This window comes from Peromyscus maniculatus, chromosome 2 (assembly GCF_049852395.1).
Source record: "Peromyscus maniculatus bairdii isolate BWxNUB_F1_BW_parent chromosome 2, HU_Pman_BW_mat_3.1, whole genome shotgun sequence".
NCBI lineage: Eukaryota > Metazoa > Chordata > Mammalia > Rodentia > Cricetidae > Peromyscus > Peromyscus maniculatus.
The window spans coordinates 49,657,665-50,234,380 of NC_134853.1; the positions used below are offsets into that span (position 1 = coordinate 49,657,665).

The 576,716-nt window shown below is 37.5% G+C and overlaps 1 protein-coding gene and 1 long non-coding RNA gene across 7 annotated transcripts in view; one reads left to right on the forward strand and one right to left on the reverse strand.

The window, feature by feature from the left end:
* Window positions 1–6,513: 6,513 nt before the first annotated feature.
* LOC121827185 (uncharacterized) lies at window positions 6,514–249,806 on the reverse strand. Its single transcript, XR_006069321.2, has 4 exons — window positions 249,740–249,806; window positions 200,565–200,684; window positions 9,303–9,350; window positions 6,514–6,681 (listed from the first exon to the last, which is right to left on the reverse strand). It is a non-coding gene; the product is annotated as an uncharacterized LOC121827185 (long non-coding RNA).
* Window positions 249,807–559,741: 309,935 nt separating this feature from the next.
* Mms22l (MMS22 like, DNA repair protein) overlaps window positions 559,742–576,716 on the forward strand; it is a 117,402-nt gene continuing 100,427 nt past the window's right edge. The window contains exons 1-9 of one of the 6 annotated variants that reach the window (XM_015997925.3): window positions 559,742–560,099; window positions 560,261–560,548; window positions 561,332–561,457; window positions 563,596–563,645; window positions 566,877–566,964; window positions 567,060–567,240; window positions 570,319–570,409; window positions 572,422–572,552; window positions 573,722–573,835. In XM_015997925.3, coding sequence (XP_015853411.1) covers window positions 560,388–560,548; window positions 561,332–561,457; window positions 563,596–563,645; window positions 566,877–566,964; window positions 567,060–567,240; window positions 570,319–570,409; window positions 572,422–572,552; window positions 573,722–573,835 — 942 coding nt within the window. In that variant the 5' untranslated portion in view covers window positions 559,742–560,099; window positions 560,261–560,387. Of the gene's footprint in view, window positions 560,231–560,260; window positions 560,549–561,331; window positions 561,458–563,595; window positions 563,646–566,876; window positions 566,965–567,059; window positions 567,241–570,318; window positions 570,410–572,421; window positions 572,553–573,721; window positions 573,836–576,716 lie in introns of all 6 variants that reach the window. The other 5 variants (XM_015997927.3, XM_042270936.2, XM_076564013.1 and 2 more) reach the window with 5 other exon arrangements.

Below are 576,716 nucleotides of genomic sequence, written 5' to 3' on the forward strand. Positions count from 1 at the left end.
AAACTGGAGAAGATATCAGAAGATGGAAAGATCTCCCATGCTCATTGATCAGTAGGATTAACATAGTAAAAATGACCATCTTATCAAAAGAATTCTACAGACACAAAATTCCCTAGCAAACTTCCAACACAATTCTTCATAGTCCTCAAAGAATAATACTCAACTTCATGTGAAAAAACAAACAAACAAAAGAACCCCAGGATAGCTAAAACAATCCTGCACAATAAAAAAACTTCAGGAAGTATCACTATCCCTGATTTCAAGCTCTATTGCAGAGCTATAAAAAAAAACAAACAAAAAACAGCTTAAAAAAAAAACACAGCATGGTACTGGCATACAAAAGAGACAGGTGTATCAGTGGAATCAAATGAAAATTTTGATATAAATCCATACACCTAATTTTTGACAAGGAAGCCAAAATTATACAATAGAAAAAAGAAAGTGTCTTCAACAAATGGTGCTGGCATAACTCAATGTCAGCTTGCAGAAGAATGAAAATAGATCCAAGCCTGGCGGCATTGGTGCATACCTTCAATCCCAGCACTCGGGAGGCAGAGCCAGGTGGATCTCTGTGAGTTTGAGGCCAGCCTGGTCTATAGAGCGAGATCCAGGACAGGCACTGAAACTACACAGAGAAACCCTGTCTCAAAAAAAAAATGGAAAGAAAGAAAGAAAAAGAAAAAGAAGTAGAAAAAGAAAAGAGAGAAAAAGAAAATAGATCCATATTGATTGCCATGCACAAAATAAAGTCCAAGTGAATCAAAGACCTCAACATAAATCCAGTTACCCTAAACTAATAGAAGAGAAGGTGGGAAGTAGCCTCAAATGCTTGGCACAGGAGACAACTTCCTGAATAGAACATTAGTAGCACAGACACTGATATCAATAATTAATGTGACCTCATGAAACGGAAAAGCTTCTGTGAGGCAAAGGACAATGTCAACAAGATCAAACAGCAACCTACAGAATGGGAAAAGATCTTCACCAACCCCATACCTGACAGAGGGCTGATCTCTAAACACATAATGAACTCAAGAAACTAGACATCAAAAAAATAATCCAATTAAAAAATGGCGTACAGATCTAAACGGAGAATACTCAAGAGGAGAATCTCAAATGGCCAAAATAAATAAAAAACAAACAAATAAAAAGATACAATAAAGAATTGCTCAACATCCTTAGCTACTAGGGAAATGCAAGTCAAAATGACTCTGATTCCATCTTACACCTGTCAGAATGGCTAAGATTCTGACAGAAACACTGATGACAGCCTATGCTGAAGAGAATGTGGAGCAAGGGGGTCACTCCTCCACTGTTGGTGGGAGTGAAAACTTGTATAGCCACTATGGAAATCAATATGTTAGTGTCTCAGAAAAAATGAGAATCGATCTAACTCAAGACCCAGCTATATACCAATCTTGGGCATATACCCAAAAGATGCTCAATAATAACACAAGGACATTTGCTCAACTATGTTTATAGCAGCATTATTCATAATAGCTAGAACCCGGAAACAATTCAGATGTTCCTCAACCAAAGAATGGATGAAGAAAATGTGGTACATTTACACAATGGAGAATTACTCAGCTGTTAAAAACAATAACATCAGGAAATTTGAAGGCAAATGGATGGAACTAGAAAAAAGAAACATCCTGAGTGAGGTAACCCATACCCAGAAAGATAAACATGGTATGTACTCACTCATAAGTGAATATTAGGAGTATAGTATAGGATAACCATGGTACAATCCACAACCCCAGAGATGCTAGGTAACAAGGAAGGCCCCAAACAGGACTCATATATTTCCCTGGGAAGGAAAAATAAAAGAGGTCTCCAGGGTAAACTAGGGGTGGGTGGGGACAGAAACATTAGAAATCAGATTGGGAGCAGAAAAAAAAGTGTGAAGTTCTCTTAAAAAAATCGTATCATTTTATTTTGTATTTTACTAAATCATACTTAAGATAATTAAGAATGCTAGTACTTCACTGCCAGAAATAGGAATTTTGTAGCAGAAGAAAAGTAACTTTTTTTAATAACTTACAAAGAAATGAATACTTCATAGTTAAAGTAGTATCATTCATTTTGATTTCCATTTTGATGGAAATCAAAATGAATGAGTTTTTTTTCTCAGTTACCACTCCTATACCAGTATTTTTTTGTACTAAAATGTTCTAGCTTCTTCTTTGACAACTAACATTCTTGAAGCAGTGTGAGGGATATTTAAATAGCCAAATTCCATAAATAAAGAGTTTAACAAAAAAATGATGCAAAATACAATGGCAAAACACTACATATGTACTTGAGGTAACTATATACTGTATTTTAGAAAGAAAACAATATATGGTGACACGTTTTATAAATGAGTAACTACAACATAGTATAACTTGGCCTGATATGTGAATGTCAGAGGAAGATTTACAATTTACTTATTATTTTTGTCAAGATAAATCTAAAAATAATAATTCCTCTGGCTTCATTTAAGCCTTCTAAATATTAGAGTTCATTGACATTGTTTCTGATCCGTATCATCTACCAGAGCATGAAATACTTATATAAAAATAAGCATTGCTTACAGTCATATACACGACGTCCAATATTTTTGCACTTCAGAGTGAATTGCTCATTCACCTGAGTGTTTAATAGTGTCAGTGTGCTCAACATTATCATATTTAATTGAATAGTTCAACAAGATAATATCCCAGGGCACACATCATCCTGTGGAATCATTCAATGCATTAGGCTCACAATAAATAAGGTAACAGTTAAATGTAACTCAAGGGAGTTAGAGGAAATCACACAAAAAGTAGGGAAGAATGGAAGACAGGCAAAATTGAGATGAAAGAAGAAATAGGCAAAGAAAAGAAAGGTGGGTGGATATATGGGAAGCCATTTCTGAATTTGATGGAACCAGTTTTCTGTTTGGTTTTTGTAAATTTTATTCTTTCATTTTTATTTTTTCTGTGTTATTTTACTTCCTATACTATACATATTTCTTCCAATAATTCTAATTTATGTTTTAGACCAACACGCAGAAAGCTTTCATTAAGTGAAATGCTAAATAGACACTAATGAAATTAATGAGAATTATTTGTGGGAGGGGAGTTCCAAGTTAGCCTAATGATTTCCTGGTCTCCAAAGATCTTTGTAGATGGTAATCTTGGTGCAGAGTTTTAAGCCACATGGCCCTCTAGATTAAGTCCAGACCTGTGTGGTTCCTGTGCTTGCTACTTTGTATGAGTTATTATGAGCTTTTTTTTTTCAGTTGATTTAGAGGGCCTTGTTCTCCTGATGTCCTTAATTCCCTTTGACTCCCACACGCCTGCTGCCTCCTCTTCTGTGGGATTTTCCGAGTATTGAGGAGAGGGATTTTATGGAGATGCTCATTTAGAGCTATGTGTTCCAAGGTCTATCTGTCCGTCTCTGTCTCTGTCTCTGTCTCTGTCTCTGTCTCTCTCTGTGTGTGTGTGTGTGTGTGTGTGTGTGTGTGTGTGTGTGTGTGTGTGTGGTGTAATGTCTAGTTGCTGGTCTCTGTATCTGTTTCCATCTGCTGTAGAAGGAAGTTTCTTTGATGATGCTTGAAAAAGGCACTGATCTATGGGTTTAGCAGAACATCATTAGGAGTCATTTTATTGCTTTTGATCAGTAGTGTTTGGTTTTACCCAAGGTCTCTGGGCTATCTTATCTCTGGTTCTTGGTTACCCAAGCAGTGTTGGGTGTAGGTTCCATCCCATAGAGTAGGCCCTAAGTTACCCCACATTAGTTGGTTATTACCACAAGCTTTGTGCCACCATTGCCATAGCATGTCTTACAGACAGAACACACACACACACACACACACACACACACACACACACACACACACAAACGTTTTATGGTTGGGTTGGTGTTAATATTCCTCTTTTGGGTGTTTATGTTTCTCTTTTGGTAGCCTGGAGATTTATCTTTCCATACCAAAGCCACTAGAATGCCGGGGTGAAGGTTCTATGTAGGCAGCAGCTCAACCTCTCTGTGTTCAATGACTGGTATGGGTGTTGTCTTTGGTAATGGAGCCTTGCTGTCAGTTTGTGGACATCAACCTATTGTCTTGCCAACAGCCTGTGTTGTTTTCATTAGACCTCTCTAGACAACAACTCAATTGGATGTAACCTAGTCTTGGTACTAGAAGCTTCATGTGGTGACAAAATATGGCCAGCTGGGACTCTTTCTCCCTCATTCTTTGCAGACTTCATTAAGATTATCTTCACGACTGGGTAGATGGCTCTGGGGTTAAGAGCACTGACTGCTTTTCCAGAGGACCCGGGTTCAATTCCCAGCACTCACATGGTAGCTCACAAATGTGTGCAACTCCAGTTCTAGAGATGTCAGACACTCACACAGACACACATGCAGGCAAAACACCAATGCACTTACAAAATAAAAATCAATATTAAAAAAAGAAAACCCTGCAAAAAAAAGCCAAAAAAGATTACCTTCATATATTTTCAGATGTTTTTATTGCAATCATTTTCCTACTACTGCCTCAAATGCCCCTCAATTCTAGTATCTCTCCCTACATCCTCTCCCTCAACCACATCTCCCCTCCCGCTCCCTAGCTGATCCTCCTATTCCATTTCCCTCATTCCTCCAAGCCAGTCCAACCATAAATATCTATTATTTTTCCCTCTTCTAGGGAGATCTGTGTGTTTACCCCTAGTCTCTTCCTCTATACCTAACCTTTCTGGGTCTGCAGATTGTAGCTTTGCTATCATTAAGTTAATGGCTAAAATCAATATTAAGTGAATACACACCTTATTTAGCTTTCTGGGTCTGGGTCACTTCACTCAGGATGATTTCATTTCTAGCTCCATACATTTGCCTGCAAATTTCATCATGCCATTTATTTATTTATTTATTTATTTATTTATTTATTTATTTATTTATTTATTTATCTATTCATTTTACTTGTATTGTCCTTTGTGGATTTCACAATCTGACTTTTCTCCCTGTCTCCTCTCATCTGCCCTCTGCCCTTGCAACCTGTCCCAAATCAAAACCATGTTTAAAAGAAAAACCCAAAACCAAACAAAACAAGAATAAAGACACACACACATACACACACACACACACACACATGAAAGAAGAATCTTGTTGTAGAAGCTGTAGTGTGGCCCACTGAGACACACAGTTTACCCTTTAGGCCACACATTTTTACTTGCAAGTGTTAAGTCATTGGTCTAGCCAGAGGTCTTTGGTTTCTACTACACCACTGATAATGGGCTTCACTGGGACTTCCCTTGGATATCCTGTTGCTGTCCTGTATCATGGAGAACCTGCTATTTCAGGTCTGTAGATTTATCCCCTTCACATGCTCCAGCAGTTTGTAGATTTGGTGGATGTTGGGATGAATCAACTCATAGCCCTGTTTCTGGGCCTGGGTGTTAGCTGTGTTGGTCAACTTACTAGCTTTCCCTCTTCGTCACTACCCAGGATAGCTCTCCAACACCATCTTAGCCAGCTAATCCAGTGCAGCCTATACCAAGGAGTAGGGTCAGTTCTCCTGTTCTTGGGCCCTTAGATCCAGGTCCACCTCACTCATATCAGGGACCCAGACATGGCTTTTGGCCCGTAGTCCAGGTCTAGATGAAACCATGGCTGCAGGTGACAGCCCTGGCCACCCAAATTGGCCTGATTCCAGTGGCACAGCCCTCGGACACCAACATTGTCACAGGTTGTGGCCCAGACCTTGGGCATCCATGTGAGCCCTGATGGCAACATGGGCCAGGAACATCAACACAGATCATGGCAATGGCAGGACACAGACCTAGACATTGGTCCTCAGCAGGAGCCCATGCCCTAGGTGGCTGTATAAGACACAGCCCTCAGACACCAACATGGTCCCAGGTGGTGGCCTAGACCACAGGCCCCTCCACAGCCCCCAGTGGTGATTAGAGTCACAGATATCAACACAGGTCCCCTTGGCTGCTCCAGATCCTGGGTCATGGCCTGGTCCTTGGTCATAGGCAAGGCCCAGCCATCTCCCTGGACTTAGGTGGCCAGATACAATTCATATCAGCACTTTCCTCACCACCCTTACCTTTCATATCTGCCTCTCTCTGCTGGAGGATGGATTTTCTGTACACTGTGAATTTGTGTTGCTACTATTGGTTAATAGAGAAGCTGTTTTGGCCTATGGAAAGACAGGATATAGCCAGGCAGGAAATCCAAGAGCGATACAAGGAGAAGAAAGGGGGATGCAAAAAAAAATATAGTTACCCTGATGATTAGGGATGTTGAGCAAGGTAATTATATTATTTTATGTATGAGAATTTTGCTTGCTTGTATTTATATATACCATGTGTGTGCCTGATGCATGGGGAAGTCAGAGGCATTAGATTTGGTGCCCTGGAACTTGAGTCACAAATGTTTGTGAGCCAGCATGTGGATTCTGGGAAGGAAACCCTGGTCCTCTGAAAGACCCACAAGGGCTGTTAACCACCAAGCAAAGAGCTAGGGAGGCCCACGGAGATCCACAAAGACACCCCGGAAAAGACTGCTGGCAATAGTCGAGAGACGGCCGGGACTGACCTGCTCTGGTGATGGGATGGCCAAACACCCTGATAGTTGTGCCATAAACCCCATCCAAGGACTGAGGAATCTGGATGCAGACATCCACGGCTGGGCCCCTGGTGGAGTGCTGGGAGTCTAATTAGTGAGAAAGAGGAGGGTTTATATGAGCGAGAATTGTTGAAGCCAAGGTTGGATAAAGCACAGGGACAAATAACCAAATGAATGGAAGCACATGAACTATGAACCAAAGGCTGAGGGGCCCCCAACTGGATCAGGCCCTCTGAATGGGTGAGACAGTCATTTGGCTTGATCTCTTTGGGAGGCAGCTGGGCGGTGGTGCCAGGTCCTGGGCTCGTTGCATGAGTTGGCTGTTTGAATCCTGGGACTTATGCAGGGACACTTGGCTCAGTCTGGGAGGGGGGGACTGGACCTGATTGGACTGAGTCTATCAGGTCGATCCTGGTCCTCGGGGGAGACCTTGATCTGGAGGAGGTGGGAATGGGGGGGTGAGCTAGGGGGAGGGGGAGGGGAGCGGGGGGGGGGGAGAGCATGGGAATCTGTGGCTATTATGTGGAACTGAATGGTGTTGTAAAATAAAAAATAAAATAAAATAAATAAATAAATAAATAAATAAAAATATAATTAATCTTAAAACATAAAAAGCTGAATATATTCTCAGCTATTCTGAGCATTTTGCATATATTGATAAAGAATAATAATCTAATATTTTCTGATTTGACAAATTTTATTGAACTTTACATCATAATAACAGTTCCTATATCTGACTCCTGGCAATCAACTCAGGCTCTCCTTTTAATTAATCTCCTAAAAGCCAGGCAGTTTAAGGTTAGTACAGACTGAGAAATCTCCTGAACTTGATACCACTCAAACCACATTTCACCCACTAATGAAAACAGTGGCTGAATGCATAGCTCTGATACATTTTTGAACTTCATGTTTTGAACTTAATTTCCCAGGAATGAAAAAACAAATGAAGATAACAACTCTTTAGAAGAGGGGTGTCTTCTTGGATCAAAATGGAGGATACAGCTAATTGACAGAAAGGTTAAATGGTATTCCACATAATATACATAGTAAGATGATATGTGATGTATGAGGTTATGTTACTCACATTTTGAAATGTTAAACATGAATTCAGCTACTACTAGATGAAGTGTACAGGCAGTCAATAGCTGCTGAGAGAAATAGGACCAGTTTTCTTCAGGGATGAGCCAACTGATAGGTCATCTAATCCCAAATGGTTAGTACTAAATGTATACACATTTACATGTGAGAAACACTAAATGGGAATGGTAGAATATATATGGTAATGTATATGATATATACATATATGTATTATATAAGTTTATATGTGTATATTATATATACCTATATATAATATAGCAATAATCATTAAGAAAGAGGTCATGCATTTGAGAAGGATTGGGGTGACCAGAAAAGCTGAATGGGAGAGCAGGAGGGGTGAAAATGATGTAAGTACCTATGTATGACATTCTCAAAAAAAAATTCAAAAAGAATCACAGAATATTTTAAATAAAATATCTTCAGAATAGATAAATAGCAGACAAGGAGCAATACAACCAAGAATCCCTTTGCTGTTTAACTAATTCCTCTATAGTGTGCATCTCTACTTCAGATACTCTATGGAACTTATGTAGATGGAAGAGAAATTTTCCTCATTGCAACAATAAAATATTACATAAAGGTATATGGTTTGAAAAGTCCTTTAAATGCTTTTAAGTATTACATAAAATAACTTATAGTTTCTTAGCATACATAATGTGGGAATAGCCACTATAAAATAATTCTATTACTGGATTGTCTGTTTGAGGAATTTTAAAAATATATTGATAAAATATATTAAATAATATTCCTATAATTGTGTTCAGAAGCTTAAACCTATATGAAATCAACATAAGCCATTATTAAACTTGTTATTCATACAAAATTTAAATATAATGCTACACTTTTTCAACATTTCAGCATGAACAAATATGTAACCACGTTTAAACCAAACAACACGTGTGTCGTATTCCTCAAAGGGCATGTAAGATTGCATAATCATTGTAAAATCAGATGATGATCTTAACTGTTGAGAATTGTGAAGCGAAAGGGTCTGGTACAGACCTGAAACACTACAGCTACAGCTTTTGATAAAGTCTTGAATGTGAGACATTTGATCCAAAGGGTTTAAGATCATATCACACAAGAGATGCTCCATTTTCTTTGAATATGCACAACTATTTTTAGTACATGTCATCACACATGCTTTTGCTGCATTCTAAAATAATCAAGAAAATACGTGATGTCACAATGAGTCATTTGCTACACAAAATTAGAGTAGTGAAGCACTAAATCAGCCCACCCTCAATGAATTGGAAATCAACTACAGTGAACAGGGCAGTCTTGGTGAGCTTTTCTGTAATTATGTCTCATACAAAAATGTATCTAATCGATTAAGACAGGTCACCAAAATGTTATTTATTAAGCAACCACTTGCAATTTCTTCAGGTTAAAGTAACACCATATAAACATTTTCATAAAGTACATAATCAGAATGGAACTTCTAATTTAAAATATAAATGAAATCAGTAGAATTCTAAGCTTGTTAATATGTATGAAACACATGATCATGAATCACATTGAACAGGATGTTACGAATATAAATGCATAACTTGCAGGAAGTATCTAAGATTACACAAGTAGTGGTAAGGCAGATTCTTAAAATAACATACCGCATTGTGCTACTTCAGAGGTCTCTGAGGGTTTCAATGAAACATGGACTTATTAAAAAAGAAAGAAAAATGTTCAGTTAATCATAGTCATTGTTAAAAGTTTAATGTATTGGCTGAGGAAAGTCAAGCATGGGTAGCATTGGGGTTAGGACAAATTGAGCATCGTAGTTCAAGATAATAGGAAAACCTTGTATTTGGCCTTGCATTTTGAATAGTGTCTATATTACTGGTGCACAAGGTCCTCCATTACCCATCTGAGAACACCTTTATTGGAGCATGTGAGAAAGAAGTGTGGTATCTGACAGCTGGAAGGAAGCCTGAGATAGGAACAGAGAGAGACACACAGAGAGACAAAGACACAGACAAAAGGGACAGAGAGAAAGAGAGACTTTTCTGTTCATTTGAAATTCATGCAAATCATCTTCCTATCATCCAGTCAACAAGATCAAGCCAACTAGTAAATAAGTAACGTGCTGAAGGGCAGTCAAATCTGGCCTCCAGTGAGTGCTACTGTGCTGTAGAAACCTTTATCCTCGGAGAGTGACTTTGTGTGAACACTATCTTCAGGACTCATGATTCTGTCACAATTTAGATCCTGCTGTTGATACAAAAAACAAAATTTCATTTCTGAACACCTTAAATGCATAATAATTTTAAGAAGGATTTTTTGTTTTAACAATTTTTGACAGAATGTGGTCCATAAGGGTCTAGAGTTTTAAATATGGCAGCCTTCACTGATCTATAAATATCATTTTCCTAATCACAGAATCTCAAAAATATGAACAGGTAAAATTTTATGGGCTTTCATGAAAATAAAAAGCGATAAAGAGTAATAATAACTCATAAATCAATCATACAATATTCTGTTATGGAATTTAAGTTTTGGAAGCAGGACTGTGTCCTCTCAGTGACAGCTTGTATTTGTATTGATAGGAAACACTTCATGCAACTTCATGAACATAAAGTCAATTTCCAATAAAAATGGTGATTTTAACATGTATGTGCTTACTGATATGTGAAATGTGTGTTTATGGTTTCTTATTTGTCTTTCCCCATGTGTTATGAACCTTGGCTTTAGAACCAATGCATTTCTGCATCAAATATTCAGATGACACTCAGATCTATTCCAAATCTCCAGGAACCTCATGATGTCTCTCTGTACAACACTCAAGAGTCTCTCTATGTCCATGCTTGGATAGCATCCAATGTTTTAAAGCAAAATGTAAATGAGTAAATTATTACTTTTAGGATCTCCTTAACACCAGTCTTTATATTTCTTCTATTTCTTCCACCTAACATCTAGTACATCCTTTATAATGCCCCAAGGCTCAAAACACTGAACTGATTTTGGATTCTGAGCTTTGCTTTTGATGTCCATATTAATCAGGATGCAAAGTCATCTTGTTATCATCCTAGCAGACTTCCTAGAACATATCTCCCTGACTATCCCAGGGACAGAAGCATTCTTAGATGTGCTTTCTTATTTCTTGCTAGGATTACCATAATTCATTATATTCTAGCCTACCTGTCATCTTTATTCTTAGCTGCCTACATGAGCAGATTTGGCTAATGTGTGAAGACACAGAAAAAACAGAATATCTGATCACCTCCATAAAAGCAGTAGATTGTGGTAAAGCCTTTATTCCCTATAAACACGATCAGTTCCTGAGCTACAGTCAAGTGATCTTTTCTCACTAATTGCTGTTTCTCTTTAGGAAAAAAATGGCAAGCAGTGAAACATTAGTTTTTCAAAGGAAAACTAAATTCATAAAAAAACCACAATAGTTATGATCCTAGAAGGTTGAATAATTAACATCTTACAAATTGATTCCCAATTTTGTGAGTTTGGAAGAAGGCTTATTATATAAAAAGAACCTTGTTTAAAAATCACACACTATTTTGTTATGCAAATAACTACTCGTGTTTATTTAATGTGAGTGCTAGCAGTAGGGTATTAGGGCTAATAAGGCAAAGCACACCTGAAACGGTGCTATTAAAACAGAAAGGAATACTGTCGAGTCTAGATTCTGAGCTCTCCCCATTCACTTAGTAGCTGCCAAGATAGGAAGAGATTAAACAGTTTACTCAATGAAATCAATTAAAATAAGCCATAAAATCCCCCTTCTATTTTATCTCATGGATGATGTATTTGCATACTTACTATCCTGGGATTCATCTCACCTTCATTTTTTAGTTTAGTGTCATAGTGACTGTTTTGCGTTGTTTCCTCTTATAAACAAGTTCTCATGTAGCCCAGGCTGCCCTTGAATTGCTATAGAATAAAGCCTTGCCTTGAACCTCCTCACACCTGTTGCTAGGATCAAAGGCATACACCACCACACTCAGTCTGAATTGTTAGTTCGGAAGGCAGCCTTAATTTGGCAGAAAAGTTGTTATCAAGTTTTCGTTGATCATGTGTTGTACTTCCCTTTGCAGAAAGCAGAAACGTAAGTAGAATGTTTGGAGAATTCTGTAAACTACATTGAATTGGGGTTTCCTGAGTACAAGTACTGAGCAGACCAAAGAATGTGTTCAAAGCATATAGACTGAGTGTTAGAAAGGGATAAGATGAGCTTGGAGAAGGAGATGTAGGAACACACAAGGACTGTGGGTAAATTAAGATCCAGTAAACTCTTGCAATGCTATTACAAAAGAAAAGACACTCTGGACAGAACATAACAGTAACATAAAGGGCACAATCCATCTTAACACATCATTTTGACTGTTGAGTATATATTAGGAAAATACAGGGATAAGATCCTTAGCTTCTAGATTGAAACATGGATGACTGGTAGTTAGTTCCCTATAAAACCCTGCAACTTGAGATTGGTCACATTAGGGAGAAAGATAAAGAAGTCAGCTGACAAAACACAGAACTTTCATTTAAATGTAGGAAGTTTCAGGTATTTATGAGAGATATTCAAAGGCTTAAATGGAAAGTTCAGATAGAGAAGTCATAGCTCAAAATATAAATATGGAATCAATGACATATACAATGTTTTGAAACTCAAGGATTAGTGGAGATTATCTAGGAAAGTAGTGGAAATAGGCACCAGCACAAGCACATAGCCACTTCAGTATGCCAGGGCCCAGGAAAATAGATCAAGACTGAGTGTGGAGAAGAAGGAGACATGTGTACTAATGGGAAATGGCTGCCATTGGGGCTAAGTGCTGGAAATCAAGAAGAGGACTGAGGGCATGAATGCGCCAGTACAGCCACTTCTTAATCTGTCCTTACTAGGATCACGTGCACCTTCCCATTTCTTATTCCTCCCTCCCTCTCTCTCTCCCTCCCTCCTACCTCCCTATCACTCTCCCACCTCCACCTCCCCAGTGGTGTGTGTGTGTGTGTGTGTGTGTGTGTGTGTGTGTGTGTGTGTGTGTGTGTGTATACAAGGGTCATAATATCAGAGTACATTATATCAGGGTGCTGTTTCTCAGTGACTACCTTGTTAGACAAACCTTGCTCTTAAATACATGTAAATCAGATCAGCTTGCCCAAAAGGCTTCTAGGCAATCTCCTATATTAGCCTCACACCTTACTGTAGGAGCACTTTACCTGCATTTTCAAATCTTTCAGCATCCAAACTCTTTTTATCTAATGTCCTTAAGTCCAAAGAGTGGTATTGGCTGGATAAATTCCTCAGAGTGCTTATGTTAATAGGTAGCTTTAAACTTCTATATTCACAGCAGTCAGACACCTGCATAAGACCCTTTCTTGAGATCTAGGAGATGAAAACATGTTTTGATTAAGCACATGTCCTCATTGAAAAGAATCTGTCTAGTATATAGACTCACTATCTACTCTTCAGTTTCTGGAAACACATACATGCAGCTATAATTGTGGGTATAATGTTTAAAAGGAAACCAAGAGTGGGTAATACTAGTTTAATTTTTAATGAATAAAAATAAAATGACAGAGTGAAATGAAGTTAACCTGATCTCTTTTTTATATAATAGCAATTCATAAGGATAAGATAACAAACAAAATCTTGCAAGCTATTTATATATTAAAAAAAGCCCTCACCAAAAAGCAAATGAAAGTAGTTTGCCATACATGAGAGAATATGTTACCAAATAATATCAAATTTTATTTGCTAAACACTAAACAAGTTTAGGTAAATGAAAAATGTAGAGTTCATATTTTTGATAATCTTTATACATACATCAAGTGTGGTATATGTTTTAATCAAATACAGCTCTCCTTCCCTTCCCTGAAATCTCTCTCCATCTCCCCAGGACTTCCCCTCCCAACTTCATGTATTTATTTTCAAACTCACCGAGTTCGCTTAGTACTGTCTGTATGCATCTGAAGGAGGACCACTCGAGCACGGTGGCATTCCAAGGAAAGAATCCATTGAACAAACCAACTCTCCTCCCAGCAGCCATCAACAACCAATACTTCCTCAGCAAGAGACACCTTGAACCTCTCCCCTGTCCTTCTTTGGGAGTTGTGGTGGCTTAATATTGTGCAGGTCTTATAAAAATAAAATAAACAACTCTTCTAAAACAACATAAAACCTGCAAATTAAATACTAAAAGGACTAACTTGATAGAAATTAGTTTTAACTACTTAGAAAACAGTACATTAGGATGTAGAAAATATTCAGCAGTTAATAAAAATAATACTTTAATGAAAAAATCAATGACACAAAAGACAGGAACTGTAATAGAAAGACAGAAAATGGTAAAACCTTATTGAAACCTGATCTGATACATAACATCAAATAAATCAAAACCAACTAAAATACAAAATTTTATTATCATATTGACAAGACCTAATAATAACATTGGAAAGGCATTAGATCTAATAATTACATGTGAAAAGCTATGGTACATCAACAATATAGCATTATAATATGTTAATGAAATATGTCTTTATAAATTAGGTGGATTTGTAAGTATGCATATGTAACAAAATGTGTATATAGATATGTATGCAGTGTCAATATATGATCATGTATCTTTATATAGCTTGTACTCTGTGATCTATTCCTGATATAGGGATGAAAAAAAGCAGGACAGGGAATATTGAAAGAATGCAAAAAGAAGGCTCATGTGGTAGTCAATACAGATAGATCATCATTGTCAGGTCCTAGAACAGTCCTAGAAGCAAAGAGCTGGGATTGCCTAGGAGACAGCAGCTAGATTAGGTTAATTGAGGTAGGATCCACCCTAAATGTGAGCAGGACCATCCCATAGGTTACAGCCCGGGGGAGGAGGCAAGCTGAGCATCAGCAACTCTCTGCTTCGTGACTTGATACAATGTGACAGTAACCTCAGGCCTTCCTTGCCATGACTGGTTATAACCCCAATATTGCTTTTCAATATTACTGTTACAATAATGTATTGGCAGGGGTATACAACAACAGACAGGTAATAGAAATAACATGACTATAAAACTGTCATTTCAAAACTATTTTTAGACTGCTCACATGAAAGAACAACCAAAGAAACAAAAGAAAATTTCCATTCTATCACAACTTATTTCATACGTAACATGCATTTGAAATATTTGAAAGAGAAGAACAAATCATTCCACATAAAATCTATGCATTGGTTCTTGTTATAAAGAACCCACACACAAAAGGATTTAATAACAATTGCCTTCATAAAAATCTAGCATCTCTGAAACTATTGTATGTACAATATATATATATGGTAAATATGTGTTTCTTGTGAAATAAAGAGTCACCTTTAATAGTCTAGTGTATTCTACTAACAAATACTACTCCTTCTGACTTGAGAAATTCTTTTTACTTCTCATATGCATCATCAGGGCTCAAATGTCAATGTGGAACCTCCATTATTTTCTCCTGAGCTCCATAAATTTCAAACTTACCTTGTGTCCTGACAGTTACAGTTGTGAAAGTTGCATGTGACAGAAACTCAACTAAGTGGAATTTTATAGTACATGACATGTTTCACTGAACATAGAGATAAAAACAGCCTTGTATCTCAGGAAAAATGAAACGGAACATACCAACAGGAAATAGCAAACCTCCCTACTTACATTAGAGATTCGGTGTCACTTTCTTTCCTTCTAGGTTGTTGCTCTACATCGTCCCTGGGCTATACACTGGCTCAGGAAGTAACACACATGTTCCTGATAATCCAGCTGCCTCAGTGGAGTGTAACTCCTCAACTTACAGATATTCAGAATTCTATACTGCTCAGTTGTATCCTACAGCAGTGATATGGTTGATACTGGTGCTACAATATAAAGAACACTGGCAGACAAGATACAGACTAAGAAAAACATAGGGATGGATAATGCAAATAAGTGAATTCATAAATGCCTACTAAGATGTTTCTGTATTTCTCTTTGGATACAACATACAAGTCTTCTCAAGATAAATATGTTTTGATTTCTATAAAAAAAATATTAGTCATGTAGAGTTTCCTCATTCTTTCTCTGATGACAATTATTCTGGACCATACCTGTTAACTCTTTCTTCCCTGGCACATCATAAAACCAAAGACAAATGTGGTGATATTTTGTGTATAATCTAACAAATAAAGCTTGCTTGAAGATCAGAGAGCAAAGCCAGCTACTAGTTAGCCATAGAGGCCAGGCAGTGGTGGCACACACCTTTAATCTCAGCACTTGGGATCTCATGTCTTTGCTCCCAGGACTTGGGAGGCACACATACCTTTAATCCCAGCACTAGAGAGGTGAGACAGGAAGTGATACGTCTGGGTGGAGAAAGGAATATAAGGTGGGAGGAGAAAGGAGCTCGGTCTTTCAGGCTGAAGATTTGATAGAAATCAGAACTCTACTGGCTAGCTGCTCTGTTTCTCTGATCTTTCAGCTTTCATCCTGTTATCTGACTCTGGGTTTTTATTAAGACCAATTAGGATTCGTGCTATAGACAAATATTGATGACCAGTAACATCAAATTGTTATACTCCCTCTCAAGCCCCATAGCATCCCTGGTCACTTTTCATTGCTAACACCTTTGCTAGGCCTCTGTTTTATTTACTTGTCTCATGTCTGTGAGCAAATACTCTGAATAGGACAATTTCAGTGAGAAAGGGCTTATTTTGGCTCACAGTTCACAGTCCACCATAGTAGGAAACAGGTAGTCACATGATAAGAACACTGACATTCTTATGCTAAACACACTTTTTTTTCTTTTTCCTGTAGTCCAGGATCCCATCCCAGGAACTAGTTTCAACCACAGTGATCAGGTACTTACATCTGAATAAACCTACTGTAGTAGGTAGCCATTCCAACCTTAATCTGGAATTTCCAACCCCCATTGAGGCTTCGGTAACTGTCACGCCTACAAGGCGGGGTCAAGAGAGGACCCTGAAGACCTGAGATCCAGATGTGCCGGCTGTCTTAGTACCTGGACCCTGGATGCTGGAGGTAGACCAAGCAGAGTTCTCAGAGAACACCGCTGGACTGCGACACACCTTTCCCAGACCCTGCAACCTACCTATCCCTTCACTTGTAAGTTATGCCACTAAATAAACTTCCCTTTTAACTATGTGGAGTGACCTTAATAATTTCACCAATAACCTACTAATAATAATCTCACATAGGAAAGATCCATTCCCCCATGCAATTCCAGAACTCACATTGACTATTGAGATAAACCACAAAAGATTCCTAGAGGGTAGAATTTCCCCAAGCTGATAGTATCAATTCATATGTCCTCATATCCTCCTTGGCATAGCCCCAATTGTAACAAAATTTATAGCTTCATTTATTTACCTGTATTTAAAGATGAATTTTTGAGTTGTATATATTCCTATTTTTATAACTAAAAAATTATAATATAATTTTAGTGATCAAAGGATACATGGTGTATAGAAGACAGAGGGAAAAAAACCTACTTGAAATTGTGTTTATCAAATATATGGAATTTAAGATTATATTTTATATTTTCACCTTAACCATTTTAAATATTATCTAAATATTTTTAAATGTTTATAATACTTCTAACCAAAAAACAGATAAAGGTATTATCGGTTAAAAAAAACAAAAAACAAAAAACAAAACCAAAATACTGTTTGGCCTCTGGCCTTGGTCTACCATTAGCTTCCAGGAGCCTGTCTTTCCAACATCGTCAAGTTCAACCTGAGTGCTGTTTCAACTTCCACCTTCCTCCCCAGCCATGACCTCATCTTAATGAGTATGGCTCTGGGCTCATCCTAGGTCTCACTGCTTCTAAGCCTAAGTGCTCTAGCAAGTTTTTATGTCCTGACTTTGTGCTTCTATCTGCTCCTGCCAGACCATATCCCAGACTTATCCTTCCTTCCTGACCCAGCTCCAGGCATGTTCTGGCAGGGAAGTGACCTGACAACCAGTTTCTGCATGCTTGACTGCAGGCTCTCTGTTTCAAAAATTATTATCATTATTTCCTACCAACATCGGACAAATCCATACATTTATCTTGGGGATAAGCTAGATTAAATATATTTCTTTCATTACACAGCACCAAATCCGATTTTCAAGGTGTTGTTTAAGGTGTCTTATAAAGATCTCAAGAAATAATATTGTGATAAAACTGATATGCTCCCTCCTGTACAAAAACAGCCTTTCCCTCCCTGTTACCCTTATAATGTCTGCAGAAGATACTTTTATATAAGATCTACATTCTGTTAAATTATTTCAAATTAAGTGATGTTTCTAAGGATAAATAAATTTCATTTGTCAAAGTTACTGATAATAAAATTTACATCAATACAAATATCATAATACTAGACGGGCGGTGGTGGCGCACGCCTTTAATCCCAGCACTCAGGAGGCAGAGGCAGGCGGATCTCTGTGAGTTTGAGGCCAGCCTGGGCTACCAAGTGAGTTCTAGGAAAGGCGCAAAGCTACACAGAGAAACCCTGTCTCAAAAAAAAAAATATCATAATACTGATAACTCTGACTTCCTTTTACTCTTTAAAGTGCCAAGTCTGCACGCATCTCTGAAAGTAACAAAACACCTCGGCATCATTCTACTGCCTTAGTCCCTACTGGGTCAGGATAACTAAGAGCTTTCAAGAGAAATGCCTCCTGGAATCCTTGGACTGGGGATGCATTCCACCATACATCTACTATGCCTGTATAGAGGGAGGAATGAGTGGCTTTAACTCTGTGTCCTGCTATTAGGCAAAGAAAATCTATATTTCCAAACAAGGTCTTAGTCAATCTGAGACTACTTGAAAACTAGTATGTACTTTATACAGTTTTGAGGGCATTTCATTCAACTAAGGGGAAAATGAAATGAGTTGGTGTCTCCAATTATAGCAATAGAAAGTGACATAATTTAACATTTAAATTCTGGTCAAAATGGACAAAATCAGAAAGTCTGATAGTGCTCTGCTGTAGGTACACCAGGAGCAAGAAGAGAGATGCCGAGTCCTGGCTGCTTTACATAGCTCATTTTACTAAAGCCTCTGGGGAAAGAGCTATTATCTCATTTTAAAAAAAATAACATGTATCAGCTAAAACAAGCATGGAATTTTAATCTCAGGCTCTTAGAAGAAAAATTCATGACCTTCCGAAGTACTGGGATTCTATAGCTACATAAAAAATATTTCTTACTCTGTTATTTTTGACCACATTTCTTGTTAATTAAACTTTTAATTATATGGCTTGTCAAGTCAGTCAACAAACAAAGTGTTTGGTGAATGCTATCATAAGCTAGCTGAGGGTCGAATTCCTCTGGCAAATACAACTCAGAAGGCCTTCCTTCCTATGGAAATAATGATCATTCCATCAGGACCCATTGTCTATAAGCACTGTAATAAGAAATTAACACATGATGTTTTATTAATCTCTAAAATATTCTCCAAATCAGGAATTATATTACCCTTAGCAACCAGGGCCCATAGAATATATTTAGACAAAGAGAAATATTTATGTTAAGGGATTGGCTCAAAGGAGTGTGGGAAATGTTAAGTCATTCATAGGAGAAGATGGAAGGACCAAAATTCAGATAAGATTTCTATTTTACAGTCTTCAGGCAAATACTACATTTCCAGGATAGTTCAGTTTTCTGTTCTTATGGCTATGAACTAATTGAGAAGTCCACCATGCCCCTCACCAACATTAATTTTATTTACTTAAAGTTACATTATGATAAATGTTAGCCACATTTGTAAACCAATAGTATTGAGACTAGTATTTTATCAAACATATGCTTACCATAGCCTAGCCCAGCTGACATGTATAATGAATTATTTCACTACCCTTTCTGCTTGCTTGATTTGGGTGACCACAAAAGTAACTGACAACTCCCTATAGGTTATCTAATGGCAATACACCAGAAGCTTTAGTTTGTTCAATAAGGCCAGTACCTTAAGGTTGCCCTATGAATCAGATAACCCAGACAAAACAACATCTAGTATCATATTTGAGTAGTTTGATGGTAACTTTATGTTTCATTGGAAGGTGTTTCTTTAGAAGACCTTTGCCCATGCTGTTGCAGAATGTAACAGAACAAGCATGGCTTTTCATATGTATACAAGGCAAGAATTAAGAAACTAAGTAACTTGCCCAGTTAGTTTGTATGAAAGGATTCCACTCTGGTTCTGTACTCTAAGTCGCTGAAAGTCTATCATTAGCTTTCAGACTCTGGACTGTATACTGGGACCTACCAATGGAAAGACTCTCCTTGTCTTAAGCAAGCCTAAATTTTAGTGAATAGAGCTAGAGTGAAAACAAATCAAACAGGCAAAACTCAAGGGCTAGATGACGGGAAATACTTCTTGAAGAACCGTGTTTGTGACAACTGAAGTATGAAAAGGTGATGCGGGATATTGGCAGCACAAAATTAGTTGGCCATATTCTCACTGAGTGGCACATGATCAAGGCCAGAAAATTATGAATGAATGAGCCTTGCAGAAATACTAAGAAAGAATGTGTATACAGAGTGTCTTAGGGCCGGGGAGTGGTGGTTCATTCCTTTAATCCCACCACTGTGAGTTGGTGGCCAGCCTGGTCTACAGAGCGAGATCCAGGACAGGCATCAAAACTACAAAGAGAAACTTTGTCTCGAAAAACCAAAAAAAAAAAAAAAAGAAAAAAAGAAAGGAAGGAAGGAAGAAGGAAGGAAGGAAGGAAGGAAGGAAGGAAGGAAGGAAGGAAGGAAGGAAGGAAGAAAAGAAAGAAAGTAGTAGGGTTTCTATTCCTACAATGAAACACCATGACCAAAAAGCAAGTTGAGCAGGAAAGAGATTTTTAGCTTCCACCTCCATGTCATTGTTAATTATCAAGGGCAGTCAGGACCGGAATTCAGAGTAGGAAACTGGAGGTGGAAGACATGGAGGGGTGCTATTTCCTGACTTGCTCCCCATAGATTGTTCTGCTTACTTTCTTACAGAACCCAGGACAACCATCCCAAGGATGGCATTACATACAATGGGCTGGGCCCACCTCCATCAATCAATAATTTAAAAAGTGTTCTACAGGCTTACCTCCAACCTGATGGCATAGAGGGATTTTCTTAATTGAGGTTCCCGCCTCTCAGACTTTAGCTTAAGTCACATTGATGTAACACTATCCAGACACAGAGAGAAACCCTGGGATAGAAGCTGCCTCATATGTTTAAGAATGTAAGTGAAAGCTTTACAACTCTGTATTTAATTGATCTAAGCTAACCTATTATTGCACCCATTTTCAGAAACTTTGCGATAAAATTCTACTGCTTGATAAATCTAAATAGAAAGTCAAATATGACCTATCTCAGGAAAACTATTATAAGCCTTTTATCATCATTTTCAACTCAAACATATGTATTGTATGAGTACCTCTTAGATGTCACCATAGGAAGGTATTCTTCACTCATTAAATGTGCTGCAAATTAACTGAACCGACTGGCAACTAAGTAAACAAAGCATTAATTTGACTTGGCTTTCTCTAAATTGTTCTCATTCTAGAGAATAATGTAAGCCTGTCAGTAGTTTATTTAAGATGTATTAAGATTTCTAGAAAGCCACTGTTTAAAGAATCTTTGCAAAAATTGCCTTTCATAATGCAAAGTAAATTTACACAAAAATTTGCAGCATGAAATTATATCTGATGGTATCTCTATTATCAGAGTTTCTTATTTTGAAGGTAGGACCTAAAATTACTAATCGATATCATTTGTTTCTTATTTTATGGGACTTGTTATATGATGATCATATATATACACTATATATCCAAGGTTATCACAGTATTTACAAAACAATAATGGAAGGTCCCATAGCCTACTCTTTCAAGGTAAGTTGAGTCTAGGTAGTATGTTTTCCCAACAAAATTTGTGGTTGTTACATAAAAGACAGGGTAGTTACCAAGTAAATACTGTAGCTATAACAAAGTGATTGCTACTATGTATTCCATATAAATCCTCATTGCTCTTTTAAAGAATGCTCAATTTTCCCACAGATAGAAGTACCTTTCCTATCTATTTCATTTGCTATCATTTCCTCCTAAGAATCCGTAACAAATATATTCTCTGCTTTTTATGGTTTTACTTCAAGGTCCAAATTCTACATTGGAAAACTGGTCTGCCAATGAAACAAAGCCAGTGAACTTCTTGCATGGAAACATTCTTTCAAAGAGGTGCTTTAAAGCTACTTTTAAAAAAATGTGAAATTTTTAAAAGTATACTTTAAGATAGTTCTAAATTTCCAGAAGTAACTATGGAGGAGCTAGCTGCTTCCAGCACAATAATAATAAGCAGCAAAAAGAAAGTTTTAAAAATCCTATTGGTCCGGCAGCCTCCTGCCAGAGTCCCACACAATAGCAGATACTTAGGACTAGAATGGCTCCATTGGAGCAACACTAATGCATTTGACACAGCTCCCACCCTGGCATTATGCAGAGGAGCCTGCACTTATCCCTTTGTAAATTGGAGACTCTTTTAACCGGGAATCCCAGGATGAAACAGAACCATTTTCCTCACGGCAAAACAAATCCTTCTCCAGTGAATTTTGTTATTGTTTATTGTTACACTGTTTTATCAGCACTAAACTGTATGAAAGCTTCAATTAGTTCTTGATGAATGATCCCATAAAAGCATGTAGTTTCATTTCCCCTGCCACCAGATATTTCACTGAGTGTTATTAAATGAAATATAATTGGGATAAGATTCAGGAACTTAAAGAGGCTGTGGTGCTCCCAGTTCAGCCTGAAATGGTTAGTCATCAGTGTGGCTCAATCACATCCGATGCACTATACATACAAATTTCCATCGCCTGGTCCTGGGAAGATCACAGAAGCACCACACACATTCTTCACGAGGATGCAGGCTGTTGGTGAGGTACTAAGTTCAGTGCCAGGTCAAATAATTGTTCTCTCCATACAGGAGCAAAGAGCATCTCTATCCATCACACTACACAACAGCTTGCATCTACATTGTGTGCTACATAGCACCAGCTTACAGTTCCAGCCAGAGCAGAGACATTTCTTGTTTCTCCTTAGTATAAGAACTAATTTTTACCGACACATGAACAAAAGGCCAGTCTCTCTCTGCCTCCCTTGTCGCTAATGATAAGTAGAATGTGGTGTTTCTAAGAAAGCTGATTACAGGAAAATGAGCAGTTTGAGGACTTATTCAAAAAAAAATGTCTTTCTTATAGCCTCCAATGTATGCATGATTATTCTGAAGAGAATAAAAACTGAAATGACAGGGTTATTCTCATGTAGTCTGTTTTAGGGGGTTGATGGAAGAGAGGAGGACTGGACTTCAGACATCCAGGCTTTCCTTCTGACTTCCTTGTTGAGTATTTTTTGCTGACATCATAGGTTGCCTGTTTTCAGCACTTTAAACATAAGTTAACAGAACAAAGATCCTAGCCCTCAAATAAGTTCTAGACCAATTTCAGCAATTCACAACCTACATTTTGAGCAGGAGTTTATGAAGTGTTGTCCATGGATAATTTAGATACCAGCGTTAACATTGCTGTCACAACACTGAAACGTCACTTCTTCATCTCTCAATGTTCACAGCTACATTGATAGCAAGATAAAAGGTTATGCAAACTTCTGCCTGTAGCTTGAGTTTTTCTGCCTTGCCCACAGTCAGGACAAATCTTTGTCACCCACCAGTCCCACAGCCGCTCAGACCCAACCAAGTAAACACAGAGACTTATATTGCTTACAAACTGTATGGCCGTGGCAGGCTTCTTGCTAACTGTTCTTATAGCTTAAATTAGTCCATTTCCATAAATCTATACCTTGCCACGTGACTGGTGGCCCACCGGCATCTTCACATGCTACTGGTCATGGCGGCGGCTGCTGTCAGTCCTTCTGCCTTCCTGTCCTTTTATTTCTCCTCTCTGTTAGTCCCGCCTATCCTTCCTGCCTAGCCACAGCCGATCAGGTTTTATTTATTGATCAATCAGAACAACTTGACATACAGACCATCCCCCAGCACAGCCAAGTGCAGACCATCTCAGACACCTGCACTCAGGCCCATGGTCCTAATCATCCTCTATGCGGACCTGCTGGGTAACGCCACAAAGAACCCAAGAAGGGCTCCCACAGGACATACAGAACATCCCACAGCATCTGCCACTTAGCTCCAGACGCTTGTTAGTGGTTGTTTCATGTCTTCCTTCCTTCCTTCCTTCCTTCCTTCCTTCCTTCCTTCCTTCCTTCCTTCCTTCCTTCCTTCCTTCCTTCCTTTCTCTTTCTTTCTTCTTTCCTTTCTCTCTCTCTCTCTCTCTCTCTCTCTCTCTCTCTCTCTCTCTCTCCCCCTCTCCTTCTCCCTCTCTCTCTTCCTGTCTGTCTACCTCAATAGAATCACTATGAAAAAATGAAAAAAATGAATAGTTCAATGACTTCAGAGATTTCCCTTTAGTGTGTATTTATGAGACAGGGAAAATGACAGGGCACTTTGACTAACCATGTGAAGATACAGACAGTCAAGAAAACAGTTGCTGTTTTTCCTCTGGTGTGATGGTTCTTGAATGGGCATGGCACACTTGCACAGCCTGAAAACCTGCCTGACCAAAACAGTCTTTGACAGACTGTGCTAATATGTTAGGAATGACCAGAAATCTGGAAATTTGGCTGTGGGCCTTTGGCAAGTATTTTATGAAAGGATTGGACTGGCTATCAACAAAAACAACTGACAGCACTTGATTCCAGTGAAATGCACTTTTGTGGAACTTAAGATTGTTTTCAGATGGAATTGTTGTTGACATCAGTAAATGTGGTCGTTATTCCAAAACTCTGAAAAACTCAGTGAAACAGTGTTGTCCAAATGACCAGTGTCTAATGTTAAAAATCATGCACAGAAAAAGTATTCATTTTAAGTACACAAAAATTGCTGGGTATGGCAATACATGCCAACAGTCCAAGCACTTGGGAAGCTGAAGCAGGAGAATCTTGAATTCAAGGACAGCCTAGACTATACAGCAAGAGAAAGTGGGAGAAACCAGAGCACCTCTCCAACTCTTCCTCCCTCCCTTACTCTCTCCCTCCCTTACTCTCTCTCTCTCTCCCCTTCCTCTCCTTTATACCATCCCCCCTCACTCTTTCTCCCACACACAAAATAAATAAATAAATAAAATGATCATTGTAACCTAGTGGATTATAATGTTAGAAAGTATGAGCATTTTTTTGCTCTGCTATCAAATTTTATATTGTAACCTTCATTTTTTTTTTAGGTTTTTGTGAAGTGCCAAAAAGAAGAAAACAGCCCCCCAGAATGCACAGGGCCTACACAGGTTCAGATAGATGGGGTCACAGCACTGAAAAGGAGAACTGGATGTGGCTTCTATCCTTAACCAAAAAGCGATCTGCAATTGATAGATAGCCACTTCCAAAACAAAACTTGTTTTGTTTTGTTTTTTCCAATTGGAATCTCACTGATTATATTAAACCCACATCAGGGAAAGCCCCTTGCTTAGTAGTAGCTGGCCAAAAAACAATGTACTCCATGGTACTTTTGTAGATTTTTTTTTTACTCAAATTGTTTTCTTTGAACTTTTTTTGTCTTATTGTTTTTTTGCTTGTATATTTTGATTTATGTTTTTGTGTGTATGTTTCTTGTTTTTATTTGTCCATTTGTTTCTGGTTTGTTTGTTTGATTTTTTAATAAAACAAAAAGAAAAGGCTCTGAGGCAGTTGGTGTTGGGGAGGTGGGGAGGATCTGAGAAGGGTTGGGAGAGAGGAAAAGCATGATCAGAATATATTATATGGAAATTTTCTTTTCAATAAAGCAAGCAAACAAACAAAAAACCCAGTAGCTACATTGTCTGTAATGACAACTGCTTATGTGAGGCTGAAGCCCAAGTATTTCAATCATAAAGCGTTGTAGCATACACAATGAATTCACACATAAAGGGATTGACCATTAGCCATTATTTTTAGATATTAAAAGATCTCAAAAGCATTAAACATTCTATTTCTTTGTTTAGTTATTTTTAATGAAATACAGAATCCATTTTAGCATGCAATAGCTTTATTACTGTTATTCTAAAATATGTTTTCCTAAAATGTTTGATTATTTCTGGTGCAATTTTTATATACAAATAATATCACCCAAAAAATAGATGTAAAATCCACCAAACCAAAGTAAAGAGACCAGAAAACTCAAGAAGCAGAGATCTAGTTCATAGCCTTTTTAGTTGATGATTAGGCATCACTCCTGACACTGAGTAAAATATAATTCTAATGGTGGGTCTATTGTTTTGAAGCAAAAAACCAAGATTCTCCTGCTTGATTATTTAAATTCTATGGGACTTACAGCACCATTATTGAATTAACCTTAAATTCTTCATAAAGCTACAAAGACTCAATAGCAAAATAAATATCTTAGTTTACATTTGTGGCATATGATCAAAAAAGACAGAAGACAGATTCCTTTTATTTGAAATGAGAAAATTAAAGTTCAAAAGCATGTAGGTTTTGACAGTGCAATTAAGCCAGCACAGGGGATCCTATAGAACAGAAATAAGTGTCCCCAGCTAGAATTCTAAATGCTGTAACTATTATTTTCCTCAATATTAAGAATCAGGCTAGTTCTTGCAACCTTTCTTGAAGCAAAAATTAAAAATACACTTATGATTTCTGATTCTTACATGATTTTATGCAATACAAAAGTATTTTCCAGGACATCAATTTTTGACAAGTCTGTTAAACTATTTATATTAACTGTTAAAGTATCACTTAAAATTATGATTCATACATTATCACAACTTTAATACTTATGCATTAATAAAAAAGTAGCTGGATATATATCTCATGGATATCCTGGGACCTAAGGAAATGAGCATGAAAACAACAGCAAAAAAAATGCCTACCATACAATAGCTTCTTACACATGTTGGTTTTACTTGATGCACTCTTTTCTCAAGTCAAAGACTATTCATGATGGAACAGCAGCTACAATCTATAGCAGTTCCCAAAAACTCTGCCGATATACTCTCCAGCATCCTCAAGGAAGGGAAACTGATGTCTGGCCTCAGTTCCCATCATAGCATAGCCACTGTAGTGACATCAAGGCTATGCTTCCCACAGACAGCATTCCTTACTTACAAATGAAATTTCAAAGATTATACCAAAAGGTGTTGAGAACTCAGAAAGTCTTTTCTTTTCCTCAAAATTGTAGAACAGAAAGATGATAGCATATGACATTTTAGGAGTAGGAAAAGAGGGACCTTTGTGCAATGGTTTCAGCTGATTATAAAGAAGATGTGGAATAGGATGTAGGAAATGAGAATGTCAGTCATTCTCCAAACTTTGTAACCACAGTGTCCATTGCAAGATTAAAATCTACCCTGTTTTCTGCACGTAAGGCAGGACAAACATGAGATCAGAGGACAAACTCAGGCATCGGTCATCAACTTCTACCTTGTTTGAGACAGTTTCCTTGTTGTTGCCTGCCTCTGAGTATACCAGCACAGCTAGCCCTCAAGTGGCCACCAAATTATCCTGTCTCTACCTCCCACCTAGCCATAGGAGCACTAAGATTTTATAGATGCAAATCGAATTAACACAACCAACTTCTTTATCCTGATATTCATAATCTTAAAATTAATACCTTCTGAATAAACTATCCAAATAACTTAGGAAGTAGAATATCATAGGAAGGGTGTTCAACTACACTGTGACCAATATCTAAACTATATGCATAATTTAAAAGGAAAAATAAAGACTTCTGTAGTGGGTAGCTGTTCCAGCTTTGACCTGGAAGTACTACCCTCATTGAGACTTCCAGTAACTGTCACGCCTACAAGACAGGCCTGACACAGGAGCTCTTATAAACCAAGATCCAGATATGCCTGATCTCTTGGTTCCTGGATCCTGAACGCTGGAGGTAGACCTAGCAGAGTTTTCCAGAGAACACCGCTTGACTGCACTACACCTTTCCCAGACCCTGTAACCTATCCCTTTACTTGTAAGTTACCCCACAAAATAAAACTCCCTTTTAACTCTGTGGAGTTACCTTAACACTACAACCAATAGACTTCCATATTTTAACTTAACATCTATATATTTCAGCAGCTTTTCTTAGACACCCGATTAATATGTACTTACCACATTAAGTTTCACCTAATCTCACAACTTATCCAAATTTGGACTTTTGCCAAAAAGTATATATTGTCTGGTAACATACAAATATAAAATAGAAAATAGTGTCAACCACATAATTGATAAACATGATAGGTATGGTGATGATGGATGAGCACTCATCACTTTTCACAGAATATCACACAATGTTGCCATCAAGTAAATGAATCAGATGAACATTTTCCCTAAATAAAAGAGCATAGCAATCAAGATGACTAACTTTTTTGTCAAAGAATGTGTTCTTCTAGTTGCTATACATCTATGCTAAATCATACATAATAGGGACTGAGGCAGCTGGATAATGAAATTCCTTAGAGTTCTGTTCACCATGTTTAATTACTTCTTCCAGATCTTTGTATTAAATTAAGGAATATAAATACTAAGCTTTTGGTGCCATTTTTTATATTAAGGCTTTTGAAACTGATAATTAGTCTTTCTTAACATTTTGTTATCATTTAAAATAGTTCAAGCGAAATGTAAACACTTCAAAAGCAGATTGGACATGAAGATAGAATATCTACAGACACTATAAAAATCTTAATATGAAGGCCAGCAAGTTATTTATATATACATATTAGCAAATTATTATACTGTTTATATGGTGAGACAAAGGATCTGGAATAGTCAGCAAGACTTTGAAGTACAAGCACAAAAGACTAAAATTGCCCAACTTCAAAGCATACAATAAAGCTTTCATAATTCAAAGACATATGATGGGGGAATGTGTAGACACACAGATCACATAACAGACTTAGGGAATATGTTTTTCAAAAGCATACAAAGTACACCCATAGGAAATACACTAATACCTTTAAAAACTCAAATGTGAGAAAATAAACAACTTGATTAAAAACAGAGAAAAGACTATATAATATATCAATGAAGTTATAGAGATACCAAACACACAGCGTAAAGGGTGATTCAAGGATTTAGAGTGTATCTCAGAAGTAGAGCACTTATCATTGGTCTAGTATGCACTGGATTTTATCCCCAGTTCCTGAAAAAAAGAACGAAACCTGTCTTCATAGAAATGCAAACTAAGATAAAAAGGAGATTTGTAACATACCTATTACAATGGCCAATACTTACAAAATGGAAACCACCAAATATTAATAATAATAGGGAGATTAGAAGTTTTCATCCATTGATGATTTCAAAGCAGAAAGCATAGTCATTTTGCAATATAGTTTGAAATTTCTTACAAAACTTAAGCATATCATCACCTTGTGATTCACTAATTATTCTCCAAGAAGCTTAAACATTGTAAACGAACAACAACAACAACAAAACCCTGAACACAAAGTTTAGAGCACCTTTATATTCATAATTCAATAGAAAACCAAAAATCCTTTAGTGGACAATTAAGTATAAACAATTACTGCATATCCAGACAGTGGGATTTTTCTCTGTGCTAAAATACATGAGCCACAGAGCTAGAGAAATGCATAGAAGAACCTTAGTTGTATATGGCTAAGTGAATAATCCAATATAAAAACTGCACGTATTGATTGAATTAAACTTTTTGACAAATTAGAAAACAAAAAACAAAACAAACAACTAAACAGCTTTGGAGAGCATGAAAGATTCATGGTTGACAGGGGATTGGATGATGATAGTTATGGTAGGTAGAACAAAGGATTTTATACAAGTTATTCTATCTTATCCCCCCAACCCATAGAATACACCACATGGGCTTATGGTGAAAAACATATATCAATGAAGGGTCATCAATTTTACGAAATGGGGATTTCTTAAATCTGCTAGGGGATTCAGATAATGAGGAAGATTATACATTTGTAGAGGCAAGGGTATAAAAAGAAATCTCCCTATTTCCATTAAATTTTGCTAGGATCCCAAAACTGCTCTAAAAAAATACAGTCTATCAAAAACAAGTAGATCATATACCATCTGCATAACACGTTAAAATTAAAATCCAAGGACTGGGTCCTAGAAACCGTATTTGTGAAGCTTTAGACTTTTCCTTCAGAATTCTTCGAATGCTGTGGGGCTCCTACTTTAAAGGGCCTCATTTTGCTGAGGGGTGGCATGTTTCCCACTTTGAAGATCTGACATGTTTAATGGTCCTGTCTTTGAAGCAATGTGTGTCTGTGGGATTCCCTCATGAGCAGGTTTCCTGTACAGGGAGAAAGTGATCCTCTATTGAAGTTATTTACCAGATTATAGTTTCAACCCTGGAGACAGTCTAATCCCTGATATGGTTATCATCTTTTTGAAAATATTAATATGTTTGGAAAAGGTTCTACTTCTGAAGAAATTCTTCTTGCCAGAAGGAGACTATCTTTAAATTTTTAGTGGGTTGTTGTTTTCAAGAATATTATATAGTATAGAATGACTTCACAGGGAAAACATTAAAGTAAGAGGTAATGTATTATAATTATCATCTCCTTATAGAATTCTTTGGAAATTAGAATAAAGTTAGCATCTTTCAAATATGTGACTTGAAGTATGTAGCAGATTTTTCATTTATTGAATAAAACTAAAATATGAAACAGCTTATGTGACTTAGAATTATATGTATATATATATATATGTCAACTTTCATGTTCAAAGTTGTAAAAGATACTATGTGTACCATAATGAATGTTAGATCTTTGTAATTTTCTATGGATAAGGACAATGAGCACCTTTTAAACTGCCCCATGATTCCATGGACATACAACGCTGCATTAATACAAATGTCCCTAATTAGGGAAAGTATTTAATATGTGAATAAAGGAGGTTGAAAGGAATGCAAAGGATTATAATTAGAAGTATTTCAATAATTTTTCACAGAGGAAAGAACCTTGGAAGAAGAAAGGAACAATCAAGGAAGTCTTACATATCTTTTTTCCATCACAAAGAATATGAAACACAGAGAGGAAAGGGTTGCCTGATGGAGCTAGTTTTACTAAAGGTGTGCACTTAAATACAAGTCCGAATAAGTATTCTTCTTCCTTGTTTTTCTAATTTCCACACATTTTTCTTTAAGAGAGGGACTCATTTGAAAACATTTTAGTGAGAAATATTTTAAGACTCATCTGAGGTGCAGTTACATTTAAAATTTGTGAAATCCCAATCAGCCTGAGTAGTAAAATGTTCTATCATTCAGTGGCTGTCCTGATGGCAGATTAACTTAATGCAGGGTTTGGCCCTGGACTGCTTAGCAGTTTAGTCCATTCCATCTGATCACTTTCCACACTCCTGTTAAGTCAAAGCCTTGAGCACACCTCACCTCCATCTGTCATTGTTCATTTGATTCCCTCTCCTAGAACAACCAAACTCAACCTTAGCCTCAAGTACCAAACCATATTCTGTTTCTATAAAGCCACCCATGAAATCAGAGCCTACCTGATCTCTGCATTCACACAACTTCAACTGTAGATCATCTCCTATATTGCTCTGACAAGACACATTGTCTCTCATCACAATTCTTAGATTTTTAAATGCCTTGAAGGAATAGTTGGAACATTTTTATAAAGCTTTGTATTTTTCCAAATGTCTCCATATAGTAATTTTTCTGTGTTAGTAAGATAATTGCATCATTTTTAGAGAAAAATTAGTACCATGTATTTTTAGAATTATTTATACTGCTTTTAATATAAAAATCATTTTATTGCCATGAACTCACAAATGCCATACATCTAGATTAATTCAACCACTCAAACATATCACTGCCTTTATATAAAACTGTATTGCATAGAACATTATTTTATATAATATTTAAATATGTGAAAATATGAGATATATAAATTATTATTATTTTAAATGTTACATTTATGTTATTTTATAAACTTCTGAATGAAACCAGAAGATCTCAATTGTAGAAAGTATTAAGCACTAACTCAGTTATTTATATGACTTTGCATCTTTAGTTTAACATTAAACACAGAGAGAATCCTTGTTTATATAATATTTTGGATAAGTGAAATAGTGACATTTAAATGGTGTATTGCCCCTCCAAGAGAATCAAATATTTCAGTTAATCATTGTCTTAACAATTTTAACAAAGTTTTGTTGATGAGTCAAGCTTTACTTTTCCTTTCAAAAGAATGTTCATATTGTTGTTATTACATTCCATCAAATGGTCATCTCAGATGTCTAATGTCTATTGCTAGATATTAGGATGTGAATAACTATTTCACTGTGTACTTATTAATGTATTTGCTATTTTAATAAATAATCCTTGCAGCTAAACCTACTTATGATCTTTATTTAACTAAATAAGATTAGGCTGACAGAGAGGCCTTTCCTAGCCCATATTTTAAATTCTGTAACTATTTATGAATTCAGATATCACTACTTCCCTCCATTTAGTTAAGTGGGGAATTTTTAAAAAATTCATATAAAATCATGACTTAATAAAGAATAAAAGAAATTCAAATCCATGCACTAAAGTATTATGATAGAACTTAGTATTTAACCTGATTTTACAAAAAGTCTTCCACAATTATTTACTATTTTTAAGTTATCAGTTTAATGAAAATATAGACTAAAGTTCTTATAGAAAAAATTGCCTCCATAGAAAAATTGCCTCATTAGCAATATATATGTAGAAAGTAGCTCATGATTTCTCAATACACACACACACACACACACACACACACACACACAAAATGAATTGAAAGAAGATTATAAATGTCTATAAACTAATATTATTCATAATTCAGTTTCTGGTGGCATTTATTTAGTGATTAAAATAAATTTAACTAGTAAAAAATGAAATGATTAGATAAATATAGAAAAATTATTATGTTACCGTAACTCTACATTCTAAAATTATTTAAGGGGCATCAAGATCATGATGGGAAAACCTACAGAGACAACTAAACCAAACTAATGAGAACTCATGAAATTTAGATCAACACCTGTGGAGCCTACACAGGACTGGACTAGGCCCTCTGCATAATCAAGACAGTTGTGTAGCTTGATCTGCTTAAGGGACCCCTGGCCGTAGCATCAGGATCCATCTCTGGTGCATAAGCTGGCTTTTTGGAGCCTACCACCTATGGTGGGACACTTTGCACAGCCTTGAGGCAGGGGGAAGGGCTTGAACCTGCCTCTATTGAATGTATCAGGCTCTGCTGACTCCTTATGGGAGGCCTTACCTTCTTGTAGGAGGAAATGGGAGATGGGTTGGGAGGAAGGCTGGAGGGGTGGAAGGAAGGAAGAGGGGGATCTGTGACTGGTATGTAAACTGAATAAAAATTCTTAATAAAAAATAAAATTACTTTAAGCAAGGAATTTTTTTCCTTTTTTGTTTTTTTTTAAATTATCATTATTATTTTCTCATACATTACATCCCAACTACAATTTCCCCTCCCTCCTCTTTCCCCCAGATCTATACACCCCCAGTCTCCCCTCAGAAAATAGCAAGCCTTCCAGGAATATCAACCAAACACTTATTGTAGCATTTTTACACTACAATAAGACCAGATATATACCATCACATCAAGGCTGGATGAGGTAACCCAATAGGAAGAAAAAGGCTACAAAGCATGGATTCTTTAAGAAATTGTAAATCCTCTCCCTGAAAGGTTCAAAGGTCTTACAGGAAGTGGACTTGGAAAGATTGTAAGAGCCAGAGGTGGTGAATCACTACAAGGAAACTGTTTTCTGGACACAACAGGTTAGTTGCATGTATGAATGCCTAGGGTTTATAGTAGCACGAACAAAGCATGTATAAGGTCAAACCGAATAAAATCCCGAATGGTGAATGGAGGATGAGCATCAAATCTTACCACAGCTGGGGAGCTATGAGCATTTGATAGCTGCTGAAAAGGAGATTGCTAGTTTTTTCCTAATGATGTGACCTATCATAGGTCAGCCACAATATTGAGTAGGGTCCATTCTGAAGAGTAGGTGGGCAACACATATACACACAATCACATACACACATATACACATACACACACACATAAACACATACACACAAAAAGAATAGGGAGGAAGAGGGGGAGGAAGAAGAGAGGAAGGAGAAGAGCACAAAGAGGAAGAAGAGAAAGTAGAATACTAAAACATAGGTTTGTAGGAAGGTGAGTAAACTTTTGAGGATGTAAATCTCATCTTCCCACCTTCTAAGAAAAGTACTTCAGTGATTTTCCATATCTCAGTTTTAAGGATGCTGACGAATATGGCCTGAGATTCTACATAATCAAATATCCACTCCCATAACATTATCTCACAAAACCCAAGATCTTTTCTGCCCTCTAGACATAATTGCTCTTTCAGTTCTCCAACTCATTTCTCCACTCTCTTTCTCTCAGTGCCAATATTTGGATTAAAAGACTCCCTAGATTTGAATTTCAAGTCATTTTGTAAAGAAATACATGGTTTCTAAACTTTTGATTTTTATTACATTTTTATTATTTAAAACAATTTTTAAATTTAAATATATTTTGATCATTTTCTTTCCCTCCCCTAAATCCTTCCAGATACTCTTCTGCTCCCTACCTACCTAACTTTAAGTTCTTTCTCAAAATCAAACAAAAAACAAAAACATCAACAAACCTACCAAAATAAGAAAAAACAAACAAACAAGCTACGCCCCCCCACACAAAAAAACTTTCCAAACTATAACCAAATGAAAGCACACACACACACACACACACACACACACACACACACACACACACACACACACACACGCACGCATGCACACGCACACTCACAAACACAAATAAAATAAAATGTGGCATCCATTATATATATTGGTCAACTACTCCTGAACATCAGCCCTATCCTCCTATCCTAGAGTACTTTATATACTCAGTCTCTCTTGGAGAAAACTGATTTTTCCTCTTTCATCAGGTGTAAGTGGGAGTTCATTTGTTAACTTTTATTCTAGTGGCAAGGTTTTCATTCATTCACTAGTTTATTAATTATAACAAAATAAAATATAAGACAAAACAAAAGCTATGACTTCGAAGTTGGACAAGAAAAATGAACAGAAGAAAAAGAGCCCAAGAGAAGGTACAGTGGGAGAACAATTTGTTCATTCACTCAGGAATCCTGTTGTGAGTATTTTGACCTCATACATTTTCTTAGCCTTGAAGTGTAATCATTTTTTAGTTACAGCCTTCCATAGTTGGTTATTTTTACTCTTTACTCTTAGCTCCTTGGGGGCCCAACCACCCAGCTCCCAAATAAATACAGAGTCTTATTCTTTCTTATGAATGCCTGGCCTTAGCTTAGCTTGTTTCCTGCCAGCTTTTCTTAAATTATTCTGTCCAATTTTGTTTTTTTTTTTTGGGGGGGGGCATTTCATCTTTCTCTATTTCTGTGTGCATTTCTTTATTTCTTACTACATGGCTTGCTGTGTGGTTGGGTGGCTGGCCCCTGGAGTTCTCCTCCTTATCTTGCTTCTCAATCATCCTTCCCAGATTTCTCCTCCAATTTATTCTCTCTACCTGCCAGTCCAGCCTATTGTTTCTCCTGATTAGCTAATGGCCATTCAGCTCTTCATTAGAACAACCAGGTGTTTTAGACAGGCAAAGTAACACAGCTTCACAGAGTTAAACAAATGCAACATAAAATAATGCAACACATCTTTGCATCATTAAACAAATATTCCACAGCATAAAAGAATGTAACACATCTGCAACTAATATTCTACAACATTCTTCTAACTCTAAGGCACCTAACCATAGCATGTGTTCAGTAAGTGTTTAATGAATGAAAGCAAAGGCCTAGAAAGAAGGGTTAGAATGGAAGTGAATGAACAGTAAAGGCAGAGGAGGATAGGAAGAGTGGGTATGCGAGGAGAGAGAATGGAGTGGAAGAAAGGGAGAGGAACAACAGAAGAGGGGAAAGGTAGGGTGGGGGAAAAAGAAGAGGGGAAAGGTAATAAGGGGAAAGAAAAGAAAATGAATTTGCTATTTCCAATTTTCTTCAATTTATAATTTCTCTGCAAACAAAGGGTACTTTGACTTGAGTAAGCATTTTACTAAGTCTATTAAGAAAAATAAGTATCAAGATAAGATGAGTATTATTCTGACACAATAAGGAGAAACGAAACATCTCAAATGTGTTAGAAATTAATTCCACATATGGACCTAAAACAGATCATAACATGAAAAGACAGAGAGAGCATACTAGGTACAGCATATTGGAATAGTCACTGCTTTCAGTTGGTTGTGAGACAGAAAGAGAAATAAATGTGGAGTTAGGGCAAAGCTGTTGAAATGATGTTTCTCCACTAGAAGGAATCATTTCAACAGATGAGATAATAACAGAGTATCATTCACCAAGCACATGTGTTCTTCCATACCCACATATCTTTCTTAGTATAGTGTAGTCAGCCATGAAAGTAGTGATGTTAACAGGAAATGTGGAATGGTGGGTGGACAGTTATTTCTAGATGAAATGATATATGTGGTATGTAACATTTTCGGCTGGTTTTTAATTTGGGTGACTTAAATGCAGCAGTGAATGCCCAGCTTCAACACAGGTGGAAATAGAGATTTGAGAGGTGACTATGCATACTTAATAACTGAAATCATTAAAAAAAAACAACCCTAAGCTTGTTTTTTTAATACTCACAATGCCTAGAAATTACCTGACAGGAATGGTAGAATAGCTAGGAGAGACGGCTTGCTGCAAGCCACGTGGATTGCACAAAAGAGGGAAAACAGTAGAAAAAGAAAACCATGAATGAAATTTAGATGAGGGTAGACCTTACATTACAAATGCCTAATTCCAATAAGGTCCAATAAGCATTTTACTTCCACCTTCCATCAAGGGAAGGAGCAAACAGGAGAACATATGTATTCTTCAGATCCACACCGTTCTTTCATCACTGCACTAGATTGGATAAATGCTGTGAATGGCTGAACAACACCGTCTCATCTTCTGTGGTGGTAATCTAATTGTACTGAAATGTGATTTTGATTGTATGTTAATAAATAAAGTTGCCTGGGGGTCAAAGCTATTAGAGCCATAGCAAGAGTATGGCGGTGGTGGCACACGCCTTTAATCCCATAGATCTCTGTGTGTTCAGGGATACAGCCAGCATTGGAGACATATGCCTTTAAGACCTAGGGGGCTGTACATTCAGACAGTGACGAGGCAGTCACGTGTTTGGGTTTACAACCAATGAGAAGGCAGAACAAAATACTATAAATAGACGAACAGACAGGATATAGCTCTCTTTCGGGAAACTGGGACACCGCAGGTGGAAGGGTGAGATTTTAGCTCTGAGCTCTGACCTCTCGGCTTTCTCTTTTACATTGTTTCTGTGTTTCTTATTTAATAAGACTGTTGGATACATCTACAATCTTCAGTGATTTTTTAATTAAAATATTTAATTATTTTCTTTTATGTATAGTATTACTATGCTTGCAGGCATACACATGCACCTTCTGTGCACAGAGGTCAGAAAAGGGCATCGGATCCCCTGGAACTAGAGTTATGCATGACAGAGAGTCGCAATGTACATATTTGGAAGTAAACCAATGTGGAAGCCCTTTAAACTCTGAGTCATCTCTCCAGGGATATTTTTAAAAGAAATATTATTTTCACTAATTCTTTGAGAATTTCATTCAATGTGTTCTTGTTCCTCTTCATCCCTAACTCCTCCCACACCCACACCCATTTCCCTAAACTCCTCCCTCAAATTGTTGCCCATTGTTTCAAGGATTTGAAATGTGGAGATATCTTGGGAAAAAGAACATAAACCCACATCCTGAGAATTTTTAATATCTTCCAGAGTGCAGAAATTTTCAATGGCTGCTTTAAGGTACATGAGACAGTTCTGCCTCAAAGAATGCTTATTAGCTAAACTGAAAGTCATCTCTGAAAATGAATATATCCCCACTAGTTTATTCTTCTCCTATATGTTTGTTCACATTAGTTTAAATCTAAAGTAATTTAATTTATACTCATATTACTTATAATCAATTTTTAATTTACTATGAAACTAACTTGCTTTCAAGTAGTAGAGTTAGCCATATATGTACAATGGGAAAACATTCCTACATTGTAGAATGTTTAATGATGCCTCAGTGAAAAAACTTAAGTAAAGGGATGGATATAAAGGACTACACATCTAACAGATTTCAACTAAATTAGGCTTCCTTTTTGTTTTCTGGGGGATAATTTTCCAACTATGATAATGTAACTATCACTATGAATAGTTACTAAGGCTAATTTTGTTTCAGGTTTTAAAACTATGCCAAGGAAACAGAGTGAGTATATATGTATATGTACTCTACCTTGATTAATGGGTGCTATAGATATCTTTTTGCTCTGTCTGCTTGGTTAGCTTTGTTTCAAATATGATACAGATCTCATGCTGCACGGCAGATCCAGAAATAGTCCATGTTCCTTTAAATTCAGGCAATGCATCATTTTCTATTACTCTGTGGCAGCCCAGTCTGTGACTGTAAAGCATGAATTATGTGGATATGGACCAGTAGGTGAACCAGTCCCAACAAATTCATGATTTGAAGATCCAAGTAAAATATTCTCATGAAAAAAAAGTGCTTTAAAGTAGAATCGTAAATAATATATAGTACTTATGAAAGACACTGTCTCTAGTTTGTTTAAAAACCAGCAATACATTTCTAAGAAAAAAATCACATAATATTTAAAGATTCTCTGAAAAGTGTATCTTGACCATATACACTTGCCAGTTCTGGCTTTTAGATACAAGTTACCTATGACAAAAATTAGTTTTTGCTTTATTCAAATATTAGGATATGGAAAAATAAAAAAATGCAACAGAGTCTCCTCAGATCATCTGTCTAACTAAACATTCATTAAAATAGAGATCTAGGAACAGCTTTCAAGGCTAAGATATTACATTTGTTGTAAAAAATCAATACTGTTCCAGTTTGACCTTAGGGAAGAGTAATGTAAACAAAATAATGACAAAGTTAGGTTACTGTATCAGTATTATTTTAATTATCATCCACTAATATTTATTCCACACTGATTCACTGTTTATTGCAGAGACCTTCAAAGCTTATACAGTTTCAAGTTAAACTAATTTATAATAAAACAGTATGCAAAGCAATCTTAAAAGACATTGGAAGAAAGATTTTCAAAAGTGGATAGCAATTTAGAAAGCATCACAACACTAAAATTTTCTGAAACACCTAGAACTATTTAGAAACTTTTAACCCAGTTGAGTCTGTAAGTGTGCTCCAAGTCAAACTGAAGGAAAACAGGACAATTCTAAATTCATCATAATCTAAGCTTATCAAGGAAATGAGGAAAACTAGACATTTCGGTAAAGTATTATAAAATTTCTTGCAGTTGGTTATTCACGGAATTTTACAGAAGCCGTTCTTGAGGACTCATTTATTCCTAATAATACCCGCAAACTGCCCTTGCAACGTGGAAGGGGAAAAAAAGCATCAGACATATGAAGGCAAAAACAGAAACAGGGAGACTTAAAGGGCCCCAAGATCTTAGTAAGACAGGTTTGTGAAATGACAAGCAGACATCACCTTACGTACTCTGTCATCTTTAAATACCATTCATTAAATACCATTCATTACCTGTGGATTAAGAATAGTATTCAGCAGCTAGAATGCTGAGTCACATAGGAACATTAGGCAAAATGAAAACCGTGGACCTCTGCATAAATTCACTTGACTATCCTCACATATTTTCAAAACAGTAGGAAAGGTTAATAAAACTTTACAGCCAACACAATGATGTATAAAACCTCACATGGTCCCTTCATTTGCAAAGCGTGTTCAACCTGGTGTTTACTGCAGCACTCACGTGGATTGACTATAATTTCAAAACAAGTCATGTGACAATTAGAAATTTACATAAAACCTTACTATGCTCTCTTTCTGTTGGTATTCATTTTTAATTCTAAGTACCTAATCAACTGTTGCTTACATTGACTTTTTAGTAGTTTTTTGCTTTCCACACTCTGCTTCCCACTGATTTCTGGGTAATGCAGGTGTGGACACAGATAAGGGTTGAAAATTAGATCACAACATGATCCCTCCTAATGTGCTAGAATGTTCATGTAAAATTTGCTTCCAAACCCAATATCCTTTAGCTTAGAGCTTGTGTCTTGCTTGTCTTCACTTACAGTGCTACATTTGCCACAAGAGTGTACAAGGCAGCCATACACACAGAGAAACCACACACACAACATTGTATTTTCATTTTTGCTACAGCTTCCTACATTCCTTTCAGAGGTTCTCAGCATATTTGTTTCCCAATGTTCTAATCACTTTTCAAAAAAAAAAAAATTCTACTTCTTCTTTTCTTAAATTTCACCAAAGATTTTTAATGGAGATCTTAATTACTAACTGCTTGGACTTTGGCATTATTTCATATTGGGTTGTAAAGGGACTAGGGTCACTTGCCATACTGTTTTCTCCTATAGAAGGTTGACCATCATGGACTCCACTAACACAAGCCTCATAGATTATAGCTGGGATTTACATAATGAGTAAGCTGGACGCATAAAGGACTGAGGTCTGGGTATTTATTTAATCTCCTCCCGTGCACTGCCAGGTTTCAGCTGGCTATGCTATACATCCTCTTTTAACTCTTTGACTCTGTTTCAATTCTGGTTACTTCATTTCCTCTTTCCATTGAAACTCAAAGTGTTAGACAGTATCAGCTCTAAGTGTTTTGTTGTGCTATGGTAGTAGCTTATAGTTTTTGTTTTTCCAACACCATGCATGTCTTTGTGAATGACTCTTTTGTGAATAAAATTTTTCAGTATGTCCAAAAAGATGTGCCACCAGTTTCTCATTGACACCATGACTGATTACTCTTACTTGTTGGAGGTTTGTGGTCGTCAACATAAAAGTGTCACCATTTATTATTAAGTTAGTTATTCACTGCTTCCTCTTAATTTTAGCTAGTTTCTCTTTCCACTTTGGGGATTTTTTTTTAAATATTGATTCCCATGTGTGGGGCTTGTTTTATAGATGTAGCCACTGGGACTCTGCTCCACAACTCTGCATTTTGATTGGTTGTGGTTTTCTATGTTCTCTGTTACAAAGAGAAATTCCTTTGATGAATGATGATGACTATATTTATCTGTGATATAACGACAAACATTTAGAATATCATTATGAATTAGGCTGACTTAATAGAGTGATGGTTGTCAGCTCTCCTTCAAGATCCATGACTTCACTAACCCAAGTAATTAGTTAGGCTTCCAATACTAGGTATTATTTCCTTCTTGTTGAGCAGGTATTAAGTTCAATTAAAAAGCAGCCAATTATTGCCAAGATTATGTGTGCTACTACTGTTCTCTTGGGGTTATATTGCCAAACAGGACATAGTTGTGATTCACTGGAATCATGGTTAGGTATTACTGTTAGTTACTTCCCTCTTTTGAAAGCTTGAATGATATCTCATGGTATCATGAAAGCTAGTGCTCAGGAAGGAGGCTTTCATGTTAATTCCATTTCTGTGGACTGTGTCTGATGTACATGGTATATTCACCAATATTGCAGAAGAGGGGATGGAAAGATGGAAAGAAGAGTCAGAGGATAAGAGTTTGTTGTGAGATTGTATTTCCTAGTACTGTCAGAATATACACCCATAAAGTCTCACCAACACTCCCTAACCATGATCTGGAGAGGGACACCTGCAGACAAGCTAAAGTGGATAGGACTAGAGATACCAGGAGGCCTCAACCCTACACAAAGAACTATAGGCAACCTAGAAATGCTGGGAGTTAGAGAATATTCTTCCCAATGAAAAAACACATCAATGGTTATCCATACTGAATGGTTAGCCATGAAAACATATGTACAGATAACATTATACAGACTGAGCAGGTTGTATTTAGGAACATATATGTATATACAAAGCATATATGAATGGAACAAAATTAACACAAAACATGCCACAGATTTGAAAGAGAACATGGAAGGGGCTATGAAAGGGTTTGGAGGAAAGAAAGAAAATGGAGAAATGTAATCATGTTATAATCATAAGAGACAAATAATTATAAAGCAATGAAAATAAAAAGACAGAAATATGAGATATTTGAAGAAAATATCTTCAAATAATTTCATATAACTGCCCTAATATATTAAATTAAATGCTTAAATGTGAGACTAATTATATAACCTAATTATTACATGCATTAAATACTATAAAGCAATGCCTCAAGGAGATTTTTTTTAATATTTCACTTGATCCTACACTAATAAGTAATAGACTCTCGTCCTATGACATTTCTCTATTTCCGTTTGCCATTTATTGTCTTTCTATCTCACTACTGTTGCTTTATTCAGCTAATTCACAGAACACTGCAAATTGTGACCTATTGTAGAGGACGTTGTGCTAAACATTATTAATGATGAATAGAATTATATAACATCATCTGTGTTCCTTTAAAAGAGTTCTTTATCATATTCCTCCATAGATATTTTTGAATCTGTTAATTTTTTCTTGGAAAGCAAGTAAGCGTAATAGTAAGTACCGACTGAACATCTATAACCCACCTGACAACAGTGTGGATATACCCTGAAAAATAGCATTGTGACCATAGCAACCAGGTTTTAGTTTGAGGCATACTATCATTGAATTTATTATTTTTCAGAAAGTGAAAAAGTACCCAAAAGCTCAGATAATGAAATGAGTGACACTTTATAAATATGAAAATTATGTGTAGTTATAAATAGAATTGGTCACATGTCATTTTCAGTGTTTATGAGAAACTATTTTTTCAAAAAGTGTCCAATGAAATTAATTTAAAGACTCTTCCATGAGCCACTCATTATTAATTGTAACTAAGTGCAGTGTTTTTCAGTATTAAAGCTCATTGGTTTTGTTATTTATATTATAATCTGACAATGAATTTAGTTCAAAAGCTGTTGAGCCTTCATGGGACTGGACTAGGCCCTCTGCATAGGAAAGACAGTTGTTTAGCTTGACCTGTTTGAGGGGCCCCTGGCAGTGGGATCAGGATCCATCCCTGGTGCATGAGCAGTCTTTTTGGGGTCCAGTACCTATGGTGGGACACCTTACACAGCCTTGGTTCAGGGGAAGGGGCTTGGACCTGCCTCTACTGAATGTACCAGGCTCTGCTGACTCCCCATGGGAATCTTTGCCTAGGAGAAGGTGGGAATGGGAGAGGGGTTGTTGGGGGCGGGGAGACTGGAGGGGAGGGAGGAAGGAGAGAGGGGCATCTCTGGTTGTTATGTAAAATAAAGTAATAAAACTTAAAAAATTGAAATCCATAACACAAATGATTTTCTATTGGTTTCAAGTAAGTTTATTCTTTTCCTGTTTTTTTTTTAATTTTTAAATATTTATTTATTTTACATCCTGATCACAGTTTCCCCTCCCTCTTCTCCTTCAAGTCCCCCCAACTACCCCCCCCATCCACTCCTCCTGTTTCTATTCAGAAAAGGGACAGGCCTCCCCTAGGCATCAACAAAATATGGCATACCAAGTTGCAGTAAAACTAAGTACCTCCCCTTGTGTTACGGCTGGGCAAAGCAACCAAATATGAGGAATAGGGTCCCAAAAGCCAAAAAAGGAGTCAGACACAGCCTCTGCTTCCACTGTTAGGAATCCTGCAAGACCACCAAGATACACAATTTTCACATATATGCAGATTTGGAAAGGTCAGTACCAGGCAGGCACCCTGGTTGTAGATTCAGTCTCTGTGAGCCCCTTTGAGCCCAGATTTGTTGATTCTCTGACTTTTCTTGCAGTGTCTTTGACCCCTCTGGCTCCTACAATCCTTTTTCTTCCTCTTCCACAGGTTTCCCTGAGCTCTGCCTAATGTTTGACTATAAGTCTTTGTAGCTATTTCTACCAGCTGCTGAATGAAGCCTCTCTGATGACTATTAGGCTAGGCACCAATGTTATTTAGATGCATATTTATATATGCATAATAATGTTATGCATACTTATAATGCGTAACAGGAGTAGATAATATAATCCTGGGTATATGGTATATGTTAATTTATAGTTGAACCAAATATCGTGGTGGAATATATAATTTTAAATGTAAAGTGACATTATATTGTCATTTTGATCCAATAACTACATTATATCTTTATATTTAAATTTCTAGGCTCTTCAATAATCTAAACAATTTAATATCAAAATGATATAAGATGATCACAGATCCTTTAGAGAACATATTACTTTGAAAGCAGGTAGCAATAGTATCCCTGTATTTACTGAATAGACACTGTGTGCTTGTCACAGGTACCAACATGAGGCCTGCCATTTATTAGTAGAACAACCAACATTTCTAAGTTTCTGGTCACTCAGTGATTAGGAATATATTTTATTAATTATATTATATTACAGATTCTGCGAGGAATAAATGAATATGTGCAGATTCGGGCTGCAGCAAAGGTAGGTATTTAGAAAACCATTCATTATTTCTATTATATATTATATATATAGTCTATTCTATATATATAATATTCTATTATATAAATATATATATATATATATTCCTTAAATAGAATATACTATTCTTTCTTGCAAAATTTAGAGACTGGTATAATGTCCATTTACTTGAAAATTATAATTCAGACACAAATATGCATGATATTTCATTCACCTCAGTACCTTCTAGAACAGACACCTACTTTTGGTTGCTGAGAAACATCATGGCACTGTAGCCAACCCACGCAACCTTAGTCGCTGCTGTTGTTTCATAGTTTTCTGTTATTCAAGTTTCCAAATTGAAGGATGTGTAAAAATCAGTAAGATACTGTTTATGCATTAATGTTGACTGTGCACCAACACAAGGAAACTTGGAAAAGGAGAATGAAAAGCAGTATTTTCTAATGATAAAATGTAGAGACTGGTTAAACAGGCCGTTCTCATTCCCAGATTGCCCATCAAAATGCAAGGTCAAGACACAACAGGATTTACTCTTTCTGGCATTCCTGGGTCACCTCCTGAAGCTCACTCTGTCTTCTTTCTCACTGCTTACTGTACTGTGCACCTTTATTTTCCAAACGCTGTCATTTTGCATCTTGTGAATTATGTTAGCTTATATCATAGTCTTAATGATGTTTAAAAAAAAAAAAAAAAAACTTTCAAAACTGCCTCTTGGCTAAGTTGTTCATCAGGCCCATCTCTAACGACTGCAGATCTACTCATATTGGTTGAGTACTTGTCTCATGTGGGTTTTTTTCCCTTTGTCAAATTTACGGGTTATTCTGCATAACTTTTCACCTTGAATCTGCACTCTACATGACACAGGTAAAAAAGCAGATAGCCAAGTGCAACATTCTTCCTTAGGAGAGAACATGCAGCGCAAATTCATGCTGTGAGGATCTGCAAAGCTCCTTGAGCCGATGAACAGGTGTGAAAAATGTGTCAGCAATCTGCAAAGCATATTTTAGACAACCTACTATTCTATTATTTAGCTAACAATGAAATTGTCTACCCAAAAAGAAGCAGTTTTATGATACTGAATTTTTTAAAGAGAAAGATGTAACTTTGAGAATTTCTATCTAAAAAAAAACTCCACTAAAAAGCATGAGGTAAATAATTAAAAAGTCAAAATCAAAATTTCAATAATAGCCACATAGTTCATACATTTTAAAAAATCTGCTTTTTCTAGCTTGCCACAAAAGGAAATATTTCTTACAACAGCTGAAATGAGGAGAATCCAGATCCTGAATATTTAATAGAAAATAAAATGATATTTATTTTTAAGTGCATTCTATATTCAACACAACTGCAAACTCACAACAAATCTATTGCGTTGCCCTGACACAGTTACTGCGAAGGTTTTTCCTTGCTCTCCCTAGGGCCCAATTGATTTATCTGCCAGAAGCCTAAAGCCCCAAAATAAGATAGCTTTGAGTTTACAGAGGTCATTTTTCATTGTCTAAATAAAAATTTCTAAACAAAAATCTCTCATCCTGTTAACCGCAGGGTCCTTATCTCCCCAGAGGCTCCAGCAACCTGAAAGAAGCCATTTCAATTCTTTCATGAAGAAAGATAAAAGCAAGTTTTCGATTAGAAAGCCCAGCAAAACCTTCTTATTAAATGGTGGGAACAGTAATGAGTTGAAAAGGCAAAGCTGTTCCAGAATGGGGCGGGGGTTGGGAAATAAGGAAATTATTATGCATGAGACAAACAGTGTTCAGGAACTGGAAGACAATCACAGACAGTGACATTTGAGGAAGCAAAAAGAAGTTTATGCATCTCGTAACGCTGCACACTTATTCCTGCCCAAGTCCTCAGTAAACTGCTTAGCTTGATCAAGCATATTTTCTTAATTGTGTGTGTCTACACTATCAACCAACATTAACAATGTGTCACAATAATTATGAATTCAGACCCATCTTTGATCTGTCATCTTTCAAAATGCTTATGCAGCACAGGCCCAGGTAGAGTGTGGAGTGTTATTCCAGCTTTAGAATAATAGCTTTTGTGAGGCTAAGCTAAAAGGAAAATTATCATAAATGACTTTGTAGACTAAGTTTTTGAAAAGAAGATAAACATACACACCAATGAAGATGCCAACAGGAACAAATCAGAACTGTGGAAGGAAAGTTAAAGGGCCAGGGCTCCACTCCTAACACCCTAGAAACAGAAACAGGCAGGCAGAGGGCGTGGGGAACATCTTTAATCCAATGAGATCAGATTCTTAGATTTCTTTTCTCAGTTTGTCTTCTAGAAGTACGTCATGTTAGTTTTTTAGGCTTTTGTTAATTTCACATCCTCAGTGATACCACATATAATAGACAGATTTTTCTTATCTGTCTGCTCTTAGAATAAGGGAGTATCTATCAACTTAAACTTAGTCCTCTCTGTCTGGGCACATATTCTGAAAAGTATTTGAAGGTTCTCTTTGTTCTTCACCTCATCAAGAACACATATTTCTTTCCTTCCCTCAGATAATATGAAATAATAGTCCCAAGTATTGGTTATATAATTTAGTAACCAGATGTTATTCAGTGAATCATTTTCTTCCTTCCTTCCTTCCTTCCTTCCTTCCTTCCTTCCTTCCTTCCTTCCTTCCTTCCTTCCTTCCTTTTTTCTTTTTGTTGGGGGAGGGGTTGGGTTTTTGAGACAGAGTTTTTCTTTCTATCTCTAGTTGTCCTGGAACTCACTCTGTAGATCAAGCTGGCCTCAAACTCAGAGATGTACCTGATTCTGCCTCCACAGTGCTGGAATTAAAGAAATTAAATATATGCACCACCACCACCACCACCACCCAGCTAGTGAACCATTTTCACTAGGTATGACATCATATTAAATATTTTGATGCAAAAGTTATTGCATCTTAAGAAAATACCTATATTTTTGATACTTTATTCTACACATAATTCATTCTGGTAGATTCAGATGGAGGATGTCTTCCTAAAAACCACAGAAGTGTGAGAATACAAAATAAGATTGCTTGAGGTAGAGAGGCAAGGAAGGGGGAGAGAGAGAAGGAGAAATAAGAAAGACAGAGACAGAGATTTGATTTTGTTTGCTCAACAACTATTATAAGTAAATAGAACACTTATTTTGAACATTTTAGGCCAAAATAAGATTGAACATTTTCTACAGTGTAAAATGTACATTATTTTACCATCAGTTTATACATTACAGGGAACTTAACACTGACTTATGAGAAAACATATGTCTATGAGGTCACTGTTGGGCAAAGTGTAATACTTTTCTATTTTGTGATGAATCTTTATTATGTATTAGAATATTACTTACAAACTGAACACATGGCTATTTTCTAGACACATGAATCTGATCTCAAAAAGAAATATAGAATATTTCTCCTATGGTACTCTATAGAGTGTAAAACATCAATCTCCCAGTCTTATTTACTCACTTTTTAAAACATTTCAATTAACTCTTGAGAAATTTCATATTCATATGTTTTGATCATGTTCATTTCCATAACTCTTCTCATATCTACCTCCCATACCATACCCACTTAAATTTTTGTCCTCAATTTTTAAAAGTCCAACAAGTTCAATTTCAGCTGCCTATATATGTGTGGGGTTACACTGACGTGTCATAAACCTACCCAGGGGCCCCACCACAAAAACAAACAAACAACAAATAACAAATTCTCTCTCTCCCAGCATCTATTCTTACCAATTGCCCCTCAGGTAGTGGTATGAACTTGTGCCCACCTCAAGCTCTATGAAGAGATTTTTGTCTGGCTTATTACAACCAGGTCCTGTACTCATTATAATTCAAAGTGGGACCTATGGCTTTTGAAGATAATCTCAGACTACTCCTTCACCTGTAAGTTACAAATTCTGCTAGAAATAAGAATGTCCTACTAGACTTCTGCAGGCCTCACATAACTGAGTTGGATATCGGCATCTTTATGTCATTCTAGAGAACTACACACTCATTATTTCATGAAATTCCTATAAACAAAATAGCAGCAAGATTATAGAAGATACTATGCCTTGCCTCGGTGCTTCCTTTGGTTTTGTGTTTTCCTACTTCTTATATAATGCTTTATTCTCTGGACATGCCTTAATTCAGTGCAATTACATTTTCATTTTTATGTTATTTCCATTTTTTCACTATTACAGACAATACTGAAGTGGACATTCTTGTACCTATATTTTTATATGATTGTGAAAATATTCCTGTGGGAATCTTATAAAAAGATAAACATAGGAGATATTATTTACAAGTCACAATCCTCCCAAAAGTCCTATGGTTATGTGAAGAACTATTAGAACTTACCTTTGTAGATAGTAAATTTTAGACAAATGATTTTTTATCTATTTTACCTTCAGTTTTTCTAGCTAATAATTATGGTAATTTAAATATTTTATAAAATTGTATGTGACTCAGATAACAAAGGAATGTTTAAAATGAGAAAATTCACATTGCAGTAAGCCTTTAGGATAATGGAAAAGAACAACTGATTCACATCAGCTTGTGTAGTGTAGCCATCTAAGTCATAAGGAAATATCTGGAAGGAGTTGGCCAATGAGTGATGGAACTTCTCAGCAAAGTAAGAAGGGATACAGTTTTTCCTCATCATTCTGGTTTTTTCCATAAACCACTATTGCTATAATGTTACATTTCTTTCAGAAAAAAAAAGAACAGAATCAATCATTTCTATTTCAGAAAAAAAATAAACCAGTTGTCCCAACAGATTTTTTTCTCATGTTTTATTAGCTAAAATAAGACTCATGGTATCTTCTTTACTGTAAAAGAAGATGAGAAATAGAATAGGAGCTTTCACAGTGCCAGAATGGTTCAGATGAAAAGGTATCGATGGCCACATCCATTTGTGAATCTTACATTCCATAATACCAACCTGCCAGGCAAGCTATTCCCACTGCTACTACAGTGGTGGCACAATTGTTATAGAGGAAACCATCACTCTCTGATTGAATCTGAGTCTGTTCCATACAAGGGGATCCATGTCAGGCACTGTAAACCTGCTCAAATCATCCAACTAAGAAAAAACAAAAACATAAAGCCTGGGTGGAATTCACTACTGCTCTTTAGCTTATCATAGCATCAAGCTTCCTTCTAAATAGATATATTTATACCACAGAGTCTTAATTAAAAAAGCCTTTTCTGGTAAAGGCAGAAATTCACGACATAATGAGCATAAGTCACAGTTGAAATAAGTGGCAGTTGATGGCTTAGCCCTAAAGAACTTATACTGCCCCCTTTCAGGCTCAAGAGACATTACAAAAGAGGGAACAGAAAGAATGAAAGAGCCAGAGAGAATGGAAGAAGCACTGTAGAATGCCATTTTCTGGGCAATTGCAATTCAGAGCTCATGGAGCCACAGTTACCTGCAGTAGGTATCAACAGTCAGTAATGGATAGAAAAGGGGTCATGGGATCCTACCACATCATGCGGAACTATTGGCTATCAATAGATTCTGGAAGAGGAGTAATTAACTTGAGATATGTACCAACTGTTAAGCCTACGAGGCTCTCATAGATAGTGAAGCACACAACAACATTAAAAAATATGAATTTAGGAAAGGTATTTGTAAGAGGGAGGGGAGATTGACAGGAAGAGTGGGAATGGGAGTAATTAGAATGAATAATACATGTGAGCAACATTGACAAAGAACAAATTTATAATTTTTCATGAAGAAAACTGGTATTATGGGTATCTCCATTTTGTGTGTAAAAGAATGAAAGGAAAAGAAAAAGGAAGAAAAGAAAAAAGAAGAAAAGTTAACACTAAAGGTATGTTTAGGCACAATATCCTAGGATATTGATGATCCTAGGGTATTGCTGAGTTGAATGCAAAGCCAGGGATGCCTGATCCCAAAGCCTTCTTTCTTACTCACTTAACCAATCAATCAGTTAATTAAGTAATCAATCACATTTCCACAGAGCACAGCACTCCATGAAATGTAGTCTTAAGGCCCACCCACAGTCTAAAAAAAAGCAAGAAATCAAAGCAAAACAAATACAATGTTATGGATTTATTGAAAGTAAATCTCTTAAGAAATTCAACTCAATTTTACATTTGTACCTACAGTAGTATAACAAAGCCTCCTCCCTAAAAACACTGCTAGAATCAGCAGGCTCTTAATCTTAATCACTAAGAAAAGAAGTTTTCTTCAAAAGAATAAACACCAACAAAAACACAAAAATGCCTATTTATAGTGCTAGGAATTGAACCCAAAGCATCATGCATGTTAGGCAAGAACTGTACTACTGAGTGACACTTTCAGTCCTTGAAAAATATTTTTTTTTCATATATTGGTATTCTGTAGGTTTAAGCCATCAACTATCACTTATGCTCAGCTCCATGTATAGTCAGAAATTGCTGTCTTTATCACCAAAACATAACTGTATTTTTATAAAAGTTAAAATTAAAGAATATTTTAAGTAGTCTTAATAAGGAAACACTTTTTTAGGTTTTTTATTTTATTTTATAATTTAATTTAATTTTACATATCAGACACAGATTCCCTTGTCCTCTCCCCTCCCATGCACCTCCCCCCCCCCCCCCCCGCCTTCCCTCCAGCCCACCCCCCATTCTCAACTCCTACAGGGCAAAGACACCCCTGGGGATTCAGTTCAACCTGGTAGACTCAGTCCAGGCAGGTCCAGTCCCCTCCTCCCAGGCTGAGCCAAGTGTCCCTGCATAAGCCCCAGGTTCCAAACAGCTAGCTCATGCACTGAGGACAGGTCCTGGTCCCACTGCCTGGATGCTTTCAAACAGATCAAGATAATCAACTGTCTCACTTATCCAGAGGGCCTGATCCAGTTGGGGGCTATTGGTTCATAGTTCATGTATTTCCATTCCTTTGGCTATTTGTCCCTGTGCTTTTTCCAATCTTGGTCTCCACAATTCTAGCTCATACAAACCCTCCTCTTTCTTGCCAATTGGACTCCTGAAGCTCCACCTGGGGCCTGGCCATGGATCTCTGCATCTGGTTCCCTCAGTCATTGGATGAGGAGAAACAATTATTTTTAAACATGTATAATGGCCTTAACATAAAGAAGAAATATGTTATTTCTATCCCTATACCAGCCTTATAAATGAAGAAACAGCATAAATAAATGTAAACATTCAATGAAGAAACAAAGTAGTGAGTTCAAATTGCATTGGTTTTCTGGTTAACAAATCCCCTAGTGTTCTTTTTTTTTTTTTTTTTTTTTTTTTTGGTTTTTCGAGACAGGGTTTCTCTGTGTAGCTTTGCGCCTTTCCTGGAACTCACTTGGTAGCCCAGGCTGGCCTCGAACTCACAGAGATCCACCTGGCTCTACCTCCTGAGTGCTGGGATTAAAGGCGTGCGCCACCACCGCCCGGCCCCCTAGTGTTCTTAAGCACCATACACACAGCACACACTACTAATTAGTCCACACTTGGTAGTAATCTCATTGTATACCACAATTAAGCCAATGCAGTACACCATCATCCCTACATCATGCTTTCTTTCAAAATGCAATCTTGTTTTGAAAAATGTGAGCTAGAATTCTTTAAATGCATCTACTTGGTCTTAAATTATGGCTCTAATCACTAGCAGATTTTAAACTCTCCAATGAGGTAATTAGAACATACGTAAATATTGGTGATATAAAACTATCAACCAGTTCAATCTGTGGCTGTTTCCTCTGAATTATTCTAAATGGTCATTTTCCAGCTACAGTTCTAATTTTCAGATTATTTTACTGAGAAAAAGATTGCTTGGTTTTTTTTGCTAGGGATTAGTTATTGCCTACACTTCACTGTCAATTTATAAACCAAATAATTGCTTTATAATTATTTAGGTTTTTTATGTAGAATCCAATGTAATCAGATCTAAACAGCAGCATTGGAAAATCTCCAGAGATATGGACTGATGGTTTGCTATAATCATTATGGACTGGGAAACCTAGATGTTCTTTTATTCTGTATCTCTAATGTAATCTCTATTTTTTGTATTTCTGGCTACTTATGAAACAATACATTTCTTAGCTGTTTCCTTATTATTGGTTATTTGTAAGCCTGTTGTCATCAGTTTTAACATGCAAATGTATATATATATACATATATATGTGTATATATATATATATATATACACACACACACACACATACACACACACATATATAAGTTATGTTCAGACTCATGCAGGTTCTAATTTAGGTAAACTTAAAGTTTCCTTTAAAGGCCTGTATATATACAATCTAGTCCCTCTGCATAATTAAGACAGTTGTGTAGCTTGATCTGCTTAAGGGGTCCCCTGGCAGTAGGATCAGAATTCATCCCTGGTGCATGAGCTGGTTTTTTGGAGCCCACCACCTATGGTGGAACACCTCTCACAGCCTTGAGGCAGGGGGAGGGGCTGGGGCTGCTTTTACTAAATGTACCAGAATCTGCTGACTCCCCATGGGAGGCCTTGCCTTCTTGTAAGAGGGAATGGAGGGTGGGCTGGGGTGAAAGGTTGGAGAGGTGAGAGGAGGGAAGAAGGGCATCTGTGATTGGTATGTAAAATGAATACAAAAATCTTAAAAAATAAATAGAAAAAACAAACAAACAAAATATTTATTGATGGTATTGAGTATGTGATATCCTCTGCTCTATGACTCCACTTGCATTTTCTCCACATACATCTAAGAAGACTTTCATGATACAGAAAGTGCCCAGGGAGGAAATTACAATTAACTTTCTGAATGTATTTGAGTACATTATAGAAAAGTTACGGTTTTATTAAAAACTTATGATGTTCCTAAAATTTTAATTACATTTTTTTCAGGAATTTTAACTTACTCTATTATTTGTTTTCTAGTCTGTTCTCAGTTAAAACTATTAAAGCATTAACAATACAACAGGTGAGAATATTATAGGGAAGAATAACATGATGTCAATCTCCAAGGAACTGACAGTCCTGTGGGTAGAATATTAAGAAATATACAATGGAATCCATTATTAGGTCTTTTCAAGAACTGTAAGATGTAGCATTGTGGGTATTGTTCAGATTGGAATCTTTCAAGAAAGGCACCCTTGAGTGTGGATGCTCTAGCTGACTCATATAAGGTGAGTGTTATATTTATTTCATCAGGAAAAAACTGAGTAGCTCACATAGACACATAGAGAGCTCTATAAAGAGAATGGGGTATACTACTGAACCCAGATAAAGGAAGTGTGAACAAGGGCCCGCTGAGGCTCTTCTACATTCAATAATTGCCACAGATTGAAAGATTTGAATTTGGGAATTCCTTGTTCACATCTGGTTATGAATTTACTTCCTACCTTTCACTTAAGTCTCATGTACAATTATCTTTCCTTACACTCTTATATAGTGTCTTCCTGGTTAATTAATGTGTTTGTTTGCCAACTCCTATCAACTCCCATTTCTTCTTCTCCTTGAGAGAACAAAGAATAAACATAATCAAACAATTTGCTTCTTCCCATGAAGCAATACTGAAACCTTGTATTACTAATCATATGCATATGCATTTCACACTCAAGTTATTCTAAAAGAAGAAAGTCAGAGAGCCACATTCTGGATCTATGAAATTAGATTATTAACATACTCAGTTTACCTGATAACATTTGCTGTGGGATGGTCTGTATGTCAAATGTGTTGCTCTGATTGGTCAATAAATAAAACACTGATTGACCAGTGGTCAGGCAGGAAGTATAGGTGGGACTAACAGAGAGGAGACCTGAGGAAACAGGAAGGCAGAGGGAGACACTACCAGTTGCCACCATGACAAGCAGCATGTGAAGATGCCGGTAAGCCACAAGCCACATGGGAAGGTATAGATTTATAGAAATGGATTAATTTAAGATATAAGAACAGTTAACAAGAAGCCTGAGCCATTAGGCCAAACAGTTTAAATATTATGTGTCTGTGTGTTTATTTTATAAGGGGGCTGTCGGACTGCCAGGGCTTGGCAGGAACCAGAGAGAAAACTCTCCAGCTACAAACATTATTAACCTTTTAGGATAAAAAAAAATTTTGGTAGCCACATATAACATACCATATGTATACAGAATACACAGAACATAGTCTTTATAAGAGAGATCATATAATTATTTTCCAAGTGTTCAGGTAGAGAGGAATGAATGTATATATACATGTACATGCAGCCACACAAATAACCATGCAAAGAATCACTTTTCTCTTTTAGGATATGTTGCTAAACTTATTTTGTTGCTAGAAAAATCATTATTAAAACAAATCTTGAAACAATGTCATGGAGTTGTAAAAACATCCAGTTATATAGGTTTCTATATGAAAAGTGTAATGCCTCTGATAGAGACTATCATGCACTGGGACACATATTTTTTCCTGGTATTTCTTTGATTAGCCTTCATTCTTGCTCTTTGGGGTTTCTCTCATAATACAAGAAAACAAAATTTTAAGCCCAGAAGGACTTCTTTTTTTTTTTTTTTTTTTTTTTTTTTTTTACAGTAAAACAAGCTATTGATCGGTGCAGGTTTTTTTCCTCCCCAAGAGTTTACTATTGCATTCAGGTTCCTTACATCTCTTATATGCCGAGCTCATTAATATTAGGTAAAGTACAAGCTGGTTGAAAGCTACCAGCACACTTCTCCATATTTCAAGCTCCTATGGGACAGCAACAAAAACTTTAATTGCTTTTATTCAAACCTCAGATCCTCAGATATTGTATTAGCTTTAAGTGACAAATAACAGTCATGAAATAATAATTCAAAATTTATTTTTTCTGGATTGTTTAGACAAAAAAAAACCCACCAACCACATTCATTTCAAGAGTGATATCTGTATCTGTTGTCACAGCAACATCTTAGACAGGTACCTCACGAGTCTCAGAGACCATGGGTGAACTACAGACAGTTATTCCTATTATCTTCTTCAACTGAGCTCCTTAGCTTTCTAAAATTTGCCATCAGGTCTTTCTTGAATTTTCTTTGTCTGGCTATGGTCTCTCAGATCCTTAAATGCTTAGCTAAACATAGCCTACACCTAATTTCTAGAGACTGTGTAGAGACCCAAGTTGCATTCACAAGATGTTCAGGCTTCAAGAATCATCATCTGCATTGGCCTCTTACATAAATCTTGAAGGATGTAGCGATATACTCATATAGTTTCTCTCTTTATTTGTGTTAAAAAAATGAGAAGCTTTTAGCCAGGCAATGGTGGCACACACCTTTAATTCCAGCAATAGGCAGGCAGAGGAAAAAGGACCTCTGTGAGTTTGAGGTCAGTCTGCTCTACAGACAGAATTTCAGGACAGCCAGGATCGTTACACAGAAAACCCTGTCTCAAAAATAAATAAATAAATAAATAAATAAATAAATAAATAAATAAATAAAGTGAGTTTTATTTCTTAGTTTCTCAAATTAGACTTCCTGACAATATTTTTAAGCAACCTATTCTATTACATCCATAATCATTGCATAATTCAACACTAGCACACTTTTAGCTGAGGCTCTCTATGTAGAACTTTCTTTCCTCTGGTTTTGCCCACTTGCACAAGCACCAACTTTTGTACCAACTTGGCCAAGGATAATCCCAGGTTTCTGGAATCAATGTGTTGCCCAATTCATCTCAGGAATATGGCCAACAGTTAACATATGAGACCTTGAAAAACTGAAATATTTCCACAGAGCAAAGGAAACAATCATTTTAGAGATGAACAAGTACACGAAGTCAGGGGAAACTTATGAGAGCAGAATATCTGACAGGGTTTGATCCAGAATATATAAAAGAAAAAATGGAATCTGAAAAAAAAAAAGATTCCATTAAAAATGGACAATAGGTCCAAATATAGAGTTCTCAAAAAGAGAAAAAAAAGCCAATAAAATTCTTTAAAAATGTTCAATCCTTAAATATTACAGAAATGCAAATTAAACCTACTTTGAGCATTCATTGTATCATAACTAGAATGGCCAAGATGAAAAACACAACTGATAATGCATGCTCCCAAGAATGTATGGAAAGAAGAAGCCCCATTCACTTCTGGTAGGATTGAAAACTGATACCACCACTTTGGAAATTAGTACAGAGAATTTTCAAAAATACTGAAAGATCTACCATATGACTCACTCAACATATATCCAAAAGACTTCACATCTTACTCAATAAACACTTGCATGATCATTGTCACTCTGTTCACAGTCTAGCAAGAAAAACCCAGAATATCAAAGAATATTACTGTTGTCACAGTTTGTACATAGTACTTAGAGTAACTGGGCTGGAGTTGACATGGAAGTCTACTCTCTAAGAACTACCTCTAATAGTATCTAAAGATGTTGTAATCTGCTGAAGGAAAAAAGCAATCCATAGTTCTACTCAGAGGAAAAGCCTTCAAACTTCAAAACTGACCAGTATAGCAATATATTACCCATGATAAAATAGTGGTACTTACATCTCAGTGGTAAGCAATGCCACATAATTGGAAGGCATGCTCACTAGTTGGAAATTCATGCCTGTTACTGTAAAGCCAGTCAACTACTTTTGTATGATGAGGTCACAGACACTAGAAGAAAACCTACTGTCACTTTCCTAAAAAACTATACTTTCTAACTCCATTCTTTAACTTTATCTTTGCATCACAAATAAGTGTGTCTCTCACTACACTTCATCAGAAATAATTCCTTCTGCAGCAGATGGAAACTATTATGGAAATCCATAACTTGTCAAATGAAGAGAGAAATAAACTGTGAGGTATCCAAGCCCAATTGATATGTCTACAATGTAATCCTAAGCCTAAGGTTCCAGGAAGAGAGTAAAAGACTGCGAGAGGAAGAAAAGGATACCTGTTGTAACATAGTGTCTTCTACACATGACAGGGAAGCAGTACTAATGGAATCTCAAAAATATGATCATGTAGCAAGCCCTGTATAATGACAACACCAGTTGATATGTGAATGTAGATGGAAACATCTCAGAGGACCCCCCTCCAGACAAAGAACTATAGGCGATTAATGTCTGAGAAAGGGTAAATCAGTCTTCTCGAGGGATGAGTCACCTGACATGTAATCTAATCACAAGTGGTCAGCCTTACAGAGAGAGAGAGAGAGAGAGAGAGAGAGAGAGAGAGAGAGAGAGAGAGAGAGAGAGAGAGAGAGAGAGACTGAGACTGACTTAACACTAGACTTAACAGGCTATATTTAAATTACATATTATTTATGTATAGTAACAATTGTTAAAGAAGAGGTCATGAAAAGGAAAGGCATGGGAGGGGTTAGTAGGAGGGACAAGGAATGCAAATACAGTAGGCACATAGGCACACAATTATCAAAAAATTATCAAAAGAATCAGTATAGGTAAACTATAATAAAAAACATGAAATAAGAATTGTCTCAGAAGTCTGTGTAAGTGATCATTGTGGCATTCAGACTCAACACAGAGAGAAAGTATGCTATTTTCCTTGGAAATTGTGAAAGGGAACTTTTAATGCCAAACATCCAAAAACCCGAGTGACAAGGATTAGCCACAGACCTTGGGACTTGAAAGTATGTTTGTTTCCAGCTAAATGCTTTCCAACCCCCAGGCCACTTCCTAAGCCCAGGAAGCTGCATGTGTGAGACCATCCACCTGCAGAATGGCAGGTGAAGAATTGTTCAGGTAGAGGAATCCAATTGGTGACCTTTAAAATAATGATTCATTACCTTAAAACACTTCTATTATGTCAGCATGAGTACGCCCATTGAAATTAATATATTTAAATCAAAAACAGTAGGTCTTATTTAACCTATCTTTAACCAGAAAGTATATTTTAAAATAATTTATTGGCAGTTTTTTTTTTTTACCTTTCCTTTCTCTCTTCCCTTTTCTTTTTTCTTTCATCCCACTGACTTAATCCTTTTTCTTTCTTACTTGGACATTCTCCATCACTTATAGCAAATGAATACCTAAGGGTTAAAGTTCCCAATCAGGGAAGATGTCAAGCTGATGAGCACTCAACTTGTAACCTGATATACACATATATATGTATATATAGTGTGTACATATATGTATATATATATATGTTAACTGCTTCATGAAATAGCATGGGTTTTGAAATGAGAAATATGCATACACACATATACATATATATGTTAGTTCACACACGTACATATATAGTACCTTCCAAGGTTCTAGACCCTTAATAAAATTTAATTCCTTGCAATCTTCCTCACAATTCAGTTATGTTCTATCCAAGAACCTAAGGCCAGCATCATGAAATGTATTATATGCTTAGTACAAAAGTGTTCAGTTTTGGCCTTAATATTTGACTGGAGCTTGCCCAGAAAGAAAAAAAAGGTGTCTGGGAAATTTAGTAATATACATATGAATACATAGGGTGTGTTGTATGAACCATTAACAACCCAAGTCTCAAATGTTAATGTAATTCTGAATGCAGAACAAATGTGTGAGGTAGGTATCTACCCGAGTATTAAGAAAATGTATGGCTTCACTGAAGCTATATTTATGAGGACATGTTTGTGATTTTCAAAGCAAAATTTTGTGAGCAGTTTTCATTATATTCTGAGCTATGTAACTTTTTATGGCATACACATTTATAAATAAAAGCAAGAGAGCCTCTAAATCACTGACTTAGGCTGAAATGATGCCTCTAGGGCTTGGGATTATAAAAAAATAAAAGGAGAGCGAGCAGGGATCATAAGGCAATATCCTACAGGAAGCAAATTGATACCTGGGATTACAGTAGCAATTCCTTTCTGGCATTCACAAAGAAACATATTTTAGATAAACAAATAGGCAGAACATTTTGGATCTCTGTAAACAGATCTGAAAAGTCAGGCAAGAGTCTTTCCCTATGTGGATGCAAATGACATCATTCATAACCTTTTGAGCAACTGGTGCATTTTGAAGAGCTGTAATTTGCAGGTGCAATACTAAAGCTGAACTCTTCACTCTGTTTCACATTACAGTCCTATTGACAGAGCCTGAGAAATTAAAGTTATGCATACATTTTTGTGAATTTTTCTTTAATATCAGAATCTCATCTGTAATTCTTCCATATTAGTGATGTATATATAAATATACATATATGGATTTGAAGACAACAGTAAGTACTGATTCATTCCCATATCAAACCTTTATTACTAATGCCAAGATTGCTGTATTTCTAATGCATAAACAAACATAAGAAGCTGTGTCACACAGAAGAGAGTCTAAATCAAAGCCATTTTTTATCTCTTAGTCAACCTTTCACTAAGTCTCAGCATACAAAGTGCTAAGAAAGGTCTTTAGATGAGCGAGAACACAACATGGAGCTCCTTAAGGCATTTAAACAATAGGCGAGGATGCTGCAGAGATGCTGATGTTGCAGAAGAATGTGTAATGCGCACTACAGAAAGCAAACACAGGGCCACAGGACTGCAACGGAGGCTGATAGAAACCCAAGACAAGGAGGGGTTAGTGGAAAAATAGCACTTAAACTACACCCCGAATTATAGACTAAATTTTGACAGGAAAAATGCTGTTGAGCTCTATTGAAACAATCTGCTTTTAGATAAACTTGCATTTTGCTCCTGTAAAGTAACTTGAAGAAATAAAATTAAATTATAAAGAAAGGAGTGGAATCATTTGACTTGAGTATGTATAAGTGCTATGGAAAAAATATTAATGAAAAAAAGTAAACCTCTCTAGTACTTACTCCATCTGAAGCCCTGTGACTAGAGGCAGAAGCATAGAATGGCTTTACTGACATCTTCTGGGAAAATTTCATGGTGTGTCCAGGGAACACTACAGGTTCAAATGGGAACAAACACACTCTACGGCTTCACATTGAATTATTATTTTAAAAGATATAAAAATAAAAAGCATACATAACAAATTATATATGTTTGTTTTGTTTTTCCTCCTTGGGTACTTTCCACACTTAACCACAAAAAGCATATTATTTTTATTTTATTTGAATACACATACATCAAGTTGCTTCATAGGATATAAATTGGTTGTGCAGGTTTGATAAAGTACATAAATTACTCTCTTTTATTCATGCCATTCCCTTTCATTATTCATAGTTATGCTCACTGAAGAGAACAAATAAATTACAAGACGACACTACAAACCTCTGTTGGAAATATTATGTGTTCGTATACACTAATCCCTTTCATGGGGTGACAGCATTGCAGGCAGATCCTCAGCCCTGAGCTTCTACTGTGTACTTCAGGTCACTTGTGGGCATGAGTATAAACAAATGCGAAGGCTAGTGATGAAAGCAGGCACCCAGGAACCTTCAGAAAAACATGGGGTCAGACTTTAACACATGAATAACTATAAACAAGAATTCTCACCAACTTAGAAATTGTTGTGAAGTTATTATTAAAACCACTTTCCATCAACTAAACATGTTAATAACTTCTGGGTTTGAAGGCATTATTTGGGTCAGTGCCGATATATTTTACATTCTCAAAGATAGAAATCAAATACCAATGAGTGCAAGCTATCTGACTACAACCCTTTGCATAAGCAATGTAAAAATATTCAGAACCAACAGGAAAAAATGCATTTGTATACTCAGTTTGAATAGAATTAGTGAATCAGGACCGTGCAAACTAAACTTAGGTGTGAAGGAAACACATTTAGAAAGAAAAGAAGCAAGATGAGCAGGGGTGGGAGGAGGAGGGGGAAGGGGAGCTGGAGGAGAACCAAGCAAATAGCCTCTTTTTACATTGAGATGGTTTTGAGAATAATAATGTGCTAGTTTCTTTCCTTTTTTTTTTTTTTAATCCAAGTAGCTATTGAAGATTGTAATGATTTCAGTCTAAAAAGCAGTGCTGGAAAAGCCTCTTCGGAGATTGCCAACTCCCACTGTGCAGAAACACTGTGTCCCTTCGTGCTGGTGTAATGGAGACAAACAAAAGAAACACTTCAAGAAAGGGGGAGGGAAGAGAGGGAGGGGGAATAGCACCAGGGTTGTGCTTCCCAGAGAAACAGCAAGAGTTTTCGCCAAGACCAAAAGCAAGCCTCCTATTCCTAAGTTTGAGACTAAGATTAGTTAAATAAATGCTCAACTATATAAGAACTATATAACAAAATGTTATTGTCAGTACAAATAACAATTTATGATCATCAGTTATGATCTAGCTCCACTTACAATGAAACCAACTCCCTGCCACAAAATAACCCTCCCTCCAATTGATTTCATACTTTCAGTCACCTATGTGGGCTCCTATGAAAGATTATAAATTAGGGAAACATTCTACACTATTGCCTTCCCTATTAACTTCCCTTTGTTTTGTAAAATGAATGCTTTAACAATTAATATATGTAATCTAAACATCCTAATTAAGATGATACTCCCTAGTCCCTCCAGTTCACATAAAGATTTAAATACCGCTTAGTGATTTCAGAGTCTATTATAAGGTCAATAATAATTACTGTTTACTTGCTTTCAAATGTTCTTAACACAAGGGCATTGTGAGATGGAGAAAGTTAGCATTTCATGTACTCCACAGGAAAAAAACAAGAAGAAGGAAAGCACATTTAAATTTGTTTTAAATTTCTACTACTTTAGTATGATTTTGTCCAGTTTTACCCCTTTATAAAATGGGAAGGATTAAATCTGACTGATTTCCTTATTTCTAAGCTTGAAACTGATGGTTCTTTGATATTGCCTATATACGTTTCGATTATGAATCAGCTTATAATTTTACTATTACTCATCATGATATAAGCTTTATCTGTAGTTTCCTTCAAGTAATGCTACATCTCAAATCCTAAAATACAAAAGAAGTGTCTGGTTCTTATAGGCAGCAACTCAGATCCCGATAAAGGATATCACACTCAATCCTGCTGATTGGAGAAACTCACAGCTCTCCAGAAAAAAAAAAAGAAAGAAAGAAAGAAAGAAAGAAAAGAAAATCACATGTGAAAACTCAAAAGAAAAGCTTTCAGGCAGCAAGATGGGGAAGCACAGTAAACACAGTAGCCAAAACCATCCCACTGCCTGTCCTGACACACCCAGAACAATGACCTATTTTATCAATCTTGGTTTTGCTTTTTGTGAGGCATGATATCTATTATGCTGGTATGTTATCACTATTCACAAAGCCTAATTTTGAAATTCATCCATTTGTAAAACCTTCAATGATTATCATACACAAATTGTTTTCAGATGAACCAAAATTTTAATCAATTTAAACTCTGTTGTATGCTTCACTTATATAACACTAATTTAAAATTTGATACCTGAATAGCTATTAAATGAAGCTGGCAAGCTGAAAGATGGAAAGGACTTGAAAGACCTGTTAACAGCAAGTAAATCCATTATGATTTATACTAACATTAAAATGTTTCATCTCTATCCTCTGTTTTCATTGTGCTTGGTTAGTACCAGGGTACTGCATACAACACAACAATAGCTATCATGGCACAATGACTAACGCTTACAGTGTATTTACTATGTCGCGTGTAGGAACTTTACATACGCTGACACAACTTTCACAACAATTTAACTGATGTATTTTATTACTTTGTTATATAGGTGAAAGTTTGAATAACCGGCCTAAGAGAAGATGCAGTTTAAGTAGAACATATAATTGATTCTGGCCTGATCATAACAATTATAATATCGATAATTCAATATTTTCAATGTCTAAAGGTTTATTTGGATATACTCAAATTTCCACTGAATTTTATGCAGTATTTACTGGGCAATAATATATTCTCACATGTATAAAGATTATATACCTACATATAATTCCATGTTAGATTATGGTATATCTTTCAAAGGAGAGATAATAATTATAGCACATATCTTTTTATCATCTATAGCACAAAATTTCGAAAGTTTGGAACAGAAACAAGGGCTAAATTCAAGAGCAGGGGTGGGGATAGTAAATGACCTCACCCTCTAGAGAACAATCGATTCAGCCACTTCCTTTTCTACCTCTTTTGACAATATTAATTGGGTTATTAGCAATTATGATTGGATGTATTTTTAATGACTTCCTGTTTTTAAAAAACAAAGACAAAAAGAGTGTTTGTCAATTAACAGATTATGAGTATTATTTTACTTTTCTTACAAATGACTAGACATTTTTGTAACACAGAAGGTGTCTAGGAGAATGTCTGATGGAAAATGCTTTATCTTTTTTTTTTTTTTTCATTATGAAGGTTAAGAAGACACTCTGGTTAGCTTGCTCCTCATGCCCAGATCTGCCATGAGTTGCTGGCTAAGAAATAGTCTGAAGAAGTCACTGTTCATAAGGAATTCAAGTTCATAAGGCTCTATGGTAGGTAATCTCACCTCACCTGTGAGGAATTGGTCCATAGCTTTTCAAACCTAGAACAGTATTGTTTAAGTTCAGATTAGAAATACTACAAGTATAAGTAAATCATTCTGGGCCTTCACTATGCAAAGTGGAAAAATATGCTCTGACAGCCTAGTTTATGAGTGATTGGCAGAAACTAATAGTCTACAATTAACAACAACAAAAATAACCACTGGAGTACTGTACAAGTTATCCAAGAAACAAAGCTCACAATCCAAGGTGGAACAGAGACCAAGAGAGTACATTCAGAGCCTCCACAGAAGAAATGTTTTGTGTCTGGGTCTTGCAGAAAGCTCTGTCATCAAGCCAGCCAAGAGAACAGAGAGAAAAATATGCAGATATGAAAAACATTTCTTGCCAGAAGAAAAGTAAAACAATCCAATCAATTTCAGTTGTGTAGAAAGCAGCTCCTAGAAACTACTTACAAACTCCAGCAGAGCAGAAGGTTTCTCATCCATTTCCAGCAAGTTTATAAATCCCACATGGGACTCTCTTCATTCATGTACTAAGAGTATGAATTTGGGGCAGTCATGGTAAAATCATCCAGCAAAGTTTTTAACCCCTCAGTCCTCCTTCATTTAGTTACAGTATCTTCATCCCAGTTTGCTGCCCTGCTGCTTGGAGTTCTGTTACACAGAGTGCTTGTGGCTTTAAAAATGCAAAATGGTTGCCAGAAGAAACAGTTTTGCCATGAAGCAAATGTTCATACTCTGCAATGCTAATTTATGTCCTCTCCTATAGCTATACAGGTTGCTACGTGCAATGAATTAAATATTAATGGAAATTATGTGATGAGGTTACTAGAGGATCTTTACGAAACCAAAATGTTTGAACATAGGTGCAACCTCTATGTGGTGACATTTTGCGACTTTGAAAATTTGAAAAATAAGCAAAATGAAAGTATTCAGAAAATTCAAATGACTGTAAGCCTTACTATGCATAACATCCTATTTCTTACCCTGGTTGTGGGATACATAGGTTTGTACCTTGATGAAAAATAAAATCCCCCAGCCTCAATTTGTAACAGGTAGACATCAGTTTGTGCATACTACATATCAATAAGAAGATTGGGCTATTTCAGCACCAGCAAAAATGGTTCCTACACCCACAATGCAAATACAAAGATATTTTACAAACCTAAACCTGAAACAAATCAGGAGATATTGGAAACATTTATTCCCTTTGAAAATGATAGTTTCAGCTCTTGAAGAAATTCAAACAAATGTAATAAGTATTCTGGTTATGAGATATTCAGGAGAAATTTTTCCCCCAACAATAACAACATACATTCTTGTGAATGAATCAAGAAACACAATTTTAAAATTTTTGCACATGGTTTTGTTCCTACCTCTGTGCTTCTCTCTAAGAGAACTGCTGCACTAGAAGTTGAAAGATAGCTTCTGTGGCATTTGACAACAGGGAAGGAGGTTCCATCAGCCAAGAGGGACAATGAGCTGACTGACTTCCTGGTATTCTGTAGGTAGGAAATTACCTTGATACTTCCTCCTACTGCTGATCTTTCTTTCTGCCGACACCTCTGAGGCTCTGAAAGCTGCCTTGCTCACATCCTCTGCTACTAGTGTCAAAGCACACGCTCGGTCTTCACATGCCAAGAGAGAGGCAAAACTTTATTTTAATGCCCAAAAGACTTAGCTCCTGTCAAGGATATTCATTTAACACTCACAGTTTGTCTATGGCAACTTGAAGATGTTGTCTTAGAGAGGGGGGCTGCCAGGGATAGGGTGAAGAGGAAAGGCTTTTCTAAAGAAGCCTTGTACTGATCCACACCCCAAAGGCAAGTTATGGAAGAAAGGGGCCAGTTAACTGTTGTTTACAAGATCCAAGCTTGCTCTGGAGGAGACAGGATAACCTGAATAATAAGATCCTTACAGTCGACTAACAAAGGAAATCTTTCTAAAGAATAAAAACTTCCTTCCATGAAAATAATTACTATCAAGTATTATTCCTTATTTAGTGTCTGCCAGTTACAGCTAATAAATTTCATGGTAAGAAAAAAATATTATCAGCATTTATTATAAACTTTGAGCTTCCATAACATACCAAACACACTAAATATCACATTCAAAGCATAGTTATTCCTAAGCGTGTGCCACCTCATATCAATATACACAATATATACAGAATAAGCATATAAGACTCGGTATTTATATAAAAGTAACCAAACATTTGAGCAAAGAATTGTTATCTGGCTAAGTGGCGTACAGAAACCAACCCATCCTACTGAGGAACACCAAAACAACAACAACAACAACAACAACCATATTCCTACAGTATGTTCACTTCAGGACATTTATCATGCCCCATGCTGCCCCAGGCTCCCTGATGATTTTGATGGTCTTATTTATGCCGTTCTGAAGCTCATCCAAGAACATAGTGAGGTACACAAACTTAGTTCATTGAGTCCTTTTTTTCTTTCCTTAGACTATTTTTAAAAACTGCATATTTTACACAATAAATCCTAATTCAGTCGATACTAGTTCATTCAAATAGCATCTGAATTTTAAAATTGGCTCCTTTTCAGACAATTAGTCAGGGTGCCAATTTCCCAGTCAAATAAAATCATTTTCCCATTAACATTTTTGGTTACATAATCTGCTATACAAATATAATACTATTTAAACTCAATGTGCAAATTAAGTCCCTAGAATATCTCAGTTGCTAATTTGGTCAGATAACTCCAAGCATACATTTTGCTGTCATTTAAATTGGAGATTTGTCTGGTGGCTGATTGCTTTCCAAGGGTGAGAATGTGGCTGAAGAGCCCAGTACATGTCTCAGATTTTCCACACTTCACACACATGGAAGCAGTCTTTGGGCTGGGACTCTCTCCTCTGTCTGCAGAGCATATTGTACTTACAGCCCTGCCTTTCCTCCTTGTAGGCTGCCAGACACACTTGCCCAAAAAGAGTCACTCAGTCTTTGATTTTTTTGCATGTAAGTTTGGCCTGTCTGATGTTGTTTGCATAGCCATGCCACATTGTTAGAAGTTGTGATTCAATGTGTCCTCCAAGGCTTTCTTTTGCCAGGCTTGCCCCCACCTCCTCACAATGCCCCATTTCAGCTCCCAGCTGAGCGGCTGACTCAGGGTCTCCCAGTGAATCATGCCCCAACTTTGCCTGCTTCCCATGCTTGCTGCTGTGTTGATCTCTGCCTCACCGTTACAAACCCAGCTGGGGTAACTTTTAGAAATTCTGCTTTCACATTTATGTCACATATGTCTTGCAGGTGATGTAGGAAACTGCCTGCGACATCTGTGACAGACCGAGATCGCTCAACCATATGGAAGGTTGGACAGTACTAAACATTTGATTGGATCCAGAGTTTGGTGCCACATTTGACTGCCAACCTCCCAAAAGGCACGCGGGCTATCCTGAGTGGGTTTCCATCTCTTTGTTTCTCAAACTTGCAATACAGGCTAGTTTTATTTCCAGCAACATCAGTAATACACAAGACCATCAAGGATGGGAATGGGAGTACTTATGGCACATTAACAGGAATAGAAATTTTGGTTATTCCAGTTGGGGCACTGCTATCAAACAAATAAGGTCTGATTTTTTATTTGAATTATGATTATTAGTTCTACTTTATGGAGCTAGTATAAATTAACAAATGATAATATATATGAATAACGTAGTACATACAAAATACATTTGTGTGCTCATTAAATATTAGCTGTTGGAGTGGACATGACAAAACTGAGTTCTTCAGATATAAGAGTAGCACGTGTGTTTTGCAAAAGTGTCCATTTATTTAATGGGCTCTCATTTAATTCCTTGCCTTACCATCGTTGTTATTAAATCTGTTTTAGAAAATATACAAATGTAAGTCTCTAAATCTTCTCTCAGTCCCAAGACAAAATGATGTATTTTAGAGTAGTTAGTGTTCTACAAGGGAAATCTGCAGTGTATTCTTGAATCTCCAAATTGAGCAAGAGTTCTTGAAGACATGTATACTTCTGCCCAGTGCTACCCTTCACCATGTGTGTCCATCATTGTTAGTTATGAAAATTATAATCTAAGTTGATAGTCCAGACCTTCACTCAGTTTTGTGTATTTGAACTGAGTTGGATAATTAAGCCATTATCACTGGCTCTGTTACCAAAACTGACTTATCACTGGAATGTAGACCCTTATAATACCTTAAAATAGAAGTGTAAAGAATATCACAGGCACATGGTCTCCATGGGAAGAATTCTTTCATGCCTCTTCATTCTTCTGAAGGACTTTTGTTGGTGGAGGCTTTACTGAATTGGGAATCCTTTAAACATTAATCAACCACTGTCCTTCATATACCTGATATCTGAATACTTGGGTTATATGAGCATGCTCTATTTTTGTATGCTTGATCTGCAAATGTTGAAAATAGCTTATTATTTCCCTGGCATTTACTTTCTATCATGAAAGCACCCTTCATTCATTCTACCATTATTCAGGATTTGTTGCCCTCTATTATGATGAGAGACACTCTTCAGTTTTAAGTTACAGATAATTCATTAACTTTACTTTCTTTTACTGAAGAAAACTTTCTTCTTGAAAAAAACAACATTGCAAAATAACAGCACAATTAAATTTTATTGCTTTTTCATGCTACATTTTACCAAAGACAGTGATTTTGTCCTAAATTTTATTCTTTGGGCCTTCTTTTCTTACCTTTTATGGGGTCATGGTGTGGGACATTCTGTAGATGTTGCTCTCAAAAATGCATTGCTTATTTGAACACACTCTGCTCGTAAACTCTCTATTGCACTTTTGCTTGATACTCCCTGGCTGCATATAACACATAGAGTTACATACTGATCAGTTCTTATGTTTTTCTCACTGTAGCTTTTTAAAATGATAAATTAACATTCTGATTTTAATCTTCCATTATATTTCAGCTGCCCTCATCCTCAAAGTTATTGAGAACAGAATTATACCCACATTTCTCTGCATTTCTTGATATGTACTTGGTGAACTTGTAAATTGTGTATGTTTGCCTAGGCACTTTTGGCACTATTTGAACTTGTAAGAAGCAAGTAAATTCTCAGATTATTGATATCACTTACTTTATGGGTTCTTATGCAAAATATTAGAATTCATCACACTTTATCTTTATAAGTGATTAGGAATGAGATAATACATTAAATAGATTTTTGATTCCTAAAATAGAGTGGCTAACATCACTCACTCTGCTGTTAGGTCTGTCATATCTATAATGAAACATTCAAACCACACTTTCCTTTTAACAAAGCTATTGAATTAAATCTCTATAGTTGACACACTTGCATTTATCACAAATATCACCTAATAAATCTCATTGATACCAATACTATAACTATATATTCTTTAGTAATTTAGTCTAATGCATAAAATATGGTTGGTTGGGATATAGTTTTGTATATGAAAATGCACATGCACAATTATATACTTATATACAGATATTTGTAAAATTTATATTGATATATGCACATTATATATATATGTGTGTGTGTGCTATGTGTATATGTTTATTTGTTTGTGTGTGTGTACACATGCTGAAATATTGGTGATTGTTTTCTAATCCTTTCCTCTGTGTATCTTCCTTTGAATTACTGAGTATCATCTTGACAGTTTTATATTTTATACTAGGCCTCTGTATAGCTAGTTCATTTTGGCACCCCTGATTCTATTGTTCTATATACATTTTATATGTGTATCTACCATGTATATTATACAGATAGTATATATTTTATTATAGTATATATATATATATTATAAGATATATGATATGTATTAAACTGAATAACACCCAGTTTTGAAGTTTACTGTTAGATTTACCTTTTAAAAATCTATTTTATTTAGATCTACTACAAAGCATAATCTTCCTAATGTTTTAAGAACTCCGTCACCAATATTTTTGGCACATCATCTGAAATTGAAAGCAATTGGCCACAACACAATAATGATAGATTTTTCTTTCTTTGTGGGTTATCCTTATATGTGAATATGATGGCTCTATATTGGAGAGAGAGAGAAAGAAACCTCAGCAGTGCCCTAAAATCCTTCTGTTTCCTTCTAAAGGTAAAAACAATTATGATGTTTCTACCAGATTCCTTCTATTATTTAATACTTCTTGAATCCCATGAAGTTATAGCCATTTTCTTATCTCAACAGGTAGGTAGGTGAATCTGCTGTAACAAGAAGAAACTGGTCAACTGGATATATTAACATGTCCAAAATTCATGGTCACCTATGGGAAGACAATGGTAAGACTGTCAAACTCTTCTTGGGGTGGCCAGAGCCTGTCACGTTCTGTCATTAGCCTCCAACTCAAGAGTATTTATGAATATCTTAAAACTAATATAAAAATTAAATGATCAAAAATACAATTCAAACTTTCTACTTGTTCTTAGCAAGACAAGAATGGCTCTGCCCAAACCTGGCAGGTTCTCACTCAGACTGCTGCTGTGTGTTCAACCAGGAGCCTACGGTCTTGCTCTGAGATCTGGGGGGCACTGCTGGACATGGTACTTCAGTACTTTCACATACGTTCCCGACGGATGACTGGGCTCGGGCTTTGTTCTAACCTGAAATTCACATGCCTCACAATGGGCTTTTTAGGCCCTTTATTACAGAACACACCTTGGCAAGATCTAATCTACCGTTCTGCCTCTATCTCCTAGCTGCCTCACCTCTTTTTTTTTTCTCTCTTCATTTCTGCTGTTTCAACAATTTTCTGATTACTCCTTAAACATTTTTGAATAACTGTTTTGGAAGTTTGTCTATAGTGATATTTTCAGTGATACTGTATATTTTCGTGAATAATTTATCCTTCCTTTTCTGGATGTTATTTAGTATATTTTGTATGTTCATATAGTTCAAGGTCCTTTCATTTTTCCTTTGAAAGTCCAATTACTTTTTTGACAGATTTTAGGGAAAAGGTTTCTTTCATTCACCTGAATGTTTTTCTGTCCACAAGGTTTGCTGCTGACTGTCGCTCCAGTTTCTCTACACCATATGAACTCTGCATTGGAGCATTCTAGTCAATTTGCAACCTTGTAGATGTTCTAGGTTTTTCTATTTTTCTTTTATTTTCCATGTGTTTTTATTTGCTTATTTACTTGCTTGCCTGAATGAAACTCCATAGTGAATTTTCTTTCCCTTGGTTCATTAGTCATATTACTGTAGTTTATTCATATGCATGCATGGATTCTATTGGGTCATACTGATCTGCTGAGCTTCTTTCCTTAGTCCTCAATTCTCAAACATTTGGTTCTGTGAATTCCAGCAATAACAGTGTCTTTACTTATTACATTGTCCCCAGACTCAGACTCATAATGTGAACTTTCTTCCTTGGTTTCTTTTCCCTAAATTGTGGACCATAAAAAACTATCATCAATCAGAAATATAGAGTAATTGAAAGGCCTAGTTCCTTTGTTTTATTCTCATAATAATTACCATCCTGTGCCTATTTCCCTAAACATAGAAATAACTAGCTGTTTGATGTTGTTTCTTGTTTTCAAAGTGATTACAAATTAGGTATAATTTCAGACTAACTGCTGACCTTTACAGTTTCTAGTGTCCTCTCTTTCACCACATAAAATATCTTCAACCATGTCCAAATGCTGGTTAAGAAAAATATCAGTGTGATTCTTTTCTACTGATTCTATTTTATAAGAAGTAATCTAGCGAGTACATATACATACATAAAGAGATATTTTTATTATTTTTAATTATATTTATGTTTGTCTGTGTGTATGAACACAAGAGTGAAGGAGCCTACAGAGAACAGAGCTGGTTTCCAAGTGTTAAACCACTTGAATTGAGTGCCTGGAACCAACCTTGGAACTACAAGTGCAGTATGTGTTCTTCACTGCTGACTCATTTCCTCAGCACTGAAAATTTGTATTATGTGAAACATTATTCAGAGATATTGTAGCATTGTACATCTTTATTTTAACATTTCACCTTTTTCTTTTGATTATTTCAGGAATTTTGGTCATTTTCCAACATTCATGAACATTGGTTTTTATAGAGAGAGTAGAAAGATTTTGAGAGTTTCTGAATGAAAGATGGTGTATGTCTGTAATCACAGAAGACAATTTGAGATTTCAAGGTCATCCTTGGTTCCACAGTGAGTTCAAGGTCAGCTTGGTTTACACGGAATTCAGTCTCAAAGCAAAAAATTTAAAATTAAGAAACAAAGGCACTGGACTGTAGAACAGCCTCAGTTGCTGAGTACTCAATGCTTTTGCAGAGAACTAGGGTTTGATTGCCAAGCACTCACAGTATGACTTACAGCCATCCAAAACTCCAGTTCTAGGTGAACTGATGCCTTGCTTTGGCCTCCTTTAGCACCAGAAAAACATGTGATGCACAGACTTACACATAAACAAAACACATGTGAAAGCTCTAGATGACTTCACAGTCTTTTCTTCAAACGGGAAATGTGAACAAGGTGACGACTTATTAGAAGTCGAGATATTTTGAGACTGCATTTCAAATGTTGTGAGAACTACCCACCCTCCAATTTCCTCTTACTCCTGGAGCATAAGTAGTTGTGTGCAGTTTTAAATTGTAAACCTAGGTAATTGTATACCTCAGTATTTGTTCATTTTCAAGGTCCCTTCTCATTGGCAGGACCTATCCTTCTTACTGGTACTTCATCATCGGCATTGTGAAACTGAAAAAGAATGGTGGGAAATATAATTTTTTTAAAAAAGTGTTTATTCTCCTTGACTGTTTAGCTCCCAGCTACAAATATGTAAATCCCTGCAGTGAAATACCCCTAAATGCCAATTTAACCTCAGTATGTTTTCCTTTTTCCTAAGACTGTTGCCCTTCCAAACCTACCTCCTTGCAGTGTCAGTAGACATCCCCTTTTTCTATTCAACACAACTTTTTTTTAAATCACTCTCCATATAAAGCTTCCTCTAATAACAGATCCTGTACTATTCAGAAAAATTCAGTGCATCTTTCTTCTTCTGTTGAGCTACAGTTGTTGGAGATGGTGGATGAAAGATAGATAGATAGATAGATAGATAGATAGATAGATAGATAGATAGATAGGAGATAGTTGGAGGAGTTTCCTATATGTAAGAAGTCACCTGATCATCTCTAACTGTTGAAGGACTGACACAGTCAACTCTCAGTATGTATTAATATTTTAATCATGTTTCTTCTATCATTTCATCTTCCTACAGAATAATATGGACCCGTACAGTTCTAAAGACATACATACATTATTCTCTGAAACTTTTCTCACCCTAAGACCATCATTTATATGGTGTCCAGATATGCCCTTGAACAGTTTTTCCTTTCCTGGCACTAATTTGGTATGATCCAAATTTAATCAACCATTCTTCAAATAATATATTCCCAGTGTTCTACATTCCACTGAAGGCAGAAGCGAGGAGTCAGTGTTTTCCCTCCCTTAGCTACACCATGAGTTCCTTGTTGGCACAACTGTACCTTCTGCTTCACAAAGACTCCTTTTAGTGACCTAAGTTAAATACTATGAACATGTAAAACCTAATACAAGTCACATTTGGTCATCATCAAACCTCAAAAATAACAGAATTATTTTTGGTTGACTAGGCAAAACTAGCTTCTTGTTTGGTTCTACTTTTCAAAACGTAATCAAAATACAACATGGATACTAAATTATCACACAGATACTCCTCCATATGTCTGTTCAACTATGTATGTATGCATGTATGTATATATGTATGTATGTGTGTATCTATATCTATCTATCTATCTATCTATCTATCTATCTATCTATCTATCTACCAACTACAACAACTGTAGTCTAAAAGATGATCACAGATTCACTGATTTTTTTTTTTTGAATGATGATAAAGGATCTGTTGTCAGGAAAAGCTTTGCATGTCTTGTATCCAAAGACACTTCAATACTTTCCATGCCAAGAAGAAATTCATCACCAGGGTATTGCAAACTAATGTGGAAAACATGTTGAATATCATTCAAGATTTAAAATCAAGGTATTAGATTATAAACAAAAAATGAAAAAATAACAATCTTCTTGGAAGCAAAACTTTAAATACAATGACATATGTTAATGTAAAATTCCTTATTCTTAAAATTCTTAAAATTCACTTTGAATTTCCTCTGGAAAATATTCTATTCTCTGCTACGTTATCAGTCCCGCCTAACAAATCCATCAGGAAGGAAAGAGCCTTCTCTTTGAAGGATTACCACACCACAACATACAGTCTTCAATAATGTAAACAAAATAGAGATTTTTTTCATCAGTTAACTAGTTTATCAGTGTTTTCATCTCTTTTCCTATCTCTGGAATCCTTTCATTTGTCAGAGGACATATAATTTTAGTGGAAACTAATGGTAATGTCTGAGGAGAAGTGATAGCAACAAAGGTTAATTTTGTGTCTGAGTATTTCCAAGCATTGAAACACGCACGCACGCACGCACACGCGCGCGCGCGCGCACACCCACACACACACACATCTAAGCAACTAATTGGCAATGGTTAACAAACAAGCAAGGGGACACATAGAAAGGAGAAGGTTGCCCCACTCCTTCCTCGTATGCAAATCTTGGTTGAGCAATTCCTACTGCTTCACTTAACATTCAGAATGTTAAAATGCTCTGGATCTACCCCAACTTTCTCTCCTAAAAACCCAAAGAAATACACAAGTTTTACAAGTCATATCAGTCCTCAGATATTAGCAAATGCGTTCACATTATTTTTTTTATAAATCAGAAATAACAGAAATAAAATACGAAAACACCTGCACAAAATAGTGTTCAGTCCAACTAAGAAGAGAAGGGGAAGGAGAAGGCGGAGGGGGTGGTAAATATGGCACAGTGGGAGAACAGAGCTTCGGGTAAAGAAAGCAAAGCTGTGTGACAGATGGAAAGGTCTCAATGGATGAATGGTACTACTACAAATAAGTAGCAGGCAGCCAGAGGGAATCAAATAATGATTATGGAAGAAAAATGAGAGCTAAAAAAGATGAAAAGAATGTTTTGACTCAAGCTAAAGATTCTATGCTAATAAAATTCCTTATTTTAAAAATATATTTAATTATAACCCCATACAAGGTAGAAAATAATTCATGTCAAATAGAGTAGACAGCTGACAAGTGAGCCAGTATGGACAATATAAAAAGCTCAACATGTCCTTGGAGAGGAAGGAATGCATTCCACAATTTGTAGTGGCATGCCCCCAAACCCGAACAGATTACTTTCTGACGATCAATATCTGTAACCACCAGAGGCCTGTTAGAGAGTTTTTAAAAAAATCAGCTTCAAAGAGACGTGGTCCCCAGCTTACATTCTATTTTTGCCAGTGGGTGCTGAGGTAAGAGTTTTGGACAAGGCTCATTTTTCTTCTCTTTATAAGGTTGTGTATTGAATATGAAGCACCCTAGCATGTTCTGACTCCAGCAGGCTAGTTGGATCCTGTTTACAGAAACTGTAAAACAGAGCTGGCCTCCTCACAAGCATAGAGCCAGGCAAGACACATCCAGCACAGTGATCAGTGCTGGTTGTACTGGACTGCGTTTCCAGTAGCAGGCACTCAGTCGCAGTCAGAACTCCTAATGTGCAGAGAAAATGGAATGTGCTATTTGGCAGTTTGCCTGAAACCTTAGAACATCTTAGCTTTCGCTTTATTTGTAGTATGTTCAAATATTAGTGAATGAAAGAAATGTTTTTCTTTAACATCTTTCTACCTATCATGAAACCATTTAAAATCTATTTCTAACAATGAAGCAAATTAAAAAGCAAACAACAACAAAACACATAATTTCCCTATGCTTCACCAACTGTACAATATGTACTAAAAATGTAAAACAACTGTTACCATGGTACGTTCTACAGCACTGACGTCTAGGGCACATGGTTTTACATTCTACATGCACAATTTTATTTGAACTTAGCTTCCAGATTTCTCAGCACATCAGAATCAGAAGACACCCAAAATCTGTGAACCTATACTTGAGGATTTCTTTTCTGAAATTCTGCCTAAGGCCTCATTCAACTTCATTAGAATCATTTCTGTTTGGCTAAAATAATTTTTCTAAGTATTGGGAATTAAAAACACTCCTGAAAAGGAAGAGGATGTTTCTTCTATGTCTGTCACTTAAGATTTGAAACCTTCCTGTCTAACTGAATCTGGAGACCACCATATCATCTATGTCCAGTGAGACAGGGGACCTGCCTGCCTCTACCACTCCAGCCCTGAGACTGCAGATGTCACTGTCCCTCCTTGTACATGGGGGCTATCACTGCGACTTCAGGTTTTCATGTGTTCACACCAAGCACTTGAACCACTGTGGGTCTCTGGAGCCCTTTCCACTGCTTCATAGAACAAATTATGCTACCAAGTTTTGTCAACATAGAAAAGTTTACAGTTATTCAGAGTGATAAATTATAACGTAAGAGAGCGCTATTTTTCAAAGTCTGATTTGGGAAGTCCTAAGCTGTCCCCAGACATTTTGGGAGAATCCATTTGGTGAATTTAATACTAGGAAGATTTTCCTTTACATATTGATTGCATTATAGATGCGAAGAAAAAAATTGAAGCATGTAATAATGGCATTACTCTGATAGAAAATAAAAGGGTATTTGGATAGTTTGCATTTAAAATCACTCCTTCTGCCTTTTGGAGAACAATTATGAGTGGGAAACAGTGTGGACAACGGTGTCCATTTGAGCACATGATAATGATGACTCCAAGTGAAGTGGGAGGGGATATGATCATTAAATTTTTATTCATGTTGATATAGAATCAATAGGATTTGTGCATGGGAGTTAAAAGTAAGAGAATTTTATAAGGCAAGTCCACTTGTGGCTGTGGCCAACGAGAAGGAATACAAGATGCAAAAAACTTACAAGAGACGTGAAAACTAAACTTTTTCTGTAATGATTTCAAAGTGACTTATAAAAGCAGACATTAGAAGGGGACATTGAGACCAGGAATAAAGTTGTAAATGTGAGTTTCCCTGGCATGAAAACAGATATTTAAGTAGCCAGTGTTCCTAACTGCTGAGTGTTTTTAAGAAAGTGGATGGACAGTAAGAATTGAGCAGGGCTCAGTGCAGAGCCAAAGATGCACTAGTGTGACAGCTGATGTCAGCTTATTTATTGTATTTTAAAATTATTTTGTATTCATATGAGTTCTTGATCTGAATGTATGTATGTGCACCGTATATGTGTCTGATGCATGAGGAGGCCAGAGAAGGGCACCAGGTTCCCTGTATTCAGAGTTACACACAGTTGTGATCTGCCATGAGGGTTCTGAAATTCAAATCTGGGTCACCTGATAAAGTAGCTAATGTTCCTAACTGCTGAGCCATATTTCTAGCCTCCATTTTTAAAAATTTTACATACCAATGTAATTTTTTCTAAACTGAAAAATGACTTATGTGCAGTCAGTTAAAAATCAAAGTTTTAATGACTGGTCTCTTCCTCTCACATATGTTTATTTGTGTGCCTCCTACAGCCAATCATTGCTTAGAGCAATATAGGACATTTCACAGGAAATGGATGCTTGCTTCTCGGATATTCATACAACAAGCAAACTTACATCTAAGCATTCTCTATGCATTTTCTTCAATGGCTACCAAGAACTTTTTTTTGTCCCTATTTTAAATGAATATACAAAAATGAAGAAGCATTTATTTGAATACTTCAACATAAGAAGTAGTGAAACTTGGGAAAGGATACTAAAGAAGCAAGGAAAATGCATGTATCTGAAGAGGAGTGGAAGCTCATGGGACTCCCATTTTTTAAGAAGTATTTAGAAGTTATGATATCTGCAATGAGTTGGAGGCTGAACCTTTTCCATATTTCCCATCTGTGATCAAACTACAGTGGCCAATTGTACTCTGAAAAGAACTTCCCTGGAAAGCCTGGTTTAAAAGCTCCCACCATATTGCCAACAACCTGGCCATGTGCTTCTTATGCCTAAATCCATTCTTTCTGTTCTCTGCAATAAGCCCAATATTACTTGATCCTGTGTGGTGTTTCCTAAATATCTGGCTAATTGCAGGACCCACCAACAGCAAACAGTAAAATATAAGAGAAAGTAATCAGTTTATGCTCATTTCAAAGCAATATTTAGGAAACACCACACAGGATCAAGTAATATATATACTTTACAAATCAGGAAAACATAATTCTAGTTCAAATATTCTGTACTCAACAAAAATGTAATTTCAATGAAATAAATAAATTCTGAGGCACCAAATACTTATGAAGTGTTATACCAGCCCTTTCTTGTACTCCAAGATGTAGCATGTTCCAAATGACCATTATTAACAAGCATGTATGTCGTAAGAACCATCATATTGAAGAAATAATGATTACAAAACAATTAGAAGATATCAAAAGGTATTAACATATAAACAATACCTTATAAACAGAAGATAAACTTAAAATAAGAAGATAAATAATATCATGCTGTTTATTTTCCTTTAAAGGTGAGGATGAGGCTGGGTGGTGGTGGCTCACGCCTTTAATCCCAGCACTTGGGAGGCAGAGCCAGACGGATCCCTGTGAGTTCAAGGTCAGCCTGGTCTACAGAGTGAGATCCAGAACAGGCACCAAAACAACACAGAGAAACCCTGTCTCAAAAAAAAAAAAAAAACCACCTAAAACAAAACAAAACAAAAGGTGGAGATGAAATACAGTTAATAGGTATTGCTTTAAACTTATAAAAGGGGGTGTACACCTTTAATTCCAGCACATGAGAAGCAGAGGCAGGCAGATCTTTGTGGGCACAAGACCAGCATGGTCTCTATAGTGAGTGTCAGACCAGGTAGCGGTCATAGGAAGACTCTTTTTCAAAACTAACTAATTAAATAAATAAACTGACATAAGAGAATATGAAGATTTGCTGGTAGAAATCTATAAAAACAAAAAAGCAAGAATAGGAGAGTTAGAGTTGAAAGAAAAAAAGAAAGGGAGGCAAGGAGACTGAAAGGTCAGAATTCAGGACAAACATCAAAAAGGACATTTGAAGCCGGGCGGTGGTGGCGCACGCCTTTAATCCCAGCACTCGGGAGGCAGAGCCAGGTGGATCTCTGTGAGTTCGAGGCCAGCCTGGACTACCAAGTGAGTCCCAGGAAAGGCGCAAAGCTACACAGAGAAACCCTGTCTTGAAAAAAAACCAAAAAAAAAAAAAAAAAAAAAAAAAAAAAGGACATTTGAAGATGAAAATTTCCTTGATGTATAGAAAAACCTCATAAAAATATCAGATAACACTTGGTCATATATTTATCATACATCTAAAATAAAAGTGACAAAAATATTTCAAAATAAAACATTAATCTTGAAAGTTAGTAAGGAATTATCAATGGAAGTCAAAACTAAAGCTACATGCATTTAAGACATAAATCATGCTTTGCACCCAGTGGTTTTCTGACTTGAAATGCTGAGAGCAGGGCAAAGTCAGGCAGGAACAGGAACAGAAGGATCAGATTAGCCTGCAATGGCACAAAGGGTGGCTCCACAGACTATAGAGGAAATGATGATGACTAGAACATCAGTCTTCCAGTCCTTGATGGTCTCTCTCCAAATTAGCCTCCTAAGAAAAGAGAGAATGAATCTGAACAGGGACTGCATTCCTGGTACTCATTGTATTAAGATCTGTGGCCTAAAGCAATAGCAGAAAAAAATTTAGTCCTTATTCATGTTAAGTTGTAAATTACAGGAGTTAATATCTTAATTATAAGTAAATTAATTAATTTATAACTATAAATTAAATTGTAAATAAAAATAATAGAAGAAAGCATAAGACTAAAAAGAATGGAGGAAGCTTTAAATAATGAAGATGGGGGAGATAAATACAGGAGAAGGAGAAGAGAGGGTAAAATAATATAAAGAATGTCTAAAATAGTTATAAGTAGTCATATGATTAAATATCTACTAAAATTCTTAAAATCATGTAAGTCCACACATAAATATACATAAATAGCTTAAATGAAACTTTCTCATTTGAGCTTGCAGTGCTCTATTCGAAGAGCCAAAGACCACCTAACATCAGGTGAGAATCCATCTTTTGAGTTGTTGGTCCAAGTTATCCAACCAGATGACCAAAACATTACAGGCTATTGTTACTGTCCTTAGATGAACACCAGAGGCAGAAGGTAAGTCAACATTGTTGAAGACACCATGTACTTGAGTTCCAAGCCCCTGAATACCCTTTCACTGACTACTGGCTTCCATGGCACCAGAAAGAGCCATGAAAGCTTCCAAAGGAAGAAAGAACCCAACATTCCTACCCTATGATGCCTATGAACCACAGAAATGACCAGCCTGGCACAATAACAATAAAAGTACAGCAGAGACAGGAATACCTTAACTACCAATAGCTCTCTAATTGGACTTAAGGCATGCAAGAGGAGAGAAATCATGCCTGATACTGGAAATATAGTCAATTAAACAGCATTAGTGAAGTCATGGATCTTGGAGGAGAACTTACAACCACACTCTATCAAAACAGCATAATCTTTAATTAAATTCTGAATATTTGTTTTATATGCACAGATAAATGTAGTCCTTGCCCTTCATCAAGGAAACTTATCTTTGTCACAGGGTAGACTGTTACAGAAAAGCACAATTAATCAAAAACAGAGCTGTGGAGCCTAGTCCTATTGGAAACATTTCTAAATGAACTCTCACACTTGAGGCTCAGGGAGCATTGTGGAAGAGAGAGTGAAAGATTGTAATAGAATATCAGAGAATTTTCTGTGAGACTGTGTCTCCTAGTATCTTAGTTAGGGTTTCTATTGCTATGATGATACATCATGACCACAGCAACTCTTATAAAGTAAAACATTTAGTTGGGGTGGCTCACTCACAATTTCAGAGGTTTAGTCCATTATCATCACATTGAGACATGGTGGCATGCAGGCAACCATGGTGCTGGAAAAGTAGCTGAGAGTCCTACATCTTGCAAGTAACAGGAAGTCATCTGAGTTTCACACTGAGCGAAGCTCGAGCAAAAGAGACCTCAAAGCCCACAAGACCAATAGACTTATCAAAGTTCATGAGCAAAGAGCATGAATCCCCAACCCTACACAAGGAACTAGAGGTAACTAAGGAATGCTGAGAGCATAAGAAATAGTTTACCCCGGCAATGGTAGACTATAAGTCATTATCCAATACCAAATGTTCAGCCCTGAAAATATATGTACAAGTAACATTATACATACTAATAGACTATATTTAGGAACATAAAAATATGTACATATATGCATGTAATAACAATTAATGAAAAAAGAGGCCATGAAGTTGATAGAGAACAAGAGGAATAGATGAGAGGACTTGGAGAGAGGAAAGGGAAGTGGTAAATGATGTAATTATATTATAATCTCAAAAATAAATTAAATAATTTTAAAAGGAATGACACTTGTTAATTTTATAATGGTATTTTATTTTGAATACAATTTAAAGTCAAAAAAGAAATCATATACTTATCCAAAGTAAGAGTGAGGGATTTTATTTTTCATTTTTTTGTTGTTTTAGTTTTTTGTTTTTTTCCAGAAGCAGATTATTTTTGTTCAGAAAAAATGTAGTGTGGTAGTCTCCCCATGAAAGTGGAATTGTGCACATAGGTTTTATGGCATTTAAGTTTTATAGGACAGAAACGGGGGGGGGGGCTTTGGAGATGGGAGAGTTATCATAGGTCACCTCCCCTGAAATCTGTAAGCAGTGACACCAGCGGCTTTGGTATGTGGATCTCTTTCTCAGAAGCTTTCAATGGATGTTATTAGTTGAGTCAACTTTTGTATCCAGAGCTTCTTAATCCACCTGAGGCTTCTAGGTCATTAACCTTTCATTCCAGACCCAGAGTAAATGGTGGGGATGTATTCTCTCACTGGTGCTTCCTGTGGGCAGTAGAGGTAGGGGGCAGTTAGATTCTGCCCCAGGATCTAAGTGGGCATTGGCCAAATTGACATCCATGACAATAGGAAAGCTTTAACTGATCAGCTTCTGTGAATTGTGGGCTTGCTCCCCTGTTGTTGGAGGGTTTTTTAGGTTTATTAAGTCCCGTAGTTTTATACTCTACGTATAAAATAATCATTCAGATGTTTATATTATTTATAAACTGTATGGCCGTGGCAGGCTTTTTGTTAACTGTTTTTATATCTTAAATTAACTCATTTTTATAAATTTATACCTTGTCATGTGGCTGGTGGCTTACCGGCGTTTTTACATGTTGTTTGTTCTGGCCGTGGCTGTAGTGTCTTTTGTTTTGTTTTGTTTTTTTAATTTTTTTCTCTTTGTCTCGTCTATATTTTTTGTTTGATCATTAGCCATCAGTGTTTTATTTATATAGAGCGATATCTACAGTACTTTCCCTTTTTTTAAAAAAGGAAGGTTTTAACTTTAACATGGTAAAATTACATATAACAAAACAATTATTGAGCAAGAATTATAGTTACAATATTAAAGAAGATGTCTTATCTATCTTATATTTGTAAGTTTAAGGTTTTATATCTAACTTATTTTTTATCATAACTGAGGAAATTACAACTATTTAGTCTTTAACCATATCAAAGACCTCAGAAGGATATAATATTACTTGAGAAATGGTAGAAGGATGCAAGCAACTTTTGGGAGTCTTGTAGGGTAGACAGAGACAGCTGACAGCCTGGACAGTCATCCAAAGTTCTCTTGTAAAGTTGGGGCATTTGTCTTTAGCCCACAGGCCTAGAGTCTCTCATTTACTTTTTTTTGTGTCCTGCACTCCTAGAATAACTTCTGAGAAATAATCATTTGGGGCCTGAAAGTGGATGTTTTTGTTAAAGAGTGAAACTCAAAGTTATCCCAAAAAGATGGAGATGGAGGGAGAGGGGTAGAAGTGGAAGCCAGTAAGAAGAGGTGAGTATCCATAGATAGAGCACCATATATAGGGTGAGGGAAGGGTTGGTATTGTGTCTTAAAGGGATGTGTTATTTGGCAGGGGTGGGGTGGGTCAAAATGAGAAGGATACTAGTGAAGTTGATAAATTGGAGGAGAGAGCCTGATTCAGGATTATGGAAAGAGCAGCAGATGATAAGAGGTTGGAAAAAGTGAAACTGTCTTTGGAGGTATGTTGTAAGGACCCAGGACAGAGTCAGTCATTAGGTAAAGGTGTAGAGGGATGTGGATCCATAGTGATGGGGTACAGAATCAGAACCACTGGACCTTAGTGGAAGGATCGGACCATCATCTAGCCGGGCGGTGGTGCATGCCTTTAAACCCAGCACGGGTTTAAAGGTAGAGCCAGTCAGATCTCTGTGAGTTTGAGGCCAGCCTGGTCTACAGAGCGAGATCCAGGACAGGCACCAAAACTATACTGAGAAACCCTATCTCAAAAAACCAAAAAAAAAAAAAAAACAAAAACAAAAAAACAGTAGCCCAGTAGCTGATGTATAAGTGGAGTTGGCTGCCTTTTAGAAGCTGATGAGTTAGTTCTATTTAAGAGGGTTATCTAGACCTCTTATATGGAGAATAAGGGCAAAGAAGAGCATAGAGTCCATAGAAGCATCATAACGAGAGGAAGAATTTGAGGAATATAAGTGCTGTGGTTAGTGAAAAGGGTATTTCACTTTTAAAAGTTTGAGATGTGGAAGTGCTCTAACAGGTTGAAGTAAGGAGTGACAGCATAGGAAGCTAAGGATTGTGATACAAGTGAAATAAAAGAATGCTAGGGAGATAAATTCCTCCCAGGTCCAGTCACTTGGGATGACAGTAGCAGAAGTTCTACAGCCAGGAATACTGCTCCAGACTAAGCTAGCAGAAGCAGCAGGGGCTACAGAACATAAAAGGAAAAAAAAAACAAGAGGAAATACAAATGATGGAAAGAACTATATCTGGTTTAGGGTGAAAGAGGTGAACATTACTTAGAGCCAGAACTCCTCCACAGTATCTACACTGTCTTCTAGCATACATGTCAGAAACAAATGGAGCTGTTGCAGGATGACAGCCATGACGAGAGCTTATGTGGAGCATTCCTACCTGGGTATAGGAAGAAGTCTGACTATTTTAAGGGAACTTGGCCCAGTAAATAAACCATTTAAAAGACAGGGTAAAACAATAAATATAAGGAGAATACAGAGGAAAGATATGATCAGGGGGAAGGAGCCAGAGAGTAGGAGGGAACCAAAAAGGCTATACATATAAAAGTCAGACATGTTGATCAGTAGAACTTAATTAAAAACCCAATAAATCAACACATCTTTGGACACCTGATTTTTTTTATAAAGAAACCAAAAATGCACATTGGAAAATAAGACAGCAACTTCAACAAATGGTGCTGGTCAAACAGGATGGCTGCATGTGGAATAATTGAGATAGATCCACATTTATCACCCAGCAGAAAACTCAACTCCAAATGTATCAAAGACCTCAGCATAAAACAAGATACACTGGACCTGATAGAATAGAAAGCAGGGAATATCCTCAAATTCATTGACACAGGAAAAAACTTTCTGGACAGAACACCATTAGTAGAGGCACTAAGATCAATAATTAATAAATGAAACCTCATGAAACTGAAAATCATCCTTATGGTAAAGGATATCATTAAGCCAAAGAGGCAGGCTATAGAATGAAAAAAAATACAAATTACATATCAGATAGAGGGCCAATATCCAAAATATATAAAGAACTCAAGAAACTAGACTTCAAGAAAACCACTTAGTTAAAACATGGGGCACAGATCTAAACAGTACTTTGAAAAGAGGAAACAAAAATGGTGAGGAGCACTTAACAGAAATGTTCAGCATCCTCAGTCATCAGGGAAATGCAAATCAAAATTACTTTGAAATTCCATTTTACACCTGTTAGATTTGTCCCAATCAATAATACAAATGACAGCTCATGCTAGTGGGGATGAAGAATAAAGGGAACCCTTCTCCATTGCTGGTGGGAGTACAGTCACTATGCAAATCAGTGTGATGGTTTGATGATTCTTTCAGAAGCTGCGAAGAGAGCTACTTTAAGATCTAGCTATATCACTCCTGGGCATATACCCAAAGGAAGTTTCATCCTATCATGGAGACACTTGCTCAACCATGTTCAGTGCTGCTCTATTCATGATAGTCAGAAATTTGAAAAAAAAAGCTGTATATTAATGAATAAATGAATGGCTAAAATATTTAGCACATTTAGACAATGGAGTATTATTCAGCTGTTAAAATATTGAAATCATGAAATTCACAGGTAAATAGATGGAGCTAGAAAAAGTCATCCTGAATGAGGTAATTCCAACTCAAAGGGCAAAAATGATATGTATTTTCTTATATCTGGATATCAGCTATTAAGTCTTTGATAAGCAGACTTCAGTGCGTATAACTACAGAGATTAAGTCCGAAGTTAGAGACTTTGGTCGGATGCAGGTGTCAATTGATAATCCTAGGAAAGGGAAATAGAATAGGTAGTTATGGATAAATGGGCTGAGGAACTGGAATGGGAGGATCAAATGAACAGAGCAAGGAAAGGGGTGTGAGGGTGGGAATATAGGGAGGGAAATTTAAAACTAAGTGCCATTTGATATGCTGTATGGAAACTTAATACAGTCGAGGCTGCCTAAAATATATCCATATAAGAAGGTGATCTAAATGAAATTTGCCAAATAATGGGGGAGACAGAGCTCCAACTGGACATCTCTCATCACCAAATGAAGACTCCAGTTCTAAGAATGAGTTACATCTAATCCAGTAGTTGTCCATACGAATCCTGAAATAACCTAGTGTATTGCTAAAGTTATCAGTTGCTCTCAACAAACTGATGGGCAAGATCATATTGCTGAAGACAACACAACTTATAGAACATGGAGAAGTTAAGTGATACCTACCTAGAGCCTTAATCTCTACTGACTAATGTTTAGGGTACTGGGAAATAATCTTCTTTCTACCAAAGGAGAATGGTAAACTCCAACCCAACTACAAACCCTTTGATCTACAATGGTGATCTGCATGTAAGGTGTGCTAGTGTAACAGTGGCACGGAGCTTGTGGGAGTAACCAACCAATATCTGATTTGAGTTAAGACCTACTTCATGAGATGGAACCCATCCTTGATGCTGCTTAGATGGCTAAGAACCTAAGACTAGATAGGGCAGGGACCTAGGAGAAAATGAAATACTACCATTCTGCTAAAGGAATGTAACACCAAAAGATTCCTAATAACATTCTTCTACACTCATAGATTAGTGTTGTGCTCAGCCATCATCAGAAAATCTTCCTCCTGCAGTAGATGGGGATAAATAGAGAGGCCCATAGCTGAACAAGGCACAGAGTGAGAGACCTTGAAACATTAGGTGCTAAATGGAATGTCTCCATCAATTCCCATCCTCCCATGGCTCAGAGAACTCTGTGGAAGATTAAGAGCAAGAAGGGATGGAGAACAACAAGGAAGCAAGGCCCTCTAGACACAGGAAGAACAACACATGTGTGAAATCACAGAGACTGTGGCAAGATGCATAGCACATGCAGGGGTCTGGGCTTGATGGGGTTGCTGAGAATAGAAGTGGACACAAGCCCACTTCCCCAACCCAGATTCTATTTCCAGCTGATGACCACTGTCAAATGAAAGCCTAGTTTTCTCCGATGGAGTCTCACTGGGTACACAAACCATTCTTAAGGCCAGGTTCCATACCCAGAAGTAAATGGACAACACAAAACACAAAACAAACTCAGTAGTATTTTTGGTGTGCTTTGTTTGTTTGATTTGTTTGTTTGTTTGTCTCATGTTTGTCTGGGCATTTATTTTGTTTTGTTTTGTGTTTTCTTCCTCTATATGTCTTTGCTTATATAACAAGATTTATCATTTTGTATTTTTATGGGACTTCTGTGTTTGGTAATGAGCATGTCTCTGCATCTCTATGTATTTCTTGTTCTTTTTCTTTGGTTCTTTGTTTTTCTATTCATTTGTTTGTTTGTTTTGTCCTATTGAGGTTTGTTTGTTTTAAGTTATTGGATTTTTTCTTTTTCTTTTTAGATTCCTGTTTTCTAATGAAAGAAAGCAAGAAAGAATATGGATTTGTGTGGGTGAGCAGGCGGTGAGGTAGGGAGAAGCTGAGAGGAGCTGTGGGAACAGAGCAATAATCAGAACATACTTATGAAAAATATATTTTCAATTCTCTCTCTCTCTCTCTCTCTCTCTCTCTCTCTCTCTATATATATATATATATATATATATATATATATATATATATAAGCTATACATAGGAGGAAGCTTGTTGTTGAATTTTTGTCTGGTACCTGGTTGTTTGATATCTGAGGACTGCAGTACCCTAAATTGTTAAACATACTGATCATTTTAATCTTAGTTAGCTGGGTAGTTATATATTATATAAATTACTAAGAGTAAGTTTTGAAACAAACTGGATATAACACTTTTGCATTGTAGGGAAATTTTGTATCATATATTCTAGTTAGCTTTTCATTGTTGTAACAAAATTCTGACCGAAACCAACTTGGAGGGAGGAAGGGGGTTTATTCATCTTACAAATTCGAGTTATAGTCCATCCCTAAGAAAAAATAAGGGAAGAATCTCAAGGCATGAACCTGAAAGTAGGAACTAGAGCAAAGGTGACTGAGAAATTACTGGACTGCTTTCTCAAACTACCCCGAACTATCTGCCCAGGGGTGACACTGCCCACCATGGACTGAGCCAACCAAACATTGATTTAAAAATATGTCCCACAAACATGTTCACAGTCCAGTATGATGCAGACAATTCCTCAGCTGAGGTTTTCTCTTCCCAGATGACTTCAGTTTATATAAGTTAACATAAACTAACCACAATCCATCCTTTGTCAACTTGACAAATACATCACCACTAAATCACAATATTTCTTTTGTTGTTGACCCATAAGATCACATATTAATATCACTATATAAAATGTAGTAAAAACCTTAAATGGTCCACAGTCAACACCTCAAAAGTCCAATCCTTTTTAAAATAGCCAATGTATTTTTTTAAGTCCAAAATCTTTCAACTGTGGGCTCCTCGTACAACACCTAGTAAATTACACGCGTATCAAAAGGGAAGAAACAGTTACAGTGAAATCAAAGCAAAACCAGTATTAATCAGTGTAAATTGCTCGGTGTCTGAGGTATGGAACTCACTCACGATTTCTGGGGTTTAAAAGGCTTAGTAACCTCTTTTGTGCCCCTGCCGCCCACAACATACACAGCTCAACTCACAGGCTCAAGCTGGCTTCACTCCACACTCGCGACTGTTTTGAGATCTTTAAGAAGCTTGGATTTTCACTTCAACAAAGGCTGCACTTTCACCACTGGCCCCTCATGGCCTCTTTGGGAACTCAGACCCTGCCATGCAGTATCAAGCCCAAGCTTTCCTCCATGCCCTCTTCAGTCCCATAGCTTGCATGGTACCAAAACCATCACTGTGTGGGAGGCTCTTGAACTTAGCAGGTGCACCTTCCAGCTCGAAATGCAGCCTTGGTCAGCTCTGGAACACAGCTTCCGTGGGCTAACCCTGAGGAAATACTTCTAAAAGATTCCACCTTCGCCGGGCGGTGGTGGCGCATGCCTTTAATCCCAGCACTCGGGAGGCAGAGCCAGGCGGATATCTGTGAGTTCAAGGCCAGCCTGGGCTACCAAGTGAGTTCCAGGAAAGGCGCAAAGCTACACAGAGAAACCCTGTCTTGAAAAACCAAAAAAAAAAAAAAAAAAAAAGATTCCACCTTCATAATACTGGGCTCATATTAATCTCAGATTATTTTCAGATCTAGCTGCCCAGCATTGATTTTTCCCAGTAAAGCAAAGGTTTCAGTTCAGCAGCTATGGTTTGCTGTTAATCACAGCTAACTGTATAGCCACAGACAACCAAAACCCACACATTTTAGTTCAAATACACTACACAAATAGCCCTGATAAATTCTTTGTTTCTTCCTGAAACTTCACAAGCCACACTAGAGACAGAATTCGCTCTTCCTCTGGGACATTAGCCTGTTTGGTTTTGGTGTGTGTGTGTGTGTGTGTGTGTGTGTGTGTGTGTGTGTGTGTGTGTGTGTTTGCTCATGAATGGGGCTTCATGTGTGTGCACCCGTGCATTATATATGCATGCATGTTAGTGGAAAGAAGAGATCAGCTGTATCGTTTTTTAGGAATCATTCATCTTGTGTGTTTTTAAGTATTTCTTTTAATTACATTTTTTTATACAAGCATATGTTCTACATTGCTACATTGACCATATTTCCTGTCATACTCATACTCTTTCCTTTCCTATTTGTCACCCTTGTTCCCCTAAACAGTTCCACTTCTACGTTAATTGTGTGCATGCCTTCATTATTTTTTACAATGATATAAACTCTAGGAACAACAAAGAAAGAAAACATAATGAGGTTTGTCTTTTATGAGACAACATCTCTCACCAGGACCTGGGCTTTGTTGATTAAGCTAGGCTGACAGGACGGTGAGATCCAAAGATCTGTCTCAGCCTCTCCAGTGTGCATGTGGAGGCCAGAGAACAGCACTGGCATTCTTTTCCTATCTCATCTCTACCTTATTATTGTTACCTTTTTGGGACAAGGTCTCTCACTGAACCCTGAGCACCCTGCTTCAGCTGGACTGGTTGGACATCATCCCTAGGGATCCACCTGTCTCTACCTCCGCCCTGGCTTTACAAATGTGGTGGCAGTGATGGCTCTTGAGGTGGGAATCGCGGTGCAAACTCAGGTCCTCAGGCCTACACTGCAGGCCCCTATCCAGTTATCTTAGCTGCATCTCAGTAACTCTTCTTTTAATCTTTCAATTGGTTGTTTGAGAGGCCAGCCAAACTATATAAGAGAAGGAAATCTGTTTTGCCCATATGAGTGTTAATTTTATCTAAAAATACTTTTTTCAGCAACATTTAGACCAGTGATATACAAATGGTAAATAAACATGAAAAAAGTGTTCCCTGTGATGTTACTAGATACATGTGAATTTGAGGGATTATGAGATGCCATAGCTACCTACCAGAACAACTAAATCCAGAACACCTACCACACCAAAAGCTAGTGAGAATGACAACCGACAAATCTATGCATTGGTTGAATACAAACTAGTAGTCACTGTGAATAAAATGCTTGGCAGTGCTGTATATAACTACTCTTATGCTTAACATATGGTCCAGCAATGGCATTCCTTTGCATTTACTCAAAGAAGTTGAAAACGTAAATCTACCACACAAAACATGCAGATATCAGCTAGACTCATAATTCTAAAACTTGGAATAAAACCAAGATAGCCATCCATGGATGATTTGATAAATAAACGATAGTACATTCAAATAATGGAAACTTACATCTACCACAAAATGATTTATTAAACCATGAAAACACATGGAGAAGAATGTGTCTATGGCTAAGTGAGAGATGCCAATCTGGAAAGCCTGCATAGCATTTAAGTCTGTGATTCTGACACAGCAAACAGATCGGCAGTTGCCAGGAGTTGGGGGAGGGAGGAATGACTACAGATAGCACAGAGGAGTTTTAGTGAAATCAGAGTAGTTTAGCGAAGCTATTCTGCATGGTACTATACCAGCGGATACATGTCCTTGAGGTTTGGATCTAGGAAGTTTCCCAGAAGAGCATATGTTGAATCTTAGTCCTTTCAGGCAGCACCATTCAGGGAAGAGTGATCATTAAAGTTCTGTCTTTTGCAATGATTAATGAGTTATTGGATTCCTAATTGAGGGTATCATTGGAGGTGATGGGAAAGTTAAATGGTGGGGTCTACTTGAATGAAATAAGTTTGAAGTAAGTCTCCTGGGGTGTGCCTTTGAGGTTGGAACTTGGCCCCACATTGGGTGCCAGATATTGGTGAAATTATTAAGACCACTCCACGTAGTTAAAAGGGAAGTTTATTTTGTGGGGTAACTTACAAGTGAAAGGATTGGTTATAGGGTCTGGGAAAGGTGTAGCGCAGCCCGGTGGTATTCTCTGGAGAACTCTGCTCAGTCTGCCTCCAGCGTCCAGGGTCCAGGAACCAAGAGAGCTGGCGCATCTGGATCTCAGTCTTCAAGGTCCTCTCTCAGCCCCGCCTTGTATGCGTGACAGTTACCGAAGCCTCAATGGGGGTTGGAACTTCCAGATCAAAGCTGGAATGGCTACCCACTACACTGCCCTTTCTGCTTTTTCTCTCTGATTCCATAAGATGACAAAACTCTTCACATTCTTCCCTCACTTTGATATTCTGTCTACCTCCAGCTAAAAGAAGAATAGCCTACCTTGGACTGAAATCTCCATACCTGTGAACAAAAGTATATCTTTCTCCCCTTTGTTTTATAATAGTGACAGGTCTTTATAGATTATTAGGATACAGATATGCAATGCTCAGAGTCCCTCCTTATGTAAAGTACACACTTTGAGTAGCAATGAGGCTTCCAGGTAGGGATTCGATTTCCAAGAGATCTACTGCCTTGGTGCATTGCTCTGAAAGTAGAGTACTCAGCATGTGTGGTATGAATTAGTGATTTTTAAGACTCTGTACTTTCTGTTCATTTTAAGAGTGAGACCTAGACAGAGTTCTAACAAGATTTTTAAGATAAAGATAAAAACCTGTGGCCCAGAAAGAAGCAAGCATGATAGAACAGCTTCCCAAGTCAAGACAGACTACAGCAAACAGGAGAATAGGAAGCTTAATAACCAAGGTGGCCTGGAGAAAGAGAGAGCATACAGGACTGACTGTGCCATGATAAAATAAGATGAAGTGTCTGTGGATAGACTAGGAGCATTGGAGTGACTGAAAGAAATAAAATTTGTGTGAGATTTTCACCTCACTAAGAATTTCATTACTCTTTCCAGAAAAGTAATCAAAGCCATATTAAAAAAAAAACACAAAAAGCCAATTCAATGGTTGTCATTGTATAGCACTTACTGCAACACTTCATAGACATATGTTTCCTTAAACCTTTTCACTGTTTGGTATGAAAAACTTTAACTGACTCATTTCACTTTACCATCTCTGGAATTAGAAAACTGGTCTGTTTTTTTTTGTTGAAAAGTGTTAAAGATATTTGAAGTTTGCCTTCAGTTTCTTACTGAGGTTGAATAAAATGTAGCCCTACATAGTATTCTTAGCAAACAGAAAAAAAAAATCAAAATAAATTATATTCAGAACATCTGCAAAAAAATGAAGAATATACGGTTAGAGAATTTATAGATGTGAAAGACTACGTGTTATGATTGCTGACATGATCTTCCTTATTTCTTAACATATGAGAGTTTACAAAGGATTTCTGAATAATATTTTAATAGGTTCTAAGCCAACTGTTGGAAATTCAACTGCAAGAAGTTGATCCTGGCTTTAATCAGTGCCATCCCCATGATTTTCCTATCCTGGAAGATGTTTGTCAATAGATTTTGACACCAATTGCCAGTCTCCAATTCCCACAGTGGTTCTTCCTCCTTGCTTTGGTACATGCAAGAAAAAGATACATTCCCTTGAAAAATCCTAGTTAAACAAGGCATCTTCTTGATCTTAGAGGCCGTATTTTATCATGAAGCATACATAAAATTTGTTTCATGCATTTAAGAATATTCTGAGGAAAAGTAATTTGTTCTTTTTATTCTTCACTTACTGAATTCTTCCACTGTAAATCTTACCAAATTCTTTACTGTATCTGAAGATATGATCCCATAGTTGACTTGTTTTTTTTTTCTTTTGCTAATGTTTAACTATATTAATTGATTTACTAATACAAATAAGCATGTATTTCTGGGAACCATTACTTGGAATATAATGCAGAATGTGAAGTCAAACTCCTGATTTCTCTCAGCGCTTCTTTGCAAAGCACAGCCTGTGTATCTCAGCCTCGAAATTAAACATTTTAAAAATCCATTTAGTTTTATATAATAATTTTATATAAGTAATATTCCTTCAGCATGGAGGAAGCATTTGGTGACAGATGCTGAAGGTGATCTGGAAAAGTAACTGTGCAGTTTACAAGCTTAAGGTTTATATTTCAAAACTTTGTTAGAATCTATATAAGAAAATAAAATCGTCCTGATATTAGATAACTAATTATGTAAATAGTTGAAATAATGCCACTCTGATACATCTTTTTATAAAATATATTTTTTTGTTGAATCTTTGGGTAGTTCACATCATTGGGTAGTTTCCCAATCCCATACATTTTCCAGTCCTTCCATATCTACCCTCTACCCTTATTACCTTCCTTGCAAAAGTTGATTAAAAATAGAGAGATAAACAGACAGACAGACAAGAACATTTTGTCGATCCATATGGGCAGTGACTTGATCCTCTATCAATTGCAGCATTCTGCATATATACCATTACGCTGTCTTTCCTGTATCTCCACCACATATTCATACATCCTAGTGGCATTGCAGGTTGTAGTATGTCACACAGTAATATCCTCTTAAGTTGTCCTTTTGGAAGTCTTACAGCTCATTTCTACAATACTTTATACTTCTTTGTAACACACAATTTAAATCTTATAGTACAATGTGAATTTCATGTTCCAACATCAAATGTAAACACAACAGACACTTCCATTTTTATTCCATTTAACACTTCTCTACCAAAACTAGAGACTATCCATATTTTCTACCATTTTGTATTTTAGGCATGCACCAGAGTTTTTGATTGGGGATGCCATCTGAAGTAGGTTTAAAAATTTCTTTTTGTTACCGGGTAATACTTGAAATTAAGGATGATTAAAATCTAAGAAATATGTTTAGGTTATAGATCGACCATCTCCACACCATTGACCTGCCCCTTACACTTGTGTTCTTCCTTGAGAAAATCTGTTTACTGAGTGTATTCCAAATTTTTATAGTGGAATGAGTTCAGATTGTTTCATGCTAAGAAATATGTGATCTTTCTTTGAAGATAATTTATTTTTCATTATACCTCTTTTATTCTAATTAGAGCACATGGATTCTTCTTTGTGGAATGATGCCCCCCAACATCTGAGTAGAAAATGCTAATGACTTTTGCTATAGAAAATAACTTTTAAACACTGATTGAAAGGGTAAGATGTGCTACGTTACAAATGCAATGTGAAAAATATAGTTTGATTCTATAATGTACAAATTGAACAAAATTTTTTACTTTAAAACACCAAAACTTGAAGTAATAAAATTATGTAAGAATGTAAAAGCTCTAGACCAACACCTAGCTTTACTCTGGGTAGTATTAGCCCTAACACAAGGGTCCCAGGTATAATTCTCTTAAGCAGCTTTATATCTTGCCATTAAAACCATTTCCCCTCTAAGTTAAGCTTTCATATCCTTTCAAATACATTAATGTGTCTCCAGAACAGACTCTCACAGGTTTCTGACTGCTTTGAATATTTTCATTTTAATAACAGCTTCAGATCTTCACTCAGAGCAATATATACCCCTTACTGTCAGAGGCTTGTGAGAGACAGAAGAAAATAGCTTGTCATCCAGTGTAAGGTTGTTTGCTTTAGAATACAACCCACAGGAAAATTAAAAGGGAACATTATTTACATTTGATTTCTTATCCTTTTGTGCTCATTCCTGAACAATTCCACCAGAATTTGCTTAGTCCCTGTGTAACCTATTCCTTCCCTTTTGAGAATGATTACACAGAATGCCATGCTCAGAGAACTATGATATCTTTCTTCAGCTTCAGAAGGGCAATTTAGAGCCAAGAGTTGTTTCGTTTCCATCATATGGGGTCTTCTTTTCAGTAGCCCAGGAGCTTGGTGATAGGGAATACTACTTCCCAGAAACAGCAGTGTAAAAAACAAGGTTGGTAACACTGGCAAGAGTACTTCTGGAATTTTAAACTTCTGATCACATGTGCAAACTACTGTAATGCATTCAAACAATTTTAAAGATTATTGTTTCCCTAAGATAACATTAAGTTTAAAGTTAAGGTAGAAAGATAACATCATATATTTTAAGCATAACTTTGACTATTTACAGGGTTTTACATGAAGAAAAATAAAGACAAAATTAAAACAGGACAGAAAAACTATAATGAAATTATGAAGGATACATTTTTATACAGTGTCCCTATTACTTATGCATGAGTGTCAGCCAATTTCATATTGTAATTAAAAAAAAACTGAGTTACTGTCTTAGGATTTCTATCACTGTGAAACGACACTATGACCATGGCAACTCCAATAAAGGAAACCATTTAATTAGCTGGCTTAAATTTCAGAAGTTCAGTCTGTTATTATCATGGTTGGACATGGCAACATGCAGGCAGACATGGTGCTGAAAAGGTAGCTGAGAGTTCTACATTTTGCATAGGCAGTGAACTGAGACACAGGTGGTATCTTGAGTATATATGAGATCTCAGACTCACCTCCACAGTGACACATTTCTCTACCAAGACCATACCTACTCCAACAAAGCCACACCTCCTAACAGAGTCACTCCCTATGTGCTTATGGGGGCCAATTACATTCAAACTACCATAGTTAACAAAGAAAATAGTACATTCTTTGTTCACTTTTAGTGACTCTGTTCACTTAAATTGATAATGAAATTCCAGGAATGGTGCACACCTTTAAATTCCAACCCATGGAAGCAGAGGCAGACAGATCATTGTCAGTTTGAGGCTACCCTGGTCTACAAATTGAGTTCCAGGCCATTCAGGGCTACAGAGTGGGACCCTGTTCAAAAAAATCAATCATTCATTCAATCAATAAAGTAAAATTACCAATAAAAATCTGAAAACTAAAATTACATACTCTGAAGTGTTAAATTACTATGACCACCAAACACATGAATATTGTTCAACACCATGGGGTTGGATTCCTTCCTTGGTGTGTTGCTAACTTGGTAACAAAGACCCATCAGAAGCCTTAACTCACAGTCAACACTCTGATTCCAAAGCTCTTACAGAATTTGTTTCCTTCATTACACTGGAAAAAAATCTTCTAGTAACTAATCATTTAGCTTTAATTAGCATGTATTTTTAAAGAGCTGAGTGATTTTTTAAGTATTAGTTAAGATCTTTGTTTAATAAATCTAAATCACCAAAGAAGCAAACATTTCCTGAACTTCACTCTGTCTTCCAGTTGTTTGTTTTGCCCCATCTTGTCTCATATCTGCAATTTCAGATCAGATATCTAAGCAGCTTAGGCTTTCTTTTCCCAGGACTTCTTGGCTGTGTGCATATTACTAGTCCTCTGTTCTCCTGGTCTCCCATATTCCAGTCTTTGCAGGTTCTATAACTTCTCTATGTCCAACAAATCTGTATTTTTAAAACTATGTTTTAAAATATGTTCTTCCTGGGTTTCTATCCTCTAGGGGTTTTATACAACTGTCAGTTCTGCAATGAAATCCAAATAATGTAAGATGACATATTGAATGAAGAAAGGAAGAAATAGGATTTCTATTTCATTTTTCTCTTTTCTTGTATTAGTTCTTTGAAAGCTTCATATAATGTATGTATTTCATATTTAACTCCCCCATCTCTTTTGGGTTCCACCTTCCCAACTTTGTGGGATTTTTGTTTGTTCATTTTTTTGTTTGTTTTGCCTTCAAGAACAAGTTTTATTGTCCAGATATTATTGTATATGTGATCTTCCACTGGGCATGGCTGACTGCACTCCAAGAGAAAAGTGTCTTTATCTATTCCAGAAGGAAAAAAAATTCATTATCTCTCTAACTGAAGGAAGACTTGAACATGGCATGCTAAATCAATGACCAGGCCAGCCATGTCTACTGGTGCAGTAGTGGCAAGAATACCATGGTGTAACCAAACACATTCTGCTTTAATTTAAGTTTTGCTCCCCAAGATGATACCCATACCTGGCATTGATACTGGACCAAGAATCTGTGGCTAGACATGTCATAGGTTCTGGAAGAGAAACTACCACCTTTACACTAATAAGTGAGTATACTATTAAACAACCTCTTAATGATGTATCATTATTTCCCTTGATCCATACATGTCTCAATCCTTATCTAAAAAGTATCTATTTGCAGTATTTAGTGATTAACACAGAGACCCACATCTAGTCATAGTGCAGAAAATGAGAGATTACAGAATTCTCAGCCCTAAATGGAACATACATATCACACACATCTTCTCAAGGCTCAGGGATCATTGTAGAAGAAAGGACAAAGTGTAACAGCTGGAAGCAGTTGGTGACTACAAGGAAACCTTATCTTCTGGACGAAAAGGGCAGTTGCACATATGAACTTAAAGTGATTGCAACAGCATACACAAAAGCCTGTTCAAGCCCGAGCCAGACAAAACACTTCTTTTTATTTTTGTTAGTTCATTGAAAATTTCATACAATATTTTTGGTCATATTCATCCCTCCCTCAACTCCTACAAGATCCACCACCTTTTCCTACCCACCAAAGCATATAGCCACTTTTTTCTTTGCACCCATCATATCCAATTTGTATTGTCCATATATTCTTGGATAGGTGATCTAGCACTGGAGGGTGGTTGATTTAATAGGGGCTATACCCTTAATTAAAACTGACTTGACATAAATGACCTACATTGCCAATAGCACCTGTTAGGAGTGACATTTCATGGCTACCTCCCCTCTCCATTTCCAGATTTGATCTGGCTTGAACTTCCACAGATCTTATACATGTGGAAACAACTGTTACGAGTTCATATCACAAACTATGGAACTCAAACTATAAACTTTACAAAATTGATGCAAAAGTAGAAAACAAACAAAAATGTTCTTACAAGGGAGAAACCTGAAGTGTCTTCCCCAAGTGAACTTTTCTAAACATCTTAGCAGCGTTGTTTATGTATGGTAGGCTACATATGGTAGGTATGTATGGTTGTTTAATTTTAAGTATTTGTCCAGGTAATTAAACATAAACTCCTGAGTGAGAAAATCCACATTTACATTTTCCTTATCTTTGGCATAGTCTAAACACTGCCATGCACATAGTAGGTACCCAATATCATCCACTTAATTAAGCAAATAATTAAATTCATGAGTATTAGTATTCTAACTTCCTCCAAGTTACAATGCAGTTTGTGTTTTCTTAAAACTACTTCTATTTTTAACTACAGTGTGTAGTTGGTAAAGGATTTTACAACTCTCTAAATTAGCCCTTGGTGATTACCCCTACTGTGCAGTTTACCACTATTTTATTAAAGCAAGATTAAAGATAATACTTCATTGGGAGAAGCAACAGCGGCATTAACCTCTATTTACCTTGACATAATAAAGCTTTAATAAAACATGGGCAAATTACATTGAGGGGGATAATTATTCTAACATAAAATTTAAAGGGAACTTCATTTCTTATTCTGCGTGTTTAGTGCTTTAAGATTAGTGTCATTAATGTCTTTTTCTCATTTATAGAGGATTCATAAAAATATTTAACCCTCTCCAATTTGTTTTCTTATTAAATAATTCTGAATTTATATTCATGTTAATAAACATAAGAGGACATTTTAAAAATGCAACAGTTCTGCAGAATAAATAGAATAGAAAATCAAAGCAGGGAGAGTATTATGGGAAAGATTTTACCTCAAGCCAAAAAAAAATGTCATCCTTGTCTAAATTTTTGAGTGTTGAATCAAGAATATTCTTGTTTGTTTTATATCCTCTGGCTTTATTACATCAGACAAGTTTCAAAGGGGCCAAGCACATAGGATTGAAAAATAACACAGCAGCATTTTGCAATGGAGTGTTCTGCCTTGGCTGTGTTTTGTTGTTCATGTAATACTTTTCAATAAACAAAGATGTCAATCAACTCTCTTTCCAGCACATCACATTTCAGATTTAAACCACTTCAGACACATCAGTGCCCCAAGCTCACACATTTAACAGATAAAAATGCAGCTTTCTGTCAAGGAAGAATGCAGTATTGATTGTAGGTGGTGTTAGGCAAGCATGTGGCAGAACAATATTACCTTCATAGCCGTATATAGTCTCCCATAGAGGAGTAACATAAATTGCATTATGCTCATCATAATTTTGTCTAATGTTTGGCATTGATTAATAGCCATTTCCAAATGCATTCTTGAGAAAGACTTCTAGATGCAGCCAATTGTGAGGGTGGCAGAGGGGGGTTAGGAACACATGATAGCAATCATAAAAACTTTGATCACTTGATTTGATTCTAGTGCTTTGTGAATTAGCATAATTCAAACATGCTTCATTAAAAATCATGATGGTACAAGTCCTTCAGTTTAATGAACCAAGTACATATCACGTGAGCTGAGCATTAAGTAAGAACACCAACACAGTTGGTGATGGCTATAAGAAACATTTCTCTTAAAATTAAAGGAAAGTACAGACTTTACCTCAAAGATATGAAAAAGCAAAATGGGGAAGTCAGTCCAGCACTATGTGTGGTATGTTATATGCCTTTATTATCTTCACATCTCTGATTGTTTCTAGGGACCACTGAAGGTAAGATACCACATCACTTCTAGGCTACTGGTATATAATTTATCTACATCTCAGACTAAATAATTTGAAATTTCAGCATCAAAACTAGATTTGACCTGTGAGGTTTGGCTAAAGGAAAAATTCAACTGTTCCTTGAGTGTTCCAGGTGTTAAAGGAAGTTCTTTCAAGTTAATTAAAAGCGACATAAATTGATGCTAATAGTATTAGTAAGATTATTTTTATTGGCACATATTTAACCATACATCAGATCTGATTCAACAGTGATATCAGTTTAACTTGTACTAAATACTACATGAGAAAAAATAAACACAGTGTATAAGATACACCATTATTTAAGCCATTTTTAACATCAAGTATTGACTTAGACATAGTGATTATTGTTTATGTGCTTCAAATACAAGATATGGCTTGGATAAGTTTTAAGATAAATTATTTTTCTCTTAAATGGCCTAGATTTGGAGGGTGCAAAATTCCCAATGCCCTCTAATTTTATGTGATACTCTTAAGACCTGGATTAAATTTAAGAATGGAGTGCTCTTTTCCACATCCACCATTTTTGCTTTTGAAATTTTATGAGGCATCATCAGAAAAACATTTTAAAGAGTTTGTAACAACTTTAAAATAGATTAAATTTTAGAGTCTAATGTATTTCCTAAATGTATTTTATTCAAATCTACAGTTTTATTGCTAGATATATTAAGTGCTACAAAGTTAAGATGCAAACTCTCACTGATGAGCTTTTACAATCAAGAAAATAGTCATTCATTTCAGAAATATCGAATTGGTCATTTCTCTCACTGCAAACACATAGCTCAGCATTAGAATCTTGGCCACCCTTCATATTTACCAATATTCTTATGGATTTTGTGTAGATGTTTACATTAACCAAGTGCCTACATCTCTGAGTAATTTAGTAATTTTCAAGTCGAAAAATGAAGAGCAATTTTTATATATTTTATTACATAATATATTATATAAAATATATAAAACTATTTCAGATATTTTACAATTTTTATTCACAGAAGTAAAAATGACCAAAAGAGATGGGTCAGGTGATATGATGTATTAGGAAAATAACTAAATTTATAGTTCTAATCAGCCACAGAAATTCTTACTTTGTATAACAAAATACAGAGCAAAATGTGAGCCCAAACCAGGGCATTAATAACTGGACATGAGCTCATAGCTCTCAAGTCATCTGTCTGCAGGGCTACAACTATCTGCCTCAAAAATTCTAGTCTGAGAAGATAATGTCACATATCTCACATTATTAATGTGGCAGTAAACCACAAAGAAAAAATAAAATCTTTTACAAAATAAGTCTAGGAAGAGAAATTAGCAAATTATTTTCTTAACTAATAGAAGTTAAATCAGCTGACTAGAAAAAAGTTTAAGACATTAAGTTCATTAAAATTAAAGCTCATCTTTCATTTATCTTTATTAAATATGGATATATGGCAGAAGTTGACTTACATTTGATTTTTAAAAAATACTTTCAGTTGAATGATGCCCATTCAATCTTTATCATTGGTTTTGAAATTCTAATAAAATTTAAACATGATCCAGGTTAAAAAAAAATGGCTTAGCAAATTTGGAGTGAGGATTAAGGGCAAGCGATGATGAAAATGTCAGCAGATAAATTATTCTTTGTCTATGGCATATAAAAGATTACAAACTTTATTTTTAATAGAGACTTTCTAAAGATTTCTAAATTGGGTAGCAATGGGATTAAAATGTTCTTTAGAAATACGACCTTATGTTTAGTGCATATAAGAAAAATGTAAGCACGACAAGATCAATAAACTAGGAAGCTATATAATTTAGGGGGAAAGTCATCTGAAATAAGGTATGAAGATTAAACGTATGTGTTTCTGCATCTACATGTGTTTCTTGTGCTTTTCTTTAGCTCTTTTTTGTTTGTTTGTTTCGTCCCATCCTGATTTTTCTGTCTTTGTTTTATGTTATTGTTGTCCTCTAGATGTTTGTTTATTTTCTAACAAGAGACAGAAAAGGGTGTGGATTCAGTTGGAGAGTAGGTCAGGAAGATCTCAGAGGACTTGGCGTAGGGGCAACTGTAATCAGAATATATTGTATTAAAATATTTGTATTCAATAAAAGAAATCTAGAAGAAAAAAAAACAAAAATGAATCCATCAGGAAAAATCAATGTAATACTATAAATACCAAATGATATTCATTGACACTTTATTAGTAGTTGGGAACTGTAGCAGGAATCTTAAAATGTCTTATTAATAAAAACAAACCTGGAGCCAGGTATTGGGGTGAACGCTGAAAGATCAGAGAAATAGAACAAGCCACATCCAACCTCATCTTGCCAACTTCTCAGCTCATCTTGTTTCCTCAGACTGAAAGCCTCTGAGTCCTCATCTGAATGAATCTCAGCTGTACTGCTGCTAAAAGTCTAAAAGTTTAAAAAGAATTAGTTTCTGGTCCTCATGCCTTATATACCTTTCTGCTTCCTGCCATCACTTCCTGAGATTAAAGGTGTGTGTCACCATGCCTGACTGTTCCCATTGTGGCCTCGAACTCACAAAGATCTGAATGGATCTCTGTCTCCCAAGTGATAGGATTAAAGGTGAGTGTGCCACCATTTTCTGACCTCTATGTCTGTCTAGTGACTGTTCTGTTCTCTGATTCCAGATAAGTTTATTAGGGTGCACAATATATTGGGGGACACCATATCACCACAGGGAGCAATTCTAAACACCTAACCTACATTATCTTATCTAATCTCCACAATTATTCTATGAGGAATAGATCAACATTTCCTTCATTTAATAATCTTTATATTATATGTTGCAAAATGTATTAATGGTCACATGTCTAGTATAAGACAATAATGCCTGCCTGCCAAGTGGGAGGAAGTGTTTCTGAGGTCAGAAGAATGGGAGAGCTGCCCCTGCCTGCCACCAGCTGCCATACTAGAAAGATCAGGCCATGTAACCTGTGTGGGTACAACAACAAAACTAACCACATTGGCAGAGGTGTGGGTGAGCCCAGCCCCAATATTATGCTCACTGGAGAGCTGTCTCTATTACCCATCTGCTGTGGGATGTTCTGTATGGCAAATGTGTTGCTCTGATTGGTCAATAAATAAAACACTGATTGGCCAGTGGCTAGGTAGGAAGTATAGGCAGGACTAACAGAGAGGAGAAAAGAAAGAACAGGAAGGCAGAAGGAGTCACTGCCAGCTGCTGCCAGGACAAGCAGCATGTGAAGATGCCAGTAAGCCATGAGCCATGTGGCAAGGTATAGATTTATGGAAAGGATTAATTTAAGCTATAAGAACAGTTAGCAAGAAGACTGCCATGGCCATACAGTTTGTAAGCAATATAAGTTTCTGTGTTTACTTTGTTGGGTTTGAGCGGCTGTGGGACTGTCGGGTGACAGAGATTTGTCCTGACTATGGGCAAGGCAGGAAAACTCTAGCTACACCCATCTGTCATGTGGCTGCATGGGCGAGGGAGAGATGCCCCTTCCACCCATCATGCCTAAGGCAGGTTGTAGAGTTAGCCCTGAGGTCATAAGAGCAGGAGAGCTAGCCCTGTCCCTCATCAACTGCCTCACTTAGGAAAGTGGTCCATAAGCCACACCTTGGCAACACAGTAGAGCTGGCCCTGACGGTGAGCTGGCCCTGAAAGCGAAGGTGTAGGATATCTGACCCTAGGACATGAAAGCAGAAGAACTGGCTGTGTGCTTTGCTCATTGCCACAAGGGGTGAACTCACCAGGGTAATGCAGCAGAGTACACCCTGGTGGTGAAGACAAGGGAGAGCTGGTGGGGGAACAACACTGAAACTACCCAGGCCCAGAACCAGGGTTATATGTCAGCCCACAACATTCAACACACTTGTGATCTGCAGGAGCACATGAATGGACTAGTTCTGCAGACCCAAAGCTGCAGGGTTTCCAAACACAATAACCAAGAGGAGTTCCAGTGAGGACCCAACATCCATAGTGTAGCAGAAACCAGAGACCTCAAACCGGACCAATGACCCTTTGCAATGAACACTTACAAGTAACATATATGGGTATAAGGGTTTACTCACTGTGTCACACTACAGTTTCCATGATGAGATTGATTTTTCCTTTCTCCCTTTCTCCTTTTTTACTATTCTCTCTTATTTATTTGGGGGGGGGGCTGGTTGCAAGAGCAGAGGGTGGATACTAAGGGACAGGGAAATGAATGGGATGGAGATGCATGATGTAAAAGATACAAAGAATAAATTAAAAGAAGGGTGGAAAGTGCCTGCCTGCCTCTAAAGCCCTTGCCCTAATTATTATATAGAAATTATTTCTAGCTTTATGTGATATGCCAAGAACTCATGATATCCCTGAACAAAATAGGAATATGCTAAAGAGGTCTGTAGCAAGATTTCTCAACCTTAGCACTATTTTCACTGAGGGACTTTATTTAATTTTCTTCTGGGAGGAAGCCCAATAGATTGTTTGTACACTGTTCTGCATCTCCCTGGTCTCTGTGCATTAGATGTTAATGGCATAAATTTCCATCCTTGATCTATTGGCATCAAATCTATTCCTATATGAAACAACCTGTTTATAAAAGCAAACAAACATATAAAACAAGACAAATCAAACATTTGTTCTGGGTTATGATTTCTTCTACTGAGTTTGTGTCCTTATATTTAGATATAGTGAGACCCAATAAAGAGCTGAATTCATGAGATTGACATTCAAAAGAGATTTGACTGGAAATGTAGATCTAGAAAAGTACCAAATGGTAGTAACTGGGTGAGATATTCATATGTACTGTGAAACAAAGATAAAACCCAATCCTGCTGCCCTAATCATTTCTGAACTAAGAGAAACTCTCAAATTAGCATGAGAAAATTTAGAAGGAAGAAGAAAATCGAGGGAAAAAAGATGAATCAGTATCAGATTTCAGAAAGATTTCAAGTGAACAGGGTAAATTCTGCCCATTGGAGCTCCTAGTTAATTTACTAGGACTGCTGTTGGAACCATTCAAAATTTCTTCTTCAAAATTGTACTTTTTATTTCTCATTAAAGTACTTTTTCCCAGCAGTTCATCCTTCATACAACTAATCCTAGCTTGTCAGGTTTCAAAGCCATCAAGAACCATCAGCACCACCCCTATGGATGGCCTCTTAGGCAGATGCTGCAGGCTGAGTTCAGAACTGAATAGAGCACCACCATATTCTCCTAAGAAAACTACTTCTATTGACCTAGCATCCATATTTAACTCAATGTCAAAGAAAACTGATAAATTATATCAGATATTGGTTATCCTGGTATGATGGTTTGAAAGAAAATGGCCCCCAAAGGGAGTGGCACTATTAGGGGGTTGTGTCCTTGTTAGAGGAAGTGTGTTACTGTGGGGACAGGCTCTGAGGTCTCATTTCCTCAAGCTTCCCTCAGTGTGATGGTCAGTTGAGGTCGTGCTACCTTCTGGTCAAGATGTAACCAGCACCCTGTCTGCCTGCACACTGCCATGCTCCCCAACATGAAAATAATGGACTAACTCTCTGAAACTGTAAATCACCACCCCAACTAAATGTTTTCTTTGTAAGAGTTGCTATGGTCATGGTGTCTTTTCACAGCAACAGAAACTCTAAGACACCTGGGTAATCACTTTCTGTTCAAATAAGGAAGTATCAAGATAAATACATAGGAACAGATAAAGAAACTAGCACAGAATCACAAAACAGCACTGGAAGGGCAAAGCATGAAGGCAATGATGTTGTCTTGTCATTCTTAAATAGGATTCAAATATATGAAATACCCGGGGTTTGTTCTTCCAACAGACTGAAAAACGAATGCATACAGAAACAGTCTTGTGAGAAGGAAGTCTGAGATGGAATGTGGGAAGACCATGAGGAAGGTGCACAGCAGGAAGAACAACGAGCTTCTCCAAAGCCGGGGAACAACACAGCTAGGGCTGTGCTTCCATCACTAGCAAATGCTAAGTGAAAGATGAACAAGGCACACAGGGAAGTCAGGCCGAGGCTGGCCTGTGGTTTAGGAGTCAATAGCTCATAAATGATCAGAACCATAAGTCTCAGTTCGTTGAGGCCAAAATCAAGCCAAGACTGTATCCACAGAATTTAGGGTACCAATGATCTCACAAATGGCATCATAGCACCTCATAACTAGCTATGAATACACAGGTGATGGTAAGTTTTTTCTCTTGCTCCATGTACATTATAGGTAAAGCACTCAATAATTGTTTATGGAAATTATACTTAAGGTGCTGTGTGGGCATAGCAGCATTCCAATACAAATGCAAAATGATAGCACCAAGAGACATCATCTTGAAGGAGGTTCAGAGACAGTCTGGACCTTATCTGGGCAAACCAGGTAATGCATTTCGGTAAATGCATTTTTTTATGCACAGCACCCATTCACCTATTGTCTCTGGCTGCTTTCTCACTGACACAGCAGAGGTGAGTATGTGCAACAGTAAGTAGGAAACCTACAGTTAAAGTACTTATTTTAAAGTTTTAAAATTTCTTGTATGAGTGTTTGGCCTGCATGTACATGGTTACACTGGCATGCTATCCCATGAAGGATAGAATGGAGCACTGGATCCACTGGAGCTGAAATGATAGACAGAAGTGAGCCACAGTGTAGATGCTGGCACCTGAACCCAGGTCGTGTGCAAAAGCAGCGAGTGCTGTTAACTGTGGGGCCATTCTCCATCCTCTACCATACTTACTAACAAACAGTTTCAGGAAAGTGTTGCTAGACCTTTGGGTGACTAGACAGTTTTGATTGTAACTAGAGAAGATAGTTATTGTATTTTTAAAATAAATTTTACTGTATTTATGTGTTTCTTTGTAAATGTGTGTTCACATGTTCACATGTGTCCCTGGTACAGTGCCAATATGAAGGTTGAAGAATAACTTGCACGAGTTAGTTTTTTCTTTTCACCCCAGGGATTGAAATAGGAGGGTCGAACAGGAACAGGGACAGAGTGGGAGGGCAGGGAGGGAGACACCATGATAGCCGCCACCATTTTTTAAAGGAACATGAATGTGTGGCGGGGAGGCAGACAGAGCCACAGAGAGAGACAAACAGACAGACAGAAAAGAGGGATTAAGGGAGCTAGCTTACAGGAGTTGGTTCTGTAGCTCTATCATGTAGATTCCAGAGGTGGGAATCAGTTTGTTAGCTCCTCTATTCCCTTAGTCAACTCAGCAGCCCAATATTCTGTGTTTTAAGGTCAGATGTCTAAGACTAATTTATAATACAATTGTTGTTTCTTTAGATTTATATGTTTAACCTGTGATACTTAAGAGAAAAAAGGAATGCCTGTATGTAAGGATGTATGCATGTAAGGTTGAATGAATGTAATGAAATAAGGAATGGGCCCTTAAGTTGAAGATACCTTAAGAGAGGCAGGTTGTATAACATATGTGGTGTGAAAACAGAAGGGAGTATTTGGGGATTTGGGAAGTCAGGGAGGGAGACGAGGAAGGTTTACCAAGACTAGAGATGTATGAAACAGCTATATGAAAGCTTACTACTTTAAAAGCCAACTTAAATAATATAAGTGAGAGAAAGAGAAAGGGGGGGAGAGGGAGACACAAGAGGAGAGAGTGTCAAAAGGATGAAATCCTGCATATATGGGAAGAGTTGATCACAGCAGCCTTGAGTTATTTACCAAACACTGCAGTGTCAGGTGTGGGATACCCCAGCTTGAGCCCTTAGTCAGGAAAGAACAGAGGTCCCCCAACAGTAAATACTCTTGCCACTCTTCTTGGTAGTACACCCGAACTAGTTAATAAAACCCTAAAGTTGCCACACAACTTGATCACAAGGTGAAGGCAAATAAAGCTAGAATTCAGCTAAAATTGTCCTCAATCTAGTTTAGTTTTTATGTTGTCAGAGGTGTTATGCAGGAAGCTCCCCTTGTGGAGAAAAAGGAAAAGATCATGCCCAGCTCCGAATCCTACACTTATATTACCAACCTACAAGGCAAGATGTGCCTACATGACAAAAAGAAAACAAAACAACTGTTCTGGAGAAAGCCAAGTGCAGCTCTCTGACCAGATTTGGGGTCCACTCCACAAGAGAACATTCATACCTAGTAATGTAAGCCTAAATAAACAACAACAAAACAAACAATAAAACTACAAAGTGCCTAAAGTCTTAAGCCGTAGAGGTAAACTTAGCACTGTGGTTTGGGTAAAATGACATATAACCAAGCTGCTTTCTAAATATCTGTCTTTAAACACATAGACAAATGCTACTTCTAACCTCAATCAGAGAAACTTTCTTTGCAATGAACAGCGGTGAGTACATAGATGTATGGTTGCTAACGATGCTGAGAGTAACTGGTGGTTGATAACTCAGCCTTAGCAGGATGTTTACCTCCTCTGAGGCTTGGAAATCATTATGGAAACTGGAGCACAAAGAATGGAAGAGTGCAAACATAGGGAGAAGGGTTGAGAATGCTGTAATCTGGGCATGGCACAGTCAGTTATAGTTATGGCTTCACAGCAGTTGTGGCTGACTGCAATGTGTCTACACAAGACTAGGTCTATAACAGCAAATCATAAATCTTACTGGGCTCTACCTCTCTGCCAAACTATTGACTATTTTCAATTGTTGTTCTTGATGAGGAAGTCATTATCTCCAATCATACACATACTTAGGAAACCACCAGGTTCCAAAAGAAAGTTTTAAATCCATGGTCACACATGATATCTTGGTTATATTCAGTAGGTCTCAAATGGACTTTAAGAATGGGACTCCTTTTCCCCAAGAATTAAAGCCAACAATTGACAAGTAAGACTTCTTAAAGCTAAAAATCTTCTCTACAGATAAGGAAATAATTAAGCAAGTAAGAGTCACAAAGAGATTGAAAGAATCTTTGCCAGTTATACATCTGACAATATAATACCCAGTATATATCAAGAACCCAAAAGATAAAGAATGAAGAAACCAAACAACCCATTTGAAAAAATGGGCTATGGATCTGAACAGAGAGTTGTCAAAAGAAGACATAAAGCTTCTCATAAATACCTTGAAAACGGTCTGTCATCCTTAGCAATTAGAGAAACATAAATTAAAATAGCTTTGAGATTTCATCTTATCACAATCAGAGTGGTTAAGATCAACAAAACATCATAAAACATAAGCTGATGACAAGATCGACATAGAAATTAATAAGCATTTAAAATGGAGTAGTCATGAACATTTGAATCAGAACCAGTCAGAAATCTAAGATTGTACTCTTGGTAAGTGTGCCAGAGACAAAGGAATTTTGCAAAATAATGAAGCAAGAATTTAACTCAAGAAAACAAATCAAAGAAAGGAGAGAAATGAAAAAATCTAAGAGCAAAATCCAGTGGAACAAAAACTACTAGATAATAGAAAGTGTCTCCAAAGCTCGATATTGTCTTTACTTTTCCTTGAGAGACAGTAAATATTATTTTTTTGGGGGGGGGGGTCAGGACAGGGTTTGTCTGTGTAGCTTTGGAGCCTGTCCTGGATGTCATTTTGTAGACCAGGCTGGCCTTGAACTCACAAAGATCTTCCTGCTTGAGTGCTAGGATTAAAGGTTTGTGCCACCACTGCCCAGCAGCAAATATTCTTAATTTCCAAAAATATGGGGTTTCCTTGTTTAATTTTTACTATTAGTTTCTAATATTGCTATCATATAACATGGCTTATATGGCACACATTCTTTGGATTTTGTTGTGATTTGTTCCATGGCCTACTATCATGTCTACTTTCATAAATATTCCATGTGCATTTCTTGTAAAGATTGTGTGTCCAGTCTGCTGGGCAGGCCACGAGATCTGCTGCATTAATTGTGTTATTCAAACTTTTGACTATTTATTGACTTGTTATGCACCTGATCTTTAAATTGGGGATATTGGGGAAAATTATAAAGGCCACTCCACGTAGTTAAAAGGAAGATTTATTTAGTGGATGACTTACAAATGAAAGAATGATAGGTCGCGGGGGTCTGGGGAAGGCGTATCGCAATCCAGCGGTGTTCTCTGGAGCTCTGCACAATCAATCTCCACCATCCAGGGTCCAGGCGCAGAGAGCACGCCCAGAGCGAGCGCTTGCCCATCCAGCTCCTAGGTTTCCAGCACCTCCCCTCGCCCCGCCTCGTAGGCGTGACAGTTGCCAGAGTCTCAATGGGGGTTGGAGCTTCCAGATCCAAGCTGGAATGGCTACCCACTATATCTCCCCCTTTTTGTCTAAATAAGAAGGTTCTAAACTAATACAAGACTATATACAAAGGAATGGTTATCAAATATTGTCCAGAAATAATGAGGGATAATGACCTAGATAAGATGTAACTACAATCAATGCAAACAATATCAAGCAAGAAACACATTCTAAAATCCAGAGAAGTATAGAGCATAGGTAAACGGCATGTTATAAAGATCATTCAAAGGTGTCCTATCCTAAAGAACCTGAACCTAATACTTAATATGTTCTATCTAAGATATTATATATACTAAGTTGTAACTATAACTGCTAGTCTTCAATCAAAAATGTCCATTAATGATTTTAAATGTGTTTTCTATTTCATAGCTATTGTATAGCTCCAGCATATCTTTCTATATATTTCAATGTTATACTCTGAGGAATACATGAATTCAGAATTCTCCCTTCTTGGTAGATTGAACTTTTGTTGATTTTTGGTTGTCCTCTTCATAGATAATAATTCAAATGCCTTGATATTTCCTTTATAAGAAGACTTTTAAGTAAAAAGAAAGATCAACAAAACAATAGACAACAAATGCTAGGGGTATCAGAAAGGACAACAATTATTCACTGTTGGAGGGACTTAAAACTCGTGACTCATTAAGCCATTCTGGAAATAAGTGTGGAGAATTCTGAAAAGCTAAAAATAAATATACCCCATCGTCTGACTAAACCACTTTTACGCATATACCAGAAGAATTCTACGTCTTACTTCACTGACATTCATTCAGCAATGGCTATTACTGCTGTATTCATAGTATCTAGGAAATATAAACAACTTAAATGTCCTTCAACTAACAAATGGATAATGAAAATACAGTACATATACACAATGGGATACTATCCTGTTGTAAAGAAATATGAAATTTGGATGTTTTGGTGTAAATAGATGAAACTAGAAAATATGTATTCAGCGAAGTAACCCAGATCCAGAAAGACAAATGCCACAAATTTTCTCTCATTTGTGGATGTTAGCTTCAAATATTCAGATAAAAATATATAACCTAGGGTAAGCACAGAAACTAGGAAAGTAAAAATGGATCATGTAGGGGAAATTCCAGAAATGGGAACAGTAGGACACAGGTGACAGGACTGGAAATGGAGCAAACAAAGGGAGAAGTTATAAATTACACTAAAGACAACTGGGGTATGGATTCACTTTATTCTATATTCACCTAAATTTACATGTAACTATAGAGGGGGAAGGGAAAGGAAGAGAAAAAAAATAAATGGTACACCACTTGGAGTGATAGTGTTCCTAAAGCCACAGTCTATCCAACAAAATGCCCAGTATCACACATAAGAAACTTTCTTTCATGCTGCTGTTCAGGAGAGTCCAAGAGACTCACAAAACCAATAAAGGATATGGATGTTGCCTGTGGTTGTCTCCTGAGAGCTGAAGGAGGCCCTATAGCTGAAACACCACACACTTCAGATATCAAACTTGAAAGTTTTTTTTCTCTGCGTAGCTTTGCGCCTTTTCCTGGAACGCACTTGGTAGGCCAGGCTGGCCTCGAACTCACAGAGGGTCCGCCTGCCTCTGCCTCCCGAGTGCTGGGATTACAGGCGTGCGCCACCACCGCCCAGCCTCAAACTTGAAAGTTTTAAACTAGATCTGTTTAACTCTGCTCTGTACCTGAGTACCAGCTTCCATAGTACCGGAAGGAGAAGTACAAACTTCCAATGGAGAAAAGCAAGCAATATTTATAATCAGCTGTGATACCCAGTCACCTCAACAATGACCACCATGGGAAGACATCTCTAAAGTTTCAATAGAGGTGCTTATATCTTGGCAGTAACCAGTAGCTGTCTAATTGGACTTTAGGCTCAAACAAGAGGAAGAAAATCATGGCAATTTAGCCAACTACAGTGGCTGGTGAGATCATGGATCTTAGAAGAGAACATATTACCATGAGTTTCCTAAACCAATACAATTCCGAACTATATTCTAAATACTTATTGCTATACCACAGATAAGTTTAGCACACTCATCTCTCATCCAAGAACCTTTTTTTTTTTTTTTTTTTTGCATCAGGTGGAGCCTATTACAAAAATAGCCTATAGTCACAACTGGTCAAAATTCAGAAACCAAGTGACAGAGAAGTGTCCAGACTCAATTGATACATTTATAACACAACCCCTACACCCAAGGTTTATGGAACATCATGTAATAAGGGACAGAAAAATTGCAAGATAGAGAGAACAAAGATGTCCTCTATGAAATAGTATCTTCTATATATGACAGAGAAGCTACATCCTTGATATTTCAACAATATGGATCTCTAAAACAAGTCCTGATCAATTTCAATACCAGTAAACAACCCAGGGCAGATGGGGGAAATCTTGTGAGGCCCCACTACTAGAGGAAAAGCTTTGAGCAACTAGCAACTGTCAAGAGAGGAAAACTTATTCTTCCCCAGGGAGGAACCCCATAATTTATTAGCCGTTGCCAGTAAATCAGCCTTAAAAATATATAGCTACAAATAACATTAATACATTTAGAATGTTGGATTTATATATTAATTCATGTGTGTATAACAATAGTAACTTAAGAAAAGAAGAATATGAATTAGAGGAGGACATAGGAGGAGTTGGAGGGAGGTGGGAATGTAATAATATTTTAATTAAACATAAAAACTATCACTCAGACCAGTCACAAACATGAGGAGTAGAGTGGTATAATATAGGTGGGCAGGAGATTAGTGGGGTGAGGTTTACAATAATCAGAATTAACTTTATATACATATAAAATTCGCAAAGGAAAAACTTAATAAAATTATAAAAATAGATCAAGCAAAAAGGTAATGAAAGAAGGAAAATTTATCAAGGAACACAGCATTTTAAAATATATATATTTAAAATGCACAGACATATATTCAACATGGGAACAATGAAATATAAAAAGGAAATATGAATGAGCAGGAAAGAAGAAATAGAAAGCAATGCAAAACAATATGAGATTTCTGTATCCTACTTTTAACAATGGCTTGACAATCAAAACAATATATCAATAAAATGCCAGTCTTGACCTGTACTTCAAACTGGACTTTTAGACATATATAGATCTTTCCATTCAATCACAAAAGACTTAACCTAGGGCCTTGTCCATGGAATGTAAGTTCTCTACCACTGAACTATATCTGCAGTCCTTTATATTTTTTCTAGTAAATATGGCACACTGAGCTGAGGATATAGATCAATGGTAGAATGTTTGTCTTGGATGCATCTAATCAACAGAATGGAAACTGAAAATTACACGATTCTCCCACATGACAGAGAAAAAGCATCCAACAAAGTTCAGCATACTTTCTTGACTAAGAACTTAATGCTTGAATGCAGATGGCCAACAGGTTTGCAAGAGATTCTCACTGTTACTAATCATCAGGAAATGTAAACTAAAACCACTACAAGATACTATTTTACATCCAAAGGATGAATATTATCTGAAAGAGAGGCAAGTGAAAGAGAGTAGAGCAAATGAAACATAGTTAACAACTGATATAATCCAGGTCAGCAAAACCATTATGAAAAGCAGCATACAAGTTTCTGGAAAATTAGCTGGGCAGTGGTGGCACATGCCTTTAATCCCAGCACTCGGAAGGCAGAGCCAGGCGGATCTCTGTGAGTTCGAGGCCAGCCTGGGGTACCAAGTGAGTTCCAGGAAAGGTGCAAAGCTACACAGAGAAACCCTGTCTTGAAAAAAAAAAACAAAAAGCAAAAAAAAAAACAAGTATCTGGAAAATTAAAAATAGAGCTATCATACTGTCCCATAATCTTCCTTCTGGATTTGTTTCAAAAGGGGACAGAATCATTATGTGTCTATGTTCATTGCAGTATTGTTCCCAAAAGCCAGAATTAAGAAATAACCCATGCCCATTGATAGATGACATGACAAACAAAATATGAGAAACATATATTTGTCCATCTATCTTAAATTGGTGGATAGATAGATGAATGACAGAAAAATGATAGATGATAGATAGATAGATAGATAGATAGATAGATAGATAGATAGATAGATAGATAGATAGATAGATGAGAGATAAAAATTAGGAAAGAAAAAGAAAGGTGATAGATGATCAAAGACAGAGAGAGATGATAATGGTTGATGATAGACAAATAGATGATAGAAGATAGATAGATACATAGACAGATGATAGAAAAAATAAATAAATAAAGAAAGAAAGAAAGAAAGGAAGGAAGGAAGGAAGGAAGGAAGGAAGGAAGGAAGGAAGGAAGGAAGGAAGGAAGACAGATAGATAGATAGACAGATAGATGATAGATAGTAGACAGTAGCCTTTAAAAAGTTGTAATAGCATGGATGAGCCAGGAATACATTATGCTAAATAAAATTAGATGAACAGAAATATACTGGATGTTTTCACTTTCATGTAGTATATATTGCACACAAACATATAGCATTTATAAATAATGTATTTATGCAAATATACAAAATTGTGGGATAATTAAACACTCATTACCATGTAAAGGAAAAGGTGAATAAAAATATGAAAATGTAATTAATTCAAAAGAATAGAAAATGTATATATATGGAATGAACAAACCCATGAATCTAATATATAGCACAATAGACAAAATTAATAAAATTGTAATCTATTAAGGACTTTTGTTAAACAGATCTTAGCTGTTCATGTCACAAAAAAGTACCTATATCAAGTGGTAGATACATTAGTTTGTTTTCTTATGGTAACAATTTTACTATACGTAAATATACCATAATATTCTGTAAACCTCAAATATTCACAATACAATTTACTTTTGTAAATTGAAAGAAATCGAAACCACAATAAGAACATCATAATCTGTAGTGAGTGGTTGCTCTAGCTATGATCTTGAAGCACTGCCCCTAGTGAGGTAGCAGGTAACTGTTACACCTGCCTATGACCTTGAAGTACATGCCCCTGGGATGTGGCCTCTCAGGATCCTTAAGACATGGGATGCACACACCCAGCCTCTCTTCACTCCCTCCTGGTTCTGGATGCTGGGACTGACCAGAAAAAACTTGGAAGATCAGCATGGGACATAGCTCGGCTTTCCCAGATCCTACGATATATACTTGTGCTATAGGGAGTTACTCCCTAATAAATTCCCTTGCTCATTAAATAGACTCCATGAATTTCTCATATTAATAATCTATGAGAATTATTTTTGGGTGAGAAACAGCCTATGCCACTAAACAGCATCATGGAGGCAGACTTGAAGTGATAACTTGCCAGCTAAAAGGTCAGTATGTCTAGGCTGAAGAACTATAGAATACTTCAGGACTTGCCAATTTTCAGATAAGTTATCTATAGGACAATTCCCAGTCTATCACTATGTTATGGTTTCTTTTTTATTTTATTTTATTTATTTATATTTTTTATCTTTTTTTTTTTTTTTTGGTTTTTCAAGAGAGTTTCTCTGTGTAGCCCTGGCTATACTAGAACTCTGTAGACCAGGCTGGCCTCTAACTCACAGAGATCCTCCTGCCTCTGCCAACCATGTGCTGGGATGAAAGGCATGTGCCACCATTGCCTGTCTATCATTGTTTTATGAATACATACTTGAGAATGTCAGAAGCTTTGTATAGTGTTCGACCCTCATATCTGTAACTACACTTTCAAAGCTGTAAAAACTGTTATACTAACCCATTTCAAGTAACAACATGAAACTGGAATGTATGTATAATTCTAATTTATTTTAAAATAATCAGAATAGAAGCCATTTGCACACCAATAAATTATTATACTTTAGAAGGGGCAACAATAAAATATATTCTCCTTAATAGTTTAATTATAAAGTAACTGGTCCAATGTTAAACCATTCTAAAACTTGAAAAACTCCCAAATAACATCCATCTCTAATAATACAGTTATTAAAAAAACCTCATGAAGTATGTTTTCATGGTAATTCTACATTGAAGAAAGCAGAGTTTTACAAGTTGCATGGGGGGTTGGCCTCAATATGTAGACTAGCATATGCTGAGTCAAATTCCTGTTATTCTTGTTATTCTTTGCCAATTATTTTTACTACTATGACATTCAAGGGATCATGGAGAGTACTTCCAATGTCAGTATATTCAATTTTTATCATTATATTCATTAATGATTTATTAAGTATCTTCCCTATTTACCAAATTTTCTGGAATATGTCATCATACCACCACTTGTTCCACACAACTCTTAAATTGACATGCGATTAACCTAGGAAGTAAGAAGAGTTACTGTTTCTTTCATAAGTCTACCTTTTTACTGAGCACTTGCTATGTGTTCATAAATATATTACACTAGGCCATTTCATCCTTAAAACAGAATTACTTCCATAGAAATCTGAACCAGTATCCTCAGGCCCAGTGTCCCCTGTCCATGCCCATCGATCGGCCCATTTAATAGTGGAGAGTATTAGCACTCAGCATGGTTTGAAGATCAGATCCTTACAAAGTGTTGAATCAAATCTATAATTTTTAGTTTCAAATCTTAATAGTTAACATACAGTAATTATATTTTAAAACCCTCATTTTAAGACTACCATCCAAAATATGATGTGTAGTAAGGAGACTAGAAAGCATGGTATAAATAGTGATATTTTTTGTATAGTTGAAGGAACTGGTTCTTTACTATCTTTTTCACCTGAGCAGATGCAGTGTGTAAATAAAACATTAGAATGAAGAAAATAATCCCAATGCTTTGTTCCTGATGCAGCATTCTGGTTTCTGGGAGGCAGACTGAGCAAATCAGGATGGGGAAAGAACTGACGTGGAGTGTGTGCACACAGATCCCTGACCTCACCCCCACTTTCTTTGTTTCCTTATATTGGCCACAGCCGTTTTGACCACAGGCAAATCCGTGAGTAATTTCTCCCAATAATGTCTGTATTCAGATGTTTTCCAGAAAGATATTACACACAAAATCCTGAACAGAAGATTACTATCATGTTCTTCTTTGATTTCATTCGCTCAAAAAAAAAAGAAAAAAAAAAACTCAGTCAGTTGAAAGATGGAAAACAACTGTTCCATTCCTTGATTCCACTTTACAAGGATTCAGAGAAGGCTCCAGGATTTAAAGTCTCCCTTTGAAGTGGGAAGATTGGTTTTTGTCTTCCACTGGTGAACCTTCTTAAGTCACTAATAGCTAATTTTCTTTCCTCCCATGATATGTGTGGACTGCTATTGAATAAAATTTTTCTGCAGAAAGGAAAAAAATGTTTTTCTCACTCCAGTGACAGAAGAAAGAAGCTTCTGCCATAGATAGCCTGGTGAAGCAATAGGTTCAATTGGGGGTGATTTCTGATGAATGAGTGAGGGGTTACGTATTGACTACAAGCAGGTTATAAACAGCTATGCCATTGAAGAAGACAAATCTCTCTCCAAAATCTTAACTATCTGCGCAACCTCAAGGAGGTGTGCATCCTCGAGTACCCATTGCCCCTTCATTTTGGAATGGTAATGAGCCCAATATTATACAGTTCTCCTGCAAATACTCAGAACTGCCAAGAGATTGAGAAGGCAGTGCCATGGCCGGCTCGGAAGACTTCATTGACAACAGCCACATTACAGAGACTTAGGAAATGTGACCCTGGACACTGGGTGAAGAGACAAAAGTGAAATTGATGATAAGATTAAGCATGATAATCTGAATTTATTGAAAAATAAAGGCCTCAATCTACATAGCTCACTGTGAGGGCTTTGTTGCTGCTGTTGTTGTAGTTATATTTATTTCATATGATTGCAAGATAAAGTGGGTTTTACCTTTAGAAAGCTGCTCATGATTTCATAACTTTGAGAGAACGAGTCACCACCATTATTTTCTCTTTGCACATTCTGAGTGTGTATGTAAGAATTTTTTTTTAAGATACCTTGTTCTGGTGAAGATTGAGCAGAGTGACCCACCCATGACCTGTAAGCGCTTTAACTTTATCATTGTCTTAACTTTGCATTTTCCAATTTCTACTACTTGAAGTGACAGCGCTGCTTTCTTTCACAGAACATGCTTAGTGTAACTTCTGATCCTGCATATGATATGCAAGTGCATTTTGATCTGACCTTTGTCTCATGGTCCAACTTCATCCTGTGCTTCTCCTGTCACCCCAGGTGGTTCCTTTCTCCAAACTGATGCTGTAGCAGCTATTTGTTCTTCTGCTCTATGCATCTCTGGCCAATCATGAGTCTTATGCCTCAGAAGTTTCTCCTCTGTGCACCCACACCATGTAGTTTTCACAAATCATTCCTGCAAGCTAACTTGTATTATTTTCTTACCATGTCCCAACAGCTATACAGTATGCATAGTGTATTTACTCTTCTAAACAATTATAGGAGGTTTATATTATTCTCTCTATTTCACAGACTTAGTAACTTTAAGTACATTCCTCAGGGTGTCACAGATAAGAAATAAAATATAAATATTATTTAAACCCAGGTCTGATTCATTCTTGATCTCCTGCTCTGACCAGATTTCTAAGTATTACATTGCAATGAGGTGCTGGCTGCAAATTCACTGTTGTTGTCCTGGACATGATCATCCCAGATGTTCACTGAGATCTTGGTCTTAGTTTATGTTCCTGTTACTAGGACAACATGACCTCACAAAAGCAATTCAAGGGATAAAGGCTGTAATTCAGTTAACAGTTCCAGGCCACAGTCCATTATAGCAGGCAAGCTAAGGCGACAGGGGCTTGAAGTGGCTTTTCACATCACAACCCCAGCTGGTTTGTAGAGAGCAGTGAGTGCATTCATGCTGCCACTCAGCTCCCCTTCTCTGCTTCTATTACAAAATTTCAGCGAGGGAATGTTGTCACCCACAGTGGATGGGTCTTCTACCTCAACAAACAGAATCAAGATATTCCTCCACTGGCATACCCAGAAGCCCATATCAGTTATTCTAGACTCCTTGGGCAGCAAAGGTGGTCATAATAAAATATAAAGAAAAATACTTCACAGAATTAGCATGATCTGTCACTACAATGTTCTAATATGAAGAGTTCCTTTATTACAATAGAGATACATCCCCCAGAGAAAATACTGTAAGTTAAAACCATTACATCAGAAATATTGATGAATATCATTGTCTAGAAACATACGTCAGTAGTATGCTACACATGTCCAGCATGAGGAACATTAAAATTCAAAATCTGCATTACATTTTCTTCATCTGAATGGGTATTGTATTTTTACTATCATAAAGTTGACGTTTTTGAAAAAGTAAACTATTGTAAATTAGGAACTCATAGTGATTCCTTATTAATTCTTTTTTTTCCCTAAGAGATTAGTAACATCTGTGTAACAATCAGAGCATCACGGAAAATGCTATTATCAAGTTTGGAAGCTGCGGCTTCCACTGCGCAGTGTATCCTCTTAACATCCATCCCCTCTTCTAATTTGTGCTCTCTATTTCCTCATTCTTTTCCTTCTTCCAACTGCATATCCCTGCGTTGCTGAATTTCCACGGCTCCTAATAGATTAATGATGCTGTTTCTGCGCTCTTCTTTTTACATATTTCCATATTCCAGTATGAAGTCCTTCTGATTTAGGGGCATCAATTCATGCATTACAGCTGTGTGTGCCCCTGCATCTTTGTCACAGGCTTAAGTTTGATTTCCTTCCTTTGTGTCACTGCTATCATTTGCATACCACTTTCCTTGATGTAGAAAATAGCAGTTGGAGGTGAGCCATCCTGCTGTTTCCTCTCTGCTAGTAAATTTGTCCAGCTTCCTCGGGAGCAAGCCTAACCCTTTTATGCTACTTCTACATGTGAGAAAAAAAGACCAGTTCATTTGTAATTATTATTTTCAGGCTTTGTAACATCTATTTGGAGGCTTTCTGATCCCATTGCTTCACTTTCTAACCACCTAACTTATCCAAAGAGATTAAGTCATTCTGGACCAATATCTCGCACCAATCTTGTTAGAAACATAAGAAAGGTCATTTCCAGACCCACCCACACAGCCCAGAGGAAAAGATGACTAGTGAGTGTTCAGCTTTACTTTATCTATGCAGACCTTGTCTTAGAAGCACCCAAGGCGATATGCCTACAAATTAATTTTATTACTGTTTTAATGCCTTAGGCTTGATTCTTGGATTACCATTTCATACCAGAATTTATTTACCAATGTAAACATGCACATCTCTGAGTCCTTTCTTTATCAGGAAAGAGAGCAGCAAACCAATCTATATGGTTCCCATTGGTCTTAAAATCAGAACACCTCAGGAGTGCCTTGTTAGATGAATTTATCAGCAGGGAAGCCTGCAGCTCATCAGCTTTCTGTTCCTCAAAAGTAGGTACTTACTGCATTCAAGAGGAATTATTCCTAAGGATTTCTGGTCATGGGGATGTTTTCATTACTTTCAAAAATGTCAGAATAAGACAAAAGAAACGTTATCATATTTATTTCCCTACTAATATTTGAGTTAAAGGCTCTTGTTATACCTTAATCTTTGGAATTACTAAGTGAAGGTTGCATGTTCTACCAAAATTAAAGCCAATAGTTTTATTCATTTATCAAATAAATAATCATATAAACAGTCTACAGTAGATTACATACAATTGTAGGGTAGGTACATGGACCCCCAGACCTTAAGGAGAAGTCAATGGAGATAATCTTACAGAAGCATAATGAGGATTTGGGATGACAGACTAGAGGAAGCAGGGAATGTCTTCCTGGAAGTGTTTCAGAAGACTTCACAGCAGCATACCAGAAAAGAGAGCAAGACAGTTCTTGAAGTTGGCCTCTATGTGTTCAAGAGCTTGTTTTAATTCTCAACAAATTTGAGACTTTGCCATCTTCTTTTTTAATAGCCATCCTTTTCCCTACTTAGTAGATAAGGACATCTCATAACTTAAGTAATCTGTCTACTTTTTTGAGTAGAAGAAGAGCTGATGCTCAAAATAGTACTTATTCCAAAGTCTTTCTGTATTCCCTTAGGTTGTGTCATCATCTAGAGGCCATTTGAACTGTGGGAAGTTATAACTGAGTGACTTTTCAATATTTGATTTTGTTGTAATTATACCTGTGGGGTTGGTATGTGACATGACGGTGGATGTATGTGGAGGTCAGGAGAGGGTATCAGATCCCCTGAAGCTAGAGTTACAGGTAGCTATGAGCAGCCTGACATGAGCTGGGAATTAAACTTGGATCCTCTGCAAGCATGTTTCTAAATACTGAGTCATCAGGCCATCCTCTAACTCGATTTTTTTTTTATCATTGAAAATAGATTTTTTTTTCTCTCATATAATGCATACTAACCATGGTTTCCCCTCCTTCCAACCTTCCCACATTCCCTCTTCCCCAGATCCACTCTTGAACATTTCCCTTCAGAAAGGAACAGGCCTCCAAGAGACAACAACCAAACAGGACAAAACAAGATAAAATTAGGCAAAATCCCTCCTATTGAGACTGACCAAGGCAACCCAATAGAAGGAAAAGAGTCTCAAGAGCACTCAAAAGAGTCAGAGACATACACACTCCCACTGTTAGGGGTCCCACTAAAATACCAAGGTTACAACCATAACATACACACAGAGGACCTGGTGCAGACCCCTACAGGCCCCATTGTTGCCACTTCAATCTCTGAGCCTGCTTAGTTGATTCAGTGGGCCACATACTTTGGTGTGTCCTTCAAAGGAATTTACAGGCATCAAGAGAGGAGGAAATTCCAGCTAAAGAGACCGGTAAGATTAAAAGAAAAAACATGCAAAATATTGTAGAGAACTCTGAGCTAAAGCTAAATAGTGAAGAAGTTCTCCATCAAGATCTAATTGTGAAACATGCATTATGAATATTAACATTATATGTTAAGACTTCTCCATCAATTCCCTTGTCAATCAGAAACTTTTGAAATGTATCTATGATCCTACTGTTCTCAAAGACAAGCCACAGACAAATGATGGCAGTTGTGTCAGAAATTTTCTTAAATCTGAATATAAATTAATTTCTGTGCAATGTTCTTATGATATGGACAGAAATATTATTCTCATTTTGTTTTTATTTTATTATTGGTGTGAGTGTGTATGTAAGTGTTCACATGCATGTGCACATATGCCCCAACATCTATGTGGAGGGCAAAATCAACCTAAAAAGTTACCTCTCTTCTTCACCAATATAGATCCAAGTAATAGAAATCAAGTCATCAGGCTTGGTATCAACAATCTTTACAAAACAAAGTTGTCTTGACAGGGATGATCCTATCATTTTAAAGATGAGCTGTAGCTCAGAGACAGAGTGCTTGCCTGGCACTCACAAGGTCTTGAGCCCAATCTCAAACAGCCCCCCCCCCCAAAAAAAAGAGATACAAATAATATGGTAAAAAATAAAATAAAATAAATCATAAACCGAGAAGGGAGTACCGTTGTGATTAAATATAATCAATCTCTACATAGCCACTGTACAGTACTGATTTCTTTATTTTGTTCCTCAATAGAAGCATTGTAAGTTCCACATATTTTTTCATGTGATAGGAGAACTAAAATGGAACACGTCTAAATTTGGAATACTGTGACATATCAAAGACACTGTGGCTTTCCATCATTTCATCACCCACAAGAGCTCATTTGAATAGTATGCTGCAGAACAAAATTTACTGATTTCCTCACATCTTCATCTTCTTCTCTCCTTAGAGTTTTGGGGTTTTAAGACATTTTATTTTTATTTTTAATTATGTGCATATGTATGCATCTGTGCGTAGGTTTGTGCAAATGACTGCACTGCTCTTGGAGGCCATAAGAGAGCATTGGATCCTGTGGAACTAGACTTATAGGTGGGTATTGGGAACTGAACTCAGGTCCTTTGCAAGAGTTACAGGTGCTCTTAACTGCTGAGCCATCTCTCTAGATTCTGGATTTTTGTTTTAATCTAATAGATCATTAGGATAAAAGTAAATATTAGGACAAAATCAGAAAAGTTAGGAACACTGGATAAGAGATAGGATGGTTTGCAGATGCATATGAAATAGCCAAGTAACTAGATAAGATTAAAAAGAAGGCTTGGAATGAAAGCAACAAATCCAGTCCTAGTGGGCTCCCACAGAAACCCTCTCTTAGGAGTGTATGCAAAATACACCACTTGCCCTTTCCTCTGGAAAATATTTCAAGGTCGTGGTAGTTAAACCTTTATCCATAGATTTGTACTTAGTACACGTAACTATGTCAGAATGAAATGTGAAAATCTTCTAAGAATGCTTCTGCCTATTCCAAAATGGAAATCATGTGACTGCCCCAGGGATAGACGAGAGGAGGGAAACTAGTTGACCAAGGCTTAAGATTCAGATTTTGGAGGCAATCCCTTGCCATTGCTGGGCAGCTACTCTGAAGATGCACTTTGCTTTTGCTTATTTACCTGCTAAAAATTAGCTGGAACTACCTGCTCACTCTACTTGAGCTCCGGGGAAAATCTTAACAGCACAAGACTGAAGACTACTGCCCCAGTTGGAATCCAAGGGAATGTGAGAAAAGGTACCACTCATCTATAAGATAACTATCAGTTATCAGTTATAATTACATACTGTAGCTGAAAAGGTAACCAGTCTGATAGCAGTACACTTGGGCAATCCAAAGAATTGCTTTAAATACACACACACACACACACACACACACACACACACACACACACACACACACCATCAGAATTTAATGGTAAAGAGTCCACAAGGAAGTTACCATACTTCTGCTGTTAATAACTGCAAACTAAGGTCTTGGGGTACAAATAAAAGAGACAAAAGCATAATTGTTTATGATTTTGAAAAGTGAACAAGGTAGAATTATTTTTAATTATTTGAAACTTAAAGGATGGTACAGGCATGGAATTCCCTGGTTTGGAGGTGCTTTGTCCTGGGGTAATCAAAATTACATGTGTGCAGTAGAGGAGCTAAAATTCTAATAGAAAACTGAACATCTCTCTGGATAGAGAACTAAAAGGAGCTTTGGGTATATGAGTCATTAGAGAGTAAGGTTGGAGATCAAGCTACACAACTGTCTCCCTATGGGGAGGGCCTCGTCCAAGCCCATGCAGGCTCCACAGCTGTTGATCTAAATTTCATGAGTTCCCCCCAAAATTGGATTGGTTGTCTCTGTAGGTTTCCCATCATGATCCTGGCAGTAGGATCAGAATCCATCCCTGGAGCATGAGCAGGCCTTTTGGAGCCCACTAAATATGATGGGACACCTCACACAGCCTTGAAGCAGAGGGAGGGGCTTCACCTGCTTCTACTAAATGTACCTCCCCATGGGAGGCCCTACCTTCTTATAGGAGGAAATGGAGGGTTGGTTGGGAAGCGGAAGCTGGAGGGGCAGGAGAAGGAAAGAGGGGGACCTTTGATTGGTATGTAAAATGAATACAAAAATTTTTTTAATAAAAAAAATCATTATAATATAATAAGCTAAATGAGCATTGTTCTGTTTATATATCTAGGGACAAATAGTAATATATACAATAAATCTGTAAAAGATTTTTCTTAGCATTAAGTGAGGTAAAAATAAAATTAATACAATTATAACAACAACAACAAAAGCTTGCATCCAAAAAACAGTGACCAAGCTGCTGCTGTTCATCACAATGGACAAAGTTTAAATTTGGAGTCCAATCAAGTTACTTGCCTTCAAGAATATGATAGCTCTTTTCAAAGAATGGAAAAAAAATAAAAGAATTCAAAGCATAACATGCCAATTATAGATGATTACTCTGTTTTTTGTTTTTTTTTTTTTTTTTTTTTTTTTTTTTTTTTTTTAAGGAAATGGAAAATAATGCACATTTTCATTTCCTGGTCCAAGGAGCCCAGAGTTACCCCCAAATATACACCATATCTATACAAATATCAGTCCTGAAACTAAAGATTGTGAGATAGATGAAAAGCAGCAAAAAATATACCAACACTCTCTTTACCAGAGATACAGGTTCGGTCTTTATTAACTTCTCATTAGAAACCATGAAGTCCCAAGTGCTGTGGATCCTTCAAAAGCATTTAGAGGAGGAAAAGGAAAATACGTCCTAATGGACAACTCTACATCTACCAAAATTATCTTTGAAGTACTATGCTAAAATAAATACTGAAGTGTTGAGTTATTTACAGGTGAAGAAATATAATGCCAAGAGATATTTATTCAGTCATTAGGAAGAATGGTGAATAACTGATAAAATACTATTTTTCAGCAACCGCTGGTCATGAACAACATGTGAGTGCCACAGATGGTACCTTTATGACTGTCTTACCATGCTAGTCATTGTCAGGGTTCAGGTGTATTGCACCTGTGGAAGATTGTTTAATTGTCTCCTTTGGCAATTTGCATAGTATTTTTGGAACCCATGGAAGCTGGAGCTCAATAATCAAGATTCAGGTTAGATCAAGCTCAAGTCATCCAAGTCCTGTGTCCTAAGTATGTAGTTTCTTCAGCAATAGGGGACCACCCTTAACCTTTAAGAGGCAACGAGGAGATTAATCAATAATTTATGTTGTTTTGAAAGTCACTCAGACTACTGTGAACAACCATTCAAAAGGAGCTATTTTCATGCCTGGTGCTACATTTTTTGTTAGTCTATAATTCTTATCGAGAACATTGTCAGCCCAAATGACTTAACTTGCACACACACACACACACACACACACACACACACACACACACACACATCTATATATCCACATGCATTTATATGTATCTTGCATACTTTTAGGTAAATATAAAATAATACGATTCCTTGCAGCCTGATCAGCTAACCTTGCTGTTACTTGTCCCCCATCATTCTTTCTCTGTCTGTATTGCCCTCACTCCTTCCTCCCCAAGTGGAGCTCCTCATCTCTTTTTGTTTCCCATTTTGTATCCCCTGTACCCTTCTACTCCTCTCCCAATTCATCCCCTGTACTGGGAAAAGAGCTTTACCAAGAATTATTTTGTCAATACAAATTGAATATAAAGTTTTTGTTTGTTTGATTTTTTCTTGCTTTTAATAGAGAGAAAGAACATAAAGTTGTGGGGGTATGGAGAAGAGGAAGGCTCTGGGAGGAGCTAGGGCATGGGAAAGTCTATGATCAAAATATACTGGATGATATTCTCAAAGAATAAATGGAAACATATAAAAGTGTTTAATTGATGTTTCTTTATAATGGGAAATAATGTCCCTACCAAATATAACAGTCCAGTAGATAAAAAGCTCAGTGCTAGCAAAGTTATGACTCTTGGAGCTATCAGTGATTGATGTTCCATACACCACAAAAATATTACAGGATTTTGCTTGTGAAGCCTTCTGAACTTGAAGAGAAGACTCTATGACTAGACTAGAGAAGATGAGACCCTATTGACACATACTAGATACATCATAATCCTTAAGAGAGACCCTACTACTGTTATCTTGCTAAATGTATATAGACAAAAATGTCTAGTGACTAATTGCTGTATCTATACATTAGTGCATTTTTTTCAAACCTCATAAAAGAAGTTCCTTTTTGCAATAAAAGGAGATTAACAGAGACCCACAACTAGTGAATGAAGAAAACAGTGTTCAAGACACTGCAAGGTGTGGCTTCACAGCTGTTAGGACAGGATGGCATGCACAAAACCTACACAAGTTGAGGCAAGACAAAATCACAACACAGAGAGGGGAGAATGGCACAAAGTCCCACCCCTCGCTAACGTACTATTGGCAATTGATAACTGCTGGGATAGGGAGAGTCAGATGCCTTTAAAGGAGTAGCCCCTGAAAGTTTGGCTTTGCTCCAGTGGAAGGTGACATTTCTGAGAGTGTACAAATAGCATAAACTATACTTAATGATTTAAATTTAAAAATAAAGAAGAGAATACAAAGTTGGGTAGGTAAAGAAGGGGAGTAAATCTGGGAAGAGGAATGTAAACATTACAAAAGTATATTGTACAAAATTCTCAAAGAACTAAAAAAAATGAGAAAAATATACCAACATCAAATAGTAAATTGTACAAAATTCTCAAAGAACTGATAAAAATGAGAAACAATATACTAACATCAAATAGTGGATGATATGATATCATCAAAAGACAAATCATCTGTATAGTTTGCTGAGTGATATTTTGATTGTTTTCTGACAAATAAAGCTTGGTTGTAGTCAGAGGGTGGAGCTAGCCACTAGCTGACTAAAATTAACCATAAATATTTGGAGGACTGGAGACAGATAGGAGACAGGAATTAGTAAGGTGGGGCTGGGAGATCTCAGCCCTTTTTGGAGAAAGGAACAGAAGAGGTAGGAAGTCACTGCTGGCTGCTCCCCTTTTTCTCTGATCCTTCAGGTTCTTACATCGATATCTGACTCCCAATTTTTTTATTGATAAAGTATAATTAGTTAAGACTTCAATAGTTTTATTGCCCAGGTTTATACATAACTGCAATTGAAAAATAAGAAATATCAGCTAACTCTAATTTGGGAGACTTAGCTGACAGTATTCCTCAAATGTGAAGATATCATGGGATACGAGGAAATATAACAGAAGTGCCCAAGACTAGGATAGAAAAAAAGGAATTGCAAAACTAATTAACTCCATCTGAAACAAAGATATTAGGAGATAAGTTTGCAAGGCCCAATTAAAGTTGTAGAGTGTTAGAGTACTTCACCTTACTTTATATAACAAATTAGGTATACAATATGGTGGAATTATAAGAATTGATGGGATGATTTTCCTTGCTTTTAAAATGTAAAATTATTTAGGAATCAAAGATTAAAAATATTAATGTATTAACATTCCATTTCAAAGGCAGATATCAGAAAGAGTAAACAAAAGACACTTTTCAAAGTCAAAGATTCCACAAGTGAAAAGTAAGTGAATTTTGAAAACAATAAACATAACAAGAGAAAAGGTTCTGTTATTATTGTATGAAGTTGATTTAAAAAGAAAATTATCAAGGACAAATAAGATTCTTTCATAATGATAAATGTATCAATGCCAAAGTCTGAATGCTTAATAACTACAACTATTTATTCTAAATGTGTCACAAATTTTATCAGTATCTCAGTGTAAAATATTATATATACAACTATAACTCATATAATCATAAAAACCAAAATGATTGTTTAAGACCCTCAGTAATTTTTAGTAGTGTTTAAGAGTCCACTACTCAAAAGAATTTGAAAATCTGTGAACACTTCAAAAGGGATCAATGTGGTTACTAAAATGTTTAAAGAATTTTCAAAGGAATTGATAAGAAAATTCAGGGCAAAAAAGTCTTAGCATACTAAGACTTACTTAGGATGCATTCTCAGCATACAAATTTTAAAAAAAGGAGTAGTCCTATATTACTCATATATTTGTCTATAAAAAGTAATAGCTATAAAACTTTTAGAAGCAAATTCTTTAAAATATGTAATATTAGAGGAAGTAAATATTTCTAAGGACATAGAAAGCATCAATCATAAAAGAATAAATGATAAATTTTTTAACAAAATTAATTTTCTACCATTTCAAAACTGTCTTTACAAAAATAAAAAAGATGGGTCACTCAACAACAGAAGAAAATTTTGCAATATTTGGATTTTATTTTTTAAATGCATCTATGTAATTAAAGAAAATATAAAGCACTGTAGTTCAAGCCAGAAGAATCTCAGCATGGACAGTTGGGAGACACTAAGTCCTATCCCTAACCATGGAGCTATTGTAATTGATAACTGCTGGGAGAGAAAGAATCAGTTTTCTTTACGAGTGTGGCCCTTTGGGGTTGACAAGCCATCCAGTGCAAAGCCGTACATCCAAAAGAATTTTTAATGGTTAAAAACAAGAAAGGAAAGAAAGAAAGGAAAAGGGAGGAGTACACAAATCTGGCTGGGAAGTAGGCATGGATCTGGGAGAAGTGGTGGAAAGAATAAATATGAACAAAACACATTATTACATGAAAGTCTCAAAGAACTAATAAAAATGAGAAAAAGATAAATCACACATTAAGTACATTGTATGCATCCAAAAAAATTAAAATCATAGCCCAATAAAATTAACAAAGTATATAATATCACTCTACAAAGGAAGAAACACAGGTGTCTAACAAGCACACCAAGGTGCTCTCACCATCATTAGTCACTGGAGAAAGACAAACGAAAGCAACAATGAGACAAACCCACAGACTGACCAAATTTAAAAGATCTACATCAGGACTGGCAAGTAGAACTCTCATCTACTACTGATGGGATTTGAGCATGGTGCAGCTACTCTCAAAACCATTTGGGTACTTCATAGAATTGATAAACATCAGCCTAGCACATGAATCAGCAGCTCTACTCAGGTACTTTCACAAGAAAATTAAAACAGAGGATTAACCATGTCATGTACAAAGATATTAATACTATTGTGATTCACAAAATTTTAAAACTGCAAGCAATTCAGATGTCAATCTATGTCTAAGTGGTTATGCAAAATAGGACATTTTCATAATAAGGAATGCTACTCAGAAAAAAAAAAAAAAGACTGTTGATAGACATAAAAGCATGAAAACCCAAAATAACTTGCTTGGGTAGAATACACAATGGGTGTTTACTACAAGACTGCATGTATGCATTATTAAAAGTGTTAATTTACAGTATTAAAAGTAAAAAGAAAACAAAAACAAACAGATCAATGAAAAATAAAACAAAATACACACACACACACACACACACACACACACACACACACACACACACACACAAATCTAACAACACCAAAAAAACAATGCTGGTCTAGAGCTGTAACCTGTGAGTAGCAAAAGGAAACTTTGCAGCTGGCTAATATAACACAGCAAATCTTTTGGATATGATGTCAGTATTTGATTGTGGAACAAATCCCAGGTAAATGCCAGTGCAGTGTCAGACCCATTAAGTTGGATGCAGTGTGTTGCATGTAACCTTGAGGTACACGTAAATAAAGTTAAGAGGTAGTGAGTAGTAGAGTGCTTTCTGAACAAGGACAAAGCCCTGGGTCTGTTTCTCAGCATCACACACACACACACACACACACACACACACACACACACACACACACACACACAAAGTCTATAAATGTATCATCTAAATATATTCTTACCCAATATTTGTACACACACACACACACACACACACACACACACACACACACACAAACACACACTGCTTAAAGCCACAAACATATATTGTTGCTCCATCAACTAACTCATCAAGTTACCCTTGCTGTGTGGTACAAAGTGAAGAAAATAGACTATCTTGACTATTTGTATTCTGAAACCAGAGAGAACACCACAATCAAACATGATGAGGCCTGATTAAGACTCCATGCTGAGAGAGGGCAGCTTACCTTTTCTTTTTCTGCATGATGTCAAAAATATGATTATAATGGTCTAAATAGGATTCAATGGTCTAAGCCCAATTTGAATACAGCTCTCTTCTTTTCTGCTAACTCAGAACTGCATAATGTAAAATGGGTTATTTGATCAAAAGCAGTAACATGGCAAAATGAATTAAGTGCATTTAACCAAGAGTCCACTTAAGCAAACATTCATACTCAGGCAAAATAATGTATCTAATATGAACTAATCCTTACAATAATTTTACAATCCTTAATTATTAAGGAATTTCTAAGAAAGTCTCTTTTCTCTTTAGTCCATCATCCTTTTGACTGGACCTGTAACTAGCCTAGTAGTTGAGGACAACCTCAAGGATACAAACAATATTTTATCCAAGAAATCTTAGGAAGAGGGTAAAACTCAGACTTTTCTTAGAGAGCATCAAAAGGGTAAATAGTAGGATAAAATTTCACCAGTTAAGAAAGAAGGAACATGGCTCCCAATGTTAGATCTGAAAGGAAGAAAAGCCTATGTTCATTTGTCCAACTCATGTGGGCCTGGTAAACAAAGAGAGATGCCATATTAGATTGGAAAACATAGTTTTCCTTTATGTTGGGCTATTTTTAAATATTTCTTATGTGTAACCTACATAAATATCATATAGGCAAGCAAATTTTACATAATTACAGACTTACTGTCAATTGTGTGCTTTGCAATTGTGTTGTGGAATATTATTTTAATTAGGCAAAGATGTGTTACATTTGTTTATGCTGCAGAATATTTAATGTGTAAAGGTGCATTACATTTGTTTCTGCTGCATTTGTTTAATCATGTAAAGATGTGTTGCTGTTTCACCTTGCCTGCCTAAGGCACTTGATTGGTCTAATAAAAATCTGAACAGCCAGTAGCTAGGCAGGAGAGGGATAGGCAGACAGAGAGAATAAGTAGGAGGAGAACTCTAGGCTTGAGGGGAGAAGGAGAAGAGAATGAGGGACAAAGGGAGGAACGTTTTTGGGGCCAGAAACAAAGCAGCTGCCAGTCAGACATGAGAAACAGTGAAATTAAAATATACAAAAGGTAGAAAGGTAAAAAGCCTGATGCAAAATATTAATGAAGAGAAACAGGTTATGTTATAAGAGCTAGCAAGAAATGAGCCTAAGCTAAGGCCTAGCATTCATAAGTAATTACAAGTCTCAGTGTCATGATTTGGGAGCTGATTGGTGGTCCAAATGGAAAGCCTGGCACATAATTGCTCTAAGTTCACAGTATATCTTGACTGATTAAAAGGATTAGTTCAAACCCACCTCCTCCAAACAAGGCCCAGTGAAGAATGTGGAAGGGGAAGAGAAAGAATTTAAGAACTGGAGGATGGGGGAGGGTGCTGAAAATACTATCTGGACATGACTAGGCTACTGTGTTCAACTCAGAACAGGTGTGTGTACTCGAATGCTATAAAGTCAGCCAAACTCTGGCATAGATGAGGTGCAAGATCCCCAGATCTCACCCCTTACTGAGGAGCCATTGGTAGTTGATGTCTGCGTGAAGGAGTATAATGCTTTTTGAAGTAGATGCTCAAGGGCAGAATTACCATGCTCCACTTGAAGGCTTCACACACATATGGGCAGCACTAACAGGATTTAGACAGTTAATTCATAAAGAAAAGACATGAAGTTGTAAGAGAAATATGTTAGAGATAGTATGAGGTGCATGGGATAGGAGAAAGAGAGAGATACAATCATATTTCATTAAGTACCTGTGTGACAGTTTCAACAATTTTGGAAACTTTACAGAGAAAAGACTCAGTTCTCAATACATTTTTCCCCTCACTGGGCACAACAGAGGTCAGAAGAGGCAGGTGAGCCTTGCATTTCTGGAAATCTGGATTAGGAATAGGCAAGAATCACTACATAGAGTTGCAGATGTTGAGAATGTAGTGGGACATGCAGTGTTTCATTCTTAGTCTAGCTTACACCACTCAGTGCAGTATTTCTAGTTGCATCCATTTACCTGCAGATTCCATTTTTCTTTATAGCCGAATGGATTTCTATTGTGTATATGAACCACATTTCCACTATCTGTTCATTAAGTTAAAGGACATTTAGATCCTTTCCATTTCCTAGCTATTGTGAATAAAGTGGCAATAAATACTTCTGAGCAGGAAATCTGTGGAATAGGATGTCAAGTCTTGGAGCATATGCTCAGGTCAGGTACTTCTGGGTAGGATGGCATAGCCAGCTTTAGCTTTTTGAGGATTCTTTTTCATACTGATTTCAAGAGTGGCTCCCCAGTGTGTAATCCCACAAACAGTGAATGTGAGTTCCTCTTTCCTCACACATTCTCCAGAATTTATTCAGTTGTTTTCTCAATCTAGCTATTCCATCTAGGATGAAATATCAAAGTAGATTTGATTTGATTTCCAAATTACTAAGGATTTTAAACACTCTTAAAAATATTTTTAGCCCTTTTTCTTTCTTTCTTTTTTTTTTTTGGAATCCTCTGTTCAGATACATAGCCCACTATTTAATTGGGTCATTTGTTTTCTTGGTCCCCTGTATTTTTAGTTATTAATATATTCTGGAATTAATTTTCTATCACATGCATGGGTGGCAAAGATTCTCTCCCACCCTGTGGGATTCCTCATCACTCAATTGTTTTCTTAAGTGTTTCAGCACTCTGATTGAGATCTTCAGTATTGGGGTGTGTGTGTGTGTGTGTGTGTGTGTGTGTGTGTGTGTGTGTGTGTGTGTGTACAGGCTTGATAATATTCCCAACAGTGAAATGGTGGCACTTTTATCTTGAGGGTAACCTATGGTCATTAATGTGGAGTTAAGGTCCATTCAATAGAATGGAATTCCTGACTGGTACTCAAAATCTAACGAACTACCCATGGTTGGAGAGGTCATAGGCCATAGAGGAAAACCAACAGATGTTACTTTCCTAAGCTAGTTTCCTCTTTAACTGCATTCTGAATACTTATTCTTATACTCGCAGATAAGCATAGTTCTCAACACTCAACCAAGAAGCTTCTTTTTGCAAGATGTATATACCTTTACAGATATACACAACTGGTCAAAATACAAAGAACAAGTACCATGGAGTATGCAACTCCATTTAAAACATCTACAACACAACTTCTATTCCTAAGACTCAGGAAAAAAAATTATGGAGGAGTGGATGGGAAGATTTATAAGAGCCATTTTCTTTTATTTGTCTTCAGTGTCTAGCAATAACACATTGCCTTTAAATGTGTTTAGAGACAGTAACTCTAATCATGTAGAATGAAAAACCATCTTCCCATCCACTCCTCCATCATTAGATAGTGAGTTATCCCTATAAAGATCATGTCATAGTTTAGTCAGTAACAGAGAATTGTGATAAGCAAAAAGATTTAAATTAGTATAAATACTGAACTAAGATTCAAAGAAAGTGTTCCTGGAACTTCTAGCACAGCTGAGGGGTCGAGAGTGATAGCCAGCCTTATAAGGACAAACTTCAGTGGGTCTTATAACCAACTTTTGCTTTCTAATTTCTTTGACTTAAAAAGATAGAAAAAAGGGAATGAAGATACCTTTGTCAGTTCATATTAAAAATTTTATTAAAATAAATGTATTAGGAAAATGTTTTGTGATTGATTTTATTACATCTATGATTTTCATTTTATTTTTTCTTTATTAGTCATTCAAATCTAACCTTTGATTAAAATACCCCCACATAGATATTTATCCTATTTTATTCTGACTTCTCCAATCTTCTTTTTTCCCAACTATTTCAGTGTTAGAAGTAGCAGGATGGTATGAGAATAGTGTTTTTTGCTTAGAAATTACCTGAGTAAGATAGCCTGTTGTCATTGAGTAACCTTGGAAAAGTAATTTATCTTTTTAATGTCATAGAAAATGCTGTTGAATGTGGTAAGGTGGATGATCACTTCCAATTATAAACAATGCTACATTTTTTTAAAGTTTTCCAAGATTTTTATTTTTCTAAATTTGATTTTGTTTACTGAAAATAAATTCGTTTCTCATGTAGTATATCTTAATGACAGTTTCTCCTCCCTATATTCCTCCCACTTCCTCTTCACTTCCCCTCCTTTCTGTATCACTTCTTTTCCGCCTCTCATTAGAGAAGAATAGGCTTCTATGAGATAACAACAAAGCATGACAAAATAAAATACAATAAAACAAAAACCATTGTATCAAGGCCAGACAAGACAACTCAACTGAAGGAAAGGAGCCCCAAGGGCAGGCACAAGAGTCAGAGATTGAGTTGTTAATACACTTCGGAGTCCCATAAAAACACTAAACTGAAAGCAATGACATGTACATAGAAGACCTGATGCAGAACTGTCAGTCTCTGTGAGTTCATATGAACCTTGCTCAGTTAATTCAGAAGGCCTTGTTCTCCTGGTCTCCTCCATCCCCTCTGCCTCTTACGCACTTTCTGCTTCCTCTTCCATGGGGTTTCCTGACCTTTTTGGGGAGGGATTTGATGGAGATGGCCAATTTAGAGCTGTGTGTTCCAAGGTGTGTGTGTGTGTGTGTGTGTGTGTGTGTGTGTGTGTGTGTGTGTGTGTGTATGTGTGTGTAGGTGTGTGTAATGTCTGGAGGTGGGTCTCTGTATTTTCCCAATCTGCTGCAAAGCTTCTCTGATTATGGCTGGATAAGGCAACAATCTATGCATATAGAGGAATATCATTAGGAGAAGTTTCATTGTTATTTTTTTTTTGACCAGTAGTATTTGGTATTATCCTGGGTCTGTTAGTTATCTCTTGTTCTTAGTTACCCCAGCAGTATTGGTTATAGGTTCCATCTTGTGGAGTGGGTGGAGTGGGCGTTAACACAAATGAGGCATTAATTGTCAGCTCCCACAGGCTTTTGCCACCATTGCCCTAGCATGCCTTACAGGCAGGACATATTGTAAGGCAAAAGTTTTGTGGCTGGGTTTCCTTTGGGGGAGCCTGCAGAGCACCTTCCCTAAACAAAGGTGCTAGAACAATTGTTCTCAACATGTGTCACATATCAGAAAGTCTGCATATCATATATTTACATTATAATTCATAACAGTAGCTAAATTACAGTTGCAAAGTAGCAATGAAATATTTTTATGGTTTGGGATCACCACATCATGAAGAAATGCATTAAAGGGTCACCGCATTAGGAAGCTTGAGAATCACTGCACTAGAACATAATGGTGATGACTCCATGTAACCTCAAGCTTGATGTCCATATATTCAATGTACTGTGTGCGTGTTATCCTCAGCAATGGGGCCCTGAAGTCAGTTTAAAGACCTGCCCATTGTCTTAGTAACAGCCTGGGTTGCTTAGGGGTTTCCATGGGACCCCATTGGCCAACAACTCAATTAAATGCAACCTAGTCCTACTACTAGAAGACTCCTTTGGTGACAAAAGATGGTCAGTTGGAACTCAGTCACTCCCAGTATTGGGAGACCTAATTAGGATTGCCTTCATATATTTCATGGAGTTTCCACTGCAATAGGTTTCCTTACTATCCCTCAAATGCCACTCAATCCTGTCTCTTCCTACATTTTCTCCCTCAACCTGATCTGCCCACACCCTCTCCATTTAGTCTTCTGTAGATGGATGAATCTCTCCTGCCCACTTGTTCCTGAATAACCAGTCAGAGGCTTAATATTAGTTACAAATTGTTTGGTCTGTGGCTCAGGCTTATTACTAGCTAGTTCTTATAACTTAAATTAACCCATTTCTATTAATTTATATATCACCACATGGCCAGTGGCTTACTGGTACTTTCACATCTTGCTTCTTGGGCAGCTGACTGGTGTCTCCTTGACTCTGCCTTCTCCTCCCTGCATCTCTGCTTGGATTTCCCACCTGGCTCTATTCAGCCTTGCCATAGGCCAAAGCAGCTTTATTTATTAACCAATGGGAACAACACATATTCAAAATACAGAAAGACAACCCACAACAGTCCTCCTATTTGCATCTAGCTGTGCTGAAAATCCATCCATAAAATCTGTCCTAGTTCTCTCTCCCACCAAGAAGTTATGATGAGTTTTTAATACCAACTGTGAATTTTTTTTCCCTAACATGGATAATAGAGGGGTTGTTTTGCACACAATACATCCTAATTATGGTTTCTCCTTCCTCTGCTCCTCACAGTTCCAACCAGATTCACTCCCTTTCTTTCTTTCATGAGAAAAAATAGGCTTACAAGGAATAATAATACAATAAAATAAACTAAGATAAAATCAAAACTAACACATTGAAATTGGACAAAAAAGCGAAAGAAAGAAAGAAAGAAAGAAAGAAAGAAAGAAAGAAAGAAAGAAAGAAAGAAAGGAAGGAAGGAAGGAAGGAAGGAAGGAAGGAAGGAAGGAAGAAAGAAAGAAAAAGAGCCCAAGAGAAGACACAAGAAACTGAGAGATGCACTCATTCACACACTAAACTACAAGTCATAATATATACAAAGAGGACCTGGTGCACATCCATGCAGACTCTATGAATGCTGCTTCAGTCTCTGAGAGTTCATATGAACTTTGTCCATGTTGATATAGAGAGCTTGTTTTCTTGTTTTCTTTCACTCCCTCTGGCTCTTACACTCTTTCTGCCTCCTCTTCCTCAGGGAATCCCTGAGATTTGAAGGGAGGGATTCGGTGGAGACATCGAATTTACAACTGAGTATTCTAAGAACTCTCATTTGCTGCATAGTGCCTGGCTGTGGGGCTTTGTATTTGTTCCCATATACTGCTGGAGGAAACTTTTCTGATGATGGCTGAGCAAGACATTGATCTAGCAGTATAGCAGAAGAGTAATATTTGGTTTTCCCCTAGGTCCCCGGGCTATCTATTCTCAGGTTCATGGTCACCCAAGCACTTTCAAGTATGGCTTCCATCTTGTGGAATGGGACATAAGTAAAATCAGATATTGGTTTGTTATTCCTACAGTTTTCCTTTTGGTAGCATGCATGGTACCTTCCTGTATAAAAGATGCTAGAACATAGAGGTGGACATTCTATGTAGGCACCAGCTTGACTTCTCCAAATTTAATAAATGTGTAGGTGTTGTCTTCAATAGTGGGATCTTTCTGTCAATTTGTGGAGACCAACCTATTATATAATCTTAGCAACAGCCTGGGCTGTTTGGGAGTTCCCATGAGACCCCTTTGGCCAACATCTCAATTAGATATAACCAGTTCAGGACTGGTAGCCTTATTTGATGATAAGAGATGGCCAGCTGGGGCTCTGTCTCATCCATATTTGGCAATTTCACTTAGATCATCTTCTTATATGTATATATTTAGGAAGCTTCTATTGTATAGGCTTTCATACCACCCCTCAATGGCCTTTAATTTTAGTTTTCTTACTCAGAAATCCCTTCCTTGTACCCCTCTTCCCTCTCCCTACCCACCTGACCCTGCCTTTCCAGCCCCAAGCACTCATAACTATTTCCCTTTTCCAAGGAAATCTATTTGTCTTCCCTAGTCCCTTATACCTATGGTTATACTAACTGTAGTTTTGTTATAATTGACTTAACAGCTAATATCCACATATAAGTGAATACATTTTTGTCTTTCTGAGACTGAAATACCTCACTCAGGATGATTTTTTTTTAACTTACATTTATTTACCTGCAAACTTCATGATTTTATTTTTTTAATGGCTAAATAATACTCCATTGTGTTCAAAGCTGATCTGCAGAAACACTTTCTTTATCTATTCTTCTGATCAGGGGCATCTAGATTTTTCCAATTTCTGGCTATTATGACTAGAATAGCAATGAACATGGTTGAGCTAGTTTTCCTCCAACTGCGACTCTCAAAGTACCCTTTGACATCTTTTGAGTGTCATGGGATAAGTAGTTAAAATACAGATGAGTGTTCATAGAAGGTTCAGCAAAAATATTTTGAAAATACAATATGCTCAATATAAAACATTAATACAATTTAAATTAACATAAAATAGATGAGAGATGAAAAACTGATAATTCTTTAAAGTATGAAAAGTGTCTATTCTTATCAGTAATTGATTCATATATATATATATATATATATATATATATATATATATATATATATATATAATTTTACAATACCATTCAGTTCTACATATCAGCCACGGGTTCCCCTATTCTCCCCCCTCCCACCCCCTCCCCTTACCCCCAGCCTACCCCCCATTCCCACCTCCTCCAGGACAAGACCTCCCCCAAGAACTGCGATCAACCTGGTAGACTCAGTCAAGGCAGGTCCAGTCCCTTCCTCCCAGACTGAGCCAAGTGTCCCTGCATAAGCTCCAGGTTTCAAACAGCCAACTCATTCAATGAGCACAGGACTTGGTCCCACTGCCTAGTTGCCTCCCAAACTGATCAAGCCAATCAACTGTCTCACCTATTCAGAGGGCCTGATCCAGCTGGGGGCCCCTCAGCCTTTGGTTTATAGTTCATGTGTTTCCATTCATTAGTAATTGATTCTTAAGAAACAGAGGCCTGATGTCACAACATGATGATAAATTTGTAAAAGACACAAGATTTTGCAGAGGCCAAAAGGCTATATATTCTAGAATTACATTGGCTCACTGATTAGCAGTTTCTAGAATTTATCTTAACAATATGATTTGGAAAGTGCCATGAGGATTTTCACTGTTTTGTCATTGGCCACACTTAAGATGGAGAGTTTTCTGGGGTGTGAAGTCTCTTCCTGTGGTTCACTGGCAGATTATAGCACTTTTCTACAGGTTAAAAATGGCAGTCATTGTGATAGCTGAAAATGTAGCCTATCATATATCACAGAAGATACTCCGGGATGCATTGTCACTATCTCCAGTGGCCGTTGCCCTGATTTCCATTCAGTTAGCACTGGGTTTCCAGAGCTCTTGAACTTGAAGAAGGTTAGACGGCACACGGCCGGAGCAGTTTGTGAGCATCAGCAGATTTAACTTGTAATTTCATTGATCCCTACGTGCTCACTGTTTGCAAACCAGCTGCAGTGCTGCTTCCCCACAGCTCCTGATCTCAGTAGCATTGATTTTTTCCCTCTCCTTACATTAACATAGCATTACTCCTTCAATGGGCAATAAATGACTGGATGTAAATACAATCAGGGCTGCAACAACAAAAGGAAAACGTCAGATTCATTTTTATTTAAGGGATTCTTTCCATTAATATTTGCCATAAAATTATAACGCATATTATTGACAAAAAGTAATGCGATTTGTTTTGAGTGCATTTTCTTCATTTGTAGATATATGGTATCTGCCAAGTGGCCTTTTCTTCCAAATGCATTAAGAAAACAATACAATAACAGGGCTTTTATAGACATGTAAACTTGTACTGTTTCCTTAGCACAACTATATTCTATTCATGGAAAAATATAAAAAGAAAAGTCTATATTTTGCAAATAATGCAGAAAATGAGAACATTTCAGATTGTGTCAGTTAGTGAACAAATACCTTTAAGGGTCTGCTTTATTTTAATACAAGTGTAAAAAAATGACTAATATTTTATGTGAGCCATACCTATATCAAGACTAAGAATGTAACTTTACCTATCTTCTGTTGTATGTTTTAAGTGGTTTATTGTGTGTGTTCAGGGGAACACCACTTAGAAATGATTTATCAGAGTTCTTTTCTGAAATTAAAGTCTATAACACTAACTTTTAGATAGATTATGAACACTATGTAAAGTTAATGGTGCATGTACATGTTTTAAGTGGATAAAGATATGGGAAAGACTCTGAAAACAGACTTTAAACAAGACAACCACCATGCAGTCCAAACAACAATTTCAACTTGGAATAAAACAAGGTAGATAGTGGGTTGTTGCTTTTTTTAGATTGAAGTGGATGACAGCTAGTTTATGAATGATATATAGAGTTCTATTATATACAACATAATCTCTAATACCAAGCCCAACATTTTTCTTTTCTGTATGCTATGTTTCAGGAGGAATTTTCTTAGTTTCTTTATCCTAAGACTCTGACACTCATGGTTTTAAATCCTTAGAAAATGCTATAGTACTTAAAATGGTCTATGTATCATCTGTATTTAGCCATTCCTTAAATACATATATTTACTTTCTTGATATTTTTCCATCAATTTTGAAATTCCACTGGGATTCAGACATCATTTATTTCTCAAATGTATGCAAATAAGCACTTTTTTTTACTATATTTTGTTTGATATTTTGCAAATTTTTTCTCTTTTAAACATTCAGAGCTTTAGATAAGTTATAAGTGAAGATGTGAAGTAAAAATCACCAGAAACCCTGACAGAAATGAAGAAAATATCTAGACTATAAATTGTACATTCCAGGGAGCTCTTCTTATATTCATGTGCTCTTATTGTCTCTGTTCCTTGCAGGAACATTTCCTCATTCATTTCCCTAAAAAGTATTTTTCCAAAATTCTGCCACAGTTTCCAGCTTCTTATTCAACATTTAACTGCTCCCTCACACCTCTGATTGACCTTGACATACATATGCTTTATCCTATCCCTATGGCATTGTCCATAGCCCCATACAGAGAAAGTAAGCCTCATTGACGGTTGGCATTGCTGCTGCCTACAGGGCTGCCTTCCTCCAGTTCTCCTCTGTTCTGCTGTCTCCTGAATGTCAATACATTTTAAGATTTAACTAAGTGATTTTTGAATAAATCAAATTCTCATAAATTTTTGTCTTGATCACTAAAAGAAAATCAGAAGAATAGGATTTTCTTCCTTTCAGTTCTATGGATCCAGGTTTAGGGAATAAAGAAATATTTAGTTAATGACTTCTCTTTTGGCTAGTTTTTTGGAAGCAAGGCATAGGCAAATGTATATAACTATTTCTTTTTAAGAATTTAATATTATCTGTATTTACTTATCATTATGTAAATTGTTGCTCAAGGGACAATGAAATGGTATCTTAAAATGACTATGTGATCGAGTAAAATCTCTAAAATTTTCTGATTTATCAAACAAAATATCAGTTCTGCTATCTAGATGATAAAGAAAGACATTCAAATCACATGAAATTACTTCTATTACAGTTAAAAATTTCTTCAGTACTCCACAGACAAGCTTATTTCCACTAAAACTAATACTATAAATATAAAAATACACACTATTGTAGAAAGATTGAATTCAGGATTTATTAATAAATGTACTAATTACCAAAATCTATTGCCTGAACACTAGATAGAAGTCAGAGGTGACTAAGTCACAGCCTCGGTCTCAGAAAACTTACAACGCAAAAGATGTTGCATGTAGATACATAATCGATTTATTGGTGCTGGTGTTATTAAAAACTCCCTAATTCTAAGTTTTGTTGGCTGTATTACCAACAAGACCTACTGTCCTTACATTATTGATATAGAAGAACACTAATACTGCAGGTCTTCCTAGTTGGCTAGGATACTGGTATGAACAGGTGTCATGTTCCTAAACATGCATTGTAATCCTTCAGGTTTCATCTCTTCTTTTACCTGCTGACTAAAATGCAAAGACTCCATCAGAGTTGTACAGATGCCACATTGTATGGCCGAGAAGAAAGAATAATGAGTTCTGGACAATGCCCTCCCCAGAAGATCCTGCCCCACATTACCATCAGCAAGAGACAAGCCTTTGCCATACTATGCCTCACAAACATTAAATTTGTATTTTACCTGCTTGAATTAATTATAGAGGTGCTTAGTAATTTTCAATGATAGTATTACTGTCCTGTGCTAAATTAAGAAGCCGCATGTCTATACAACCACAGATGTTAGGTTTTGAGTAAGGAGGGGGTACAGATAGATCTCCCTAAAAAGGGGGAATAGAATGAGTTTTTGTGGGAGGAGGGAGAGGCTGGAACAGATGCATCAAGCAGGGAGGGAGACTGAAGGGGATGGGAATAGGGGAGAATCAGGTAAAATTGAGGGTCATTTGAGAGGTAGCATGGAAAGGTAATGCAGTAGAAGTTTTATATACATACATATATATATATATCACATGTAAAGGTGATATATATATATATATATATATATATATATATATATATATCACATGTAAAGGTGATCTAAATGAAAGTACCAAATAAAGGGGAGACAGAATCCCAACTGGCAACTGGGCACCTCTTGTCACCAGATGAAGCTTCCAGTACTGGGTTAGGGATACATGTAATTGAGATGTCAGCATAAGAATCCCATAAGAACCCCAAACAACATAGGCTGTTGCCAAGACTATAGGCTGCTCTTTACAAACTGACAAAAAGGTCTTATTGCTGCAGACAATAACTACACAACTTATTGAACATGAAGATGTTGAGTGTGCCTACACAGAGTCTTTATCTCTACATTCTAGTGTCTTTTGTATAGGAAGCTACTCTGTAAGCTACCAAAAGAGAAATGTAAAGACCAACCCAGCCATAAACCCTTTGATCTACAATGCTGTCCTGGTGGAAAGATATGCTAAGACAATAGTGGCACAAAGCATGTGGGAATGATCAACCAATATCTGGTTTGACTTAAGGCTCATTCCATGAGATGGAACCCATACTTGACACTGCTTGGGTGGTCAAGAACCTGACACTAAATAGCCCAGAGACCTAGGGTAAAAGCAAATACTACAGCTGAAACAAAAAGACTCTTAATGACATTTTGCTATACTCATAGATCAGTGCCTTGCTCAGTCATCGTTTGAGAAGCTTCTGAAGTTGATAGGAATAAATACAGAGATAAACAGCCAGACATGCAGAGCATGAGAGTCCTTGGAATACACAGCCCTAAATGGGGAATTTCCATCAAATCTTAGTCCCCAGGGTTCAGGGGACCCCATGGAAAAGGAAGCCGATGAGTTTAAGAGTAAGAGGAAATCAAGGACACCAAGAAAACAAGGCCCTCTGAATCAGCGTTATCACGGAGACTGAGGGAGCATGCTCAGGGTCTGTAGGAATCTGCACCAGTTAGGGTATTAGTGCCGAAAAGAGAAGTGGACACATTACTCATCCCTAACCCAGACGTTATCTCCAATTAATAATCACTTGGAAATGAAAATTCAGTTGCCTCCTAGGGAGTCTCATGGAGGAAGCAAACTACTGGGCAATCAGTAGATGGCCAACAGAAAATGAACTCAACAGTATCTCTGAAGTTCCTTGTCTCATAATGTGATGTCAGGACTCGCCCTTTAAAAAATATCTTATTATTTTAATTTTAATTTAATTTATTTATACTTTTTATTCTCTTTTTACCCTATATTTCCTGTGTGTGTGTGTGTGTGTGTGTGTGTGTGTGTGTGTGTGTGTGTGTGTGTGTGTATACATATATAATGTCTTCCAATTTAGTGCTCTTTATGGGATTACTGAGTGGGCGAATGAGTGGGTCTGTGTTTTGAGTCTTGGGCTCTTTTTCTTCTGTTTGTTTTATCCAAATCTAACGTGTGAGTGTTTGTTTTATCTTATTATACCTTTTAATTTAGAAGCCTGTTGTGTTTTCTAATGAAAGACAGAAAGAGATTGGATCCCGATGAGGGGGGAGTAATTATGAGGGGTAGAGGGAAGGGAAACTTCAATCAGGATACATTATGTGACAAATACTTATTTTCAATAAAAGTTAGGGGAAGAAAAATGAAAAAGAAGCAGCAACCCATGAGCATTAGCCAGGAAGGCAAGGTTTTTGTATCTTATGCTAAAAGACAATCAGTCTTTTCGTTTTATAAATTAACTTATATCCATTTGCAGATTTAGTGAATATAATCATGAAAAATCCTACAGCTTATCATCTTGTGGCATCACTTCATAGGCTCAAATTCTAAAGTGTGCTCTCCTATAAATTTGTCATTCTTCATTGAAAGTTATGTAGCCGTATTTGGTTGTACTTCTATGCAGTCTACAAAGGTAGATAGCCAAGCCTAAACTTATTCACTACCAATTATAGAATGCATATCAAGACCAAGAGAAAAATATTAATTACATGCAATCTTAAAACTGTTCCAGGCAGATGTTTTTATATCTGCTTTAAGTGAGAACAGAAAAGTTAAAACTGACAAAAAAATTGTCAAATTAATAGCTTCTATTTGTAGAGCAAAGGATACGGTCAACAAGGCAAAGTGAATGCCTACAGAATGGGAAAAGGTCTTCACCAACCCCATATCTGACAGAGGACTGATATCCAGAATATATAAGGAACTCAAGAAATTAGACATCAAAATGCCCAACAGTCCAATTAAGAAATGGGCTATGGAACTAACCAGAGAATTCTCAACAGAGGAAGCTCAAATGGCTGAAAGACATTTAAGGAATTGCTCAACATCCCTAATCATCAGGAAAATGCAAATCAAAACAACTCTGAGATACCACCTTACACCTGTCAGAATGGCTAAGATCAAAGACACTGAAGACAGCTTATGCAGGAGAGGATGTGGAGCTAGGGGAACTCTCCTCCACTGCTGCTGGGAATGCAAGCTTGTACAACCACTTTGGAAACCAATATGGTGCTTTCTTAGAAAATTGGGAATCAATCTCCCCCAAGATACAGCTATACCGCTTTTGGGCATTTACCCAAGGAATTCTCAATCATACCACAAGAGCACTTGATCAGCTATGTTTTGAGTCATATCTACTAAATTTGAACATTTGATTCTGTGTTCAAATTATACACTTGAATTTATTTTCTAGCAGCTTCTAGGTGAGCTATGCTCTTTACATTTTTGTTTGTTTTCTTTAACTATTCTGAGTCTTACAACTATATTGCTAACCATTTTCACTCCAAATTATTTTCAGTAGCTTTCTTATTAGCACAAATATTTAGTAACTATTACCCACAATGCAACAAATCAACTTACTCCAATTTATTAGGTTACTGTTGCCTTTCTCTGTTAATGTTCGAGTTAAAAGACAACCACTAATTGCCAGGATTCAATCACCAGGGGCATTAATAATTTCTAAAAAGCATGGCCTGGCTTTTGAACCGGAAGTCAGAATCCTAATCTCTTCCAGGCATGTCGCCTGCCTTGTATATCATTTACTGCATCTGTGCAGCAAATCCTTGTTGTTAAAAGGGAAATAACAAGATAATGATACACACTTTTGTATGCCACACAGAAATCTTGTGAGAATTAATACTCAGAAAAGACTTCAGAGCTTAGTGAGAAAAGCACTTTAGAATATAAACACCATGCAATTATTCTTATTACTGTGAGCTAGAAAAATGCTAGCAAGAAATAGCATGATTATTGTGGCATGCATTAAGCCAAATAAGAAAGCAGGCTAGTAGGGAATCCCATAGAAGATAAAAATTGCTTTGACCAATCCTTCCTTCCCTCCAGCCACTGAAAGAAATAATTTTTATAGCCATGTTAAATGGTACCCTAACTCCCTTTCATTTTGCTTAAAATCTGTGATCCAGGAATTGTGCTTAAATGAAATTTCCATCAGCTTTTACATATTAAAAAAAGCAAGTACATTTTAATGCACATATTGAACATTAAATCATTTTTTGCTGCAGGTTATTGCAAGTAAATAGTAATTGTAAAATAGATTCTTTTTGATGAAACAAAATGAAAATAGACTGCTAAATGCTCACCTTAGATTTTCTCATCATTTCATTAACAGTTCAACTGGGAAAGGTATTTTTATAATGATGGACAGGAAAATCATACTCATCAATACGCATCCATATTCATATGCAGACACACTGATTCTGGTTCCTCACAAGAATAAGAACTATTTAAAATACTATGCCCTTTAAGTTGAATTGCAGCGATGGTTATATTGAATTGTTTCTTCATTCAAACCCAAAATTTACTAAGAAATAAAACCAAATTTAAACAAGAACCAGCTTTCATCTCTACAAACTTGTTTTTGTCAGGATAAAAGTCGGAAAAAAAAGAAAAGGTAGGCCAGATTAAATTTCCAGCGGAAAAGCAACAAACTTCTGTACTATGTTTGTTCTCACTGCATACTTAAACCCTCTGTATCCCCATTTACTCTCTGGACATTTGTCAAATACATCCTATATGTGTAACTCTTTTCTATTTCTAACTATGGGTTGTCCCAAACCTAAAATAAATTAAGCTCGTTCAAACACTGCGGAACTGCTAGATTCAGGTTATTTTAAAGAAGAAGAATACAACAGCAATACTTAAAACGAGGCTTTTAGCTGGTGCAGCAGAGCTGAGAACACTACTGCTGAGCTTGCATTGCCCCCTATGGTTGCTATCTGACAGTTCCCAGAGCAGAAAAAGTAATGTTCCCTGTCTCCTGGGTGTGCGGTTGGCCCTGAGCACTGTGCTTTCAGCTTTCCTTCTGATTTGAGCAAGCATTGTCTAGCGTGTCATCACTGACTCAAACTCTAAACTTGGGAAATAATTATGCTTGCTTTCTACTCCTATTCTTATTAATGTAGTAAACTAACAGCATATCTCCAACCTCATCAAGTTAATAATTATTTATTACTTATATTTGTAAATTAGGTAGTAAAAAATCCTTCAATAAGAAACACTTTGATGATTATTTGGGATATACATTTTTTGGACCTCCAATTATGCTTCTTGTCAATTTGGCACCATCTAGCACTGAGACCTGAATTTGTATTACACATATACCTTTCTTTTTACTCCCAATCGAGATGGTGAGCTCAGTGGAAACAGAAGCTATGCCCATGTCACAATCCACCTGCACACTGACAAGAGAACAAAGAAAAGTCTCTCATTGATCAGTCCTCTGGAAATTATTTGATTAATAATTTCCTGAGGTCCAGTTCTCTAGAAATATACCTGAGAAGGTAGATGGATTTATAAAATGGGTCATTGATGGTAACATGTTGAGGCAAAGCTTGAAAAGGAGAGAGAGAAATGTGATTGGAGATAACTAAGCACAGATGTGCTTGGTTAAAATCATGCCTGGGCTTGAGTAGAATGGTAAGTCTGTAACAAAATTTGAAACATGAAATATCATTGACCTCTTTCATTTCTCTCTGGAACAGTATTATTTTATTTGTTATATTGGTTAAACAGGGGTTGCAGAGCAATTCCAGGAACTCTCAGATTAACCACACTTGCCATTTCTGAGCTATCAAGGAGCTCGGAGAGTCTTTTCAACTGCTAATATTATGATCACTATAACTACACATCCCCAAACCAGAAAGAGTAATTCCTTGGGGATCTGTGGATTCATTGGATTCAGGACAAGATAGCCTTGGCTCAGAACATTATTCACTGGTTCTGATCACCCCTCTACAGGTTATGAGAATGTTCTCTTTTTGTTCTGGTGTTTACTTTGAGAGTCGACCCAACAATAGACCTCAAAATGTCTGTTTATTTTCTCTTCATTAGTGTATGTATGGTTATAAACAAAATGAGTATTTGGAAAGGAATGGGGAAATATATTCTATACTTAATGTTAAAATATCACTGCTAACAGAAGCAAGGCTAATTTCTCCTTAAGTTGATTAAGTTTGAATCTAATAAACACATAATACAGAGAATAGATCTGTCTGTTTATATACCTACTCCTATTTATTTATTCATATAAATTTAGGTAATAACAAGAAGTGAATGTAGCATAAAACTAGTTATTCCAATAGATGTATGTAATCCTTTGCCAACTTTCTACCCTATATTTCATAGTATATGCATCATAAGTAGAATAAGGCTTTCTGTATATTTACATTCACAAATGCATACATACATATATAGATATATAAATAAACTAGCTATAAAACAATATCATTCATATTTGACTTCTTGGTTACTAGTATTACCATGCTAACATTAGCACATCCTAGTTAGGGTTACTATTGCTCCAATGAAACACTGTGACCAAAATAAGTTGGGGAGGAAAGGGTTTATTTGGCTTATACTTTTACATCTTAATCCAACACTGAAGAAAGTCAGGGCAAGATCTCAAACAGGGTAGGAATTTGGAGGCAAGAGCTGATGCAAAGACCCTGCAGGGGTGCTGCTTACTGGCTTGCTCCCCATGATTTACTCAGCCTGCTTCCTTCTAGAACCCAGGGCCATCAGCTCAAGGATGGCACACCCACCATGTGCTGGGCCCTCTCTCATCAATCACTAATTAAGAAAATGCCGTATAGCTTGATCTTATAGAGATATTTTCTCAATTGAGGCTCTGCTTCCTGATGACTCTAGCTTGTGTCAAGTTGACATAAAATTAGCCAGAACATAGCATGTCTATGTATTGTCCATCAGTGGGTTAATTCTCTCAGTTTACATTCTTGACTAATTTCTCCATAGTGTAAGTTTTTCCAAATTGTTCTTAGAAGCCAAATACTATGGTTATCTGACCTCTGTTACACCACTGTCTTTCAGTCCCATCAATTGCACGATAGCCAATTTTCTCATGTTGGCAATAGTTGATCCTAGCCAATAAAGAATAGCCACTAGGAGCCTTTAGACAAGGAAAGTTACCTTTCATCAATTAGCTGTACTCTGGACTCTTCCAAAAACTTGAAAATGTTTTCTAGTAATTTACATATTAGCTCCTTTGTAAAATGGTCAGTTTTGAACCTTTGATCACTTCCACCAGTCTATCACAGCAGTCTCAGAACTCTGCTGAGTTTGATTTTTTTTAAGTTTTAGCACTTAAAGGCATGGATATTCAAGTTGCCAATAGATTTCTAGGGGATATATTCTAGTTGCTTCTGTACTTGTTGAGTGTTCCTATGGAGCCATGATTATGTAATCTCTCTTCTCTACTGACAGACCAGGCAATTTCCTCAATAAGTTATACTGAGATGCAATCCTAGATGTTCATGTGGCCACCAGTGGAGAAAGTTTAGTGCTACCATATTAGAAACCTTCCTACCTCTTTTGAGACTTCTGTCTCATTTCCAAACAAGATAAATAACCATTTTGTTGTACAACCTAGAAACATTGGGGTATTTGGAGACACAGATAGCCCAAGTTTTAATGTCAACTAACTTAAAGGGCTTTGATTCAGTCACTTAAGACTTGTAACATTTAAGTATTGGGATTTCTCTTGAGTTCTACATGATCCCTCAGTCCACTTGTCCTTCAGCTACAGAAACTGAAGCTTTCTTTAAATGCTTCTAGAAAAGTCCTCTGTCTCCCACATCTGGTCCTAAGTCATTGAGTGGTTGCATTGAAGCTGTTTATTAATGTCTTTGAAACATCAATGCCATTCCAAAACAGTATTGCAACTTCATAGCACTTACAATTTTTTATTTCTGTTGTGCCTTTCAAATGCCAGAGATGAAGCACAAACTGGAAGCAGTTCAGATACCCCATCTGACTTGACAATGTCAGCAAAACCCTTGTGGCTACATATCATATGCTTTGAAAACACCATCTACCACCAAGGATGAAGTCCTTGTTGCAAACCAGCCCTCAAGTTTCCTGTCTAGGAGCCTGCTTGCTTATATCACTTTTAGTACCAAGTTAGTCAGATTTTAATGTTCTGCTAAGTAAAGTGGGATAAAGCAGAAGAAAGCTGAATGAGAATAAGGTCTTAGGTAAAGCCTCGCCTTAGCTTGAGACATTTGGAGTTCAGGGAATGTGATTCTTGAATCTCAGCACACTACTGCCTCTACTAAGGTAGAAGAAACTCAATCCCTGCACCCTTTGCTCAGCCAGACACTGTCAGCTTCGCATTGCTGAGGGACAAAGGAATATTGCAGACCTCCTGGCTTGATTGCTTCCAACAGCCAAGAAAAGGTCTCAGGGGAGAAGAGGTGGGCAGATGGGGAATCAGGCGGTTGGGCTCTATCATAGTTTCAGGGGACACCAATAGCAGGAGAGCAATGGGTACAACCACTGAGAGAAGGGCTCAGCCTCCAGGCCTAGCAGTGACTCCCCAACTAGAATAGCTTACTAAACTTAGCAGGAAAAAAATATTTAAATCAATGCTCACAGAGAGGCCCTTTAAAAATATGTTTGTAAATACACATCATTTACCATCATTATCTGAGCATCCCCAACAAGACAGCGATGCCTGTGGGTCAGTAAAGGGTGCAGAGATAACTCACTCTGGAGATGGTTCTTCAGGAACAATGCCTGCTTTATTGCATGTGAGCAACCACTTACATGGTGAAACCTACTGTGATTGGTTAGCACATTACCTTGAATTAGAAGGTGAGCGCTCACACCACCAGGAAGTATGACCTGAAGCAGCGCATTAAAAGATATGTGGAGAGTGCAGACTCATCTTCAGGTCAGCTACTGACTACTATTGCTACTTCAGAATTCATTGTTCTGACTGCTGGGCATGGTGTATCATGCTTCTTATTTAGAAGCATGGTATGCCAAGTGATGGCCAGTTAGGGTTCTATCTCCCTGGTTACTTGGTGTTTTCATTGAGATCACATTCATACATGTACATAATCTATGAAGCTTCTACTGTATTAGATTTCCATACTACCCCTCAAGTGGCCCTTAGTTTTAGCTGTTTCTCCCCATATTTCCTTCCTTTTCTCCTTATTCCCTCCCACTTGCCACCTGATCCTCCAGTTGCAACCTTCCCTTCCATCTATAACTATTCTATTTTCCTTTCCTAATGAAATCTATCTGCCATACCTAATCCCTTACTCTATACCTAAACTCTGTGGTTCTTTGGATTATAGCTTGGTTAACACTGACATAACACTTGATATCCACATATTAGCAAATACAAACAATGTTTCTCTTTCTAGTTCCACCCATTTACCTGAGAATTTCATGATTTCAGTTTTTTTAATGGTTGAGTAATTACTCCTTGGGTATTTTCTCTGTGGTAGGATGAAGCATCCTCTGGGTATTATGCCCAAGAGTGGTATAGCTGAATCTTGAGGTACATGGATTCCCATCATCCTTAGAAACTACCACACCACATTGATTTCCATAGTGGCTGTAAAAATTTGTACTCCCACCAGCAATGGATGAGTGTTTTGCTTACACTACATCTTCTCCAACATGAGGTGTCATTTGTTTCATTGATCTTAGCCATTCTCATGGGTATAAAATGAAATCTAGAAATAGTTTTGATCAGGATTTTTCTGATGACTACAAATGTTGAAAATTTCTTTAAATGTTTCTCAATGCTATGAGTTTCCTCTTTAGAAAATTCTGTTTATATCTGTACCATTGTTTTAGTTGAATTATTTTTCTTGATATCTATTTTTTAATTATTTATTTATTTTGGATATTATTCCTGTATCAGATATGTAGTTGGTAAAAAATCTTTTCCCATTCTGTAGGCTGCCACTTTATCAGAATGAAGGTGTCTTTTAACATGCAGAAAATTTTCAGGTTCATGAGGTTCCATTTATTAATTGTTCATCTTAGTGCCTGTGCTAATGGTGTTCTGTTCAGAAAGTCTTTTCCTGTGCCAATGAGTTCAAGGCTATTCCTCATTTTCTATTCTGTCATATTTTAGCTCTTCTGTGTATCTTATGTTGAGGTATTTGATCCATTTGGAATTGAGATTTCTATAAGATGATAATTATAGATCTATTTGCATTGTTCTACATGCAGCCATCCATTTTGACCACCTCCATTTGTTGAAGATTGTCTTTTCTCCACTGTGTGTTTTTGGCTTCTTTATAAAAAATCAGGTGTCCATATCTGTGTGGATTTAGGACTGTGTCTTCTATCCAATTTTGTTGATCAACATGTCTGTTTTGGTGCCAATACTATAGTTCTGTAGTACAACTTGAATTTTGTAATGGTGTTACTGCCTACATTTCTTTCATTATTCATGACTTTCTTATCTATCTTGGGGTTTTTTTTTTGTTTCAATATCAAACTGAAAATTGTACTTTCAATATCTGTGAAGAATTATGTTGGAATTTTGATGGTGAATGCATTGAATCTGTAGGTTGCATTTGGTAGAATGGTCAGTTTTACTATAATAATCCTACCAATCCATGAGCAAGGGAGACCATTCCATCTTCTGATAACTTCAATGTCTTTTTGCCATGTCTTAAAGTTTTTATCATACACATCTTTCACATGCCTTGTTAGAGCTACCCCAAGATATCTTATTTGAGGCTATTGTGAAAGCCTTGTCACAATCCATTTATCATTTCTATATAGGAGGGCTACTCATTTTTGTCAATTAATTTTGTATCTACCTACTTTGCTGAAAGGTTTTTTCAACTATAGGAGTTTCCCAGATGAATTTTTATGATCACTTATGTATACTATCAAATCATCTGCAAATAAAGATACTTTAACTTCTCCCTTTCCAGTTTGTATCCCCTTGATCTCCCTCAGTTGTCTTAAAATTGTTCACTCAAAGTTTTAATTACTAAAACAAATAGATATGGAAAGAGTGGACAACCTTCTCTTCTTCCTAATTTTAGAAGAGTTGTTTGAGTTTCTCTACAGTTGTGTTGATATTGACTATGGGCTTACTGTAAACTATTATGTTGTGTCTCTAATCTTACCAGGATTCTTATCCTGAGGAATGTTGGATTTTATCATAGGCCTTTTCTGCATCTAATGAAATAGCCACGTGATTTTTGTCTTTGTTTATATGGTGCATTTCTTTTATTGATTTGCTATGTTGAACAATCCCTACATCTCTGTGATGAAGCCTACTTGATCATGGTGGATAATTTCTTTTGATATGTCCTTGTATTTGGTTTGCAAATATTTTATTGGAAATATTTGCATCTATATTCATAAGAGAAATTTGCTGAAATTCCCTTTGTTGGGTCTTTAAATGATTTAGGTGTTGGTGTTGGCAAGCTTGTTTTTCAGCATTGGCAAAACAGAAAATCTCACCTGAGTGATTCTGCTTCTCCAACAGGAACAAGAAAATTTCCCAAGGTCACCAGCAAACATGAATCAAAAACTGCTTCTTGACAAGTGTTTCCCAAATGAGCTGATTGTGATTATATCTGACTTTATCTGCTCTGTAGTTCATACTAGGTGGTTAAGATTTTACCATGGAGTCACTAGGTGGGCCAAAGGGTAAGGTTTTGAAATCTTTATCCAACTTTATAACACCTTGATAAACCCAAATAGAAGTAAAAAATAAATTTATCATGTACTGTAGATGGAAGTTTCTCCAGTCTTGCCTGGCCCCACGTCGGGATGAATCTTTCCCACCCGTGGAGGCCCTACAGCTGCTTATAAAATAATCACTCAGAGACTTATATTAATTATAAACTATGTGGCCTACGGCTTCAGGTTCTGGCTAGCTAACTCTTTCATCTTAGATTAAGCCATTCCTATTAATCTATATGTTGCCACATGGTCGTGGCATTACCTTTCTGCTGGCATTTTGTTGCTCCTTTGGTGGCTGCTGGTATCTCCCTTGACTCCGCCCCTCTCCTCTCTGTATCTCTACATGGATTTCCCACCTGAATGTAAGCTTTCTTGCCATGGGCCAAAACAACTTGATTCATTATCCAGTGAGAGAAACACATATTCAGAACATACAGAAAGACATCTCACAGCAACGTACTGCTGTCAACTCCTCTCACAACCTATTAATCAAGTTTTTCCTGTGGCAGCTTCTGCTTTGAAACCATTTTGGACATCCTGGGGTTCCCAACAGGAAGAACTAAGGAGTATGGTGAGTGGTATTTTATGAGGAACAAAAGATGCTAAGAATTCTCCTGGAGGCCAAAGGCCACAAGCCCTCATTTTCTTCTTCAGTTTTTACATTGTCTATAGTCACCCAAGGTACTATCAGGAAAGTTGCCTGTCCATAAGTCTCACCTCTCAGTGAATTCTCTGTTCAAAATTGACTCATCAAAGCAACATGGATTCCAAACTAAATAAACAACATTAAAAAAAATCTTAAAGCAGAAGTACATTTTTTTTTAATTTAACAAAGGTATCAACTAGCTGAGGTTGCATATTATACTAGGTATGTGAAGGATTTTCTTGTTGGTCTAATATATGTGCTTGCATATGCCTATAGTCTTTAAGTAAACACTGACATGGCATTCCATACATTGATCAATACTTAAGGGCAAATGGCAAGGATCTAGATTTTTATTAAACAAGTAATTATTTTAAATAAAGGTAAGACAGAAGCTCCTTGAACATCACCAAGCATTGCTTAAATATGAAATAATGAACAACTGATAAATTAATCAAAATTAGCTAGGATGGGAAAATTCAAATACAAAGTGATACTTTAAGGAAAATTAGGGAAAATAAGAGTATAGTACATCAACATTTTTATGTAGAATGTACATAGAATATGTCAGGGATAGAACAATACCTGAAAATGCATAACAAAGTGGTCATTGTGGTTATATATCAGTGGCATAGTTTAAGGCAGTATTTTTATTCTTTATGTTGTTCTCTATTGTGTAAATATTTACTTTCTAATCAATACAAATGTTTTCATTCCTAGAGGCAGCTTACCATATGGAAATGATAAAAATGTTGATGTTGCATGGCTAGGCATGTGGACTGTCTTCAATATGTGCTTCTTTTATGTTATGATAACAGACTGCATAGACTTTGAAAGTCCAATGAAAAATTATGGCCATTAATAACAGAGAATTTGGTTTTGCTCTTAAGATAAGGGTCTTTTCATCCATATTATATGTTGGTATAGCTATGGCAGAAACATATGCCAGAAGAACTTTGGGGTGATAGCATGATAGCCCTATGTTTCATATGTGACTATCTTAAAGAGAGTTACATTTTGGATTTTGGTTAGTTATTTATATAGCATAACTTCAGACTTCTATTTCTGGGTATGGGAAATTAAATAATTCCCACCAACGCTCCTGCTACAGACACTATAAGATAAATATTCAAATGCTTGAATGCATTGGAGAGCTCTGAAGGCCAAGATCTGGGAGAAGCTGAAACTTAGACAAGTAGTCCTGGCAACGGAGCTGACTTTTTCCACAGGGACATATGCACTTCCCTTAGAGTTGGCTCAGAGTCTTAGGAGATGAGCAGCTCTTTTCATAGGAGTCAAAGTGAATCACAAGTAGTTCTTTCCCTTGTGCCCAACTTTGGCTTAGGTTCATCTCTAGGCTTGGTTTAAGGTAATCTCAGACTGCTAGTTCCCCTGTCGGGTCTCTAGGCTTGGTTTAAGGTGATCTCAGACTGCTGGTTCCCCTGTCTGGCTGACAGAAGCAAAAGCAAATGTCCTCTAGATGAGAAGAACTCCACCCTCTGCTTCAAATAACTTCATTTTTTCTCCTTTGATGTTTCCTATAGTATGATTTTTCTGTGATCAAAAGTATATTCATTTTACTGCCATTCCTGAAAGATACTTCAGTTTTACAAAATAGAACGTTAAGCTACTAGAAATTTTCTTTCAACATCATGATATAGTTCCATTTGTTTTCTGAGTCCCTTTGCCTATCAAAGAGCATCACTCATGATCAACTTTCTGAGAATCCTAAACTTTCAAATTCATCCTAATATTTTCAATAAGGCAAAAGTAAGTCTAACAGATTTCTATAATGTGTCAATTCAATGTCTCTAATTTCTTTCACACTGTCCTTCATTAGTTTATTATGATATGATGCCTGTAATTAACTTCTGGAATTGTTCTCATCAGAAACAACATCTTTGTTTCTGATACAAAGAACATAAAATGAATGAGTCATCAGCTCTTCTGCACTGCCAAACTGCTCCCCAGCTTTTAATAAATATTATCACTGTTTTAGTCTCATTAGAATCTGCTCAAATTATACTGAAGCTCTGAATTTCACTTGGACTAGAGAGGCATCCTCATTTTGTAGTATTTTGCTTTATAACACAACAGTATTTTGTAGACATTGAGTTTTATTTTATTTTATAAATTTGAGGTTTGTTTCAAGTTTGCTTCAAGTAATTCTATCACCATAATTTTTTCCAACACATACTAACTTCATTGCTTTGTATCACATTTTTGTAATTCTTATAATATTGCAAAATTTCTTCATTATTATTATATCATATGGTGTCTGTGATTAGTGATCTTGATGTTATTGAAATTGTCTTTAAAAGCCCAATAGTCACCAAAAGAATGAGGAAAACTTAATTATAAAAATGTTTATATTCAGACTGTTCCCACTTATTTTTGTCTCTTTAGGGCTCCTTATTTCCTGACACACAAGTGTTTTGAAATTTGTCCACATAAATCCCTATAATGATCTATTCATAAAAATATTCAGTTGAATTGAATCATCATGAGAATCACCTGGCAAAAGAAAAAAAAAGGTGTTGTAGGCCAAGGCATGTGCAAGTTGGTAAATTCTTACTTTATAAAGAGAGAATGCTTTTGAAGGAAGTTACACTGATACCCTACAGAATGAAAGCAAGACAGGCTACATGCTGTGATGTGAAGAAAGAAGTTTGGAGGTCATAGTAAAAAGTCAAATCAGCCATAACATTCTCTTAACTCAAAGACCAACCATTGCAGAATATTTGTTTAACTATGTAAAGATGTGTTGCATCTGTTTAATTATGTAAAGATATATTTCTGTTTTACCTTGCCTGCCTAAGGCACCTGATTGAATTAATAAAAAACTAAATGGCCAATAGCAATGGAAGAGGTATAGGCAGAACATCTGAGTAGGGAAAATAAGTAGGAGGAGGAATTTAGGCTCAGGGGAGAAAGAAAAAGAGAAGTCAGAGATGACAGGTGCCAGACACAGAGGAAGCAGGAAAATAGGACATACAGAATGAAAGAAAGGTGAAAAGCCCTGAGAAAAATGTAAATGAACAGAAACAGTTTTCAACTAAGTTAAAAGAGCTAGTGGGACAAGCCTAAGCTAAGGCCATGCATTCGTAGTTAATAATAAATCTCCATGTCTTTATCTGGGAATCAGTCAGTGACCCAAAGAAAATACCAAATACAACCAACCCAGAGTACAGTGAGAAACCTTCAGTTAGAGAGAGGTGAGGTAGGTACAGAAGAAACATTTGAAACTAGCTGAGACAGGTCTGTGAGATTTACAGAAAAAAAGCAATATCTTTACCATAAAAGTACAAGTTGCAAAGCAGGTCCTGCCACATAAGCTATGGTTTATTTCCCAGAAGGTCCAGCTAATATAACTGATAAATTTTCAGTATAGAAAACAACAGCTCAGACTTTTAGAACTAAATATAATATCAATGACTGACTTCAAAGATTCAAATGGCAGGATTCACATTGTTGAAGCCTACTGCTCAGAAAAATATCATTTTCAAAATATTACTGCTGTTTAACAATGTGCCTTGTCACTCAAGAGATCTGATAGAGATGTACAAAGAGAGGAATATTATATTCATGTTCATTAACCATTAAGAAATACATTGTAGACTTGCCACGCTAAGTGGGTAAAGTAAGTTCAAAATATTCTGGAAATGACTCATCCTTATACATGTCATCAGGAATATTAATAACTGTCAAGGAGGCTGAAATTTCAGTATGAGTAAAGATTTGGAAGGCATAAAGTTCATCTCAGGACTGTTTTTATTGTGTCCAATATGTCTTGGTATGTAACCAGAGTAAATTCAAGAAATTACTCAAATTTTTATACATTTAAGATTTGTCTCATGGGGCCTGGAGAGATCGTTCAGTGGTTGCGTACACTTCCTGCTCTCTCAGCAGAGCCAAGTTTGGTCTCCAGCACTACACAGTGGGTCACAACTATTTCTTTTAGTCTACAGATCTGATACTCTCTTCTGGCCTCCTCAGGCACCAGGTACACATTGGTACACATACATACATTCAGACAAACATTCATGTACTTAAAAAATAACATTTATAAAATTAAGATTTGTGGGACATGGTGGCACATACCTTTAATCCCAGCATTTAGGAGGCAGATGCAAGTGGATCTTTGTGAGTTCCCGGACAGCCTGGTCTACAAAGCAAGTTCCAGGACATCCAGGACTACCCAGAGAAACTCTGACTCAAAAAACCCAAAATAAATAAATAAATATTTTTAAAAATTTTTTAAATTAAATTATGATTTGCTTTATGTCCTATTACAGAAAATTATCCATAGGAAATTCTGAAGGCTGCTGAAGGAATATATATTTGGCAGTGTTTGGATAGGATATTCCCTAGATGTTTGTTAGGTCCATTTAACCTGAAAGAACACACATTTAAGTCTGTTTAGTTCTTGTTTGGAGGAGGAACTGTTTAATGGCAGGAGTAAGCTGATGAAATACATAGTTTTTATGTTGGTGTTAATTTGTAACTTTACATATAATAGAATTTCTTTTATAAAATTTGGTGACTCATGTGCAGTATATACATGTTTAGAATTATAATTTGTACATGACTTTAGTAGCCTGTCTTCTTAATCAGCATGAAGTACCCTTTCTTTATTTCTTATAACCAATTTTGGTTTGGGGTGTATTTCATCTGATATTAGAACAATATATACCAGTTACTTGTTTCTTTTGTTTGGAATTCGTACTTTTAGTCTATCACCCTAAAGTTGTATCTAAACTGATGGACAGGTTCACTTAAGGGAGGTCAAAAAAATTATATATGTATATATGGAGAGAGAGAGAGAGAGAGAGAGAGAGAGAGAGAGAGAGAGAGAGAGAGAGAGAGAGAGACCTTATTTTTTATTCTAGTCAGATAATCTGTGTCTTTTGGTTGGTAAATGAGATAATTAATATTCAGAGTTATTAGCTAAAGGTATATATTATTTCCTATCATGTATTGATGTCATAGGATACGCTATTTTTCTATTTTGTCACTTGGTTAACAACCATTCCAGCATGGCTTATTCTTTCACATAACCTCGTGGATATGTTAGCCTTCTTCAATATAAAGAATTCTTTCAAGTACATTCTATAGAGCTGACTTAATGATTAATTTATTTTGCATATTTATACTATAGACATTTTTCTTTTCTTCTTAAGTCCTAAAGATAGTTTTATTGAGTAGTGTAGTCTAAGTTGTCAGTTCTTATGCTGTAGACCTTGAAATACACATTTCAATCCTTTCTAGCTTTTAAAGTTTCTAAGGGGCAGGCAGAGTTGATTATTTTAAAAGATGAACAAGATCAGCAAATCCTTAGGCAACTAAGCAAAAGAAAGAAAACCCTAATTAATAAAATGAGAGATGAAAAGGGAAACATTACAATGAAATTCAGAAAATCATTAGGATATACTTTAAAAGCATATATTCCACTAAAATCGGAATTCTAAAAGACATAGATAAAGTTCTAGATATAGAGAATCTACAAAACTTAAATAAAGATGAAACATAAAATTTAACCAAACAATTTCAAATTGGTTATTTGTTTCTCAAATTTAAAAAATAGTCCATGCCCAGATGCACTAATTGCTGAGTTCCATTAGGTTTTTAAAGAGAAATTAATTCCAATGGTCCTCTATCCAATAAAGACAAAGAAAAGAGAAGGAATGCTATTATGTTACTTTTTTTTTTTTTTTTTTTTTTTTTTTTTTGGTTTTTTCGAGACAGGGTTTCTCTGTGTAGCTTTGCGCCTTTCCTGGGACTCACTTGGTAGCCCAGGCTGGCCTCGAACTCACAGAGATCTGCCTGGCTCTGCCTCCCGAGTGCTGGGATTAAAGGCGTGCGCCACCAACGCCCGGCTATTATGTTACTTTTACAAAACAAATATTTTTCTTTCTGAAATATTTTTTCAGAATATTTTCCCATTCTGTAGGCTGCCATTTTGTCTTATTTACCATGTTATTTGCCTTACAAAAGCTTTTAAGTTTCAGGAGCTACTATTTATTAATTGTTCTTGGTGTCTGTGCTACCAATTGTTGTTCTTGGTGTCTGTGTTTTATTTAGGAAGTGGTCTCCTGTACCAATATGTTCAAGGCTACTTCCTACTTTCTCTTCTATGAGGCTCAGTGTAACTGGATTTATATTGAGGTCCTTGATCCATTTGGACTTGAGTTTTGTGCAGGGCTATAGATATGGATCTATTTGCATTCTTCTGCATGCCACCATCCAGTTATGCCAGCACCATTTGTTGAAGATGCTTTCTTTTTTCCATTGTACAGTTTTGGTTTCTCTGTTAAAAAATAAAATAAATCAGGTGTTCTTAGCTGTGTGGATTAATGTCAGGGTCTTTGATTCAATTCTATTCATTTACATGTCTGTTCTTACGCCAATTCCTGTTTTCACTACTATAGCTCTATAGTAGAGCTTGAAGTCAGGGATGGTGATGCCTCCAGAGGTTCCTTTATTGAATAGGATTGTTTTGGCTATCCTGACATTTTTGTTTTTCCATATGAAGTTGAGTGTTATTCTTTTGAGGCCTGTGAATAATTTTCTTGGGATTTTGATGAGGATTGCATTGAATCTGTAGATTGCTTTTGGTAAGATTGCCATTTTTACTATGTTAATCCTCCCTATCCAAGAGCATGGGAGATCTTTCCATTTTCTGACATCTTCAATTTCTTTCTTCAAAGACTTAAAATTCTTGTAATACAGGTCTTTCACTTGTTTGGTTAGAGTTACCTCAAGATATTTTATGTTATTTGTGGTTATGGTAAAGGGTGATTTTTCCCTGATTTCTTTTTCAGTCCATTTATCATTTGAATATAGGAGGGCTATTAATTTTGTTTTGAGTTAACCTGTATGCCACCACATTGCTGAAGGTATTTATTTTTTTCTCGCCCCAGAGGTGGTTGAGAGTTGCTCAGTTTCCATGAGTCTGTAGGCTTTCTGTACTTTGTGTTGTTGTTGAACTCTAACTTTAGTCTGTAGTGGTCCCATAAGATACAAGTGATTATTCCAATTTTTTTTTTGTATTGATATTTGCTTTATGACTGAGTGTCTGGTCAATAGGTTCCATGAGGTGCTGAGAAGAAGATGTATTCTTCTGTGCTTGTGTGAAATGTTCTGTGGATGTCTATTAAGTCCATTTGAGTCATAGTATCTGTTAGTTCTCTTGTTTTGCTGTTAAGTTTCTGTCTGGCAGATCTGTCTGTTGCTGAGAGTGGAGTGTTGAAATCTCCCACTATTAATATGTGGGGTTTGATGTGGGATTTAAGCCTTAGTAATATTTCTTTTACAAATGTGGGTGCCCTTGTATTTGTGGAATAAATGTTCAGAATTGAGACTTCATCTTTATGGATTTTTCCTTTGATGAATATTCAATGTCCTTCTTTCTCTCTTTTGATTAATTTTAGTTTGACGTCTATTTCGTTAGATATTAGGATAGCTACACTGAATTCCTTCTTAGGTCTATTTGATTGGAAAATATTTTCCCAACCCTTCACTGAGGTAATGTCTGTCTTTGAAATTGAGTTGTGTTTCTTGTATGCAGCAGAAGGATGGATCCTGTTTTCATATTCATTCTGTTAGCCTGTGGTTTTTTATTGGTGAATTGAACCCATTGATATCATTGACCAGTGGTTGTTAATTCCTGTTACTTTTTAGTTTTGGCGGTGATGATGGTAGTGTATGTGTGTGTGTGTGTGTGTGTGTGTGTGTGTGTGTGTGTGTGTGTGTGTGTGTGATGTATGTGTGTATGCGTGTGTTTCCCTTCTTTGGGTTTTTGTAGTGAGATTATCTATTGCCTGTGTTTTCAGGGGTGTAACTGAGTTCTTTGAGTTGGAGTTTACCTTCTAGTACTTTCTGTAGTAGGTTTGTGGATAGGCATCATTTAAATCTGTTTTTTTTTTTAATGGAATATCTTGTTTTCTCTGTCTATGTTGATAAATAGTTTTGCTGAGTATAGTGGTCTGAGCTGTCATCCATGGTCTTGTAGTGTGCAAAATGTCTGTCTAGGACCTTCTGGCTTTCAAAGTCTCCATTAAGAAGTTGGATATAATTCTAATAGGTCTGCTTTTATACATTACTTAGCCTTTTTCCTTTGCAGCTCTTAAATCTCTTTCTTTATTCTGGATGTTTAGTGTTTTGATTATTATGTGGCAAAGGGACTTTTTATTTTGTTCCGGCCTATTTGATGTTCTGCGAGCTCCTTGTACCTTGATAGACATGTCCTTCTTTGAGTTGGGAAAGTTTTCTTCTATGATTCTGTTGAATATGTTTTCTGTGCCTTTGAGCTGGGATTCTTCTTCTATTTCTATTATTCTTAGGTTTGGTCTTTTCATGGTGTCCAAGATTTCCCAGATGTTTTGTGTTAGGAATTTATTGGATTTAACATTATCTTTGACTAATAAATCTATTTCTTCTACCGTAACCTCAGTGCCTAAAATTCTCTCTTCCTTCTCTTGTATACTGTTGGTGATGTTTGTATCTGTAGTTCCTGTTCACTTCCCCAGCTTTTCCATTTCCAGAATTCCCTCATTTTGTGTTTTCTTTGTTGTTTGTATTTCAGTTTTCAAGTCTTAAACCATTTCCTTCACCTGTTTGATTGTGTGGTTTTTTTTTCTTGGCTTTCTTTGCTTTCTTGAACATATTTATTGATATTCTCCGATTTTTTGTTTGTCTCTTCCTTGGCTTTTTAAAGGGAATTTTTTATTTCATCTTTAAGAGCCTCTATCATTCTTCATAAAGTAATTTTTCAGTTCATTTTCTTGTATTTCAGTTACATTGGAATGTGCAGGTCTTGCTGTTGTAGGATCCTTGGGTTCTGGTGGTGCCATATTGTTGTAGGTTGTTGAATGTGTTCTTACAGCAGCATTTACTCATCTTTTCATCCACTGGTGTGGCTTGTGCCAGTGCCTGTTCTTTTGGTTGCTTTGTTTTGAACCTGTGCCTATGTAGTCTATTGTTTTTCCAGCTAGTGTGTTTTTTCACCTGTTCCTATGTAGTCTGCTGGGTTTTCAGGGAAGGGCTGGCCATGGGAGGGTGTTCTGGTGCTTAGGGTTGGGCAGTGGAGTGGGTCCTGGCAGGACCTCATCTAGTGGGTGGTGGGGGCGGGGGCTCAACCTGGAGACAGGTATCTCACTTGCCTAAAGGCTGATGGGGCTGAACCAGAGCAGTGGGGTTCCATCAGACAGGGGGGCAGGGTCCAGCTGCCTTGCTAGTGCTTGGTTGAGAGGGGGAGAGGCATGGAATGTGTCCTGGGGTTTGGGGCAGTCCAGTTGAGAGGGCAGTCACTCCCCTGTTTTTCCCACGGGTGTGATTTTCACCTGTGCCTCTGTAGTCTGCTGTGGTTGCGTGGGGAGGTCTGACCACAGCGAGGGTGCTCTGGTGCTTAGGATTGGTGGCAGAGTGCGTTTTGGTGGGACTGTGTCCAGTGGGTGGCAGGGGCGGGGGCACAGCCTGGAGGCAGGTGTCTCACCTGCCTGCAGGCTGGTGGGGACTGCTGCCTACCTTTTATAGAAAAAGTTTATTACCTGTTGCTTAAGTAGTGAGCCATCCTATTCTTTTACTTACTATTTGTTTTCATGGTCTATCTTTTGTCCATTGCTTTTAGAGAATTTATTGTTGAATGGGCTATATAATTGGCTCTCATTTAGAATCCCTGTCACATTATTGATTATCTACTATTCAATTATTCTCATGTTTTGTAATCACTTGGCTTCCACATCCTTTTTCTCAAGTGTTTCCCAGGATTGTTGATTTCTTTGATTCTCAACACTAAAAGTACATTTTTGTGACATAACTAATAATAAAAAGTTTTATACTTAATCACAAAGAATTCTTCTTAACTTTTGCTGATTAATCAGAGCAAAGAAAAATGAATGTAAAATATATTCACACCACCTTTTCATCTTCTCTTACTCTTTTCTCTTAATTTCATTAGTTTTCCTTTTGAGTTTTATGGTATTAATTAACTCTATTCTGTGCACATGCTACAGATTATCTCACCTCCAGGTAATTGAATTCGTTCTCAAGGTTGTTGTGTTTTTTTTCCTCCCACTTGATTTTTTTGTTTGAAATGTCAAATTTAGTCACATATATCTCTTGGGGTTTTCTAAATCATGTTTTATTTTTAAAAGGTGAGTTGAAAGTACAGAAAATTGGACTGGACATCTTCCAACATAGGTGTTTAGCTCATTTCAGACAGTAGGCTTGGCAACTGCCAATGATCACCATAAAGAAAGAGCTGACACCACAGCTACCCACTTCTCACTGTATTATGTCCATTAAAATGATGAAGTGTGCTTAAAGCTTTTTCTCATTTTGCAACAATGGACCAGCCACCCAGCATCATTTACATACCCATGAGGATCTAAATACCAATATGACAGATAAAGATAACTTTATCTCCAAGTTATCTTCACGGTTCCTTTAAAGGTTTCTGAGGTATCTATGCCAATTTTTAAAAACTTATTTGCACTCAAAAATTTTGTGTGCTTTTCTAAGACTTTTTCATTGCCCCAGCCTTACTATAAATGGCAGGGCAGTGTGTTCTCAAATTATCCAACACAAGGACCATTGCGAAAAAGAATTGATGTGCAGTACTCTAATATCACTTCACAAAGAGAGAAAGAAGTCCTCTCATTGTGGACAGAATACAAAATATATTGTGAGTTATTCAAGAACAAAATTTCAAGCCTGAATTACAATAGCATTTCTATGTAATAAGACTGTTTTAACAAACTAAATTTAATGTCTTGGCTTCTTTATTTTTTAACTAATACCTTTTCTAGATTAAACAAGCCCTAAGGTTGTAATCAAATTTAAAAGACTAGCTCTCATTAACAACCTAACAATAATATTTCATTGAAGTTTGCTAAATCTCTCTCTGCAATATCAATAGATAAAAGCAGCCGGTGCATAAAAGTGTCTGTCTACTGCATTAAAACTTGACAAAAATAATATTTCTTACCATTGCCAAGGAACCATCTATTTTTTAAGATCATACAAGTTCCCATTGCATGGGCCAGTAAGGGTCATTAAACACCAATGGGTCTCTGAGTCCTTCTTTAGAGTCAATGACATTGTAGACTTCACTCAGGATCTCATTTTCCTCCACACAAGGTCTTCAGGGCAAAGAAGGCAAATGAAGTATGAAAAACATAATCACTGCCTTTACTGTTGCTTTTTTTGTCATAAAAATTCCATTTATTTAAATTCCATTAAAAAGCACATTTGGCTGCCGAGAGCATAAATACACACTTTTATTATACTTAGCATTTTTCATTTTTTAAAAAAAAATATATATTCTGACATTCTTTAAGATAAAAATGCTAAAATATTTTCAAACTACCTGTCTTAGCTAACCAGCTTCTGTGTGTATTTTGTGTACGATAAATGCTAGGAAAACAAGTAATTTGGATTTGGAATACAATTTGAAAGCTTCATACGTATTCCCATTAGAAGTTACTAGCTTACGCTGATCATTATCTCTATTATGCTGTATGCCTACTACTTACGACTTTCCCAGACATGCATATCTTACTTACATTACTCGTGATGTAGTGAAAAACATTTTTTTAATTTCTAATTTTTCTGATATATGTAATAATATCATTAAATGAGCAAGTGATCATGCTAAAAATCCAGAAAGGCTATTTAAAACAATGTCCTAAAGACAAAACAGTAATTCAGATATTCACATCTGCCTGTGCACTTTGGGAAATTAGAAAAACTAAACACTAGGGAAGATAACCAAGGCATGATATTAATTATATGTCTAAATTACTCATGAACTTGGTCAAATGGCAAGATTCATCCTATGTTAGAGCAAGTCTCATTTCTGAGAATATGTGAGATTTACAATCTAAAAGATTTGTATATTAGAAAAAGGATTTATATCTAACTTCAACATAAATCAAAACCTGTGTGCACACAGAGATTTGGAGATTTATATATAATTTTATGCGAGAATATCTTTATTATAACCCAGGAGCAGTATTTACACAAGAACATATACCCATGAATTTCTACATAGTGTCAGTTGCAAACCTGAAAAACTGGAATTTAATGATCATCGATTATAAAGCTGATTTAAAAAAAATCACATGATAGATTAATGTATGTTTTTGCATCGTTTCCAAACATTGTCTAATTGTGAGTGCATGGATGTTTTCTGAATCCTTTATATATCTTCCATTGGTATATAAAAACATACTGTTTTTGACCTGTATCATGATCTTTTTGTCACCATAGCAACATAGTATAATTTGAAATCTAGCAATGCCACTAGCATATGCTTCCATATGAATTTTGGATTTGCTTTTCCAAGTTTTGTGAAGAATTTCCCTGGGATTTTGCTGGAGAATGCATGGAATATATAGGTCACTTTGGATATAGCCATTTTTACAATATTAATTCTGCCAATCTGTGGATATGGAAGACTCTCCCATATTCCAGAATTTTGTTTTTTCAATTTCTTTCTTCACTGTCTTGCCAATCTCTTCATGGTTCCAGAGATTGACCTAATTTGGGTGGTGATTGAATGAAGAAATGACTGTGATCAGGTAGTCTGGGCTCTTGGCTAGAGAAGCCACAGCATCTGGGAAGCCCGGTGTGCGGTGTGTTTACTACACACAAGTGAACATAAAAGCAGAGTTATTTCACACAGCTGAATAAGGAATTGGGGTTATTTCATATAGATAAACAAGGAGACAGAGTTATTATATACAGCTAAACAAGGAAACAGGTTTGGCTGACCTTGGTAGGAGCAATCTCTGTAGGAAAGCATTCTTCAGGCTGTAAAACTGCAGAATGGAGAAAGCTGTGGTGGACACTTTTTTCACATGTTGACACTTGGATTCACATTTAGTCTCACTTAGACACAAAGATGATTTTGTCATCACTCTGAGCCTCACCTGGGGAAGGAAGGCTTTGCAACTCCAGTACAGCTAAGACTTTGATCCTTGAAATGGTCAGGCTGTGTCAAACAGTACATATTTGCCTCAGAACTTCCTTACTCTATAGAGTGCCTTAAAATCTTTGTTGTAGAGGTCTTTTACCTCTTTGATTGGGTTTATTCCAAAGATGGTTTTGTTCTTGCTGATTTTTGATCAACTTCTCTCTTAACAAATTCAATATCAGTGCACAGAAAAGTCACTAATGCTGACTTTGTGTTCTGCCTCTTCATCAGAAGGTGCTTGGAAAACTAGATATCCACATGTTGAAGAATAAAATTAGATCCATGTCTCTCACTCTGCACAAAACTCAATTCAAAATCAATGAAAGGCCTTAACATGATGTGAAGCTTTAAAACTACTAGAAATAAACAGAGAAAACACTTGAAGTGAAGGAGAAGCTTCCAGGTTCTTACCTTGAGTTTTTCATCAACTTCCTTATATGATAGATTAGAGTATGGAAGTATAAGCCATATAAACTCTTTCCTCCCCACCTCTCACCCCTTTATTAGCCAGTGGCTACATGGACACAAGATTGAAGAAGAAAAAGGAGGAGAGGAGGAGGAGGGGGAGGGAAGAGGAAGGAGGAGAAGCAGAAGCAGAAGAAGCAGAAGCAGAAGAGGAGGAGGAGTACATAAAATTGGGAGGAAAAGTGGTGGAATATAGGGAAGGGGAATTGGAAAAGAAGTGATGGGAGAAATTTAACTATTATGTTCTGCCAGCATTGTGAGTGAAGTCTTGTATCATTGTAAGGTCCCTAGTTTTATCAAAGATCATAAAGAAAGCTCTTGAAACTTATATACTAAAATATAAGTAGAAGACAAAAGAGGGAATCTTTACCAAGGATAATATAATTAAAATATAAGTCAATGAGAGTACAAAGTTTTAAAGAGACAAAGTAATAAAAGTAGATAAAATAGGCCAGCAGATGAGAGACCTGTCTATGGCATGGACTACCATTGTTGATAACCACTGGATTTTGTTCCCCCAAGACCCATTCTGCCACTCAACCACCTACCTCCTCCTCCTCCTCACGACCGTCCTTCCTGCAACTCCAACAGACTCCATAAGCACAGGTACAACCCACAACAGTTTGAAGAAGAGGTGAGTGACTGGCCTCCCAGCTGAGCTGTCTTAATCTTCAGACCCTAAGCCCCAGGGCACATTCCTTGCCCCTCCCTCATTATCCAATCTCAGCACCAACAAGGCAGATGGGCCCTGCCCCCAATTCTGGTGGAATTCCACTGCTCTGGTGCAGTCTCCACTAGCTGGCCAGCAGGTGAGAGACATGCTGGCAGGCTGGACCACCCACTGAATTCTGTTCCTCCAATACCCACTTGTACACCCAATCCCAGGCACCTCATCATCCTCTCTGTGGCCAGCTTTTCTCTGCAACTCCAGCAGGCATCACAAGCACAGGTACACCCTATACCAGTTGAAAGAACAGGAGGCTAGGCTGAATCTATGCACTCAAACCCCCACAAATCTCAGCAGAGACGCACCACTGGACCGGAAGACCTGCCAGTCACTAGAACTCTTGGCCATTGAGGCCAGAAGACAATAAAGGAATCAGATAATAAGGAACAAAACATCCATCCAACAAAGAAAAACACAAGAATCAACATCCAAACCTATAATCATGCCAAATCCAGATGCATAAGAAACAGTGTAAGAATAAATTCAATAATAGAAAGGGTAATATGGCACCAGCAGAACCCATTGATCCTACAACAGCAAAATCTGAACATTCCACCACACCTGAGGCACAAGGAAACAACCTTTTAAAAAAAGCTTTATTAAGATGACAGAGGCCCTTAAAGAGGAAATGAAAAACTCCCTTAAAGACATTGAGGGAAAGATAAAAAAAAATGGAAGGCAACAATAAATCCCTTCAAGAAAGCCAAGAAAGGCAAGAAAAAAACAATCAAACAGGTGAAGGAAATGGTTTATGACTTGAAAATTGAAATAGGAGCAATAAAGAAAATACAAACTGAGGGAAATCTGGAAATGGAAAATCTGGGTAAATGAACAGGAACTACAGATGGAAGCATCACCAACAGAATGTAAGAGATGGAGGAGAAAATCTCAGGCACTGAAGACAGAATAGAGGAGATAGTTGAGAAACAGAGAATTCTCAACAGAGGAAACTCAAATGGCTGAAAGATATTTAAGGAATTGCTCAACATCCCTAATCATCAGGGAAATGCAAATCAAAACAACTCTGAGATACCACCTTACACCTGTCAGAATGGCTAAGATCAAAAACACTGAAGACACCTTATGCTGGAGAGGATGTGGAGCTAGGGGAACTCTCCTCCACTGCTGGTGGGAATGCAAGCTTGTACAACCACTTTGGAAACCAATATAGTGCTTTCTTAGAAAATTGGGAATCAATCTCCCCCAAGATCCAGCTATACCACTCTTGGGCATATACTCAAGGAATGCTCAATCATATCACAAAAGCACTTGATCAGCTATGTTCATATCAGCATTGTTTGTAATAGCCAAAACCTGGAAACAACCTAGATGCCCTTCAACTAAAGAATGGATAAATAAAATGCGGTACATATACACAATGGAATACTACTCAGCAGAGAAAAACAATGACATCATGAGGTTTGCAGGCAAATGGATGAATCTAGAAAAAATCATCCTGAGTGAGGTAACCTAGACTCAGAAAAACAAATATGGTATGTACTCACTCATAGGAGGATACTAGATGTGGAACAAGGATGACTGAACTGCTACTCACATCACCAGGGAGGCTACCTAGAAAACAGGACCCCAAGAAAGACACAGGGATTGCCCAATGACGGAGAAATGGATGAGATCTACATGAACAGCCTGGACATAATGAAGGGCGAGGGTCGAGGGAAAGAGAGCTTGAGGGAGCGGGAGATCCCAGCTACATCAAGAACAGAGATGGAGAACAAGGAATAGGAGACCATGGTAAATGAAGACCACATGAGAATAGAAAGAAGCAAAGTGCTAGAGAGGCCCACAGAAATCCACAAAGATGCCCCCACAATAGACTGCTGGCAATGGTTGAGAGACAGCCTGAACTGACCTACTCTGGTGATGGGATGGCCAAACACCCTAATAGCTGTGCCAGAAACCCCATCCAACGACTGAGGGATCTGGTTGCAGAGATCCACGGCTAGGCCCCTGGTGGAGCTCTTGGAGTCTAATTAGCAAGAAAGAGGAAGGTTTATATGAGCAAGAATTGTTGAAACCAAGGTTGGATAAAGCACAGGGACAAATAGCCAAATGAATGGAAACACATGAACTATGAACCAATAGCTGAGCGGCCCCCAACTGGATCAGGCACTCTGAATGGGTGAGATAGTTGATTGGCTTAATCTGTTTGGGAGGCATCCAGGCAGTGGGACCTGTGTCCATTGCATGAGTTGGCTGTTTGAAACCTGGGGGCTTATTCAGGGTTGCTAGGCTCAGCCTGGGAGGAGGGGACTGGACCTGCCTGGACTGAGTCTACCAGGTTGATCTCAGTCCTCAGGGGAAGCTTTGCCCTGGAAGAGGTGGGAATGGGGGGTGGGCTGGCGGTGGGAGGGGAGGGGGCGGGAGGGGGGAGAACAAGGGAATCTGTGGCTGATATGTAGAACTGAATTGTATTGTAAAATAAAATAAAAAAAAAAGAATAGAGATGATAGATTCATCAGTGAAATAAAATGATAAATCTGAAAAATTCCTAATGCAAAACATCCAGGAAATCTGGGATACCATGCAAAGACCAAATAGAAGGAGAAGAATCCCAGCTCAAAGGCACAGAAAATATAGTAAACAAAATCATAGAAGAAAACTTTCCCAACCAAAAGAAGGACATGCCTATAAAGGTATAAGAAGCTTACAGAACACCAAATAGATTGACCAGAAAAAATAGTTCCTTTACCACATAATAATCAAAACACTAAACATACAAAGTAAAGAAAGAGTATTAAAAGCTGCAAAGGAAAAAGGTCAAGTAACATATAAAGGCAGACCTATTAGAATTACACCCAAATTCTCAATGGAGATCCTAAAAGCCAGAAGGGCCTGGGCAAACATTTTGCAGAAACTAAGAAACCACGTATGCCAGCCCATATTACTATACCCATCAAAACTTTCATTTCATGACAAAACCAGATTCAAACAATACCTATCCACAAATCCAGCCCCAGAGAAAGTATTAGAAGGAAAACTCCAACCCAGGGAAGTTAGCTGTACCCAGGAAAACACAGGCAATAGATAATGTTACACCAGCAAAACCCAAAAAAGGGAAACACACACTACCAACAACAAAAGTAACAAGAATTAACAATTGATGGTTATTATTATCTCTTAATATCAATGGACTCAATTTGCCTATAAAAAGACACAGGCTAGGGTAACAAGGAGGTTCCAAAGAGGGACCCATGGATATCCTTGGGAAGGGGAAATAGAAGAGATCTTCTTGGTAAATTGGTGTGGGGGAATGCTTGGCATAATGGGAACATGAGGGATTGATTGGGTTGGGTAGGTTGGAGGCAGGACGGAGGAGGAGAGTAATGAAAGAGATGTCTTGATGTAGGGGAGTATTTCAGGGTCAGGGAGAAGGCTGGTGCCAGGGAAACTCTCAGGAATCCACAAGAATGACCTTAGCTAATATTCCTAGCAATAATGGAGAAGGTACCTGAACAGGCCTTCTCCTATAATCAGATTGGTGACTACCCTAATTGCAGTTAGAGAGCCTTCATCCAGTAACTGATGGAAACAGATTCAGAGATCCACAACTATGTACTGGATCAAGCTCCAGGAATCCTGTTGATGAAACAGAAGAAGGATTTTATGTGCCAGGAGGGCCAAGTTCATTACAAGTGAACCCACAGAAACAAATAAGCTGGGCTGATAGGAGCTCACAGACTCTAGACTGACAGCAAGGTAGCCTTCAGGGGACCGACCTACATCCTCTACATATATGTGACAATTGTGTAGCTTGGTCTATTTGTGGGACTCCTAGCAGTGAGGTCAGGGCCTGTCCCTAATATCTGGGCTGGCTTTTAGGAATCTATTCTTCAGACTGGATTGCCTTGCCTGGCCTCAATACAAAGGGAGAAGCTTTGTCCTACTTCAACTTGATATGCAATGCTTTGTTGACAGCCACAGGAGACCTGCCCCTCTCTGAACAGAAACAGATGAGAAGTGGATGTGGGAGGAGCAGAGGGAAGATGGTGGGGGTGGGGAGAGCTAAAGGAGAAGAGGGAGAGGAAACTTTAGTCCAGATATAAAATAAATGAAAATTTTAATTAATAAATATAAATAAAAATAAAATTTAAACATAACATTAAAAAATAAGTAAAATAGATATTAATAATTAAGATGAAGAATAACAATAACTGTATTTATAAAACTTTGTTTATCATGATTCACTGTTTCCCTTGCATGTTCATATGAGTGTGCATATGTGTTGAAGAATACATAAGCAATATGAAAAATGGGATGAGGATTGAGACTATTTCCTTGTGACCTGAATTATTTCAGTTGTTTTGTCAACAGCATGTACAACTTACACGTTTAAAAATATTTTAACACAAACTAATTATTAACATCTTCCAGATATATTTCAATGTAATTTAGGAGCCTTTACTTTTAAATAAAATTTTCACTTCATTAAAAACTCATTTCTATTTGCCCTGATGTTACAAAATGTTTGTCTCTTCTCTACACAGATATCCCCCCACTTTTTTGATATTAATAACATAGGAATCTAATGTCTGGAGATAATAAAGTTACTTTCTCACAAGGTTTTGTGTAAGTTGACAATATTCTTGAAGTCTGAAAAATGGATTTGCTTACTTAATATAAATATACCAATTCTTTCAGTTATTTTAAATTTCATGTTTATTTTTGTATTTGGCTACCATTTCAAGACTATCATTGGGAGTATCTAAGAATTTCTTCTAATGTATATTACTTAATCTTTAAATTTTTCTTTGTTATGTTTGATCATGTTTGCAACATCCTTCTTCATCATGGATTTCTGGATACTTTTACATAGACTGATTCCATGAGAGGGGGCATTGAGTTTCAGTGAGCCTCGGTGCTCTCCATCTTCCATGCCCCTGAAGAGTTCCTGCTGTCTTCAGAAATGACTGACATAGCCCAGGCTTACAATATCCCACTAAATGATTATGGTTGTTGTAACAGAAGAAAATTATGTGAAAACTACGTCTTCTCCATTGGATTCAAATTCACAGAACTGCATAGCTGAGATGGAAAGAATTAAATAGGATGTCATATAGAAAAATGCCAATTTGGTTCTGAGTGATTATTTCTTTGCAACTTCTGAAAATACTGTTAACCATGGTATTATTATTACTGAAAAACTATATCATGGAAAATAGTACATTAAATTTCTAACACACAAGTGAAGATACCAGGAAGTTAAGAAAATAACTTGAGACATGTACACATATTATTTATAATCAGTTCCTCTCTTTATCTTTTTAGGAAAGAATATGTGATAAATTAGAAAATACTAAGTTGATCCAGGGAGTATTGCTTAGAAAGCCAGAAGGAATTGCTTGTTACACAGAATGAATCTGCAGCCATAATTCACTTAGAGCCATGAGCATGCTGGTAAATGCTTTCAAAATAAGCTCATTCATGCAGTTCTCAGGCATGGAATGCTGCAGAGTGAGAAGCCACCACAGAATTCTCCTGAGCCTGGCCTCCATTTCCCCTATGTGCTGAACTTGTAGCATATTAGAAAGTTTAATTTGAGAGATGCAAACTTATTACTGCCTCAGACTGTATATAAAATGTGTCAAAGCACAACTTCCTACTCGAAAAAAAATATTATGATTTTTAGAAAATATAAGTAAGCATCACAAATATATCTCTTTGTAAATAAAAGCAAAAGGCACCTAAAATATTTCACAGATTTTTCTATTGCATGGAACAAAACAAACAAAAAATAATGTATTCTTCTGAAGTTTGCAAACTCATACAGCAGTCCTGAAGTCAAGTTTTCTTCTCGAAGGGCCATGTAGTTCACAACATGGACTTTCTGGGCCTTTATAATGTGTATCAAAATTATTAAGCTCCTTCATTGTAACAGTTACAAAGCAATTACAAATCATATACAAATGAGTAACATCCAATTCAGCTTTATTTATAAACACAATTACACGTAGGATTTGACCTTAAACTTCTGGACTGTAGTTTGGATGTTGCAATGTTACCAGTGACACAGATTGTAACCATCAAAATGAGCATCTCTAAATAAGTATAAAGGAGAAATGTTATTGTCTTAGAAGATATTTGTGCAAGTCACTACATAGACATGAGAAAGCTTCTGAGAAAATGGGAAAATTATATGAATCATTTCAGTTCTTTTTTGTTTCTTTTTTAATTAAGAAATCTTTATTATTAAGAAATTTTCTATTCATTTTACATACCTACCACAGGTCCCCCTCTCCTCCATCCTCTCCCCCCTTAGTTTCTGTTTTAAAACCAATATATGTTCAAATCATTTTGATGAGGATTTAGAACAGCACTATAAACAATTGTGTTTTCCTCCAGGAGAACTGGACACAGTAAAACAGAAGTAGGTGCTCTCAGTGAACTCCTTAGGAAGGGAGCTTTTAATGAAAATCAGTAAACAATCAAAAAATATATTTTTCCCATGAAACTTCAGTTCCAAAGTAAAATCTCTAGGAAACATTCCTAGAATGTATCAGATATCAGCTTAACTCTACAACCTAGCCTTAACTTAAATTACCATCACGTGAATCATTCTGCCAGCCCAAGTGCAGTGCTTAGTAAGCATTTGGGGATGGAGCATGTTTGTCTCTATAATGAGCTGTCTGATATTCTGTCTGTTTTATGTGTGGCAAAGAGGGGTGAATGCTGGCATATTAGCAAGACACAAATAAAAATATTCTTCTATAGCAAGAAGCTTTATGAAACAAATGCTTGCCACCCATAATTTACTCACACATACCCTCTACTGCAAAAGAGCACACGTTTAAAACTTTTCAGCATAATTATAATTGACCCAGGACAGTATTTCCTAAAAGTTTTCTGACACCTGATATATCTGGCTAATGATTGAATATCTATAAAAGCATTCTATCATGTGCCATTAAAGATGCACAAAACAATTTATTCCTTTGATTTTATTATGTGTGTATCCTTTAAAAGGTAAGTTTACTCACCAAATACCAAAGTGTTATATTATATTTTGAGAACATTACAGTCTGCATGAACTTAGTAATTATAAAATTACAATATTATTAAATGTCTCTGTATGAGTCTATACATATAGCAATTAGGATGACATCATATTCTATCATCTAATTGTTAGCTTTGTTAAAATATAAAAAAGGCTTTAAAAAAATCTAATCAGGATTGTTTGGCACTTTTCATAGTTTACTTTTGGTAGTCATAAATATAGAAAGTTCCAAATCAACCAAAATAAGGTTTTTACATAAACTCTATAGGGAAAATGAGAAAATAATAATATGCACATACTTCACTTTTTTTGAGACAAAGTGTCATCATGAAACACTGATTAGCTTGGAACTCTTTATGTAGACCAGGCTGGCTTTGAACTCACAGAAACCAACCTGCCTCTGCCTCCCAAATGCTGAGATTAAAGAAGTAAACTACCATGCCCAGCTCCATAGCCCTCATTTTAATGAAACAAAACTTGTTTGGGGACTGGTTTTAATAATTAACAAAATCACAAATATGGTGGTATTCTATTTGTACTGAAATGTGATTTTAATTGTATATTAATAAAGTTACCCAGGGGTCAGAGCTATTAAAGCCGTAGAAAGAGCATAGCAGTGGTGGCACACTCCTTTAATCCCATAGATCTCTGTGTGTTCAGGGATACAGCCAGCATTGGAGACATACACCTTTAAGACCTGGAGGGCTGTACTTACAGGCAGTGACAAGACAGTCATGTGTTTGGGTTTACAACCAATGAGAAGACAGAACAGAAGACTATTTAAAGATATACACACAGGAAGTAGGTCTCTTTCAGAGAGCTAGGAGCACCGCAGGAGGAAGGGTAAGATTTTAGCTCTGAGCTCTGACCTCTTGGCTTTCTCTTTTACATTGGTTCTGTGTTTCTTATTTAATAAGACGGTTGGTTACATCTACACACAAATTCAAAGAAAATTTTAGAAACTGACCTCTCAGTTTCATAATAGGTCTTAATGAGAACAAATAAAATTATATTATATTAATATTATAAATATAAATAGTTGTTTTTATCATTTATTCTCCATGACAAATCTTGAGATAATATTATAAACTAAATTTATAACAATTATATTATGCTTTGTTAAAAATAAGATTCTACTAATATTTATAGTATTCAAGTACTTAAGAATTTGAAAACACAGCATAGCCAAGAAAACAATAAGTCTAGGCTTTCAGAAAAAAAAGAATATCTTCATAGTTAAATATTCCTGCTACTGAGAACAAATGGAGTTGACCTGCATTGCTTCTATTAAACCATGAAGTTTATTAGTTTTAGAAGTTCTAGACTTTGTCACTGATATTTCAAAGGGCTGCATGTATTTTTCTATGTGAAGTCCATCTCCAGGTCCACAGAACATCTTTAATGGACATGCTTTCTTAGTTAATGCTCCTATTCATTTAGTATAGCAGGGCAATGGGAAGTATGCATGTCAAGGGAGGCATGTTCTCCATTGTCCCCAACATAAGTACGAGATCATAAAAAGGCATGATGGATATTCCATCCAAGGCACTATACTAATCACTCAGCAGGGAGAACCAGAGGCTCTCAGCAGCAGCAAAATGCACACAGAGAGCTATGCTGCTAAGCAAGGTCTCCTAATCCATCAGAATCAAAATTTAGTAACTTACTCCCAATTTTTTACTTATTGCAACCTAGCCAAAGCCTGGAGTAATACTTCAACAAATCATACAGACCTCAAGAACTTAAAAACCTAACCCCTGTCTCCCTTCATCCTCCTTCTCTCCCTCATTTTCTCTGTTACTGTTTCTCTGTCTCTGTGTGTGTTCCACCTCTGCACACATGTGCTTTGTGTGTGTGTACATGTGTGCAAATTTTTTCTTTGATGCCTGCTCTCTGAAAGAAAGACAAAATCTTTGAATGTGATACCTATGTTCGCTGCCACATCAATAGTTTCCACCACCCTCTTGTGTCTCACTTAATGAAAACATATTCTGACAAACATGTAGTTGGTGATTTTTGTCACTGTGTATGCCGCAGAGTGTGTTTTCTTGGATTAAGATAACTACATTGTCCATAGAGGATATAATTTTATAGGATCGCTGCAGTGTATGTTGTCTGTTCGTTACTAAAACATTGTAGGAGGTTATCTGACTCTAAAAGCTAGCACCTCAGTCAATGTAGGTCAGGGAAGTTTATGTTTGGCATTTTATGTTTGATTGCTTAGATGACCTCAATATTCCATCATTATGTTCTCCAATGTGTTCTACATACAATGTACCAATGTATTATTTTCACAACAGTCTTCCTAAGTGGATATGAAGTGAATGAATCAATATTCCACTTATATATGTCCAGTATTCCCACATTACCTACATATTTTTTTAAAAAAATCTATAAGCTTTGGTTACCCAGTCATGAATGATTTCTAGAATTATACAGCATGATTCCAGTTCTGCCTCAAAGACTTACTCATGTACACATGAGCTCTTCCAAACCACATTGGCTTTACTCTCTCCAGATATATGCTTATTACTTTTCATTCAGTTAATGTATTTTGAACACTCTCACAGCCTTCAAGACAACTGTCACCGTCACCTTTAGGGGCTTTGATTTTTAGCCAGAAGATTCATATGTTGCTCATAATGAGTAGTTGTTTGAATTTCTTCTCCAGCACTTGAAACATTATGATTTAAATTACATTGCTAAGTTTATATACATATTCCTGAGATCAGGAGTCTATGGATGGAGAACCATGAAAAAAGTTAGTTCTTAAGGAGTAATCCCAACATATCTAAGCTATACTTCAAAGAACTAGGTGATATCATATATTACATTTCTACAAATCAATACACTTCTAACCAATTGATCATTCAAAATTTCAAATCTTATTGTTACTCACATGCATACAGTCCAAACTATAAGGACTCTAATTTGGATATATCAATTTTAGCTATAATAAAAACATTTTATTATAAAATTTCCATATAGGAAGATATATATGTGGTACAGTTTCATTCCTCTCCATTTCTTCCTGCACATTTTTCTGTGGTATCCTGAGTGCCACACGGTCTTTAAATGTGCGATTTCTCTGCTCAGAATACCTTGGTCTCACATATCTTGGCAAATTCCAGATACTGGATTCCCTGCAAAGCAACCTGAATCTCCCAGGCAAGCAAGGTGCATATGCCCTCCACCCAAAGAATTTTCTAATTTGTTTTTTCTTTGCTGTAGTTTCTCTTGATTTCTCATTCCAAATTGCCTTTATAAAAGGCTGCTAAAAAAATGTTTAAGCTATTTCCTATTAGTAATCTTGTTCTATCTCATTTTTGTGTAAACAACACAGTATCTGGCATGATCAATACTCTCAAATTGATAAATCTATGTTTAGCTGGACACTAGATTGTTAAGAGGGTGCAAGACATTTTATTCCTCTACATGTCTTAAAAAAAGGCACCCACTGCCTAACCCTGTAACACAAATGCCTTTCTCAGTGTATTACAAAGCATTAGTCCACCACCCAACAGAATCATTATTTTACCCTGCTGACCCAAACAAGATGATGTCCCACCACCATGATGACCCTTTTAATATATGGACACATTTCTGAGCACATCATTCATTCATCCCTCTAAATGACAGTCAGCATTTTATTGATTAAGCCAAACAATATGATTCCAAGAGTTGGTTTTTGCACTTTAGATCCTTTAATCACCAAATTATATTTCCCTTCTGTCTCCACAACTTCAATGGTACTTCTAGAATCAGAGTAAAAATATTATAGTTGAAATTGTTCATATAAAAAAATCTGGGGCTGGAAAGATAGATCAGTGGTTAAGAGCACTGGCTGTTTTTCCAGAGAACCCAGGTTCAATTTCTAGAACCCACATGGCAGCTCACAACCATCTGTAACCCTAGGTCCAGAGGGTCCAATGTCCTCTGGCCTTCTGGGCACTGTAAGCATTCAGTGCATTGACATGCGTACAAGCAAAACCCAGATACATGAAAATAAGTAATAAGATGTTCAAAATTATTTTTTAAAAAATCAAAGTTATTTTCATAGTCCAGGATGGAATATTAGCATTTTTGGAATGATTTGAAATTATTATTAAAACCACCCATAAATGTGTCTCCATTCATGTAGAAATAACAGGATTAAGCAAAAACCTTTCATGTTGTGAGGGGACAGTTAAGTCCCCATTAAATGCAAACTTCCAGATTACATCTTCAAGGAAGATCCTTATTCCTGCACTTAGGTTGTGAGCTCTGTCCAACTTTGTTTAACTCCACTGGGCACAGTGGCATCTCTCAGCATTCCAGAGTCTTTACCTCCATTGCAAATACCCATTTAGAAGTACCTAGACAAAGTTGAAGTCTGATAAAATATACAAACCTTATTTTCTAAAAGGCAAGACTAAAAGAAAGCCTAATTACTCATACTTTTTCTCTGAAATGGCACTTTTTTAGATCTTCTCCTTACTCAAGCATACTCATAACATATATATGCTATACATAAATATATATCTTACATCATATGTGTTATACACACATGCATCATATATATTCTATACACACATCATGTATATTCTATGTACATATGTACATGTTGTATATATATAATACACATATTCTATACATGCATCATATGTCATACACATGCTACACATACATACTATATATATATACTCTCTATATATATCATATGCCATATACATGCTACACATACATCATATATATGCTATAAATATATATTTAGAAGTAGTTTTGAATCTCACAATTAGTTCATAACAAACTTCTTTCTTTTATCTCTGAAAAAATAGTGAAAATTCTAATACTGAAAAAAAAAGCCTTTGGACAGAAGCAAAACCTGGGTATGTCTCTAGAGGCTGTTTTACATGATGTGCACAACACTCCTGATATGCTGAAGCTGGTTTGAAAAGTACATTCTTCTTTCATACAAAGATAAAAAGAAAAGCTTTTAGGTCATGAGCTATTGGAAGAGATAATATCTCTGGTGCTTTGATGTTACAAGTAGTTCATCATTACAGAAGATTCTGATATAAAATAATGTTCCTGGTAAACTGAGCCTGAATATTTAACAGAGAAGTCTCATGACATTCTTGGTTTGGGAAGGACAGAGCAAAACAAGATAGAAATATTAGAAAGCTTTGTTATTTTAATGTAAATTTTTTACTTCAGTGTATTTGAAGATGTAATGAAGGTAAGCACAATGTCTATATTTGTCAGGAAACTTTTTGTTTAGAAATGTTGCTAAAACATGAACAATAAAAAATAAGAACAATGAACAGCTCATAATTAATGAGACATATGAATTGGTTTTAAACTTTTGAGCATTTTCTATAAATAAAAATTCTAAGCTAATGGCTAATACAAAATACCAGTTTTCAGCCCTATGTTACTTTAAAGTTTAGAGGTAAGTAAGATACAGATTTGAAAACATACGTTAAATGCATGCTCATACATTTCTGATTTTTAAACCTTGACATTATGGTTATAATAATAATTATTCTAAATTCTCAATTGTATTTAGGATTATTAAAGCATTTGATAAAAGTACACATGAATTATGAAAAATTCATCCTATCAATATAAACATAAATCTAATGTTATGAAATTCACAAAAGTTGCAACACCCAAAGTCTATCAGTGTTTGGGAAACTCATTCAAGACCTTCCCGCATATATATGTACACATATATATATATATATATGGGCATATATACAGACACAAACAGAAAGATGGAGGTTGTGTAGGTGACATAAGTGATTCTAGACTAAAGATATGTCATTATGGACAATGCCATATTATCTCCATTACTTCATGTGTATAGTGCAGGGGATTGAACCTGGAGCTGTGCTCATGCTTAGCAGCACTGTAGAACTCAACTGCATTCTAAGCCCTTTTCTATTGGAGATAGGGTCTGGGGATGTAGCATAGTCTGGCCTGGAATTCCCAATCTTCCTGACTCTGCCTCCTGGGTACTAGTATTGAAAAGAAGTAACTCTGCACATGGCTTCCTTTTTTATTGAGGAAAACATCTCAAACGTCTATCCAATTCCAAAAAACATGTTTTAACATTTTACACTATATCCATATGTACCAATGCTAATTTTTCCAAGTTCCTTAATAATAGTTATTTAAAGAGTTCTTTCATTTAAAATATCATTCAAAGATGAATTCGATAGTCTACAATAAAAATCTAACTAAAAAGAGAAAACAGGTTAGCTTAAAAATCCCCCACATAAGAACAATAATCAAAGAAAGAGAAAAACAAAACTATTAAAAAGTGAAATTTTAATGAAAATCCTTACCTGGGCTCTCAAAATTAGTCACTGAGATATGAACATGGGTTATTCCTGGCCTGCAGATTTACATGCTGAAGAATCTATGAGCCAGTCCTTAACATGATGACCTTCAAGATGACTAAGTCATGAGACAGCACCCCAGGACAAGATTCATGCTCCTATTACGAGGGAACCTTCTTCATAAAGTGAGCATATCCTATTCTTGCTCTAAGGTAACTTAGAACCTTCAACCTTCTGCCTTTTGTCCAGGATGGCACAGCATGAAGAGCCACCCAGGCTAGCACAGGGTAAAGAGCCACATGTGGGAACCCCAGCTCCAATGTATTTTGTGAAAACCATAAAAAGTAGACTAAAACAACTACCAATGGAGAAAGAAAGGAAAATGCAGAATAACAATGAATATTGAAACAAGGATCACTCATATTTCCTGGGAATCCAGATAGAAACTCCAACCACTTAAAAACTAACTAAATTGGTTTTTAGATACCCAATGACAAAAATGTTCAGATACAAGTGGCACCAGAAAGTGAGTAGAGATTCTGAGTACAAAGGACAGAAACAACACAACAAGCTTTGTAACAGCTTCTCCGTAGACAATATGCTGCTGACAGTGAGAACGTCCAGTGAAAGCAAACAGAAAGCCTTGCAATTTAGAAAGAGTTTACATTAATTTAGTTGTTCTTTTCAAACTGGGGAAAATGTAAACACACCATCTATCTTCACTAGCTTTCAGCCAACTTTAAAATTATCAATTTGGTGGAATCACACTGCTAAGCAATACATTGTTAATTCACTTTGCAGAAGACAGCACCTCCGCTGTGTGGGTTATGACAAGAAACTACTGCTTAGGTTACTTTCCAGAGATGTGAAAGTCAAGTCTTTGGCAGCCATCAACTGTACTTCAGCTTACTCAGGTTTCCAGTAGATGCCCTTCTAACATCAGAAGCCAAAACACCACACATAGATCAATAACACTACCAATGTGCATCCTATGCAGATCTATAAAGATAAATCTCTTCCCTTATCTATATCTTAAGTCACCCAGTAGCTTCTTTATCCTAGAAATATTGCTAAACTCTAATTTCAGGAGGCAGGTATGTGACCTGTGCCTTCTATCTCTTCATGACTGGCTGTTTCATTAACGAATTCTCTTTGACAAAAACTTGCTTTCAGTAACTCACATCCTGTGCAGTAGAAAAAAAAAATGGAACTGGTTTGATAATACTTTTATTACCCCTTTTGTATTTCTATGATAATGATGCATTTATTCATTAAAGACTTGTTGATAACACCTAAAATCATCCGAGTCTAACAGACAATTTTAGGTTCCAAATTTTAAACACTGTCTGTATCAGTTATGTTTCTCTTGATATATCCTGTGATAAAATACCATGATCCAAATCAATTTGTGGAGGAGACATTGGACTTTGACTAATGTTTCCAGAGGGCTAAGGGAGGGAAGGCAGGATCTTGAGGCTGGTCTGAGTGTTAGAAAGCAGAGAGGTCATTTTTCATACACAGACATGCACGCACGTGCACATGCATGCGCGTGCGTGCGCGCGCACACACACACACACACACACACACACCAAGCAAAGAGGGAGAACAGAAAGAGAGGGAAAGCTACAGAATCTCCAAATATACTCCCAGTAACACATTTCTTCCAGCCTTACCTCTGAAAGTACCCATAACCTTCCCAAACTATCACCAACTTGGGACCGAGCATTCAAATACATCAGAAGACTGTAAGGACATATCTGAATCAAACCACAACAAAGCCTCTTTTTTTAAATCAACATAACCTTTCTACTGATTCTTTGGGAATTTCACATCATGCTTCCCAATCCTATCTATTTTCCAGTCCCTCCATATCTGAGCTTTGCCCTTCTAGTATACTCCCAAAGGAAAACTAAGAAAAGTAATAATAAAAATAAGATAAAAATTAAAAATTAAAAATGCAAGTAAGAATATTAATTTAAAAAACAAACAACAAAAAAAAAGCAAAGAAGGAAAAAAATCACTTCACTCCTCCATCTTTTCTGTCTCTCGATAATCTCTTCATTGGTCTTGGTGGCATTTTGAGCTGCTGTGTATCATGCAGTATATGCTCCTGTCCACACAGCTTAACTTGCAAATGTGTATTAATTAATGTGCTGTTGGTCAAGTTCATGACCTCCGGCTGCTGGTAAACCATCAACACTGGACGCTCACCCAAACTCCCCTAGGATATCCTGCAGTCACCTTGTGTCATGGAGATCCTGCAGCTATGGCAGCGCAGCACCAGTCCCTTCGTGTGCTCCAGGAGTTCATAATTGGGGTAGATGTTGGGGAGTGCCTACTCAAAGCCCTTGATGTGTGTGGGTGGCAGTTGGGTTGTTCTGACCCACCACTGGGACCACCTCCCTCAGGTGAGTGGTGGAGCCAGCTCATCCAAGCCAGCAGTGAGAGGCAGGGCCATTCCAGAAAATGTTCCCCAAGGGCATGTCACTATAGGAGATGTGGCCTTGTTGGAGTAGTGCTGGTCTTGGAGGAAGTGTGACACTGTGGAGTGGAGATGCAGTTTAAGGTCTGCATATATGCTCAAGCCATACCCAGGGAGACAGACCTATGCCTGCAAGTCAAGATACAGAAAACTGGGCTACTTCTCCAGTACCATGTCTGCCTGCACACCACCATGTTGCACCATAATGATAATGAACTAAATTACTTCTGAAAATGTAAACCACTTCAATTAAATTATGTTTCTTTATAAGAGTTCTTGTGGCCATGGTGTCTCTTCACAGCAATAGAAACTGTAACTAAGACATCTTGCAAGTGTGTGTGTGTGTGTGTGTGTGTGTGTGTGTGTGTGTGTGTGTGTGTGTGTATTTGTGGGAAGGAGGAGCAGCTCATATTTGGGGCCAAGGCCAGCCCTTCATAAACCAGAAGTTCACTGCTGTACTAAACCCTTCATAAACCAGAAGTTCACTGGTGTACTAAACCCTTCATGAACCAGAAGTTCACTGGTGTACACAACAGATTAGTAAATGTACTTATTCACTTGAAGTATGCTCATTAATTACTCACAATGAATGCATAACTTCTACACACTAGTAGGAATCAAACCTGCCTTATTCTGATGCCTCAAATGGAGTTTCAAAAGTACAAAATGGAAATATCAAGGAAAGCTTATTTATTGGCTGCAGAAAATGTATATCAATGCTAGAGTGCTTGCCTATTAATGCTCTGGATTTAATCCAAGCAACATAATACAAACAAAAAACAGTAAACCTAGCTCATAAAGCAATACTGTGAAGTGATTTTTAACAGAAGGTACTTTATCTTATCTTTTGTTGAAACTGATAATATTCTATGTTAGAAATCTGCAGTTATGATTTAAAGTCCTTTATGATGACAATGAAATACCAAATCCAACAGTACAGTATTCAATATGAACAATATTCTCCTGAAAACCATAGACCTCTCTATTCTCTTTAATTCTTCCTCCGATAATACTTATAACAAAGTAACTAGCGCTATTATCCCACTTTTTAGCCATGCTTCCACACTCAAGCCCACCATATGAAATCTAAAGTTTTAGTTTACTTCTTCCTAATCCTTCAAGTTACATACACAGAATTTAGCTGATATGGTTTTTCTGTTTATTTTTTGAAAACAATAATTACCTACTCTGTGCCAGGCACTACAAAACTTTTCAAACATTGTGAAATTTCAGCTATTTTCAATAACTCTGTAAATCATAGCTAATATGAACATTTGTTCATGGAAAATAAAATAATAATCTGGGTCACTGTATATTTCTAAAAATGGCACTAGTTTTACAGAACTCCTAGTAACTTTAGTAATTAGTTATTCTTAGCTAATATTAAAAATTTATCACTAGTTATTAATGTTTATGTTTTCCAAGCAGCTTTAATAATGTTAAATGTTATCCAAGTTAAATAATATTTGAAGTATTTAGTAATTTTTAAATTACTATGTTTTTGTAAAGAAATGCTTTTTGCAGAATTTTATGTGCCTGTGGAAATAACCAGTATATCCATATGTACATCAGTGTTCCCTGCTAAATCATCCTGCTTATTGAATTTCTTTTAAGTTTTGTTATACTTTTAGGAACAGATCACAATTTTCTGACACCTTTCCAATATTGAATATTGAATTCTAAAATTAATTAAATTACTCAGAAAGTGTGTGACAGTCATACTGAGTCAGTTTCAGAATGTATACTGAGGCAGTACCCAGTAATATCAGAGTTAATGGCTTCTGTAAAAGTCCTACCCTGAAAGACTACACTTCCTCCAGGGAAACTAGACTCAAGAGGGGGAGGAGGAGGCATGGAGAAAGGATGCATGCCTGGGACAAACAAAATGGAACAAGAAAGGCACATGTCACTACTGACTACTGTTTGTGCTATTTAAATAATATTATAATGATATCTTCTCTAAATCTTTGTATTTCTAGATACAGCATCTTTGCATAAAAACTGCTGGCTTACATAAGAATTTTTATGATTTCAAATGTCATTATGTATTTCTTTCTCCAGGGCATTAAAGTAATTCTCTTCTTCTGCACCTATGATTTGAACTATCAAATATTTCCGAGTCCCTGCTTCTCCCTTTTCCATCGCTTTTTCAATACTTCTGTAACCATTACTTGAATATCTCCTCCTACCATGGTAATCCACGTACCAACACCACATGAGTGTACACATAAACACATGAATCCACATACAATATCATGTTTCTCTTGTTGACCCAGTGCCCTCCATTTATGCCATTGCTGCCTGTATGATTAGTTGACTGGGCCTGTATAAAAGAAATTTCATATTCAAATTTATTATGCTTCTTTTATTTAATATTAATAAGCATCACATGTTTTCTTATTAAAATACAATAGATTTTCCATGATCAATAGCTCATCTTGTTAAATAATTAGACCTCCATTAGACATTTAGATGAGGAAAAAAAAAACAACTATATTCCCCAGAACATTCAAGATGAGGAAAATAGCCTCATAAAGATGCACAGATAACAAAACATTTGATTTTTCCTAGTGTCTGACTTATGTTAGGTATTTGAAAAGTGTTTGCTGAATTAAATGAATTGAAGAGACTTGAGAATGCCAAGAAAGGGGAGTTGAAGAGAAATGGGTTGGCCAGGCAATTAAAGCTGTAATGTAATGTAAAACTACAGTTTACATTAGAATCCCATCTGGAAACAACTGAGCATCATTTTTCTCAACTTCCTTGTAGCTCCGTTTCTTCACTTGTAGAATGGGGGTAGTAATACTACCTCTCTCGCAGGCTTGTTTTGAGGATGACATGTATAGTTTTGAGAATTTGGTAAGCAACAGGACATACAATTTAAATATGGGTCTCAATTTTTCCCTATTTTTATTTTTGACAGTTACTGGTTTCCTTTTATAACTCATTTGACTGTTTGTAGAAAAATATGCCTGGGACTGTACATGATCTTCCCTAACTTTCCCAAGCTTTACAAAAATCATGTTTTTGTACAAGAACTGTTTGCTTTGGGCTAAAATGTAGATAGAAAGAAGGCAAACTATAGTGGGAAGTAAACTAATGGATGAGCACATTTACTGATGCAAGTGAGCAAATGGACCAGAAAATTATGTAAAGTGAGTTACAAGATACACTATTTAGCCTTGTGCATAAAACATGGAGTGAGGAGTTAGAAGGTGGTTTCTGAGGTATAACCCTGACACTTAGTAACTTATTCATTTCACACAAGTTGACTGTTTTGGGCTTCCTCTGTTTTATCTGCCAACATGTCACCAATCTCAAATACTTATGCGAGTAAACAACGTGCTCAAGTTAGAAACATTTAAACCAGAAGTTTGGAAGTTTATATTAAATTTGGGATAGTTTACTCAAAGTACACTAATATTGTTCTTTCAACTTTCCCATGTAATTGAGTCCTCAACTCCTTGTGAAACAAAACTAAACGTATTTAAATATTGTTCCTACCTCCTTTTAGACACATTATTTCCCACACTACATTACAAATACTGGAGTTAATAGATTATACACTGCTGTTCTGTGGATCCAATTGTTATATTTCTTTACATAAGTCATTCATTTTAATTAAATCTCTGGTCTGCAAATATATAACTGTACGTCACAATAAAATTATTTCAGTGGTGTTTGGGTTTCTTTGTCCTGCATTAAATTTTATCATGTCTACACGAATAGCACAATCCAAAAGGAACAAGAAGAACAACATATGTCGTGCTACACTAGCTCTGTTTATATCCACACTGCTGTATACATATACAGTGCCAAAGTCTGTGCTGGGACCTAGACAACTAACCATAGAGGACATCATCTTATCCTTAACAAAGCAAAAGCTAGAATAAAGGCCTATACTCAAACAAACTACTAGAAGATTGTGCAAGAAATAATGCTGTGCTATAACATAGCATCAGTAAAAGCCAAAGGTAAACAAAACTTGGACTGAAAATGCTAAAAAAAAAAAAAGTAATGTCTATAGAGGGAGTGACTTTAGGCTATACCATAAAGACAATTATTTAGGAGGAAATGACATTTATGAAGAAAAGTAGAAGCACATAGAAATATGTGAAGTAATCAAATGATTGTGTTAACATCAGGTGGGGTCAATAGGAAAGCAAAAGACGTGTAATAGAATTTCAGCAGATTGAGCTAAAAGAAAAAAAAAGTCAACCCACCACTAGAAACACTGAAAATCTACAGAAATATGTTAGACAAGGCAACATTCTCACTCTCTGGAAACACACCAGGTGAGCAGGCCAGAGAAAGAGGTAAGCTAACTGAAGAAATTCACCATTTGACCCACTCCTCCAAATCAAATCCCCCAGTCTCATCTCTAGTTCTGCAGCTGAGTGACAGTGGCAGGCTGCCACCACCTCATCTCTAGTGGATCTCACAGATCTTCCCCTCCTAATGCCTCCCGCCACTCTTTGCTTTATCCCAACCCTAACTCCAACAGGTACTTTCTGCTCACCCACAGGCAGCTCCACAGGTAGGTTGCCTGCAGAGTCTCGCCTCTCCTTCCGTTCCTCCTGATCTCATCCTCAGATCTACAGCAGCCCTTCTAAGAGGACCTCTCTTCACTCTCTGCCCCCATTCCAATGAGATGAAACAAGAGATCCTGGTAGCACACTCTGCTGTCCTCCCCCTGCCATCTCCCTCAGAACCCTAACCTATCCTCATTTCTGAGTGTCCGCTCCCAATACCCAGAAACACATTGTATCTGGCATCCCTGGTGGCCTACCTTCAGGTCCACAGAAAGTCTCCTGCCAGGCAACACACAGCCACTACACTCTCCTGAAAACCGTGAAAACCGGAGACAAAACAGAAACCAAGGAACAAAATATCCACCAACAAAGACAAAATCAAATATCAGAACCTAGGACTATATATAATCTTGCAAATACCAGATGCCTAGATGCTAGCTAAAAACACAGTAAAAAAAAAAAAAAAAGCCAGTATAGTAATAGCATTGCATGTCTCCACTAAAACACGACAATGACAATTGTACCTGAGTATTCTGACATAGTTGAAGCACACAATCAAAAAAAAAAAAAACTTAAAAGAGCACGTGTGAATATGATAGATGTTCTTAAAGAGGAAATGAAGAAATCCAGGAAAACACAAATAAACAGTGGAAGGAAATGAACATAACCATTCAAGAACTGAAACTGGAACTAGAATAAAAATGAAAACCTAAGATGAGAGAAATCTAGAAATGAAAAATTAGGAATTTGAATGGGAACCTCAGAGGCAAGCTTCACCAAAAAATAAAAGATATAGAAGAGAGAATCTTAGGTGCTGAAGATATGATGAAGAAATGGATACAACAGTCAAAGGAAATATTAAATATAAAAACTTCCTGATGCAAAGCATTTAGTGTCACCACTCTAGAGGCAGTGGGACTTGGGAGAATGGAGTTGATACATGAGGTGGACTACAGTCTCATGGAATAGCCAACTCTTTTCAGGGCCTCAGAAAAGTTATTCTCTGATGGGTAAGAATGGTTACATGTGCAAGGGTCTCATGAGTTCAACGTGAATACAATCACAAGAATAAGCTTCATGTGTCAAAAACAAGTCATTCCGCCTGTGTGGTGGTGGTCGTACACACCTTTAATCCCAGCACTCAGGAGGCAGAGGCAGGCGATCTCTGTGAGTTCCAGGCCAGCCTGGGCTACAGAGTGAGTTGCAGGAAAAGCACAAAGCTACAGAGAGAAACACTGTGTCAAAAAAAAAAAAAAGTCATTCCATGGGAGCATATAAAGTGTAGTCTGGGCATTTAATTAAATAACAACAGCAAACTAATTAATGATCTGAAGTAAATGTAATCTACAATATAAACAAAGTAAAAGATAAAAACTACATGATAATCTTATTAGATGCACAAAAGGCCTTTGACAAAATCCAACACCCCTTCAGGATAAAAGTCCTGGAGAGATTTGGGATACAAAGGACACACCTCAATATAATAAAGGCAGTTTACAGCAAGCCCATAGCCAACATCATCTTGAATGGAGCAAACCTCAAAACAATTCCACTAAAATGTGGAGCAAAACAAGTTTGTCCACTCTCTACATATCTTTTCAATATACTTGAATACAGTACTTGAAGTCTTAGCTAGAGCAATAAAACAACTGAAGGAGATGGAGGAGATACAACTTAGAAAAGAAGAAACCAAAGTATCTTTATTTGCAGGTGATATAATAGTATACATAAGTCTCCCAAAATATTTCACCAGGAAATTCTAACAGCTGATAAACACTTTCATCAAAGTAGCTGTATACAAATTTAAACTTACATAAATCAATAGCTTTCCTATATAAAAATGGCAAATGAACTGAGAAAAAAATCAGAGAAACAACATGTTTCTCAACAGCTTCAGATAATATAAAGTATCTTGGAGTAATTTTAATGAAGCAAGTGAAAGACTTATATGGTAAAAACTTCAAGTCTTTGAAGAAAGAATTTGAAGAAAATATTAGAAGATGAAAAGATCTCCCTTGCTCATGGATCAGTAAAAATAACCATCTCACCAAAAACAGTCAACAGATTCAGTGCATCCCCCATCAAAATTTGAACATTACTCTTTTAGATATTGAAAGGACAATTCTCAGCTTCATTTGGAAACACACACACACACACACACACACACACACACACACACACTCACACACAAATAACATCAGGATGTATAAAACAATCCTAAACAATATACAAACTGCTGGATTTCTCACTATTCTTGATTTTAAGTTGTATACAAAGCTATAGTAATAAAAACACCATTGCATTAGCATAAAAATAGACACATTAACCAATGGAATTTAATTGAAGACCTAGGCATAAATCTGCATAAATCTATACACATATGGACATCTTATTTTTGATAAAACCAGGAAAAATCACAGCTTCTTCAACAAATTTCGCTGATCAAAGTGGGTGGCTACCTGTAGAAGAATCTAAATAGATCCATATTTACCAACTTTAAATAGATCAAAGATTTCAACATAAAACCAGACACACTTAACCTGATAAAAGAGAAAGTGGAAAATAGCCCTTATTGGCACAGAATAAGATGCTCTGAATAGAACACTGTTAGCACAGGTACTAAGATCAACAATTAATAAATGGGACCTCATGAAACCAACAATCTCTTTAAGACAAAAGACAAAGTCATTCCTACAAAACAGTAGCCTACAGAATGGGAAAAGATTTCTACTAACTCCACATCTGATAGAGGACTAATGTTCAAAATATATAAAGAACTAAAAAAAAAAATTAAATATCAAAAGAAAAGCAAATAATCCAATTTACAATAACAGGATACAAATCTAAACAGAGAATTCATAATAGAGGAATTTCAAATGGTCGAGAAACACCTAAAGAAATGTTCAACATCCTTATCAATCAGGGAAATGTAAATCAAACTACTTTGAGATTTCATTTTATACCTGTCAGAATAGCTAAAATCAATAACACAAATGACTGCTCATGCTGTTGAGGATGTGGAGCAAGGGGAACACTCCTCCATTGCTGGTAGGAGTGCAAATTGTACAGCCACTATGGAAAGCAATATGGCAGTTCCTCAGAAAATTGGGAATCGATTTACCTCAAAATCCAGCTATAGCACTCCTGGGCATATACCCAAAGGATATTTCACCCTGGTTCAAAATATGCTAGGACAAGGGTGTCAAAAAGCTTGTGGGAGTAGCCAACCAATATCTGATTTGACTTAATACTTACTCCACAAGATGGAATCCATACCTGACACTGCTTATGTGACCAAGAACGAGAGATTAGATAGCCTAGAGACCTAGGATAAAATCAAATAGTACTGGCCTTTAAAAGAAAAGTAGTGTTAAAAGGACTTATAATGATATTATGCTATACTCATAGATCAGTGTCTTATTCAGTCATCATTAGAGACGCTTCCTCCTGCAGCAGATGGGAACAAATACAGAGACCCACAGTCAGACATTACAGCAGAGAAATAGGAGAGAGGGAGAGAGGGAGAGAGAGAGAGAGAGAGAGAGAGAGAGAGAGAGAGAGAGAGAGAGAGAGAGAGAGAGAGAGACCTTGGATCAACTCAATTCTAAATGTAATATCTCCTTTAAATCCCTTCCATCAGAGCTCAGTGTACCACAGGGAAAAGAAGCAGAAAAAGCCTAAGAGCCAAAGGGGATAGAGGACACCAAGAAAATAAGGTTCTCTAAATCAACAAAAGCAAAGCTCGTATGAACTCACAGATGCAAACGCAGTGTGCACACAGGGCCTGCCTAAGTCTGTGTCAGGTCTTCTGCATTTTTATTATGGTTTTCAGTTCAGTGTTTTTATGTGATTCCTGAGTATGTGAACGACAGGAACTCTGATTCTTGTTGCCTTTTCTTAGACTCTTTTCCTTCCATTGGTTTGACATGTTCAACCTCAATATGATGGGATTTTTAAAACCTTATTGTATTTTATTGTGTTATATCTTGTAGTTATCTCTTAGAAGCCTGTTTTTGTACTAATGAGAGACAGAAAGTGAGTGGATCCAGATGGGGAGAGAGGTGGGAGGAACTGGTAGAAGCAGATGATATATTGAGTAATATGCAATGGAGTAATCAGGATATATTGTGTGAGATTGTAATCAGCATATATAGAGGAATTGTTGGGATATACTGTATGAGAAAATAATCTATTTTTAATAAAAGGGGGAAGACAATGTTCTGATAATATTTGTGTATTAGGAGACTAACTTTGGCTGATTTGTAAGACGTGAATTGGTTCATGAGATATATTTAAAAGCAAGTTAATTTTCAGGACCATCAACTGAAACTCAACTGCTGAGTCTCAAGAAAGACTGATCGTGGCTTTACCAAGGATAAATAGATTGGAAATATCAGGTGGAAAAGTGTCTACACTAATGAGTCCTTTGATTATAATCACTCACAATGAGAAACCAACTTGGCTAGACAGTGATTTGGGCTTCAGTATGATGTCACTGCTTTCATTTGTTTGTAGACTAATGGAACAATCAGGCAGAGGGGAAGGGCTTGCCATTTGAGGAACAAAACTGGGTCCTTCTCTTACATTTCTTGGAAAAATATATTCTTAATCCAAACACAGGTGCCCAGTGGATTCCTAAGAGAAGCCCTGGGATTCCTAAGAGAAGTCTGGCACCGACAAACAGAATCTGTCTATACATGGATGATGACTGAGGATGATTCCAGAGAAGTACACAAGGACACAGTGGAACAAAGGAGTAAAGAATGCCAGTGTCCTAGTAAAGCAAAAGATGAGAACCTTCAAAGAGTGGTGAGAAGTGATGACCAAGACAAGAAAGTAAAGAGAATATGGTATTTTAGAAGCCAAAGAAAGGTAATTAAGAGAGAAAGTCAACAAATGACAAATGAGAAGTCAAAACAAATTATTTCTAACAGTGCTGGATATATTGGAATAAAAGCTATATGCCTCTGTGAAAAACTGATTCCATGACAGATATAACTCAGAGCCTGTGATTACCAACTTTCTATATTTATGGTCTTTTCCTAGGACCCTCCACTTGTAAAAAAAAAACATTTTCTTCCCAATTATTATATATTTTTACTAGTGATTTAGCTCATTGCTTAATGTAATACTCTTTAGAGCAATAACTCACATGCTTAACAAATGCATCATGATTATACATCAGAGATGGTGTCTAGATGAGCTTTCTATTATATGTACACCTCATCTCTGAAACTGATTATCACACCATTCATTGCCTTCCAAATCACTAATAAGGAAAATGACCAGGGGAGGTAAAGTGTGAAGTACAGAGCACATATCCAAGATTATACAAACATCTGTTAGAAAGCATATTTGCTATATAACCAATCAATAAGTTACTAACCTGTCTGCCAATGCTATCATACAGGCTACATGTCTCTAGACTGTTCAACAATTTAGCATCAGACAGTCCCAAACACCTTGTTGGACATTTATCTACACTAATTCTACCACAGTAATTTGATGGACCTGTTTCATGAAAATAGCAAAAGAATACTAATAATTTTAGTATTACTTCAACCCAGGCTAGTTGAGAGTGGTTATCATCTTATCTTTTCACAAATTACTTTAGATATATAATATACAATAGAATATTTTAGGTCAAAGTGTAGTTTACTGACCTATAGTTGATAGAATTACATTTCTTATTTTGAAAAAGCATGAAAAAACTAAAATTACAATTTTTTTTATCATTTCTCTTGCTTACTAAAATGTTACCCATACATCTTATCAGTGTTCAGATATTGAATCCACCTAAATGAGCAAACCTAAATATACTCAGATTGTTGATCTACTTTTAAAAGTATGTTTAGTTTCCTTAGGTTTTAATTTTGTAAACTACCAAAATTCTACCTTATTTCCAAAATAATAGGAAGCTCTCTGTGCTCTGGTATTTTATATTAGAGTTTCCTGGAGTTATACTCCATCTTTGTTGTTTAATTTTATTGTCATTTTTCCAAAGTTTATTTAAAATATAAAATGACTTTACATTAATATGTACTTGAGTTTATATTTCAGATATTTTTCATAGGTTGTGTCTGTTTCAGAATATGATTTCTTGTTATCAGGAATAACTTGAATATCCCTGGTGGACTTACTGGGAAGACTACATTATTCAGTAGGCTTGCTTGAGCATCCTAAAACTACTTCTCTGGATAATTAATAAATAAACCTGGCAATAACATTATTCATGTGGAACCAAAAACAAAGTAAATATATTTATTTGCCAAAAAATTCTTGCAAGAGCATTATTAAAGAAACATATCTATTATTTTCTTTTATTAATATGAAGCTTAGTAGTCTTAGGAGTCAGTTACCTTGTATATCAACTAAACTACCTCGTTTCTATTAAAGTCAAGAGGACACAGTGTAGCATTATTAAAAAGTGGTTCATTTCTTGTTATGGCAATACACCTTTGAAGGGCACAGAAATTATTTTAATTGAATAAATTAGGTATTCTTTGTGTCCATATGGAGTGTTGAATTTAATGATTTGGTTGAATGGATGTCAGTGTTTCTGTTCAATCTTTCAATTAAACTAATGTTAATCTTACACTTTCTAAAGAAAGCTTAATAACACAAGATAACTATGATGTCTTCAGGACTTTCAATGAGGTCTCTGGATAGAGGTGAGCCCACGTTGTTTTTCTGAATAATTCTTCAGCAAAGAGAAAAGCTGAGGAAATTACAGCTATCAGGCTTTCCTCCCTTTCAAACACTTTGGACCAACACTAAAATATGTACATCTGCCTGTCCTATCACTGTATGTGGTGCCATTTACACATCTCTGTAAGCCTCTTTATAAAGTTATTGAGTAACTTCTTGGCCTTGCTTTTTTCTATTTATTATTGTTGTTATATCTGTTAAAAAATAAGGATACTTTTGCTTACTTTATTTGGTAGGTAATAATTTTTTTTTCCATTTATCGAGACAGGGTTTCTCTGTGTAGCTTTGTGCCTTTCCTGGAACTCACTTGGTAGCCCAGGCTGGCCTTGAACTCACAGAGATCCACCTGCCTCTGCCTCCCAAGTGCTGGGATTAAAGGCGTGCGCCACGCCACCACCGCCCGGTGATAATAAATTTTAAATATATGTCACATTAGAAGATTGTTCCTGTGACTTATTGTCTTTTAAAATTATATGAAAATATAAGTTTAAAAATTATTTAAATCATTTTATATTGCCTATGATATTTCAAAATTATGATGGCACTTCAGAGAAACCAAGGCTCCAGTAAAATGATTCAGAGAGGCTGAGAGTTCTGAAGACTCTCCAACATCTCTGTCAGCATTGCCCACCAAAGGGGATCCACCAGCAAGAAAACAGGAACATTTTTCTGGTGTTTTTAGGAGAGGTGTATACTTTCAAGCTGAAGAACACTTGAAAATATGAAGAAACTCCAACAGTTGTAAAACACAGTATTTACCATGCATGTCCAGAAATCCAATTCATTCTCTAAATAAAAATATTACAACCTTTAAAATACAAAAGGTCTCCTCACAGAGAAGCAACAATCCATCCTTTAGAATTTATCTATGATATCCTTCTGTTAGTCCATGCAGATTAAGATTTTTCTGATAGGAAGAATTGTCCCAGATATAAAAGAATATTGCTTAGGTAAATTCTTCTTGGACAATTATTCTAAAATTATTTCAGCATTCCTTTCCACACATCCTGAGTCCTTACAGAAGTCATCTGAATCTTGATGAATTATATGTACTTTGATAAAAACAAAACTCTATCTTCTCGAGAGTTGTTTTTAGAAGAAAAAAAAGCCTGTTCAGTATACATGAAAATATTTTTTTCTCTGAATCTACATATATGTGTATTGGGCACATGAAGAATGGAATCTGGCTTGAAAGCATTTGTGCAGTTTAGATATGTAAGCAGCCAACTAAACTGCCCCAGATATAAAAATTACACTGCAGAGATCTGCTATTTAACAGAACTACCCTTATTATTATAGCAATCATTGCCTATGTCTATACAAAAGCTGCTCTAGCATCAACTGTAGTAGCATCCACATTTTAGAAAATTGTACTAAAATATCAACAGTAGAAGTATCCTGATGCATTTCTGTTTCAGTAGTTTTCAGTTTCCCTCTCTGTACAATCTGTTGTTTTTCTAATTCAATAAATTTCTTACACAAAACAAAACATTTTCTATGTCTGGCATTGCCAGGCATACTTGATACTTACATAATTTTTTAACTACAGAGACAAGTCATGACACGGGCATTATTGTGGAGTATTTGCTAACTACCTAAAAATGGAAATTGGAATCTAGAAATATTCAGAAGCTACCTGGAATGCAAATTTAAAAATGCAGATAGTTAAACATCTCGAACAATTCATAGATCCCTTCTAAAGCTCCAAAAGAGTGTGATTTGGAAGAGAGGACTCTCATTTCCGATTCTTCAAGCATTAGACCTCCAGTGTACAGAACACAGTACACAGTTGCAAACAGAGCCCTGAAATTTCTATTGCTGAATAAGTGCCCCAGAAGACAGCTGCTTATAGTGAGAGTCAGCTTCGGAGTAAAAGTTGACTTGAGAAAAGATTTAGTTCATAATATCCAGACCCAGTCTTTTGATCTTGAATCTCCTTCCCTTCAACATAGGAGTCTCATGATTTCTAGAAGCTGCACAGACAGAACTGAAAGAAAAAAATGTGGTTTTCTTGCTCCTCTCATTCAGTGAAAGTAGAGGAGATTGCACATGGCATTGGAATTAAGAAACCTGGCTTAACCCTGCTGATATAGCAAATTATTATTTTAATCCAGTTTCCTAGTGCTAAGGGATGCCTGGCAAATACATAAGAAGAAATAAACTGTTCTTCTTATGTATTGCACCACTGTTCTTAAAAGACTGCATTTTTTTAAGTGAATCTCAGAAGAAAGACAGTTACTATTCCTCAACTCTAGCAGGTCTTAGGGAAACACCAAGGATAAGCATTCATGGCGGGGTGGAAGATGTTTTGGAAAGAATTTTATGGTGGCTTGTAGCATGAATCTTAAAAGTTCTTATTAATAAAATCAAACCTGGAGCCAGGTAGTGGGGTGAATGCTGGAAGATCAGAAAAGCAGAACAAGCCACAGCTACCTCACCTTGCCAATTCCTCAGCTGGTCCTGTTTCTTCAGAGTGGAAGCCTCTGAGTCCTCATCCAGAATGGACCTCAGCTGAACTGCTGCTAGAAGCCTAAAAGCTTAACCATCCTGTTCCTGGTTTCCACACCTTATATACCTTTTTGCTTTCTGATATCACTTCCTGAGATTAAAGGCTCATTTACTGGGATTAAAGGCTCACTTCCTGGGATACAAGGCTTGAGTGACCATGCCTGGCTGTTTCCAGTGTGGCCTTAAACTCACAGAGATCAGGATGGATCTCTGCCTCCCAAGTGATAGGATTAAAGGTGTGAGTGCCACCATTTTCTGGCCTCTATATCTAGTGGCTGTTCTGTTCTCTGACCCCAGATAAATTTATTAGGGTGCACAATATATTGGGGGACACAATATCACCACAGGGGCTCAAAACATAATTTCCAAAAGTAAGTTCACATAATCAAATAAAGAGAATGGGACTATTTTCCTGCTTAAAGGTACACAGAAACATTGCACAGAAGGGAAAGCTAAAAGCAGTTCTGCAATGCTAAAGAATAATTTACCCAGCAGACATAAGAAATAAAGACACTGATGCTGACATGGACGCAGCAGTTATGTAGGAGTGAGTTGACACTAAAAGGGGTGTGTCCATTTGAAGGCTATACTAACAACATTTGAATGACAAGATATTAAAAACTGATTATTACACCAAATATACTTAATCTCACTCTAGCAATTTTAATTCATCACTGCTTTAAACCTTTGAGATTAACACAAAGGTGAACTAAGAAGATGTGAATCCTCATATGGATGAAGCCTCTGTGAGATTAGCAGGCAGCACCACCACGGAGGCTGGGGTTGGAGAAATTTGGATTTATGTTTTCCTGATTTTCCAAAACTATGAGCTCAACTTGCTTGGAGCAGCATAGGCATCATATCAAGACAAATCACTAACATAATAACTGGACCATACAGTACAAGTATGAAGGGAAATAATAATTCTATATTTACACCAATTAGCAGTATGTGACAATATCTGACTTTCATTCTGAATGAGGTAACCCAGACCCAGAAAGACAAACATGGTATGTCCTCACTCATAAGTGGATATTAAGAATAAAGTATAGGATAACCAACCCACAATCCACAGCCCCAGAGAGGCTAGATAACAAGGAGGGCCCAAAGAGGAACGCATGGGTTTCCCTGGGAAAGGGAAATAGGAGAGATCCCCTGGATAAACTGGGGGTAGAAAGGGAGGGAGGATGGAGGGGTGTGAACTTGAGGAAGCGGGTTGGGCAGACTGTGTGCAAGAGGCAAGTTGGGGGCAGGACACGGAGCGGGAGAGTCACAAAAGAGACTACTTGATGAAGGGGACACATTTGGGAGTTAGGGAGAAAACTGGTACCAGAGAAACCCCCAGTAATCCACAAAGATAACTCCAGCTAAGACTAGCAATAGTGGAGAGGGTGCCTGAACTGGCCACCTATTGTAATCCGATTGGTGAATACCCTAACTGTCATCAGAGATACTCTATGCAGTAACTGATGGGAGCAATTGCAGAGATCCACAGCCTAGCACTCAGCTGAGCTCCAGGAATCTCACTGAAGGAGAGGAGGGATTGTCCAAGCCAGGGTGGTCATGACAGAAGAACCACCGAGACAGCTGACCCGAGCTCCTGGGAGCTCGTGGGCTCTGGAACAACAGTTAGGGAAACTGCATGGGACTGACCTAGGCCCTCTGCATATGTGTGACAGTTGTGTAGCTTGGCCTGTCTGTGAGACTCCTAGCAGTGAGATCATGACCTGTTCCCGGCATGCTTTGCTAGCTTCTGGGAACCAGTTCCCCATGCTGCATTACTTTGCCCAGCCTTAACACAAAGGGAGGAGCTTGGTCCTGCCTCGACTTGATGTGCCATGCTGTACTCAAGCTCTTGGAGGGCTGCCCTTTTCTAAATGGAGATGGAGAAGGAGTGGAAGCAGAGGAGGGTAAATGAGAAATGGGGAGAGTTTGGAACACCACCAGGAGGAGAGGAGAGAGGGGAAACTGTGGTTGGTATGCAAAATAAATGAAAAAAATGTTATTTAAATAAAATAAAATCAAAATATTAAAAAGAAATTTTGAGTGCTAGAAAGTAAAAAAAAAAAAAAAAATCCAACCTATGGAGGTTAACTGCAACCACAGAAACACAGAGAATAAATCTCAGACCATTAAAATCAAAAGAAGGGACACACACACACACACACACACACACACACGCATTGTGGGATATTTAATTACACTGTATGAAGGTGTATTATTGTAATTGGTTAATAAAAAGCTGAATGGCGACAAACAGCTAGGCAGGAGAGGTTAGGTGGGACTTCCTGGCAGGCATAGAAACAGGGAAGAATCTAGGCACTCGGGAGATGGCGGCAAGACACCGAGGAAGTCAGACATACAGAATGGAGGAGAGATAAAAAGACCCATGAAGGAACATAGATTAAGGTTAATTTAAGTTATGAGAGCTAGTTGGGAACAAGCCTAAGCTAAAGGCATAACTTTCATAATTAATAATAAGTCTCCCTGTCATTATTTGGGGGCTGGCAGTCCAAAGAAAGTCAGACAATAAAATCCAACTTCACACACACACACACACACACACACACACACCAATAACAACAAAATAATTTTCAAAAATTGCTGATCACTGTTACCTCTTAACATCAGTGGTCTCAATTCCCCCATAAAAAGACACAGGCTAACAGAATGGATTAAAAAACTGGATCCATCTTTCTTCTGCTTCCAAGAAACACACCTTAACATCAGAGATAAACATTACCACAGGATAAAGCATTGAAAAAATATTCTAAGCCAACGGACCTAAGAAGCAAGTTAGTTTAGCTATTTTGATATCTAACAAAACAGACTTTAAAACAAAACTAATCAAATGCTATAGAGAAGGACCATATATACTCATCAAAGGAAAAAATCTACCAAGATGACACTTAAATCCTTAACATTCATATCCCCAAAACAAGAGCAACCAAGTTGGTGAAAGAAACACTACTACAGCTTAAATCACATATTGACACTCACACACTGATACTAGGAGACTTGAATATCACACTCTCACCAACAGACAAATCACCTAGATTAAAATTAAACAGAGATATGCTGGAGCTAACGGACATTATAAACCAAATGGACCTAACATATTTATAGAACACTTCACCCAAATACAAAAGAATATACCCTCTGCTCAGCAACCTTGGAACTTTCTCCAAAATTGACCACATATTCAGACACAAAGCAAGTCTCAACAGATAAAGAAATTTCAAATAACACTCTGCATTCTATCAGACCACTACAGATTAAGGCTGGATATAAAAAACAACATCAACAACAGAAAATTTAGAAACTCATGGAAACTGAACTGCTCTCTACTGAATGATAAATGGTTCAAGACAGAAATTAAGAAAGAATTGAATGAAAATTAATAAACAACATACCCAAACATATGGGACACAGTGAAAGCTGTTCTAAAAGGTAAGTTCATAGCACTAAGAACCTACATTTTTAAAAAGGGGGTTTCGAGAAATCTCATACTAGCACCTTAATAGCACACCTAAAAGCCCTAAAACAAAAAGAAGAAGAAATCACAACCAAAAGGAATAGACAGCAAGAAATAATCAACTCAGGTCTGAAATCAATAAAATAGAAAGAACTATAATAAGCAATAGAAAAAATTAATGAAACAAAGATTTGGTTCTTTCAAAAATCAGTAAGACTGACAAACCCCCTATTCAAATTACATAAAAGGTAGAGAGAATACCCTAATTTTAAAAATTAGAAATCAAAAAGGGAAATAACAACAGAAACCAAGGAAATACAGAGAATCATAGGGACATATTTTAAAAACCTGTACTCCACAAAATTGGAAAAATCTAGACTTATAACTCCTAGTGAAATAGCAGAAGTCTTTAAAAGTCTCCCAACCAAAAATTTCCCAGAGCCAGAATTCTATCAGACTCTTAAAAACGAATTAACACCAATACTCATCAAATTATTCCACAAAATAGAAGTAGAAAGGACGTTGCCCAGTTCATTTTAAGAGGCCACAGTTACCCTGACACCCAAACCACATAAAGACTCAACAAAGAAAGAATTATAGGATAATTTCCCTTATGAACATACATGTAAATATTTAAATAAAATACTTACACACCAAATCCAAGATACATCAAAAAGATCATCCACCATGATCAAGTAGGCTTCATCCCAGAGATACAAGGTAAATCCAACTTACATAAATCATTAATTGTAATCCACCATATGAAGAATCTGAAAGACAAAAGCCACATGATCATTTCATTAGATACAAAAAATAATCCTTGGACAAAAATATAACTTCCCTTTATCATAAAAGTACTGGAGAGATTAGGGATACAAAGGATATACCTCAACATAACAAAATAGTTTACAGCAAGCCAATAGCTAACATCAATTTAAATGGAAAACAAGCCTATAGCCAATATCAAATTCAATGGAGAAAAACTCAAATCAATTCCACTAAAATCAGAAACATGACAAGGTTATCCACTCTCTCCCTACTTATTCAATATAGTATTTGAAGTCTTATTAGCACAATAAGAAAACTGAAGGCAACCAAGGGGATATAAATTGGAATAGAAGAAGTCATACTATCAATATTTGCAGATGACATGATTGCATATACAAATGACCCAAAAAAATTCTACAAAGAAACTCCTATAGGCGATAAACTTTTTAAGCAAAATAGATGAATAAGAAAGTAACTCAAAAAAAAAAAGTACTCGGGGACACAGAGGCAGGCAGATCTTTGTGAGTTCAAGGCCTGGTCTATGGAGTGAGATGCAGAAAAGGTGCAAAGCTACACAGAGAACCCCTGTCTCGAAAAACCAAAAAAAAAAAAAAAAAAAAAAAAGCAAAAAAAATAGTAGTCTTCCTATATACAAATGACAAATGAATTGAGAAAGACATCATGAAATCAACACTTTTTATAATACCCTTAAATAATATAAAATATCTTGGGGTATCTTTATCCAAGCAAGAAAAAGAACTGTATGATAAAATCTTCAACTCATTGGAAACTGAAATTGAAAAGATATCAGAAAATGGAAAGATCCCCTATACTCGTTCAGTAGGGTTAACATAGCAAAAAAAAAAAAAAATGGCCACACTGCCATTAGCAATCTACAGATTCAATGAAATCCCCATCAAAATTCCAATATTATGCCTCAGAGATCTTGAAAGGACAAATTCAGCTTCATATGCAAATATAAAAAACCTATCATAGCTAAAACAATCCTGAATAATAAAAGAACTCTTAGAGGTATCATTATTCCTGATTTCAAATGTAATACAAAGCTTCAATAATAACAGCATGATATTTGCACAAAAACAGACATATTGATCAATGGAATTGAATTGAAGACTGATAAAAATCTACATATCTATGGATAGCTCATTTTTGTTAAAGAATTCAAGAACACACACTAGAAAAAAGACAGGATTTTCAAAAAACTGTGCTGGTCAAACTGAATGGCTGCATGTAGAAAAATCCAAATAGAGTCATAGTTATTACACTGCACAAAATGCAACTTCAAGTGGATCAAAGACCTCAACATAAAACCAGATACACCAAACCTGACAGAAGAGGAAGTGGAGAATAGCCTTGAACTCATTAGCACAGAAAAAGACTTTCTGAACAGAATGCCTTTAGCATGGGCACTAAGATCAACTATTAATAAATAGAACCTTATGAAACTGAAAAGCTTCTGCATGGCAAAGGATACCTTCATTCAGAAAAATCGGTAGCCTATGGAATGGGAAGAGATGTTTACCAACTCCATTTCCAATAGAGGACTAATTCCCAAAATATATAAAGCCCATGGAGTTAGGGTTAAAAACCAAATACTATTGGTCTGAAAAAAAAGAGAAAATTAGTAAGAAAATGACTCCTGATGACATTCTACTATACTCATAGGTCAGTGCCTTGCTTAGCCATCATCAGAGAAGCTTTCTGTTGCAGCAGATGGGAACAAATAAAGTACTTAGAGCCCAACATTATGCAGTTACAAACCTTGGAACACTCATTTATAAATAGATGTCTCCATCAACTCCCTCCCATCAGACTTCAGGGAATTCGGAGGAAAGAGAGGTAGAAAGAGTACAAGAACAAGAGTGGATGGAGTACAGCAAGAATACAGGGCCCTCTAAATCAACATAAGCAAATCTCATATGAACTTACACAGACTGAAGCAGCATCCACAGGGCTTGTATGGGGTCCACAACAGGTCCTTTGTGCATATATCATGACTTTCAGTTTATTGTTTTAATAGATGCTTGTGTGTGAATGAATCAGTCTATGGTCCTTGGACCTTCTCTTAGGCTCTCTTCCTTCTGTTTAATTGTCTTGTCCAACTCTGCTTTGATAGTTTTTGTTTTATCTTATTTTATTTTGTTTTTATCTCTCAGAAGCATATTCTTTTCTAATCAGAGACAGAAAGGGGGTGGATCCAGATGGGAGGGAAGGTGGGATGAACTGAGTGTAGTAGAGGGAGGTGAAACTGTAATCCTATATGAGAAAAGAATATTTCCAATACAAGGAAAATAATTAAAAAACAATATTTTTTCAAAGTCATTTCAAGAAAATACAAGATGGTTGCAAAACTACTTAGTCATTGAAAAGTGACTAAAAGGGATCTAGCTCTCTCAAACCCTCACCACCACTACCGCTGAACAGATGCCAACGTCAAATCTTCAGCCTCGGGGGCTTATAAAAGCATGACCAAATACATGTCCCTTTTCTAAAAAAGTCTCCCGTATTATTTATAGTAATGCAAAAAAAAAAAAAGTAAATACCATAAGACCTCTGCCACGGTGCTGTTAAGTAAAGAGCTGCCTGATCTCCAGAGATAAGGTAGCAGTTGTGGGGCTTCTCTCAACAAGTTAGCCACTCCCAGATGTCATGTTGCTATGAACCATGATTATCCTTGCATCTACTTGCCTGATTCCTCTCTGGTAACTGAAAACATACCTGGCGGAAACAGCTTTGAGCATAGCTCGATTAATTTGCACACAGCCTGTAGCAGTACTCTTAAGATCATTCATGTGATTTGAATCTATTCATTCCATTGTCCATCAACCACTGAAAAATAAGGCCTATTTATTTGTTTGTTTACATGTTGCAAACCTACACACACACACACACACACACACACACACACACACACACACACACACACACAAAATGTAATATCATGTACTAGATCACTCTCACCTTCTCGATAGCATTATTCCAGCCTCACTTCTCTTTCTCCTGTACTATCAGGTGTTACAACTCTTCTACTCAATGCCCATCATCATGGAAATGTGCTGTTCTTTCCCTAACCACCATTTGTGGAACTGTGAGAGAGGCTCTAAGGAAAAAGCAGAGAACCTTTGTCCTCAGGAGCATTGTGTTCCCTGGAGTGTTCTGGGACATGATTTCATGTCTCCTGTGTTAAACATTTACATTCAATCTGTTGGATGTCAGAACACAGCTTATAGAACCCAATCTGGTCAGAGTGCCCTGAATCTGGATACAGCCGTCTGCCTTGCTTTCATGCTTTCCCAGATAATCTATAGTATGTGCCAAGCAACTGTGTTTAAATTGGTCTGTGCTGAGAAAGTTCTGGGGAAGGATTGTCCTGTTAATATTTAGTATGTGCTTTCTGACATTTATTTACATGTTTTTCTGATCATGTTTTTCTAACTCAAATGACCTAACTCCTTAGGTCATTTATTGCTTTCTTCGTTAGATTCGTGTATAAAGTCCACTGAAACTGAAGTAAGGCTGCCCCACAGCATTAAACTGTAGTCTGCCCCATTCTTTCAGGTCCTCAGACCCCAGGTCCAGCAGACAAGATCTGCTCAGGTGAGCTGACAGTCTCCCTTTTCCCACCATAGCCCACTAACATTTAGTCTTAGAATAGTTGTCAAAACAATCTCCAAAATGAAATCAAAGCAAATAGGCTTTAGCAATAATTAACTTATTTTCTCCTACTTTTCTTTCAAAAAGAAAAGCCACTGGACCTGCACAAGTTCAAACCAGACAAAATTCAGGCACTGAGAAGGAGAAGTAGACACAGAGACCCACCCCTTAACTAAGAAGCTATTTGCAATTGATATAAGGTCAGGTGGGTAGATAGGTTAAAAAAAGATCTGGCAGGAGTTGGGATAAGAAAAAAGAATATGATCAAAATATATCATATATAAATTTGTTTTAAATAAAAAATTTAAGGTAAATTATTTTTAAAAAGAAAGATTTCTATCTTATTACCTACATGTTTGTGAGCAAAATAGTTCTCATCTCTGAGCTGCACCTTCTTCTATGCCATGAAAACAATAAATCAGCTCAGAGTTATTGGAAAGAGTGAAGAAGTTCATAAGTTAACATCTACAGCAATACATAGATATAATATACATCAATGAGTGGCAACGTTTCAATGCCTTCAAAGATTTCACTCTGTTCTGTAACAAAGGTGCCATCTCTACATGGTTCAGTGAATAAAAAGCTAGTATCTAAGGACCGGAAAATAAAATCCTGAGAAATGTCCATAGAAGTTAGAAACAGAAATATTTTGGTTCATGATTCTTCTCTTGCTATTCCTTAGCAACTCTGAAATTTCCTTCTATCCATAATGCCATCTCTTTTGTTTTCATAAATTCATATTCTCTTTCCTCATCTCTCTCCCTGACCCTTAATACAGTACCTTGACACTTTCATGATGATTCCGTCCCTCTGTCCTCACTAACCCACTGGCAAAGAATACATTTATGTTCATGCATTTGTTTATTCAATTACACACATGCCCATTTCCTGCTCATCATGTGCCTCATCTATAAAACTCCATTAATCCTACATATTTAAAGTCTTAGGAAAGGTTTCTTAGTAGCAAGGGACTGCTTTTCTTACCTCTTCATTTGCATGATTGTAGAGAACCATGTAAATACAGTAATTTTTCTGGTATCTAACAGATGATATCAAATAAACTTCCACTAAGCCCAAATTATAAGACTATGTAGTTCTAACAATGATATTTGTTCGTATTTTCTATATTCACAAAATTTTACTTTCACAAGCTATACTTCTTGGTGCTTTGTAATGTTAATAAAACATATACCTAAAATATGTAGAGGGAAAAGACAAAAATCAAAGTGAGACACTAAATTGTGCCATTAAAAATAATCAATATTCTCCCATGAGATATTTCACTCTCTCATGCTTTCTCCTCCTCTAGGTTTGTGTGTGTGTTCGTGTAGTATGTGTATGTGTAGTGTGTATATGTATGTGTGTAGTGTGTATATAGGGTGTATGTGTGTAGTACTTGTATGGGATGGTACGTGTGTATATGTAGTGTGTGTATAGGGTGTGTGTGTTGTAGATATGATGTGGGTGAGTTGATTATAACTTCCCTGTAATACAACAACCCAGAAAGATGCCATTACCAAGTTAGTGATTTTTCTATTACCCATCATATTAATTAACACTTGCCTTCATTTAAATACTAAGGTGAGACAAACTGTTTTTTCAGAGTCTGCCCCCATTTAGCATAGAATAGAAGCTTGGTCAGTGACTTGTTCTGCAGGAAATGGAAAAGTGAGTTATACGGAGTGGAGCTGGGGCTGAATGTTAGGGGATACTGCTGCTTACAGTGTGAACTTCCAAACTCCAGCTGCTCTCTCTGCCTTTGAGAGACTCTGAGATTTGGAGATGTTAGGAAGAGCTTCTGCAGGACAGAGGTTTCTTTGTGCCCTGTCACCACCAGGTTTTATCTCTAAGACAATCGCTACCTCAGGGCCTATTCTCCACCCCTCTGAGAGTGATGAGGGAGTGGGGAGAACCGTAATCAATTCATACAAAAACGGTTTACTTTCCGAAACGTGGGATCTACTGATGAACAGTGATATTACCATGACTTCTGGAAATCAAGATAGCATCTACATGGAAAAGGTACCTTTAATTTATCTCCTGAAAACTTTCAAAGTCATATCAGAAGTCACTTGTTAGGAACATCTGCAGTAAATTCTACTCCTGGGCAGAAAAAAAAAAAAAAGAGTCATTGCCTCTATTCCTTGGTTCGTATTTTTTTAGCTTCATTTTAATGCAAACAAAAACAAAACCACAAGAATGATCTCCAGCTGTAAAGAATGTAAAAGATCCAGGCATCACTCGGGTTCTCATATGACAAGATTTATCAATCCTTAACATACTCAAAAGGCGGTGAGAACAAAAACTGTCAAACACAGTTACGGCACGAGGGCTCCACCGCACCAGAAGAAATTAAGTGGGGAAGTCACCAAAAAAGCAGCTCTGTTCCCTGACTCCCACCCGCTAAGGGAAATGGCAAAAACCCTTTGCTCTTGCATGGAACAGCTCAACACCTACAGGAAAAACAGAGGGCCTCTGCGGTTACTGACGCTGACATTTCAGCTCTGCTCCCCCCCCCCGCATCTCTTCCCTGCTCAGTCCCAGGGGCAGGGGTGGCATTGACAGAAGGCCTGTGTCAGCTTCCATCTGACTGTCACTCTGGCTTCTGCCTCTATTATCAGCAGGGCACTAGAGCAGCCACTGCTAAAGGCTGCTGATCTCTATCTGCACTGCGCTGGCCTTGCCATGAACCTGACTGCGCCAGAGCAGCAGCAGCAGGCCTGGGCGAGCCCCAGTGCCGGGGGGAGGCAGGGGGCGGGCAGCTGGGAGGGGAGGGAACCAGAAGAAAAGCGCCAGAAACAGACCCCAAAAGGTTAGGGAGGAGCAGGGTGGGCCGGAGGGCGGGGGCTGTAGTGAAATGGAACAGACCGAGGTGGAGTGGGGGGCGCTGATACAGTTTGGACCCTTTTCTTATTTTTTCCTGTCCATTCTCCAGCGTTCAGTCTTTTGTGTCAGCTTTCAGAAATGCTCTGTTTGACTGGCAGCCTGTCACAGATCAGTTACCACCTAAAGCCGCTTGGCAGAGAGAGGTGACGGCCCAGGAAGGGATCTAAGTGGGTTTATCTGTGCTTCTTTACGGCTCGTGAGCTCCTTGACACAAAGGAAAGGGTATTAAAGATCTAAAGCGAGCCCAAAAGCGTGAAAGCTCCTTATAGGCTGCAGGATGTGGATGTGACTAAATTTTTAAATATTTTGAGTTGATGCTATTCATTTTGCCAATAGAGTAGAAAGAATTTTTGTTACAGAAATGAGTGTATGTTCCACTTGAGTGAGATTTGGAAAAGGAGGAAGTCCCTAAAATATGTGCTTAGAATATTACAACTGCCCTGTATTTACAATCCTGTATCTATTTTGAATATAAATAAAATCGAATACTTAAATAAAAACTAACATTTACGTGACTCAAGTGCATTTTAACATTACAGATTTTTTCTTCATCTTTAAACATTATAAATTAATATTTGGCATTTATTTTTTCCCACATAAATAGCAATATGGAGGCAATCCAAAAATCATTCATTCTCTCCCATATCATCTCTCTTGGTCCTTTATGCATGGATTAATACTAAAGTAGTGTTCTGTTACCATGCCGATAGTCTCTCAACACATTCCATCAATGATAAAAGACCTACTACACACACAGAGGGAGCCATTTGTCACCTGATGGTAATATTCTGTACTATCTTATTATTTTTTAGATTAGGAGGCCAAGGTTTTCATGGACTATCATTTGAATGCTATCAATGAATTACAAATGATAATCAAATTCTTGGTACCCAGGACAGGAAGATTTAATTTAGAGAGTAATTAAAGCAAACCTACTTTGATTCCACACACTACCCATGGCCAGGGCAGCAGTCTTAGTATCATCTATTAGCTGTATCAGGGGGCCCCCAATCATGGGGGTCTATTCAAAGATCTCTGGGTCTCCTTTCTGGTTTAATGAAAATAATATGATAAGTATGCTCTACTAAACTTTTGCTGGTGCTTCGTATCCAAGCTTTGAAATGCCTTGTGTATAGATAGAAGGGCAGTGCTGCCCTTCTCCATTACCACCTGGTTTCCTCCACTGGTTTCTGAGTCCATTTTAGGCTACACAGATCTTTATAAAGTTTCTCTCAGAGAAAATATTTCTTGGCTGAGCTCCTCTATTTCTTGAACATTATCTATTTATAAATTGGTAGATACAGGTAAATAACCGAATTCTGCTCTTTTCCTTTAAACAAACATAAACAAAACGTCTTGCCTATGCAATGTTCTATTATAATCCTGAGAAATTCAAATTATGACAAAAGAGCTAAAGTAACATTTGAAGACTAGAATGAACAAAGAATTCAAGTCACCATAGGGCAGATGGGTTTTAAGTTCATAGACACTGAGTCTTCTACTGAATAGCTGTAGAGTCTTAGATAATTTCACCTTGAATTACTTGTTCTAAAGACTTGTCTGTATTCTGTAACTTGTGGCGGGGGAGATATTCCATAGTGTTGTTATGATAAAGGCTAGATAGTGTACATAAAATTCTATGGGCATTGTGTGGTTGTGACAAGCATCCCACAAACATCATTTCTACTTATATCTCCAGAGACTCAAAGTAAACCATTCAAAAGTTAAACAGGTATTTGTATGAGCAAGTGCCTGACACTGACAGCAGGGTTATCAGCAAGTTGATCTGTGCAAGAACCTGGATGCTCTGTTTTACAATGAATGCGGGAAAGAGTTTGCTCTCAATATAAAGTAATTTCATCTAGACTTAGCCATCGTCGATGTTAACACAAATGATCTTTAATTTTATTCTCAATTTAGAATGAAGTTAAAATACTATTTCTGTTAATCTGGTAACAATGGAATAAAAAATAAGCAGGACAGATACAATGTTACGCACAGATACCATTAAAAAAAAAAAAGCTTGCTATGTTAAAATTTGTCCAAAATTCAGTGTAGGAACCCTAGTTAACACTGTGGAAAAACATTCCCCTGTAGCTTCTACGTTATTAACTATTGTTCTATATTTTCAAGACTAGTACGTGAAGTGAAAGCCCTTTGTTTCCACTCACAGTGGAAAACAGGAAGGAGTCACATCTAGTAGATGCAGATGAGCTTACCATGACATATTCAGAATTCACCTCCCTCTAATGGCTCATTATCTCAGCCTCAGAAGCAATAAAACTGTGGTATTAATTTTATTTTCTATTCCAAAAAAAGCATGCTCTCACACAAGGCATTCCCATCTCAACCAGTATCAACCAGGTCAGAAAGGATATCATACACTATAAGAAGTTGGAGATGGTAAGTGTGTAAAGGAGAAAATTACAAATAGCAGCAAAGGCCTGACTGTCCATGCCATTACAATATGGCTGGCATATTCTATTAATGGCAATAGATTATATTAAAATGGAAGATAAGAACAACTCTGGTTCTAGTCTCAGTGGCAGCAATTTTTCAAATCCATGAGCAAGGAAGAAGGAAATTCCCCTGAGAACAGTAGAGCTTGTTCATTCCCCATATGTGCCCATTAACTTCACCACATTGGTTCAACAACAACAAAAAAAAGGGAAGAAAGAAAGAAAAGAAAAGGAAGAAAAAGAAAACTGCTCCTAGACACAGGCTCAACCCCCGCTGGTTATCTCATAAATGTGCCACTGGTCATGCACAAAAGAGTGTGCATGGCTCTTGTCACATTTTCTAAAAATCATGGTGGGAATCGTGTGGATGTCTACTCTTTGAACAATGCTAGCAACCAGGCAAAGGCTTTCTTTGTTCCCTTCTGTTTCTTTTTTGTTTGTTTTAACTCAAACTAATTTGCATTCGTGAAATAGAATTTTCTGAAGGAGAAAATGTGAGTTTTCTTTGCTTCATGATTGGGAGAGCAGGCAAAAAAATATTGCCATGGCTAAAAAACGTAAGGCATTACATTGCTTCACCAAGTTTAAAACATAATTTTAAAACCACTAAATGTGTCTTTTTCAATATATGGAAACATCTTTTGCAATGCATGGTGCTCAAGTCTAAGGAAATCTATATGTATATAAGTGGTTTGTACACACATATGTATAATCTGATGTGGACTGATGTATAGGTAACTGACATGGCATATAGAATAAGCACATCTGTGTTCAAAGTGTTGCATATGTGTGTTTCAGGTAACATATTCTCTCTTAAGTTTTTAGTAAAAAACGAGAAATGTGAAATAAGTGATGGCAAAAAAATAAATTAGAGTAACTGATGCACAAAAGACATCAGAATGTAAAGTGAGTGGTCTGTTAAGAAAGGTTCTGTGGATCCTAACCTTCTTTATAGTCCATTGGAATTATTCTAACATGCTAACGAAAACAGCCATCATCTTTTTAGCTCAGAACATTGCCATTAATTTGTGATTCTATAATTGACAGAAACAACATAGTTGTGGATTTACATGCTCTGGACACCAAATAAACTAATTAAATCAATCTAGACAGTAATTGTCTTTTACTGTTTACTGACTTAAAAGCCTTTGAAATAATGAAATTACATGTAATGGTAAGGTATGGATCTATGAGCTGTGATGATTGTCAATGGTCTGACACTCCTCCTGGAGGATTTGAGGTTAAGGGAAAGAAAATGGCCAGTCTGTCTCTCAGCAGTCACCTTTCCCTTTGGGTTTGTTGCTCTGCCAGCCATCTCAGAATGTAGAGCTCAGGGTCTTTGCAGTCACTGAAAACATCAGCTTCACAAAATTTGAAGGTAGATCAGAAGATTCTTCAAATAAGTGACAAACAAAGATAAATGTAAATGATCCAAAGGAAAGACTCATGTAACCAAAACTCCACAAGAACATCATGGACTCACTTAACTTGTCTAGAATTTATTCTTTTAGAATAAAGATGATTTGCTTCTAGAACAAGGAATTTATGATAAGGAATATTAAATGCTAGTAGTTAGGCAAAAATAATTTCAAACACTTTGAGGATTGTATGACTGTCATCTCGTTTTCTACAAAGACTCAGCTACCATAGTTTGGAGAAATGTTTTTGTACAATTTATAACAAAACGCAAAGCTGAAAGCATATTTGGAGCACTTTTCATAGCATTCAGCATCAGGAAGAGTGAATAACCCAGAAAGTACTCCACTATCACTTCTGATACATAAACAATTTGCATTCAATAATAAAATATGATTTGCAATTACCATGTTAGAAAATTTGGTTTTGTACTTTATAATAATGCAGATCAAAATTTCCTGAAGCTGTCCAGGAATAACCACCAATTACATCATTGTTATGTTCATTTGAATAAAAAGAATGAGCAAAACCATAATCAATTATTTTAAAGAAGACTATTGATTATTAAATTACAGAAATGTTCATAAGCCATTCTGTACATTTTTTATATATAGCTAAATCTTAAAAGCAGCAAAACTACTCTAATGTAATCTTGTTCCACAGTTTGAATAAATAGGTCACAGAGTTAGGACGCCTGCTAACATTCCTGTGGATTGAACCATCACTAGAAAATCTTTTCTGCTGTGTACCATGAGAATTGTAGTGTTAAGTATAATTACCCATAAATAGTGATGCCTAACCTGTTGTAAGGTATTATTGTTTCCTTAAAAACAGAGCAGATCCTGTATGATAGCAATACAATGGTCCATACATAGTAAGTGATATCTAGAAAACAAAGATTTTAGTGTTTGGTTAAAAGTATCAGTCCTGTGTTCACACTCATCTTCACCTCTGATTCACAGACAGGACAAGTCCAGAAATCTGCGCTGAAGCTAAATACTAGCCTTAATAGCTTTTTGCTTTAAACATATCTGCTCCTTTGAGATTCCCAGATATAAATAGTTCTTTATTTTATTCATTTATTCAGATTTTAAGTATCAAAGCAAGTAGCTAAAAACAAATTACTGAAATTGAACTTCCTATTGGAATTAACCCTTCTTTCAATGTCTAGTAACAATTAAATCTCATATTTTCTAGTATATGAAGCAAAACAGATGGTTTAACAATATTTTTACATTAGATAAAGCCAGATTAGCCTCAAAATATTATTGAACATTAAAGAAAGTATGAAATTACTTCACAATGAGAAAATACATTTTAAAGTACAGTTTGTTATTTTTTTTTCTAAATCTAACATAATCCACATACAGTTAGAAATTTTTAATTGAATCTCCTGTCATTCTTGGGAACTTACATAGTAATACTGATATGTAAGCTCACTTTCCTTTACTTGGCATAGAAGGTTCCAAGAAGAACGATTGGAGGATTCTGAGTACTTCAGGTGAGACTTCCACTCAAAGTCTGCTCGGCAACATGTTGAGCAAATATTTGCTCAATAACTAGAGGCTCTACTGTGCTTTTCTATTTTAAATAACCAATGGCTCAGATATATATATATATATATATATATATATATATATATATATATATATATATCTTTCTGGAGGTGAAATGAATAAGAAATACCCCCATAGACTCGGGTATCTGAGCATTTGGTTCTCAGTTAGTGGTGCTGGTTAGGGTGCTGAGGAACCTTTAGGAAATAAGTCTTACTGGTGGACACATCACTAGGGGTGGTCTTGAGAGTTTATAGTTCCCCTCCCACACACATTCAAATTCCTCCCAGTTTCCTGTATGATTAGAAGTGATAGACAAGCTTCCTGCTCCAGCCACCCGACCTGCTGCCTCACCTCCTCTGCCATTGTGGACTCTCCCTCTAGAACCATAAGCCAAAACAAGCTCTTTCTTTGATAACTTGCTTTTGGTCGTGGTGTTGATCACAGCAACACCAGAGCAACTACTACACTTGGACTGACGAGCACTGATCCTGAGCTGCCTTCATAATACTGAACTAAGATTCGTTGCAGACAGAACGGACTAAGGCTGTCACCTTGGGCATTTAAGGGCAGTTTTCAGAAAATGGTGTGCAAAGGTACCAGGAGGGCCTGGGGAAATAGTCAAAGTATATCAAGCTGTTTATGGAGCTGATTCTGAGCTGGCAAAGCAATGTGGAGGTCGTTAAAAAGCTACGAAGCAAATGGATCCTCTACCTGAAGCAGGACTGCCGGCGTTCACTACCCTGTACACTAAATAGCTATTTCGGTGATACATAAGGGTGAAAACTGCCCACATTTTCCCCACAACTTCCCTTCTAGCCCCCTGGGAACACATGTCTTTTTAAAAATAAACTTCTAAGCTTGTAAACTTAGGACACTTTGTCGTTCTAGGAGAAAGAGGGAAGGCGGAGGGGGGAAGGAAATAGGAAAAGAGGGAGGAAGAGAGCGAAAGAGTGTAGTTTGATCATTTTATATTTCTGAATCTTCAGCAGCAATGAAGAAGAAGGCTATAAAGTAATCTAGGCTGTCTATCTTATGTAAAATTAACTTTGTTTCATGTAAGTTTTATATATTAATGTAAGAACAAATTATCAAAAAACACTTATCAAAGTATGATCAAAATGTAAGCTACCTCTTTATGCATTAAAAATAAATTCAGTTTTATATTCATGTATTAACACATTTCTCAACTATCTATTATAACTTAAGCACTATTTTGTGTGATAATCATAAAATAATCTGGCAGAAGTACAAAGAGACGTCATTTGTTAGTGAAAATTTGCTCCTAATTAAAGAATTTGACAATAAATTTTCATCTACCTTACTATGACAATCCAACAGTTAGGTAGATGTATTGTCGCCATTTCAAATCTATGTTTTGGAAATCAAAAATGGCAGATTCCAAGATGAGCACTCAGGGTATAAGTATCCATTATGAGGCTAGGTAAAAAGCCTGAAGTCACATGGTTCTCACCTAACATGAGCTAGGTATACAAATTCTGAATTAGATTTTCATTGAAAACCCTACTCCTTTTCCCATATTCCCTTTTGCACTCCAAAGCTCCCTTTCAACTTCCACTATCTATAAGAAAACCCCCTTCTTCCTGGAGTTCTTTATCAATAAAAGAATGATTTCATTAATTCTCCCATAATGCATCGAGTCTATGTGTCTCTCAAATTGGGTGAATTCACCCATTTAAGACCACCGTCAATTGGTCTATGGAATATCACTCTAAAACCTTTCACTGACAGGGATATTTAAGGTAGTTTTGTATGTATGTGACAACTAATGGAATAGAGGACAGGGATTTGAATGAAACAAGGAGAAGCATATGTGACAATTTGAAGGGAGTAAAGGGAAGGAGGAAACGTGATAATATCATAAACTAAAAAACTAATCTTTAAAGTTACCTTTATAATATTTCAATGAGGCTTTAAAATTCAACTGCACATGAAATGATTAAAAACTGAAAACAAAAGCAAATAAAGAACATTCTACTACACTATTCTAGAAAATTATTGGGAAAGTCTGACATCTGATCTCCAGATTTTGATGAGGTTATAATCATTCAGTTCTTATTGTCTTGGTATGAGCTAGGCTATAAAGTTTTATCAAAAAATAGATAAATCTGAATTCAAACAAACAATGATCCACTTTTAGTATGAATATAAACTGTGCAAATTTTGAATTACTTTTCTGAATTCTTACCTGGCAACTTTAAATGCTTCCTTTTAGTAAAGAGGAATAGTGATTGGTAGGACTATATTCTTAAATATTTACTCTATTAAGAGTCAAAATTAGAAATTTACTTTGTATTCTTCAAAACAGAAATCTTTAAGACAGACTATAATGGTAAATTATAAACTTTCCTTAAAAAAATTAAAAACGATGATCTAGAAAAGCTTGCTATACACACCCCAAAAAAGATTGAAATGCATGTCCAAAAAATAAGTGACAAACTCACAGAATTGAAAGCTACCGAGAACATGGAGTTTCTATGATATGAAAAAAATACACACCAATATATAGTCTTAGGCAGAATATTGCTGATGAAAAAGACACATGTAAGAGCCTCGGCTTTTGCTTATTGTCTATTTGCTATAAAAATTCATAGAAAACATTGTTTTGTTGTTTTTCTTTAAGACAGGGTCTTCCATATCTCAGGCTAGCCTGACACTCTATATGTGACCAAGTATGTGGTCCATTGTGCTCAAGAAGTGCCAGCATCCACGGCTCACAAACCACAGGGGTGACATGAGCATTCCCCTTGAGAACTTCCCTGGGTCAGTATTTAAAAATTACTTCAGTGACTAAATAATAAGTAATATGATGGTCTCCAAAAAAGAACTCAAGAAGAAAAAAGATAGGAAGAGGGAACCCCAGGTCTGAAGATGCTCTCCATACTGATGACAGTGAACTCTTGCCAGCAATAATGATTTTAATATTTCAGAGTTGAATTGGACAGAAAAACTACATAGCAAGACTTTTTTTTTCAATTACAACATTCCGAATACACATAGCCTAAAATTGATGCCTTTGAATTCTTCACAGACTTGGCATCTGCTAATTCATTTATCTCATTCTTTTGAGATTTATTTTTTTAATCATGTATCTGCATGTGCATTCCCTGGGAGGCCAGATGTACTGGGTTCCCATGAACTGTGGTTACAGTTAGTTCTGAGCTATCTAATTGGATGATGTGAACCAAACTCAAGTCCTCTGCAGAAGCAGTGAGTGCTCTTAATTGCTTAGCTCTCTTCAGCACCTCAGCTACCATATGAAAAAAATAATATGCTGATACAGTTTTACTATAAACAATAACAGGAACCACCTGAAAACACCTCTACCCATGAAAAGAGTAGGTATTAGTGCCCACTGAGATATGAACTTGACTGGGCTTAGCTTTGGATTTTTAATACCCTGCATACAGCAGGCCTAAATGGGCACAGCTTTAAAAACATTGCTTTTTTTGTTGAGAGGCTTTCATAGTCCACATTAGAATTATGCTAAAAAAAAAAAAAAGTCTATTTGTCTTATTGGTTTTTTCACTTAAAGCACAAACCTAGTGAAAAAAAATGCAACAGTCTGAAAAATCATTTTCACTCCTAAGACTCAACAGTTACATCATAACAGAAAGAATGAAGCACACCTGGGTGGTCACAGGCTGAAATGTGGCTGCTAGCTTTTGTTGTTGTATTTCCTGTTGCAGCTTCCAAAGCAAAGCTTTTGGCCCTCTGGTCACCTATAAACTCCTGTCACTGCGGAAGCTGACCAACAATTACAAACCCTGCATTGAGGTTCCTCCTTACTGTGTGCATAGTCCATGTTTTCCAATGTTAGTGGAATGAAATATTAGCTCATTGCATCACAGGCAGCCACCAATGAAGCAATTTTGTGATATTGTATTTCTGTTATACCACTTTCAAGTGACTCAATTATCTTTAAAGAAAAAAATAACCTATTTCTGGTGAAAACTCTAAACCTAACCAAGATTCCTTGAAAAGAAAGTCTAAGTCTCATACTGCTATTAACACCTGGAAAATAATATTTGATCCCCAAACGAAAGCATGGCTTTCTGTCCAATTTGATGTCTTTTTCACGCTGCCTCAGTGATGGCCAAATAATTGGTTGTTCACTTGTGTGCTTGTCTCCCCCGACAGTTCCACAGATGCCCTGAACAATACTCCAAAGACTGCTTTCAGTAGGGCAAACCCTCATTAATCATTCCTGCTGACAGCACAAGGGGACACCTGCATCTGGTGAAGGAGTCAAGCCATGGCTTATGTGAGTGAGGATTAAAACCAACCCAAGGTGTGGGAGGCCATTTTTAACAAGGATGTGGAAAACAATGACAATAGCAACACACACACACACACACAGAGAGAGAGAGAGAGAGAGAGAGAGAGAGAGAGAGAGAGAGAGAGAGAGAGAGAGTCCCGATAACAAAAATGAATCCTACATTAGCACACTCATCTATTAAATATCTTAGTCTGAAGTTGTGGCTCCTGTTGCCATTATAGCACCATTCTACGGTATCAGAGGGAGAGCCACACAGAACTGTGACAAATAGCTGCTAAATTCTTCATGCTCTCATCGAGCAATGTTAGCATTAAATACTGATGAACTGTCACATGATTTTCATTTAGAAATGATGGCAGTTTCAGATTCCTATTTCATGGTACTCATAAATATTTCTCCCACTATATTTCACAAGTAGAATATATGAAATATACAATTTTTAGTAAAGATTCCTGCTCCTGTGTGATGGTTTTCTTTTATTGAAATAATAAATATTACTGCTTCAAAGGAAGGTTAAAGACCCTGGAAAAACTGCTACGAAATAATATATGATTAACATACCATATAAAGCTATTTGGTTTCCCAGAATACAAGAGCTTCCTTTCCCTTTTTATTATTTTCCTGTTGGTATGAATCATGCAAAAGATCACAAATAATGAATTCTAGTTCATATCTTGTAGGTTTGTCTTGACTAAAACTATGTAAACTTTCAGAACACAAGAGATCAGTGATTGAAATAGCCACTGATAGCAACCACACATTCAGGAATTACAAAATTAACACAACAAACATAACAAAAGAAAATTTGAAACTTGCTAAATGTCCTGAAAGAAAAATGACAGGTGATTTAAAACCCAGTAATTAACCTCTCTCTGTGTCAGTTTGAAATTAATTCTTATCACAAATATAAAATTAGAAAGTTAAACAACAAATGCAAGAATACATGTAATTTCATATTGATATTGTTGGTTTAGAAATATAATCAAGTTTCACAACCCAGCTTTTCAAAATATTATGCAAAGATACCTATTAAGTAGAATATAAGGTTTTTCACATTGAAAACCTAGCCTTGGTTACATTTGGATATTTAGACATTGGGGACAGGTTGTTTGGTTGTTTCTTTAGATATGCAGTCTCACTATGTAGTCCTGGCTGGCCTAGAACTCACTATGTAAAGCAGGTTGCCTTCAAACTCTCAAAGACCCACCTGCTTTTGCCTGATGAGTACTGTTCTTAAAGATGTGTGAGGCCACTTCCAGCTTAACATTTTAAGCACACAAACAATGGTAAGTTGTATTTGTTAAGTTATTACAAAACCTTGTAACCTTAGAATCAACGACAGCATTTAATTTAAAAGAATGTGTATGGAAGCAAATGTCAGAAAGGTGGGGTATATACTGAGGAGTGATAGCTAAATCATCAGAACAGCAAGGCATGCAAATACTTTTTACTACTCCTGAAATGCATTCAAGAAATACTTCAGTCTATCCCCAGAGTTCCAAGCATACCATGCTTTTCAACCTCCTTAGGCCCTGCCCCTGGCAAGGACTAGGGCCACCATGCAGCTGAGGTTTCTTCAAGAAATGTATCCATGTTTTGTGACTATATTGGTAGCTCCTATTGACATTCATAATCCTCAGTTAACTGAGCTTTGCACTTCACATCATACTTAAAGATGAAATATACTTGTTTTAAAAAATCAGAACCAGCCGGGCAGTGGTGGCACACGCCTTTAATCCCAGCACTCGGGAGGCAGAGCCAGGCGGATCTTTGTGAGTTCGAGGCCAGCCTGGTCTACAGAGTGAGATCCAGGAAAGGCTCCAAAGCTACAGAGAAACCCTGTTTCAAAAAACCAAAAAAAAAAAAAAAAAAAAAAAAAAAAACAGAACCAAAATTTATGGCATCTGCATTTATTACTGGGATCTGTAGAAACAACACGTAAAGTGTTCTTCAGAAGATCTTCACTAAATCTTGAGAAGAAATAGTTTCTCCTGTGGAGGAAAATGAGGAAGAAACAGGTGGGAGGGAGGGAGGGAGGGAGGGAGGGAGGGAGGGAGGGAAAATGGGTGGGAGTGGCAATATGGAGGGAGTGAGAATTGTATAAATGACTATTAAAATGGTGAAAAAAATGAAGTAAACAGGTGAGGAAAAAGTGGAAAATCATTTTACTGCTTCAAGAAAAGATCAAGAATTTACTTCAAATTTAAATGTGAATTTGAGATGTTACTTTGTTCTAAAATGTACCAGAAAATATTACATTGGAATACATATATATTAAATAGTAAGATCATTTAGGTTTAATCATTCAAAATAAGTTACATTTATGAACCAGAAAGTTCAGCTGTAATTATCATTGTAAATAGTACAGTTGCTTCCTTTGAAATTTATATTTTTCTATATTTAGTAATAAATATTAATAAATATTTTACAATCCTCAGGAACATCTTACTTTAAGCCTAATTTTAGCTTATCAAAGTTGAAAGGGGGTTGCTAATAAATTTTCAAAACAATAAGAGACCCATTAAAATATATTCATTATTCATTGTGTAATATCATATGAATCGATAAGTTTTTTTATTTCTTAATTGTTTTTAATTCTGAATTTATATAATTAAACAAATAAAGGCAAACCCAAATATTAGATCTAGCTCTGTATCTTGAAAGTAACATCACCTGCAATGTTTTACATGAAATCATTTTATACAAAGCACCAAGATTTTCACATTGAGAAGATCCTATTTGTTTCCAGAATAATCATTTAAAAGTGATAATTAGGTTGATAATTTATCCTGTTTTATGCTGTGGGGGATCAGTCCTAACAAGGTTATATGACTATATCTGACCACATAGGTAACACTGGAATGCCTGTGTCTACTGATCTACCCAGGTGTGACTTCAGAGTTCATATATTACCTGACACATCCAGAGAGCTGGATATTCAATGGTCATCAAGTCAAGTACAGATGATTGGTGTGGTTTGGCAAATAAATATTTATTGGAAAAAAGCCTTTCAGATCTCTTTACATATTGTCTTTGTGTACAACAGTGAGATGGATAGAGATTATGTGGCCCACAAAGCTAAAAGGATTTACTATGTTCATTTATAGAAAAGTTTGCTAAACCCTAAATAGGAGCATGCTACATCAAGGATTCAAGTCATAGTGGAATTATACATTGTAACTTGAATAATAATATACTAAGTGTAGCTGGAGAAATAAAGGTATTAAACACAGAAAGTATTGTACCTCGATTCTATGTCAAAAACATTGTTGTGGATATGACTTCTTTTAAACAAACAAATTGAAGTTAAATCATTGTGAATTTTTTTATGACTAAGCCAAACAGTATCATGGATAGAATCAGACATTAAATCTGATGGCAGAGGAAATCTAACATAAAATTGAATGACAAAATAAAGGAGAATAGAGGGATGGGAAAGGTTAAGTGGGATGGGGTGAGAAGGAAGAGCAGAGAAGATGATAATAGAGAGATAAATAACAAAAAAAGGCCTTTGGAAAGAGTCACATGAAAATCTACTACAGAAACTTCTTAAACAAACACATACTCATATAAAAAGAGTTTCAATGGGATTACCCTATAACAGCAGCAATATCCTCATTAGACATGACATGCTAACAAATAGAAGAGTCAGTTTTTGAATTGGTTATATATCTTAGAATTGTTATGCTATGAGATCCCATAGACTCCCAAACATTTCAGATTATTGCCATTTCTTTTTGTTAACCTCTAGAACTTGATGGTAAGGCCCTAATGCTGAAAACACCATAGAGTTGAGTCACAGAACATAGAGAAATCAAGAGGATACTGACATAGAAGCTTCCTACCTACTGGTTAGCTTTCATAGTGCTAGAAGGTGCTATGTATGATATTTGAGGAGAAAATTAATCATCTATCTTATCCAACTGAGAACTAATTGAGCTACAATAATTACCAGCAAGTACAATGGTCTCAGGAATGTCATAGGAATGACCAATCACTTTCTGATTGGATTTAAGACACTCCACAAAATGAAATCCATACCTGACACTATTATCAGGCCAAGAACCTACTACTAAACAGGTCATAGGCCTTAGGGGAATCCTGCAATGGTTATTCTGCTAAAGGTGCATAGTGTTAAGCTAACTTTTAATGAATTATTGTTATGCCTGTAGATGAGAGCACCTCTTAACCCTCATTATAAAAGCTCTTCTTCATAGATGGTGATTAGCATAGGAATTCAAATGGCCAATGTGCCAGAATAAGGCACTGCAGACCATTTATCTATCAGTGGGACATGTCTATCATCCTCCCTCCTTCTGGGACTCCAATATCATTGTGGAAGAGGTAGTAGAATGATGATAAGAACCAGAGATGGTAGGAGACTTCAGGAAAACTGCTTTCCAGACACAGCAGCACAGATTAGACTTGGTAGATTAAAAGAGAATAAAAACAATAAGGCACAAAGCCAGGTTAATAGGGAAAGAGATGGATCTGGGAGGAGTTGGCCCAGCAGACAAGTATGATCAAAATCAATTTCAATATGTTAGCTTTGCTTTCTCTTCTTTTATTTTATTATTATTCATTAAAAGTCTGTTTGGTTTTCTAATGAGAGAAAGGAAGTGAATCTGGATGGAAGGGCGGGTGGGGAGGAAGTGAGAGGAGTAGAGGGAGGGAAAATCATAATCAGGATATATAAAACATTTTCAATAAAATAAAAGCAAATTCTCAAAGAATTAATAAATAAAAGAAAGTCAATATTATTCACTCTGAAAAATACAATAATTCAAAAATCAAAAATTATCTCAACTATATATAATACATTTTATTAAAATTAAGGAGGAAAATCTCTATTTTTTATACAAAATCAGACTAAGACAACAACCAATTATAGAAACAGAATTTCAGAAAATATAAAATTACAGTTTTCAAACACTGTAGTCAATGGATGCAGGAAACAATCAACCATCTAAGCAAATTAGCAAGAGGTATACAAGGCAGAGGCTCAAAGCTGGACTGCTAATGGAGACAAAATAGGCAGCAATCTATAAGAGCATCCAGACAATGGAGGGAGAAGGAAAGGTCAAACGATGAAAAACAATGAAAAATTAAACTAGAAAGAAGCTAATGCAAGAATTCTTCACTTCATGTATGCCAAGTTGAATAACAAAACAAAGTACACAGATTCTGTTAAATTTCAATAATCCAAAGATGGAGCAGCATACCTAAAATCTTCCAAAGATGGAAAAAGATTTAATAAACTGTGGTAGTCAACCTATGAACATTTCAGAAGCACAATTTATGTTAAAAAGCAATAGATGTAGCCGGGCGGTGGTGGCGCACGCCTTTAATCCCAGCACTAGGGAGGCAGAGCCAGGCAGATCTCTGTGAGTTCGAGGCCAGCCTGGGCTACCAAGTGAGCTCCAGGAAAGGCGCAAAGCTACGCAGAGAAACCCTGTCTTGAAAAAAAAAAAAAAGCAATAGATGCATGCCCTCAACATCATGAAGAAGTTTATTTCAAACCTTTAATTCTCTGAACATGCTATAGTCGATGGTCAATGGTCAGAATAAATTAAAATGCTTTTGGTCTAGTAGAACATGTAACACTCACTCTATGCAACATCTAATGAAACATTAAAGGTCATAATCTTCAACAAAACAGAAAGGACAGTTAGCCTGGTGATGAGCTCACCCAGAAAATTCCAGTTAATAATCACCTAAAAGGAAGCACTGAAGAAAATTTAAAGTAATATAAAAATGTAAAAACATGGACAACTTTTCCTTTTTACGAAACCATGTTTAAACTTGGATTGACACTGAAAATAGTTATATAAGCAACAAAATACCCTTTGTATTATCAATTATTATATTTAGAGCCAAAACATGTTTAAAGTTCAGAATTTTGATTATACTTACACTTCAAACTTGGTCAAAGTAAAACTAGTAACGTAAAATTTCAGGTGCTGGACTGCAGCTCCGTTGGTACAGCACTTCCCCAGTACACAAAAACCAGGATTCAGTACTTGACACCACAGAAACAAGGCAAGGAGGCACACCTCTCTGATCCTAGCACTTGAGAGGTAGAGGCCAGAAGGTCAGAAGTGTGAGATCAGACTTAGCTACAAAGTCAATTATAGACTACCCTCTCAAAAAAACATATTGATTATTAGAAGTAACAAAGGAGGAGGCAATTAACTTTCTAAATTCTTCCAGTATCTAGTATTACCATGCAAAAAATTTAAAATGATAAGTTAAAAACAGTATTATTCAAAACATGTAATAGTAATCAGATCATGCTGTAAAATGAAGACTAAGAATGACTACCTTTGAAATGAAACAAAATTTCTGCGCTAAATATCTTTTACTTATTTATTTGACTTATTTTCACATGCATCAATATTAAATCATGAGTAACTTTTCTTGAAAGTAAAAGGACAAAATCAAAACATGGAAAATATTTTTTATATATTTTCAACAAAAATAACACATTTGTTCACTATATAACTTTGTCCCTAACTAAAATTTAATAGTGTCTATACAAAAGGTTGAGAATTTCTGAAAAAGGAGTATCACAGTTGCAACAACATTGGTAATCCACATTAATCCAGCTATGGTCAAAGTACACACCTGGTACTTGATTGCACATGCCTGAAGTCCTAGCAACTAGGAGGCAAAGGCAAAAAAAAATAATAAATTCTATGTTTAACCTAGGACTAGGCTGTCAATTCAAGGACAGCCTAGTCCTAGGTTAAACATAGATACCTAATATCTCTATATAGTAGAACACACTGTCTTTTAAAAAGACAATGCACCTGCAAGGTGAAAAGATCCCTTAAATATGGATCTCACTTTTCCTGAGTAATCTGATAAAATATATAAATTATAATAAATATAAATACATTTGTTATTTTAACAAATATGTATTAAGGGCCCAGCTTATCATATGAGCACATGGCTGTTTTGCTTTGCTACTAAATTCTCTACCTCTTCCAATCAAGTCAGTTTATGATTTCTTTACCAGAAGCCATATTCCTACTTTTGCTTTAGAAATAAAAACAAAGAAATCGACATGCGTAGAAGAATCATTCCATTAGTTGTCCAGCCTTCCAATTATCCGCTTTCAGAAGACATGACATGCTAAGTCTAGTCATCATTGCCAGCTTCCTTCAAAATGTCTAACTTATTGATTCACTTACCTAGAAAACATCGTATAACAGCTATGTGCCTGACTTTGTTCTGTGAGCAACACCACCAACTAAACAAGTCCTTACAGAGTTCATGCTCTGGACTTGTATATTATTTTACAAGCAAGAGTTCTAGTCTATTAGTACATGTTAGTCTAACATGTGAGGAATGCTGGCCACAGAAAAATATATGTAAGAAATACTCTTCTCTGAAAATAGAAAGGAAATTAAAAATGACTATCTAAAATCAAATAGCCTAGAGAACTTGACCTAACATTTAAGAAAATTTTATTTGGTGTCCCTGATGTGAATGAGAGATCCACTCATTAAATTATAAAATTATTTTCTGTGAATTGGAATTGAAATTAAAATTATATATATGAGAAAAATACGAATATGCCATAACATTCTGTGATGTATAGTATATGAAGAAGCCTATAATTTTTATCTTAAAAGGTAGAAAAGAAAAGGCAATTAAGACTTCGGTCATATTATGTTGGCTTTTTTTTTTTTTTTTTTTGCCTAGGTTAAACATGGTCAGGGTGATTAGCATGTCAGTGAAGTTTTCAGGCAGGTTTTTTTTGTTTTTTTTTTTTTACATTTCTTACTTATATTCCCTAAAGTAAAGGGAATAATTAACTGAAATCCAATTAGCCTAGACTTAGAACACCTGTTTCTGAAATCCTTTGAATAACTTTATCATATTATTATTTTTTCTTGGCCTTTGTTTTAAGATGAAACACATATCCCTATCCAGTTGCTCATAGGAGGTGAGTGATTTGCATATCACATAGACGAAAAGTACCTGCTTGTAAAAAAAATATGAAAATTAAAAATCACCAAAAGAGTCATGGATGTATCACAGCAGCTACTGTTTCTTAACTCTCTGTTGACCAAAACTACTTTTATAGAAATGTACAGCTAAAAAGAATAATTTAGCAGACAATGACGTGAATCCTGTTTTTAAAGATCCATAATAAAATTATTTTTACAAGGCAGCGGTAGATGAAATATTAATCTTTTCTCCTTTCAAACAGCAATATTAAGTTATATGGATTTTGTTTGTAAAGACATGAGTGGTAAATTTATAGTAGTTTTTAGAATTCTACAAGAGAGCACTATACCAAAAAACAACCAAAAAAAATATTGAAAATAGGGGAAAAAATAAAAATGAAAATAAAATAGGTAAACATAAGCCAATAAATCAGTTCATTAAGCTTTAATTTCTTTCATTATAAAATAAAAAGATTTAATGTGTTTAAAAGATCAAATGAATTTGCACTTGCGAGGAAATCTATAAGCAATCTTATAGACTTGAAAACTGAAGTCCTAAACAGCGCTTAGAAAAGGGGGTGAAAGAGCAAAAGCAGCCTATCTGGAAACTAACACCCAGAATGACAGCTCAGGAGAGAAACCAATGAACACAAAAAGTGTATTTTCACTAAGAAACCTGTGTGGAAGAATGTTTCTGAGGGAGTGATGATGATAACAGGCCTTCACTTCTCTGACTTGGAAACCAGTTGCATCCCATTCTGTCTTCAAATGGGTGTCTCAGAAGTTTACTGGATGACCCCAGTTTTCGGCATCCTGCCACATTTGGAAATCCACTCCAGTTCCCTATCTATATCTCTTGACTTGTCCTTAACCAGATCCTTCCTACTGTTGTGTTGATGATTCACCCTCAGAGACAGCTCATGTCTCTCACTGTTCACAACCCCAAAGAGAATTGAAATGAAATGGTCTAGAAAGAACACAAAGAAAGACTGCTTTGGGATAGCAACTGGGACTCTAAATAATGCTAACCCACTTTCAGTGAGACCTCCATATACTGATTAAAATATGAAAGTATTTCCTAGAAAGAAAATATATAGACACATGGCTCTGAGTATATATTATAGCATAGTTGAAAACTCACCAAAACTTAAACTAATGTTTGCACTATATTAAATAACCAGAGCATATAAAGTTAAAAAAACTTTCATAGAAATCTGGCATGCATCAAAACTGCCCTCTCCACTGGCTATATATCATATAAGCAGATAACTCATTTTAAAATTCCCTAGCAGCTACATGCAAACAAAGAGAAAAGAGTTAATTTATATATTTTATTTAACACATATATCTCAACTATTACCTCATGATATAAGCAACATAAAATGATTTAAAACATACATTTCATTCTCTTTGTAGTACATCACCAAAACACAGTGTACATTGTAATTTACAACACAGTTGACTTAGCTAAACCACATTTCTAGTGCTAAGCAGCGACTTGTGACTACTGGCTAGCATGTTAGAAACAATGGGCATACATGTACAAGGCTTCATGCAGAGACCACACTCTGATCACCACTTTGCTAAATCCTCCTGCAGCCAAAGGCTTTCCCTGTCCTTACCGAGTTCTAACCAAGCTGTGCAGACCTATCATGGAGGAAGTGTTCCAAGTGATAGGAAGCAGGAGTCTGGAAATACATTTGAAGAGCAACCTCAATGGCCAGGTTTAGAACTCAAAGTCAAAAAATACTGTACTGGAAAGGTTTTCTTTCGTTGGTGAAACTATAGAAAAATTGCAGGCAGTTTTTATATTTATATAGCAGTGACTTACCTACAATTTTTAGTCAGATTTGAACTTTTAGTATTTGTGGAAAAGCAGTTTCTAGCAGTGGCATTCTGCAGATTTTTTTTCTATTTTGATGTATTTTTTTCTTTAAATCTATTGGCAAATTATGCAATCAGGTTGCTAAAATTTTAATGTAAGCCTTTATATTTCACAAAATTATTATTTGTACTTTCTATAAGTCATTGCTATTTTGACTTTACCATGATGTTTAGAGTAGTCTCTCTGAATTCCTAAATCATAAGCAAGAAGTATCTTAAGCACATTTGGCGTGGTCTCATCTCATCTCCTATTCTGACTTACCCAGTAACTGCCTTACCTTTTTTCATATAGCCTTTATTCTGATAGCTTCTCCTTTCCCATAGATCCTTCATTACATCTGTTTGGCTACTCTGTGGGTGCACTTCAGAATTCCTAGATAGCATGGCCAGTCTTAAATCCCTATTATGACTTTTCCTGGTGAGTCATTTGGTTATAAGTTCTTACCAAGCTTCAGGAAATAAAGGTAGCCAGTCTAAATTGTTTGCTGGTTTCTAATAGACAAGGACTATTTTAGTCTGTGCATGTAACAAAAGCAAGACACTAAAATAAGAAAAAGAAAACATATTTTGAAAGATTCATAAAAAATGAAATTGAAACTATTGCTAATTTGAGACTTTTAAAATGCGATTGCATGTAATAACTTGTGATATATATATATATGTATATATATACATATATATTAACATATCCATCTATAATTTGTCCTATGTTCATAAATATGTCCTACTATGTAGAGTACATGAAGACAATATTACAAATAGTTCAACTTAAACTCACCAGCCCTCATGTTATGTAAAAATTTTTAAGAATGTTGTCTTCACTTATTTTCATTCACTTTTATTTTCCCACATGTTCAAATTCACTAAAAAGAAGAATAAATCTGAATTTCCTACAATTAAAAATATTATGTTCATATTTAAATAGAAAATCACTCACTGAATGAATAACAAACATATATTCTTTCTTTACCAAAGGGGAAAATGGAAATAGAAATTAACAAGATGAAATTAATGTCCTAATTGCATATATTTTTCTCAGCTATTAAATCCAATGTATATCTTTAATCAAAAATAATTACTTCATAAAATAGAAATTTCATTAATTCATTTGAAAATTAGAAGCTACACTATACATTCTAGAAAATGATTTTAGTGGCTGCTGTGTTCACAGAAACTTTAGGGAGATTATAGAAGAAAATAATAAAGTCCTCTGGGTGATGAAGTAGGGCACAGGGTAAGGATATCCGGCAGGACCTCAAGCCTGGTGGGCAGGTTGTGCAGCAAAAGAAGGGTCAGACATACAAAGAAGTGGCAAGGCAAGCCGGGGTAAAAAGCCAATTAGTGGATTAAAGGGTAAGAATCTGGGTTCTGAAACACAGGGGTGATAATATAGGCAGCTTGGGAGAGGATTAAAATAAAGAAGTGATAACAGTATTCAGCTGAGAGAGAAGGCTGTCAAAAATGTAAATAGGGGGAACTAAGACAATGGAAACAAAAAGCTGACATTTAATCGAGGGTTATAGTAGCAGGAATTCAAAGGGAGACAATGGGATGGGTTTTGCTTAATTCATTAACAGAGGATGAAGGCAGATGGAAAATTTGGTCTCATTTACAAGAAACCAAAGGGATTGTAATAGAGTATAGGGAAATAAACCATTTCCCTTCCTAATATAGGCAAGGGCAACCTGACACCGCAATGAGACTTTCCTAGATGGGGTACTGTAGGAGTTAGAGTCGCACTCTAAAGACAAGCAGGCACCTGACAGCTCTGAGTGTGGCACTTCAGAGGTCCACACAAACTGAATTACTTATGTCTTCAATTGGAGCTTCTACTTCCACGTTTATGTGATGTAAAGTATATTTGTAAAACATTGTTCATTAAAATATTTTGATAACTCTTGAAATAAAAAAGGTTAGTTCATGCTTTACATTTTAAGGAAGAATAACAGTTTAAAAACTAATTTGCAGCTGCTGTTTTTATGTTCACTGTATAACATGGCATAGCTACATTTTAGGAAGTAACACTGCCATTTATTGCACGCAAAACTGAACCATAATACAAAAAGAAATATTAAAACTTTACAATTATAATCTTACTCCTGTTCTGACTGTCTTCTAAATGTTTTTTTCAGTGTAAAATAGTTTATCCAATTATTACTTTATTAGGGAAAGACTATGATATCTTTCAGTTAAAATGAGAATAAATAATTTTTAAAAGGCCAATGACTAAGGTAAGACTTCCAGATTATGGCATGGACACGTAAATTAAAAATGTTTAACACTGATGTATATCACACAAATGCCCAACAGTCTTAAACAAGGGAACATTTAAGCATCATCTAAATAACAAATTGGTTGTGATTAAAATGTAAACAGATCATGATTTAAAATGTTTATTTGCCAAGATACCCTAAAGCTGCCTCTCATGAAATATGATTAAAACACACATGAGAGTGTAGAAAAAAATGAATGAAAACCAAACCAAGATTAAAGCTGACATTCAGGCCACTTGGAGGAAAGCCAAGGCTTCTGCCAGTGAGCTGATATGAGCTGTGGGAAAATAATACAAAGTCAAATCTCCCTGTCTCTTCTGACTCAATGACAGAAAAATTACACAAAGAGAAAGCAGGATGTCCCTTGTTTACTTCCAGTTACACACCTATTTCTCATCAAATAAGCCAACCCTTCTTACTCCCAGTACCCTAGAACAAGTTTGGGTAAACATGCTGATAAGTATGCATTTCCTCCCAGTCCCTCCACCTACCTTTCCTCTACCCTAGATAACTCCTCTTTCCTTTCAATAAAAAGGCGGGGAGGGGTAGAGAGAGCAAGTCTCCCAGGGATATCCACTGAACTTGGCCTAACAAGATACAGTAAGACTAAGCACCTACCCTCATATCAAGGCTGGATGAGGCAATCAAGTAGGAGGAAAAGGGTCCTAAGTGCAGGCAAAAGAATCATGGACACTCCACCTCCCATTGTTGGTAGTCCCATGAGAATACCAAGCTACACAACCTTAAGGTACATGCAGAAGACCTATCTCAGACCCACGCAGGGTCTGTGTTTGTCGCTTCAGTACCTGTGGGTCCCTATGAGCTTACTTTATTCTGTACACTGTGTTGTCCTGGTGCCCTCTGGCTCCTACAATCCTTTCTCCCCTTCTTTAATCCTAATATTTAATTATAATAAGAACGTTTAAAACTTTGCAAGCCTACATGTAAACAAAGTAACAAAATTAACCACAAGTTTTAAGACAAATAAGAATTATTTATAAAAATGTCAAACTTTTTAAACCATTAACAACAGAAGAAGCTAAAGCATACCAGAATATTTTCAGTTAAAAATGATATTCCAGCAAATCGTGGTGGCACATGCCTTTAATCCCAGGACTTGGGAGGCAGAGGCAGGCAGATCTCTATGAGTTTGAGGCCAGCCTGGTCTACAAAGCAAGTTCCAGGACAGCCAGGGCTACACAAAGAAACCCTGTCTCAAAAGACAACAAAACAAAAGAGAGAGAGATTCCAATAATTTAGCTTTCTGCTAAATTGTTCTTTATGGAGCAATGAATGCCAAAATATTGCAGGATTAGGAGAAAGTAACACCATCAAAAATAAACAAACAAACAAATAAATAAATAAAGCCGTGTTTGAAGACATATTCCAAAAGACTAGGAATTAAATTTTAAATTAAAAAAATTTAAAGTCAGAATTACATTTCAATATTATCCTGTAAAATTCCATTGTAATAAAACAACCACATTCTGGATATATGGCATCCATCCTTTGCAATATACATACCTCACATATTACAAACAAATAAATAGAATGTAATAAAAAACCCACTTTAAGATGAGATAAAAGCTTAAAACGACTAAGAAAACAAGAGACATGAAAGAATGGGAATCTACTGTACATACAATTGGAGTTTCTGATACAAGTTGAAATAAAAACAAAATAAGGAAACATGAGTAATATTTCTTTGAAAGGGTTCAAGATATTCTTAGAAAAGCTAGTCCAGAATGGTCGACCTAAACACAGAACAAAACTCTGAGATCACAAAGTTAGAACTCCAGATGAAAAGACAGAGGAATTTATGGGGGGATGAATTTAAGGCTAGAAGAAGGTGCTCACAGAAAAACGTAAAACAACAAAAGCAGAGTAATATTTTCAAAACCTCCAGGAAACCACTATATGATATCACTGAATTAAAAAATACAAGTTAATGGTTTCAAGTGTAGATAGTCTCAGAGATACTGTGTGTGGAAATTTCATCACTATGGAGATGTTTGCAAAATATCACAGATTAACTGATGAGAAATACATTAAATTACAGATCTAAGACAAATAGCAAAGTAAATCAAATCCTGAACAAATGTACAAGAACATAAGCATCATGCGCTCTGGAGAATATGTTCTGCAACTTAGTAGAGGGGTGATAAAAGACAAAAAAAAATACATAAGCTTATTAATAACTGAATTTAAAAGAGAAGGAAGTAAAATAACATGCCATGTAAAGCTGGACACAAATGAAAAGGGTGTAAATATGTACGATATACATCTGAAATAAGACAACATAAAATAGCCATTTTATTAACCACCACTAATATAAAATATATCACTGATATTAAATAATATCAGTTATATCAGCTAGTAAATAGCTTCGGAATTTATTAGTAGGATATCCTGTAGGCTCACAAATGAAACATAAAACTGCTGTCTGCGGTTTAAAACAAGATGATGCAGAAATGTTAAAATAGAAAGATGGGCAAGATCACAGCAGCAAGTTTCTCAAAGAGAAGCCAGCTTGAAAAACAGACAGAGGAAGCACATTCCAGACCAGAAAGAATTTTTGAGTGGCAACTTTATGGTGTTAAGAATCACAAAATTCACAATGATAAAATAAAGTATCAATTTCTATGCAACAAATAACATGCTGTCCAACTTCGGAAATAGAACAGCAGATAATGTTAGCTGAGAGCAAAATGTGTAATTCAGAAGAGATCTTTAATCCTCGCTTTCTAGAAAAAAATAAATGGCGATATAAAAATTTAGGTGACCATGAATGACAGGGTAGGTAAATGGAGGGAAGGTAACAACCAATACATCCAATGTCGCATGAAAAACACTCTCGTTCTGTAATTTTAAGACCAGTAGACCATTCATGGAAACTGAATGTACATTAGACAATTTAAAAGTTCTAAATACACTCTATGAAGAGGAAAATATAAAAACTTGACCACAATGTCATAAGGTTAAGAAGTATAATTTTAAGGCCATTCCAAGCCAAATAATAGAGCTCCTTGGTAATGGATTCTTAAGCATAAGGACAGAGACCAAGACAAAAACTCTAATCTTGTTTAGAAAAACAATTTTGATTTTAAAAGTACACATCAAAATTATGAGACTAAATTAAACCACTCATTTATATAATTAGCAAACAGGAAAAACTAAACTAGTAAGAATTTTTAAAACATTAAAAACTACAAAATTAAAAAGACTAGGAATATTGTTTCAATAAAAACTAACAAAATAAATCACTGGCTATTCTAATCAGAAAAGGGGAAGAAATAGGGTAAAGTAAGAAGAAAAAATAAGTCATCCGTGACTACTTTACAAAAGTCCATAGAAGTCAGCCTGAGAACACAGATGAAATGGACAGTTCTCTAAGCAAGTGGTTTTTACCAAGTTTATCTCAGAAGGCTGAGAGCTCACGCAGAAATAACTCCATGTACAGAGCACCAATATAGCTTCGTATAAAAACTGCAGCAGGCCTCCCATAATAAATCCAAATCCAATGCTGTCAGGTAGCTGCAGAGCACAGGAGGAAAATCTTCCCACATCTATAGGTCTAGGGGAAGGAAGTATCTAAAACCTTAACACCTGGACCTCATTCATCGCCATACCTCAAAACAGGAAATAAATTCAGATTCCAATAGCACAATAGCCATGTGGTCAGGTTGTATTTAATCTGAAATACCAGAGTACTATAAAATTTTGAAACCTTTGAGTGTGCCTTATGATATTAATAATCTAAGTAAGAAAACACGTGATTCTGTCATATTCAATGTCAATAGGTGTTGAGAACATGAAAGTAATTTCAGCAAATCTCAACACCTACTTTAAATTATAAGAATGTATGTGTAGGCACAAGTGTGTGTGTGTATGACAGGAGAGAGAGGAAGCGTGTATATGTGCATCATAAAGCCAATCTTGACTTAGCTGAACCAACAACATCCCCTCTGTGGTCAGGAACAAGGAAAATAGTCTATTTATATTTATGTTTATTTATAACCCTCCTTCTGAAATACTCATTGATGAAATCAGTTAAGAGGAAACAATCAGAGACCAAAGAACATACAAGGAAAACCTAGATACTACTTGAACATACATACTTTACATGTATGACAGCATACATGTAAAGATCAAGTCACTGACTTATCTGGTACCAAAATAAGATTCATAAAAGGTGACAGACATTAATACACACTAATTAATAGGCTCTTGACATGTGCATGTCAATTAGTAAATAGTGGTTATGAGGCAAAATGAAAAAAGAAGCCTCTGCAATGGTCACCAGAAAAGTTAAGGATTTGGAAGGAAATAAGTAATGTAAAAAACATATTTAGAATATTGTCAAAGACAGAAACATGATCTTGAACAAAAGGAAAAATATTAAAGTATGGACTCAGTAGGTTACTTTAAAAAAATCAGAAGACATGAAGTTGGGAGTAATATGAGGAGAGGCATCTGGGAGGAGTAGAGTGTAAAGGGTTAGAATAGGACCAAAATACATTGTGTACATATGTGAAATTCTCAAAGAATAAAATTTCAATTAATAAAAAGAAGAAAATATGTAATTTTTACTAAAACAAGATAATAGTGAATATCATTTTGGAAGATGTAGTTAACAAATAATTTTAACTCAGTATTCCGATGAGTATAAAACTTCAATACAATATATTTTACAGACAGAGGACTTAAAGTTTTTACTTGCATTTGCTGTTGACAGAGGTGACAGTATAGTAATTCTGAGAATGTTTGCTGACAATTGTAGAATACACCAAATAAATGAATTTATTAATGTTGAGTCAGGATTCCTTCTGCACAAAAAGTAAAACTGAAGCATTGCACTGGAGAAAAGTGTGTAATGATCCCCGAAACGTAGCTATAAGTGTGAGATATTTACATAAAACATTTTTCTAGATCTATGCCCTGGAAAAATGCATAAAACAACATTAAATGCTATAAATCCAAATTTTAGATTCTCAGTGATGTTGCACCCTAAAAATAGAAAGGGCTCCATAGAACAATGATTGGTTCCATGTCCTAGGCAAGGAAAGTGTAAGGTAAGTTGGAAATATTTGCAGAGTCAGAAAAATAAGAGAGGGTTCAAATACTGGTAAGGGCATATCAAAAGACAGAGATACCAGTTTGAAAGACTTCCACCAAACACATATGGTATAATTTCTGATTAAATCAATACTAATACTGAGAGATGTTATAACTCATCAAACATAAAGACTCCTTCATATATAATAATTAATTAAATATAGAAGAGAAAAACTGGCCCCTTAAAGAAGGTATATTGGTAAATGTAAAATTAATAAAATACATAGAAGAAGAATTTGGTAGCAACAATAAAATAAGATATTCATTAAAAAGACCATCATTGATAGTAAAAATATTAAATGCAATTTTTTGAAAATTGCTAAAAACTGTTGAAAATGATATCTTTATAGTTTTATTCCCATTATCTAGCAATAGCAAGAAAAGGGTAACATTTAAACTGGGAGAGTCTCAGAGATGCCTTGAGAAATTATTTTAAGATGCATCATTAATAATGGGGCAAGTTACATGGAGATACACTATGAAGGATACACTGCATCCATGTGTTATTCTTGACAAAAATTCTGTACCTGATTTTAAATTGTATAAATACTTATTTTCACAGAATTAAAAAAAAAAGTCTGATTTTTCAAAAGCCTCAAGTCATAATAGTCATACAAAGGAATTTTTTAATAAAAGAGGAAGGCAAGATAACTAAATATATTTAATGATCTTTAATTGAATCGTGTGTTGGAAAACTTCCTAACCAACAAAGCCTCTATTCATGAGAGAAATACAAATCAGAAGCACAATCAGATATCCCCACATGCCATAAGAATGACTGTTTTTAAGAGAAAGATAGCAAGTGTTGTTCATGATGCATAGGAAATGGTAGTCACCGCATAATATGTGGAAGATGTAAACTAGTACAGCCATTAAGAAAACAGTAACACAGTATGAAGGTCCCACAAAAATTAAATGTCCACTTACCATACGACCCAACAGCCACACTTCTGGGTATGTATTTAAAGGAAATAAAATCATCATGCCATCATGGGAGTCTGAGCTCCCATGTATATTGAAACACTGTGCACAGCAGATAGTAAAAATATGGAAACAACCTAAGTGTCCACCTTCGGTTGATGGACATTAAACGTGTTAGAGAGAAATATTAGCGTAGAACTCAGCCACTAACAGTGTGAATGCCTGGGACAAGAAATACTTATGTTAAGAGAAATAAGACATTCGTGGCTTCACAGGTCTACATGAGCTCTCTCACCTAAGCTGAATAATGAGTACAGTGCTGATTACTGAAGGCTGTGAAGAGGAGGCAGGAGAAACAGGGAACTGTTGGTCAACAGGCATTAAGCTAGAGATTATAAAACTAAGAACTTCTGCGGAGCTATTGCATGGTAGCATAACTCTGGACAACAATAAAGAAGCATGTATATAAACGGAGGGGGGAAAGGATGTGAAGCACTGTTTTAAATTTATTTATGTATTTATTTATCATAACTGGGAGAAAAGCAGACCAGGACATGGGTGTGGAGGTCAGAGGACAACTTTGAGTCGGTTCTCTCCTTCCATCTTTATATACATTCTGGGGACCAACCTGAGGTTACTAAGATTGTGGGGCAAGTGTCCTTACCCTTCTGATCTTTCTTGGCCACCTGAAGCTTTGGAAAAGTCTTTTTTACTGTATCATTGCTGTGCAGAATTTGGGGGTGTTCATTAAGCTCTGCACATCTGGAGGTCAGAAGATCACTTTCACAAGTTGGTTCTTTCTTCCACTATGGGGTCTGGGCTCAAACCTAGATCAGGGACCCATTGCAATTGATTTTATACAATGTCATCTCCCCAGTCCTACAATTCAAAACTTTTATCACAGGTGGTAAAGCTTAGAAGATATCTAATGTAAGCACTACCTAGTATTCTGTTCATATGTCCATTTCTACATGTATAGTTTAAAAAGGAAATTAATTAAAATTTTAAAATAAAGTTTTGGTTTTAAACAGAAAAATAAATGAAAACAGAAAACCAATGAAAATGAAAAACAATTTTAAAGGTGCTCATGGATAATTTTGAAATCTTTTATTTGTCCTAAATCACTTAATTCTGTGCTATATATTTGATTATTAAGATTGTGGTAGGGAGAAAAATACCCTATTAGAGGTTAGTGCTTAGTGGTAAATACAATATCTGCATGATTTTCTAAGTTTGGTAAACATCTCTCTGCATATGAAACATAATGAGGCAGCTTGCAAATCTGGTACTTGGAACAGCCAGTCACTCTGGGAAATATAAGTATTCAGCACACAACACATTACATTCATTCATAGGTTTGAAATTGTTCAATGCAAAAACTTGCAAAAATGATAACAACCAGTAATTACTTAATAAGCAAAATCTTCTTTTGGAAGAGTTTAGAAATTTTTATTTTAAGCTGAGCCAAACAAAACTGAAGTATGATAAAGCTATCATCAAGTTATTAACAGTGTCTTAGCACCTAAAAGAATCATTTTCACATAGCTTTTTACATATGAAAGGGAACATAAATAGGATTTTTTCATATTTTGCCCTCATCATATAAGCAAAAATTTTCATGAATGTAGACTTTTATACACTTTCAGAAGAGAACTACAGCATCTAAGAAAAAGGAAAGTTGATCCAAGTAATGAATGCAACATTATTAAAATCTCTTAACATCCACACTGGCATCAGAGAACCCCAGCTCAAGCCCTACTTCTATTAATTGCTAGACTTGACATCATGTAGACTTCAAATTCTTGTCTTGGAAATGTGAAACAAACTCCTGCTTCATGCCTTATTCTGAAGAAGTGCATGTTAAAGCAATATATGATACATAGTAGAATGGTAGCTAGTCAGAGTTTGAGCCCTGTATTGTTAACAGAACCTTAATCTAATACTGTCTAAATAAACCAATGGTGCAACTTGCTTTCAACACTTGCATGAGATTGTTCTATATTAATATGGTATCTATACTGTGTGTAAGAAAAACTCATCAAACTTCATGATTGTGTCTTCTCTAGCAGTGATACACTTCAACTAAAATTTTTACTAAACAGAACTCAGCAACAACAAAAAGATAGTTCTCAACAAGGCATGAGGCGATGTATGAACTAATAAAAATTTCTTCATACTTGACCCACATGGAGGTTTTTAAATTAATGCATTTCTCTAAGATGTGATCAGCTGCACTACTGAAATTAAAACATGATAAATAGTATTAGTAAAGATATATAAACACACCTAGCAATTTCACCTATTATTTACAATGCAATGTATTTAGTCCCACTGCATTTTAACTCAGAAATGATAAAATTTCTTTCGAATAATTCAAAGTGAATAACTTTCCTTTTTTCAGAAACCTGCCAAGGTTGTCAGAACACAATCTTACACATGAGCAGGTTAGGCACCAATCTATGTGTGTGAGAACTGTTACAGCAGAAAGGACCACATTCCCCTCCCCTTTATACAGATAAGAGAAAGATGCTAACAAATCAATATCCTACACAAAGGGCCAGTAATTAGAGTTCCTCCCACCTCCAGTTATCTACTTATTTTCATTTAAATATGGTGCCAGTGTAACAGTGTAGAAAGGGAACGTTAGAGATAAAGTAAAATTCCTGAATGCACTCTATTTCCAGGTGTTCTGCTGCATCATGAAAACAGCCATTTACAGAATCAGGGCTAAGTAACATCTGGATGGCTGAGCTAAGGAGAAGATCTCTTTTTTACATTTAGTCACTCATACTAAAAACATATCCATCCCTGCATCAACTGCCATATGGGCCTTCTTAATGGGGGAATGTCTTTCTGTATGCTGTAAATATGTGTTGCCCTGATAGGTTGATAAATAAAGATGCTTGGCCTATGGCAAGGCAGCTTTGAGGCTGGTGGGAAATTCAAAGAGAAAGAGACAAGAAGAAGGTGGGGAGAGACGCCAGCAAGCTGCCCAAGGAGCAACATGTAATGGGATACAGGTAAGGCCAAGGAACATGTGGAAATACATAGATTAATAGTTATGGACTAATTTAAGATATAAGAGATAGCAAAAAGCTTGGTCCATGGCCATGCAGTTATAACTAATATAAGCCTCTGTGTGTTTACTTGGGGGACGCAAGTGGGAGAGATTTGTCCCAGCCGTCAGCAGGCTAGGACACAGGAAAACTTCTGATTACACCTTCTATCTTATTGTCAAGACAGCAAAGAAAATTTTCGTTAATTCCAGAAGCCATCAAGTCCACACAGACAAGAAAGAAGGAGAAGGCTTCCTTCTCTTCTTGATCTGTCCAAGTGGTAGATGTAACAATGCGCAAGGACTGAACCATCCTGTGCAGGAGGGCCACTGTGATTGGAAGGCCGAAGGAAGAGAAGCAATCACAAATCTTTGAGTAACTTGACACAGATGCAGTACTGAGTTGTGACCTTTGTCCTACTGTGTACTCACACTGCACCTCCTCAGTAGGATGTATATGAACACATGGCCACACTTTCAGCACAGAGAGTTCTGCCTCACAGCTTTGTGAGTAGATCTCTCTCAGAGAATAAAACAGTGGGGGTGGCCTTGGGGGAGGAAGGAGGAATGTGTGGTCACATGGGTGGAAAATGGGAGTGTGAACAGTTGTGAAGTTGTCACATTTATACTGAATGCTACCACTACGTCATTCTCCCTGGAAGACTCTTGCCCTTGAGAAAACTACACAAACCAATCTTTACATGCCTGTCCTTAGAAATGAGAAATAAATCACCCTCATCATGGTCTTTCAAAGTATTGCAGAATTCCCATTGTCTATTGGAATCTTTGATTTTTTTTTTTTCTGGAATGTGTTTTCCGCTCCCTGATACTTACTAGTCTCTGGATTATATGTCTCAGTTGTTATAACCTCCAGTATGCTCTTCAACCTCTTCATTTAAAATAAGATTTATTTCTTTATTTTTGTGTATGAATTTTCTGCCTATATGTATGTATGGGGACCACATGCATAACTGGTGCCCTTGGATATCAAGGAGGTCATTGGATCCCCTGGAATTGGAGTTTCAGATGCCTGTGATCTGCCATTGTGGGTGCTGGGAATAGAACTCAGGTCCTCTGCAAGAGCAGCAAGTGTTCTTAACCCCTGAGCCATCTCTCTAGCCTTTGTATCCCTTTTAAACTCGGGGCAATTCAAGTATTATTGGGTTCAACTGAAACTTCCAAGCCTTTAACAAACTATATGACACTATTGTCCATCTTCAGGCATTCAGGTATGAGAACTGCAAGTTTTGAAAAATCTTATTCGTCAGCATTTTTCTTCTGTTTTCTAATTTTGTATTTGACCTTGGTATTTTAGTCTGGATTTCCCATTAAAAGACTAAACTTCTTATTGTTTTCAATATTTCATCTTCCACAGTGCTTAACTGAAATTTTTTATAAATATTTTTAAGAGATCAACTGAGTCACTTGTTCAGTATCTAAGGATAAACACACAGGATGACAGCTGCCCGCCATTTTGATTGTGATCCTTTGGCTTTGTCCAGAGAAGTCTCTTTGCCTTTCTAATCTTAAATTTCTGGGAACAGATACAATCAAATAAAACGCAGTCTTCTTGTTTAAGATTAAAAGGTTTCTAAATTCACAAGTATAGTCACCAAAGCCATCAAATGTCCATAATCAACTCATCTTTCAGGTTTCCCACAGTAAGCATGATTAACCTGACTGAGCCTAGTCCTACCCCAGCAGGCAGTACAGACCAGTGAGTCCTACCATAGGACAACAGACAGTGTTTTCTCTATCAAGAAACACTTTACACCAATTTAATAACAAAACAAAAATTTTCCGGAAACTTGAAATTTAAATAAGTATTTCTCATGTGTCTTTAAAAATACACTTTTACATATTAAAGTAAGTACTGCTGTCAACTATTTTCATCAATGGGTCAACTGTACTAAAAGTAAGATAAGTGTTTGCATAAGCTTGTACTTTATTATTTAAAGATTAAAATTAAAATACCTTTAGTTACCCCAAATTACCATTTGTATAATTTAGCCAAGTATTAAGAACTGATTGTTATTAAACTTGATGTTACAGGATTTTTATTTTATTTTTGTACATCAGAAGACATTTTCTCATGTGAACTCTCATCTCTATTTTATTGTTTTGCACTCATATTAATATTTATCAACATTCATATCACAAAGTGTGCAATAGGAAGAAATATCCTTACTTATCATTATTACGATAAATCAGCCCAATAATAGATTCAATATATCTCAAGACAAACAAAATATATGGATCTCCAACCCCTACTGCAAAAGAAATTAACCAGAAGGGACTGACTGTCTCAGTTTTAAAAAACATTATAGGAACCTGGATGGGTAGGAAAGGAAGGAAAGCGAAGGCTTGATTCGCATGACCAGGGTGAAAAGAAAAACTAAGCATTACAGTTGCAAAAACATATATTCCATAACAAGTTCTTAAGACTCCCAGGTGCAACATCAGCAGTACTCGGGTCTTGATTTTTATTGTAATCTTGTGGCTTTCTATTTGTAACTTATATGAAAAGAATCATATTGATTGGGGCAGATTTAACTCAGTAAAACCTATTCTACTGAGATTGTCTTTGCTAGGTGATTTTATCAAGTTCTCTTTTGGTTTCATTTTCTTCCTCATCCCTATTCCCAGGAGAGACTGAAGCCCAGCTTGCAGAGCAAATTGCCCTAAATTGAGTTCTTTCTCTGGCATAGGCAGGACTGCCTTTGGCTCCTAGGCTTGAAAACTTTATGCATTCTTTTTTTTTCCTTCTTCCTTAACAATCTCCTTCCCTTTTTCCAATTAAAATGGAGAAGTTAGCACCGGTACCTGCTCCCAATTAAATGAAGGCTGCATTACCAGCCGCACTCCTGGGCCTCACCCTCCCTTCATTAGCCTTATTCCTCTGAGGCTGCCTGGCTGTCTGCCAGGGACTTATGGCAAGAATTCAAACTCTTGCACACTTTATCCCCTCCAAATCATTCTTGAATATAAGCAGTCTGCTCCTTAGGCCCAGCACAAGAAATCCAAAAACATGTTCACAACAGATAGGGGGTTGGGAGGGAGAGAAGAGAAAATGAGTTATTTAAAAGGCTAAAAGCCTATGCAGAAAGAGACAAGCTGCGAGAGGTTAAGCTTCCCAGTTAATTGACCTTCATTTCTTTCTTAAAAGCCTGAGCAGGAAAAACAACAAATGACAGCTCCGTGGCCTTGCTTTATTTTTGAGTGCCTTCATGCCTACAGGAAGTACATCATCATCTTCACACCTCAGGCGTGTCAGCTCCCCAACTCTCAAAATTATGCACCATGACTGAAAAATCCAACCTTGGAAACTGAAGCAACTATTTTTTTATAAAGATCAACATGGAATTTTCCAACAAATGTGAGTGCTGTGGGGTCATTGCATCAGCCATTCTCAACTGACACTTGGAATCAGTTAGTGGGCATCAAGCTGTCATGAATGATGACTCAGGTGTCAGAACACAGAAAAAAAAAAAAAAAGGTCATTCTGCATGCTTCCCCTGCTCTGGCACTGTGGAAACTACCTTTACAGACTCACTGAACACATGAGCAAATTCTCTGACCAAATCCTACTTCTATATGCACTAGCTAAGTGACCATGAGCAAGAAGAAATTTAGCTTCTCAGAGGTTCATAGTCCTTGGTTTTTTTGAAGTGGGAATGACCATGTTATCTAGCATAAAATGCCGTTCTGTGAGTTTTAAATACGTAAAGCACATATTCATTTCACTCAACTCTGTACACATGGTACACAGTCAGTGACTGTCCACTCTTACTATTATCACTGCTATCCTCAAGACTAAGCAAAAATGCAATCTGACAGAACTTTTGGACATTTTCCCAGAACATGGCAAGGGATAAGGACAGTTCACACATAACTTTTAATTGTACAAAAACTCAAATGTGTGAATGGATTTTTCAGAACCTGGCCCTTGTTTGGCACAAGCGCCAACACAGCTTTGTAGTATACTAAGATTAATACAAAAAAAAAACTTGTCTTTATGGTAATTACAAGTAATTATATTCTAGCGGCAGAGTAAATAAATGATCATGATGGACTTTACAAGATTTTTTTTTTAAATTAAGCACTGTAAAACAAAATTCAATTAATTTAAATTCTGAGCATTAGTATAGAATTTGGTTTATCTCCCAGTGAGAAATTTAAAGGTATGGAGTAATCTCAAAGTCATTACCTTAAAAAAAAAAAAAGAAGAAGAGTACAAAATCCATAGCTACTAAGTCCTTTTAAATGGTTATATTGATGAGAATCTAAAAGCAAACCATGAAGAGGGATTACTACAGTACATGTTACACTGGTACTATCTCCTATAGAAGACACAGCTTCTTTCTATACGTAACATATACAATTATTACCTACTAATAAAAATATGCACTATAGTATTGAGAAAACTAAACAGGAAGCATATTCTCTCATCGATACAGACACACAATTTAGAAATGCCTATTTCTAATATGTCAAATTCATACCAAATTTATCACACATTGTGCAATTACTGGGATATAAACATGATAGTATATGCCAACTTTATCTTTATTTATATTACCTATTAAAGTTTATATACTTTATCAAGCCTTCAACTCTCTCAAATATAAAGGAAGGTTAGTCATACCTGGAGTGTGATATTTCTATAAGGATTGTATTTAAAATTCTTAATTTGAGCTAAATAAAACTCTGTATTTTTTACTATATGTTATAATTCTAAAATGTATCATTATTGATAAACATGCTTTTTAAATAAATATAAAATTAGGAAATTCTCTTTATCTTTTTATAACTATAACCGATTATTGTCAAGTCTCTGGTATTTCAATAATTCATTCTTAAAATAGAAAAATATGCTGGGAAGATGGCTCAGTTTTTAAAGCATTTACCACCTATGCCTGAGGTGCTGAGTTCAAATTCCCAGCACCCACATAAAATATCAGACACAATAGAGCACATGGAAATGCAGCAATGGTGAGGAGTGGGTGGAGATAGGCAGATTCTTGGAGCTAATTAGACAGCAAGTCTTGCCAGGCCAATACACTTCAAGTTCAGAAAGGGATACTGTCTCAAACAAGACGGAGAGCAATTGAGAAAGATGCCCAACATCTAGCCATACACATACACTCATGAGAGAGAGACAGACAGAGAGCATGCATTCACAAGAGAGAAAGAGACAGAGAGAGAACATACAGATAACACACAGCAAAAATTATAGGAAAAGAACATAAAACTTGGAAAAGAACATAGACTATGAAACAAGGGATAAGGCATTTTGACATATATCCAACATTGTTGGAAATGCTGCACTGTACTCTAGTACAGAAGGCCAGATCTACTGATTCAGATCATGTGCATTAATTGCCTGCTAATTGGAATTGTTCTGTGGAAGATTCTTTAAGGCCTGGATTGAGAAATCTACTATATCCAAGAAATTATCTCTTAGTGTTTGACAAAAAGACAATATGATGTATAAGGACACATAGCAATGGTGGACCCAAGGTTTAAGGACATGTCTGTCAATTCTAGATAAAGATCTAGATAAAGCTCTCCTGCAGAAGTCTCTGTAGCATTCAATCAGAAATACAGTTTTAATTTAATTAATTAATGAGAAAACAAGTCAATAAAAATGCATGATTTTTCCATTGTTGCAGTAACAAAAATATTTTTAAAATTATGAGTTATTTTTGATAAAATGGTGTTCTAACCACCCAAGTCACAGATCTCTTCTAAAGGAGGCCTGTTCCTACAGAACTTCTTTAGGTTAAAGGGATGAACATTCAGCTATAAGTGCCATCCATTCACTAATGTCAGGATTGATTTCCAAACAATATCAGTGTCCTACCAGTATTACAATAAATACCTTTTCAATTAACTTAAAATTGTATATAAGCTTAACCACAATGTTATATCATCCACCTAGCTATTAACATGCCAGGATATTTGGATAAAGACCAACAAATTGGTCCACACACATGGTTTCATTTTGGTAAAGAAAATTTTTTTCTAGAGCACCCCCAGGAAATTAAACTTTTAAATTAATTAAAATTTTTAAAAATTGTGCAGGTGATAGAAATGCATAGGAACATATGAATGCCGCTTGATTCATGTGCCAAGTGAAAGAATACCTTACTTGTTAGAATGAGTATGATAGTATAGAAGGATTTTTTAAAAGTATAAAATAATTACTTCTAAGATAGAATGTCAAAACTTCCTCTAAAATCTAGGCAAATTATTAACATACTCCATTTTTTATAAAATATAGGTGGAACACCCACTCTATGTGAAGCACCATGGAAGCTCAAGAAATTCAAAAATGAGAATGGCTTAGTATTCACAATTAAGGCTCTGGAGTACAATAAGAATGGTATATAAAGAGCTAGCTAGAGGGGCAAGGAGTGAGCGAGCAAGCTTTAGGATAGACAGTGAATACACCGGGAACTGGGGCTGAAGGTTCAGGAAAGGTCTCAGCTGAAGCAGCCTTTCAACTGAGAGAACAGCCTGTGATCTGGGAGAGGCAGGCTTTCCCGCTCTCAGAGCAGTTAAGCTTTCTTTTGCTTGCAGATCCTGTGGCAGTGAAATGATAATATTTAAAATACTACTAATGTCACACCACAGAACTGCCACCGTCTTTTTCACATATTAATACCATCTTTAAACACTTTGTAGGCTTTATATCAACCCTAAGACAGGTGGATGCATGCACGCATGTGTTCCTCCTCCTGACACACAGAATCAACTGACAGCGAAAGAATTTTGAATTTTATAAGCCCATAAGAGTGAAAAGAATACAGGTGGGGAAGACATCAGTTAGTGGAAACGAAAATGCTCCTGAAGCAACACAATGCAGATGAAAGAGTGATTTCCTAGCCAGCCAAATAAAACCTAAACCTCAGCCTGAGGGGTGACAGTCAGTGGCCAGGTAAATTTCATACATCAAAAGCCCCTTCTCAGCCCTGGAAGTTTTACTTGGTGGCTTAAGATGTCTAGTTATGGAATTGTCTCTCCTATTATTTGGTGACTCCATTAGATTCCTTTAATATATGTGTCTATTTTAAGAAGTTTCTACAATAGTAGGTTTCCATTTTTAACATATTGTTTTTTATTGATTATGGGGGAATTCCAAATAATATACCTGATCACCCTTACTTTCCAGTCCTCCCAGGTCTGCCCCCAACCCCAGTGGCTCCTCCCGCCAAAAAAGAAAGACCAGGTACAGCAGGACCACAGACCGAGCCATGGCCCCCAACATCCCTGACAATGGATATCCAAGTGGCTTCAGGTGGCATCACAGTCCACAGACATCAGCATGGCTTCAGGTGGTGTCACAGACCACAGACATCTGAATGGCCTTCAATGGTAGCTCAGGCCATGTACATCAACATGGCTAAAAGTGATAGCTTAGACATAGGACATGGACACGATTCTGCCTCTCCACCGTGAACGCACAGCTCTGTTCCTCCATCCTTCCCACCCCTCCATCACAAATTCAATGGTCACAATCACAATGACACTGGAAAATGCAGGGCATCAGTCAGTATATTTTTTGCCCAAATGGCTCTACCTGCAACTCACTCATTGCCAGGAGTCATCGGTCTGGACCTAGGTCTCTGGTCCCTGAAGCAGCATAAGTACCAGACCACCACCCCGAAATTAGGATATGCCTGCACTGCCCAGAGACAGAGTGATATTGCAGCTAAGCAAGGAATCCGGGTAGGATTCAAGGAAGCACCAGACCACTGCCCTCCTCTGAGCTCCTGATTTCAAGCACCCTAGGCAAGACCACTGTGCTTATAGACTATGAGCAGTGACCCGGCCCGGCCCTGCACTTTCCTTCTTCTACCATAGCAAGCAGTAGTGCCAGCTCCATGCTGCAGGCCACCCCACAGGCCAGGGCTAGGACCGACCATTCAGTAATGCCATGTGCTGTCTGCTGAGGCTGTGCTCCCGTATTGCTCCTATACCCTCTTCACCACATGAGCAGTTTCCACATCTGTACTTTCCCCGTTCTCCTCCACCCCTCCCCCAACAGGCAGCTCTGTTCCACCATCTTTCTTTCCAGTTTCGTGAGTCCGCCTTTTAAAAGTATCTTCCCATAGGACCTGCTTTTATTTTAGCTGTTCCAGGGATACTGAGAGCTCTGCAGGGCCTCCATGGGTCCAGTGATGGGTGGCAGGGGCCAGCTGCCATCTTAGATTGCAGCCATGCTTCAGGTTTTCATTTTTGGCAGCAATGGCAGGATCCTGGATCTTGTTCTGCAACACTGCCTCCCCCTGGTCCAGCGCGCATAGATGGAGTAGGTGGATCTTGTTCTGCAGCACCGCCTCCTCCTGGTCCAGCAGTTCATAGAGATGGAGCAGGTGTCGGGGCTGACTGACTGGATGTGGGCCTGGATGGCAGTTGATTTGGTCAGGCCACCCCACCTGGCAGGCTCCTCCAGGAGCCTAAAAAAGACTTATAAGACACGGGTTTGTGTTCTAGTTGCAGTATCTTATGGTATCTCTGTAGGTTTTCATCACCAACTTGAAATGACAATAAAGTAGATAGCACAAAACTCAATTTCAAAAAGACACCAGGATTTCATGCCTCAAACCAGCAGTGTTGTGCTCAGTTTTCTGATAGTCCATGCAGACTCAACATTGTGCTCTCCTTTGGTGATGTGTACTTCAGAACAATAAGCAAGAAGGACGTCACATAAACTGTAGTTCGCTTGACGGTGAGCCTTCTTGTTCAGCAGGTGAGACTTATGCACAAATTTTCATAGCTGATATTTTTTCTTTTCTGAAAAAGACACTAATGTGGCAGCATATTCTTGCTTTTGGCTCTTTCCCAAAGATGCCATCATTTCTGCGTGTGCATCATTTCACCAAGGATTGTACTTCAAAAACTGCTCAGCTGCCTCATCTTCAAAGAAGTCAGCTAGATAATGATCCGGGCCAAATTTGGCCAGCTCAGCAGCCACACTGTTTCTGTGTTCATTCAGTCACAGGAGTGAAATCTGGATATTTAATGTCAATAACCTGACCCAGTTCATCCTGTAACCACTGAACTCCAGAAGCATATATTTGTTATACAAGTGGTGTGGCCAACCTGGATTTTCTTTGGGCCAGAAGAGCAGTTAACATGCTCAACCCCTCAGAATGCTGACCAGGAGTTTCCTTGGGCAATCTAATAGTAAAACTTCCTTTACCTGCATCATAGGACCCCTGCTCACTTCCATTTTCTACAGTCCTTCCAGGTAGTGTAAATCTCAGAAAGTATAGCTTGGGGTAGAATTTGAAGATCACCCCCAAGTACAAGTTGAACTCATAAGCGCACCTCTGGATGCAGATGGCAACTGCCAGGAAGCTGTGGTCCTGATTCAACTCAAATCCACACTGGGAGGAGGGTTGGAGGTGTCAGTATGGATCTGTGTATGCCTGGAGCCACCATGGGCTTGCTATGTGCCAACCAGGTTCCCATATGCCAGATCCATGTCATCTGCCACAGTGCTTCTTGCCATAGGTGGAAATCCTTCCCCCCCTTTTTAATATGCCCTTTATTGTGAGTTGTCCCTCCTCATATTCTGTCCATTATCCTTCTCTCCCATTCCCTCCTTATTAAACCTCCTATTATAGTTTTCTCATATTAATTTGGGAAGGGGGGTGGGAAGGATTTGGGAGGAGTAGGAAAAGGGAAAGACACAATCAAAATGCATTATATGAAAAAATGCCCTGCAAGGTCCCAGCATATGAAAACATCAGTTATTTCTAAGAATAAGGTGTTGATCTAAGGGCAAGAGGTATATATGTAAAATGAGGACAGAAGAAAATTTGCTTGAAATTGTAGATGTTAGATATCTTCCCTGGCTCCAATAGAAGTCAAGAGGTTTACTTTATGAGTAGGTTTATATAAAAGACAGCAATAGATGTCTTTAGTAAGAGGGGTTGAAATGTAAAGTGTTATGGTGAAAGGTGAAAATTCAGGCCACTTTCTTATTCACATCCCCAAAACACATCAAATGTGCTTTTGCTCAGTGTGTATAGGACTGGAGAAAGCTATTCTGGAGGAACTGAAAGACCCTAGGAGGTAGTTGTAAGGGGTGGGGGTGGGGAAAGGCTATGTAGGACAGAGAGAGAGAGAGAGAGAGAGAGAGAGAGAGAGAGAGAGAGAGAGAGAGAGAGAGAGAGAGAGAGAGAGAGATTTAGTAGTTAACTCTCTTCCTGAATAAGAATAGGTAGAATGAACAAAATTTCTCAGCCCCTGAGACTTCCAGAAGCCTTCCAGCAGACCTCTACTTTTGGTAGTTAGACTTTACTGCCTAATCACAGCAATAATTCTTAATTGGTATGTGTAGTAAAATATAAGTTATATCATACTATATTATGTCATATAATATATACAGAACAAGTCTACATGAAGAAAGTGATTAGATTAGAATTACAAATACTTGATTATATTTTCATTCCTAGTAGAAGATTCTGTGACTATAGAAATAAATACTTAATCTCCAGCCCCAAACCATTGAGGCTTTGCTAGGATCATGAATTTGAGTTTTATCCAGAAACCTGGCTAATGTAGGAAACTGTCCTTCTCTGAGACAATTAAAAGTTAAGATAATTATACTACCGAGTAGGAATGCCTATAGTGCTCAGTATCTAAAAGATTCGTATGATAAAGGCAAAAAGAAGCTTATATTAAGAAAACAATTATTTATGTTAGTTGACTGAACTCCCTTAAAATTATGGCTAAGAGAATCAGGACTAGACGAATTAAATTATGGCATTTCCAAGTTAGTAAATTTGTGACTTGGCACTCTTACATTTTTCATCACATCAAGAAATGTTCATCAAAGAACTACAAAACTCAATTAATTACTAACCTAAATTTAAAATCACTGTCTGAACCTCTGGAAATAAAAAAGCATAAAGCCTAATTCCATAGTGGGAATTATCACTGTCTATTGAAACTAACAACAAAAGAATATCTACACATAATATTTACATAGTACAAATTTATTCAACAACTCCAAAATCAATTATAAGAGGTAAATAAAAGGTCTATGGCTGATGTAACTACTAAATTCACTAATCCTTCATTACTGGGGCTTCCTTTCTTTGGACAGTGACCTTCCCAAGAGGCAGATGGATTTCCTTAGTACTGTCTCCTTAAAAATGGGCACAAGTGATGCTAGTATGCAATGGGAATGTTTCACATGTGAATAACCACATATCTATTGTGCTGGTAATACATAAGTTATTTGATAACCACGCTAACAAAGAATCTTTTCTCCATGTACCTAATTTCTTGGTTTTATATTAAAATCATATTCATCAAACGTTTCTGTGGGGCAAAGAATAAGTCTACACAAATAAAGCAAATCCAACCTTACCCGAACATTACACACATCAGCCTGAAACCACCAGGTGAGTTCATTCTGACATCATTTTAAACCCACTGTAAAATGAGTTGAGAAGACCCTGGATGACAGCGGAACTGCTCTCATTATTTCAGTGTACTCACACAGCTTTTGCACAAGCCCAGGACATAAGGACTCAGAATCACCTTTGATGTCTTCTGACAGATTGCAGATGAACTGGATTCCACAGGAGGATACTCACCAAGGACATCTAGACCAAATGAGAAAAAAATTAACACCTTTGAATTCTGTCTGTGTAGACCCAGGAGCAACTCTGAGACTCAAAAACGCTGAGTGTATCAAGAGGATCAAGATCATCGAATACAGTTTTATTCTGCTTCAAGTTTTCCTCCAATGTAGAACACTATTCTGAACTGAAGTTTCTACATCAAAAACTAACTCACTGTAATTTGATTACATTGGCCTCAGTTTCTATTTAAAAAGAGACAGTGTCTGCAACAGTGCTGACTGCTTATGAAATTCTTACTCAAATATTTTATGAGTTTTACAGCCAGAAAGTTAAGTCATTAACAAAAGAAATATTTTTAAAATATTTTCTATTTTTTACAATACTTTATATATAAAAAGCATATGTTCTCACATATACAAATGCCACAGAGGTCAGAGGCGTTGGATCCTTGGTGCTAGAGTCACTGGTAGTCTGGAGCCACCTGATGTGGGTGCTGGGAGCTGAACTTGGATGCTCTGTGAACACTGTGCACTGCACACTGTACTGAGCCATCTCTCCAGTCACTAGAAAGACTATTCTAAGACAAGGCTGGAGACCAATGTCACCTGGGTTGTACTCAGATCTGTTACGGGGACTATGTCACTAACACTAGCACTTGTTGCACAGCAGAGTTCAACTTAGCACAGTACCTGATACAGAATAGTTTTTATTTTATTTTTGATTTTTTTAATTTAATATTCTTCCCCTACCCCAAGTTTCTCCAGATCCTTCCCTCCTCTCTATGCCCCCAAGTTTAAGTTCTTTATTTTAAAAAATCCAATAGAACAATGAAAAAACCAAACCAAGAAAACAGTAAAACCACACACACACACACACACACACACACACACACACACACACACACACACACACACTGAACTGTAACCAAATAAAAGCACACAAAAAGCTGTGGATTTCATTATATGTTAGTCAGCTACTCCTGAGCATGAGGCCTGTCCTGGAGTGGTTGAAATACTCGTGTCATTCTGTTGGAGAAAACTTACTCTCCTTCTCCCAACAGGTATAAGTGACAGTTCAGTTGTTAATCTTTTTCCTAATGCAGTGCTTCTCAACCTGTGGGTCATGATCCCTTTGGGGACTGAATGACCCTTTCACAGGGGTCACCTAAGATGATTAGAAAACACAAATATTTATAGTATGATTCATAACAGTAGCAAAATTGCAGTTATAAATTAGCAAAGAAAATAATTTCATGGTTGGACGTCATCACAATATGAGGAGCTGTGTTTTAGTGTCACAGCATTAGGAAGGTTGAGAACCACTGCCTTAGTGGCTACATTTTCAGTCATTCATTCATCCATTCATTCATTCATTTTTTTAAATATAAAAAAATAAAGTATAATAAGATTAAAACAAAATTATCACTTCAGAGTTGGACAAAACAACAGAACAGAGGGAAAAGAACCCAAAAGAAGGCATAAGAATCAAAGACTCACCTGTTCCCTCACTCAGGAATCTCATGAAAGCACTAAACTAGAAGCCATAATACGCAGAGAACCTGATGCAACCTAGCAGGGCCTGCACATGCTGCCTCAGTCTCTGTGAGTTCAGAAGAGCTTTGATCATGTTGATTCAGAATATTGTTTAGAGGTAAGACAAAAATTCTCTAACTGTTATTTCCATTCACTCAAAACCCACAAGTACTCCTGAAGCCTTCAAAAGGAAAACTGGGGAATGGGAGGCTAGCTCCTGATCTTGCACACACCAAAGCCCTCCTCAGACAACCTAGTGCAAAGGGAAAGTAACCCAAACTCAGTTGCCAGTAATGAATTTGATTAACTAATAAACCTGGACTATGACGCCCTTGAACTGAAATCACATGGTGGGTCAACCTCTAGAGCTAACTATCTGCTGTTCACGATAGCACTGCAGAAAATGAAACTCTACCCGTCTACTTGAAACACACAGTTGCATCACTCAGCAGTGGGGATTAATTCTGAGAAGGTCATGAAAGAACAGAAACACCCCCCCACACACACACACACACATATCTGTGCATATCTCAATGTTAGAGCTATTTTCCACACTCCCAGGGGGCTTGGAAGATACCCTCAAGCTGACCATTAGCCACCAAAGCCTTATGTGCTAGGAAATCCAGGGATGATGAAAGAAACTGTCTAGTCCACAAACTGCAAAACTAAGCAGCAAACAGACATCCTTGGCAAACAAAAGAAACTAGGAAAGTGAGGGTAGCAAGGGCAGACATCACATCCCTGCCCCACACAGGCTCATGGGAGAGACAGGAGGTGTTCACAAGGTCAACAGAGCCTCTCCTTTCACACCTACAACAGATGCCTGCGGTTTTCAGAGACCGAGACATAACCTGCTCTCACATTGCTTGATGATCTTGTTTTCTTCCTGTTTTGCCACTTGCCCACCCCTTTTTGATTTCATTTCAGCAGTCTTTTTTACTGTGTAGTTTATACAACTATACTTTTGTTCCCTTCCATAATTCATCTAATTTTGTTTGTGCAGTTTTTTTTTTAATTTCATTGTGCAATCCCTTCTATTTCCTGTTTGTATTTCTCTCTCTCTCTCTCTCTCTCTCTCTCTCTCTCTCTCTCTCTCTCTCTCTCTCTCTCTCTCCTTTTCCCATTACATTACAGTAATAATACAATGTTGATTGATAGGATTTAAATTGTTGGATCACCAGTTTATCCTATTGTCAGTCTTTAGCCAGTCTTTCCATTCTTGACAGCACAACTTTGAAAACTCCTGGCCTAAAACTGACAAAACATGTATAAGATAAATGGCTTCAATACGGTTCTCTGGAGTAACAGGAGTCCCCCAGCAAACTTATGGTGGCATAGGACTTTGCTGCTCCTCTTGTTAGCTACTCGCCACATACACATACACACACACACATTTTTCTAATTTATCTCAGATTTTTGTTGTTGTTTTGAGAAGGCCAACCCTACAAGCTATATTTTTTTTAAAAAAAAAAAAAACTTTTTGACCTAAGAAAGTCTTTTTGTACCACTTTGTTAACACTGGATGAAAAGAAATTGGTGTAAAGTAGAATCAGTAATAACCAAATACCCCTCTTTTTCAAACATTTCCTCTTCCATGAGTCCCTATGATTTCCATAAACAGCTTGGTTTCTGCCTTCATGTAACACATACATGCATGCTCTTATGTATCTGTATAAACATTTTATACAATGAGAGAAATTGTGGTATTTGTTGTACTGAGACAAACCTTAATTTATTTAATATAGTCAATACATCTTCTTGCAAATAACAACTCCATTCTTCCAGACAGCTGCAAAGAATTTCTTTTGTGTATATTTATCATATTTTCTTTATATATTCCTAACCTAGGTTGATTCCATAACTTAATGATTATGAGTAGTGCTGCAAGAAAGCACTGATATGCAAGGATCTCTGGGATATGTTGAGTTGGAGTCACAGTAGTAGGTCATATGAAAGATAAATTGCTCATTTTTTAAGAAACCTATACTGGTTTGCATAGTATTGGAGAAATTATTTTGGCCACTCCACGTAGTTAAAAGGATATTTATTAAATGGCGTAACTCACAAATTAAGTAATGGGTAGGTCGCAGGGTCTGGGGAAGGTGTAATGCAGTCTAACGGTGTTCTCCGGAGCTCTACACAGTCAATCTGCACTGGTCAGCGTTCCGGCACCGAGAGAGCGCCCAGAGCGAGCGCTGGCCCATCCAGCTCTCGGGTCCCCAGGCGCCTCCCCTCGCCCCGCCTCGTAGGCGTGACAGTTGCCAGAGTCTCAATGGGGGTTGGAACTTCCAGAACCAAGCTGGAATGGCTACCCACTACAGCATAGTAGCTGGAGTAGCCTACATTCTCACTGACAATATATATATATGTTTCCTTGTGTCCACATTCTCATGAAAGCATTTGTTATTTGTTTGCCCGATTTTCATTTAAAATTTTTCTCTGCAATGTATTATGATCATGCTTTTCTTTCCTCAGCTCCTCTAAATCCCAAGATCCTCCCCCACCTCCCTCCCAACCCAACTTCATGCTCTCTCTATCTCTCTCAAAAGTAAGCAAAGCAATAAATGAAAAATCAAAATAAACAAATAAAATTATACCAAAAATGAAACACAAAGCCCCAACACACACACACACACACACACACACACACACACACACACACACACACACACACACCATGGAATCCATTTTGTGTTGGCCTGGGGCCTATCTAAGATTGTGGTTGATATATCCAGTGACACTTCATTGGAGAAAACTGATTTCCCTTTCCTAGAAGGTATCAGTTGCCAATAGCTCCCTGAGTAAGTATGAGAATTTGTGTCCACTTCCCCCTTTTACTTCTGGGATTGTGTCTGGTGCAGTGCTTGTTCCAGCCTCAATGAGTTCATCTATTCATCAATACTCTTATGTCTCGGAGCACTGTTTCCTTGGAATCACTCACCCCTCTGACTTTTAGTCTCCCTGCCTCCTTTTCTGTATAGGTCCCGGAGCCTTGAAGGGAGGTATTTGATAAAGGCATTCTATGTAGGCCTGAGTGCACTAATGTCTCATTCTCTATACATTGTCCAATTATGGGTCTTTGTGATAATTCCAGTCTACTGCAAGAAGAATCTTCTCTGAGGTGAGTTGAATAATACATTGATCTATGTGTATAGCAATATGTCATTGGAGCTTATTTTATTGTTATGTCTCTTTAGCAAAATAATAGTATTAGGTTTACCCGTAGACCCATTACCTAATCTAACCTCAGGGTTTTGGCTATTTTTGCAGTGTCAGATATGAATTTCCACTCCTGGAGTAGATCTTAAAACCAATACAAAGTGACTGGTTAGTCTCACTACATTTGTGCCAGCTTATCACCCAGGAAGGTAACTATGGTAGGTCACAGGGTTTGCGGCTGCGTGATAATGATGATTGCTTTTCTCCTCTGGTTGCTTGCAGAGTACCATCTAGCACTGGGAATGTTAGTTAGTATGGATGAAGATTCTAGTTGGGCATCTATTCAGTGGTCAGTAGAATCAAGATGAAGACCCACATATAATTCCACACACCTTTAGACACCTTATTTATACAAAGAAGTCAAAATACACACTGGAGAAAAGACAGCATTTTCAACAAATGTTGCTGGTCAAACTGAAGGGATGGCTGCATGTTGAAGAATGAAACAGATCCACATCCATCACAAGACTCAACTCCAACGGATCAAGGACCTGAACATAAGACTGGATACCACACATTTAAAAGAAAAGAAGGAAGGAAATAGGCTTACATGACTGACATTCTGACTGATGGGAAATGGAATCTCAATATAATCTTAATTTGCATTTCTCTGATGGCTAGTGAGGCTGAACATTTTTCAGATGCTTAATTGTCGATGTTACCTTTTGTCAATTAATGGCTCATTTTGTTATCCATTTCATTGATGCAGCTATTTAATTTCTTGTTACGTTCTGTTGTTTGTGTATTCTAGGCATTAATGCTCTTGCAGACGTATCACTAGAAAAGCCTTTTCCACTCCGTGAGCTGTTTCTTCACTCTGCTATTTCCTTGGTGCACAGTAGCTTTCTCAATTTCATTAGTTCTCACTTATTAACTAATAGCTTTGTTTCCTGAGTAACTGGAGTCCTATTAAGAAAAATCCTTGCCTATATCTTGAAGTGTTTGCTATAACTTTTGCTCTAACAGTCCTAGAGTTTCAGGCTCATAAAGTGTATAGTTTATCAGAGAAAACACATTGGGAATACTTAAACAAGAAATATTTTTAAATTCCCACATGTAATGTTATTGGTTATTTTAATTGTCTTTCTTGAAAAGAAATTTATAATTATGCGGTGGCCTTAATTTCTGGACTATTAAGTACCAGCCTTTTGAAATCCCTGAAATTACAATGGAGGACAATGTCAAGGAGATAGAGGAAGGGGGAAGTATTAGGAGAAAAAAAGAATTTGAAAGTTAAGAATGTTGTAGTTTAATGAGATATTTCTCAGGGGCTCTGGACTTTAGTGAAAAAGTTGACAGGTAGTGACAATCTTTAGTATGTGATTAAGTAATGGGGTTTCTCATCTATGGATTTGTGTGGGTGCATTCATAGGTACTACATGAATTTAATCATTACAACAGCTACATGAAGCACAGAGTTATTATGATTCACTAGTTGAGGAAAGGAGTGCAAAGAAAAAGCCTGCTTAAGGTCTCATAACAAACAATGATTTAGATCATTGACTATTAGATGACAGTCTTTTCCAATCCTATGCTCTTCTGCCACCAGTGAAAAAGGCCATTGCAGTAATCGAAACTAAATTAGGAACAGTGATGTGTTATCAGTTATAGCACCTTGGAAAAAAGACTTTAAAACAAGTCCCAAGATCACCTATAAATAGCAATCCTTTTTTAAGAGACTTTATGCACTTTTTATTTGGCTTTTAGTAATAATGTAGTCTAAAGTTCCCCCCCCAAAAAAAAACAATGGCAAATTTGCCCAGGAGCAAATTTGGTTAACTATGTCTCCTTTATGTTTCTCAGAAGTGGCATTCCTGAGAATATGATTCACGTATTATTTTATTAGAAATATATATGATAGCAATACCTCCTTAGAAAGAAAGCTGTAAACTCTTAATTCCTCTTCGACTGTCACATAGAAAAAGGTACTTGATTTGCAATCTCTATCTACGAGCTAGGAGGAATTTATTACTTCTGTATATTTTTACATCTATTTGTATTACTTTGGTCAATCTGTCATGGGTAATAGTATCTAGAATCAATTTAATGTGGAAAACAGAAGACATAAATCATTCTTTAGTCATCAAATTGAAAAAACATTTATAAGTTTTTAATACATAAAAATGCCAATCAAGTTAACATTTTAAAATGGCATATCTCTTAATTATTTATCAAATATAGTAACATGTTCTAGCAGATGCTGCTTAAGAAGTTACTTCCAGACTCCATTCTGTACACTATCACCACATGCTACTTTAGCACTTTTTCACATTAGTTCAACATTAAAAGCAAGTTCAGATAACTCTCGTGTGACTTGGATTAATTCATTCACCACCCACAATTCACCACCTCATAGACTACAGCTAAATTACAGGTCATTCATCAATATTACTTAAATTATGATAATAGGGAAGATGCTGGGGCTATTTTTTATGCATAAATAATTTCTATGTAGTATGTAAAACACAAATTTCATAGGTATAATTTTAAAATATTCCTCACCAAATTTATTTGTTTATCCTCCATGACAACATACACATGTAAAATGCATATGTATATTTTCAGATATATTTACAATTCAACACTTCTGCAAAAAAAGTTTATAGATATCTAAATGAATTATTATACAATCCCCTAATATAGGAAAGGTAATTAAAGTGTTTATTAGATCAAGAAGCAAAATGTCAATATGACCATTTTTAAGCTTCATTGAGGGAAAGTGCAGGAAGACAATGATCAATGAAAGGATTTTGATGTTATTCTTACCAACAGAGATAGAAAGGCTCACCTGAAAAACACTGTTTCCACCCATCCCTGCTCCAAAGAGACACCTACAAACTTAAATCTAGGGCAATATTCACTAGGGCTTGCTTTCCACTTACAGGAAGCACATGTGGCAAAGGGAAACACCACACAAGCCCATAGGACACAAGTTGGGCTCTGAGACAGTAAACCATACTGTTGGTCAAATGATCTCCTTGACTTCAACAATGAAAACAAAGAAGAAAAAGAAAATGGAGGAGTGTGCTCAAAGATAAAAAGAAACTTAATCGTAGACCTACCGTATACTTTTTCATCCAATAAAGGACGTTTTAGAGACTGAAAAAATATATATATATTGAAAATGAGAGAATATGCAATAAAAAAAGGCATAATCACTCAGTGCCAGAGGTCTAGCTGACAAAAAATAAGATGTTGACCACTACAAGGATCCCGATTTAAACAAACCAGTTATTTCAATCATTAAGAAGATCAGAAAATTTTGAACACTGATTTGATAGCCAGTGGTGCTGGGAAATTATGATTAAATGTCTTGGGGAAATAGTATCACTGCTTGGGATGGCAATATCTTGAATAAATACTTTATATCACAAACATAAAAATAGGTATGCATGTACCAGCATGATGTGTGAGACCTGATTCCATAGGATCATGTTTTAGTCTGGGGAGTGGAAAAGCAGAATTAAAATAAAACAGGTCATTAAATGATCATTTTGAAACTAATCTGTGGAAGATTACAAAATTGTTTCATTTGCCTTCATTTTTGTGTTAATTTTTCATAATTTTATGTCCTGATGCTTAGTTTGTAAAAGAAAACTGCCCACTCTCAACCACACTTTAGCCACCACTCAAGTCTGTCATATTACAGCCTGCCATTTATACCTTCACTGTTAAGTATGTATTAGTAAACGATATATAAGTTTTATGTGAATTGAAATATTAGCACATATTTTTATGTTTAAAACTACATTACATATAGTTTATGTGCCACTTAATTAACAACTGAACTTTCTACATTACATGTATTTATCCATAAAGGTGGTTGCATATTTAGATTTTTTTCAATTACTAATTATTATAGACAATATGTCCAAGGGAACATGGGCATAATGTCTATCTTTATAATGTCCATAAATGTCCAAGGTCGAACTATAGATTAAAATATGAGCATATCTCCAACTTTGATAGATACCAAGTTTTCCAAATTACTTGTTTTAATTCATATTCCCAATGGCTAGATAGAATTTGAATTGCTAATACTTGGCGTTATCATTACTCTTATTTTAATGACATCTCATTGTATTTTAACATGCAATTAAGTACTTTTTCTTTATGTATACTGGCCAGTTGTGAGGTTTTTCTTCAGTGACATTTAAAGTGCAAATCCATTTCTGAAGAATTAGCTCTTCGTATTTCATAGACAAGATTTTTAAAGTTTTTTTTTCTTCAACTGTATAATTTTTTTCAAGTTCTATTTTTGGAAATATCTACTTTCACTCTGAATCAACATTTTTTTCTCTCTCTTTTAATGATGTCAGTAAAATAGGACCTGTAGAGGTAGAGCTACAGTTCAATGGTAGGGTACTTGCCTGGCATGCTTGCAGTCTTGGGGTTTGATACCTTGTATCATGAAAAAGAAAAAGAGAAAGAAAGTAGAAACCAGGAAAAGGGATGGAGGGCAGAGAATGAGGAGTTGTTCATTGAAATATTGTGGTTTGAGTTCCTACACAAACAGATCTCTGGTAAGCACTTCCATTTGGTAGCTTAATTGGGAAAGATTCTAAATTACAACTGAGGGAATAATAGGGAGAATTACTGAAGAAACAGTCTTGTCATCATCACTATACAGAATGTGGTAAATTCTACCAGAACCTTCTGAGGATGGCACAAGATGAGTGACAGACTTATATTTCTGAGGGACAAGAATCTGAAGCATGTATCAATGTTCTTCTCCTGATGTTTCTACTGGGCTGACTCACATTGATGCCACATTCCAAGGCTAGTCACACAATGGTCAAGATATTCTCTGGAATGTGCAAAAGGCCATGACTCTAACATGAATTTCTAAACGGTCTTATTAAATAAGAAACTCAGGGGAGTCAGGTATTGGGGTGAATTCTGAAAGATCAGAGAAACAGAACCAGCCACGTCCAACCTCACATTGCCAACTTCTCAGCTGATGTTGTTTCCTCAAACTGGAAGGAAGCCTCTGAGTCCTCATCTGAATGGATCTCAGCTGAACTGCTGCTCAAAAGCCTAAAAGCTTTAAAAGCCTCTAGTTTCTGGTCCTCGCACCTTATAAACCTTTCTGCTTTCTGTCATCACTTCCTGTGTTTAAAGGCATGTGTCTTTCCCAAGCAAGACATGAGATCTCAAGTCCTGGGATTAAAGGTGTATGCTACTGCTGCATAAACTCTATGTTTAATATAGTGGCTGTTCTGTTCTCTGACCCCCAGTTAAGTTTATTGAGGTGCACAATATATCAACCACACATGAAACAGAAACTATACACACTGTATACCTGAGGAGAAATGTAAGAGTGCCATTTGAGGCAGAATGGCACAGTCTATTCACTAGCCATAGCTGAACTAGGAGATGAGACAAGAGAATCAGACATGACATGGACATTCAAACACATAACTTGTAGCTGAATTTATCAATATTTCCCTCTATAATTAATGTATTTCATGAGCTTAAAAAATCTGATACCTAAAAATCACACTCATATATTCTCTTACCTTGTGCTTATGGTTTCATGATTTTTTTCTTTTCGCTCTGACATTTCAGTATACATTTCTAGTAACTTCTTTTGATCATAATACAATGTAAGGTCAAGTTTTACATTTTTCCATAGTAAAAGTCAATTATTTACACATATATTGGGACTAAGGAAAATGAAATTTTAAAATAGGATTTACTTTGGCCCAGACTAGTTTAAGTGATCCTCCTGCCACAACCTCCTAAGTATCTCAGACTGTAAGTATTCACCATTGTGCATGGCTTATGACAAAAAATTGTCATCCCACAATGATTTTGGTTTGATTCACAACATTGGGAAATCCAACACTTTACTATTCTAGGATTCTACCATTGAGCTATACTTCAAACTCACTCACCTGGACAGTTAGAACATACTTTATACTCCTTTGAATCTGGAATGGGTGTGTAACCTTGGTAGACTGTTAGAATGTTATAGGGATGTGATGTGACTTCTAAGACTTACTTTAATGGACAGTTGTGGTGGTATTGTGTTCCCCAAAATAATGTGTACCCTAATAAACTTTTTTGGGTCAGAGAACAGAAAAGCCACTAGATACTTAGAATAGGCAGTGGTAGCATACACCTTTAATCCTAGCATTCCAGAGGCAGAAATCCATCTGTTCAAGGATACAGCCAAGCATGGTGACTCACACCTTTAATCCCAGAAAACACCTTTAATCCCAGGGAGTGATGGCAGATAGCAGAAATGTATATAAGGCATGAAGACCAGGAACTAAAAGCATTTGGCTGGTTAAGCTTTTAGGTTTTGAGCAGCACAGTTCAGCTGAGAGTCATTTGGATATGAGGACACAGAGGCTTCCAGTCTGAGGAAACAAGATCAGCTGAGAAGTTGGCCAGGTGAGGTTAGCTGTGGCTTGTTCTGTCTCTCTGATCTTCCAGAGTTCACCCCAATAACTGGCCTCAGATTTGATTTTATTAATAAGACTCTTTAAGATTCCTGCTACAGACAGTAATTGTGCTTCTATGTGTTATGACTCATGCTGCATAAGAAAATCAACTGAAGAAAACTGAAGGGGATGCTCAACTGACCTAATAACCTTCCAACTACTATCCAGAACCACTTCCAAGTCCAGAGTACCATCCCTATTGAGTTTTCCAGGGACTACAGTAAGAGAACCATCCCACCGAGTCCACAGAATTATGATTGAACTTAAGTGGTCATTAATGTGCACTGTTATACAGATACAGACAGCCCAAACGATGTCAATTGGCGTCTAGGCATCTATTGTTCCAGTTGCTTATCCCTGCCCTGCAGCAGTCTTACTCATATAGTCGTCCTAGCGTGCTGTCCCTCGGGATTGTTTTGTCTGTTGTTAGCCTTTGTGATTTTCATGTTGCTTTTGGTATTAACTTTCTTATTTTATTTCTGAGGCAGGATATATCTATTTCAGACTGTCCTCCAACTTCCTATGCAACTGAAACTAACCTTGATTTTAGGCTCCCCTGACTGCACCTGCTGAGTACAGGTATTCTGTGCCACCACTGTATCTGATCTATGCAGTACAGGGTATCAAACCCAGTGTCTGCACGCATGCTATAAAAGCTCTAGCATTTAGGCCTATACCCAGCACCAGGTACAAAAAGCTTTTATAAGTTTCAGAAATAAATGTTAGAATTTTTAATTTAATTTCTTTTAATCAAAATATAAATTTGAGACAAATTAATATGTTCATATGATTAAATTTTTTAATCCTGACACATTTCTCTACTTTTAAAATCTTCTTTAATATCTCTAAGTGTTATTTTATAATATTGCATATTGGCTTTCTATCCTTCATTGTGCATGTACTTAGTCATCTAATGTTTAATGTAATTCTGAAAATATATTATAAATTATATTTTATATGATCACTACTTATATACACAGGAATAGAAAGATTTTTATATTAATCTTGTCATCTAAAACCTTCTTATATTTAAATATTATGCCAAAATATTTTATTAATTTTTTTGGCAAAATTATTTTTCATATGATATATCCTGACCAGGTTTCCCCTCCTCCAACTTCTATCAGGTGTTTTCAAATATAATTACTCCAAAGGTTTCCAATCATATTTAATGAAAATTTCATTTATTCCTTTAGAGTCTTATTTTCATCATCTATATTCCTTTCCTTGTTGCAAGCACAGCAAGGAATCTGGAATAGCAGCAGTCACACACATTCTGAGACTTCCACATTTCACCATTAGGAATAATTTTTTTGTAGACTTTTGAATTTTTTCTAAATGTTTATTTATTATTTAATGGGTATGTGTGAGTGTTTGAGTATATATGTGCAGCACACACAGCAGATACCAGTGAAGGCCAGACGATGGCATCAGATCCACTGGAACTAGAGTGAGAGGCAGTTGTGAACCACCCCTTGTGAGTACTGGCACCCAAACATGGGTCCCATGCAAAAGCCTCAAGTGCTCTTAACCACTGATCCATCTCTCTAGCCCCAACTTTTGAACATTATGTTGGATTGAGCAAGTTTCCTTCTCCATGTTTGTTGAAAGTATATATGAAAGGATCCTAACATGTTTGTGACAATTCTACTGAAATAACCAAATTATTTCCCCATTTTAATGTAGTAAATAGTAATTTATCTTCAAATGCTAAGTCCATATTGCAATGGCAGAATAAATCTTACTTAATCCTGATAGACTGTTTATTATATATTACTAAGTTGGTAAAATTCCCCAATTTTAGGATGAATGACCCATATCAATATCAATACACTTACATCAGTTTTTACTATCAAGGCTGAAGATCTGGCAGGTTCCTCCAGCTTGTAGCGTTTTTTATTGAGAAGCCAAGTATCACTGTAATTAAGGCTTCTCGGGGGCATTTTAATGGTGGAGGTGAAAGGAGTTTACAAAGGAAGCCAGCAAGGAGGAATTGAAGAGCTTTGGGGGAACCAAGACTTCCTCCACTCATTTTCCCCTTGGTGCATTTACAAATTAGCAATGTAAATCACAGAGGTGAAGAAGCTGACATCTCCAGGTCCCTACAGTTCTAGTCCTTCTCAGCTATCTAGAGAAACAAAAACAGGAGTCTAAGAGAACCAAAGCAAAATAATGATCTAAGGTGCCAGAGAAAGAGTAACTGCAGTTCCATGAATGTGCCCATCATTCTGTCCTTTCTTATTTGCATTGTGAACTCAAATTACTGTCAGATGGTCAGCTTTTCTCTAAACACTTGTCACATCATTTCTCCTGCATTCCAGAAATACCAGGCATCTATCTCATCCCACACTTCCATCATTGGCTTCTTTTATTCAGAGCTTTCAGTCTTCCCGCCAGCCCTTCTCTCACCACAGGAAGATATTTTTGTGCTCTAGTTACATGGAATTACTTGCTCTTCTGTCGCATAAAATGGCTCCAAAGACATAGAGGCAGAAAATTCCCCAAATCTACAGAACAATATGGGTATGCAAGGATAAAAGGCATTTAGAACCCTAAATAGTCATGAACACAAAAGCACAATACCATGTAACATATAGTCAATGTGCTAACACTACAGAACAAAGAAGGGATATTAAAGCTGTTAGATGAAAACACCACCTTGCTTTCAAAGGAAAATTCATCAGAACAGCATCAATCTCAACAGAAACTCTGAAACTCAAGGAATTGTGTAGTGATGTTTCAAAACCTGAGAAAAAATAACAATCAAAATTGCTATATCTAGCAATTAACTTAAAATTAATGGACAAATAAAAACATTCAAAAATATGCACCAGCTAAAGCAATAAATAACTCAGAATTCAGAAAATACTTAGAAGAACCCTGCACACAGAGGAGGAATAAAGCTTGTCACAAAAAGAAAAGATAGTGAGAAAATAAACCTCAAAAAGGTGAACAAAGAGCCTAGAACTAGGAAAGAGTCAACCATGTACAAATCAATGAACTAGTAAACTCCTAAGTGGAATAAGGGATAAGGATGCAACCAATTAACATTGGGAAGAAAAGAATAACAAAATTACAGCAATCAGAGAAAATAAGAAACTCCCCAATTAAGATAGAGACTAGCTGATTGGCTTTTAAAAGGAGACTCGATTGTTATTGTCTGAAAGAAAAACAGCTTACTGAAACAGGCAGACCCAAACTAAAAGAAAAATGGTGAAAGACAATACGCCAAACACAGGGGAATTCCTTTTCTTTTCTTTTTCATTAAGAAATTTTTTTATTCATTTTGCATACCAATCACAGATTCCCTCTCTTCCTTCCTCCAGCCCCTCCAGCCTCCCCTCCCCCACAAAACCCACTCCCCATTCCTTCCTACAAAAAGATAAGGCCTCCCATGGGGAGTCAGCAGAGCCTGGTACATTGGGCAGAGGCAGGTCCAAGCCCCTCCCCCTGCATCAAGACTGTACAAGGTGATCCACCATAGGTAGTGGGCTCCAAAAAGCCTGCTCATGCACCAGGGATGGATTCTGATCCCACTGCCAGGGGGCCTCTTAAGCAGATCAAGCTACACAACTGTCCACTTATGCAGAGAGCCTAGTCCTGTGGAGGCTCCACAGGTGTTGATCTAAATTTCATGAGTTCTCACTAGTTTAGTTGGGTTGTATCTGTAGGTTTCCCCGTCATGATCTTGATGTCCCTTGCTCATAGAATCCCTCTTATATCCTTTGACTGGACTCCCTCCCAGAGCTCAGCCTGGTGCTGGGCTGAGGATCTCTGCATCTGCTTCTGTCAGTTACTGAATGAAGGTTCTATCATGACAGTTAGGGTGTTCACCAATATGATCACTGGGGTAAACCAGTTCAGGCACCCTCTCCACTATTGCTAGTAGTCTAAGCTGGGGTCATCCTTGTGGATTCCTGGGAACTTCCCTAGCATCTGATTTATCCCTATCCACAAAGGAGAATTCTAAAATTAAATCAAGAGAAAGGAAGAAAACCTAAGCATACCTACAGTAAGAAGGGAGGTGGAAGCAAAAATAAGTAACCTCCCACCTAAGCACCCCAAAAAAGCAAGCCATGAACTTGATATACCTACTGGCAACTCCTAGCAGACTTTTAAAGAAGATACAATACAAACATTCCTCAAACTATTATAGAAAACAGAAGAAGAAAGAACATTTCTAAGCTTATTCCACAATGCCATTATTACCAAAACAAGGGCACACACACAAAAATAAAACAACTATAAATGAACTTCCTTGATGAACATGGATTAAAAAACCCACAACAAAACCCTTGCAAGTGGGGAGGGCCTTAGACCTGCCTCAACTGAGGGTGTATCAGACTCTGCTGACTCCCCAAGGGAGGCCTTGCCTTGGAGGAGGTAAGAATGGGGCTTGGGATGGGGGAGAAGGCTGGAGGAGGTGGGAGGAGGGGGGGAGGGTATCTGTGTTTGGTATGTAAAATGAACAGAAAATTTCTTAATAAATAAAATTTTTTAAAAAAGCAAATACATGAAAAAAACCCTTGCAAACCAAAGACAGTATCACATATCACATTAAAAACATCATACACCTCTATCAATTTGGATTAATACCATGTATGTAATGATGGTTCAACATATGCAAATTAATAAATGTAATAAATACAGTAATAATGTATTTATAATTACAAATGTAATAAATAGTAAGTAAAAAGTACAAATGTAATAATAAATAGGGACAAAGACAAAGATTATATGATCATTTCATAGATGTAGGGGGGAAAAACCCAGAAACAAATTAACAAAGATACAGTCATCTAATTCTTAAAACAAAGTTTCCAAAAATATATAGAAAAAAAGACTGTACTCTTACAATGGGTGCTGAGAAAGTAGGATAATCATATGTAAAAACTCTGAAACTAGAGTTCAATGAAAAAATCAATATTCCTATTCCATAGATCAAAAAAAATCAATACAAAAATAGATCAAAGAGCCTAGATTTTGAGTCCTGAAAGTTGGAAATTACTAAAGAGAAACATATTTGAAACACTTCAAGACCTAGACAAGGCAATGAATTCCTGAATATGACTAAAACTGCTCAAGAAACACTAACCTGAACTGACAAATGAGATTATATGAAACTAAAAAGCTTTAAGTCGCAAAGAAAATAATTAAGCAAATGAAGACACAGCCTACAGAATGGAAGAAATCTTTACAGATTGTTTATTTAACCATGGGTTAATATACGGAATATATTACTATCCAGAATAATATCCAAAATGTGTATTTTGTTCTTTGGTTAAGAACACTGGCTATTTTTCAGAGCATCATATGGTAAACAATAATGTAATTTGCTTAAGACAATAATGGCACTTACAGTACAAGGAGATCTATTTGGGATGAAGGATGAAAAAAAGGGGAGAAGAGAGGGAAGAAAATAGAAGGAAATGATGTGGTGAGTATGATAAACTATTGTGTGTGCATGTGTGTGTGTGTGTGTGTGTGTGTGTGTGTGTGTGTAAAATAGTCACAATGAAAAGCTTTATATGTGTAATTTCTATAAATCAATAAAATATTTAAAAAGAATAAAACAGTAAAAATAAAGTGATACTGGCCCAGAGAATAAAAGCTACTATAAACTCTGAAATCACTAGAGATGAAGCCAATATTTTATGGTACTTTTTTATCAAAATGGAAATGGCACACATCCTTACCATTAAAGTTAATTCTAATTACAAAGACTTGGAATGTAATTCAACCATGAAGTACTGGTCTCACATATATAATGCCCTGGGTTTGATATCAGTATACAGAGAGACGTGAGGAGAGAGGACAGTAGAGTAATACAGCAAGAGAGTGTTGAGCAACCAAAAAATGATTTTAAAATTCCAATCAATTGGTTAGATCACAACATATATATGTGGATTCCCATGTCATAGGGAGATTCCCTCCTCATAACAATCTCTGCCAATACGTGTTTTGGATAGAGATAGAGCACGTATAAAAGCATAGTCAATAATGTGCCACATTTAACAAATAAGTTTTTAAATTCCTATATAATTTAAAATAATTTAAAATCCTACTCAAATAATTAGGAAATAGTATAAATTATGATACTGGCAGAACACAGACCTATGGACCAATGGAACAAAAGAGAAGAAACAAACATGAGTACATTTAACTACAGCCATCTGATATTCAACAAAAAGGCCAAAATTATACACTGAAGAGTGATTATCATCTTTAGCAAACATTGCTGGTAAAACTGGGTGTCCACCTGTAGAAGAATGAAATTAGATGCCTATTTATTAACCTGCCCTAGAATTAACTTCTAATGGATCAAAGACTTCAATAGGAAACTTGGAACACTGAAACTGCTAGAAGAAAACAAAGGCAGTACCCTACACAGTACAGGTATTGGAAAGAATTTTCTGATTAGGAATTTTTCCCATCTGCTCAGGAATTAAGGACAACAAATGACAAGTGAGACCTCATAAAACTAAAAAGATTCAGTATAGCTAAAGAAGCGACCGATCAAGTGAAGAGAAAGCAACAGAATGGGAGAGAATCTTTGTCAGCTCTATATCTGACAGAAAAATAATATCCAGAATATATGAATTCAAAAACTAAAAATCAAGGAAACAGAGCCAATTAAAAATGGGCTATCACAGGATGAAACATCCCTTAGGTACACGCCCAAGAGTGATACAGCTCGATCTTGAAGTAGATAAATTCCCATCTTCCTGAGGAATCGCCAAACTGATTTTCATAGTGGCTATACAAGATTATTCTCCCAACAGCAATGGATGAGTGTTCCTCTTAGTCTACATCCTCAAAAGCATGAGCTATCACTGGTTTTATTGATCTTAGCAATTCTGACAGGTGTAAGATGGAATCTCAAATAGTTTTGATTTGCATTTCCCTGATGGTTAAAGATATTAAACATTTCTTTGTTTCTCAGCCATTTGAGTTTCCTCTATTGAGAATTATCTGTTTACATCTGTATCCTGTTTTTAATTAAGTTATTTGTTTTCTTGATACCTAGTTTCTTGAGATCTTTATATATTTTGAATATTAGCACTCCATCAAATGTGTAGATGCTTAAAATCTTTTCCCATTCTCTAGGCTGCTGCTCTGTCCAAATGATGGTGTATTTTGCAATGCAGAAGCTTCTAAGTTTCATGAAGTCCCATTTATCCTACCACAGAGACACTTGCTCAAAATGTTTGTTGTTGGTCTAGTAACAATAGCCAGAAAACAACCTAGATATCCCTCAACAAAGAATGGATAAAGAAAATGTGGTACATTTACAAAATGGAGTATTACTCAGCTGTTTAAAAAATGACACTGTGAATTTGAAGGCAAATGGATAGAACTAGAAAAAAACATTCTTAACAAGGTATTTCAGACTCAGAAAGATGAATTTGGTATGTATTTGCTTATATGCGGGTATTTTCTGTGCAGTACAGGATAACCAAGAACCACAGAGAGTAGGTATAAATAGAGCACGGGACTGGAGAGAACAGAAAGATCCCATTAGGAAAGGAAAATAGAATAGATATTAATGGATAGATGGGGGGAGGCTGAAATGGAAGGATCAGGTATGGAGGGGAGGTTAGAGGGAGATGTGAGGAAGAATACAAGGAGAGACAATTAAAATTAAGGAGTGTCTGAGGGGGACTATGGAAAGCTAACACAGTAGAAGCTTTATAAAATATAAACATATATGTAGGCGACATAAATGAAATCACCAAATGAAGGAAGACAGAGTCCCAACTGGACATCCCTTGTCATCAAATGAAGCTTCAAATAATAGGATTGGGTTACATCTAATTGAGTTGTTTGCCAAAGGGGACCCATGGGAAGCCTCATACAGTCCAGGCTATTGCCAAGGCTGCTCTCCACAAAGAGACAGTAAGGCCCCATTCCTAAAGGCAACACCTACACAACTCCCTGAAGATGGAGATGTCAAGCCAGTGCCTACATAGAGCCTTCAACCCTATGTTTCAGTGTCTTCAGTACAGAGAAATACTCTGAAGGCTTTCAATGGAGAAGCATAAACACAAAGACAGCCACAAAGCCTTTGTCTGAAATGGTGTACTGCCTGCAAGATATGCTAGGACAACAGTGGCACAGAGCTTGTGGGAGTAACAAACCAGTAATTCATCTGACTTAAGGCCCACTCTCCACTAGATGGAACATATCCCCAACACTGCTTGGGTGACCAATTACCTAAGACTAGATAGCCCAGGGATCTCAGGTAAAACCAAATATTACTGGTCCAAAAATTAAAAAAAAAAGTAAATGTAGTAATAAAATTATTCCTAATTATATTCTGCTTTACTCATAAATCAATGCCTTGTTCAACCATCATCAGAGAAGCTTCCTCTTTTAGCAGCTGGGAACAAATACAGAGACCAGCAGCCATGTAAAATATAGAGAGATAAAGAGAGAAACAGAGAGAGGCACCTTGAAACACTCAACGTAAATGTGATGTCTCCATCAAATCCCTCGCCCCAGAGCTTCAGGAATGATGAAAAAGAAGAGGCAGAAGAAAAGTGTTAGAGTCAAAGGGGACCAAGGATACCAAGAAAGCAAGGCCTTCTGAGTCAACATGAGCAAAGCTCATATGAACTCACAAAGATTGAAGCAGCATGCACAGGACCTACACTGGTCTGCATCAGGTCTTCTGAACTTACAGTATAAACTTTATGGGATTCCTAAGTGTGTAAACAAATGAGTCTCTGCTTCTTGTACTTTATCTTGGGCTCTTTTCCTTCTGCTGGTTTGTCTTTTCCAACACCAATGTCTTAGTTTTTGTTTTATCTTATTATTATTGACTTTTTTAATGAATAAATGAATGAAATGAAATGAAAACCTAGCGACAAAGGTAAAAGTTAACAACTGAACTGTCACTTACACCTTCTAGAAAAGAGATAATCAGTTTCCTCCAAAGAGTAACACTGGATATATTATACTCCAGGACAGGCCTCATCCTCAGGAACAGTTGACCAACATACAATTGTACTCCACGGCTTTTTATGTGATTTTATTTTGTTACAGTCTGGTGTTTGTTGTATTTTGGGGAGGGGGTAATTTTGTTTCCTTGTTTTTCAAGGGTTTAGGATTTTGTTGCTGTATTGGAATTACAAACTAGTGCAACTAGTCTGAAAATCAGTGTGGATAATTATTAAAAAGCTCAAGCTAAATACTGAGCTATACCATTCCTTGGCATATGCCCAAAAGACTTGGTATCCTTCTCCATGGATACTTGTTGTAATTGCTGTTGTTTTATATTGGCTAAGAAGTGGAAATAACCTAATGTCCTCCAGCTGGATGGATAATTAAAATATGGTATATACACACAACAGAAATTTTATCCAGCTCCAGTGAAAAATGATATCATGAACTTTGCAAGTGAATGGATGAAACTTCTATTTATATTACATTGACTGAAGTAACCCATACAAAAACTACATATTCTCATTCATCTGTGGTTCTTAACCCCAAATCCTTAGATGTGAGACTATAACGGGGAGTAAACAAAGATTCCAGGAATATAAAAAGAGGACATATGGAGAAAAAGTAAAGTATTCATGAGGGGACTGTAGAGCACAGATGATTTGAGAGGGAAAATGGAGAAAATGGGAACAGGTTTAATTGCAGGGTTGGAGGATGTCAATAAAAAAGAAAAGAGGGAAGAAAAGATAAACAACACTATGGATGCTAGAAAAGCCATCAAGAATCACATTATTTTATATTTACCTAAAATAACATAACGTAACACATATGTATATGTATATACATATAGTTTGAATGAAATTAAAATACGTGGGGTGATAATGTCTCCCCCAAGAGCTATAGACCATCACACACAGAGACACATACACACACAGACACACACACACAGACACACACACACAGACACACACACACACACACACACACACAGACACACACACACACACACACACACACACACACACACACACACCAGACAAGAGAAATTTCTTTCAAGTTGTAGGTCAGAGGAGTACCAGGAAACTCCCCAAATAATGGTTATTGCTGTTGCCCTTGGTTGTATACCAGAAGTTGAAGGTAAGACTCTATTGCTGAAAATATCAAACACTTCAGACACTCCATGCAGTGAAATCACACTGTATTTTCCCCAAAAACCTCTCCACTGAGGATTGGAATACATATCTGCCATGGGAGAAAATCATCCAGTAGTCATACCCAGCAACAATGGCAGTTCTGACTTGGTGGTAATCAACAACTATATAATTAGACTTAAGGCCCGCTGAACATAAGAGTTCATGCCTTGTATTATAGACCTAACCATCTAATGAAGCAGCAGATCTTAGAGAACATACTACTGTCACTTTCCTAAACCAGCATAGTTTCTAACTGCATTTTAAACAAGTATCCTTATAACCACAGCAAAATTTTGCTCTCGACTCTCACCATAGAAGTTACTTTTTCAAAGCAAATGAAAGATCCACAATTATTCAAAAAACAGAGAAGAAATGACTGTGGAATCCCAGCCCAAACTGATCTGTCTATAACAAAACCCTGGTACCTAAGGCTCAGGGAACACGGCAGAAGAGGAGGCAGAATATTCTGAGAGCCAGACGTCTATGAAGTCTGTTGCAAGACTGTGTCTTCTAGATACGTCAGGGAAGCTACTTCCATGAAAGCTGCTTAAACAGGGCCTGAATAATAACACCAGTTGACATGCCAGTGTGGATTGGGAGAATTATACCAGACCCCATCACTAAAAGAAGAGCTACAGATAATGAAAAACTGCTGAGAGAGAACTGGTCTTGCCCAGAGATGAGCACTGGCTGTAAATGATTACATAATCCCAAGTGCTCAAACCTTAAAAAAAGTTAAATTAAAAAAAACACACATACAAGCACACTAAACAAACCCAGAAAGTTCCATTCATATATTTCTTCACACAATCACATGCAAAAAAAATTAAAAAATAAGAAACCATGAGCATTTTTAGTTTTGAACTGCCAGTTTTGTTATTTCATTAATATTAGCATTGATCATTGGTAAAGTAAGAACTTAGGCCAGGTGATGTAAGAAAGAAGATGCTTTGCATGATACTGTTTTGTCCCAGTTAGCACAGCTGGCTTTTTCCATCTCTGCGTGGTTGTGGTGGGTGTTGCTTCCTTACTAGCAGTGTTGTATGTCAATATAAAAACCTTCAGAAAGTGTTTCAAACCTTTTAACTGGTAACTCTACTGAAAACAGCTAGAGGAAAAAAAACATGAAAGGATTTATGCATGCCAAAGCCCTCTTCAAAATCCACTCTCTAAAACACTCTCCAGTGAGAAATATCTGTTAGGGCTTAATCATGAGTAAAACTTTGTTTCTTCAGAAAGTAATATTAAAAATTATTCTACTTACTATCTCACTTTCAGCTTTGGCAATCAGAGTCTGCACTTTCCCCTGTTAGACATAACTCCATAACTCCTTAATCTAATTTACATTGCTCAGGGCCTGAATTTTGTTATATGATATGACTTTGCTGTAAGATCTCCCAAGTAACATGTGGTTTCAGGCAGATAGAAAGAAGAACAAATGAAAAAACTCCAAACGGAGAAAACTGTTCAACAGAAAAGTTGAGCTGCCTAGGGCACTCACTGTCCCTGTCCCTGGGGAAGGTGTCACAGCCTCCCCGAGACCCTATAACAGCTTAGTCGAAATCTCTAGGAATGGGCTCGAGATTTCTGTGTCTCTAACCACCTGGGAGATTCTAACATGCACTCACACTTGAGAGCCACATCCAGGGATTCTCCTTTACAGAGAAAACATGACAAAGGAACACAAAGACATAATGTGTGTTGTAAGGCCGTTTAAAATTCAAACTATAATAAGCTGATATAAAGTAATGACTTCTAGGTATGGTGTGCAATGTTGTCCAACATATGGGCTCTGTCACTTGTGCACACTTGCTCCTTTCTTCATGGGTCCATAGCCTATGTGTTAGAGCCGCACAGATTCTTGTAGGTCTGTAAACATGGCAGGTCTTGATAGACTCTGACTTTCTGTGCAGAAAAGTTGAACTGCTTTCTGTGCAGATGACATTCACACCCACCCAGGTTGATCACAGTGCTTATGAGGATTGTAGCATTTCCTGTTATAAATGCAATGTGTTACAATTACAGTTTTATTTAGACTTCAGGGTTTTTTTTTTCCAATGAGCACTGTCTTAATTTAATCTCAGAATCACAATATATATTAAAATGTCTCAGCACAAAGAATGGGCTGTGTAAATTTGGAATTGAACTTTGGAGTTGATATAATAGAAGTAAATATTCAAATACAAAAGTATGTACACTATGTCTATACCTAAAAAATCATAATTGGATTAGGAGAATGGCACATTAGAAAAAGCAAAGAACAGAGGGGGAATGAGAAAAGGAGGGAGAAAGGAAGGAAGGAACAAAGGAATGAGGGAGGGAAGAAGGAAGGAAAAAAGGAAGGAAGGGGCAAGAAAGAAACGAGGAGAAGGAAAGAAAATGGAAGGGAGGGAGGAAAGGATGCAGTAAGAGATGAAAAGAAAGAAGAGAAAGAAGGTATGGTGACTGTGCTTATAATTTTACTAGTTCATAGTTTATTCTCTAAGTTAATATTATTTTCCTTATCTTACAGGTGGTGAGACTAAATCTAAGAGTGTCTAGTAATTTATCCAACATTAGAAATCTAGTAAGTAAATCCAAGCTAAGGTGAATGACCAGAAATACCTTGTATTTTCAAATTTAAAATAGTTACACACTGTCTTGATCCAGGGAAAATTATAAGAGGTTTAAAGACAGACTTCAGGCAAAGTGAAATACCAATAGCTAAGAAAGCCAAATAGGAATTTCTATCTTCTCTAATGCCCAAAGTCAATGCACCAAATTTTACCACAGCCTCAGTGGAAAAGAATAAGCAAATCTTCCCCTGACAAACAGTTGTTACTGCATATTCTTGGTTGTAACAGTTTCTTCATTGCCATGTTTTTGTTTAAGCCTGGATTATAGCATATTTTACATTAGCCAAAAAAATCTGTAGGTAAATTATGTAACTATTCTATAGCCTGGGATTTTCTGGAGCAAATTTATTGAAATAATTAAACCCCATTGTCACAGCCCTCAATCAACTAAATTTAAAGAAAATATTCAATAAGTATCTCTATGCTTTGAATTTGTAGGATTTTGCAAAGAATAAACAAGTATTTTTTTTTAATTTCATTATACCTGGTAGCAATTAGAAATCAACAAAAGAAACCGTATTTAATCCTTGGGCAAGATTATAATAAATAAGATTATTATGCTGGCCAGTAGTGGCGCACACCTTTAATCCCAGCACTCAGGAGGCAGAGGCAGGCGGATCTCTGTGAGTTCGAGGCCAGCCTGGTTTACCAAGTGAGTTCCAGGAAAGGCGCAAAGCTACACAGAGAAGCCCTGTCTAGAAAAAAATAAAAAAAAAAATAAATAAATAAAATAAAAAAGATTATTAAAAGGCCAAATACTTATGGAATGTAGAGATTATGAAGCTGAATGTACTCAATCCAATTTTCCAAACTGCAAAATGTCCTACAGCTACTGTCAAAATAAGAACAAGAATGTTTATTTCTTTGAGACCTTATGTCCTATCACTGGCCTTTTGAGCACTTGAGCTGTGCACTTTAACATTTTTTACATTTTTAATCTGTAAGGACTTTCTTGCTCCATTATAGAGTAATTCCATGGCCCCCACCTCTGTGTGTGTGTGTGTGTGTGTGTGTGTGTGTGTGTGTGTGTGTGTGTGTGTTAGTATGTTTCTACAGTAATATGTTTCCATGACTTTTTCCAAAGGTCTTTAATGTTGGTTTTCCTTTCAATATCCCCCCTCTACTGTGCCTTCTCTGTTTTTACCAATGTGTTTTCTCTTTCTTTCAGTAAAAGTCCCCCACACTACCAGTCCAATCCCTCCATGAATATTCCAAATGAAACACACCTATCTAAAGATTCATAGCTAACACCCACAAATGAGATAAAACATGAGGCATTTATCTTTCTGGGGCTTGGATACCTCACTCAGAATGATTGTTTCCAGCTCTATTTACCTATGGATTTTATAATTTGGTTTTCTTAACAGCTTAGTAATACTCCATTGTGTATATGTAGCACATTTTCATTATTCATTCATCGGTTGAAAAACATCTAAGATATTTTCATCCTGCTACTGTGAGTGAACAGCAATGAATATATATGAGCAAGTAAATTATTATCTAATAGGTGAAATATAGAGTCCTTTGGGAATGTGCCCATGAGTGACATATGTGGATCACGTGGTAGATTTATTTCTAGCATTTTTCCATGTATTTTTATTGTTTGTTTTTTTAAGATTATAACATAATCACAACAATTTTCCCTTCCCTTTTCTCCCTCCAAATCCTACCATAGATCCCTCTTCACTCTTCTTCAAATTCATGGCCTTTGTTTCACATAAATTATTTCATATATATATATATATATATATATATATATATATATATATTCTTAAATATAAACAGTTCAGTCTGTATAATGTTACTTGTATGTATGTTTTCAAGGCTGACTCATTGGCACTGGAAAACAAATTGTTATGCTTTTCCCTGTGGCAGACCTCCTTGAGGAACTTACATACTGATTGACATTGTAGCTATCCATTTTGCACTACTATTGAGATACCACCCCAGTCATTAAGGCTATCACCAATGCTCTTGGTTTCCCTCCAGAACTTGACAGTAAGACCATATTAGTGAAGACACCACACACCTGAGTCATAGAACATGAAGAAATAAAGGTGGTACTCACCCGAAAGTTTCATCCCTACTAGCTACCTTTCATAGTGCTGGAAAATGTTACACATGCTACCAGAGTAGAAAAATAATGAACAGTCTTTACTATTGTGAATGGCGTGAGCTATAGTGTTGACCATCTTGGCAAGAGATAACCGCTGGTATAATAGTGGCGTCTATATTATGAGAGCAACCAACCACTTCCTAGTTGCATTTAAGGACTGCCCCATGACTAATTCGTACACTTTGGGTCATATATCAGCATCTAATAAGGCTAGTTAGTGGAGGAATAGCACCTGAAATACTGGAATATGTAAGAGCACACAGAGTGGAAGAACAAAACAGACTGCAATACATTTATTAGATAAATGTTCACTCCTATATTCCCTTGGTTGTATTAGCAGGTCATTGTCCAGAACTACCAAAATTCATCATCTACCATTATTTTAATTTCAACAAGCCAAAGAAACTAAATACTTTTGTAATGTTATAACTGAAAAAGCAGGCCAGTGGGACCAGGACCTGTCCTCAGTTCATGAGCTGGCTGTTTGGATCCTGGGGCTTATACAGGGACACTTGGCTCAGCCTGGGAGGAGGGGACTGAACCTGCCTGGACTGAATCTACCAGGTTGAATTCAATCCCCAGGGGAATCTTTGCCATGGAGGAGATGAGAATGGGGGGTGGGCTGGGGGGAAGGCAGGGAGCAGGGGAGGAGGGGAGAGAACAAAGGAATCCATGGCTGATATGTAAAATTAAATTAAATTATAAAATTTTAAAAAAGGGTACAGAACATCAAAAAGAAAAAGCAGGCCAAAAATGTCAGTTTGTAAATATTTTAGAGAAATAACGATAAGAATTCAATAAATATATTTTATAATTAATAATAAATTTAGTAAAGAGAAACATGCCAAAAACATAGTAGCAACAGTGTACCTAAGGGCAAAATGTTGGCAACCAAATGGTCAAATCACTGATTTCATATTAAGCTTTCAGAGTTTCCTTGAATAAACTGAAATTTTTATCATATATTTTTGTATTGCAATGCTACATAAAAATATGATAGATTGCAGAAGTAAATATAAATTACAGGCTAAAGTAGGGTAAGTCTGAGTATGTGAATTTGTTTTAAGTTGCATCCATTGTGCATCCCCTAGTCCCAAAGGCCTGAAATAGCATGGCATAGGAAAATATACAACTATTTGGGAAGAAACGAATTTTATATCAATAGTCTCAAGTAAAGTGGATAACATAATTAATTATACCTTATTGGTAGTGAATTTTAAAGTTTTTCAAATGTTGAAATGGATAGTCATTATATTCTGTAAAGTCAAGTCATATTTTTGTCTGTATTTAGCAAAAAGGACAATTTTAAGGGTCTCCTGGGCTTATGTAGCTCATTTACAAGAAAAAAAAAAAAACAACAATTGAAAACAAACCTGGAGTAAATGAAGCAGAGTAGAATGGGATAAAGATATTGAGCCTTCACATGGACGCTAGTGATTTTTCTGTGTTTATTTTATATCCTGCTAATTTAATGAAGGGGCTTGCTACCAATAAAAGATTTCCCAGTACAGTCTTTACGATCATTTATGTATAAAATCATATCATCTGCAAATAAAGATGCATTGGCTTCTTCATTTACTGTTTGTGTCCCCTTGGTCTCCTCCAGTTGTCTTACTGCTCTAGCTAAGATTTCAAGCAGTATATTGAATAGGTGTAAAGAGTGGACACTCTTTTCTTGTTTCTGATTTTAGTAGAAATACCTTGAGCTTCTCTCGATTTAGGATGGTGTTTTGGATGACCCTTGTATCTATAGTCTCTCCAGGACTTTTATCATGAAGGGATGTTAAAGTTGAATTTACAAATGATTAATGCTAGAATAAAATACAGATCTGTTTGGTATTAATCTAAAGAAAATAATGTAGAACATGTAAAATTGAAAACAAAGCTCACAGTAAGGAAGGGTTTTTCTTTCAAAATGGACTGGCCCCAGGGTGCGGGGATTCCTTCTGCCTAAAGATGTTTCAGATGTGTTGCTGCTTCCTCAGCCCACCTACTACAGAAGTTTCAAACACTAGGGGGCTCATCAAGGAATTTAAGAATCTTTTCTTAGAATTGGTGTTTAGGAATGCCTTATACATATGATTCTAATTTAATTTTGGAAGTACTTGTCCATCTATTTATATAACTTTGATTTCTAAAACATACTTAAATGGGACAACTAGAAATCATATTCCAGGCTCATCACACACACACACACACACACACACACACACACACACACACACACACACACATCACACCTTTATGTGTTTCTTTGAACCATCAATCATCCTATTCTGGCAGGTGCCTTCCTTGGTGCATGGTGACCACACACTAAACGTAACTAGGAGGGACAGTTGTTATAGTCAGAAAGTGTATGATCTTTGAACGTCACTCAGTTGTGTAATAATGACAAAGCAGGTCCAGAAAGCATAGTGAGATATTTTTAATCTTATTTTGAATTTCATTTAAACACTTATAAAAGCCAGTTGCATAATCAGTAAGATTTCTTAAAACATAACATCCAGTGATTTTTATCTGATATGTTGCTTGTTAGAGACCTCTTGTTATGCATAAGTGCTATAAGTGACTTTATAAAAATGGCTAGCATTAATTCATTTAATCCCATGTGGCTTCAATATCAAAAGACAAGAGATATATTTTAGAAGCATACTATACTTAAAAATACCCATTTCCCTCAGTTCATACTTCCTCTCTGTAACATACATGTTACTAAAATTTACTTTAACAGCTGTTTAATTATCAGTGAAACATTTTAAACTTTATTATTTTTAACAATTGTACTGTATGTCATTGTTTCATTAATGGACACATTATCCAAATTAAATAAAACCCAGTTTTCTGAATATCTTACAGAATGCCATACACGTTTTGTTGTTGTTGTTGTTGTTGTTTGGGAAGACAAAATGTACAATATCTGAGACTTAGTAACACAAAGAAGTGAAGTTTGCTTGACTTCCTAGACGCCGACAGCTAAGAAGTCAGCCTGTTTGACCAAGCTGATTTCTGTCTATCAAGCAATTTCCTGTCCTTAGTTGCCATCTGGACCAGGCCTCAGAGTCATCAGAAGAAAATTTGAGAACAATTTTACAGGAGAATTAAGTAAGATTTGGAATAAAATTTTCATTACAAAGCAAGAAGATTTTGTGCTAATTTTCTCTAAGAAGACGTTTTTAGCACTTTCATTGATGAAGCAATTCTAAATAACAGAGCGTTTCTTACAATAACATTTCTATAACGATGATGTTTTGTAACAAAAGTGCTATTATTACAGAAATGGCATAATAGTGGAATTGTTGAATCTTTCCTACAACAGCCTGCTAAACAAGCCTATCTATATTTAAAATGTTTTAAACTACTTCCTTCTCAGAGTTAAAAAGTGCTACGGCCAGTCATTTTCATATGATCGTAGGACAAGAAGTCAACATTGACCGACAAGTTCTGTCCACACGAAAGCTTCTGAAATTTTGAACACTGAACTAGATATCCAGTAGTATGTATAGGGGACTGTGAACATGTTGATGCTTCTATAATAGGAGTTTGCTCTTACCCTAAGAATAAATGAAGAGAGAGAGAGACAGGGACAAGAGATATGAAAGGAGAAAGCCCAAAGAGATAGCTCAGCTGTGAAGAACATTTGCTGGTCTTCAAGATGACCAGCTCCTAGCACACACATGGCAGCTCAGAACCACCTATAACTTAAGCTAATTAAGCTCCACAAGATCCCACACCCTTTTCTGCCCTCCTATGTAACACACACACACACACACACACACACACATAAAATAAATCACAAAAGACAGGAAGATCAATTTTTCTCTTAGTAAAAACTTTCCCTTTGCTAAAATTCTCCTTTGATGTCAAATCCTAAGAAAATCAACCAGGTATTTTTCATTGTTCATGTTTGTTTTTTTAATTTCTTCTTTAAACTGTTCTGATTTCTAACTGTTGCACTTATGCTGGAATTAATTTGTACTCTCAGACATTTCCCTTAAAATATCGGCATAGAGCTCTGTACTCATTAGGTATTTTTACAAACTTTAGACTAAACTTATCTGATAACCAATTCTAAAACTTTAAGCAACCTTGGGGCATAGCTACTTCACTCTAAAACTTAGGGAACAATAGTGAGAGAGTGGAAACGTCTTCAGGTTGAAGTGAAGCACTAAAATATTGGAATGAGATGCGAACTGATAACAGGATAGATACAGTGTTCAATAGGAGCTCAAGTTCAAACAAAAGCCTCAAAGAAGTCTTACCTCAATATCAAGTGTTTTGGTATAAGTTTTGCTTCTTCAATAAAGTACACCTTGCTTAGCCATACATTTAGGGATACCCATCAAAAGAACTTAATTACACAGAGAAGATGAATAACTGAAGTTTGTACCTTTCCACCTTCACCAAAGATATATTGTAACCTTTGATGAGGAACTTAAACAGAGGAAAAGAGACAGGGAAGATTTAAGTTACAGAGCTACTGACCTTTACACATTAAAATAAAACCCTACATTTTTCTAGGTTACTACAACTACATTATACCTGCTGGTTAGGATGTAATTTGAGAAAGAGTAAAGTTAAGAAATCCAATATACTTATATGATCTTTGAAATGAAATATCTTTCAGTCTCAGGCCTTTAAATATTTGGGCCACTTTAGGTGATGTCGCCCTGATGGAGGAAGTGCATCACTAGGGGTTAGCTTTGAGGTTTCAAAAGCTACTTGCCCTCCCAGTGTGCTATATATGTGTGGTGGTTTGAAAAAAATGGCCCCCAAAGGGAGTGGCACTCATAGGAGGTGTGGCTTTGTTGAAGTAGGTATAGCTGTGTTGGAGGAAGTGTGTCACAGTGGAGGAGGGTTTTGAGGTCTCATATATACTCAAGCCACATCCAGTGTCTGAGACCACTCCTTGTTACCTGCATATCAAGATGCAAAACTCTCAGCTCCTTCTCTAGCATCATGTATGCCTTCATACCCCCATGTTCCACCATAATGGACTGAACCTCTGAAATATAAACCATGCAATTAAATGTTTTCCTTTATAAGAATTGCCATGGTCATGGTGTCTATTCACAGCAATAGAAAACCTAACTAAGATACTATGCTTGCTGCTTGGGGTTTGAGATATGATGGTGATAGACTCTTATCCCTCTGGAACCATAAGCCCATGTCAGCCCTCTCCTCCCCAAGTGTCTTTTGGTCATGGTGTTTATCATAGCAATTGAAACCAAACTAAGATAACTTATATCCCCTGTGGACATTATTACATTTGGACTCTTGGGAGTGCTTTCAATGTATATTCCTCCAAAATAAATTCTTTGTTTTTTATTGCAAGTGAGAGGTTTTAAGAATTATACATATGCACATATGTGAATATATACTTATATAATATACATACACACACACACACACACACACACACACACACACACACACACACACAGAACATTGCCACCACCATAAAGAGTTTTCTTTGTGGCAAAACCATATCATGATTATTCTTCAAAACTTAAAGGTAAAATTCAAAGTCTATATTTACATTTTTAGCAGTTAAAAACTAAACTGGCACTTTAACACAAAAAGTACAGTAAGAAAAAGAACAAAAAGAGCAGGAAGGAGAGGTGAGTAGGAGATAATGCATTTTATGTAGTCATTCATTTACTTACATTATGGTAATATGGACTGAACCTAAGACTTCAAACATACTAAGCAAATGTTTTAGCAATGACCTAGAAACCAGCCTTTAATTACTTTAAGCAAAGTTGACGATGTGCATATTACATAATAATTTAATTTTTAAGAATAATTATTACAGTGGTGTTTAGATAGATTTACTACTACCATAGAAAATGATCTGTCTCCAAATTTCAATACTTAACTCAGAATCAGATCACCATGCTAGTAGGTAGCAGAAGCACATGGTGTGTATGTTTACAGCTATAACATGCACTACAAGAGAATTGAAAAGAAATGAGGCTGTAAATGAAAGGCTTTTATGGATGGGTCTCTTCTAAGTGATATATGTGATACAAATGATTAGCATTAACTGATCTTCTTGAAGAATGTACTGGTATAATTCATTATAATAGCTTCAAAGTGCAATTAGTGAATGTAGTATAAATGACACTGCTGTTCATAGACCTACCCATAAGAGTAATTATATTTTGAAAACTACTTAGTGAAAAATTGATTGAATGAGCCCTATGGGCATAGATAATTGAGATAAAAATATGTAAACAAAGTGCCTATTAATAGGCTTTATGGTACATTTATATATTTACAAGGTTTTCTGATGCATGATTTTATAGAAAGGGTATTTTAAAATGTTTTTCTTCTATTTAAACACTCTTAACTTAAGAAAAATAGATATATATGTATTTAATAAAGCTATGTTATTTCTATGGATATGGTACAACATCACTTCTAATTGTATGAAAATATGTAATTTTAATGTCAGGTAAATAAGAAATTAAAGATGAAATTTTGTCAAGTCACCTTGGAAACAAGATTATACAATATATATTCTTAGATGCCAAGAAAAAAAAAGAGGAATAGTAAATAACAATAAAATGCAAGTTCGCCATATATACACCAAAATGAGTCTTCATAACAAACAGAATCATAACTTAACACTTTCATTTTTTGTCTCAGTACTAGACTATCTTATTGGTAAAGGTACATGATAGAGTTTGTTACTTTGTAATTTTGTAATTTCAGGTTTATTGTTCTAATCAATAGATGATAGATGATGACAGATGATAGAGAGAGAGATGATAGATAGGTAGATAGATAGATATACATAGATAGATAGATAGATAGATAGATAGATAGATAGATAGATAGATAGATAGATGATAGATAGATAGATAGATAGATAGATAGATAGATAGATAGATAGATAGATAGATAGATAAATGATAGATAGAAAAATAGATAGACAAATGATAGATATATAAACAGATTTGACTTATGTGTCTTTTATGCTCCATAGATACAAAGATATAATTTTACCTAAGTATGTGTAGATACAATGACACATATAAGTATTGGAATAAGAGTACATGGGTTAGAGTTATAGTCAAGGAGATTTGCAATTTCAGTTTCAGCGTTAATCTAAACAGTAGGACTGTGAACTCAGGGTTTCAATTGCCTGAGTTTATTTTTCTGAACAAAGAACATATTGTACTATATGACATCTAATTCTCAAGCTCCATGTGGCAAGATACTGTGGGTGAGACTTGGAAATTAGCTAGACTTATGTTTCCAGCCATATTTCATATATCTTGTTAACTAGATAAAACTGAGAAAATTTGATGAGCTGCATTTTTCTCAGTTGTGAAACAGAGATGTGAGTATAACACATAAAACGATTGTGAAGATCATATGAGACAAGAGTGAGATTAAGAGACTTCATTCTCTGCCTGTAACAACTATTTAAAATTAGTTACTATATTTGTCTGCATCTTCCAGCTTGTGCTAAATTATGCTGTAGTAACAACAACATAAACAAGTCCCAGTGACTCAAAGCAACAAATGTTTCTTTCTTGCTCACATTACTTATCATTCATGACTTGGTTGCAGTCGTCACAATATCCTCATCTGTGCTTAAGGGACAAGTTCTAACAGAAGTGTAGGATTGGGGACAGGACAAAAGTGACACAAAACTGCAAGAGAGATCTTAGTGCTTCAGACAGGAAGTGGTGCATACTGTCTTCACCATGTCACAGTGACCAAAACCAACCTAGTGACAAGTCTGACTCAGTGAAGTAGGAAGTACAATTTTCTAACAGGGAATATACAATAGGAAAAAGTAGCAAGTAGTTTTAGGAATAAATTCTACCATTAATTTCATTTTTTTTCTTTCTGGGACTGAATATGTGACATAAGTAACTGAAGGGGCAAATTATTTATTTTGAGTTATGGCTTCAGAGGTTTCGGCTCATGGGCCTTAGCTCCCCATCTGTGATGAGGCAAAACATCAAGATGATGGAAACAAGCCGGGCCGTGGTGGTGCATGCCTTTATTCCCAGCACACGGGAGGCAGAGGCAGACAGATCTCTGTGAGTTCGAGGCCAGTCTGGTGAGTTCCAGGAAAGGTGCCAAAGCTACAGAGAAACCTTGACTCAAAAAACAAAAACAAAAATGATAGTGGACGCATATGGCAGAAGTTAATCCCCTCAAGAAAGATAAGAAAGACAGACGGGAAGGGACTGGGAAGAAGGTGCCCTTAAGAACCGGCCATATGACCCTTTCCAGCTAAGTCCAACCTCACAAAATAGCAGTACAAGCTGGAGACCAAGGAATAACAAATTAACTTACAGAGGGCATTTTATATTCAAACCACAACCACCATAACATCTTCCATTCTTGTTTGAATCCCATCACCCTTGAGGCATCACCTCTGAAATAAATATTTATATCAGTGTTTCTTCTCATAAATACATATATACATGCCAATATGAAGTGTATGTTTACACATTTATGGGTATTAAATTATAAACTCCATATATTCTTAAACCTAAGAAATTAAATAAGTCCATATGTCTCATAACCAAAAATGAGAGAGGGCATGAGAATCATTATTAGACATGCATCAACATGTGGGATATTTGCTTTGAAAATATTTGTGTTTGAGGAAAACACAAGGCTGATTATGTGCAGTAAAATCATGCATAGCCAAATGTAGTAATTACTCTCAATTAAATATGTACATATGCAACACTTACTGTTCGCTAGTATTTGTCTGAGTTTTACTCTATCATCATGCACAACTTTGACTTTCAGGTAAGTGAAACAATTTGCAGAACTGTCTCCTGCACTATACTACTAAATTTCTTTCCTTGGTGATATTTGTAAGCCAATTAAAGGCCTTGAATTCATACTGAACTACTGTTGAAAAATGGCACTTAAATTCTAAGAAAATGAGACAACCTGTGGTAAAGAGCATTTTATAGACCATTACTGTATCACCAGTACCTGGAAGAGCATGTGGCTTGGGCTACATAAGGAACCATAATTATGAGAAATGAAAGAAGTAACTGAATACATAAGAAATATTCTAGAGGTAGACATAGGATGTGTTTTATAGTACCATATTTCTAAAAGAATTGATCTTTAGCTGTACTAGGCAAATGAAAAAAATCACTTCAAGTTCAAAATTCTATTTCATAATTGAACCATGCTACATTTTCAATCTTTTCAAAATTATTTTTTTAATTTTTATATAAAATAATTTGATTATATTCTTTCTTCTCCCACAGCTCCTCTGACATATCCAGTCCTATCAACCTGTTTATGTTCTTTCTGTCTCTTAAAAACAAAGTCAAAATAAAACCAAAAAAGCACAAACAAAACAAAAATATGGCATCTGTTTTGTGTTAGCCAACTACTCCTGAGCATGAGGCTTGTTCTGGAGTGTGGTTGATATTAAACATTCCCCCAAAAGCCCTTGTTTTGAAAGACTGGTGGCACTATTAAGAGGTAGCGAATGCTTTCAGGGAGGGAAGTACTAGAAGTAAGTTAGTCATTGGGAACATGACCTTGAATGAGATATAAGGACCAAGCCCCTTCCTGTGTTTCTCTTTGCTTCCTGTCTACCACAAAGGTAAGTAGGTCTCCTCTGCCATCATTCCTGGCATAATACACTGTGCTGGCATAGGCCCATAGCAACAGAGCCAAGCAACCACAGACCAAAATTTCTGAAAGTATGAAAGTGTCTAAGTTACAAGTTGTTTGTTTTAGGTATGTTGTCAGTGATGGAAATACAGTGGGCAAATCAAATCTCTGCCTCCTGTAAAGTACAATGAATGTAATTTATGCCACACATTGTTAAAACTAAAAAAACACGCATCAGAATCTGTGTAGTTTCTCCAGGTCTAAAGCAGTACCTAGCATCAGAAGGCAAAGAGAGGCGTTCTTCTAGATGAATGTAAACCTTTAAACAGATGCTAAGTATAGTTCCAAACAAGGCTTGGACTCTCCTTCTAATATGTGGTTGCTTTTTGCACATGGTGTAGGACCTTTAACAGCTTATACTCTTTAGTTTTATTTTTCATCTAAAAATCCAGTCTTTTGAACAATAATGTTTAGTGTTATTGTATTAAACATTAGTGGGTCAAATCTCTTCAAGCCTATTTTTTTTTACAAAACACATTAAGGAAAATATTTTTTAAATTGTAGGAATGTTTTAGTAGCTACTGCTTTCACTCTGGCTTCTGTGTGAACATTCAACAAATCCTCACAATACAGGTAGTCCAGATATCATTAAGAAAAGCTATTAAAAAAAAAAAGGCGGGTGGTGGTGGCACACTCCTTTAATCCAAGCACTTGGGAGGCAGATCGAGGTGGATCTCTGTGAGTTCAAGACGAGCCTGGTCTACAGAGGGAGATCCAGGACAGGCACCAAAACTACACAGAGAAACCCTGTCTTGAAAAACCGAAAAAAGAAAGAAAGGAAGGAAGAAAGAAAGAAAGAAAAAAAGAAAGGAAGGAAGGAAGGAAGGAAGGAAGGAAGGAAGGAAGGAAGGAAGGAAGGAAGGAAAGCTATTATACATTGAATATCTGTTATTCAGTTGACATTGTGCTAATCGTTTGTTGATTATGTCAAACAGTCCTATATTAGGCTACACAGGTAAAATGTACTTAAAGAAGCTAAAACTCAGAGAGAACACACTCATCAAATGGGCAGTTGATTCAAACTCATTCTTTCAGGAAATGACATTGAGTGGTTGAATATGTCTTTGATATGCTTTGGTAAATTCTAATCCAAGAAGAAATTGGTGCTTAAATTAAAATCTACTGTCTTAGAAGCATTTGTTCTACTTCAGTGTTGAAAGAGGAAGTAAATCCTGTATTAGTGATGTATAGTTGTATTTTTATATAATAAATAGCCACAAAGAGATTAGCTTGAATCAGGAGATGCTTATATAAAAATGCTCATAGATCTGAAACCTGGATGTGTCTTAATCAGCTCCTTTGTTTGCTCTCACAAGATGTTAGCCAAACCTTGAGCTTACTTGGAAGCTGGACTACAGAAAGTTCTACCATCCAGAAAATGGACTGTAGCAGAACTAAGTTGCCTGGGTGGTGGGTATGAGGGCTTCTGTTTCCCACAGCTGTCAACTGAAGGCTGACTCCTGCTCTGAGAAGCCACTGTAATTCCTTGGCTTCTCACGATGAGCACTTATTTCCTCACGGCCAATCAATAATAGGAAAATATCTTACAAACATAGTAGGTACTTTATAATCCGTCCCACCCTTCTTAAAAGCCAGTTTTCCTCAATGGCAAGTAAGTTCCTACTATGTTTGGGCTATAGAAGATACCCCCATTGACATACTTTCAAAAGATGGCTTCAGTATCCTAGGAAAGATTGTCAGGGGGAAGAAAAGAAAGTTAAAAAGTAACATGGCTCATGCAGTTCACAGGAAATTTGAGAGATTCCATGGTGTGGTAGAGAACTGTTTTGTTTTGTTTTGTTTTGTTTTGTTGTTTTGTTTTGTTTTAAGAACTGAATGCCCATTCCCATTCCTGTATACCAAGATAGGAGCTAAACAGCTAACATTTAGTTAGAATCCATTGAAAGGCAGACTCTGCTGAGCACTTTCACAAGTTTCATCTTAATTAGTCATTTATTTTTACCTTCCTCAAGCAACATGAAATAAGAATCATTACTGGAAAGAAAGGGAGAGAGTACTGAGGGGCAATAATGGAGGGAATAATCTATCACTAACAAGTAGATAGCAACTATGAAGAAGAATTTATATCGTCTAGCTATATGTACACTGTGATATCCATAGGAATTTCTTATAAATTCCAATAGATCAAATTATATGGAGAGAAACTCAAAGCAATTCCACTAAAATCAGGAACAAGATAAGGCTGTCCACTCTCTCCATATTTGTTCAGTATAATACTCAAAGTTCTAGCTAGAGTAATAAAACAACAAAAGAAGATCAAGGGGATACAAATTGGAAAAGAAGTCCAAGTATCACTGTTTGTAGATGACATAATAGTATATATAAGCAACCACTGTAAAGTGGCTGGATACAAGATTAACTCAAAAAAAACATCAGTGGCCTTCTTATATACAAATGATAAAAGGGCAAGAAATGAAACCAGGGAAACACCTTTCTCAATAGCCGCAAACAATATAAAATATCTTGGGGTAACTGTAACCAAGCAAGTGAAAGACCTTATGACAAGTGTAGTCAGAAGTTTTTTTGTGTCCCACCTGGCCTGAGGTCAGGACAAATCTCTCACCCACAGTCCCATAGCCTTTTATAAAATAATCACACAGAGGCTTAATATTATTTATAACTGCTCGGCCATTAGCTCAGGCTTAATACTGACTAGTTCTTACACTTAAACTCAGCCCATTTCTGTTAAACCATATGTTGCCACATTTTCCATGGCTTTACCTGTGTGCCATTACATGCTGCCGTCGGGCTAGTATCTCCTGACTCAGCCTTCCTCTTCCCATAATTCTCCTTGTCTGCTTATCCTGCATATACTTCCTGCCTTGCTACTGGCCAATCAGTGTTTGATTAAACCAGTGTACAAAAGCATTATCCCATAGCAGACAAGAACTTCAGGTCTTTGAAGAAAGAAATTGGAGCAGATATTAGAAGGTGGAAAGATTTCCCATGCCCAAGGATCAGTAGGATTAACATGGTAAAAATGGCCATCTTACCAAAAGCAATCTACAGAGTCAGTGCAATTCCCACCAAATTCCAGCAATTCTTTACAGACCTTGAAAGAGCAATACTCAACTTCACACAGGAAAACAAAAACCTAGGATAGCTAAAACAATCCTAAACAATAAAAGAACTTTCAGAGGTATCACCATCCCTGACTTCAAGCACTACTATAGAACTATAGCAATAAAAGTAGCTTGATATTGGCATAAAAACAGACACATGCATCAATGGACTCAAATCAAAGACCCTGACATAAATCCACACACCTATGAACACCTGATTTTGACAAAGAAGCCAAAAATATACAATGGAAAAAAGAAAGCATCTTCAACAAATGGTGCTGGTCTAACTAGATGGTGGCATATATAAGAATGCAGATAGATCCATATCTATCACCCTGCACAAAACTCAAGTCCAAGTGAATCAAAGACCTCAACATAAATCCAGTTACACTGAGCTTGATAAAAGAGAAAGTGGGAAGTAGCCTTGAATGCATTGGCACAGGAGACAACTTCCTAAATAGAATACCAGTAGCACAGACATTAAGACTGACAATTAATAAGGAGACCTCATGAAACTGAAAAGCTTCTGTAAGGCAATGGACATGGTCAATAAGACCAAACGACAGCCTACGGAATGGGAAAAGATCTTCTCCAGCCCCAAATCTGACAGAGGGCTGATTTCCAAAATACATAAAGAACTCAGGAAACTAGATATCAACAAACCAAGGAATTCAATTTTTAAAAAATGGGGTACTAACCTAAACATAGAATTCTCAACAGAAGAATCTCGAATGGCTAAAATAAACTTAATGTTCAGTATCTTTAACCACCAGGGAGATGTAAATCAAAACAACCCTGAGATTCCATGTTACATATGTCAGAATAACATCAAAAACACAAATGACAGCTTGTGGTAGAGAGGATGTGGATCAAGGGGAACTCTCCTCCAGTGCTGCTGGGAGTGCAAACTTGTATGGCCACTTTGGAAATCAATATGGTGGTTTTTCAGAAAACTGGCAATCAATCTACCTCAAGACTCAGTTATACCATTCTTGGGCATATATCCAGAGAATGCTCAATCATACCACTTGCTCAACAATGTTCATAGCAGCTCTATTTGTAATAGCCAGAGCGTGGAAACAACCTAGATGGCCCTCAACCAAAGAATGGATAAAGAAAATGTGGTACATTTACATAATGGAGAATTACTCAACTGTTAAAAACAGTGACATCAGGAAATTTGAAGGCAATGGATGGAACTAGAAAAACATCATCCACAGTGAGGTAACCCAGACCCAGAAAGACAAACATGGTGTGTACCTGCTCATAAGTGTATATTAGCTGTAAAATAAGGATAATCATGCTACAGTCCACAGACCCAGAGAAGCTAGGTACCAAAGAGTGCCCAAGGTGGGAATGCATAGATCTCCCAGGGAAGAGGAAATAGAGGAGATCATTGGTTGGACTGGGGGCCAGTGAGCATGGGAACTTGAAGGATCGGGTTTGGGGAATGGGTGGAGGGGGAGAGTGTGGGAGCCCACAGTGACCCCAGCTAGTGCCTTGATTCCATCTTGACTCAAGGTCAGAAAGTTCAAGTTTGCCTTTGCTCTCTTAGGCTGGGTAACAGGATGTTTGGCCAAAGGTGTGGTTGCCAGATGTCTTGAGAATTAAGAAGGTGTTTACACTTGTTTGTGCCTTGAACCATGATGTCCTTGAGAGGGGGAGGTCTTTTGTCCCCTTGCTTTGCATATAAAAAGGCTTTGAAAAATAAACTCAGGGCTGCTGTGGTATTGACTCAGAGCCCTCCTGGAGCTATCCAGTGTCTCAGTCTTTTTCTTTTATGTCTACATCTCTATTTTTCCTATCTATTATTTCTCAATCCTCACTCCCCTATTCAGGACTATTCAACAGGTCTGGCAGGGCCTGACAGGAGAGAGCTGAGAAAGATGACTAGAAAAGGTGGCTTTACAGAGTTGGGTAGAAGCCTGATGCAAGGGAGACTCCCATGAAGTCTGCAAGGATGGCCCCAGCTAAGACTCATGACAGCAGTGGATGCATAGCCTGAACTAGCCATCCCCTGTGATAGGATTGGTGACTACCCCGATTGTCAGCAGAGAGCCTTCATCCAGTGACTGATGGAGGCAGTTCAGAGTCCCATGGCCGAACATTGGGTGGAGCTCAGGGAGTCCTGCTGAAGAGAGGCAAGAGGGATTGTAGGAGCCAGAGAGGTCAGGTATATTGCAGTAAAAACACAGAAAACAGCTACCCTGGCTTACAGGAACTCACAGAATCTGAATCAACAACCAGGCAGCCTGAATGAGACTAACCTAGGCCTTCTGCATATATATGACAGTTATGCAGCTTGGTGTATTTGTGGGACTCCTGGCAATGGGAGCAGGAACTGTGACTGGTGCTTCGACTGGCTCTTGGGATCCTATTCCTCATGCTGGCTTGCCTTGGACAGCCTGAATACATGGGGAGGTGCTTGGTCTTACAGCAGCTTGTTATGCCCTGCATTGCTGATGCCCATGGGAGGCCTGTCCCTTTCTGAGGGAATACAGAAGAGGGGTGGATTGGTGGTGGTAGGAAACAGGGAAGGCAGAGTGAGTAGGAGGAGAGGAGGGATGGGAGGCTGAGATCAGGATGTAAAATAAATAAATAAACTAATAAAAAAAAAAGAAGTCATTGATGTTTCAACTAAAGGAGTGGATTGGGGGGTGGGCACAGAGGGGATGGGGAGAGGGACAAAACGGAGAGGGGAGGGGAAACTGAAGCCTGGTCAGGATGTAAAATAAATAAATAAATTTAAATAAAATGGAAGAAAAGGAAATTTTAACAAAACTATGACATATATCTGCATGTCACTCCAGTTTCCTTATTTCCCTATATATGTTTAAAATTCAGTTGTGAAACTCCTTTGAAAAGGTGCCATTCCTTTTTTAAATTTTCCTTTCTTTACTGTGAAGTAAAGAAACCCCGTATCATCTAACCCAGCGTATAAATGGCAAATGGCTGTGACAACAAGGAGATTGCTCACTTCTTGGGGATGAATTCAGTACTCAGTTATAAACTTGGCCATGGGGTCTCCTGGTTGGGGTCTTCAATGCTCCTTTAATTAAGCTTCAGGTATTATCAGTTCTGTAGCTTTTAAAGGTACACATAATGTCTTAGGAAATCTGTTTTGTGAATCTATTTTTGTTCTTCCCTAAACAATCTTGAGATCAATTTCATGTTCATTCATGGCTGCCTGCTAGTTGCTCTGTGCTTTAGGATTCTTAGATTGATCTGAAACTATATTTTAAGATTGCATCTTGGTCACACAAGGTTTGGCAAGCATACTAGTTTAAAAATAATGTCTCTGATATTTTAAATGAAAATCCAGAAAGGGTACTGGCTGCATCCACAATATGACTGCAGTAGACATTAGCACCACATCCACGTGTTGTCCCACAGCAGCCAGGATAGCTGCTGCCCTACTATCTCTTTGGTATTCGGCAGCCAACAACTCTCCATGGGGACCTCCAGAGGGGAAAGGGCCAATCAGGAGTGTACAATTTACATCTCAGGGATGACGGTCTAAGAATCACAGAAACAATTCATTTGTATCAGAACTCCTATGGGTCAAAAATAAAAGATTGTGCCACTAGCACCCAATTTTAATTTTTGTCTTTATCAATCACCTGTCTTTCTGCATGTTCTATTTCAGAATTAATTTTTCAGCTACAGATGTGAAAGGAAGCTGCAGAGTTTCTGGGAACTGAGAATATCAAGGAAAACGTTCAATGATAAGTTAGTCATAACTGCACTACTCTTTATAGGTAATAATGATTAAAGCATTCCCCTTGCAACTGCAAAGGAGTTTTTTAAATACTCTTTTTAAAATAACTACTTTGTTTTTATTTATGTAAGAAAAATTACAATGGCCAAGAGAAAAGGGAAATGCATTGTGGCTTTTTTCTAAGAGAGAACAGCAGGGCCAATTTAAAATAAAAATAGGGAGAGATGCCTTAACTTTACAGTTAAAGATGAAGTGAAAATTGTAAATGCAATTTGTGGCAGGAAGCCTTTGAAACATCCTAAAGATTGTCTGCATTTTGCAAAAGCTCTGACCAATCTTTAAAACAGCTTGTCCATTAAGCCGATATATGTGGCACTCAACATTCTATTGCAAGCAAAAGCATCTTGATTATGAAATTGTAAAAGAAAAAGTCTGACAAAGCCTCATCAAATTATAAGAACAAATTACAAGTTTATAAACTTCAGAAAGCTTTGCAATGTTTCCTATTAGGAAACTTTACTATTTCAACCAGGAATGCCTCTCATGCTTGTTACTATTCTTGGCATGTGATTGCCCTTTAGTTGTCAGAATGCACAAAACAATACAAAACAGTGCTTATCCCCTTTTATTGATTAAATGTTTAAATTGGTTTTACTCTTGTTCACTCACTACTAGAAGATGATTTAACATGAATGTAATTGTTTATATTTGTTTTGCAATTACCTACTATTGCTTCCTAATATTAAAGATATGAAAAAAATGAAATGTCTCATGTCAAAGCATGCAAGGAGATGGAGAAGAAATTAGAACCCATTAGAACCCACATATCCTGTGTTTGGTTCCTGTGTCAGAGAGTAAGATTAATAACACTCTCCAATAAGCAATATTGGCTTCTCAACAACTCTGGTGGCTTGTGCCCTAAACTATCTTTAGCAATATAAACTACTTGAGGAGATTAATTCCGTGGTATATAATACTATTCCTTTCTGTCAAGGCAACCATTTTTATACTGTGAAATGAGCACAGTATATTATGTAATTCTGTGAGACAGCCTTGAACTCTTATCTAGATGCTTTGTATGAGAGAAAAAAAAATCTCATTCTCCACCCCTGAGAAAGGGATGCTTTTACTAAGTATAGGCTAGAAAACTAACCTGAAGTCATTTTCAATTTAATTAGCTCTGAAGTAAATTGGTGCAACATTCCCTGTAACCTTTCCTCTGTAACCCTTCCTTCCAAAGGGCTTGTGCTTATGCCATTTTGATCATTTACATCGTCTTTTGATAGATTTTCCACAGCATCTACATGAACATCTTAACTTTAAAGTAGTAAGACATTTTTGTTAACTCATTTTAACTCTGTATCTTAATACAAAAGGCTAAACTTGTATTGCATTGGTGTTAATAGTGAATTCACATCTTCTCTTTTCTCTAAGACTGTAACAGTGGGTAGGTTTATATATGAAAGAAAGAACACAAACACATAGAGCCTTTCTTGTTTTTCCTGCTCAGGAGGCAATTTTCATGATCCCATGAGTCTGTCATTCAGACCAATGTTGAAGTCATGGACACCAAGACTTATCATTTTATCTGCTAGTGTAATTTCATGGCCAAAGTACTACTTATGAATGTGTGAAACCCTTCAACCTGAACAATATCCCACACCCACAGGCAGATCATTTTAATGACCTAATGTTTTAATTCCAACAACCTAAAGTCTATACACGTTGTAGGCAGGCCTATTCATTGAGATGAAACAACCAGGTAAGGTAAAGAAGTAAAGAAAGAAGTCAGAGCTGGAGATCCTGGACTGCAATGTCATCTGGTGTTGTCTACTACCCCTCCCCCGACTTTAAGATTTAGAAAAGAAATTCAAAAAATGAACAGTACCGATTGATCTATATGGTTGTGATAGTTAATACCATTAAGTTGGCAGGCTCTAAAGTCACATAGGACCTGGAAAACAAGCTTCTGGACATTTCTACAAAGGAGTTTCTAGCCTGGGTTAATTGAGGTGAGAAAATCCACCCTAAATGTGAGCAACACTATTCCAAAACCTGGGGTACTGCTCTAAATATAAGGCAGAAAGCAAGCCAAGCACCAGCATCCATCTTTCTTCTTTATGACAGCTGATGCAGTGCAATCAGATGTCTCATGATCCCACTGCCATGACTTTCTCACCATGATGCACCCTCAAGCTGTAAACCAAGATAAACCAACCTTCCTTCCTAATGCTACTTGTCCAGTATTTTCTCACAGCAATGAGAACAGTAAATAATACAATGATCAATGGTTTAAAATAACACCTGAATGAAGATGGCAGAGACAAGGAGACGCAGGTAGGCCTGTGGCAGCAGCCCGCAGAGGTAGACAGGCCCGGCGGCAGTGGCTGACAGGGACATTCAGGCCCGGCGGCAGCTGGCAGAGACATTCAGGCCCAGCGGTGGCCCACAGAGGTGGACAGGCCCGGCGGTGGAGATAAGCAGACAGAGGTGGACGGGCCCGGCGGCGGCGGCCGACAGAGACATTCAGGCCCGGCGGCAGCCCACAGATGTAGACAGGCCACGCGGCAGAGACGGGCGGATGCAGGTCGGCGACCTGCGGAGGTGGACGGGCCCAGTGGCAGCAGCCGACAGGGACATACAGGCCCAACGGCAACCGGCAGAGACATACAGGCCCGGTGGCAGCCCGCAGAGGTGGATGGGCCCGGTAGCAGTGACAAGCAGAGATAGGTAGGCCCTCAGCGGCAGCCGGCAGAGACATACAGGCCCTTGGCCGCCGGCAGGGGCAGACAGACCCAGCGGCAGCTAACAGGGACATACAGGCCCTGCGGCAGAGACAAGCGGACGCAGGTGGGCCTGTGGCAGCAGGCCACAGGGGTGGACAGGCCCGGGGACGGAGAGGAGCAGACGCAGCTTGGAACGGGGACGCCCCTAGCCCCAACACCTGGGGAAGAGGCTATCTCCGTGGGTCGGAACCAGGGCGAGTCTGGGCACTCTGGGGACAACCCAGGGCCCAACTGCTGATCCTGTGAAACCCAACAACTTGGAGGTGTTGGTGAGACTACCCTGCTCAGCTGAAACCCATCTGGGAGAGGATTCAGATGCCTACAGTTTGAAGTCTGAAGAAACAAGATCAGCTGAGGAGTTGACAAATGAACAAAACGTGACCTGGGAACACAGAAGAAGGCACTACCCAGCCACTAAACCAGAATCATAAGTATATAATTCACTGACTGAAATCAGCTGTCCCTGAAGAAACAGCCCAATAGCACCAGTTTAACCAAGAACCCCTTCTAAACCAAGACTAAAAATTAGAACAAGAGAGGCACTCTCAGACACAGACACCACCTGCACCGCACAGAGGAAAAGATGAGTAGACGCCAGTGCAAAAATACAGGCAACAACATAAAGACCTATATGGTAACATCAGAACCTAGTGATTCTACACCTGCAAGACCTAAACATACCATGACAGAAGAAACAGAAGAGATCAACCCTAAAAATGACTTTAAGAAGATGATAGAGGCCCTTAAAGAAGAAATAAAACATTCCCTCAATGAGGAAATAAAAACTTTCCTTAAAGAGGAAATGAAAAACTCTCTTAAAGAGGAAATAAAAACTTCCCTTAAAGAGGAAATGAAAAACTCCATTAAAGAGGAAATAAAAAACTCCCTTAAAGAAATGGAAGAAAAAACGAACAAAAAATGGGAAGAAATCAAATCAAGCCAAGAAAAAGCAATTAAACAGATGAAAGAAACATTCCAAGATCTGAAAAATGAATTTGAGACAATAAAGAAAACACATGCTGAGGGAATGCTGGAAATAGAAATCCTGACAAAACGAACAGGAACTACAGAAACAAGCATAACCAACCGATTGCAAGAGATGGAACAGAGAATCTCTGACACTGAAGACATGATAGACAAAATAGATTCGTTAGTCAAAGAAAACACTAAAGACAAAAAAGTCATAACACAAAACGTCCAGGAAATTTGGGACACCATGAAAAGACCAAACCTAAGAATAATAGGGATAGAAGAAGGAGAAGAATACCAACTCAAAGGCACAGAAAATATATTCAACAAAATCATAGAAGAAAACTTTCCTAACCTAAAGAAAGAAATACCTACGAAGATACAAGAAGCTTACAGAACACCGAATAGGCTGGATCCAAAAAAAAAAGTCCCCTCGCCACATAATAATCAAAACACTAAACACACAGAACAAAGAAAAAATATTAAGAGCCGCAAAGGAAAAAGACCAAGTAACATATAAAGGTAAACCCATCAGAAACACCAGACTACTCAATAGAGACTATGAAAGCTAGAAGATCATGGACAAATCTCATGCAGACACTAAGAGACCACGGATGCCAACCCAGACTATTATACCCAGCAAAACTCTTAATCACCATAGGTGGAGTAAACAAAATATTCCAGGATAAAACCAGATTTAATCAATACCTGTCTACAAACCCAGCCCTACAGAAAGCACTAGAAGGAAAAATCCAACCCAAAGAAGCTAAACACATCGATGAAAAATCAAGCAATAGATAATCCCACACCAACAACTTGGGATTGACTGGGAGGCCAAAGATTTAAAAAGCAGAAGATTCTCTCAAGACACAAGTTGTGTGATAATAGTGTGTGTGTGTGAATGAGAATTTGTAAATGTTGAATTCTAGGCTTCGACAATCATTGTCAGTGCAGATCAAGCTGCAAGTATTTATGTTTTAAAACTTAAATTATAAAGCTAGTTATGTCTTTCTAACTAGTTTTAATGTTTATGAGCATATTTTACCTACATTACCTTTTCAGGATGTTGAGAAAGATGCATCACAAGCACAGGCTGGAGGCTGGGGGCTAGATGGTTTTGAGGAAGAGGTCTTGGTGGACTCTTTCATAGAGCAAAGGGAAGCAATGCCTTCTGGGAAATGAGCTAAGTTTTAATCTAGTCTTTAAGATTAGAAGTCAGAAACAAAAATATTAAGGAAAGGAAAACCTAATTGATTTTTGAAGTATTGTTATGTGGAATTGAGTGGGATTTTTGAGGCCTTTCTTCCAGAAAACAAGGACTTGGTTGTCAGGCCTATATTAGGCCTAAACCTTGGTGCCATGTAGTTGTACTTAAATCATTTCAATGGAAAGTGTCTTAGTGATTGGAACTTCTAGTGCAGTTTGGAGTTCTTCCATTTGAAAAATGTGATATTTGCATGGGATTGTTTGAATCTTGTTTTCTAGTCCCTCCCCATCACCACCCTCATAGTCTGAAGGTAGATTTTTCTCTTGATAAAGGAACAAAAAAGGTGAACATCTGTGTCCTCAACAACAGAGTCAAGTCTCATGTTCTTCCCAGGTGAGGTGCACACATATGGTAAGGAATGGGACTATCTTTCCCCAGTGCAGGGGAAGGGGATTCTCCTCTGAAGTATAGGGCCAGTTTGCCTGCACATGCAGCAATTTTTAAAATTTGTCAAATGAAACAAAGTTGCTTGTTTTGTTGAATTTAATGCCATCATACTGAAAAGAAATGCCAGAACCAAAGGAAAAAGTTAGCACCCAATAAAGGAATGTAGATTGCTGTGGGATGTCTTTCTGTATGTATGCTGTGAAGGTGTTGCTCTGATTGATTGATAAATAAAATGCTGATTGGCCAGTAGCCAGGCAGGAAGTATAGTGTAGGTGGGATAAGAAGAGAGGATAATTCTGGGAAGTGGAAGGCTGAGTCAGGAGACACTGCCAGCTGCTGCAACCATGAGAAGATGTAAAGTACTGGTAAGCCAAAAGCCATGTGGTAATTTATAGATTAATAGAAATGGGTTAATTTCAGATGTAAGATTAAGATAGCAAGAAGCCTGAGCCATTAGGCCAAACAGTTTAAATATTATAAGCATCTGTGCGTTTATTTGGGTCTGAGTGGCTGCAGGAGCCAGGTGGACACAGGAATACTCCAGCTACAGTAGATCTTTCTACTTTACATTTTTCAGACACAATGATTATGATTTCTTTCATAACAGTTTAAACATCCACATGAGGGTATGTGTGCTGCATAGACCAATAGCATTCTAGCCTTACTCATTAACCCTGTTTTGAACATACACATTTGTAACAACTAACTAAACAGCACTGACAGCAGCAGTCTCCTAACCCAGCTCCTCAGAAGCCCGGTGACCTCCTTCCCAAATTATCAAATCAGCAGTGACCTTCTTCTCAGAGAACAGACATTCGGGTTTCTTCAACAACTATGTACTTTGGAGTCAATTGTATTAGTTATGGTTTTTTGGAGGAAATTCTGTTTATAGGAAGTTTGACTTCTCAAATTTTCTGAATCATCCAGAATTATCTGAAAAAGCCTCTTCAAATGGATTTTTCATCTCTGCATTTTGGTTAAGACCTCAATAATGAATTATAATGGAAATGAAAACATTCTACAAGGACAGGGAGAGTCTATGTAACAGCAATGGAGGAAGAGAGTTTGATTAGTATGCATTTTAAAGAGTAAAACTTTATCAAAAATGCTTATTTATCCAAATGTTCACAGACATTGTGTGAATTCAGGACACATACACATTGGCAAGAGCAAGGCTTTCTTGAAGGGAATATTAAAATACTTAGTATTTTTACTGACTAAAGATGGCTTACTCTTGGCAAAGTGAAGTTTGTTCCAGTACATCCCTTTGACCTAACAGCGTCACTCACTATAAAGAGAATCTAATACACAGCTAAGGTCCCTCTGCTTAAAACGGTTTGTCCTCTTGAGATCACCTTGTCTTCCAGAGCTGCATACTTGTGAACTATCCAAGTGCTCTTCAGGATGATGAGCTTTTGATTAGCTCTTTCAATTAGTGTTTATTTTCTTAAGTAGGATACTCACAACAGTTTCAAAGCTCTGCACCTCCTTTAATCACCACCTTCAAATGGAGGGGAACAAACTTTTAAACTAGTCTCTTGCTGCTTTGGCCAAAAGATCAAGTATTAATACAATTTAAATATGAAAGCAGGTTTTCAATAAATGGAGACCCACTTTTTTTAAAAAGTGGAAATTTGCTATAAATCTAGTAAGTAAGTGCTGTCATTATACATGTAGAACTTCTGAAATATTCTTTATTGATTGTTGCGCTTTCCAGTTATTTGAAACAACTTTTTCGTTGCACTAATATTATGCTCTATGTACTATCCCCATGTTCTTAGTTTTATTTATAAGTGCCCACAATATTGATATTATAAAATAACTATAAAAATCTGTAAAGGACACTATTAAATCAATTGGGAGATTGAAATATTAATTACATGTTAAGTAATTCTGTTGCATCGATATAAGATTTCTTCGACTTAGCAATAATGCCATAATTGGCTCTTTTTAAGGCTGTAAATTTAGAAGTAGACATTTAAATGATGTAGAATGACAAATGCACAAACAAGTTCAAAATGTTTGAGCAAACACTCTCTCCTCTCTTTTTATCATAGGTAAATGATAGATAGATAGATAGATAGATAGATAGATAGATAGATAGATAGATAGATAGATAGATGGATGAGAGATGAGAGCAAGAAAATAGCAAAATATATCCAACTGCTAATAAGTGACCTGGTACAAGGTACATGTCTGTAGTCCCAGCTACTTGAGAGGCTGAGCTAGGAGGATTCCTTTAGCACAGGAGTTTGAAGCCTTATGTCAGCATAATGATACTGTGTGCCAACATGAAAAGGAAAGGAAAGGAGGGGAAGTTGGAACACGAGGAGGAAGAGTCAAAGGTTGCTTCAAGGGTATTTGTATTTTCCTCCCATTTTTTTTCTTTTGGTAGGGGGAGTCTATACCACAAGGTTTAGTTATAATCTTTGAAAAGCTTGTTCCTACAGGAAGCATGGAATATAGCAGACATGTAGGCATATAATACAATAAAGAATAGAAGAAATATAGTAGAAAATGAAGACATGGGAGTGAGTGGTATGGTTGGAAGAGGATTTTGGAGGTTTTCCAAAAAGTCCTCGAAGTATCTCTGGCATCTCGGGGACCTATGATACAACTCTGCTCCACAAAAGAATTACCCTAACCAGCACAGACTTCATTGAACATGCATGAGGTTCCATCTCACTGGAGGAACCAAAATTTTGATTCCAAGTATTGCATTGATTAGTCACTATCCTGCATCAAACTTTGAAATCACTTGGCAATCAGCAACTGGGGAAGGGACTGAGAGTGCTTGAGAACAGAGGAGGAAAAACAAGACATTCCTCCATCTATCTAGGAGTACAGTATGCAGGGGGAAAAAGACTACCAAATACTGATTTTGACTTCCTAACTCTCCTGCAGGAACAGGTCTTATTTAGAAAAAACTCTAGTGATATGGTAGATTTTTTCCAAAAGTAAACATATTTTGAAAAATATTTGTATTATGCTTTTTGAATACTTTAAAGGAGAAATTTTGAAGTATCTCACTAGTCACACTTATATCACATGTAAATAAAATTTGTTTCTTAAATACCAGAAACACTTCTTTCTTATTGCAGACTTTCTCCTTCCCAGTTACCAAAATTAAGCCTTTCTTCTAGCCTATTAAGAAATCCAAGGGGCTGGAGAGATGGCTCAGAGATTAAGAGCATTTAATGATCTTCCAGAGAACCCAAGCTCATTTCCTAGCACCCAAATTAAGTGGCTCACAACTCCCTATAACTCCAGCTCCAAGGAATCCAGCATCCTCTTCTGGTGTTCATGAGTGCCTGCAGGCATGTATACACACACACACACACACACACACACACACACACACACACACACACACACACACACATTTCTTTTTAAGGAGGAAAAGAAATCCATGCAAATCTGAAGATAAATAAATCACTGAAGGAACACAAAAAAAGGAAGTGCTCCTCTTCCAGTCTCCATCGCCTAATAAGGAAAGTTTTATCCCTAAGCACTTCAAAGGTAACTGGTAAAGTACAATACAAATTACATAAGTTATGGTTCACTGGATTCAGAAATTCTGCATTATATAAAAATGTAATCAATCTTTCAGGGATTCAGACACATCACAGTAGGAAGTACTTTTGACCTTTCATGGAGAGGTAAGCAAGATAAGGTACTGAACTGCATATTTCACTGGGTTTGTTGGATTATGCATAGTTATCCTTTCAGAGTTTCTAAACGGAGCCTTCCTGTTCAATAATTCTTTCTGTTTTGCATGGAAAGCAAAGCCTGCAGTTTACTATTTGAATAAGAACTTCACCTGTTTTCATCCTAAATCTTTTCTGTCAAATACCTTTCATTCAAGAAAGATAGACAATACACAAGCAGATCACCTGGTGAAGTCACATGGGACATATGGAAACCACTCCCTTTGCAGGCCTGAAATAGTTCCTTCTTGAACAGCAAATTCTAATACAGATAGAAATGAGAATTGTTTGAAGAAGGATTTAGACACAAAATGTTGTGTCTGGTGTTTTTAGAAATTTCACAGTAGCTGTAAGAAATAGAAGGTATAGGTCAAGAAAGACAAAGAGAAACAGAGTGACAATTTGGGCCAGAATGTGTGTGGTGCTTTAGACCACCTCTGCGTCAATACGTCGCCAAGTCAGCACACTTCAACTATTCTTCTGAAGATCCATTTCTGAACTCACCAAATGTACCACACTCATCAGTCTGCTTCTGAGAGAACATAATCTTTGGAATTAACCAGAAACAGCCACTTTACTGTGATTTGGAACTTACCCTTACTGACCAGTACTGGAGCAACCCCTGGACGCACGAAGATCTTACTTGTCATGAATATGGACACAAGGTGCCACTTGAAGAGCACAGCTGTGTCCATAAAAGCTGTATGCCCAACATGATGATGATGCTGCCTTTGCCCTTAGGTTCTATCTTTTGTTCATTTGTTGCTTTTTGGCTATTCTGAGAAATTTTTTTTCCAAGAATGACTTCATACCCTGGTGGATTCATAGCTAATTGAAATGTTATATATGAGACTGTTGGAAACAGACTAAAAGAGAAGCAATAGATAAGAGATGCGGACTGAATATCAACCAAGCACTGAAGAAGTTTGGTCAGTCATCTCTGGCAAATTTCTCACAGCTACCCAAAGACAGAGATGAAAAACAAAGAAGAGGTCAGTATGAGGTTTAAATGCCCCACCTTGTACTGGATTCATATGGTGGTTAATTCATTGCATCTGTATAGCTTGAGACACTTTTGTGCTGGGGGCAAAGACAGGATTAATATACAAGTCAGTAAATAAGTACTTTAGCTTCATAGCCCATAACCAAATGCAGATTGATGGTTTGTCAAATAGCCTGTGGTAATGGTTATGGTTATAAGGAATAAGAGAGTAACTTTGCATTTTTGGTGGAGGGGCAATAAATTTTGCAAAATTCTAAAACACGGAACTCTAAGCATTAATATTAAGATCACATATCTAGGTTTGAAATAAACCAAAAGAACAGTTTCAATACATTTTCTGAATGAGAATGACATTGAGGAATTAGCTGGCACTGTATTTATATAATGAACCAGAATTAAAATGGTAAAAAGCCGAATTATAATGTGAAGGCACTGCCTTTGTTTTCCAAGAGAGAGGAAATAACCTCACATATTTGAAAACGGTGATTCACTTAAAATTAATATTGGCAGTCTTTAATCTATTTACTTGACACTTTGAAGATTATAATTAAAGAACCTCAATAAATGCATAATAGATGCAGTAAAGAATTACAGGGGACATTTTTCCTGTGAGATCTCTCTTAGGTAGTAACAACACCAAAGAAGGATAAAGGTCTAATTTTGTCTTTAATAATAGCTGTAGCCACAGCTATTTTAGTACTCGTATATTGCCATTCATAATTCTTTGGAATATATTATATCAGCTCAGAAATTCACTCTTCTTGGTAGCTGAGGCAAAGGTTCATAAGAGTGTCTGTCTTTCCCTGGTGTGCTGAAATGTCCTTCTCTATTTCTGCTACTAGTTCCCTGGATTATTCTGCATAGCATGAGCATAGGCAGGATCCTAAGGGGGCATATCACCTCAACTTTTGCACCCTGTAAGGTAAAGTTTTCAACAACTAAATAGGTGTGTCTTCACAACCAGACCCAAGAGTTGCTTCTTTTAGATTGGGGTAAGTAAAAAAAAAATTCCCCTAGGTTTTAATGACTCTAAAACTTAGAAAAGGCCAAATATGTTACATAATTCATCTTTACCAGGGATCTGAATACAACTTTGGATTCCTTATCTTGCTATCAAAGTCTCTGTCAATAATATCTTAGCTTCACTTGATGCTGGATGAGTTATTTTTCATTATTAAGACCAGGTATTAATTTTCAAAGATGTTTTTAAAATCATATCAATATCTTAAAGGAGAGTGTCTACTTTATTATATAACTCAATATCAACATTGTGGGGTAACTTCAGGAACCCCATTGAATTATTTGATCTTTTGTCTTAGTTAGGTTTACTAACTAAGTAACATGCTGCAACAACACACCATGACCAAAAAGCAAGATGCAGAGCAAAGAGTTTTATTTAGCTTGCATTTCCACATTATGTTCATCACTAGAGGAAGTCAGAACAGGAACTCAAGCAGAAGAAACCTGGAGGCAGGAACTGATTCAGAAGCCATGGAGGGGTGCTGCTTACTGGTTTGCTCCACTGAAATCCTCAGTCTGCTTCTTTATAGAACCCAGGGCCACCAGCCCCAGGATGGCATCACCCACAATGGGCTGGGCCCTCCTCCATTGATCACTAATTGAGAAAATATCTTACACCTGGATCTTAGAGAGGCATTTCTTCAACTGAATCTCCTTCCTTTCCAGCTTATGTCAAGCTGACACAAAACCAGCCAGTATAGGAGTATCCATATTCATACAAGACTAACATTACCTATTTTCAAAATTACCCAATTAAAAAAATTCTTCAGGGTTCAGAAGAGGATAATTCCTCTAATAATTTTAATGTCCTTTAAGACATTGTCGAAATAAAATGATCCAGGCTATCATAAGAATCAAGAGAAAAATCTGAAGAATATTTAACAGAACACAGAATCCGAAGCAACTGCCTATAAAGCCATTTGAAATGCAAACTAGAATTGTTGCTGGGGACTATTAGAAGAGAGGAACAGAAATGAGACTTACAGATGTAGCAAACTCATTGTGTGCCTTACAACCAATCTAAATTCAGTGTTCCACCACCTGTAAACATAAGCAATAGATTTCCTTTTTTTTTTTTAATGACCTAGAAGGTATCTAACAGGCAATCCTTGGGGAACTAACACTTTCTGAACTAATTAATCACCAGATGTCACCTCTTCTCCACTACAATGAATATGAAAAAGAAGTTATTGGGCAATAAAAAAAGAATAAAAAATTAGCAAGTGTTGATACACTGCTATTGTGCAGCAAACCATTCTAAAAGCATTTACAAATCTTCTTCAAAGTTTTTATGCTAAACATCAGCAAATATTTCAATATCAAACCAATTTTAACATTTTTTATTTCCTCAGCACTTTGAAGAAAAACATGGCCTAAGGAGAAGACAGTTAAGAATATTTTTTTAACTGAAGAGTTTGAAAAGATAGTGCAGGCCGTAAAGAGCTTGCCACACAAGTATCAGGACGTAAGTCTGAATCTCCAGCACTCACATAGAGAGCACTGTGCAGCAGATGCACCTGAATCCCCAGAACTGAGGAAGGATAGACAAGAGGACCCCTGGGTCCTAGAGCCAAGCTGTCTAGCACAGTCAGTCAGCTCCAGGTTCAGTGACAAACTCTGTTTCATAAAACCAACATGGAGAACAACTGGAGGGAGGGCACCTAATATTGATCTCTGTCCTCCAAATGCACATGCACACAGACACTCAAACATGCCCCACACACGCACCACTCACATACATGTACAAAATAAAAATAAATGTAAAGATATCCTAATGGAAATGTGTTGATAGTAACTGGAGATTGGGACTGACCTGGACCTCATGGTTCATAACCAACAATCACCTGGGTTATGACCACGGATAATTTGCTTTAGCTGTTTCTCCATATCCCAAGCATGAGATGAGAAGTTTAGATAGCATAACCATTACACTCTTCCATCTCTAGCCATCTACGGAATGCCGATACTTTTATAAATACCTTTCTCTTTTATATTTGCACATCTTGTCAATATTTGGGCACCATTTAAGAACTATGACACTTAGACTTAACATTTGAGAACTCACTATTACTGAGGCAACTATGGATGGATTCTTACACTTTATTCTTCTGTATGCTATACCAATAAACCAGGCAATCTTTAAGAAACCAAGTAATGAGTAAGTGAGGGTTTCTCATCAGAGAAGCTTCCTGCTGCAGCAGATGGGAGCAAATACAGAGCTCCATAGCCAGGCATAAGCAGAGAGTAAGAGACCTTGGTCACTAGGCCCTAAATGGGATGCCTCCTTCAAATCCTCACTTAAGAGCTCAGGGATGTCTGTGGAAGAGAAGACAGAAATAGCATGAGAGCCAGAGGGGATGGAAGACACCAAGAAAACAAGGCCCTCTAAATTTACATGAGCAAAGCTCATATTAACTCACAGAGACTGAAGCAGCATGCATGGGTCTATACCACATCCTCTGTGTATATATTATGGCTTCCAGTTCAGTGTTCTTATGGGAATTCTGAGTGTGAAAATGAGTGGGTCTCTGATTCTTGTGCCTTCCCTTGGGCTTTTTGCCCCTCTGTTTTTTTGTTTTGTTTTTTTTGTTGTTGTTGTTGTTGTTGTTTTGTTTTGTTTTTTGTACAACTCTGGTGTGATATTTTTTTATTTTATTTCATTATATTTTATTTTGTTTTATTATTATGACTTAGAATGCTGTTTTGTAAAGAGAGATAGAGAGGAAGTGGATACAGATAAGAGGGAAGGTGAATAGGAACTGGGAGGGGAAAAAATAGAAAAACAAGTAGGTGCTAAGCAAAATACTCTTAGATCTACGCTGTTGTAAATGCAGTGTAAGCATCCTTTTAGGGCAGCAGCAGCATCTTCTCCTGTTACTTAGGCTCCTCCCCATAACTACAGAATTCTAAAATAGATTTAACAAATGGAAAAGGTTCAAGAATTGTACAGGATGTTACAGGAATTACAAAATTAGAACTCAACTGTTTCGCTACCAGCAACTACATGAGAATTACAGAAAGAAGAATGTATCAGGTATAAATCGGTCAACAGAGAAACTGGAGGGAAAAATCATAAAGAGATGAGTAGATAAAAGAAATCACATATGTCCACAATGAACTTTTATTCATCCATAAGGAAAAAGGAAACTATGTCATTTGTAGGAAAATGGATGGAACTAGCGATGATCATGCTAATGAGAAAAAGCAAGCCCGGTAAGAGTGAATACCACAACTCTCTCATGTACCAAACCTAAATTAACTGTGTGTGTGTGTGTGTGTGTGTGTGTGTGTGTGTGTGTGTGTGTGTGTGTGTGTGTGTGAACACAGAAGGGAGACTATTGTGGACAGTAAAGGGATCAGCAGGAGCAGGGACTTTAGTTCCAGGGTGGGTAATAGAGGTACGTGCAAGATCATTATATGGCACATGTGAAGCCATCATAATGAAACCAATTCTTTTGTATGTTCATTAAAAATAATCAAATAAGGGCCTGAGAGATAGCTTACTGCTCTTGTGAACAACCAGAGTTCAGTTCCCAGAACCCATTTCAGGGGGCCTACAACCACTTGTAACTCCAGCCATAGGAGATCTGATACCCTCTTCTGATTTCTGGGAATACCTACACTCAGGAACATAAACACATGCACAGATACAAATACACATAATTAAAATATAGACAAATAAATGTCTTAATATAAAATAAAGTTTACATACAAAAAGAAATATTTTCTGCCAAAGAGAATGCAAACAAAGACTGCAAATCAGTAGAATAAAATGCATGAGTCTACCACCTAACAGTGTTATGCATTGGATGGCTATGATTTCTTTGTAACACTAAAACTAATTAACACTCTTGGGGCTAGAGAGATAGTTCAGCAGTTGAGACCATTTGGTGCTCTTGCAGACAACCCAGGTTGGATTCACAATATCAGCATGGGGGCTCAGAACTTCCTGTAACTTCATTACAGGTGATCACACAGCTCTACCCTCCTACCTTCCATCCTTCAACCATGACTTTATCCCAGCCTCCAATTCCAGCAGGCATTCTCAAGAAACCTCTGGCCATTCCAGACAGTCAAGCAGGTAGGCTAACTGCAAACCTTGACCTCTTACTCCAACCCTCCAAATCCAAACCACAGTCTCACCCCGGCTCTGTAGCAGACAACTTCCCCTCACTGTCTGCCCTCATTCCCAGGGAACTAAGCAGATCTTGGTGGAACACCTTGATTTCTTCCCTCCTTTGGATGGCTCAGTCTCCCTACTTCTAACATATCCCCTTTCCTAAATGTTAACTCCCAGAATCTCAAAACACATTTTACATGGAACCACCAGATGTCATACCTGTAAGAATCCCAGAAGAATTTCCTACCAGTTACCACACTCTTCTAAGAACCAGAGAGGGGGGGGGGGAAAACAAGGAACAAAATACCCACCCAACAAAAACAACAATCGATATCAGCACCTAGTATTATAATCTTCCCAATCCCACACATCTAGATGCCAGTGTAAAAACACAATCAATAACATCTAAGACAATATGTCTCTACTTGAGCCAGGAGTTGATGCAGAGGTCATGGAGGGATGCTGCTGACTGGCTTGCTCCTCATGGTTTGATCAGCGTACATTCTTATAAAACCCAGAACCACCAGCCCACAATGGTCTGGGCCCTCTCCATCAATCACTAATTAAGAATTCCCTACAGATTTGCATACAGCCTGATCTTATGAAGATATTCTCTTAACTGAGGTTCCCTCCTCTCAGAGGACTTTAGTTTGTGTCAGTATATATATAATCCTGGCAGAAAACATTCAAGAAATCTAGGATACTATGAAAGGTCAGATCTAAGAATAATAGGAATAAAGGAAGAAGAAACCCAGGTGAGAGGCACAGAAAATATTTTCAACAAAATCATAAGTGAAAATTTTCCTAACCTAATAAGGAGACTCCTATCAAGATACAAGAAGTACACAGTGCAGAAAAAAAAAAACACTCCAGAAAAAAAATTCTACTCAGTACATAATAGCCAAAACACGAAACTTACAGAACAAATAAGGGATATTAAAAGATGCCAAGGAAAATGATCAAGAAATATATAAAGGCAAACCTTTTAAATAACACCTGATTTCTCAGTGGAGAGTCTAAAAGGCAAAAAGCCTAGACAGATGTTCTGCAGATTCTAAGGGACCACAGATGTCAGCCCAGACTACTATACCCAGCGAAACTTTCAATCACAATAGTGGGAGAAAATAAGATATTCCATGATTAAAAAAAAAATTAAGCAATATCTAGCTACCAAATCAACCCTACAGACTGTTCTGGAAGAAAAATCCCAATATAAAGAGGTCAGTCACATCCAAGAAAACACAAAGAATAAATAATCCCAGACCAGCAAATCTAAAGAGGGAAGAAAAAAATACACCACAAGAACAAGCTCTCAACCTCCATGGTCTCAATTCCCTAATACAAAGACATGGACTAATAGAATGGGTGTGAAAACAGGATCCATCTTCTCCTGCAGCCAAGAAATACACCTTAACATCAAGGATAAGCATCAGTTCAGAGTAAAAGGGTGGAAAAATATATATGAAGGAAAATGATCTAATCAGGAAGCTGGTGGAGCCATCTAAGTATCTGACAAAATAGATTTCAAACCAAAACTAATCAAAAGAAACAGGGAAAAAAGGACATTACAGACTTAAAAGTGGAAAAATCAATCAAGACATCACTGAAGTTCTTAACATTTATGCACTAAACACAAGGACACCCATTTTCATGAAAGAAACAGTACTATAGCTTAAATTCCATATTGCCCCTCAAACACTTTGAAGTAGGATACTTCAATATCCAACTCTAGTCAACAGATAGGTCATCTAGACAACAGTTAAACATAAATGCTGGTGCTAATTGACATCATAAACCAAATGGACTTAACAGATATTTACAGAAATTTTTACCCAAACACAGTAGAATATACTGTCTTCTCAGAAGCTAATGGAACTTTCTCCAAAACTGACCACATGCTTGGACACAAAATAAGTCTTAACAGATAGAAGAAAATGGAAATAGCACCCTGCATCTTATCTGACCACCATAAATTAAAAGTTTATATCACCATGCCTCCTTACCCCCCACCTATCGCTATCCCAGTTGCAGGCCAGGAGAGAAGACTCCTGTGGACAGGCTTCACCATCAACATCCCCCCATCTGACCCTGCAATATACAAGACAAATTCCTTACATCAAACCCACCCATGCCCCTGTGACCTTAGCAGGTCTCTGAGACACAGAATCTGCCAGCTCTGATTAGACCAAGAGGTGAGTAACTCTTCCCCCACCCAAAGTGTTCTACCTCTAAGACCTAGGCCCCGAGGCACAATCTGTGCCCCCCCAACCCCCAACCACCACTGCCCCAGTTGCCAGCCAGCAGGAAAGACTCCTGTGGGCAGGCTTCTCCACCAACACCCCCTATTGGACACTGCAATCTACAAGACCCACTCCCTACACTAAACCCACCAATCCACCTGTGACCTTAGTGGCTCCTAGAGACACAGAGTCCACCAGCTCTGATTGGACCAAGAGCAGCTCCCTGAGACACAGAATCCAACAGTTCAAATTAGACCAAGAGCTACAATTGGACCAAGAGTGGACGCCTGAGACATAGAAACAACAAGCACTGATTGGATCAAGAACAGCTCCCTAAGACACAGACACTTCTTGCACCTGCTGGAAGAAGAGATGGGTAGATGATAGTGTAGCTAGAGTTTTCCTGCCTTGCCCACAGTCAGGACAAATCTCTATCACCCGCCAGTCCCACAGCTGCTCAGAACCAACCAAGTAAACACAGAAACTTATATTGTTTATAAACTGTATGGCCGTGGCAGGCTTCTTGCTAACTGTTCTTATAGCTTAAATTAATCCACTTCCACAAATCTATACCTTGCCACATGGCTCATGGCTTATCGGTGTCTTCACATGCTTCTTGTCATGGCTGCAGCTGGCAGTGTCTCCCTCTGCCTTCCTATCCCTCAATTTTTCTCTCTGTTAGTCCTGCCTATACTTCCTGCCTGGCCACTGGCCAATCAGTGTTTTATTTATTGACCAATCCAAGCAACAGAGTTGACACACAGACTCTCCCACAGCATGCCAGTACAAAAAATACATACAACAACATAAAGAGCAATATGTCACCACCAGAACGTAGTTCTACAATAGCAAGACCTGAATATTACAACATAGAAGAAATCAACATTAAAAATAATTTTATGAAGATGATAGAGGTCTTTAAGAGGAAATAAAATTTTCTTTTCAAGAAATTGAGGAAAAGACAAGAAAAAAATAGAAGAAATCAATAAATCTCTTAAAGAAAGCCAAGAAAAGGCAAACAAACAGGTGAAGGAAACAGTTCAAGACCTGAAAATTGAAATAGAAACAATGAAGAAGACATAAACTGAGGGAATGCTGGAAATGGAAAATTGAATAGAAACTACAGATGCAAGCATAACCAACAGAATATAAGAGATGGAAGAGAGAATCTCTGGTGTAGAAGATACAACAGAGGAAATAGATTCATCAGTCAAAGAAAACACAAAAGCCGAAAAGTTATAACACAAAATGTCCAGGAAATCTGGGACACCATAAAAAGGCCAAACCTAAAGATAATAAGGATAGAAGAATGAGAAGAATACCCACTAAAAGGCACAGAAAATATATTCAACAAAATCATAGGAGAAAACTTTCCCAACTTAAAAAAGGAAATACCTATGAAAATATAAGAAGCTTATAGAACACCAAATAGACTAGAACTCCCCCCCCAAAAAAAAATTCCCTCGGCCGGGCGGTGGTGGCGCACGCCTTTAATCCCAGCACTCGGGAGGCAGAGGCAGGCGGATCTCTGTGAGTTCGAGGCCAGCCTGGGCTACCAAGTGAGTTCCAGGAAAGGCACAAAGCTACACAGAGAAACCCTGTCTCGAAAAAACCAAAAAAAAAAAAAAAAAAAAATTCCCTCACCACATAAAGAAGTTGGAGAAATCTCATGTTAGCAATTTAACAGCACACCTGAAAGCTCTAGAACAAAAAGAAGCAAACTCACCCAGGAGGAATAGACACCAGGAAATAATCAAACTGAGGACTGAAATCAATAAAACAAAAACAAAGAGAACAATACAAAGAATCAACAAAATAAAGAGTTGGTTCTTTGAGAAAATCAACAAATACACAAGCCCTTATCCAAACTAACCAAAAGGAAGAGAGAGAACATCCAAAATAAAAAAAATCAAAAATGAAAAGGGAAACATAACAACAGACAATGAAGAAATATAGAGAATCATCAGGTCATACTTCAAAAACCTGTACTCTACAAAATTGGAAAATCTAAAAGAAATTGACAATTTTCTGGATAAATACTACATACCAAAATTAAATCAAGACCAGATAAACAATTTAAATAGACATATAACCACTACGGAAATAGAAACAGTCATTAAAAGTCTTCCAACCAAAAAAAGCCCAGGACCAAATGGTTTCAGCACAGAATTCTACCAGAATTTCAAAGAGCTAATACCAATACTCTTCAAATTGTTCCACACAATAGAAACAGAAGGAACATTGCCAAACTCTTTTTTATGAGGCTACAGTTACCCTGATACCCAAACCACACAAAGATGCAACAAAGAAAGAGAATTATAGACCAATCTCCCTCATTAACATTGATGCAAAAATACTCAATAAAATACTCGCAAATCAAATCCAAAAACACATAAAAAAAAATTATTCACCATGGCCAAGTAGGCTTCATCCCAGAGTTGCAAGGATGGTTCAAAAATTGTCAATGTAATACACCATATAAACAAACTGGAAGAAAAAAGCTACATGATCATCTCATTAGATGTTGAGAAAGTCTTTGACAAAATCCAACACCTCTTGAAGATAAAGGTCCTAGAGAGATCAGGAATACAAGGAACAAACCTAAGCATAATAAAGGCAATTTAAAGCAAGCCAATAGCCAACATCAAATTAAATGGAGAGAAACTCTCCACTAAAATCAGGAACAAGACAAAGTTGTCCACTCTCCCCATATCTATTCATTATAGTACTCAAAGTTCTAGCTAGAGCAATAAGACAACAAAAGGAAATCAAGGGGATACAAATTGGAAAGGAAGAAGTCAAACTTTTGCTATTTGCAGACGATATGATAGTATGGGGAACTACTACAGTTCTACTGGGGAACTCCTACAGCTGATAAACACCTTCAGTAATGTGGCAGGATACAAGATTAATTTTTAAAAAATCAGTAGCTCTCCTGTATACAAATGATAAATGGGCTGAGAAAGAAATCAGAGAAACATCACCTTTTACATTAGCCACAAATAACAAAAAATACCTTGGGGTAACTCTAACTAAGCAAGTGAAAGACCTGTATGACAAGAAATTTAAGTCTCTGAAGAAAGAAATTGGAGAAGATACCAGAAAATGGAAAGATCTCCCATGCTCTTTGACAGGTAGGATTAACAGTAAAAATGGCAATCTTTCCAAAAGCAATCTATGGATTCAATGCAATTCCCATCAAAATCCCAACACAGTTCCTCAGACCTGGAAAGAACAATACTCACCTTCATATGTAAAAACAAAAAAACCCAGGACAGTGAAAATCTTTACAATAAAGCAACTTCTGAAGGCATCACCATTCCTGACCTCAAGCTCTACTACAGAGCTACAGTAATAAAAATAGCATGGTATTGGCATAAAAACAGACACCTGGACCAATGGAATTGAATTGAAGACCCTGACATTAATCAACACAGGTATGAACACCTGATTTTGATAAAGAAGCCAAAACTTTACTATGTAAAAAAAGAAAGCATCTTCAACAAATGGCATAACTGAATGTCAAAATGTAGAAGATTACAAATAGATTGATATCTATCGACATGAACAAAACTTAAGTTCAAGTGGGTCAAAGACCTCAACTTAAATTCAGTTACACTGAACCTTATAGAAGAGAAAGTAGGAAGTAGTCTTGAATTCATTGGCACAAGAGACCACTTCCTAAATATAACACTAGTAGCACAGATACTAAGAGCAATAATTGGGACCTCCTGAAACTTAGACACTTCTGTAAGGCAAAGGACATGGTAAATAAGACAAAATGACAGCCTACAGAATGGGAAAAGATCTTTACCAACCCTACATCTGACAGAGGGCTTATCTCCAAAATATATAAAGAATTCAAGAAATTAGACATCAAAATACCAAACAATCCAATTTAAAAAAAATGGGATACCTAGCTAAACAAAGAATTCTCAACAGAAGAATCTCAAATGGCCAAAAGATGTTGTGATATTTTATCTGTGTCCCCCAATAAAGTTTATCTGAAGATCAGATGAGAAAGTCAACCAGTATATTAAACATAGAAGTCAGGCAATGGTAGCACAGGCCTTTAATCCTATCACTCGGGAGGCAGAGATCCATCTGGATCTCTGTGAGCTCAAGGCCACACTGGTAACAGAGCCAGGCATAATGGCACATGCCTTAAATTCCAACACTAGTTAATCATAATGGTCTGGAGGTCTGTATAGACAGACAGGAAGTGACAGATCTGGGCAGAAAGAGGAAATGATGTAGCTGAGCAGAGAGGAAATGAGATGGCAGAACAGCAAGGCATATAGGTGTGGGTACACAAGAAGTAGGTCTCTTTGCTGGAGGATCTGCAAGTGGGTGAGAATGTGGCTGGCTTCTTTCTGTTTTTCTGATCTCTCAACTTTTCACCCCAATATATGGCTCTGGATTTTTTATTAATAAGACCTTTTAAGATTTGTGTTACAGGAAGACATTTAAGGAATTGCTCAACATCCTTAGCCATCAAGGAAATGCAAATCAAAATTACTGTGAGATACCATCTTACACCTGTCAGAATGGCTAAGATCAAAAACATTGATGACAACTTATGTTGGAGAGGATGTGGAGCAAAGGGAACTCTTCTCCACTGTTTGTGGGAGTTAAAACTTGCACAGCCACTTTGGAAATCAGTATGGAGGTTTCTCAGAAAACTGGGAATCAATCAACCTCAAGACCCAGCTATTCCACTCTTGGGCATATACCCAAGGAATGCTCAATCAAGGACACTTGCTCAACTATGTTCATAGCAGCATTATTTGTAATAGCCAGTGTGGTGGTATTGTGTTCCCCAAAATATTGTGCACCCTAATAAACTTATCTGGGGTCAGAGAGAGAACAGCCACAATATTAAACATAGAAGATAGGCAGTGGTAGCACACACCTTTAATCCCAACACTTGGAAGGCAGAGCTAGGCAGAAATCCATGTGTTCAAGGATACAGCCAAGCATGGTGACTCACACTTTTAATCCCAAAAAGCAAGCCTTTAATCCAGGGAGTGGTGGTAGAAAGCAGAAAGATATATAAGGTGTTAGGACCAGAAACTAGAAGCATTTGGCTGGTTAAGCATTTGGCTGGTTAAGCATTTGGCTGGTTAAGCATTTTGGCTGGTTAAGCATTTAGGTTTTGAGCAGCACAGTTCAGCTGAGAGCCATTTGGATATGAGGACACAGAGGCTTCCAGTCTGAAGAAACAAGATCAGCTGAGAAGATGGCCAGGTGAAGTTAGCTGTGGCTTGTTCTGTCTCTCTGATCTTCCAGTGTTCACCCCAATACTTGGCTCCAGGTTTGTTTTTATTAATAAGACCATCTAAGATTTCTGCTACAAGCCAGAACCTGGAAACAACCTAGATGCCTCTCAACCAAAGAATGGATAAAGAAAATGTGGTACATATACACAATGGAGTACCACCCAGAAGTAAAAACAATGACATCATAAAATTTGCAGACATATGGATAGAACTAGAAAATATCATCCTGAGTGAGGTAACTCAGAATCAGAAGGACAAACATGGTATGTACTCACTCATTAGTAGATACTAAATGTAAAGCAAAAGATAATCATAGCTGCATAGCTCCATTCTGCATAGCTCCAGAAACTGGAGACAACTTAGATGTCCCTCAACTAAAGAATGGATAAAGAAAACATGGCATCTTTACACAATGAAGGATTACTCAGCTGTTAAATAAAAGGAAATAATGAAATACGCAGGAAGTTGAGTAGAATTAGAAAACATCATCCTGAGTGAGGTAACCCAGACCCAAGGAGACAAGTATGTAAGCATTTGATTATATGTGGATATTAGCTGTTAAGTTAATGATAACAAATCTATAATCAGTACAACCAGAAAGGTTATTTACAGAGTAAGGTGATCTATGTGAAATCATTAACTGATGGGAAGTGCAGAGTCCCAGGTCACCATCTCTTGTCACCAAATGAAGCTTCCAGTCCTGGAATTAGGTTACATCTAATTGAGTTGTTGGCCAAAGGGGTCCCATGGGAACTCACAAACACCCCAGGCTGTTGCCAAGGTTGTTCTCCACAAACCGACAGCAAGGCCGGATTGCTGGAGACAGCATCTGCACTACTCATTGAACATGGAGAAGTCACACTGGTGCCTACTTAGAGCCTTCAGCCTTTGTTCTAGCATCTTTTATACAGGAGGTACTCTGCACGCTACCAAAAGAGAAACTTAAACAACAAGCCAGCCAGAAATCCTTTGCTACTACTGTTAAAAACAAAACAACAGCAACAACAAAAACTAGCAATGAAATGACTTGTAGTGACAGTCTACTATATGCATGGGTTAGTGTCTTCCTCAGCCATCATCAGAGAAGATTTCCCCCACAGCAGATAGGAACAAACACAGAGACCCACAGCCAGACATTATACAGAGAGTGAGGGAACTTGAAACGCCCAACCCTACACAGGATGTCTCCATCAAATCCCTCACATAAGGTTTCGGGGAAACCCTTGGAAGAGGAGGCAGAAAGAGTGTAAAGGCCAGAGGACACCAAGAAAACAAGGTCTTCTGCATCAACATGATTGGCTCACTTACGAACACTCAAAGACTGAGGCAGCATGCGCAGAGCCTGCATAGGTGTGTGTACCAGTTAGAGTCCCAGAGCTGAAAGGAGAAGTGGACTCATGGCCCCATCCTTAATCCAGAAGCTATTTCCAATCGATAGCCACTTGAAAAATGAAAAGTTAATTTCTCCCAAAGGAGTCTCACTGGGGAAACAAAGCACTCTTCGAGGTAGGCTGCCTGCCCAGCAGTAGATGTGGAACAGGAAATGAACTCAATGGCATTTTTGAAGGTTCCTTGCCTCACAATGTTGTTTCAGGGTTTTTCTTAATTTTTTAAATTTTATCTTATTATTTTTATTTTTCTCTCTTTTTACCCTACAAGTCATATATATACATATATAAATGCATATATATATTTATATGTATTTATATATTTGTTTTATCTGATTTCATTTTATTATATTTTTTATTTTATTATATTTTATTGTTCCTTAGAAGAGAGACATAAAGAGAGTGAATCTGGATAATAGAGGCGGTGGGAAGGACCTGGGAGGAGTAGAGGGAAGGAAAACTGTAATCAGAATATATTACATTATGTGAAAAATAATCTTGTTTTCATTTTATATAATTTTCTCATACATTACATCCTGCCATAGTTTCCCCTCCCTCCACTCCTCCCAGTCACCTTCCCATCCCCCTCCCCCCTAGATTATCCCTCCACTTCCCTTCTCTTGGGAATATCCAAGCAACTTGGCATAACAAGTTACAATTACACTAAGCACAAATCCTCATATCAAGGCTGAATGAGGCAACCCAGTAGGAGACAAAAGGGTCCCAAGTGCAGGCAAAGAAGTCAAAGACACCCCCAACGCCCACTGTTGGGAGTCCCACAAGAACATCAAGCGACTCAACCATAACATATATTCAGAGGACCTAGTGCAAACCCAGGCTCCAAGATTGTTGCTTCAGTCTCAGTGAACTCTTATAAGCGCTGCTTAGTTGATTCGGTGGGTGTGTTCTCCTGGTGTCCTCAATCCCTCTGGCTCCCTATAATTCTTCCTCACCCTCTAATACAGGGTTCTGCCTAGTGTTTGGCTACAGGTGTCTGTACTTGCCATTAGTTGCTTCTCCGATGACAACTGGACTAGACACCTATGAGTTAGCAGAGTATTATTAGGAATAATTTCATTGACTTTTTTTTTTTTTTTTTTTGCCAGCTGTGTTTGTTTCTATCCCGGGTCTCTGAGCTGTCCAGCTTCTGGTTCCTGGCCATCCAGGCAGGGGGAAGAGGGATATCTCTTAATGGCCTTCTTTTAGGATGTTACCTTGTAAAGAGAAGTCGATCCACCTCTTTCCATACCGCCTTTTCTTCTAGGTCTCTGACAAAGGTCAGCATGTATGTAGTCACTAACCTAAAACCTAGACTCAATTATTGGTGCTGTAAAATAAATTGGTATCAATGTTAAAAATATATTAAAAAAGAGAAATAGAAATGTTGGCATGCATTTATCAAATGCAACCACCTCTTCTTTTTCCCAGGCCCAACACCCAGTCCCTTCACAAGGGCACTGTCAAATTAACGGCCAAAGAAGCACCATGCTCACAAGCCTTCATCTATCTTCTGAAAGCAGGCAAGAAAGGTGGCAGACATATTTCTACTGAAATAAATTCCTTAATGTCAGTGGATAAAATCTGAAGTAACAGAGACTTACCTTCGAGAAGCATGAGTAGGTTACATAATAAGTATTATTGCTAACAGGAATTAACTGAATGAACTTTGACAATGACCAACTAATTATGGTCCACATAATTAAAATAAATTGGCATCTAACTTTATTAATTCAATAAAAATTTCTGAAATAAAATTCCTAAATATGATGAAGAGAGGCACCATAGCCTCTCAGAAAGAACTTTTAGTAAATGACAATACTTTCCAGTTTTCCTATAAATGACCTGCAGCTTATAAATGACATTAGTGTACAAGGGCCTTCTATCTCCTAAAAATAATGTCACTTAAAAAACAACATCATGAATTACACACCTGCAGATATTGTCTTTTGTTTTCTTTGTTATAAAGGAAAGAAAAGGGGGTACTTTAAAAGAACAGTGGAGTGAGTATCAAAATGGAGATTCCGAAATGATTTAAATATATAAAGACCATATTTTTTCCATCAACTCACATTCCTACTTCAACCTAGATCATTTTGTTCATGGCCAATAATCACTAACCTACTATAAATAGTGCAGGAAAAGTGAGTTTGTGCATGACAGATAAAATACAAGCTGCACCCATTTGGGGTGTTTTATCATTAACTGCTGTTGCATAAACTGAACATAAAATGGGCTGTGACACTGGATAAATCATTTGTTTCCACTTGTTATTGATGACATTTCATAACTCGTTTGGGGCTCTGCTTTGCCCCGTCACTCGTGAGTTATGAGGTCATCAATCATGACTGGGAATAAATGATTTATGTGCGTCACCCTATTATATATTTTTGGTACAATATACAATAAAACACAGACTATTGATTTCTAATACTGTTGCATTAAGTTTATCATGTGTGTTTGTAAAGCTGTGATCTTGTGCCATCCACTGCAACAACTGAGTATAAAATATTGAAATAATTTCTGAGAAAAAAAAAACTCCCAAAAAACATTTTAAGAATTCTTATTTTTGATATATTGATTAAAGTCAATGTAAAAGTCTCTGTGGCTTAAAAATATACTGTCTTAGAGAAAGAAAATTGTAGCTAAGAATATGTAATCAATATGTAAGGTTATGATTAGGAACAGCATAGCTGAGAAGACCTAGGACCTTTGACAAAGGCTGTGTATCCTGTGTAACCTCCTACGATTTTAGAAAATAGTAACCACTGAGAAAAAATTTTATAGTGTGTATTATACTTGAAATTATCAATATTTCAGCCACAAACATACAAAGTCGTCATTAATAGAGAGTAAAAGAGTAGCCTGGGAGAAACAACACTTCTTCTTTTCATAATGAGAGCTTTTGGTTGTTCCTCTGTATGCATGTGTGTAGATGTGGTGTATGCTCTGTGGACATGCATGGGGGTACACTTGTCTGTGCACATGTGAAGGTCTGGGTCTCAGGCCCTTGAGACTGAGTCTCGCACTGAAACCGGAGCTAAGCTGGCAGCCATCAAGCTCCGGTGATTCCCTTTGACTCTGCTGCAGAGTGCCAGGGTGTGGATAGGCATATGTACAACCGTGCCCATCAGCTTTTCTTGAGTGCTGGGATCTGAACTCTGATCTTTACACTTGTGCAGCAAGTGTACTTACTCACTGGGCTATCTTTCCAGGCTGGAAAGATAGCCCTTTTAATAATAATTTGCCTTACGTTTGCAAAAAGGCTACAAGGAAGCTTCATCACCGGGCTATCTTTCCAGGATGGAAAGCTAAGCCTTTTTAATAATAATTTGCCTTACATTTGCAAAAGGCTGCAAGGAAGCTTCATCAACATATCAGTTATAAAGTAAGCAAAAAATGATGGAGAAAGCTTTCCTTTGGAACACTTTGAAGCTGTTCAGAAGATACAGATAGCATCTTAAGAGACTGGAGAGTATTTCTTTCTTATCCTTCCCATTCCATTGACTTCCATCCTTTTTAAATTTTTCATGATGACTTTAAGACTAGAAATATGGTTTAAAAATATATATGTAACTACAGAAAATGTAAAAGAATTTAAGGAAGGCAATCAAAACATATTGCAAATCAAACTCAGAATAAGAGCATCAAAAATCCAGGAAGCTTCAGCTATTTGCAATTACGAGAGTAATTGCTATTTTAACATGTTGTACTTGTTCCAAAGAAACTCAGTTCTGTACACTGAAATTCAAAGGGTTTAAAATCACAGCAAAGGCTTCAGAAGCTTATCAAGACTAAATATACAATCAAAACAACCCATTACCTACATACTTTAGTTGACTTTTTAAAGGTACCTCTCCTAGCAGTGGGACACAGATGATATTGACCTCCTGTGTGTATTCCCTATAATGACAATAATAAAATTTCAAAAGCTAATCCAAAGTATAGAAAAATCTAAGTCAAATGTAAAGAATTTTTCTTCAAATAGAAAAGTATTACATTTTTACAGTAACTATTGGGGCTAGTTATAGAATTTAAGAAGTTTTAAGATTTCTTAATCCAAATTCCTTCAAAGGCTTTTCAGAAAGCTTAAGAAATATTCAAGACTTTGAAAGTGTGAGCTTGAGGTGTAGGTGTGCATAGCTTTACTGTTTCAAACTTTGCAAAGTCCATGATCGTAACAACAAAATGCAAGCATACTACAAACCACTGATTTTGGAGTAGCTACAATTATAGATCAATGTACTCATCTGTCTTGATCATACATAAAACAAAAATTCTTTTCATTTGGCACTTTTGAGACAGGGTCTTGAGAAGCTCTGGCTGGCCTTGAATTCATCATCTAGCAAACAAAGTCCTTATGTTCTGATCTTTCTGTCCTACTTCCAAAGTGCGTGGATTACAGGCATGTACCACCATGTCTGGTATTATTTTGTTTTATTTGTTTGTGTGTTTGTTTTGTTTTGGGGAGTTGGTATATATGTGAGTGTGTGCGTGCGCACAGCTGGAGATCAAACCCAGGGCTTCATTCATACTAGGCAAGCACTCTACTAACTGAGGTACATTTTCAGGCCTCACTGTTATTTTCAATGGGAAGATTTGTAATATCTTCCCATTTTGATTAATTTGACATCTGGTCAAAAGGAAGTATTTAAGCTTGGTGGTATAGAGGACAATTTTCCCCTTTTCAATGCCTGTGGATAACAGCTTGGCTGATAACATGTCTGTTTAACAAAACCACTGTAGTAGATTTCCCCCTAGAACCTGTGGTCTCCTATCTACATTTATACACATAGACTAGTTGCTGCTCTCATCCACAGTCAGAGAAATTTCTTTTTGTAGTGAATGCATTTGATGAAGAGACCCATAACTATTCAAAATACTGAGAATTAAATTACTGTTGAGTTCTCAGTGCTAAGCATGACATACAGCTACAGAAACCTTCCAAGGCACAGGAAACATAGAAGAATGAGTGGAGAAAAACAAGAGCAAGAGCAGGGTTACTGTGAAACCTTTCTCTTTGGATTTGGCATGGCCATCCCAAGCATAAACCCAAAGCAACTACAGGTACCTCTATAAGCCATCCCTGCCCAAAACAACTCCATCAACATTTCACTGGGAATGCAGGAGGAACTTATAAGGTGTCCCCCCTCCTCTGGGAGATAATGGTTTGTAGGGGGCATTTTCTTCAGTGGAATGGCCACTAACTAGTAAGTTGGCCAAACTGTAGTAAAGGGTCCCCCATCCATGCTCCTGCTAGCAACCCTAATTAAACTCAGTGCATCACAAAGAAAGAAAGAGGAGAGAATTTTGAGGAAGGGAAAAGAAAGAGGGAGAGGAGTTAAAGGAGGGGGTATATGGCTGGAAAAAGAAATAATTCAAAAGGGGTAACAGAGGCAAGTCTGATCAAAATACACGGTACACATTTAAAATTGTCCAAAAAAAGTTGTTGTTAAAACAAACAAAATAAAAGCCCATGTATGAATTCTGTAGTGTAGGGTTGTTGACTAGAGATACTCTTTCTCCCTCCATGTTGGGTACATGAGATACTCTTTCTCTCTCCATGTATCAATAAAATGAAGTTCCTCATTTCCACCACATGTAATCAGAGTAGCTACATAAATGTGATTCACATATAGAATCAGAACACTCATTTAAGAAAGGAGTTCTCTTTTCAGATTTTGGATTTTTAATGATAAAATATGATGAGGGATGGGAGGATTATCCTTTGATAAAAGAGGGTGACATGGAGAAGTAGGAAGCATAATTCTGAAGCATCCCTTGCAGATTTGTGCAGTAAATGATGCACAATCAACCTAGGATATTTACTGTTAAAATACCACTGGAAGAAGGAAAGGATGTTTACCACTCCAGACACTGCGGGACCTGGCAGAATGGAGCCAATAAATGAGGTCAACTAAAGTCTCATGCAATAGCTGTCCTTATTCGGAGCATCAGACAATTCATACTCTGAGGGTTAAGATGAGTCACACGAGTAGAGTATACAGTCACAACGGAAAATTACATGTGGCAGGCAAGTATCACATGGCAAAAGCATGTTCTTTTTCCATAGGGGCATATAAACAAGTAACCACAGTCAGTTGTAGTGAATAACGTGAAGTAAACTCCATCTGAGAGGGGCACAAAAATGCATTCCAAGAACAATTCTATGTTTTTGAAGAAACTGATGTCACAAGACTCTTGTCTTGTTTCTCACAAGCACTCAGAATTATCTATTCTTGGACCATGTTCCGACAAACAGAAACTGGGTATAAACCTGATTTCATCAACTAACAGTTGTTTTAATGTTTCTCCTCCAACCTTTATAAATGCCAACGGATCCATAACCAATATAATTGGTCATATACCCAGATGGGTACAGGAGATGAGGATACTGGGAACTTGGTCCTGCCAGCTCTGCTCTGACTCACTGGGTGACCTCCAGCTGATTAACCCATCTATTGTTTCTAGAAGATTCTGACTTGTAGACTGCCTAGTAATTGCTGTGCATGAGTAGTGTGCCAGTTGGGGGAAGGTGCTTGGGGCATGAGAGCTCCATCAAGAGGAAACTGCCCTTTGCTTCTCTGCCTGAGCACCACTACCTGCAGCTGTTGCTCGGTTCCCAAATATCCCATGCTTGGCAAGCTACTGTAGGGGTACCTTTACCAGACAAGTTCATTTTTCAAATTATCAGACTACTAAATCAAATGAACCAGTGAGAGGGCAATCTTTCTAAGGTTATCAAGAAAATGCAGAGAGAGAGAGAGAGAGAGAGAGAGAGAGAGAGAGAGAGGGAGGGAGGGAGGGAGGGAGGGAGGGAGGGAGGGAGGGAGGGAGGGAGAGAGAGAGAGAGAGAGAGAGAGAGAGAGAGAGAGAGAGAGAGAGAGAGAGAGAGAGAGATGACTATCTTGGGAACAGGGCAGGAGTCCTGCTTCATGATGACTGGAATTATACTAGATCTGAAAGCAACTTCTTCAACAGGGTATCATTTAGACTTCAAATGGTGCCGTTCGCTCTATCAAATTGGATTAGATTCCTTCGATCTTTTTTAGACTCTGATGCGGCCCATTTGAAATTTACAAATTAAAAAGTAGCTTTGCCCATGGAAATCATGGAGGACGCGACAATAACGATTGGAGGGGGGGTGCAAGCAGAAAAAGCCTAAATGCCCACGCTTGCACAGTGCTCATACAACCTCGTTTGTATCTTGAGAAATGATACTCGAGTCCTACAACCTTAACACGCATCACTGGAAAGAAGTGCTTTCACAGAATACCTGCATGTCTGTGGAATCATTTATTTTACTGGAAATGATGTCCCTTAAATTTCAGGGAACACAAATTGAAAGGTAAGCCAATTAAAATATTAAACAAACTTCAGCTAAAATTAAAGTAAATGAACTATGTCATATGTTTGATCATCTAAAATATCCATGAGAACCTACACTCACCCTAAATAACCTTACTGAAATGAAAGCCAATGAAGGGAAGGAGAAGAGGCCTGGGCATTCAATTCTAGAACTTAGATAACAGCAAATTTGCCTATACAGAAACTGTAAAGAGAAAAGATAAATAGCCATCATTTGTGAGCCAGGAGTCTAAGTCAGAATATTACTTATTCAACTTGTATAAACAAGAACCAGCATCTCCCCCTTAGGAAAAAAAAAAAGGCTCATCACTTACACACAGAAGAATCCTTCAGCACAGTGCACTTCAGCAGCTTCGCACCACTGCCGTGTGTGCAGACCTTCATCAGTGGGGTTGGAAAAGCACCACTATTCTCCAGATAACGTTCACTACATGATCACTAACATAAATCAAAAATACTGGCATGTGTTCCCTGTAGTCACCACCGCCTAATCCGCTTACTCTAACCCTTCCCACCTTCACACAGGGTCATCTCTCCATGTAACCAACATTTTCCCCTTTCAAAAACCTTTTCTTTCATGAAGGGTTATAAATGCTTTATTGATTTTTCCACACAAGGCTAGTCAACTCCTGACTTCACAAGACAAGTGGAGTGCAGCGGCTGAACCCACCGCTGTTTCCCTACCTCTGAAACTAGAGAAAGGCTACCCAGCCAATTTTAGTTCTACTAAGTGACCTGGTCACAGGAAAGCCATCACTGGTCTAGTGTCCCCCAAGGACACAGACCTTACTGTACTTCTGCCTGACTACGAAGTGACAAGCCAAAAAGTCAAATAAGATCCTGGTTGGTAGTTCCCCTCCTATTCTCAGTCCTATAAAAAAAATAAAAAATAAAAATAAAAAAAAACAATCTTGATCCCGGCCTCTGAAAACATTCCTTTCCTGTCAGATTACCTTTTCACACATGGAGTAATCATAGCTGTTTTTCTTCAATTTATCTATTTTACATCCAGGCCATAGCCTCCCCCATCCTCCCCTCCCAGCCCCTGTCCCCCATTCCCCCTCCCATCCCCAACCCCCTCCTCTTTCATCTCCATCCAGGAAAGAGCAGGTCTCCTATGAGTATCAATTAAAACATGGCCTATCAAGTTACAGTAAGACGAAGCACCTCCCTATGTATTAAGGCTGGGCAAGGTGACACAGTATGAGAAGTAGGGTCCCAAAACGGAGTAAAAGAGTTGGAGACAGCTCCTGTTCCTGCTGTTAGGAGTCCAATAAGAGGACCAAGCTACACAACTGTCACATATATGCAGAGTCCCATGCAGGCTCCCTGGTTGTCAGGTCAGTCTCTACTAGCCTCTATGAGCCCAGGCTAGTTGATTGTGTGAGCCTTCCCATGGTGTCCTTGACCCTCTGGTCTTACACTCCTTTCTCCTCCTCCTCAGCAGGATTCCCAAACTCCCCCTAATGTTTGGCTGAACCACAGCCATTTATCACATCATTTTTGTTACATTTAAGTCGATATTCCTTAAAATGCTTTTGCTTCTAATTTTACTTTGCCTGCAATTTTCGAAGAAATGTTATTTTATCTTTCCATTTTCCTAGGTTATTGAAGAGTTCAACTGACTGCTTCATAGATTTGTTACTTTACTCACATTACTTACATCATGTATGAGTAATTCCTCATGGTCCCCACATTCTTGAAATAAAAGAATTTTCAAAACTGATCTCACAGGCTGTGGAGATAACTTAGTGGGTAAAACCGCTTGCTCTGAAATCATGAAGACTCAAATTCATACCCCGACACTCATGAAAACTCGGGCCTGTAACCCCCGCATGAAAGGTAGAGGAGACAGGTAAATCCAGGGAGGTTTCTGGCCAACCAGCCTGATAAAACAGTGAGCCTGTGGGTCACTGAGAGACCCCGGTTCAAGGCATTAAGGTAGAAAGCAGTGGAGGAAGCCACCTGGTAGCCTTTACTGGCCTCTCCTGCCTATGTAGATACACATATCCTACATCCACATGCATGAACCACACATGCTAAATGAGTGTATGTGTGTATAAATATTATACATAGATATATAGATACATAGATAAAATGTATATATGTGTGTTTATGAATCCTTGTCCTCAAACAGTATTAAGTTTGGCAAAACTATATTGTCAATATTAAAGTTTTATAAAAATGAATGAAAATGGTATACATTAAGCATTTCAACTTATAATAGTTTTAATTACTTGACTAATAATTTTAAATCGTTTTATTATACAGGTAGCATTTTGTGAAAGTTATTCTAGTGTTTTCTAATGTTTCTCATTTAAATGTAATTTATATATAACAAAGCTCTTCAATGCTATGTGAAAACTTTTATGAGCCTTGAAAACCTGTATGCACCTGAAAACATCACCAAAATCATGAATTAGAATATTTCTAACACCTCAAAGTTCTAATGACTTTCATTATCAATTAATTTCTTCCACACTGGGCTGTGGTACACACTGAGATACTTTCTGTCATTAAAATATTGTCTTTTTCTGAAATGGTTTATGAATGGAACCAATTATTGTGTGATATTTTCTGCCAGTTTATTGCTTTGGGGATTGATCATGTTATTGCCATGATCTGTAGTCCTTTGTCTTATTGCTGCTGTAAGTGGTCTTATGTATTTGGCATATAAAGCTTTATTTAAATATATTTGTAAATGTTTTATCCTATTCTTTGGATTGATTCTTGAAAAAGGAAAGATTCCAATTTTGTTAAAAATCAAATTTATTATTTTCATAATGTGAAATTCAGGCTTTGATATCATATCAAGAGAAATTTCTATCTAACCCAGGATTTCAAACTCAGTTTAACTTTTCTCTGTAAGATCCTCTTACCGAAGACACTATATACTTGGGTCCTCGTACATGGAAAAATCAAGTTGTATTCATCTGTATTTCATCCCTACTGGCTACCTTCCATTGTCATGGAAATGACTATGCACACTACAAGAAGAAAGTAATTATCAATCTCACCCAGTTGCAGATCCATCAAGCTATACAAATGACTTTGTAGGACATTCCCACTGGTGTGACAGTGACATGAATGTCATGGGGTAACCAACTATGTTTTTTAAATCAAATTTAAGGCTTCCTATACACAACACTTGGCATCATGATCAGGGCCAAGAACCTGTGCCAAGATTAGTGATAGCCACTAGAGGAGAGCCCATTACTATTATTCTGCTAAATGATATAACATAAAAGTGACTCCTACTGACTTACTGCTTGTTATAACCATAGATTAGTGTGTATCTAAATTCTCATCAGATAGTCTCCTTTTTGTAGCAGATAGTAATTAATATAGAGACCCATAACTGGTCAATTTGCAGAGAATAAGAGGCAGAAGAATGTTCAGTCCTAAATGGGACATCTCTATCAAACCTGCCTCTCAAGCCAGAAGTGGCAGATGATTACAAGGAAATTGTTTTCTGGACATAGCAGAGCAGGTGCACATATGAACTCACAGATGTTCTGACAGCATTCACAGGACCTATTCAGGCTAAAGCCAGATAAAACCCCAGCATGGAGAATGGAGGAGGGTATGATTTTTGCACCCAGCTGAGGAGCTATTGGCAATTGATATCTCCTGGGTAAAGGAGAAGCAGTTTTCTTTAAGGATGCAGCCCCTGATGGGTTGATCACACTCCAGTGGATGGCTATATATCTAAAAGTATGTGGACAGCACAAATTCAATTTGGTAGACTCTTTCTTAAATTAAGACAGTAAGTTGGGCAGGTAGGAAATGGGGGAACTGATCAGAACAGAATATATAAAATACTCAAAGAATAAATATTATATATATATATATATATATATATATATATATATATATATATATATATATATATGGAGTTGGCCATTAGTTTTTTTTAAGGGTTGGCAGATCTCTCTCACAAGCTGGTAAAGAAAATCACACCAAACAGCCATTTACATCATTGTAAATTGAGTAGCTTGACCCTCTAAAATATCTCCCAATGACAGGATATTTTTCTAGCTTATTATGAGTCTGGAATTTTCTGGAAAGATTTTACTATCAATATTGGATTCATAATTCTTGTACAAGGCATTTTTCCTTCTTCCTCCCCCACTGTTTTCAAAAGTAGTTGCAAAGGGGAACAAACCAACCATTTGAAGAGATGCATTTTCATATGAGGAAAAATAATTTAATGGCAGGAAAGGCCTTTATGACAGAGATATAGAACCAGAAAGATAGCTTGCTTGCAATGGTATGTCCCCATATTTTAAAGTAAAACCATGTTCAATATTATTAGCAAAATTTAAACAAGTTGCTCCAACAGGAGAAATTACAGTTTTTAATAAATTCCTTTATATACTAAAATACTATTTTTCCAATAGGATATATACATTTTTATGCCTTCCAAATAGCTCCTTTGATGAAAGATGCTTTTAACAGTCACTATTGATGGAATGCATGAAAAATCTGAAGGGGATAGTTTAGTATGAGAGATATAATTCAAAAATAAAGCTTTAAACAAATACGTGTTGCAGGAGATAAGATATTTATAACTGTGCCATAAATGTGCCTGTGTTTATGTCTGAGGGCCGTGCCACCACAGGGACCATGCCGATCTGGATGGCCTAGGCTATTGATTTTCAGAGAAGGATGGTAAGTTCCATGGGACCAGGGGCTCCCACAAATGTTTCTACCTTTTGTAGTACTAGACATGCAGGAACAGTGTAAAACATATGAGTAGCCAACAACTTGTTTTCACTAATGTTTTATTTAATGAGATGTCATGTAATCTATAACTCTTTTTAACTATAGTAATGGGTGTGTCTATCATGTACTATATAAAGGATAAACTTCCTTTTTCATTCAGGGCCCTTTCTAACACTGTACTAAGTCTCCTATGAGCCAGGGTACCAGTACCAGAACTAGTTACCATCTCCTGAGGAAGCTGGCCATTGTCACAATGTATCTTGGAATTGTTTGCCTCTTTGTTCTGACTACTAGAGTAGGGAAGACTAGGTGTGCCCCTCAGGTCTTACCAGCCAGCACACAGGGCTTCACAGAGGGCATTTAGGCTCCTAGATTTGATTTAAAGTGCACTATTTCCTCAGCCGCTGGGTTACTTGCACATTGCCCTTACTTACTTTTACATTTATTTCATATATTTTAATGTTACTTAACTTCTTTTGAAAACAAGACAGAACATAAATATATTGATTTTTTTTTCATTTCATGATACTTCGCTGAAGAACAGAAGGGATAAGGAAAGACAAAATACAGATTTAAGCAATGTATAGCCGGTTTTAAGAGGACTTGGAAATGCCTTGTGGAGAAAAGATAGTTTTTCAGCTTCGATTGTATAATTTTAGTTTAGTGTACACAGAAACAAGTGCATAGTAGCAATCTTGTTATTATGTACCCAGTATATTAATGCTACAAAATAGTTCTTAATTTTTAAAGAAATCAAGCCAAGCCAGGAAGTTTTGTTTTCGCTTGTGGAATACTGTGAATAAAGAAAACTCATGAATTGATAAAGCATATAGAAACTATCAATACAAGGCAGACAGAACAACCACGTCCTCTTGAATTATAAATTTTGATAGACATTGTCTATTCCTTTTCCACCCCTTCCTTTACAAAAAAATATGTTTCCATAATGCATGGATTCTCAAAAGGCAGAATCCAATGCTAGATGAGAATAAATGACCACAAATATTAAGGAACTTATATTCGAGTTGAATATCTTCTTTAAAACTCAGTTAGTTGAATCTTAATGTGATGAATTATAAAGATGAATCTAAACAGAGTGTTTGTGTTTAGTAATGATACCACGACAGCTGAAAAGAAGAAACAGTGACACAGGAAAACAGAGAAAGTAATACACAGCAAATGACAAGGGCATCTCTGCCACAGGAATCATTCCTACCTCTGTGCAAGGATCAGGGAGAGACCGACTGTCAGTCTGCCTAAGACCGCCAATTTCAATTTCATCTGCATTTATAAATGTAGTTATAATTACCGTGATTGCCTTATAGATCTCCACAATTGCTCTCTATCACTCAAGTGCAAAGGGACCCTAACTAGAAGTATTTTGTCATAAACTGCCATTCAAACAATAAAAGGGGCTAGAATGGTACTAAAAGTAATTCAGCCCCAAGGTTACTACATACTGGCAGTATGCAGAGTGTAGGGCACAAAATGCCCCCACCTCCATTCCCCCTGCTCCAGACCCTTCTACTGCATTTGTTTCCACGTTTGCATGGCTTCACTGATACCTCCTCAGACATTACAAAGCTGAAGTAGCAAGAACCTTTTAGTGTAAGAGTTTAAATGCATGAGCCGGCTTTTTGGAACCTAGTGCCTATGGTGAGACACTGTGCGGCCTCAGTGCAAAGAGGAGGGGCTTGGACCTGCCTCAATTGAATGTACCAGGCTCTGCTGACTCCCCATGGGAGACCTTGCCTTGGAGGAGGTAGGAATGGGGGGTGGCTTGGGGGGAAGACTGGGGGGTCAGAGGAGGGATTATAGAAGAACCTGGTTGATATGTAGAATGAATAAAAAAATCTCTTAATAAAGAAAAGGAGAAAAAAGACACACAAAAAAAGAGTTAAAAGCACTAGCTACATCTGTTAATATCATCATAGTTTTACTTTAGAAATCAGGGATGAACTAGAGAGGTCATAACATTCAAACAGAAAGCTTTCTTTAATTCCTTTAGGTAGGAAGCAGCTGTAAAACTACACAGTGCATACATAGAACATGTACTATGTATATGTATGCATATATCATATTTGTCAGTGATGCATGCAAGTACACATAACACATGCACATATTTATTATATGCATATTGTGTAAACATTGTGCATGTGTACATGAGTTCATGTGCACACGTATAACTCGTATACACAATGCACATATGCCTTAACACTTTAAATGCTTTTGTTGGCATCAGGACTTGCTGTACACTGCCACCCAGGGGCTAGCTACAACATTTTTACATCACTGTCTTGTCAAGAGGCATTCTAAGTTCTCACCAAATGCATCCTGGGCAGCCCTCCATGGTAGACGTTAGCATTCCCCTGACATCCCACTTTGTGGTGTCATTTCTCATAACATAAATGCTTCTTTTGAAGTAAGGCAGAAGAGAGGAAGACAGAAAAGGATGCTAAACAATGAAAGGACCACCTAAAATGGAACAAATTACACTGAGACTGGCAATGGGAATTAGATAGGGGATCGAGGAGAACGAGGAGGTTTGTCAGAGCTCCATGCCCACTGCTCTGGGTAAATATCCCTTCTTGTAACAATAAAGACAAATAGAGTACAAGGAAAGGATACAGTGGATTACAGACCTGGCTGCTGTTTGATAAATGGCACTCCACTTCACTTTGCTTATTGTGTACTTCATACCTCACTCCTGAATATGGAAGAGAATTTTATTAAAGATTTAGCCACGGTGGTGGTGGTGACTAGCTCACAGTAATTTTCCTACAAAGTAGTTTAATCTATCACAGGGCAGACAGTGTACCTTCTTACCATGTATCATATCTGTCTATTTAGTAAGTGCTATCCAAATCCAATTTCTTTTCATTTTTGGAACCTGTGATGCATATTCAAGATACACTTTCGTTTTGTCTTTGCCCTAAATTGGGTCCTGTATGAGATGAAAGAAAAAGGCAGTACTAATAAAAAGGAAATCTGCACTCTAGGGTTTCTATATCACTCTGGTCATTTTTTATATTTCACAAAAATAAATTGCATAATTTTAATGGCATATAGGATTGGTTACTTGTGGAATCAGCAAGACCTTTTCTATTTGTGGATATGAATATGAAGCATTGCATCACTGATTATGAAATGAACTTAAAAAATCATTATAGTCAAGTTCCAGGTCTGAGCTTTGTGGAATACATAGGGGTATGCTTCGATAATGAGGTGAGTCAGGCAATAATGTGGAAAGTGCTTGGACTCAACCATGCTGTAGTCCATTATGGTGTCCCGTAAGCAAGGTGCCCCAAAGTGCTTTGTTAGGGAATCACAGACATTGAAGCAGCCTAGAGAGGTCACTCACTCTTGCTCATGGTATCTGAACACTCTCAAGAAGGGGTTTTCAGATGCACAGTCCATGCTCTTACATGACATGCTATTATTTCTACTTTTTTCCCACTCTGATGAATTGTTTTCTAACCTAACATTGGTTTCATTTAAATGTTCTTGGTCATTTTTATAATAATAAACATTCTGCCTCTCACCAGTATGGTGATTCCTTGACACATCTGTCATATTCTTGTAGATCCTGTTTAAAACTGAACTTATACCTTTTCAAAAATTGTAAATCCAGTTAGTATGTATTTTGTCCAGCCAAATTTGTATTTTAGAATGACAAAATATTGTTATTTGCTATTACATGAAGGACTCTAAAGTCCCACTCAATTCCTATTCACTTGTGATTTAAAAGACTTGTTTAGGGGTTGGGGGTGAAGAGACGTGGTAGACCACTCGCTAATAATAACAGCAACAATAATAGTACATTTGCCTGGTCAATTTCCAAGCTGTTTCCTCTCTCAGTGGTTTGCATTTCCAGTTTCCTTTGTCTGACTTCCAATGAAAACAGAAGCAATTTAGGGGAATTAACAGTAGTTCCTATTAGCAAAACCTGAGCATCACTTCAGCCTCACACGACTGTTTATGACACACTTGAAAACAGAATCCCAAGCCAGGTAGTGGTGAACACCTTTAATTGCAGAACCCTGGAGCCTGAGGCAGGCAGACCTCTGAGTTCAAAACCAGTGTGGAGTACAGAATGAGTGCCCAGATAGCCAGGGCTAAGGAGAAAAACTCTGTCTCAAAACCACCAATAATACTAACAATGGTGACGAATCCTGGAAAATGATTTGTATTTGTGAGCAAACATTGTTCTAGTCAGAAGAGCACAGTCTAATTTACCATGAAAGAAAAAAAAGCCTAGACATTGACTTCTAAAAAGCCTGCTTTCAAACCCTCTCTGTGCAGTCAGCCATTCTGAAGAGCATCTTTTACTTCCATCAATCCTGTCATATTAAGACTTTCTACCTCCTGGAAACTATAAACTCCTTGCAACCACAGCTCTTACCCAAAGCACTCTTGATTTCACCTGTGTCATACTACTGTGAACGTTCACTAATTCTTAGGAAAGCGTTTGTATTGATTGCCATTCAGTACAGATATTACTCTTCACAAAACCTATAAAAGCAGTTCACAGTCTCACTCATCCTGATCTCATTGCCTTATATTGCCATAATACATTCTGCATAGAAAAATGTGATAATTATTGTTAAAAGTGGCCTCTCTCCCTGGCAGTTTCTATATAAACCATGGGTCTCCTTAAACTGCATTATGATCAAGACACAGCCATCACTTCAGATGTCCTAGATGACTCCAGCAGAGAAACATAAGAAAGGTGGTAACTGTACAAAAACTGCCCTATTTCATGCAGATTGTAAAACTGCTAACTTCTTTTAAATACTATCACTTAAAACTACAAAGCAACAACATTGACATATTTCTTATAGGTGTTTCATATTCAAAAACTCATTTCCTTATACATTTGCACATTTTTGAAGGATTTAAATTTGCAATGGCAACAGAAAGCAAATATTTATAATAATTTGGGATCTGATATATGTCACCTGTGTTGAGCTAGGAACCATCCTAGGTGAAGATTAATCTGAGAGTCATTCTGAAGTCAGGATTGTCCCTCCAGTGGTTAACAGGACAGGTAAAGTCATGGCTGTGTCTTGATTAACAGCTTAAGAAGATCCAGTTTATACTGGAAACTGCCAGGGAGAAGGGCCACATTTAATAATCACTATTAAATGTTATGTGCAAAAAATATGTCATGGCAATATAAGAAAACCAGATAAGTATGGTGAGATTGTTAACTACTTCCATGAGTTTTGTGAAAGGATTATTAGAAACACCAAATTATATTATAATCAGGCTGGAAAAAGAAAGTTGATCACTTTAAGAATGACTATTACTATATTTGGGGCATGGGACAGACAAAAATCTAGTCATTGAAGAAAAATATTACACAGATTTTCCTAAAAAAAAAAAAAAAAACTGATAGCCTATGTCTAGGCTTACACATGTTAAGCTACACTGTATTTTATCTATCCATTGCCTTTAAATTCTTCTGGACTGACTCTTCCAAAGTAAAATAAAAAATTATCTACTGGCAAAAAGTTTTAATTTTGATGCCACTTTATACTCAAGCCAGAATATTTTTAAGAACATGAGCACCAGTTGTAATGAAAGACAATAGTTCTCTTTTAAACCTGGAGTCTCTCCTCTCTTGGTCCCAGCACGGGCGCTTCTCAGCAAAAGTGAAGATTAACACTTATTTAACTACAGTTATAGAGAGAAGATTCAGAGATTCGTAAAAGTTGAGTTGATGTTCATGCTTCCTGTAGAATCAGTGATTGGGTCAGAAATATAATAAAATGTCAGGTTGGGAGTCCACACTTATGCCTTGCCCAGCACGGTACCCACTGCCGCACAGCGCCACCTGGCAGCAGGTCAGGGAACCACGCCACGGCTGCTCAGAGAACAGTCAACTCCAAAAAGACCGTGATAGGCACGGACCTCATTTTCTTCATTAAAAATGAGCCCATTCACAGACCAACTATGAAAAAGTAAGCTGCTTGTCGCTTGTTCTTTGATATTTTTACGTTCTAAACATCTCAGTTTAGAGCTCTGAATTTTTAAAGACCATCTTCACGGCAGCTGAGCACAGCTGATGATGACGAAGCAAGCTTTGGTTTTCAGAAAGTTTGTCCTCTGTTTTCAAGATATTCACAAATTAATTTACGATGACACAAAAAGATGTTCAGTGTTCACTGGCGTGTGGCTGTCTGCCTTTTGAAAAAGTGTAACACAAAACACTAAGAACCGCAAATCCTAGTGACTCAATCCTCCTTCTACTTACAAAGTACACTCAAGTAACCCCGGTGTCCTAAGTGTGTGTCGAAGATGTGGCTTGTACGTCTTAACATGGACGAAATCATGCTCAGCTTTGTGACTTGCTCTTCATGGTGAATTACGTCAGTTGAATCCATGTAAGCAGGGGAGACACAAACAAAGATCTTCAACTGTTGCTATTTTCTCATCTAATAAAAGCAAGTTTCAGCTTTTGACAAGGGAGTTTGGGCATCTGTTTTTCCTTAGTCCTAAACAATGGTCATTCGTATCCCCATGTCTTTAGAGTTGTACACTAAAGAACATAAAAGTAGGGAGACAGTAATAATTAATGACAATTATCACCTGATTTCCAGTATTACTAATACCCCAAAAACAGCACCAACAGCTCACTGAGCAAAATGCTCGCTGGGTTCATAGTCACACTCAGCTTCCTGCTTTAGTTAAGATTGCTTTCTCTGTCACATCTCTGAATCCTGGCACAGTGGTCCTGACCATACAGCAAGTCGTATTTGATATCTACTTAATTTGTGAAACAAATTGTCACTTAAACATAAGAGAAAACTAAGCTCTCCCCTCTCTGCTTTCCTGTTTTATCTACAGTATCTCATAATACAAGCTGACCTTTGGACCAATTAAAACACATGGGCATTAAAGGAGTTTCAGAAGTGTCTCCCTTATAAAGGATAGAGAGGAGGCACCGCACATTTGAGTGGGATTAGGCACTCAAAGACCTGGCTCACACTTTCCTTTAGATCCCATGCAATGGTTCATGAGACATAGGGATGCAATGTTACCGGCAAACATAGTTTCAATCACTCCTGTTGATTCTCTACCCTTCCTCCTCAAAGCTCAGAATTTGAACAACAATCCCAATCTGTACTTCTCTACACTGGTGGAGAGTCTTCACAGCCAATGAGGATGAACCTGAGGAAGTGAGAGGCTGGCTTATTCAGAAACCCTGTGACCTCATGCTCACATTTATTCCAAGTGACCAGCATGCCACACCTATATCATAGCATCCAGGGTAACCCTTAAGGACAGCTCAAAGCAGAAAGGCCCCATGTTCGAAAACCCTAAATACAGTTGAAAAAAATATGTTTTCTACTATGCAGAATGGCATCAGCCTTTTCTGGGTCCTCATTGCTTATATTATCATGGGTGGAATAGACACCTACATGTAGATTACAGCACATGGGACTTGTACTGTAGAAGTTTTAGGCCCCATTTCATATTCTCTTGACTCACCTTTTTACCACAACTTCTACTGAGAGGGCCAATTGCCTTCAGGTTTGACCTCAAAACCCTACATCTCAAGGCCACTGTGTTCCTGTACCAAAACATACTGTATAATTTACAGAGTCTAGTAGAAATAAAAATACAAGATGTCTTGTTCATAAATAATGATAGATTTCAAAGCAGTGAAAATACAAAGTTAAACCAAGCATTATAGCCTTTAAACTCTGTGCCTGCTTGAGCACACAGGTCAACCAACCTATGAGGCCAGCTATGTACTCTTGGTCTCTGCAAAATCCTCTGCTGCAACCTCATATTAGTATCTGCTGAATTATCTCTGGAAGTGAACACCTGCTGAGAAACTCCTGAGCAGTATAGACTGAAGCTGCTGGGAAAACATTCCCTTCCGCTGTCCCATCCCTGTGCAGTTCTGAAGTTTATTATACCGGGCTGCTGAGGGGACGCAGTTTGATAGCATATCCTGATTGCTTTTTCTCAGGTGTTCATTTCTGTTCCTTCAAAACAACTCCCAAACACTCTAACAGAAAAAGAGCCTTGGCCTTGGTACCTGCTTGGGAGAAGACCTAGAAAGAGATAGGTGGAAAACAAGTTGGAGGGCAAGAGTAGAAATGAGAATATAAAAATAAAAACTAATTTGAAGATATAGATGGGCATGTAGCTCCGTGGTAGAGTGCTTGCCTGTACCCTAGAATATGTAATGCCCTAGGTTCAATCCCCAGTACTGAGGGGGCAGAAGGAGGAGAGGCACAGTAATGAGGAAATGGGGTATAAAAGACATAACTATAATAACAAGGAAATGGAGGGGAATGATTTTAGAAATTAGAAAATGGATTAAAAGGACTTGGCAACTGACTGAACATGGGAAGTGAATCAAAATTTAGTTAAGTGATTTCCTCTTTTTTAATCAATTCCAATGTGTATATTTTACCACATTTCTTTATACAGTTTTGCTGCATTTTAGAAACTGTTTTGTGGTCCGGGCTGGCCTTGAATTTATAATCTTTCTGCCTCAGTTTTGCTTCAGTTGGGCTTGCAAAAGTCCCAGGGTACACCTGCGTTCAGAGTTGGAAGCCCTTGACTCTGTTAGGACTGATGTAGGTGTGGATGGAGTGCTGGTGTGACTATGAATACCTGACTGTTGGGGATTGATGCAGGCAAGGATGCTGTGCTGGTGTGACTATGAACACCTGACTGTTGGGGATTGATGCAGGCAAGGATGCTGTGCTGGTGTGACTATGATCATCTGACTGTTATGACTGATGCAAGCAAGGACACAGTACTGGTGTGACTATGAACACCTGACTGTTAGGACTGATGCAAGCAAGGATGCTGTGCTGGTGTGACTATGAATACCTGACTGTTGAGACTGATGCAGGCAAGGATGCTGTGCTTGCGTGACTATGAATACCTGACTGTTGGGGATTGATGCAGGCAAGGATGCTGTGCTGGTGTGACTATGAATACCTGACTGTTGGGGATTGATGCAGGCAAGGATGCTGTGCTGGTGTGACTATGAATACCTGACTGTTGGGGATTGATGCAGGCAAGGATGCTGTGCTGGTGTGACTATGAACACCTGACTGTTATGACTGATGCAAGCAAGGACACAGTACTGGTGTTACTATGAACACCTGACTGTTAGGACTGATGCAAGCAAGGATGCTGTGCTGGTGTGACTATGAATACCTGACTGTTGGGGATTGATGCAGGCAAGGATGCTGTGCTGGTGTGACTATGAATACCTGACTGTTGGGGATTGATGCAGGCAAGGATGCTGTGCTGGTGTGACTATGAATACCTGACTGTTGGGGATTGATGCAGGCAAGGATGCTGTGCTGGTGTGACAATGAATACCTGACTGTTGGGACTGATGCAGGCAAGGACACAGTACTGTTATAACTACAAACATAGTTCCTGAATACAGAAAGGGTTGGAGAATTCTTCTCAAAAAATATTATGACTTTCACTGTTTATTTTTAGTGGCAGCCAATTATGCCATAATTATGTTTATTTATATACTTAATTATACTTCCATAAGAATTACAAATATAGGAGCTGGAGAGATGGTTGAAGTTAAGAGGAATGGCTGCTCTTGCAGAGGACCTGGGTTTGATTCCCAGAACTCATAAAGAGGCTCAGAGTGCCTGTAACTTTTATTCCAGGGGATCTGATGCCCTCTTCTGACCTCTACAGGAGCCATATATACACACGGTAAACAGACACATATGTGGACAAAACATTCATATAATAAAATAAATATATATATGAAACTGAATAAACTATATTATTTTGCATTATTTTAGTATATATGTAATGATAAAAGACAGGTTAATAGCCCAACATCAAATGTACCTGGAATGATCAAATGTGGCTGGATTAACTTGTCTTATGCAGAATTGTTTGTATTCGTAGTTGGAGATGACCTCTATCTATATGGAATTCATTATTTGTACATCTGTGCTTTCTAAAATTTTTGTCTTGAGGATTACATGTACTTTCAAAATCACGGACTTTATTGAGTGGCACTGGCATCATGGACCCGCTGTTCTGGTAATTCTAAACAATCAGCATTTCCCTCTTAGAAATGGCCAAAGCAAAACAAGACAGTGAAGTTGTAAGGTCATGAAGACAGCCAAGCTGAGAAAGGCCTGAGTCAGTAAGAGTCATGGTAAAATCTGCCCTAAGACCATAATATTAAAAATATCATCTAACCATGAAAATGGAGATTAAAATGAATGATGGGAAGACTTTCTTTCAAAACCAAATGATCCAAGTAATAAACTGAATATCAAAATTTAAAGTACCAAAGTCACAAACTCATATACAGCATTAAGAGCTAAAGAATATGGCAGTGTGTTTATAAGGCACACACATATAAAAAAATAAATGACTAATATCCATAGGAAACTTTAATTCTTCTTAAATTGAGAATAAAAGTAAGAAAAATAACAACTAATAAAATAGAACAAAAATATGAGGTGTTGCAATACAATAGAAATTAGAGGGAGTGAAAATAATTTCAGTGTGTATCTTTAAATTTAATAACCAAAGTAATGTAAATTAAAATAAAAATAAGATGGCACTCTTCACTTATAAGATCGGATGAAAAAAATCTCAAATCTGATCTGCATTAGAAACTAGAAATAAGTCATACTTTGGCTACTACCATTAAATCTACAAATGGGCATAGGCACACAGAAAAACTTTAGATAACATCTCTTCAAATTTAAAGTGTACAGTTCTATTATCCACAATCCCACACTTAGGTATCGAGAATAGAGGAAAAATTAATACATATAAACAGGAAGACAGCTATAAGAAAATGCCCAGTGAAGATTTATTATAGCAAAATTATGAAAATAGATAATTATTTTAAATAAAAAAGGCTAAATCAACATTTAATTACTTTTAGGAATGAGCTTTAGTTTGAAAGTGTGTTAGCAAGGGGATGTTTAAATTCATTTTTACTGTTTTAATGCTGCATAAAGAGAGCTTATTCATGTATTACTTGGGTAATTAAAAAGCAAAGGCTTTCTAGAAGATTGGGATAATTTGTTTTGCTAAAACAAAAAAGCAAATCTCAAGAAAACCACATACTGTGCAATTCCACTTATGTAACATTTTAAAAACTATAAAATTTTACAGATGGAGAGCCAATTGGTAGCTGCCAAAGTTTGGATATGGGGCGAGGAAGGGGCAGAGTAAGGTGACATTATGAAAGAACAGCGGATATCACGCAATGAGGGAGCTGCTCTACTCGGTGGCTTTTCTGCATCAGTGGTAGTGTACTATCTCTTCGGAGTCCTATTGTGTATTTAGTATACCTAAAACATATCCATACACAACTGAGGACTATGAAACCTGAATAAAGTAGATTGTGATCATTATCCTGGTTATGATTTTATGCCATAGCTTTGTGTGGGGTATGGGGGGGGCATGTTTGCATGTGTAATGGGCAGACACTGTATGAACTGTTGAGTGAATGCATATATAGAGGCAATGGCAAATCACATAGATAACAGAATCCTGACACATAGTCTCTGGAGCACTCCACTCTGACTGTTCCCATCAAAAAGGGTGAGTTTGATTTTCTTGTTTTCCTCCTTTCAACTCAGACCAACAAGAAAGAGTCAAATGTGTCCTCCAAACAAACACATCCCCAATGCTGTCTCTAGTTACCCTATTCCCAGTTTCTGCCCAGCCACAGCATTCAGTCACCACACCTGAGGCCATTTTCTTTCTCTTTACCACTAAATTTTCCCCACTCTCACTCTGCCTTTGAATCTTTGACAAATACACAAAAGTGATGGTAGCTGTCTCCCTTCTTGTGGCAGCCTTTGGAATAGTAATTCTATGCTGTTTGGGGCCTTCATGTCCATGGTACAAGCAGGTCTCTCTATGTTACTTCTTATGACTTCACATGACTCTACCTGTCTCAGTAATAATTTCAACTAAATACATGTCTAAATTTAAACAGCATTTTGAGCAAGCAGTGGTCCTTTATGTCCTGTTTCTTTCCACATTTCCCCTTGCTCTATTGTGGATGACTGTGGCAAAAATAATGTTGAGAATAGAGAAGTGTTAAGTGAAAATTATGGAGTAGACATTTTTAAACACAAATTTCTTTTATTTCTTCTTTTTAAAACCCCTTAATTGCCAAAGCATTAAATAGTCTTGAATTATATCAAAGTATTCCACTGAGCCCTACTTGCTTGAGACATTTGATTTAGATTTGAAGGGAACACCGATTACCAAGGACAATGACTTCATTTAATTTACAATTTAGAACTTAGAAAATGTGGGTACTACAGGTCAAAAAGAAAAAAAGATTTCACAAGACTCTATGAAAATAGATTCCTTCAATCCCTGTGACAGCCTTCCAAGAAGTGTACATCAGCATACACAAGTCACACCAGCATACACAGGTTCAAGCCCACCTACTATTCGCATTACCATGAAACTCTAAAGACAGTAAGTCAAACCATTTATGCCAATGTAAAGTAAATCCAGCACATACATTTGCACAGAGAAGGCAGCAAATAAACAGAATGGACTCTAAGACATAGTCACAATGCCCTCTGAAGGGTCTTCAGATCTTCAGATGCTATTACTAAATGTTAAATGGGATGTTTTCATGGTCCCAGCTTCTGCCACTCAAAATGAGTTTTGAAATGTGCAGTGGAGGTGAAGTCTTGGATCTTGTTAGATGTGCAGCCTTGCCAAATAACCACAAACTTCTTTATTCAGAGCCAGTATTCAGTATTGATCCCAGGTAATATATCTGCATGGTCAAGATACTGTACTTAGATTTAGCTGGAGCAAACACTAGAATTATTATGTAGTTCCCAATTCATATATGGACCATTATGTAATTTGTTTTGATAGTCAAAAATGAAGGTTTAATTTCACACAATTTTCTTTGAAAAGCATTAGTCCTTAAAAAATTAATTTTTAAAATTTTTAATCGAGTTTCAATTACAAACAATAAATAAATCATAGAGACATGTAGCAATTAAAGAAGAGGTTGTTTAACAAGTAGAATGGTGTGTCAGTTCAGAGTCCCCAAGACAATGCTGAAATTAAGAATTTGAAAAAGAGCAGATGTATCTCAGATCAATCTCAGCCATTGTCACTTTCAAAGCAGTAGCATTTTAGAAAACTCAGGTTCAGCAATCTAGAATTTATATCTCTGTCTTATAATAAAATTATCACATTCTTTACAGAGAGGTGTAAAACCATACATCCACAGAGTGGTTTTTTGCAACTGTCAAAACTTTTTGGGCGTTCAGATTTTTTTACTTGTAGGAATTAGAATTGTGATATTCATTTAGAGGAATTTAGAATTAAATAAAAAAATAGTATAGTTAGAAAACTACAATGCTGAGAATGCAATCAAATTTAAAGTTAGTTGGATTTTTAACAAACGTTCCTGTCAATAATAAAGTTTTAACTGGGAGGGAAGCACATTCACCGACCGATAGTTAACTATGATAATTAAATAATTTGAGTTAAAGGATTATGAGAAAAATAAAACAACCCCATTTATACACTGTGGTGTTACAATCATTTGTGTGATTAACGAATAAATGAGGTATCTCATAGTCTTGATCAAGTTTTGAAAACATAGATAGTATGATATTTTCTAATAATCCTTAATAAAAGTCCCCAAATTAGGTAAAAATAACTTTATCATAGATGTCCACCCAGTATTAATAATAATTATCAAAGCTTGGAAGTTACCAAAATGTAATACAGGGAAATAAGGTGCACATAACTGGAACAGCTGCAGCTTCCAGAGCAAATCTTTAAGTTCCACAGAGTCTTTAACTGGGCTCACTGACCAAGCTCTTTCTGCCTAAAACTAGTCAGTGAAGGCTGGGAGAAGTAGCTATTTATTTTTTAAATGCATCTATCTCAGTTAAAAACAGTTCAAATAAATATCTTTTAAAAATTCAGTTCTCTATAACAGAGTAATAATAAACAAATGAAATAATGAAAAAATTATAAATGAAAAAGTAGTAACAGTATTAGCAAAGAAGAAATATAGAAACCAGGACTAAATTCTGGAGCTGAGTATTGTAAAAAATGAATTGTATACACCATCTCTAAAGAATTAAAATAGCACACTTATCACAGAGAAGAAGTATGCAGCTAGATTGGAAGCAGGTGACTTTATATGACCACATCAGACAGGGCAGAGCAGAAGAACAAAGTGAAGCAAGCAAGGGGTCTGGACACACTCACGTGCTGACCACTCCAGCAGCTTATATGGAAAGTTAGTTTTCAGATTATAGTGAGATGAATAAGAAATCACTCTAAGTAGGAAAATGAAAATTCACAAATATATGGAAATTACTCTTGCAAACATGAGAAATTGTTAGGCTGGAGAAATGGTTCAGCAATTAAGAGCACATGTTGCTCATGTGGAAACCTCTTGATCAGTCCCCAACACCCACATGGTAGTGCATAACCACCCATACCTCTGATTCCAGAAGATTTGATGACCCTTCTTCACTCTATGGGCACCAAACATGATACACATACATACATACAGGCAAAGCACTCACACACACACAAAATCAATAAACCTAAAATAAAAAAGAAAAGCAACAGCAATCTAAAATGTCTTAAAGTAAATGAAAACACAGCATACATCATACTTATGAAATGCATCAGAAGCAGTGCTGAGAGGATGTTTTATTATTTTTAAATCAAAATATAATTACATCAATTCTTGTTTTTCCTTTTCTTCCCCCAACCCCTACAATGTCTCTCTCTCTCTCTCTCTCTCTCTCTCTCTCTCTCTCTCTCTCTCTCTCTCTCTCTCTCTCTCTCTCTCAAATATTTAAATACAGCATGCTCAGTAGACTCACGGAATATCCTGAAACAAGGTGTAGAAATACTTTAAGAGCCCAAAGAACAGGTGTCTGATGTGAGAGTCTGATGTGAGAATATATATTCTAGAAATGTCTGGGAACCTACACTCATGAAATCTCAACAATATGGCTAACTAAATAAGACTGAACAAGGATGACATGCTAACATGGTGGGGGTAATCTCAGGATTCCAATCAGAGACAAGGAACTCCAGGGAGCAAAGGAATGGTGAGATCAGGAAAAGTAGCCTTCCCCAGGGAAAATTCCCACAGTTGGTTATCCAATACCAAGTGGTCAGCTGTAAAATCATATACATATGAAAGGAAAACTTTTGATAGTCAACATCTACATTTTTTAAAAAGATTTCCCATCAACCCAAGTTTACTCCTCGAGGAACTAAGAATACACTAAATTCAAAATGGCAACATGAAGGAAATAAAATTAGAAGACATGTAAAAGAAGTAGAAAGCGGTGAGAAATAAAAATGTTTTCCTCTGAGATCGGGAACAAAGCAAAGATACACACTTCTATTTGTCATAGAGCTGGAAGTCGCAGGCAGAGCAACTATAAGAGAAAAAGAAATGAATGGTAGCACAGCTGGAAAAAGATAAGATTATTTCTGTCCCAGAGGACACAAACTTTTATGTTCAAAACTCCGAGGATACCACAACAATAAAACTATCTAATTTACTAAGTTAACCATGCCATAGAATCAACACACAAAAATAAATTCTTGACTACATATTAACAATGCACTATCAAAAAGGAAAAGAATCACATTTGCAATATCATCAAATAGAGTAAGACAGTAAAAAGTAAATTTAACTAAAGTGATGAGTGCTTGTACATATAAAGTATGAAACACTGATAAAAAGATATTAAGGAACCTACAACTAAATGGAGAGATATTATATTTATGGGTTGTAACATTTGTAGTATTTAAATGTCCATACTAATCAAAATGATTTATAGGTTTATTACATCCTTAATGAAATCATAATGATTTTTTTTTTGAAAAATTGAAAAGAAGACTCATATCTGACTCTGAAATACCTCCCTTTCCAGTCATCTCTTTCAGTAGTCACCCCCAACCCGATTCTTCATGTTCTCATCTCCACTGGCCCTCTGTCCACCCATGAGATCTATTCTATTTCTCCTTCTCTGAAAGATCCATGCATCTCCCTCTTGGGCATAGATTGGTGACTGGCCCAATTGTCATCAGAGAGCCTTCATTTAGTAACTGAAGGAAACAGATGCAGAGAACCATAGTCAAGCATTGGATGAGCTCAGGAAATGCTGATGAGGAGACGGAGGAAGAATTGTATGGGGGGTGGGAGTTAGGAAACACAAGGGAACCTACAGAAACAACTAACATGGGCTCGTAGGGGCTCACAGCGTCTGGACCAGCAGCCATTGAGACTGCACGGAACCAACCTAGGTCATCTACGTATGTGTGACAGTTATGTAGCTTGGTCTACTTGTGGGACTCTTAGCAGTGGAAGCAGGAACTGTCCCTAAGCTTTGGCTGGCTTTTGGGAACCTAATCCTCATGCTTGGTTGCCTTGCCCAGCCTTAATAAGAGAGGAGGAGCTTATTTCTACTTTAATTTGATATGCTGTGCTTTGTTGATATGCCATGCTTTGTTGATACCCATGGAAGACCTGCTCTTTCTGAACCAAAAGAGAGGAGGAGTGGATTAGGGCAGGGTTGGAGGGCAGTTGTGGAAAGGGAAAGGGAGGAGAGGAGGGAGGGAAAACTGTGGTCAGGATGTAAAATAAATGAATAAATGTTAATTTAGAAAAAAGAAGATGCGTGAAATGTCAAAGACGCTTATAAAACCAAACAAACTTGACAAAGAACAAAGTTGGAATACTCACATCATCCCACCTCATCTGCAAATAAAGCATCACAGAACTACCAATTAGAAAAGTCCAGTCAAAGAGAGGAAAGAGGGATTACATAAGCAAGGGGGCGGTCAAGATCATGATGGGGAAATCTACAGAGACAACTGAACCAAACTTGGGAGAACTCATGAACTTTAGACCGACAGCTATAGAGCCTGCATGGGACCAGACTAGGCTCTCTGCATACGGGAGACAGTTGTGTAGCTTGATCTGTTTGAGGGCCCCTGGCAGTGGCATCAGGGTCCATCCCTGGTGCATAAGCTGGCTTTTTGGAGCCCATTACCTATGGTGGGTGCCTTGCTCAGGCTTGATGCAGGGAGGAGGGGCTCGGTCCTGCCTCAACTAAATATTCCAGGCTTTGCTGACTCCCCATGGGAGACCTCACTCACCCTTTTGGAGGAAGGGATGGGGGATGGGTCAGGGGGAGGAAGGCTGGGGGAGAGCAAGAGGAGGAATGAAAAGGGAGTCTGTGGTTGCTATGTAAAATGAATCAAAATAATCTTAAATAAAAAAAAAGGATATAAAGCAGTGGAACTCAACAAAGACCCCAGAAATGAACAACCAAAGATCAAATTATCTTTCACAAGGATGCCAAGACACAAGCATGAAAGGACCTTATCTTCAAGGGATAATGTTGGCAAACTGGATGTGTACATAGAAATAGACCTTCACATAGTATAGCAGGGTACAAAACGTGTATGCCTAAAGAGCACGTGAAAGACCTGAAACTATAAAACACTTAAAGATACAACATAGGGGGAGAAATATATGACATTCGTCTCTTTAGCAATTTCTTGGATAAGACATCAAAGAATAGGTAACAAAGTCAGCAACAGATGACCAATAAACCTTGGTTTATATCAATTCATAAATAGCTAAAGAAGGAATACTATTCAGTGATAAAAAAATAAAATACTGTCATTTTCAACAGCATAGAAGGAAGATGAGAAAATTATAAGTCAGGCATAGAAAGCCTAATGCCTTGTAGAAGTTTAAAAGTTGGCCCCAATTCGGGAACCCGCTGCCTGTGGTGTGACACCTTGCACAGCCGTGTTGCAGTGGGAAGGGACTTGGACCTGCCTAGGCTCAGTGTGCTGGGCTCTGCTGACTCCCCATGGGAGACCTCAATTTGGGGGATGTGGGGGTGCAGGGTGGTTTGGGAAAGAGGGCTGGGGGTGGGAGGAGGGAGAACGGGGGATCTATGGATAATGTGTGGAATGAATAGAAAATTTCTTAATAAAGAAAAAAAAAGAATATTTAGGAAAAAAAAAGTTGACCCCAAATAAGGAGGGAATTTAATGTCACCATCAGAGCCAAGTAAGGAAATAATGGAGAGTATAGATATGGAATACAAGAGTGCAGCTCAATAGGAGAAATACTGCCAGGCGGTGGTGGCGCACGCCTTTAATCCCAGCACTCGGGAGGCAGAGCCAGGCAGATCTCTGTGTGTAGCCGGAGGGCTTCTCTCCAGGTTCCCCAAGCCACGCAGTCCCACAATCCACATATAAAATAATCACTCAGACGCTTATATCACTTATAAACTGTATGGCCGTGGCAGGCTTCTTGCTAACTGTTCTTTTATCTTAAATTAACCCATTTTTATAAATCTATACCTTGCCACGTGGCTGGTGGCTTCCCAGCGTCTTCACATGCTGCTTCTCCTGGCGGTGGCTGCAGTGTCTCTTCTCCTTCTTCCTGTTTCCCCAATTCTCCTCTCTCTTTGTCCCGCCTATACTTCCTGCCTGGTCACTGGCCATCAGAGTTTTATTTATATAGAGTGATATCCACAACATCTGTGAGTTCAAGACCAGCCTGGTCTACAGAGAGAGATCCAGGACAGGCACCAAAATTACATTTTCAAAAAACTGGGAAAAAAAGAGAGAGAGATATCATTTAGTGTTTCATAACATGGTAGGATAATGATGGCTAACAATAGTCTAGCAATGTTCCAAAATAACTAATAGAGAGGAATTTGAATGTTTCCAACACACATATGCATGCATGCATGTCTGCCATAATAACCATGATCTGACTGGTACACATTTACTGAAATGTCACATAAATTGTACTCAATTTTTGAGTTAAGTACAATATAAATACATTTGAAAAATAGAGCATGGGAAAATGAAAGAATAGGCAAACAAAAAATATTTTTTAAATATATGGAGATGCTTCTTAGCTTATGATGGCCTGACTTGGGATTCATTATGGTAAGAAATTGATGTACATGAAGACAAACAGTATTTTTAACTTGGATAGTGTCCTCAATAGCAATACATAGTATTATGCTCTCTGTTCAATGCTGAGCCATGGCAGTAAGCTATAGGTCCCAATCAGCCATGCCATCAGGAGGATAAATGAACATTCTACAGTGTACAGTGATACTAATTTTCGTGTCTAGTTGGTTCAGTTTATTAGATGCATTTTCAGCCTACAGTAGGTTTATAGAGATAAGTTCCCCTCATAAGTTGAGGAGCTGCTCTACAAATAAACTCTACAATTTAACCTCCCTTAACTTACACATAGGCTGGACTTATAATCAATGTTCAAAGAATAAAGAGGAAAAGGACAAGAGTTTAGCACGGAGAAGGCTGATAGAAAACTGAATGACCAAAACTAAGAAATTGGCGATACAGCATTGATATCAAGCATCTTCTGACCCCATGAAATGAAAAAGTCACTTAAACTTCAGTAGTCTTGCCCCCTCTTCCCAGTATACACATACCCCAAAGAAAAACATTAAACTGACTCAGAGTCAAAGAAATCTTACCTAACACTTGATATATATGCTTCAAAATTACCAAGATCATAAACAACCAAGAATAGGTAAGACATTGTTGCCAAGAGCAGGTTATAGAAAGACAGACATTGTAGCACATATCTGTTATCCTAAAACTTAAACAGTCTGAGACATGAAGATCTTCAGCTTGAGGCTGACCCAAAAATTATAGGAGACTCTTTCCAACTATTAACATTTTGCTGCTTTTCTCAGAGCCAAGGAAAATGACTTTTTAAAAAGTATGCATGATGTTAGGACATTCAGGCATTTGACCTCCTGCAAGACAGCCTACCTTCCCTTAAAACATTCCCATAAGAAAGAAAAGTATATATTTATCTCTAACTTCTTAATAAGTAAAGTACACCACCGCTAGTTAGTAATCCTGAGTTAGACCAGAAATGTCAACACCTCACTAAGTCTCTGTCATTCAGTTAGAACCTGCATTCATAAAGTTATACACACAGCCTCTCCGTAACTTAGAAATTCTTAGTTGCTTCAAGTCTTCTCAGTAGACATTCTTCATAGGACATAGACTCAAGGACTCCAATGAATATCAAAATCATATATAAAAAATGACATAGTACCTGCATATTTCATACTCACAGACTCCTGCATACTCTAAATCTACTGGATAATAGGCTGAATGTCACTTCTCTCAAATTCCTGAGATCAGAAGTGTTCATATTTCAAAGTTTTCACATTTTAGAATACTTGCTAAAACCTTACCAGTTGAACATTCCTAATACAAAATTCATGACTTTCTTAGAGCTCCTGTACTTATAATAACCAATACAGTAACAATTCTGTGTAACTAGTTGTTGTGATGTATTGCTCATGGTATATGACTAGAAAACAAGCCTTCATATTTTCAGCATAGACACATCACCATAAGCTTATGGATCTTTTGAACCAGTGCATTGATAGATATAGAATAGTAGATAAGAAAGGGCCAAGTAGCCATCAGAAAAAAAAGACCGTGAGGGGTTCCAGCCAACTGGGTGCATTTTGTCCAATCTAATGCAAGTAACCACAGCTGCTGTGAATTCATTAGTATAATAGCCATATCATATTGAGACAATAGCATTTTACAGCACTCTTCATCATCTTCTGGTTCTTATATTTTTTTCTGTGCCCTCATCAATGATAATCCCTGAGCTTTGGCAGAGAGGAGTAAAAGGATGTCTGATTTAGAGCTTAACACTCAGTCTTTTATCCTCAACACTTTGAGACAAGTTATGCATCTTTTTATTGATTACCCCTCACTGCAAAAAAGGAAGAAGAAAAAGGAGGAGGAGGAAGAGATGGAGGAAGGGGAGAGAGGGGAGAAGAACAAGAAGAACAAGAAGAAGAAGCTCCTCTGACCAAGTTTGAGAGCAACCTGAGTCTATGGGAAATTTGATAGCGTGATCATTTAACAAAATAACAATAGTAGGCTCAACCGAGAGCCTGTGACCTCCTTAGTCATGAGCCTTTGTCCAGGATTACATTACCAGGATCTGTCCTCAACTCCAATCATAAGGCAGTTAGTTATCCTTTAACAGTCATGCCACTATTGCAGCAGTGGGCAGATCTTGCCCAGCAGGTCAGCATTGTAGCATGCAACATCCATCACTGAATAAGATCACTAATGCATTTTACTCCCAAGCAGCCTGCATAGCATCATCAAAACTTTACAAAAACTGACAAGTTAAAACAAGAGTAGATATATGGGCAACCATAACCCTCTAAAATTGAGAAGCTGAGTAGAGTAGAGTAGCCAGAGAGAATTAAATCAGATCCTTGCCACGAAAAGGAAGAAAATACAAAGCAAAGGAAGTTTGAAAACTTTCTCATGACATTGCTATCACAAACATAAACTCACAGCAATTATGGTTATCTGCATAGGAATAAGCTAATCAAAACTCTGGCATAGATGAGGGAGGTATTCACCAGACCCATCCCTTCCTGAGGAGCTTCTGGCAGATAACTGAAAGGCAAAAGTCATTTCCCTTTTGAGGCTATTCCACCTGGTAGGTTTCCCATATTCCAGTAGGGGTCCCACAATAATGCACATATGATTTACTGAATTATCAACAAGAAAAAGTAGGGAGAGGGATATGTTGTTGGAGGAACATGGAGGTAGTTGGAGAGGAAATGGGGGGAACATGACCATATATATGAAATTCTCAAGGATATGAGAAAAAATACCTTTGCAATAATAAAATTATAAATAATAAAAGTCTCCTCCCCATGTATAGTGTTGAAGATTAGATAATTACAGTTTTCCTTGCTATGAATTTTAGAAAAGAAACTCACTAAAGAGTAAGTGTATAAATTCGAAGGACATTATAAGATAATTCTGTTAGTAGTATAAGTTAGGAAAGAAAGTGAATTGGGTACATTTTGGACTTACCAAAATAGGATAGATAATGGAATTATTTTCTCTGAATTTGTCAAATGCAAATGGACTAGACATTGTTTAGGTATTTACTGCTTGTATATATGGTATATAGTTATTATACCTTTGTAGATAGTTTTTCTTATATTAATTATAATTTTTACTTTTTTCTTTTTATTAAAATAGAAAGGGGGAAATATGGTGATATTTTATTTGTACTAAAATGTGATTTTATTTGTATGTTAATAAATAAAGTTGCCTGGGGGTCAAAGCTAGTAGCAAGCCATAGCAGAAGCCGGGTGGTGGTGGTGGTGGTGGTGACACAAACCTTTAATCCAGATCACATGACAGACAGATCTCTGTGCATTCATGGATACAGCCAGCATGGAGACACATGCCTTTAATTTCAATATCAACCATAGAAGACCTTCCAATACCTAGAAATACATTGATTCCAGACACCCTAGTGGCCAAACATGCCAGGAATCCCAGAATATTCCCTACCAGGCCAGACACAGCCAACACATTCTTCTAAGAACCAGAGAGGACAACAGAAACCAAGGAACAAAATGCCCACCCAACAAAGACAAAACCATTTATCAGTCTCTGGAATTACAATTATCTCAAACCCTGATGCCTTGATGTCAATGTAAAAAACATAATTATAACAGCCAGGACAAATGTCTCCATTAGAGCCCAGCAACCCTACCAAAGCAGGCCCTGAGTATTCCAACATAGCTGCTGCACAGGGGAAAAAAAATACCTTAAAACACTCTTTATGAATATCATAGAGCTCCTTAAAGAGGAAATGAACAAACCCATTAAAGAAATCTATAAAAACACAAACAAACAGTGGAAAGAAATGAATAAAACAGTTCAAGACCTGAAAGTAGAAATAGAATCAATATAGAAAACCAAAACTGAGGGAAATCTGGAAATGAAAATTATAGAAACTCAAACAAGAACATCCGTGGCAAGCCTCAAAAACAGAATACAAGAAATGGAAGAAAGAATCTAAGGCTTTGAATACAGGATAGAAAAAAAATGGATACGTTGGTTAAGAAAATGTTAAATCTGAAAAAAAAAATCCTGGCAGAAAACATTCAGGAAATCTGGAACACCATGAAAAGACCAAGTCTACAAATTTAGGAACAAAGGAAAGAGGGGAAAAAAACAGGTCAAAGGGAAAAAAATGTTTTCAACAAAATCACAGAAGAAAAATTTTCTAACCTAAAGAAGGAGGTGCCTATCAATATACAAGAAGTGTACAGAATATCAAATAGACTGTACCAGAAAAAAAAGTCCCCTTGAAACATAACAATCAAAACACTAAAATGTGCAGAACAAATAAAGAGTATTAAAGCTCTATACACGGAAAATACCAAGTAACATATAAAGGCAAACCTTTAAGAATGTTACCTGTCTTTTCAGTGGAGACTCTGAAAGCCAGAAGGGCCTAAACAGATGTTCTACAAACTCTAAGGGACAACAATGCCAGCTTAGACTACTATACCCAGCAAAACTTTCAATCACCATAGTGGAGAAAATAAGACATTCCATGATAAAAACCAAATTTAAGCAATACATATCTACAAATCCATCCCATCCCCATAGAAGGCACTAGAAGGAAAACTCTAACCTAAAGAGGTTAACCACACCCAAGAAAATATAAGGAATAAATAATCCCAGAGCAGAAAATCTAAAGAAGGAGAAAAAAATAAACACCACAAAATAAAATAACAGTCAGGAATCAACAAATACTTCTCCTTGATAATTCTCAACATTCATGATCTCAATTTTCCAATAAAAAGACACAGACTCAAAGAAAGGATATAAAAACAGAATCCATGCTTCAGCTGCATCCAATAAACAGACTTTTACATCAAGGACAGACATCAGCTCATGATAAAAGTATCGAAAAACATATTCCAAGTTAATAGACCTAAGAAGCAAACTGATATATCCATTTTAATATCTGGCAAAATAGACTTCAAACTAAAATTAATCAGAAGAGTCAGAAAGGACACTACATACTCAAAGAAACAAATCTATCAAGGGGGTCTTTTGATTTTTAACATCTATGTCCCAAACACAAGAGCATCCAAGTTCATTTTAAAAAATGCTACTATAGCTTAAATCCCACACTGACCCTCACATACTGATAGTATTATAGTTCAATATTCTACTCTAGTAAACAGACAACTCATCAGACAAAAACTAAACAGAAATTCTAGATCTAACTGACACCATTAACCAAATGGACCTAACAGATATTTACAGAACATTTCACAAAACATAAAAGAAGATAATGTCTTCTCAGCACCTCATGGAACTTTCTCTAAAATTGACCACACACTTAGACACAAAGCAGGTCTCAAGAGATATGAGGAAATTGAAATAACACCTTGCATCCTACCAGACCACCACAAATTCAAGATGGATATCAACAACAGAAAACTTACAAAACTTACATGGAAACTGAATAACTCATTGCTGAATGAAAAGTGGATCAAGATGAAAATTAAGAATAAAATTAAAATTTTTCTAGAATTTAATGAAAATGAAAACACAGCATATCACAACTTTTGGGGTACAATGAAGGCAGTTCTTAGAGGTAAATTCACAGCACTAAGCATCTGCATTTAAAAAAAATATGAGAGAAATTTTATACTAGTAACTTAACAGCATACCTGAAAGTTTTAGAACAAAGAGAAAAAAAAATCATACCCAAAAGAAATAGAGTGCAAAACACAATCAAACTCAGGGATAAAATCAATAAAATAGAAGACAACAAACCAAAAAAACAAGGAATTAATGAAACAAAGAAAAATGTTTTTTGAGAAAATCAGTAAGATTAACAAAGACAAGACAAAAACATTCTTTATTTAAAAAAAATTAATTTTACATACCAATCATCCCTCCTCCCACTCTCCCCACCCCTACAGAGGCCCCTCCCCTGACCCACTCCTCATTCCCTCCTCCAAAAGAGTAAGCTCTCCCATGAGGGGAACAGCAAATGGATGGAACTGGAAAGATAAAAACTCTTATCCAAATTAGCTAAACAGCAGAGAGAGGAGATCAAAATTAATAAATTTAGAGATGAAAAGGGGAGCATAAAAACAGACACTGGGGAAATCAAACATTGAAGAAGAAATCAGAAGATGGAAAGACCTTCCATCCTATGGATTAATACAGTAAAATGGCAATCTCTACCAAAAGTAATCCACAGATTCAATGCAATCCCTATTAAAATTACAACAATGTAATTCTTCACAGATCTTGACATGGCAATTTTCAGCTTCATATGGAAACACACACACAAATACACACACACATACAAAAAAAGGAAAAAAAAAGCTACAACAAAAAAGCCAGGATAGCTAAAACATTCATGATTAATCAGAGAAATGTTGGTGGTATCACCATCCCTGTTTTCAAGCTGTACTCGAGTTATAGTAATAAAAACAGGATAATATTGGCACAAAAACAGACAAGTTAATCAATGGAATTCAACTGAAGACACAGACATAAATCCTTACACCTATGTACACCTGATTTTTGATAAAGAAGCTAGAAATACACACTGGAGAAAAAGACAATCCTCAAGAAATTGTGCTGGCCAAACTGGATGGTTGCATGTTAGAAGAATCGAAATAGATCCATACTTATCACCCTGTGAAAAACTCCGCTCCAAATGGATCAAAGACCTCACTCAACGTAAGACCAGATACACTGAATCTGATAGAAGAGAAAGTGAAAAATCGTAGTTGTAAGTTTTCTCTGGTCCTCCCTCCCCTCTGTTCCCATGGCCTTTTATAAAGTAATCACTCAGAAGTGTATATTAATTATAACTGCTCAGCCATTATCTCAGGCTCATTACTGACTACCTCTTACACTTAAATTAACCCATAATTCTTATTTATGTTTAGCCATGTGGCTTGGTATCCTTTCTCAGTTCTGCCTTGTCATCTTGCTTCCTCTATGTCTGGCTGGGGACTTCTGACTCAGCCTTCCTCTTCCCAGAATTCTCCTTGTCTGCTTATCCTACTTATACTTCCTATCAGGCTATTGGCAATCAGCATTTTGTTTGTCAACCAATCAAGCAACACATGTTCACAGAATACAGAATGACATTCCACAGCACTTCCCCTTTTCTGTCTAATAAAAAAGGAAGGCTTTAACTTTAACATAGTAAAATTACATATAACTAAACAGTTATCAAGCAAGAATTACAGTTACAATATCTAGTCAATTTATATTTGGCATATACAAAGAAAATATTCTATTTATCCTATATTTGTGAACTAGCCATGCAGTTTAACAATTTAAAATCTCTCCCAGTCAGAGAAGATTATAGATTTACAATAAGACAAATTCAAATTAAATAAAACTCTAAACTGTTTACAATGTGTGTAAAAATTTACATAGGCTTGGAAGAAAGAGGAAACAGAAGATAGACAGTTATATAAAGAAATAGTTTTAAAAAAATAAAGTCTGCTTTACTCATAGATCAATGCCTTCTTCAGTCATTATCAGAGAAGCTTCCTTCTAAAACAGATGGGAACAAACTAAGAGACCCACAGCCAGACAATATGCAAAGAGAGACTTCAGAACTCTGCCTGAAATAGGATGTCTCCATCAAATCCCTCCCCTCAGGGCTCAGGGAACACTGTAGAAGAGGAGGTGGAAAGAGTGTAAGATCCAGATGGATGGAGGACACCAAGGAAGCCAGGCCCTCTAATAAACCAAACACACTTAAGAATTCCCAGAGACTGAGGCAGCACAGCCTGCCCCAGCCTGCCCATCAGGGGGTCCCAAGGCTGAAAGGACAAGTTGAAACAAGCCCATCTCTAACTCAGAAGCTATCTTCAACTGATAACGACTTGCAAATAAAAAAGTAATTTTCTCAAAGGGAGTCTCACTGAGGAAACAAATTTCTCTTAAGGGTAGTTGCATGGCCATTAGTAGATGGCCAACGGAAAACAAACTCAAAGGGATCTTTGGAGGTTCCTTGTCTCATAATGCCATGTCAGAACTTTCATTTTTTACTTTACTTTACTTTTATTTTATTTATTCATTTTTTTAACTCCACACTGGTACTTTGGCCTTTGGGTATAAATTATGGCTTCTATTTTTCAGTTTTCATGGGATTGCGAAGTGTGAGAACAAGTGTGTCTCTGCATCTACATAAGCTTCTTGTGCTTTTTCTTGGGCTCTTTTTCTTATTTGTTTTGTCCCATTCTAATTAGTTTGGTTTTGCTGTACCTTGTTATATTCTAGTTTATTATTTTTACTTAGATGCCTGATTATTTTCTAATGAAGGACATAAGGGGGTAAATCCAGATAGAAGGGGAGGTGGGGAGGAACTGGGGAGAGTTGAGGAAAGGAAAACTGTGATCAGAATATATTGTATGCAAAAATAATCTATTTTAATAAAAGACAAGAAATAAAAAATAAAGGCCCTTCACACATTATAGGTTCATCTACTTTCCTACAATCCTTATTCCTATCTCCAGATATATTTGCTAAAATTTTCACTATAATTTTCACACAAAGTGAAGATAAATGTGTGTTAATCCATCTTGTTTAATGGAACTTCATAACGCATATATAGTTTTTTTTTCTCCATCATTATCTCAGGGTTCATGAAGTCAGAAACAGTTTCTATTTAGAGTGTAAAACTGAAAAGGAAAGTCTTATCATAAACCTGTACCCTACCTTCCCGTAAGAATATCTAGAAAATGTTCATACACAGAATACACTTTCAGCAGATGTCCCTGCAAGTAGAGAAAATGGAGTGTGAGGAAATTAACATGAAGGACAATAAATATATCCTACAATCCCCTGAATTAAACTAATAATTGTAAAAGTGCTTAAACTTGTCTAGTTAAAACCCTATGCAATAAATCTCTTTCAAGATACACCTAATAAGTTGGCCACAGTAGTGCATGACTTAAACTGTTCCAGTCCGACTTGAGATAACAACTTACTCCATGCCAAAATTACCTAATATATGCTCACCTAGTGTGAACTCTACTAGATGGCTGTTTCTATTTTTCAATGATTTAATCTCTGAGTTAGCCTAAAGTTAGCAAGATGGTTAAGAGAGCCAAAACCTAAAGCACCGTGTATCTGAATGACCATAGCAGAATTTGTTCTAGTGAAGATAAAGACACTGGCACCAGCCACTCCTTGCAAAGTCCATAGAGAGAAATCAAAGTAACAACACTCAGAGTCCAGTGGGCACTGTCCAGGCTTCAAAGTGTCATGTTTAGGTCAAGCAAGTCATTTTAGGAATTAATTCTTGGGTACGTACCCATCTGTATAGGCTATACTTGAAACTCTGAGTTTTCCAGGGACTGAAGATTTTCTTAAAAGCCGGGGAGATGGATCAGTCCTTGAAGTGCCTCTGTATAAGCATGAATACCTGAATTCAGATCCTGAAAAAGCAGAGAGAGGAGAATTCCTGGAGCCTGCTGACCAGCTAATCTTACATCATAAATGAGCTCCAGATTCAGTGAAAGACCCTGCCTCAAAAAAATAAGATGGGGAGCAATTGAGGAAGATGTCTGACTTTGACCCCTGATGTACATTTACACATGCACACACACCAAAAAAAAAGTGCACACATATAACACACACAAGAGAGTAAATAAATAAATATAAATAAAATCATCTTAATAACTTGTAATATCTATTGTACTTTTAACAAAGACTTGTTCTGCTTTAACCAGTTAACTTCTTTTGCAAGCAATTAAAATCTGATTGATAAAATCATTTAACTTTTAAGTAACAAGTTTAATAAAAATGAAACTCTCTAAGAAAAATAAAATTTTTCTTGGAAAAAATATTACTAAATACTGTTGAAAACTAGCATCAACATTCAGACCTGGTCCTCTTCACAAGAAGCCGGTTGCTCTGGAGACAACAGATTGCTCCTTCTAGCTTTCTTTCCAGAGCACTGTGCTTCATTCAGTAAATTTCTCCTTAGAACTAGGAGTCTTAAATGAAGCCCACTGCCAGGAAGTGAGCAATGGACTCCTTTCTAATAACAATATGGTAGGAGTTGATTATTGTAGACCAGCTGCTCAATGACTAGAAAATGAGGATTGATGGTCTATTCAAATTGTGGAGACTGAAATATGATTTGAGAAAGAAGCAAATATTTTTCTAAGTACTAGTGAAGTTCACAGAAATAATTAATGCTACAGATATACCTTTGAGTAACATAAAAATTAATAACCAAACTTTGTAGGAAGAAACAAGAGCTGTTGGGGGAAGTGAAAACTATCCAATTTCCCTTCTCATTTTTGTCAGCTCAATACATATGGTAAAACATGAAATCATTAGGATTTATAAAGGCAGATTTGGCAGACCTTTTCTATTTACAGGGACTGTGAGCTGTAAAATTTGGGGTACTATGTCCAAGAGAAGATCAGTTCTCAGAATAACATGTCAATAAGCCAGACAAAAGATTTCCATTATGACTGTTTTTAGCTATGATTTACAATGGCCTACATTATTTTATAATGACTTACAATTTTGAAAGTGTACATCCACTGTTACTGTTATGGATGCTATCAGATTTGATTGTGGGCTTGAGAGAAAGTTCTTTCAGAGATTTTTTTTTAAAAAGGAAAGTTTTGAATATACTGTAAGTAAACATGCTAGACACATTTATAAGCAATTCTTAGAAGCAGAACTTCTAGGGAAAATAATTATAAATTTTTACAATAATTCTTAACTATATTCTTTTGTTAGTAATATTATAAAAAGACTTTGTAAATAAAACCTGATTGATATCAAGCCCTCTGCTAGCACCTGATTCTGACTTTACATTTGTGTACTCATACAGAAGAAAGTCATATAGTCAACTCCTAGCTAACACTTGTGAAGGTATTTGCAAATAACAAACTGACAAAAAGCAGCCAACCAGACACCAGCTCTCCATTTCTTTACCTTTATATTACTTTCCTATGGTGCTTCATAGCAAAGGTAGATTCACCAGTGATTTCAACATAACTCTTGGAGCCTTCCATAGAATGACTCTTGAAACATCCATGGTAAAATTTTCATGAGCTTGTATATGGTTCTTTCTATCCCAGGTACGTCCAAATCCAACCTCATGCACAGCCCCTTACTCATTATTGGACTACAAGTTAAATCTGGCTGAAACAATTCATATGTCTAGATCACAGTCCACATTCCTCCTTAGTCTTCTGCCCAAGCTGTTGCTCCTTGATTGTTAGATGGATAACAAGACTCTTACTCTGATTTCTTCCTCTAAATTGAAACCCATAAAAACCACATCTCTTTGGCATAAGAAGTTATTGTGTTTCTTAGCTTTTCTTAGGCTCCTTCACCAAGATAGATCTACTTATAATATTGAATCATTTACATTTAATATATATATATATATATATATATATATTACTGAGTCAAAAGCCAGCCTTTGTCCTTGCTAATGCATAATGATAAGATTTACATACAGTGATTTAAGCAAGGGAACAAAGCCAGATAAAACACAATATTTTACCATTACCATAAAAGCATCAATACTAAGCTACATTTCCCTGACTGTACATCCATTTGTCTGATATTGTCATGAAACAGAGAAGGAGATACAATCATGTGAGTTAACTCTCAACCAAGTCTGTTGCAGGAACTCACTCTCTCTCTCTCTCTCTCTCTCTCTCTCTCTCTCTCTCTCTCTCTCTCTCTCTCTCTTGCTCTCTCTCTCTCTCCTATAATTCTTTGAGATGAAAAACAAAACCGCCACAAAATTTACTTTCCAATATAATTTTCCAAAAAAATCCTACTTAGTGAAAGAACTAAGCCAGTATTTGAATCAAGGTGTATATGATTCAAGGCACTGTAGTCTGTAAAATATTAACACTACTTTAAATAGATATATTTGTTTTGTTGATGGTGCTTAGTTGGCTATAGACTGGCTAGAGGACTAAATTGCCAGATGGTTGGTTGGTAGGTTGGAGGTTGACTGGTTTGGGGAAAATTTTGGGGGTGTTGCTAATAATAAGTCTTCTCAGCATATGTTCTAAAGATTATCTGTGAAAACTCTGGGAAAATGTAATTATTATATGATGAAAGTGTATTGTTTTTACTTTCTTACTAAGAACCATGACTTATGGAGAAGTAAATAATTTGATCTGAACTACATAACTAGTTATTGGCAAGTTCAAACTAGAAATCCAAATCTTCTGGTAATTTAATTCTATTAGAGAATGTCCAGGCAAATAGAACAGAAGCTGTATATTCAATTAATATATTCAAGTGGTTTGGAAACTATGAAAACGGTAACATCAAGCCAGGACAAACGAAAACTACACTGACCCTAAATAGGACCTCTATTCATCTGATGTAAAAAAAATAATGGATATTTTTAAAGCTAGAATTCCTTTTCCCTTTGGGAACTACAAATTGTCTCAATTTTTCCTTGACCTGATAATATTGAAACATTATTTATTCATTTAGTTGTTTCACAAAAATGTTGATTTGCCCAAATTAATGTTCAAAATCTTTGTATAATTTATGAAAATAATGAAAGTCACACAATGTCCAAATAAATATTTCCATGAAAGATAGCAGTGTTGTCAGTTGACTTCTGAACATGTATTCTTCAACTTATTTGGAAAAAGTAGTAAAAAAAAAATTAAAGAGTATAAAATGGGGAGTTGAATAAATTAAAATCTAAGTTCTCTTTTAATTGATCTCTAAAGTCCACGTTTCTTATTTTATAGGTCTCTAACAATGCATAAATTGAAAACAAGAAAAGCTGTCTCTCCATTCTTGATATAAGCAATTTTACCACTCCAAGTAGTAAAGATCAGATAAGTTTTAGCACCTTGTGTACACACTTCATCTGAAGCCATGCCTCATTTTATCTTACATCGTTCCTTTCAAAACTTCAACAATGATATTAAAAAGCTGTGGAGAGACAAACAGGGGCAGTTTAAGACCTCTGTGATTCTGAGACATCAAGGAATTTTCTAGATAGAGAGGAAAAGTGAACTCTGGGGTTTCTCAGGTGTTTGGAGGGAAAGTACTAAAAAAGGCATTGAACTGAAACTTTCGATTATTATCCACACTAGAAATACCTTCATAGATCACTTTCATAAAATGTGAGATTTGAATAATTAGTGTGGTTTTCCTCATGTAACAGAAAAGTTGTTGACTGCAGGTGAGTTACCAGAAATGAGGCATATCCCTACAAAATAGAAATCAAATGATGTTCACTCAGTCTTTAAAATCTTGCAGTGTTCTGTTCTTTGAATGTTAAATAGTTGCAATATAGATTTTATTTTAAAACTTTTCAAGTTACGTAGGTAAAATTATTCATCACTTTATGGTAATCTTTGATAAAATTATTGAATGGTTGTAGACTAAATCAACATATTTTTAAATTAGCCAAGAGCCTATAGTCAAAAAGATTTTATGAAGTAATTTCCAGAAAAACTTATTTTTATACATGTTGTTAAAAAACAGTTTGGAATAAAAATGTCATGGTCTCCGTAGTACAAGCACATTGGATAAATCATCTTTTTCTTGAAATCCCAATGTATAAGTTTAAAGATATGAACGTACCCTTACCTACCTTATCCTCAAGATTATAATGAACATTAAGCTAGACAAAATATTTTACAAACTATAAAGCAATATTTCTACCTAGTTACTATAGTATTCTGTGTATGTGATAATGGTCAACTAAAATAGATCCTTTCTGATAAAAGTGCAGATGCATTATCTTATTTGTATGACTTGGTTGGCTGTGAGTGCATCTAGCTCAATACTCTGCCACTAATTCAGAATCCTGTAAGCTGTCGGGGATGAAAAAGCGTCATCTGTAAGAAAATTCATCTACAAGTTGCCACTAAACAGAAAAATGTCAGAGATTTTTAATCAACAAGAGTTTAGAATTTGGGAGAGATGTGCAACTGGGGGACGGAAGTGGAGACAGAGTGAGTAAAGCAGGAGTGTTTGGGTGATTTACATTACACCATAGCTGTGTGTTTGCACAGCAAGGATCTTTTCATTTTTTTTAACCAACTCTCAGGAAATTATTCACTCTTTAAAAAATTTGACTATACGATTCAATCTGCTTTCCAACCAGTCATGCTCAATGGTCTGACAGGTTTTTAGTATAAAAGACATTTACAACTCAACTGCACTGAAGCTTTCCCCGATTTCCTACACCACATCCAGCTAATTGCTCCTTAACATGCTAACAAGAGGATAAGCTGATACATAATAACTCAGGCATGCACCGATCCCATAATGCCCGGAACTCAGAAGCAGCATGAGAAAACATCAGATTTTTGGCATGTAGGCTAGATGTTTAAATCTGCATAGATTCGAGCCAATTAGACTTGTCAGACTCCGATCCAGTTGAGAGTGACCCCTGATGGTGGAAAGACATGTGGGACAAGCCACAGAAAAGCTTGCAAATGTCAGAGAGGCCAAAAGGTGCCCCACCGGCCTCAAAACTATTAATTAGCAACCAGCAAAAGCACCACCAAAGAATCGCTGCCCCAGCACTCCCCTCCAGAGGTTGCTACTACGGGGCCTCATTATCATCTGGATGGAAAACAACACCCTTTCCCGGGAGCTCTCCCAACACTCTTATTGATTAAGTTCCCACCGTGTTAAATCATTCTGTAGCTTTCACTTCAATCTTCCCACCCTGAATAATAAAACCTTCAAAGGATTTACTAGGATGGAAAGGGAAGTGGGACGGCAAGGAATAAGAGCATGGCAACATATTGTTTATATAGTGCTCACAGCGTCCGCATAAATCAGATCCCAGGAAGGCCTTGGAAGACAACATCCAAAATGAAGTTAATATCATTTTCTGTAGTACATACTAAGGAATGGTTTTCTGTAAATAATAAAAAAAAAAAGCAAAAGAAGTAACATGCCAACTTCTCTCCTACTGCAAATAAAATTATAATGCTAAGCAATATTTCTCCAAGTTCTCAGTGACCTCCTTCACAGCAATGATCACAAATGTCTGATGGACAGATGTCTGTCCCTATGTACACAACAAATCTTTCAACAGCTAGACTCTCATAAGGAAAACATATGCATAAATGTTCACAGCAGATACATACTCTGCTTTAACCTATGAAGGCAAGAAAACAGTGACAAAGCAATGAAAGACTCATTTGGGTATTACACACTGTGTTATCCAGAACAACAGAGCTTTCGTCTGTAAATTTAACTACCTTGCACAGCATAAGAGAAACTACATGAAAAGTTCTTAAAAGGAAAAAATGTACAAATAAGACAGTTTCTGTTATCATTTTCTTTGGTATTATGAAGGAAATAACCAATAACTTGTCTGTTTGATAATACACAGAGTGTTTCTCTTTGATCTTTTGAAACTATAGATTTATGCTTAATTTCAGTTTCCCATACATAAACAATAAAATAAACACCAAGTGGATAGAAAACACCTAGGCATATTTGTCTCTTCTCACCTAGCACCCCTTAACAATCTGCCTAACCCTCACAAACTACAGCATTGGCCAAAACACACATTGACATAAATAAGAAAAACAGGGGTCTGAATTAAACACAGATCAAAGTTGGACAATCTAGGTGGTATGTTCAGCATAACTTCTGCTTTTCCAAAAACAATGCTTGGGCCTTCTGAAATGGGGATAAGTAAACAAACTGCTATGATTCTAGACAAGAAGGGGGAATCAATTTCTCTTCTTTATTTCATTCCAGGTAATAGAATTCCATAACCATTAAATATGGCAATTATGAACTCTAAGTTCTTAGAACAATAGTGATAATATACAGGTTTGGTACAGAGAACTATTGCATGAGGAAGGCTATTTTTAGCGATTTTGACTCATCTTTTTCTGTTCCCTTTATAATATCGCCTATGGAAAGCTTTCTGGATAAGTATCCTTACTACAAGAAAGAGGAGATAGTTTAAACTTAGTGACCATTTAAAATGAGTACCAATGGAGAGTTTAATATTTAAATAGTGACATATCAAATATAGTACATAGTTCTCTAGAGATAAAAATGTAACATTGAAATTTGCATTATAAAAATAATCCAAATAATAAGAGATCGACTCCTGAAAAATAATCTAAAGGAGAACCCGACTGTGTAATTTGGAACTTTGAAAATAGAGAGGATTTTGCATAAAATGTCCTCTGGAAACCATACCATCTATAGATACCCTATTTATCCTTTTGAACTGTATTTCCTGCATGTGACCACAATGAATAAGAAGCACAAGACAGTATTGAAAACAATAGACATGAAAACACTTGATAATGTGAGTCTGTATGAATGCACTTCATATTTTCAACAGAAACAATTTATAGTCCTTGCCAAACAGGGTGGAAAGAATATTTTTGAAAACTGTGTCTTAATATTATGTTGAACATTAAGTGCTAAAAAAAAAATTTAAAAAAAAAAACCACTTTCTAGAGACTTGAGCTCATGACAACATGAAACTGGTTAAAATTCTAAGCTAAAGTACAAAAAAAATTGTTCTTATTATATGTCCAAATGCCAAATACAGGCTTTCAGTCTACATTTTGACAGAAGCTTTACTCTTAAAGCTTCTGCATTTCAAATGAATTCCACCTTCTTTATGTATTTAAAAAACATAATAAGATTTCAGCTGTAAGCACAGTGGGATCGATGATACAAAAAGCTGCATAAGGAAGCAAAAAATGCCAAAATATATTCCACGTTTCATCATACACCTCTTGTACTATCAAATATCTTCTAGAACAGGGTATCAGCCGTATAAATGGAAACAGTCCAGACTACCTCCAACCGGGAAAACAAAGTTCTTTTTTCCTCCCTTATCATTCTGGTACCTTGTTAATACCAACAAGTCACTGTGGGAGCAATTTGAAGACAAATCAATCCAGAATGCACTCATCATACAAACATTTATTAAAAATTAAATAACATTTACCCTGTTAGCTTGCTGTGTGAATTATATAGGCAATAATTTAAAAAAAAAAGAAAAAATTCAGGTATAGAACCTGAGTGGTGCAAAATTAGTGGCTTCTACGCCAACAAGGTAAATAAGGCAGTCATGTGAGTTCCTTTCTGGGGAGCCCAATCGAAATGAAAGCATGTACACACCACACCACACACACACACACACACAGGCAAACACAAACAATTCCTGAATAACATCCTAGGATAACCTTTTTTTTCCTATTACTAAGGCTTAGGCTGTTTCCCCAAAATTTTGTTCTACATCATCAGACTGAAGCTCTTGCTGGGAAGGATAAAGATAACGGTAACTCCAACTGAGAGGCTATTCACACTACTCATAATTACAGGAGAAGACTGCAGTCCTTACAGGCTGAGTGGGGGCTTAGAGTTAAAAAAGAAAACCATTCAGTCACAAAAGCCATCTCTTGCCAAGGTTGGATGATGGATTGCAACAGAAGTGCAAGCACCCATATTTATCTATAACTTTAATAAGAGCTGATTTGACAACTCATTTTATTAATTTAAATGTGATTTAAAACAGCTGATAGCAAGGAAGTAATTATTTAAGCAAGGCTTTTAACTAATCAGTATCCTTTTCTTGGGAATGTAATTTTCAATAATATCTTCACAGTGTGATGGAATGGTATGCAATTAATAAGCATAGTTTTACTTGTCCCTTAGCACACAGGGGCCAAACTACAGCCTTGTATTATCAATTCACCAAGAAAATAAACATACCTTTTACTTTATCAAGCAAACACCTTGGAGTAACAGAATACAAGTTAACAATAGATGCTCACATTCTTCTACTTCCTAAATGTAAGTACTTGTTCCTAGCTTACCAAGTAGCCATCAGTTTGAAGTGGGGGTAGAATATACTTTTGAGTACCTAAAACTTTGCTACCTCTAGAATTGGGTTGTACTTAAAATTTCAAATTATATTTTGCTTATTTTGTCCATTAGATGCTAAAATGTAACTAGAAGGTGACAAAATTACTACTATTAAACTTCGTTAGCTCAGCAAGAGGGTCCATTGCAAAGGAAAATGAAAAGCAAAAACAAACAAACAAAATAAAATATAGTTCTCATCTTACGTGAGCTAGTGATATTAAACCATTATATAACAGAATATCAATGGATGCTGAGAGCATCTAATGGAAGATGGTAAGTCAGGCCTCTGCTGCCAAACAAGAAAAATCAAGAGGAATGAAGATACCTAAAAGTTGGGGCTATATTTTTCTATTATAAATTTATCAGAGACCCTGGGGTTCCTTGAGCAACATTTGGCCGAATATGTTTGCGTCTCTTTAATTCCCACTGCACTTCACTACGAAAGACTTAAGAACAGTAATGGGATGCTGACTCTGAAAGAGAAAAATCAGGATTTTTTTAAAGAAAACTAAGTGTTTTCACTTTAATTTTTATTTTTTTTAGTAATCTTTCAGCATCACTAATGGTCTTATGATAATAATCACAGTGTATAATCTGACACAATTGCTCTTAGAGAAATTTTCAGTACAGGACTGCAGCCTCTGTGGGAGGTAGCTGTCTGAATTATCTTAAACCACTACCTGTCTTCAGCTACAATAGAAAAGCCCTTTAATCAAAATAATCCTTTTTCAAAAGAGCAACTTTTTTCCTTCTGCAATTCACTCATCTTAAAAGAGCACTATAGCTTCTGTGCATAACTTAATTCATTCTTCAAGACAAGTACAAAATTTGTCACTGACATTTAGCGCCAGCCGTAGGCAATGGATAAAATGAACTAGTTAGCAATTTAACCTGTAAAAAAACAGAGTGGGATGAACAATTTTCTGCCATCAAAGCAAATGGCTAACATTTAGCAGGATTTTATTTTTATTTTTCAGCCCATCCCATCTTCAAGAAGAAAGAAGTCAGGCTAACATTTTTTCAGGGTCCTAAATCTTCCTCTCAGCCTATTCCTTTAATGGTTTCAAGTAAATGACTATCCAGAGGATAATTAGGCACTGCGCTGTCGCATCGTGTCAGGTCACAGCTGGATTTAGTCAGCATTAACCTTTGGGGAGAATTGGAATATCAGTATCATTTAAAATTAAAGACGTGTAAGCAGGCATTTCTGGAGATGTTAGAAAAGTAATTGTCTGTAAATTGTTTGACCTTGAGATTTAATTGCATGCACAACACACACTCAAGCAAGAGCCCTGGACTGTCTGCATTCTTTTACCTCTAAACCTCTCACTGCACTGGGCCTATTAGCCTACCTGTGGTTTTTTCGGTAAAGTATTAAAGATTTAAGCCTTCAATTTAAAACAAAAGGTTTGGAGCATTGTGCTGGATAGGAAAATTTTAAGCAAATATGCTTATCAGTCAGAATACCAATTTCATTATAAAACTTTAAAAGCATACATACCACAGTCATGTTTGAAAGCTAAGTTTAAATCTCAGCCACACCTGTTCCTTTCTACTCACAAGTTTGCATATTTTGCCTTATTCCCCTTTTCCTTAATGAGACAGCTTATGCTTTCAAAGTCCCTCAAGCTAAGCAAATCTCTCCACTGCTTCCACTGTTAATAATGAAACTTTGTAATTATACAAATCCAAAGTGGCCAATCAGCTTTCCAGGCTGAGCCTTCGGGTACCTCCTAAATTATTCATGTGACACTCAGGCCTGCGAACTCACTTGCTTATATTAGAAGCCTAATTAATATTTAATCATATGTGCAGAGGCCACTTAGCATTGCACTATCCCTGAAAAAGGGGGTAAATATAAACGTGCATATGCCTCAATGTAAATCTCATAGTATACAAAGGAAATGCTGAGGGGATTCAGGAGTAACCAAAAGAAAAAAATTAAACCCACTAGGTATCCCTCAAAGAGCCCTCTGGATGCCAGGCACTGTGTGAGGCTTAGCAAAAAGAAATTCCAAGTCCCTATCCACCTGGGCTTCTGTGAATGCTTTCTTTCAAACCAAGTAAATATTGCCTCTTGAAATTCCAAATAAAGAGAGAAGACAAGGTTGCTGGGGTGGGAGCCGGGGCATTTTTATCCAAAGTTCTAGAAAGAATTTGACTTTGGATAGCATTTATTTTGCTTCTTAAGTGGTTGCAGTACTGTAAAGCAGCATTTAGAATACCTTAGTAAGTTTTTCTGGGACTTCTCTATTTTTCCCTCCCAGAGGAAGGCATATAAAAATAAACCACACATTACCTAGCATTGGCAAAATATACATTCTCATCAAATCCTTTTTATGATATATATACATATATATGTATATGTGTATACACACACACACACACACACACATAATGAATTAGTACCTTAATAATAGATGCAGATAATTCAGAAAAAACATTCATTGAGTGCCTAGCATGCAAAAAGCACTCATACATTCCAGATACATGGCTATCAATACCTACCATTGATTTAATCACTCATTAGTTCTTACCTTAACTTCTGCTCACTGGAATTTTACAAAAGAACTAAAAGCCACAGTACCTGTTTGTCTTTAAGAGAATGGGGATTATCTCTCAGGCTTTATATTTCAATAAGACCATAATGAGAAGTTTTGCCTTCCAAAGGCAATGTTTGGGCTGTTTATTAACAATCAATAAATAGAGACTGCATGCTGGTATTGAAAATTTGGCCCAAAACCCCTGGGTGTGGATTTTACAGACCCCAGTGACAAGGCTCCTACTATTATTCTACCCAATGGAGATTATGTCATATCATACTATAAATTTATATAACTATAGATTAATGCAGCTCTCAGACCTCATCAAAGATATTCCTTTGTACAGTAGATGTTGGTTAAGGCAGAAACTTGTAACTGATCAAAATGTAGAGTCTGAGTGAGTGAGGAATGCTCAGCCATAAATGGGACATCTATACTACCCTAACACTCGAAAGCTCAGGACAATCTTGTAAGAGGAGATGGAAGGACTGTAAGAGCAAGAGATCAGTTAGGATCAGAGCAAAATAGTGTCTAGACATGATACAACTGCTACCTTCATGAGCTCAGAGCAACATGGTAGACAAGACAAGATCATTACAAGGAGTAGGAAGAGATTCACAACCTACAACCCCTAACTAAGGAATTATGAACAGTGATGGCTTCTAAAGAAGAATCAGTTTTCTTCAAGAGTGTGGGTCCTGATCAACAACCACACTCCAGTGGATAATCCCACAGCACAACTGGCAGCACAAATTGGACTTGATAGGCTATAGTGGAAGGGGATTGCAGGAAGTTAGGAAGTAGGGAGGTGGAGTTATATCTGAGAAGAGTTGGGAGAAGGAGTGGGCATTAATAGCATTTATATACATTGTATGAGTTCTCAAAGAATTAATAAATATTTTTAAGAAGAGATGGCATGACTGCAAAATCTGTGAACCGCATGATAAAATCGTGTCTAACTTTGTGCAGCCCCAGACCCCATGCTGTCCTTGTCTTCCATATTTACAGGCTGACATTTGATAGGAATTGTGGACTGAGAAGTTTAGATTGTCAAAGACAAATTGTGGGGTACACTATGCTATGCAATCCTTTTGAGAGAATGGAAGCAGACCGTATCCCAGGTCTACTTTCCACAGAATCTTGAGAAATGGCTGGGATGTCACAACTAGAAGTCTTATCCGCACAACCTGTGCTGGCTATGGACATAAATGGAAGCTCAGTTGTATGGTAGCATAGATCAATACACCCTGCCCAGTGAAGACCACATCTGAAATAGAGAGTCTAAGCCTGTAGAGCTGTGGAAAGGTAGAAGGTGTGTCTAAAACAGAACTGAAATGTGAAAATGTGCAGATGGTGGGGAGAACACAGACAGGGTGGTTGAGAGGTGAACCACCAAGCCTCAAAAATGCATTTCTGCCCAGTTGAACAGTGTCAAAACAGTTAAATACATCCCTATAGTTAGGACTCTTCTAACACATTCTACACTAACTATGGTGGTGGTGTTTGGTAAATACATGAAGTGATTCACACTATCTTTGCATGTTATATTGTAGGTGGATAGTCACACAACTGATAGACATAAGGCCTATAGTTCCTAGTCAAATTAAATTACTTCTGTCTCGAGTATTATCTGTGACTTTCTAATGACAACCTTATGCCACCATGCTGACATCACAGGCAGTTAATATTTTATTTCCTGTCCCATTTCATAAAACCTGAATGAAAATTTGTCAAAGATTGGTACAGGTATAACATTCTCCAAAGTCACCTGAAGCAAAAAGCTTGAAGCTATAATATGACGAGGTCATTTTAAGAAAAAAAGAGTACAAGATTTTTAATCAAAGTTTAGACACAATGAGAATATGTAACTCTAGCACAAGAAACTTCAAAAAATGATAGCGACTTAGAAATTCAAGTTACACTGAAAAAGTTAAAGCAGCTATAGAGAAATGATTCTTGGTAAGGACCTGACTCCTTCATAGACACTCCCCACCTGGAACACTTCATATTTCCTGTGACCTCCCGAATTCACAAAAACTAGTGCAAATGAGGAGCCCTGACACTCATGCTTCATTAGCTTCACAGTAAATCTGTCTCTCCCAAGATTGTACTCCACCTCAAGCATTGAATCTCAATATGTGAGCACCCATCTCTGCAATCCCCTTTCACATGCTGAAGACCACTGCCCCTTTACTCTGCATATCATCTAAGGTTAATGACAGTCTAATTCACCATGATGCTTCCTCAGCAATAGCAAGTTACCTTTGCAAGTTCCTAGCTTAGAACAGGTGCACAATAAATACATTGAATTACAAAATTATTTCTCTGTGTGTGCATGAATGCGTGTGTATGCAAGTGTGAGTGTGTGTCTATATGAGTATGTGTGTGTACATGTGTATGTTTAATGATTGTAGAAGATCCTGAAGGTAGGAACTGAGATATTAAACACTTGAAGTTGTTTCAGCACATACAGCCAAATCATATGTTCATTAGGCACCCAATAAACAGTAGAATAAACTACAGTTAAAGTGTCATATTGAGCATAGAAATACAGGTTTGCATATCTGTAAGAAGCAATTTTATTATTTTAAGAAAAAAGTTGAGGGCTGGAGAGAGGCTCAGTGGTTAAGAGCACTGGCTTCTCTTCCAAAGGACCAGTATTCTATTCCCATCACCCACATTGCAGCTCACAACTGTCTATAAGTCAAACTCCAGGGGATCTGACACCCTCACACAGACATACATGCAAAAAAAAAAAAACAAACAAACAAACCAATGCACGTAAAATAAAAAGAAATAAATCATAAAAAAGAAAAAAGTTGAAAATATACATACAGAGTTGAAAATGCCAGGCGAATTATAGGAGTATACATATATCATTCTCGTGTGTTTAATGGCATTACCCATAACAACAGAGATTTGTGTCAATGAGAGGGATTGTGTGGAGGTTAACAAGATGGTGTATGTGGGTAATAGCTATATGTACTGCATACAGCTATTGCACAGCTCATGTGTGCTAAACTTGCCAAGCTGAGTAGTACTGCCTTGAACAGGCTGGAATACACTGAGACACTCAGTTCCTCTGCTCCTCCCCATGGCAACAGCTGACTAGTTTCCCCAGTAGGACCAAAATTTCAGGAAAAGTTAGAAATTCAAATCATCATGACAAGTCTCTCAAGCCAAAGTCCTGTTGATAACTAGCAGTGAACTAAGACACTAGTTCAGTGCAAGGAAACATGTCTGCAAGACATCAAGATAAAAACTCTGTGTTCATCAGAAACACAAAGTGAAAACAAATATTTATATTGCAACATCAATCCTAAATTCACTGTTCACTGACACTTTTTATGAGTCCCTCTCTAAACATAGTGACTTCCAGAAATATTGGACCTGGTATCTTCATCAAGTACCTTGTACTTTGACTAACATGAAGATGAAACACAACAAAAACTAGCTGAATAAATTATTGGAGTAGAACTTATCAGTCTCAGAGACAAAATCCAAAACCTTATTACCTTATTACCAAGAAAAAAATACATGCACAAGCACACACACACACACACACACACACACACACACACAGGCACGGGTGTATGCACATACATACACATGCACAGGTGCATACACACACAAATACACATAGGCATGTGTCTATACACGGACATACACATGCATAGGTGCACGCACACACACTAGCATAAGCATACACACACATGCACACACACAGAAATGATGCAGACAAATTCAGAGTAATGGTTACTTCCTAAAATGAGGATAACAAGACAGTAGAGATGTACATGAAAGATTTTACATTTGTGTTTTTTCTTAAGTCAGATGAAAGACAGTTAGTGCTAATTATATCACTTTTAAATTTTTATACTAATAAATGCTTCATAACAATTATGTACTTTTTATATTTTGCAATAGTGTTGGACTTACAGAAAAGTTGCAAACATACTACCTTCACCCAGTTTCCTTTTCTAATATTAGTTAATATCCTGTATTAGTTTAGTTTACTTATCAAAAGAAACTTCAACTAGTAAATTACAACTAAACAAAGTCCAGATTTTATTTACCTTTCACCACATTCCCCATCAGTGTCTCCCTGTTTCTTCATATCTGCAGTCTTCCACTGCATGTAGCTGTCCTATCTCCCAAGATGTGTCTGGTCTGTCACAGGTCCTTGGTCCTTTCTTGTTTTTCATGACCTCAATAGTATTAGTCAAATATCCTATAAATTCCCTTATCCTAGTTCTCTTCCATATTTTCTCATGGATAGATTGGGGCTATGGGTCTTTGGAAAGGTGACAATGGAGGTAAAGCACTCTTTGGTCATATTATACTATAGACAAATGCCAACCAGATGGTGGGGTAGTGTTCCCATCACCTGGTTATGGTGGTGCTCACTAGGATTCAGAATTATAAATGTGCTATTTTCTTTTCCTTATTCTAAGCTTAGAGGTAAATTATTAAGACTATCTTGCAACCATCCAGTTAGGAATGGAAATATTCTAAACATATACTTGTGCCTCTCTCTTTGGCTATCAGACTATTTAAACAATTGACCCTAAGACTTACTTCAGAAGTCTTATATTGACAGAAGGAAAAGGATGGAGCTCTGGTGCAAGGACCAGATTTGACAGTGGACTGGTATTGGGAGAGCAGAAACTGATCAAAAATAAGCATAGTGTTTGGGAGCAGCCAACCATGGCAATTACAATCTAATATAAAGGCATTGGGCAGTTTGAAGACAGATTTCCACATAACAATAGTCCAGATCCTACTGAGTATATTTCTATAAAAGAAATATTAATTCAGTAGTATGTGGATTTGGAAGAGGGGAAAGTAGGGTACAATTGGGGTACCTGGTGTGTCTAGGCTGTCTATGAAACTTAGGAATTTCTTCTTGTCTTTATTCAGAATGGCATGGTACATCAGATTTGTAATCATAATCAGGTTAACTGTTAAATTCTATAGAAGATAGCCATAAGAAAAAAATCAGCCTCACTATGGATACCTCCAATGTCCTAATTGAGAGGGTAGAGTCTCAAAAGCTTTAAAGAAATTACTACAAGACAAAGGTGAAAATTAAATGCTTCACTGTACCAACCTATTGCCCAAAAAACTCCAGAATGACCTATGACTCAAAATATATCAATCTCATCCTCAGAGCTGTGCCAACTGGTATTACATTACTTTCTCACCAATCTCAATACAGCTCAACTTCACCTAATTCAGCAGCTTCTATCACCAATCTCAATACAGCTCAACTTCACCTAATTCAGCAGCTTCTACCAGCAGTCTCCTTTCCCAATATACTATGCCAGGATTTTTCTCGTATTATTTACACACTATTAAAATTAATTAAAGTAAAAAGGGAAGGAGGACTATATCACATGACTAAAAATTGACTGTAAGTTCAGGACACTCTATTAATCTTGACTCAGGCTTTATCTGGAAATTTCACTTTGAAGAAGACCCTTCCTTTGTGGTGGTCTCTGACTACAGCAGGAATATAGCCCTCAGCCTAGAAACTTCACTGGAAACCAAAACCCAAGTGCTGACTCTGATTGGACTGACAAGGTCACAAGCACGCCCTCACATCAAACAATGTGGCTGTGGAAGGGATATGTTAACAGAGCATAAGAACATGCTTTTTTTAACAGCAGAAAAAAGAGATCAGCCACATTCAAAGCATCAGAACTTTTGTTCTCCAGGATAAAATAAATGTCCCATTGTTATAAAAATGCAGAGTAAGCCAGGCGATGGTGGCACGTGCCTTTAATTCCAGCATTCAGGAGGCAGAGCCAGGCAGATCTCTATGAGTTCAATTTCGAGGCCAGTCTGGTTTACAGAGCAAGATCCAGGACAGGCACCAAAACTACACTGAGAAACCTTGTCTTGAAAAAAAAATTGCAGAGTAAGTGGACAAGAACAACCATGTCTGTCATTGTCTGTGGATATCATTTCCCAAGTGGAATCATTTTTTGTTACCGTTGTTGTTCATTGTTTTACCTCCTGTATAACTCTCCTTTGTACTCTAGCCCTCATATTGCTTTTCATGCAATCTGTCATCTGATATGACATTTTGAAATGATTTGCTCTCTCCTCCTTCAACGTTTTCATTAACAGGCCAGTCTCATGATTGAGTCATGATGTCTTCAATCCCTCTATTTGGTAGTTATTCTTCTATTTGATATTTACTCTCTATTTCATATTTATTTCATCCCACCATGTAGTAAGCTAAGTTGTGCAATAGATACTCTTTGAGTGGCTAAAAGATGCTATGACATTGTTTGCTTGACTTGACCTAAGCAAGCGCCATATGCGAAGGAATAATTTGATAGAGGTTTTCTGAGTTAGACGATCCTGTCTGATTCAAATGATCTTTCCTGTGAATTCCCACTTTTACCAGACATTCGTTATAAATCCTTCTCCATACTTATGCATGCTTTAATGTTAGCGATGTGGCTAGGTTCTATGTCTCAAAGACTCTACTTGGTTCTCACAAATAGGTCCCGTTTTGTCTCACTTACTAGGACTAAACTGAGTTAAGAGAGAAGAATTTAAAATGTCCCATCATCTCTGTTTCCTCACATTCCAAATATGAGCAAGCAACTGCCACATGCCCCACTGCCATGGAGCTGTCTTCTGTCATGCCTTCCTGCCATAATGTGTCATGCCGCATTTAACTATGAGCTCAGATGAAACTCTTTCTCATAAAAATTATATATACATATACAACATCTGTGTATATACACATATATACATACATACATACATACATACATACATACATACATACATAGTGTTCCAAATAATTTTGTTAAATTAATCCTGTTTGTCCTATATACAAGTTTCTGATGGGGTGGCCTGCATGGCATCCACTTCCTCCATAGCTGATCCTGTGATCCAACTTGGTAAAGTTTTTAATAAAAAGATGTGAGATCTCAAGTAGATTACTTAGCCAGAGTCTTATTTATTCATCTGTGAAAGGTGCATTTTTGATGCTTAATTTCAGAGTTTTCAAAATATAAAACAATATAGCAAACATAAACAGCCAAGATGATCTCTGACATATGAAAGATATTTAACAAATGTGCTCAGCCTGTGCTCAAAGGTCAATGAACCATCCTATTTGATTATCTTTTCTACTATAAAATCTCTCCATCAAAAAAAAATTAAAGATATAATACTCCAATGACCTAAAATAATATTAGACAACTGAAAATTTAATCTAAGAACTTTCAGGAAATTACAATAGAAATTGCCTTTTTTTGCTACAGAACCCAAGTCTAAGTGAAATTAGCTATCCCTCATAAATTTCCCTTCATTATCCTAAAATCATAGCTGGCCAAGTCCCTAAACTATGTAAGTGACTCCAGTTTACCTTACAGCTCCAATGCCTCCTATTACTGTTTTGTTTAAGACTAAAGCTAAATATTCATGTCAAGCTCAGATCCATGCTTTTCTCAGTTAGTAAGTAGAGCTATAGGCTATAACCAATACAAGTTACATAACTATAAGTTTCGTAAGTAAGTTCAAACAAGGACCTGAGAAAATCCTAGATGTTCTTTGAATAAATTGGTGTTCCATGGAGACATGAGGGGAAGTTATAAAGTTGATATTTAATTATTGCTTTCTTTCTTGTGGTAGGAAATATAAACCACAAAATGCTACTATTTTCTACTATCCTCATAAAATGATCAATCAAAGCAATAAGGGGAAAGAATATGATTTCTGAAAACTCTCTGACTAAAGATAGTCTACTTAGAAATCAGGCCTGGTTCAAAAAGAGAACAAAGAAACTAGCAATCAAATAACGCTATACATCTATTGTCCATTATGCCCTGGAAAAATTAAATTCAAAAGTTAAAATCCTTACAGCTGAACAGAATGTTCAGTTTTTGTGAATATGGTAAATACAGGTTGTGGAGAAAACTTTTGTCTGTCAGTTAAGGGTTACAGGGTCACTTATATTATCACAGAGGTAACAGGATGCAAGGAACACCAGCACTATACTTGCATATGGCCTAACTAGAGTGAAAATCTCTGAACAGTAACAGTATGTGTATGAAATGTTGATCGACAGAAGAAAAGTAAAAAGAGAAATTACAAATTTAAAGTCAGTTATGCCAGCTCATAAATGTTTACTGACACATTTTGTGACATTTGCCAGTCTCTTGTGGTCTAGATATCTGTTTCTGATGGAATGTGCATAGGAAAGAAAAGATAATCTAGGTCTCTTGCCTGGTGAGATGTAACAATTGAGATCCAGGGAAGATAATAAAACTAAGATCCTTGAGAATGACACCCCAAAGAGATTAACTAAATAACCCTCTACACAAAGCAAGGATTTCTCGAGATACATATTAAAATGTAAAGTCATAGCTGAAAGTATAATGGAAAAATATACCAGTGTGTAAGGAATCCCAAGTATTCACTAGAAGTGGTGTGGAACTCAATGTATATCATGCTCATGGCTAAGATTTATTTCAGTGAAATATGAAAAACAGTCATTCAAAGGAAAAAGTGCAGAGTATGATGGCTAAGTCACATATGACACATCTAATTTCCACAGAAAATAGTTGTGACAGAACATGGAGATGTGCTGTGAAATAATCCTTTTGTACACTGTGAAGATTTGTCACTCGGATTAGTTTAAGAATGGGCTAAATGGCCAATAGCTAAGCAGGCAGGTGTTAGGCAGGACTTGCAGACAAAAAGAGCACAGGGATGAAGAAGGGCAGAGTCACTGGCCAGATGCAGAGGAAGCAAGAAATGAACATGTTGTGTTGAAAAAAGGTATCACCATGTGGTAGAGAACATAAAAAATATAGGTTTATTTAAGATGTAAGAGCTAGATAGTGACAAGCCTAAGCTACCAGTCAAGCATTTATAATTAATAATAAGTCTCTGTGTGGTTATTTGGGAGCTGACTGGTGGGACAGAACGGACTTGTGGGACGAAAAAACCTACCTACAGAGATGTTTTCTAATGAGAAAGTATACTAGACACTGGGCTTGGAGACTTAACTGGGGGGTGGAGAGGTATGGTCAAAGTTCTCCATAGTGATCAAAAAATTGCGTGACATTCCAATCAAACTGTACACAGATATTTTCATAAGACTGAAATCATGATTATAAAATTTATACAGACTGTCCAAAGGATGAAAAATTCTTCAGAAAAAGTCACAAACTTTAGGAAATTGCAACCTGGGGTTGAGTTAGCTTCTCAGTTTATTTTTAAAAGTGAGTACTTTAATAAGTGGTATCAAGAAAGTTGGTTTTATATGTGAAAAATATGTTGCTTTCTACCAAGCAAAAGTCTTTTCATATGGATTAGGTATAGAAAAACAATACTAAAAAATGCTTAGAAAATATATGAGAATATACACACAGAGCAAATGATTCTTAACACAATGTGCAGAGATAACTCATAAAGCAATAAATCAGTCATAAGATCTACTATTCATCAAAAGTACAAATATCTCAACATGTTAAGCAACAGTAAAAACACCACTATCCAGAGATGGAAAAAAATCACTTTTGAATAGATATAAATCATATTGTAGATCCCATAAGGAAACTAGCAAACATACCAATAGGAGTACAACAAGAGGAAGATGGGAGATCCAAGATTATACAAAAATGATTACAGAAATGTATACTTAAATGATGCAGTATTATTTAATAAGCAAAAAGAAAAATAGTTTTATAAAAGTAAGGTTCCCTGATATTGTGATTTTCCAATTGGTTTCTTATGCTTCTGGAGATGACAGCACTCTTGGAAATTTGGTATTACCTAGCAAAATTGAGAAATAGATTCCTTGTAACCCTAAATGTGCTGTCTCATAAACAGTCCTACAATGAAACATATGCATGAGTGCTCACAGAAACACTGTTCCATCCTACTATTATCAACCAGAAACTGTGGGTAGCTAAATATAAGAGTAATGAATTTTATGTGTTCACATCATGAAATACTATAACAGTAGGACAAATAAATAAATGACTGGAGGTGTTTTGACAGTAGGTGACTTGTTCATTATAAGAATTGTAACAAAATTGAAAGCTCAAATCAAAGGTTGAGATTAGTTGAATTGGGAGATCCAATTTATTGTTAGATAGATAGATGGATGGATGGATGGATGGATGGATGGATAGATAGATAGATAGATAGATAGATAGATAGATAGATAGATAGATAGATAGATAGATAGATAGATAGATAGGTATAGTTATCAGCATCTCAGAATAAATGTGAGAACATATGCCATATTTCAATAAGTATTATACACTTTTTAAAAATTTTGCCAGGCTTAAGTAGGAATTTCTTTTATAATCAATGTTGCCTTACCAAGAAAATTGGAAAGTTCCCCCCCCCTTTTGTAGTATAAAAGTAATAATACATCAGAATTCAATCTCAGAATCAGTGTTTCATGTATTTTGGATTAAAGATTGCATTAAAATAAAAAAAATTATGAGCTCACACAAGAAGTATAAGCAGAGAAGGAGAACACAAGATGAGCCCAAGGGACAGAACAATGAGGCATGTAGAGCCCTGGAAAAGAAGGAGACATTGGCAAAAGAGAATAAAGAGTAATGAGCTAACCAAGAACCCCAGAGCCAATGAGACAGATAAGTGGACCCACCCTCCCTAAGGTTATTTGTCTAGAAGCCCTTAGATAAAATTCTTTGAAGAATATGTTAACCTCGTGTTCCTTTGTTTTAAACACTCCTTACTTTTGAATGACTGAAATGGTCAATGACTGCTGGAGTTCAGGCTGCTAGACTAACAACTGTCAGACCCTTGCCCAAAGACTCTCCTTCATATCCGCTGCCTAGAAGCAGAACTTGGCAACTACCCCAAGTGGAGGGAAGTAGGCCAGGTCAGAACTACTGTTGTAATCTTTAGGGTCCCCAAGTCTAGTCAGATTGTGGATGGTTCTGGTGTTCTTCCAGGTTCACTGGGGTAAGCAGTAGCTACAACTTCAGCTCCATAACATTTGTCTGAACAGCTGTAGCTGTCAGTCAAGCACCTACTTGCTCTTCAGTTCATTGATTTGTCATTGTGACAACTATCATTGCTTTAGCTACATCCTGGTCACTGAACGAAACTCCCTTCTATCCAACCAATACTGGAGACATCAAACCAGCAGTGGTCGCCCAAAGATACTTGCTTCAGTCACAGGAGCTACAACAACTCTTATGACCACCACTTTGCTTCAGGAGACTATTAGAGCCACAACTATCAGAAGTTCTAAGCACTTAGGCAATGAGAACTTCAGTTGAGTCTTTGGCAAGCCCACCACCAGCTGCCTTGAAACCTCCTTGCACCTGTGCTGAGCCCAGTGCCTCCTTTACTGCTGACAATTATTATATAGGTATGACTGGATAAATAAGCAGCCGTCCTCATACTCTCCTTGTAATAGTCCAGGGGACACCAGCCCTACCACACCTTCACTACACAACACACACACACACAACACACACACACACACACACACACACACACACACACACACACACACCTGTGCTTATAATACAGACCCCAATAAAGCCTCATTCAAGTGTTTCACTATATATCTGTGTTCTTTATCACAAGTAGGGTGGTCTGAGTTGGTAACACAACAGCAGAAACTCTTGGAGCTGCCAGATATACCCAGTAGCAACTAGAAGGCCTCTGAAGAGTTCCAGAGTATGGCCTGGACCTGAGACTGTGGACTAGGATAGGCCAAGGTTAGGAAGATCTATAGAAGTATAGAGAGGGAGGGACAATGGTAGAGAGCTGAAACTATGGAAAATGAAGGGCTCTAAAGGGTCAAGACTGTAGAAGAGCTGTGGACTACAACACTGAGAAGACCTCCAGAAAGCTTCCACTTATTTCTAGCTCCAGCTGCCAAAGAGCTAAAACATTAAGAACTGAGAGCATGAACACCCCAAGTGCAGAGCTGAAGCACTGAGAACTGAGGGTATGAGCACCCCAAGTGCAGAGCTGAAACACTGAGAACTGAGGGTATGAGCACCCCAAGTGCAGAGCTGAAACACTGAGAACTGAGGGTATGAGCACCCCAAGTGCAGAGCTGAAACACTGAGAACTGAAGGTATGAGCACCCCAAGTGCAGAGCTGAAACACTGAGAACTGAAGGTATGAGCACCCCAAGTGCAGAGCTGAAACACTGAGAACTGAGGGTATGAGCACCCCAAGTGCAGAGCTGAAACACTGAGAACTGAGGGTATGAGTACCCCAAGTGCAGAGCTGAAACACTGAGAACTGAGGGTATGAGCACCCCAAGTGCAGAGCTGAAACACTGAGAACTAAGGCTCCCACACTTTAGGATCCAAGTTGTTGATACCAGGGCCACTGCACTCTGCTTATTTACATGTTCCTTCTGAAGAGAGTGGAAAATCCCTCAGCTGGCTGGAGTGACTGTATCCTGAAAATTAATAACTTACTTCAAAAAGGGTGTATATGGCAGAGATCCAAGACTGGCCAAGTTGCTAAGAACAAGTGACTGCTCTGTGCTTGCTGTTAAATGAGAGACACATATATCATCTTCTCCAAGGCCTAAGGAGCATCAAGGAAGAGAGACTAGGGAGAATTTAAGAGCCACATAATGGAGAGGATAGCTGTGAAAAATTGTCTAATGTTCATGACACGGCTGTGGCACTGATGAGTTCACAGTACATGAGGGTCTGCAACTGACTGAGCCCCTAAAAATTCAGTCACCGATATGGGAAAGACTTATGGGGCTCCACCCTGCCCAGGGGTCATATTGGCAGTCTTCAGAGATATCACCACTGATGAGTTATAGCACTCCCTGTACCCATGCCCACTAGGGCAGGCCTAGTTAAAACCAGTGGGTCACAAAGCAAAAGCAAAATAAAAAAGACACAAAACTGGGATGAAGATGTGGGTGAAAAATAACAGAGGACGGGGAGGGTGAGTGTGACTAGAATGCATGTAAATTGGTGTAAAATGAATTAATTTTAAACAAGGGGTAATATGATCTATTCTGCCAAAAGCTGATAAGAAGATAAAACAAATCAAAAAGTACGATGAAGCCTGAAAAATAGAGGGAACAAGATAGAGTGGAGAAAGGGAAGGAGGAAAGGAAGGAGACAGAATATTATTAGTTACCTAGTTGGGAATGGTTGAGAAAAATCTCAAAAGTAAAAAGTCTGATTGAGAAGGAAAGGAAGGGCAAGCAATTTGATCCAATGTTGTCCTTTAGGTGGTAAGTACATTTATCATTTTTTTCCTGTTTCAACTAGCATGCAAGCTCATTGTCTCGTTTCTTTGCTTCCACCCTATGAATCTAAGACAGTGTTGTGCCTTCTGAACAGGTGTTTGCTGAACTCTAGCTCAAACTTTTACTAGAACCGAGGAGAAGAAAAGTCGAAAAAAGTGAAGTAAGAGCTGAATTTGATGGTCTTTTAGGTAAACTAACGAGGGATATTCTCAGAGCTTCTTACTTCAGAACACAAACTAGCAAACAGAAGTTATTGTTGGGCATGTTTGAGCTCCAAATGAGCTAGCAAGCAAGAGCACAGTCTCAGAGTAAGCAAAAGGCAGAAGCAACTGGCATCTCACAACATCCCGACACAAGGAAAAGCTGTTGTGCACAAGTGATCAGCATACTCCTCTCCATTCAGGAGGATAAGAACCAATAAAATGGAGCCAGAATGGTGGAGTTTTAAGGTGGATGTTATGTAGAAAGCTGAACTTCAAAGTACCATTTCTGGTTTTCTCTTCTTTTCTTTCCTTTTCTTTTTGAGAAAGGTTGCATGTGCCAACTATGGACCCAAAGTTTGCCTTGGTCTCTTAAACCTTTTGCCTCCACTTCTCAACTCTGAAGTACCTTTAAATTTTAAATTCAAGGTTTGTGGGAGTTTGTTTGTTCTTAACCAATGCAGTTTTAAAAATCCTCTCACCTCAACTAAAATGCTCTGTTGAGGAATGCAAATATGTAAAATTAAAGGCAGAGAAAAAATGTAATTTTTAAAAGTAACTTCAATGTGAAAAATTATCTTATGCATTTCAATGCCAATTTTATTTATATAATTTATTTCACTAGCATATAACTGAGATTTTTTAATGAGTGAAAGAGAAACTTTTTATTATATCCAGGAGAATGTATGGTTATATCTGCTTGCAGTATTTCTAAGCCCTTTCTCTGTGCTTCTTACAGCTATTTTGGAGAGAAATCAACTATTTTACAAAAACTTTTACTTACAATTCTGATAGTTCACAGAGTAAATAGCAAAATTCAGGAACGCACTTCAATGTTGATGTCCTTATTCTAGAATCTGAAGCAGTCAGAATAATTTCAGAGAGCTATTACTTAAAATTTGCATTGCCTAGTACTACCTCATAACTTTTATTTAAGTATTACTAAATAACATTACTTTATATGATACCATTTAACCAAAATGGACCCTTTAATAATCTGGGTGAACACAGCAAAACTGATCACGGTGCCCTTGCATTCTGAAACACATTCTACAGTGCACACTGTCAACAACATTCTGTGCAGAAATGCTTCTGCCTGGTTTCTCTGCAGGCCAGCTACAGAGCCAGGAATAGGTTAATGAAATGCCTGCACGGGACAAAAAACAAATTAGAAGTGGTAATTCTGCCACTAAACCTCCGAAGAGCTGTGGGAAAATAGGAAAAATAAAGCTAATCTTATTTCATTTTACTTAACATACTCAAAATGTCACCCCATTAAATCCTATTCTCTGTTTCCATAAAGAAACTATATTAGAACTACTGTTTAATAAAAGTTCTATTGCTATATGGATGACTTTTAAAAAAAAATCCCCAACCCTGTACTATGTGCAAATATTCATCAATTTTACATTCGTGGCCTAAAATTTTAATTTAAATTCCCTTCATTTCCTCACAAATCAGCTTGGTGTGCTACGTAAAGGGAACATGTAAATATCAGGCCCTTGAACTTTTGTACAAGAACTTCTCTTAAGAGTAATCCATGCAAAGCACATGCAATTCCAAAAGTGATCCTACAGAAATCATGTTTCTAGCTAATAGCATTTTGTTTTCAGAATTTCTTTAATAGTTCATACACTAGACTAGATTTTTGTGGTCTTGCAGATTAATAGTGTACTGTGAAATTTGAAACTGCCATTTTAAAACTAGCCTGGATCTGCATATGAAAGTACCTATATTTCAGTTTATGCTAAGAAAATAAAATATATCATTTATAATCCTAAATGTACAAATAGCAACATGAGGATTCTTAGCTAAAATCATGAATACTGAAAAGGAGATTAATGAGAATTCTGCAGTATTCTAACAAAGAATCACTTATTTTGGAGGAATAAGTTAGAAAGTCAAGCCAAATGTTAAAATGACCAATTCTACAGAAATATAATTCGTGAGTTATTTAAAATACGTTATCATCTGAGAAAGCACCAACATTATCCCTAAAAATAAATTCATTTTCTTTTTAGTAGATTATTGGGTTAAATTCATGAAGTCTCTGCAGAATGGTCATTCATTTTTATTTTAAGTTTTACATATAGGAAACATAATGTGATCTTTTCATCTAGTTCACTGTGTGGGACCTGGATTCTGAGGCCTGGCGTAGTAAAGCATTTATCACTTCTGTATCTATTAAAACCTCCCAATAGTATCAACTAAAAATGTAAATGTATTTTTTGAACAATATCTTGAAAATGTATCTTCAAATCTTTGCACCGTGAGGTAGAAATGTGTCAATATTACAACTTCCTATAAGAATCTACAAGTTAGATTTATCTTTATTGTGCCAGATTTCTTGCCAGTCTTCACACAGAGCTTCAGATTTGCATCACGGAGTTTGTAGAAAGTTTTAATGGTGGTAAATTCAATGTTCACAAGCACTGAGAACTCAGTGAAAGGCAATGGCTACATTTGGGGGTTGGGGATCCTGCCATTTGTCCTGGTTTTTCTTATTTAGTTAATATTGGGATTTGAGAGGTAGCTAAGCGAGTTTTCTACCACTGAGCTACATTCGCAGCTCTTGTCTTTATTTTTGTATTAAATAATTATTCTGCTTACTGCCTAAGGGGTTTACTTTTTTAAAATGGAAGCTAGGGGTGCAGATCATTGAAGATGGCACGATATTTTACCACAATCCACATAAGCAGCTATTTTGGAAATTATCGTCTTCCAATCTGAGGCAGCTAAGCAGTCCGATTAATAAACAAATGCAGATGATGGAAGCAATTGTCCACAGACACGGTCCCAGTTGCCTCTGGCGGCTGCACCAGAGCAAATGCCGAACTGCTCTAAAGGGCTATTCAGTTCCCAGAATCTCTAGCTTGAATTCAAAAGGGAAGCCAGAGAGCATCTACCTGCACGTACAAACCTAACTCAATTTCTAAGAAAAAGTTAGAGGTCACTTCTACCTATAAATCATCATTTGAAGTGAATTTCAGTTTTACAAAGGAAACAGACTTTGAAATACTGTTTTGCTTGCATCATTTCTAACCAGGGCCATGCTGGGTTGGAGAGCAAGCCTTGAGCAGGCAGGGTGAAGAATGAAATGCCTGGCTCACCTGACTTTCTTAGGCGCGAGTATTTGAGACTTGAACCTTTCAGAAATTGATTTTGAAGAGAGAAAAAAATAACAGTGTAATTCTGCAGTCTTTGTGTACACTAAACTTTTAAATTCAGACTTTTGAACAGACAATCTGGGTTATAATTTCTATTCCTAACATGATTGACACACTTAAAGTTATCATCATTAAATATCATATCAAGAGAACAACTTCTGTTATTCAAAACTGGCACAAACTAATTTTTCACATGTAAATCCTCCATTTTTACAATCAAATTATCAGGAATGTACACAAAAATTGGCTTAAGTTTTCCTGTTCCAAATGATAACAGTGTTGGGATGAACACCTGGTGGGAAGGGGGTGGGAGCTTGTTTATTTTTAATTCAGGTAACTGATTGCAGGATTAAAAAAACACACACACACAAAGGAAGCACAATAGAAAATACAGTGCAATAACCTGGGACTGTATGCTGATTAGTTCACTTTTGAAGTCACAAGTCTTGAATTTCTAGAAGTGCCCTGTCTCTCCCAGCTTTCTCAGCATCATCATAAAGGTTATATGAGAAGGTATAGCTAGGCAAGTGGTTACCTCCTTGGTAATCGGCCCATGCTTACCTCCTTGAACACACACTCACGGCTTTCTAATCAATGCATACTTCTCCTTTTGAAGTTTTAAATAACATTTAAGAAAACTTTTTAAAGTCTACATTAAAGTCACATTACAGTTTATAAGAAATAAAGACAGCAGTACTTCATTAAGAGACAGAGAAGAAAGCAACAACCAGTTCTTCAGGTACATAGATTAACCTGAAGAGACTGGAGGTTCCATTTCTGCCGGATTTGTCAGGTTTTTACATTTCTTTTTTTTTATCCTAAAGCCCTGTTATCACATTTTCTAGATTCCACTCACATTCTTTCTACAGATAACTCTTCTAAAATCAAAGAGGAAGGCGGCAATCCTAAACAACCTACAGAGCCCACGGAAGTAGTCTAGATTTGAGCAGAGTACATAACTGGTTTTTAAGCCATGTTAATTTCTTCATTATTACAAAATAACTTATAAATGCATTATTAATAACATATCTAATAGTTTTGCAAGATGTAGTTATAAATCTAAAAGAATTTAAGTACATATATATATATATATATTTCCCCTCTTTCACTCAGTTACAATACATTTATTCATTTCAAAAATGCAAGAATGCCAAAACTAAAATAATCCAGTTAAAAGTATCATCTGTATATGCATATATACATGCACACATTCTGCTACATAGCTTGAAAATGGTAGTGTTTCTCTGAGGAATTTCCATGATCTAAAAAGATCATAGCATCTCTGTTTTAAAACTTTTTACTACACATGATGTCATCATTTAAGAAACCCTTCAGGAAGTTCAATTTCAAACAAGTTACAAAAACACTTTTATAATGTGTTTTTTTCTCTTCCTCATTTTGTTATCAAAGGCCTTGATTAAAAACATTCTTTTGGAACTGTGTTTGCATCTTGGTTATTATATGTCAGATGATTATTTTTCAATTTCTAGATTAGTTTTTTCAAATAAGATAGGAAAAACTTCTGTGATTGTTTTAATTAAAATAAATAGTGTATTAATAGAACTTTGTGACAAAACATATTTGGAAGTCTTTAATATATACTGACCAAATTAATATTCCTAATATATTTCACATCATATCTTTTCCCATATATATATACATATATATAGAACATATAAAGTAAATAAGAAAACATTTTTAAATAGATATCTTTGCTTTAATCTTAAAAGGCAAGCAGAAAGTAAAATATTCATAATTATTCACATGTTCATCATCCATAAAATAAAAACTTATATGTATTTTATCACTAAACAGCAGATAAATGCATGCCAAAAGAGTATGAACTGAAGTGTTTTCATTAGAAATTGTATATAAAAATATTGAACTTCAAAAATTTTTTATTATAAATTGGTTTTAAATGTCTATTTTCTTTCTGAATACAAAATGATTGAGTTGGGCACAATATTAAATAAAAAAAATAAAATGGTCCCTCTGCCTCAAAGACTCCTGAATAAAGAGAAAATTATTTTTGGATTTCTCTCTTGATCAGATATGAAATACTCTGAAACGCCACCTCTATAATTTGATAAAACTTTGATATCCCCAAATGAAAATAGGACTCAGCACTTTCATTTTCCTGTTGCTAAAGGAACCTGGGTAAACTGATTTTTTTTTTTTTTTAATGAAAATCTCAGGCATAAAGGTGGCAGTAATGAAGCAAGCTTAAATATGCGCTGACCTTTGAAATGAACTGCACTCCTGGTTGTTTGGCCAGAGATCTGGCTTTGTTACTGTCTCCATCAATTCCTAGTGTGAAATATGTGGGTGTCGGAGCTGCCCTGCTCTCTGGTGGATGTCGACAGCATGGCTGCAAACACAGAATCCCCGACAGAGCCAGCCACACACCACGGAGAAGAAGGACAACTCACCACACATCTGTCAGAGTCAGAACTACAAGCACTCGTTTCTATTTCCCTAAACTCAACAGCAAAGCAAACTAGAAACATGTCTGTGTTTTCTAAAGAGCAGTCTATTTGGAGTAATAATGAACATGGATGCTATGGGAGGATATACATTGGAAATATACAACACAAAGTGATTTCAAGTGTTGTTAAAAATCTCATGTAGCTTTCTGTAAAAGCACGCAATGCAAAAAAGATTGAAGTTTCAAGAATCGCACTTTTTGGTTGCTTGCTTTGTTTTTGTCGGTTTGGGGGGTTTTCTGGAGGAGGGGAACTGGTCTAGATGCTGTGTGTGTGCGTGCATGTGTGTCTGTGTCTGTGTCTGTGTCTGTGTCTGTGTCTGTGTGTGTGACAGGCTCTCACTATGAATCTCAGGCTACCCAAGCACTCAAACTCGGAACCTTCCTGCCCCAGCTTCACAAGAGCTAGGGTTACAAACAGGTGCCACCACATTTTTTATTTTTAATAATTTAAAAAAAAAAAAGTATGATCTCAAATGATTGTCAAAGTCCCTGGAATGACATTTTCTCCTTTCTTTCTCCTTTTATTGTGTTTCTTTTTCTTTTTATATAGGATAAACACACCACATAGGTGATTAGTTTGTGTGATGTTGAAGGCTATTTGAAATGATTTGTAGAGGTTCCGAGAAATTTGAGGATTTTTCCCAACCAGCTTTCTTTAGCAGTAGATCACGTAAAAGTCCACTTTTTCAGCTATTACTTCAACAGCTTCTAGTAATTCCAGGTTTTAAAAGTAATATGAAAATGTACATTCCACACTGAGAAGAGCAGTAAAGCTACCAGAGGTTGAGTTCTCACATAGATGTTTTCCATGGTGTTATTTGCATAATCTACAAATACTTGTAGGTGAAAGTGAAGTACTTACATTAGACAGTTTAATATATCATTTTGGGTATGAACCCAATGGGCACCAATTCACAGCTCATGTTTGCCTCACCAACGAGGCATTTCACAGTAGTAAGAGGCACAGTTCCTACATTTAAGGATTCTTCAGTCTTAAAAGACAGTGGTCACATGCAAAATCAAGGGAAAGAAATGAGACAAGTCAGTAATCTATTAAATGTTTGAGTGTAATGTAGTTGCATTTGGTATAAGGGAACCAAATGCTGACCTTGAAATGATCTTGAATAACTATTCTTGCTGCTGCATTATTTTTATTTAGGTCACCTATTAAAGTCCTCTAATGGGAAAAGTTATAGAGAACTTGAAAACAATACTTTTTATCATGGAAGTATAAAATTTGAGCATATTAGTAGAAGTATTACTTATACTAAATGAAACAAACACACACACACACACACACACACACACACACACACACACCTGTCTTCCACATCACTCATCTCTCAATTGTATGTATGTGTATGCATGCACTCACTCCTGTGTTCACCTTTGTTTGCAGGTGTGAAAGCTAGAGGTGGACTTTAAGTATCAACCTCTCTGCCCACCTTACTTTTTTGAGATGGGAACATTCTGACAAGACTAGCTGGACAGTGAGCCTGGGGATCTTCCTGTCTCCAGCCCCCACCCCTCACACTAAGAGTAGAGGCACACGCAGCCAAATTCTGGCTTTTGCATGGGAGCTGGAGATCTGAATTGCTTGAGCAGCAAACACTTTATCATAAACAATGACCTCTCTCTTCAGTCCCATGATCTAACAATATTTAACCTCAATGAAAGACTACCCAATAGTAACCAGAGATTTTGATTATCTCCTAAAGGGGGAAAGTCAGATATTAAATACTGAGTCTTATGGTCCAGAAAAAAATGTGTTGGGAGATGCTTAGGGACAAGTATATTAGAAACTATTTATAATATATCCTATTTCATTCAACAAATTTTTATTTCTATTGTTCATCTCAAAATCACAGTCTCTAAATTAATAAGTAATGCAGGTATAATTTATTTTCTTTTTATTGAAAATAGGGTTTTTAAGCCTCACATAATATACCCTGATTAAAGTTTCCCCTCTCTCTACTTCCCCTAGTTCATTCCAACCTCCCCTCCCATCCATATCTACTCCTTTTCTGTCTCATTAGAAAAGACCAGGCTCCTAGAGATAATAACAAAATATAATGATAAGACAAAAACCATCACATTGAAGTGGTACAAGACAAACTAACAGAGGGAAAAGAGGCCAAGAAAAGGCACTAGAAAAACATAGAGACACAGAGACCCACTCATTCACACCCTCAGGGAGCCCATAAAAGCACTAAATTGGAAGCCAAAATATACACCCACAGCACATGTAGGGTAAAAAGAGAGAAAATACAATATATAAATAAAATAAAATAAGAATTAAAATCAGAAAGATGATCAAAAATTTTAAAAGCCATGACATGATATGAGACAGGGAACAACTTTTTAAAGAAGGGCTTTGTTGTAGCTGAGTGCATGGCGGGACATATGGCCTGTTTCTTTCTGAAATGGTGTTTATCCACAGAAATGCCATCAGTGGAAGATGTATTGAAAAGCTGGTGGTCTATTAAGGGAGCTTGGGACAGCTGCATACATTTGGTAATCTGTATGAAGCCATGGAAATGACACAGCAATATCCCATCTGTGGCTTTAGCATAGAGCTTAAAATAAAAATTCAAGATAGAAATAAAAAGATCGAGTTCTTGTTAATGAAAAAAGAATACTCAAAGTGGACTGCTATTAATGGGCTCATATCTAAAGGGGTGTTACCTTTGGCTTTCTTATTACAAAGCATTTTCCTGAGATTCCTGTATCTTTAATAAATACTGATGTTACACATTTGCCTCCTAATGTTATTTAAAGGCTGCTTGTGGGCAGCTATAATTTGCACTTTTATAATTTAGTGCATTTGTAAATAGGCTTCAAACTCATACAAGTGCTAGGAAGGGGCAGGGCAGACGCCGTTCAGATTTCCCTATTTGGCCCTGCCAAGTCCTTCATTCTGTATCTCAAATACCCAGTCTATTTAAAACTCACTGTCTCTTAATAGAGATTACTAATCAAGCTGATTTATGTGGTAGTTTAGGAGGTAGGGTCATTCTTTTTTTTGGCGTGTTGTTTCTAAAGAAAGTTTAAGGCTTACAAAAGCCACAGATTGACAGCTCCACAAAATGGAAATTCACAGAACAGAAGTGTCACATACTAGGGGGATATGGCCTCCCCTTATGCTAACCTGCCAATCCGTAGTTCCAACCTGCAAGGGTCTGCCACCAAATCCAAGAGATTATTCAGTTCCTGTGCACGTTCACTCCTTTGCCAGGAAGGGGTCCAATTAGTTCCAGCTACACTGGTCATTTCATTTCTGCCTGTATTTTTTTTTCTATTGGGGGCATTTTCTCTCCATAATTTTGGATGATTTTGGCCCCCAGTTTTTTGGCAGGATACGATGAAATGGTTGTCAATCACTTTAAATCGCAGCCTAATGTGAACAAGAGCCTGAGGTGAAAAGTTCAGTCATTAGCTATTGAAACCATTCAGTTCCCCATTGTGGTGAGGTTTGTACTGCTCAGAGAAAACAAAAATGATGGTTACAATAATGCTAAGAATTTTAAGATCATATTGCAAATGTTCTTTTAAAATAACGTTCAACTAATTAGTCTAATTAACCTCAGCTCCTAGTCTAAAACAATAATCGATGAATACTTCTTTTGAACATTCATAGACTATTTCCAGAAAGTTTTACATAAATTAAAATACATACCATATTACTCCTGACAAATTCTATTTGTTCTGTATTTTGAGAGGATAAATGCTAGGTAGTTCTAGTAAAGGTGTAATGTTAAAGAAAAAACTAAAGATATATATCTGAGGATTCTTAACCTAATTAAGATATCCCATGCAAATATCATGCCAGTAATGCTAACACTGGAATTCTAAAGGGGACTGAGCAAGTGGAAGTAAGTTGATGTGAATACGCTCAAAATTCCATCATGTGTAATATGTGAGCATTCAAGTTCAAGAGTTTAACTGTTCCCTGTTGCTTTTTTTCTGAAAAGGAAAGACAGAGATAAAGAGTTTCAGATGTCTTAAGGAAGGACTGGCTGTGATGGAGGTGGGAGGATTTCATACAAGGGAGGAAGGATCTGGAAAGCAGACTTCTATTGATGAAATGTCCTTGGCCCGCTCTGTCTTGTGTACACACTTGGCACCAGGCTAGTGTGACATGCATAGCTAAAATAAACATTAAGCTTCACAACAACATCCAAGAAATATGATATAAAATTTAAGAAGAATGTGATACTTAGCTAAAATAATGTACATGTTAATAAACCACATGTACATTATCTCCACCAACTACAGAAAGTTCCAAGCTGCATTTCCTATTCGAGAGTCCATAGCAACACAAGCTCTCTCCAGTCTACCTCTAGAGGGCAGTAGAACAGGCGAGAACATTGTTTCCTCGGGCTGAGAGACTGAGAAAGTGGGGAAAAAATACAAAGAAAGGGGGAAAAAAAGGTAATTAAATTTGTTTTTGGCAATTTCTTACCTGTATATAATGCATGTTTCTTACACCAAGCAATATTTAAAACAGCATTTCAAGGAATTATAGACACACATATGTGCATAAATCCTAAAAATGTTGATTCATAAAGCAAAATCTTTCCACTATTTGTAAGATGCTCTATTGTAAATGCAGTTAACAATACTTCTAAAGCAATATTCAGAAAGTATCAGAGGGAAATCTGCAGCCAGGGCCCACTCCAAAATACAAATATAATTAATATAAATGTTACTATAACATTTTTAAAACATATCCAAAGCTCAATGTTGTCCATATGTAGACAGATACCTTTATACTTAAATAAACTACTTGTAATCACTGACATTATTAATGTACAAATAATAAAACTGAGTTTATTTTAGTAATGTATTTGGATGGCATTTGCATATAAGTATTTTTTAATTAACTGAATAGTTTTGGACTTTTCAAAAGTTGCAAAAAGTACCACCATGCTCTGCACTCTTCTCACACGCTTTAGTGTCAACATATATCTGATAGCTAGTCCTGCATAATTACCGATATCAGGAATTTCGACATTTGTACAACAATATCAACAAATTTTCAGATTTTTTTTAACTGTCTCCACTTCTCCCGTGAGTCTCTCTCTTCCATGATCCTATTCAGGTTCCCACTTTGTGCTTACCTGGTACTGACCCCTTGACCCCTCCCCAGAAATCATTCTGGGAATTTTTGTTTATAACAAAGATACAGAAAGGTGTTTGTTTGTTGTATATTTATTTTGGTTTTTGTTTTTACATCCTGACAGCAGTTTCTCCTCCCTCCTCTTCTCCCAGGCCTGCCCCCTGCCCTACCTCTTCTCCTCTTCCTCCGTTCCTCTTCAGAAAAGGGCAGGCCCCTCTCATAGATATAAACCAGTCATGGCATATTAAGTTGTAGTGAGATATGCCTATATTCCTACAATGAGTGAGCCTCCTTTTAAGGCTGGGGAAGGCAACCTGCAAGGAAGAAAGGGTCCTAAAAGCAGGCAACAATCAGAGACAGCCCCTGCCCCCACTGTTAGGAGTCTGACAAGAAGACCAAGCTGCACACTGTGGTTTATGTGCAGAGGGCCTAGGTGAGTCCCTTGCCAGCTCGCTGGTTTGTGGTTCAGTCTCCTACAGAAACTTTGGAAGATGTGAATTCTGACTAGAATTCCAGAGAATGATACTGTGCCAGCATGTTACATCAAGGGCTTGTGTTGGAATACTATGTTAATGGTAATCATTGGTCTAAGGTATACTTATGAGACTTTTATAACTAGAAACCTAATTCCTTTTTATATCAAATGTAGGCCCTTCTAGATTTACCTAAGGGAATGACTTCTATAATAGCAGACGAAAGTAGAGACCCACTAGTTGATCTTGATCTTGGTGACATTAATATCAGATTTTGTGTCTTGGAGATTTAACCCAAGGTCTTGTGCATGTTAGGCAAAGTACCCTTCCATTGAACCAGTCACAGTCCTGAACCAGGATGATGTGGAAACTGAAGCAGGAATGGCAAGAAGAAAAAAAAATGTCCAAGGGCTGAAAACACTAATGAAAGGACAGATTACTTTACACAGAACAGCAGAGGGGAATGGATTTATCCTGATAGAATGCTGTTGCTGGAGGGCTTCTCTCCAGGCTCCACCAAGCCCCGCAGTCCCACAATCTACATATAAAATAATCACTCAGACACTTATATTATTTATTAACTGTATGGCCGTGGCAGGCTTCTTGCTAACTGTTCTTATATCTTAAATTAACCCATTTCTATAAATCTATACCTTGCCACGTGGCTGGTGGCTTACCAGCGTCTTTACATGCTGCTTGTCCTGGCGGTGGCTGCAGTGTCTGTCCCCCTTCTTCCTGTTTCCCTAATTCTCCTCTCTCCTTGTCCCGCCTATACTTCCTGCCTGGTCACTGGCCATCAGTGTTTTATTTATATAGAGTGATATCCACAGCAGAATGCTATAAATTTTTTTAACAATTTAACTTATAGATTTCATAGACAAAGTAGCCATGATCTCCAGGAATAAATTGCTTCAAGAGAAGAACAAGGAAACAAAGAAGTTTTTATTTTTATATTGTCACACATGTCTGTCCCTCTTGTCAACTGTATCTGTTTTAGAATAAAAACCTTCAGAAAACAGATTTAATTTAATTTCTTTTAAGTTCCTTAAAAAGTCAGCTTCACCATTAATGGAGTAAAAGCAGAGCTCACTTTATTAGGCTCAAATACTGTTCAGAGGCCAGTGGAGGTTTTGGACTCTGCTAGGATGAGATGTCCTTTATCTTTACATCTTACCATGCCCTCAACTACAACGCCTTCAGCAGCTGTGTTGTTAAGTTATACGCAACATTTTCTCCTTACTCATTTGGACAAAAATATTCCACAGTTTGTCTTCTCTAGGAGAGAAAATAGAACAAGATTGGAGTCTCCACTAAGTTCTAAGTGAGAAATATGGCTTTGAGAAGAGATGTGTCGTATGGTTACTGGCATCCAAAGTGTTAGTTAGGCTTTTGTTGAATTCGCTCTTGCATTTCAGATTCTAAAAACTAAATTATGTATTCTACAAAAAGTGAACTTACCCAAATTTTACTCGATACAGAACACAGTTGCAGCCGGGCGGTGGTGGCGCACGCCTTTAATCCCCGCACTCTGGAGGCAGAGCCAGGTGGATCTCTGTGAGTTCAAGGCCAGCCTGTGCTACCAAGTGAGTTCCAGGACAGGTGCAAAGCTACACAGAGAAACCCTGTCTTGAAAAAGAAAAAGAAATAAGAAAAAAAAAAAAGAACACAGTTGCCTCTGAATTTTACTACTCCAACATTGTTTTATTTTATTTTTATATTTTGCCTTCACCTTTAAAATCTAAACCAGCGCAATAGGTAGATAATTCAAACTCAAAATTCTCCAGTGTATAGAATCATTTAAACAATGAGAAAAAATTTGCTTCTATATTTTACAAATTAAATATTAGACATCAATATTGAATACCCCAAAAATTCTACCAGGGAACTCCTGTAGCTGATAAACACCTTCAGTAATGTGGCTGGATACAAGATTAAGTAAAAAAAATCAGTAGCCCTCCTACATACAAATGATAAATGGGCTGAGAAAGAAATCAGAGAAACATCACCCTTTACAATAGCCACAAGCAACATAGAATATCTTGTGGTAACTCTAAGCAAACAAATGAAAGACCAGTATGACAAGAACTGTAAGTCTTTGAAGAAAGAAATTGAAGATATCAGAAAATAGAAAGATCTACCACACTCTTGGATAGGTAGGATCAACATAGTAAAAATGGCAATCTTACCAAAAGCAATCTCCAGATTCAATGCACTCTCCATCAAAATCCCAACACAATTCTTCACAGACCTTGAAAAAACAATACTCAACTTCATACGGAAAAACAAAAAACCCAGGATAGCCAACACAATCCTGTACATAAAGGACCTTCTGGAGGCATTACCATTCCTGACTTCAAATGATACTGGCATAACTAGATGTCAACATGTAGAAGAATGCAAATAGATCTATACTTACTGCCATAACCAAAATTCATGTCCAAGTGACTCGAAGACCTTGACATAAATTCAGTTACACTAAACTTGATAGAAGAGAAAGTGAGAAGTAGCCTTAAATGCATTTGCACAGGAAACTACTTCCTAAATATAATATCAGTAGCACAGACACTGAGAGCAATAATTAATAAATGGTATCTCCTGAAACTGAGAAGCTTCTGTAAGGCAAAGGACACAGTAAATAAGACAAAATGGCAGCCTACAGAATGACAAAATATCTTCACCAACCCCACATCTGTCAGAGGGCTGATCTCCAAAATGTATAAAGAACTCAAGGAACTAAACATCACAATACCAAATAATCAAATTTAAAAATGGGGTACAGATCTAAACAGAGAATTCTCAACAGAAGAATAGCAAATGGCTGAGAAACATTTAAGGAATTGCTCAACACCCTTAGTCATCAGGGAAATGCAAATCAAAATGACTCTGAGATACCACCTTATAACTGTCAGAATGGATAAGATCAAAAACACTGATGATAGCTCATGTTGGAGAGGATATGGAGCAAGGGTAATACTCCTCCTTTGTTTCTGCTGGTGGGAGTGCAAATTTGCACAGACACTTTGGAAATTAGTATGGTGTTTCCTCAGAAAATTGGGAACCAATTTACCTCAAGACTCAGCTATACCAGTCGGGCATATACGCAAAGGATGCACAATCATACCACAAGGACATTTGCTCAACTATGTTCATAGCAGCTTTATTCATAATAGCCAGAACCTAGACATAACCTAGATGTCCCTCAATGAGAGAATGGATAGGGAAAATATGATACATTTACACAATGGATTATTACTCAGCTGTAAAAAACAATGAGCTCATGAAATTTGCAGGCAAATGGATGGAACTAGAGAAAATCATCCTGAGTGAGGTAACCCAGACTCAAAAAGATAAATATGGTATGTATTTGCTTATATGTGGATACTAGCCATTAAATAAATGATAACTAAGGTATAATCAGTAGACCCAGAGAGGTTAGGTATAGAGAAAGGGACTAAGAAGGACACATGGATCTCCCTGGAAAGGGGAAATGGAATAGATTGTATAGGTGAACTGGGGTAGGTGGGAACATAAATGGGACCCATATGGGAGGGAGCAAAGAGAAATAGGACTGAAGGAGGGAATTCTGAAAAAGACAGCTAGTATTGAGGGGCATTTGAGTATCATATGAATCCTAGTACAAGAGAAACTCTCTAATAATGGGAGGAATAAAGTCACAACTGTCCATATCTTATAACCAATGAGGCTTTCAGTAGCAGGACTAGGTTGCATTCAGTTGAGTTGTTGGCCAAAGCAGTCCCATGGAAATCCCAAACATCCAAGTATGTTGCTAAAGCAATGTGATGCTCTCCAAAACTGACGCCCCGTTGCCAAAGATAATACCCACACAATTCATTAATCTTGTATCAACCAAGCTGGTGCCTACATGGAGCCTTCTCCCCTATGTTCTAGTGTCTTTGATTTGGGGGGTACTCTGCAAGCTACGAAAGAGACAACCCAGGCACAACGCCATTGACCTACAATATGTTCAAATAGAAGAATATGCTAGGGCTATGGTGGCATAGAATTTAAGGACCAATCCTCAAGATAGAATCTATACTTAACAAAGATTGGGTAACCAACAACCAGAAACTAGGTAGCCAGAGACCTAGGGTGAAATCAAACACAACTGGTCTAAAGGAAAAAAAATCAATAAAATGACTACTAATAATATTCTGCTATACTTATAGATCAGTGCCTTAGTCAATCATGAGAGGGGCTTTCTCCTGCAGCACATGGGAACAGATGCAGAGACCCACAGGCAGACATTATTAAGAGAGAGTCCTTGAGACACAGAGCTCTAAATGGGATGTCTCCTTCCAGTCCCTTCCCTCAGAGCTCAGGGAACCCTGCAGAAGAGGAGGTGGAAAGAGTGAAAGAGCCAGAGGGGATGGAGGACAGCAGGAGAACAAGCCCACTGAATCAACTAAGCAAGGCTCATATAAACTCAAAGGGACTGAACCATTAAGCACAGGCCCTGCATATATATTTCAGCTTTCAGCTCAACAAGTGGATTGAGGTTGAGGTTTGTGTTTTAACTTTATTGCCCGCCCGCCAGCTGTGTGAATATGCATGAAGCACATGTTTCTATAGCTCAGGTCCTTGTTTGTTACACGTGACTATGAGCATGTACCTTGAGTTTGTGAGAACCACATGGAAAAGTTTGCTAGCATTCTTCAGAGTAATATAGTCTGGAATATAACATAATATGAAGTCACATATTTGTAGCTGTTGTTATATTTTCTCATTTTAGTGTCCATATAAACTTCTCTCATAGTCTAGAGTTTTTCTTTTATTTTTTTGATTTGCAGCCCATGCTAGCCTCATACTCATGATCCTCTTGTCCCAGCCTCCTTAGTGCTTGGAATGCTGAAGGAGCCATCCCACATTGATTCAATCCCACTTTCTTAAAGAAACACAGCTTCCTAGAAAAGCCTTAAATATTTAGAAAGTGAATACTGTAGAAAAAGGAGGTAGAGAGAGGCTCCCATTGAAATAAAAAGGGCATGTGGGGGTGAGGGATGAGATGGAATGGTGTGGGTGGATGGGTGTGGTAGATGGGTATGGGATGAGTGGGGGGGGTGGATGTGAGTGGATGAATAGGTGCGGGTGGAGTGGATGGGTTTTGAGGGGTGTGGATGGATTGGTGTGGGGGTAAGTGTGGGAGTGAGTGTAGGGGTGAGTGTGGGGATGGGGTGGCTGGGTATGGATGGATGGGTGTGGGTGGGTTACTGCAAACAATTTACTCTTGCTAAAATATCAAGTATAAGGTTGTATGGAGAGGTAAGGTCGGAGCTGTAGGCAAAAAAAAATAGATTAATTTTCTCCTTAGGTAGCATGATAAAGGCCTTTCTAGATTAGGTTGATGTATCTGAAGATAGCTTAGAATTGATATGCCTATAATTTTGTACTAGAAAATGCCTCTTATGGGGCTGGAGAAATGTTTCAGGGGTTAAGAACACTGACTGCTCTTCCAGAGGACCTAGGTTGAGTTCCTAGCACCCACATGGCAACTCACAACTGTCTGTAACTCCAGTTCCAGGGGATCTGGCATTCTCCTACAGGCAGGCCAAAGGCCAATGCACAGAAAATAAAAATAAATAATGAAAAAAAAAGAAAGAAAATGCCCTTCGTGACTATTTGGCATGTGACTGGAGAAAGAGATGACTAGGATTTCAAGATTTGCCAGGATATTGCTGTAGTCATCATTCCAAATCAGAGCAGGGACCCAAATTAGAGCAGACACAGTGGAGATGCCAGTGAGGAAAGTGTAAGAAATCTTGATGTAACACCAGCAGATAACTAATCTCAGTGGGATTGTGTAAGTGGGAAGCATAATGCATCTGCAACTGGGCTTCAGTAACATCAGAAATAGAGACTATAAAAAATTATTTTAGAAAAGATGGTTTCCATTTCATAAGAGCAATAGCACAGAGAAACCCTCCCACTAAGCAGAACTTCAGACAGTGTCCCTAACTGTACACAAGTATGATGGTCTACAGAGGAGAAAATAAATCTCCCAAACCTGCTATTATAATTTACAGATAAACAGTGATGCTATGACTCCAGAAAATTAGCCATGTTATTTTTCTGATGGACATTCCAAAATATAGCCATAAATGATCACTACTGAAATTTAGTTTCTATGCCTTTCTATAAATTGGGTTTTAGAGAGAAAACAAACATCATGTGCCTCTAAACAAAATGCAAACAGTATTTATAAGCTATCAGCAGGGTAAACTTCACAAGCAATTCACATTTGAACACTCGGTGCTGGCAGCGCATTTCTTGTATGCAGTAAAAGGCTGTGAGCTGCAGAAAAATGCACCAGGTCCATCAAAAAAGGCACTTTTATGGGTGCAATTTAACTATATCTTTTTAGCTTTAAATATAAAAAGGAGAGAAAACAGCAATCATTTGAATGAATTACTTCCTTCATATTTGAGGATTTATTGGAGTGTAATGAATTACTCAATTTAGATGTTGAACAAAATTTATGTTTCTACTGGTTGTTTCATTTTAAGAAGTATAAGCCACTTAAAATCAAAAAGAAAGCTTTCTGATTATAGTCAATGCAAACTATTTATGTGCCAAATTCCACTTGCAACCCATCCATTAAGCTGAGCACTAAGTGTGAGTAGGCATTTAAGTTTTATAAAATTAAGTGAACACATTTTTGCACTGGATACCATATAATGCCTTCGCAGTACCATTGAAATGTAACAGGAAACTCTCTCCTGAAAAGGTACGCTGCATTTACCACAAAAAAAGAAGGTAATTGTTTTTTTTGTTGATATCTTCACTAGAAAGTCTTTCAAGGTTTGAAGGAAAGTAGGGTGCTGAAGCATTTTCATTCAAACATCAAGTCAAAGATAAATTCTTTATTTACTCAAGAATTGTAGTCACTTAATACTATGCAATATTGGTATAATGAGAGCTGAAAAATTAGGTAAATTGATAGGAGCTATAAACAAACAATGGGCATCCAAAAGATTGCCACAAAGCCATGGCCCTGCAATAGTCAGAATCTGAGTTGACATCCATGGGTCCTGTTATCACAAAGGCTGTGAAGATGCCTGGGGTCTGGTCAGCCACCTGAGACCATGTTGGTGTTCAAGGGCCATGCTGCCCCTGGGGCCATACTGATCTGGATGACCTTTATTACTACTGGGGGCCATAGTGACATCCGGGCCTGAGCTGCTGCCAAGGGCCATGTCTGGGTCCCCAGTCTTACTGAATCTGGGGTCTTTGTTGATTTTCGTGGCCCATATTCCCACAGTGGGCCATAGGAACTATGTATATTGAAATCTGCTAGCCCTGCCTTTAACTGGCACTAGGATAACTGGCCCTGCACCTCACTGGATATTGCAGCAGGAGACCTGGCCTTGCCCCTAATGGGAGAGCTGGCCCCTGCACTCAGGAGAGATGTCCCCACCCCTCACCACAGGTGTTGGAGAGCTGGCCACCATGGCTTGGGCCTACAAAAGCTGGTTCTGCCCCTGGCCTGAGGGGTGCAGTCCCAGTGGCCCAGACTAACCAGATCAGCTAACCCCAGACCCACATCCTGGGCCTCGGGTTAGCCACACCTCCCCCAACATCTGCCCCATCTATGACCTGCTGGAGTGTTTGAAGGGACTGGTCCTGCAGAATGATAGCCGCAGGATCCCCGTGACTTGGAGCAATAGCAGGATATCTGAGAGGAGTTTTGGTGAGGGTCCATGAGGATAGTTTGCCAGAGCCTTGAACCAGACCAATGACTCCTTGCAAGGAACATTTGTGGGTGGGGCTGTTTGGACAAAAGGGTATACTGAATGTCAATCCGCAGCTCCCAATGCCACTAAGACAAATGAAGAAGTGTTCAAAAGACAGAAGAGCAAGATGTTTTTATTTGTTTTGCTTTGTTTTTAATTAATTGGGGGGGCATTTTAGTTAATTTGGTGGGACTCGGCAGGGGTGAGGGGCAGATATGGAGGGACTTGGGGGTGAGTGAGATTGGGGTGTGTGATATGAAATTCCCAAAGAATCAATAAAGAATTACTTAAAAAAAAAAAAGATTGTAGATTGCCACAAAGCAAAATATTAGCATTTGCCAATCCCAGATCTGGATGTAGTTTTAAGGGTGTTTGTCAAGAACACAGCCCAAGAATTGAGTCACATAAGGGGAATTCTGAATGCTTGTGAGAAAACTCCAAGGAAACAAGACGAGAGTCTTGTGGCCTGTTTCTTCAAAACACAGAATTGTTCTTGGAAGTTGTTTTCATGCTCCTCCCAGGGGGACTGGATAAGACAGGAACGAGTTCACTTCAACTGTTGCTCTTCATATTCCTCTATGGAAAAATACGTTTTTGCTATATGTGACTTGTCATTGTGATTGAACACCTTAGTCATGTGATTCATCTTAGCCCTCGGAGAATAAATTGTCTGATACTGTGAATAAAGTTGCCTATTTCATGGGACTTTATCCACCTAATTTTTAGGCCCTGCTCTCCCAGGTCCCACTGCCTTTAGAGCTGTCAACAAGTGGCACCATGAATCAGAGATCTGAAATCAGCTATGAGACAAGAGGGTGGAGACCCCCACAAAAGCAAGTGAGTAGAGCACAGTATTAAAATCAAAATTATTAGATTGTTAGCAAGTTGTCTATGATTATAATCCCTAGTTTCCAAACGAAGGAGCTATAGATGAAGAAGTGTGGGACAAAGTCCAAAAGAATATTGGAAAGGCATAAAAACAACAGGAAAATATCCCCGTTCAATTTTGGGTCACTTGGGCATTGATACCAACTGTTACTAGGATACTTAAGGAAGATAAGGAGGATAGTAACCATGACAAAGAGATAGCCAATTCCTTGATATGAATATAAACTGGATGATCAAACCTTACATTTGATAAAAGAGGCAAAGAAAGAGGATTTCCTGTGCAGGCAAAACCAACGGTAAAAACGGCCCCACCTATGCTGGTGACAGGTCCCTCAGCTTCCTTACCGAAACCTCCTTTAGATACCGATCTTCCATTGCCTAAAAATGACCCTGAAGCATGGGTGAGGAATTTCAAAATCTTATACTGAATCCTCTCCACCTTTTGATGAGGACTTGAGAACCTATGAAATAAAAACTAACTACAACCTAGGCAAGTTAGGGCATGGCAGAGAAAAGAAATTTATTTACCAATTCCTCCTCGAACACATGAACTGGGCTTCGTATTTGTAGTGCAATCACAGCAAAATCAAAATGTTTGCCTAATTATGCAGTAACCAACCTATATAAACTCTAGAAGGAGAGGTGGCATTGAATGGTCCTTGCACATTATCTCAAGAGGTAAGAAAGAACTATAGGTATTTGAGTCCAGACTAAAAGAGATATTCGTGTATTTTGTGGGTCATTCACTGCCTTTAAACTTAACTTATTTTCCCCACTAAATTGTTTCCTACAGGTATTACAGCACAAGAGAATAAACCTTTGAAATGGACCTACTTACTTCATAAGGGCCATAAAGTACTAACTACTTACCTTACTCTTCTTGCTCAATTAATAAATCAGGAGAGGATTCAATGTCAACAATTACATGGGTTTGATCCTCATTGTATTATATATCACCCTTAACTAATAATCAGTTTTTTAAGAGTGTTGCAGAATTCTACAGATTTTCAAATTTCACTTACAGATTACTGTGGAAGGCTAGGAAATCATTATCCAGCTGGTTCACTATGGGATTTTCTCCTATGCACTGAATTTGTGAGTACAGAAATGGTCCAACGTGCTCTCATTCCACAGGCAGATACTTATTTCATGATGGCTTATTTAATGGTATAGTGGGGTCATGGTCCAGAGAGTCACCAAACTACTAATACTTTTTTTTTCAGCCCAACAAGTGGGACTGGCTATCTGGATTCATTTGTTAAGTTAATTCATAAGCCCTTAAATATCATTTCAGATTCTGCTTATGTTGAAGGATTGTTTCCAGCAATAGACTCACACTTGTGCACACTCTAACCTCACTGGTTTTTTATTGCAGAAGGAAATAAGCATGCTGATGCATTAACCCTCCCTACTTTTACTTCTCTAGAAGAAAATTGGGAAGGGGCATGCATCTGTCATTACAGATGGACCCACAGAAGCATTATGGATTCCTCTTCAGTTCCTCAAGGCCCAGGCCACACAGGACAATGGGGGAGAGTGAAGAGACAATGGAAGTCACCAGAAAGATAGCAAACCTCAAGCTATAGGACAAAAGGAAATGTGGACCATATCATCAGAAGTCAACTGCTCACCTGGGGCCAAGTTAAGGCCCTATGCACCAAAAGAGAAGTTATTTTACTAATGAGTCTGTGTTTATGACTGGACCTTGGGACCGTAATAGACTCATTCAATCACTTGAAGAAGAGACCGCATTTAATTTTTCCTAGGGATTTAAATTACTTCCCACTTACTTTGGACATCATAACATTTGTATTTCTATTAAAGTCAAATATGGACTTACATTCTATAAGATACCAAAGCTACTAATCATATGAGTCTCTGCTCAAGTTATTCTCTAGATTTTTCTTGTTGGGGAGCATTTGTACACTGTGTGAAGGTGTGTTGCTGTTATTGGTGTAATAAAAAGCTGAGTGGCCAATGGCTAGACAGGAGAGTATAGGGAGGACTTCCAGGCAGAGAGAATTCTGGGAAGAAGAAAGGCAGGATTCACCAGCAAGAAGCAGGGGAAGCAGGCCATGCAGTAAGGAGATGAGGTAACAAGCCACATGGAAAAATGTAGATTTTAAAATATGGATTAATTTACAGTATAAGAGCTAGTTGAGAAAAAGTCTAAGCTAAGGCCAAGCTTTCATAATTAATAATAAGTCTCGATGTCATTATTTGCAGGCTGGTGGTCCCGATGAGAGAGTACTACTACATTTTCTGATCAATATGATAATGTAACTAATAGTATTGGACATAGTTTTGATCTCTGTTCTTGGTGGCAGAGTATTATAATGTTTTCACTGTTCTAATATTATTCTTTTTTTATAATTTGCTTTCCTATAGGATACTCATGCATCATATGACAATTTGATTTATCTACAATATCTCAAATCGAAACCCCTCTGAATATCCTGTTACTAAAAAATTTAAGAGAGGAGATGTCAGGACACAGTCCAAGAATGGAGTCACACAAGGGAAAGTCTAAGTGCTTGTGAGAAAATTCCAAGAAAACAAGAGTCTTGTGACCTCAGTTTCTTCAAAACACAAAATTGTTCTGGGAATGTGTTTTTGTGCTCCTCCCAGGTGTAGCAGACAGGAGTGAGTTTACTCCAGCTGCTGTTATTCATGTGCCTCTTAAAAAAACATGTTTTTGCCACATGTGGCCTGTCCTTGTGATTGAATACCTTACTCATGTGATTCTTCTTAATACTCAGAGTATAAATTGTCTGATGCTCTGAATAAAGTTAGCATTGCATGAGACTTTAGTTTGCCTCATTTCCTGGCTCCATTTTCTCAGGTCCCACTGCCAACTAGAGCATTGAATAGGTGCTGATGGTCACTTCAAATATCACCACAGAACAATGATTTATCATGTTTCTATGGGAAGATACAAGTAGAAAAATAACACCTTCCTTAATTACACAAACATCAGGTTTCTTATCTGCTAAAAGTTTCCATTGTATTAAGCTCAAAACTCAATGATAGCTAAATCAAATGTGTGTGAGGCTAAGAGCCTGAGACTATTGCCTCCCAGTTTGATCTCCTATAAAAATGTTGCATGGATCCTTACTGTGCTAGTTTGCTTTCTGTGGCTGTGATAAAACATCATGACCAAGAGCAACTTGGGGAGGAAAGGATTTTATGGCTTACAGGTTACACTCTACCATCAATGGGAAGCCAAGGCAAGAACCTGGAGGTAGGGACTGGAGCAGGGGACATGGAAGGGGGCTGCCTAATGGTCTTGCTTCCCCTTGCTTGCTTAGCTTTTTACACAACCCAGACCCATCTGCCCAGGAATGGTATCACTCACAGTCAGCTAGGTGTCCCTTCATCAATTAGCAATTTTTAAAAATGCCCCACAGACATGCTCATAGGCCAATCTGGTGGAGGAAATTCCTCAATTGATATTTTGTCTAAGTTTATCTCAACTTGACAGAAACAAACTAGTAAAATCTACCCCTTGTCACTTTGACATTCATATTACTTAAAGCCATAACTTTTCCTTTCTATATTTATCCTTATTATATCACACTATATAATACAGTCTCACTTTTTAAAAAGTCCTACAGTCGTTTAAAATTTCCAAAGATTACCTGGGACTTATACAGGGACACTTGGCTCAGCCTGGGAGGAGGGGACTGGACCTGGCTGGACTGAATCTACCAGGTTGAACTCAATCCACAGGGGAGTCTGCCCTGGAAGAGATGGGAATGGGGGATGGGCTGGGGGGTAAGGTGGGGGTAATGGGGGGAGAACAATCATCTGTGGCTGATATGTAAAATAAATTAAATTATAAAATAAAATAAAATTTCCAAAGATTTAAAAGTCTATGTTCTCTTTAAACAGCAACACCATTTACTCACGGGATCCTGTAAATTCCAGTATAAGTTACAGACTTCCTTAATCTAAGAGGGAAGAACCAGAACACAGCTGCAATCACATCAATGCTAAACCAAACTCTAGCAGTGTAACAAGCTCAGTGAATGACATCTGGGATTTACAGCTTCTGAGCTGCACAGGGTTTGGGCAGCCCACCTCTGCAGTCTGCAGTCCACAACAGACACAGCTTGTCTTGTCGTTCAGGCCGGCTCCACTCCATTCCTGCTGCCATCCTTGGCAGACACACCATGGTCCTGCATTTCCAACCTCCTGGGATCCCTACTGTGACTGAGGCTACATCTTCACCAGTGGCCTCCCTTTCGTCTCTTTTAGCATCTGCTTGAGCAAAGCCTCTGGTTCTCTCCACAATCCCTTAAGCTCTGGGGTCTCTATTGCAACTGAGGTTAAACCTTCACCAATGGCCTCTTCTGGCCTATCCTCCCATACCACCATCTGGTGCCAAGCCTCAGCTGCTCTATCCATGATGCTTTTACTCCTGTAACTTGCAGACCATCAAAACCAGTATCACGTGGGAAACCTTCACACATTCCCAAGTTCTGAAGCAAGCTTGAAGTGTAGCCTTGCCCCACCACCACCACAACCACGAAAGCTGTGTGCTGACTCTGAGGAAACGCTTCTATTTTTCTGGTCTCTTATTAATCATAGCTGGTATTTTCAGCCCTAGCTAGCCAGCATGGACTGTCCCTGTAAAGTTTTTATTTCCTTAGTGTTTGTCTCCTATCAATCACAGCTGATTCTACAGCTGTAGCTGACCAAAATCCACAGGTTAATTCAAAACTCACACAAACTGCTCTAATGGGGTGTTTGCTTCTTTCTGAAACTTTACAAGGTAGACCTCCATCGTCTTCACTTCCTTCAATATTATCTTCCAAGTTCCCATAACAGCTCACTAGCCTCTGAGCACTCAATGGCTTTTCTAGTCCAAAGTTCCAAAATCTTCCATCTTCTTCTCACAAATATTCAATGGGATAAAGCCACATTGTCCATTACATCACAGCAATGCCTCCTCTGTGTAGTAACAACTTCTAATTTGCTTTCAGTTGCTGTGGTAAACACCATGACCCAAAGCAACTTGAGAGAAGAAATGGTTTATTTGAATTATACTTCTATGTCATGTTCCATCATTGAAAGAAGTCAGTACAGGAACCTGGAAGCAGAAACTGAAGCAGAGACAATGGAAGAAAATTGCTTACTTGCTTGCTTTCCCTGGCTTGCTCAGCTACCATTCTTAAGCAGCCCAGGATCACTTGCCTAGGGATAGTACCACCTCTACTGGGCTGGGTCCTCCCACATTAGCTAGCAAGTAAAAAAAAAAAAAATGCCTCACAGATGTGGACATAGGTCAGTCTGATCTAGGAAATTCTTCAGTTGAGGTTCCCTCTTCTAGGTGACTCTACAAAAACTAACCAGCACACTTAGTATGCTAATGGTCCAAAACCTAATTAGGAAAAGTTTTTTCCAACCAAGTCATATTCTAGCCAATCACAAACAATCTGCCACAAGCCAACGAATTTAGGTTCCAAAATAAAGCAAATGCTTCATTCACCTCATAACCAAAGGAAATATCTTACAGCACGCTCAAGATTTCCATTTATAAATGTCTATGTGCAGTCTGTAAAAGCCAACTCTTCCTAACATCGCACAGAACATGTGAGGGGCTATCTCAACCCCTTCTACTTGTGAGCACTACCTAATCCATAAAGGGTTTTGCTGTTGTTGTTCATTTAGACGCTGATAATACTTTTTAAGTAGCAGCAAAGTGGCACAACAGGTAAGGCTCTCACCACCAATCCTGACAACCTGCATCCCATCTGTGGGTCCACATGGTGCAACGAAAGAATGGACCCTACAAGATGTCCTCTGACCTCCACACTTGTGCCATGGCCTGTGCACCCCTCCCACCCCACCACAGACATAAATAAACCAATCAATAAATGTAATTTTAAAAGTTTCCAGAACTCTGTTCAGCTTAATTTGATTTAAACTTTCCTTTTTAAAAAAAAAGGGGGGGGGGATTGCTTAACAGTCGGGTATTTCTTTCATCACAGAAGGAAAAATCTTACTTGAATGAATGAAAATTCAGAAAATATTGAAACATAATTATATTGTTCTACAGAACACTTAATACCTCAAACTAGGCCAAGCAAGATTCATCGTCCATTCTGGACTCAACAGAATGCAAACAGCATTACAGATTCAGAAGAAAGTCATTCATGGTTTTGCAGGGGTTGTGATCTCACTTGAGCAGGCCAGAGCAAGCTGTCTGGAAAGTAAGTGATAGCAAGTAAGCCTGTACCTCCATCACACCAGTAAGGATGGCTGATGCCTGCATCTCCATCACACCAGTAAGTAAGCCTGTACCTCCATCACACCAATAAGGATGGCTGATGCCTGTATCTCCATCACACCGGTAAGTAAGCCTGCATCTCCATCACACCAGTAAGTATGCCTGTATCTCCATCACACCAGTAAGGATGGCTGATGCCTGCATCTCTATCATACTAACTCAATTTTTGTTGCTTTCAAACTATAAACTATAAACTATAACTATAAACACAACGTTCGTGCACGGTTGATTTCATTTACTACTTTTAAATCCTAGCTTGTTATATGTCGTGCTGACAAATATGTTAGAATGAAAATTTACATTCTTTCATGATTATATCTAAAAATATTTAAAATACATTCTAAAAATATAGTTTCATCTAAAAATAATTCTGTTAATATTAAAAGCTAGGATATAGAACTCTACAGCTCAACAGAGGACTAGAGTTTGATCATTAGCAAATTCACTATGGGTATTTCAAAGTGAACCATACACCCATCGATGGATAGAACTTAGTGAAAATTGAAAACTTGGTGAACCTCTTTATGGGAGTCACACAAGCTCCAAAGGATGCAATTTAAGGATGCCTGCACTGACATGAAAAAATTACTGCGAATTCTATCATCATAAGTAAAATATGGAAAAGTAATTTCAAGAATAATTTCAAGTTTGTCTTTTTGCATTGAGTAAGGTTAATGAAGAGAGGCAGATTAGCTGCTGAGCAAAAGTATTTTCTTTAGAGTAGATGCAGACCCCAAGACCTCAACAGAAGTGAATAAAAAGACTCAAACCAGTTTATAGGGAAGATGGTAGCTCTGGGAGCCAAGTCATCTCAAAAGGAACTGTGAACAGCAGAGTAACAGAGAGAAATTGGCTCTTCTACACAATTGCCCTGTTGCAGGCTTCCTGATTAAGTCAGACTACACCATTTTTTAAACTCCAAAGCATGACAGGGCAAACATAAGACCTACTCAAATGAGAACTGGCAGACTGATATAAAAAGTCCAGGGTCACCTCACATGTTTTTAGGCTGATTCATACATGCTGTGAGTCAAATATGGAATAATAGTGTGCTTTATGAAGATTGAGTAAATACTCTGCTCATCAATGACATGGAAGAAGGACAGCTAAGTTGAAGTTGGACTATTTACATCTGTAGTAGACAATTTTTTGAGATTTAATAAATCATCATTTCCATTATTTGTAGAGTCATTAAGGTTTTGTCTAAGACCAGTACAGTGTGAATTAAACTTGTGTATATAACATAGATCTAAGATATTTTCCTAAATGTGACGTTTGTCCTTTATAGTAGAAGCTACACAATACTACATGCAAAAAGGCATTATCTTAATATTTATTAGGTTAATAGTTTCTTTTCTTTACAACTAAACATATTCCAAAACCTATATAAGTTCCTGCAAGTAAATTTTCCTTGTAAAATCATTGACTTATTTGCTTAAATAAGATCTCTCTTTAAAAATGTAATAGAAAGAACAGCAGCAGGCATTCTGGGAGAACAGACCAGCTTAGCAGGCCAGGAAAACAGGCAAGCTAACTGAAGATCTTCACCACTATCTCCTGTGCTTCAAATGCAATCCCCCTTCACATCCCTAGCTCTGCATCAAAACTATCGCTATAGACAGCCCCCCTACACCGCTGCTGCCCCCATCTCCTGTGGATCCCACTCACTTTCTCTCCTAACTTCCCTTTATCCACTCACTGCTTTATCCAAGACTCTAACTCCAGCAGTCACTCCCAGCTATCCTACACTCCTGCCAGGGAAGCTGACTGCAGATCGTCGCGTCTCCTTCTGTTGCTCCAGATCCAATACCCCTGTCTCGTCCCCGCTCTATAGCAAACCCTTTGAAGTGACCTCTCTTTCCTTTCTGCCCCCATTCCAAAGAGACTAAATACACAGATCTTGGTCTAACACTGTGCTCTCCTCCTTCCTGTGAATCCCCTCAGACCCCTAGCCTATCCCCATTCCTAAGTGTCAGCTCCCAATACCTAGGAGCACATTGTACCTGGAACTCCCAGTAACCACACCTACCTGGTCCACAGAAAATTTCCTAACAGGCAACACACAGCCACCACAGAAACTGGACAGGAAACAGAAACCAAAGAACAAAATAGCCATCCTAGATCTATAATCTTACCAGGCCCAGATGCCTAGATGTCAGCATAAAGACACAATCAATAACAACCAGGCCATTACATCTCAACTAGAGCCCAGCAACACACCAAAGCAGGCCCTGAAACATACACACACAAAAAGACATTAAAACAGACTGTGTGGATTATAGAGGTTCTTAAAGAGGAAATGAATACTTCTCATAAAGAAATCCAGGAAAACACAAATAACGGTGGAAGGAAATGAATAAATTTGTTCAAGACCTAAAAATAGAAATGGAATCAATAAAGAAAACCCAAACTGAGAGAAATCTGGAAATGAAAAATGTAGGTATTTGAGCAGAAACTACTGAGGCAAGCTTCACCAACAGAATATAAGAAATGGAAGACAGAGTCTGAGGTGCTGAAGATATGATGGAAGAAATAGATACATTGGTCAAAGAAGATGTTAAATCTAAAAACCTTATGACCCAAAACATCCAGAAAATCTGAGACACTATGAAAAGACAAAAATCTAAGAATAATAAGATGAGAAAGGAGAAGAAACCCAAGTCAAAGTCCCAAAATATATTTTCAACAAAATCATAGAAGAAAATTTCCTAACTTGAAGAAGGAATTGCCTATCAAGTAAAGAAGCATACAGAACATCAAACAGACTAGACCAGAAAAGAAAGTTCCCTTGGCACATAATAATCAAAACACTAAAAATACAGAACAAAGGAAGAATATTAAAAGTCTGCAAGGTGAAAAGACCAAGCAACACATAAAGGTAGACCTATTAGAATTACACCCTACTTCTCAGTAGAGACTCTAAAAGCCAGAAGGGCCTGGGCAGATGTGCTATAGACTCTAAAAGACCACAGATGCCAGACTAGACTGCCATACTCAGGAAAATTTTCATTCATCATTGATAGTAAAAGTAAGACATTCCATTATAAAACAAAATTTAAGTATACTCTATCCACAAATCCAACCTTACAGAAGGTGCTAGAAGGAAAACTCTAAGCTAAAGAGGTTAACTACAACCTTGAAAGCACAGAGAGTAAATAATTACAGACAATCAAAATCAAAAGAGGGGAAGCACACATGCATGGGCACACACACACACACACACACACACACACACACACACACACACATACAGAACACAATACACACACATACATACAGGACACAACACACACATATACATATATACAAAACATAACACACACACACATACACATACATACAGAACACAACACACACACATACACACACACACATATACATACAAAACAACACACACATACACATACATACAAAACACAAAACACAACACATATACACACAAACCAAAATCATCATTAGCAACAAAAAAAAAAACAGGAATCAACAATCATTAGTCATTGATACCTCTTAACATCAATGGTGTCAATCCCCAATAAAAAGACACAGACTAGCAGAATAGATACAAAAATAAGATCTACCTTTCTACTGCATTTAACAAACACAGCTTAACATCAAGAAAGACATTACCTCAGTGTAACGGATTGAAAAAAGATATCCCAAGCAAGTGGACCTAAGAAACAAGCTAGTGTTTTAATACCTAAAATATCATTTTAATACCTAACAAAACAGATTTCGAACCAAAACTAATCAAAAGAGACAGAGAAGAAAACTATGCACACATCAAAGGAAAAAAAAAACACTAAGAGGACATTCCAATTTTTAACATCTATGCCCTAAATACAAGGGTACCCAAGGTTTAAACACTACTTCAGCTTAAGTCATATATCTATCCACACACACACTCATAGTGGACACTTCAATACGTCACTCCCACCAATGGACAGATCATCCAGACAAAAATTAAACAGAAAAATATGGAAACTAACAGACATTATAAACCAAATGTACTTTACAGCACATTTCACCCTAACACAAAAGACTATACCTTCTTCTCTGCACCTCAAGAAACCTTCTCCAAAACTGACCACAAACTCAGACACAAAGCAAGTCTCCATTTTAATAATTCCTTGCATCCTACCAGACCACCATGGATTAAAGCTGGGTATCAACAACAACAAAAACAACAGAAAGCTTACAAACTCATAGAAATTGAACAACTCTCTACTAAATGAATATTGTCTACTGGGTCAAGATATAAATTTAAAACTTTCTACAATTTAACGGAAATAAATACACAGCATACCCAAACTTATGGAACACTATGAATGTGGTTTTAAGAGTCATTTTCATAACACTAAGTGCTTACATTTAACAAAAACTGCAAAGATCTCATACTAGCATATTCACAGCACACCTTAAAGCTCTCAAACAAAAAGAAGAAATCACACCCAAAAGTAGTGGACCTCAAAAAATAATCAAATTCAGGGTGATAAAATCAATACAATAGAAATAATCAACAATCAAAAATAGAGTACAAGGTATAATAAAACAAATAGTTGGTTCTTTGAGAAAATCACCAAGATAGAAAAATCCTTTTCCAAATTAACTAAAAAGCAGAGAAAGAATATTCAATCTAACAAAATCAGAAATGTCAAGGTTTACATAACAAAAGACACCAAGGAAATACAGAGAATATTAAGGGCATACTTTAAAAACCTGTACTCCACCAAATTGGAAAATCTAAAAGAAATGGACAATTTTCCTATTAGATACCACTTACTAAAGTTAAATCAAGATTAGATAAACAATTTAAATTACCTACAACCCCTCTTGAAATAGAAGAAGTCATCAAAAGTCTCCCAACAAAAAGAAAAAAAAAAAAAGGCTAGGGCCAGTGCCAGATAATTTAGTGCAGAATTCTACCAGACTTTCAAAGAAGAGTTACTGTTACTACTCCTCAAATTAATTCACAAAATAGAAACAGAAGGAACTTTGATCGTCCAATTTATTCTATGGGGCCACAGTTACCTTGATACCCAAACCACATGAAGACCCAACAAAGAAAGAGGATTACAGACTAATTTCTTTCCCTTATGAACATATAAGCAAAAATACTCAATAAAATACTTGCAAACTGAATCCAAGAACACATCAAAAAAAAAAAAAAACCACCCACCATGATCAAAAAGACTTCATCCTACAGATACAGGGATGGTTCAATATGAAATCTGAAATCAGAAAATGTAATCCACCATATAAACAAACTAAAAGACAGAAACCACATGATCATTTCATAAATTCAGAAACATCCTTTGATGAAATCCAACACCCCTTCATGATAAAAGCCCTTGATATATTAGGAATAAAAAGGATAACGGAACCTAATAAAGGCAGTTTACAACAAGCTTATAGCCAACATCAACTAAAATGGTGAAAAACTCAAAGCATTTGTACTAAAATCAGGAACAAGACAAGGTTAAACTTTCTCTCCATACCTATTCAATATAGTGCTTGAAGTCTTAGCTAAAGCAGTAAGACAACTGGAGGAGATGAAGGGAATGCAAATGGGAAAGGAGAAGTCGACATATCTTTACTTGCAGATGATATGACAGCATAAATCAGTGACCCAAAAACATCCACCAGGAAATTCCTACATTTGATAAATACTTCCAGCAAAGTAGCTAGATACAAAATGAACTCACTGATGACAAAATGACTGAGAAAGAAATAAGGGAAACATCATCCTTTACAATAGCCACAAAAAATTTAAAATATCTTGGGGTAACTCTAACCAAACAAGTGAAATACTTGTAGGACAGGAACTTCAACTCTTTGAAGAAAGAAATTGAAGAAGATATCAGAAGATGGAAAGATGTCCTATGCTCATGGATCAGTAGGATTAACATAGTAAAAATGGCAATCTTACCAAAACCAATCTGCAGATTCAATGCAATCCTCATCAAAATTCTAACAAAATTCTTTATAGACCTTGAAAGAACAATACTTAATTTCATATAGAAAACCAAAGGATAGCTTAAGAAATCCTATACAGGGGCCCAGTGGCAGCAGCCGACAGGAACATACAGGCCCAGCGGCAACCGGCAGAGACATACAGGCCCGGTGGCGGCCCGCAGAGGTGGATGGGCCCGGCAGCAGTGACAAGCAGAGGTGGGTAGGCCCGCAGTGGCAGCTGGCAGAGATATACAGGCCCGTTGGCAGCCCGCAGAGGCAGACAGACCCAGCGGCAGCTGACAGGGACATACAGGCCCGGCAGTTGAGACAAGTGGACGCAGGTGGGCCTGTGGCGGAGGGCCACAGGAGTGGACAGGCCCGGGAACTGAGAGGGGCGGATGCAGCTTGGAGCGGGGACGCCCCTGGCCCCAACACCTGGGGAAGAGGCTATCTCCGTGAGTCAGAACCAGGGCGAGTCTGGGCACTCCGTCTGGGGACAACCCAGGGCCCAACTGCTGATCCTGTGAAACCCAACAACTTGGAGGTGTTGGTGAGACTACCCTGCTCAGCTGAAACCCATCTGGGAGAGGATTCAGATACCTACAGTTTGAAGTCTGAAGAAACAAGATCAGCTGAGGAGTTGACAAATGAACAAAACGTGACCTGGGAACACAGAAGAAGGCGCTACCCAGCCACTAAACCAGATCACCAGAATCATAAGTATATAATTCACCGACTGAAATCAGCTGTCCCTGAAGAAACAGCCCAATAGCACCAATTTAACCAAGAACCCCTACTAAACCAAGACTAAAAATTAGAACAAGAGAGGCACTCTCAGACACAGACACCACCTGCACCGCACAGAGGAAAAGATGAGTAGACGCCAGCGCAAAAATACAGGCAATAACATAAAGACCTATATGGCAACATCAGAACCTAGTGATTCTACACCTGCAAGACCTAAACATACCATGACAGAAGAAACAGAAGAAATCAACCCTAAAAATGACTTTAAGAAGATGATAGAGGCCCTTAAAGAAGAAATAAAACATTCCCTCAATGAGGAAATAAAAACTTTCCTTAAAGGGGAAATGAAAAACTACCTTAAAGAGGAAATAAAAACTTTCCTTAAAGAGGAAATGAAAAACTCTCTTAAAGAGGAAATAAAAACTTCCCTTAAAGAGGAAATGAAAAACTCCATTAAAGAGGAAATAAAAAACTTCCTTAAAGAAATGGAAGAAAAAACGAACAAAAAATGGGAAGAAATCAAATCAAGCCAAGAAAAAGCAATTAAACAGATGAAAGAAACTTTCCAAGATCTGAAAAATGAATTTGAGACAATAAAGAAAACACATGCTGAGGGAATGCTGGAAATAGAAATCCTGACAAAACGAACAGGAACTAAAGAAACAAGCATAACCAACCGATTGCAAGAGATGGAACAGAGAATCTCTGACACTGAAGACATGATAGACAAAATAGATTCGTCAGTCAAAGAAAACACTAAAGACAAAAAAGTCGTAACACAAAACGTCCAGGAAATTTGGGACACCATGAAAAGACCAAACCTAAGAATAATAGGGATAGAAGAAGGAGAAGAATACCAACTCAAAGGCACAGAAAATATATTCAACAAAATCATAGAAGAAAACTTTCCTAACCTAAAGAAAGAAATACCTATGAAGATACAAGAAGCTTACAGAACACCGAATAGGCTGGATCCAAAAAAAAAGTCCCCTCGCCACATAATAATCAAAACACTAAACACACAGAACAAAGAAAAAATATTAAGAGCCGCAAAGGAAAAAGACCAAGTAACATATAAAGGTAAACCCATCAGAATAACACCAGACTACTCAATAGAGACTATGAAAGCTAGAAGATCATGGACAGATCTCATGCAGACACTAAGAGACCACGGATGCCAACCCAGACTATTATACCCAGCAAAACTCTTAATCACCATAGGCGGAGTAAACAAAATATTCCAGGATAAAACCAGATTTAATCAATACCTGTCTACAAACCCAGCCCTACAGAAAGCACTAGAAGGGAAAATTCAACCCAAAGAAGCTAAACACATCCATGAAAAAATCAAGCAATAGATAATCCCACACCAACATACACCACAGAAGGACAACACAACACAACCACAAAAAATAACAGGAATTAACAATCACTGGTCATTAATATCCATCAATATCAATGGTCTCAACTCACCTATAAAAAGACACAGGCTAACAGAATGGATAAGAAAACAGAACCCATCCATCTGCTGCATACAAGAAACACACCTTAACTTCAAAGATAGACACTACCTCCGAGTAAAGGGCTGGGAAAAGGCTTTCCAAGAAAATGGACCTAAGAAACAAGCTGGTGTAGCTATCCTAATATCTAGAGAAAAAGGATGTTTCAAAAGAGAAGAAGTCTTGTGGCAATGCCTCAGTGGTCCAGGTAACTACCAGAACTCGGAAATCCGCAATGGAGACTAAGGCAGCAGAGATCTAGAGTGGAGTGCTGAGTTCTGGCAAACAGCTGCATCTTTCTTCCAGTGGGTGCCTGAGCAGGGCTGATGTGAATTATGTACAGTCCAGATTTTGGGAATCATACTCTCTCAGGGATCTCCACAAACTAGTGGGTGTCCTCCCTCACTGCCCCTGTGAGGCAGTCTCTGTACGGGAGAGGCCTCACGTGACTTTGTCTCTGGTGTTCCTCTGGGGACATCTGTGTGAGAAACTGTATGCTCCAGAACCAGCTCTCGTGTCCTTGGGCCAATGCCGGAGTGTGAAATAGTCCAACGTGGGAAACAAAAGATGATCCCAATCGGGAATCGTGACATTTTTTTTTTTTTTTGGATGATGGTCATGTTCTGTTTTGAAATAACCTCTGTGTATTTCATTTATTTTCTTTTACCTGGCAATCTCTGAGCAGGCTTCAGATTTTGACAGTTGATGAAAGATGTGTGGGTGAAAAGCTTGGTGAAATTCTGAGTGAAGTTTTAGTTAAAGTTGGTTGAATTTGGGATTGACTGGGAGGCCAAGGATTTAAAAAGCAGAAGATTCTCTCAAGACACAAGTTGTGTGATAATGGTGTGTTTTGTGTGTGTGAATGAGAATTTGTAAATGTTGAATTTTAGGCTTCGACAATCATTGTCAGTGCAGATCAAGCTGCAAGTATTTTTTCAAGTATCTTAAGTTATATTTTCTTTTTCAGAGCTGCTTCTTATTTGGGGCTACTTTTTTTTTAATTGAGGCGTAATTCATAAAAGGGTATATTGTTTTGATGAGACTTTTTACAACTGTGGCTGGATGTCTTTCTTTAGTCTTCCAAGAAGGGCCATTTTACTTTTTTGGAGTTGCTTTTTAAAGTCATGAGGTCAACAACTTGGACTACTATGCATGTGGGTGCTAGTGCAAATTAGAACCCGAGTTGACCTCCAGCAGCGGTTCGTTCTATGTTGACAGTGAGAGAACACTTTCCCTGTTGGGACGCTGTTGCTCGTGGACTGAAGTGCTGAGGAAGCCCCTCCCCCTATTTTGTTTTTTGCAAAAATCAGGGTATATTCTGGGGTTTCCTGGTTGACCTCAACAGATAAACTGAGATGATAGTCTTAGTTCAGAAATGATCTGAATGTAGATTTGCAGTCTACGTGTACAGCTGGCTAAGTGAGATCGATTTCACAGTTCTGCATGTATCCCATTGGCTCCCCATTAGTCGCTGAACTCTTAAAACTGGTATTGTAGCATTATCACAATGTTTTGCACCAATTTTATGAACTTTAAAGTGCAATATGTGTTCCTTTTCTGAGGCAAACCAAAGGTATATTTCTCAAGGTTCTGCTGCTAACAGCAGCGTTGATGGAGGATTTTTTATACATTTGTAATGGATAGAAATAAACCAGAAAGAAAGAAGAAAAAAAAAGTGGTGGAGGAAAAGGTGAACACTGCAAGAATACTCAAAAGGGCTGAGAGTTGCAAACGCCAAGAATGGCTTTGCATAGTAAATGGAATAGATCAGCTCTGAACTATAGCTTACTTTTCCTGGTTTGGTCTGACAGAATGATTGAATGCTTTTGTACAAAAATCAGAGCCTTAAAAACAAGGATTTGGTGAGATTGTAAAATGGTGTGCCACTTTGGCAAAACAGTTTGGAGGTTGGTCAAAATGCAAAACATTGTTACTCTGTTACTCAACAATTCTACCCTTAGGAATAAATCCTCTAACTACTGAAAATGTGCACCTATGAAACATGTACATGAAAGTTTATAGCAGTGTGTTGCTAATAGTAAAAAAGTTAAAACAACTCAAATAGCTATCAAATACTGGAGAGAAATAAACTGTGGCTTATTCATACAATAGAATATTATTAAGACATAAAAATGAATGAGAAACTGACAGATTAGATGACTTTGGTGAACCTTCATAATTTCATTTGTAGATCTTTCCATTTCTAATTTATAAATATATTTGGGGTTATAAATTATAAATGTACTGCCTCCTGTCAACATTGTAAAAAAAAAAAAAAAAAAAAAAAAAAGAAATCCTATACAATAAAAGAACTTCCAGAGGTATCATCATCCCTGATTTCAAGCTCTACTACAGAGATAGAGTAATAAAAACTGCATGGTATTAGTATAAAAACAGACAAGTGGATCAATGGAATCCATTCAAAGACCCAAACGTAAATCCACACACCTATGCACACTTGATTTTTGCAAAGGAGCCAAAATTATACAATGGAAAAAAAGAAAGTATCTTCAACAAATGATGCTGGTATAACTGTATGTCAGTATATAGAAGAATGCAAATAGATCCATATCTATCACCCTGCACAAAACTCAAGAAGAAGTGGATCAAAGACCTCAACATAAATCCAGATTCACTGAAACTGATAGAAGAGAAAATGGGGAATAGCCTTGAACACATTAGCACAGGAGACAACTTCATGAACAGAACACCATGGCACAGGCACTTAGATGGACCATTAATAAATGGGACCTCAAGAAACTGAAAAGCTTCTATAAGGAAAAGGACACGGTCAATATGACAAAACAGCAAGTTACAGAATGGGAAAAGATTTCCATCAACTCCACATCCAACTAAGCTAATATCCAAAATACATGAAGAGCTCAAGAAATTAGGCATCAACAAACCAAATAATCCAATTTAAAATGTGGTATGGATCTAAAAAGAGAATTTGCAATAGCAGAAACTCAAATGGCTGAGAAATACTTAAAGAAATTTTCAGCATCCTTATCCATCAGGGAAATGTAAATCAAAACTACTTTGAGATTCCATCTTATACCTGTCAGGATGGCTAAGATCAATAACACAAGTGTCAGATCATGCTGGAGAAGATATGGAACAAGGGAACACTCCTAGTTGGAGTGCAAACTAGTGCAACCACTATGGAAATAAAAAATTTCTTCAGGAAATTGTGAATTGATCTACCTCAAGATCCAGCTGTACCACTCTTGGGCATATACCCAAAGGATGCTCAATCCTACCATAAGGACACTTGCTCAACTATGTTCATAGCAGCTTTATTCATAATAGCCAGGAAATGGAAACAGTCTAGATGTCCATCAACCAAAGAATGGTAAAGAAAATGTGGCACATTTGCAAAACAGAGAAACAATGACATGATACTTAGCAAATGTTGCTTTGTATAGAGGATCATCTAAGCTTTGTAGTAGTGCTAATATAAAAAAGAATTATCACTTATTTGACTAAATTTCTAAACCAAGTTTTTAGAAAAAATATAAAAGGTGAAAATAAAAATTAAAAAAAAATGATGTCTTGTGAAATTTGCAGGCAAATGAATAGAATTAGAAAAAATCATCCTGAGTGAGGTAACCCAAACCTAGAATGACAAACATGGCATGCATTCAGTTATAAGTGGACATTAGCTGTAAAGGACAGCCATGCTATAATTCACAGACCCGGGGAGGCTAAGAAACAAGGAGGGCTCAAGAGAGGACACGTGGATCTCCCTTGGAAGGGGAAATAGAACAGATTTTGTGGGTAGACTGGGGGCAGGAGGAAATGGGAACAGGAGGGATCAGGTGGGTGTGGGAGATGGAGGTAGAGAGTACTGGGAGTGATGGCTGGAATTGGGGCTATTGGGGGGTGGTGTAGAAACCTAGTGCAGTGAAAACTCCATGGAATCTGTGAGTGAACCTAGCTAAGACTCCTAGTAATGGGGGAGACTCCTAGTAATAGCAGATACAGATCCTGAATCAGCCATCTCCTATAATCAGGCAAGGCCCCAACAGTAGAACTGGGACATCAATCCAACCACAAAACATTCAACCTATGATCTGTCCTGTGTGCAAGATGAGTTGGAGTAATGGTGGCTCAGAACTTCTAGGACTGGTCAACCAATGACTGGTTCAACCTGAGGACCAGACCACAGAGGGAGCCCATGTCTGACACTGTCGTATGGCCAGGAACCAGAGGCTGGACAGCCCAGAGGTCCAAGATAGAACCAAACACAACTGGCAAAATAGAAGTCATTTAAATGATTCCTAATGACATTCTGCTATACTCATACATTGGTGCCTAGCCCAATTGTCATCAGAGAGGCTTCATCCAGAAACTGATGGAAACAGTTGCAGAGACCCATAGCCAAACATTAGGCCGGGCTGGGGGAATCCTGCAGAAGAAGGGGAGGTAGAATTGTAGAAGCCAGAGGAGTTGAGGACACCACATGAAACCCCACAGAATCAACTAACCTGCGTCTATAGGGGCTCACAGAGACTGAAGTGACAAACTTGGACCCCGTATGGGTCTGAGCTAGGCCCTTTACATATGCATTATGGTTGTGTAGCTTGGTGTTCCTGTAGGACTCTGAACAATGGGTGTGGGGGGTGTCTTTGACTCTTTTGCCTGTGCTTGGGACCCTTTTCCTCCTGTTGGGTTGCCTCATCCCACGATAATATGGGGTTTGTGTCTAGTCTTACTGTAACCTGTTATGCCCTGTTTGGTTGATATGCCTGGGAAGCCTACTCTCTCTCTTTTATTTTATTTTATTATTATTATTATTATTATTTGATTTTTTGAGACAGGGTTTCTCAGTGTAGTTTTGTGTCTTTATTGGAACTCACTCTGTAGACCAGGCTGGCCTTGAGCTCACAGAGATCCGCCTGCCTCTGCCTCCCGAGTGCTGGGATTAAAGGCGTGCATCACCACCGCCCGGCCTCTTTGGGTTTTTTTTTTTTTTTTTTTAAGGAAAACAGAAGCAGAGTGGATCTGGGGGAGAGAGGAGGTGGGAAGGAGTTTAGGATGAGTGAAAGAAGGGGAAACTGTGGTCAAGATGTAATGCATGAGAAAATAATAAAATAATATAAAACAAAATTAATTTTAGGATTATTTTCAGCAAAACATACAATAAGAATTTAAAACTCATTTTTTTTTTTTAAATCAAGGAAAAGGATAAAAAGAACTTATCGGTAACTGTGAAGTTCTGTTTTATAAGTTTTGAAAACCAGTCTTGGTAAAACAGGTAGAAGAAGAGAATCAGGGCTAGAGGCCCAGTGGTTAGGTGTACAGGCTGCTCTTTCAGAGGATCCAGGGTTGGGTTCCCAGCACCCACATGACAGCTCACAACCATCTGTAACTCCATTTTCAGGGGCTCTGACACCTCTCCCGGCCTCCATGTCCATCAGGCATGTAAGTGTGCACACACATACATACAGGCAGAACACTCCTATACACAAACAAAAATAAGTAAATGAGTAGAAAAGCAATGTAATAAAGAAATGTAATAATCCACAGTGAAAGATTCTGGTGTCTGTCTACGGGGGAAAATTCATATATGAATTGATTTCAATTTTCTCTGAAACCAATACAAATGTTGGAAAATACAAAAGTACGAGGAAAAAAATCACTAGCACTCAGACCTTAGAAATAGCCATTTTTGTCACGTGAGCATATTTTCTTGCAATTACTTCTGTGAACTTCACATCAGTGAGATATACTTTCATATACTTTACATCAGTGAGATATACTTTCATCTTATCTGGACTCTCTATGTCACCTAGGATGCTCTTGAAGCTGTGACCCTTCTGCCTCCTAAGGCATGCTGGCATGGGTGCATGACCACACCCTGCACAGATCATTTGGAAATCTGTTTAACTTAATATAAGCATTTATAATGATTACATAGCACTTCATTATATGGGTATAGTACATTAACCATTGCTGAAATGGAAACCAAGAAAATTGAATCTAAATTTTCACATTTCCATAAAGATTTATTGAAAATCTTGGTACATAAATCCTGATCTGCCTCTCTGAGATTTTCTCTTTAAGAGAAACCTCCAAAGCTAAGATTACTTGGTCAATGACTGTAAACATTTTAAAGAACGTTATGTGCTTCCCTATTAGAAATAACCATTGGGATGCCATGTGGCTGTGCAAGAGACTGAGGAGGCTCGATAACAACTAATATGAAATGATTTCCAAAAGCATTAACATGTTTTATAAAACACAAAATGTAACATATAAGCGCTTTTTATTCTCTTTTATCTTTGACATAAAAATATATATTTTGGAGAGAATTCTACTAAAGCAATAAGAACAATGAAGAAAAGGTGAGCTAATGAATAAACAGAAATGGAGGAGATTGGAGTGTTCTTGCCTACAGTAGAATGCTGAGGGGCAACTGTGATGGGACCACAGGCCTCACCACAACCAATATTGAAATAACAAGAAGTATCAGTAGGTGCTACATCTGAGGAGAATTGTTATAAAGATCAGAGAAGTTTCTGTGGTTTTCTACAGGGAAAAGAGTTACTCGGTGAAGAAATCATACCACCCTAAATGAGATAAACAAAATTAACTTTGCCTGTGAAGGGGGAAATGGATATCACTTGTCTCCAAGCATGATAAGCCAAAGATCAAGCATGGCATCAAATTAGTTTCAGTAGAAAAGCTACAATACAATCCAACAATGAGGGATATTACACAGGCACAAATCATAGAATTCTTCAGAGATGTCAAAGTTATAAAAGATAACTGAAAACTTTGAGAATGCTCCAGATTAAAGGGAGCTGAAGAGTTAAACCTAAATGTAAATGCTGATCTTAGCACGGATCCTGTACTGAAGGTAAAAAAATCAATACAAAAGGTATTTGGTCTGTTTATAAAATTGCAAAATGATGGCCTTAGAAATTATTGCATCAATGTTAATTCACCAAATCAATAAATACACTGCAGACTCGTAAGAAAATATCCCTATTTTTAGGAAGTATGCACTGAAGTTTTCAGTTAAGGATAGCAATTGATATACCTGAGCCTCAAATGGTCCTAGAAGATAAAGTAAATGACACAGAATGTGAATAGATGAATGGAAGGGTTATAAAATTTGTTCCTTTTACCAATATATCTTGCAAGTTTCTGTAAGCTTAACATTTTAAAAATAAAAAAAAGATGAACAAAATATCATTTTCAATTTAATTTCCCACGGACAATTTTTGAAGATACACCCTCTTTAAAACTTAACAACAGCAAGCCTTTTGTTTTGTTTTGTTTATTTAATTTTGATAGAGAAAAATAGTATCTTAACGTGCATTTACTTGCTACTTAATGAGGCTTAAATATAGCCATAGATCATGTTTTCTTGCTGTAAGTCATCTTTTTTGTTGTTTTTATTTCCAAACATTATTTTCTTAAGATAATAGCCTCAATTGGGCTGCTTTGCATCATGAATATCAGGAACAGAATCTTCAACCACATTTTCATATAAAATTCATAAAGATATTTTATAGTATTATCCCTCAAGTAAGTTTATTAATATTGAAGGTGCAATTTAATACAGTTAGATCACTCTATGATGAGTAGTCAAACTATATGATCGATCCCAGAGGGAAGACCACGTGTTCATTGCTTTTTAATTAATGTGCACTACTGGTTGACTGCCACCAGGTGGCAGTAGTGTTAGGACTGCAGTTTAATCAGACTGTGCCAAGTACTCTGTCCTGGAACCCACCAGTCTTTGACAAAGTACTATGCTAGCCTTCACTTCCTCGTGGACTTAAAACTATAGTTATCAGTATTTTAGTCAGAACAAATTTTCTATTTAAAAATTACTTTAAAGTGTAACATCTATTATTTGAACAAATATCAAGTACATATTAAAAATTTAAAAACATTAGAATCCTTTGAGATTTAATTTGTAGCCTGCCCACTATCTATTATCTGGCCAGTCAGCATTTCACTCCTCTTACAGACCCTAGATAAAAATGCACCATACTTCATCCAACAATTTACCCTCAGATCCTGCATTTTTCCTGAAGTCTCCCAACTTAAAAATCAGGCCCGGAAGTAGAGGAGGTTGTGACCCACGCCTCTCTTACTTCCTCTAGTGCTTTCAACTCACCTACCTCAACTCCCCTTTTAGTTAAGAAGGCGTCAAAAACACAAAACACACTTATGGTCTAAGGAGTTCCCCTGTTCCTTTCTAAAACAGCATCTCCAGCTCCCACTCCAAAAAAAAAAAAAAAAAAAAAAAAAGAAAAAAGAAAAAAAAAAGAAGCTACTTTGTGGCACTAGGCAACCAGACACTTCTTAAGTAGATGAAGACACTTAACACTTTTAAAAGATTACAACAAACAGCCGGAAGTCAGCAAGTCAGCGTGGCAACATCAATCTCAGCAAACTGGCATGACCTGAAATTTAATACATTAGGTAGACTAAGAAGTGTTAGGAGACATTAGGCAAATACAGCTATTTCAAGTAGCACTTGGGATTTTTGAGTTAGGCAAACAGCAATCTTTTTTCTTACTGACAGTTTTCTTTTTGGGAATGAACTATTCATCCTTGTGTGTGTGTTCCACTTATTTGGTACACAATTTTCAATAAATATATGAGTGTAGAATGAATAAGATCCAGATTTAACATCTTCTATTTTCTACAATAAAATATCACTTGCCCAAAGTTGCATATAAGCTGATGGTGAGTTCTCCTGCTCCAGTATGTCATTCTCTCTCTCTCTCTCTCTCTCTCTCTCTCTCTCTCTCTCTCTCTCTCTCTCTCTCTCTCTCTCTCCCTCCCTCCCTCCCTCCCAGATTCATTTCATCTCTGTCAATCTCTCCTTTCAACATTGTGCTCCCCCTGAACCAAAGCACAACCGTTCCCACCCTCAGACAATTCCTAGTCTCCTACTTGCCTACCTTCCCTTCCAGAAATCTGATTATATCAGCCCTGAAACCATAATATTTTATATCATTAAGAAATAAGATCAGATTCCTTGGGAGAGGTTCTTGTTTTCTGATCTCTACTTTCCTCCGAATAATATCCTTCCCTTCCATTGTAGAGCCCATCAGTCCTACCAACAAGTCCCAACCCATCCCAGTTCCCTCCCGCATGTCCATTCACATCATTAAGCCATTGCCTTAAATTCTTCCTGTACGGAATGCTTCTGACTTCACACTCCCTGCCTGGGCTTTCCCATCCAAAATTCTATTTATTTTCAAATCTCTGGAGATGTTACTTAACCCCAGGTCCAGTTTTCCTTCTTCTGTTCTGTTGTTTTCATATCTTTCTTTCCATTGTGCAAATATTTGCATATAACATTAGCCCTTCAATTTCCATAATTATATTCTAAATGAAGAAGAACAAAGAAGCAAAAAATGTGTCTAGCTTCAATTGTTAACAAACTTTTAGTTGGATCAAGCAACAAAAGAAAATTCAATACATTTAAAGCTATTTATGAAATGTGTACCTAAAGGTCTTCATACAGATGCCTACAGACAATTTTTGTATATTGAATATTTTGTATAATGTACAAATTGTAATTTGAGTATTTATAAACAAGATATTTAGGGAGACTGTTGACAAGAGTATTGCAACATAATATAGTATTAACGTTTGTTTCCAAAATGCAATTGCTAGTTCTAAATGAATGCCGCTACAGAGGCCAGCAAGATGGCTCAGTGGGCAAAGGTGCTCGCCTCCAAGGCTGACCTCACTTTGATCATTTGGACTTGCATAGTGAATCGAGAAAACGAACTCCTACACTTTGTCCTCGAGTCTTGATACTCATACCACGGCAAGTGCCTGCCCCGCTGTCCCCATGCACACATAGAAGTAAATAAATACAATTTTACATTGTTTTAAATCCCTATATTTCCACCAGATCTGCCATGTTTTTAATTCTCATTTGAAACATTTTCTATGCCAGGCATGGTGGAACATCACAATACTCAAGGGGCAGGGGCAGGAAGATGATTGCAAGTTTGAGATCAACCTAATCTGAATATTTAGTTCCAGGCCAGCCTGGGCTATGTAGTAAGACCCCGTCTCGAAACTATCAAACAGCAGAAACAAAATCTAATACAAGGTATTATGTGATAGGAAGAGTCCACAGCACTACATAACCATTATGTAAAACTGAAGCTGTACACAATTACATAAAGCAAAATATAAAGACATAATTATATATCATCAGCTTAAAAGAAAACATTTCCAATGCACCTCTGCATACCCAGTCCATGATCATGTTACTGTATTATTTTACTGTCCTGTACTAACAACCCCTACAGGAACTACTCTCCAATTCCATGTATACACTTGCCCTCTCTATCTGTCTCTGTCTGTGTGTGTGTGTGTGTGTGTGTGTGTGTGTGTGTGTGTGTGATTTTCACATGGACATGGAGTTTTAGCTGGTAATAAGTGCACTTTACAAAGAAGGGAAGGGAAAGGAGAAAGAAAGAGAGAGAGAGAGAGAGAGGGAGGGAGGGAGGGAGGGAGGGAGGGAGGGAGGGAGGGAGGAGGAAGGAAGGAAGGAAGGAAGAAAGAAAGAAAGAAAGAAAGAAAGAAAGAAAGAAAGAAAGAAAGAAAGAAAGAAAGAAAGAAAGAAAGAAAGAAAGAAAGAAAGAAATCCAAATACATGGCATAACTCCAGATATTTTGGTACCTCAGAAGACAGTGGACCTAATTTGCAAACAAAGGCAGAAATAGTTGCTGCATGCATTTAGTCCCATCATCTTTATAGCATGTCTGGTGCAGAGTAATTTGGATAGCTGTGGAAATGATGTATAATACAAAGCTTCTAGTGTCAGAGGTTATCACCATAGATAATGTTCATAAACATCAGTATAATGCTGTATGCAGATTAGAGGAAATAGGACCTCCAAAATGCAGTGAGGAAACTCTATGAGAAAGGAAAGGCTGCATGAGTCATTAAAAAGTAGAAATATCTAAATATAATAAAAAGGAAAAATGATAAAGAAAAAACACTAAATTCATCATTAAATCTAATTATATGTTTTCATTGAAACTCAAAATTTTTTTAATAACAGAGCTAATATTTGCCTACTGAAGTTTTACTAACTGGAAAAAGATCTTTATTCTTTCAACTTTTAGAGTCATTCAATTTCCTCATCATTTAGAATTAATTCACTCATATCCTTAGATACTTAAATGTAAATAGGTCTATTTTATATTATTTAAAGTATCATATTTGTGATTAGAACATACAGCACACAATTTGTGTTAGAAGTGTTTAAAAAACAATTAGAGCATTTAAATTACCTTTTAAATGCATCTGCTGTCAGTATAACAACACCAACAACAATCTGACATGAAACAGCATTTCAGTAAAAAATAAATCCAACCCTCTCCAGAATGGGGAAAAGTTTCCAAGATATAGAAGTAGACAAGACTGTGAGGAGGGGGCATGACTAGGCCCAGGTATGGCCTAAACCAATATACCCAGACGATCTTCTGTGTGGTCCTAAGCTGGAAATCATCAGGAACCCATGACTGGACTACACTGACTCTCACCCTTTAAAACAGTCCTCTTCTATAGATCATCCTAAATCACAAACCAGATTATCAAGCTGATCAAGTGTTCCATAACATTTTCTTTCTTTACCCACAAATTTATAATGTATTGCACATTATATGTGTGAACATGAAATTGTTTTTGTATAGTAGTGTATTTTATACTTAGACAGACTATCTCGATAGTCTCTTGGAAAAAGACAATAATACACTTACCAAAGAGAGCTTAGTGTCTATGAGTTTGAAAGAGAGCAAGGGGGTGGGCTATATGTGGAAGGGTTTGAGGGGAGAAAAGGGAAGAGAGAAATACAATTATACTATAATCTCAAAAAATTAAATTAAAAATTATGAAAACTACTACCAATGACCCAAACTACTGACCAGGGATCCCTTGATGAATAGGGTTTTCATCACATTTTACTTGATAAATTCCTGTGACAGTAAATAACAAAGCTTTAAACTCCTGGCATTATTCCTACGACTCTAGAATTCTTTATGTACACCGTGGAATTAGAACGTTCATTAAGAAATTTAATGATCAGTCATTTCTATCTCATGCTTCAAAGCCTTCAGTGGCTTTACACTAACATTGAAATAAAACCCAAATGTGACAGTTGCAGCCACCTTTAAAATCAGCCTCTACTCAATGCTCCTGCTGCATTCACCTTCCTCTCAACACTGTAGCCATCCTGAAGTTTTCTAAAGCCCTGTTCTCACTCAGCTTCCAAGCTAAGACAGAGCTTTGCCTTCCGTCATAAACAGACTTGCTAACTTTTATATCTCTCAGAACCCAATTCATACATTCCTCCCAGAAGCCTTTCCTGACTAGCCAGTAGTAGCCACGTTGCTCTCTCAACTACCCTACATACTCCATCTTTCCCTTTACCACACTGTACTTCATTATAGTCCCTTCAAGACAGGAATTACAGGCTATCCTTTGTAGCCTTATGGAACAAATAAGATCTTTAGTATCATGTCTGATCTATAGTAGGAGCTCAATTGCCTTGAACTACACATGTTATTTCATAACAAGCTTAATAAACAATCCCTTCCATGATTTTATTGAACATTCACTTCTGTGTTAAAAGATTTTTATTTCTTGACAGTTTGGTTCTCTTTGTAAAATGAATTTATATTTTCATTACAGAATTGTGGGACTAATGGCAGAAAAATGTGTGCTAAATATTGTCCTATTCAGAGTCATAACTATAATTTATAATTGTTCCTTCATGTAATGGAAGTAATAATTAATAAAGCCTACTACTGTTAGTGTCTCCTATTTATCATGTTTCTGGCATTTCATTGTATTTTATGATTATCTAATTTAATACTCAAAACCACCCCTCCAAATCCTTGCTGGCATAGATCTGCTTTCATGTGGCCTACAGAGCACTTTAAAAGCAAGTACATTAATTGGTGATTTATCCCGTGAGTGTGCAAATAAACTGTCTCCAGAAAGCATTTGTCCAGTGTCTTGAGGGATAAGAGTCAGGCTACAGACATGAATAGCTATTTAAGACTTTTCCTGAAAATATTTGCTCCAGGGTAATTTAATACCTTTACCCATTGAGTCTTCCAGGGTGAGTTTAACACATGAGTGAATTAAAATCAAGAACAAATGGCATTCCTGCAAGCATGGTGAATTTATTGGCTTTTGTCATATAGGAATATGCACTGATGGTACAGTCAGTGACAGGAATGCCTGGTGTAGTGGACTCTGCTGTGTTTGACATACTGGTGGAAAAATGAGTATTATTGATTAATTTTTTTAAATGACAATTTTCCAGAGCCTAGATTAGAATCTGAAAACGCTATTAACCTCACAGCAATGGAAAACACTCTAACTCCATTTGATAGAGGCAGTTGAAGGGAAATTCAGGTGAGGGGCCAATCACCTCAGAAAAATTAATTTGCTGTACCAGTTGCAGTAGCAGACAAATACAGCTCTGAACATCCTCCGATTAGAGGTGATGCTTTTTGGAGTTCTGGAATGCTGGCGGAGGATACATGCACTAGTGTCAGAACCTCAGAGCATCTTTGCTGGGTGGCAGTGAGAGAGAAAAAGAAGGAAATGGCATTTACTTTTGCACTCATTATTTATCAGATAAGAAGATTCTCAAATGGAAGAGAATACTAACTTTTATCAATTCAAATGCAAGGCATAGGGATCATCTACACAAGAATAATTGATTTCCACTCTTTTCTCTACTTTAAATGGATTGTCCATTGTTTTTAAAACATTGGAATTGGATGCATGATTTCAATAATTTGAGAACTAAAAGGACATGAGTGTAGGATTAAAATGGTTGGCAATCTGATTTTTTTAATTTCTCATATAATATATTTAGATTATATTCTTTTCTTCTCCCCAACTGAAAGGTTGATAATTGGCACTGGTGGTGGCATTGATTACCTGAGGAAAAGTCACAAGCCACATCCACAACTACCAGAGTTACAGAGAGCTTTATTGGGAGAAAGGAAGGGATAGGAGAAAGGAGAGCCAGACCTGGAGAGAGAGAACAATGGGGGGGAGCAGAGCAGAGAGCAGAGAGAAAGGGAGCATGGGGTCTGCATCTGGCTTTTAAGGCGCAGATTGCATGACCATACTGCACATACATACTTGGCAGTGCCCCCTGATGATGTAAGACACAAGGCCCGAGCTGCCATGTGCAAGAGTGAGGGCAGGATCCTAACACCAACCCCCTTCCACGTCCTACCCATCCAAGTTCATGTTTTTTCCTCTCTTAAAATTAAAAAGCACAGCCGGGCGGTGGTGGCGCACGCGTTTAATCCCAGCACTTGGGAGGCAGAGCCAGGCGGATCTCTGTGAGTTCGAGGCCAGCCTGGGCTACCAAGTGAGTTCCAGGAAAGGCGCAAAGCTACACAGAGAAACCCTGCCTCGAAAAACCAAAAAAAAAAAAAAAAAATTAAAAAGCACAAATATAAAACATGGAGTTTATTTGTGTGTCTGTGTCTATCTGTCTGTCTGTGTATTACAACAACTAATGAAAAAGAGGTCATGAATTTGAAAAAGATTAAGGAGAGGTATAAGGAAAGGTTTGCAAGGAGAAAAGGGAAGTGGAAATTATGTAATTATACTATAATCTTAAAAAATAAAATTTAAAAATGTATACATAGATGTGCTTATATGCACGTACCAGCAGAAGCCCAAAAAGAACATCAGACCAACTAGAGCTGGAGTTGTAGGTGGTTACAAGCTGCCTGATGTATGTGCTTGGAACTGAACTTCTGTCTTCATAACCACTAAGCTGTCTCTCTAGCCCCTCAATGTTAATTTTTAAAGCCTAGAGTTTTTAGTTTGGTTTTAGCTGTGATTAAAAAAAATTAAATAAATAAATAAAAACCTTGACCAAAAAAAAAAAAAAAGCATTGGAGGGAAAAGGGGTTATTTTAGCCTATGGTTCTAGATCACAGTCCATAGCTGCAAGGAAGTCACAGTGGCAGAGGCTGGACAACCAGTCATGTCCTACCCACAATCAAGAGCAGAGAGAGAATGAACATGTGTCTCCATGGTACTCAACTAGCTGTCTGTGTTCCTGTACGTTCCAGGGCCCCAAAGAAAGTGCTTCTCATATTAAGGCTGCCTCTTCCCATATCAATTAAGGAAATCAAGAAAGTTCCTGACAGACAGGACCACAGACCAAACTGATCTAAACAATGCCTTTTGACACTCTCTTCCTGGATGACTCTAGGTTGTGTAAGGTTGATGATTAAAACTAAGACACCTAGTTTAAAGCATCGGTGAGAGTGAGAAACTTTGTTATACATGTGAAAGCAATGGGATAAAAATAAGGTGACTATGAACATGTGTTTAATAAAAGAATGTATAAATAAAACTCTTACAAAACAAGAAATCCACAAAAGAACAGAGAAAAGAATATGAAACAACACACCAAAAGATAAGTCTCACTTAAATATAATGATAAAAATCACTACCTTCACTAATAATCAAAATACAATATCAAAACATCAGCATAGTACCACCTAAAAAATTGATCAGCCATCAAATTACTGTTAAGTACATTTAAGGGTCAGGGGCATACTAAACTGTGAAATAGGCCTTAAATCCAATCATAAATCTATCTGCTAACCTCATTAATTTTGTGACATTATTGTACCCATGGACATAGCTTGCCACACCAGTCATAATTATAGCTTATGGGGTTCACAATTGGGTAAGACTGTTGATGCTATTCCCCTGCCCTGCCCCAGCACTCTATAGAGCACTTCCTAGCACTATAAGAGCTAGTCAACATGGAGGAAGCTTCCTGTTCAGTACAAACTTGATTTCTCCATGTCCTGTAACTAGTATGTGGTATCTTCAACAATAGGGTATCACCATGAAATTCTGGTGAGTAACCAAGAGCAGCAGCAACAACCCCTATAACACCCTAACAGCTTGATGAGAGGTATAACACACCTGGGCTGTTTACTTGGTGACCTGTGAATTCTGGAAGGAGCATTACCCACTGTGTAGGGTAATTCCAATTAAACTTTTAATATAAATATATTGGAGAAATACATAGATGTATACACACAGCTCATAGACTAGTAGGTGTCTGTGCAGCTGTTTCAAATATCATTACAGTTAGTTATCACTCCTACAACTCCTCTCACATACTTTCTCATCTGCTACCCTAATATGGAGGGATACTGTGATGGCTGCTCTTTGTTGTCAACTTGACTATCAAAATTAACTAAAACCCAAGTGGCTGGGTATACCTGTGAGGAATTTTTCTTGGTTGAATCATTTGAAGTAGGAAGACACACCCTACATCTTCATCTTTTGAGGTTGGAAGATCCACTTTTCCTATATAAAGGACACAGACAAAGGAAGCTTGCCTCCTTTGCCTGCTTGCTCTCACTCTTGCTGCCAAGTCCATTTCCTCACTGGTAAATCTTACTTCTTTGAGATTCCGATCTATACTGAAGATAAGCTGAGACATCAGACTGAATAACTACTAGATTCTTGGGCTTTCCATCTGTAGACAGGCACTGCTGGACTAGCTGGACCATAGCCTGTAAGACCCTCTAATAAATCCCATATAGACAGATAGATGATAGGTAGATAGATAAGTAGATAGATAGATAGATAGATAGATAGATAGATAGATAGATAGATAGATAGATAGATAGATATGTGTATATATCTAAATAGTATCCTTATTATAGTGTCTAGCACATAGACAGCATTATTAAATATTGAAAATCATTATTTCTAAGTTGCCTTCCTTCTCCGAACTTGAACTTGTCCACTATAGAAGTTTGTGCTCTATGTATTTCCAAGGTAGAACAAATAAATTTTAAGAAAACACCAACACACCCAGAAAAGTCTACTTCCAATTTAAATCATGTCTATTTTGAGTCTTCTTGGTCAGTACGTTTAGGCCAAAGTGTATTTTCTTTATTTCCATAATTTGTCTTTTATTTTAACAGTGATTATAATCTCTTCATAAAAGAAATTTATTGCATTTTCTGCAACCCTCTTAGGCCATCACGAAAAGCTTGGAATTCTGATCTTTCTAGATGTGATCACACACAATTGTTCTTGGAACCCTGTGCTTCTTGTAGAAGTTAGCCCATCACTGAGTCTAAGAATGGGACACTTAACTCAGATTTGAGCAATTGAAATAGCTCATTTCCCTGGTCATAGGATTGGCTCAGAAATAGTATATAACTTCATCTGAGCAAAGGAAACCTAGTCTGTGCAGTCTGAGACCTAAACAGAAAGAAAAGTGTGTTTCCTTCAGCCAAACCTGAATGCAGAAGGGACAGAGGGGTAGAATCCTGTATTCCCATGGGAATCCTGCAAACAATCCATCAGGAGGAGTTACAGGGTTCAACCACAGCAAAGTCATTGTAGTATCCGCAAAAATCAAAGCAGAGATTACAACACAAAGTCAGCAGCATCAGGTAACTTTCTTCTGCAGGAGTTGGAGTCTATTCTTAAATCTTCCCTTGGAAGTACTTTGAACATCAAAATTCCTCTTGTTGATTACCCATTTCTTTCAGGTATCTGCACTTGTTTTCATTCTACAATCTTCCATATAAATATATGGTTCAATTAATATCCCAACTGATGGCAAAATGACTAAACTGAAAATGTTAGCAAAAAGGAAGAATGTGCTCTTGTAATAATGATATTTTTGCCTGTAATGTGTGTATAAGAGTAATAATGAAGAAGAGATCAGCCTGAGAGGGAGTGGGGGTGAAACAGGTGGAGAGTATGTATGGAGATAATGCAAATACAGTAGTCATGTATAAAATCCTCAAAAAATAAAATAAATGTTAAAAAATGCAAGGATTCAGCCTACTCCACACTTACAATGAGAAGTCAACACTCTTCTATTTCATAATTCTCTTGAAAATTATTTACATGAAAGTAAATATCAGGGCAACATGGGAAAAGAAAAACTGTTTTCTTCTTTTTAAAAATGTTTATTATACATTTTTAAAATCATGGCAAAATATTATAGCAATGTTCAATGTTTGAACTTCATTTCTTCAGGATCTTAAGGAAGTGATTTTGAACAAAGTATATAAAAGCAGAGCGTAGCCGTCAGCTTTTCATATACTTGATATTAGCAGTATAATCTATCAAATCTCAAGATTCAAACTCTGTATCATCTTTTATGTACATATAGTGATAACAGTATATTTAAGTATTAATTTGCATATCAGAGTCATCCAAAGTTCTAAATCTAATATAAACACCAAAATACGATATAAGAACTTCAGAACTTCCAATAGAAAGTCAAGAAGAAAGAAATATGTAAGGACATAATTTTTTCCATTGCATGTAAATTTACATAAGTAAAATACTGCTCCATCAATATGCATTGCTCTTAAGCTCAATGCCTGATGTTTTGATCCTTTTTCACCTGTTATAACAAAACAGCCAATCGGGTAAACCATAAACAACTGAAACAAACTTTGCTCAATTCTGGAAGCTGGTGACATCTCTCTGCAGTCTCATATGGAAACAGGACAAGCAAGCACATACAAAACAGATGTCAGAGTCCAGCAAACTCATGTTCCTGTGAGGAGCATACCTTGTTTGTTAAGATCCTTAATCCATTCTTTAAAGAAAAAAAAGCCTTCATGATTGAAGGTCACCACTTGAAGGTCTCACCTCCTGCCGCTATTGTAACGGCATGGAAATTCCCACAGAGAGGGTATTCAAACCATAGCATCTTAATAATTTTAAAGTTCTCCTAGCCTTTAAACACCTAAAACTCTTTGACCAGAGTTCACAGTGAGCTAGTTATTTTTGTTTTTAATCATAATGTTCTCATTATTAATCTCTGGGTGCTAGACTCTGTGATTACTAAGAAAAATAAGATACTATCTATTAGGAGTTCATAATTCCATGAGAGAACAAAGCATACAAACAAATTACAGCAACTTAGTGTGGTAAATATTTTGACAGAAATATGTATATTAATTCAGAATGGGAGTGCCATGAAGACCACAGTTTGCTTTTATCATAAGAGTTAAAAAGAGCTCACAAATAGAAATATTTGATCTTAAACTTACGTGACTTGCCCTGCACATTGAATTGAATTTATCAAAATAATTCCATTATGTTGGGACTCTTTATGTGAAAATCAAACATGCGTAATAATAAACTCTCTTTTTTGTAAGTTCGTAAAAATATTGTGAAGCATTGAAAGCAAAATTTTGACATGTAACCATGTAAAATCACATCAGTTTAACTGTGTGACCAAGGGTACCAGTGCAAGCCTTACATCAATATAAACAGAAATCATTTAGTCAAAATTTGATTTGGGAAAAAAGGGGAATTAGACTCTTCCTCCACCAATCAATGAGAACCAGCTCTCAGGGACTACGAACATTAAAGAAGCCTAAAATAACAATCAGTTTGGCCAGTGAGATAGGGTCAAGGATAAGGACACTTGCTATACAAACCTAGAGACCTGAGTTCAAGACCCAGAACCCACATAAAGGTATAAGGCAATAATCAACTCTATAATAAAGTTGTCTTCTGACCTACACACACACACACACACACACACACACACACACACACACACACACACACATACCATGCACGCATGTATGCAATAATAATAACAAATTAATCTTAAAATTTTTAAATAAAAACTCTTGGAATTAAAAACAAAAATTCAGCATATTCTTAGGTTGTACATACCTTCTGTTGTGATGGGGAAGAGGTGAAATGACAGACAAATTAAAGGCTTGCTTTTTTATTTTTCTGCTTTGGAAACTGCAAGATTACATGTGATAATCACAAATGCCCTGGAGAGATGCCCCTATGAGTGATGTCCTTGAGGTGAGAGAATAAGAAACTGGTCCCAAGGAGACTCGGGACTCAGGTTTTTTGAAAGCCGGAGACTGATGGACCTCATCAATAGCTTGTCCCATATGAACTGATTCAAGTACTGCTCTGATGGGTCAGATAGTACATTTCTTTCTGATTTAATATTTCTGAAATAACTCTCTGCCTTCTAATTAATCTATTTCTAAAGCTCATTTTTATAATATGTCAGGTGCTGCAACAGTAATAATGATAGTTTTTAATTAACCTAAAAAGTTCAGAGGAGCAGGAAGCAGGATGTGTCTTGGCTCCAGGGCAAAAGGCAACTTTATAGACTAGAGATGTTAAAATTTTGCAGTTGCCAAAAGCATCTCCTGGCTCCATTCAGACTCAAGCTTCAACATTTATGAGACATTTTACCATTTTTGTTTTCAGTTCTGCCCAGGGTGCTAATAAGGAATATTCCCATGGACAGATTAATGTACTTTGGACATAACCTTTTAGTAGCAAATTCTTCTTGATATTGACTACATTTTAATAATCAAGTAACTAATTTATGCATTGGAATATTAAGCCAAAAAAATGTAGCACTATCGTCATACTTAAAAATGCCTCCCTTCATGTTCTCATTGTGTCCACAAAAGAAAAAAAATTCAGGTTATCTGAGAGAGTTGAAAGTTCTACTAAATGCATAATTAGTTCTAATAAAATTAGTTTTATTTTTCCAGAAATTTTCAGATCCTATGTTACAAAATGGCCTTTTCTTAGTCTCAGAATTTACTAAATGCAGTTCTCAAAATCTGACAGCTGCTACTTGGTTAAATTCCACCAGATTAATTGTATTTGGCCCAATCTAAGTTCTTCTGAGGGCATGAGAGCAGTGAGCAAGGGATCACGCAGGACAAAAAAAAAAAAAAAAAAAAAAAAAAAAAAAAAAAAAAAAAAAAAAAAAAAAAAACCTGAGTATTTTATGCTGTATACTCTGTAAAGCTGACATAGATGAGAAGCTCTGGTACCAAAATGTAATACCTGGAACAAATCTTGGGGATGTTCTGTGTTGGTCTTTCAATTTGGAGGCCTTCCAGGGTGCACTTGAGATTTTCAAAGTTGTGATCCTTATTAGCCTACACACATCATCCACAATTATATAAAATATTTGGGCAAGAAGAAGAACTGCTATGTGGCACCAGGAAGTCCTATTGATACTTCTGTGATAACTGTCCTGTGTAAAAGTTAGAAAAGAATGCCTCCAAGTGCTGAACTATGGAAAACTGACGCACATTCAGTCACACACACGCAGAAATGCTGGTGCCCTCAGGCTTTGTGACTGGAGTTACCCACTGGATAATTTAACAAGTGTTTTCCAGAGGTCTCAGAGATTAGTCAGTCGTTAGGTTTAGTCTCACTATGCATAAGCCGAGTGCACAAGAATTCCCATGCTGCACTGCTGCTCCTCTGGGCTTCCTGGGTTCCCCAAAGAGGCAGTTTACTTGGATATCTGCTCTAGCAGACATGGAAATCCAGATCACCATTTGTCTTGCCCTGGAGTCATAGAGAGCTGAAAGAAATGTTCACACGCAGGAAGTGAATAAATATATCCCAAAGATCACTGTGTAATGGAGGGATGAGGCAAAATCCTAGCTAATGCACTTCTCATCCTGATTACTAATTTCTGTCTTCACACAAAGCTAATAGTTCTGTCTACCAGAAAAGTTGCAGCCACTTGGGGGCACCTGAGCTGGCAAGACTCTAGAAAAGCATGTGTGTTCTATAATTAGAACTTGGTAATTGTTCAGAATCTTCCATATAAAAAAACGTAATCACTTCAAGTAAAATACATTTATTATGAATTTTCCCTCATGTGTGGAAGCTACAGACAGGAAAAAAGTGGACATGAACCTAAAAGGCCTCTGAAGAATGTGGAAGGGGAGGAGGAAGATGAGAAAGATGACAGGAGGGGAGTATGATCTAATATGATATGCATGTGTGGAAATATCTTAGTGAAACCTCCTACTTTTCACAATTAATATATGCTAGTAAAGGATCAAAAGCTAAACTAAAATACAACTTTCAAGTTTGCCTTGCTGAAGGCATAGACTGACAGTTTCTTCTCTTTCTGAGAGGTATCAAGGACAGAACCCTAAAAAGTAGTCTACTCAAGACCTTCAAATAAAATGAGAAGAGATAGCTAAACAAACAGGTGTGCAAATGAGAGCACAGAAACGTGACAAGGCAAGGCAACACTTATCCTCCGAAGAGTTCTTCCTCTTCAATTACTCAAAGATCTTGAAAGGGCAAACTGCCAGATGAATACTTCCGAATTCTAAAATAATTAATGACTTCCAATTCAATGAAGACAAGAAAAATAATGAAGTAAGGAAATCAGTTCAGGACTGGGAAAAGAAAGTCAGCAAAATAGATCTAGGAGATCAGCAACATACATGAGAAATTCAGTGATATGAATGAGAGATCAGAGAAAATAGGCAGGAAGTTGAGATTTTGTAAAGAGAAAAAAACAGATATATGTTGGCATGGAAAATCCAATGAATCAAACAAAAACATCATAGAAAGAATCACCAGGAGATAAACCAAGCAGAAGAAAGATCAGAGATAGAGGGAAAAGTTGAGGAAATATACTCAGGCATTAGCAAAATAAGAAAGAGAGAAAGAAAGAAAGAAAGAAAGAAAGAAAGAAAGAAAGAAAGAAAGAAAGAAAGAAAGAAAGAAAGAAAGAAAGGAAGGAAGGAAGGAAGGAAGGAAGGAAGGAAGGAAGGAAGGAAGGAAGGAAGGAAGGAAGGAAGGGAAGGAAGGAAGGGAAGGAAGGAAAAGAAGGTAGGAAGGAAAGAAGGAAGGAAGGAAGGAAGGAAGGAAGGAAGGAAGGAAGGAAGGAAGGAAGGAAGGAAGGAAGGAAGGAAGGAAAAGAAGGTAGGAATGACTACCACTTACAACAACTTTGGGATATGATCAATGGGGCAAAAATTATGAAGTCATGTAGTAAGAAAAACTGAGATTAGAAAATAAACGCATTAAAATCTATTACAGCAAAACAACCACTTTATCCAGGAAAAGAAATGTACATACAAGGGCAAGAGTCATTTGGAACACCAAATAGACATGACTAGAAAAGAATTCTCCACCCCTTATAGTCAAAATGTCAAAGCTATAAAACAAAGAATATTTAAAGCTCTTAGAGGAAAGTGCCTACTCACTAGCAAAGGCAAATATATCAAAATAACATCAGACCTCTCAACAGAAACTCTGAAAGCCAGGAAAGCAGAAGCAACACTTTTGAATCCCTGAAGGTAAATAACTGTCAACTCAGATTGCTGTCTCCAGTAAAATCATCTTTTAAAACTGACACAGAAATAAAAACATTCAAAGCACAAGCTACCGTAACCAAGCTAGTATCACGGAGGATGCTCAAAGAGTCTTTAACATGAAAAAGAAAAACAAGTCTCAATTATGAGTGCTCAAGATACTTCTTGAGAGGAATATGTGAACAGAGAACTAAGGAAGAATTTATCATGTGAGGCACAGTAAGCCAGGAAACACCTAAAATGGACAGAAGAAAAAGAAAAGAACAAGCAATAACCCAACCAACCACAAAAAATACCCCAAAAATTACAACAGTTAGTCAAGCCCTTTAAATAACACTCATGAACATAAATGCTCTTAACTCTGATTTAAAAATGCAGACTATGCCAATCCATTCAAGGCTGTTTCTCTTTCATCAGGTTCAGTGTGTCTGGTTTTATGTAATCTTTGATTCATTTGTTGTTGAGTTTTGTTCAGGGAGATAAGTATGAATCTACATACAGTCTTCTATATGCAGACGTCTAGTCTGAGCAGCAGTATTTGTTGAAGATGCATCTTTTTTCCTGTGTTTATTTCTGGACTCTTTCAAAAATCAGGTGAGAAAGACTCTCTGAACAGAACACCATTAGCACAGGGACTTAGATCACAATTAATAAATGGAACCTGATCAAACTGAGAAGCTTCTGTAGGGCACCATGATTTGGTCAACACAGCAGCCTACAGGATGGAAAATGATTTTTACCAACTATACAACCAATAGAGGACTAACATACAAAGTATATGAAGAACTCAAAAAAAAAACTAGATATCAAGAAAGCAAATAATACAATTAAAATGGGGTACAGATTTAAAAGGAGAATTCTCAATAGAGGAAACTCAAATGACTAAGAAACGCTTAAAGAGATGTTCGATATCCTTAACCATCAGGGAAATGCAAATTAAAAACTACTTTGAGATTTCATCTTACACCTGTCAGAAAGGCTAAGATCAATAACATGGCAGCTCATGTCGGCAAGGATATGGAATAAGGGGAACACTCTACCATTGCTACTGGGAGGGTAAACTTGCACAGTCCCTATGGGAATTGGGGCCAAAGAAACTGTGACTAGATATGCTATAGGTGTTAGGGAATAACCTATTATTAAACACACATAATATTAAAACAACACCTAAGAATTTATTGTTAAATCCACAAATCAATGCATCTCTCAACCCTCATCTAAAGAGCTACTATTTTCGGTAGCTGGTGATTAACACAGAGACACACAACTAGACAAGGTGCAAAAAATAAGAGACTACAAGAATTCTGAGCCGTAAATTGGATGGACATCTATATCACAATCCTCCTATTAATCCTAGAGGAAGAGGAGACAGGGATTTTCTAAGAGATACAAGAAGTGGAGAGTACAAGGAAACAGGATTGTCTGGACACCATGGGACAGTTTCACATACAGATAACACCCTAGAGTAGCTGAGCAACACAAATAGGACTTTCTGGCTCTAATAAGAGAGGGTAGGGCCAGGCGGTGGTGGCGCACGTCTTTAATCCCAGCACTCGGGAGGCAGAGCCAGGCGGATCTCGGTGAGTTCGAGGCCAGCCTGGGCTACCAAGTGAGCTCCAGGAAAGGCGCAAAGCTACGCAGAGAAACCCTGTCTCAAAAAACCAAAAAAAAAAAAATTTAAAAAAAAAAAAAAGAGAGAGAGAGAGAGGGTGGGATCTGACATGGAGTGAGTATGTGGGAGTGGATCTGGGAGGAACTGGGGAGGGGAGATTAATGTGATCAAACTACACTGAATGAAATTCTCAAAGCATTGATAAAAACATCATTTAGAACATGAAATTGTGATATCTTAAAAGTAGTCTTCAGGGTTGGGGATTTAGCTCAGTGGTAGAGTGCTTGCCTAACAAACACAAGGCCCTGGGTTCAGTTCTCAGCTCTGGGGGAAAAAAAAGTAGTCTTCAAAGCAAAATTAGTGAGAAGAGCTTTCTTAGAAAAGACCACTACATAGCAACAAGGGAATTATCTACCAACATATAAATATATATAAATATATAAATATATATATATATATATACACACACACATATGTGTGTGTGTGCACTGAACATTGAAGCTTCTAATTCACATTGAGGCTTCCACTTCATAAAGCAAATATTATATTACATGAAAAGACAGGTAGGTTTTGATACAATAATACTGTGTGAATCTCATCAATAGAATCATCCAGAACAAAAACTAACAAACTAGATTAATTAATATCATGGATTAACTAGACTTTATACATAGCTACAGAATATTCTATCCAATGAATGTAACATATACATTCTTCTAAAAAATCTTGGCACTTTCTATAAAATGATTACATTTTAGGCCACTAAGCTACTCTTCACTAATATAAAAGAAGCAAAGAATTTCCTGGACCTTATCAGATTATAGTGGGGAAAAATTAGAAGAAAGAGAAAACACAAAATCTATAACATAGTTAGAGATTGAACAATACATTCTTGAATGATCAATGTGCCATTGTTGTGTGTTTTTTCCAGATATGGCATAGTCAAAAGTCTAAAGAAATATTCTAACAATGTGGCTTAGTGAGCCAAAGCACTTGCTAAGGTTCCTTACAGAAGTATCAGTGAGCAGTTAGTTGCAGGAACATGGGTGACTCTAAGCATGAGGGATGACTCATGAAAGTTCTCTGACAGTAGCACAGTGTCTTTTCCCTAGCTGTTTGTAACCTCGAGGACGGAGCTTATGAACCTTGTAAGGTTCTGATTTCTGAAGCTTGAAAATTTTATTTTCGGAGTCTTATGCTCTTTCTACCTCCATTCCAGAAGGAACATTCAAATGGAGTAAATCATTGCACAACATTTATTGAAGAAATCACAACAGTAATTGAAGAGGGAATTTGAAAATCCCTATATGCAAGTTGTGCTGGGTAATTTTGTGTTGTTGTTGTTGTCAGCATGACACAAGCTACAGTCATCTGGAAGAGGGAATCTCAATTGAGTAAACACCTCCATGAGATTGGCCTATAGGCAAGTCTGTGAGGAATTTTCTCAATGATTGACTGCTGTGATGGATGGAGCCTAGTCCACTTGGGCAGGACCACATCTGGGCAGGTGGTTCTGAGTGGTTTTCAAACAACAAGCTGAGATAGCCTTGAATAGCAATCTAGTAACCATCATTCCTCTATGGCAGTGGTACTCAACCTCCCTTCAATACAGTTCCTCATGTTATGGTGACCCCCTGCCATAAAATTATTTTTATTGCTACTCATAACTGTAATGTTGCTACTGTTATGAATCATAATGTAAATATCTGTGTTTTCTGATGGTCTTATTAGACCCCTGTGAAAGGGTTGTTCAATCTGCAAAGGTGTTGTGACCCACAGGTTGAGAACCACTGTTCTATATATATAGCCTCTGGTTTAGTTTCTGCTTTGAGGTCCTTGCCTTGAGTTTTGCTTTGGCTTCCTTCAATGAGTAGATGTTTATCAAACTAACTTATTTTCAAGAACCAACCCTTCATTTATTCTATTGGTCTTCATTTCATTAATTTCTGCTACGTACTCTGAATGTGTGAGCCAAACAAAACCCTTTCTTCCCCAAATTGACTTTGGTCATGGTGTTTATCACAGCAATAGAAAGAAAACTAGAACAAATAAAAATAAAATTATAGCCTATCTGATCCTTTCCAATACAACAAGAGCAGTTTTAAGAGCAATTTTTATAACTCTTAAAGGTTATATTAAAAAAATCAGAGATACTGCCTAGAGAGGCCAATTCAGCAGTTAAGAGAACTTGTTGGTTTTATTGGTTACTTGTCTGTTGCTGTGATATGATACCGTGGCCAAGGCAACTTACAGGAAGAAGAGTATTCTGGCTATGGTTCCAGAAGGATAGGAGTTCATCGTGGTGGTAAGGAGTCACAGAAAGCCAAGACACAGCCGCAGGAGCAGGAAGCTGGGAGTCCACATCATCAAACACAAGAACAAAACAGAGAGAGAGAAGAACTGGGAGCAGAGTAAGGCTTTAAAACTCTTGAAGCCCACCCTCCAGCGACATATCTCCTCCAGTAAGACTCCGCGTGGCAAAGGTTTCAAAACCTCCCAAAGCAGCACCACCAACTAGGCACCAAGTGTTTAAATAGCTAAGCATGTAGGAAGATATTGTCATTCAAACCATCACAATGCTCTTGCAGAGGACCTGAGTTTGATTCATAGCACACACAGTAGGCAGCCTACAACAACCTGTAACTCCAGTTCTAGGTGATCTGATGTCCTCTTTTGGCCTCCAGTGGTACCTCCAAACACATATGCATGCACAAATACACAAAAAAATATTACTTTTTTTAAATTTACAGATCTCAAATAAATAATTATGTGCCTCAGGATCTTAGAAAAATAAGAATAAGCTAACACAAAGGCAGAAAGTAGAAATAAATAATAAATATTGGAGAATAAATTGATGAAATGAAAACTAAGGGAACAAATAAAGAATTGGTGTTTCAAAAAAAATAATAAGTTCAATAAACCTCTTCTCAAACTAATAAAAGAAAGAGAAGACCCAAACTGACAAAATAAGAGTTAAAAAGGGGGAGGCTAAAATAGATTCCAACAAAATCCTGAAAATAATTCAGGAATACTTAGAAATCCCATATTCCTCCAAAGCAGAAAACCTAAAAGAAATGGATAAATTTCTAGACTACATATGACCTACCTTAAATGAAAAATACAGCTCTAGATACGTAGATCTATAACATTCAGTGTGAATGAGGAAGTGATAAAACAAAACAAAAATTCTCCACAAAGAAAACCCAGGATTAAATGAATTGATTGTTGGATTCTACAGACTTTTCAGAGTTAGCACCAGAGTTTCTCAAACCATCCTATAAAATAGAGAGAGAAGGAACACTACAGACTCACTCAATGAAGCCAGTATTACCCTGATACACAGCTAGAAAAGAACACAATATTTAAAAAGAGGAAATCAGTAGAACAGTTCCTCAGCTGAACATGAACACAAATACTCTCAATATAGTACCAGTAGACTATTATTCTCAAACACTTGGGGCCACCTCTGCCACTCATTAGAACACTAGACTAGTATGACCTTCAATATGACAAAAGCTGTATCTTACAAACCTATATGATAAGACCAGTGAGGGAGCACTAGTCTAGTTTCCAAACACATCCCTCCTCCAGATTCCAACAGCAAGACATCCAGAAGTCACTTGCTGGAGATGTGAGTGAGCAAAAATTCTGCCCAGTGTCCTTGTGGCCACAGAGATCACGGACCCTGATTGTCTTAGCTGTCATTTTGCCAAGAAATGAGAAATGCAGTTGTTTTCTCTTCTGCTTTGTCAAATGCTTTCAGAGGTCAGCCTTAGTAGTACTGGCCTCTGGTGTAGCCCATTTATTTTTGTGCATTCATGCCTTTCTTCTCCTAAGGATAGTGGTTGGGAAGGAGCATGTTCAGGCTTCAGCAGTGACCCCACCCTATTCCTAGAACTTCTTGCCCAGCCACTTTCTTGTTGCACTGCAGGTTTTTGTTTGTTTGTTTGTTTGTTTCATTTTTCCTTCCAACCTTTCTTCCTTTAGTCTCTAAACCTTCTTCTTGCCTAGGTACCCTGGAGTACCCCTTCACATCAAATTTCCTCATCTTAATTTTATACCAGCAGTGCCTACCTGAAAATTGGTATTATTTCACCAGTAATATCCCCCAGAGCCCAAGAAGTTTAATAATTTAATGAAGAGAATTACCAGGTTCAGTCTCTATAAATATTCAAAAAAGAACAATGAATCATGTGTGATTTTGAGGTAAATATGTACGTGGCCAAAATATAAGCAAGCAAAAAGAATTAAAGGTGAATTCTTCATTCTATCGGTGATTGAGAACAAATTATGAGACATAAAATATACAGATGTATCCAAAGAATGCCATGGGAAATTGCTACAATATTGAAAAACTTTGCAGTTGGCTAAACTTTCCTAATACTTAAACAATCAAATATGTATGAGAAGTCTGTTAGTAAACCCAAACGATTTTTGCACAATTCATTAGGTTTCTACCTCAGAGCAAAGACGTTTTGTATGACACAGTATCAAGCTTCAAAGCTGTTCCGTGAGTCTGGAACAAAGCACTCTCCAAATATTTAAGTAAACAAATTCTTATGGAAGTGTAAATATCAACAAGGAGAGTCAGGCATGATTTTCAACCTTGCATGTTTTGAACATTAGTATAAATTAGTCCATTAACTTTTAAGTAGCCTAAAATACTTTGAGGTATTAATGATTCAGACACAAATATTTGTAGACACATTTTATGTATCATACCCTTGAAATTAAAGTAGATGTGCATGAGTCAAAACCTCTTCATTAACATGAGCAATGCCCTGATTTCAACCACAAGCATCACTAAAAATAAATAAACAAATCTATGAGAATTATGATGCTAATATGCCTGAGAATTGTCAGTCCAAATTCTCAGCCTGCCTTACCAGACCTCTCATTACCTGGCCTGAGACATCTCTTCACTGCCCTGGTTACCAGATCAGTCACATCAGCGACCTGCTAGCTTTCTTGGAAGTGCCTGGATAGACAATTTTCTCCCAGATACTTTATTTTTTTCTGGAAAGGTCTTTCCCTCTTGTTCATTTAATACACTTCAACTCATCCTTCAGAGGTGCTTTCCTTCAAGGCTCTGTTGCTCCACCACTAATTGTTTGGTTTTTGATATCCTTCAGTGACTGTGTTGGTGTCAGGAGCCTGGCCACTGTACACTGGTTGTTGAACTCCTGTGACTCTGGCCTTGAAAATCCTCTAGTGTGAAAAGAGATGGGTGAATTCAGAAAATACTTTGTATTTGTTACAAGCCAAACACAGTGCTGAGTTCTAGGTAAGGACTACATATATACATTTTCACAGCGGCATCATTACCCAAGTTATACATATTTCAAAACATCGTCCAGCTGATTAAAGTGTTATGCACAAAAACTCAAACTATTTAAAATTTAGAAGAAAATGCAGATGAATATTTTGTAAACTCAGGGAGCAAAATCTGTACTTAAAGACAATAGAAAAATCATAAACAAAATGATGGGTTTTATTATATAAGATTTTGTTTTACAAACTATTTTTTTAACTGTTGACAGAAGGAATACTTAACCTAAAAAGAATTTCTGGTCACTCATTAGCATTATAAACACACAAATGTGTCAGCACCAGTCTGATCAAGAATTTAGAAGGCCTGGGGGGATAGTTTAGTGTATCATGATACACAAGCATGATGGCCAGAGTTTAGACTGAAGCAAACACACTACCACACACCTTTAAACCCAGTATTCTGTGGTAAATCAAGAGGCAGGGACAGGAGAATCCCCAGAAGCTCAGAGGACATTTAGACTGCTGTACACAAGACCAAAAAACAAGAGATGCTGTCTAGAATAAGGTGGACAATGAGGATTGTCTTCTGACCTCCATACATGCACTGTGCTATATCTACAGCCATTCTCTCTCTCTCTCTCTCTCTCTCTCTCTCTCTCTCTCTCTCTCTCTCTCTCTCTCTCTCTCATACATACACACACATGTGCATACACAAGGTACGTAATAACAAGTCCATGAATTTTTAATAAATGTCTAAAAAGTAACACAAGTTAAAGTCAAAAATACACATTTTTAACAGGATCTAATTGATTACATAGAAACTCAATCTTAAAAACCTTTCCCTTGAGTGTAGTAACAAAGTTCAAGCTTTCAAATGTTTATAAACATTCTGTACAGAATTCGAAGTATTCAATGTGGAAAACTATCTCCCAACAATATGAAATGAATCACAGTTAAAATTCTATTTCCTGGGTTGATATCATTAGTTTTACATAAAATTAAGATGAGTGACATATCTACTATTAATCTATTGAAACATCCTGATAACTAAACAGCTTGTGTCCTATTATAATGGTCAGACTTCTATACTTATTACATTGCTTAAAATTATCATTTCTCGGAGGTAGACAGGCCACATGGCGGAGACAAGCAGACGCAGGTAGGTCCACAGCAGCTGACAGCAGAGGTAGACGGGCCCGGCGGTGGCGGAGACAAGCAGACACAGGTAGGCCCGCGGAGGCGGACCGCAGAGGTAGACAGGCCACGCAGCGGAGACAAGCAGACTCAAATAGGTTCGCAGTGGCAGCCCACAGAGATAGACAGACCCAGCGGCAGCTGACTGGGACATACAGGCCCAGTGGCCTACCGCAGAGGTAGACAGGCCCAGGGACAGAGACAAACAGACACAGCTTGGAACAGGGATGCCTCTAACCCCAACACCTGGGGAAGAAGCTATCTCCATGGGACGGAACCAGAACGAATCTGAACACTCCGTCTGAGGACAACCCAGGGCCCAGCTGCTGATCCTGTGAAACCCAACAACTTGGAGGTGTTGGTGAGACTACCCCTCTCAGCTGAAACCCATCTGGGAGAGGATTCAGATGCCTACAATTTGAAGTCTGAAGAAACAAGATCAGCTGAGGAGTTGACAAATGAACAAAACGTGACCTGGAAACACAGAAGAAGGCGCTACCCAGCCACCAAACCAGATCACCAGAATCATAAGTATATAATTCACCGACTGAAATCAGCTGCCCCTGAAGAAATAGCCCAATAGCACCAATTTAACCAAGAACCCCTACTAAACCAAGACTAAAAATAAGAACAAGAGGCACTCTCAGACAAAGACACCACCTGCACCACACAGAGGAAGAGATGAGTAGATGCCAGTGCAAAAATACAGGCAACAACATAAAGACCTATATGGCAACATAAGAACTTAGTGATTCTACACCTGCAAGACCTGAACATACCAAGACAGAAGAAACAGAAGAAATCGACCCTAAAAATGACTTTAAGAAGATAATAGAGGCCCTTAAAGAAGAAATAAAACATTCCCTCAAAGAGGAAATAAAAACTTTCCTTAAAGAGGAAATGAAAAACTCCATTAAAGAGGAAATAAAAAAAAATCCCTTAAAGAAATGGAAGAAAAAACGAACAAAAAATGGGAAGAAATCAAATCAAGCCAAGAAAAAGCAATTAAACAGATGAAAGAAACATTCCAAGATCTGAAAAATGAATTTGAGACAATAAAGAAAACACATGCTGAGGGAATGCTGGAAATAGAAATCCTGACTAAACGAACAGGAACTACAGAAACAAGCATAACTAACCGATTGTAAGAGATGGAACAGAGAATCTCTGACACTGAAGACACGATAGAGAAAATAGATGTGTCAGTCAAAGAAAACATTAAAGACAAAAAAGTCGTAACACAAAACGTCCAGGAAATTTGGGACACCATGAAAAGACCAAACCTAAGAATAATAGGGATAGAAGAAGAATACCAACTCAAAGGCACAGAAAATATATTCAACAAAATCATAGAAGAAAACTTTCCTAACCTAAAGAAAGAAATACCTATGAAGATACAAGAAGCTTACAGAACACCAAATAGGCTGGATCCAAAAAAAAAAAAGTCCCCTCGCCACATAATAATCAAAACTCTAAACACACAGAACAAAGAAAAAATATTAAGAGCCACAAAGGAAAAAGACCAAGTGACATATAAAGGCAAACCCATCAGAATAACACCAGACTTCTCAATAGAGACTATTAAAACTAGAAGATCATGGACAAATCTCATGCAGACACTAAGAGACCATGGATGCCAACCCAGACTATTATACCCAGCAAAACTCTCAATCACCATAGGCAGAGTAAACAAAATATTCCAGGATAAAACCAGATTTAATCAATACCTGTCCACAAACCCAGCCCTACAGAAAGCACTAGAAGGGAAAATCCAACCCAATGAAGCTAAACACATCCATGAAAAATCAAGCAATAGATAATCCCACACCAACATACACCACAGAAGGACAAGACAACACCACCACAAAAAATAACAGGAATTAACAATCACTGGTCATTAATATCCATCAATATCAATGGTCTCAACTCACCTATAAAAAGACACAGGCTAGCAGAATGGATAAGAAAACAGGACCCACCCATCTACTGCATACAAGAAACACACCTTAACTTCAAAGACAGACACTACCTCTGAGTAAAGGGCTGGGAAAAGGCTTTCCAAGCAAATGGACCTAAGAAACAAGCTGGTGTAGCTATCCTAATATCTATTAAAATATACTTCAAACTAAAATCAATCAAAAGAGATCAGGATGGACATTACATATTTATCACAGGAAAAATCCACCAAGATGAAGTCTTGATTCTAAACATTTATGCTCCGAATACAAAAGCACCCACATTCATAAAAGAAACACTACTAAAGTTTAAAACACACATCAAACCCCACACATTAATAGTGGGAGATTTTAACACACCACTCTCACCAAAAGAAAGATCTACCAGACTGAAACTTAACAAAGAAATAAAGGACCTAACAGATGTTATGACTCAAATGGACCTAATAGATATCTACAGAATATTCCATCGTAACACAAAAGAATATACCTTCTTCTCAGCACTCCATGGAACCTTCTCAAAAATTGACCACATGCTTGGACACAAAACAAATCTCAACAGATACAAAAAAAATTGGAATAACCTCCTGTATATTATCAGACCACCATGCCTTAAAGTTAGACCTCAACAACAACAAAAATTATAGAAAACCCACAAACTCATGGAAACTGAATAATGCCCACCTGAAACATCAATGGGTCAAGGAAGAAATAAAGAAAGAAATTAAAGATTTCCTAGAATTCAATGAAAATGAAAGTACAACATACCCAAACTGATGGGACACTATGAAAGCAGTGATAAGAGGAAAATTCATAGCTCCAAATGCACACATGAAGAAGATGGAGCAATCCCATACCAATGAATTAACAGCACAACTGAAAGCTCTAGAACAAAAAGAAACAAACTCACCCAGGAGAAATAGACACCAGGAAATAATCAAATTGAGGGCTGAAATCAACGAAATTAACCAAAAGGCAAAAAGAGAGCACCCAAATTCACAAAATCAGAAATGAAAAGGGAGACATAACAACAGACAATGAGGAAATCCAGAGAATCATCAGATCATACTTCAAAAACCTGTATTCCACAAAAATGGAAAACCAGGAAGAAATGGACAATTTTCTGGATAAATACCACATACCAAAATTAAATCAAGACCAGATAAACCATTTAAATAGACCAATAACCCCTAAAGAAATAGAAACAGTCATCAAAAGTCTCCCAACCAAAGAAAGCCCAGGGCCAGATGGTTTCAGTGCAGAATTCTACCAGACTTTCAAAGAAGAACTAATACCAATCCTCTTCAAAGTGTTCCACACAATAGAAACAGAAGGAACACTATCAAACTCTTTTTATGAGGCTACAATTACCCTGATACCCAAACCACACAAAGATGAAACAAAGAAAGAGAACTACAGACCAATCTCCCTCATGAACATTGATGCAAAAATACTCAACAAAATATTGGCAAACTGAATCCAAGAATACATCAAAACAATTATCCATCACAACCAAGTAGGATTCATCCCAGGGATGCAAGGATGGTTCAACATATGAAAATCAGTCAATGTAATACACCATATAAACAAACTGAAAGAAAAAAAACACATGATCATCTCATTAGATGCTGAAAAGGCCTTTGACAAAATCCAACACCCCTTCATGATAAAGGTCTTAGAAAATCAGGAATACAAGGAACATTTCTAAACATAATAAAAGCAATTTATAGCAAGCCAACAGCAAACATCAAATTAAATGGAGAGAAACTCAAAGCGATACCACTAAATTCAGGAACAAGACAAGGCTGTCCACTCTCCCCATATTTATTCAATATAGTACTAGAAGTTCTAGCTAGAGAATAAGACAACAAAAGGAGATCAAAGGGATACAAATTGGCAAGGAAGAAGTCAAACTTTCACTATTTGCAGAAGATATGATAGTATACATAAGTGTCCCCAAAAACTCTACCAGAGAACTCCTACAGCTGATAAACTCTTTCAGTAAAGTGGTAGGATACAAGATCAACTCAAAAAAATCAGTAGCCCTGCTATACACAAATGATAAAAGGGCTGAGAAAGAAGTCAGAGAAACATCACCCTTTATAATAGCCACAAATAATATAAAATACCTTGGGATAACACTAACTAAACAAGTGAAGGACCTTTTTGATAAGAACTTTAAATCTCTAAAGAAAGAAATTGAAGAAGGTAAGAGAAAATGGAAGGATCTCCCATGCTCATGGATAGGTAGGATTAACATAGTAAAAATGGCAATCTTACCAAAAGCAATCTACAGATTCAATGCAATCCCCATCAAAATCCCAACACAATTCTTCACAGACTTGGAAAGAAAAATACTCAACTTTATATGGAAAAACAAAAGACCCAGGATAGCTAAAAGAATCCTATACGATAAAGCAACCCTTGGAGGCATCACCATCCCTGACTTCAAATTCTACTATAGAGCTATAGTAATAAAAACAGCTTGGTACTGGTATAAAAACGACATATGGACCAATGGAATCGAATTGAAGACCCTGACATTAATCCATGCACATATGAACACCTGGTTTTTGACAAAGGAGCCAAAACTAGACAATGGAAAAAAGAAAGTATCTTCAACAAATGGTGCTGGCATAACTGGATATCAATGTGTAAAAGATTACAAATAGATCCGTATCTGTCACCATGCACAAACCTCAAGTCCAAGTGGATCAAAGACCTGAATATAAATCCAGTTACACTAAACTTAATAGAAAAAAAAATAGGAAGCACTCTTTAACGCATTGGCACCGGAGACCATTTCCTAAATAAAACACCAACAGCACAGACCCTGAGCACAACAATTAATAAATGGGACCTCTTGAAACTGAGAAGCTTTTGCAGGGCAAAAGACACAGTCAATAAGACAAAAAGACAGCCAACAGAATGGGAAAAGATCTTCACCAACCCCACATCTGACAGAGGATTGATCTCCACAATATATAAAGAATTCAATAAACTAGACATCAAAATACTGAACAGTCCAATTAAAAAATGGGCTAAAGAGCTAAACAGAGAAGTCACAAAACAAGAACTACAAATGGCTGAAAGACATTTAAAGAAATGCTCAACATCCTTAATCATCAGAGAAATGCAAATCAAAACAACTCTGAGATACCACCTTACACCTGTTAGAATGGCTACGATCAAAAACACCAATGACAGTCAATGTTGGAGAGGATGTGGAGCAAAGGGAACACTCCTCCACTGTTGGTGGGAATGTAAACTTGTACAACCACTGTGGAAATCAGTATGGCGGTTTCTCAGAAAATTAGGAATCGAACTACCTCAAGACCCAGCCATCCTACTCTTGGGCATATACCCAAGGAATGCTGATTCATGCCATAAAGATACATGCTCAGCTATGTTCATAGCAGCACTATTTGTAATAGCCAGAACCTGGAAACAACCTAGATGCCCATCAATGGAAGAATGGATGAAAAAAATGTGGTACATATACACAATGGAGTACTACTCAGCAGAGAAAAACAATGAAAGGATGAAATTTGCAGGCAAATGAATGGAACTAGAAAAAATCATCCTGAGTGAGGTAACCCAAAGCCAGAAAGACAGTCATGGTATGTACTCACTCATAGGTGGATTCTAGATATAAAATAAAGAACAATCAGACCACAACCCATAGAACAATAGAGGCTATATATATAGCATGGAGGTCCCTAGGACAACTGTGGCTTATAATAAATTTCCGTTTTACTCAATTATTGAAAAAAAATAGCCAAATGAATGGAAACACATGAACTATGAACCCAAGGCTGAGGGGGCCCCTGCTGGATCAGGCCCTCTGAATAGGTGAGACAGTTGATTGGCTTGATCAGTTTGGGAGGCAACTAGGCAGTCGGACCAAGTCCTGTGCTCATTGCATGAGTTGGCTGTTTGAAACCTGGAGCTTATGCAGGGACACTTGGCTCAGTCTGGGAGGAAGGGACTGGACCTGCCTGGACTGAGTCTACCAGGTTGATCACAGTCCTCAGGGGAGGACTTGTCCTGGAGGAGGTGGGAATGGGGGGTAGTCCAGGGGCAAGGGGAAGGGGTGGGAGGGGGGAGAATAGGGGAACCCATGGCTGATATGTAGAACTGAATGGTATTATAAAATAAAATATATATAAAAAAAATTATTATTTCTCTGTATATGTATTACACATTAAGCCATATATATATATATACTTCTTCAGTTGGTCTTGATAATACAGATGCTAGATAACTGTGATTGTATGATTTCATTTTCTAAGAATATCTACTTACTTTCTTCTCCTGGTTGTAATATAAGCTTAAGTGTTGTCTCCTGCCTGTCACCGTGTGTGTGTGTGTGTGTGTGTGTGTGTGTGTGTGTGTGTGTGTGTGTGTGCGCACGCGCACACACACACACACACACGCACACATTACAACCTGTCCATATCATCATATCAGAAACAGTACTTGATTAAAGTAATGGTGGGCTTGTCATTTATTGTGTGGAGTTACTGTCAATAAAAATGACAAAATGCTCTTATTTTCTTTTCTCTTTACTAAATTCAAATACATGAGATCAGAAAATATGCACATAACATTCATGTCTTTCTAGTTTTGTGTTTTGAGACAATGTCTCACCGTGTCATCCTGGCTTGCCTAGTGCTCACTGTGTAGACCACATGGCCTCCAGCTGACAGAGGTTCTCCTGCCTCTGCCTCTCAAGTGCAGTGAGACAGGTATGTACCACACACCCAGCTGATTTCATGATTTTTGATATTAAGGATTTTTTTTAAGAATCTGCCTGTGAAAGTCTAGTATTATAAACATTTACATTTTTCAATCAAATGAACAAACTATTATTACTGCTTTTTTAACTAACTTTGTTACTTTCTCCTTATCCCACTCTTTACAACTGTTTTCCTTCTATTGCTCTTTTATAACTGGATTCTCCTGGGAGATCGTTTTCTAAGAACACCTGAAATCTGCCGGACTAGAAGCAGAAGGACAATGAGGCTCATGCTGGGTGTGCTACAGTCCCCTGGGTCAGGGGAGGGAGGACTTTAGATCATTTCAGCCCCTTTTTTTTAACTTGAATTTTGTTTAAGAAATTGGGAGGATTGAGGCTATTTTGGAGCCTTCCATATACATTCCATATATAAATGTGTATATTTATTAATTAAGTTCACCACATCCTCCACTTCATGTGTGACTCAGTAGTAACATGAGGTCATCCAGAATCCCTCCATTTATCTAGAAGTAATGCTCCTTTTGGAGTCTCACACAAGAAGTGTGCTAATGAAAGAGCAACTTGAACCACAGAAGAGGAGAAAAGTGAAAATGACTGGATTTGTTTCATGAGAATGATAAGTCCTGGGGTGAAGGAAAAACAAAATTGAACTAAGGACTTGTGTGGCAGTCTTCCATAGTAAGGTAGGCATTTGCCTGGCTAAATAGAGTCAGTTATGTGCACAAAAGACTGAAGGTTGCTGTGGTGGTTTGAATTAGCACAGCCCCCACAGGCTCATATATTTGAAAATTTAGTTCTCAGTTGGAAGAACTGTTTGGGAAGGATTAGGAGGCGTGGCCTTGTTCAGGAAGTTATGTCACTGGGAGCTGGCTTTGAGGTTTCAAATTACTTGTTCCATTCCCGGTATGTCCATCTCTTACTCATGGTTGTGATCAAGACATTAACTCTCAGCTCTTCTACTTCACCCCACGATCATCAACCATGAGCCAAATTCAATGCTTTCTTTTGTAAGTTGTCTTAGTCATGGTGTTTTATCGCAGCAACAGAAAAGTAGCTAAGACAGGTGCTAAGTTACAATATTAAAAAAGTTATGAAATACTCTTATGCAATATTCACCACATTTTTATTTTTGATTATCACTAGAACAATACTATTCAACAGATAAATAAGATGTGTGTGTTTGTGTTGAAAATTTTAAAGATACATTTAATATAAATCTATAAAAATGTATACTTGCATAAAAAATCTGATACAGTTTAAAATTTGGAAGAAGTCTATAGATGAATTTCTAAATGGTCTTATTAAATAAAAAACATGGAACCAAGTATATGGGTGAAAACCTTAGAGAGATCAGGGAAAGCCACCAGCCAACCTCACCTCACCAGCTCTACAGCTTCCAAATGCAAGCTATTTCCTGTTTTATCCATGCCTTTATTGCCTAGCTTTTCTGCCCTCTCATTGGCTATCTTAGCCCAGCTACCTCACTTCCTTGTCACTGCCTATCTGTACAGACCTCCAGGTGTCTATGGTTGGTACTGGGATTAAAGGCATGTGTCACCACACTTGGCTCTGTTCCCTAGTATGGCCTTGAACACACAGAGACCCTGCCAGATAAGTGATCCGATTAAGGGCATGTGCTGCCTGACTTTTTGTTTACTTAAAATGGCTGGCCTTTTCCCCTGATCTCCAGGCAAGCTTTTTTAAAGCACAAATAAAATATCACCACATTTCAGCACAAATAAAATATCACCATGGAAATCTGACTAATAGTAAATAATTACAACCTTACTTTAGTGTAAAATAGTAATCAGAAAATAAGAAAGCATGAAGATTAGCTCCTTGTATCATTAATTCTTAAAACAGCAGTAATAGATGAGTTTTTGAAGCGGGGATATTTTCAAGTATATAAGGAAGAAATGCTCATTCACTTTGCAATGATTTGTATATTAACAGCTATTTGTAAAACTAATACAGTAAAAATGACAAAAATTCCAGAATTACTGATTTCTCAGAGAAGATTCCCTCTGCAGAAGATGGGAACTAATACAGAGACCCACAACTAAGAAAAATTGCAGAGAGTGAGAGGCCTTGAAAGAGTTCTAAATGGGATGTCTCCAACAAAGTCCCTCTCTCGGGGCTCAGGGAATCAGGCAGAAGAGAAGACAGAAAAACTGCAAGGAGCTCGAGGGGATGGATGACTCCAAGGAACCAGTGTCTTCCAGACGCAACAAGACTGAGACATATATGAACTCACAGAGACTGTGACAGCATGCACAGGGCTTGCACAGGTCCAAACCAGTTTAGGTCCCAGCACTGAGAGAGGAAGTGGACAGGATCTCCCATCCAGAAGCAACCTCCAATTAACAACTACTTACAAAGGAAAAAATAATTTCTACAGTGAAATTCACTGGGTGTAATAACCACACTCAGGCCCCCTGTCCAGAAGGAGATGGCCAACACAAAACAAACTCACAGTCACTTTTGGAGATTTTTTTTTTTTGTCTCATATTGCTTAGTCCGGGCATTTTTTTAATATCACTTGTCTTTTGCTTGTATATTATGGTTTCTAACTTTGGGTTTGTGTATGTGTATGTGCATGCATTCATGGAGGAGAGCATTTGTGTATGTATGCATATGTATATGTATTTCTAGTGTTTGTTCTTAGTTTCTTTCCTTTTTCTTTTTTCTTTTTTGTTTGTTAGTTTGCTCATTTTGTTTTATCTTTGTCTTTTTTTTTTTTTTTTTTTTTTGGTTTTTCGAGACAGGGTTTCTCTGCGTAGCTTTGCGCCTTTCCTGGAGCTCACTTGGTAGCCCAGGCTGGCCTCGAACTCACAGAGATCCGCCTGGCTCTGCCTCCCGAGTGCTGGGATTAAAGGCGTGCGCCACCACCGCCCGGCTTTATCTTTGTCTTTTATATTTATCTATTTATTTTCTTGAGAAAGGAAGAAGGCTTGGAGTTGAAAAGGTGGGAGGGATCTGGGAGAAGACTGATGAGACGTATCAGAATATATTATATGAAGATGCCTTTATTTACAATAAAAAGAGTTAAAAATTTATTAATTAATTGAATGTATTTATAGCCACAAAAAATACTGATTCATCTGTCTTATTCAATTATAGGCAGTTCATGTTGAACTAGCTACGATCCTATGCTATGTACATTTAAAAAAGTGTCCTCCATTTCTTAAACAATTTTATGATTAAAAGGTTATAACTTTAGCTGTCTCCTCCTGTATTCCAGCCCACAATCCCTTCTTCTCTTCCCTTCTCCACTTGACCTTTCCCCCCAGCCAGCCCTGCCTCCATTTATATCTGTGTGTTCTATTTCCCTTTCCTAACAAACTCTACCTGTTCCCTCTAGTCCCTTACTCAACACCTACCCTCTGTGGTTCTATGGATTGTAGTTGAGCTGTCATTGATTTAATAGTTAATTTCACATATAAACAAATACATAGTAATATTTTTCTTTCTGGGACTGAGATACCTCACTCAGGATGATTTTTTTCTAGTTCCATCCATTTGCCTGTGTAAATGTACCACCTTTTTTTTTACCCATTTTTCTGCTGAGTACATCTAGGTTTTATATATATATGACAATTTCTGATTATTATTATAAACAAAATAGCACTGAACGGGATTGGTAGGGAGAGAGAGCAAAATTAAGGGACATTTGAGGGGTAGTATGGAAAGCTAGTATAGTAGAAACTTCCTAAAAATATACATACAGGAATGTGTTCTAAATCAAATCACTAAGTAATGGGGGAGGCAGAGTCCCAACTGGCCATCGGTTACCAACAAATAAAGTTTCCAGTACCTGGACTGGGTTACATTCAATTAAGTTGTTGGCCAAAGGAGCCTCACAGGAATCCTAAAACAACCCAGGATGTTGCTAAGACTATAGGGTGCTCTCCACAAACTGTCAGCAAGGCCCCATTGCTGAAGACAATACCTACACACTCGTTGAATATGGAGATGTTGAACTGGTGCCTACATAGAGCCTTCACCACTATGTTCCTTGGAACACTAAGCTCTGAAAAAATTGGATGTCTCAAGAAAATTCCTCCCCTCAGAGCTCCGGGAACTCAATGAAAGAGGAGGCAAAAAAGAGTGCCAGTGAAATTGTTTAACTTTCATCAGGGGTGATGAATTTTTGCAGGATCTGAGAGGAGTTGTGGGGGAAGGAAAGAATATGATCAAATATAATGTATAAAAAATTTTTAAAAACTACCACATAATCTAGTAAAAACTGAGCCTAGCCTTTGAACCCAACCAGAGAAGATCAAATCAAGGTTGTGACAGGTGCTGGCAAGGTGTCTTTGACAAGGTCATGTATGGACTTCCATTTTATTTGTTTTCACTGGAGAGCTGTGTGGGTTTGCCTTTTGCTATTAAGGTACAGGCTGGGCTCTGGCTACAGACACATGCAGGCATTCCGTAAATAAGGACTTCAATTACCCTCTCCTGCACAGCCAGTGCTGGTGTACAGTTTTCCCAGAGACAGCCTTCTCAAAGCACGTTACATGGCTTCACTGAGCCAGTCCTCTCAACAACTCCATGTGGTTAGGCCATCCTTAACACCCATTTAGAGATGAGGGAACTGAAAGCAAATCAGAAAGCAGAGTCTGTGCCCCACTCAGCTACTGTGTCTCTTTTTAGTAGCAAATGCTCTCATGTGATGCACCGACAAGTCTGCATCCTTGGACTCCTTTAATATGAGGATTGAGGGTTAATGTTTGAGCTTCAGTAATTAATCTAATTTTGTATATATTTGAAGACATGTTTGTTTAATGGCACGACAAATATTCAAAATATTTATAAACAATCACTTTGGTTTAAGCAAATTTACAAATAAATATTTGCACAGAGAATAACTTATTTCTGGTAGAAATAAATGATCATGCACTCTGTCAAAAATATTTATGGAAGAAAATAGAAGAATGACAAAAATAAAATCATCAGTTTTCCTTCCATTAAAAGGATTTACATCTTTCATAATCGATTATACTTTCAGATAAATAAGCACTCATGCTGCAGTTTTTATATAAATTGCAGGAAAACTGAGATATAAGAGTTCTCCAAACCTCATGAATATGTATATAGTGTCTTTTTAAAAAATGGTAACTATAAAACCTTTGTCATAGCTTTATATAATATGGCAAGCACTTCCTACAGAAATGGGAAAGTGACATATGCACAGATAATGGGCAGGAGAAAGCCTGGGGTCAATGCTCCCCATCAGCACCACAGCTGATGGGAACAAAATAACCAGTGTCTTTAATCTAGAATTGAGGAAGCGCTTCCTCTTTATGTATCATTTAAATGAGAAAATGCTCAGATCTTTCCATTCTTTTCTGTTGGTCCTTTAAAATAGCAGCCTAAGGCTCAAAGAGTCTCTGCATTCCTACAGGCCTGTTTGGCAGGAATTCTAAAAGAATAAGGGATAGATTATGTGTAATATATCCTGTCCTTAATAAGAATGGGAAACAGGTCAGTGGGGAATTTTCTAACAACAAACAAATTAATATAGATCAGAAAACAATCTTTCTACCTTCTGTTCATTTGATTATAATTAAATAAAGGGGTGATTGCAGTCTCGTGTATTTCAGTATCAGAGCAATATAGGAACGGCACTACTAATGCTCCCTACAGTGTTGTTTAAGTTATTTTGTATTGTGCTGCCTAAATTAGATGACAAAAAAATCAACATAAAGTAGGAGTAGGCTTTCATTTTCACTTGCATTTGCATGACTTCCATCATTAGATAAGCTTCCCACCTTGGTTAAGCATTGTGTCTGTGATGGGTGACGCTGCCGACTACTTCTGCCTGCTCTCTGCTGCACTATCCTCTCAGTTCTGTTTTGTTTTCAGGCCAGGAATTCACTGCATATCAGATTATGAAGCTGTAAAAGTCAAAGAACTCTAACTCCAGGATAATCTGTGACTCTGGCCAAACACATACCATACCAACTCATTCCACGTGACTAATTCTTATTTAATGTATAACATGCTTTCTAAAAAAAAAAAAAAAAAAATGAGGTGGTTAACCCAGAAATCCACGTTAGTTTTGTTTCTCTTACGAAAGAATAAGAGAAAGAGAGAAGAGCTGAAAACAGTGAGGTGCCTGCCACACCTCAAATGACCTGAGTCCTGGAACTCTGGTTATGAGCATCAGTAACAAGAGAATGAAGAAATACAGAAAAGCTGGAATCAGGTTGGCATGCACTTTGATAGAGCAGTCCTACCACAGCAGCCGAGAACCTCAGCATGTTTATTATGTGCAGCACAGTGGGGGGCTGTTAGCTGGCCTCCATAGAAGGTCTCTGTAGGTGAACAGTCCCAGGCTGTAAACACCCAGCAAGACAAAGCAACAGTTGCTAGTTTTTGTACACATTAGTCAATTATCTGCACTTGGACCCCTGAGGAAATCTTTGCTACTCTCATGGGGCTGAGGCGATGAAGTTCTGTATGTGGCCATGTCTATATCAACAATACACATTCACGAAAGATATCATTCACTCAGGGCTTCCTCTGCTCCCTACAGTGGGAAAAGTATTGGTTAAAATAAAAGCTGATGTTCATAATTCCACAGGACAGATTTCAGATGATCCTGGAAAAGCAACGATCTCAGGGGATTTACATAGCAACTACAGATGGTGTGATTTAAGGTGAAGGAATACTGTACTCTGTTCACACCGTGAAGGAAAGCATGGTAGCTCTTTCTAAGCCTTCTATAAAATTCAGTTTTGGTTGGCATTAAGTTTTAGACAACAGTATCATTGAGTGAGAAACATAGTTTACTTAGGCAAGAATCATAAAAGTCTTCTAGGTCATTTACATATTAAATATCTATGTATCTGCCAGTATGTATGTCTCTATTATGTGTATATGTGCATGGATATTTGCCCTTTACTCAAGAAGAAACCACTATTTGCTCTTTAGATTCCTATTACCTTATTATTACAGTCTTAGTTACATCACAGTTACCTATGCTAGAAAAGCAGCAACAAATTAGCAAGAGAAGATATGCTGACAAAGAACAGAGCAATTGGAAAAGTGCATGGTAAGATTGGAAGTTACCAAGGAAGCTTAAGAACTTCATCAGAGCAAACTGGGCTTAATCATAATGTGCAAAAATAAAGCCCAGCAGGTCCCATGTGAGGACAAGGCTAGCAAGGGGTCCAAAACGACTACCTAAGGCTTATTTGACTATGATAAGAAAGTGTATAAGGAATTTCCGAGTATTTTTAATTCTTAGGGAGTATCAGCAAAATATAGCAAATCATGTTGCAATAAGAATAAGCACCTCCCCATGTATTAAGGTTGGGCAAGGAGACTCAGTATGAGGAGTTGGGTTCCAATGATTCTATTTTCAAAAGAAGTATATGTTTCAAAAGATTTCAAAACCATGGGCATTCATATGAACAGCAATTATGCCTGGATTTATTTTCCTGTTTTTTCTTCATATTTTAATAATGTTTTAATGACCATGTGTACATTCTATAAATATATGAAACTATAACTACATCAAAAACACTTGCTTTCATTTATTGTGCCATTAAGTATACAAATAAATATCCACTAATTAAGCTTCACAGAAAAGGATCTCAAGTTAACAAGGAATAATTTCATAAAGTCAGTGATGCATACAGCTTTTGTTGACATCATCAGAGATAATGTCATCCCTTAATGTCTATATTCTTTTCTTTGATCTCAAAACCAACAGCAGAAGTTCCACCTTGCCCTCCATCCTCTCATATTAAGCAAAACTCACATCTCTTCAGAGCCAGCCCTCAGCTTTCTCCGCTGAGTTCCCCTGCCAACTTTCCCACAGAAACAGTGGCTCTTGCCCTCCCCCCGCCCCCACCGCCCTGCTCCCTGGTCAGGAGCACACTTTGCCACTGCACCCCCTGCCTCTGAGGAGGGAATAGGGGGATCCTTGATTGGTATGTAAAATGAATAAAAAAAATTTAAAAAAACCTCAGTCCACAGGACCACACTTGGTTTATAAAAGTTAAAGAATAGCTTAATGGTTAATAATTACTATTAACACAGAAATCACTTTAAGATGTGGAGTATTTTCTCTCACAGTCTTCTATTTCAGAAGACATTTGAAGAATTATGTAAAACGAAGGCATAAAAACAAAAAGAAAATAAATACTAATATTGAACACTATATGGATTTATATTTTCTCTCTTTTTTTATTTATCCAGAAACATTTCAGTAAATTTTAAAAATACATTTAACCCTTTCAGAAAGAATGGAAAATACATCTCTTTTTATGTTGCTTACACACATTTTACTACCATGAATTAACTAAGAATATAAAACCATCAGCAAAAGTAAGGAAGTAAGGTTCATAACATTTGACCTCTAATTCTACTTGGGAGAATCTACATTATGGAAGTAATCCAACATAGTTTTTAATGCACTAATGTATATGAAGCAGTAATATTGATATTTTATATAAAATAATAGAAACTCACTGTCAAATAATAGGCTAGTGGCCATGTCATCAAAATACTTCCACAAAATAGATTATTAAGAATCATTACTGAGCTAGAGAGATGGCTGAGCTTTAACTTTCATGGTTAAGTGACTATACTCTTCTTCCAAAGACCCAGCAACCAGGACTGTCAATTCACAACTGCCTGTAACTCCAGCTTCAGGGGCTCTGTCACACTCAACTGGCCTCCCTGGGCAGTACACTCATTTGGCACAAACACACACACACACACACACACACACACACACACACACACACACACACACATGGCACACACTCACCCAGACACATATACACAAATACTTTTTAAAAAGAACAAGTTGAAATTCTTAGGAACATAGAAAAACTATTTTGATGTGGTAGAAAGACATGGAAGCAAAACATGAGTGTATCACTCAACATGACTTTAAAATAGTCATTGCCTGACTAGGAGATGGCTCACTTGCCATGTAAGCATGATGGCCTAAGTTCAGATGCCTAGAACCTGCCTAAGGAGGGACATGGTAGCACATATGTCTATAATTCTAGCACTTCTACAGCAAAATAGATGATGTAGACAGAATTTCCAGAAGTTCATGGACAAGCTGTCTTGCTGTGTGCAGAGGCAAATAACAAGAGAACCTATCTCAAACAGGACAGAAAAAGAGGACCAATATCCTATGAGAGCTATGCCCACGCAATGGCACGCACACACCTACATCCCCACAGAAGCCACTTATTAAATCTAAGCTTTAAAGTAAAATAACAGTTAAATATCAAATAATATGGAAAAATATTTGCTTAATATTGCTAGGCTTCAAAATGAGTTACTATTTATATCAGTTTCTTTTTTATTAGGAAATAAAACATTTACATTGAAAATATTGGAAAGAAATCTTAAAATAAAAGTTAAATAGTAGTTTTGAAAATTGGATTGTGCCATTATGTTATTATCATTATTTCTATTCACATCTTAGATTCTTGTCACTAAATTTAAAAAGGGATTTAAAATATATAGTTGAGAAAAACTAAGAAATAAATGGATATTAATTATGCAAAAATTGTTAGGGCTGTTTTCTAACTTTCTGAAGGACCTTCTGAATTATTCTACCCATTAGTCAAGTCTCTCAGCCATTTCACATATAAGTATATACTGAAAGACATACAAAGACAATCACATCCAACATCAAGTATATTTGGAGTGATTCTCTAACTCAATTAAAATCAAAGCTGTAGACTGACAATACATGATGCTTTCCATGTATTGTCAGAAGGTATTCTTCTATCTGCAGAAGGTATTCTTCTATCTCATCTGAACAAATCTCTAGTTATTTTTAAATACCAAGCCCATACTGTTTTAAGGAAAGCATGGTCCCCAGCTTCAGGAATCCCATTGTATATGATACCATCCTGCATTCAGGCAAGTCAGATTCTCTTGATTTCACAATAGTATGCTAACACTTTCTCCTAGTCACTGAGTGGTCACAAGCACAAGCAACTGGTTTTAAATGACAATAGAAAGTATCTGCTCTTCTTTTCATACTTTGCAAAACCTCAGTAGCACCTGTGACTGAAGACTGAAGTCAATAACATTATAAGCTATGTCCACCTGAAGGAGGTGGAGGTGGTAATTCTTATACATCAAGCTGTCATAGAAAAGCAACATGGTTGAATTTCCCTTAATGGCTCACAAATGCACTCTGATTCCAAAATTCAGGGTTCACTTGTATCCAGCCAATCAATAGGAAAAGAAAATATCAAGCTTGCTTCATATTTTATCAACTCATACATGAAGTTACCTGTTTTATTGCTAAATAGCATAGCTTCAAACACTCAAGTATTAAATCAATCACTTTGAAGCATTAAAAAAGAAAGCCAACTAACTTATTGCCTTTTCATATTTTGTTGTATTATAAAGAAGCTCTCAGATTTCCAGGCACTTCTTTTTACTTTAATTTTAAATAAAAATTAGGTTAGCTAATGACCATAAAACCATTCTGAAGGTATTTGGTTTTGGAAAACTGAAAGAGACATCCAATGATACCTAAAAATGTACACTACTGGTTTTTACATGTGCTCCTGTGGTCTTCATGAAACTCCAAGAGGGGTCACTCTGGGGACCAAGGGAACGACCTTAGCTCTGAATTCTGGTTCTACGTAGGATGTACTCAAAGATGTAAAAATATTATGACAACCTGCTCTTTTTACATATTAAAATTGTAATATATTTTTTTGGCAAATGCTTTTAAAGGAGAACAAAAACATTTTAGAGCATCTTCCAAATGTGGAACCAATAGCACACAGAAGTAAGGTATACATTTTCAAAGAAATTACTGATAAAGATGATGATATAATAATATACATGAGTTATTAATAATACTCAAAATTACACTGATATCATTGGGCATTTAGAAAAAGACTTATAGCAGGTTGATATGGGTAAACAAGAAAAATAATAGGACCAAGGTAGAATCCTCACATGCGACTTTGTCCCTCCCTCGACCTCCTTTTCTCCCACAAGCATTCTACCTAGCTAGCCTTCCCTTGATGGATGGCAAATAGGAGAATGAAGATCAATGTACATTTGGCTAATTGTACCTTTTGAAAGACGTTAGGAGATTGTTATCAAATGTTTGAATGTGGCTGATCCTGCTAACCATTAAGCTGCTCAGCAGCTGGGTATTTGTGTAAGGTTCCACGAATGTCATTTAGTGTTTGCTTGGCTCCATCATTAGTGCTGAGACCTTTCTGACATCGCCTGTGTAATACACGCTTGCCTTCATTTGCACTACCAGCTATAACTTAAAGCAGCTAAGTATTTTCTCTAGTCTCAGAAGTAATTACCACCTGTCAGATTTCTAACCTTTAATAATATTTTCCCACCCTTAAAGCTAATAGAATTATTTAACTGCTGCAAATATAGCAGACACCAATAGAAATGCTTATTTCTGTTTATACCTTAGGCAGAACGTGTGTGGGATTGCTGACTAAGAGTGTCTAAATATCAGTGAATCTATAGCTTTACAGAGAAGACTTTTTAATTAGCTAAGCTGCTAAATTTAACCTGGTGTTACCTGTGTTTTCCCTCAGAATCAGTTCTTCATATCATTTTTGCCACCCATTCAAAGGTAACGTTTCATCTACCCTCTTTTTGCTTGAAATGTAATTAAAAGGAATAAGCATCTTTGGCCAAGTTAGAGTTAACATAGCTGTTTCTTTTCACTCCATCTCCCATGCAGAGCACAGTTCCCATTGATTTCAAAAGGGATCATTTGATTCACATAAGTTCTTCAAGATAGAGAGCAAGATGGGAAATGAGTGCCTAGCTAATAGTGTGAAGTTATTTCTTTTATAAAATGTCTCCCACAAATCCCCCTTAATTACTCTTTTCACATGAAACCAAACTCCCAGCTGTCTATTTGTACCTGCTACTGATAGGAGACTATCACATCCTCCACATTGTCTGCCTCCAAATGCCACTAATCCAGTGACTCTTAAACTCGGTATTATTGAATTACACAAATGACTAGTCAGGTGAGCCCTGGCTGTGGGAAACGTTCTTACACAGTGTCATCTTTGTCCTCTTTCATGAGGTGTTGCTAGTATTTCTCCATTCTAACCAGATGTGGTCCCAGACATTGGCCAGTGTCTCCTAAACACAATCATACACAAAAAGCATGTTCGTTGACTCAACTGTAGTACTCAAGACTTGCTAAAAATGCAAGTTACTAGACCAGTCCAGACTTACTTAACCAAAGCCCAAGGGATCAGGTTTAGCAGTACATGTTTCACCCAGCAAGCCCTCAAAGATCTTGATGCATGCCCAAGTTGAAGAGCCTTGGCACTAAGCCAGTCTCAGCACTGTTGGATGGAGGTACACACTATGTCAGATAAGTGGATATTTTGTTAAAATGTACATTCTAAAATGATATGCTTTTTAAAAAAGATATTTCAGTATTTGTTTTTTAACCTGTCTGTGCCTGTGTCTGTGTATGCATATGCCACATGTGTTAAGTGCCCTTGAGAAGATGTCAGATCGCTTGGGGCTGTATCTATAGGTGGTTGTGAGCCTCCTGATGTGGGCCCTAGGAACCAAACTTGAGTTCTCTGGAAGGGCAGCAAGTGCTTTAAACCACTGAGCCATCTATCCAGCCCCTAAATAGACATCCTTTTTTCCATCAAAACATTGATCTGTGATCTCTTAGTGCCGTGTGTGTGTGCTAGCGCGTGTGTTCAGTCCACCAGCTGCTCTTCACAGTGACAAAGACTACTCCATTTGCCCAGGCAGGCTCACTAAAATTTTCCCCAGGCCTCCAGGCGACCTTGTGCCATGATCCTTCAGGCTCACTTACAGTGAGCTAGCCTCAGCTGTGGCTGATCTTTTAGCTATTTTACATTTGCTAGAACTTGCAAATAACTGGATTACCAGTCCCAACAGGAAGAGGTTTCCTTTAAAAGGCCCCTTTCCTCACTACAGTCAGAAAATTCCTCCCCCCGCCCACCCCCGAACATGGCTCTGTGTTGTAGACACTACCGAAGATTTCAAAACAACATATGTTGTATCTTACTGAATTTTTCCTACTTTCTCTTCCATTGATGCAGTGATATACACAAAGCATCTGAATTCTGGACCTTGAATAGTTGTTTCACTACTGCCCAAGAAGGACTGAAACTCAAAGCCATGAGCTTCCCCATTTGCTGACTCTTTGGTTGAGTTCACCCAATTCTTCTCTTCTGTCACCTGGAAGCCCTCCTATATGAGCTAAGCAAAAATGGAAGCATTCATTCAAAACAGCCCAGTCAACAGGCAAATGGCTGCTTAAACAAGTTCTAATTTTACCTGCTTCCTGCAGCTTGCTTACTTTCACAGCCAATATAGTCAAAGCAGACTCAAGCATCAGCATTCTTTGAGGGCGAAAGGAAAAAAAACTAATGTAGCCAGTTGCTTTTCTAGTGACTCAGAAAACATTCCTTTCAGCTGGGTGACTCTAATAGGTTACCTTTAATTAATTATTGTCATCAGGGCCTTAAAGCTAACAGAGAAAACATCCCAGATCTCTGATGGAATAAGTCTCATTCTCTTGACCTCAACTTCCTGAATATTTTACCAGAACATTGAGGCAAGCAAACAAACAGATGCTCCTGTACTAGTCCCTGTAGAAATCATCTCAGGAAATCCTTGAAAGTTATATTGGTGCTGAGGACATAGCTGAGTGCGACAGAAGGATTGCCTGCAAGCATGGGGGCCAAAAGTGGAATCCTCAGAACTCACATACCAAAACCAACCATGTCCTTGTGAGCCTGTAGCCTGATCTTTGTAGGACAGAAACAAGCAGATAGCACAAGCTCACTGCCTAGCCAGCCTAGCCGGAATAGTGTTTCAGCTTCAGTTAGAAACCCTGTCTCAAGGCAACAAGAGGGTGATAGAGGAAGATCCCAAGTCTCCCTCTCCCCTCCTCATTTGCACATACCTGCACACGTGTGTACACTACACACACTGCAGAGCACACACATGCACGCACATGGGGAGGGCGAGAATTTAAAGATTACAAAGAATAAAAGAAAGTTTCGTTGCTAAGCAACTGAATCAAAACCTCTGGCAGAAACCACAGCTCGTCATTGACTATTCTCCTGCCCACTGAAGTTTAAGATTTATATATCAAATAATTTGCTATTTATTCTTGAGAATGATAATGAAGAGTAAAAGAAAAATAAAACTAATAATTAGTTATCATTGCACAATAGTTAGCTAATTATATAATTAGTTGACATTGAACAATAGAAAGAGAAATTATGCTAATAATGGGCAAAATTGCCCCTTTCCTAAATCAGTATAGTTTTTAACTGTATTTTAAATACTCATCCTTATACCCACACATTAGTGTCGAAACCATTTATTCTTTTTTTTTCCAACAGACAGACTCCTGCAGAGATATTACAAAATTTTTATTTGAGGACAAAGCAGTTTTTATTTAGCAAAGAAGCATATTGGATAACTTAGTGGTAAAAGTAGATATTAAATGTGGCACAGATAAATAGCCTATCCATGAACCAAACAGAGAATTAAGAACTAAATAGTTATTTGGTATATGGGAGAAGAAAAAATACATAAGAAAACATAGAGAGCTGTGACAACTTGAAAGGCTGAGAGTGACATCATTGACCCAATAGACAAGACAGTCAATAAAACTTCCTTAGAGCCAGAAACAGGCAAGGAAATGCTAAAGATCACTATCTGATAAAAATTTAACGTACTTGTGAATCACACTTCACTCACATCAGCTACATTTGGTGGTACTTCTGGCAGCAAAGAGGTAGGAACTTTACTTTTGCAACATTATATTACAAATTACAGAGGGCTTCAGAGGCAAGAAGCAACATGAAAGGAAGCAGAAGACACTGAGAATGTAAGGAGCAGGAAATAAAAGCTGAAAGTAACTATGGTCATTAGTTCCATCCCCAGGGAATCCTTGAACATGCTAAACATTTCACTAGATGAGTCATGGAAAGTAGTAACATCAGTGTTACCTGATGAGAAATAAAGTGACAGAAAGGCTCTGAGAGAGAGAGAGAGAGAGACAGAGAGAGACAGAGACAGAGACAGAGACACAGAGAGACAAAGAGAGACAGAGACAGAGAGCTAAAAAAAGCATGTTGGAGTCATACTAAAGGCTGTAAAACCATTACTGAATTTAAATCTCATAGTAATCCTTCAGGTTTCTGTTTCCCAGGTTGCTGAAGGTGCAACTCATAATACCTTATCCAATCCACTGTAAAGTCAGCTTCCTTTTCACGTAGAAGTTAAAACAACAGTTCTCAACCAGGTATTCACACTAAGAAATCATCCTGAGCCCTTAAAACAGTTTCTCATTCCTAAGTTCTCCTGCAAACAAGTTAAGTCGGAATCCATAGGTGGGTTGGGGGTACAGTGTACTGGAGAGGCCCTTGCATAGCATTTGAGACACCTGTGTTCTATCCTCAGGACCTCAAGAGGAAATATGGGTTTGTAGCTCAGAGGCATTGCTTTTGAGAACTGCTAGAATAAAAAGTATGTTTTTGACGTTTATATTTTACAGGTAAATTGTATCTAGATCTTGCTTGGATTCTCTGGTCAATATGAGTGATTTCTGCAGGCAGCCATCCATTCACAACTTGAACTGGCTTTTGGGGGATGAATATTGTATGCTTACTTGCTTGTCATAGTTAAATAATATAATTTCAAAACATAATTCATAATCAACAAATTTTGTAGAATTTTACCCTCTTTTCCCTTTGGCTATGAAAAATAGGATAATTCTACATGGCAGCAATCTGGAACAACAGATATCAAGAAGGTCTTCAGATACTCAAGACAACCTTTTCCTTTTTCACTCCTTCTCAAATCATCACACCTGCTGAGAACAGTATCCATCTGCCAACTCTGTAGTCTATGGGTCGGGAACAGTGTCTAGTGCCTGTTTGCCAGACTCTAACTGTATGAGGGTTAGGAACAGTGTCTAGTGCCTGTTTGCCAGACTCTACACCATATGAGGGTTAGGAACAGAGTCTAGGATAGCAAGTATTTACCAGTATCTTTGACATTTTAACTTTCACCTACACAATTTTGTGTTAGTTGTTGGCCTTCACTTTGCTTTAATTATATACAGTGCACCAACAATAAAGGAAAAGGGTTATTTTTCTTTTTATCAACTTGAGTATGTCTGTGTTATCTGACACAAGGTAAGCTGACCTCAGACCTGGGGCGGGGGCGGGGGGGGGGGGGCGCACCTACCTTGGCTTTTTATATATAAAGCATTAAATTTTCTCATGGAGTGACTGTATCAAAATTTGAAGGATTTTAAAAATATTTCTATAAGTAAACAAAAATTACCCTAGCAATTCATAAAAATGTTGCGGTTTCATAATTGTCTCTCTGTGTCCAATATCCTGCTTTAGACTGCCTGTGAGCTCCACAAACAACCCAGTACACACTACCTCCAAATGAGCTATAATTGGGAGGTGCAGAAATTCCCCCTTGATATCAGGCTTCATGCCTTGTTCATCTGAACAAAGGACAAAAAGTAATGCTGCTTGAGAGCAACAAGGTGAAAGCAAATGAAAGCAGCCACTCCAATCACGTCGAGGCAAATGAGCCCTCATTTATTTGAAGTACACTGATCATCTGATTGTTACCTTAATGCAGCACCTACAGTGAAGGTCTTACTATGAAAGCACAGAATATACAAGGCCCCAGGACCATTAACCTTGGATGCATATTAGCCTTTGTATTATAATTAATTGCCACTAATTCCTGATAAGCTTAGAGAAAAGATCGAACGTATTTTACATCAGACATGTGCTTACATCTGTGATTATTTTGTTCTTTTGATATTCTGTTCTCTTGACCCCTCTTATACACTGTATAACATGGATAGCAACATTCATATCAATGAGAAGTTTTAGATAAATATATTTGATAAACTTGAGGGATTTTTTTTCTTCCTTGGGATTCCTTTTATTAATTACCATATAAAATAATTTCATTTTCATATATGGATTATGAAATGATAGACATTATTGCAACTTTTTCCCAACTCATTATCTTTCCTTACGCCCTTCTGCTGGCTCCCTTCCTCTTCCTCATTAATGCTCCTCTGCATTCATGCCATGCATATACCTAGGTGCATATATACATATATATGCATGTAAATGTTTAAAGCTAAGTTCTGTGGATGAAAGAAGCCATGTAACATTTGTCTTTCTTCTCCCTGTGACCCTGCTTGTTCCCCCTGTCCCCAGCACTTTAAAACACTTTCATTCCTCAATCAATGCCCTTTTACTTCCATGTTCTACAGATGTTTCGTCTAGCTTACACATATAAGAAAAAGTGCTTGATAATGGCCCTTTCTAGGTCTGGCTCTTTTTGTTCAACATAATCATCTCCAGTCCTATTCATCTTCCTCCAAATTACACAGGTAAAACTCCAAGGTTGTATGCACCATATTGTCTGCATTCACTCATCTGTTGATGGGTGTCCAGGCAGGTTCCATTTCAATATTTTCTTTTAAAAATAATCACATTCTAAAAGGTATTAGTTGTATCTCTGTGACATATTTGAACTTGAATGTATTATAAACCTGTTTATGTCTACATACAGCAACATTTATGTTGCCCTAAATGGTACAGAGTTAGTGAATCTTTTCAATGAGAATGTGCCTGACTTCCGGCCCATGTCATCTGTCAGAAGTGAAGAGAATGACTCTGTCCATCATGTACCAATGTTTCCTGGGAGGACACTATCTCCAGTTTACATCTCACAGCTTATGCAATTTTCTCTTCCCTTCTGGCATTTACAGACCTCTGTTTTGAAGAAAAAAATTAAAATTAAAAAAATTGATTTCTTTTGTTTGCTTTAATAAATGTCCCCCAGTGTTTTCCACTTTAAATTAATATAAACATATATCAAATTACAATTGTAACTTACATTTGCTCCATACTAGCCAAAGAATGTACAATCTGTTTTAGATATTCATATGCTGGTCACATACATTGTTGAAAATTTGATGATGATATAATATAAGAAGATAAAATGGGAAAAAGAATTCATTTTTAAAATTACAGTACATGGAATAGTTAGCTAACAGAGACAATCTTAAAGCTCTCCATAATTGGAGAATACTAGAAAGAAAATATAATACTATTATATAAATTGTAGCATTCTTTCACCTTTCATTTATGGTCATCTTTCTTAGAGAGGAAGGGATACAAATTATATAAGGACATACTTTAAAGACAGTGGAAATACTTAAAGACATAAAATGCCTACATGCATGAAAAGGCTTAAGAAAAAGTAGGACTTTTTGTGATGAAACTGTCCTCATTACATAGATAAAAATCATACATGTACACCCTCTTGTTTCTCAGCTTGCTGCCCAGAAATCTCTTGTCTATCTTGTTGCTATCTCAGTTGTGTGAAAGTCTTGTCAATAGCATCACCGTGTGCTCAATAAGTATTTCCAAGCACTATGACTGATCGCCTAGGTGCACACAACAGAAGGAGAAGCTGTGGTCCTTTTCATTAAAGAACTTTCAATCACCCTGATGAATCATGCCACACAAATGGGTATAGTTGGAATTTTGAAGAAACATACAAATGAGCACAAATTAAAACAGGGCACATAACGATAGTGTGCTGGGGGCACTTGGCAGATGATCTCAACGCTTTAAGCAAGATACTGTATTAAAGGATCAAAAAGGTATAAATTAGAGACTGAGAAGACTACTCAGTCTGCAGACTGCTTGCCAACCAGAATTTCATCCCCAGCCCATGCAGTACATGTCTTTAATCCCAATCTTGAGGAGGCAGAGAAAGGAGGATCCTTGGCCTTGCTCACCTGCCTGTCTAGCTGAATTGGTGAGGTCCAGGTTCAGTGAGAAGCCTTATTTCAAAAAGTAAGGTGGAGAGCAATTATGGAAAATACCTGACATAGAACTCTGGTCTCCACATGTACAAGAACACTCCTGTACACAAACAGATAGACAGATACATGAGGATGAGGGGTCCATGCATACACACACACACACACCATAGATTAACAAGCTAGGGAAGGAGAAAGTTTTGGAGGGTAGAAGGTTTATTTGAAAGGAGAATAAGCTAGAGGTATAGTTTGTGATATAACAGATGCTTAGTATACACCAGACCCTGAATTTGATCCCAGCACCAAAGGAAAAAAGTAAAAGAATGAGTAAGAAATAAATTATCAAGTAAAGTTCTTATAATATTACTAGCTTTGTGTCTTGTACAAACTATACCTTTTGTTACTACCTGATCTCATTCATGCAGAGAAATACAGTATAGGCAGATTGACTTTCAACCACAATTCTTGAGGCCATTAAAAACACACTTTAAGGAGCAAAGAAAAAGATGGCATTCATCTCTCTTTAATGAAATGTCATAAACAGGTTTGTACTCAAAAAAGCCAAGCACTTCCATATCGATAATGAATACATGGACTGGTCACTGAATTGTCATATAATCTTCCCAAACCCTGCCCTCCCAGATCACACAGAATGGGACCCCCTAAGAGAAGGATGAAGAAAGATGGCTTCCCCTCTACATGTATCTGAACCTTACTGTATGCTGTTTATGTTGTATTGACCAAATTACTATATAGCACATAACATTAGAAGCATTTTATATCTAATACTTAATCCTAACAATCATCATAAGGCATTTTTATTCCCATTTTGTAGACAAAAACATTAAAGTGCAAAGAGACAACTTAACATGGAAACAGGACCAGTGATAGTACTTTCAGTGTGAAATGCATGGCCTTGGATGGCAGAACACATGTTTTTAATGGTGATGTTTGACTGCCTTTGCGTGTGCCATATGCCTACCCTATGAACACTGGCTGTCCAAAACTAACTAAAAATAGTGTCTTTCATCTTATCTGGCCTCTTAAAAACATAATAAGGATTAATCTGATGCCCTCATAAAGACACCCATGTGATTAGAACTCATTAATTTCCATTTGCTCTTCCGCATCTCCAATTACAGCATCTCACAGATAGGCAGTCTTGGAACCAATTGACTTTGATTCTCTCATGCCACATTCAGGTTGTAATCAGTTGCTATTTTATTATAGAAATAGCATCCCTAAAATTCACTCATTTTTTCACTAATTTTTGATGCTTAAGCCATCATTAGTCTCAGTTATTGTAATCTCCTTAGAGTACTGCATTTTACCTTGTTAAGAGGAAATTTTAATGGAAATTGGTCCCTAGTACCCATCAGGTGGGAAAGGAAAAAAGTTCATGTGTTAATCAAGAGCAAATAATATCATTCAGATATGCACATTCTTAAGTTGCTCTCCACTTTGAAATTTGCCTCAAGTCTCAATTCCACTGTGTACTTACAGGTTATTTGTATTTTATCTCTGCCTTTTACCTCTAACAATTTCTTGAGACAGAAATTTCAACCTACAAAGGAACTTAAAGATAACCGAAGACATTTGAGAGGCTAGAAAACTGAGGATCACAAATATTATAGCTCATTTGTGCGTGGTCTGCCAGGGAAAGGTGAGAGAGCTGGATCTAATCCTAGCCATGCTACCCTCAAGTGCAGATTGCTCCTATTTACCACACAATTGCCCTCCCCATGCGACCAAACATGTCAATGCAAATGAGTTCTAAATTTATTCCTCATTTCTCTCCCAGTTTCCAGTCCTGCATTTCAAACAACTTACTGGAACTTTAAAGGAAAATGTTAATATTGACAACAAATTTCATTATTTTCCCACCACAACCCATTTATCTCCATCTACTGACTGCTTTCACATCTCTCAATCCCATGAGAGAAATGGGATATAATGGATTTGGATGCTCTCCAGAGAAAAGATGGGAAAGAAGGTTCAGGCCATTTATGTCTCTAGCTAGAAGAGCATTACTGATTCCATTTTGCTGATTTCTTTTTGCAAAATAGATAAGACTCAAAGAATCTGGTCAGCGAGTAGGCCTATGAAAACGGAGCCACTTGGCTTGTTCCAAGTAGAAGAAAAACCCTGGCTCTGATAGAGCATATACAAGACAGTAAACAACTAAAATCCTAGCCTAATCTAGTAAAACTGTGTGGAGACCATATAACAAAAACCAATCTCCTATGCTTATGAATTTTAGCATACTATAAAGCAAAAAAAAGGTTATAGTGTGGCAGGAAAGTAGGGTGAGAATGAGATGTTAAGATTGGCATATGAGAACTAGGGAGACAGCTCACTCAGTAAAAGTTCTTGTAAGCGCAAACAGGAAGACCTGCATTCAGACACTAGCAATCACATAAAAAGAGGCTAACTATGAAAACCAGTAATGGGGTGGAAGAAGGAATTAATCCTGGAGCCCACAGATTGGCGAATCTGGCTACCAATTGGCTCTGGGTTCATTAAGGCAACCCTGTCTCAAAGAAACATGGAAGATAATAATGATGGAGGATACCTAAATTCAACCTCCAGCCTACACATGCAGGTACAAATGCATGTGTACCTGCAAGCACACATGCACAAAACTCACACACAAACACATACACTACACACATGTTCACATGCATAGCTTTTTTTAAAAAAATTAGCATATGAAATAAGACAGTTGTCAGAGAGAGACTGGAAATCCTCCATCGATATAGATCTGTAGCAGATGAAACATTTGCAGAAAAATCACGTAGTATGTAAATGTAAAAAAAGGCCAGCACTTAACAATGGCATATGAAAAAACCATAACCCTTATAGCCTAGAGCCATTGACGTTTTCCCAGCTCTCGCCCAGTCCTTCCTTAGAAGTGTTCTATTTTTAAACAACTGACTGCTCTTACTATGATCCATACATGTCTAGTCCAATTTCTTATTCTGGAACTCAAGACCCTGGAAATCACAGTGTCACCCTCAGGACTCCCAGACTCAACTATAACAGTAGAATTTTATGTACATCTAGGTCCAAAGGCAATTTCTTTTCACTGAGATACTGATAGGATGATAATCCAATAATACATTGACAATTGGAAAAAAAGATTACACCAAAACCATCAAGCTTTGGTGTGTGTGTGTGTGTGTGTGTGTGTGTGTGTGTGTGTGTGTGTGTGTTCATATATAGTGTGAATTTTGTAGAAATATAGTTCTTGAGGAAGTAAGAATTCTGTAAAGTCAGAAACATGTTCTTAAACTGCTTAAACTTTGAGATACAGTCAAACTTTGAGTTAAATATGTGATAAGTTTTATTTCTCTAGATGGCTTTTGTAGATGTGTTTTGTTTTGTTTTTCTCTCAATTTTAAGGTAATAAACTTGACGAGGAGTAAGAAGAAAGGAGGAAAACTCAGATCCAGCAAAGGCCCATATCTGAGGAGTTGGAGAAAAGATGGTCTCATCAGTTTGTCTTATAAAATCCAGAAAAAAAAATGTCTAATTAAAGAGGAATATTATGACGTGGCTTCAGAAGCAAATGAAGATGCAGAAAGAAGGTATTTGTGTATCTTCAGAATGACTTGAAGTGATGCAAATTCCAAGGATTTCAAAGACAGTAGATGTGGGTTTCAGAGGAACTTAAGGCAAAGCCCTTCTGGAACCGATTGTGTCCTCGAGACTTGGAGCTTGAGAATCACCAAAAGCAGCAACTACCACTTCTATGTTGTGAAGCCTATGGCTTCAGAAGTAGAAAAGTTTCTGATGGGGGAATTGGGCCTGTTACAAAATGACAAGATTTTTGAACATATGTATTAGCACCAAATACCAACCAGCAACAGAACAGAATAGTTAGAATGTTGAGATCTGTTCTGAACAGAAGTCTGAGAAATTAAAAACCAAATAGTATTAAAAATATGACAAGTGCAAACAAAAGATAATACAATTGGTAGCAATTTGTGTAAAAGCACTTTTACATTGTTTCTGTCTCTTACAATGAAATGTGCATGGATTCAATAAATATTAAATAATAATAATCACAGAATGACTAAGTAAATTACTTTTCTGTTGATAAGGAATTCACATGGCTTTCTGAGAGTAAGTGTCCATGTTTGCTCACTGTGGCTTTTCATAAGCACGTGCAGCAAATGTCAGAGGAATGAGAAGGGATGCTGATCGTAATAAGAGATAGTCGTTAGCATTTTATTGTTCCTGTATACCAAAGTACATTACCATTTGCTTGATTCAGATAATGATATTTAAAAGCAATAATAAAAACAATAATTAAGAAACCTAACAGTGGAAATGAGAATAAGTTTGAGAAATCTCTTGCCATGCTCCTAAAAGCAAGGAAAACATACGACTTCTCTATAGCCCTAAACAGGACATATATACCACTCCTTCCGTGATCCAAGGACTAACACAGAAAACAGAGGCTTTAAGTTCTGGAGGATGGGAAGAGTCCTGTGACATAGCCAGTGTAATCATGAACACACAGCAGCTATGGCTTCCTGCAAAAGACCAGAACAGAAAAATAAGATACATAGGTTAGAGGGGGACTGGGAGAGAAGAAGGAGGAGGGCTGAAGGGATGGAGGAGGACAAGAGAGGATGACTGAGTGTGTATGTCTCTGTTCATAATATATTATATGCACATAAGAAATTGTCAAAATTAAATCATATAAAAAAGAAGTTCAAGGTCATCCTTGGAGTACATGAGACACTGAAATAATTAATTAGACTTCTCTAAAGAAAAATGGTAAACAGAAATAAAGTGTCCTTTATATTTCAAAGAAATTTCAAAGAAGCAGCTTTGTAAAACAAATGAATATTTTTCTCAGTTGATTTGGCTCGAGGCTCTGTACTTGACACTTGGGAGCCTCGAGCTTTCTACTCTGAAGCACCCCAGTTCTGCTATGCTGTATTTATCACAGTAATATTTGATTTTAAAAAACACTAATTAATTCATCTCAAATTCATATAAGTCTCATGAAAATAAACTCCCAGATATAATCATTTTCAAATTCATTATCTGATCTATAACTTTTCAAAATCTTGATTTTTTATTCAGAACAATGACTTATTTCAATCATAAAAGCAACTTGTGAAACACTTAATTGAATGTGTCTTCTTTAAAAATCTAAATTTCACAAAGGACATAAAAATGAGGTATTTGTTTTTCTGAGGCTGGCATATTTTACTTAACGTGATTATCTCCAGCTTCCTCCAAATTATAGGATTTCATATTTTTATGGTTGGATAAGCTCCACTTTATATATACCTATTGAGAGCTGCTGGTAGCAAAAGGCCATTGGAGTATGTATACAGCAGGTGACAACTAGTGTTTAGAAGGTCAACCTATCAGAATCAAGATTTCTGGTAGAGGAAACAATTACACAAAGTATTTTGGAATTATTGCCTATTGAATGAATTGGCTGTTTTTTGTAAACTTCTTGTGCAATAATAGCCATGGTATCTTCCCATTACCATGCATCTTCATGTAATGTATACATGTAATCTCATGATTACATCTCAGTCTTATGGCCACATTTATCTGTGGGTGGTCAGGAAGATGGCTTTTCATTTAGCTGTATAATTTTGATATATAGAACATATACTAGGATATGCTTCATAGCCAGATCCATTGTCCGATGAGACTGTAAACACTTAAAGTTTACTTTGTTCCTTTTGCTCAGACTAACACAGAAAATAATAATCTCTCCTCAGTCTAACATAAACTGCACACATTTATCTCGTTTTTACCTCAGAGCAAGTTCAAACTAGACTAAAGGCCTTTGTAAATAGATGATAAGTTTAAAACTTTACAGTTATGCAAAAGGTCAGAGTCGCAGGTGTCTCACCAAGGCTACTAACACAAAACACTTCTAAGAAAAGCCTGCCAATTCTTTGCTTGCCAAGTGTGCTGATAAAAAGCCATGTCTCAGAGTTTGTGGCACTGGGCACTGCACCTCCTCCCTCTAGTCCTGAGACCTTGGAACCTTGAGTTACTATGGTGATGGTTCTGCTCTTTATCATCTATTCTAGGAATGTGCTGTGACCTTGGGGGATTTGAAACTTTCTCAGGATTGCAAGGAGACTCCTGTTAGAAATGCGAGAAGTCAGGCAAGAGAGAAGGATGAGAGCTGAAAAGAGGCTATAGACTTAGGGAAAGAACAAAGAGAGGGCAGCAAAGAGCTCAGAGAACTGACTTAGAACAATAAAGTGAATGGACTGAAAGAGCACAGGGCACATAGATTCTTTAATATTCCTAAGATTAGATTTACAGCTGGTTATAGATTCTCCTGCGGACCCTGTAGATGGTTATTCAGGACTGGACCCTAATAGTGCTCTTTATATACCATATTGTCTGTATCCATGCATGGGTGTCTGGACTAACTTCATGACTTGACACTGCACCATGATAAACAATGATGTCAATTTTCTGCATTATATCCTGACTTGCATCCTTACAAGTATACACTCTTGAGTAGTATACTTGGATTATTTGGACTTTTTTGTTTTACTTTCTTGAGGAAACTCTACATTGATTTCCATAGTAGTGGGCTAATTTGGACTCCACCAACAGTGTATAAAGGTTCATTTTTTTCCCCACAATTTCATCAGCACTTTTTTTTTGTCTGTCTACTTGATGATTCCTATTCTGACTGGAGTAGTAAGGAATTTTCAATGCACTTATTTTGTGATGGAATGGGGGAATTTTTGTCTTTAAGTAACTGTATTTTTATTCTTTTGATTTTTCCATTCATTTATACAGTATATTTTGATCTTACCCAACATCCTTTATTGCTCCCCACCCCATCTCTCACTGTGCATCATTTTTAATTTTGTTTCTGTTATTGATAACCCCAGATTCAGAACCCAGTTAGTACTGCCCAAAAGTACAGGGGTATGTGGCCAGCACTGAGGTACCAGGAACTTATCAGCAGCTACATCCTCAAAAGAAAGTGCCTCTCCCTCCCTCTCTCAGCAGCCATCAGCTGCCTATACTCCTCCTGTATGTATATATATATTTGTCTTTCTTGGTATTCTTCAAATACGCAAAGTCACTTTTTTTTCTCTCATTGTCTCCAGAAGCCTCATGTTTTAACTGCTATTTGCATGATACTTTTAGTGTTTTTACTGAATTGTCTTACTACAAAATTTGAACACAATTATATGACCATGTCTATGTTCAGTTCTTTTCAACTGGTCTATTCCTACTCCTATCCCAATGACACACTGGTCTTCATTGCTGTAGCTTTAAAGCAAATCTAAAAACCAAAACACTCAAGTTCTTCAGCATTGTTCTTTTTAAGGTGTGTGTGTGTGTGTGTGTGTGTGTGTGTGTGTGTGTGTGTGTTCCTTTGTTTTTCCATATGAATTTTAGAATCATCTTAATTTCTGAAAGAAAAAAGTGAAGCTTACTAAGAATTATTTAGGCTTTTCTAGGACCTACAGAATTTGTATAGAATTGGCATCTAACATTTTGAAATTCAGCATGTGAAGTGGTCTCTCTATTTACTCAGCTCTTCATCTGCAGTTTCTTTTTCATCTGCAGTTTATTTTTATCTCTATAAATAATGAGCTTTCAAAATGTGGTAAGTTTCGTTACTAATAACAATGTGAATTGGTTCTTAAATAGAATGTGTTTGATTTGGACTGTTAAGTGCATATACTACTTTGAAAAATATAAAATTATAAAATTGTAGGGTCTAGGGAGGTGGTTCAGTCAGTAAGTAATTGCTACACAAACATGAGGACCTAAATTCAGTCCCCAAAATTCATACAAAAATGTCAGAAACAATGGTACATGCCTATAATCCCAGTGCTGAGGAGGTGAAGAAATGAAGAAGTTTTTGCCCACTGACCAGCTAGTCTAACTAAATTGGAGATCTCAATGGTTAGTAAGAGACCCTGTCTCAAAAAATAAGATGGGGAGTAATTGAAGAAGAAATCCTCTGTTGACCTCTAGCCTATGCACACAACACACACATGCAAACACATACATACACAAACACACAAAAAGAAAAGAGAAAAGTAAAGTAAATTGAAAGGAAAAAATTGAGTCATTTATTCAGTTTCATTTTTATCATATTAGAAATATTAAAATAAAGATAAAATATTTTCTCAGCTACATTAAAATTTGTCTTCATAGTTTGTTCTCAGTTGTAAATGGAAGAGAAATTGTTAAAAATTATTCTTTTTATAATAGAAAGGATAGGTTGTTGGTGTCTTAGTTACTTTTCTATTGCTGTGATAAAACTCCATGACCAAGGCAACCTATTGAAGAAAGAGGTTATTTTTGGCTTAAGGTTCCAGAGTGATGAATCTACCACTATTGTGGAAAGTAAACATAGCAGCAATCATCAAGCATGGTGGCAGGAACAGCTGAGTGCTCACATCTTGAGCCACAAGCAGAAAACAGAGAGAGCAACCTGAAAATAAGGGAGATTTTGAAACCTCAAAGCCCATCCGCCATTACATGTTTCCTCCAGCAAGGCCACACCTCCTAATCCTCCCCAAGCAGTGTCACCAACTGCAGACCAAGTAAGTATTCACATGCCTGAGAATATGGGGACTTCTTATTCAGATCATCACAGAGAGTCAATGTCTACCATTATGGTTGTACAGTTTGTGTCCAGTCTTCCAAGTTATTAATTAAACAGGTCCTGGGTACTCAAAAGCCCTCAGAGAAATTATACCATCTCATAACAAAACCTTAGCATTTCTCATGAATTTTTCATATCTCTTTACTTTGAATACTTGTGCTTACAAATAGAGATAGAATATAGGATCAAAAAGATGTTATAAGCCAGGTCTAGTCCCACACACCTGTAATCCCAGCACTTAGGAAGCAGAGGCAAGAAGATTGCCACATGTTTGAGGGCAGCCTTGTTGCATGTTCTGGAACAGCCCAGCTGCATAGCAACACTCTATCCCAAATACAGATTTCTTGAGTCTTGTTTGAGTTGATACCTGTTGCCTGCCTCACTTTTCATATGATAGAAATGAAAACATACAGGGTAGAGAACATTTCAAAATTAATAACATACGATTTCTGGAGTATAAGGGTCAGATCAATATCTAGGTCAGCATAACAAATTTTCCCTGTAAAGAGCATGACTTTGCAGACCAGGATATTACAACATGAGGTTTCAACAGGTAGCATGCAATGAGTATTGTAGTGCCCAAATAAAACCATAGCCATTAAAAATAATTGGTGAACCAGATGCAATTCAGGAGCAGTAAGTTTTCAAGTCTTTCAACTATATTAACTCTCATCCTATAGGGACATGATATATATTATTCATGTGTTACGTATGAATGAATCATCAATCTAGATAACATCAAATACAAAGTAATATAATGAGTATTTCAGAGACTATGTTTGTTCCAAAACAAAGAGAATAATCTAAATAATAGAAATTTGACACATACCATGTTTTTATAATATATGAGTAGTGATAAAATAATTTGAATCATATCAAAGACATTACATTTATTCTCTGAAGATATCTTATTATCTTTCAAACAAATAGATAAAACACCTTAAACTCAGTGTTTATATGCTTATAAATCAGAGAGTTTATAAATATTCATAGATACAAACTATTCCCTACAGAATTATCTCCAAAACAATAATTATGCAAATTACTGATTGTCCAAAGCACTTAACTTCTAGGCAATATGCAATCTGAACTACCCTAAAGACAAGTTAATAAAAGGCCTTTAAAATAAATGATAGAAGTGTCTTGTATCTACTATCAGTGATAAAATTTAAAAACAGGATAAACAATTTTAGAGGCAAATTTTAATTTAGAAAGCACATACTAAATACTCTTGCCTCCATAAAATATATAAGATATTACAAATTTACAGATAAATTCAATTAGGATATGGAGTAGATCCCTAGAGCTTGCTTAACATGTACAAGGCCATGAGTTCAATCTTCATCATTAAAGAATAGATATATATGTATATATGTACACACACACACACACACATATATATATATGTATATATATATATATATATATAAACAAAAATAAATAAGGACATTCAGCATGTCACAAATGCTATATCATCTAACCTTATCTAACTTCAGCAATAGGGTCTTACTATCAAGTTTTGGGGGCAACTAAAAACAATGGCAATGACCTGCTTGTTTTGTGTGATCTATGGGACACCCCCAACCAACAGCTAGAGGGGAGGTATAACACACCTGGCACTGGGCTTTCACTTGGCAATTTGTGTCTTCTGGAGGGAATATTATCTACCATGTAGGGTAACTCCAATTAAACTTTTTATATTAAGATATGCCTGCATGCATACACATAGATGTTTTATATATGTGTGTACATGTTTGTGTTATATTTATTATATTATATGATATTGTGTGTTAGCTGTCACTTTCCACACACCTCCTCTACCCTACATTCCTTACCTTTCCCCACTTGAATTTCCCTCCTCATTACTCCCCCTTTCCCTTCGTAAGTACATTGAGCAATAGTGGCACAGACATTGATTTAAGCAACTGTTTTCTGATTAGATTTAAGGTCCAATCTGCTGAAGCAAATGCATGCTTCGTATCGCTAATCTGGCCAAGAACTCATGGTTGGAGTCTCATAAGTCCCAGTGATGAATCTACCACTATTATTTTGCTAAACAGGCATAGTATCAAATTGTTCAACACCACGCTCAATCGTGCTATTCAATACTACAGGTGTCCAGATGTCTGAACATGTTTCCTGCCTTCAGTAACTCATGGTCTTGTGGGAAAAATAAAAGCTATAATGGGAAAATTACAACATAACAAAAAGTTTTAACCAAACATGCAGACCAATAGAAACCTAACAGAGAATGTAAATGGGGGATAATGCTGGAGCAATGTGTACAGACTTGTCACACTAGAAATAATCATGCCCTACAAGACGTTTGGAGTTTGAATTAATTCTAATTAGTGTGAAAAGTCATGGGAGAATTTTAACAGAAAGAGCATAGAAATAAACTTTCCTGTAACAGTTAATACATAAGTCACAGTTACAAAATTGCTTTCTAGACAGAGTGCAAATTCACTGAAATGTAAAGACAATATAGTCAACTGAAAAATAAGTGCTATAAACCAATAAAAAGAGGAAGTCATAGATTTTACTTGTTTATTAGCTATATTAACTTTTACAGCAGATGCTTTGCCAGATGCAGGATGACAAGGAGAGAGAGAGAGAGGGAGGGAGTGAGAGAGAATATCCTGGACCTAGTCCTCAAGTTTTAGAAGGTGTGTGTGTGTGTGTGTGTGTGTGTGTGTGTGTGAGAGAGAGAGAGAGAGAGAGAGAGAGAGAGAGAGAGAGAGAGAGAGAGAGAGAGAGAGAGAGAGAGGTGGGGGGAGAGGGAGGGAGGGAGAGAGAATATCCTGGACCTAGTCCTCAAGTTTTAGAAGGTGTGTGTGTGTGTGTGTGTGTGAGAGAGAGAGTGGGGGGGGAGGGAGTGAGAGAGTATATCCTGGACCTAGTCCTCAAGTTTTAGAAGGTGTGGGGGGGGGGGAGAGGGAGAGGGAGGGAGTGAGAGAGAATAACCTGGACCTAGTCCTCAAGTTTTAGAAGGTGTGTGTGTGTGTGTGTGTGTGTGTGTGTGTGTGTGTGTGTGCGCGCATGCGTGTGTGTATGAGAAATTATACTTATAAGAATCCATGATTCAGGGTAATAGAATCAAGAAGAAAAAAATGGTACTAGACTTGACTAAGTGTGATCAAAGAAGACATCATATGAGAGCAAAATATTACAGGAAGAATGAAGCTAAGGGTTAAACTAAAAAGTACATTGAGCACTTACCTTGAACTAGAAGAATCAGATCAAAATATAGAAGTAAATTAGCATATAGGGAATTGCAGGGCTTGGGGTAGGAATGAAGGCAGTATGTGTTATGGAAAGGGTAGCCAGATCATGAAACTTGTAGCCACACAAAGAATGGGTGCTACTTACATGAGAAAGAAATTTTATCAATTTCCCATTGAGAAAAATGACTTGCACAAAATTCCAAGTGTAACTGCATATTAACTTTTAGGACAATCAAAACAAAATATTATGTTATGAAAAATATAAAAATCAAATTTTATTAATTTTTATAAATAGTTTCTTCTTAGAATTTCATACATAAGCACTGAATCTACATCACTCAAGCACCTTCCTCCCTACCTTCCAGATCCTCCCAAATTCATGATATTTTCGTTAATGATTGTTGTTATATGTATACTACAGAGCCCATCTCCTCCTGCTTTTTTGGACAAGCCAAATGGGAGCTCATCTCCAGAAGCAACAGATTTTCCATTTCTGAGCAGTCATTGCCCATCTATTGCTCTTCATCTAGGGATGGAACAAATGTGGAATGTTCCCTGTCTGTGCTGGCATGTCAACTGATGTTCTCATTATGCTGGTCTTGTTCAAGCTGAGACTGTAGCCATTTTTTAAATAAATATCTTTAATCATACATTTTAACTAAAAAGGGATAAATTTAAGCAACACCATTTATAACAGTAATTTTCCCACAGGTTTCTAAGATGTGTTCCTCTAAAATAAAAGCGTTTTTCTTATAGAAAATGGATTCAGGTTAAACACTTGCTAATCGACATTTACATTCCATCTTTCCTTGTCCAGTCTGTTTGGTTAATAATCATGAATAAATATCCCACTATCCATTTTGTTCATTGTTTAGTGCTTTTGGTCTATTTTTATATACATCTGTCAAGAAAGAAATGATGGCCACCTTTCCATGAAGCTTTGAAATCAATCCACTATTTCATTTTTGTTTATGACGATTAGCTTTGTCATCATACTAAGATGGCAATTTCTGACCACAAGGACTGTTAATACATTACACTATTAAAGTTCCTATAGTATTGAAACAGTCCCTGATTCAGAGTGTGTACTATAATTGTAAATATAACAAAGATACAAAAGCTGTATCTCAAATGAGTCAAGAAAAGATGGATTATTCAATAGATACTATTGGATAGGCATCTAAAAAAGTAATATTAAAGCTATGGCTCATATTCTATAACAGGATAAATTCCCAACAGATGAAAGAGGCAATTGTAAAAATGAAAGCATACAAGAATTACAAGTGGCCAAGAAGAATTATCTTTATAATCTTGATGGAGGGGAGACCTGTTTAAATATGACACTAAAGATATAAATCAAAAGACTGACAAATCTTACAACATACACAAAAACTTTAAAACACCATTTGTAACAAAAGCCACAATAAGCAATGGCAAAATAAAAATGACAAATTGGAATAAATACTTGCAACCATATCACAAACCAATAAATAGGAATGATCATTTATTATACAATAACAAATGGCCCAAAGGAAAAATAGGCAAACAATATATACAGACAGTTGGTGGAAAATGAAACACAAATAACTCTTAAGCACATGAAGAAGAGAAAAAGAGTGATGAAAATTAAAACTTCACTAAAATACCATTCTTTACCTAGTAGATGAGCAAAAATACAAAAGATTAATGATACTGTTTGGCCAGGCAGTGGAGACAGACATTCCATATTTGTGAACTGGTGCAACATCTTCCATGAGCCATTGCACAATATTTATCAAAATTACTTTTAAAAAGTGTTTTTAATTCTGAAACTTCACTTCAAAAAGTTCTCTTAAATATATATCCATGCACAGACAAAAAGACCTATATATAGAATGTCATTACCATAATGTGACTTCTAATGACAAGATTAGGAACAATTTAGATGTCCATAAAAGGTGACTGAATAACAAATAACAAAACATCTACAAAAGAAAATCTGTTTTCAACCAGTTATTAGAAGGGATGAGGAGATTGAGGAAGAGAAGGAGTGAAGGAAGAATGGAGATGGGGAAGGAGGGAAGGAAGAAAGAGAGAGGGGGAGAAAGAGGGGCTGAGGAGAGAGGGGGAGGGGAAGGGGGAAGGAGAGAGACAGAGACTCATTACTGGGCTTTGGAACAATCATATATATATATATATATATATATATATATATATATATATATATATATATATATAAAGTGTGTGTGTGTGTGTGTGAAAAAGTAAGGTGGAAGATGATGTGCAAGTTGTATTACCATGTGTGCAGAGGTAGCAGCAGCGAGATAAACCCTCCTTTGCTTTTATTAAGTAGCTGTGTAAGAATACATAAAAAGTTGATATTGGTCTCAGGCAACAGGAACAGGACTGAAGTGATAGTTTTCATGGTACTTTTGCTATATACTTTTTTATGTTTTAACTTGTGAATTATTTGATTATTTAAAACAAATATTCAAAAACACATTTCTACAGCAAAACACAGTGTTACAAACATAAAATATATTATGGGTTAAGGAATAGAAATGTCCAATAATAACAATATTCAATGTTTGTTTACAAAGTTATAAAATCTTTTATGTAAATTATCACATAAAATATAATTACCACCAATCGCTTTTTTTTTCCTATTAGATAAGTTTACAGACTACTGGATTTCCATAAGCCTTATTTATGCATCCTTATTTTTGGCTAGCCTGTGTGGATGGGCAATACTGCTTTCAGAAGACGTGTTATTTAATAAAAATCTAAATGCCAAGAAGAGTATATCTTCCTATTAGTTAGTATGCCTATGGGTCAGGGAGGCTCCAGAGGCACCTAAAATAACACAGACTATCACCATTGTGTTTGATTACCCGCCATAACTAGGTGGTAAGCTACAATGCCTGCCTCCAGGAAAGTGGTTACAATTGATGCAAGAGTGGTTTGAGAGTCATGGGGATAACCAACCACTCTCTACTCCAAGGGAGGGATTTCATATATAGTACTATAAACTTGCGGGAAAGCCCATTACATAGAAGAACATGGACCCTAGAGGGGAACTTACTAGTGATGTTCATTAAATGGCCATGCTGTCAGACTATTTTCTTAGTACTTATGTTGACATCCATACATTTGTGCTGTTCTCAAACTTGCTCAGAGAAGCTTCCTTTTTAAGTGGGAAGCAGTTAAAATAGAGACTCATCACTTGTGTAAGGGCTGAGCAGAAGTGATTGTTAGTGCTCAGCCACTGATAGGTCATCTGTATCAGCATCCTTCACTACAAGACTCAGAAAACATCATGGGGATGGGTGGAGGGGCTAGAGAGATGGTTCAGTGGTTAAGAGGACTGGCTGTTCCTATGGAAAACCCAGGTATGATTCCTAGCTGCTACATGGCAGCTCACAATCAACTGTAACTCTAGTTCCAAGGGATTTGATGCCCTCTTTTGGCCTCAGAGGGCACCAGACATGCAAGGAATACACAGATATACCTGCCTGCAACACACACACACACACACACACACACACACACACACACACACACACACACATTAATAAACTTTTTAACTTAGAAGAGTGTGTGGAAAGAATGGGAGGCAAGATCTGGATGATGAGTAGGAGTGCTATGACATACTGTCTTCTAGCCATGACATGACTAATGTATACATAACTCACAGCAGCTGTGATAACCTACAGATGACATACACAGAATCAAGCCATTCAAAATTCCAGCACAGATGGAAGAGGAGATCTCTAGGCCCCACCCATAGGTGAGGGACTACTGCCAGGTGATAGTTTCTGAGGCAAGAAAAGTCACTTTTTCTTTGGGGATGTGGTTCTATAAGTAATCCATGCCCTAGTGGGTGGCTCCATAGCAACATGTTCATGGTCAGCACCAATTTGACTCAATTAGCTATTAATAATAACAAGAATAATGAGGAGGAAATGAAGGTGGGAAGGAGACAAGTTGGTAGGTCCTGGGGGAGTTAGAAAGAAGTAGTTAAGGGATAGATAGGATCAAAATACATTGCATATATGTATAAAGTTTTCATAGGATAAATAAAAAATGTTCTTTAGCCAGGTGGTGGTGGTACACGCCTTTAATCCCAGCACTCGGGAGGCAGGAGCAGGCAGATCTCTGTGAGTTCAAGGGCAGCCTGGTCTACAGAGTGAGTTCCAGAACAACCAGAGCTGTTATACAGAGAAACCCTGTCTCAGAAAACCAAAATAAAATAAAATAAAATAAAGTATGTAAATAGTACATATATAAACAGACTATTTTTATTTATAATATAAACATTCTTGACTACATGTAGGTATAGTTATTTGTACTGTGTCCTCAGAAATGTAACGTTAAGATTATTAGTAAGTACCTCCTCAGAAATGCAACACTAACACTAATTTTAATAGAAATGATATTCTCAACCTACATCAACTTAACATACCTTTTAACTGCACATGGATAAAAGTGAAAGATTTTATTTAAAATTTTAACACACCTAACAAACACAATCGTTTTTTAATTTTCTGACAAAATATTTTAACTGGTATATTTTCTTTTTTTAATTTTGCAATAATTTTGTTTTGTTTTTCAATTTTTAACTAGAAACAAAATACATTTCTATAGATGAATATTTGAATTTGTTTTCATAAGAGATAGACTATATTATCTTTTAGAATAAAAACAAGAGCTCCCATCCTGCCCCCGACTTCCCTTCTGGACCAGAGGTGAGTATCCGGGTCCATCCCTGGGCACCAGCCACTCCGGGAAGACCTGCCCAACTTGGCCACAGGTTCTGGACACCGGGCAGGTCCCCTCCTAGCCCCACCGGGAGGGATCCCCTTCTCCAAGCCCCCCGGCAGTCCCTGCAATCTCCGCGCCCAGCCCCCACGCCCATCTGCCAGAGACCCCAGCCACTTCCTGAGACTTAGAGACCGGCCCCCAGCTCCCATCCTGCCCCCGACTTCCCTTCTGGACCAGAGTTGGACAAGAGAACTCCCTTTTGGACAAGAGAGAGAGACTTCCTGAATCTGTCAGCTCTTTCTGAAACAAGTACACTGATAAGACCAAGAAGGAACCACAAGGAGATGGGCAGACATCAAGGCAGAAGTACATACAACAAAATGAAGAGCAATACAGCATCACCAGAACCTAGCCCGCCTCCAACATCTAGACCTGAACACCAAAAATTGGAAGAAGCAGAAGAAAGTAGCCTTATGAGTAACTTCATGAAGAAGGTAGAGGCTTGTGTAGAGGAAAAGACAAGAAAATTGGAAGAACGCTGTAAACAACTAGAGGAAAGGGCAAACAAATTAGAAGAAAACAATAAAGCCCTCCAAGAAAACAATAAAGTCCTGGAAGAAAGCAATAAAGTCCTGCAAGAAAACAATAAAGCACAGAAAGAAAATCATGAAAAAGCAATGAAACAAACAAAGGAAACAACAGTCCAAGAACTGAAAAGGGAAATTGAAAAAATAAAGAAGACACAAACAGAGGGAATGCTGGAAATAGAAAACCTGAGTAAAAGATCAGGAACTTCAGATGCAAGTATAACCAACAGAATGCAAGAGATGGAAGAGAGGATTTCTGGCATTGAAGATAGAGTAGAAGAAATAGTTTCATCAGTCGAAGGAAACACTAAAGCCAACAAAGTCATGAACCAAAATTTCCAAGAAATTTGGGACACCATGAAAAGACCAAACCTATGAATTATAGGGATAGAAGAAGGTGAAGAATACCAACTCAAAGGCACAGAAAGTATATTCAACAAAATTATAGAAGAAAACTTTCCCAACTTAAAGAAGGAAATGCCTATGAAGATACAAGAAGCCTATAAAACACCAAACAGACTAGACCCCCAAAAAAAAGTCCCCTCGACACATAATAATTAAACAACTAAATGTACAGAATAAAGAAAGAATATTAAGAGCAGCCAAGGAAAAAGGCCAAGTGACCTATAAAGGTAAACCCATCAGAATAACACCCGATTTCTCAATGGAGACTTTGAAAGTCAGAAGGACCTGGACAGATGTAATGCAGACACTAAGAGACCATGGATGTCAGCCCAGACTAATATACCCAGCAAAACTTTCAATCATCATAGATGGAAGGAACAAGACATTTGAAGACAAAGCCAGATTTAAACAATACCTATCCACAAACCCAGCCCTACAGAAAGCACTAGAAGGAAAATTCCAACCGAGGGAAGTCAGATACACACTCGAAAACACAGACAATAGATAAAGCCACAACAGTAAACCCCAAAGAAGAGAAGTACACACACACTACCACCAAAAATAACAGGGATGAAGAATCACTGGTCATTAATATCCCTTAATATCAACGGAGTTAATTCACCTATAAAAAGACATAGACTTACAGAATGGATACGAAAGCAGGACCCATCTTTCTGCTGCATACAAGAAACACATCTCAAATTCAAAGACAGACACTACCTAAGAATAAAAGGCTAGGAAAAGACTTTCCAATCAAATGGTCTTAAGAAACAAGCAGGGGTAGCCATCCTGATATCCAACAAAATAGACTTCAAACTAAAATCACTCAAAAGAGATCAAGAAGGACATTACATACTCATCACAGGAAAGATCACCAAGATGAAGTTTCAATTCTGAACATTTATACCCCAAACACAAGGGCACCCACATATGTAAAAGAAACATTACTAAAGCTTAAACCACATATAAAACCCCACACATTAATAGTGGGAGATCTCAACACCCCACTTTCACCACTGGACAGATCTCCCAAATCGAAATTTAACAGAGAAATAAAGGACTTAACTGATGTCATGACCCAATTGGACCTAATAGATATCTACAGAACATTCCATCCTAACAAGAAAGAATATACCTTCTTCTCAGCACCCCATGGAACTTTCTCTAAAATCGACCACATATGTGGCCACAAAGCAAATCTCAACAGATACAAAACAATTAGAATAACCTCCTGTGTTCTATCAGACCACCATGGTTTAAAGTTAGATTTCAACAACAACAAAAACTACAGAAAACCTACAATCTCATGGAAACTGAATAATGCTCAAATGAATCACCAATGGGTTAAGGAAGAAATAAAGAAAGAAATTAAAGACTTCCTAGAGATCAATGAAAATGAAGACACTACATACCCAAACTTATGGGGAACTATGAAAGCAGTGTTAAGAGGGAAATTCATAGCACTAAATGCCCACATAAAGAAGTTGGAGAAATCCCACACTAGTGACTTAACAGCACATCTGAAAGCTCTAGAGAAAGAAGAAGCAAAATCTCCCAGGAAGAATAGACGCCAGGAAATTATCAAAGTGAGAGGTGAAATTAATAAATTAAAAACTAAGAGAATAATACAAAAAATTAATGAAACAAAGAGTTGGTTCTTTGAGAAAATCAACAAGATAGACAAGCCCTTATCCAAACTAACCAAAAGACAGAGAGAGAGAATCCAAATCAACAAAATCAGAAATGAAAAGGGGGACATAACAACAGACATTGAGGAAATCCAGAGAATTATAAGGTCATATTTCAAAAAACTCTACTCCACAACACTGGAAAACCTAAAAGAAATGGACATTTTTCTGGATAGGTACCACATACCTAAGTTAAATCAAGACCAGATAAACTATTTAAATAGTCCAATAACCCCTAAGGAAATAGAAACAGTCATTAAAAGTCTCCCAACCAAAAAAAGCCCAGGACCAGATGGTTTCAGTGCAGAATTCTACCAGATCTTCAAAGAAGAGTTAATACCAATACTCTCTAAATTGTTCCACATAATAGAAACAGAAGGAACATTACCAAACTCCTTCTATGAGGCTACAATTACCCTGATTCCTAAACCAAACAAGGATGCAACAAAGAAAGAGAACTACAGACAGATCTCCCTCATGAACATTGATGCAAAAATACTCAATAAAATACTGGCAAACAGACTCCAAGAACACATCAGAACAATTATCCACCATGATCAAGTAGGCTTCATCCCAGGGATGCAAGGGTGGTTCAACATAAGAAAGTCCATCAATGTAATACACCATATAAACAAACTCAAGGAAAAAAACCACATGATCATCTCACTAGATGCAGAAAAGGCATTTGACAAAATCCAACACCCCTTCATGATAAAAGTCTTGGAGCGATCAGGAATACAGGGAACATACCTAAATATAATAAAGGCAATATATAGCAAACCAACAGCCAACATCAAATTAAATGGAGAGAAACTCAAAGCAATTCCACTAAAATCAGGAACGAGGCAAGGCTGTCCACTCTCCCCATACTTATTCAATATAGTACTTGAAGTTCTAGCCAGAGCAATAAGACAACATAAGGAGATTAAGGGGATTCAAATTGGAAAGGAAGAAGTCAAGCTTTCCCTATTTGCAGATGACATGATAGTATACTTGAGTGACCCCAAAGATTCCACCCAGGAATTGATAAAACTTATAAACACCTTCAGCAACATAGCAGGATACAAGATCAACTCAAAAAAATCAGTAGCCCTCCTATATACAATGGACAAAGAAGCTGAGAAGGCAATTAGAGATACATCACCCTTTACAATAGCCACAAACGACATAAAATACCTTGGGGTAACACTAACCAAGCAAGTGAAGGACCTATATGACAAGAACTTTAAGTCCCTGAAAAAAAGAAATTGAAGAAGATGTCAGAAAATGGAAAGATCTCCCATGCTCATGGATAGGCAGGGTTAACATAGTAAAAATGGCAATGTTACCAAAAGCAATTTACAGATTCAATGCAATCCCCATCAAAATACCAACACAATTCTTCACAGACCTGGAAAGAATAATACTCAACTTCATATGGAAAAACAAAAAACCTAGGATAGCTAAAAGAAACCTGTACAATAAAACAACTTCTGGAGGCATCACAATCCCTGACTTCAAGCTCTACTATAGAGCTACAGTAATAAAAACAGCTTGGTATTGGCATAAAAACCGACATGTGGACCAATGGAATCGAATTGAAGACCCTGACATTAACCCACACACCTATGGACATATAATTTTTGACAAAGAAGCCAAAAGTGTACAATGGAAAAAAGAAAGCATCTTCAACAAATGGTGCTGGCATAACTGGATATCAACGTGTAGAAGGCTGCAAATAGATCCATATCTGTCACTGTGCACAAAACTTAAGTCCAAGTGGATCAAAGACCTCAACATAAATCCAGCTACTCTGAACCTGCTAGAAGAGAAAGTAGGAAATAGTCTTGAACACATTGGCATAGGAGATCACTTCCTAAATATAACACCAGTAGCGCAGACACTGAGACAAACAATCAATCAATGGGACCTCTTGAAACTGAGAAGCTTTTATAGAGCAAAGGATACGGTCAACAAGGCAAAGCGACAGCCTACAGAATGGGAAAAGATCTTCACCAACCCCACATGTGACAGAGGACTGATATCCAGAATATATAAGGAACTCAAGAAATTAGACATCAAAATGACCAACAGTCCAATTGAGAAATGGGCTTTAGAATTAAACAGAGAATTCTCAACAGAGGAAACCCAAATGGCTGAAAGACATTTAAGGAATTGCTCAACATCCCTAATCATCAGGGAAATGCAAATCAAAACAATCCTGAGATACCACCTTAGGCCTGTCAGAGTGGCTAAGATCAAAAACACTGAAGACACCTTATGCTGGAGAGGATGTGGAACTAGGGGAACTCTCGTCCACTGCTGGTGGGAATGCAAGCTTGTACAACCACTTTGGAAATCAATATGGCGCTTTCTTAGAAAATTGGGAATCAATCTCCCCCAAGATCCAGCTATACCACTCCTGGGCATATACCCAAGAAATGCTCAATCATACCACAAGAGCACTTGCTCAGCTATGTTCATATCAGCATTGTTTGTAATAGCCAAAACCTCGAAACAACCTAGATGCCCTTCAACTGAAGAATGGATAAATAAATTGTGGCACATATACACAATGGAATACTACTCAGCAGAGAAAAACAATGACATCATACGGTTTGCAGGCAAATGGATGGATCTAGAAAAAATCATCCTGAGTGAGGTAACCCAGACTCAGAAAGGCAAATATGGTATGTACTCACTCATAGGAAGATGCTAGATGTGGAACAAGGATGACTGGACTGCTACTCACATCACCAGTGAGGCTACCTGGAAAACGGGACCCCAAAAAAAGACACGGAGAAAGGGACAAGATCTACATGAACAGCCTGGTCATGAGTGGGAACAATGACGGGCAACGGTCGAGGGAAAGAGAGTGGGAGATCCTAGCTGGATCAAGAAAAGAGAGGGAGAACAAGGAATAGGAGACCATGGTAAATGAAGACCACATGAGAAGGGGAGGAAGCAGAGAGCTAGGGAGGCCCACGGAGATCCACAAAGATACCCCCGCAAAAGACTGCTGGCAATGGTCGAGAGACGGCAGGAACTGACCTACTCTGGTGATGGGATGGCCAGACACCCTGATAGTTGTGCCATAAACACCATCCAATACTGAGGAATCTGGATGCAGACATCCACGGCTGGGCCCCTGGTGGAGCACTGGGAGTCTAATTAGTGAGAAAGAAGAGGGTTTATATGAGCGAGAATTGTTGAAGCCAAGGTTGGATAAAGCACAGGGACAAATAACCAAATGAATGGAAGCACAGGATCTATGAACCAAAGGCTGAGGGACCCCTAACTGGATCAGGCCCCCTGAATGGGTGAGACAGTCATTTGGCTTGATCTGTTTGGGAGGCAGCTGTGCGTTGGTGCCGGGTCCTGGGCTCGTTGCATGAGTTGGCTGTTTGAATCCTGGGACTTATGCAGGGACACTTGGCTCGGTCTGGGAGGGGGGGAACTGGACCTGCCTGGACTGAGTCTACCAGGTCGACCCCGGTCCTCAGGGGTGACCTTGATCTGGAGGAGGTGGGAATGGGGGGTGGGCTGGGGGGAGGGGGAGGGGGGCAAGGGGGAGAACAGGGGAATCTGTGGCTATTATGTTGAACTGAATGGTGTTGTAAAATAAATTTAAAAAAATTTTAATAAAAATGTGTCTTCTATGACTGTAAAAAAAAAAAAAGAATAAAAACAATATCTAGGGGATAGAGAGATAAATCAACCAGCTGACTGTCTCTTGCTCTTCCAGGGGATGTGAGTTTGGAACCCAGAATCTACACTGAGCAGTGCACAAACACCTATAACTCCAGCTTCAAGGGATCTGGTACTCCCTCCTAGCTTCCACTGACACCAGTATGCACATGACATACATTAACACACACACACACACACACACACACACACACACACACACACACACACACACACTTTTTAATCTGCATGTTCCTAAGTATGACCTAAAAGTCTGTTTTGAGAACACAGAGAATGCTGCCGCCTCTCCAGCTTGTCTGCGTAGCTAGATTATGGTGGCCTCTAAACAAAGCAAAACAAACAAATGAAAAATAAAAGAAAAATTTCATACTTTTTAAGACTCTAATGGAAATATCATTCTATCAAAAAAACTATCAAAAAATAATAATTTGAGATACGGAATAAAATCTGTCTGTCTCCCAAAGCTTCCTGACATCCGGGCTACACTCAAGCATCTGGAGAGCAGGGCCCTGACCCCACAGGCAGAAGTTTCAGCTGTGGCATTTAAGGTGCCATGGGAGAAATGAGAAATCCCGTGAACAGAATTGCCAAATGCAGGCACACGCTATCTGAGTGGCTGCATAAGGGCTTCCAGGTCCCAGTTTTAAATGTGTGCTAGAAAAGGCCACGTGGGCTAGTACATGCCCTGCCCCTTGGTTCAAAAAGCCACATAGAGAGATGACTGGTCAGCTGACTGCCCTTGTGCACCTCGTGGCATAGGGACATCAAACAAAGACCTCCAGCAGACCTTCTAGGCTTGGGCATGGGCTTACAGGGAACCCAGGATGCAGCTTGGGGTGATCTGTTTCCTTCCTGTTGGACACCATGCCACTTACTCAATCCTGAGGGAGTTTTGGGGTCCCACCTCTCCTTCTCGTTTCCCTGTTGTCAGAGTAGGGAGACAGCCTTACCCACCTCACCAGACCCTACCACTTAATTGTACTTTCAGGGGTACCTAATGGGAAGAGATTTTCCATTTAAGGTGGGCGCTTTCATTTCATTCGCTCCCTCCATGTGCCTCACTCCAGACTGGTCAGAAGTGCTTCTCCTCCTCACGCACAGTAAGAGAGCCCTGTTCTCTCTCAAGTTCCAGAGGACATCAGGATCCACTGCCTTGTCACCAATTCCAGAAAAATGTGATTTTATCCCACAAGCTTTTCTCTTCCTGGCTCCCTCTTCTAATTAACTACTCAGCCAATTGTTACAAGATCACCATAGTGCTGGAGTCCAAGAACCATCAAGTATGTATATGAAACAGTAACAGTTCAAAGGTATTTACACCCCCAGGCCAAAAAGTCTGGGCTCTACAAAACAGACTTTAATATAACAATCTACCACTTGTGAATGCTCTCAGCAATTGATCATCTGTGTCTCCTGGATGCTAAACTAATAAAGGAAACAGGTGCCTTAAAATAATCTGTCTCAAAAAAAAAAATAATAATCTGTCTCTGCTAAAGCTTATCTCAGGTAAAAATTAAAAACATGTTCCAAAAATCTCTCTCTCTCTCTCTCTCTCTCTCTCTCTCTCTCTCTCTCTCTCTCTCTCTCTCTCTCTCTCATACACACATACATACATACACACACACACACACACACACACACAAACACTAACACTAAACAATATAAGCAGAGTACTAAACACTACAATGTTATGGTCACCAACCAGCCTAAGATTTTAAATTTCCCATGGCTGTTTCTTAATATGTTTAAAAATTTTTCCAAGCTCCAGAAAATCCATCTGGACAGGTTAGCAAGCTCTAGAACCAGCTTGAATCCACCTGGACAGCACCTTGTCAGAAGATTCCCAAAGCTGCAGAAAACCCCAGGACGGCTGGCTACCTCAGAAGCCCCCTACCCTATGGCCACCCCAAGAGTCAACCAATGCCCACCAAGTCAGCTGGAAGCAATTTTTCAGGAGAAACAATGCCCCTATTCCTGTTCACCCACTTTTTTATAATAAACAAGAAGTCTAGAATGTTAGGATTCTTCCACTCCAGCTATATGACCATTCATGCACAGTTCATTAGCTAAGCAAGGAGTCTTACATCTTACATCATCCATGTGCTGCATGATTGTAGCTATAGAGTTTTCTCTCCGGGTTCCGCCAAGCCCCAGCAGTTCGACAGCCCACTTATAAAATAAACACACAGACGCTTATATTATTTAAACTGTTTGGCCTAATGGCTCAGGCTTCTTGTTAACTGTTCTTATATCTTAAATTAACCCATTTCTATTCATCTATAAGTTGCCACATGGCTTATGGCTTACCAGTATCTTACATGCTGGTACTCATGGTGGCGGCTAGCAGAGTCTCCTTCTCTCCGCCTTCCTGTTCCCAGAATTCTCCTCTCTCCTAGTCCCACCTATACCTCCTGCCTGGCTACTGGCCATTCAGTGTTTTATTTATCAATCAATCATCCACAGCACATGATTATGTAATGTGCACGGCGTGGTCTTGTAATCTGCTTATGCATGGCACACCTCCCTAAGTCTACATGTGCATGTGCAGGAGAATCCTTAAAAAGACTCCTGCCATCTCTTCTGTTCTTTCCTCCTCCCCCCGTGTCTTTTCCACAGGTCTTGCTATGCTCTCTTCTCTCTCCCCACTCCTCCTAATAAAGCTCTAATACTGGGTTTTGTCATGCCTCATGACCTTTCCTCACAGAGTAAAAGTGCTGCTTATTGAAAACCAACACAGAGTCCCTAAAGAGAGGCTAGGAGAGGTCATTGATGAAGGTGATGCTTCAGCTGCAGAAGCAACTCCAGTATATTGTAGCTTCCAGGACCACAGAAAGACAACCGTGGGTAGTGGCAAGTGTGAAATGGAGCCAGCCAAGGCTATGGCATAAGCTATGTGTGCTTCTGATGGCAAATCCAGAGAAATGGAGCTGCCCAAGACTTTTGAAGTCCAGTAGATCATGAGTGAACTCCAGATGATAGACACTGAGCTATAGGATCTGATTTTTGCTGAAAAATGCTTTGCTTAATTTGATTTGTTAGTAATTGTACCCTGGTTCTTCTCTCTTAAAACTAGAAAGTATATAACTTATTGTTCCTCCTTTGACTGTGCTTCACTTCCTGCTTCTAGTTTCCTGCTTGGGTTTCTGCCCTGACTTCCCTCTTTCCTCAGTGATAAGCTGTAATGTAGAAGCATAAGATCAAATAAATTTTTTCCTTCCCGGATTGCTTTTAGTCCTGGTGTTTATTACAGCAATAGAAAAAAAAAATAACTAGGACACATGGTACTGGTTTGCTGTTGTTTAATATAATATTTGTATTTATTCTTTGATAATGTTGTACATGAATACATTTCAATCATATTCACTCCCCAATTCTTCCTTCAGTGCTTCCCAGATCCCCCCACTGTCCCAATTTCAAGTCCTTTTTCACAGCCCACTAAGTCTAATTAGTGCTGCCCATATAAGCACACATGGCACCACCCACTAGATGTAGTCAAACTACCAGGAACCACACCCCTAAAGAAAAACTGACTTTCCTTCCCTAGCAACTATCAACTGTCAGTAGCTACTCAGCTAGGGGTGGAGGCTCAGGTATCTCTTCCCTACCCATTCTGGAATATTAAATGCCTTGGTCATGTGTAGGTAACCAGAGCTACTGTGAGTTCATTTGAGTAGTGATCCTGTTATGCCCAGAGGACACTGTTTTACCCTCCTTGACCTCTGAGTCTTACAATCTTTCAAGTCTTCCTCTTCCTTATTGTTCCCTGAGCCTGGGAGAAAATGGATGTGATACAGATTCTCTATATGTAGCCGAACAATCTCTACACTTTGACCAGTCATGGATCTCTGTAATACCCAAAGTCCACTACAAAAACACTTATCTAATAAGGACTGAAAACTACACTAATCTATGAGAAAAGAGACCTGTATCCAGAAGGCCGTTTGACACTGTGTCCTGTGGGGAAGCCCCAAAACAGCTGGACCACACAGTTGCCATGACAGGCTTAGAGGCCTAGACACAGCTTCTGGCAGGCAATACCCGGACCCAGGAAAAGTCATAAGCTGACCCCACCCTGTGGGGCCTGCATCTGAGAGGAAATACCTGACATTCCAAACATTCCCTATATCCTTAGACAAATGTCAGCCAATCAGGGCCCTAACCCTGGAAATATCCTCATCCCAACCTCTGCCATGATAAAAAAAAATCCCACCTGCCTGTGCTCTGGGCTCTCTGCTCTCACCACTTTATCTGACAGAAAGTCCAAGCTCTGAGCTCGAAAATAAAGGCTCTTTGCTTTTACATAAGGGATTTCTGGTCTCGGTGGTGGTCTTTTGGGGGTTCCTGTGATCTGGGCAGTCTACTTAGTAAAATTATAGCAATAGGTTCTCCACTAGGGCCTAGGAGAAGGTAGCCATAGGTTCTTAGTCAGATTTATAGTGCCAAGAACGAGTTTCCTTCCATGGAGTGAGCCTTAAACTCAATCATACCGTGCTTGGTTGTCTCCATGAAATACATTCCACTATTCGGTTGTTATTGTTGCTCTCAGCATTTGCATCTGGATAGAACCGCTGATGATTTTTCTCTTCCTACAGTCTCCATAGCACCTTCAGTTACTATGAAATCTATCCATCAAAGAAAGGACTTCCAGGTCATTATGACCTTGATTTCTCCAAATCCTATGACCGAAGTTTATGGTGTCTTCAGTACAGTGTCTGGTGGTTTGAATGAGAATGACCCTATAGACTCATATATTTGAAGGTCTAGCCCTTAATTGGTAGAATCTTTAGGGGAAGATTAAGAAGTGTGGCCTTGTTGTAGGTGCGTCCTCATCTGGGGAAAATGTGGGTGGACTTTGGGGTTTCGAAATCCCATGCCAGGCCCAATCATTCTCTCTCTCTCTCTCTCTCTCTCTCTCTCTCTCTCTCTCTCTCTCTCTCTCTCTCTCTCTCTCTCTCTTTCTCTCCCTGTCTGAGGATCAGGATGCAAAACTCTTAGCAACTACTCCATCCCTGTGCCTGTCTGCTTCCCATCATAATGATAATGGACTAACTCTCTAAAATCATAAGTATGTCCCCAACTAAATGCTTTATTTTATGACCATTGCCTTGGTTATGGTATTCTCTTCACAGCAATAGAACAGTAACTAAGACAGTATTTTACCATTAACTGCTGCTGCCAACCAATAGCAATATCAATTGCCTGCATTCTTTGGAGAATTTCTGGAATGACTATTCCCTTTGTTTTTGAAGGCATACAGAGTTCTCTACTGATTGAGCTCAGCAAGAGCAGCTAACAATGGGCATTGTGTGACTGGGTTGTAATTCCCATGGAGAGGCCTTAAGAGGCAATTGTATGAAGCTCTGAAAGTGAAGTATAAATTGTAGTTGAAAATTTAGAATGCTGGAGATGCCAGAGCCATGGAATACCTTCTGAGACGAGCTGCATGTATGAAAATGAAGCCAGCCCAAAAAAAAAATCTATATGTGCTACAGGTAATAGACCTGGAGAGATGAAGCTACCCATCTTTGGTGCCCAGCCCATTACATCAAGGTCTTTGACATCATTGTTCTATGCTCCCATTATTGCTTTTGGCAACGTTTACCTTGTGCCTTTATGTATTGGAAGTGTATGCTTGTTTTGACTTTATAGCAGCTGACAGTTCAAAAACTTTTTAATTAAAGATGATGGAAACTTTTAAAGTTAGACTATATTTTACACTATGAGGTAAACCTGACACTTTGGTGACAAGTAATAGAAGGTTATGGTTTAAAGCAATTTGTTTAATATCATGTTGACAAAGGGGTGGAGTTGTGATGGTTAATTTTAATTTTCATCCTGACACTATCTGAAATCAAGTGGGAAAGGAGTCTCAGTGAAGGAAAATCTAGACTAAGTTGGCTTCTGGGCATATCTTAAATGATTGATTATCTTCATTAGTATGAGGACTCACTCACTATGGATGGTCCCACTCCCCGGGCAGAGGAACCAGGATTGTATAAGAATGGAAAAGTGATCTGACCTGTGTACACACATACATTACAAGCTGGAAGCTGGATACGAGAAAGAGTAAGTGATTTTATTATTATCATCATCATCATCATCATCATCATCATCATCATTTGGTCTGGAAATTTTCATCTCTCCTAGGTTCTCATGAAGTATCTAATAAGTCGTCATTAACAATACTGATCCTTTTGTGCTACAAATATTGCACTACCTACTATCTCTCCTCTCTGTATCTGGGTTTACAATCATCCTTACCAACTTCTGTCTTTTAGCTTTCACATTTGAATGGATTTGAATTTCATAGTTTCATCATGTGACCGGTTTATTTCATTTAGCATGGTATGCTCCAGTTCCAGCAACTTTGTTGCAGAAGAGACAATTTCCTTCTTTGCTGTTGAATGATGTTCCACTGCAGAAATTACATTTTTACTCCCTTTATTTACTGATAAACACCTGTATTGGTTCCATATCATGGCTATTATACATATCTCTTTGTTATGCTGACTACATTTGCTTGAAGTCCATACCTGGAAGTGTGGCAGATAAATTAAATGAAAGATCTAGTTTCAAATTTTTGAGGCAGCTCTGTGCTGGTCTCCATAATGAGTTACTATTTATATCTCCTATAATGGTACATAAGAAGCCCCTTTCTCCTCCCCCTCATATATTGATAGTCATTCTATCCTTGGGCAAGCTATCTAACTTGGCTTGAAGCCTTCTTTTCTCATTGCAAATTTGATTTGCATTTTCCCAATGGCTAATGATATGGAGCTTTTCCTTTTTTTTCTTTCATTTTTCTTTATTAAGAAATTTTCTACTCACTCCACATACCATCCACAGATCCCTCCTCCTCCCTCCTCCCACCCCCAGCCCTCTTTCCCAAGCCACCCCACATCACCCAAATCAAGGTCTCCCATGGGGAGTCAGCAGAGCCCAGCACACTGAGCCTAGGCAGGTCCAAGCCCCTTCCCAAGGCACCAAGGCTGTGCAAGGTGTCGCACCACAGGCACCGGATTCCAGAAGCCTACCCATAGACCAGGGACAGATCCCCAATTCCCCTGCCTGGGTGCCCCCCAAACAGTTCGAGCCAAACAACTGTCTTCCGTATCCAGAGGGCCTAGTCCACTTTTCTATGTGTGATTTTTTGAGCCCTTTATACTGTTTATTTTGTGAAGTGTCTAAGGTTATTTGTCCATTCTTAAACTAGAGTACTTGGTGGTTTAAATTGTTTAGTTCCTTATATATTATAGACAAGGGATGTTTGTCAGACGAATGGTCAGCAAAGGCTTTTCTACCAGTCCGGAAGCTTGTCTCTTTATTCTGTTATTGTTTATTGTTTCTCTTACAGTGCAGAAGACTTTTTAGCTAGATAGATTTCATTTTTTTTTGTCTTTGTTTTTGTTTGCTGTGCTTTGGGGATCCTATTCAAAATTCAGTTCCTTGGTTAACATCTTAAAGTGCTTCCTGTATATTTTCTTCTTATGGTCTCATAATTTCTGGTCTTACATTCATGTCTTTGGTACATTTTGAGGGTTCTTTTTTTGTACAGAATGAGAAACGGGGTCCAATTTCAATCTTCTGTATATGTATATTGTGAATTATCTGCACAGAAAAAGCTATCCTTTTTCTAATGTACATTTCAGCACCTTTGTCTACTTAGAATCAGTTGGATGTGTTTATTTCTGAGATCCTTGTTCTGTTCCACTCGTTTATGTATCTGATTTTATGTCAGTACCACACTACTTTGATTATTGTAGCTCTATGTTATATCTTGAAATAAGATATTGCAATGCCTCCAGCTGTGTTCTATTTGTTCAGTAGTGTGTCTATTGGATGACATTGCCTTTTTTTACCTTTCTTTTTATTTATTCTTTGTGACTTTCACATCATTCATCTTGATCCCATTCATCTTCCTGTCCCTTTGTATCTGCCTTCTGCCCTTGCACCCTCCCCAAAAAATAAAATAAAATAAAATTTAAGAGAGAATCTAAAAAAAAAAAAAGCAAAATCTTGTCATGGAAGCTGTAGTGTGACAGTGAGTCACACAGTATATTCTTTCGTCCATATATTTGTACTTTCAAGTATTCATTGCCAAGAGTCATTGGTGTGGTTCAAGGTCTCTGGTTTCTGCTAAACCATCAATATTGGGCCCTCACTGGGGCTCCTCTTGGATATCCTGTTGTTGCCCTGTGGGTTTTTTGTTTTGTTTTGTTTTGTTTGTTTTGTTTTTTGTTTTTGGTTTTTTTGTTTGTTTGTTTGTTTGTTTTGTTTGTTTTTTTTTTGTTTTTTTTTTTTTTTGAGACAGGGTTTCTTTGTGTAGCTTTGGAGCCTCTCCTGGAACTCACTCTGTATACCAGGCTGGCCTCAAAATCACAGAGATCCACCTGGCTCTGCCTCCTGAGTTCTGGGATTAAAGGCGTGAGCCACCACTGCCCTGTGTCTTGAAGATCTTGCAGCTTTGGGTCTGCAGGACCAGCCCCTTCACATGCTCCAGCAGATCATTGATGGGATGGATGTTGGGATGGCCCAAGTCATAACCCTGGTTCTGAGCCTGGGGTAGTTGCAGGATTGGTGAGCCAGCCAGCTCTCACCTATCCTCATCACCAGGGTGAGCTCTTCCACATTGCCCCTGCTAGTTCACCCTATGCAGCAAAGTGCAGGGCCACTTCATGCTTTCATTCTTTCAGGGTTGGCTCACCCACATCAGGGCCAACTCTACTGTGTTGCCCAGGTGAAGTATAGGGGCCACTCTCCCAAGTGCTGCAGCTGGTGAGGGGCAGGCGCAGCTCTCCAGCAATTCCATCTGCCACAGGCAGAGAGTGGCAGAGGCAGAGGCATAGAAGGGGAGGGCGTCTCTCCCTCACCCACACCACCGTATATCAGATGAGGGGCGGCATCAGATCTTCCAAGCTCATCTTCTCAGGACGGTTCACCCACACCCTGGCCAACAGGGTCAGCTCTACTGTGCTGCTCAGGCGAGGTGCAGGGTCCACTTTTCCAAGTGCTGCAGCTGGTAAAGAGGAAGGTCTGCTCCTTGCTGTTGGTGTCGAGGGACGAGGGGCACGGAGTGGGGGCCATCTCTTCCTCACCCATACCACCATCGCATGACAGATGTGTAATGGGGCCCATTCTCTCATGGTCACACATTCAGGGCCGGCTCATCTGTGCCCCTGGCAGCAGGGTCTGTTCCGCTATGCCACCCAGGTGAGATGGAAGGGCCTGCTTTCCCAAGTGTTGCTGCTGGTGAGGGGCAGGAACAGCTCTCCTGCTCTTATGACCTCAGCACCATTTGGGCCACCCACCACCACCACAGGCGGGGGTGGAGGGGAGGGGAGAGGAAGGGGGAGTGGTTGTGGGGGGGTGTTCATCTCTCCCTTATACCTGCCACTTTATGGCAGATGAGAGATAGAGATTGATTTAATAAGTATGTTCTCAGAAATTTTTATCTGGACTATAGGAATGCTTTGGGCATTGCATGTTGACTTTTTGTTCAGTAGCTTTCCAGAATATTTTTCTCAATTCCAATAGTTTTTGGCCAGTCCTTGTGTTTTTCTATATGTACAGAGAATCATGTCATCTACAAAAGAAGAACTTGTATGTCTATTTGTATGACTTTTATCTTATCAAATTATTCTAAAATTTCCAGTGCTATTTAATAAGACCAATGAATGTAGCCATCCTTATCTTATTGCAATCTTAAAGGAAACTGTTTCAGCATTCCCCCATGCTGTGTGATGCTGGTAATGAGCTTCTCATACACAACCTTAATATATCATTTATTCCAAGTTCTTAAAGTGAAGGTTGAAATATTTATCCAATAGTTTCTTTTGTGTCTAATGACATGGGAGTGCAGTTTTTATCCTTCTTTCTGTTGATATTGGTGTGTGTGTTCCACTATCTTTGCATGCCTAGTATAAGCTTCATCTTTTTCACATGTTGTTGCATTCAATTTATTAATTTTTTAAGAAATGTACATCTATGCTCATCAGCAATATGAGCTACAATTTTCATTCTCTTAAAATTTTTCATTATACAAGCAATATCCATTGGCTTCAGCAGGTTGTACTTACAGATTTATGCATAAAACACACACATATGATAAATATATATCATACATATCAATAATAATCAAAGAAAAGGGCCACAAAACTGAAAGGGAGTAAGGGAGTACATGGAGGGGTTAGAAAGAGAGAAGGGAAGGGAAGAAAGGGTGTAACACATTTTAATTAAAATTGTAAATTATTGTATAGTTAGTGTGTGTATGTATATGCATACACACACTTTTTCTAACACAGATGTGGAGATCAAAGTACAGCTTGCAGAAGTTGGTTCTCTCCTTCTTCCAAAGGGACTTGGGATTGGAACTCAAGTAGTCAGGCTTCATGGCAAGCACCTTTTGCCATTTTACTCACTCGCCCTTTGTCTTTGTTGTTGTTGCTGCTGCTGTTGTATCCTTTTCTGGATTTGGTGCCAAGGTAACACTTTCCTCTAAAATTAATCTAGAAAGATGACTTTTCCTTCAATATTTTAGGAATAGCTTGAGAAGTAGCATTACCTTAAAAGTTTGTTAAAGTATGGGGGTGGGGGAAGTAGCTAAGTTAGTCAAGTGCTTTCTGCACAAGCATGAAGACCTGATGCCCAGCACTCATGTAAAAACAAAAACAAGATGTGGCCATGTATGCCACTGTAATCCTAGAAGTGGGGAGGCAAAAACAGGAGGACCCCTGGTCTCCTAGCCGGTCTTGCTAGTCAATGAGTTCCAAGTTCAATTACAGCTGCTGTCTCAAAAAATAGGATGAGGAGTGAAAGAAGGTACACCCAATATTGTCCTCTGGCTACCACATGCACATATACATTCACACATGTACACACACACACACACACACACACACACACACACACACACACACAAGCGCCTACACAGGCTAACACATACACAGGCAAAAGTTTGGAAAAATTCAGTAGTGAAGCCATCAAGTCCCTGACTTCTTTTGTTGGAAGAAATTTTACTGCTGATTCAATATTATAATTTTTATTGGTCTGTTCAAGCTTTTGTTGTCAACATAGTTCAGTTCTGCTAGATCTTATATGCCCAGAAACTTACTGATTTCTTCCACATTTTCTACTGTGTTAGCATATATTTATGCATGTCTTAGCAATTTTGGTTAACAGTTGACACATGATTATCTTTTGGGACAAGATAGCCTTGCTAATAAAAGAATGTTATTTATTTCTTTCATTATTTTTGTATTTATTTATTTCATTATTTATTTATTTTTTTCACAATTGTGTGCCCTGTAAACCATATCAAAAGCACTCCCAAAGGCATCCTGATTGGGCTTTCTCTGTAAGGACAATAAGAACCCCATTAGGGAGACTCTATGTCACATGGTGAGGATGGGGGGAAAGAAAGGAAGATGAGGTTTCTAAAATATAGCCACAAGAGGAAGCAGCATCTTTAAATGATTCGTGCTAAAGCTAGATGCCAGCAGACAACAATGCCAGAGAAAGAATCACCTTTCTGTTCCTTGATGTCCCTATGTTCATTGTCTTAATCACAGAAGCCGAGGTTCCCATGAGAACTAGAGCATAGTTACCATATGGGTGAGCAGTTTGTAAGCCCCAGGAGCATCTGTAAGTATAGACTGTTGGCCTTCAGTTAGTGTCTCACTCACTCTGAGTGGGGCCCCAAAATTCATATTCCTAACAACTTCCCCACCGTTCCTGCTGATCTACAGAACACCATTTTAAGGTGACTGAATAGAATACAAAGGAAGGTCCACTCTCCCTAATTGGATTCCAATAATGCAAAAAGCTGCAGCTGGGATAAGGAAGAGATTGGAATTTTGAATGAAGAACAGTGTTTGCCAATACGTAGAACTTAACATGGGTCATTCCTGAACTTAGAGTGTCTATAAATGACAGATACTATTAGGGCACTTGTCAAGAGAGCAGAAGAGTCACAGACTGGCTTACTCCATCCAGTGGCAGTCAAGCTAGCACCATTAAATTTAAAGGTGCAGAGAAACAAAAACAAAGACTCCTTCTGACTTTATCTCACAATTGTATGAATTAACAATAGAAATTGCATGAAGTGTTCTTAAACCAATGAGCCTTCCAAGATCAATTTTATGTTTGAAAAGTTGACAAGTGATTTTTGACTTAGATGCTCATTTATAATATTAAATTATAATTTAATTATTTTAAGTTTTTTTGGTTTGGTTTTTGTTTTCAAGACAGTCTTTCTCTGTGTATACCTGGCTGTCCTGGAACTAGATCTTTAGACCAGGCTGGCCTTGAACTACCTGCCTCTGCCTACCTAAAGAAACATTTTAGGGAAACAAGGACCTTCCACAGTGCAAGGTGCTAGGGGTTTAAACTGACACTGCATTGGTCTACTGGGCAGTAGTAATCTTGAGCAGGCTCTGTATCCTCTCTAAACCCATTTTCACAACTGAGAATGAAGATACTAATTTGATTGCTGTGAGAATGAAGTGAGATGATGCACATGAGGTAGTCAGCGCAACGCCTTCCACATAGCCAAATATTTCTACTTTTATTACCATGTTAGTCCCTGCCACACTCCAGAAAACACTTTTAAAAATTTCACACACAGTGGGCTAGGAAGTAGAGAAAAGTCTCTACAGTGTGATATGGTTGCATACTATCATATCTAGTATTACTTTTATTCACTTCCTCTCAACAAGGACATAAAAATAAGTGGAATGAAGTATAAAGGATGTGTTGAATGAGTTTTGGATATAACTAACCTCTCATAACCTCTGAGTCTTCATCTATAGACTGGCAGCAACAGTGCAAAGCATGGGTCCCAAACATGTCATTGAGTCAAGAGAAATGGTTTTTCCTTATAAAAGCAACTTCTTAAGACACAGAAGAAATGTGATTAAGGGAGATACACTTAATTATTTATCTTATGCAATATTGCAAAATTAGAATTCTGAGGGTGTCAGGATGAATTGATGCTAAGTTTCTGCTCCTGAATATTCTTCTTAGCACCTCAGGGAACATTCTCCTAAGTTGACCACATATTGGGTCACAAAGCAAGTCTAAATAGATACAATAAAACTGAAATAATCCCCTGTATCCTATCAGACCAGCATGGATTAGAGGTGGATGTCAAGAACAGAAACAACAGAAAGCCTAAAAACTCTGAACAACTCCTGGCTAAACAACTACTGGGTCTAGGAAGAAATAAGAAAGAAATTAAAGAGTTTCCAGAATTCAATAAAAATGAATTGTAACAACATACCCAAACTTATGGGACACAATGAAAGCAGTGCTAAGACGAAAGTTCATAGCATTAAGTGCCTTAACAGCACACCAGAAAGCTCTAGAACAAAAAGAAGCAAACACACCCCAAAGGAGTAGATGGCAGGAAATAATCAAACTAAGGACTCTCACCATATCTATTCAATATAGTATTTAAAGTTCCAGCAAGAGCCATAAAACAACTAAAGAAGATCAAGGGAATATATATTGGAAAGGAAGAAATCAAAGAATCATTATTCACAGATGATATGATAGTATACATAAGTGATCCCAAAATTCTACCTGGGAACTCCTACCACTGACAAACACCTTTAGTGAAGTGTCTGGATACAAAATTAATTCAAAAAAATCAGTAGCCCTCTTATATATAAATGACAAATGGGCTGAGAAAGAAATAAGGGAATAAGCACCCATTAGAATAGCTGCATATAATATAAAATATCTTGATGCAACTCTAACCAAACAAGTGAAATATCTGTACAAGAACTTCAAGTCTTTGAAGAAAGAAATTGAAGAAGATATCAAAAGTTGGAAAGATCTTCCACGCTCATGAATCAGTAGGATTAGCATAGTAAAAATGGCCATCTTACCAAAAGCCATCTATAGATTCAATGCTATCCTCATTAAAATCCCAGTGCAATTTTTTAAAAGATTTATTTGTTATGTATACAGTGTTCTGTCTACATATATACCTGCACACCAGAAGAGGGCACAAGATCGAATTATAGATGGTTGTGAGCCACTATGTGGTTGCTGGCAATTGAACTCGGGACCTCTGGAAGAGCAACCAGTGCTTTTAACCTCTGAGCCATCTCTCCATCACCCCGCCCCCCCCCCAGCCAGCACAATTCTTTACAGACACTGAAAGAACAATATTCAATTTCATATAAAAAAAAACAGAAAAGTTAAAACACTCCTATATAATAAAAGAACTTCTGGAGGTATCACTATCCCTGATTTCAAGCTGTACTACAGAGCTATAATAATAAAAACTGCATGGTATTGGCTTAAAAACAGACAGATGAATAAATGGAATTGTATCAAAGATGCAGATGTAAATCCACATACATATAGACACTTGATTTCCCATAAGAAAGCCAGAAATATACAATGGAAAAAAGAAAATATCTTCAATAAATGCTGTTGGTCTAACTAAATATTGGTATGTAGAAGAATGCACATAGATCCATATCTACCACCCTGCACAAAACTCAAGTCCAAGTGGATCAAAGACCTCAACATAAAACCAGGTACACTGACACTGATACAAGAGAAAGTGGGGAATAGCCTTGAATGCATTGGCACAGGAGACAACATATTGAACAGAACACCATTAGCATAGCACTAAGATCAACAATTAATAAATGGGACCTCATGAAACTGAAATGCTCTGTAAGGCAAGGAATACCATCAATAGGACAAAATGGCAGCCCACAGAATGAGAAAAGATTTTTACCAACTCTACATCAGAAAGAGCACTAATATCCAAAATACATAAAGAACTCAAGAAATTAGACATCAACAAACTAAATAATCCAATTAAAAAAATGGAGTACAGATCTAAGTAGAGAATTTTCAACAGAGGAATCTCAAATGGCTGAGAAAAATGTTCAACATCCTTAGCCATCAGGGAAATGCAAATCAAAACTTTAAGATTCTATCTTACTCCCGTCAGAAGGGCTAATATCAAAAACACAAGTGATAGCTCATGCTGGTAAGGATATGGAGCAAGGGAAATACTTTCCCATTATTGGTGAGAGTGCAAACTTGTACAGCTAATTAGGAAATTAATATGGTGGTTTCTCAGAAAATTGAGAATCAATCTTCCTTAAGACTCAGCTATACCACTCCTGGGCATATATCCAAAGGATACATATGGACACTTACTCAACTATGTTTATAACAGTTTCATTCACAATGACAGAAACTAGAAACAAGCTAAATGTCCCTCAACTGAAGAATGGATAAAGAAAATGTGGTATATTTGCACAATGGAGAATTACTCAACTGTTAAAATCAATGACATCAGGAAATTAGAAGGCAAATGGATAGAACTAGAAAAAAATCATCCTGAGTGTGGTAACTCAGACCAATAAAGACAAGCCTGTTATGTACTCATTATTTAATTCTAATGCCAATCACTCAACACAGACTTCCTGGAGCTAGCTCAACAAAGATCTGTGGTCTTCTTATGTTGTGTTCCCCTGATAACATCAAATAGAGAAAATGTTCTTAGTATATAGAGAAATTGAACCTAAGCCATGACAGTGTCACTTTCCAAAGAGTTCTTATGAAATCAAAGCACAGCAGCAACTCCTACAGAAATTGTTTACAAGTGCTGCCTGTCCATCAGAATCAGTTTTGAACCTTTGTTAAAGAAAAAAAGCAGGTAGTCCTAATATCCACTGTAGAGTGGAATGTGCTGTGGATATCACTCTATATAAATAAAACACTGATGGCCAGTGACCAGACAGGAAGTATAGGCAGGACAAGGAGAGAAGAGAATTGGGGAGACAGGAAGAAGGAGGGAGAGACACTGCCAGCCACTGCCAGGACAAGTAACATGTAAAGACGCCAGTAAGCCACCAGCCACGTGGCAAGGTATAGATTTATAGAAATGGGTTAATTTAAGATATAAGAACAGTTAGCAAGAAGCCTGCCACGGCCATACAGTTTATAAGTAATATAAGCGTCTGAGTGATTATTTTATACATGGATTGTGGGACTGCGGGTCTTGGTGGAACCTGGAGAGAAGCCCTCCAGCAACAGGAAGGTTTGAGAGGGGGCACTTAGCATCTCAGCTGATTCTGATGCAGACAAGTAGATGAAGAGTAATGGGTTGGTATCACCACAGAGGTAGAGTAGGCCACTTCTGATGACTGGAGTTGTGGAATCAAAGTGATAAGAGAAGCTCTAAGCCAGAACTCAGCAGGCAGCTAGGGCTACAACTGCACAGGTTGGGACTTTCCGGGACAACAGAGAGTTGAAGCTGGCAATCCAAAATGGAAGCTCCTCTACCTGAACTAGAACACACCAGAACTGGAGGGAGGATAGGGTTCACTGATGGTTCATTGCACCGGGCCTACCTTCCATATATACTGGAAATAAGATGCATTTTGAGACCTCGCCAAATGAAGGTTTCCATATTCAGCCACATTACACCATCAGGAAATTGTGCTGGGCCTCAACTTAGACCTACTGAATCAGGTTCAGGATTGTAACCAGATCTCCAAATAACCAAAAGTCCACAGTGAAATCTGAGATGCATTGAAGCCTGGTTCCTGGACTTCCTGGACTAGGTGAAAGAAATCTAAATCTCAATTCAATTTCACCACACTAAATAAGCTAGCAATCTGTATGCTTTAAGCTCCTTTCATCCATCACATCTCTGTGTTAAAGATCCAAGAATTATTGTGACAGAATTCCCCATTAAATATTACCCCACCAAAAATGTTCTAAGTATTATAAAGAAGTAAAATGCATCATACACACTAAGGAAAAACATTTTGTTTTACTCTGTTGAAGTCACTTTCAGAAGTTACAGACAATGACAAGTTAGAAAGCTTTTGGAGACATGACTCTTAAAAGCAAGGTTTCCTCATGTTGGTCTTTTCAGCAGGACCTAACACTCTAGGATCTAGTAATCCTCCAGGTTTAGCCCCTTTCCAAATCCATCCCCAGAAGCTGGGACCACAGAATGAGTCACTGTGTCTACCTACTTTTTATTTAAGTAATTTTTAAATGTAGAGGAAATCATAATATTTTCATTTAGCATCTCATTCTTTTAAACCCTATGCTTGCTTATACTGTTTTGCAATTCAACTATCTTTTTAAAAATCTTCTGAGCTATAAATGGTACTTTTAAAAAGTGTTGTGCATTTTAATTTCCAGATGCCCATTTTTACTAAGATTTCTAATCCATGGGTTTGAGATACGAGTGCAAATTATAGACAGATAAATTATAAAGCAATGATGCTGCATTAGTAAACATTAAACATCAGTCTTCAAAAATATATTCGGTTAACAACCAATGGGCTCTTAAAACAGTTCCATTAAAAAATGCCTAGCTAGTTGCTAAACTTTTAAAATGTGAAATGTTTTCCTGAAGTTTGTATACATCTTTTAAGTATTTCTAATGTTTCTGAATAGTTCATTCAAGTATAAAATTTATGACAGAACATTCAAAAAAATGAACTCCAACTGACAAGTCTAAGAAATGTCCTGACAATTCCAATCTACTTTTCCTTTCATGCCCAGGTTCACTTCATATCTCATTTGAGTCTCAAGCCTGCCTTCAGATGCCATTGGAACAAAACCATCAGCAAGCTCCATCTCCATTTGGGCATGTAACCCTTTTATAAACACAGTCCCAGCCAAACACCATTGTAACCTGATTTGCATTTGCACTAACTAAATTACAAAGCACACTGAGAGTGCCGGCTAAGCATTCCACAGACTTGTTAGGACGATATATTGCAAAGCTTCTGTGAACACTAATTAAAAAGGTTTTATCTTTCCCCTCTGGTCCACTGAAATCGTGCAAATGTCTTTCCTGCTACAACTTTGTTCAAACACAGTTTTCAAACATGTGATCGGAGCCAGGCAACTATTGAAGGTAACGTGATTCTGTCTCCTCGGTGGACAAGCTCTAGAGACGAAGTTTTCATCTAAACTTTGAGCTTCCTTCCCTTTGCTATTTTGTGTTGTGCAACCTTGGCATTATCCAACTGTGGACTTTTATCTGTGAATATCTAAATCCTGTCTTGTGGAAAACTAATTACTGAACCACTGAGAGCTTCATAATGTCCTGCATTTAAGTCCTGAGCATCATACATAATGCATAGGCAGCAGTCCCTGCACTCTGATTACAGAACACTGTCATTAAGTGAGCAAATTAAAGATGTGAATAATTCACTGGCTGCGCTTATTGTCAGCACTGCATTGTGAAATTAGAATTTCTAATAAGTACTGCAATTTTTTTAACCCAATTAACACAGAGAACATCTTGAGACTGATTAGTACAATAAAAATTATTACCTTATTCTTTTGCTTCACAACAGCCAAATTAAATACTGTACTTAATTATGCTGCATTCATTCCTTCTCTGCTAAAAAAAAAATCCTATCATTTTAATAAGAGGTCTAATATTTATAGATGAGCTGAAAATGTAACACATGCATCTGTAGCTCACTGTCTTTTTGCAAAGTTTTTTTAGGAGTCTAAACAGCACTATTGTCACCAGTGGTGGATGGTGATGGCATTAGCGTGTTCTTAAAGCAAACATTTTCCCTAAAAACAAACAGCATATACATCATTGACAAAGTAACCAGCCTCTAAGAATTGAGTTGAATCTATTAAACCTCTGCTTTTTCTTAACTCTTTAGATGCAGATTAACACTGATTTGTCCCCACCACACTGTTTGTGGCTGAAGATGACATATATATTTAAGAAATATAATTGACTTAGGAAAATAACAAAGTATCTGAAGCAGGGGGTCTTACCTTGGATGATCATTTAGCAAACAGGGATCTGTCTGACTCCTGTGAGGCAAGTAGGAAAGTCCAGTTTATGCTCGGTACGATGATCCTACGCAGAGAGTGTCTGCTGCCATATTAAATAAAGAAAATGATCATTTCAACCGAGGCTTTTGTCTCTCAATATTTCCTCCTGCTGTCCCTTTCGAATCAAAGCCCAGGAAAGCAGGCACATCTGGTGGCAGTCCCTGCCCCTGACCGCAGCAGCCTCTGGAGAACCCCCCCTTCCTTTTCAGCTCCTCTGCATCCCTTCCTGGGTAACTTCACCCCCCTGAAATGGGGGGAAAGAACGATGACATTGCAGGCAGAATATGAGATTGTTTGTTCAGCCTCTGCAGCCACCTCCTTCCTGTCTAGATATTTCACAGAAAGGGAATGAGAGGGAGAAACAGCGAAGGTGCTCTGAAAATCAGTCAGACACAATGCAATAGGGAGATGGAGAGGAGGGAAAGGAGAAAGAGAGAGAGGGAGAGAGAGAGAGAAGGGGGTGGCTGTCAGTGCAGATAAATCTGCATATGGAAATTAGGGTTATCCTGGGTACAGTTTTATTTAACTATGATCTACTGGTTTTTAAATTAGACCAGAATTTTAGCAAAGGAAAGAAAGTGAGTCTTGAAAACAGACTAACTTCTAATTCAATAGACTTAAAATTTCATTACACCTGCAAATAGCTGATCCAGAAGTTGTAGGAAAAATAAATGGAACAAAATACAGAATGTTCCCCCTGTTAATATGCTTATAAATGAAAATGAAGATGACACTACCACTACATAAAAAATAAATGGAAATTAGAATTAGTCATGGAAAGAAATACAAGACAGAAAAGAGAGGGAAAGAGAAAGAAAAGAAAAGCTGTCCTGGGCTGGTTTTCATAAAATGTACCCCTTAAAATAATACAGGAGTCTAGCGAAGAATGTTGTCCAAATTGGGTAACTGGCACTATGTGTGGAAACAAATAGTAACACATTCTGATACTTTATAATCAGATATAACATGGTTTTTCTTCCTCAAGGAAGTCCTTTTTTGCATCTCTGACCCAAGGCACAGTGCATCCCACCATAATCTGTTTGAAAACATCCTGGTTCTGAACACATTTGGAGTGTTAAGAAAAAAACAATGAGACATAGGAACAGAACGATCACAGGGTGCTCACTAGTGAGCCCAGAAACAAGTACTCTACCAGCAAGAGAACAGTGTTTACCAGAAAGTAGTATGCACTAACAGAGTGATATGAGAGGCAGACTGGTGATGTGGACATGTTAGCTCTCCCATGAAACATTTATCCAGTAATCATCATATTGCCAGTATTGTGCTAAGAAGATCTAAGATGAACACTGTGTGGTTCCTGATCTCAAGAGCCTAGAATTCAATGAAAAAATAAGCTTAAGATGAAATGCGCTATGCAGCTATTTCCTCTGAGTTAAAACACTCACTTCTGGAAGAAGACTCAAGACGAGAAACTTAAAAGTCACAGGAAGCTCGTGAAGTTGCAAGAAACCATGAAGCCTTTCTCACAACTGTAACAGTAAATACCCTAGGGAAAGGAGACTCTCGGTAGGGAAACTGACTACAAATTGTGCAGGAGCTTCAAGGAAGCAAAATTTGAGAGTAGTCACCCACACCATCCTAGACTTTGAGGCAGTGTAGCTACCTTTGAGTCATCCATACTTCCCTAAGTAATCTTGGTGAACTCTGGTTGATTGAGTTAGATGGGCAGGAATCATTTCTGCAATCTATTGTGGACACCTTAGACAGGGTGAATAAACATTGTTTCTGTCTCCCTAGGAAAAGTCACAAGAGGTGGTGTGAACTTCTAAGTAGAAGGGTGGAGATAGTCCTGACAAGCATTACAGGCAGATGTTAGTGCCCTGAAGACGAGTTTCCCAATTATTTGTCTGATTGGATCCTTCAAGCCCAGATCACATACCTTTAGCAAGTTACTTTGTGCTATGATCCTTAATTTCTTCAGCTGTAAAAAATAACAGTAATTCCTGCTATTAAAATACAGAACTGAGGCCAGGGGAATGACTTAGTGGAAAAAAATATAAACTTTCTGTACAAGCATGAGAACTTGTTAAAGCAGAGTGTAGCAGGGATGGAGACAGGGGGATCCTAAGGGCTGTCTGGCCACCCAGTTTATCTGAAACAGAGAGCTCCAGGTTCAGTCGGAGATCCCTGTCTCAAAAATTGAGGTGAAAAGGAACAGAGGAAGACAGCTGATGCAAACCTCTGGTGCCTATATATGATCACACAGGAGAAAGCACCTGCATGTACACATGCTCACACACATGCACACACCTCACACAAACAAACAAATAAATAAAAGACTTATGTGAGAAGAATGAAAGTAAGCCTTTTATCTGATCATTATAACTGATCAATCACACTGAGAATCACAAATGATTCTCCGTTCAAATGGCATCTCCTCTGGCAGAGCTCTGGGAATCCTTCCCCAGCGTCTGCACACACATTCAGAGGCTTCTGCTACAGCCCCATCGCTTATCACTATACTCTCTCACTGCAACTTTCAGCCACTCTCATTCTCTAGCAGGGGTCCATAACTTACAACCATTCCACCTCACCATAGAAGAAGATAGCATGGTCTGGAGATACTCATTTTCAGAACCACATGAGGAAAGACACTATTGGCATCTATTGAGCAGATGCTGCTAAATTTTCTGCAAATTTGTTCCTAAGAAATTGACACTTGGGAACCTCAGAAGAAAGACTGATTATAGGATATCAGCAAAGGGAGTCTGAAGCATCCGCAATGGTGAAAGGTAAGAAGCACCAGTCAAACAAACAAAACCCAAACCAAAGTTTATTATATTTTCTCTATTATTGCATGTGGTGTGTGTGCATGCGTGGATGTGTGTGTGCGTGTGCGTGTGTGTGTGTGTGTATTGCAGTCTGAGAACAACTTTTAAGAGTCAGTTCTACCTTTCCACTGTGGATTCCAGTAATGGAACTCAGGTTATCAGGCTTGCTCAAAAAGCTCCTTGTCTGCTGAGCATCTACCTGGTCCAAACAAATAAAATCTTTAAATGTGTATTGATAGGAGTCTGTGAAAGAGACACAGAAACCATATGAAAGAGCTCCTAGAGGCTATCACTGGGACTATTTATCAATCAAATATTCAGAGTAGCATGGGGTTACAGTTGAAGATAGAATAAAAATGAGCAATAATGTGGACTGATGCTAAATAATAGTGATGGATGGGACTCAAGGTCTTCAACACTAAAAAAAATAAATGAGGAAGAAAGAAAAATGAGTATAAATAAGTGGTGGAAAAGAGACAACCCCTTGACTGGACCTGCCTGGACTGAGTCTATCAGGTCGATCCCAGTCCTCGGGGGAGACCTTGATCTGGAGGAGGTGGGAATGAGGGGTGGGCTGGGGGGAAGGGGAGGAGGGCAGGAAGGGAGAGAACAAGGGAATCTGTGGCTATTATGTAGAAGTGAATAGTATTGTAAAAGAAAAAAAAAGAGACAACCCCTTATTACAGAATAATTTCTCCTTTTTTAATGAAATTAGCCTATCTCATTTCATTATATTAACACAAAGCTGATTAATACAGATAGATAGGTGGACAGATTCTGAAGACAAGATTACTAGTTTGAAGTGCTAGCATTGTCTTCCATTAGTTGGCTTATATCTAGTCAAACATAAGACAGGTGGATAAATAAATAGGGGATAGATAGATAGATAGATAGATAGATAGATAGATAGATAGATAGATAGATAGATGATAGATAGATAGATAGATAGATAGATAGATAGATAGATAGATAGATAGATAGATAGAAGTTTGCAAAGTACTTATAATATTACCAGTGTGACAAGGATTAAATAAGCTGAGAGATTTAAGGCACATACAACAGAGTCAGATACTTCCAAGTGAGGTACAGTTAGTAACAGATAGGCATCAGTCCTAGTTTGATTTCTGTGGCTGTGACAAAAACACAGCTTGAGGAAGAAGGCTCTTATTTGGTTTACACTGCTGGATCACAGTCTGTCATTGAGGGAAGTCAGGATGCAAACTGAAACCAGAGCTGAGGCATGAACTATGGAGGAATACCATTTGTTAGCTAACTTTCCATGGCTTGCTCAGCTTCCTTTCCTGTTCAAACCAGAACCACCTGCCCAGGGTGGCACACCCATCGTAAGATGTTTCCCCATTAGTCATTAAAAAAAAAAAATGTCCTATAGACAACCCATAGGACAATCTGATGGAATATATTCCCCAACTGAAGTTCCTTCTTCCTAGGGAAATTTCCAACAAAGGGAGGAAAGGATTGCTTTGGCTGCACTTCTGGGTCACAATCTGTTATTGAGGAAAGTCAAAGCAGAAACTCAAGTTGCAGCTTGAAGTACAACCCATGGAGCTCACTGGCTTGCTCACTCACAGGCTCAGGCTTAACTAGTTTTCTTATACACCCCAGGACCAATTGCCTAATGACAGTGCCACCCACATGGTCTGGGCTCTCCTGCATCAATTAAGAATCGAGACAGTCCCTCACAGACACAGACGTTCCGCAGACCAACCTGATGAAGACAGTTTTGTGCTAAGAATCTCTTAGCACTGCAGCTGAAGTGTTTTTATAACAAAGGCTGTTTGCTTCCTCAGCTCAGAATCCCCCCATGGTTTACTGTGATGCTTAGAGTCAAGGACAGAGTTCTCCTGGGCTGGCCCTCTCCTAGCCCCATTTCCCTGGTCTCACTTTCATGCTTTACCAAGAAATCTTGCTCTTACTCATTCCGTGCATGCTCTGCAGAGGTTGCTTTGGCTGATTCTTTCTTGCAGTCAGATCTCAGCTAAAATGCCCCCTATTTGATAAGGCTCCTCTGGACTTTCTAATATAAAATAGCCAATGGATTGTCTACCTCGTCATGTTTTTTTTTTTTTAAATCACTACCACCACTTTATTTCATGTTTGTTTCTGGAGTCTTCCCTAGTACCAGTACATACATTCCCTGGAAGTGTGCCTCACATGCCTACAGCTCTATCTCTAACTTAAATGCTTGTTGTTTAGTAGACACTAAAAAAAATTGTTGAATATATATAAATACGTGAATACACACACATATATGTATATATATATTTTCAGCAAGTTGTAGATTCAAAATACCCTGGAAGTCTGTGTTTTCTTAATTCACATGTTCCCATCTGTGCCCAGTTTTACTATGGTATTTTTTTCATGGTTTGCCCCTCATGCAAGATAATATCTTGCCACTATTTAGCATTCATTAGTAGATTTTGCCTTCTCAAAGTTCTTTCATGTATGTACAATCTCAATTATCTCTTTCAGAAATGATGAAAATAATCATAGCTATTGGAGTCCGGTTTTTCTGTTAGATATTTTTACTTGGAGAGCATCATCTTATTGGACTTCCAGATCACAGTCCATCAATGAGGGAAGCCAGGGCAGGAACTCAAGGCAGGAACCTGGAAGCAGGACCCAAGTGGAGACCATGAGGAATACTGCTTACTGACTTGCTTCCTCTGGTCTGCTCAGCTGCAGTTCTTATACAGCCAGTCCCACCTAACTAGTAATAGCACCACCTACAGTGGAGTGGGCTGGACCATCTTGTATCAACTGGCAATTAAGAAAACATCCCACAGATATGTCCATGGACCAATCTGATGGAGGCAATTCCTTAACTGAGACTCACTAGGTGATTCTAGCTTGGGTCAAGTTCACAAAAGCTAACCAGTACACATGGACTTTTTCAGTAAATGGCCAGGTACGAAATGATTTTGGCTTAATGGACAATACAGTCTCTGTTGCAAGCTATCAGTCTAGCACAGTAGCAAGAAAGCAACCATAAATAACACTCTAATCAAGAGGTGTGGCTGTGCTTCAGTAAAACTTCACCTTGGCAAAAAGGTGGCAGGCTAGACTAGTCTTCTGCCTGATGTAAATTGTTCCCTTTCTAGACAACACAGACTAAGGTGAAATCCCAGAGTGGTTGTAAGGTTTGCTTGTGAATGGAAATAAAACGTCTTCTTGTTAACGTACTTTTTATACTGTGTTATTTGTAGTGAACCAACCCAAATTATTAAAGAAATTTCCTTTAGCTTGAGTGATCAAAGAAGGCTTCTATGAAAGGCTTAGTACTGTAATTTAATGCTGTGAGACAACAGACTAATGAATATTTTCATGTAGCTATTTCCAGGCATGAAGAACTTTAGGCTAGATTCCTCCTTCACAATAAAAGGCTTGAAGTCATATCTCTGGCTCTGGGAGATACTATATCTCAAAGTGCCAGTATCAATGGATAACTATATAACCTGGCTTCACATTACTGTGTGACAGGAGACTGTCTGATGAAGGACAAGGGCATTGGTCTGGTGAGAAGCCTCTATCAGTAAAAAGACCTGCTTCAAGTCTGAGGACCTGAGTTTGATCCCTGGAACTGTTGTAAAAAGCCAGGGAGTGGTACAAACCTGTAATCACATTTCTGTAAGATGAGTGCCAGAAACAAAAGCATTTTCCTAAAGCTCACATGCCATCTAGCCTGGAGCACACAGCCCAGCAGAAACAAGCCTCAATAAAGTGGAAGAGAGAATCTACTTCCGAAAATTGTCCTTGACATTCTGTTCATCACATCGGTGAGAATAAGACCACTACCATAATGTAAGCCAAATTTGAAGCAAGCCAGATTTTTATTGGGGTGCACCCAAGAGCTGGCCAGCAACTGCCTCCTAAGTTGAGTTAAAGAGAGAGGCCCTAAATCCATTTTGGGGCCTCTTTTAAGGAGCAAAATCATGAGTGGTGGCAAAGCAGATTTACAGAAGAGAGACAATGGGACAATAAGGAAATAAAAAAAATCTCAGAAAAATATTATGTGGTCATCATGTAACTAGGAAGGGTTCAGAGAGAGTCAGGGAAGGTAAGGGTATTCTCAAAAACAAGTCAAAGCCATGGGTTAGAGAAGGTCAGGTTCCAGGAAACCAGGAAACAGAAAGCAACTCAGCTCTTACAGTAAATAAAAACTTATTTTTAACAATACATACCAGGAAAATAGGTTCAGAATTATCAACTGATAAATTTATTAACTGAAATGGTTCTGCAATAAGATAAGACACTTGACCTTCTTTGTGCAGAACCAAAGAGGTATTATATAAGATTATACTCTGGTTGTACTTGTTGTGCCCAGGTCACGAGACCCCCAAGCAAGACTACCACAGAGCCCATATCCTATGCAAGCACACAGAGGTTTTTTAATAACAAAAGCAAGCCCGGGACTTGTTCCACGTGTCCAACATCCAACACAGTGGGTAGAGGAGGACAGCCCTGAGCACTCACTTGAAGGGGTTTATGTAGGAAATATTTACAGGCAACTTGGGATTGGACGAGGGGGCTAGGGGTGAGGTAGTTCTTTGGCGTTACTGGCTGAACTATAAGCATAAAGATACTGATGGCTAACAGAATTCAGGGTATCTACAGAGACATAAATTTTTACTCCCTGTGTCCTACTTTTGTTGAGCTCAGGATATATACATTCAGATTTATTGTTCTAGTCCTACTCTCCTCTGAGGTCAACTTCTGGTCAGTTGAGTCCATTACTCCCCATATCTTGTTTTGCCAAGTCCAGAATACATAGATTTATTGTCCCTGCCTTATAAGTTCAACTTCTGGTCACTTCTAAAACTGCTGGTCAGCAAATACCTTTGGAGGAGAGGAGGGGGAAGCATCTCTCAAGATGGCTACTGATTTTTCCCTTTCATACTCAAAGATCAGAACTACAACAGGGCCTTAAGAATGGTAATAGATACAGATGTCGCTGCCCTAGAAAAATTATCTGTTAGCTAATGGTTCTTAGGTCCCAATACCCTTGAACCCCTGGACAGGTAGGACTCATGATTGAGTCCTATCATTAATACTTGTGAAGGGAAATGTAAAGGGGCCCCAAAACCACTTGACCACACAGCTGCCATGACAGGCTTACAGACCCAGATACAGCTCCTGTGACAGGCTTACTGGCAAGCAATACCCTGACCCAGGAAAAGCCATAAGCTGACCCCACCTAGGGAAGGCCTATATCTAAGGGGAAGTACCTGACATCTCAAACATTCCAACCATTAGATAAAGTAGCCAGATGTCCCTGAGTCTAGCATACACCTATTTTTGTTTTACAGATACCCTTAGGCAAACGTCAGCCAATCAGGATCCTGAACCCTAGAAATCCCCTCACCCCAACCTCTGCTATGATAAAAATTCTACCCCACCTAAGCTCAGGGCTTTCTGCTCTCACTGCTGCATAAGACAGACAGAGAGACCAAGCTCATAGCTTGAAAAATAAAAGCTCTTTGCTTTTATATATGAGATTTGGTCTCCGTATTGGTCTTTTGGGGGTCCCCACAATAATCTGGGCATAACAACAACATAATGGTTCCTGTCTTCAAAATGGAGTCAGGTAGGTTCCTCAATCCAATAGTGCGCCATTGTGCTTGTACACACACACACACACACAGAGAGAGAGCGGGGGGGGGGGGGGGGGGGGGGGGGGGGGGGGGGGAGAGAGAGAGAGAGATTTTTTAAAGAATCTGAACATAGCATTGTGTCCTCCTGTAAAGGGTCCAACCCAGTGGGTCTGTGAATCACCTGGACAGAAAAGTTCCAGAGGCTTCAGAGCTTATATAAAGCCTGCTCAAACTGTGTATCGAGACAAGGTCTCTTTGGCCATTGTCCAATCTTCTCTTTAGACACATGAGACTCCTTGAAATTCCTTCCCTTTACACCGTAATAAACTCTGTCTGTCTCCAACAGTGCATTCTATGTGTGCCATATATGTATTCCATAGACAGAGATCACATGGACAGGGAAGATGAGTGAGGCCAGAGCCACATTCCAGTGAGGACAACCACACCAGTTGTTTCTCACGCCCATTTTAACCTGTCCTCAGCTTTCCTGGCATCCTTTACTTATAACATGTGAATGAGATATTGAGCCCAGGCCAGATATACTATTGTTCCTGACAGGCAACACCATCAGATCTAGACCCAATACATGTCGTGTGTGAGAGAAAAACATTTTTTTACTTGTTAAGCAACAGTTATACTGAGGTTTTGTTTTTTTTTTTCCACTTGCAGCTTTGCTCAACTCAAATTATTATGCAAAGTTATGTTAAAAGGAAGGGTACACAAAAGTCTGGAGACAAGTTTAGCCAAGATCTCAAGAACGAAAGGGAGCCAAGACTTGAAAATCCAGAGCAAGTCACAGTTTGTGCAAACACTTCGAAGGAAGAAAGAAAATAGATCATATGTCATGAGCAAGTTATGTCAGAAACATGAACATGTTTGGATCTTTCCACAATGTTAGAATTCATTGAATAGGAATAAATTCATAAGGCAAATCATTTTCATTGGCTTTAATTCATCAAAAACTCTTGATTTCAACTTGATATCTATTACCAAGTTCTTTTGTCCCAATCTTCAATGCCAGTACTAACTCTCAGATCAACATTATACTTCACAAAATGATGTGAATTTCATAGTTACTAAGAAAGAATAATGCAGCTATACAGTTTTAAAAGGCTTTATTGAAGACAAGAGCAAAGCTAATTCAAATGCAAAGGAATGCTTGAAGATAGTCAGCTAATATATTAACATAATAAACCAGGCCACAGAGCAGGTTCTAGTCACAGAGTTAGGTACAAAGGCTTGGCAAAGCAAATGGGTCTCATGAGTTTCAATTGCCATGCCATAGAGATCCACGAAACAAAAATGCCTCTGATCTGCAAGCCCCTTGCCCAAGGATAGATAGCTCCTGAAATAGGCTGTTGTTTATGGGAAGTAACAAGCCACATGTTTTTCACTCCCGTAAACAAGTTTGTTTGACCCATCTGCACCGGATGTCCTTGATCATATGTGAGCAGGAGGGTCACGGGCAGGAAATTTGTCAGGTATGCCCCTGATTGGATCTGATGGGAAATTCTTAAGCTGCTGCAAATCATGCCTTGGGGCCACCTGGAAACCCGGAGATGGACCTAGCCACAGCCCATCCACCTGGCCAGCATTTAATTAGAGCTTGTTTCAAATTTGGCTCTAAGTTGTGATAGTGGTCTTATTTTTAACTCATGGGATTAGCACTTTATCTCTTGGTCTGATGTGTACAATAAATTTATAGACCTGATTTTTATTGTCAATATAGCCTTCATAAGCCCATGTGTCCACATTGTTCCTGATTTACTATAATAAGTCATAAAACTATACTATACTGTACTGTACTATACTATGCTGTACTCTACTATACTATATAAGTGGTAATGCTTTATTTGCATAAATAATTTATCACTCTTTGACTCATGGTTTGACTCATGGTTTTGCATAAATAGTATGTAGTCCTTTTTATTTTCACTATTAGACTCAAAATGAACCACACTTCTGTTTTAGAAAATTGAGTCACTTAGGCAAGGAACTGTTGGCTGATGTCTATATAATAGATGAACTAAAAGTTGTTTCAAGTTCCTATCACCTTGACTTCCTGTGGTAGTTTGAATGAAAATGACCCTGATAGGCTCATATCGATAAGTTTTTTGCACCCTGATAGGCCTCTTCACCGACACAGCAATTCAAATCAAACCAAATCAGACCAAATTCGAAAAAACCCCGGTTTAACGGTGTTGTGCCCAGATCGTAACCCCCAGAGAGACCACCAAGGACGAGCATACCAGAATGCAAAAGCAATGTTTATCTGTTACAAGTCATGACAGGGAACTCATCTCAAGCCATCTCAAATGAGGCAGGGAAGAGTTACTCTTTCTTGGGGAAGTTAGTTTTTATAGGCAAAACCCATAAAATTTCTTAGAGGGGAGGGGGTTAGTACAGGTCCATCCTTGATTGGTCCAGTTCCCCCCCCCACCCACCCTCCCCACCCCCGGCCTGGACTTTATCTTTTTCTAGCTTATCTGTTTGCCCTGTCAGGAGTTTTACAACTCCTCTCCGGGGTCTGGTCATGTTATCTCTGGAGAGGGGCATCTCGTGGTTAATTGGTTACCATCAGACATCCTGACTCTGTTCTTTTGTTCCTGGGGCTGGCACCATCATTTCTGGGGACTTGAAACTGGCCTGGGTCTATCTATATTGAGATATCTTTGTCTAAGGCCCCCTTTTTGAGACAATAGAGTGAGGGTCTTGTTGTGCCTAGATCATGTCCCCAAAGCCACCACTGGAGACTTGAGGTACAGAATGCAAAAGTAAGGTGTTTTCTCAGTTTACAAGCCTCTAGGGAGGCTCTTCCAAATCTCTCACTCACAGCAGGGAGGTTGGAAGGAGCACTCCCCTTTCTTTGTGAGGCTAGTTCTTAAAGGCACAGAACATATAATTTATTTTAACCAGCCTCCCTTTTTAGTCTTTTGGTCGAATATCCTGACTGTGTTTTCCAAAGTCCCTGTAGCAGATACAGTCACCTGGGGAAAAGGGGTCTAAGTTCTTATCTATACTTAGGAATCCTGGTTTAAGCTTCTCTTTGTCTGTAGGGGATAGAGTGGGGGGTTTTACTGAGGTATCGCATTCCCGGGTGATTCTCTGGCCCCCCAGAGAGGAGATGGAGACAAGAGACTGGAAAAACACATGTCTGTTTTCTGGGATTCAGCTTAAATACCCTGTGGTCTTGAGTATCTCTGGGAGAGAAGCTGCATTTGGTGGGCTTTGAAGGGACATGTTTGGGGAAAGAGATGGGGGAGGGAAATTGAGGTGGATCTTCCACCACCAGAACATTCCAGACTCTTTGGGAATAGTGGTGCCGGTTCAAGTCTGGCTACTTCCTGTGGGCATGGAACAATGTGAGGAAGTGGGCAGTTGGGAGTTGGTGGGCTCACATTCAGCAGGAGGTATGAGTGAAGGTGATGGTTTTTAGCTGCACTCTTACCCTGCGAGGAAAAGTCACAAAACAAAACACGAGAGAATCCACTAATAAGAGTTTTATTAAGACAAGGAGAAAAGGATAGATGTGATCAGGCCTGCTGAAAGGACATGTGTGGGGGAAGGGGGCACGGGGCATGGGGCGAGGGAGCGTTGCAGAGGGGGGGAAATTTGGGGCCTGCCTTTCTAAGGGTCAACCCACACATGCGCACACAGGCCTGCGTGGTTACTCCACGCATGTGCATAGACCACATGGTCACACCACACGTGATTAAGTGACCAGCAGTGCGTGGGTTATGTAAGACATATGACCCGGAAATGACTAGCTGGAAATGACTAAGTGTCCCACCAGGGCATGTGTGACCATGGGGGGCATGGCTAGAATTCCTATCAGAAGGATCATCCAGTTAATTATCATCCTGGAGACCTCAAGCATCTGTCTTTCAGTTCAATGGAGAGCTTGGTGAGCTGTTGTTTAAGTCCATTGGCCTTCTCAACCTTTCCCTAGGATTGTAGGTGATAGGGAATGCGGAGTTTCCAGGAGATGTTGAGAGCTTCCAATAGAAGCTCCAGACACTGCCAATCCTCACCAGGTTGGTGTTCTCAAAGCTGGTGCAGAGGCTGACATATCTGGAGGGCCCCCTGTGAATGGATCCGTGAAATACTGAGGAGAGTATGGTGGCTAAGGTACATATGGCCCCAAAGTGGCTGAGAATATCATGACCAAGTAGAGGTACAGGGCAAGCAGGTATGACCAGAAAAGAGTGTGAGAAGAATCGCCCTGCAAGAATGCAGGGAAGTGTCAGGGTCTTAAGTGGGAAGGAAGGGATCCCGTCCATCCCTGTGACAGACATTGGCGAGGGAACTGTAGGACCCCATGTCAAAACAGAATAGGTAGCTTCCATATCCAAACGAAAGACAATGAACTTACCCACTGCCTGCAGCGTCACCCTAGGCTTGGAAAGAGTAATGGGAGTCAGCAGGTCTAGGCCATGCCAGTCCTCCCCAGGCTTAGAAGTTCAAAGGCCACAAGAGATTCAGCTGATGTTGGTGGCATGGCATAGAGGACGAGCCTGCATGGAGCATCCCAATTTCCAGTACCCAGGTTGTTGTGGGCAGACAGGGCATGGCCTCCTGGGCATCTGGGGGTCAGGGCAACACTGTGACCAAGGGCCCTGCTTGCTGCATTTGAAGCAGGTTTCTGACAGAGTTGACTTGGGATGAGCGCCAGAGGGATGGAGCCTTGTGGCCAACTTCCCTTGTCCTCCTTGTGGGGGTCCTGGTGGTCTCAGAGCTGCTGCTAAGGCTTGAGCTTGGAACATAGCCTTCTGTTGTAGCCTTGTCTGTCAGGTTGACCCAGCTGTCATTAAAAACTTTAAAAGCCATTTTTACCAATTCCTGTAGGGGAGTTTGGGGACCCTCCTCAGCCTTTTAAAAAAAAAATTTTTTTTAAATATCTGGCACTAACTGAGAAATGAAATAGGTGGCCAGGACTGTGGCTTCCCCTGGGAAGGCTGGGTCAAGGCGAGTATATTGAACCATGGTCTCTTGTAACCAGTCCAGAAAAATGACCGGGTTTTTTTTGTTTTTTTGTTTTTTTTTTTTTTAATCAGCTAGCTATGTAATCTCTCACAATTTATCAAAATTAACAACTTTGTCCAAGACCATTTCCATACCTTGCAGGAGTCAACAAACCATGAGGTCTCTTCTCTAGGGACTCAATTCCATTGGTTCCACTTACCTCTCAGAGAGGGCAGAGAAGGACAGGAGTCTGGTGAGACTGAGTATGAGAAGAAACTGGGAAAGATTCAGGGGTGTTAGGCCAGTGTGTAAAAGAGAATCAGGATTAAGGTTGAGGCATTGGGAGAGAGGGGGGATCAGTGAGGGGAGGGGAAGATAAGAAGAAGGGTAAGGAGGAGGGATTTGGTCTTAGATTTGTGGCCTGGTAGGAGGGGGTTGAGTAGGTAGAGTTCGGAGGAAGTGGGGGAGGGGCCAGTGTCCCTGGCAGCATGGTTGGATTGGAATTTTCAGGATCCCAGTTCCTGGATAGGCGGGAATCTGAATGTGCAATGACCCCAGCCGACAAGACCCGTGCTGTGGGACATTGGCTGCTGTAGGGAGGGCAGAACGCGGAATCCAAAAATTGTGGATGTAGGGCAATTCTGTCCAATTACCTCCAAGCTGACAAAAATTTTCAAGATCGAGGAGGATGGAAAATTCAAAGGTTTTCTCAGGCCACCTTGACTTGTTATGGAGAGCATACTGTGGCCAGGCCTTAGTCCTCAGAGAAATCAAGCTTAGGACAGATGGTATCAGATAACCCCAGTTTGAATAGATTTTGTAAGACATCATAGGGGCGTTTGGGGATCAGGCTTTGAATGGCAAGTGCCCATTTCACAAGTCTATGCCAGGAACCCAAAGCCTAGCGCAATGAATGCACTGTGATAGGCCTTGGGTCAAAAAACAGGGGTGGGGGATTCCCTTCAGAAGAATGTCTTCTGGAGAGGAGGTCTCATAGAACAAAGGCAGCCCTTTACTCCAGAACAGGTTGGTGGTCTAGTGTGACTGGCAGGACACCCAAAAAATCGAAGAGGTCTTGCACCTCTTAGGCAATAATTGGAAACAGCAGCTTACCCAGCCGAAACCTTGTCTTAGTCTGGTGGAGAGCAGGCATGGGGGAGAGGGCTGTTTTCCCAACACACAGCCCTGGGCCAGTGGGGGGAAATTCAACCCACCATGCAGCCTCAGCCTGGTGAGGGAAAATCAACTCCCCTTGGTGGAACCTCCAGACAGAAGGTTTTTGCACCCCAATAGGCCTCTCTGCCAATGCAGCAATCCAAATCAAACCGAATCATACCAAGTTAGAAAAGGCCCCGGTTTATTGGGTAAACATTCCCAGGTGATTCTCCAGCCCTCCAGAAAGGAGACATGGACAAGAGATTGGAAAAACACTGTCTGTTTTCTGGAATGCAACTTAAATACCCTGTGGGAGTGGTCTTGAGCCTTTTTTTGGAGGAACATGTTTGGTGTGCTTTGAAGGGGCAGGTCTGTGGAAAGAGATGGGGGAGGAGAGTTGAGGTGGATCTTCCACCAGCACATTCCAGACTCTTTGGGTATAGGGACACCAGGATGCCAGGGGCTGGGGTAGTGCCTGCCCAAACACATATATTTGAATGCTTGTTCCCAATTTAGTGGGACTATATGGAAAAGATTAGGAGATGTGGTGAAGGAGGTGTCACTGGGGGTTGACTTAGAGATTTCAAAAACCCATTCCAGTCTCAATCTTTGTGTCTCTTCTGCTCACAGATTCGGATGTAAATCTCTCAGCTACTGCTCCAACACCATTGCCTGTCTGCTTCCCGTCATGAGGATCATGAACTAACTCTCTGAAAGTGTTAGCAATCCCCCCAATTAAATGCTTTCATTTGTAAGAGTTGCCTTGGTCCGTGGTGTCTCTTCACAGTAATAGAACAGTGACTAAGACAATTCTCCACAGTGATGGTCTATAACCTAAAATTGTGAGCTGAAATTAACCCTTTCACTCCTATGTTGTTAATTGTCAGGGTATTGTATCACAGCAATATAAATTCAGATGGAACATATACTATGCCAGAAACATAGAGAAACATATTTGTGACCTTCTGTACTGTCAGAATGTATTAAATGACAAAAATATTCACGAGCTACATTAATTTTTCAGGCTGCAATTTAAAATGAAGTCCCAATTTCCCATGATAACTGGTCATTGACAAAAGCAGATTCTTTTATTCCAATCTTGATTACTAAATCTCACATAACATGTTATGCTTCACATCAATGGGATCCTATGGGAGAAGTATTAAAAGTTGGAGGTAAAGAAGTAGACAGAGGAAATCTCAGTCAAATGGTGGCCATGTTGATCAATATCTCAGGATCAGCCATAAGGAGCATTGCTGGCTATAAAAAAAAAAAAAATGTTGTTTTTGCCTGAGTATTGTTCTGACTCATCAATGAGACTCTTTGTTCCTAAAATCCAAGGTGAGAATGACTCAGAGAAAAAGACAAATCAGAAAGTTAAGGTGTGTGTGATGGCTACTCTTGGGAGTCAACTTAACTACATCTGGGATTAACTGAAACTCAAGGGGCTAGACACACCTGTGAAGGATTTTTCTTTTTTCTTAAATAAGTTATTCGAAATGGGAAGATCAATTTTAATCAGGATCTTTTGAGGTAGGAAGATCCACCTGCAATCTGGGCTACACCTTCTGCTGGCAGCCTATATAGAAGACATGGAGAAGGAAGCTTGCTCTCTTTGTCTGCTTGCTTTCAGTTTTCCTGACAATTCTGTTCTTTCACTGGCATTAGCGCCTACTTTGGAATTCTGACCTATACTGAAGACCAACTGAGACATCCAGCCTTGTGGACTGAACAGTTACTTGACTGGACCTTTTATTAGTAGATAGTCATTGTTGGACTAGGTGGACCACAATCTGTAAGCCATTCTAATAAATCCATATATATTCATATTCATATACATATATATATATCCATTCTATAAACTCTGATTAATAACAGTGTGCTATGCAAACCATGACGCACTTGGCTGTAAATGATATTTACTATAAGACAGAAATAGAGTTAAAAGTATATTAAATATGCTGTTGTATAGACACAGTGGGTAATCTGAGGAGAAAAAAATTGTAGCACATGGCTGAGAGATAGTAGAAGACTAAACATAGAATGTATAAGTCTATAAGTTTACAGCAGTTAGGGGGCAGTTATGTACCCTTATCTCTTAGGCCATTGGTGTATTTTAGCTCTCTTGTGTGTTTCTTCAGACTATCTATTTGGGGTAAAGAGCCATGGGTCATTAGGAGCTGGTTTCTAAATACTTGTTTAAGGCATCTGTGGTGGTTTGAATGAAAATGGCCCCCATAGACTCAGAGGTAGCAGAACTATTTGAAAGGATTAGCATGTGTGGCATTTCTGGAGTAATTGTGGCCTTGTTAGAGGAAGTATGATGCTGGGGGTGGGCTTTAATAAGATTTCAAAAGTTCAAGCCACGTCCAGTGTCTTGCTGTGCCTACTGCCTGCAGATCCAAATGCCGAACTCTCAGCTACTCTCCAGCACCATGTCTGCCTTCATGCCACCATGCTACCCACCACGATGGTAATGGACTAAACATGTGAAACTGTAAGGCAGGCCCAATTGAATGCTTTCTTTTGTAAGAGTTGCCTTGATCATGGTGTCTCTTCACAGCAGTAGAACATTAAGTCAGAAGTTGATACCAGGGACCGACCGTGACTGTCCTGACCATGCTGCTTGTTGGCAGAATGTGGACTTTGGCACTTTGGATTAGAAAAGCAGTTGAATGCTAATGGACCATACAAGTAGAAGCACGGAAGACAGTTATGTTGAAAGCAATGTAGATTAATGATGGTTTGGCTGAAGATGTTTCAAAGGAGAAGAGTATTAGTAAGTGGCCTAGTGATCATTTTTGTGATAATTTTGGCAAAGAATGTGGCTGCTTTTTGCCATTTTCTGAAAAGTCTGCCTGAGGCTAAATTGAAGAGTTTGGGGTTCATGGTGTTTTTCAGAGGAAATTTCAAAACAGTCTAGTATTAACTGTGCCACATTGTTATTAGAGGCCAGTCTTATACAGATCTATGATGAAAAGAAGCAAATTGAGCAATGAAAAATATAAAACGTATAGTTTAAGGGAAAAAAGGGGCACTACAAAGGGAAATGGAGCTAAGTCTTGCTTTCAAGGAGATAAACAGATTAAAGAAAGGCCTGGTGCTAAATGGAATAAAGGGAGTGGTGACCCAACCCAGCTAAGCTTCTAACTTGTGAAAGGAATTTTAAAAAGCTTACCCAATGAAGAAAACCAACAACAGAAAGCTGATGCACATGTAATTGAATGAGGAGACCATGTTCCAGCCCCAGCAAGCAACAGAACTTGGAAGACTCAGCCCTATAGTTCTGTCTTTAGAGTCAGGGATATAAGAAAGAGGTTACATAATCTCCCTCTGCAACTAAGGAAAGATGCTGAGGCCAGACATGTGTCAGGAGTGTCCCCGCAGGGAGGTCCAGAAAAGCATAAAGCTGTGAAGGTAAAGCCTGGATTGCCTTGGAGACCCCAAGAAGTTGGAGATGCCAGAATCATGGTCTACCTGCCCAGGAAAGCTACAGACAGGGTGTGGAACCAGTCTAAGAGAGAGAAGTGTGTTGCAGTCAACAAAGCTGAACCAAGTTGGTGATCTGAAGAGCCCTTTGACGTCAGACATGGAGATGCAGTGTTTGGAGTTTGCCCTGCTGCAATATGTCCTCATTATGATCCCTTTCCTCCCTTTTGGAATGGTAATGTATATCCTGTGCCATTGTTTGCTGCAAATTTGTGGTCTGCCTTTTCTTCTTTTTTTCTTTTTTGATTTTTACACAGTGTTGCACTTAAGAGATTGCCTCGAGTCTCATAGGAGACCTTGAACTTTGGAGATTTAAGCAGTGTTGAGAGAGTGATAGACTATAGGGACTTTAGAAGTTGAATGAAATGCACTTAACATTATAATATGACTACAAGCCTATGAGGGCTGGGAATTAAAATGTGGTGGTTTGAATGAAAATGGTCCCCATAGGCTCATAGGGAGTGGTACTTTTTGAAAGGATTAGGATACATGGTCTTGATGGAGGAAGTGTGGTCTTGTTGGAGGAAGTATGTCACTGGATGTAGATGTAACCAACCTTCTTATTAAATAAGAAACACAGAACCAATGCAAAGAAGAAAGCCAAGAGATCAGAGCTAAGAGCCTTACCCTGCAGCTAGCCTCTTCAGCCAAGAGACCTCTCCAAAAGAGACCTACTTCCTGTGTATTTGTCTTTATATAGTCTTTCTGTTCTGCCTTCTCATTGGTTGTAAACCCAAACACATGACTGCCTCGTCACTGCCTGTCTGTAGAGACTTCTAGGTCTTCTATTGTTCGTATTGAGATTAAAGGTGTGTGTCTCCAATGCTGGCTGTATCCTTGAACACACAGAGATCTACCTAGCTCTGTCTACCAAGTGCTGGAATTAAAGGTGTGCACCACTACCACTACCACCACCACCACCACGCTCTTGCTATGGCTCTAATAGCTCTGACCCCCGGGCAACTTTATTTATTAAAATACAATTAAAATCACATTTCAGTACAAATAAAATACCACCATAACTGGAAGTGGGCTTTGAGGTCTCAGAAGCTTAAGCCAGATCCAGTGTCTTGCTCTGCCTGCTGCTTGTGGATCCAGATGTAGAATTCTCAGCTACTCTCCAGCATTTGTCTGCCTGTATGCTACTATGTTCCCTGCCATGACCATAATGGACTAAACTTCTGGAAATGTAATCAAGCCCCAATTAAATGCTTTCTTTTATAAGAGTTGCCAAGGTTGTATTTTTTTATTTTATTTTATTTTATTTTTCATAACAATAGAACACTGTCTATGTCAGCTTCACAGGACACTGAGTCTGGCTGTCAATCAAGAATTCATGGTCTAATTATTAAAGTGTGGTGATATTGCTTTTAGATTTTGCCTCCACGGTCCCCCCACTTGACAGAGCAGCAAGGTAATGCAAGAAATCCATGGAGTCTATTTAATGAGTAAGGGAATTTATTCGGGGATAACTCACCATAGCATAGGTATTTATCATAAGGTCTGGGAAAGCTGAGCTATGTCCCAAGCTAATCTTCTTCCAAGATCTGCCTGGTCAGTCCCAGCATCCAAAACCACAAAGTAGGGAAGAGAGCCTTGTATGTGCATCCTTGGTCTTAAGGGTCCCAAGCGGCCATGCCCTAGGGTCATGTACTTCAAAGTCCATAGGCAGGTGTAACAGTTACCTGCTACCTCACTAGGGGTGATACTTCAAGGTCATAGCTAGAACAGCTACCCACTACAGCAAAGGTCAAATCATTGGCAAGGGATGAATATCATGTTCTAGAGTTTCTTTAGATTGGGTAGGACATGGTATAGAGAAGCTAGATGGCATCACTGATCCATCATAGTTCTGAAGGACTATGAGGTATAAGAGTTTTAAGAAACATTTTGGAAAAGATAGTTGCTATCACAGGAGGTAAAGGGCAGGATTGTGACATTACTTAGAAATTGAGATGTCTCCCAAAATGGAAGACAGGTATTGATGCTGATGTTAATTCACCGAGTTGATGCCCTTTGAATCTTAGTAATCTATAACACCAGATGATATAAAACATACCAGAAGGTTAAATAAGCAAAAGCCAAAGATACAAAACAGAATTAAACCAAGGAGAAATGGATTAAGGGAAACAAGAATATTATAGATCCATTATAGCCTTTATCTGTTAAACTATAAAAGAAATCAATCCATTTAGCTTTTGAATGATGTAGGGACTGAAAATGTATAACATAAAAAATTACACTAGAAGGATAAGAGTGGCCTTCTGTGGCCACACTCATCTAAACAATAATTAAAACTGTCAGTGAAGTGAAATAAGAAAACAGCAGGCTTGGTATAAAGGATAAGTTTTACCTTTTAGGAAAGAGAGCAGAAAAGCAAGTCTGTTGTGTCCATTAAGGGGAATTTAAGCATTACTATTTTGCCCCATGAAGAAAGAGAGACTCAAGATGAAAGACCTATTTAGATATGCTCAATCAGTGTATCCAGTTTTCCAGTGATGTCTTGGGGTCTTCTGGAGGTCTGAGACTCATAGGAGAAGTTAAGGAGTATGTCTTGAAGATGGGATTAAGTACAGGCAGTAGGTCAACCTTAAGGATGTCAACCAAGCTATGACAGAAAATTTTAAAACTATGTTTGGATTTTTACTTAGGACCAGATAAATTAATTCTGACAGAATAGAACAGCTTGCAAATATTGTTTATTAATGGCAGACAAGGTAAATTGAGCAGTGATTATGAAATCTCCCAAGCAGATTATTTTAAAATTTGGAAATGAGTATCACCAATTTATAGATTTACAGTTGATGCTGGCCCCTACAGTCTCTTTTGAAGAGAAAGTGTAATTGCTCAATTGGTTTACTGCTTTAATAAGCCTACTTTGAATGCTTTTTAGAAAATAAGGTTTGATCCTGGACAAGCGAACACAGTTATTTCCTGGAGTTTAACAGCCATTGGAGTATGTAGTAAGACCAGGTAGTTTAATTGGCTAAAGTCACTTTCTTAGAATGACTACTGTCTTAGTTAGAGTTACTATTGCTGTGATTAAACACCATGATCAAAGTAACTTGGGAAGGAAAGGATTTATTTTTCTTACACTTCCATATCACTGTTCATCATTGGAGGGAGTTAGGACAGGAACTCAAACAGAGCAGAGACCTGGAGGCAAAAGCTGATGCAGAGGGCGTGGAAGAGTGCTTCTTACTGGTTTACTCATTGTGACTCACTCAGTCTAATTTCTTATAGAACCTAAGACCACCAGCACCACCTTCAATGGGCTGGATCTTTGCCCATCAAATCATTGATTAAGAGAATGTCCCATAGCCAGAACTTGTGGAGGCATTCTTTTCAACTGAGGTTCCTTCCTTTCAGATAACTTTAACTTGTGTCAAGTTAGCCAGCCAGCACAGCTGCCTTTTTTTTAAGGAATGCTAGGGTCTCCAGCTTAACCAGGTGTGGATGAGAATCCTAGCCAGCCTCCTTTCTACCCATCAATGACTAAGACAGGTGGAAGAGCTGGCTCCGAGATCATAAGAGCAGGAGAGCAGGCCCTACACCTTGCCTGGGAAACACAATAGAACCAACCCTGTTGGCAGAGGTGTGAGTGAGCCAGCCCTAAAGTAATGAGCAAAGGAGAGCTGTCCCAATTAATCATCTGTCTTGAAGCAGCATGGGTATGGGAGAGTTGCCCTCCTCTCCCCTCTCCCTGCCCAACAATGCCTGAGGCAGGTGGGAGAACTGGCCCTGAGGTCATAAGAGCTGTAGAGTTGTCCCTGCTTTCTACCTGCAACACTTGGGAGAGCAGGCCCTGCACCTCACCTGAGCAACATAATAAAGCATCCCATATTGGCAGAGGTGTGGGTGAGCCAGCCCCAAAGTTGTAAGTGTGAAAAAGCTATCCCTACTACTCATTTGACTGTGGCAGCATGGGCAGAGGAAAGATGCCCCTACCCAACAATGCCTGAGACAGGTAGAGGAGCTGGTCCTGGGGTCATAAGAGCAGGAGGGCTGTCCCTGCCCCTCACCAGCTGCAGCACTTGGGAGAATGGCATCTGCATCTCACCTGGGCAACACAGTAGAGCTGGTATTGATTGTGAAGGTGTGGAAGAGCTGACACGAAAGCAAAAGAACTGGCCCCACCCCTCACTCATTGCTGCAAGGGTGAATTAGCTGGGCCAATGCTGGAGAGCTCACCCTGGTGGTGAGGACATGGGAGAACTGGCAGGCTGACCAACCCTGAAGCTGCCCAGGCCCAGAACCAGTTTATGACTTGGCCTGCCCCAACATCTACTCCACCTATGATCTGCTAGAGCACATGAAGACCCAAAGCTGCAGGATCTCCATAACACAGGACAACAACAGAATATCCAAAAAGAGTCTCATTGAGGGCCCAGCATTGATGGTGTAATAGAAACCAGAGGCTTTGAATCACATCAATGACTCTTTGCAACAAACACTTGCAAGTAAAGATATATGGACAAAGGGGTTTACTGTGCTGTGGATATCTATATACTGTTAATGTGTTGCTATGATTGGTTAATAAATAAGGTACTGATTGGCCAGTAGTCAGACAGGAAATATAGCTGGGACAAAGAGAGAAGAGAATTCCGGGAACAGGAAAGCTGAGTCAGGAGATGCTGCCAGCCACTGCCAGGAGAAACAAGATGTGAAGGCAGAACTGGGAAAAGGTACAAAGTCACGTGGCTAAACATAAATAAGAATTATGTGTTAATTAGAGTGGAAGAGCTAGTAGTAATAAGCTTGAACAAATGGCCATACCGTTGGTAAATAATATAAGCCTCTGTGTGTTTACTTGGGTCTGAGCAGCTGCAGGACTGGTGAGTGAGAGAGATTTGTCCTGACCACCTGCAGGCTGGGACACAGGAAAACTCCAGCTACATTACTGTGTGACTCACTGTGTCACACCACAGTGTCCATGATGAGATATTTTTTTTTCCTCTTTTAAATTTTGATGTATTTTGGGGGCAGTTGCAGGGGCAGAGGGTAGATGCAAAGGGACAGAGAAATAAATGGGATCAAGATGCATTATGTGAAAGACATATTGAATAAATAAAAAGAAAGTTAAAAAAAAAAAGAATCCTAGCCAGGGAGTTAGTAAAAACTGGTTTTTGTAATACTAATAATTATTTTACTCTTTGATTATACTTTTCTGTTGAATGTTTAAAACCATGTAGGTGGCAGAAAATTAACCATGTCTTTTCTAGTTAGTCAATTTCTCAGTGGTTTACCCTGAGGATCTTGAGAGGAACCCTTTGGTTACTTTTGTTTTTCTCTACCAATTGAGCCATCTATTGGTATGTTGGAATGGCTAGTTTTAACTCTCCACTTGACACAATTTAGACTTACCTGAAGTACAATATAAGAGTACAGTATGTGAGCTGAGCAGGAACCATGCATTGTTTACATCTAGATTTGTTTATGTCTATGAATTAAAAGAATTTGGGACTAAACTTATACATATTCTTGTTTACATACAGGTTAATTTGAATTAAAACCTTTAGGAGGTATACTTTATGGTGCAGAGACCCCACAATGCATATATCTAAAGATGGCACAGAAACATATGCACTGTTAACAAAAGTATCAAATTATGGGAGCACACTCACTGATATGCCAACAGAAAGAATGACAGATAAACAACTACATGAGCCAGGAAGTAGTGGTGCTCAACTTGAATCCCAGCACTTGGGAGGCAGAGGCAGGCAGATCTCTGTGAGTCCATGTCCAGTCTAGTATACAAAGTGAGTTCCAAGACAGCCAGGGCTGTTACAAAGAGAAACCCTGCCTTGAAAAATAAACAAACAAACAAACCCAAACAAAAACAATTACATGAAAAGAATTATGAACTTGTAACAAGAAACTCAAAGAACACAGAACATAATCACATTTTATTAGCATACACTCTTAGTAGTAACAAGGTTTAAAAAAGAGCAACCAAAGACATAGAGCTTAACCTAAACACTGAGAAGGGCCCAATGAAAGCAAAATAACTCAAAATGCAACTTGTTATGCAGAATCTATTATAGAATTAAGTAGACTAATTGTGGTGGTTTGAATGAAAATGGCCCCTATAGGCCCACAGAGAGTGGCACTATTAGGAGGTGTGGCCTTGTTGGAGTACACATGGCTTGTTGGAAGAGGTGTGTCACTGGGGGAGGGCTTTGAGGTCTCAGAAGCTTAAGTCAGGCTTTTGTTTTTTAAAACATGACCAGCAACTTGAAAATCCCCCACTTAGAGGCTGGAGATGGCTCAGCAATTAGGAGCACTTAAATCCAATCAGAAAGATGATCTCCATAACACTTTGCCACTATTGCATTTATGGGCAAATCTTGCCTGTAGTTCATTTTTTTTGAGACAGAGTCTCTCACTGAGTTTGAGCTTTCTGATTGGTTAGGCTGACCAGCAGTGATTCCCAATGATACTCTTGTCTCTGGGATTAAAGACACACACTAACATAAACTGCCTTTTACATGGGTGCTAGGGATCTGAACTCAGATTATCTTGCTTGTGTGGCAAAAATTTTACCAACTGACCAATCTCTATAGCTCAATTATAACACATTTTAAAATGTAAGATAAAGGAATGGAGAGATAGCTCTGTGGTTAAGAGTGCTTGCTTCATTCAAAGGACCAGACTTTGGTTCCCAGCACTCACATTGGCTTTTTCACAACTGCTTATAACTCCAAGAAACCCTATCCTCTCTCTGACCTCTGTAGACACTTACACACATGTACACATGCACACACACATACAGGCACACACACACACACACACACACACACACACACACACACGCTCGCGCGCGTGCGCTCACTCACTCGTGCAAGGTGGGGAGAGACAGAGGGAGAGAGAAAGAGATTAGCAACTTGGTTTTTTTTAAATATGGCAATTATTTTGTCATTTCTCACTTCATTCATTTATGTGTATATGTGTGTGTGACATGTGGATGCAGGTTTCTGAAGGAGTCAGAAAAGGTGTCAGCATTGGATTCCCCCAGAGCTGGAGTTTCAGGGATTTATATGTCACCCAACATAGGTTCTGGAAACCACGCTATGGACCTCTGGAAGGGCAGCATGTTCTCTTAACTGATTGAGGAATCTCCCCAGCTCTCTTTTAAGTCTTTATTCTAAATAGTAATCCTTTGAAGTATAGTTGATAAATACTTTTTACTACTCTGTAGCTTGTTTGTTCATAGTTTTGATCATTTCTTTTACTGGGAAGTTTTTAATTTCATGGAAACTATTTGTCAACTCTCTTTCCTGTGCTATTGGGGTTCTAGTCAGGAATTTCTTGCCTATAGTGATAGTGTGAGGTGTTTTCCCTTGGCACTTTCAGTGTTTCTGGTTTTAAATTGAGGCTTTTGATCTAATATGAATTTATTTGGGGGCTGGGTGAGAGATGTGGATCTAAGTTTATGCTACTGAAAGTAAATATCCAGTTTTGCCAACACCATTTATTTTCTTTCAATTTTTGACACAAATATTTAAGTGTGTGTGTGTGTGTGTGTGTGTGTGTGTGTGTGTGTGTGACTATGCATGCACACAAACACCTGAGGCAAAAAAATGGAATTACAGGCAGTTGTGAGCCACCTGACATAGATACTAGAAACTGAACTTACATCTTTTTCAAGAGCAGCAAGTGCTCTTAACTCTTAGCTAACTCTCTATTGCCCCCTTTATCTAGTGTCTTTTTTTATGCTTTTGTCAAAAGGTATGTGTCTGTAAATATGTTGATTAATATGAGTGCTTTAATATATCTCTATGGGTTGCATGTGTACTTTGGTAGCAGTACTATACTGTGGCTATCACTATAGCTCTGTGATATGATTTGAGATCATACAGTGTGGAACCTATGGTTATGTTCTGTTTCTCTCTCTCTCTCTCTCTCTCTCTCTCTCTCTCTCTCTCTCTCTCTCTCTCTCTCTGTGTGTGTGTGTGTGTGTGTTCCATATGAATTTTGTATTTTTCTAAGTCTGCAAAAAGTACAAACTGAATTTTGATAATGATTGCACTGAATCTGTAGATTGCTTTTAATGGAATAGCCATTTTTCCCAACATTAATTCTGCCAATCTAGGAGAATGGAAAATTGTTCCATCATCTAGAGTCTTTTTCAATTTCTATTTTCAGTTGTCTTCAAATTTTCAGCTTTTCCTTGTAGGAGGCTTTTATTTCCTTGATTAGGTTTATGACTGAATATTTTTAAAGGCTGTTTTGTGTTGTAGAATATTATTTTAGGGTGTTACTTTTGTTTATGTTGCATTTGCTTAACTCTGTGAAGCTGTGTTACTTTACCTGTCTAAAACACCTGATGGTCTAATAAATAACTGAATGGCCAATAGCAAGGCAGGAGACAGGATAGGCAGGGCTGGCAGGCAGAGGAGATAAATAGAAGGATAAATCTGAGAGAAAGTGGAAGTAGCCAAAGAAGGAGGAAGACATCAGGGACCATCCACCCAGCCAAACAGCAAGCTACAGAGTAAGAAACAAAGAAAGGTATACATGAATAGAGAAAGATAAAAGCCCAGAGGCAAAAGATAGACAGGATGATTTAAGTTAAGGAAAGCTTGCTAGAAACAAGCCAAGTTAAGGCCAGTCATATATATATATAATAGGCCTCAGTGTGTGATTTATTTGGGAGTTGGGTGGCAGGCACCTCAAAAAAGCAAAAACAAACAACAACAGTTTAGAATGTAACATTTTCCTGATATTGTTTTCAGCAAATTGATTATTCGTCTATATAATATTGTTTCTCCTACTTAACATTTTCGGTTAAGATAACCATAACCATTTTCAAACTATCAGCTTCAGAAGTGTTTGGGATGGGTTTACAAGCCTTGGAGTATAGAACCACATTGTCAACAATTGGAGATTGTATGCTTTCTTCCTTTCTAATTTTTTCCACTTTATATCTTTCTCTTTTCTACCTGCTGTAACAAAATTTTGAGTACTATATTGCATAAAAGTGGAGAAAGTGAATACCTTGTCTAATGTCAGATTTAGAGGAAATGGTATAATTTCCCCCATAGTATAATATTTAAGATTTTTAAATATTTAACCTTCACTATATAATTGTGATATATTATTTTATGTTCTTTCTATTCCTAGTTTACTCAGGGCTTTTATCATGATTGCATGTTGAACTTTATAAATATCTTTTCTGCACCTATTGAGACAATCCATCTTAAAGTATACTAATCTGATGATGTATTACATTTATTGATTTGTGTATGTATTAACAAACTTGCATTCTTGGGATGAGACAAACTCTATCATGATGTATATTCTTCTCAATATGATCTTGATACAATTCATAAAATTTGTAGATAGTTTGTTGAGGATTTTTGTATCTGTGCTTCTCAGGGACATGGTCTGTAGTTTTCATTTTCTTTTGCTGTAACTTGGTTTGATAGCAGACTTTGTGGAATGAGTCTGACAGTGGTCCTTCTCTTTTTATTTTGTGGAGCATTTTGGGAAGTGTTGACATTAAATTTTCTTTGAAAGTTTAATAGGAGTCAATATTAAATCCACCTGACCCTGTAGTTTTCTTTCTGGAGAAATACTTAATTACTGATTTAATTTCATTGCTTGTTTTGAGCTTGTTTAAGTTGCTTATATATTCTGGCTATAATTTTAACAGTTCTTATGTATTTAGAAACTTATACATGTTTTTCCCCTACTTGTTGGGATAGAAATATTATGCTACTTCCCAATGATTTTCTGGAGTTTATTAGGGTCTGTCGCTGAAACTCCTTTTTATTTCTAAATTGATTAATTTGGGTTTTTTTCTTTTTTTATTAGTAAGCTTAAGTAGGAGTTGTTCAATTTTGTTAATATTTTCAGACAACGAACTCTTTGGTGAGTTGTAAGTAACATTCTTTTAGTCTCTATTTTATTAATTTCTGGTGTCATTATTTTTGCTATTTTTTATATTTTTGATTTCATCTTTTCTAAAATCTATTATTATATTATTTATTTATTTGAGTTCTCTCTGCACACTAAGAATAAAATGAAAAGTTTTAAAAATATTTAAAAGAAAAAGCAGGGAACATGCTTGAATTCCTTGGCACAGGAAAAGACTTTCTGAACAGGACCCTGATGGCACAGACACTAAGACCAAGAACCAATAACTGGCCTCATAAAACTAAAAATCTTCTGTACAACAAAGGGTACCATCATTCAAATGAAGGCAGTGCACAGAATGGAAAAAAAATCTTTACAAAAACTAAACACCAAGAAAACAAACAACTCAATTAAAAGATGTGGCATGGAACTAAACTGAGTGTTCTCAAAGATGAGATACAAATGACTGAGAAACATTTTTTAAAAATATTCAACATCCTTAGCCATCAGAGAAACACAAATAAAACTACTTTCAGATATCATTATATCTTAGTCAGAATGGCTAAGGATAAAGAACAAAAAGAACAAAAACAAAAAAAAATGCTGGAGTGGATGTGAGAAATTGGGGGACTACTGGTGGGAGTGCAAACTGATGCAGGTAGCTACAAGAACATGGGCTTCTGGTCCTCAATTCTATCCATTCATCAGCGGGTCTGATTTTATGTCTGTCTCTGTTCCTCGGCCTCTCTGTCTCCCTGACTCTGTTTGTCTGTCTGTCCGTCCGTCCGTCCGTCCGTGTGTGTGTGTGTGTGTGTGTGTGTGTGTGTCTGTCTGTCTCTCTCTCTCTCTCTCTCTCTCTGTGTGTGTGTGTGTGTGTGTGTGTGTGTGTGTGTGTGTGTGTGTATGTGTGTAATGGAGATGACAATGCCTTTACTAGACACCAAAGGCTAACAAATAAAATGGAATGAGTTACCTCTTTTGGAATTGTTTGCCAGTGAGGTCTATGGGACCTAAAATCTCCCTGCCCCACCATCGTCTAGGGAAGAAAGAAATCTGACTCAGGCACCCTGGGAGTGGCTTGGATTGCCAAGGAAACAGGACAGGAGTTGACCTCCAACAGAGAAACTAAACAGAGAAAGATCATGACTCTGCAACTCATTGTTGGTGCAGAGAAATGGTAAGAAACTGACAAGTGAGAAACTCACACCTCAGGTCATCCCAACACTGCTGCTAATGTCCCATGAAGCAAGAGACTCTTTTAAACCATAGGGCAGATATAAGACACTAGGTATAACTATAACAGGTATTATATTTTTAGGTCCCATAGACATCCAAACATTGCAGGCTATTGTCAAAACAATTACCCTGCAAAACTTAACAGAAAAAAACCACACACTTGAGTCATAGAGCATGGAGATATCAAGCTGCTAGTGACCTGGAGGCTTCATTCCTACTGGCTAGCTTCCATAGTGCTGGAAGGTATGATACATGCTACTGGAGAAGAAAAATAATCATCAGTCTTACCCAGTTGTGAACCTTGTGAGCTACAATGATGTCTGGCCTGCCAAGATATGTCAACCAGTGCAATAGTGGCACAAACATCAGGGGAATAACCAACCCCTTTCTGGTTGGATATAAGACCCACTCCATGAGATGAAACCCATACTTGATATCATTGTCAGACCAAGAACCTGTGGCTTGACAGGGCATACGCCCTGGGGAAGAAGCTACTATTAATCTGCTAAATAGACATAGTATTAAAACCACTCCCACTGACTTATTATTATACCCATAGATTTAGTGCATCTCTCAACCCTCATCAGAGAAACTTCTATTTGCAGCACATGGTGATTAACATAGAGACCCACAACTTGAGAAGCTGCAAAGAATTAAAACACTGCAGAATGTTTGACTCTAAATGGGACATTGTTAATACATTCCATTTTTCTAAAGTTCAGGAATCATTTCAGAAGAGGGAGTAGAAAGACTGTAAAAGCCAGAAGCAGCGGATGAGTATAACACAGACACAACAAGAAAGCTGCACATATGAACTCACAATCATTGTGACAGCATGCACAAGCCCTGGGCAAGCTCATTCCAGAGTAAATCTCAGTATGGAGAAAGAACAGACATAAAGTCCCACCCCTACCCGAGGAGTTTTTTGAAAATGATAGTTACTGGGAGAGGGAAAAAATGTTTTCTTAAGGAATTTTGCTCCTGGTAAGTTGACCATGCTCCAGTGGAAAACTAGACATTCAATACTATATGGTAAGCATACCTTGGACTTTATGGGTTGAAAAAAAATAGAAGACACACATTTGGGTGGGTAGGGAATAGGGGTGGACCTGGGAGGGGTCAGAAGAGAAATGAATATGATCAAAACACATTGTATAAAATTCTCAAAGAATTAATTAAAGTCAACTCCCTCCCCCCACCACCAGAGAAAGCTATTGAGGCTTGAGCTTGAGCTTGACAATAAACAGCATTCCCCATTATTTCTGCTCCAGGTTCTTCCTTGAGTTCCTTCCTTCCTTCCTTCCTGAGTTCCCTCAATGATAAACTACAACTGAAATGAGTCCTTTCCTCCTCAAAGTTGCTTTTGGTTGGACTGTGTTATTGCAGTAACAGAGATATAACTGTAACCGGTATTATACTCTCAGTCAGTGCTTCTTTCTGGTTAGATGAGAGCCTACCTTCTGTGTACATTAGCTCTACACATTTCAAGTTATGACACCAAATTTTGTCAGAAACATTCTGTGATTCCAAAATGTGTTCAGTCTTTTGCCTATGACACGTTGGATCTCACTAAAGTCTGTGTGTCTTGGAAATCTGTTGCCCATACCCAGAAACAGCAACTGTTGCTCGCCCTGCCCAGACACTTCCTTTGGTGTGAAAGGGTCTCTTGCTTCATGGGACATTAGTAGCAGTATTAGGATAACTTAAGGTGTGAGTTTCTTGTCGGGTTTCTTGCCATTTCCTTGGACCAACAATGAGTTGTTGTAGCCACACATTTTTTTTTCCTGTTTAGTTCCTCTGTTGGAGATCAGCTCTTGTCCAGTTTCCTCTGCGGTCCAAGCTATTTCCAGGGTGCCTGAGTCAGATTTCTTTCTTCTCTGGATTATGGTGGGGCAGAGGTATTATAAGTGTATGGAATCCCTCAATTTCAAAGTCTCACACTCCACATCTAACACCTGCCCATGGTCCTCTAGGGACAGCTTACTCTCAGATGTTTTTCCCACTGCATCCTCCTACAGGAAGAAGTTCTTAGTTCACTTTTTTTCTATGGCCATATTTGTCAAGCCGGTGTCGCCAAGGCCAAGCTGCCTACTGGACCTGGGTGGCTTGTTGGGTCACAATTCCTGTTCTCATTTTCTTGGTTTTTTAAAAATTATTTACCTTCTTCCATGTATTTCTAAATCTCTTCTTCAATTTCTTTAACATCTATTTGTTCTGTTTTTCTTATTTTGATATTCTGATTCACTGGCTCATATGGAATTAGTCTCCAAATTTGACATCTTAGCCCTGGGGGAAGTTACTTCTGAGAGTTACACTGACACTTTTTAGATTTTACTGTGGCATTTACAAAATATCAAAGAGAAATGAATTTAATTTTCTCGGACACAGAAGTGTTGTGTAGGGAAGTGACACCATAGAGATATTAATAACAGCATTAATAGAGATGTAGAAAACTGTAAGCAAAGCCCATCATGAAGGGAATGGACTAATAGTTTAAGGCATCTGTTTTTCTACTTATACAACATCTAATTCTTCCCATTGTTAATTACACTGCTTTTACTTCAGAGAACCATATTTCCTTCATTCTTCATTGTCTTGGAGGGATTGCCGGTTGAGGCTGCTTATTTTGATGGCATTTCAGATGTGTGCAGACTGTTTTAGAGTTGGTTGTCCAATTGTTGGCTTCTCTGGACTACTTAGATGAAGAATCATTTTTGGCTATACTATACATACAAAAGATATACAAATACTGATGAAAAGTGATGAGCAAAGAAAAAAAAAGTCTGTGTATAATTTCTGTGACATCCACCACCATAAACAAGCAAAGAATTCTTCATATAACAATTTTAACTGTGCAGTATCCAACTCAGAGATTGTTTTAAAATTAAAGTGCAGATTCCAAGTTTGTAATAACTAATAAAAATGAACATAATCATTGCCTGTTGTGATAAAATACTCCAACAAAAAGCAAGTTAGAAAAGAAATGTTTATTTTAGCTTACAATTCAAGGGACATAGCAGGGAGCCATGGAAGCAGGAGATTGAGGCCATTCTGGAAATCACGAAGCAGAGAGAACACATCTCATCCACAGGAAGGAGAAAAAGGTGGGGTAGTGAGTGGAGCCAGGCTATAAAACCCCAAAGCCTGCTCCCAGTGGCACACTTCCTCTAGCAACGCTCCACCACTTCAAGATTCCATAATCATCCCAAACAGTGCCAGCAAACAGCACATCAACCTATGACAGACATTCCTCATCTAAACCACCATAAAGGAGATGGTATAAAATGTCTAGTTTAGGGTGGAGTTCTCAACTGTTACTTATCTTCAGCATCTTGTGAAGCCTTGGGTTTCTGAACTCAATACCATTTACTGCAAAGAAAGGCTTTCAAGGCTGAGGGTAGCTTTTTAAAAAAGGACTTTGTTTTATGTGTAGGAGTGTTTTGCTTGCATGTATGTATGTATTATCACATGTATACCTGGTGTCTGTAGAGGCCAGAAGGGGGCATCAGATCCCTGGAACCAGACAGCTGTGAGCTGTCATGTGAATGCTGTGAACCAAACTCAGGTCCTCTGCAAGGGTAGCAATGTGCTTTTAACCACTGAGCCATCTCTCCAGGCCTAAGAGCAGTGTATGTCAGTGGGTACAAAGAGAGATTCAGAAGGTAATTTGATTCCATATCAATTCAGTTCAACATAAGTAAGAAGCTCTCCACTTAAGGCCTTAGGCCTCCCCCAGGCACAGTTTGTTTCCAGGACTAACAGTACCAGGCATGGGGTCCCTCCTGTGTCATGGATCTCAGAGGGCAGTTGGCTATTCCCAACAGTAGTGTCACTTCTGCACAGGTGGGCACATCTTGCCTGGTGGTTAGGGTTTCTTTTTTTCTTTTTTCAATAAGGTTCAAGGCTAAGTGAGAACACTGCTGCCTTTCCTCCCCTGTCAGTCTTCATAATCTGGGATTTTAAAAACTAGCCAACAGGGAGGAAGCTTCAATTCAGTTCCTGGTTACTTTCTCTATATATTATAGGCAAGGTGCTGTGGTGTCATCTGCAAAAGGGTCTTGTCCTCTAGTTCTGGTCGGCAATCAAGAAGATGAACAAGAACCTGCCTTGTTTAGTGTGTCTCTGGAGCCTCCCTGACCAACTTCTGAGGACCTGTCCTGCACCAGGGAATGGAAATTTTTTTTAGTAACCAACTGCTTTTAGAAGAAGCATTATATAGCCACGTAGAGTAACTACTTCAATCTTTCTTATGTATTTTCCAAACTTTCTTTTGTGTTTTTGATTTGGCCTATAGATAGTAGGTTTCTCATTCATTTTATTCCTTCCTTCCTTCCTTCCTTCCTTCCTTCCTTCCTTCCTTCCTTCCTTCCTTCCTTCCTTTCCTTTCCTTTTTTCCTTCCTTCCTTCCTTCCTTCCTTCCTTCCTTCCTTCCTTCCTTCCTTCCTTCCTTTCTTCCTTTCTATCCTCTCTCTCTCTCTCTCTCTCTCTCTCTACCTATCTATCTATCTATCTATCTATCTATCTATCTATCTATCTATCCATCTATCTATTTTTTTCCAAGACAGAGTTTCTCTATGTAACAGCTCTGGGTGTCCGCAAACTCATTTTGTAGACCAGGCTGGCCTTGAACTCACAGAGATATTCCTGCCTCTGCCTCCCGAGTGCTGGGATTAAAGGTGTGCGCCACCACTGCCCAGTGATAGGTTTCTATATGGGTTTTCCCCACACTCTTCACTTTAGCTAATTCTCCTTGCCCCCTGAACTTTCATCTTATCAATCCTTCTACCTCTCTTCCTGATCAAACCTTTCAAGCTCCAGTATTTCCTTTCTTCCCTTTCCTTTTGCCTATATTCTACTATCCCTCCTCCCTTGAAGCAGCACCACCCCCCCCCCCATGTCTCTTTCTCAACTTCCTGGCTTACTCAGATATTCTACACACAAACAAAACTAGAGTCAGAGCTAGGATCTGCTTTGTGAGACAACATGTGTTGTTTGTCATTCTTGACTGGATTACTTCAAAAAATGTAATTTTTTTAGTTTCATTTACTTAACAATTTAATTTTTCTCTACAGCTGGATAAAATTCCATTTTGTATTTGTACCACATTTTCTCTGTCCATTTATCAGTTGATGGGCAACTAGGCTGATTTCATTTCTAGATATTGTGAATAGAACAGCAATGAATACAGGTTTGCAGATATCTTTACAGTATGTTATAGAGTTGGTGTGTGCCCAGATGCGGTATAGCTGGCTTATGTTGTAGTTTGTTTGTTTGTTTGTTTGTTTTCTAGTTTTTTGGGAAACCTTCAGACTGATTTCCAAATTAGCTTCAGCATTTATTATCATTTATTTTCTTGATAATGAAGTTTTTACTGGGGTGAGATGGAATCTCAGAGCAGTTTTTATTTACAGTTCTCCAGTGGCTGAGGATGTTGAACACTTTTTTTCAAGCATTTATTGGCCATTTGTATTTCTCAGAGAACATTATATTCATATCATTAGCCCATTTAGTGAGTGCTTGAGTTGGGTTTTGGGTGTTTGTCTTTTGTACTTTTTATATCCTAGATGTTATTATTGTTAATCCATTATGTGATCTGTAGTAGACTGCTTCTTCACTATGATTCTCTTCTTTACTGTGAAAAGGGTTCTAATTTCATATAATACCACTTGTCGTTTGGGAGGATGACTTTCTATGCTAAGGGAGTCCTTTACTGAAAATACTTGCCTATTCCTGTATCTTGAAGTGTTTTGCCTATGCTTTCCTCTAGCAGTTGCAAACTTTCATGTATTACATTAAGGTCTTTGATTCACACTGAATAGATATTTTTTGCAGGTTGAGAGGACTAGTTTCATTCTTTTGCATGTGGTAACCCCGGTTTTCTCAACAACATTTCTGAGAGAGAGTATCTTTTTGAGATAGCATATTTTTTGAAACTATTGTCAAAAGTAGGTGGCTCTATCTGTGTAAGTTTATTTCTGGGTCTTCCATTCTATTCCATTGGACTACCTGTCTGTTTCTGTGCAGTGTCATGCTATTTTTAATACTATGACTGTATAACATAAATTGAATGCAGGTTCTGTGAATCCTCCAGTATCACTCTTTTTGTTAAGGATTGCTTTGGCTATTCAGTAGCTTTTTTACTTCCATATGAATTTCAGGAATTTTTTTCTAGTTCTATAAAGAGTATCACTGGGATTTTCTTGCATGATACTAGATTTAATAGGTAACTTTCAGTAATGTAGTCATTTTCATAATACTGATGCTGCCGATCTATAAGCAGTGGAGTGGTAGTGGTCGTGGTGATCTTTCCACATTCCAGTGTCTTCAGTTTCTTTCTTTGGTGTCTAAACATTCTTATCACAGAGGTCTTTTGGCCTCTTAAATGGTTTATTCCTAGGGTTTTGTGTGTATGTGCATTTGCATATGTGTGCAGGTGCATGTATGTGTATGTATGTGGAGGTGGAAAGTTGACACTGGGTGTCTTAGTTCATTGCTCTCCAGTGTGTTTATTGAAGCAGGATTTCTCACTGAATCTTGAGCTGACTAACTCTAACCAGTCAGTCTACCTGCTTCTATCTTCCAAGTCCAGAGATTATAGTCAGATGCCATGCATACCCAGCTTTTCCATAAATTTGAGGATTCTGAACTCCAGTATGCACACATGACACAAGCTTTATCTGCTGAGCTAGCTCCTAGGCTCCATTGCTAGAGGTTTTTTTAAACCTGTTGTGAATGGTATTCTTCCATGAGTTGTTTCTCAGCAAGGTTATTACTGGTATATACAAAGGCTACCTGCTTTCATATGTTGTTTGTATCCTGCTAGTTTGCTTGAAAGCATTTCTCAGGTCTAAGTGTTCTGGTGAAGTCTTTAGGATTCTTTAAGTGTTGGGTCATGTGATCTAAAATGGGTATAATTTTATTTTCTCCGTTTGTACCCTTTTTGTTTCTTCCTTTTGTCTTGGTGCTCTAAGATTGATAACTATATTCACTAAGAATGGAGAAAATAGCATCCTCCTTCTCTTCTAGGAAATGCTCTAAAATTATTCCAAAATGGTATAATGCTGGTTATAGGTTTGGAATATATATCTTTTATTATGTTATGTTCCTTCTGTTATTAGTTAATTTGGGGCTTTAAAAACTTCTTTAAATCTATTTTATGTGTATGAATGCTTTGCCTGAATACATGTATGTGCACCTTGTGCATGCCTGATGCCTATGGAGGTCATAAGAGGGCATTGGATTCCTTGGAACTGGAACTAAGGATGGCTGTGAGTCATCATGTAGGTGATGAGAACTGAGCAGAAGATGCAAGTGCTGTTATCATCTTAGACATCTCTCTAAACCCTCTTTGGGATGAACTTTACTGAAAGCCTTTCCCACATTGATTGAGATAATAGTATGATTCCTGTCTTTCTGTCTATTGATTACACTTATTGTATTATCAACACATAAACTAATAATTTCTTATTCTATTTATTACATTTATTGATTTGCCTATGTTGAACTAGCCTTACACTCCCAGAATGAAACCATCTTGGCTGTGGTATATGGCTGTGTGTTCTTGAGTTTGGCTTGCAAGAATTTTATTGAGAATTTTGGTATCAATATTCGTCAGGAAAATTAGTCAATAATTTTCTTTGTTATGTCCTTATCTGGTTTTGGTATCAAAGCAATGCTGGTGCTTTAGAATGGATTTGTTCTAGAATGTGGTTTTCCTTCACTTTCTGTTTTAGGTAACTATTATAACTGTCTTCTGAGCCAAGGAACTGTCATCTTATTCAGGTGTGCCCCTTATAAAAGAATTACCACAATTTGGCTTGTTGACTGTTTATATCACCTCATGAAGAGGTGGGGAGGGTCCTGAGACTTTCAACTGATTATACCAATTGCTTCCTACACTCAATTGTATGCAATTCAGACGTAATTGCAGATGACTTTCAGGAGGGCTAGAATATATAGGACACTGTAGATGAGGAGAGGGTCTCTATCTATTTGGCTAAGGGGAAGCCCTCATCCCTGCTGGGTAATGACATTCCAGGTACAGTCTGTTGTAGGAGAGAACACATACCTCAGGAAACAATGATTCACCTATGCTCTGTAAGGAAGCCCAATAAACTGATTCTAGAGTGAACTTTGGTGTAATTGTGTGTAGTTGGGTGTTTTGTTTTGTTTTTTAACTCTTTGGGGGCCCACCACCCAGCTCCCAAATAGATACATGGAGACTTATTCTTATTTATGAATACCTGGCCTTAGCTTGGCTTGTTTTTAGCCAGCTTTTTTTTTTTTGTTGTTGTTAATTATTATTATTAAGAGATTTTCTATTCGTTTTACATACCAACCATAGATTCCCCTCTCCTCCCCCTTTCCACCTCCCCCAGCCTTTCTCCCAACCCACCCCCACTCCCACCTCCTCCAAGGCAAGGTCTCCCATTGGGAGTCGGCAGAGCCTGGAACATTCAGTTGAGGGAGGTCCAAGGCCCTCCTCCCTGCACCAAGCCTGCATAAAATGCTAGTTAGCTTTTCTAACTTAAATTATCCCATTTCTCTTTAACTACATTTTGCCTCTGAGCTTTTAACCTTTTTTTATTCTTTTTTTTTTTTTTGTTTTGTTTTGTTTTGTTTTTTTGGTTTTTTGAGACAGGGTTTCTCTTGTGTAGCTTTGTGCCTTTCCTGGAACTCATTTGGTAGCCCAGGTTGGCCTCGAACTCACAGAGATCCGCCTGCCTCTGCCTCCCGAGTGCTGGGATTAAAGGCGTGCACCACCACCGCCCTTAACCTTTTTTTATTCTATAGATCTCTCTTTCCTTCTTACTCTGTGGCTGGTTATTTGGGCATCCCCTGGTGTTCTCCTCTCATTCTTCTTTTCTTGCTGTTTGCTCTTCTTTTTGAGCCAGATTCATCCTCCTATTTATTCTCTCTGCCTGGTAGTTCCACCTATTCCTCTCTCCTGCCTAGCTATTGGTCATTCAGCATTTTATTTGACCAATAAGGTGTTTTTGGCTTGCAAAGTAACAGCTTTACAGAGCTAAAAAATGCAACATAAAAGAATGCAACACATCTTTGCAACATTAAACAAATATTCCACAACAACTGTGCCTAGGTTTGTTATTGGGACCTTAGGAAAATGAGTAGACGATGCTTGCTTCTACCCCTGGGAAGTAATTTTAGCAACAGCAATGGGTAGAAGCTAGAGTGAATTTCTTTGGCACCTGCCTATTCTTTATTGGGACTTTTCACTAGGGTTTCAATGTTACTGAGCAGTATGGAGCTGTTTAAGCTATGTGTATCCTCTTGATTTAATTTTGGTATGTCACAGGAATTTAAGTATTTACCCATTTCTAGACAAACATAGTGTGTATTCACTTATAAGTGGGTATTAGCTGTAAAATAAAAGACAGTCATGCTACAGTTCACAGACCCAGAAAGCCTAAGTAACACAGAGGGATGGGGGTGGGTGAGGATCTCCCTGGGAAGGGGAAATAGAATAGATTTCACAGGTGGACTGGAGGTGGGTGGGATTAGGAATAGAGGGATCAAGTGGTAGGAGAAGGAAGAAGAAAATACTGGAAGAAACAACTGGAACTGGGGGGCATTTCGGTGGCGAGGCAGAAACCTAGTGCAATGGAAACTCCGTGGAATCTATAAGAGTGACCATAGCAAAGATTCATAGTAATGAGGGACACAGAGCCTGAAACAGCCATCTCCTGTAACCAGGCAAGGAAGGCCTCAAGTGGAGGGATTGGGACACTAACCCAGCCATAAAACCTTCGACCTACAGTTTGTCCTGCCTGCAGAGTATTCTGAGACTGGAGCCTAGCGAAATTGTCATCAAAGAGACAAGAGAGACTTCATTCAGCAACTGATGGGAACAGATGCAGTATCCCACAGTCAAATATTAGGCAGAGAGGTCTGGGAGTCATGCAGAGGAAGGACTGGAGGAACCAGTGGGGTCAGGGACACCAGGAGAACATGGCCCACCCAATCAATTGACCGGGATTCATGGAGCTGGCAGAAATCGGGGAACCTACAGGGGTCTGTCAACCCTGTATGTTGTAGGTATCTGCATAGATGTTAGGGCTGAGTGGTTTGGTGTTCTTTTGGGACTCAACAGTGGGAGCTTGGGGGAAGGGGCTGTCTCTGAAATTTTTGCCTGCTTGCGGGACCCTTTTCCTCCTACTGGGTTTCCTTGTCCAGCCTTGATATGGTGTGTATCTGGTATTATTGTAGCATACTATGCCATGTTTGGTTGATGTTTCTGGGAGGCATGCTTTTTTCTGAGGGGAATGGTGGATCTCAGGGATAGTGGATATGGAGAGAAGAAACTGGGGGAGGAGAAGAAGGGGAAACTGAGGTAGGGTTGTAATATATGAGAGAATTTTTCAAAAGTAAAATGGTTAAAAAAAAGAAAAAAATTACTCGTTTCTTGTAGATTCTCAAGTTTTGGTAAAATATGTTTTAAAGTTATTCCCTTATTTTCCTTTTGATTTCATTAGAATTGATGTAGTAACCATATTTTTTATCTTTAATTTTATTAATTTCAATTTTTGCTTTCTTTTGGTGAGTTTGTCAGGGACTGTCAATCTTGTTTAGATTTTCAAAAAAAAAAACAGCTCTTTGATTCTATGTATATTGCTCTTATAATCTGTTTCAACAAGTTCATCACTAATCTTCATTATTTCTTTATACCTCCTGGTGCTGGGTTTGGCTTAACTTCTTCTAAGTTTTCTAAGATCTTAAAATATATCAACAAAGTTATCTGAGATCTTTATGCTTTATTTTCCTCCTCCTCCTCTCTTTCTTCTTCCCTTTCCTTCTCCTCCCTCCTCCTTCCTTCTTCCTTCTCCTCCTTCTTTTGAGACAGGGTTTCATTATGTAACTTACTCTGGAACTCATTTGGAGACCACGATGACCTTAAATTCACAGAAACCCAACTTCCTCTGCCTCCCTCATTCTGGGATTTAAGGTGTACACATCCTGACTTGCTCTTCCTGGTATTTTTAATGCAAACACTCATAACTATAAACTTTCCTCTTAGAACTCTCTGCATTTATCTCAAGTACTTTGGATGATGTGCCTTGATTTTCATTTGATTCTGGGCTTGTTTTTTTAAATTCAATTCAACCTACTCACTATTTTCTTTTTCTTTTGCTATTGACACCTGGTTTTATTCCTCTATGATTTGGTAAAAAGACACTATTTAAATTCTTTTGTATTGACTTATAACCTGTAATGCAGTCTATTGGCAAGAAGATGCCATTGAATTCTGAAAAGAATGTGGACTGTTTCTGAATAGAATAGTCTCTGTCTATATGTTAAGACCATTTGCTAAATGTATAGTTTAATTCTTGCTTTGTTTTTGTTGAACTTATCATTTAGATAACTTGAGGATGGCAGTGGGGTATCGAAATCACTACCCATCTTTCCATCTTTACCTATTGGACCTTTTATGCCTATTAGTATTATGAATGGTTTTGTGCATAAACATTTACAATTGTCGTATCTTCTTGGTGAATTATTCCCTTTAGCACTATATAGTACTTTGTTTTCTGAATAGTTTTGAAATTTAATCAGGTATCAGAATAGCTGTGCAAGTGTATTTTTGGCTTTGATTTGCTTGATAGATCGTTTTCATCTTTTGAGTTTCAGTCTCAAACTAGTGAGGTGTTTCTTGAAGACACCAGATTTTTAGATCTTCTTTATTAATCTAGGTAGTTGGTCTGTTTCTATTTATTTGTATGTTGAGGTCATTTACATTTACTATTACTAAGAAATAATTACTAATTCTTGTAGTTTTGTTGTTTTTGTGATTGGTTGGATTGTTTGCTTTTCACATTTTCCTCTATTTGAATTTGTGATTTGCTGGTTTGACTTGTTAGAGCTGATAGATTTCTTTCAGGGTCTCCCTTGAGTACCTATTGACCCCATGATCCTGTAGTCTCATGATTGAGGCTGTTTTCTTCTTCCTACATGCTTAGTATTCTTTAAATATTTCCTAAATTGGTGGATTAGTTTTCATGATCTTTGTGCTGATCTGATCTGCCCTTATTTTTCCATCAAATTTAAAGGATAGCTTTTTTGGATATAGCAATGTTATCTGGCAGTTATTGACTTTCCTAGCTTTAAATACATCATTCCTTAGTCAGCTGCTTTTAGAGTTATTAGTGAAAAAAATGCTGTTATTCTGATGTGTTTACCTTAGTTGACATTTTTCTTTCACATAAAATTATAGACCACAAATTAGTATGCCATCCTTTGCACAGAGACCATTTCAATTTCTAATATATATGCTGACAAAGCCATCACCTAAATGTTCATTTCTTATTTGTAGTTTAATGTAAACATATAAACATTTTTGTACGTTAACATTCAACCCTACCACCTTGCAGAATCTACTATTAGTTTAAATAACTGTGGAACTTCTTTAGGCTTCTCTATCTGTCTTATATATAATTCTCTATATATAATTGTGTCAGCAAAGAATGAAGATAGGTGTACTTTTTTTTTTGATTTATCTCCAATTCATCTGAATTTTCTTTCTCATACCATACTTCTTTAAGATGTTTTGTGAACTTCAATAGTTTGTGGCTTTCAAGAATTTGTACAACTCATCTTTTTTTTCTGTGAGGGGGGTGGTGGTGTTTCGAGACAGGGTTTCTCTGTGTAGCTTTGGACCCTGTCCTGGAACTCACTGTGTAGACCAGGCTGGTCTCAAACTCACAGAGATCCACCTGCCTCTGTCTCCCGAGTACTGGGATTAAAGGTGTGTGCCACCACCACCTGGCTAAAAATGTTGTGGTTTTTTTCTGATAGTATTCCCCCTGAAGTTTGTGGGGGGTTTTGTTGTTGTTGTTTTTCAAATTCATCTTTGCTCATTGTGTACTGTTAATACTTTTTTTTAAAATACCCTCATGCTTTGAATTTCTGTAATGTCTACACTGATAACTCTTACTCCTTAAATTTGTTTTTGGTGTGTACTCACAAATTTATGTTCTTGTATATTTATTTGTATATAAATATATAACGCCACCCTCAGGTGCCATTAGTCAGAAGTGATGGCGCTTACTCTTGCGACAGTGTCTTTCCCTGGGACCTGGGGCTCAGAGTAGACTAGGCCAACTAAGTCCCAGGGATCCTCCTGACTGCCTAGCTAGCATGGATTACAGACATACAATTGCACCTGGCTTTTTATGTGGGCGCTGGGGACAGAACTCAGGCCTTCAGGCAGGAAGCACTTTATTAAGCCACTACCCCAGTTCTCTTTAATTCTTACTGCTTATTTATGTTCCTCCTGATTCTCTTCCTCCTTTTTCTTCTCTCTCTGTTGCCCTTCCTTCCTTGTTCCTCCATCAGTCTAGTTAGATGGTTTGTTATTTACATGATGATGGTGTCAAAGAATCATTTTATTTCCTTTTCCTTCTTTTCTATTCTTTTTTTTTTTTTTGCTAACTTTAGTTTACGTAACTGAACTTCTAATTTTTTTTTTTTTAAAATGGATGCTTGCATCATCTTCCCCTTTTTTTTCTAATGTAAGTAGCTCCTAATTTCCTTGTGGATACACAATAAACTTTGTATGTTTTCAACCTTTTTTGTGGTTTTGAGGGTCAAATGCAGGGACTTATACATGCAATGCAAATGTTCCTCCTCTGTACTTCATTGATGGACCTCAATTTTTTAAACAGATGAAATTTATTTATGCTGCTGAATATGGTCTATCTTCAGGAATGTTCCATATATACTTTTTAGATTGTATATTCTTTTATTGTTAGTTGAATTACATGTGTCAATTAGGCTAAATTGGGAGGTAGTAGTATTCAATCTTTTATAGCGGTATTAATTTTCTACTGTATCATCAATTGCAGAGAGACATTCGAATTCTCTAATTAAAATTGTTAGGTGTATATGGTGATGATGGCTTGTAGTCTAAGCTACTTGAGAGGCTGAGAAACAGGAGGAAAAGGAAACTGGGGACACCCAGGACAAGATATTAACACCTCATCTTTAACAATATTGCTCATTTGAATATTTCTGCAGTAATAGAATTATTTGCTATAATATATATTAATAATATATAGTTATATTTGTATCTATGGAAATAGATATTTACTAAATAGATACAATAATACTTAACATTGTTATGTCTTGACAAAATTAATATTAAAAATAATTGAATTTTTGTCTGATTCACTGTCCATAACTCTCCTTTCATGCTTTTCATTTCTGGCCTGGATGCCATCACAGGAATATATACTTGACAGGCTACATCTCTACCTTGTTTTTTAGTTAGTTTTGGCCAATGACAGTGAAACATGGAACACAGAAAGAGATTTGAGTATTTAATTGGTTCAGTTTTTTCCCTACTTGGTTGTGGGTAACAGTTGCTATTCTTCCCTGTGAATGCAACCATTGGTGTGTGACACTGTTAGGTACTGTTTCCTAGAGGTATAGATCCCACTTTTCTCTAGTAATTCTTGTTTACACTTACCCCTTAGGCTTAAGAGTGATAATACCTCTCATCAGCTCTGGTTGCTTAGCTTTGGGATCCAGCAGCCTTGTCCACACTTTTTTTTTTTCATTTTTCTTTATTAAGAAATTTTCTACTCACTTGACATACCACCCACAGATTCCACCTCCTCCCATCTCCCAGCCCTCCCTCCCAAGCCACCCCATGTACCCACATCCCCAAAATCAAGGTCTAGGTCCACACCTTTCTAAGTTTCACTTCAATCTCCCTAGGTCTGTTAGGAGATTTGAACACATCAACAGACCTGATTGATATATGAATAGAGATTATTTTGTTCTTCCCATTCCACTTACTGGATTCACATACGTTGATCAATATAAACAAACACAACAGACAAGAGTGTATTTGGGTCTTGAGGAAGAAAACTGGCCATATGTTAACTAAATTGTCCTAACTGAATTGCTAATGCTAAATATTCTCACACTCGGGCAACACATTCTTGAGATTATCGTGGAAGAGACCTTTATGATACAGACTAGATAAGTCACGGACAATAAATATTGTTATGCTCGTGTCATGAGCCCCCCAGACATCACCAGGAGTTCGAGTTCATATGCAAAAAGAAACTTTATTTTGAGCTTAAGCTTGGGTTTCCCATCTATTCTAGTGGCTGGATCAGGGAGAGCATTAAACTCAGTTATGCCAGGGATTTTAAGGAGTAAAGGATTGTGTGTGTGTGTGTGTGGGGGGGGGGATTCTAGATTCAGATGGGGATTGAACTCCTGGTTGCGCAGGAATGAGGTCACAGAAGTCCTGTCAAACAAGGATTGGTACTGGTGTTGCTGCAAGTAAACTAGCAAGTTATATACAAATTTTCTACGCTATCCTTTATGTTCTAGGGCATTTAGTATTTGTCTCAATTCTAATTGGTTCTCCGCAAGGTACAGTTTGTGGCTTTTCCTGGTTATTGTAATGGTGAGGCCTAGTACTATTATTGTTAGTCTGCAGTCTATCATGGCTGTATTAATGTTAAGCTTAGCCTCTTCAATATGACGCAGCACGCAATAAAAAAGCATCAAGTCTCAGAGTACAACTGAGCTGAATAAATACAACATCCGTAGCCCTACCCAGTATCGGGAATAAAGATCATATTGTGTTTTTTTTTTCTCACTTTATCCAGTATGTCAGAAAATAAGTTGTACTTAGACAACAGTTAGGATAGGTTCAGTATGAAACGGACACAGGCAAAACTATATATTCAAGTTGCAGTTGGCATTTGAATTCAAAATTTTCTCCTTACATCTCACGATGGCAATATTCGAACGTGTTAGCTATTTCTTGGTTACACTGAAAAAGCCTGAGGAGTCCATTTTAAAGAACACTGTAATGACGAAAACAAATGGACTATATATTTAACAAATTTGTAACTTTGTTCAGATGCATTGCAAACGGAATAAAAGTTGTTATGCCTGAGGAGAAAGCAACCTAACTTATTCAGTGTCTCGGAACAAACACGGGATTCTCTTCTCCGTGTGCTCTTCTGTCCCAGGGCTGCGGAGGAGAAGGCATCCTCCATCCCAGGAAGGAGGGTGAGGGCCCCAGGGCAGGTGGAGGGTGGCCCGGCGGGCGGCCGAGACAGGGGCGGGCCTCCTGCCCATGCCCCCTCCTGGCCGGAAGCTGATCCCAGCTGCTCTCACACCCTCCTCACTTCCGTCTAAATCGAGAAGCACCTCTGCGCGCGGAGGTCCCACCTCGCGAAGTCATAACGGTACCGAGAAGGTCTGAACCCCGACATCTGTCCGGACCCACCAGCTCTCGCGAGGTCTCGGGCAGTGCCGCTGGTGTCAGCGAAGACCTCGCGAGAGGGCGGTGTCGGAGGCGGGGCGTGCCGTGGCGGGAATTTCGCCTGCTTCCGGTTTGGTCCGGCAGGGTTCCGCGTTCTGGATCCCGGCCTGCGGGTCTCGGGGTGGAAGCGCTCGCCGGGCCCGGGGTTCTTCCGGCACGGTCGCCCGCCCTGAACGCCGTGCTGAGGCGGAAGGAGGCGGCGGGGCCGGCCGCACCACCCCGGCCCGCGTTAGGAAACCCGCCCGAGGTGCGTGAGGGCCTCCGAACCCGCCCGCAGCCGGGAGGGAGCGAGGACGGCGTCGGAAGTCCCGGCGGCTCACGGCTGGGGCCGGGGCCCAGGAAGACGCCCGGATGTGTGTGGACCTTCTGCCTGCTCAGGTTTTTCTGTTTTGGTTTTGTTTTCCCCAGGTGCTAAGGGGCCGTCTTGGGTTCCCGAGGTGGAGCTCCTTACCTTTCGGCTTGTTCCAGCTTCGCTCCGGAGCCTTAACGATAACCGTGTGGAACCACGATGTCATTTCAGGGCAGGATGTAAATCATGGATGGCTGCTCGGCCGTGGCGACGTTCCTGACCGACAGCTTAGAGCTGGAGCTGGGGGCAGAGTGGTGCAAACCCCCTTGCTTTTCTTGTGCTTTTGACAACAGAGAAGGCAAATTTTTTTCTGGCGAGTCCTACCTTGCCAGTGGCGCCCTTAAGCGGTAGGTAAAAAACGAATTGAAGATCCCCACCAGCGTGATTAATTATCACTAAAGTGTAAACTTCGGTGTTCATCAAAGATTGTTTGGTATATAGTACCTAAAAAGTTCCAGTCAGTGTTTGTGCCCTGCCTGGGTTTTGAGTATTCCGAGAACTTTGTTGGTGACTGATAATCTCTTAGGAGTGGGTAGCTGAATACCGACATTTATTTACTTAGACTGCTTTCTGATCAGCCTAGGCTTTTGGAATTGATACTTCCTTTTAAGGACAGTACCATTCTACACGTTTTCAGTAGTTTGTAAGTAGGACACAACTGGTTTTGTTGCTCTGGTTCTTTTCAGTCCAAGTATCTGTGCATACAGAGTCATAGACTTACATCGGTTGAGTAAATAAGTCAATAAATGTAATTGATTACAGTAAAATTGCTGTTCTTGAATTATTTTGGTAATGTCTTTTGACGCAATTTTATAATGAAGGAAATCATTTTTGCTGATTTTTATGATTATACCTTCTTAACCTTAAAGCACATTACATAACTTCACAATGTCATTCTTCAGGCATAATTCAGAATATTTGGTGATTTAAAAACCTTGTTCAAAGATAAAATGCTATGACCTAAGACCACTGTCTGAATTGCCCCGAATCCTTTTAGGCTTTCCCTTTCGAGTCATGTTCTTTTCACCTGTTTTACACAATATAAGGTGTAAGATACCAAAGCATTTCCCGACTTATATATACTGTGTTTAGTCTGGATTCAAATGATTAAGTCAGCATTTTCATTACAGGTTAATTTTAAATCTTGACCCATTACCAACTAATTTTGAAGAGGATACAGTAGAGCTATTTGGCATCCAATGGGTTACCGAAACAGCATTAGCAAATTCATGTCGAGAGCTCTTTCATTTATTCAGGTACATGTATGTCTGTTTTTAACTATATGAGTCTATATGCTTTCTAGTTTTACATTGCTGGGTTTTTCCCAATACTCATTACAAAAGCATTGGGAAATGCTCTTGTTTTGTTCATCTTACCATCATCAACATAATGATTTTAAGGAGTTGTTTATATTGATTTTCAGAATCTTTATTTGTGTGTGTACACTGATAGGCCAGGCGTTATGGTTCATGCTTGCAGTTTCAGCACTCATCAGGCTGAGCCCGGAGGATTGCTGTAAGTTCCAAGCCAACATAAGCTACACATTGACTACAGTTAAGACCTTGTCTTAAAAACAAAAACAATGCATATACAATATATGTTATGTATAGAATATTACACACACACACACACACACACACACACACACACACACACACACACACAAATATTTATTCAATGCAAGTATAGCTCAATGGTAGGATGCTTGCCTAACATTTACAGTAGCCTGGATTTGATCTCTAGCCCTCATAAAGAGACATCAGTGTATCTTTGATTTATTGTTTTTTCATTTTATTTTTTTTTAGTTAAAACAAAAATCATGCTTATGAGTGTTTTGCCTGCTTGTATGCATGTGTACATGCGTGCCTGATGTCCACAGAGATTATTAGAGGGCATTGGATCCCCCGTGGAATTGGATTATGTATGGCTGTGAGTCGCCATAGGTACTGGGAACCAAATGTAGGTCCTCTCTTGAGCAAAAAGCCCTCTTGACTCTAGAGCCATCTCTCCAGCTCTGTTATTTGATAGAATAAGCTGAGTGATTTTTCTATAATTCTGAGCATTATAGTGAATGGGTTTTTATTCAACAGGATTTGAAGGCAAGTAGGAATGATGACATGGGATTACTATCAGGAATTAAAATGAGGCATCCTATGGCTTTATATATTCACTTCTCATTTATGTAACTGTTTTAGTTTGCTTTTCTACCGCAAAGACCATGACCAGGAGCAACTTGGGGAGAAAAAGGTTTATTTAGCTTATAGGTTGCAGTCCATCACTAATGGAAGCTAAGTCAGGAGGCTGAATGAAGGATGAAGCAGAGACCACAAAAAATGCTGCTTTCTGACTTGTTCCCATGGCTTGCTCAGCCTGGTTTCTTTTTTCTTTTTCTTTTTTTTTTTTTTAAGAAAAATTTTACCAGGCAGTGGTGGCACATGCCTTTAATCTCAGCACTCGGGAGGTAGAGGCAGGTGGATCTCTGTGAGTTTGAAGCCATCCTGGGCTACAGAATGAGTTCCAGGAAAGGCTCCAAAGCTATACAGAGAAACCCTGTCTGGAAAGACAAAAAATAACAAAAACAAAAACAAATTTTATTCATTTTACATACCAAAGATCCCTCTCTTCTTCTGCCCCTCCAGCCTCTTCCTCCCAATCCACCTCCCATCCCCTCCTAGAAGAGGGTAAGTAAGGCTGGTTTCTTATACCACATAGGACTACCTGCCCAGTGATGGCACCATCCCAAGTGAGCTGGGCCTCCGATATCATATCATATCATATCAATCATATCATATCATATCATCAATCAAGAAAATGCCCTAAAGACTTTCCTATTAAGTAATCTAGTAAAGGCAATTGTTCAAACGAGGTTTTTCTCCGATAACTTGTATCGTTGACTAGGACAGGGCAGTAATTCTTTGTATTTTCTGAACCAATACATAGCTGTGTGATACAACTTAACACTTAACCTTAGAATGTTTGCTGTATCTTAAATTTCCTGTAGAAATATCTCATTGTCACTGAAGGCTGTGATTTTGAAATAGTTCCTGAGTATCTTCTATAGGTACTTTGTAAGTTTAGACAGAGATGTATTTTATCTTTAAAAATTTACAGTGTCTGAAGACAACTTTTATAAAAGCTTTTATTGATTCTTGCAATCTGTTCCCACTTATCTCCCTGTCTCCTCCCATCTACTCTCTGCCCTTGCAATCTGCCCCCCAAAACAAAACCCAAATTTAAAAGAAAAACCAATCTTGTCGTGGAAGCATTTAATAAGCATTCACGAAATGAATTATAAAATAATGAATCTACCCAGTAGTGTTAGAAACCCAATCCATGTAATTGCACATAGCTTTACATTATGCTAAAATCTACTCTTTCACATTTTTTAAATCAGGCAACAGCTATTCAACTTGGAATCCTTAGTACAAGTCAGCTGTGATTTTGGTAAGTTTCATGTGTGCTAAATCACAAAAAATGATTTCCACTCTATTACACTGACTTCCATATGGGGCTCTTATATGAAACTGGGGTTTCATAAAAATGTGAATAAGTGTTTCAGAAGGTCATGGTATAGTGCAGTGGCTTTCAGCCTTTGGCTTTCAAGTCCTGTGGGGGTCACATCAGATATCCTGAATATCAGATAGTTACAATTCATAACAGTAGCACTATCACAACATGAGGAACTGTATTAAAAGGGTCACAACATTAGGAAAGTTGAGAAACACAGTGTATTTAGTATTCTGAAAGAGTATGACATTTAAATTTGGTTATAGGTAAGATTTATAGTATTTTTTTCAATTATGTAGGATTTAAGGAAAATCTGACTTGAAAAAACTTAAACTTATCTGAGAAAATTATTTCTTTGGAGGCAAGGAGTGGGGTAGAAAACATAAATACAAGATAAAAAGTTACAGACCTCCTAGGTCATCTTTCCAGCTTTCTACTTTTATTTCCTTTTGGAATTTAGTGGATTGCTGATTTTGGTGGTCTACAGGTAGGTTGTGAAGGAAGTTGAAAGGCAGTGTTTTTATGGAAGGCCAGCTGTTCTTCATTGCAATAATTTTGGTTCAGTATAGCATTTGGAGCCTTTGTGTTCACTTTAGGTTCTAAACTTAGCTAATTGTGTGTCTCTTATGTGACAATTCCTGTGTTATTGATTGAGTCCTTGTGAAGTTTAAATGCCTTTATGCATGTTAAGTGTTTATCAGTATCAGTAAATGCCTAGCAAATAAGAGATCACCTAGAACGTGTTTTTAGTCAAATAGGTTCATTAATTTCCCAAAGCATTGTGCTTGTTGATTTGGGTAAGATGTAAGGGTGATAGGGGTTTATTCTGGATTGGAGCAAAGGCAATTAGATGAGACATAGGAAGGAAGGTTAGGAAGGGATCAAACTAATTAAACTGGACTTAATAGCACGAAGACAAAGCTGTCTATGGTATTTGGTTGCATAGTGCTTTTTTCTGTGTTCAGACATGATTATAAAGGTTTGACTTGTCATTTTACCATAACCACAGAGTCCTATCTTATTTTTGTATTTAATGAAAATTGTTTATTTTTTAGCATCATAGTCTAGCTGTTGTCCCTGTTAACTGCCAGATTTGTCTTGTTTTCATAGGATGTTAGCAGTAAATACAAAGTATCATTGTTTCATTATCATCTAGTGAGACTGTTTTATGCCAGACATGCAGAGTACTTACTGCCTGGTACAGGGAGTTCTTGTTCTGTCCCTTAGGTTTGCTTTCATTTGAGGCAAAGTTGACCCATCTTAAATATGTGAGGTATATGTATAATCACTGCTCATGACCTTCGTGACTTGTCCATGTTTTATATATTTGCTTCTAGGAATTTTCATCTTGCTTGTTATTTTTTGTTGTTGCTTACTATTTAATGCTTGTATTCTATTAGGTCTTTCTCAGGTTTGTTTTCAATTTTGTGAGGGTGTCTATAAGCAGTTTCTAGTAGCCTAGGAGGAAACCTGGCAAACCTTTCTGATGTATGATGATTTATTTTTCATTCCTGCTAATTAGGAACTTGAACTGTCCTAACTGGTGTGCACTTTGTAGAGTTGTTTTCAGTGTTCTTTAGTCTAAGGTGATGTTTCTTCTCATCACTGAATAGATTAGCAGCACTAAGGAGACCTGTAAATCACCACTCTTTCTTATATTATTATTATATTATTTAATTGTTTAAAATCTCCTTAAGTGGGCTCTGTCTAATTCTCCCTGCATAGAAACTGCCTCTGCATAGGAAGCTGTTATGGTCATAAAGTAGGGTAGAATTTATTTTCGTGATTCTAGTACCTGAAAACTTTATGTTGTTTCTGGTTTTTAAGTTTAAGATAGGAGATAGAGGACATCTGAACTCTTTAGTCCATCTTACCCAGATAAAGACAGAGGTTTTAGCAGTTTTTAGAGAATACTGTTTTCATGGGCTGAGAATTGTGAAAATGGGAATTTGTCTGTTTTGTGTTGCTGTGACAGAGTACCTGAGACTTTTTAATTTATAAAGAAAGAGGTTTATTTAAGTATAGTTTTAGAGACTGAGAAACTAGATCTGGCAGGTACATATTATAAAGGTACAACATGGGCCTCATAGGCACCTGCAAAAGAGACAACACAGTAGTGAAGTCTTGTTGCCGCAGACCACTAGTTAATGAGGTCTGTGATTGTGAGATGTCATTCATCCTTCTTAGCGACTGGTCAGTTCTTCAAGCCCTAATCCACCTCTACCTGCAACTCCTAATACCACCACAGTGGAATTAAATTGCAATGTAAGTTTTGGAGGGACAAACCAAATATATATATATATTGAGAGAGAGAGAGAGAGAGAGAGAGAGAAAGGATCAAAAAGATTTTATTAGTGACATAAAGAGAAGTTTTAATATGTAGCTCTTAGCGTAATCTTACATTTATTTCCATTTGCAATTTTGCTAAAGTAGTAGCCATTTTGCTCATATGGATTCAAACAAGTTTTATGTTAAATATGGAATAGAAATTTTTGCCTATAATTCTCATCCTGTTTCCTCTGCCTTTGTTTAGTTTTTGTCTCATGTATTATAATTATTATCAGTGTTTTGCATATAGTAGCAATGTATATAATGTTAAAGAAATTGAGTGAGAAAGGTGGGAGGAGATGAGTTTAGGAGAAATATTCAAAGGTTATTTGGGCCTTATAAACCATTATAAGGAGTTTATATAGATGTAGATAGTTGATGACCTTTATGCACTTTGACTTGAGAGCAACAAGAAATAATTCAAAGGGCTAGAGAAAGGGCCCTTAAGTATGAACTACTCTTGCAGAGGAACTGAGTTTCGTCTCCAACATTCACCCATGTCAGGCAGCTCACAACTACCTGTCACTCCAGCATTAGGGGCATCTGATGGTCTCCCTGGGCACCTACACATACCCATACACAGACACATAGTTAAAAGAAAAGTGAAATCTTGAAGAATTTGCATTTTAAGCAGATTTTGCAAATAGATTATAGGAAGGTAAAGCATATGTAGTCCTATTGTGGGTTCTGTGTGATATGAGAGACTAGAGAAAGTGGTTATTTCAAGGTATATTTGTTGTAAACTTAGACTTAGTAGGTTGGCTATTAAGACAACCCTGTAAAAGCATTTGGTTACTGACAGTTGTTAAAGCTATCACTGATAGTGTCTTTCCTTTTCAGGGAAGATAGCGACCTTACACTCCAAAGCAGATGGTATTAGGCAGCAATGTGTAACATTTCTCCACTACATTAAAGTTTTCATCTTCAGGTAGGATGACAGATGAGTGGTTTTCTTCTGCACAGATATCTGTGGGTATATTCACACAGACTCTTGTATATTTATTCTATCTAATGCCTTTTTAGGTTCTTAAAAGTACAAGACGCTGAGAGCCACAATCTCCCTGTCCATCCCTATGAGGCCTTGGAAGCTCAGCTTCCTTCGATGTTGGTTGATGAACTTCGTGGATTACTTCTGTATATTGGACATCTAGCTGAACTTCCCAGTGTTACTCTAGGAGCATTTGTAAATCAAAACCAGATTAAGGTTTGATTAGTTTGTTTTTTAAATTATCCAACATTTTTCTCCCCCAAGAAAAAGAGTATTATTCAAGAATAAGAATTGGTACAAGCATGGCATGAAATGAAACTCTTATCTCCTGTCTTGTTAATTATGTATTTTTTAATATATATAAATGTGTCTCACCTTAGTTTCTCCATTTATGCAACTTATTTAACTTACGGTTGTGGGAAGAATTAAATAATTGGTTTGCCTAAAGTGCTTAAAACTTACCGTGAAACAATAGCTGTTCTCTATTTGGAAGTGTAAATGCTTAGAAATTTCAAATAAAAATTAACTTCTTTAACCTCTTTGAAATTTCTGTCATTCTCATCAATAAAGGTTTGGTCAAATGCCATGTCATTTATATGTTATAGTAAAATTTAAGAAAAGGCTTTTTTTTTTTTTTAAATACAGTTTTTTAGGAATCTGAGGAGGCTGGCCTCAGTATGATCTTGGATTTTTGATCCTTCTGCCTTTTTTCCAAGTGTTGGAATTACACACCCAGACTATCATGTCCAGTTCAGGGAGTGCTGGAAATTGAGCCTGGGTCTTTTCTGTATGCTGACACAGCACACTACCAACTATACCCTTATCTGCAAAGAAAAATCATATGGAAACTCATCATATGGAATTATACACTTTTACATCATATCACAGCTAAATGGTAGAGTATTTATCACATGCACAGACAGTGCTGGGTTCAGTCCTCAAGACTTCAAAGGAAAATCTTGAAACCCACATTTATGTATTCTAATCTCTCAGACTTTGTTGGAATGTGGTTGGTTGTTTTAACTATGCCTCTTTTTCTACTAGTGATAAACACTCTGAAGTTTGATTTTTTTAATGGTATAATACATTTTTAGCTTGTAGGTAAAAAACAAATTTTGTATATGAAAGCTAGAGCATAGATAAATGTCAAATTATAGTAATTTATGGGAGTTTCTGAACTTTTAACCCCTTCTGTTATATTTGGCTTTACTAATATCAATAAATTTTTAGTAACATGATACTTGTCAAAATTTATATTTCAGTGAACTTTAACAATAAAAAATTTTATTAGAGATCAATATGTAATAATAAGTTCTAAAATAATCATAGGTTAATGTGTTATAGAAAGCAAGTCAATTATTGCTTTTTAAATTCTGTCATGATAAAGGTACATGGGTAGTTTTGGAGGGTAATTTCCATTCTGGTTTCTGTAAATTGGAGTGGTTGTATTTTATTTATTCATCAAATGCATAAGAAAATAAACATACATAACTTGTCTGTCAACAGAAAGAGGCTTTTGTGCACAAGGGTCTTTATCTGAGATTTTGTGGAAATTTTGATTTGGGTGACTTGAAACAATAGTTTATCTGAAGTCTAGAAGACTACATATTAAAATACAAAATATATACCACAATACTACTCTGTAATAAAACACTCATTTAAAAACTTAAGATTTTATATATTTTTTATATACAGTCTATCAGTCTTACATATGAAAAGCATTATTTTAGCTACTATTTCCAATTGAGCATCTATCATAATAATTTGCATTAGAGATGTTACTGATTAGATATTGTATATCTAATTGTGTGTGTTTATATTTTTTTTTTTTGTTTTTTTGTTTTTTTGTTTTTTTTCAAGACAGGGTTTCTCTGTGTAGTTTTGGTGCCTGTCCTGGAACTCACTTGGTAGCCCAGGCTGGCCTCGAACTCACAAAGATCCGCCTGCCTCTGCCTCCCGAGTGCTGGGATTAAAGGCGTGCACCACCATCGCCCGGCTGTTTATATTTTTTTAATGTTATATTGTTTGTGCTGTTAAAAATACTTTGATTTTTACATTTATGGCTATAATTTATCTCTTTTACTACATGTAGGGGGTGGATGCTAAAGAGGTACCTAAGAGGTTAAGAGAATGGGCTGCTCTTCCAGAATTCTAGGTTTGATTCCCAGCAACCACATGATGCTCACAGGCATCTGTAACTCCAGTTCTAGGGGATCTCATTGCACTGTTTTGGTCTCCACGGTCACTAGACGTGCGTATGGTACATATACATACATGCAGACAATACACCCATATACATAATGATTAAAAAATATGTAGGGAGATAGGAAATCTGATACTAGTTTCTGCAAATGGATGTGATGACTCTTTAATGGATTATATTTTCCTCATTGATTTGAAATGTCATGTTTATCTCTTCCCTGTTCCTGCTGCTTGTTATCTCTCCCTGTGCCACTGTGTTATTAGTCTAGTTTCTTTTTTCTTTTCTTTTTTTTTTCTTTGAGACAGGTTTTCTCTGTGTGGCTTTGCGCCTTTCCTGGAACTCATTCCGTAGCCCAGGCCAGCCTTGAACTCAAAGATCCTCCTGCCTCTGCCTCCCGAGTGCTGGGATCTAAGGTGTGCACCACCACTGCCAAGCTAGTCTAGTATTTTTGTGTTTGTATATCTGATAGGGAAAACCCTTCATTATTTTTTCTGTGTATTTCAGTGGAACTTGTTAATGTCACTATATTATTTTACAGTGATACTCAGTATTGAGCAGTGGAAACCAGTACCATCATAGAACTAAAATTTTTGCCTTGAGTTTGATAGAATTGAGTGCTCAGTCATGAATTGAGAGAGAAAATTACCTTTGTCAACTTCCATTTCTTAATGAGGATGACCATATAGTTGGCATGCTAATCTGAAGTTCTCTTTTTTTATATTTTATGGTTCCTATGCACTCCCTGCATTAAAGAATATTTCTTAGCTAATTTCTAAAGCAAAAACTGTATCTTAGATTCCTTTATAGCTTTGTAGCTAAGTAGAATCAGTGGTTGGTTGAAAGGAGTGTGTACTGTCCCAGTCCATTTAGCTCTTTCAATAGTACATCTGTATTAAATCAGCAAATAAAAATGTATCCTTTCAAGGATCATCAGTGAAAGAATTCTGTAATCACAACAAACATTTTCTGAGCCTTTAGATAGTTAATTGGTAGTTACTTGGTTCTATATTTGTGCATGGAGGAGTTTTATGATGTAGTACAAAAATATCTAGTAAAATATGAATTTTTACTACTAAAAATGTCATTCACAGCTCTTCCCACCATCATGGCATTTATTACATCTCTACTTGGATACCCATTGGCTGGTGCTGGAAATACTTCACATACTAGGTGAAAAATTGAGTAAGTTTATGGGTTTCTGTCTTAATTCTTTTAAAAAATTCTAATTTTCATTCCTTTTAAAAATGAAATTAGCCATCTGAGTATACTGGCATATAGTCTATAAACCCGGCTCTTAGGAGGCTGAGGTGAGGGGATCATGAGGTCAGCCTGGATTGTAGATGAATTCTGGGTCAGCCTGAGCTATGAAGAGAGACCCTCTTCAAAAGGAAATAAACAGTTATAAGTACTTAATGTCATTTTTTAAAAGTAGGTAGGAAATGTTTATCGCTCTATTTCACCCAGAGTGTCCATTGTTCATGGCCCCCCCCCCCAAATAAGTGGAAATAGCTTGGTCAGTTTATTTTTCAGTCTTTGATCTGTTGGTATATATGTATTCATTTTTGTTTATAACTACAAATGGTATGGTTGTGCTTTTCATTGTGGTTTTTCATTTAGCAGGGTGTGTGTGTGTGTGTGTGTGTGTGTGTGTGTGTGTGTGTCTTACATATATGTGTTTACATATGTCAGCAGTCTGTTCACACTTGTAGCAAGTATAGTGACCAGAGGACATCAGAAATTTCTACCTTGATTTTTTGAGTCGAGGTCTCTCATTTTTTGTTTTTTCAAGACAGAGTTGCTCTGTGTAACAGCCCTAGCTGTCCTGGAATTCACTCTGTAGTGCCTTGACGAGATTCACCTGCCTCTGCCTCTGTAGTGCTGGGATTAAAAGCTGGGGCAACCACTGCCTGGCTGAGACAAGAGTCTGTTACTAACTGAAAATGGACTTGCCATTTTGGCTCATCTGACCGACCAACAAGCCCTTAGGATCTTCCTTTCCTATCACTGAATTAGAGGCCCTTGCTGCCATACCCAGCTTTGGCTTGGGTGCTGGGAATTAAAATAGGGCTTTTGTAGTGATGCAGTAGCATTCTATCCGCTAAGATACCTCCCCAGCTCCCATTTAGCACCTTTTAGAGATCTGTTGGGCAAAGTACATATGGTTCAGTTTTTAGAGGCTGTGTATTTAGCCATGTCTCTTTTTAACAATAGTTTCTGGATTTTTTTTTTTACTATTATAAATGTTTCCCAGAAGACACATAAGCATATACCGTTAATCTGTCCATACAGTCTATAAAATATTTTCTTAGACATAGAATGGGATATTGAGTTTTGATGTTAAGTTTAGATTATGTGCCTTTTCTTCAGACTCTTGCCAGTAACGAACTTATGTATTGCTGATACATGGAAAGCAATACTGAATGTCTCTTTTTCTTCAGGAGTTTTCTGGTTATCAGTTAACTTCCCTGTCTTTACATAATTTTAATTTTCTTTTACAAATTTTCTAACTTTTAGGGGTTTGTATATATGGCTAGTAATCTTATATTTCGAATGCTGTGTTGTTGTTGTGTTTTGTTTGGTCTTTTTTTGAGAGGGTCAGAGACAGAGTTTCACTCACTGTTTAACCCTGCTGACCCAGACCTTAGTATGTTGACCAGGCTATCCTGCTGTCCTGGTACTGAAAGAGATTCACCTGCCTCTATCTTTGGAGTGTTGGCATTAAAGGCATATACATAGACACATAGATAAACAAAAGTCATTCACAGATTTATAATGACTATATTTCATATGTTTATGACAATATTCAAGTGGACACACTGATGTAGGTACAAGATTTGGTTCTTAGGTTATTACCTTGCTTTACTGTTTTATGCTACAAAATAATTACAAGTGGTGAGCATACTAGCATCTGATAAAAGACTAATGTTTTAACTGCTTTATTCTTAAGAGGTGGAGATGAGGACTTTTATTTTAAAATGATAGAGCAGTAAGCTTTTCAAAGATGGCCTCATACAAGAGAACTTAATTAAACAATATATAATTGGAAAAGATTTCTTAGGTAATGGCTGGACCCATAAGCAGTTACCTGACTTATTTTAAATTGTGTTTTACTTTAGACAAATTTTAAGAGGTAAAATCATTTTCTTGTGAGAATTAATAAAATCTGAAGTTTTACAGCAGACTTTATTTTGCAGAACAAGTTGTTTATGGTCGTCAGTTTATCAGTCAGGCAGGTGACAATTTAACCAATGTCAGCCTATTTGAAGAACATTGTGAAAATCTTTTCTGTGACTTAATAAGCCTGGCACTCAACAGATATGACAAGGTAAAGCTCTAAGAATTATTAATGTTTTAATGACAACAATCCTTTAATTCATGTAGTTCAATATATAAGGATTTGAAATGATTTCCATGTTAAAGTTCCTTGCTTTGTATTTGGTTACTATTATCTGGGAGTTAAATGGGATGAGAATGTAAATGTTTACATTTGATAAGATATTTACAAATATATGTGCTGATATATATATATATATATATATACATATATATATGTGTGTGTGTGTGTGTGTTTGATATAAATGTTTATAATAGGCTAGAATTCATCTTACAAGTTAATTTTTTTTTTTTTTTTTTTTTTTTTTTGGTTTTTCGAGATAGGGTTTCTCTGTATAGCTTTGCACCTTTCCTGGAACTCACTTGGTAGCCCAGGCTGGCCTCGAACTCACAGAGATCCGCCTGCCTCTGCCTCCCGAGTGCTGGGATTAAAGGCGTGCGCCACCACCGCCCAGGCTTACAAGTTAATTTTTAAAGTGGTACATTAAAATATAAAGTTAGGACATTTTAATGAGGTAACATGTTTTAATAAGCATATACATTATATAATGCTTAAATCAGGTTAAGTATTTATCAAATCTATCAGTATGGTAAAAACATTCAGAATACTTCGTTCTATATATATTTACTCTGTACAGTTGTGTACCAGAACTCCTTATTCCTGCCTATCTATCGTTTGAAGCATGTTTACGTTTTCTTATAACAAATGCAAATTTATTTCTAAATTTCAGTCGGGAATCTCTCCCTATATATGTATATATATATTATATGTGATTGTATGTGTGTATTAAAGATGGAACTGATTGAGGTTCATTCAACCCTATACTCAAAACAGGTGTAAAGAATGTTGTATTAGAAAATGCTTTTGCCAATGTCTCTTTCACTTTCTTTATTTGCTGTTACATTTCTGTGCTTATTTTAGTAGTCCTCACAGAGCTTATTTCTAACAAAATCTTAAATGTGTACTGCTCAACCCATGCTTGAAATTTTTTTTTTTTAATCTAAAAATAAGGGTTATCACATACTTTGGTTGTAAAGGGAATTTTTTTTTAAAGAGTTAGTGAAATGACATTTTCTTAAGTTGAGAAAACATTTTAACTCTTTGTAGCAATTAGTTATGTAACATGTAAATAGCTGTGGGTTTGTTTTTTTTTTTTTTAGGTTAGGCCTTCAGAAGCATTAATGATTGATCACTACTCATGCTCCTGTGTTAAAGAATTATGGGTTCTGCTTATTCATCTTCTAGACCACAGAAGTAAATGGTCTGTTGCAGAAGTAAGTTGGAAAATTGATATTTAGTTGTTGTAACAAGTTCATATATTCGATTTCTGTATGTAGGAGAATGGCTACTCAAATCACACACAGTATTGTTTGCAAAGTAGGATATTCTGCTATATTACCCTGTATCTTCCAATGAACATGCACTAATAGAGTACATAAGGAAGTTTGTTATAAGAGATTGACAAATATGGTTATAGAAACTATTCTAGGATGTATAGATGGCAAACTGGAGACCTAGAGAAGTGACTACACACAAGTTATAGTCTGAGTCGAAAGGCCTGAAAGCAGATCTAGTCTCATTCCAAGTCTGAAGGGAGGGAAAAATGGCTGCACCAATTTGAAGAAGACTTACTTTTTTGATCCACAGGGCGGGCAGCTTTTTACTTTTAATGACATGTCTGAATTGGAGGGCCCCACCTACTACCCACATTAGGAGGGCATACTGCTTTACTCACCCTACTAATTTATATGTTACTTCAAGAAATTTTAAATGTATATTTAAAATGTGTGTCCAATATAACATAACCTACCATCTGGTCAAGTTGACACATAAAATGACTATATTTTGTGTGTGTGTGTGTGTGTGTGTGTGTGTAGTAGAATGAAGTTTCTTGAAGTAGTATGATTTCCCCAATACATTGTGAAATGAAATGAGCAAAGTGCAAAGGATTATACTACACCACCTTTTATGTAGGAAAGCAGAGAAAAGGGTGTGTGTGCCTGTGTGTTGGTATACACAAAGAAATATTGAAGTGACAAGGTGAATTAAAAACACAAATTGCTGGGTGCTGATGTAGAAATGTCACCAGCAGTGGAGCAGGAGACAGACAGATCCTCTGCAGCCTGCAGTTCTTTTCAGAGAACTCTCCTGAAGTGAAGTGGGAATTCCTGACTTCACCTCAGAAAAGTGTTTAGGGATGAGTCAATATGAAGCAGAGTTGGAGTTAAGAAGGTTTTGTTTTGTTTTTCTTAATTATAATTTAATCATTTCCTTCCTCCAGACCCTCTCATCTACTTCCTACCCCCTTGGGTCTCATTCAGAGTCACAGTCTCTTTTTCTTTATTTACATGTAAATTTGTGTGTATTGGTGATTTTCTCCGGGGAAAGCTGTTTTTCCCTCTTACCATTCCTTAGTTGCCTGTAATTCTTTCTGTAGTGTTGAAGCCTTCTGAGCTTTCTGCCTTCCATGTTAGCATGTCTCTTGGTGTCATCCTTGTTTATTCTGTGTTTAGCAGCCATGTCGGTGACAACTCCGACACAGCAAGATTCCTGTTTCTCTGACTCTTATCATCACCATCATCCAATATGAAATGATCCCTGATCCTTAGGTGCGTTAGTTTGTTGTATATGTTATCAGAGGGGACTGTGCTCTTCCACTTTGCAGTTTGGTCAGTTGTGGTTTTTTGTTATGGTCTCCATTTGTTGGAAGGATGAGTTTCTTTGAGGAGAGGTGAGAACTACACGTACCTATGGGTAGAAGGACAGCTTTTAGTAATAAAGTTGGGTATTATGCTGGTTTAGTAAAGTGGCACTTGTAGTTTCCTCTTAAGATTCATGACTACACTAGCCCAGAGAAGTTGGCTAGGTTTACAGTACCAGATGTGATTTCCTTCTTGAGTGGGTCTTATAAGTCCAATTAGAGAGAGGTTGGTTACTGCCAAGGTATGTTTGCCACTACTTCACTTTTATGGTTATCATCACCTGTAAGACAAATTGCTAAACAGTTACTAATAAAAAGCCCAGAGCCAGATGTTGGGGTAAAAAACTGAGAGATCAGAGGAATAGGACAAGCCACAGCCAACCTCACCTCACCAACTCCTCAGCTTCTGAAAAGAGACCTATTTCCTGTATACCCACGCCTATATGCCTTTCTGTTCTGCCATCTACTTCCTCTCTCCACCCAGCTACTCTGCCATCCCCACTTCCTGTCTGTACAGACCTCCAGACCTCTGTGGTTAACTAGACCTCTATGGTTAACTAGTGCTGGGATTAAAGGCGTGTGCCACCACACCTGGCTCTATTCCCAGTGTGACCTTGAACTCACAGAGATCTGGATGGATTTCTGCCTCCTGAATGGCGTATGCTACCACTGCCTGACTTTTATGTTTAATATAGTGGCTGGTTTTTTCCTCTGATCTTCACATAAGCCATATTGGGGTGCACAAATAAAATATCACCACAATCACCTGTTAGTTGTTGTAGTTGATAGTTGTCATAGCTGGTGGAACTGTTGGTTGCTTCCCTCTGTTGGAAACTTGCATGGAACCTTCTGGTACCATGAAAGCTAGTCCTCAGGTAGGAGGCTCCCAGATCAGTTGGAACTTGGGTCATCTGGCTCCTGTGTCTCAAGTTCATGGTGTCTTTAGTAGGGATGTATCTTCCCTCTGGCGGGGGTTGGGGGTGGGGGGGTGGGGGGGAACCTAGGGCAGTAGCAAAAGCCTAAATATTCTAGGAGTCATGGGCAACCCTGACCAACAACTCAAACGAGGGCTTTTCATGCCTAGTGTTGGGTTTTTTGTTGGTTTTGTCAGATACTGTATTAATCAAGATTCTCTAGAGATACAGAACTGATAAGCTGAATCTCTGTATTAGAGTGGCTTACAGGTTATGGTCCAACTACTCTGTGTGTGATAGGGACAGAGGAGGTTAGGAGAGAAATGAGGATGTGTGGGTTGGGTTGAATCTAGAGGTGGCTATGGCTTAGGTGAGTGTAGTCAAATGGACATAGGAGACTAGGATAGTTTGCAGGAACCAGTCCTGGTCCAAGCCTGGAGTTTGGGGATGTAAATCTGGACATTACAGTGAGTGGGAGGAAGGCGAAATCGGGTAGACTTACCTGGCTAGACCTTGGAGAATGGTGTGTAGGATTCTGGC